At 31.5% G+C, this 576,716-nt stretch overlaps 10 protein-coding genes, 1 long non-coding RNA gene and 1 other non-coding gene across 19 annotated transcripts in view; 7 read left to right on the top strand and 5 right to left on the bottom strand.

Annotated features, from left to right (window-relative positions):
* Positions 1-701: 701 nt before the first annotated feature.
* Positions 702-1,127, bottom strand: LOC135124749 (uncharacterized). The gene is made up of 2 exons (XR_010279827.1): positions 1,045-1,127; positions 702-923 (listed from the first exon to the last, which is right to left on the bottom strand). It is a non-coding gene; the product is annotated as an uncharacterized LOC135124749 (long non-coding RNA).
* Positions 1,128-21,955: 20,828 nt separating this feature from the next.
* On the top strand, positions 21,956-295,675 carry Sick (sickie). Of its 6 annotated transcripts, none has more exons than XM_064050451.1 (23): positions 51,660-51,763; positions 52,989-53,179; positions 98,359-98,476; positions 106,235-106,287; positions 189,885-190,090; positions 209,124-209,504; positions 209,565-209,845; positions 215,736-216,426; positions 234,845-235,206; positions 235,251-235,361; positions 235,410-235,641; positions 235,761-235,904; positions 235,969-235,995; positions 236,228-236,430; positions 237,189-237,340; positions 284,087-284,170; positions 284,234-284,401; positions 293,229-293,477; positions 293,539-293,756; positions 293,799-293,974; positions 294,027-294,348; positions 294,397-294,842; positions 294,894-295,675. In XM_064050451.1, exons 2-23 carry the CDS (start codon positions 53,096-53,098, stop codon positions 295,283-295,285), a joined length of 5,100 nt encoding a protein of 1,699 aa, XP_063906521.1. In that variant the 5' UTR covers positions 51,660-51,763; positions 52,989-53,095; the 3' UTR covers positions 295,286-295,675. The 6 variants fall into 6 exon arrangements, with proteins under 6 accessions (XP_063906519.1, XP_063906520.1, XP_063906521.1 ...); XM_064050452.1 differs by having other exon boundaries at positions 53,053-53,179; XM_064050449.1 differs by lacking the exons at positions 51,660-51,763; positions 52,989-53,179 and adding an exon at positions 21,956-22,174.
* Positions 97,696-97,768, top strand: Trnav-aac (transfer RNA valine (anticodon AAC)). The gene has a single exon. It is a non-coding gene; the product is annotated as a tRNA-Val (tRNA).
* A 6,836-nt stretch (positions 295,676-302,511) lies between the features above and the next one.
* LOC135125108 (protein kish-A) lies at positions 302,512-303,007 on the top strand. The gene is made up of 3 exons (XM_064050457.1): positions 302,512-302,635; positions 302,681-302,790; positions 302,840-303,007. Exons 1-3 carry the CDS (start codon positions 302,633-302,635, stop codon positions 302,943-302,945), a joined length of 219 nt encoding a protein of 72 aa, XP_063906527.1. The 5' UTR covers positions 302,512-302,632; the 3' UTR covers positions 302,946-303,007.
* LOC135125107 (ras GTPase-activating protein 1) lies at positions 302,999-333,422 on the bottom strand. Its single transcript, XM_064050455.1, has 7 exons — positions 332,746-333,422; positions 326,993-327,248; positions 318,949-319,160; positions 315,969-316,621; positions 304,719-305,109; positions 304,154-304,669; positions 302,999-304,100 (listed from the first exon to the last, which is right to left on the bottom strand). Exons 1-7 carry the CDS (start codon positions 333,217-333,219, stop codon positions 303,822-303,824), a joined length of 2,781 nt encoding a protein of 926 aa, XP_063906525.1. The 5' UTR covers positions 333,220-333,422; the 3' UTR covers positions 302,999-303,821.
* A 314-nt stretch (positions 333,423-333,736) lies between these two features.
* Positions 333,737-346,422, top strand: LOC135125535 (protein-associating with the carboxyl-terminal domain of ezrin). Its single transcript, XM_064051196.1, has 7 exons — positions 333,737-333,859; positions 337,927-338,172; positions 338,223-338,670; positions 338,722-339,051; positions 339,100-339,281; positions 339,334-340,004; positions 346,287-346,422. The coding sequence occupies exons 2-7, from the start codon at positions 337,978-337,980 to the stop codon at positions 346,420-346,422; spliced, it is 1,962 nt and encodes a 653-aa protein (XP_063907266.1). The 5' UTR covers positions 333,737-333,859; positions 337,927-337,977.
* A 388-nt stretch (positions 346,423-346,810) lies between these two features.
* LOC135125109 (large ribosomal subunit protein uL18) lies at positions 346,811-348,575 on the top strand. The gene is made up of 4 exons (XM_064050458.1): positions 346,811-346,915; positions 347,200-347,624; positions 347,863-348,139; positions 348,328-348,575. The coding sequence occupies exons 1-4, from the start codon at positions 346,913-346,915 to the stop codon at positions 348,523-348,525; spliced, it is 903 nt and encodes a 300-aa protein (XP_063906528.1). The 5' UTR covers positions 346,811-346,912; the 3' UTR covers positions 348,526-348,575.
* A 7,174-nt stretch (positions 348,576-355,749) lies between these two features.
* On the top strand, positions 355,750-360,906 carry LOC135124750 (peroxisomal acyl-coenzyme A oxidase 3-like). 2 transcript variants are annotated; one of them, XM_064049964.1, is made up of 8 exons: positions 355,750-355,902; positions 355,950-356,252; positions 356,300-356,896; positions 356,946-357,189; positions 357,239-357,472; positions 360,258-360,409; positions 360,461-360,748; positions 360,793-360,906. In XM_064049964.1, exons 1-8 carry the CDS (start codon positions 355,786-355,788, stop codon positions 360,904-360,906), a joined length of 2,049 nt encoding a protein of 682 aa, XP_063906034.1. In that variant the 5' UTR covers positions 355,750-355,785. The 2 variants fall into 2 exon arrangements, with proteins under 2 accessions (XP_063906034.1, XP_063906035.1); XM_064049965.1 differs by having other exon boundaries at positions 357,239-357,361.
* Positions 360,907-360,935: 29 nt separating this feature from the next.
* LOC135124751 (kelch-like protein 23) lies at positions 360,936-374,502 on the bottom strand. Of its 2 annotated transcripts, none has more exons than XM_064049967.1 (6): positions 374,276-374,502; positions 373,536-374,229; positions 373,417-373,491; positions 373,049-373,363; positions 372,776-373,003; positions 360,936-361,300 (listed from the first exon to the last, which is right to left on the bottom strand). In XM_064049967.1, exons 1-6 carry the CDS (start codon positions 374,417-374,419, stop codon positions 360,960-360,962), a joined length of 1,797 nt encoding a protein of 598 aa, XP_063906037.1. In that variant the 5' UTR covers positions 374,420-374,502; the 3' UTR covers positions 360,936-360,959. The 2 variants fall into 2 exon arrangements, with proteins under 2 accessions (XP_063906037.1, XP_063906038.1); XM_064049968.1 differs by having other exon boundaries at positions 361,078-361,296.
* A 6,319-nt stretch (positions 374,503-380,821) lies between these two features.
* On the top strand, positions 380,822-392,904 carry LOC135125110 (ATP-dependent RNA helicase DDX54). The gene is made up of 7 exons (XM_064050459.1): positions 380,822-381,261; positions 381,306-381,998; positions 382,055-382,477; positions 391,772-391,975; positions 392,022-392,335; positions 392,386-392,521; positions 392,572-392,904. Exons 1-7 carry the CDS (start codon positions 381,079-381,081, stop codon positions 392,884-392,886), a joined length of 2,268 nt encoding a protein of 755 aa, XP_063906529.1. The 5' UTR covers positions 380,822-381,078; the 3' UTR covers positions 392,887-392,904.
* On the bottom strand, positions 392,869-394,154 carry LOC135125111 (uncharacterized). Its single transcript, XM_064050460.1, has 5 exons — positions 394,104-394,154; positions 393,760-394,058; positions 393,523-393,719; positions 393,294-393,474; positions 392,869-393,247 (listed from the first exon to the last, which is right to left on the bottom strand). Coding segments are annotated over exons 1-5 (1,026 nt in total). The 5' UTR covers positions 394,106-394,154; the 3' UTR covers positions 392,869-392,900.
* Positions 394,155-394,286: 132 nt separating this feature from the next.
* The window catches only part of LOC135125112 (ras-related and estrogen-regulated growth inhibitor-like), a 194,381-nt gene continuing 11,951 nt past the window's right edge, over positions 394,287-576,716 (bottom strand). The window contains exons 2-5 of the mRNA XM_064050461.1: positions 490,625-490,681; positions 477,503-477,579; positions 405,778-405,959; positions 394,287-394,886 (exon numbers count right to left, since the gene is read on the bottom strand). Of these exons, the coding sequence (XP_063906531.1) occupies positions 394,628-394,886; positions 405,778-405,959; positions 477,503-477,579; positions 490,625-490,681 (575 nt within the window). The 3' untranslated portion in view covers positions 394,287-394,627. The remainder of the gene's footprint in view (positions 394,887-405,777; positions 405,960-477,502; positions 477,580-490,624; positions 490,682-576,716) is intronic.

A 576,716-nucleotide genomic window follows, 5' to 3' on the forward strand; every position in this document is an offset into this window, starting at 1 on the left:
TTTTTTTTTTATTTTTTGGTATACGTCATTTAAGTCATATCTCATTTTCCAAAATCAGTCTTATCTTGTTAGCAAATACTAGGCCCAACCACCCACCCTCTCTTTTATTAGAGGGTATGTCATTTGCCAAAATCAATTTTTCTTATCAAGTACCAGCCCCGCCCACCCCTCTCTCTTTTCTTAAAGGATATGTCATTTGTCAAAATCATTTTTATCTTGGCTAGTACTGGCTAAAATAAAACTGACTGCGGCAAATTACAAACCTTCTAAGACAATATAGGGCGGGGCTAGTACTTGTTAACGTAAGACTGATTTTGGTAAATGCCATATTCTTTAAAAAATAAAGGGTGGTGGCGCTAGTATTCGCTAAGACAAGACTGATTGTGCAAATGATATACCTTCTAAGAAAATAGAGGGTGGGTGGGCGGGCTGGTACTTGATAAGAAAAGACTGATTTTGGTAAGTGACATATCTTCCAAGAAAATAACGGGTGGGTGGGCGGGGCTAAAACTTGCTACGATAGAACTGAACAATATTAAGAGTAGTCACTGGAATGACGAAGGGGTGGGTGGGCGGGGCAACTGTTTGCTCATAAAACTAGAAAAAAGCTAAACTTCACTAACTTTTACAAAAAAATGATCAAAATTTGGATAATTCGGGAGTGTGTTGGAGCAAAAATAGTAATAATAAAACGCTAGAAGTGTGCTTTAAATTTTATGTTTGTAGTTAACTTAATACCAGTGCAAATTTTGATTTAGGTGGTGCAGTCGCATGGCCTTTTCGTTAGCATTGTCAGTAATAAATGGTTTTTTAATTCTCCTACGTCTTCAAATAGTTGGTTCCTCTGTAGTAGTAGTTGTTTCATCTCGTGCACGGACAGCTACAAGAAAGCTGGACATCCAGAAGGCAAGGGCAACGGAAATCTAAGAAACATATATAACTGGTGAGTGAAATACTCACTTTTTAAAACTAAAATGAGGCCAAGAAAATGAAAACGAATTGGAAAAACAGAGAAAAATAGTTCAGAATGAAAAAATAACTCACCTTTAGGTACTTGAACATGGTTGAAGAACTTTTCGTAACTAAAGAAAACAGTGAACAGTCGGGCTTTTATAGTCGACCACGACCAAGTGTCTCGTATTGCACAAAAATAATGGTTTTATTTTTTATGTAAATTTTTTGTAAACAGCCTTTATGTTTTATGCAGTTATTTTACATACTTTGAGTGATAAAAATCCGATTTCCACCATTACACGCTATATACCTGTCTGTTCGACTCTCACAATAGTTTCCCTTGCTCTGACAAAAAATCTCATTACCACCATACTACTGTTCCGGCTTATTAACAGTCGCGTGAGCGCATAGATATGATTAATTACAAAATATATAAATCTTGTTGGATTGTCGACCGTGCTACATCACTTTCCGTGAGAAAAAAGATAAGGGATCAGACATCAACTCGCAGGGAGTAAAAAAGATAATAACTCATTTAGCTGGAAACTTCTTCGAAGTTGTTTTTGTTCTGGAAACTCACAACCGCAATTAACTTCACTTGAACTCTCTTTTTTTCGCAGATTTTAATCAATACCGTGTCATCCACTCATTTAAATTAAACACAAATCAGTTCGGATGATAATTAAATCCAGCTAAAGTTTGGGAACTTTTAAAGAATGTCATAATCATTTTTTCGACAGTAAAACCTTAGCCCTGTACGTACAACGTATATCGATCTCTAATTACACCACCTGGACAAGCCAAACCGGAAGTACCTTTGACAGTACCACATGTGGCCCACGCACGTTCTCTTACCTCCTAATGCTATTTGTGTGGAGCGGCTGAAACTCGTAAGTGCTTAAAAGCGTTTTAGTTTTTATTTACGAGAGCGTCTTCTTACTCGTGTTCAATTTAATTTTAGTTGTTCGAACAGTGCGGTTTTAAAGGTAATTGCTTGTCGGGCTGAAAGTGACAAATGCCCACGGCAAGAGCGTTAATTAAAAAATATGTATGTGTGGAAGGCGGTATGGGTGGTTGTAGGGGTTCGGATTGCTTTCCTCGGGTGTTAATTTTGCATCGACCCAAGTCTTATTTTTTGTGCCGCTTTGTTTATATTGTGTTTTCGATTGATTGAACGTTGGCGTATGTCTGTCACGTTCATCTAACTCGTTTATAACCGCACCCTTCCAAATTCACATCAACCCTTAAGGGGACTCGCTAGACGAGGTATAATATTTTTTTGGTTTTTTGTATGAAAAAATGATATTAATATAGATGTATCATACATCAAACTGCAGCTTTTTTCATATTCTAGAGCGCAGAGACCAGTTCAATCAACTAAAAAAATATGGCTGAGAAATATCGTAAAAAAAGCACATTGTATGTTTTCTTTTCAAGTTTTTTGAGTCATAACCATCATAGAATCGCTTGAAAATTCGCACATGGATAAAACATCACTTTTTACAGGGCGCAGAGTCATTAAATGTTTGTTAGTGGTACAATTTGTTTAAATAATAATGTGTTTATTAAAATCAAAATATACCACAAATTAATGCAAAATACGTCGAATAATTTTAACAGGAATATCAGAGGAAAATTAATGATCTATTGGTTAGCAGAGTTTTTAACAAAAACTAACAATTATTGAAAAAAATGGGTATCAATTCGACAGAATTTGAGCAGTTAGTTCAGTGCTTTGCCGATAGGAGCGCCACTAAAATTTACGGAAGCGACTTTCCAGGTAAAACCCTTACCGCCTGCTCTACCATAAGCTGATTGTTAGAGTTCTCGGCTGATTTTTCTAATTTATGGCAAGGAACTCAGTTTTATAACAAGCCGCCAGGACCGGCCGTAGTAATCTATTGTTAAGGAAATGAACTTTTACACAATGAGGTACTATCATAAAACCGAATTAAAACTGGGGAACTATAATATTTTTACTCCACTCAGGATCCTGAATTCAATACACATGATTACTAAAAACTCATTGTAATATTATTATTAATATATATTTTGCTTTGTTAATTAATAAAACTAATAAACATATTTATCATAATAATAAAAATATATAAAATACAGCTTTTGTTTAACACGTATAAGTAGCTAAGTGTATCTACTACTTATCCCAGAAAGGAGGTGTTTTAAAAAGCTCTACGCCCAGCAACTTCTCCCTTCATTGTTTACTTGAAAAAAGTGCTCGTATATGTTTTCATTTGTCGACAGATCATTTTCAAAATATATTTATAATAAAAATATGCAAGTCTTGGTGATGAAAAATGTACTCCTAATAAATTATTAAAGTACATAAAAAAATAGAAACAAATTTTATTTATTTAAAAAAAATCTCTGGCAAAGGCTCTTCCTATTTCTTCCTAAATCAATTATTTTGGGCAATAATGCGCCAAAGTAAAATCTGCCAAGTTTATCTGACATCTTTTTACATATATTTCTTCATCTTTATAAATTTTTTCTATATTTATTCCTTTGGGTGTCCATACAACAAAATAAACTTGTGAAATACCCGTAACAAGCATTTATCCCTGGACTTGAAATGTACAAAATTTGATTATTTTTTTTTCTAACCACTTCTTCGGGAGACAAATCTTGCGATTTTGAAGGGCATTTAATTTCGACTAATGCACTTCTATCCTCTAGAACCCTGTCTGGACCAGCTGCCAAGTAAGGAAATTGTTTTAAAATAAAGACACACCGTTCAGTTTTTATATTTTTATTTATTTCAAAACACTTGACAGCTTTTTCCTTATTTTGTTGTCCATAGTATGTATGACTATTACTTTTAAATGTACTGTACAAGAGAGACTCCACAGTTTTAGCTGTTGTTGTGGTCGGTCTAAGTTTGTTCAAAACTTGAAGCCGTAACTCTAATTTCTCTTTCTTTTGCCCAAATGTGCCTGTTCCCTAGTGTCTATTTCAATTTGGTCTAAATTCAAAGATAATTTTCTCAAAAAAACCTCTTTGGCTGTCACAAATGTTTCTACATCCATGTCAGGATTATCTAAAAAATATTTAAACCATAATCGCAATCGGGACCAGCATACGTACATTTTTTACGAAATATTTTTTTTACGAATACTTTGTCTAAGACGAGCTTGTTTCATACGCGAACAATATTTTTTTGTTATTAAACCAGGACCGTTTTAATCACAATATATTTACTTATCCCCTCTAAAAAATTCATGACGTCACCTCAACATTTTGCTGAATAAATCCTATCTAAAATGTACAAAATATGAAGAGTCTCTTCTTGTAATTTATCATCCCATTCATATTTTTTGGATTCGGATATATAGGGTGACTCAAAAAATTTAATGAATCCGCAAATTCATTTTATTGATTTAATCAGGAACTACAAAACCGAATGTTTTGAAATATAATGTAAAAAAAAAAACATAATAGACAAGCAGTCGTCACGTTTCTGATAGCGAGGGAAGTACTGTCTAAACTCTTTAGAGCGATTTTTTTGATTTTCCCATTTCTCCATTTTTCAATGTTTCAGTTTGGGATTTTTTCACTGTTTCGATTCTTTAATTTTCCTTCCATTTTTAGGTTTTTCAATATTTCAGCTTTGGAATTTTGCAATATTTCGTTTCTTCAATTTTTCAAATTTTTGATATTGTTTTCTCGGTTTTTAAATTTTTCGATATTTTAATTTTTCGGTTTTTAAAGTTTTAGATTTTTAGATTTCTCACTATCTCGACTTTTCGATTTTTCAGTTCCATGATTTTTCAATTTGTCGAATTTTTAAATTTTAGATTTTTTGTTTTCTTTAACGTTTTGAGTGCTCGATCATTCGATTTTCAGGCTTAGACTTTTTTTGTTGTTCAATTCTTGGATTTTTAAAATTTTTGTTTTTTAAATTTTCCTATTTATCAACTTACTGGGATTTCAATGTTTTGATTTTTTTATTGTTCAATTTCTCGATTTTTTTAATTTTTAGTTTTTGATACGATTTTTTTTTTAAATTTTCAGTTTTTCAATTTATTAACGCTACGATACTTCAGTTTTGCTCGATTTCGATTTCTCAATTTTTCGACATATTACTGTTGGGATTTTTCAATTTATCGATTCTTCGATTTCTCGATTCTTCATATTTTCGGTTTCTCGAATGTCTTCATTTTTCGATTTCTCAATTTTCCGATGTTTCAGTTTTACGATTTTTAATTTTTTTTATTTTTCAGTTTTCAATTTTTGACGTTCCTAAATTTTTCGATTTCTCAATTTTTCGATTAACTGATTTTTTGATTTTCTCATTTCTCTATTTCTTGATTTTTCAATTCTTTCTTCAATTGTGATTTTTCAATTTTTCGATTTCTGAATTTTTCAATGTTTCAGTTTTGGATTTTTCCACTTTTCCGATTCTTCAATTTTCTTTCCATTTTTCAGTTTTTCAAGATTTCAGTTTTAAATTTTTTCACTTTCTCGATTTTTCAATTTTCCTTCCGTTTTTCAGTTTTTCAGTATTTCAGTTCTGGGATTTTGCAATGTTTCGGTTCTTCAATTTTTCCATTTTTTGATGTTTCGATTTCTCGGTTTTTCAATTTTTCGATAGGTATTTTAATTTCTCAATTTTTAAGTTCTAGATTTTCCGTTAATTTTTTAGTTTTCCTTGATATTTTGATTTGTCGATTATTCGATTTTTCAAGTTCTCGGTTTAGATTTTTTGGTTTTCCAATTCTTCGATTTTTAAATTGTTTAATTTTTAGATCGTTCAATTTTTCAATTGGTAATTGTTCAATTTTTCTTTTTTTTTTTGTTTTTTCAGGTTTTCGATTAATAATAATTTTTCGAGTTTTGAAGCTTAAATTTTTCAGCTTTTCAGATTTTTGAATGTTTCGATTTTTAATTTCTTTTTTGTTTCTTCAATTTTTATATTTTTCAATTTTTCGTTTCGATTTTTATTTTCTTTATTTTTACGTGTTTTCAATTTTTCGATTTTTTGCTTTTTCAGTTTTAATTTCTTCAATTTTTTGTTTCCTGAATTTCAATTACATTTTTCAATTTTTTGTTTCTTCAATTTTTGAATTTTTAATTTTTTTTTGTTTCTTCAGGTTTCCGATTAATAATTTTTCCAGTTTTCAAGCTTAAATTTTTCAACTTTTCAATTTTCCATACTTTTAAAAATTTCAATTTTTAGATGTGCGTTTCAGTTTTATATTTTCTTTATTTCTTCAATTATTCGATTTTTCAATGTTTCGATTTTTTGTTTTTTTCAGTTTTCATTTCTTCAATTTTTCGATTTGCGACTTTTCGATTTTTATTTTTTTTTTGTTTCTTCAATTTTTAAATTCTGAAATTTTTCGCTTTAAAATTTCTCAAGTTTTCAGTTTTAAATTAAAATTTTTCGATTCTTCGATGTGCAATTTGTTGTTTCAATTTTTTATTTTCTTTAATTTTTTCAATTTTTCAATGTTCCGATTTTATAATTTTTTGTTTCTTCAGTGTCAGTTACTTCAATTTTTCGTTTCGCCAATTTTTCAATTGGTAATTGTTCAATTTTTCTTTTTTTTTGCTTTTTTAGGTTTTCGATTAATAATAATTTTTCGAGTTTTGAAGCTTAAATTTTTCAGATTTTCAGATTTTTGAATGTTTCGATTTTTTGTTTTTTTAGTTTCTATTTTTCGATTTACGACTTTTCAATTTTTAATTTCTTTTTTGTTTCTTCAATTTTTATATTTTGCAATTTTTCGATTCTTAGATGTCCAATTTTTCGTTTCGATTTTTTATTTTCTTTGTTTTTACATTTTTTCAATTTTTCAATATTCCGATTTTATAAATTTTTGTTTCTTCAGTTTTAATTATTTCAATTTTTCTTTTTTTTTAATTTCTTCAGGTTTTCGATTGATAATTTTTCGAGTTTTCAAACTTAAATTTTTCAGCTTTTTAATTTTCCATATGTTTAAAATTGTCAATTTTTAGATTATGCAATTTTTTGTTTCGGTTTTTTATTTTGTATTTTCAATTATTCGATTTTTCAATGTTTCGATTTTTGTTTTTTCAGTTTAAATTTCTTCAATTTTTCGATTTGCACTTTTAAATTTTCATTTTTTTTGTTTCTTCAATTTTTCGCTTTAAAATTTCTCTAATTTTCAGTTTTTATATTTTTTCAATTTTTGCGATTTTTTGTTTTTTCAGTTTTAATTTCTTCAATTTTTTGTTTCTTCAATTTTTCAATTTTTCATTTTTTTTTGTTTCTTCAGGTTTCCGATTAATAATTTTTCGAGTTTTCAAGCTTAAATTTTTCAACTTTTCAATTTTCCATACTTTTTAAATTTTCAATTTTTAGATGTGCGTTTCAGTTTTTTATTTTCTTTATTTCTTCAATTATTCGATTTTTTGTTTTTTCAGTTTTCATTTCTTCAATTTTTCGCTTTGCGGCTTTTCGATTTTTAATTTTTTTTTTGCTTTTTCAACTTTTCGATGCTTTAATTTTAAATTATGTAATTTTTCACTCATCGAATTTTCCATTTTCCAAGTTTTGGATGTTTCGGTTTTCAGTTTTTTCAATTTTCAATTTTTGAATTTTTCGATTTTTTAATTTTCCGATTTGCAATTTTCGTTTTAGTTTTTTATTTTATTTATTTCTTCAATTTTTCGGTTTTTTAATATTTTTATTTTAGATTTTTTCACTTTTCCGATTCTTCAATTTTCTTTCCATTTTTCAGTTTTTCAGTATTTCAGTTCTGGGATTTTGCAATGTTTCGGTTCTTCAATTTTTCCATTTTTTGATGTTTCGATTTCTCGGTTTTTCAATTTTTCGATAGGTATTTTAATTTTTCAATTTTTAAGTTCTAGATTTTCCGTTAATTTTTTTGTTTTCCTTGATGTTCTGATTTGTCGATTATTCGATTTTTCAAGTTCTCGGTTTCGATTTTTTGGTTTTCCAATTCTTCGATTTTTAAATTGTTTAATTTTTAGATCGTTCAATTTCTCGATTTTTAGATTTTTCAATTTTTCGGTTTACCGATTTTTTTTTCATTTATAATGTTTCAATTTTTCAATTATTAACTTTCTCATTTTTCAATTTTGGTCTAATTTGATTTTTTGACTCCTCTACTGTTGATGTTTTGATTTCTCAATGTTTCAGTTTTTGAACATTCCAATGTTTCGATTTCTCGACTTTTTGGCTTTTAGAGTGTTCAATTTTTGATTTTTGAATTTTAGATTTTTGTTTTTTTGATTTTTTTGGTGTTTCGATTTCCCAATTCTTCAATTTTTCGATATTTTAATTTTTCAATTTTTCGAATTTTTAAATTTTTGATTTTTCTTTTCTTTTATTTCTCAATTTTTGGATTTTTCAAATTTTACATTTTTCTATTTTACAATTTTTTAATCTCAATTTTTCAAGTTTTCAATACTCATTTTTTCAGGATTTGAATATTGAGAATTTTTCAAATTCTGGATTTTCAATTTTCAGATATTTTAATATTTTGGTTTTTTAATATTTCGATTTTTGGGTGTTTTGATTTTTCGATTTTTAGTTTTTGATTTTTCGTCCTTTTAGGTCTTGCTTTAATCAACAATAACTAAAAAATGGATAGTTTAACGAAAAAATTATTTTTACTCCCAGGTGAGCAATAATATTATCTACACTGTCAGATTTTTTTTAAGCCAAAATACGTTATAGTTTTGGCTCAAAGAGATAAATAAGTTTTTCTGTTTTTATTTTTTATTAAAAAAACGAAACCCTTTAATGCAATATAAAAACTATTTCCTTGAAGATTTTTATATTACGAACAAGTAGATATGTCGCACAAGTCTTCAAGTGCTATAGTAAGGATGATATTGGAAGTGGCGTGACTGTAAGGAGGAGCCTTAAGTTACAACATGATACGAGTAGTTCCGGTGAAATATGTTGATTTTTATTTGTTATGGTGGTTTTTTATGTTGATTTAGCGACTATGTATTAAAATTTAATGGGGCAGTGCAAAACAAAATAATTTGTTCAAGTTTTATTGCGTTGAAACTGTCTTGTTGTATGCATAATGCGACATTATTAAGTTTTATGTTGTTTTTTTTTCAAAACAAAATAAAAGTTAAAATACATACATTAAACTATTATTATTTTAGCACGATATTTTTAATATAAATAAAGAAAACTTATTTATATTACACCTAAAGAAGAATGGTTCGATGTTGTTACTTTCCGAGTGTTTCCCTACACGTCTTTCCTTTTTTGCAGAGTCCCTACTAGAATGGAGTCAGCATGTCCACGGACCAACGAAAATACAGCCCCCAGGAGACAATCCAAGTAAGTTCGCCTCTTAAATTCCTTTTCTACTCATTTCCTCGTCCCGACGCCAAATAAACAAATACTGTTCGCACGCCTCTCAAACACCACATTTACTCCAATCCTTCCAAACACCTGCATTCAGGTAGACGTCGACAAGCCGTGTCTGGAATTTATTGCCGCCATTTCCATCTGTAATTCCGATGCGGAACTTCCACTCCTGCAGATAACCACTTTTATGCAGATGGGGAACGAAGACGTAAAACTGCCGTCACGCAGTCTGCCGTAGTGGCAATGTTTGGGTTTCTTTTCTCCTCTCCTTGCGCCTTTTATCCCGACACCAACACCATATTCTGGATCTCGAACACGTGCGTCCGGAACATGCGCCATCGCTGCGCTTTTAATGGCAAATCCATACTGCGAAGACGTGCTTTCTGCTGCACTCGCCTGTTCGAAATCCGAGTTTTCGTCGTCAAAACTAGAAAAAATGTTGCTTACCGCAGACTGCGGGGGAAACTTAACCTCTGTTCGCTGTACACTTTTTTTCAATAAATCAAATTAGTCCCGAGTTCTCAGAAGCGCTTTCGACGCCGTCCCCAGAACTCCCATTTCGAGCGTTGCCCCGGCCTGGGGCCAGATCGGTGCATGTAATTAAAACGGGGGCGGCGTACTACAGAGGTGTACCTGCAGGGCTTATCTGCTGAATTATGAGTGTGCTGTGTTGCACTCTCTCCAGAACAGGACTAAATTGTGTTTGGACGTCGCATTGAGCCTTCAGCTTAAATTACGCCAATTCCGCTTTATAGAGCCGTTCGTTCTGTCGTTTCGGTAGGACCTCAGACGAGATTTGCATTTTGTTATCAAGTTAATTGGGGAGAAAGTGCTCAGGTTGTTGTAATAATATTGTTATGGGGCTTTTTTCAGACGAGGATGTACTTAGTGCCGGTTTTAGTCGTTCTGGGAAATTGTGGGGTGGTGCGAGTGTTTAAATTTTGGAGGGTAAGTGGAAATGTGGAATGAAAGAGGGCTGATTTTTTTGTAGACGCGCGAAGGGTTTTTGAGGGCGGTGTTGTACTTTTAATGTCGTTTTTAAACAAGATGAAAAATATGAGGACTGAGGGCGGCACCCGGTATGACACCCTTTTTAATCACAAATATGTATACAAATTTGGTCGAAGATAAAAACCAATGACGTAAATAACACTTTCGCAGCTTTTTTGACTTGGTTTTCGATTTTTCAAGTTTAAATTTTTCAGCATTTCAATTTTCCATACATTTAAAAATTCAAATTTTTAGGTTTTGCAATTTTTCGTTTCGGTTTTTTATTTTCTTAATTTCTTCAATTATTCTAATTTTTGTTTTTTCAGTTTTAATTTCTTCAATTTTTCGATTTGCGGCTTTTCAAGTTTTAGTTTTCTTTGTTTCTTCAATTTTTAATTTTTGCAATTTTTCGATTTAAAATTTCTGCTAGTTTTCAATTTTTATTTTTCAATTTTTCGGTTCTTCGAATTGCAATTTTTCGTTTCGATTTTTTATTTTCTTTCTTTTTACGTTTTTTCAATTTTTCAATGTTCCGATTTTATAATTTTTTGTTTCTTCAGTGTCAATTATTTCAATTTTTCGTTTCTCCAATTTTTCAATTGGTTATTTTTTGTTTCTTCAATTTTTATATTTTGCAATTTTTCGATTCTTAGATGTGCAATTTTTCGTTTCGATTATTTATTTTCTTTGTTTTTACATTTTTTCCATTTTTCAATATTCCGATTTTATAAATTTTCGTTTCTTCAGTTTTAATTATTTCAATTTTTCTTTTTTTTGTTGTTTCAGGTTTTCGATTAATAATTTTTCGAGTTTTCAGTTATAAATTTTTCAGCTTTTCAATTTTCCATACTTCTAAAATTTTCAATTTTTAGATTTTTTTCGTTTCGGTTTTTTATTTTCTTTATTTCTTCAATTATACAATTTTTCAATGTTTCGATTTTTTGTTCTTTTAGTTTCAATTTTTCGATTTACGACTTTTCAATTTTTAATTTCTTTTTTGTTTTTTCAATTTTTATATTTTGCAATTTTTCGCTTTAAAATTTCTCGAGTTTTCAGTTTTCTTTCTTCAGTTTTAATTATTTCAATTTTTCTTTTTTTTAATTTCTTCAGGTTTTCAATTGATAGTTTTTTGAGTTTTCAAACTTAAATTTTTCAGCTTTTCAATTTTCCGTATTTTTAAAATTTTCAATTTTTAGATTTTTTTCGTTTCGGTTTTTTATTTTCTTTATTTCTTCAATTATACGATTTTTCAATGTTTCGATTTTTTGTTTTCTTAGTTTCAATTTTTCGATTTACGACTTTTCAATTTTTAATTTCTTTTTTGTTTCTTCAATTTTTATATTTTGCAATTTTTCGATTCTTAGATGTGCAATTTTTCGTTTCGATTTTTTATTTTCTTTGTTTTTACATTTTTTCAATTTTTCAATATTCCGATTTTATAAATTTTTGTTTCTTCAGTTTTAATTACTTCAATTTTTCTTTTTTTTGTTTCTTCAGGTTTTCGACTGATAATTTTTCGAGTTTTCAGCTTAAATTTTTCAGCTTTTCAATTTTCTATACTTTTAAAATTGTCAGTTTTTAAATTATTATGCAATTTTTTATTTTGGTTTTTCAATATTTCGATTTTTGTTTTTTCAGTTTAAATTTCTTCAATTTGTCGATTTGCGACTTTTAAATTTTAATTTTTTTTGTTTTTTCAATTTTTCGATTTAAAATTTCTCCAGTTTTCAATTTTTACATTTTTTCAATTTTTGCGATTTTTTGTTTTTTCAGTTTCAATTTCTTCAATTTTTTGTTTCCTGAATTTCAATTACATTTTTCAATTTTTTGTTTCTTCAATTGTTCAATTTTTTATTTTTTTTTTGTTTCTTCAGGTTTCCGATTAATAATTTTTTGAGTTTTCAAGCATAAATTTTTCAACTTTTTAATTTTCCATACTTTTAAAATTTTCAATTTTTAGATGTGCGTTTCAGGTTTTTATTTTCTTATTTCTTGAATTATTCGATTTTTCAATGGTTCGATTTTTTCTTTTTTCAGTTTTAATTTCTTCAATTTTTCGATTTGCGACTTTCGATTTTTAATTTTTTTTGTTTCTTCAATTTTTAAATTCTGAAATTTTTTGCTTTAAAATTTCTCGAGTTTTCAGTTTTAAATTAAAATTTTTCGATTCTTCGATGTGCAATTTTTTGTTTCGATTTTTTATTTTCTTTAATTTTTTCAATTTTTCAATGTTCCGATTTTATAATTTTTTGTTTCTTCAGTGTCAGTTATTTCAATTTTTCGTTTCGCCAATTTTTCAATTGGTAATTGTTCAATTTTTCTTTTTTTTGTTTTTTCAGGTTTTCGATTAATAATAATTTTTCGAGTTTTGAAGCTTAAATTTTTCAGCTTTTCAGATTTTTGAATGTTTCGATTTTTTGTTTTTTTAGTTTCAATTTTTCGATTTACGACTTTCAAATTTTTAATTTCTTTTTTGTTTCTTCAATTTTTATATTTTGCAATTTTTCGATTCTTAGATGTGCAATTTTTCGTTTCGATTTTTTATTTTCTTTGTTATTACATTTTTTCAATTTTTCAATATTCCGATGTTATAAATTTTTGTTTCTTCAGTTTTAATTATTTCAATTTTTCTTTTTTTTATTTCTTCAGGTTTTCGATTGATAATTTTTCGAGTTTTGAAACTTAAATTTTTCAGATTTTCAATTTTCCATATGTTTAAAATTGTCAATTTTTAGATTATGCAATTTTTGGTTTCGGTTTTTTATTTTGTATTTTCAATTATTCTATTTTTCAATGTTTAGATTTTTGTTTTTTCAGTTTAAATTTCTTCAATTTTTCGATCTGCGACTTTTAAATTTTCATTTTTTTTGTTTCTTCAATTTTTCGATTTAAAATTTCTCCAGTTTTCAGTTTTTAATTTTTCACTTTTTCGTTTGAATTTTTTATTTTCTTTATTTTTACATTTTTTCAATTTTTCGATTTTTTGTTTTTTCAATTTTAATTTCTTCAATTTTTTGTTTCCTGAATTTCAATTACATTTTTCAATTTTTTGTTTCTTCAATTTTTCATTTTTTTTGTTTCTTCAGGTTTCCGATTAATAATTTTTCGAGTTTTCAAGCTTAAATTTTTCAACTTTTCAATTTTCCATACTTTTAAAATTTTCAATTTTTAGATGTGCGTTTCAGTTTTTTATTTTCTTTATTTCTTCAATTATTCGATCTTTTTTTCAATTTTTTGATGCTTTAATTTTAAATTGTGTAATTTTTCGTTCCGATTTTTTATTTTCTTAATTTTTACATTTTTTTTGTTCCTTCAATTTTACGATGTTTTTAGTTTTTTCAATTTTCAATTTTTGAATTTTTCGATTTTTCAATTTTTCGATTTGCAATTTTCGTTTCAGTTTTTTATTTTATTTATTTCTTCAATTTTTCGGTTTTTTAATGTTTTGATTTTATAATTTTTCTTTTTCAATGCGAAATTTTTGAATTTTTTCAATTTTTCGATTTTTCTTTTTTTAGATTTTGTTTCTTTTCAAGTTAAAATTTTTCAGTTTCTGGAGTTTTCAATTTTTAGTCTGTAGTTAAATTTTTCACTTTTTCAATTTTACGATTTTAGAATTTTTCCTTTTTCAATTATGTATTGGATTTATTTTTTAGATTTTTTTTCAATTTCTCAATATTTAATTTTTCAACTTTTCCATTCACAATATTTCGACGATTTTATAATTTTTCGCTTTTACAATTTTTGGGTGTTCGATTCGATTCGTGTTTTTATCTTTCCAATTTTCTAGATTTTTAGTTTTCCAAAGTTTCAATTTTTTGTTTTTTCAATGCTTCGATTTGCAATTTTTCGATTTTGCAATTTTTCTTTTTTCAGTTTTTCGATTTTTCAATTTTTACAGATTTTTAGTTTTGTTTTGTTTGAGTTTTTTATTTTGTATTTTCAATTATACAATTTTTCAATGTTTCGATTTTTGTTTTTTCAGTTTAAATTTCTTCAATTTTTCGATTTGCGACTTTTAAATTATAATTTTTTTTCATTTCTCCAGTTTTCAATTTTTAATTTTTCAATTTTTCGTTTTGATTTTTAAATTCAGAAATTTTTCGCTTTAAAATTTTTCGAGTTTTCTTTTTCAATTTTTCGATTCTTCGATGTGCAATTTTTCGTTTTGATTTTTTATTTTCTTTGTTTTTACATTTTTTCAATTTTTCAATTTTCTGATTTTATAATTTTTTGTTTCTTCAGTTTTAATTATTTCAATTTTTCTTTTTTGTTTCTTCGGGTTTTCGATTGATAATTTTTTGAGTCTTCCAGCTTAAATTTTTCAGCTTTTCAATTTTCCATACTTTTAAAATTGTCAATTTTTTGTTTCGGTTTTTTATTTGGTATTTTCAATTATTCAATTTTTCAATGTTTCGATTTTTGTTTTTTCAATTTAAATTTCTTCAATTTTTCGATTGGCGACTTTTGAATTTTCATTTTTTTTCATTTCTTCAATGTTTCGATTTAAAATTTCTTCAATTTTCAATTTTTCTTTTTTTTTTGTTTCTTCAGGTTTCCAATTAATAATTTTTCGAGTTTTCAAGCTTAAATTTTTCAACTTTTCAATTTTCCATAGTTTTAAAATTTTCTATTTTTAGACGTGCGTTTCAGTTTTTTATTTTCTTTATTTCTTCAATTATTCGATTTTTCAATGTTTCGATTTTTTGTTTTTTCAGTTTTCATTTCTTCAATTTTTCGCTTTGCGGCTTTTCGATTTTTAATTTTTTTTTGCTTCTTCAATTTTTCGATGCTTTAATTTTAAATTGTGTAATTTTTCGTTCTGATTTTTTATTTTCTTTATTTTTACATTTTTTCAATTTTTCATTTTTTTTGTTCCTTCAATTTTACGATGTTCAACTCATCGAATTTTCGATTTTCCAACTTTTAGATGTTTCGGTTTTTAGATTTTTCAATTTTCAATTTTCGTTTCAGTTTTTTATTTTATTTATTTCTTCAAATTTTCGGTTTTTTGATGTTTTTATTTTATAATTTTTCTTTTTCAATGTGAAATTTTTGAATTTTTTCATTTTTCGATTTTTTTTTCGATTTTGTTTTTCAAGTTAAAACTTTTCAGTTTGTCGAGTTTTCAATTTTTAATCTCTAGTTAAATTTTTGATTTGCATATGCATTTAAAATATGTAATAATAATTATAATTTAAAAAATTTTTCACCTTTTCAATTTTACGATTTTAGAATTTTTCTTTTTTCAATTATGTATTGGATTTATTTTTTCAATTTTTATTTTTCAATTTCTCAGTATTTAATTTTTCAACTTTTCCATTCACAATATTTCGACGATTTTATAATTTTTCGATTTTGCAATTTTTCTCTTTTCAGTTTTTCGATTTTTCAATTTTTACAGATTTTTAGTTTTTCGATTTTTAATTTTTCGATTTTTCAACTTTTCAAAACAAAAAAATGGAAAAATTGTAAGATTGTAAGGTATAAAATGGAAACTTTGAAGAATCTAAAAATTGAAGAACTGAAAATCAAGAACCTGAAAAATTGAAGACATGAAAAGTAGAAAAATCGAAAAATTAAAAACTCAGAAACTTAAAAATCGAAAAAGTGCCAAATCGTAAAAACGAAATCTTGTAAAATCGAAAAATTGAAAATGGAAGAAATCGGAAAATCAGCTCCTGAAAAATCCAAAAATTACAAAATTGAAAAATTTTAAAAGTGGAAAACCCAGGAATTTTAATAATTTGAAAAACTGAATAAAATGAAAAATTATAAAATCGAAAAAATGAAAAATAAAAATTACGAACTTGAAAAATTGAGAAAACGAAAAATTGAAAAAGCGAAAAATTAAAAGTTGGGTAACTTTTAGTTTTTTGATTTTTCAACTTTTCAAAACAAAAAAATGGAAAAATTGTAAGATTGTAAGGTATAAAATGTAAATTTTGAAAAATATAAAAATTGAAGAACTGAAAATCAAGAACCTGAAAAATTGAAGACATGAAAAGTAGAAAAATCGAAAGATTAAAAACTCAGAAACTTAAAAATCGAAAAAGTGCCAAATCGTAAAAACGAAATCTTGTAAAATCGAAAATTTGAAAATGAAACAAATCGGAAAATCGGGTACTGAAAAATCCAAAAATTGCAAAATTGAAAAATTTTAAAATTGGAAAACCCAGGAATTTTGATAATTTGAAAAACTGAATAAAATGAAAAATGATAAAATCGGAAAAATGAAAAATAAAAATTACGAACTTGAAAAACTGCGAAAACGAAAAATTAAAAAATCGAAAAATTAAAAGTTGGGTAACTTTTAGTTTTTCGATTTTTCAACTTTTCAAAACAAAAAAATGGAAAAATTGTAAGGTTGTAAGGTATAAAATGTAAATTTTGAATAATCTAAAAATTGAAGAACTGAAAATCAAGAACCTGAAAAATTGAAGACATGAAAAGTAGAAAAATCGAAAGATTAAAAACCCAGAAACTTAAAAATCGAAAAAGTGCGGAATCGTAAAAAGGAAATCTTGTAAAATCGAAAAATTGAAAATAAAAGAAATCGAAAAATCGGATACTGAAAAATCCAAAAATTGCAAAATTGAAAAATTTTAAAATTGGAAAACCCAGGAATTTTGATAATTTGAAAAACTGAATAAAATGAAAAATTATAAAATCGAAAAAATGAAAAAAATTAAGAACCTGAAAAATTGAAGACATGAAAAGTAGAAAAATCGAAAGATTAAAAACCCAGAAACTTAAAAATCGAAAAAGTGCCAAATCGTAAAAACGAAATCTTGTAAAATCGAAAAATTGAAAATGAAAGAAATCGGAAAATCGGCTCCTGAAAAATCCAAAAATTGCAAAATTGAAAAATTTTAAAATTGGAAAACCCAGGAATTTTAATAATTTGAAAAACTGAATAAAATGAAAAATTATAAAATCGAAAAAATGAAAAATAAAAATTACGAACTTGAAAAACTGAGGAAACGAAAAATTGAAAAATCGAAAAATTAAAAGTTGGGTAACTTTTAGTTTTTCGATTTTTCAACTTTTCAAAACAAAAAAATGGAAAAATTGTAAGATTGTAAGGTATAAAATGTAAATTTTGAAAAATCTAAAAATTGAAGAACTGAAAATCAAGAACCTGAAAAATTGAAGACATGAAAAGTAGAAAAATCGAAAGATTAAAAACTCAGAAACTTAAAAATTGAAAAAGTGCCAAATCGTGAAAACGAAATCTTGTAAAATCGAAAAATTGAAAATGAAAGAAATCGGAAAATCGGCTCCTGAAAAATCAAAAAATTGCAAAATTGAAAAATTTTAAAATTGGAAAACCCAGGAATTTTAATAACTTGAAAAACTGAATAAAATGAAAAATTATAAAATCGAAAAAATGAAAAATAAAAATTACGAACTTGAAAAACTGAGAAAACGAAAAATTGAAAAATCGAAAAATTAAAAGTTGGGTAACTTTCAGTTTTTCGATTTTTCAACTTTTCAAAACAAAAAAAAATTGAAAAATTGTAAGATTGTAAGGTATAAAATGCAAATTTTGAAAAATCTAAAAATTGAAGAACTGAAAATCAAGAACCTGAAAAATTGAAGACATGAAAAGTAGAAAAATCGAAAGATTAAAAACTCAGAAACTTAAAAATCGAAAAAGTGCCAAATCGTAAAAACGAAATCTTGAAAATGAAAGGAATCGGATACTGAAAAATCCAAAAATTGCAAAATTGAAAAATTTTAAAATTCGAAAACCCAGGAATTTTAATAATTTGAAAAACTGAATAAAATGAAAAATTATAAAATCGAAAAAATGAAAAATAAAAATTACGAACATGAAAAACTGAGAAAACGAAAAATTGAAAAATCGAAAAATTAAAAGTTGGGTAACTTTTAGTTTTTCGATTTTTCAACTTTTCAAAACAAAAAAATGGAAAAATTGTAAGATTGTAAGGTATAAAATGTAAATTTTGAAAAATCTAAAAATTGAAGAACTGAAAATCAAGAACCTGAAAAATTGAAGACATGAAAAGTAGAAAAATCGAAAGATTAAAAACTCAGAAACTTAAAAATTGAAAAAGTGCCAAATCGTGAAAACGAAATCTTGTAAAATCGAAAAATTGAAAATGAAAGAAATCGGAAAATCGGCTCCTGAAAAATCAAAAAATTGCAAAATTGAAAAATTTTAAAATTGGAAAACCCAGGAATTTTAATAACTTGAAAAACTGAATAAAATGAAAAATTATAAAATCGAAAAAATGAAAAATAAAAATTACGAACTTGAAAAACTGAGAAAACGAAAAATTGAAAAATCGAAAAATTAAAAGTTGGGTAACTTTCAGTTTTTCGATTTTTCAACTTTTCAAAACAAAAAAAAATGGAAAAATTGTAAGATTGTAAGGTATAAAATGCAAATTTTGAAAAATCTAAAAATTGAAGAACTGAAAATCAAGAACCTGAAAAATTGAAGACATGAAAAGTAGAAAAATCGAAAGATTAAAAACTCAGAAACTTAAAAATCGAAAAAGTGCCAAATCGTAAAAACGAAATCTTGAAAATGAAAGGAATCGGATACTGAAAAATCCAAAAATTGCAAAATTGAAAAATTTTAAAATTCGAAAACCCAGGAATTTTAATAATTTGAAAAACTGAATAAAATGAAAAATTATAAAATCGAAAAAATGAAAAATAAAAATTACGAACATGAAAAACTGAGAAAACGAAAAATTGAAAAATCGAAAAATTAAAAGTTGGGTAACTTTTAGTTTTTCGATTTTTCAACTTTTCAAAACAAAAAAATTGAAAAATTGTAAGATTGTAAGGTATAAAATGTAAATTTTGAAAAATCTAAAAAAAGAAGAACTGAAAATCAAGAACCTGAAAAATTGAAGACATGAAAAGTAGAAAAATCGAAAGATTAAAAACCCAGAAACTTAAAAATCGAAAAAGTGCCAAATCGTAAAAACGAAATCTTGTAAAATCGAAAAATTGAAAATGAAATAAATCGGAAAATCGGCTCCTGAAAAATCCAAAAATTGCAAAATTGAAAAATTTTAAAATTGGAAAACCCAGGAATTTTAATAATTTGAAAAACTGAATAAAATGAAAAATTATAAAATCGAAAAAATGAAAAAAATTAAGAACTTGAAAAATTGAGGAAACGAAAAATTGAAAAATCGATAAATAAGATAAATTTAGAGGTTGAAATTTGAAAAGTTGAAAAGGACTGAGAAAAAGAAAAAACGAAAAATTGTGATACTAAAAAAATGGTCGAAGATAAATAAATCGAGATTTTTCGAAAAATTATAAGATTTGATTTTGTTATGGTAACCCTGGAGTGAGTGGTTCTTGATTTTAATCAATACAATACACTGACTCATTTATTAATTTTTTTGAGTCATCGTGAGTAAGTAATTCATCAATCATAATATTTTGCATATTTCAAAGACGATTTATTCGGCAAAATTTTGAGATGACGTCATAAATTTTTTGGACGGGGATAAACGAATTCGGACAGATGGCAGACAGACCGATAGACGGAAAGTATGAGTCATGAAACATCCAGAAAACATAAAAGTAGCCATTTAACTTACGCTCACAAAGTAATAAAAATTTACAACACACAACTTTGTTCGCTTTTTCGTAGTTGTAATTCGAAATGAAAACATTCCCAAACATCACCCCCTTTTCGTCGAAAACAAATTGCAATCGCAATATTCCATTCTAAACTCAATGCTTGAAGTGGCCACAAATCATCCGTTTTAATATCCCACTCCGACGCCCCTTATAAATATTGCTTTCTCGCTCCAAATTAACTGAAGCAAAATATTGAGCATCGGGCTGCCGAACAACCCCACCACGATCGTTTGTGGTCAAATGTCCCATCAGAACACATATTTTAGCACCAACGATCGCTTTAAATTTAAAGCCTTGCATTGTCTGGCTTACCGTTCTCAAATTTAATTAGGTCGTTTCCACTTAAATGGCTCTTTGTAATCAAGATTGAAGTTGTTGAAACTGAAATCGGGAAAGTAAACAGCGACGGAAAAAGTTAGTCTGGCTAGACTTGGATGATTAGAGCTTTTGTAGATACGGAAAGAGTTTACACAAACTTTAGAGAGAATTTAAATTTTAAATTGCTCCTCAATCACGTAAACAAGGTGTGCAAGTTTGCTTAGACCGATAATATACAGAGCAACATTTAAAAACGTCAACAGATTCGAGACCGTTCTGGAATCTCACAAAATTTATCGGAAAAGCTCGTCCAGCCGCTGACCCGCGTCCAGAAATAGCCCCACCTCCACCTGCCGCCCACGGAAAAAATCCGCTCGGCGTGAAAACTCCGAAATGACATTCGTCATCGGAATCGACGATGATTCAGTCCCCGATCAAAATCGACAGTGGTGCAATGAACAACCACCGCCTCAGTCCCAATCCCGATTCCTCAACGCAACAGTTACCCTTACGGGATTCCAATTGGATTCCCATACGCGGCCGTGACTCATCACGCCGGCATCGGGAATTGCAAGGGATGTTCCACCCCCAGTCTGGCGGCGGCGGTCACTCTTCTGACACCTTTCACTCGAAGGTGATGGCGCAGTCGAGCCGGGGGACCGACACCCCTTCAGCCGCGATTAATCGGCCGACGTAACGCGATATGAAGATGTGGTGGCGGTGTTGTGTTGTGTTTCAGATGTAAGCCGATTTATTGGATTTAGCGGGATGCGATTTTACGGCGGAGGGCGGTTGAGGTTAAGTGCGATACCCTGTGCGGGGGCGGAAGGGGTGAGATTACGGGTTGTGATGGATAGGGTAATGTGAGACGGTTTTGTGATATGGATGGAATTGTCAAAAACTATTTTTTTCGCAAGGATATAGTGGGGCTTCTGGTCGCTCATTCATAATTTTTTTCTCACATAATAATTATCCCTCGACCCCGTCTGCCCTTTGCACCCTCGTCCGACTAACCCGTGATTATCAAATTAAAAACTTTGGGAAGTTCCGGCCGAAGTTAACCCCGCGATAATGAACTTTCCCAAATTCTGCACATAAAGCGGGAGTGACAGATGGGTTGATATGATGTTGGTGCGATGTCGGGTCGGAGATTTGTTAGACACAAAGGTGTGGCGCCCTTAAGGGCGCCAAGTTCTGCCAACAATTCCCTGGATTGGGATTCACCCTCCGCGAAAACGGGAACAGTGAAGCGTCGACCCGTGTCCGGCGAATGCCTGGATGATAAGGAGCCCCCACATAATTTTGGAGACGGGGGTCCAGGGGGACGACAGGTCCGCCTCACGACGCCTTCCGGATGGATTAACGACGCCGCTTTTCCGAAAGGTTGGTGGAGGGGCGCTATGAGGGGTGCGGAAAGGTCGTAACTTGAAAGTTCTGGTTTGCAGACCGAGTCTGCAACGCACGCTTCAAATAATCAACAAATCTAACACTGTACTCTCCGCAACCCTCACCAAACTCTTCTAATTGGGTTCTAACGCCCGATCTTCCCGATCTCCAGACCCCTCCCCGCCGAAGCCATCAAAGATTCCCGGCTTACACCTACGGCCCCACGCCGCCCCCAACGTAAATCCTCCTCGCTTCGCCGACAAGAACTCCGGAACGAAATGGTCGGCTTTAAAACAAGCCAAGTTCGCTTGCGATCTCGAGACGGCCCGGAAAACTCCGGATCAACGAGGATATCGGCCGATGGAAGTTTGGAGGGAAGGAGTTCCGAAAAGTAACGATCAAATGGGCAAGACGGGAAAACTGTCGGATTCGGATTCGGGAATCGCATCGCCACTTTCGCCTTCTTCTGTTTATGGTTTCCTGGGTTACGCCGAGAGGGCGAAGCGCGGAGAGGAGAGGGCGAGGATGGTGTGTCTTGGGGAGACGGTGCAGGTAAGAGTTTAATTGGGGGCGGGAGTGCAAATATGGGGGCGGCGAGGGGGTGGCGACTATTTGGATAGTGTTGAGTGCGATCCGGCTCGAAGGAGCAAATTTCGCGAAACTGTGATGTAATTCACCAAAACAAATTTAAATAAAAAAAAAAATCTAAAATTTAAAACATTGAAAAATTCAAATATCGAAAAATTGTAACAGAAAGCCAAACGTGAAAACATAATCGGATAATAGAAAAATCGAAACATCCAAAAATCGGAAAATCGAACAACTAAAAAAAATGGAAAATCAAAAATTTAAAAATTCCGAAAATTGTACAAACTAAAAACTTAAAATATCGAAAAGTTGAAAAATTGAACTACAAAACAGTCGAAAAATTGAAAAATCCAAAGTTCAAAAAACGAAAAATTGAAAGTCAAAAAAGTAAAAATTCGAAATATTAAAAAATTCCAAAAATCGAAAAATGGGAGGAAAATCAGAAAATTGAACGAAATATCCAAAAACCGGGAAATTAAAAACTTGATAAAATTGAGAAATCGAAAAGTCAAAAAAGCAGAAAAATTGAAAAACTAAAAAACTCGAAGAAGTCGAGCAATGGGAAAATAAAAAAATAGATTAATTGAGAAGTCGGAAAACCGAAAATTCAGAAACGTCAAAATTTGAAAAATTAAAAAATATTGACGAACTGAAAGATTGAAAAATCGAAAAATCTAAAATTTAAAACATTGAAAAATTCAAATATCGAAAAATTGTAACAGAAAGCCAAACGTGAAAACATAAAATTTAAAAATTGCGAAATTGCACAATCGGATAATTGAAAAATCGAAAAACTAAAAAAAATCGAAACATGGAGAAGTCGAGAAACGGGAAAATCAAAAATGGATTAAAATTAATTAAAAACTAAAAATTTAGCAACGTCAAAATTTGAAAAATCGAAAAATAGACATATTGAAGAACTGAAAAATCAAAAAATCGGGAAATCTCTCTAAAATTTAAAACACTGAACAATTAAAACATCGTAAAATTGAAAAAATAAAAATTGAAAAACTTAAAATTTAAAAATCGAAAAACTGAGAAATCGAAAAATTGAAAAATCAAAAATCCAAAACCGATAAGTCGAAACATCGAGAAATCGAAACATCAAAAAACGTGAAAAATTAAAAAATCAAAATTTAAAAAATCGAGAAAGCGAAAAGTTTCAAATCTGAGATGAAGAAAAATTTTGAAATCATAAAATTGAAAATTCGAAACATGGAAAACTTGGAAAATACAAAGACCGAACAATGGAAAAATCGAGAAATCGAAAAATCGAACATCAAAGGATCGAAAAATGAAAAATCTAAAATTTAAAAATTCGAAAAATTGAAAAATAGAAAAATGCATAACTGAAATATCAAAAAATTGAAAATTCGAAGAAAAACTGAAAAATTCCAAAACTGAAACATCGAAAAATCGAAGTGAAATAATCCAAAAATTTAAAAATCAAAAACCTGAAGAATCGAAAAATTGAAAAATCAAAAATCTAAAAGCGAGAAGTCGAAACATCGATAAATCGAAATACCAAAAAACTGAAAAGTTGAAAATTTCAAAAATCTAAAATTTAAAAATCGAAAAACAAATAGAAAATCCAAAATATAAAAAAATCGAAAAATTGAAAAATCGGATAATTGAATCGAAAAACTGAAAAATCGAGAAAGCGAAAAGTTTCAAAACTGAGAAAAAAAAATAGAAATCGAAATATTGAAAAATAGGGGAAAAATTGAAGAATCAAAAAACTGAAAAATCATAAAATTGAAGGAAATATCCAAAAATTGGGAAATCAAAAAACTGAAAATTTGAGAAATCAAGAAGTTAAAAAAGCAAAATCGAAAAATCCTAAACTTAAAAAATCGAAAAATTGAAAAACTAAAGAACTGAAAGATCGAAACTTTAAAGTTGAGCTATGGGAAAATCAAAAAATAGATTAATTAAAAAATCGGAAAACTGAAAATTCAGAAACGTCAAAATTTGAAAAATTAAAAATATTGACGAACTGAAAGATTGAAAAATCTAAAAATCTAAAATTTAACACATTGAAAAATTCAAATATCGAAAAATTGTAACTGAAAGCCAAACGTGAAAACATAAAATTTAAAAATTGGGAAAATGCACAATCGGATAATTGAAAAATCGAAACATCCAAAAATCGGAAAATCGAAAAACTAAAAAAAATGGAAAATGAAAAATTTTAAAATTCCGAAAATTGTAAAAACTGAAAAGTTAAAATATCGAAAAGTTGAAAAATTGAAAAATCCAAAGTTCAAAAAACGAAAAATTGAAAGTCCAAAAAGTAAAAATTCGAAATATTAAAAAAATCCAAAACTCAAACATCGAAAAATCGAAAAATAGGGGAAAAATCAGAAAATTGAACGAAATATCCAAAAATTGGGCAATTAAAAACTTGATAAAATTGAGAAATCGAAAAGTCAAAAAAGCAAAATCGAAAAATCGCAAACTTAAAAACTCGAAAAATTGAAAAATCAAAGGCCTGAAAAATCGAAAAATTGAAAAACTAAAAAACTCGAAAAGTTGAAAAATTGAAAAATCCAAAGTTCAAAAAACGAAAAATTGAAAGTCCAAAAAGTAAAAATTCGAAATATTAAAAAATTCCTAAACTCAAACATCGAAAAATAGGGGAAAAATCAGAAAATTGAACGAAATATCCAAAAATTGGGACATTAAAAACTTGATAAAATTGAGAAATCGAAAAGTCAAAAAAGCAAAATCGAAATATCGCAAACTTAAAAACTCGAAAAATTGAAAAATCAAAAACCTGAAAAATCGAAAAATTGAAAAATTAAAAAACTCGAAGAAGTCGAGCAATGGGAAAATAAAAGAATAGATTAATTGAGAAGTCGGAAAACCGAAAATTCAGAAACGTCAAAATTTGAAAAATTAAAAAATATTGACGAACCGAAAGATTGAAAAATCGAAAAATCTAAAATTTAAAACATTGAAAAATTCAAATATCGAAAAATTGTAACAGAAAGCCAAACGTGAAAACATAAAATTTAAAAATTGGGAAATTGCACAATCGGATAATTGAAAAATCGAAACATCCAAAAATCGGAAAATCGAAAAACTAAAAAAAATGGAAAATCAAAAATTTTAAAATTCCGAAAATTGTAAAAACTGAAAAGTTAAAATATCGAAAAGTTGAAAAATTGAAAAATCCAAAGTTCAAAAAACGAAAAATTGAAAGTTCAAAAAGTAAAAATTCGAAATATTAAAAAATTCCAAAACTCAAACATCGAAAAATCGAAAAATAGGGGAAAAATCAGAAAATTGAACGAAATATCCAAAAATTGGGACATTAAAAACTTGATAAAATTGAGAAATCGAAAAGTCAAAAAAGCAAAATCGAAATATCGCAAACTTAAAAACTCGAAAAACTCAAAAATCAAAAACCTGAAAAATCGAAAAACTGAAAAACTAAAAACTCGAAGAAGTCGAGCAATGGGAAAATAAAAAAATAGATTAATTGAGAAGTCGGAAAACCGAAAATTCAGAAACGTCAAAATTCGAAATATTAAAAAATATTGACGAACCGAAAGATTGAAAAATCGAAAAATCGAAAATTTAAAACATTGAAAAATTCAAATACATATCGAAAAATTGTAACAGAAAGCCAAACGTGAAAACATAAAATTTAAAAATTGGGAAATTGCACAATCGGATAATAGAAAAATCGAAACATCCAAAAATCGGAAAATCGAAAAACTAAAAAAAAAAAGGAAAATCAAAAATTTTAAAATTCCGAAAATTGTAAAAATCGAAAAGTTGAAAAATTGAAAAATCCAAAGTTCAAAAAACGAAAAATTGAAAGTCCAAAAAGTAAAAATTCGAAATATTAAAAAATTCCAAAACTCAAACATCGAAAAATCGAAAAATAGGGGGAAAATCAGAAAATTGAACGAAATATCCAAAAATTGGGAAATTAAAAACTTGATAAAATTGAGAAATCGAAAAGTCAAAAAAGCAAAATCGAAATATCGCAAACTTAAAAACTCGAAAAACTCAAAAATCAAAAACCTGAAAAATCGAAAAACTGAAAAACTAAAAACTCGAAGAAGTCGAGCAATGGGAAAATAAAAAAATAGATTAATTGAGAAGTCGGAAAACCGAAAATTCAGAAACGTCAAAATTTGAAAAATTAAAAAATATTGACGAACTGAAAGATTGAAAAATCGAAAAATCGAAAATTTAAAACATTGAAAAATTCAAATATCGAAAAATTGTAACAGAAAGCCAAACGTGAAAACGTAAAATTTAAAAATTGGGAAATTGCACAATCGGATAATAGAAAAATCGAAACATCCAAAAATCGGAAAATCGAAAAACTAAAAAAAATGGAAAATCAAAAATTTTAAAATTCCGAAAATTGTAAAAACTAAAAAGTTAAAATATCGAAAAGTTGAAAAATTGAAAAATCCAAAGTTCAAAAAACGAAAAATTGAAAGTCCAAAAAGTAAAAATTCGAAATATTAAAAAATTCCAAAACTCAAACATCGAAAAATCGAAAAATAGTGGAAAAATCAGAAAATTGAACGAAATATCCAAAAATTGGGGTATTAAAAACTTGATAAAATTGAGAAATCGAAAAGTCAAAAAAGCAAAATCGAAAAATCGCAAACTTAAAAACTCGAAAAATTGAAAAATCAAAAACCTGAAAAATCGAAAAATTGAAAAATTAAAAAACTCGAAGAAGTCGAGCAATGGGAAAATAAAAGAATAGATTAATTGAGAAGTCGGAAAACCGAAAATTCAGAAACGTCAAAATTTGAAAAATTAAAAAATATTGACGAACTGAAAGATTGAAAAATCGAAAAATCGAAAATTTAAAACATTGAAAAATTCAAATATCGAAAATTGTAACTGAAAGCCAAACGTAAAATCATAAAATTTAAAAATTGGGAAATTGCACAATCGGATAATTGAAAAAATCGAAACATCCAAAAATCGGAAAATCGAAAAACTAAAAAAAATGTTAAATCAAAAATTTTAAAATTCCGAAAATTGTAAAAACTGAAAAGTTAAAATATCGAAAAGTTGAAAAATTGAAAAATCCAAAGTTCAAAAAACGAAAAATTGAAAGTCCAAAAAGTAAAAATTCGAAATATTAAAAAATTCCAAAACTCAAACATCGAAAAATCGAAAAATAGGGGAAAAATCAGAAAATTGAACGAAATATCCAAAAATTGGGACATTAAAAACTTGATAAAATTGAGAAATCGAAAAGTCAAAAAAGCAAAATCGAAAGATCGCAAGCTTAAAAACTCGAAAAATTGAAAAATCAAAAACCTGAAAAATCGAAAAATTGAAAAACTAAAAAACTCGAAGAAGTCGAGCAATGGGAAAATAAAAAAATAGATTAATTGAGAAGTCGGAAAACCGAAAATTCAGAAACGTCAAAATTTGAAAAATTAAAAAATATTGACGAACTGAAAGATTGAAAAATCGAAAAATCTAAAATTTAAAACATTGAAAAATTCAAATATCGAAAAATTGTAACAGAAAGCCAAACGTGAAAACATAAAATTTAAAAATTGCGAAATTGCACAATCGGATAATTGAAAAATCGAAACATCCAAAAATCGGAAAATCGAAAAACTAAAAAAAAATGGAAAATCAAAAATTTTTAAATTCCGAAAATTGTAAAAACTAAAAAGTTAATATATCGAATGGTTGAAAAATTGAAAAATCCAAAGTTCAAAAAACGAAAAATTGAAAGTCCAAAAAGTAAAAATTCGAAATATTAAAAAATTCCAAAACTCAAACAGCGAAAAATCGAAAAATAGGGGAAAAATCAGAAAATTGAACGAAATATCCAAAAATTGGGAAATTAAAAACTTGATAAAATTGAGAAATCGAAAAGTCAAAAAAGCAAAATCGAAAAATCGCAAACTTAAAAACTCGAAAAATTGAAAAATCAAAAACCTGAAAAATCGAAAAATTGAAAAACTAAAAAACTCGAAGAAGTCGAGCAATGGGAAAATAAAAGAATAGATTAATTGAGAAGTCGGAAAACCGAAAATTCAGAAACGTCAAAATTGAGAAATCGAAAAGTCAAAAAGGCAAAATAGAAAAATTGCAAAATAAAAAATTCGAAGAAGTCGAGCAATGGGAGAAGTCGGAAATCCGAAAATTGTGAAACGTCAAAATTTGAAAAATTAAAAAATATTGGCGAACCAAAAGATTGAAAAATCGAAAAATCTAAAATTTAAAACATTGAAAAATTAAAATATCGAAAAATTGAAAAATTGATAATTGGAAATATAACAGTCGAAAAATTGAAAAATCTAATGTTTAAAAAACGAAAAACTGCAAATCCAAAAAATTAAAAATCGAAGAAACGAAATATTGAAAAATCCCAAAATTGAAAGAAAATACAAAAATTGAGGAATTAAAAAAATGGAAAATTCAGATATCGAAAAACTTAAAAATTAAATCGAAAAATCGAAGAATTGAAGAACTGAAAAATCGAAACATGGAGAAGTCGAGAAACGGGAAAATCAAAAATGGATTAAAATTAATTAAAAACTAAAAATTTAGCAACGTGAAATATTGAAAAACTGAAAAATAGACATATTGAAGAACTGAAAAATCAAAAAATCGGGAAATCGAAAACTCTAAAATTTAAAACACTGAACATCGTAAAATTGAAAAAATAAAAATTGAAAAACTTAAAATTTAAAAATCGAAAAACTGAAAAATCGAATAATTGAAAAATCAAAAATCCAAAACCGATAAGTCGAAACATCGAGAAATCGAAACATCAAAAAACGTGAAAAATTAAAAAATCGAGAAAGCGAAAAGTTTCAAATCTGAGATGAAGAAAAATTTTGAAATCATAAAATTGAAAATTCAAAACATGGAAAACTTGGAAAATACAAAGACCGAACAATGGAAAAACCGAGAAACCGAAAAATCGAACATCAAAGGATCGAAAAATGAAAAATCTAAAATTTAAAAATTCGAAAAATTGAAAAATAGAAAAATGCATAACTGAAATATCGAAAAATTGAAAATTCGAAGAAAAACTGAAAAATCCCAAAACTGAAACATCGAAAAATCGAAGTCAAATACTCCAAAAATTTAAAAATCAAAAACCTGAAGAATCGAAAAATTGAAAAATCAAAAATCTAAAACCGAGAAGTCGAAACATCGAAAAAAATCGAAATACCAAAAAATTGAAAAGTTGAAAATTTCAAAAATCTAAAATTTAAAAATCGAAAAACAGAAATAGAAAATCCAAAATATAAAAAATCGAAAAATTGAAAAATTGGATAATTGAAGAATCGAAAAACTGAAAAATCGAAACATGGAGAAGTCGAGAAATGGGAAAATCAAAAATAGATTAATTGAGATATTGGAAAACTAAAAATTTAGCAACGTCAAAATTTGAACAATTGAAAAATAGAAATACTGAAGAACTGAAAAATAAAAAAATCGAGAAATCGAAAAATCTAAAATTTAAAATATGGCAAAATTGAAAAATCGAGAAATAAAAATTCGGAAATCTTAAATTTAAAAACCGAAAAATTGAAAAATCGAATAACTGAATAATCGAAATATCGAAAGAATGAAAAGCCCAAAAGTAAAAAATCGAGAAACCGAGAAATCAAAAAATCGAAACATCGAAAAATCAGAGGATCGGGACATCGAGGAGTCGAACGTCGAGAAGAAAAGTTAAAAATTGAAAAATTGATGAATCGAGAAGTTGAACAATCGAAACATCTGAATTCGATAAATCGTGAAATCAAAAAGCTTGAAAAATCGAAAAATTTTAAAAAGAAAAATTGGAAAATCGAAAATTTAAAAATTCGGAAAATTGAAAAACTGAAATATTGAGAAATCGGGACATCAAAAGATCGAAAAATCGAAAAATTGTATATATAATATAAAAATTGAAACACCGAAAAATCTAAAACCGAGAAATTGAAAAATCGAAAGAATAGGAAATCTAAACATCAAAAAAATGCAAAATCTAAAATTTAAAAATTTGAAAAATAGAAAAATATAAAATTTTAAAACCGGAAAATTGGAAAGTGCATAACTGAAACATCGAAAAATCGAAGTCAAATAATCGAAAAATTTAAAAATCAAAAACCTGAAGAATCGAAAAATTGAAAAATCAAAAATCCAAAACCGAAAAGTCGAAACACCAAAAAACTGATAACTTTAAAATTTCAAAAAAACTAAAATTTAAAAATCGAAAAACAGAAATAGAAAATCCAAAATATATAAAAGTCGAAAAATTGAAAAATCGGATAATTGAAGAATAGAAAAACTGAAAAAGCGAGAAAGCGAGAAAACTGAGATGACGAAAAATTTTGAAATTGAAAAATTGAAAAATCAAAACATCGAAAACTTGGAAAATACAACACCCCAACAATGGAAAAACCGATAAACCGAAAAATGTAAACATCAAAGGATTGAGAAATCGAAAAATTTTGAAACTTTGAATTAAAAAAAAAATCGAAAAATCGAAAAATTAAAAAAGAAAAGTTGAAAAATTGAAAAATCCAAGTATAAAAAATTGAAACATCTAAAATTGAACGAAAAATTGAAAATCTAAAAAAGAAATATCGAAAAATCCCAAAACTGAAAGAAATATCCAAAAAATTGAGAAATTAAAAAATTGGAAAATTGAAATATGTATTTAGAAATCATAAATTGTAAGAAGACAAAAATTAAGAAATCGTATCATTGAAACATCGAAAAATAAAAAAAATCGAGGAAAAATTGAAAAGATCCAAAATTAAAATATCAAAAAATTTTTAACGTTTAAATATCATTTATTCGACAAAATTGTAAAATGACATCATCAATTCCTGGGGGTCATCAACGGATAAACCTGAAAGCGGTTAGTAATGAACATAAGCGGTTTGAAATGAAACCATTTCCGACCTGTGAGGGCGTCACTGTCGATTTAAACTATAACTGTCAAATTCAAGTATCTAGAGTCATATTTTTCTGATTGATTGAACTGTTTCTGGAGCTTAGAACATGAAAAAGCTACAATTTATTGTATAATACAGATATATTAATATCATCATAGAAGGAAAAAATTGTCACACCTCCTCTAACGAGTTCCCTTAACGACGCCACGTCTAAACATCTCCCTGTCAGGGACAAATCAAGAAAATCGTGTACACGAATGTCGGGAATGACTCACGGGCTCCTGCTGTGGTCGCCCCGTCCCAGATTAGATTCCGATCCTCTAGATCTTAGATCATTGTCAAGTTCAATTTGCTTGCTCTCGACGCCACACCGTAAGGAATCACAAGGCATGTGAGGGGAATATTGCACTTAAGTGGTTATTTTCACGGTGATTTATCGGTTTTTAATTGATTCTCCCCAAGCATAAAAGGATGTCGGGCGGAAGCGCGAGGCAACGGAAATTTAGGGAGCTTTATCAAAAATGATATTCGAAGGGGAGATTTTGTCGTCTCCAGTCGTTAGAATTTTGAATGTTAGCTTTGAGTTGGTCTGTTTTATAAAAAGCTCTGTTTGCTTTTATGCGGAATTACGTGGAATTCTGGATAACATCCAAAGTACGCTCTTCACAAGAGCTCGTCCTTTCATCGCGAATTCAAAGAAGTTCAAACGCTCGCCACATTTACGAACAGATCGTTGGGAATCATTCAAAAACTTAGCTCATATTTTCTTTGGGAGTTTCTTGAATCGAGTGAAACGTAATGAAGGCATAACCAATCAAAGAGACTGCTTTAAAATTCCATTACGTTAAGTGTGAAAACGCATCCATTGTTCTTGATGCTGTCCCAACACACTAAACTACTTAAATGAGAATGCAAATGGCTCGATTTACTCCGGCGAAAGCTCTTATCTTTGTCATCTCGGGGTTTTTAAGCGAGAGAAAAAGAACGCCGACATGTGTACAAGGGAAGGACTTTAAGAAGCTCCCTCTATTACATTAGTTTCTTTTGTCTCTTTTCGCAGGGCCGCACACCCTGGGAAATCTTATCAAAGAGAAAAGTGGAAAATTGGGGATGCACTCCACAAAAGAAAACGAATTTATTCAGGTTCGAAAATCGATTTTGTTTGTTTTTGTTTAACCTGGCCATTGACGACATTGCCCACACTATATCACTAAACACAACATATTCCCTTTCCTAGACAAAGAAACTGACAACGAAAACGTTCGAAACGGCTTCCCTTGCTTTTAAATTCGCGTCTGTCAGCATCTCGAGCTCGCCACGCGACATTGCCGCCGCAATCTTGACCCTTTCGGCCGCCTCCAGTGCAGACAAATCAGATCGAGCATCGAACCGTGTCGTAATCGAACTAACCCTCATCTATAGTTATGTCCCGGAGGGTCGCCACCCTGTATATTATTAGAGGGCTCGATTGCGTTATGCGATCCTGATGTTTTCATTTCGATGCAAATTTTTAGGGTTAAGGGCGGACTGCTGATTTCGTATTAAGATAAACGTATTAATGCGTTGTTATCTTTTCGACTGGTTCGGATGAAGAGGTCTTCATTAAAAACGTGTTCGGGCAGATGGCGCTCGGTAATTCGAGGGAGTCGAAGATACGGAATTTTCCTGGCAATTGGAAACTCCGAATGAGTCATATTACAGGTTGCTGTGTGGCGGCGGGCGCAATCACGAGTTCGTGCGAAACGTGACTTTCGCGCTTAAGGTTGGAAGTTGGGAATTTAGTTTGGGGGTGGCGGAAAAGAGATGCGGAAAATGAATTTATTTCCATGCGATTGTTAATAAAAGGGGGCGAGGTAATGTGGCGGAGGTTTTTGTTGGTGAAAAAAATCGGAAAGTGGAAATGTGAGTGAGTTTGAAACTCTTTTCAGGGGATTTATATTTTCTTGTAGTTAACTTCTTTTCATTTTTACTTCGCGATCGTAAGTTGAGACAGTATTATGACAGAGTCTTTTTCTTTCAGTTTTTAGATACATATTTTAATTTATCGATATTTGAATTTTTCGTTTCTATAATTCTTCACTGCTTCAATTTTCCTTTTCTTTAATTTGTAGGTTTTTCAATTTTTGGGTACTACATCGATACTATTTTAATTTTTCGGTTCTTTTTCCATTCCTTTAATTGTACAATTTTGCAGTTTTACGATTTTCAGTTTTACAGTTTCGTTTTTTCAATTTTTCACTTTTTCGATTTCCCGTTTCTCGACTCCTTATTGATCGATTTTTCGTTTCTTAAATTTTTCATGTTTTCCATTTTTCATCTATCCAATTGACAGATTTTCCAATTTTTGAGTTTTTCAGTTTCTCATTTTTTAATTTTAAGTTTCCCTATTTTCAAATTTTTCGTGTTTTCAAATTTTCGATTTTTGAGTTTATCGATTTTTAATTTAGCGATTTCAATGTATCGTTTTGCAATTTTTAGAATTTTCAATTTTTCGTTTCTACAATTTTTCTCTTCGGTTATTCAATCGTTTCTACAATTTTTCAGTTTCTCAATTTTTAATTTATCCATTTTTAGATATTTTAATTTGACGTATTTTCAATTTTCCAATTTTGCGTTTTACAATTTTTGATTTTTTCAAGTTTTCGATTTTTCAGTTTCTCGATTTTTCAATTCTATGTTTAATCAAGTTTTACAAATTTACAGTTTTAAGATATTTTAATTTCTCCTGTTAAAATTTTCGTGTTTTCAATTTTTCGGTTTTACAATTTCGTTTCTTCAATTATTAATTTTTCAATTTTTCAGTTTCTCGATTTTTAATTTTTGGATTTTTCCAATTTTTCATCTCTTCAGTTTTTCAATATACAATATTTCGATTTTTCAATTTTGCGCTTTACAATGTTTGGTTTTTCAAGTTTTTGATTTTTTAATTTCTCGATCTTTGATTTCTCGATTTTTCAATTCTTCGTTTAATTTCGTTCTATTTGTCGTATTTGTCCTTTTTGTCATTTTTGTCTTTTTCGTCCTATTCGTCCTTTTCGTCCTTCTCGAACTTTTCGTCGTTTTTGTCCTTTTAGATTTTTTCGTCCTTTTTACCCTTTTCGTCCTTTTCTTCCTTTTTGTTCTTTTTGTCCTTTTTGTCTTTTCTGTTCTTCAATCCTTTTTGGCCTTTCTGCCTTACCTGTTCTTTATGACCTTTTTGTCATTTTTTTCCTGCCTTTCCTTTTTCTTCTTTCAGGCCCAATTATTTTTTCTGTTTTATCTTTTCTTTCTGTTCTTTCTGCCCCTTTTGTCCTTTCTGTACTTTCTGTCCCTCAATCTTGTCTGCCCTTCTATCCTTCCGGTCCTCGATGTCCTATATTTTCTGCGTTTTCTGTCCTTTGTTCTTCCAATCTTTGTCTTTTCTCTCATTTCTGTTCTATTTGTCGTATCAGTTCTTTTTGTCCTTTTTGTTCTTTTCGTCCTTTTCGTCATTTTGGTCCTCTTGGGCTTTTTCGTCCTTTTGGTCATTTTGGTCCCCTTGGTCCTTTTCGTCCTTTTGGTCCTTTTGGTCCTTTTCGTGCTTTTGATCCTTTTGGTACTTTTCGTCCTTTTGGTCATTTTGGTCCTTTTCGTCCTTTTGCTCCTTTTCGTCGTTTTAGTCCTTTTCATCCTTTTGATTCTTTTCGTCCTTTTAGTCCTTTTCGTCCTTTTGGTCCTTTTCGTCTTTTTGGTCCTTTTCGTCCTTTTGGTCCTTTTCGTGCTTTTGATCCTTTTGGTACTTCTCGTCCTTTTGGTCATTTTGGTCCTTTTCGTCCTTTTGCTCCTTTTCGTCCTTTTGATTCTTTTCGTCCTTTTGGTTCTTTTCGTCCTTTTGCTCCTTTTCGTCGTTTTAGTCCTTTTCGTCCTTTTGATTCTTTTCGTCCTTTTGGTCCTTTTCATCCTTTTCGTCTTTTTGGTCCTTTTCGTACTTTTGGCCCTTTTCGTACTTTTAGTCCTTTTCGTCGTTTGATCCTTTTGGTCCTTTTCGTCTTTTTCCTCCTTTTGGTAGTTTTCGTCCTTTTCGTCCTTTTGGTCATTTTGGTCCCCTTGGTCCTTTTTGTCCTTTTGATCCTTTTGGTCATTTTCGTCCTTTGGTTCTCTTGGTCCTTTTCGTTCTTTTCGTCCTTTTGTTCCTTTTCGTCCTTTTGATCCTTTTCGTCCTTTTGGTCCTTTTCGTCCTTTTGGACCTTTCCGTCCTTTTTACCCTTTTTGTCCTTTTCTTCCTTTTTGTTCTTTTTGTCCTTTTTGTCTTTTCTGTTTTTCAATCCTTTTTGGCCTTTCTGCCTTACCTGTTCTTTATGACCTTTTTGTCATTTTTTTCCTGCCTTTCCTTTTTCTTCTTTCAGACCCAATTATTTTTCTTTTTCAAGTTTTCTTTCTGCCCCTTCTGTCCTTTCTGTACTTTCTGTCCCTCAATCTTGTCAGCCCTTCTATCCTTCCGGTCTTCGATGTCCTATATTTTCTGCGTTTTCTGTCCTTTGTTCTTCCAATCTTTTTGTCGCATCAGTTCTTTTTGTCCTTTTTGTTCTTTTCGTCCTTTTGGTCATTTTGGTCCCCTTGGTCTTTTTCGTCCTTTTGGTCCTTCTGGTCCTTTTGGTACTCTTGGTCTTTTTCGTCCTTTTGTCCCTTTTCGTCTTTCTCGTCCTTTTCGTCCTTTTGGCCCTTTTCGTACTTTACGTCCTTTTTATCCTTTTGTTCCTTTAGATCTTTTTCGTGCTTTTGGTCTTTTTTGTCCTTTTCGTCCTTTTGGTCCTTTTCGTCCTTTTGATCCTTTTGGTACTTTTCGTCCTTTTGGTCATTTTGGTCCTTTTCGCCCTTTTGCCCCTTTTCGTCGTTTTAGTCCTTTTCGTCGTTTTAGTCCTTTTCGTCCTTTTGATCCTTTTCGTCCTTTTGGTCCTTTTCGTCCTTTTCGTCTTTTTGGTCCTTATCGTACTTTTGGTTCTTTTCGTCCTTTTGCACCTTTTCGTCCTTTTGGTCCTTTTCGTCCTTTTCCTCCTTTTGGTAGTTTTCGTCCTTTTCGTTCTTTTGGTCATTTTGGTCATTTTGATCCTCTTGGTCCTTTTCGTCCTTTTGGTCCTTTTAGTCATTTTCGTCATTTGGTTCTCTTGGTCCTTTTCGTACTTTTCGTCCTTTTGGTCCTTTTCGTCCTTTTGATCTTTTTCGTCCTTTTGGTCCTTTTCGTCCTTTTGGTCCTTTTGGTAGTTTTCGTCCTTTTCGTTCTTTTGGTCATTTTGGTCATTTTGATCCTCTTGGTCCTTTTCGTTCTTTTTGTCCTTTTGGTCATTTTCGTCCTTTGGTTCTCTTGGTCCTTTTCGTACTTTTCGTCCTTTTGGTCCTTTTCGTCCTTTTGGTCGTTTTCGTCTTTTTGATCCTTTTCGTCCTTTTAGTCTTTTTCGTCCTTTTGATCCTTTTGGTACTTTTCGTCCTTTTGGTCATTTTTGTCCTTTTCGTCCTTTTGCTCCTTTTCGTCGTTTTAGTCCTTTTCGTCCTTTTGATACTTTTCGTCCTTTTGGTCCTTTTCGTCCTTTTCGCCCTTTTCGTCTTTTTGCTCCTTTTCGTCTTTTTGCTCCTTTTCGTACTCTTGGTCCTTTTCGTCCTTTTCCTCCTTTTGGTAGTTTTCGTCCTTTTGGTCTTCTTGGTCCTTTTCGTCCTTTTGGTCTTTTTTGGTCATTTTCGTCCTTTGGTTCTCTTGGTCCTTTTCGTCTTTTTGGTCCTTTTGGTCATTTTCGTTCTTGGGTTCTCTTGGTCCTTTTCGTCCTTTTGGTCGTTTTCGTCTTTTTGATCCTTTTCGTCCTTTTGGTCCTCTTGGTCCTTTTCGTCCTGTTGATCCTTTTCGTCCTTTTGACCTTTTTGTCATTTTTTTCCTGCCTTTCCTTTTTCTTCTTTTAGGCCCAATTATTTTTCTGTTTTAACTTTTCTTTCTGTTCTTTCTGCCCCTTCTGTCCTTTCTATACTTTCTGTCCCTCAATCTTGTCAGCCATTCTATCCTTCCGGTCCTCGATGTCCTATATTTTCTGCGTTTTCTGTCCTTTGTTCTTCCAATCTTTGTCTTTTCTCTCATTTCTGTTCAATTTGTCGTATCAGTTCTTTTTGTCCTTTTTGTTCTTTTCGTCCTTTTCGTCCTTTTGGTCCTTTTCGTCCTTTTGGTCCTTTTCGTCCTTTTCCTCCTTTTGGTAGTTTTCGTCCTTTTCGTTCTTTTGGTCATTTTGGTCCTCTTGGTCCTTTTCGTCATTTTGGTCCTTTTGGTCATTTTCGTCCTTTGGTTTTCTTGGTCCTTTTCGTCCTTTTGGTCCTTTTGGTCATTTTCGTTCTTTGGTTCTCTTGGTCCTTTTCGTACTTTTCGTCCTTTTGGTCCTTTTCGTCCTTTTGATCTTTTTCGTCCTTTTCGTCCTTTTGGTCCTTTTCGTCCTTTTGGTCCTTTTCGTCCTTTTGGTCGTTTTCGTCTTTTTGATCATTTTCGTCCTTTTGGTCCTCTTAGTCCTTTTCGTCCTTTTGATCCTTTTCGCCCTTTTGGTACTTTTCGTCCTTTTCGCCCTATTCGTCCGTTTTACCATTTTTGTCCTTTTCTTCCTTTTTGTTCTTCTTGTCCTTTTTATCTTTTCTGTTCTTCAATCCTTTTTGGCCTTTCCGCCTTACATGTCCTTTATGACCTTCCAATCATTTTTTTTCCTATCTTCTCTTTTTCTTCTTTCAGGCCCATTTTTTCTGTTCTAACTTTTATTCCTGTTCTTTCTTTTTTCTGTTCTTTCTTTTCTTCTGTTCTTTCTTTTCTTCTGTTCTTTCTGTTCTCTCTGCCCCTTCTGTACTTTCTGTCTCTCAATCTTGTCTGCCCCTCTATCCTTTCGGTCCTCGATGTCCTTCTATATTTTCTACGTTTTCTGTCCTTTGTCCTTCTAATCTTTGTCTTTTCTCTCATTTCTGTTCTATTTGTCGTATCAGTTCTTTTTGTTTTTTTGTCATTTTTCATCTTTTCAGTTTTTCGATTTACAATATTTCGATTTTTCAATTTTGCGTTTTACAATGTTTGGTTTTTCAAGTTTTGGATTTTCCAATTTCTCGATCTTTGGTTTCTCAATTTTTCAATTCTTCGTTTAATCAATGGTTTTGAAGTTTTACCGTTTTGAGATATTTTCATTTTTCGTGTTTTCAATTTTTCACTTTACAATTTTTGAGTTTCTCGATTTTTAATTTATCGATTTTTCAATTTTTCGTCTTTTCAGTTTTTCGATTTTACAATATTTTGCGCTTTTATAATTTTTTTGTTTTTCTAATTTTTCGATTTTTAGTTTTATCAATTCTTTTCAATTTCACAGTTTGTGAGTACATGGTTCAATTTTTTAGACATTGAAATTGCCCATTTTTCAAGAAAAATTGTACATCACAAAATCGAAGACACGAAAAATTGTGAATCGAAAGATTGAAGAAACCAGAACTTGAAAAATCGAAAAAATGTAAAATTAAGAAAAAAAAAGTTAGAATACTTGAAGCAGTTTAAATTTAACGCCGATGTACTTTGTTCTGATTGGCCGCCACGGGTGGGGAAATTGTATGCTATTTATCCCACCCGATAATTTTAAAACTATGCATTTGTGAACATAAGCCAATATGAGTTTTTGTCTTATTTTCCTACAAGGAAGATGGTCTTCAATTTTTTCGCATATATCAGAATCACCCTGTATATGCATACAATCGCTCTATCATTATAAGCAAAATTTATTCCACTCTAAGTGTAGTCAATCCAGTTATCAATCGAATTTTGAAAAATCAAACCCAATGAATGATAACAATATCTCGTTTTTATCTTGTTTTAAAAATACCGAGAGTTTGCAGTAAGCGAAACCTGTTTCTCTATAATTATTTCCTCGTCAGTATTTCCCCTAATTAAAACAACTTGGTTTGCTTGTGATTCATAAATGAATTACGAAAGCTCTCTTAATAAGAGAATGACATTTTAATTAAGGAACACAGCTACTCAATTTTAGCGTCTGGCTTGAATACTTAAAATGCATAACTTGCAGAACAGACTTATAGTTTAATAAAAGTTAAGTGCTTCGCGAAATGTATTCATATCCGCCACTTCCAACGTCTTCGAAACTCATTTCGACGTATTAATTATTATAAGGAGGTTTTTAAACTACTTCTTTTGCAGGCAGCTTTTCAGTATCATTACTTCGGTTTATTTAAATCAGTCATCACTCTTCCGTTTTCTATTAAACAAACACTTAATCTTAAATTAATTCACCTTCTAGCCCTTTGCCCTGAAAATCTAAGGCTCATCCCTCCATAAACCCGTCCGGATCCTCCACGTCCGAATTTATCGCGCAGAGGTCTAGCCCTGGAAGTCCCCTTATGTTTTCTAGGAAATGGGTCCAATTTTGTACGAAACACCCATTATTACTTGTAAATTGACTTCATAACCGACGACACTTGAAGAGCAATTACTGGGAATCTGCAAGACCCTCTGCATCAAGGGGAGAAGGAAGTCTAAACGGAACCGTGATCTAAGTGCGTGCATTTCAAGGGTGGCAGAGGGTTGTTTAAGACGTGTGTTAAAAAAAGGCCAAAGTGGAAAATTTCAAACAAACCTAGCTTAGATCATCTGCTAGACAAGCCCTCCACCACCTCCACGCACTCCTCCGGTCTTTAAACTGCCATTTCGGTCGCAATAAAAATAGTTTTACGATACAGGCCCCCATTAAAGCCGCCATCCGTACCAGGAAGCTTGACTCTCCTTCCAGTTAAGTCTTAATGAACCCATCCCACTGTCACAATCCAACAAATGTCCGTTTTTTCGTAACCATCGTAAAACAGGCTCGAGCGTCGATTCTCTTTCCGCATATGCTTCGTCACAGCAGGGTCTAAACTTAGACCGAAAATGATTAAATAAACATCTTGGGAAAGAAAGAGATGCGCTTAGCGGCACGTGCGAAACAAGCGCTATATTTACATTTCCTGCAAAGTTTGGAGGTTATGTAGAAGGCGGCGAGTGTGCGACTGAAAACGATATTGGGTTGATTATGTCATGAGAATATGAGCAATCGCGGTGATTATGCCGAGCAGATGTGAGCGGTTACATGACGCGGCTCTGGAATTACGCGCTTATAAATCACGATTGACTGGATGTCGTGGCGGTATTTTATTTTTGTTATCTTATTTATTACGAAATGGCGCATTAAACCAGCCGGGACTAATCTTTACAGCGACTGGGGAATTTTATTGCGTCATTAAATTTTCAGGTTGCAGGATATTGTTATTTTAGCCAGGAGCTTGTAGTGGCGTGCAGCGGAAGACACTATTTGTATATTTTATAAATATTTTATCTAGTTCGAGTTTTCAACTGGAGTTTATTGGATTGGGGAGGCCGAAATTGAATAAAATTCAAATTACGAAACATCTGGAAAAACGTTTTCCGCGTTTATATTGCACTTTAGTAAAAGAAAAATTGTGAATTTGCGCAAGACGAATCCAAGATTCAAGAATGTACATTAAAACAAACCAAGGAAATATTGTGTTTGCTCGCACTTTTATGGCCCTAGAGTACGAAGAAATAGGTCTTCCGTTTACAATGGTAAATTTGTTTTTATTTTTATAAAATAAGGTACTCCTGCAAAACCGAATGCTTTGGAATCATTCATAGTTTTTAGAATTATTTATACAGGTGACTCAAAAAAATACCGAATGAGGGAGTTTCTTATTATTATTATTATTTAACACTACACACATATTTTTATTTTACCTTATAAGGGTTATCATGAAAAAAATTAATATTCATTATTCTTTTTTAATTTTCATATTTTCGACTTCATGTCATAATTTTTCCTTTTTTCATTTCCGTTTATATTTTCAATGTTTCTTCCAATTTTCTAATTTTTCGTTTATTCAATTTTTCAATTCCTCGATTTTCCAATTTTTCAATTTTGAAATTTTTGTATTTCCCAATTACCCGATTTTTGGATTTCTTTAATTTTCAATATTTCGATTTTCCAATATTTCGTTTTTTCGATTTTGCAGTTTTTCGATTTTTAAGTTTCTCAGTTTTTCATCTTTTGATGTTTCAATTTTTCAAGTCCTTGATTTCCATTTTTTAGATTTTATCTAGGTTTTCATTTTATACTTTTCCGTTTTTTCATTCGAATTTCGATTCGAAAAGTTGAAAAATCGAAAATTTAAAAATGAAAAAACCAAAAAATCGGAAAACTGAAAAAAGAGGAATTGCAAAATCGAACAAGTGAAAAATAGGGAAATTGTAAATCGAAGAATTGAAAAATCGAAACATTCAAAAATTAAAAATCGAATAAATGAAAAAGTTATAATTAATAAATAATAAAAATGTAAATAAAACTAAATAAAATTAAATAATAATTTAATTAAATATAAATATTAAAAATTAATTTAAAAAAATAAAAATTCTAAAATCGTCAAACTGAAAAAACGAAAAATTAAAAAATATAGACGTTTAAAAATCGAAACATTGAAAACCGAAAAATTGAAAAATACAAAAATGGAAAAAATTCACATTGAAAAAAAGAAAAATTAGGCAATCAGAACACTGAAAATTCAAAAAATTGAAAAATGAATAACTAAAAACTGAAATTGCAAATCGAAAAATTGAAGCATCCAAAAGTTGGAAAACTGGAAAACTGAAAAATTTAAAATTGAAAATTAGAAGAGATGCACATCGTAAAAGAAGAAACAAAAAAACGATAAATTGAACGAACGAAAAATTGAAGAATTTAAATTGACAAAACAAAAAATTATAAAATCGGAGGATTGAAAAATCGAAAAATTGTAAAAGTAAAGAAAATATAAAACCGAAATCAAAAGTTGCAAATCGAAAATTTGAAGAAATAAAAAATGAAAGCATCGAAATTGAAAAATGAAAAATTGTAAACTCGAGAAATTTTAAATCGAAAGATTACAAAACAAAAAAAAATGAAAAATCGAAAAATTGATGAAACGAAAAATTGAAAAAATTAAAATTATGAAAACAAAAAATTATAAAATCGAAAAATTGAAAAATCGAATAATTGAAAAAAGAAAATAATAAACCGAAACGAAAAATTGTTTATTCAAAAACTGGAAAATTGAAAAACTAAAATATTTGAATTTGAAAATTTTAATTTTTCGAGTTTTCAAGTATAAATTTCATATTTTTTCATTTTTTCAAATATGTATAATTTTTTCAGTTTTTCAATTTCTCGACTTCCAAATTCAATTTGGCAATTTTGCGATTTTCCGATTTTTCGTTCCACAATTTTTCAAATTCTTGATTTTTATTTTTCATTTTCTCGATTTTTTATTTTTGTTTCTCGACCAGTGGCGGCTCGTGACCTAAAATTTTGGTGAGGCCACACCTTATGACGTAAAAATAGTTAAATACATATAATTTTTTTTTATATCTGTAAATTACTCTACTCTGTCAGTTGAAAGTGATACCTGAACATTTTACAAATCACCATTCAAAAAATTTCCACTTCCATTTTGCCCACACTTGGCGACTTACTTAAGGAATTTGAAATTGTAAGTTGGTTTTATACGTCAATACTAGATGAAAATTTATTGAATCACGAATTCGCCTTTTTTTGGTCACAGGAAATTTCAATATAAAAAAATATTAACAAAAATGCACCACATAATCAACTGTCCGGCAAGAACCGACGTGGAGGTGTAGAGTTTTCTTGCCAGGAAAGAAGGATAGGGCAGAATAGGAAACAGGAATGATAACAAGTGGAAAGGTTAAAACAAAGGTAAATAAAAAATGTGGCAAAACAATAGTAATATAAGTAAAATGAAAACTTAATAAAAATTCTAGATTTCGAACAACCGCTTCAAAACCGTGGTAAATAACAAAAAAAGATTTATAAATAATATAAACAATAACAATATTTATGGATTTTGAACAATGCTTCAAAACCTTTAAAACAAAAATATAAAATCTAGAAGCGAATTCTGAACAAAATAAAAACTAAAACAAAAATTGAACATGGCATGCATACCCATTTAAATTTGTTTATAAATAAGTGGAATTCTCCGATTTTTTTGTTGTGCGAAATGATTTATAACTTCTTGGGTAAATTGCTCTGACATATTGTTTTTGACAAGTTCTTTTTCTATTGAAATCTGGCACATATTATTCAATCTGTCTTGGCCAGTTGTATTTCGCGCGTAATTCTTAATACGTTTTAATACAGAAAAACTTCTCTCTACAGAAACTGATGTCACGGGTAAAGTTACTACTAAACACAGCAGTTTATACAATTCTGGCATGCAACTTTAAAGATTATTGTCGTATATAAATTTAATCATTTCAACCGGTGTCCCAGAAGTTTCTAAAATTTTGTCGTTATAAGCCACAATTAATTCATTTTTTAATTGAATATTATCAAAAAAGGGATACTGCTTAATCAAATCATTTAAAAGTCGGTCGGGAAAATTTTTGGCATAAGACGGAAAATTAGCATTATTTAGTAAATCAAAAAAAATCAATTTTTCTAAATCAAGAAATCTAATTTCTATTTGATTTATTATTGTGTCCAAAATTTCAAAAAAAATGTGCCGAAGTTGCTGTTCTTTATTGGGTAATTCATCTGTTCTGCGACGTTTTGGAGTGGATTCTTCAGTGGCATCTATATCAAGTTTTTTATAAATGTTATTGAAAAAGTCATCACATCCCCTAAAAGCACGTAATTTAGATAAAAGTGACTGTAAATAATTCCTCGCTTTAGTGATGTCTGTCAACTTTTGTTGTAAAACAGAAAATATGACGTCAGTTTGTTCAAAAATCAATTTAAACGTTTCTAGCAAAAATAAGAACTTATGATCTTGTAAACTATTTTTTTCACTAGCAGCCTGGATGCATGCAAATGTCGACTCATTTAGTGGTAGCAAATTCAACTTTTGCTACCACGGGTTCAAAAAGAAAAATTGAGGTTATGTACGCAATGTTTGATGTGATTATTTCTTAAAAAATGAACAAATGTGTGCTACAAACATTACTTGAGTATACACATGGTAGTTGGTAGACGGTAGAAGATAAAATGATTAACTCAGCGACAAGTATAAACGGTTTTCTTTGTGTTGAAGATTTAGATTAAGTTTGATTAGAAATCAAAACAAAATCATGTTGCGTCAAAAAATTGAACGTTTATTTTTCAGTTTATTGTCTTATGGTTTCTACTAGTGAAAAAAATAGTATATTAACCACGGTTGCAAAGCCACTTCTAGACCTCGCACTTAGAGCCCTCGACGCTGCGCGTCTCGGGTTCTAATTTGCGCTCGGTCTAGAATGCTTGGCTCTGCAACCTTGGCTAATAATATACTATTTTAAACCTACCGCTTCTCGAATTGAAACTGCATCAAATTCAGAGCTGTTAATTATAAAGTCAAAAACTTCAATTAATTGTTCTTTGTAAGCACAAACTGTAAAAATTGCACGAGAGCTAAAATTCCATCGAGTTGGTGCGCTAGTTGGTAGACGGCTTCCACAAATTTTATCTAAAACGCTAGTCCTTTTGGTTGACTTTGAAAAATAAGAAGAGAATCCCGACAAAGTTGAAAAAAAAATCGCACTGCTGGTTGAATGGTGCTACAAGCTTTGCCCAATACTAAATTTAAACGATGTGCATAACAATGTGTAAAAGTTGCTTGAGGTGCCACACTTTTAACTTTTAATTGTAATCCACTGAGTTCCCCAGCCATAACCGCTGCACCATCATATGTTTGTGCTATTAATTTATCTTTTAGATTGTATTTACTGAAATTATGTAGCAATAATTGAAATAAATCTTCAGAAGTTCGTCCAGAACTAACATCGAAAAACCCCATGAATCTTTCGACAATTTTACCGGAGATAACGTAACGAAAAATAACTGATAATTGCGATTTACAACTTATGTCAGTCGTTTCATCAATCTGCCAGGAAAAAAAAGGAGCTTCAAAAATTTGTTTGCTAATGTTCTTGTTTATAACAAAAGAAATTGATAAAACTAACTCGTTCTGAATCGTTTTTGAAGTACCGGAAAACACGGATTTATTGTCAGAATCTTTTTCCAAAAAATTTCTCAAACAAGTGTCATATCTACTCAACAATGAAATTAATTCTTTAAAATTTCCGCGATTGAAAGACGTTTCTGACTCGTCATGTCCTCTAAAGGGAAGCTCTTGTGTGCACAAAAATATAGCAACATCAATTAACCTTTTAATAATTTCTCTATTTTCGCGAACTTTGGCATTAAAATTTTCTATTTCAATTTTGCGAGCAGAATCTAGAGTACTGGCAATATTCTGTTGGCCGAGAAGAACAAACTTGCAAGTAGATGATATGTGATCTTTACTTTTGGAATGTTTTTCCAAGGAACGCGACAAATTTTTCAAATCTGCATATCCAGTTTTCCACCAAACCGATTCTCCACTATTCGAGAATAAAATACATGGCCAACAGAAAAGTTTATTGACAATTGTACTCCCAGCAAGCCAATCATATTTTGTGTACCAATTGAGACTGAACGCCCTGGTTTTTTGTTTTTCTCTTTGAATTAATGTTAAGCTTAGATCTGGACATGGACGTTCGCTTTCCTTTACAAACAATTTATCTTCGTATGTTAACTTATTGAAGGGACATTTATTCACGAGGAAGTTAACAATGCCATTTGTATTTCGAACTGTGGAGATTACCTGAGTACCAGATGGGCCTGCATCCATGTTCATTATTATTTAATTAAGTACAAATAAAATTTTTCTACTCATTAAGGTTGAAGTTTGTCATTTTCCCATCGCTGGCAGTGGATGAAATTTCATTTCACCCTCTAGTGGAAAAATACTCGGCCGTCTACGATTTTAACGGGTCGTCCAGCCTGAGCGTTTCGCAGCTAGCGAAACGTGTCGCGTATCGCCTGCACCGACCGCACCGTCCGCTTCGCGCGCTTCGAAAATCATGACGCCTAGGCTGGACGACCCGTTAGTGTTTGACGTTTAATACTGCTAGTTTACACAAGTGAAAACAATGAACATGAGTGAGACTGACGAAGTTTCTGAAGAAATTTTGAATGCTGCCAATGCGGCATTTTCGAATCTGATACAAGTGCAGTTATTGATACAGGAAGCAGCCAACTAAGTTTAAACAAAGATACAAGTTCAAATAATACTTACGATAAAAGTGTAAATATTATTGGTGATAATTGCACAAATTGTTCTATTACAGTTAATGTATTTCAAAAATAAAATACCTACCATAAACAAACATTTATTTCCTAATTTCTTAGAAAAAATAGTATATGCAACTCGCGGATGAAGAAATTTCAACGGCTCGAGTTTCTTTTTCGCACTCGCTCGTTGCACTCGCTCGTGTGAAAAAATCACTCTCGCCGTTGAAATTCAACTTCATCCACTAGTTCCATAATGTACTATAATCGGAGTATCCACAATCCACCCGTTAACCAAGTACCGAACTCTATAACGACAATGACTGAAATTTAAAATTAATGCACACTGCAAAATGCAAGAGTAGAATAACCAATCAGATAAGAGCTGCGGCCGGCCTCAAGACTATCTGTCCTAAAGCATTTGATTCCCATAGTAAGCGGTAGCGGTAATACTCTCCGTTGTAAAAACTTCGAGCCTCCTAGTCCCATATTTTAATCAACCCGTGAGGCCGGCCTAAACGCATGATAATACCAGTGATGAATAATACATGATTGGTTAGAATGACGCTGCGCCTTTATTTTGTGGTTGGCATAGAAACTTCAGTTGTCGCGCTAATTTTAAATTACCCCGTACAACAAAATGGTATGGAAGAAAAACATTTTTAATGATTATGTATGGTGAGGCCCTGCCTCACCTGCCTCACCTGACAAGCCGCCACTGTTCTCGACTTTATATTATTACTTTTCGCTTATTTAATTTTTCAAATTTTCAATTTCTCGATTTTGGAATTCCTCGATTTTCCAATTTCTAAAATTTTCAATATTTCGATTTTACACATTTCGTTGTTTCGATTTCGCAGTTTTTCGATTTTTAAGTTTCTCAATTTTTAATCTTCCGATTTTTCAATTTTTCTTGATTTACATTTTTAGGTTTTTCGAAGTTCTTATTTTATACTTTTTCGTTTTTTCATCCGAATTTCGATTCTAAAAGTTGAAAAATCGAAAATTTAAAGGCCGAAAAACGAAAAATTGCAATATGGAACAAGTGGAAAATCGAAAAATTGCAAATCGAAGAACTGAAGAAATGAAAAATCGAAACATTGAAAAATTAAAAATTCAAAAATTGAAAAAAATCACTTTATATGTAAAAAAGAAAAATTAGACAATCCGAACACTGAAAAATCAAAAAATTGAAAAATTAATAACTAAAAACTGAAATTGCAAATCGAAAAATTCAAGCATCCAAAAGTTGGAAAACTGGAAAACTGAAAAATTTAAAATTGAAAATTCGAAGAGATGCACATCGTAAAATTGAAGAAACAAAAAAACGATAAATTGAACGAACGAAAAATTGAAGATTTTAAATTGACAAAAAAAAATTATAAAATCGGAAGATTGAAAAATCGAAAAATTGTAGAAGTAAAGAAAATATAAAACCGAAATCAAAAATTGCAAATCGAAAATTTGAAGAAATAAGAAATGAAAACATCGAAATTGAAAAATGAAAAATTGTAAACTCGAGAAATTTTAAATCGAAAGATTACAAAACAAAAAAAAATGAAAAATCGAAAAATTGATGAAACGAAAAATTGAAAAATTAAAATTATGAAAACAAAAAATTATAAGATCGAAAAATTGAAAAATCGAATAATTGAAAAAAGAAAATAATAAACCGAAACGAAAAATTGTTAATTCAAAAATTGGAAAATTGAAAAACTAAAATATCTGAATTTCAAAATTTTAATTTTTCGAGTTTTCAAGTATAAATTTCATATTTTTCATTTTTTCAAATATGTATAATTTTTTCAGTTTTTCAATTTCTCGACTTCCAAATTCAATTTGGCAATTTTGGGATTTTCCGATTTTTCGTTCCACAAATTTTCAAATTCTTGATTTTTATTTTTCATTTTCTCGATTATTTATTTTCGTTTTCTCGACTTTATATCATAATTTTTCGTTTATTTAATTTTTCAAAATTTCAATTTCTCGATTTTGAAATTCCTCGATTTTCCAATTTCTAAAATTTTCAATATTTTGATTTTACAAGATTTCGTTGTTTCGATTTCGCAGTTTTTCGATTTTTAAATTTCTCAATTTTTAATCTTCCGATTTTTCTATTTTTCTTGATTTCCATTTTTAGGTTTTTCGAAGTTCTTATTTTATACTTTTTCGTTTTTTCATCCGAATTTCGATTCGAAAAGTTGAAAAATCGAAAATTTAAAGGCCGAAAAACGAAAAATTGCAATATGGAACAAGTGGAAAATCGAAAAATTGCAAATCGAAGAACTGAAGAAATGAAAAATGGAAACATTGAAAAATTAAAAATTCAAAAATTGAAAAAAATCACTTTATATGTAAAAAAGAAAAATTAGACAATCAGAACACTAAAAAATCAAAAAATTGAAAAATTAATAACTAAAAACTGAAATTGCAAATCGAAAAATTGAAGCATCCAAAAGTTGGAAAACTGGAAAACTGAAAAATTTTAAATTGAAAATTCGAAGAGATGCACATCGTAAAATTGAAGAAACAAAAAAACGATAAATTGAACGAACGAAAAATTGAAGAATTTAAATTGACAAATCAAAAAATTATAAAATCGGAGGATTGAAAAATCGAAAAATTGTAAAAGTAAAGAAAATATAAAACCGAAATCAAAAATTGCAAATCGAAAATTTGAAGAAATAAAAAATGAAAGCATCGAAATTGAAAAATGAAAAATTGTAAACTCGAGAAATTTTAAATCTAAAGATTACAAAACAAAAAAAAAAAAGAAAAATCGAAAAATTGAAGAAACGAAAAATTGAAAAAATTAAAATTATGAAAACCAAAAAATTATAAGATCGAAAAATTGAAAAATCGAATAATTGAAAAAAGAAAACAATAAACCGAAACGAAAAATTGTTAATTCAAAAATTGGAAAATTGAAAAACTAAAATATTTAAATTTGGAAATTCTAATTTTTCGAGTTTTCAAGTTTAAATTTCATATTTTTTCATTTTTTCAAATATGTATAATTTTTTCAGTTTTTCAATTTCTCGACTTCCAAATTCAATTTGGCAATTTTGGGATTTTCCGATTTTTCGTTCCACAATTTTTCAAATTCTTGATTTTTATTTTTCATTTTCTCGATATTTTATTTTCGTTTTCTCGACTTTATATCATAATTTTTCGTTTATTTAATTTTTCAAATTTTCAATTTCTCGATTTTGAAATTCCTCGATTTTCCAATTTCTAAAATTTTTAATATTTCGATTTTACAAGATTTCATTGTTTCGATTTCGCAGTTTTTCGTATTTAATTGCAATAATGAATCGAAAAATTAAAAAGAAGAAAAGCGAATCGAAAAATTAAATATCCAGAAATTAATAAATTAAGACCCGATTTACAGAAAGCGAAGTTAAAGTTAATTCGCGATTAACTTTTAACTGAGGTCCGTTGCGAGGCAACGCGGATATTTTAACCAATCACGGACTCATATTCCACATTTTAATCCTCTGTTAAACTAATCGAGGATTAAATATTTAACTCGCTGTTCTATAAACCGGCCCTTAATATCGAATAAATGAAAAAGTTATAATTAACAAATAATAAAAATGGAAATAAAATTAAATAATAAATTAATAAGTAAACATAAATATTAAAAATTATAAAAAACTAAACGAAAAATTAAAAAATATAAAAGTTGAAAATTCGATAAACTGAAAAATAAAAAGCCCAAAGGAAAAACTGCAAATTGAAAAAATTGAAAACTCATGAAATTGCAAATCGAAAAGCATCCAGAAGTTGGAAAATTGGAAAACTGAAAAATTTTAAATTGAAAACTCGAAGATTAGCACATTGTAAAATTCACGAAAAAAACGGATAAATTGAAGAATTTAAATTGAAAAAACAAAAAATTATAAAATCGGAACATTTAAAAATCGAAAAATTGCAAAAATAAAGAAAATATAAAACCGAAACCAAAAATTGCAAATCGAAAATTGGCGAAATGAAAAATTAAAGCATCGAAAAAAATTGCAAACTCGAGAAATTTTAAATCGAAAAACTGAAGAAACAAAAAAAAAACGGGATTTACCTTTGGCTAATTTTTTAATGGAGTTTAATAACTAACGTAATAGCAGGTGACCAATTCCTCCAGGAAATCGCAACCATAATTACTATACACCGTGAAAAAATCCACCACTTTTTTTTAATATCGCACTATTAAGACCTCCACACTGTGTTTATTTTCCACAATTTATTTAAAATCGTCCCACGATTTTATGTGGAGAGTAATAAATCAATCGATCCGGGTTTAAGGAACCTATTCATTACATCAACAAAGCTGATGAGAGAATGAAGCGACTATTGATTGAAATAGGGCAATCTGTCACTTTCGAGGGAACATTAATCATGATTACGTTTGATAAAGTTTAATCCAACAATTTCAAATAAATTAATTTAGAAATAAGGGTACTGGGTGTAATGGAAGAGTGTTAAAACGATAACGCAACGCACGAGTGGGAAACGTCTTAAACGATCATTATCTTCTGGAAATTGGATTTGCTTATGGTAACTCGGGCATTAGTGGCCACTAAGCATACATTAAGACTTCATTTAGTGCCATTATGAGAGAACCGAGATAAAAATGACTTTGTTCTATAAAAATCGTTTCCGGTGAGCGACATTCCTAGTTTTTTTACGCACGAAATATTCTCTTTCGGTCATTACGTTATTAGTTCTATTTCTAAGAATCTCCCCACGTGCCACGTTTAATCCCACCAAATTACATCTTATCAATATTCGTGTCTAAAGCAACGTAAAATCCTTTGTGACACCACAAGGAAAATTTTAGTCGAACTGGAGGGATCGAGGGTAGATTAAAAGTTGTTTTCTGGCCGATCATGCAACCATGCATTCATAAATCCAGCCACGAGAGCACGGTATGTGGTTTCCTTCCCGATTTTGTGTTTTTTCGCGATTGTGTGTTACCTTGACAGCAGACAAAATTATCGTAGTCTCTTGTGCAAGCGAGATTTGTGTTTGCTTTTGTCGAGTTTTAATTGTGGAAAAATTGGATTGTCGGGGAAATAATCGCTTTATGCAATCCCACCGACGCCACCAATGTTGTGGTGCTCGATCCCAAAACTTTCCAACATTCGCATCTTTCCCTCAACACACAATCTCGAAATAGCCTTCACCTCCAAAACAGAAACAGTCCCGCTGTCATTCACCGCCGTCACTTCCTCCCGGCACGTTCCAGCGTCGTTTTTCAGGTGGACGCCGGCGTCGCCGCCGCCGCGTGTCTTCTGTTTTGGTGCGTGTCGCGCTTGCGTGCGGGTGCTTTGGCGCCGTCCGAAACGTCGGCCGATTTCAGTAGTGTTTTCAGCCGGTTCGGGAGGAGAGACTGAAATTGGACGGCCGGAGTGCGTTCGGAAGTGCCTCGAAAAATGTGCGAGCCGAGTTCGCGCTGAAAAATGGGCCACTCGAGCGGGGGCGGTAATTAGGTGAGGGCGGCGGAACAGTGCTTGGTATGAGGGGTGTTTGCGAAAAATGGGGTTAGAGCCATGTGGTGGGGGGCAGGTGGTGTTTTATGCATGTGCGAAGTTTCGGGTGTCTAGGATTAATTGGTTGGGAATTGGGGGTGAATGAAAAAGAATTTTGTTTTGTTTCTTTTTGTTCTAGACTAGAACAATATCAATTAATTCTAGACGGATAAATTTTGTAATGTTTTTTTTAAAACACCCCCCCCCCAATCGTAATGGGATGTGGAAGCTGGAGGGTAGTAGCTGCTTGTTAAAACCCTCTCAGAAGATGTCTGCCTAAGGCATTTTGATTAACTTGAACTAGTTACATATCTTGCTCTTTTGTCAGTTTCGATCAAGGGAAAGTCAAGTGAACAGTATTCAGATTTGATTAAAAAATCCGATGAGAAAAATTTTACATACATTGTTTCGTGTTATCACAAATTCATCTCAACTTTTCTGTTTATTTATTCACACGACAACTCTAACTACATCATACATCAAGTAAATGATAAATGAAGCTATAATTTCATTAAAATGTAGTCGGCGGTGTTGATTAAGCCCTAAATTTATTCTCAACGTGATATCATCTGTTCCGTGTGCGGCTCAAAATAATTGTCTTTGTGATGCCGAAATTTTGGCCAGATGTCCATTTAAAATTCCACCTAGACACGACATAGTCCGATTTTTATTCGCCACTGGTCACTCAACGTCCTAGTAATTCTAATCGAGGCGAAAATTTTCCCACAGTAATGTCGAAGTGTCTGAATTTTAATCAAGCATTTAGTGTGTCCTCAGATCATTGCAATTACAAAGTTCCGTGCAGGGATTCCGCCTACATTAAAGGATAAAGCCGAGATAAAGGATAATTAATTCAGGAATTGTGTGTCTTTACATACAGGTGGCTAATATGAGGCGCTTTGAACTAATCCGGTTAAAATCGAAACCGACAAAAAAGTCCGGTTCACTTTTAAGTCAGCACGTCAGGCATGAAGTCCACAATGTTACACCAATCATCCCAATGAATAATGAATGGTTTTTTCGCGAGACGATGATGCAAGGCATTGTTCCATTCCAAGCTTTTGACGAACGTGATCGAGAATGTGTAATGACGGATTTCCGGTCACGTTGTCATGTACGAACGCACTAATGGCTTTATTTTTGTCAAAGCAAGCAATTTGATTTTTTTTTTATTAAATTATAATAGTTCGATTAATTAAGATGCCGTTTCCGTGCTTCGAACTGGGGTAAATTTGTGTATTGTGTGACAGTGTTGTGAAATGGCGGAAATCTGGTGACGGGATAAGCCAGGATATGTTTCCGGGGTGTATCAGAGGGCCTCGTTCCACGCAGGGCTCAACAGATGACATCAGCAAGCAAACAAAGTCCATTGTTCAGGTTAGTTGAGGTCTTTATTAGGCTTACAGGTGGACGTAATCAGCCGAACGCCGATTCAAGTCGGTTAACTTACAACTAAATTTTGAACGTTGATTAATGACTGGATTAAGCAAGCAAAGTCCTTAATGAGTCATGTAGACATAAAACGATTAGGCTTTGTTTCACTCATCCCGAAACTTTCCACTTCTTAGCCGACCCATCCATTAAACGAAAAACCTCAAAGATGAAAGAGTGACTTCAAACGAAACGAAAGGCGGACTAATTTAATTAGGCGTTTCAGATTTCGTGCCAAATAATCAAAATAAATCATTTTCGACTAATATCGAGCGGAAAAATGACCAATAAAATCTTATTTCCCTCTCGGAGTATGTAAAAACATCCACCCTAGTTTACACAGACGCCTCTGTATGTGTGTTGTGCGATGATTTACGACGTAGCTGAAAACTTCTAAAATGAGAAAACCGGGAGAAGATTCAGGCGCTCTCTGATCTCTGCCAATTCCCAATTCTCTTTCCTTTGATAAATTCACACAAGACGAAAAGTGTATTTACTTTTGGGAACTTGATTGAACGGATGCGCACCTGAGGGAAAATGACACGTTTCGCTACAAAATAAAAGAAACTAAAATTTTCTCTACCATTAAAAAATCGACAAGTCTATCAACCAAAAATGATGTTCTTTGTCTTTATTCTTACTCGTAACGGGTTTATTACATCATTGTGTGTTACAACGTTGATAATGATCGATTAGGGGTTGATTAGGTGAGCGTAATTTGTGGCAGGAAATTGTTGTAGAAACCAATTTGGCGTGAAATTAATATTGTCGTTACTGGACCGTAATACTTTTAATTTATTGATATTGGATGAAATCGAATGTTTTTCGGACGAATTGCCACTTTTATGTTTTCTCGACGTTTCATGACCCCTGGTGTCTGTATCCATTTTTGTTGGACACGTAATCTCCGAAACTGGTAGACCAAATGTTGTCAAATTTTGTATGTCTGTTTTGAATATTATATGAAATTATACTTATATACTAGTAGTTACGAATCCGCTTTCAGTTTCTTCGCTAAACGTTCAATTTTTTTTGGAAAATTTTTGAAAATTTTGAATTCACTTTTCGTATTTATTGAAATAGATATCGTAACGGCGATTTCAGATTTGTAACTCGTGGAAGATTGTTATTTAGAATTTCACACTAATTTTCAGTCGACTGAAATGATTTTGACCATTTTTTGGAAAATTTTTGAAAACTTTGAACCCACTTTTCGTGTTTATTAGAACAGATATGCTGACGGCAATTTCAGATTTGTAACCATATTTTTGAAAAATTTTTGAAAATTTTGAATTCAGTTTTCGTGTTTATTGGAACAGTTATCCTGACAGCGATTTCAAGTTTGTATTAGAACAGATATGCTGATGGCAATTTCAGATTTGTAACTAGCGGTCGATTGAACAGATTTTAATCATATTTTTGAAAATTTTTTGAAAGTTTTTTGAAAATTTTGAATTCGGTTTTTGTGTTTATTGGAACAGATATCTTGATGGCGATTTTAGTTTTCGAATTAGCGGAAAATTAGCTATAAATTGACACCAACTTTCGGTCGATTGAAATGATTGTAACTATTTTTTTGGAAAATTTTTGAAAATTTTGAATCTACTTTTCGTGTTTATTGAAACAGATATCATGATGATGAATTCGCACTTGTAGTTGGCAGAAGATGATCTACAATTTGACACCAATTTTCGGTCAATTGCACTAATTTTAACCATTTTTTTTTTTATTTTTGAAAATTTTGAATTCAGTTTTCGTGTTGATTGGAACAGTTATCCTGACAGCGATTTCAAATTTGTAACTAGTGGAAGATTATCTACAATTTGACACCAATTGTCGGTGGATTGAAGAAACTTTAACCATTTTTTTGCAAAATTTTTGAAAATTTAGAACCCACTTTTCGTGTTTATTGAAACAGATATCATGACGGCGATTTCGCACTTGTAGTTCGCGGAAAATTATCTACAATTTGACACCAATTTTCGGTCGAGTGAATAAATTTTAACCATTTTTTTTTTAGAAATTTTTTGAAAATTTTGACACCAGTTTTCGTGTTTATTGGAACAGTTATCCTGACAGCGATTTCATGTTTGTAACTGGTGGGAGATTTATCAAGAACTTGACACCAATTTTCGGTCGATTGAAGAAATTTTAACCATTTTTTTGGAAAATTTTTGAAAATTTTGAACCCACTTTTCGTGTTTATTAGAACACATATCTTGATGGCGGTTTCAGTTTTCGAATTAGAGGAAGATTATCAACAAATTGCCTCCAACTTTCGGTCGATTGAATTGATTGTAACTATTTTTTTGGAAATTTTTGAAAATTTTGAATTCACTTTTCGTGTTTATGGGAACAGTTATCCTGACAGCGATTTCAGGTTTGTAACTAGTGGAAGATTAACTACGATTTGACACCAATTTTCGGTCGATTGAAGACATTTTAACCATTTTTTTGAAAATTTTTGAAAATTTCCCACATTTCATGTTTATTAGAACAAACATCTTGATGGCGATTTCAGTTTTCGAATTAGCGGAAGATTATCTACAAATTGCCACTAACTTTCGGTCGATTGAAAAGATTTTAACTATTTTTTTGGAAATTTTTGAAAATTTTGAATTCACTTTTCGTGTTTATGGGAACAGATATCCCGACAGCGATTTTATATTTGTAACTGGAAGAAGATTACCTACAATTTGACACCAATCCTTGGTCAATTGAAGAAATTTTAATCATTTTTTTGGATTTTTTTTTTAAATTTTGAACCCACTTTTCGTGTTTATTGGAACAGATATCCTCACGGCAATGTCAGATTTGTAACCAGCGGAAGATTATCTACAATTTGACACCAATTTTCGTTCGATTGAAGACATTTTAACCATTTTTTTGGAAAATTTTTGAAATTTTTTAACCCACTTTTCGTGTTTATTGAAACAGATATCATGATGACGATTTCGCACTTGTAGTTGGCAGAAGACGATCTACAATTTGACACCAATTTTCAGTCGACTGAACAAATTTTAACCATATTTTTGAAAAATTTTTGAAAATTTTGAATTCAGTTTTCGTGTTGATTGGAACAGTTATCCTGACAGCGATTTCAAATTTGTAACTAGTGGAAGATTATCTACAATTTGACACCAATTGTCGGTCGATTGAAGAAATTTTAACAATTTTTTTGGAAAATTTTTGAAAATTTTGAATCCACTTCTCGTATTTATTGGAACAGATATCCTGACGGAAATTTTTGGTTTGCAACTAGCGGAAGATTATCTACAATTTGACACCAACTTTCGGTCGATTGAACCAATTTTAACCTTTTCTTTTGGGAATTTTTGTAAATTTTGAATTCACTTCCGTGTTTATTGAAACAGATACCATGACGGCGATTTCGCACTTCTAGTTAGCGGAAGATTATCTATAATTTGCCACCAATTTTCGGTCGACTGAAATGATTGTAACCATTTTTTTGGAAAATTTTTGAAAATTTTGAACTCACTTTTCGTGTTTGTTGGAACAGATATCTTGATGGCAGTTTCAGATTTGTAAGTAGCGGAAGATTATATACAATTTGACACCAATTTTCAGTCGACTGAACTAATTTTAACCACTTTTTTTGGAAAATTTTTGAAAATTTTGAATTCACTTTTCATATTTATTGAAATACATAGATATCGTAACAGCAATTTCAGATTTTTAACTGATGGAAGATTATTATCTAGAATTTCACACTAATTTTCAGTCGACTGAAATGATTTTGACCATTTTTGGAAAATTTTTGAAAATTTTGAGTTCACTTTTCGTGTTTATTGGAACAGATATCGTGACAGCGATTTCGGACTTGTAGGTGGTGGAAGATTATCTACAATTTAACACCAATTTTCGGTCGATTGACGAAATTTTAATCTTTTTTTTTTGGAAAATTTTTGAAAATTTTGAATCTACTTTTCGTGTTTATTGAAACAGATATCATGATGATGAATTCGCACTTGTAGTTGGCAGAAGATGATCTACAATTTGACACCAATTTTCGGTCGATTGAACAAATTTTAACCATATTTTTGAAAAATTTTCCAGTTTTCGTGTTTATTGGAACAGTTAACCTGACAACGATTTCAAATTTTTAACTAGTGGAAGATTATTTACAATTTGACACCAATTTTCGGCGATTTCAGATTCACAATTGCCGGAAGATTATATAGAGTTTGACACCATTTTTCAGTCGATTGAACCCATTTTAGCCACTTTTTTAAAAATTTTTTGGAAATATTTAATTAATTTTTCGTGTTTATTTTCGGATTTCTAATTGGTGCAAGATTATCCATAATTTGACATCAATTTTCAGTGAATTGAGCCGATTTTAATAATTTTTTTTGAGAAATTTTAGAAAATTTTGGAATAAAATTTTACGTTTATTTGAGTAGATGTCGTGAAAACAATTTCGGATTTGTAACTAGCGGAAGATTATCGACAATTTGACACTAAATTTCGGTTGATTCAAATGATTTTGACCCTTTTTTTGGAAAATTTTTGGAAATTTTGAACTCATTTTCCGTGCTTATTAAAACAGATATCATGACGGCGTTTTAGCACTTGTAGTTCGCGGAAGATTATCAACAATTTGACACCAATTTTGGGTCGCTTGAACAAATTTTAACCATATTTTTGGAAAATTTTTGAAAATTTTGCACCCACTTTTCGTGTTTGTTGGAATAAATGTCGTGACGGCGATTTCAATTTCACAATTGCTGGAAGATTATATAGAGTTTGACACCAATTTTCATTCGATTGAACCCATTTTAGCCATTTTTTTGAAAATTTTGAATTCATTTTTCGTGTTTATTGAAACAGATATCGTGATGGCGATTTCGGATTTGTAATTGGTGGAAGAGTATCCACAATTTGACAGCAATTTTCAGTGGATTGAGTCAATTTTAATCATTTTTTTGAGAAATTTTAGAAAATTTTGGAATCAAATTTTACTTTTATTTGAGTAGATGTCGTGAAGACAATTTCGGATTTGTAACTAGCGGAAGATTATCTACAATTTGACACTAAATTTCGGTCGATTCAAATGATTTGAAAATTTGGAACCGATTTTTCGTGTTTATTGGAACAGATATCCTGACGGCGATTTCAGATTTGGAACTAGTGGAAGATTATTCAAGATTTGACACCAACTTTTGGTCGAATCAACCAATTTTTGAAAATTTTGAAATCACATTTCGTATTTGTCGGAATAAATATCGTGACGGCGGTTTCAAATTTGTAACTAGCGGAAGATTATCAACAATTTGACACCAATTTTCAGTGGATTGAACCAATTTGAACAATTTTTTTGGATTTTTTTTTTTTTAATTTTGAATTCACTTTTCGTGTTTCTTGGAATAGATGCCGTGACGGCGATTTCATATTCGTAAATGGCGGAAGATTGTATGGAGTTTGACACTAATTTTCAGTCGAATGAACCCATTTTAGCCATTTTTTTGAAAATTTTTTGGAATTATTGAATTCATTTTTCGTGTGTATTGAAACAGATATCGTGACGGCGATTTCAGATTTGTAATTGGTGCAAGATTATCCATAATTTGACACAAATTTTCAGCCAATTTTAATCATTTTTTTTAGAAATTTTAGAAAATTTTGGAATCAAACTTTACTTTTTTTGAGTAGATGTCGTGCAGACAATTTCGGATTTTCAATTGGCGGATGATTATCCAAAGTTTGACACCAATTTTCGGTAGATTGAACCAATTTGAACCATTTTTTTGGAAAATTTTTGAAAATTTTGGAATCATATTTTACCTTTATCGCAATAGATGTCGTGACGGCGATTTCGGATTTGTAACTGGCGGAAAATTATTCACAATCTGACACCAATTTTCAGTCGACTGAACCATGTTTAACCATTTTTTTTGGAAATTCAAAAAACAAAAAAATTGAAAAATCGACAAACTAAAAGATGGAGAAAGACTGAAGCAACGAGAAATTGAAACATTGAAATCTAAAAATCGAAAAAAATTAATGAATCAAAAAATTGGAAAGAAGAATAAATAAATCGAATCGAAAAATTGGAAAACCCAAAAACTGTAAAATCGGAAAATTGAAAAAGTGAAAATTTTTAAATAGTATGATCATTATTACATATTAAAAGAGAAAATTAGAAAAATGGATTAAAAATTAAAAAAATTAAAAATTAAAAAATCGGAACATCCAAAAATTGAAAATTGAAAGCTCGAGAAATTTTAAGTGGCTGCAGTTCAGGTCGCTCTCTTTATGGCTCTCAATTGAACGTTAAAAGCTGTTTAATAATAAAACCGCCTCATATTCCGATTTTACAATCTCGATCTAAGTTTAAACCCACTACAATTTGCCCTCAAAGAAACATAATGCGTTCATAAATTACAGCACCGTGCGCTATAAGGATTCTGAATTAAAAGCAATAAAGCTTTATAGTGGATTTTATTATACAAGATATTCGATTAAGAATTATTTAATGTTCTTTAGTAGTGGGAAATAAATTTATGGCCGGTATTTCGTAGCACAGAAGGAGTATTTATTTTGGGTTTAATTATTGCGTGCTATTAGAACAAAAAAAGTTGTAGTTTTATTTTATTTAGTGCACCCCAGCGCATCCACCAAAATTTCAACAGTATAAAATTTTATAGTTACATAGTTAATAGTGAAAAAGAATTAAAAATAACCGTCATAACCTTTCAGATTGTGCGCCCACAATTTTTTTTTACTTGTTTCCAATTAATAATTAAACCAGAATAAGACTCAATTAAAATGTCCCAGCGCATCCGCCAAAACCATTAATATTATTTATTAATGGCACACAGATGTTTAATAACGCCCATAATGTAATAAGCTGTAACGAAACGTGCGAAAGTGCATTAACTGAAGCATACACTGCAGAATGATAAGAGCTACTTGACATTTATTCAGCTCGAAGTTAAAATATAGACGCGCGTTTATGGTCTGTGCAGAGTGGCATAAACAAGTCAAAACTAATTTATGACCAATTTGTTCGTTCTTAATAATGAAAAATTATCAGCGAAAATTTAAGCATTTTAGAGTAAGTTGACTTTTGCTCTTGATTCTATCACCACGCAACAAGAAAAATGTAAATATACTTATGCCACAAAAGATAAACATCTAGACAAAAGGGGAGAACAAAGGAAAGTCAGCTACTAATAAACATTCGCTCATTAAATAAACGGGCTTTCTTTTGATGTTTGACGAAAAGTTGTGGAAATTACGTCGCTTAATGTAGCAACATTAGTAAATAAAATGACCTCTTGAGGTGTCTAGAAGTTGATCTTTGAAAATATGATATATAAGTAAGCATCAGTTCTATCTTTCCTCGCTTCCGAACTAATTTATAACTCAGCAATTAGAGAAACACACCGATACTCTAGCGTTATGGCACTCTTATTTATGGTAAGATCCACCGCAAGATAACAAATTCCAGACATGAGCACTATTGCTTGTTTATGAAATGCAAGCAACTCGCTAATACTACAGCTGTTAAACTTTAATCAACATAAAAGCTCGTATTTCTTGTGTATTCGGGCTAATTTTAAAACTCATGTAAGATAGGTTTGTACTTAACATGTGCTTCTCTTCATATTTTTTTTATATTTGGGGTGTAGAAGCATGCAGTTAAGAGTTTCATGCTAATTTGGGGCTCGTAAAAATATATATTTCCCAGAAACTGGGGAATGGCCTATGTCCTTTCACACGCCTACTAATGGCCTGCGATGCAGGGGTGCGGGTGGTCCAGCGACCTACACTTGAGCGAAACAAATCTGAGATTATCGCAGTCGCAGGCAAAAACAGAAACCACATGTGTGACCCAAAGAAAATAGACCAGATTGGGGTTGATTGGTTGACTGTGTTTCTGTTGAGAGGGTGTAACTAAAAAGGCCTGGATAAAGATTTCAGTTGTAAAACGGACGCGTACCGATTAAGACGAAAATTTAACAGTTCCGTGTTACGGTTGTTCAAAAAGTGTTGAGGTGAGTGTATCACTGAGTTATCGGTCTTAGGGGTGATGTGAGTGAGATTTCACTAAGGTGTAATCTGCGTTGTTAATTGTTGTAAAAGCTAATTGGATTATCTACTGTAATTTGGTGAGTCCGTTCCTTGTTGTTATTGTTGTATTTGACATGATTATTGATAAATGGTACCGAGTCAGTTGTCAAATAATGTTAACATAATCCTGAGAGATATTGAAATAGTAAAAGTGATGAAATGAGCCTTGACATGTCGAGCTAATTTGATTAGGCTGTCCGCCTTCCTGTGATACCTTTATGCCTGTTGTTGCGGGCGAAGAGACCTGTTGTTGCGGGTTTATGCCTGTTGTTGCGGGCGAAGAAATACCTGTTGTTGCGGGTATGTGCCTGTTGTTGCGGGTACGGTGCGGACATCAATCCTGATGTCTGTGGTCAAAGGACTAGTATCAAAGTGGACACCTCGTGCGGTTATTCCCTTGGTGTCACTGCACCCTTTGGTACTAGACCTGGGATAGTAGCAGGAGCTGGGTGCGTCGCGCGGCCTTCCCCTTCGCCCCTTGTAGACTCCGTACTATACCCTACGACGGTATGAGAGTGAGCACTTCGTGCGGTTTTCCCTTAGTGCTCATTGTACACTCTGTACCGGACAGTATGGACCATGTGTGATTCCAACCATTAGGACAGAGCTCATTGATTGATGAAATAATTGTTAATTAAAGCAGTCATATTCTTGATAAAGTAGTACCAACCTTGTTGACTGATAATAGCTAAAATAACACGGACTCACTATTTAAAAAGTAATACCCGATTAGCAAATTCGCCACATCGACTTTAGGAATCGATGGCTCACATCCCCAATCACATTTTACAGGTTGCATAATTGTTGTTATGACCGATTCACCTCGACACCAGCCCTCCTGACCAGGCTGTAAATGTAATTAATCAGCTATCAACACTGACGACTTAAAAGTGAGTTTATAATTTACGTTATATTAAAATCTGACGTTTGATAATGTGGATAACTGGTAAAGAAATAATGTAACGCCCTCACAAACACAACACACCAAAAAAAAAAAATGTGTTCTTTTTGTTTAAAACTTTTCATCTCCTACATAATTTATCAGAAGTGGGATCTGACACTCATGTGTCCGAAAGAATAGATCATTAGTTTAAATTGTCGTCGTCGGAGTGTAAAACAATTTTAAATTGAACTAACCAAAATCTGCTAATAGAGTATGTCAGACTTTCAATCTCCCAAAATTTGTGTTACGGGTGCTCGAGGTGAGTCACATTGAATGGGTAAAAATTGACTATTTATTTTATTTAGTAATAAATCAGAATGGGTCGTCCTCGTCGTCAACAGTCACGGGAATCTCCGTCCCCTCAGACGAGCGATCATTTTTCGCGCACCGAATCTCGCGAAACAACGAGCTCGATAGACAGGTTGACCGAAGTAATGACGACGTTCATTCAACAAGCGGGCAATAGTCGACCGTCTTATCTGACAAAGGGCGAAGTGGTGCCTTATTTTAATCCGGATGACCGAGAACAAAATGCCGAGTCCTGGTGTAACAAGGTCGACGAATTGAGCGAGATTTTTAAGTGGCCTGAAGACGCCACGATTTATTATGCATTATCGAAACTTCGCGGATTAGCCGAAACATGGTACAGGGGACAAACCACCCTGAAATCAACGTGGGGTGAGTGGAAAGAACGCATAAAAACTGCATTTCCCTCAAAACGCAATTTTTATGAGGACCTGGTGAACATGATGCGTCGTAGAAAGCGTCCGGAAGAGACGTATGATAAGTATTTCTACGAGAAAAACGCAATGTTGACGGGGTGTAAAATTGTCGGGTCCGATGCGGTGTCGTGTATAATTGGCGGCATTGACGACGTAGTCGCTAAGACAGGGGCAACAGCGGGTAATCACCAAACACCGGAGTCGCTATTTCAGTACTTATCGGCGATAAACGGCGTGTCTACGACACCACGACCGTCGACATCGAGAAACTATTCGCACCCCCATTCGTCAACATCAAAGAGCTATTCGCATCTTCATGAGAAACCGGAACGTTTTGGGTCAAGTACAAACGGAATGTCGGAGAGGTCGGCAGCTCATTGTTACCACTGTGGTAAGAACGGCCACTATTCCAAGTACTGTCCGAATCGGAGGGCACGTGACGCCGCTGATACAGTACGATGTACGTACTGTCGGGGAAGAGGTCACTTAGAGGCCAACTGTTTCCGTAAGGAAAATGACACGCAGGCAGACAAATCAATCTCATAAATAGCTTACACAAAATCCGATCCCCACAACTCCAAATTTTACAAAAAAAAAAAGTTCTCGTTAACGGCAAACTCGCAACGGCGTACATTGATGTGGGCAGAGATTTCAAGAAAAATTCGGTGAAAGGGAAGAAATCGAAGAACGTATTTCACATGGTAAAGGCAGACTGGGGGTTATCGGATCAACTGACAGATCAGAAAATTCAGCGCATCCACCAAACTTGTAATTCTCTGTGCAGTGAAATCAACAAAAACTAGAATTATTGTAGAGAATTTCAAAGACATATTCGCCGCTTACGGAATACCTAAAGTAATCATTTCGGATCAAGGTACCGCATTTACATCGAGTCAGTTTCACAGATTTTGTGAACAAAATCAGACCAGACATGTTAAAAAAAAAACCGGACAATTTTATCGTCGTTACTAACATCCACAATAGAGGAAGATCGCTGGGATGAGTAGATTACACCTGTTCAATTTGCAATTAATAATGTGATAAATAAATCCACGAGCATAAGAGCAAGCCAACTGTTGTTGGGGTATTCGCCTCGAAACAGTACTGACATGACGCTCTGAGATGAAGTTTCGCAAATATCGTCGATCTTGACCGATCTTGTTACATCCAGACAAGAGGCTGCGGCAAAGATTGCTCAAAATCAAGAACAACAAAAGCGACATTTCGATAAACGACGAAAAAAAGGCGAGAAAATATAAAGAGGGTGATCTCGTACTAATCGCGAAGAACGTAACAACGACCGGGACAAGTCGGAAATTAATTCCACCCTACAGTGGACCCATGGTCGTGAAGTCGATCCTGCCAAACGACCGGTATGTGGTGCAGGGTATGGAGAAGTCACATCGGACAAGAAATAAAGCCGGCTACGACAGAGTCATCGCTGTCGATCGGATGAGACCCTGGTGCCCACCTGGAGGCATTTCCGACGCCACCGATAGCGAGAGTGGCGAGGACGGGGTGATTTTATCCGATGGCGACTCGAATTAAACACCACAACGGCAACTCGGGGCGAGTTGTTCGCAGGATGGCCGAGTTGTAAGATAGGTTTGTACTTAACATGTGCTTCTCTTCATATTTTTTTTATATTTGGGGTGTAGAAGCATGCAGTTAAGAGTTTCATGCTAATTTGGGGCTCGTAAAAATATATATTTCCCAGAAACTGGGGAATGGCCTATGTCCTTTCACACGCCTACTAATGGCCTGCGATGCAGGGGTGCGGGTGGTCCAGCGACCTACACTTGAGCGAAACAAATCTGAGATTATCGCAGTCGCAGGCAAAAACAGAAACCACATGTGTGACCCAAAGAAAATAGACCAGATTGGGGTTGATTGGTTGACTGTGTTTCTGTTGAGAGGGTGTAACTAAAAAGGCCTGGATAAAGATTTCAGTTGTAAAACGGACGCGTACCGATTAAGACGAAAATTTAACAGTTCCGTGTTACGGTTGTTCAAAAAGTGTTGAGGTGAGTGTATCACTGAGTTATCGGTCTTAGGGGTGATGTGAGTGAGATTTCACTAAGGTGTAATCTGCGTTGTTAATTGTTGTAAAAGCTAATTGGATTATCTACTGTAATTTGGTGAGTCCGTTCCTTGTTGTTATTGTTGTATTTGACATGATTATTGATAAATGGTACCGAGTCAGTTGTCAAATAATGTTAACATAATCCTGAGAGATATTGAAATAGTAAAAGTGATGAAATGAGCCTTGACATGTCGAGCTAATTTGATTAGGCTGTCCGCCTTCCTGTGATACCTTTATGCCTGTTGTTGCGGGCGAAGAGACCTGTTGTTGCGGGTTTATGCCTGTTGTTGCGGGCGAAGAAATACCTGTTGTTGCGGGTATGTGCCTGTTGTTGCGGGTACGGTGCGGACATCAATCCTGATGTCTGTGGTCAAAGGACTAGTATCAAAGTGGACACCTCGTGCGGTTATTCCCTTGGTGTCACTGCACCCTTTGGTACTAGACCTGGGATAGTAGCAGGAGCTGGGTGCGTCGCGCGGCCTTCCCCTTCGCCCCTTGTAGACTCCGTACTATACCCTACGACGGTATGAGAGTGAGCACTTCGTGCGGTTTTCCCTTAGTGCTCATTGTACACTCTGTACCGGACAGTATGGACCATGTGTGATTCCAACCATTAGGACAGAGCTCATTGATTGATGAAATAATTGTTAATTAAAGCAGTCATATTCTTGATAAAGTAGTACCAACCTTGTTGACTGATAATAGCTAAAATAACACGGACTCACTATTTAAAAAGTAATACCCGATTAGCAAATTCGCCACATCGACTTTAGGAATCGATGGCTCACATCCCCAATCACATTTTACAGGTTGCATAATTGTTGTTATGACCGATTCACCTCGACACCAGCCCTCCTGACCAGGCTGTAAATGTAATTAATCAGCTATCAACACTGACGACTTAAAAGTGAGTTTATAATTTACGTTATATTAAAATCTGACGTTTGATAATGTGGATAACTGGTAAAGAAATAATGTAACGCCCTCACAAACACAACACACCAAAAAAAAAAAATGTGTTCTTTTTGTTTAAAACTTTTCATCTCCTACACTCATAAATTTCGGCTGTCTTCTATAAAAAGGGGGACCTTCACTGTCATGTAAAACATCCACTTCATACCCAACGTCGACTTCCTCTAATCGGGACAATATGACTTCTATATTTTTCAGTAGGAATTCCACCACGCAATGACGTCACAACCTCCACTTGTCCATCAACAAAAGCTCTCGTCTTTTCGAGGGGTAATAAAATGATCGTTTTATTAATCGAAGCGTGTCCATCGTTACATCGTAAACAAATTTCAGTAAAATTAAGTGTGCGGAGTGAGTCAGGGAGGTCTCGCTCGGGTCAAGGAAAATTTTCCAACCGTCCAAAACTAGACTTAATATAGTTTTAGTGCTTCGAGGTTAAATCTAAAATTATTTTGGACGAGTTCGTGGCGAAAGCTCAAGCCACGTGATGAAAATGTATCACGAGTGCAGAAACCTCTATTTTATTAGTTTACACGCATCCAATAATAAACACTACAAACGAGGTCACTCAAAATGTGCCGTGTTATTATGTGCACGCGTTGCATCAAACCACTGAACATTAAATTCATCTTTTCTGCCAAAATAATTCTCTTCTAAACACGATAACGTACGCTTTACCCAAAAGCTATTTTCGAAGCGTGCATACATGAGCATAAATCTTTCTCTAGATAGAAAAATGTCTATTCCCAGTCATGTTTGCTATCAGAAGGCGAGCACGAGTATTGGTGAAGGATCATCGAAGTGAGTGGGCATCCGATAACACTTTGCTAGATAGTATTCTAGATAAGTTTGTCGAGAGGTCCCACCAGGTTCGATACTCCACTCGAGTGCTATTTAGAAGAGGAAATCCGCAAAAGTGGGACTCATTCACGGATTTATCGCGGAATTGTTGGGAAATTTAGGTGAAGCGGAAGAGTTTTTCGTGCTATCGCGTAGGCGTAGGTGGAGAAGAGAGACTTATTCTCCATTAATTATGTGCCAGACGAGATTAAGTAATTCCTCTGTTGTTTTTACAGGCTGTTATTTGAGCGAAAATAGCGTGAAACGTTTTGATTTAGAGTTGACCAACGAACGCTGACCTGTTTTGTAATGATGTTTTAGGCGGCTAATTGAGTACCGGTGCTTTGGTGGAAGTCAACTTAGAATCAAAATATTTTGAGATAAAACCAACCCAAAAATTTAAAAACGAGAAATAACTAAGCGAAGTAATCGAGTTCTCGACGTTTCATGGCCCCTACAGATATCATGTAAGAATTTGGCTAATCATCCCCACCAACAATTTGATGACGTTATTTTAATGAATAGAATAATGAAAATGATTTGAATGTTACACAAAAATATACTTGTAGTGTCGTATTTTTCATTAATAAATAAACCAAAAAAAAAAACATTTGATAAGACATTTATAAATTATGAACAAAAACAAAACCAACTAAAGAAAAATCCATTAAAGCATAACCAACTAAACACTTGAGAAGATGTTCAAAATTCCTGCATAATGTGCATAATGTTCCCAAATTTTGATATTTTTTTGTAAATTTAGTCATCAGTACTTGCTAAGATAAAACTGATTTTGGCACTGACATACCCTCTAAGAAAAGAGAGGGCGGGTGGGCGGAGCTAGTAGCTACTAACATAAAAGTCATTTTGGCAAATGAGATAACCCCTAGAAAAGAGAGGGCGGGCGGGCGGGGCTAGATTCTGCTTAGACAAGACTGATTTTAGCAAATGAAGAATCCTTTAAGAAATTTAATTAAATTAGTATAAGAAAATACATTAGAGGCTCCAAAGCACTTTTAAAGTATTTCCAAACAGGAATACTTCGAACTTCAAGAATGTTTTCAATTTTTCAAAAAAAAAAAAAAAAAACGGATTCCCAAAATTTAACTCAAAAACAGGTCAGGTTAGAATTTTCCAAAAGTAGAACACTAAATTCCCCCAAAATTTAAGAGCTGGATTTGTCGGATTAAACTTATAGCCTTTGACCAATTTTTTATTGATCGAATTAAGAACCTCACTTTCTAGAAAATGTGAGAATACACGCGTTTTGATTTCATTATAATCAAATAAGAATAATAATAATCATATTCAAAACATTTTCTTCCATTGTGGCTTAATTAATAATTTTAGTCTTGTGCTTTGAGAAGCCAATAATTCATTTTAAACGAATTTCTATGTGACATTCATTCGATGAGGGCAAGGGAAACGTGTATCGAGTAACCTTGGACCAATTTTTTAAAAGTGCAAAACCTTCTCGGGGGCAGCAAATGTTTTTTTTAGAATGTGAAAGCTTCTTGATGGTCCCAACTGTCTTTTTTAAAAATGTAAAATCTTCTCGGGGCCCCCAAATATATTTTTTTTAATGTGAAAGCTTCCCGGAGGTCTCGATTGTCTTTTTTAAAAATATAAAAATCTTCTCGGGGGAGCCAATTTTTTTTTTAATGTAAAACCTTCTGGGGGCTCTCAACTGTTTTTTTTTTACTGTAAAACCTTCTCGGGGGTTCCAACTGTCTTTTTTAAAAATATAAAATCTTCTCGGGGCCCCCAAATATATTCTTTTTAATGTAAAAGGTTCCCGGAGGTCCCGATTGTGCATGTTAAAAATGTAAAAACCTTCTCGGGGGAGCCAAATGTTTTTTTTTAATGTAAAACCTGGGGGCTCCCAACTGTTTTTTTTTTATGTGGAACCTTCTCGGGGGTCTCAATTGTAGTTTTTAAAAATGTAAAACCTTCTCGAGGGCGCCAAATGTCTTTTTTAAAAATGTAAAACTTTGTCGGGGGCCCCAAATGTCTTTTTTTTTAATGTGAAACCTTCTCGGGGTCTCAACCTTCTTTTTTTTTAATTTAAAACCTTCTCGGGGGACTCAAATGTTTTTTTTAAGAATATGAAACCTTCTCGGGGGTTTCAACTGTCTTTTTTAAAAATGTAAAACCTTCTCGGGGGAGCCAAATGTTTTTTTTTATGTAAAACCTGGGGGCTCCCAACTGTTTTTTTATGTGAAACCTTCTCAGGAGTTCCAATAGTAGTTTTTAAAAATGTTAAACCTTCTCGAGGGCGCCAAATGTCTTTTTTAAAAATGTAAAACCTTCTCGGGGCCCCCAAATGTCTTTTTTTTTTAATGTGAAGCCTTCTCGGGGTCTCAACCGTCTTTTTTTTTAATTTAAAACCTTCTAGGGAGCCCTAAATGTTTTTTTTTTAAGAATGTGAAACCTTCTCGGGAGTTCCAACTGTCTTTTTTAAAAATGTAACACCTTCTCGGGGGAGCCAAATGTTTTTTTTTTATGTAAAACCTTCTCGGGGGTCCCAATTGTATTTTTTTTTAATGTAAAACCTTCTCGAGGGCGCCAAATGTCTTTTTTAAAAATGTAAAACCTTCTCGGGGCCCCCAAATGTATTTTTTTTAATGTGAAACCTTCTCGGGGTCTCAACCGTCTTTTTTTTTAATTTAAAACCTTCTCGGGAGCCCTAAATTTTTTTTTTAAGAATGTGAAACCTTCTCGGGGGTTCCAACTGTCTTTTTTAAAAATGTAAAACCTTCTCGGGGGAGCCAAATGTTTTTTTTTTGTAATGTAAAACCTTCTGGGGGCTCCCAACTGTTTTGTTTATTGTAAAACCTTCTCGGGGCCCCAATTGTATTTTTTTAAAATGTAAAACCTTCTCGAGGGCGCCAAATGTCGTTTTTAAAAATGTAAAACCTTCTCGGGGGAGCCAAATGTTTTTTTTTAATGTAAAACCTTCTGGGGGCTCCCAACTGTTTTTTTTTAATGTAGAATAGAATAGAATAGAATAGATATATATTTGCCAAACAGCATAAGCCACAAGTAGGCAAAAGAAAAAAATACAAAATATGTACATATATAAAAAAACAATAAACAAATAAGTGTACAGATGCGCACAAAAACATATAGAAAACATATAAAAATTGAAAGCACAATAAAAACATAATAGAAACATCCAACAAGTAGTAAATATTTACAAGTAGTTGAACAAATTAAAAGTGTCTAACATAAACTAATTAGATAAAGATCAACTATTTTTTGCTAAACTCGAGAACAGCTTTACCTAGAATACATTTTAAGGAATCGAAGTTAAGGTCACAATCTTTCGCAAATATATTAAAGTTGGAGCAAGCAACCGTGATAGGCGATCTCTTTAGGGCATTACTTCTATTAAAGGTGCAATAAAACGTGCGACTACTTCTACTCGATAAACGAGGCACATAAAAATTAAGATAATCTAAAAGCAAGGGACAGTCAATATAAAAATTATTTAACTTATATACAAAATTAATGGATGATAGGACCCTCCTTGTTTCGAGTGACAATACTCCAAAGATAGACAAAAGGATTGAATGCTCAAAGTGTCTATGAGGGTAATAACCAAAACGTTGGCGATAAAGAAATTTCAGAAATTTACGTTGGATACGCTCTATCCCTTTAACCATATAGGAGTACACAGGATACCAAATTAGAGAGCAATACTCGAGTTTAGAACGCACCAAAGCGTAATATAGGGTCTTCAAACTATCGTTTCTATTTCTAAAATCAGAACAATTTCTGTAAATGAAGCCTAAAACACGGCATGTTTCCTTAATTTTAATGGTAATATATATGTTCCCTGAAGGTAAATTCAGTATCAAATGTCACACCTAAGTCAGTAGTTTTCGAGCAACGTTGTATTAAGTTATTATTAATGCTATGTAAAAGCTTCTCGGGGGTCCCAATTGTATTTTTTTTTAATGTAAAACCTTCTCGGGGGACCCAAATATATTTTTACTTCCCGAGCGTAAGCAAAGGAAGTATTGTAATCGAGTCCGTCGGCCGACTCTCTACTTTTACGTTTTCTCGATCTTTCATGACCCCTAGAATACGAAGAAATAGGTCTCCCATTTCCGTCTGTCTGTCCGTCTGTCCGTCCGTCTGTCCGTCCGTCTGTCCGTCCGTCTGTCCGTCCGTCTGTCCGTCCGTCTGTCCGTCCGTCTGTCCGTCTGCCGTCCCGGATTTTTATTAGACAGATAATCTCCGAAAGTACTGGACCGATTCTTGTGAAATTTTGTACTTATATTAGGAATATCATGTAGATGGTAAAACGCTAACCAAAATTTGTCTAATCATCCCCACCACTAATGCGATGACGTCACTTCAAAATTGTACATAGTAAATGGGTCTTAAATTGTGTAAAATAACATAGTCCTACACATGTAGTTTACGACTCCGAATTCAGTTTTTACCCGAAACGTCCAGATTTTTGGAAAAAAAATCAAAATCATAAAACAACATTTTGCAATTTAATTTTGAATCTGCTAACCCGAATATTTTAAAATGTTGCAGATATTTTAAGGCTCTAAAGAGCATCATAAATCTTTGGTCAAAATATATTTGGTTATCCCCTCCAAAAACTTGATGACGTCAGCTCAAAAGTTTGCCGAATAAATCCTATCTAAAATGTACAAAATATGATGCGTCTGTGCTTGTGATATATCACTCCATTCATATTTTTTGGATTTGCATATACAGGGTGACTCAAAAAAATTAATGAATGCGCAAAATTTATTTTACTGATTTACTCAGGAACTACAAAACCGAATGCTCTGAAATCTTGCAGATGTTTTAAGGTCATAAAGAGCATAATAAATGTTTAGTCAAAATATATTTGCTTATCCCCTCCAAAAACTTGATGACGTCAGCTCGAAAGTTTGCCGAATAAATCATATCTAAAATGTGCAAAATATGATGAGTCTGTACATGTCATTTATCACTCCATTAATATTTTTTGGATTTGCATATACAGAGTGACTCAAAAAAATTAATGAATGCGTACATATATTTTATTGATTTAATCAGGAACTACAAAACGGAATGCTCTGACATGTTGCAGATGTTTTAAGGTTATAAAGAGCATAATAAATTTTTAGTCAAAATATATTTGCTTATCCCCTCCAAAAACTTGATGACGTCAGCTCGAAAATTTGCCGAATAAATCATATCTAAAATGTACAAAATATGATCAGTCTGTACTTGTGATCTATCACTCCATTCATATTTTTTGGATTTGCATATACAGGGTGATTCAAAAAAATAAATGAAAGCGTAAATTTATTTTACTGACTTACTCAGGAACTGCAAAACCGAATGCTTCGAAATCTTGAAGATATTTTAAAATTATCATAAGCATGGTAAATTTTTGATCAAAATGTATTTGGTCGTCCCCCCTAAAAAATTTATGACGTCACCACAAAATTTTGCTGAATAAATCCTATCTAAAATGTACAAAATATGGTGAGTCTCTTCTTGTGATTTATCATTCCATTCAAATTTTTGCGATTTGCATATACAGGGTGACTCAAAAAAATTAATGAATGCGTAAATTTATTTTATTGATTTAATCAGGAACTACAAAACCGAATGCTTTGAAATCTTGCAGATGCTTTAAGGTTATAAAGAGCATAATAAATTTTTAGTCAAAATATATTTGCTATCTTCTACAAAAAACTGATGACGTCAGCTCAAAAGTTTGCCGAATAAATCGTATCTAAAATGTACAAAATATGATGAGTCTGTTTGTACTTGTGATGTATGATTCCGTTCATATTTTTGGATTTGCATATGCAGGGTGACTCAAAAAAATTAATGAATGCGTGAATTTATTTTATCGATTTAATCAGGAATTACAAAACCGAATGCTTTGAAATCTTGGGAATATTTTAAAATTATTATAAGCATGGTAAACTTTTGTTCAAAATGTATTTGTTCATCCCTCCTAAAAAAATTGATGACGTCACCCTTAAATTTTGCTGAATAAATCCTATCTAAAATGCAAAAAATATGATGAGTTTGTACTTGTGATTTATCATTCCATTCATATTTTTTAGATTTTCTTAAGAGGTGGTTCAAAAAAATTAATGAAGTCAATTTATTTTATTGATTAAATTAAAGGCAACACTTATTATTAGTATTACACCCCAACCAATCCAATTTGGTAGACACAAAATTTGTTAAAGGAAAAACTCGGTTGAAACATAAGGGTAGCACGCGTATTTACATCGACTTTAACCATGGCCGACTAGTATAAAGATTATGGCCTGTCCAAAGGAATGCCTAAGGTACCATACGTGTTGCCATCTATTAATAATTCAAAATCGACCAAAGAATTATTAACACCTTTTGAAAGGCACAAAGGCATTCATACCCAAACAAACCACCATTACACGTTTTGAAGTCCCATAATGTCAAGTCAAATTAAAATTTTGCTAAATTATTAAGTGTAATTATTAATAGATGGCAACACGTATCGTACCTCTTGGACAGGCCATAATCTTTATACTAGTCGGCCATGCTTTAACATTACAGACCTGCATTTGTTTTATGCGCTCACTTAGTTCCGCGAATGTAGAATAGACATGTTTATAATCAACCAATTATGAATTTCACCGTCAAGAATTAAAATAAAACCCAATGTTTTATATAATAAGCGGAAGTCGAAGCAATAAAACCGATGGTCGTTTTGTTTACAGTTTCTCTGTTTGACTCTCACGTATGCTGTTACGCCTGTCATCTTAAATTAAGAATGTTTATACATACACGATTTTCAGTTGCCTCTGATACGTATACGTGAGTAAATTGTTTCGTTATTTTATTGATTATTACAAATCAATATTCAAAACGACCCGATTCATTTTCCCGAAAATTTGGGAATATAATAATTTTATTCTTAGTATTACACTACATCTATCCCAACTGATATACGTGTCCTTGCAAAAATGTTGATGACGTCATCGCAATTTTTTTTTAAATTCCCACTACAAAAATGTAATGAGAAAAAAAACACAATAGGCATGCAGTCGTCAAGTTTCCGACAGCGAGGGAAGTACTGTCTAAACTCTTTAGACCAATTTTTTTTAATGTGAAAGATTCCCGGAGGTCCCGATTGTGCATGTTAAAAATGTAAAAACCTTCTCGGGGGAGCCAAATGTTTTTTTTTAATGTAAAACCTGGGGGCTCCCAACTGTTTTTTTATGTGAAACCTTCTCAGGGGTTCCAATTGTAGTTTTTAAAAATGTAAAACCTTCTCGAGGGCGCCAAATGTCTTTTTTAAAAATGTAAAACCTTCTCGGGGCCTTCAAATGTTTTTATTTTTAATGTGAAGCCTTCTCGGGGTCTCAACCGTCTTTTTTTTTTAATTTAAAACCTTCTCGGGAGCCCTAAATGTTTTTTTTTTTTTAAGAATGTGAAACCTTCTCGGGGGTTCCAACTGTCTTTTTTAAAAATGTAAAACCTTCTCGGGGGAGCCAAATGTTTTTTTTTTTAATGTAAAACCTTCTGGGGGCTCCCAACTGTTTTTTTTTTAATGTAAAACCTTCTCGGAAGTCCCAATTGTATTTTTTTTTAAATGTAAAACCTTCTCGGGGCCCCCAAATGTATTTTTTTTAATGTGAAACCTTCTCGGGGTCTCAACCGTCTTTTTTTTTAATTTAAAACCTTCTCGGGAGCCCTAAATATATTTTTTTAAGAATGTGAAACCTTCTCGGGGGTTCCAACTGCCTTTTTTAAAAATGTAAAACCTTCTCGGGGGAGCCAAATGTTTTTTTTAATGTAAAACCTTCTGGGGGCTCCTAACTGTTTTTTTTTTAAATGTAAAACCTTCTCGAGGCCCCAATTGTATTTTTTTTTAATGTAAAACCTTTCCGAGGGCGCCAAATGTATTTTTTAAAAATGTAAAGCCTTCTCGGGGCCCCCAATTGTATTTTTTTTTAATGTGAAACCTTCTCGGGATCTCAACCGTCTTTTTTTTTAATTTAAAACCTTCTCGGGAGCCCTAAATGTTTTTTTTTAAGAATGTAAAACCTTCTGGGGGCTCCCAACAATTTTTTTTAATGTAAAACCTTATCGGGGCCCCAATTGTATTTTTTTTTAATGTAAAACTTTCCCGAGGGCACCAAATGTCTTTTTTAAAAGTGTAAAGCCTTCTCGGGGCCCCCAATTGTATTTTTTTTTAATGTGAAACCTTCTCGGGGTCTCAACCGCCTTTTTTTTTATTTAAAACCTTCTCGGGAGCCCTAAATGTTTTTTTTTAAGAATGTGAAACCTTCTCGGGGGCTCCCAACTATTTTTTTTAATGTAAAACCTTCCCGAGGGCACCAAATGTCTTTTTTAAAAGTGTAAAGCCCTCTCGGGGCCCCCAATTGTATTTTTTTTAATGTGAAACCTTCTCGGGGTCTCAACCGCCTTTTTTTTTATTTAAAACCTTCTCGGGAGCCCTAAATGTTTTTTTTTAAGAATGTAAAACCTTCTCGGGGGAGCCAAATGTTTTTTTTTTAATGTAAAACCTTCTCGGGGCCCCCAAATGTTTTTTTTTAATGTGAAGCCTTCTCGGGGTCTCAACCGTCTTTTTTTTTTAATTTAAAACCTTCTCTCGAGCCCTAAATGTTTTTTTTTTTTTTTAAGAATGTGAAACCTTTTCGGGGGTTCCAACTGTCTTTTTTAAAAATGTAAAACCTTCTCGAGGGAACCAAATTTTTTTTTTTTAATGTAAAACCTTCTGGTGTCTCCCAACTGTTTTTTTTAATGTAAAACCTTCTCGGGGGTCCCAGTTGTATTTTTTTAAAAATGTAAAACCTTCTCGGGGCCCCCAAATGTATTTTTTTTAATGTGAAACCTTCTCGGGGTCTCAACCGTCTTTTTTTTAATTTAAAACCTTCTCGGGAGCCCTAAATGGTTTTTTTTAAGAATGTGAAACCTTCTCGGGGATTCCAACTGTCTTTTTACTTCCCGAGCGTAAGCAAAGGAAGTATTGTAATCGAGTCCGTCGGCCGACTCTCTACTTTTACGTTTTCTCGATCTTTCATGACCCCTAGAAGACGAAGAAATAGGTCTCCCATTTCCGTCTGTCTGTCCGTCTGTCCGTCTGTCCGTCTGTCCGTCTGTCCGTCTGTCCGTCTGTTGTCACGGATTTTTATTAGACAGATAATCTCCGAAAGTACTCGACCGATTGTTGTGAAATTTTGTACTTATATTAAGAATATCATGTAGATGGTAAAACGCTAACCAAAATTTGTCGAATCATCCCCACCACTAAAGCGATGACGTCACTTCAAAATTGTACATAGTAAATGGGTTTTCAATTGTATAAAATAACATAGTCCTACACATGTAGTTTACAACTCTGAATCGACTTTTCACCCGAAACGTCCAGATTTTTGGAAAAAAAATCAAAATTATAAAACAACATTTTGAAATTTAATTTTTAATCTGCTAACCAGAATGCTTTGAAATGTTGCAGATGTTTTAAGGCTATAAAGAGCATCATAAATCTTTAGTCAAAAAATATTTGCTTATCCCCTCCAAAAACTTGATGACGTCAGCTCAAAAGTTTGTGGAATAAATCATATCTAAAATGTACAAAATATGATGAGTCTGTACTTGTGAACTATCACTCCATTAATATTTTTTGGATTTGCATATACAGGGTGACTCAAAAAAATTAATGAATGCGTACATATATTTTATTGATTTAATCAGGAACTACAAAACCGAATGCTCTGAAATCTTGCAGATGTTTTAAGGTCATAAAGAGCATAATAAATGTTTAGTCAAAATATATTTGCTTATCCCCTCCAAAAACTTGATGACGTCAGCTCGAAAGTTTGCCGAATAAATCATATCTAAAATGTACAAAATATGATGAGCCTGTACTTGTCATTTATCACTCCATTCATATTTTTTGGATTTGCATATACAGAGTGACTCAAAAAAATTAATGAATGCGTAAATTTATTTTATTGATTTAATCAGGAACTACAAAACCGAATGCTTTGAAATCTTGCAGATGTTTTAAGGTTATAAAGAGCATAATAAATTTTTAGTCAAAATATATTTGGTTATCTTCTACAAAAAACTGATGACGTCAGCTCAAAAGTTTTCCGAATAAATCGTATCTAAAATGTACAAAATATGATGAGTCTGTACTTGTGATTTATCATTCCATTCATATTTTTGGATTTGCATATGCAGGGTGACTCAAAAAAATTAATGAAGGCGTGAATTTATTTTATCGATTTAATCAGGAATTACAAAACCGAATGCTTTGAAATCTTGGGAATATTTTAAAGTTATTATAAGCATGGTAAACTTTTGTTCAAAATGTATTTGTTCATCCCTCCTAAAAAAATTGATGACGTCACCCTTAAATTTTGCTGAATAAATCCTATCTAAAATGCAAAAAATATGATGAGTTTGTACTTGTGATTTATCATTCCATTCATATTTTTTAGATTTTCTTAAGAGGTGGTTCAAAAAAATTAATGAAGTCAATTTATTTTATTGATTAAATTAAAGGCAACACTTATTATTAGTATTACACCCCAACCAACCCAATTTGGTAGACACAAAATTTGTTAAAGGAAAAACTCGGTTGAAACATAAGGGTAGCACGCTTATTTACATCGACTTTAACATTACAGACCTGCATTTGTTTTATGCGTTCACTTGATTCCGCGAATGTGAAATAGACATGTTTATAATCAACCAATTGTGAATTTCACCGTCAAGAATTAAAATAAAACCCAATGTTTTATATAATAAGCGGAAGTCGAAGCAATAAAACCGACGGTCGTTTTGTTTACAGTTTCTGTGTTTGGCTCTCACGTATGCTGTTACGCCTGTCATCTTAAATTAACATATTTTATACATACACGATTTTCAGTTGCCTCTGATACGTAGGTATACGTGAGTAAATTGTTTCGTTATTTTATTGATTATTACAAATCAATATTCAAACGACCCAATTCATTTTCCCGAAAATTTGAGAATATAATAATTTTATTCTTAGTATTACACTACATCTATCCCAACTGATATACGTGTCCTTGCAAAAATGTTGATGACGTCATCGCAATTTTTTTTTAAATTCCCACTACAAAAATGTAATGAGAAAAAAAACACAATAGGCATGCAGTCGTCAAGTTTCCGACAGCGAGGGAAGTACTGTCTAAACTCTTTAGACCAATTTTTTAAATATGTAAAACCTTCTCGGGGGAGCCAAATGTTTTTTTTAATGTAAAACCTTCTGGGGGCCCCTAACTGTTTTTTTTTTAATATAAAACCTTCTCGGGGCCCCAATTGTATTTTTTTTAATGTAAAACCTTCCCGAGGGCACCAAATGTCTTTTTTAAAAATGTAAAACCTTCTCGGGGGCCCCAAATGTCTTTTTTTTTTAATTTGAAACCTTCTCGGGGTCTCAACCGGTCTTTTTTAAAATTTAAAACCTTCTCGGGGGTCCCAACTGTCCTTTTTTAAAAAAGGCGAAACCTCGGTCGCCGCTAGTGTCTTTTTTTAATAATATTAAATCACACTGTGACTATTACCTTCTACATTGTTTTTATTCCATACAGGTCAACACGAAAAAGCAAAATTCCGCACAATCAAATTTTATAATTTTTCAGAGAAGCACTATTTGTTGGACTGTACTTCAGAAGCGAGGGAAGTTCTGTCGAAATAACTTTCGACCAATTTTTTCCATCCCTAAATTCGGAATGACGTATTTCATATTTTATACGTTTCAATTAAGGAAAACCCCTTGTTGTTCGACGTTCATCAATCACTGTGGCAGTAAATAAGTTACAACCCCTGATGGCTTCAACTGCTTGTTGCCGATAAAACACCCCGTGTGTATTAGAGTACTAGACAGTTCCTGGAACCATTAAATTCAATTTATCGTAAAAAAATAGAATAAAACTCCAGGGTTGTTAATAGAAAATGTGTAGAGATTTTACGAACACTTTTATGTGAAACACCTGTGTCTCCAGACATGTTTTTTGAAACTGATATCAATCAAATTAATAATCGTTTGTTTGTATTTTTGCTGGTTTAACGTTGTTTCCGCTTTTAAAGCGTGCTAAAAGCTCATAAAAATGTTTTATAGCTTTGCAACAAGCTGCGAAGTCAAAACACAAAATTCGAACCCAGACTAAGCGTGCAACTCTTCCTGAGTCGTCACAACAGCACGCTCAAGCGTCGTAAATGTGGATGAAATTCATCTGCTGCATGTCACTCGCGACTATTTAAAAAAACCAATAAATGTCAGTCCCGAAATCAAGAAAACACAACCCAACTCCCAGGTATTCCGGCGGAAGCGGTGTTCAAGCACGTCACGCTTCACCACCAACAAGCCCATTACCCTTCAATCTCCCGAACGGTATCTCACATCTTCATCTCCATTATCTCGTCTGCGTACCATTTCTTGCAAGCTCAATTCAACTTTGAATTCGTCGTGCTCTTGATAAACATCGCCTCAGCTAATTCCGTCTGCGCTATTTCAGTAGATAGTAGAAATGGCCCATAAACACCTTCGTTACGTGCACATTCTGTCTTTGTACTCGCAGTAAAATGAAAATGCAACCCGATAAACAGAAGCGACGGCTTCGAGTAACACTTTAATAGACTACATTGGCTATCCAGAAGCGGCGCGTCGGACCCTTTCCGTAAACAGAGGGTCAAAATGGGGCTGAATACCAGCATGATTTATTAATAGATCGGCCTGCATACGCTAACTTGCTAGAGGATCGGTTTCATCTTTAATTGACTGTGAATGATGGCACTTGTGAAGTGGAAGTGCCGCCACTGGTCGACGATCGACCGTTGGATCATCGATGCAGAACGAAAAAAACACACAGAGAGAGAAGGTCAGTTTTCACGCCCTGACAAATAGATGTCGCTACTACGTTTACCGAACAGATGGAGCATAGTGTATATTATGCTTGAGTGTTAAACCATGTACTATTTAGTTCCTCGCTTTTGCCACACATCGTACCCCAGCTGAATAAAACCTCCAATGTATATTAATGGAAATTAGATTATTTTTATTGACGTTGACAAGCATAATTTGCAATTGATTGCGGCATCGGCCGGCCTAATTTAATTTCCATTAATTGCCATCGTTGAAAGAACTGACAAAGTTGCATTTGTTTTGTACACAGCCTGCGCAAATATTGCCATTTTCTGCCCTATTTGAAGCAGTGGCACGGAAAACTTACATTAGCGCGAGATGGATACAATAACCCCTGCTAATACAGGGGATGGAATAGCTTGTAATCATAATATTTTTATAAGGCTTATTATTATTACTGAATGTTTCGAGAGAAAGGGAGAACTGCACAAATGTTAATTGAAACAATATTGCCGGCAACTGGTACACCAGTATTACAAAGAATTGATTTTTCCTCATGACGCCCACAATCAAGAGTTCGGAGCCAACCGCAGACAAAACATTAGTGTTGCCAACGTCCGCGTCCAATTTGTACAATGGACAGTTTCATGGACCCTGAATCCAGATAGGTGGCGAATTATTGATGAGGACGCCCGTACATTATTTAGGGACTTTGAACTGTAATTTTTATAACTGACAGTGAAGTACTGGAAGCCGAAGAACTCACTCGCAGCCGTTAAGGGGGAACGCTAGACGAGAGACAAGTTTGAATTGGGCGCCATTTGTTGTCTTAAACGCAACCAGCAATTCTTCTTTAAATCTACCTGAAAAAAAAACGCTCGGTATTTTTGCTCGGTAAAAATGATAAATGCTTGGTGAAATAATAGCTGCTTAGTTAAATTAATAACTGTTCGGGTAAATAAGGAATGCTTAGTAAGAACCCGTCAAGTGCAGCACAACAAATAATACTCCCGCAGAAGGCCCAAATTGAAAAATGAAATATACTTAAAATAGACAACAAATCGGAAAAATCGAAAAATCAAAAACTTTAAAAATCGAAAAATCAAAACACCCAAAAATCGAAACATTAAAAAATCAAAAAATTAAAATATCTGAAAATTGAAAATCCAGAAATTGAAAAGTTCTCAATATTCAAATCCTGAAAAATTGAGTATTGAAAACTTGAAAAATTGAGAAATCCAAGCATCAAAAAATAGTAAAATTGAAAAACGTAAAATTTAAAAAATCCAAAAATTGAGAAATAAAAGAAAAGAAAAATCAAAAATTTAAAAATTCGAAAAATTGAACAATTAAAGTATCGAAAAATTGAAGAATTGGGAAATCGAAACACCAAAAAAATCAAAAAAACAAAAATCTAAAATTCAAAAATCAAAAAATTGAACACTCGAAAAGCCAAAAGGTCCAAAAATCGAAACATCGGAATGTTCAAAAACTGAAACATCGAGAAATCAAAACATCAACAGAAGAGGAGTCAAAAAATCAAAAAATTAAGAAATCAAATTAGACCAAAATTGAAAAATCGAAAAGTTAATAATTGAAAAATTGAAACACTTTAAATGAAAAAAAAAATATCGGTAAATCGAAAAATTGAAAAATCTAAAAATCGAGAAATTGAACAATCTAAAAATTAAACAATTTAAAAATCGAAGAATTGGAAAACCAAAAAATCTAAACCGAGAACTTGAAAAATTGAATAATCGACAAATCAAAACATCAAGGAAAACAAAAAAATTTACGGAAAATCTAGAACTTAAAAATTGAAAAATTAAAATACCTATCGAAAAATTGAAAAACCGAGAAAGCGAAACATCAAAAAATGGAAAAATTGGAGAACCGAAACATTGCAAAATCCCAGAACTGAAATACTGAAAAACTGAAAAATGGAAGGAAAATTGAAAAATCGAAAAAGTGAAAAAATTCAAAACTGAAATCTTGAAAAACTGAAAAGTGGAAAGAAAATTGAAGAATCGGAAAAGTGAAAAAATCCAAAACTGAAACATTGAAAAATTCAGAAATCGAAAAATTGAAAAATCACAATTGAAGAAAGAATTGAAAAATCGAGAAATAGAGAAATGGGAAAATAAAAAAAATCAGTTAATCGAAAAATTGAGAAATCGAAAAATTGAGAAATCGAAAAATTTAGAAACGTCAAAAATTGAAAACTGAAAAATAAAAAAATTAGAAATCGTAAAACTGAAACATCGGAAAATTGAGAAATCGAAAAATGAAGAAATTCGAGAAACCGAAAATATGAAGAATCGAGAAATCGAAGAATCGATAAATTGAAAAATCCCAACAGTAATATATCGAAAAATTGAGAAATCGAAATCGAGCAAAACTGAAGTATCGTAAAGTTAATAGATTGAAAAACTGAAAATTAAAAAAAAATCGTATAAAAAACTAAAAATTCAAGAAAATTCATTTTTCCCGCCATTTTCTCTGGCATTTTTGTTTTGTTTTTCTCATTTTTGTCCCATTTTTTATACTTTTTTTGTGTCTTTTTTGCATCATTTTTTCATGGCTTCTTTTCTATTGACCATTTTTTGTCCCTTTTATTTTGTTTTTTTTCCTCATTTCTTTTGTTTTCGTCATTTTTGTCTCATTTTTTGCTCCTTTTATTTTCCATTTTTTTTGTTTTTTTCCGCTCTTTTTTTGTCATGTTTTTCCCAGTCTTTTTGTCCCTCTCTTTTGGATTGCTTCATTTTTGTTAATTTTTTGTCACTTTATTTTGTCATCTTTTTTACACGTTTTGATTGCTTTTTTTTGTCGTGTTTTTTTCCTCATTTCTTTTGTTGTTTTTTTAGTATTTCTTTAATTGTATATTTTTCCACCTTCTTTGCTGCCTTTTTTTTTCATTTTTTTGTACGTTTTTTATTGTCTTATTCGCACTTTTTTGATTTTTTTTGGTCCCATTCTGTCACTTTTTTATCGCATTTTTTCAATTTCTTAATTGCCTTTTTTTGTTGTTTTTTTCCTTCTTTTTTATCGCTTTTTATTTAGACACGTTTTTCGCCATTTTTTGTTGCATTTTTGTTTTATTTTTGTCGTTTTTGTCTGATTTTCTATATTTTTTTTGTTTATTTCTTTGCTTGTTTTTTTTCACTTTTTTTGTTTTTTTGTCATGTTTTTCCCCAGTTTTTTGTCACTCTCTTTTGGTTTGTTTCTTTTTTCTCGTCGTTTTTTTCGTAATTTCTTGTGTTTTTTTTAATGTATATTTTTTTACTGAATCTTTTTTCGCATCTTTTTTTGCTGCCTTTTTTTCATTTTGGCAATTCTTTTGTTCCATTTTTGTCATCTATTTAGCCCCTCCTTTTGTTACTGTCTTTTTTTTGACTTTTTAAATTTTTTGTACCTTTTTTTAAGACTTTTTTGTTGTTGTTTTGTTGTTTTTTTTAACACGTGTGTTTATTGCTTTTTTTCCCTTTTTTTTTGTCGCTGATGCACTTTTTTCCATGTTTTCTCCAGCCCTTTTTTTGTTCTCTATTTTCGTCTTTATTCCGCTTTTGTTTTGACATGTTTTTGCCTCTTCTTCTTAAGCGTCGCGATTTTTTTTTTATCAATTCCTTTAGGTCGCTTGTTTGAGTTTTTTTTTGATCCCATTCTTTGTCACTTTTTTATCGCATTTTTTCAATTTTTTAATTGCTTTTTTTGTCGTTTCTTTTGTTTTTTTTCCGTCTTTTTTATCCCTTTTTATACAGACACGTTTTTGTGTTGCTTTTTTTTGACACATTTATTGCTTTTTAGTCGCTTTCTTTTTTCATCTGTTTTTGACGCATTTTTCCCTCCATTTTCTCTGGCATTTTTGTTTTGTTTTTGTCATTTTTGTCCCATTTTTTCTACTTTTTTTTGCTTCGGTTTTTTTTCATTTTTTAATGGCTTCTTTTCGATTGACCATTTTTTGTCCTTTTTATTTTTTTTTTTAGTGTTTTTCACGCCCCTGTTTTGTCATGTTTTCTCGAGCTTTTTGTCACTTTCTTTTGTCATCTTTTTTGACACGTTTTTATTGCTTTTTTGTCGTGGTTTTTTCGTCATATCTTTTGGTTTTTTTAGTGTTTTTTACTGTATTTAATAAATTGAAAAACTAAAAATTAAAAAAAAAATCGTATAAAAAACTAAAAATTCAAGAAATCGAGAAATTGAACAATAAAAAAATCAAAACATTGAAATCCCAGTAAGTTGATAAATAGGAAAATTTAAAAAAGAAAAATTTTAAAAATCCAAGAATTGAACAACAAAAAAAATCCAAGCCTGAAAAGTCAGAAAATCGAATGATGGAGAACTCAAAACTTCAAAGAAAACAAAAAATTTAAAATTTAAAAATTCGACAAATTGAAAAATCATGGAACTGAAAAATCGAAAAGTCGAGGTAGTGAGAAATCTAAAAACCTAAAACTTTAAAAAGTATATCCGAATCCAAAAAATATGAATGGAATGATAAATTACAAGAAGAGACTCATCATATTTTGTACATTTTAAATAGGATTATTCGGCAAAATTTTGAGGTGACGTCATGAATTTTTTGGAGGGGATAAGTAAATATATTGTGATTAAAACGGTCCTGGTTTAATAACAAAAAAATATTGTTCGTCTATGAAACAAGCTCGTCTTAAACAAAGTATTCGTAAAAAAAATATGTCGTAAAAAACAATCACATTTGAGCAAAAGAAAAAAAAACAAAAAAAAATGTTATACCTCGTCTAGCGAGTCCCCTTAACGTGCTTAATGAAGACGACTTTATTCACCAATAAAATAAACGTCAAAACCACTCCAGCAATCACAGTAACGGCCATCTTCTCCATGATTCACTTTATTAAATCCACATCACATCCTCCATAAAATCGCAATTATGACTTCATCCATCCACCCTCCGGTTAAAAAACCGCCATGAATGCAATTTACGCCGATCAAAACGCACTCGCAATCTTAACCGTTGATACAGCAAAGTGCCTCAATTATCCCATAAAGATAAACGTAATGGCAACCGTATTAGTTAAAAGCAATACGTTAGATGCAAGATATACGATCCGGAGGCCTTTTTTCGACTTTCTCCCCCAAAGAACGTCGTCGGGAAGTATAGATTTTCGGCTAAGATGGGGATAAAGGTGGTGTAAATAATGCAGCTCACGTAACCTTGTCGTATTTGAGTCAGAAATAGCACCAAATAGGGAGAGAACCCGATGGGGATGAGGTCCTTGCCCCTCTGTGTTTTAATGTGACGATGTGCTCGTCTTTTTACAACCGCGAGATCTAACCGAAGGTTCTGGAGCGACAATGAGATGATAATAAAGGGTGAAGTTTTTTTTAAAGACGACGACGATGTTAGAAGCAACGTGGGATAACAAAGAGTCAATAAAAGCGGTCAAATGCGTAATTAAAACGACGAAATTAACATCAGATAAATAGACTGAAAAAACATATAAAACGGCTTAAACACAGATGTAATTTATTACGTCAAATTCTCACACGCTATTTAGTGAGTCGGTCTCAATTTAATGAACAGTTTTCACCTCAAGGGTCAAACCTACGTCCGTTTTCTTTTTCACATTTCATAAGTGATCTATTCACAAACCTATGTTAGTAATTTATATTCAGATAAAATAAAATTTCAAGAAGTTGGATCTCTAAAGAAGTACCACCAGCCCCGTAGCTACGGGGGGGCAAGAGGGGGCTGAGCCCCCCCTGGAAGACTTATACATTATAAATTTCAAATTAGTAATAAAATTTCAATATAATGCCGATTGCCGAAGCATATTAACTGGCCCCACCCGCCCCACCTTTATTTTCTTACAGGGTATATTATTTGGCAATATCACCCTATAAAAAAATGAACATGTCACATTTTATTCCACAGCCTACTATGTACTTGAGAAAAGTCAAAAATATTATATGGATTTTCTAAAAATTGAGCTTTTATTGAAATGGACAAAAAATCGACAAAAAATTCTGAGATGTAGATCTCGATGATCTTAATCAAAAAACATAAGGTCCTGATGGTCCCAGACCAAGATTTTTCAAAAATTCGGTTCCAAAGTCGACATTTCAAAATTTCTCAAAAATTACATTTCTTTTGGCGGTTCTGGAAAAATTGTACGAATTTTCGAAAAAATAAAACCAAAAAAAAAAAACATTTGGAGATCGAAATCAATAAAAAGATCCCTTCTGCTAGTTTTCGAAAATGCGTGGGAAAAGTCAAATTTTTTTTATAGATTTTCAAAAATTGAGCTTTTGTTGAAATTGGCTAAAAATCTACAAAAAATTCTGAGATGTAGATCTCGACGAGTTTAGTCAAAAAACATAAGGTCTTGCTGCTATTCGGTTTCCAAGTCGACTTTTTAAAATTTCTCAAAAATTATACTCCTATTTCTTTTGACGATTCTAGAAAAATTTTACAAATTTTCGATCAAATAAAACCAAAAACAACATCTGAAGATTGAAATAAATAAAAGAATGACTTTTGGTAATTTTTGGAAATGCTTAAGAAAAGTCAAAATTTATTTAGTTTTCAAAAATTGAGCTTTTGTTAGAGTTGACAAAAAATTCTGAAATATAGATCTCGATGAGCTTAATCGAAAAACATGTTCATGCTCCCGGAGCAAAATTTACGAAATATTGGGTTTCTACCTAAAATTTCTAAAAAATCTCAAAAGTGACTTAAAAAAAAGTTATTTCTTTATGCGATTGTGGAAAAATTCGACGAAATATCAAAAAAATAAAACCAAAAATAACATCTGTAGATCGAAATCAATAAAGAGATCCCTTTTGCTAATTTTCGAAGATGCTTGGGAAAAGTCAAAAAATGTATATGAATTTTCAAAAATTGAGCTTTTGTTGAAATTAACAAAAAATCAACAAAAAATTCCGAGATGTAGATCTCGATGAGCTTAATCCAAAAACATAAGGTCTTGATGGTCCCAGACCAAGATTTTCGAAAAATTCGGTTTCAAAGTTGGCATTTCAAAATTTCTCAAAAATTACATTTCTTTTGGCGGCTTTGGAAAAATTGTACAAATTTTCGAGAAAATAAAACCAAAAACAACATTTGGAGATCGAAATCGATAAAGAGATCCCTTTTGCTAATTTTCGAAAACGGTTGGGAAAAGTCAAAAACATTTTATGGATTTTCAAAAATTTAGCTTTTGTTGAAGTTGACTAAAAATCCACAAAAAAATCTGAAATGTTGATCTCGACGAGCTCAATCAAAAAACACAAGGTCTAGATGGTCCCAGATCAAGATTTTCGAAACATTCGGTTTCAAAGTTCAAAAATTACATTTCGTTTGGCGATTGCTGAAAAATTTTCCGACTTTTCAACCAAATAAAACCAAAAACAACATCTGGAGATCGAAATCAATAAAGGAATCCCTTTCGGTAATTTTTGAAAATGCCTGGGAAAAGTCAAAAATTTTATATGGGTTTTCAAAAATTGAACTTTCGTAAAAGTTGACAAAAAATTCTGAAATATAGATTTGGACGAACTTAAAAAAACATGACAGGTTCATGGTTTCGGATCAAAATTTTCGAAATACTCGGTTTCGAGCTCGAATTTTCAAAATTTCTCAAAAATTACCATATTTCTTTTGGCGATTGTGGAAAAATTGAACGCATTTTCGAAAAAACAACCAAAAACAACATCTGGAGATCGAAATCAATAAAGGAATCCCTTTTGGTAATTTCGAACGTGCTTGAAAAAAGTCAAAAATTTGATACAGGTTCTCAAAAATTGCCATATTACTTCCGTCGATTCTAGAAAAATTGTAAGAATTTTCAAAAAAATTGAATCCAAAACGATTTTTGGAAATCGAGATGAACAAAGGAGTCTCTTTTGATAATTTTTGAAAATGCTTGGAAAAAGTCAAAAATTTTATATGGATTTTCAAAAATTGAACTTTCGTAAAGTTGACAAAAAATTCTGAAATACAGATTTGGACGAGCTTAAAAAAACATGACAGGTTCATGGTTCCGGATCAAAATTTTCGAAATACTCGGTTTCGAGCTCGAATTTTCAAAAATTCTCAAAAATTACAATATTTCTTTTGGCGATTGTGGAAAAATTGTACGCATTTTCGAAAAAACAACCAAAAACAACATCTGGAGATCGAAATCAATAAAGGAACCCTTTTGGTAATCTCGAACGTGCTTGAAAAAAAGTCAAAAATTTGACACAGGTTCTCAAATATTGCCATATTTCTCCCGTCGATTCTGGAAAAAATGTAAGAATTTTCAAAAAAATTGAATCCAAAACGATTTCTGGAAATCGACATGAACAAAGGAATCTCTTTTGATAATTTTCGAAAATGCTTGGGAAAAGCCAAAAATTTTATATGGGTTTTCAAAAATTGAACTTTCGTAAAAGTTGACAAAAAATTCTGAAATATAGATTTCGACGAGCTTAAAAAAACATGACAGGTTCAAGGTTCCGGATCAAAATTTTCGAAATACTCGGTTTCGAGCTGGAATTTTCAAAATTTCTCAAAAATTACCATATTTCTTTTGGCGATTATGGAAAAATTGTACGAATTTTCGAAAAAACAACCAAAAACAACATCTGGAGATCGAAATCAATAAAGGAATCCCTTTTGGTAATTTCGAACGTGCTTGAAAAAAGTCAAAAATTTGATACAGGTTCTCAAAAATTGCCATATTTCTTCCGTCGATTCTGCAAAAAATGTAAGAATTTTCAAAAAAATTGAATCCAAAACGATTTTTGGAAGAAATCGAGATGAACAAAGGAATTCTTTTGGTAATTTTCGAAAATGCTTGGGAAAAGTCAAAAATTTTATATGGGTTTCCAAAAATTGAGCTTTTGTTAAAGTTGACAAAAAATTCTGAAATACACATCTCGACGAGTTTAAAAAAACATGACGAGTTCATGGTTCCGTACCAAAAGTTTCGAAATATTTGGTTTCGAAGTCGGATTTTTAAAATATGTACTAAACATGCAAAAAAATAAACTCAAACAAATTGGATGTTCCCTATATGGCCACTACACAAATTTTTGGATGCAGTACAGCTGTTTGTGAATCTACATTCTCTGTTTTAACCAGCATTTTAACCAAGTACCGTACTAATTTTTTGGACTTCGACAGGTTTTTACGAAAATTTAGCGTAAAAAAATCGACGTTTCCAATTATTTTAATGTTCTTTCAAATATAAAAACTCAGAAAAAATAAAGTAGTTATCTGAGTGTATTATTAAAATATAAATATTTACATGAAGCCCCCTCTGTCGACAAACTTGCCCCCCCCGAATAAGTTTTCTAGCTACGGGGCTGAGTACCACACGTGTCTGCTCATTTCCATTTAAAGTACTTCATTCAATGGTCGAAACCTGCAGCCTACTCGGTAACATGTCATTGTTTATTTTATAGACTCTACTTGACTTAAACTAGTCGAGTAAATCATGTTTACAACGTAAACTAATGTTGTGAAATTTAACGGAAGATTAGTTTTAACCAAAACGAGGATAAAAGCGCTGAAAATACATTAACCTGTCAATAATTGTGAGGGAATTTAGAGTCCCTTGGGGGCTGTTGTGTGTTTGGAAGTGCCAGCTCGTAAATTAGCGGTGGTTGTGGTTTAAAATGGGTGCAAAGCTCGTGAAAATAGTACAAAAAAAAAAGTTAAAACGTTGTATCATTTTCGAGCCACAAATCCTCCCCAATCTAGCAAAAACCACCTCCTAAACCTTTACTCCTCAATGAATAATGTAAACCACCAGTTGACCCTTAAATATGTATTCCAAAACGTCCGCAAAAAGGGTAGACACTCTCAAAACGTCCTCCGAGACCGATATCACCCCCATTTACATTCCTCTCAAAAGTTGTTACATCATATCAAGCAGCGATACGCCAAATTTTCCTCCATATTTAGGCAGCTCACAATAGTGCCACCGTAATAACCGAGGGTTGGATTACCGCGGCTATTTAAGCGAACATCCTGAAGGGAACTGACTTATTTCCTTATGATAGAAGCCCTCACTTATCCCAGTGGCGTGCTTAAACCGATTTCGCAACTAATTCCGAATTATACAATTGTATTAACTGGGACGCGCTGAATCTAGGCAACCCACAATACCACGCTTTAGTAGCCGCTCGCGACCGCCGAAAAAAGTGCACCCTATATGCAATTTCTCGTGTTTTTCGCACCCACGAGCCGTCGCTGCTTCGCGCCGCCTCTCAACCATGTAATAACCGCCGCCCCATTGCGTACATTTCGGGGCGACCGAGCCGCCTAAATGTTCAAAGTCTACATCGTCGAACGGGAAATCCCACCGCTGCAACGCTTATTAAACTTATAATCGCGCTTTACAAATTAAGTTTCTATCTTGATGAAAATATGCTGAGAACATCATTAAGTTCGCTGCGTCGAGGGAAACGCCGTTTTGTATCGGAGGCGGAATTTCACGGGCTATAGATGGCGGAGGAAAAGCGCGGGAAATGAATTGCCGGGCATAATTCACTCCGGGGAAATGTACGTGAGGTAATTTTTTTCGCGGTGCGTTTGTTTTATTTGGAGAGAAAATGAAAATTAGGTTTATTTAACCGATTGCAGGACGTTTGTAGCGCTCATGGCGTGAAAAATCGCCGGTTTTTCTTCAGCGTGAATGCTTTACATGTTTTTTTTTTGTATCGTTGCACGATATATAGCTGAAAATAATAGATAATCGGGTCATCCTTGATAAATAGACGAACGTGTGCAGCTGCAGAAAGTACGAAACACGATACAATTGAATTTAATGATTGAGATATATACTCTTACTTTGAAACACAATGGTTATCTAGTCGATAAAATAAATGGAAAAAGCACAATGCTGGAAAACTCTTTTGTTATCGGAATCTTTCCGCCATTTTTCGCTAAGATTTATGCGTTTCGCGTTGCTGAAGTTTAACCAACTATACGTCGCAGTCACGGTGGAAACTTTATTCTTGATAAGAAATAATAAAAAGAGGTTATTTCGTTTTGATTTTGTATTTTCTTTTTAATTAACATAAACATGAACACGACTGATTTGACTTATTCGTTGGGAACCCGGCACCTAGATGGCGACACTGCACCGCTAACGAATTTCCTGCACAAAAAATATTGTTATTATTTCAGCCAACTCGCGGTGAGGTGCCACAGCACGATTATAACAATGACGAATTGATTACTTCGTAATTTCTCATTCAAATGAATCATCCATCAACCTATTCAAGTGGAACGAATATAACTAAACCACCGACATGGCGTCACGGAGATAATCGTAGGTCTCGCAATGACAATAGTTCGTTTTTTATGGCGGCTTTTAAGTGTATGTTCTTGTTAGAATCCGTATTTGGCGCGAATTCTCCGCCTGTGAAAGGAATAGCGAGTGTATCAATGACAGACATCTTAATATGTCAAGTGGAGTTGGCTTGATGCTGGTTATCAACTTGACGTTATGGTTTTGGTTGTTTTGTTGGTATAACTAGAATTATCTAATTATTATGTCAAGTTGTTTCACGGTGAGAGGTGTCAAGGAAAGGAGACGGTTTAAGTTTTTTCTAGACGGTTTCAATGTAACGAAACCTTGCATTATTTTTACTTTATTGATAATAAAAATTTTATTAACTCGATAAACCTAAATCAGGTATTACAAAAGTGGAATTAAAAAAATTGTTCGAAGTATCGACAGATCAAACAATCGAAAAATTTTAGAAATCAAAAAATTGAAAAATCGATAAATCGAAATCCGAAAAGTCGAATAATCGAAATGTCAAGAAATCGAAACATCAAAAAGTCGTGAAATTGAAAAATTAAAAAATCTATAGTTTAAACACCGAAAAATTGAAAAGTCGAAAAATTGAAAAGTCGAAAAATCGAAAAACTGAGAAATCGAAACATCCAAATGTAATAATAATATTAATAATAATAATTTGTACATTTACGGAGCAGAATCATTGTACAGAAAATATGTATAATACCTCAAGAAATAATAAAATAAAATTCAAATACAAAAACTGAAACATCAAGAGAAGATCGAGAAATCGATAATGGAAAAGTTGAGATTTCGAAAAATCGAAAAATGGAACAATAAAAAAATCGAAACATTTCGGAATCTAAATAAATCCAGAAATAGAAAAATTGAAAAAGTTGTGAAATCAAAAACCTAAATCTTGACAAATCGAAATGGGCCAAAATCAAAAAACTGAAAAATTAAAAAATCGATAAATGGACCAATCAAAACTTTAAAAAATCGAAAAATTAAAATATGGAAATATTGAAAAGTCGAGAAATCAAGAAATCAAACAAATCGAATGATCGAAAAATTCAAAAATTTAAAATTGAAAATTGGAAAAGGCGAGAAATCCAAAAAACGAAACACCAAATATGTTCAAAACTGAAACATGGAGAAAAAATCGAGAAATTGAGAAATGAAGAAGCCGAGATCTTGAAAAATGGAAAAATTTAGAAATCGAAATGAGTCAGAATCCAAAAATCGAAAATTGAGAAATTTAAACATTTTGAAATCCCGCTAAATCGCGAAATAGAAAATTTGAAAAATAGTAACATAGAAACATCTAAAAATTGAGGAATCGAAAAGAGAAGAAATCGAAGCTAGAAGAAATCCAGAAATCGAAAAATTGAAAAATCCTAACATTGAAATATATATCGAGAAATTGAGTATTTAAAAATTGAAAATCGAGAAATGGAAAAGTCGAGAAGTACAAAAATCTAAAAATTGAGAAATCGAAATGGGCCAAAATCAAAAAATCGAAAAGTTAACAACTGAAAAATTGAAAAATCGAGGAATGAAACCATCAAAATTTTAAAACATTAAGGGCCGGTTTATAGAAGCGCGAGTTAAATATTTAATCCTCGATTAATTTAACACTGGATTAAAATGTGGAATGGGAGCTCGTGATTGGTTAAAACCTGCACGTCGCCTAGCAACGAACCTCAATTAAAAGTTAATCGCGAATTAACTTTAACTTCGGTTTCTATAAACCAGGTCTGAAACATTAAAATTTGGAAAAATTGAAAAATTCAAAAATCTAAATTTTAAAAATCAAAAAATTGAATAAAGCAAAAGTTGAGAAATCGAAAAAACGGAACATCGAAATGTCGATGAATCGAGAAATAGAAAAATCGAAAAATTTAAAAAACGAAAGACAAAAAAATCAAAAAATCTGCAATTTTAAAAATTTAAAAATTGAAAAACCAAAAATATAAAACGGAGGAGGCAAAAATCGAAAGATCGAGAAATCGAAAATTTTAAAAATCGAAATGGTAAAGTTTCGAAAAATTGAAAAATCGAGAATCGAAACATCAAAATATCGAAAAATTGAAAAGTGGAAAAATTGAAAAACTGAAAATCGAAAAATTGAAGAATTGAAAAGTCGAGAAATCGAGAAATGGGAAAAGTAAAAATCAGTTACTCGAGAAATTGAAAAATCGAAAAATTAAAAATTTAGAAACGTCAAAATTTAACAAATTGAAACATCTAAAAATCAAAAATTAAAAGTGGAAAGTGAAGTGTGGCAAAATTGAAAAATAGTAAAACATCTGAAAATAGAGGAATCCAAAAGAAAGAAGGATCAGAAAACTGAAAAATCGAAAAATCAACGATTTTGAAAAAAAAAAAATGAAAAATGTAAAATGAGAAATCGAAACATCGAAACATCAAGCAATAGAGAAATAGAGAAGTTCAGAAATCGAAATGGGCCAAAATCAAAAAATCGAAAAGTTGAAAACTTAAAAATTGAAAAATCGGGAAATGCAGCATTAAAAAATTAAAAAAATTGGAAAATTAAAATATCGAAAAATTGAAGAATCGGAATTTGAATTGAAAAGTTGAGAAATTAAAACATCAATTCAAAAATCTAAAGTTTAAAAATCAAAAAACTGAAAAAAGGAAAAGTCGAGAAATCGAAAAAACGAAACATCGAGAAATCGAGACATGAAAAAGATGAGATCTCGAAAAAAAGAAATTCGCAAATCGACATGAGTCAAAATAGAAAAATCGAAAATTTAAAAATCGTAAAATCGAGAAATAGAAAATTTAAAAAATTGAAAAATTGAAAAATCAAAAAATTTAAAAAACGAAAGATTGAAAAATCAAAAAAAACAGTTTTAAAAGTCTAAAAATTGAAAAACCGAAAAATATAAGACGGAGAAATCGGAAATTTTAAAAACTGAAAAGTTAAAATATAGAAAAATTGAAAAATCGAGAAATTGATACATAAAAAATAAAAAAATTGAAAAATCAAAAGAGTAAAAAGTCGAGAAATTGAAAAATCAAAAATATGAAAATTCGAAACATTGGATAATCCCAAAACTGAAATATGAAAAATTGAAAAATGGAAGAAAAATTGAGAAATTGAAAAACTGATAAATCGAGGAATTGAAAAGTCGACAAACCGAAGTCGGAAAATCGAAAAATTGAAAAATCAGAAAACAGAAATCGAAAAATTGAAAAACTGAAAAACTGGACAATCCAAACACTGAAAAGTCAGAAAAATCGAGAAATGGGAAGAGCAAAAATGAATTACTCGAGAAATTGAAAAATCGAAACATCAAGAAACAGAGAAATAGAGAAGTCCAGAAATCGAAAAATCGAAAAATTGAGAAATCGAAATGGGCCAAAATCAAAAAATCGAAAAGTTAAAAACCTTAAAATTGAAAATTCTGGAAATGAAGAAATGAAAAATTAAAAAAATTGGAAAATTAAAATATCGAACAGTTGAAGAATCGGAATATGTATTGAAAAGTCGAGAAATCAAAACATCAAAAAAATAGAAATACATATTGAAAAATTCAAAAATCTAAAGTTTAAAAATCAAAAAACTGAAAAAAGGAAATGTCGAGAAATCGAAAAAACGAAACATCGAGAAATCGAGACATGAAAAAGACGAGACCTCGAAAAAAAAAATTGAGAAATCGAAATGAGTCAAAATAGAAAAATCGAAAATTTAAAAATCGTAAAATCAAGAAATAGAAGATTTAAAAAATCGAAAAACTGAAAAATCAAAAAATTTAAGAAACGAAAGATTGAAAAATAAAAAAAAAGCTATTTTAAAGATCTAAAAATTGAAAAACCGAAAAATATAAGACGTAGAAATCGGAAATTTTAAAAACTAAAATGTTAAAATATAGAAAAATTGAAAAATCGAGAAATTGATACATAAAAAATAAAAAAATTGAAAAATCAAGAGTAAAAAGTCGAGAAATTGAAAAATCAAAAATATGAAGATTCGAAACATTGGATAATCCCAAGACTGAATTATGAAAAATTGAAAAATGGAAGAAAAATTGAGAAATTGAAAAACTGATAAATCGAGGAATCGAAAAGTCGACAAACTGAAGTCGGAAAATCGAAAAATTGAAAAATCAAAAAACGGAATTCAAAAAATTGAAGAATTGAAAAGTTGAGAAATCGAGAAATGGGAAAAGCAAAAATCGAGAAATTGAAAAATTGAAACATTAAAAATTTAGAAACGTCAAAATTTAACAAATTGAAAAATCTAAAAATCAAAAATTAAAAGTGGAAAGTGAAGTATGGCAAAATTGAAAAATAGTAAAACCGAAACATCTGAAAATAGGGGGAATCCAAAAGAAAGAAGGATCGAAAAACTGAAAAATCGAAAAATTTAAAAACTGAAAAATCGAAAAATCAACGATTTTGAAAATAAAAAAAAATTGAAAAATGTAAAACGAGAAATCGAAAAATCGAAACATGAAGAAATAGAGAAACAGAGAAGTCCAAAAATCGAAAAATCGAAAAATTGAGAAATCGAAATGGGCCAAAATCAAAAAATCAAAAAGTTAAAAACTTAAAAATCGAAGCAATCAAAAATTTAAAAAATTGGAAAATTAAAATATCAAAAATTGAAGAATCGGAATATGTATTGAAAAGTCGAGAAATCAAAACATCAAAAAAAAAATAGAAATATTCAAAAATTCAAAAATCTAAAGTTCAGATTAGTTTTGATAAAAAAAAAGTCGAGAAATCGAAAAAACGAAACATCGAGAAATCGAAACATGAAAAATATGAGATCTCGAAAAAAAGAAATTGACAAATCGAAGTGAGTCAAAATAGAAAAATCGAAAATTTAAAAATCGTAAAATCGAGAAATGGAAAATTTAAAAAATCGAAAAACTGAAAAATCAAAAATATTTAAAAAACGAAAGATTGAAAAATAAAAAAAAAACAATTTGAAATATCTAAAAATTGAAAAACCGAAAAATATAAGACGGAGAAATCGGAAATTTTAAAAAGTGAAAAGTTAAAATATAGTAAAATTGAAAAATCGAGAAATTGATACATAAAAAATAAAAAAATTGAAAAATCAAAAGAGTACAAAGTCGAGAAATTGAAAAATAAAAAATATGAAGATTCGAAACATTGGATAATCGCAAAACTGAATTATGGAAGAAAAACTGAGAAATTGAAAAACTGATAAATCGAGAAATTGAAAAATCGAAAAATTGAAGAAGAAATCGAGAAATCGAAAATAGAAAAAATCGAAAGATTAAGAAATTGAGAAATGCAAAAGTCGAGAAATAAAAAAATCTGAAAATGGAGCAATCGAAATGAGCCTAAAACTTAAAAAACCCAAATGTTAAAAATCGAAAAATGGACCAATCAAGAATTTAAAAAATTGAAAAATTGAAATATCGAGAAATTGAAGAATTCAAAAATCCAAATTTAAAAATCAAAAAATTGAAAAGTTCAAAAATCGAAAGTTTAAAAATGAAAAAATTGGAAAATGTAAAAGTCGCGAAATCGAAAAAACGAAACATCGAAAGATTCAAAAACAAAAACATCGAAAAAAGATCGAGAAATCGAGAAATTGACAATAAAAAAATCGAAATATCGATAAATCGAGAAGTCGAAAATTTGAAAAATCGAAAAATTAAAAAGTCGAAAAACTAAAAAATCCCATCACTGAAATATCGAAAAATTGAGTATTAAAAAAATTGAAAATGCAGAAATTAAAAAATTGGTAAATTAAAAAATCGAAAAATTGAGAAATCTAAAGTTGAAAACTAGAGAAATCGAAAATTCGAATAATCTAGAAATCGAAAAATTGTTGCATGTATCTACATTTTAGTTTTTTAACAGATTCATAAACCGCAACTTCAGGACTATCTTATTTTTTAACATTTAAATAACATTTATTTGACAAAACTGATGACGTCATCAAGTCCTGGGGGACATGAACTAATAAGCTTTGCTTAAGATTGATCATGCTTCCGATAACCTTAAATATTAAATTGTAAATGTTGTTATACAATTTTGAGTTTTGTTTTGTCAAAAATCTGGATGTTTATAGTAAAAACTAGACACAGATTCATAAACCACATGTGCAGGAGTATCTTATTTTGTACAACTTACATAATATTTATTAATGTAGATTTTAGAAATGACATCATCTAATAACAATCCGTCCGGTAGTTTCGGAGAATATCTGCCCAATAAAAATCCGGACAGACGACAAACAGACAGATATCCGGAAACGGCGACCTATTTTTTCGAACTCTAGTGATCATGCAACGTCAAGAAAACATAAAAGGAGCCACGAAGTAATAGGGTTCAAGGTCATTAACGTCACCGTGATTATAGATTTTGTCCAGAAATTACGTTATTTTCATGCAGTCTCATTTTTCTTTGATTAATAATAATAACTGTCGAAATTTACTATCAACGATGTGACAACATTATTTCCACGGGTATGATCAACAGACATAAAATTACGTTATTTCATCAGAATAGTATTTACTGTACAGTGTTTATAAATTTTATATCGATCATATGTTAATATATGTTAAAACACTCTGTATTTAAACGAAAATAGAATGTTTGATGTTAGAACGACTTACGTAACGATCGCTACATCGTTCAAGTTTCCGTGGTGTAGTGGTTATCACATCCGCCTAACACGCGGAAGGTCCCCGGTTCGATCCCGGGCGGAAACACTTTTTTTTTCTTTGCTTATTTAAATTTTTACACTATACAAACTGTATTTGTATAATTATTTTTTTTTTTATGATAAAAATAAATTAACTTTTGAATGACGCACGAAACGCTTGCTTTTGCTCCTAGCTCTGAAACGTCTGAAATATTTATTACACCGCGAAACTTGTAAAATCCACCACACATTCGCTTCGTTTCATAAAACGTGACAATATTTCAGGCTGCAACGTAACTGCAACCTTTCTGAAACAATGTTGTATGAAAATTTAGCATGAAATAGCCGCAACCAGCGTCCAGGGACATTAGCCAGCTCAAAGCATTATTTGAAAGCTTTTCAATTACCTGCGATTCTTTGTTTTCGAACAATACATTGGCGAATAGTGGATACGACCTCTGCGGACAGGACATCCTGCCAGAACAATGCTATTTCAAGCGCAAATATTTTTATATGTTTCTATGCTTCTTAGAATCCTCAAAACTATCCATTTCTGTATTTTTTCCCTTAATCTAATTATTTCCAGCACGGTCCAAGCTCATTTATATTCCACAAGTCATTGCGGTTACAATTCAACTTTTTATGATTTTCTTGCAGATCTACACCGACTGGGCGAACCATTACTTGGAAAAAGCACGCAGTAAAAAACGCGTCAATTCCTTAGCAGCGGACTGCAGCGACGGAGTTTTGCTCGCCGAAGTCATCGAATCTGTTAGTAAGTAAAATTTACAACTTGTCCGACTTTTACGAGCCCGAGCATACTTCCAGGTGGACAAATAACTCACGGTAAAATAACGAAAATCGCGCTGTTACAACGTTGGCTCACCTCTTTTCCTTTAATTGGGTGCACTCAAGTTTATTTTTTCTTTTACGTCCGACGCTGATTAAAACAGTAAAAAATACATAAAATGTAAAAAAGGTCACTGCATGTTACGTCGGATTTGTAGCGGTGGATTTTTTAGATAAAAGGGAATAAAAGTCGCTTTATTCATCAATCTCGAGTCGGGGATAAAGTTAAATGGCGGCCGTTCATTAAAGATGCAAGAGAGGAGTACGAATTATTCACCAGGAGTTTGGGGCCTGATGAAACCCGTCAATCAGTGGCTTAATGAAATTTAAAAGTTTTTTAGCTTTGTGCTTTACGTGCTGGAACACTGCGAAAAAATTCGTCGAAGCGGAGCCTACAAGTCCCGCTTCTTTGAAAAATTATATTTTTTTTGTTTTCTGATTCTTCAAATTTTTGAGCTTTCAAGTTTAAATTTTTAACTGTTTCGATAATAATTTTTTGTTTTTGCAATTTCCAGTTTTTCAGTTTTTCATATTTTCAAATTTCCGATTTGCACTTTTCAGTTTTGGTTTTTTATTTTCTTTATTTTTTCAATTTTTCACTTTTTTATTGAGCTGTTTTAATAATTATTCTTTTTCTCAATGTGAAAATTTTAATTTATTAGATTGTTCAATTTCTCCATTTGTAATTTTTCAGGTTTCAGTTTGTCGATTTTTCATTTTTAAATTATCCACTTTTTCAATTTTAGGATTTTGCAATTTGAGTTCGATTTGATTTTCCCGAGTTTTCAATTTTTAATTTTTTTATTTGATTTTTCAATGTTTGGATTATATAATTTTCCGTTTTTTCTATTTTAACTTCTTCAATTTTTCGATTTACGATTATTCAATTTTTGATTTTTTTTTCATTTTTCTATTTTTAAATTTGCAATTTTTCCATTTAAAATTTGTTGAGTTTGCAATGTGAAATTTTTCAATTTTTGGATTTTACGGTTTTAGAATTTTTCGATTTTTCCATTTTTCGATTACTGGATTTGAAATCTTTTTCATTTTTTCGATTTTTATTTTTTCAGTTTCAAGATGCATATCCAATTTTTCAATTTTACAATTTTTGGGTTTTCCAATTTTAATTAATTTCATTAATTTTTTCCAATCAATCTTTCTTTTCTTCAGCACTTCGATTTACAATTTTTCCCACTTTTCATTTTTCAAGTTTAAGTTTTTGGATTTTGCAATTTTTCGATTTCAGTTTCTCAGGTTTTCAATTTTTAATTTTCCAATTTTTCGATTCTTTAGTTTTTCATTTCTTCAAAATTTCGATTTGCAGCTTTTTGTTGCGTTTTATTTTCTTTATTTTTTCACTTTTTCTGTTTTCTAGTGTTCTGATTTTATTTCTTTTTTCAATGTGAAATTTTTCTAGTTTTCATTTTAAATATGAAATAAGTATAATTAGAAAAAAAACACTTTTTCAACTTTACTGTTTTAGAATTTTTCTATTTTCCAATTACTGGATTTGATCTTTCTCATTTAGTCGATTTTTTAATTTTTCGATTTTTATTTTTTCAGTTTCAAAATATTTAATGTTTCAATTTTCGATCTTTCAGTGTCACAGTTTTTTGACTTTACAATTTTGACGGTTCCATAATTTTTCGAATCCACCATTTTTTGGTATTCCAATTTTTGGATTCGATTCGTTTTATCTTTCCAATTTTTCGATTTTTAAATCTCTCGATTTTTGGTTTTTCAAAATTTCATTCAATTTTCATTTCTCCAGTGCTACGATTTGGAATTTTTCGATTTTTCCACATTTTCGATTTGCACTTTTTCGAATTTCCAACATTTGAATTCTTCAATTTTTAAATTTTGCCTTCTTTCGATTTGAATTTCTCGAGTATTCAATTTTTAATTTTTCAATTATTCGATTTTTCAATGTTTCGATAATTTTTTGTTTTTTCAAATTATTAAAATTTTTCGTTTCTTCAATTTTTCGGTTGGTGATTTTTGATTTTGCATGTTTTTGTTTCTTCAATTTTCAAATTTTGCAATTTTTTCCATTTTTTTGGCATTTTTCATGTTTTTTTGTTTCTTCAATTTGTAATTTTTCGATTTAAAATTTCTCGGGTTTTCAATTTTTAATTTTTCAGTTATTCAATTTTTCATATAATTTTTTAATTTTTGTTTTTTTTGATTTTTCGATTTTTCCATTTTTCATTTTTTCAACTTTGGTTTTTTCAATTTCATGATTTTTCAAATTTTTGTTTCTTCGATTCTTTTTATTTTAAATATGAAATAATAATTGGTGTAAGTAAAAAAAAACACTTTTTCAATTTTATGGTTTTAGGATTTTTTTGTTTTTAATTACTGAATTTGAATTTTTTTTCATTTATTCGATTTTTCATTTTTTCGATTTTTATTTTTTCAGTTTCGAAGAGTAAAATGATTGAAAAATCGAATAAATTTAAGAATGGAAAAATCAGAAAATTAAAAATCAAAAATTTGAAAAGTCGAAGAATTGAAAAATCGAAAAATCCAGAAACTGAAAATTCGAATGTCAAAAAATCGAAAACTCAATGACTCAAATGTTCGAAAAAACGAAAATCCAAGAAATCGGAAAACCGAAAATTCGAAAATCTAAAAATCGAAAATTTACAAACCGAAAATCGAAAATTTGAAAAAGCGAAGCATTGGAAAATTGAAAAATCTAGAATTTGTATTCGAAAAAACGAAAATCTTAGAAATCAGAAAACTGAAAATTGTGAAATATAAAAGTCGAAAAATGTTTTTTGATGTTTCGATTTTTCAGTATTACAATTTTTCGACTTTGCAATTTTGACGATCGCATAATTCTTGGGTTTTTTAACTTTTCGAATACAAAAAATGGAAAAATTGCAAAATTATATAATTCGAAAAATCAAAAAAAAAATCAAAATTGGAAAACCGGGAAACTGAAAAATGAAAAAGTTTGAACTTTTGAAAAATTGAAGAAACGAAAAATGATAAAATCGAAGGAAACATTGAAAAAATAAAAAAAAATAAAATCGTGATATAAAATCGAGAAAAGGAACATTAAAAATTCAGGGAAAATTAACATGAAGGTCAAAAATTAGGGAAACGGAAAATTGAAAAATCGAAAAATACTAAAAATTGAGAAACTGAAAAATCGTAAAATGAAAAATTGTAATATCGAAAAATTTGAAAACTCGAAGAATTGGAAAATTGAAAAATCCAGAAGTTGAAAATTCGAATGTCAAAAAATCGAAAACTCGATGACTCAAATGTTCGAAAAAACGAAAATCCAGGAAATCGAAAAACGGAAAATTCGAAAATCTAAAAATCGAAAATTTAAAAACCGAAAATCGAAAATTTGAAAAAGCAAAGCATTGGAAAATTGAAAAATCTAGAATTTGTATTCGAAAAAAAAAAATTCTGTAACATAAAAGTCGAAACATTTTTTTTAATGTTTCGATTTTTCAGTATTACAATTTTTCGACTTTGCAATTTTGACGATCGCATAATTCTTGGATTTTTTAACTTTTCGCATACAAAAAATGGAAAAATTGCAAAATTATACAATTCGAAAAATGAAAAAAAAAAAATGAAAATTGTAAAACCGAGAAACTGAAAAATGAAAAAGTTTGAACTTTTGAAAAATTGAAGAAACCAAAAATTATAAAATCGAAGGAAACATTGAAAAAATGAAGAAAATAAAAAAAATAAAATTGTGATATAAAATCGAGAAAAGAAACATTAAAAAGTCAGGGAAAATTAACATTAAAAATCAAGAAGGTCAAAAATTGGGAAACGGAAAATTGAAATATCGAAAAATACTAAAAATTGAGAAACTGAAAAATCGTAAAATGAAAAATTGTAATATCGAAAAATTTGAAAAGTCGAAGAATTGGAAAAGTGAAAAATCCAGAAGTTGAAAATTCGAATGTCAAAAAATCGAAAACTCGATGACTCAAATGTTGGAAAAAACGAAAATCCAAGAAATCGGAAAATTCGAAAATCTAAAAATCGAAAATTTAAAAACCGAAAATCGAAAATTTGAAAAAGCGAAGCATTGGAAAATTGAAAAATCTGGAATTTGTATTCGAAAAAACGAAAATCCTAGAAATCAGAAAACCGAAAATTCTGAAATATGAAAGTCGAAAAAATTTGTTTAATGTTTCGATTTTTCAGCATTACAATTTTTCGATTTTGATTTTTTTCGAATACAAAAAATGGAAAAATTGCAAAATTATACAATTCAAAAAATGAAAAAAAAATGAAAATTGGAAAACCGAGAAACTGGAAAATGAAAAAGTTTGAACTTTTGAAAAATTGAAGAAAAGTAAAACTATAAAATCGAAGGAAACATTGAAAAAATTAAAAAAAATAAAATTGTGATATAAAATCGAGAAAAGGGACATTAAAAAGTCAGGGAATATTAACATTAAAAATCAAGAAGGTCAAAAATTGGGAAACGGAAAATTGAAAAATCGAAAAATACTAAAAATTGAGAAAGTGAAAAATCGTAAAATGAAAAATTGTAATGTCAAAAAATTTGAAAAGTCGAAGAATTGAAAAATTGACAAATCCAGAAATTGAAAATTCGAATGTCAAAAAATCGAAAACTCGATGACTCAAATGTTCGAAAAAACGAAAATCCAAGAAATCGGAAAACGGAAAATTCGAAAATCTAGAAATCGAAAATTTAAAAACCGAAAATCGAAAATTTGAAAAAGTGAAGCATTGGAAAATTGAAAAATCTAGAACTTGTATTCGAAAAAACGAAAATCCTAGAAATCAGAAAACCGAAAATTCTGCAATATAAAAGTCGAAACAATTGTTTTAATGTTTCGATTTTTCAGTATTACAATTTTTCGACTTTGCAATTTTGACGATCGCATAATTCTTGGATTTTTTAACTTTTCGCATACAAAAAATGGAAAAATTGCAAAATTATACAATTCGAAAAAAAAAAAAATTAAAATTGGGAAACCAAGAAACTGAAAAATGAAAAGTTTGAACTTTTGAAAAATTGAAGAAACGAAAAATTATAAAATCGAAGGAAACATTGAAAAAATAAAGAAAATAAAAAAAATAAAATTGTGATATAAAATGGATAAAAGGAACATTAAAAAGTCAGGGAAAATTAACATTAAAAATCAAGAAGGTCAAAAATTGGGGAAACGGAAAATTGAAAAATCGAAAAATACTAAAAATTGAGAAACTGAAAAATCGTAAAATGAAAAATTGTAATATCGAAAAATTTGAAAAGTCGAAGAATTGAAAAATTGAAAAATCCAGAAACTGAAAATTCGAATGTCAAAAAATCAAAAACTCGATGACTCAATGTTCGAAAAAATGAAAATCCAAGAAATCGGAAAACGGAAAATTCGAAAATCTAAAAATCGAAAATTTAAAAACCGGAAATCGAAAATTTGAAAAAGCGAAGCATTGGAAAATTGAAAACTCTAGAATTTGTATTCGAAAAGACGAAAATCCTAGAAATCAGAAAACCGAAAATTCTGAAATATAAAAGTCGAAAAATTTTTTTTAATGTTTCGATTTTTCAGTATTACAATTTTTCGACTTTGCAATTTTGACGGTCGCATAATTCTTGGATTTTTTAACTTTCCGCATACGAAAAATAGAAAAATTGCAAAATTATACAATTCGAAAAATGAAAAAAAAAATGAAAATTGGAAAACCGAGAAACTGAAAAATGAAAAAGTATGAACTTTTGAAAAATTGAAGAAACGAAAAACTATAAAATCGAAGGAAACATTGGAAAAATTAAAAAAATAAAATTGTGATATAAAATCGAGAAAAGGAACATTAAAAAGCCAAGGAAAATTAACATTAAAAATCAAGAAGGTCAAAAATTGGGGAAACGGAAAATTGAAAAATCGAAAAATACTAAAAATTGAGAAACTGAAAAATCGTAAAATGAAAAATTGTAATATCGAAAAATTTGAAAAGTCGAAGAATTGAAAAATTGAAAAATCCAGAAATTGAAAATTCGAATGTCAAAAAATCGAAAACTCGATGACTCAAATGTTCGAAAAAACGAAAATCCAAGAAATCGGAAAACGGAAAATTCGAAAATCTAAAAATCGAAAATTTGAGAAAGCGAAGCATTGGAAAATTGAAAAATCTAGAATTTGTATTCGAAAAAACTAGAAATCGGAAAACCGAAAATTCTGCAATATAAAAGTCGAATTTTTTTTTTAATGTTTCAATTTTTCAGTATTACAATTTTTCGACTTTGCAATTTTGACGATCGCATAATTCTTGGATTTTTTAACTTTTCGAATACAAAAAATATAAAAATTGCAAAATTATACAATTCGAAAAATGAAAAGAAAAATGAAAATTGGAAAACCGAGAAACTGAAAAATGAAAAAGTTTGAACTTTTGAAAAATTGAAGAAACGAAAAATTATAAAATCGAAGGAAACATTGAAAAAAATAAAGAAAATAAAAAAAAATAAAATTGTGATATAAAATCGAGAAAAGGAACATTAAAAAGTCAGGGAAAATTAACATTAAAAATCAAGAAGGTCAAAAATTGGGGAAACGGAAAATTGAAAAATCGAAAAATACTAAAAATTGAGAAAGTGAAAAATCGTAAAATGAAAAATTGTAATATCGAAAAATTTGAAAAGTCGAAGAATTGAAAAATTGAAAAATCCAGAGACTGAAAATTCGAATGTCAAAAAATCGAAAACTCGATGACTCACATGTTCGAAAAAACGAAAATCCAAGAAATCGGAAAACGGAAAATTCGAAAATCTAAAAATTGAAAATTTAAAAACCGAAAATCGAAAATTTGAAAAAGCGAAGCATTGGAAAATTGAAAAATCTAGAATTTGTATTCGAAAAAACGAAAATCCTAGAAATCAGAAAACCGAAAATTCTGCAATATAAAAGTCAAAAATTTTTTTTAATGTTTCGATTTTTCAGTATTACAATTTTTCGACTTTGAAATTTTGACGATCGCATAATTCTTGGATTTTTTAACTTTTCGAATACAAAAAATGGAAAAATTGCAAAATTATACAATTCGAAAAATGAAAAAAAAAATGGAAAACCGAGAAACTGAAAAATGAAAAAGTTTGAACTTTTGAAAAATTGAAGAAACGAAAAATTATAAAATCGAAGGAAACATTAACAAGTCAGCGAAAATTAACATTAAAAATCAGGAAGGTCAAAAATTGGGGAAACGGAAAATTGAAAAATCGAAAAATACTAAAAATTGAGAAACTGAAAAATCGTAAAATGAAAAATTTGAAAGTCGAGAAATTATGAAATAAAAATGAAAAATGGGAAAATTGAGAGATTAAAGAAAATGAAAAATTGTGATATCAAAAAATTACAAGATTTGATTTTGACTTCAGACAAAGTCGTCCAATGGACTCGATTGGTACACTTTAAGTAAAAATAAACAGCATTTAATACAAGCCACATTACCATAGGGTGTGAACACGAGGTGTTCGATTTATAAAATTCCCTCCGCATGGGTGTTCCGACACTCTTTTCGAGCACACATTGTGTAATTTCCATTCAACTTTTGAATATGTATTCCCATGTGGGCTAACTCCGCCGAAGCGCCTTTGACGCGATGATTTCATAGTCCTCAAATATGGTTTAGCAATGTAAATTCCACCAACACAGATTTTCTAATGTGTCCGTGTTTTCAGCGTGCCAGAAGATACCCGACATCAACAGAAAACCGAAAACGCCGTCCCAAATGGTAAGTTTTATTATTCTCTTTATATTTATGTATTCTTCGAATGTATCTTATTATTGTTCGGTGAAACATTCGATTCATTCCGTCAAACGCTGGTCGGTTGATGGCATCTGTGTCGACGCACCGACACGGCTAACGTGGGTGTCCAACCTTTCTTTGGATCTAGATTTATACGCGTTTATCTGGAAATGGGATTATACGGGCTGGGAATATATTGGCGTCATTAGACGGAGCTGATCGCCGAAAGAGATATGAAAGAAAGAGGGAAAGGGGAAGGATGAGATCAATTTGTTATTCATAAATTTGGGTTGAGTGAAATGTGTTGATGATACGGATTATGGACTAATTTTTTTTCTTGATGGGGATTCTTTGTTCTCGAGAGGTTTCATTTAGTCGACAAAAAATTTCTAAAGATTAGATCTAGCAAGGAAATGGATACATAAGAGGCGCTAGACTTATTTTCAAATATTGGTAGAGGTTCTACAGCGTCTAGAAATATACTTACTATTTTTGCAAATATTGTTTAGTTACCTTTGCTTGAATGTCAACAATGAAAATCTAAATTATTTATTTTCTTGAGTCGTGACGTGTTCGTCGGGTTAATTTAAATTCAATTAATAATAATTATAATGCCAGTGTACAGTTAAAGTACGGTAATTTAAATCGTATGAAAATAATGAATTTCCAACTTGTGTCACGAACAGCTTGTTTGATGGGTAATGCCGGTTTTCAATTATTACAAAGCAGACCGGTAGTTGTCTTACAATCCGAATGCAAAGAAATCTCAGATAAACTGATTAGAAATACATGGTTTTGAAAAAAAAATTAATAAAAAAAAAGCAAGAACCTCTTTGAAATACAAAACAAATGGGCACCAATATTCTTCAAATTTTTTCCGAAAAAAAGACAACGAATCCAAGATTCCGAAAAATATGAAACGGAGAAGTCAGAAAATCGAAAATTTTAAAAACTGAAAAGTTAAAATATAGAAAAATTGAAAAATCGAGAAATCGAACCATCGAAAAAAATTGAGAAATCAAAGAAAGTAAAAAATTGAAAAATCAAAAATTAAAAGATCGAAAAATTGAAAAATCCCAACACTGAAGAATCGAAAAATTAAGTAATTAAAAAATTGAAAATCCAAAAATTGAAAAATTGAAAAATTAATAATTTTAAATATCGAAAAATTGAAAAATATAAAACGAGAAGTTGAAAACTCGAAAGATTCTGAAATCGAGAAATGCAAAAGTCGAGAAATCGAAAAAGTTAAAATTGGAAAAATTGAAATGGCCCAAAAACAAAAAATCGAAATGTTTAAAAATTGAAAAATTAAAATATCGAAAAATTGAAGAATCGAAATATTGAAAAGTTGAGAAATCAAAAAATCGAAAAATTCAAGAATTCAAAAATCTAGTTTAAAAATAAAAAAATCGAAAAATGGAAAAGTCGAGAAATCGAAGAAACCAAACATCGAAATATTCAAAAACTGAAACATCGAGAAAAGATCTCGAAAAATAGAAAAATTGAGAAATCGAAATGTGTCAAAATCGAAAAATGAAAAAATCGAGAAATAGGACAATAAAAAATCAAAACATTTCGAAAAACTGAAATATGGAAAAATTGAAAAATGGAAGAAAAACTGAGAAATTGAAAAATTGAGGAATGGAAAAGTCAACAAACCGAAGCCGAAAAATCGACAAATTAAAATTAAAAAGACTGAAAAATCCAAAAATCGAAAAACTGAACACTCGTAACATTGAAAAGTCGAGAAATCGAGAAATGCAAAAGTCGGGAAATCGAAGCTAAAAATGGAAAAATTGAAGTGGCCCAAAAACAAAAAATCGAAATGTTTAAACATTGAAAAATTAAAATATCGAAAAATTGAAGAATCGAAAAATTGAAAAGTCGAGAAATCAAAACATCAAAAAATCGAAAATTGAAGAATTCAAAAATCTAGTTTGAAAATAAAAAAATTGAAAAATGGAAAAGTCGAGAAATCGAAAAAACCAAACATCGAAATATTCAAAAACTGAAACATCGAGAACAGATCTCGAAAAATAGAAAAATTGAGAAATCGAAATGTGTCAAAATCGAAAAATGGAAAAATCGAGAAATAGGACAATAAAAAATCAAAACATTTCGAAAAACTGAAATATGGAAAAATTGAAAAATGGAAGAAAAACTGAGAAATTGAAAAATTGAGGAATGGAAAAGTCGACAAACCGAAACCGAAAAATCGACAAAATAAAATTAAAAAGACTGAAAAATCCAAAAATCGAAAAACTGAACATCGTAACATTGAAAAGTCGAGAAATGGAGAAATGGGAAAATCAAAAATCATTTACTCGAGAAATTGAAAAATCAAAAAATTAAAAATTTAGAAACGTCAAAAATTAAAAACTTGAAAAATTTAAAAACCGAAAAATGGAAGAGTCGAAGAATTGAAGAATCGGTAAATTGAAAAATCGAAAAATTGAAGAATAAAAAAACTGAAAAATCCCAAAGGTAAAATCCGAAAAATTGGGAGATCAAAAAGAGATTCGAAAAGCCGAAAAATCGAAAATTCAAATAATCTTGAAATCGAACAATTGTTACTTAATAATGATAATAATAGGGCTTTATTAAATAATAATACAATTTTGATTTTTTTTTCAAAAAATCTTGATGTTTAGAATAAAAATTCATAACGGATTCATAAACCACAACTTCAGGATTATCATATTTTTTAACATTTAAATAACATTTATTTTACAAAACTGTCGAAAAATTGAAGAATCGAAATATTGAAAAGTCGAGAAATCAAAACATCGAAAAATCGAAAATTGAAGAATTCAAAAATCTAGTTTAAAAATAATAAAATTGAAAAATGGAAAAGTCGAGAAATCGAAGAAACCAAACATCGAAATATTCAAAAACTGAAACATGGAGAAAAGATCTCGAAAAATAGAAAAATTGAGAAATCGAAATATGTCAAAATCGAAAAATGGAAAAATCGAGAAATAGGACAATAAAAAATCAAAACATTTCGAAAAACTGAAATATGGAAAAATTGAAAAGTGGAAGAAAAACTGAGAAATTGAAAAATTGAGGAATGGAAAAGTCAACAAACCGAAGCCGAAAAATCGACAAATTAAAATTAAAAAGACTGAAAAATCCAAAAATCGAAAAACTGAGCAACCGTAACATTGAAAAGTCGAGAAATCGAGAAATTGGAAAAGCAAAAATCATTTACTCGAGAAATTGAAAAATCAAAAAATTAAAAATTTAGAAACGTCACAAATTAAAAACTTGAAAAATTTAAAAACCGAAAAATGGAAGAGTCGAAGAATGGAAGACTCGGTAAATTGAAAAATCGAAAAATTGAAGAATAAAAAAACTGAAAAATCCCAAAGGTAAAATCCGAAAAATTGGGAGATCAAAAAGAGAATTCGAAAAGCCGAAAAATCGAAAATTCGAATAATCTTGAAATCGAAAAATTGTTACTTCTACAATTTTGATTTTTTTTTTTTCAAAAAATATGATGTATAGAATAAAAATTCATAACGGATTCATAAACCACAACTTCAGGATTATCATATTTTTTAACATTTAAATAACATTTATTTGACAAAACTGTAAGTCCTGGGGGGCATGAACGCATAAATTTTGTTTAATAATTTTTCATGCTAAATACATTTTCTTGTAGTTTTCGGGCCGCAGAATTCACTCCCGCTTTCATTTCTTCGATAACTCCAATGGTTCTTCCAGAATCGTCCTTTGAAATATATAAAAATACGCAAAATAGAAGAAAAACAAAAAATTTAGAAACGTCAAAAATTAAAAAATAGTAAAACCGAAACATCTGAAAATTGAAAGATCGAAAAATTGAAAAATCCCAACACTGAAGAATCGAAAAATTAAGTAATTAAAAAATTGAAAATCCAAAAATTGAAAAATCGAAAAATCAATAATTGTAAATATCGAAAAATTGAAAAATATAAAACGAGAAGTTGAAAACTCGAAAGATTCTGAAATCGAGAAATGCAAAAGTCGAGAAATCGAAAAAGCTAAAAGTGGAAAAATCGAAAGGCCCCAAAAACAAAAAATCGAAATGTTTAAAAATTGAAAAATTAGAACATCGAAAAATTGAAGAATCGAAATATTGAAAAGTCGAGAAATCAAAACATCAAAAAATCGAAAATTGAAGAATTCAAAAATCTAGTTTAAAAATAAGAAAATTGAAAAATGGAAAAGTCGAGAAATCGAAAAAATCAAACATCGAAATATTCAAAAACTGAAACATCGAGAAAAGATCTCGAAAAATAGAAAAATTGAGAAATCGAAATGTGTCAAAATTGAAAAATGGAAAAATCGAGAAATAGGACAATAAAAAATCAAAACATTTCGAAAAACTGAAATATGGAAAAATTGAAAAATGGAAGAAAAACTGAGAAATTGGAAAATTGAGGAATGGAAAAGTCAACAAACCGAAGCCGAAAAATCGACAAATTAAAATTAAAAAAACTGAAAAATCCAATAATCGAAAAACTGAACAATCGTAACATTGAAAAGTCGAGAAATCGAGAAACGGGAAAAGCAAAAATCATTTACTCGAGAAATTGAAAAATCAAAAAATTAAAAATTTAGAAACGTCATAAATTAAAAACTTGAAAAATTTAAAAACCGAAAAATGGAAGAGTCGAAGAATTGAAGACTCGGTAAATTGAAAAATCGAAAAATTGAAGAATAAAAACACTGAAAAATCCCAAAGGTAAAATCCGAAAAATTGGGAGATCAAAAAGAGAAATCGAAAAGCCGAAAAACCGAAAATTCGAATAATCTTGAAATCGAAAAATTGTTACTTCTACAATTTTGATTTTTTTTTTCAAAAAATATGATGTTTAGAATAAAAATTCATAACGGATTCGTAAACCACAACTTCAGGATTATCATATTTTTTAACATTTAAATACCATTTATTTGACAAAACTGTAAGTCCTTGGGGGCATGAACGCATAAATTTTGTTTAACGATTTATCATGCTAAATACATTGTCTTGTAGTTTTCGGGCCGCAGAAGTCATTTCCCCTTTCATTTCTTCGATAACTCCAATGGTTCTTCCAGAATCATCCTTTGAAATATATAAAAATATGCAAAATAGAAGAAAAACAAAAAAATTAGAAACGTCAAAAATTAAAAAATAGTAAAACCGAAACATCTGAAAATTTAAAGATCGAAAAATTGAAAAATCCCAACACTGAAGAATCGAAAAATTAAGTAATTAAAAAATTGAAAATCCAAAAATTGAAAAATTGAAAAATCAATAATTTTAAATATCGAAAAATTGAAAAATATAAAACGAGAAGTTGAAAACTCGAAAGATTCTGAAATCGAGAAATGCAAAAGTCGGGAAATCGAAGCTAAAATTGGAAAAATTGAAATGGCCCAAAAATTAAAATATCGAAATCTTGAAAAGTCGAGAAATCAAAACATCAAAAAATCGAAAAATTGAAGAATTCAAAAATCTAGTTTAAAAATAAAAAAATTGAAAAATCGAAAAGTCGAGGAATCGAAAAAACCAAACATCGAAATATTCAAAAACTGAAACATCGAGAAAAGATCTCGAAAAATAGAAAAATTGAGAAATCGAAATGTGTCCAATTCGAAAAATGGAAAAATCGAGAAATAGGACAATAAAAAAATCGAAACATTTCGAAAAACTGAAAAATCAAAAAACTGAAATGCGGAAAAATTTAAAAATGGAAGAAAAACTGAGAAATTGAAAAATTGAGGAATGGAAAAGTCAACAAACCGAAGCCGAAAAATCGACAAATTAAAATTAAAAAAACTGAAAAATCCAATAATCGAAAAACTGAACAATCGTAACATTGAAAAGTCGAGAAATCGAGAAATGGGAAAAGCAAAAATCATTCACTCGAGAAATTGAAAAATCAAAAAATTAAAAAGTTAGAAACGTCAAAAATTAAAAAACTTGAAAAATTTAAAAACTAAAAAATGGAAGAGTCGAAGAATTGAAAAATCGGTAAATTGAAAAATCGAAAAACTGAAGAATAAAAAAACTGAAAATTCCCAAACGTAAAATCCGAAAAATTGGGAGATCAAAAAGAGAAATCGCAAAGCCGAAAAACCGAAAATTCGAATAATCTTGAAATCGAAAAATTGTTACTTCTACAATTTTGATTTTGTTTTCAAAAAATCTTGATGTTTAGAATAAAAATTCATAACGGATTCATAAATCACAACTTCAGGATTATCATATTTTTTAACATTTAAATAACATTTATTTTGACAAAAATTGTAAGTCCTGGGGGGCATGAACGCATAAATTTTGTTTAAAGATTTATCATGCTAAATACATTTTCTTGTAGTTTTCGGGCCGCAGAATTCACTCCCGCTTTCATTTCTTCGATAACTCCAATGGTTCTTCCAGAATCGTCCTTTGAAATATATAAAAATATGCAAAATAGAAGAAAAACAAAAAATTTAGAAACGTCAAAAATTAAAAAATAGTAAAACCGAAACATCTGAAAATTTAGAGATCGAAAAATTGAAAAATCCGTATACTGAAGAATCGAAAAATTAAGTAATTAAAAAATTGAAAATCCAAAAATTGACAAATTGAAAAATCAATAATTTTAAATATCGAAAAATTGAAAAATATAAAACGAGAAGTTTGAAAACTCGAAAGATTCTGAAATCGAGAAATGCAAAAGTCGGGAAATCGAAAAAACTAAAAATGGAAAAATTGAAATGGCCCAAAAACAAAAAATCGAAATGGATAAAAATTGAAAAATTAAATAAATCGAAAAATTGAAGAATTCAAAAATCTAGTTTAAAAATAAAAAATTTGAAAAATGGAAAAGTCGAGAAATCGAAAAAACCAAACATCGAAATATTCAAAAACTGAAACATCGAGAAAAGATCTCGAAAAATAGAAAAATTGAGAAATCGAAATGTGTCAAAATCGAAAAATGGAAAAATCGAGAAATAGGACAATAAAAAATCAAAACATTTCGAAAAACTGAAATATGGAAAAATTGAAAAATGGAAGAAAAACTGAGAAATTGAAAAATTGAGGAATGGAAAAGTCAACAAACCGAAGCCGAAAAATCGACAAATTAAAATTAAAAAAACTGAAAAATCCAAAAATCGAAAAACTGAACATCGTAACATTGAAAAGTCGAGAAATGGAGAAATGGGAAAAGCAAAAATCATTTACTCGAGAAATTGAAAAATCAAAAAATTAACAATTTAGAAACGTCAAAAATTAAAAACTTGAAAAATTTAAAAAATCGAAAAATTGTTACTTCTACAGTTTTTATTTTTTTTTTTTCAAAAAATCTTCATGTTTAGAATAAAAATTCATAACGGATTCATAAACCACAACTTCCGGATTATCATATTTTTTAACATTTTAAATAACATTTATTTGACAAAACTGTAAGTCCTGGGGGGCATGAACGCATAAATTTTGTTTAACGATTTATCATGCTAAATACATTTTCTTGTAGTTTTCGGGCCGCAGAAGTCATTGCTACTTTCATTTCTTCGATAACTCCAATGGTTCTTCCAGAATCGTCCTTTGAAATATATAAAAATACGCAAAATAGAAGAAAAACAAAAAATTTAGAAACGTCAAAAATTAAAAAATAGTAAAACCGAAACATCTGAAAATTTAAAGATCGAAAAATTGAAAAATCCCAACACTAAAGAATCGAAAAATTAAGTAATTAAAAAACTGAAAATTCAAAAATTGAAAAATCGAAAAATCGATAATTTTAAATATCGAAAAATTGAAAAATATAAAACGAGAAGTTGAAAACTAGAAAGATTCTGAAATCGAGAAATGCAAAAATCGAGAAATCGAAAAAGCTAAAAACGGAAAAATCGCAATGGCCCAAAAACAAAAAATCGAAATGTTAAAAAATTGAAAAATTAAAATATCGAAAAATTGAAGAATCGAAATATTGAAAAGTCGAGAAATCAAAACATCAAAAAATCGAAAATTGAAGAATTCAAAAATCTAGTTTAAAAATAAGAAAATTGAAAATTCGAAAAGTCGAGAAATCGAAAAAATCAAACATCGAAATATTCAAAAACTGAAACATCGAGAAAAGATGTCGAAAATTAGAAAAATTGAGAAATCGAAATGTGTCAAAATTGAAAAATAGAAAAATCGAGAAATAGGACAATAAAAAATCGAAACATTTCGAAAAACTGAAATATGGAAAACTTGAAAAACGGAAGAAAAACTGAGGAATTGAAAAACTGAGGAATGGAAAAGTCAACAAACCGAAGCCGAAAAATGGACAAATTTAAATTAAAAAGACTGAAAAATCCAAAAATCGAAAAACTGAACAATGGTAACATTGAAAAGTCGAGAAATCGAGAAATGGGAAAAGCAAAAATCATTTACTCGAGAAATTGAAAAATCAAAAAATTAAAACTTTAGAAACGTCAAAAATTAAAAACTTGAAAAACTTAAAAACCGAAAAATGGAAGAGTCGAAGAATTGAAGAATCGGTAAATTGAAAAATCAAAAAATTGAAGAATAAAAAAACTGAAAAATCCCAAAGATAAAATCCGAAAAATTGGGAGATCAAAAAGAGAAATCGAAAAGCCGAAAAATCGAAAATTCGAATAATCTTGAAATCGAAAAATTGTTACTTCTACAATTTTGATTTTTTTTTTCAAAAAATCTTCATGTTTAGAATAAAAATTCATAACGGATTCATAAACCACAACTTCAGGATTATCATATTTTTTAACATTTAAATAACATTTATTTGACAAAACTGTAAGTCCTGGAGCGCATGAACGCATAAATTTTGTTTAACGATTTATCATGCTAAATACATTTTCTTGTAGTTTTCGGGCCGCAGAAGTCATTGCCGCTTTCATTTCTTCGATAACTCCAATGGTTCTTCCAGAATCGTCCTTTGAAATATATAAAAATACGCAAAATAGAAGAAAAACAAAAAATTTAGAAACGTCAAAAATTAAAAAAGAGTAAAACCGAAACATCTGAAAATTTAAAGATCGAAAAATTGAAAAATCCAAACACTGAAGAATTGAAAAATTAAGTAATTAAAAAATTGAAAATCCAAAAATTGAAAAATCGAAAAATCAATAATTGTAAATATCGAAAAATTGAAAAATATAAAACGAGAAGTTGAAAACTCGAAAGATTCTGAAATCGAGAAATGCAAAAGTCGAAAAATCGAAAAAACTAAAAACGGAAAAATCGAAATGGCCCAAAAACAAAAAATCGAAATGTTTAAAAATTGAAAAATTAAAATATCGAAAAATTGAAGAATCGAAATATTGAAAAGTCGAGAAATTAAAACATCAAACAATCGAAAAATTGAAGAATTCAAAAATCTAGTTTAAAAATAAAAAAATTGAAAAATGGAAAAGTCGAGAAATCGAAAAAACCAAACATCGAAATATTCAAAAACTGAAACATCGAGCAAAGATCTCGAAAAATAGAAAAATTGAGAAATCGAAATGTGTCAAAATTGAAAAATGGAAAAATCGAGAAATAGGACAATAAAAAATCGAAACATTTCGAAAAACTGAAATATCAAAAAACTGGTAAATTTGAAAAATGGAAGAAAAACTGAGAAATTGAAAAATTGAGGAATGGAAAAGTCAACAAACCGAAGCCGAAAAATCGACAAATTAAAATTAAAAAGACTGAAAAATCCAAAAATCGAAAAACTGAACAATCGTAACATTGAAAAGTCGAGAAATCGAGAAATGGGAACAGCAAAAATCATTTATCCGAGAAATTGAAAAATCAAAAAATTAAAACTTTAGAAACGTCAAAAATTAAAAACTTGAAAAACTTAAAAACCGAAAAATGGAAGAGTCGAAGAATTGAAGAATCGGTAAATTGAAAAATCGAAAAATTGAAGAATAAAAAAACTGAAAAATTCCAAAGGTAAATTCGAATAATCTTGAAATCGAAAAATATACACTTCTACAATTTTGATTTTTTTTTTAATCTTGATGTTTAGAATAAAAATTCATAACGGATTCATAAACCACAACTTCAGGATTATCATATTTTTTAACATTTAAATAACATTTATTTGACAAAATTGTAAGTCCTGGGGGGCATGAACGCATAAATTTTGTTTAACGATTTATCATGCTAAATACATTTTCTTGTAGCTTTCGGGCCGCAGAAATCATTGCCGCTTTCATTTCTTCGATAACTCCCATGGTTCTTCCAGAATCGTCCTTTGAAATATATAAAAATACGCAAAATAGAAGAAAAACAAAAAATTTAGAAACGTCAAAAATTAAAAAATAGTAAAACCGAAACATCTGAAAATTTAAAGATCGAAAAATTGAAAAATCCAAACACTGAAGAATCGAAAAATTAAGTAATTAAAAAATTGAAAATCCAAAAATTGAAAAATTGAAAAATCAATGATTTTAAATATCGAAAAATTGAAAAATATAAAACGAGAAGTTGAAAACTCGAAAGATTCTGAAATCGAGAAATGCAAAAGTCGAAAAATCGAAAAAGCTAAAAGTGGAAAAATCGAAATGGCCCAAAAACAAAAAATCGAAGTTTAAAAATTGAAAAATTAAAATATCGAAAAATTGAAGAATCGAAATATTGAAAAGTCGAGAAATTAAAACATCAAAAAATCGAAAAATTGAAGAATTCAAAAATCTAGTTTAAAAATAAAAAAAATGAAAAATCGAAAAGTCGAGGAACCGAAAAAACCAAACATCGAAATATTCAAAAACTGAAACATCGAGAAAAGATCTCGAAAAATAGAAAAACTGAGAAATCGAAATGTGTCAAAATTGAAAAATGGAAAAATCGAGAAATAGGACAATAAAAAATCGAAACATTTCGAAAAACTGAAAAATCAAAAAACTGAAATATGGAAAACTTGAAAAACGGAAGAAAAACTGAGGAATTGAAAAACTGAGGAATGGAAAAGTCAACAAACCGAAGCCGAAAAATCGACAAATTAAAATTAGAAAGACTGAAAAATCCAAAAATCGAAAAACTGAGCAACCGTAACATTGAAATGTCGAGAGATCGAAAAATGGGAAAAGCAAAAATCATTTACTCGAGAAATTGAAAAATCAAAAAATTAAAAATTTAGAAACGTCAAAAATTAAAAAATAGTAAAACCGAAACATCTGAAAATTTAAAGATCGAAAAATTGAAAAATTCAAACACTGAAGAATTGAAAAATTAAATAATTAAAAAATTGAAAATCCAAAGATCGAAAAATCGAAAAATCAATAATTTTAAATATCGAAAAATTGAAAAATGTAAAACGAGAAGTTGAAAACTCGAAAGATTCTGAAATCGACAAATGCAAAAGTCGAAAAATCGAAAAAGCTAAAAATGGAAAAATCGAAATGGCCCTAAAACAAAAAATCGAAATGTTTAAAAATTGAAAAATTAAAATGTCGAAAATTGAAGAATTCAAAAATCTAGTTTCAAAATAAGAAAATTCAAAAATGGAAAAGTCGAGAAATCGAAAAAACCAAACATCGAAATATTCAAAAACATCGAAATGTGTCAAAATCGAAAAATGGAAAAATCGAGAAATAGGACAATAAAAAATCGAAACATTTCGAAAAACTGAAATTTGGAAAAATTGAAAAATGGAAGGAAAACTGAGAAATTGAAAAATTGAGGAATGGAAATGTCAACAAACCGAAGCCGAAAAATCGACAAATTAAAATTAAAAAATTGAAAAATGGGAAAGTCGAGAAATCGAAAAAAACCAAACATCGAAATATTCAAAAACTGAAACATCGAGAAAAGATCTCGAAAAATAGAAAAATTGAGAATTCGAAATGTGTCAAAATCGAAAAATGGAAAAATCGAGAAATAGGACAATAAAAAATCGAAACCTTTCGAAAAACTGAAATATGGAAAAATTGAAAAATCCAAAAATCGAAAAACTGAACAATCGTAACATTGAACAGTCGAGAAATCGAGAAACGGGAAAAGCAAAAATCATTTACTCGAGAAATTGAAAAATCAAAAAATTAAAAATTTAGAAACGTCAAAAATTAAAAACTTGAAAAATTTAAAAACCGAAAAATGGAAGAGTCGAAGAATTGAAGAATCGGTAAATTGAAAAATCGAAAAATTGAAGAATAAAAAAACTGAAAAATCCCAAAGGTAAAATCCGAAAAATTGGGAGATCAAAAAGAGAAATCGAAAAGCCGAAAAACCGAAAATTCGAATAATCTTGAAATCGAAAAATTGTTACTTCTACGGGCCGCAGAAGTCATATCCGCTTTCATTTCTTCGATAACTCCAATGGTTTTTCCAAAATCGACCTTTGAAATATAAAAAAATCAAACATAAATCAAGATTTTTTTAACCACTTAAAAAAACTTCCTCAAATAAATCATCAGCGACGATTCCCCTCTTACAAATTCCTACAAGGTAAAATTGGGACTTGTGTTTTTTATAAGACAGTAACAGTGTATTAGTCGGAAAACAAAAACATCTTATACATACGAATATCTGAAATTAATTAATTTCGAAGACATTTCTGAAATAAAACGACCAAAAAGACCATCAAACAGCGAAAACTTGCATCCGCACCCACCACCGCTCATATTTTAGTAAACCTTGTTGACAGCATAACAGTCCGAAATATTAAATTTTGTAATAACATTCGTACCACGCTTGGGTCATAAAACGAATTCATAAAACTCATTGCAATTGCACAGTAGCAGACCCTACCATAAATTACACACACATACACGCCACACTAATATTAAACAACGATCATGAACTTGAAGTGGGTCATCTTCTTAATCGTCACTAAATCCCACCCAAATCACGCAAAATTAAAAAAATTAAAACAATTAAAATTCGCACACTATTCTAACTAATTCCAACCCATCGCGTCCAAATTACCGCACCTGCCCGTGCTCAAACTACAACACAAAGCAGATAATAGCCAATCCCGGGTCAATTACTCCGAAATAACATCAACGCAAATAACGACATAAGCGAATTAATAAACCAAACAATACGTAATTCAGACGTACACTGTCAATACCGGCCGGTCGATAATGGAAATGCATCAGTATTCCAGCGGGTTTTTTTATTTAATTTGAGCCCACTGTTCCCTACTATACGCAAACGGTTCAATCGAAGTAAACATCAAAAGAACGGTCGGACATAAGCGAATGTGACCGGAATACACGGCCAAATAGGACGGGACATATCGGAACAAAAAACACGGCCGGGTCTCGGGAAAGTCATTTTGGCTGCCGCTGCAGCTCGAAATTATGTTACGTGCTTTAATCACCATAAATAACGAAAAAACGAATTAAAAGGTACCGTTGGATGCGTCGGTTTCGAACGGTGGGAGGAAAAATGAGTGGATGGGATTAGGTGTTTGGCTTTTAAGAAGGTGTCAAAGATGAGTTTATTCTTGTTTGCATATTTCGTGTTTTTTTTTAAGAGTGGTAATAAAAGTACCATAATTTTGAAAATCGCTCAAAATTGGTAACAGTGCTAAATACGACCACTTTTATGCAACTTACTTAACCTGTAATTTTGCGGTAAAAGCAGTTATCTGCTTCGCTTACGGCCATTAAAAATTAATCACTGTGGTTAAGCATACTATTACCGAAAATTTACCGCTACGTGCCTTAATTGTAGGGGATGGTAGTTCAAAACGGGTCCATATAAATCTATCGCGATCTACGTAGCTTGTAGTAATGAAGCAAACAACCATCAGTAATAAATATTTTGTATATGTTGTGCTAGATAGTCGAGAGCTCACAGAACTACCATAAATGGAAAATGTGCTGATGCTCCTCCCGTTTTGGGCTGTCATGGATGATGGATAGTTACCGTCGTGACCTTGATCTTCTCCACTTAACTATTGATTAGAGTTATGAATGGGCAATATGTTGGTATTAATTTAGCATGTGTTGTAGACGATGATGTAATAATAATCTGAATTAATTTTATGGAAGTGGAGCAATAACCGGAATCTTAAGCTAGACGGTATAGATTAATACGAAATTTAAACCCAACCGATTTCATTACAATTTAATAACTTCTCACTGCAATTGTGTGAATTTTCAAGCTCGAAAAACGTTCCTCGTTCGTTCTAATCTAAAGTAAACAAGCCTCCATAATAGCTTCGTAATTTAATAACAAAAAAGTTCGCGAGCTGTGCGACCACCAATTCCGTTAGTGTTTGAGCTCGAAACCAATTAAATCAAAGAAGATTGTTTTAAGTTTTTTTCGGAGGAGAGTTGTAAACAGAAAAACAGTATAATTGAAGGCAGCATTCTTAGAATTGCTGTAATTAATTATAATTTCAGTTTAGAATATTTCCGAGCGCCCGAGGAGAAGATGTGGTTAGATTACGTGTCGCGTTGTGGTATTTTTTATCAAGTTTTCAAACGCGCTTTCTCGATCTGTCTAATCCTGCTTAAATTCTTTATTTACATAACAAATACGAGCGCGAGGTGTAAATAAGGCAACGAATCGCTCTAATCCCGGAAATCTTGAGGTTGAAAAGCGTCGTTTCAAAGTGGATTTTTTCAATAAAATAATCTTAGATCGTGTTGCAAGATAAACATAAAACCATCCTACGACGTTAAGGAGAGGCCGACGCACAAATCCGAAAAGGACTATCGATTAGAGGCAAAACTCACCAAGTGAATATCTCGAAGTTGTCGTAAAATGGTTCCAATTTAATCACAAATTTTATAAGAAATACGAGAAAATACCATTGAATTCTGTAGTCATCGGTCACGTCACGTCACGTCACGTCACGTCAGGTCAGGTCAGGTTTGGTATAGTTTGGTCTGGTCTGATCCGAATTGCATTGTTTCCATTTCCTAATTTTTTGATTTTTAATATTTCAAAATTTTTACTTTTTCGATTCCCCAATGTTGTAATTTTTCTATTCTACAATTATCTGATTTTTCAATTTTAAAGTTCTACGATTTTTCGGTTTTGTAGTTTTACAATTTTTCGATTTTTGAATTATCCATATTTATTGAGTCAGTTTTTCAATTTTTGATTTTTAATAATTTTGCAATTTTTCATTTTTACAGTTTAATAAATTTTCGAGTTTACAATTATCCAGTTTTTCAATTTTGTAATTTAACAATTTTTAATATTTAGTTGTTCAAGTCTTTGATTTTTGAGTTTAATTATTAAGTTTTTCGCTTTTAAAGAATTTAAATTTTTTTGATTTTTCAATTTTACTTTTTTTTTACAATTTGCGGAGGTGTCAATTATTCGGTTTTTAATTTTTTCATTTTTTTTATTTTCAATTTTCCAAGTTTTTCATTTCGCAATTTTTCGATTTCTAAATTTTGTAATTTTTCGATGTAATTATTTCAGTTTTGTAATTTTGCAATTTTTTGAGTTTTCGGTTTTATATTTTTATATTTTTCGGTTTCTCAATTACTGAATACATTTTTAATTTTTGATTTTTCATTGATCAGATTTTCCAATTTTTCGATTTTTCTTTTTTTTATTATTGTCATTTAACAAGGGTTATCATAAAAATCAAATAATTTTTCGAAAAATCTGTATTTATTCGACCAATTGTTTAATGCATATTACGATTTATCGATGTCACAATTTTTATTTTTTTCCATTTTTTAATTTTTCTGTATTTCCATTTTTCAGTGTTTCAGTTTTATAATTTTTCTTCAATGTTTTGATTTGCATTTTTTTTTCGCTGTTTGAGTTTTTCAATTTTTAATTTTTCAATATTTCAATTTCTCGTTTCCAAATTTTTCAAGTTCGATTTTACAATTTTTTTGTCCATTTTACACTTTTTTGGTTGAAAAATCGAAAACTGAGAAATTGCAAAACCGGAAAAGTGGAAAATCGAAAAATTGCAAATCGAAGAACTGAAGAAACGAAACATTGAAACACTGAAAAACTAAAAACTGAGAACCGGAAAAATTAGTGAATGGAAAAATTGGAAAGATAAAAATGAATCGAATCGAAAAATTGGAAAACCCAAAAATTCTCAATTTACCGTCTTTCGGTTTTTCGATTCTTCAATTTTTCTTCGATTTTTGAGTTCTTCAGTTTTTAGAATTTTTAAATTTTGTTCACTTTTACGATATTTCCGTTTCACGATTTTTCAATTTTTCGATTCTTCAGTTTTTCCGTTTTTCGATTTTTCAATATTTGAATTTTTGGCGTTTCCAAATTTTCGATTTCTGGATTGTTCGATTTCCTGATTTTCCAATTTTTGGATTTTTAAAATTTTGAACTTTTCGACTTTTCGATTTTTGATCTTACAATTTTTTGATTCGTCGATTCTTCTTCGAATTTTCAGTTTATCGATTTATCAATTTTTCCATGTTTCAGTTTTGCGTTTTGCCAACATTTCGACTCTTGTCTCGACTTTACGTATCGATTTGTCCATTTTTTTCTTTTCGATTTTTCAATTTTTCGACATTTTAATTTTAGATTTTTTAAATTTTAGATTTTGCGAAGTTTCCATTTTATACTTTTTCGTTTTTTGCAATTTTTGTATTCGAAAAGTTGAAAAATCAAAAATTAAAAATTTATTCATTAATTGAGAAATCGGAAAATATAAAAGTATAGAACTGAAAAATCAAAAAATTAAAACTGAAAACCGAACAAATTAATAAATGGAAAAATTGGAAAGATAAAAATGAATCGAATCGAAAAATTGGAAAACCCAAAAATTCTCAATTTACTGTCTTTCGGTGTTTCGATTCTTTAATTTTTCTTCAATTTTTAGAATTTTTAAATTTAATATTTTTCAATTTGTTTGATGTTTCGATTTTGCAACTTCCCGGTTTCAATTTTTCAATTTCTTAATTTTCAATGTTTCCGTTACTTCGTTTTTCGATACCTATTCACTTTTACGATATTTCCGTTTCACGATTTTTCAATTTTTCGATTTTTCAATATTTGAATTTTTGGCGTTTCTAAATTTTCGATTTCTCGATTGTTCGATTTCCTGATTTTCCAATTTTTGCATTTTTTAAATTTTGAACTTTTCGACTTTTCGATTTTTGATCTTTCAATTTTTTGATTTGTCGATTCTTCTTCGAATTTTCAGTTTATCGATTTATCAATTTTTCCATGTTTCAGTTTTGCCATTTTCCAACATTTCGACTCTTAATTGTGTCGACTTTGCATTTCGATTTGTCGATTTTTTTTTCGATTTTTCAATTTTTCGACATTTTAATTTTAGATTTTTTAAAGTTTAGATTTTCGATGGTTTTTGAATTCATCGAGATTTCGGTGTTCTTCGATTTTTCTGTTTTCCAGTTTTTAGATTTTTCGAAGTTTTCATTTTATACTTTTTCGTTTTTTGCAGTTTTTGTATTCGAAAAGTTGAAAAATCAAAAATTAAAAATTTATTCATTAATTGAGAAATCGAAAAATATAAAAGTATAAAACTGAAAAATCAAAAAATTAAAACTGAAAACCGAACAAATTAATAAATGGAAAAATTGGAAAGATAAAAATGAATCGAATCGAAAAATTGGAAAACCCAAAAATTCTCAATTTACTGTCTTTCGGTTTTTCGATTCTTCAATTTTCTTCGATTTTTGAGTTCTTCAGTTCTAGAATTTTTAAATTTTATTCACTTTTACGATATTTCCGTTTCACGATTTTTCAATTTTTCGATTCTTCAGTTTTTCCGTTTTTCGATTTTTCAATATTTGAATTTTTGGCGTTTCCAAATTTTCGATTTCTGGATTGTTCGATTTCCTGATTTTCCAATTTTTGGATTTTAAAAATTTTGAACTTTTCGACTTTTCGATTTTTGATCTTTCAATTTTTTGATTCGTCGATTCTTCTTCGAATTTTCAGTTTATCGATTTATCAATTTTTCCATGTTTCAATTTTGCGTTTTGCCAACATTTCGACTCTTGTCTCGACTTTACGTTTCGATTTGTCGATTTTTTTCTTTTCGATTTTTCAATTTTTCGACATTTTAATTTTAGATTTTTTAAATTTTAGATTTTGCGAAGTTTCCATTTTATACTTTTTCGTTTTTTGCAATTTTTGTATTCGAAAAGTTGAAAAATCAAAAATTAAAAATTTATTCATTAATTGAGAAATCGGAAAATATAAAAGTATAGAACTGAAAAATCAAAAAATTAAAACTGAAAACCGAACAAATTAATAAATGGAAAAATTGGAAAGATAAAAATGAATCGAATCGAAAAATTGGAAAACCCAAAAATTCTCAATTTACTGTCTTTCGGTTTTTCGATTCTTCAATTTTTCTTCGATTTTTGAGTTCTTCAGTTGTTAGAATTTTTAAATTTTGTTCACTTTTACGATATTTTCGTTTCACGATTTTTCAATTTTTCGATTCTTCAGTTTTTCCGTTTTTCGATTTTTCAATATTTGAATTTTTGTCGTTTCCAAATTTTCGATTTCTGGATTGTTCGATTTCCTGATTTTCCAATTTTTGGATTTTAAAAATTTTGAACTTTTCGACTTTTCGATTTTTGATCTTCCAATTTTTTGATTCGTCGATTCTTCTTCGAATTTTCAGTTTATCGATTTATCAATTTTTCCATGTTTCAGTTTTGCGATTTTCCAACATTTCGACTCTTAATTGTCTCGACTTTACGCTTCGATTTGTCGATTTTTTTTCTTTTCGATTTTTCAATTTTCCGACATTTTAAATTTTAGATTTTGCGAAGTTTCCATTTTATACTTTCTCGTTTTTTGCAATTTTTGTATTCGAAAAGTTGAAAAATCAAAAATTAAAAATTTATTCATTAATTGAGAAATCGAAAAATATAAAAGTATAAAACTGAAAAATCAAAAAATTAAAACTGAAAACCGAACAAATTAATAAATGGAAAAATTGGAAAGATAAAAATGAATCGAATCGAAAAATTGGAAAACCCAAAAATTCTCAATTTACTAAGTCTTTCAGTTTTTCGATTCTTCAATTTTTCTTCGATTTTTGAGTTATTCAATTTTTAGAATTTTTTAATTTTAAAATTTTCAATTTGTTTGATGTTTCGACTTTGCAACTTCCCGGTTTCAATTTTTCAATGTCTTAATTTTCAATGTTTCCATTACTTTGTTTTTCGATACTTTTATGATATTTCCGCTTCGCGACTTTTAAATTTTTCGATTCTTCAGTTTTTCGATTTTTCAATATTTGAATTTTTGGCGTTTCTAAATTTTCGATTTCTCGATTGTTCGATTTCCTGATTTACCAATTTTTGGATTTTTAAAATTTTGAACTCAGTCAATTTTTTGATTCTTCGATTCTTCTTCGAATTTTCAGTTTTTCGATTTATCAATTTTTCCATGTTTCAGTTTTGCGATTTTCCAACATTTCGACTCTTAATTGTCTCGACTTCGCGTTTCGATTTGTCGATTTTTTTTTTCGATTTTTCAATATTTCCACATTTTAATTTTCGTTTTTTTAAATTTTAGATTTTCGATGGTTTTTGAATTCATCCAGATTTTTCATTTTATACTTTTTCGTTTTTTGCAATTTTTTTTATTCAAAAAGTTGAAAAATCGAGGGACTTGCGAGACTTTTGCAAATTTTTTGCAAAACAGAATGTCGGAGACTCAAATTTTTTCAGTTTCTTTCAAAACGAAAAAAAAACTGCAGCGTCCTCTAAGATTCTTTTAAATTTTTTCAGAAAAAACAACACCAAAAATCCCCAAGATTCGATTCTTCTTCGAATTTTCAGTTTTTCGATTTATCAATTTTTTCATGTTTCAGTTTTGCCATTTTCCAACATTTCGACTCTTGATTGTCTCGACTTTGCGTTTCGATTTGTCGATTTTTGTCTTTTCGATTTTTCAATTTTTCGACATTTTAATTTTAGATTGTTTTAAATCTCAGATTTTCGATGGTTTTTGAATTCATCCAGATTTTTCATTTTATACTTTTTCGTTTTTTGCATTTTTTTTTTATTCAAAAAGTTGAAAAATCGAGGGACTTGCGAGACTTTTGTAAATTTTTTGCAAAACAGAATGTCGGAGGCCCAAATTTTGTTCAGTTTCTTTCAAAACGAAAAAAAAAAAAACTGCAGCGTCCTCTAAGATTCTTTTAAATTTTTTCAGAAAAAACAACACCAAAAATCTCCAAGATACTTTCAGATCTTTTCAAAATGAGAAGAACGGCAGATGGGCCTAAGATTCTTTCAAAATTCTTAAAAAATTAAAACAAGAGAGGTTCTAAAAATTTTTGGAAATTCTTTCAAAAATCGAACATCATGTAACAAACTTGAAAATTCTTTTAAATATTTTTCATAAACAAAGTCAAGCGGCACCAAGATTTTTTGACATTTTTTCAAAATTTGCGTAATTATTGTAAATACTGATAAAACAAAACGTCAACGGGCCCCAAAAGTTTTCAGTTTCCTTCAGAATGAAAAAAAAACAGAAAGGTCCAAGATTTTTATTAAAATTTTTTCTGAAAAAAAGTACCAAGGACCCCAAAATTCTTTCAAAAACAGAGTTCCAGAGAGCCTACGATTTCTTTAAAATCCTTCATAAACAAAAAATCAAAAGCCCCTGAGATTCTTTCAATTCCTTCAAAAATAAAACACCACAGGCTCCTAAACTTCTTTTTTTTCTCAAAATTAGTACAGGAGGACCCCTAAAAATTGTTTGACATTCTTTTAAAAACAAAAGACCAGGGAACCAATCCCAAGATTCTTTTAAATATTAAAAGTCTGAGATTCGTAGAAATTATTTCAAAAACAGATCACCAGAGGTCCCAAGATTTCTTTAATTTTTTTTTTCTGTCATAAACAAAAGGTTCAAACTTTTTGCTAATCTGCCACTCAAAAATCAGTTTAAAAAGTTGTTAAAAAAACTTCGTTATAGTTAAAGGTAAAAATTAGGTAAATTAAGAAAATCAAGCAACTGGCAAAAAAAGTAATTGGGCAGGTAGTTTCGAAAGTATAATTAACCAGTGCGTTTTTGTATTCCACTGGCTTTAGAGGACAAAAATTAGACCAGTAAACACTCGTTAAGTCCTCCCTATCCTCGACTTAAAATCAAACTCCCCTCGTGAATAAAACCGCGTCTTATCAGCGATCTCGGCCAAGATGAACCTTCTTGCATCTTCGCCGAAGGTGGGGATCTGGTCCTCGTGCTTCGGTAGCTGTAGTAGTTGTCGGTCAGTTCGCTGTGCGCGAGTTCGTGAATAAGGCAAAGCAAAAGCCGCTAGTTCAGTTCCGTTTTCCGCGTGCATTTCGATCGGTACGTGTCGATAAATAAACGGTCCGCGATTAATTATCGACATTATTATTTTGATCGTGTGTCAGTGGAAAAGTGCAGTTGACCCATTTCTTCGCTCGTCTTTCTTGAGGAATTTCGGCGTCGTAAGTTTCTGTTTGTTTCTGTAACCTTACCGGTGGTTAAATTCGTTCGCACTTGGTGTTTAGCTCTTTCGTTTTGTTGGGTAAGATTGGCTTTATTTATTTACGATTTCATGGGACGGTTAGTGTTAATTGCGCTAATCTTGTTACGGTTACGGAGATAATCGTGGTTGTTTTTGGACCACGAAATCGGTAGCTGATGGTGTTGAAACGTTGACATTTATTGGTCGTGGTGTTTTGGAATTTGGTAAACATGTGGGTTATTTCTTATCATTGGCGAAGTGGTTGACATTGATGTTTTTTTTTTGTTTTGTTTTTATCGGTGTATGCACGTGGTGTTACGTAAGTTGGGTTTAAAGGGTTTGGCGGCGATTGGCAACAAAAAATCGATTATTAGGATGAGACAGCGGAAAAGTACGAATATGGTTGTTGTTTTTATTTTTTTGTTACAAAAAATGGTCATTAAGATAAGACAAGAATGTTTGTTTTGCGGCAGATTTAAAATTTGTACAGATTATGCTTCTCAGAATAAAAAATAATTTTTGAACTGTGCAGATAGTGTTAATGGAAAAAATTGTACAAAACGACAGAATGGAATTTAGTTCTTCTTTTAAAAGCGGAAATCGTGAATATTTTAAGTGACTTTAAATTGAGTTTTTAAAATTTAAAGTTAAATAATAATTAAAACAAAATTTTGAAGAAGTCTGTTATTTCTCTACATTTTCTTAATTTACTTTAATGCTTCTGCCTCGTGTTGAAACACATCGTTATTATAATATTTGGAAATTTTGAAATTTTAAAAAATGTGAACCAATTTTTGAAATTTAACTCAAAGTTTCAAAATATTGATTAACACTCCAAGTATCATTTCTGGATGTTGGGCGTTTATTTTTAAACAGTTTTGAAGAAGTTCGTCATTTCTGCACATTTTTTAAACCCTTTTAAAATTTTATCAAACCTTTAAATAACGTTAAAACTTTCGACTTCGAAGCATTCAGCATTTTAATGAGAATCTACAAGTTTAAAATTACGTCTATAAAAATTAGGATTGAAAATTTTTAAATTTTAGATTGTTTTTTAAATTTTTGGGAAGTTTCGTATATTTCATTTTTATTGATTTTTAAAATTTGAAAAATATTGGAAGTAGATAATTTTAAAACTGAATTTAAAATAAAATTTAAATTTAAGATTACCAAAAATTACGGAATATCGAAGCAAAGTTTTGGAAACTTTTTCTTAATTTTACAGAATTTCGAAAATATTATCCACTTTACAGAACACTTGACCAATTTTTCTTAACTGATTTGTTCTAATCTTTGACGTTTCTTAATTTAATTTAATGTTTCTGCTTCGTGTTGAAATACATCGTTATTATAATATTTGGAAATTTTGAAATTTTAAAAAATGTACACCAATTTTTGAAATTTAACTCAAAGTTTCAAAATATTGATTAACACTCCAACTATCATTTCTGGATGTTGAGCGTTTATTTTTAAACAATTTTGAAGAAGTTCGTCATTTCTGCACACTTTTTAAACCCTTTGAAAGTTTTATCAAACCTTTAAATAACGTTAAAACTTTCGACTTCGAAGCGTTCAGCATTTTAATGAGAATCTACAAGTTTAAAATTACGTCTATAAAAATTAGGATTGAAAATTTCTAAAGTTTAGATTGTTTTTTAAATTTTTGGGAAGTTTCGTATATTTTATTTTTATTGATTTTTAAAATTTGAAAAATATTGGAAGTAGATAATTTTAGAACTGAGTTTAAAATGAAATTTAAATTTAGGATTACCAAAAATTAAGGAATATCGAAGCAAAGTTTTGTAAACTTTTTCTTAATTTTACAGAATTTCGAAAATTTTAACTACTTTACAGAACACTTGACCAATTTTTCTCCACTGATTTGTTCTAATCTTTGACGTTTCTTAATTTAATTTAATGTTTCTCCCTCGTGTTGAAATACATCGTTATTACAATATTTGGAAATTTTGAAATTTTAAAAAATGTGAACCAACTTTTGAAATTTAACTCAAAGTATCAAAATATTGATTAACACTCCAAGTATCATTTCTGGATGTTGAGCGTTTATTTTTAAACAATTTTGAAGAAGTTCGTCATTTCTGCGCATTTTTTAAACCCTTTTAAAATTTTATCAAACCTTTAAATAACGTTAAAACTTTCGACTTAGCATTCAGGATTTTAATGGGAATCGACAAGTTTAAAGTTACGTCTATAAAAATTAGGATTGAAAATTTCTAAATTTTAGATTGTTTTTTAAATTTTTGGGAAGTTTCGTATATTTTATTTTTATGGATTATTAAAATTTGAAAAATATTGGAAGTAGATAATTTTAGAACTGAAGTTAAAACGAGATTTAAATTTAAGATTACCAAAAATTACGGAATATCGAAGCAAAGTTTTGTAAACCTTCTCTTAATTTTACAGAATTTCGAAAATTTTAACCACTTTACAGAACACTTGACCCATTTTTCTCCACTGATTTGTTCTAATCTTTGACGTTTCTTAATTTCATGTAATGTTTCTGCCTCGTGTTGAAATACATTGTTATTATAATAATTGGAAATTTTGAAATTTTAAAAAATGTGAACCAATTTTTGAAATTTAACTCAAAGTTTCAAAATATTGATTAACACTCCAGGTATCATATCTGGATGTTGAGCGTTTATTTTCAAACAATTTTGAAGAAGTTCGTAATTTCTGCACATTTTTTAAACCCTTTTAAAATTTTATCAAACCTTTAAACAACGTTAAAACTTTCGACGTCGAAGCATTCAGCATTTTAATGAGAATCTACAAGTTTAAAATTACGTCTATAAAAATTAGGATTGAAAATTTCTAAATTTCAGATTGGTTTTTAAATTTTTGGGAAGTTTCGTATATTTTATTTTTATTGATTTTTTAAAATTTGAAAAATATTGGAAGTGGATGATTTTAGAACTGAAATTAAAAGGAAATTTAAATTTAAGTTTACCAAAAATTACGGAATATCGAAGCAAAGTTTCGTAAACTTTTTCTTAATTTTACAGAATTTAGAAAATTTTAACCACTTTACAGAACACTTGACCAATTTTTCTCCACTGATTTGTTCTAATCTTTGACGTTTCTTAATTTAATTTAATGTTTCTGCCTCGTGTTGTAATACATCGTTATTATAATATTTGTAAATTTTGAAATTTAAAAAAATGTAAACCAATTTTTGAAATTTAACTCAAAGTTTCAAAATATTGATTAACACTCCAAGTATCATTTCTGGATGTTGAGCGTTTATTTTTAAACAATTTTGAAGAAGTTCGTCATTTCTGCGCATTTTTTAAACCCTTTTAAAATTTTATCAAACCTTTAAATAACGCTAAAACTTTCGACTTCGAAGCGTTCAGCATTTTAATGAGAATCTACAAGTTTAAAATTACGTCTATAAAAATTAGGATTGAAAATTTCTAAATTTCAGATTGTTTTTTAAATTTCTGGGAAGTTTCGTATATTTTATTTTTATTGATTTTTAAAATTTGAAAAATATTGGAAGTAGATAATTTTAGAACTGAAATTAAAAGGAAATTTAAATTTAAGTTTACCAAAAATTACGGAATATCGAAGCAAAGTTTTGTAAACATTTTCTTAATTTTACAGAATTTCGAAAATTTTAACCACTTTACAGAACACTTGACCAATTTTTCTCCACTGATTTGTTCTAATCTTTGACGTTTCTTAATTTAATTTAATGTTTCTCCCTCGTGTTGAAATACATCGTTATTACAATATTTGGAAATTTTGAAATTTTAAAAAATGTGAACCAATTTTTGAAATTTAACTCAAAGTTTCAAAATATTGATTAAAACTCCAAGTATCATTTCTGGATGTTGAGCGTTTATTTTTAAACAATTTTGAAGAAGTTCGTCATTTTTGCACATTTTTTAAACCCTTTTAAAATTTTATCAAACCTTTAAATAACGTTAAAACTTTCGACTTCGAAGCATTCAGCATTTTAACGAGAATCTACAAGTTTAAAATTACGTCTATAAAAATTAGGATTGAAAATTTCTAAATTTCAGATTGTTTTTTAAATTTTTGGGAAGTTTCGTATATTTTATTTTTATTGATTTTAAAAATTTGAAAAATATTGGAAGTAGATAATTTTAGAACTGAATTTAAAATGAAATTTAAATTTAAGATTACCAAAAATTAAGGAATATCGAAGCAAAGTTTTGTAAACTTTTTCTTAATTTTACAGAATTTCGAAAATTTTAACTACTTTACAAAACACTTGACCAATTTTTCTTCATTGATTTGTTCTAATCTTTGACGTTTCTTAATTTAATTTAATGTTTCTGACTGGTGTTGAAATACATCGTTATTATAATATTTGGAAATTTTGAACTTTTAAAAAATGTGCACCAATTTTTGAAATTTAACTCAAATTTTCAAAATATTGATTGACACTCCAAGTATCATTTCTGGATGTTGAGCGTTTATTTTTAAACAATTTTGAAGAAGTTCGTCATTTCTGCGCATTTTTTAAACCCTTTTAAAATTTTATCAAACCTTTAAATAACGTTAAAACTTTCGACTTTGAAGCATTCAGCGTTTTAACGAGAATCTACAAGTTTAAAATTACGTCTATAAAAATTAGGATTGAAAATTTCTAAATTTTAGATTGTTTTTTAAATTTTTGGGAAGTTTCGTATATTTTATTTTTATTGATTTTTAAAATTTGAAAAATATTAGAAGTAGATAATTTTAGAACTGAATTTAAAATGAAATTTAAATTTAGGATTACCAAAAATTAAGGAATATCGAAGCAAAGTTTTGTAAACTTTTTCTTAATTTTACAGAATTTCGAAAATTTTAACCACTTTACAGAACACTTGACCAATTTTTCTCCACTGATTTGTTCTACTCTTTGACGATTCTTATTTAATTTAATGTTTCTGACTCGTGTTGAAATACATTGTTATTATAATATTTGGAAATTTTAAAAAATGTGAACCAATTATTGCAATTTAACTCAAAGTTTCAAAATATTGATTAACACTCCAAGTATCATTTCTGGATGTTGAGCGTTTATTTTTAAACAATTGTGAAGAAGTTCGTCATTTCTGCACATTTTTTAAACCCTTTTAAAATTTTATCAAACCTTTAAATAACGTTAAAACTTTCGCCTTCGAAGCATTCAGCATTTTAACGAGAATCAACAAGTTTAAAATTACGTCTATAAAAATTGGGATTGAAAATTTCTAAATTTTAGATTGTTTTTTAAATTTTTGGGAAGTTTGGTATATTTTATTTTTATTGATTTTTAAAATTTGAAAAATATTGGAAGTAGATAATTTTAGAATTGAAATTAAAAGGAAATTTAAATTTAAAATTACCAAAAATTACGGAATATCGAAGCAAAGTTTTGTAAACTTTCTCTTAATTTTACAGAATTTCTAAAATTTTAACCACTTTACAGAACACTTGACCAATTTTTCTCCACTGATTTGTTCTAATCTTTGACGATTCTTAATTTAATTTAATGTTTCTGCCTCGTGTTGAAATACATTGTTATTATAATATTTGGAAATTTTGAAATTTTAAAAAATGTGAACCAATTTTTGAAATTTAACTCAAAGTTTCAAAATATTGATTAACACTCCAAGTATCATTTCTGGATGTTGAGCGTTTATTTTTAAACAATTTTGAAGAAGTTCGTCATTTCTGCGCATTTTTTAAACCCTTTTAAAATTTTATCAAACCTTTAAATAACGCTAAAACTTTCGACTTCGAAGCGTTCAGCATTTTAACGAGAATCTACAAGTTTAAAATTACGTCTATAAAAATTAGGATTGAAAATTTCTAAATTTTAGATTGTTTTTTAAATTTTTGGGAAGTTTCGTATATTTTATTTTTATTGATTTTTAAAATTTGAAAAATATTGGAAGTAGATAATTTAAGAACTGAAATTAAAAGGAAATTTAAATTTAAGATTACCAAAAATTACGGAATATCGAAGCAAAGTTTTATAAACTTTTTCTTAATTTTACAGAATTATGAAAATTTTAACCACTTTACAGAACACTTGACCAATTTTTCTCCACTGATTTGTTGTAATCTTTGACGTTTTTTAATTTAATTTAATGTTTCTGCCTCGTGTTGAAATACATCGTTATTATAATATTTGGAAATTTTGAAATTTTAAAAAATGTGCACCAATTTTTGAAATTTAACTCAAAGTTTCAAAATATTGATTACAACTCCAACTATCATTTCTGGATGTTGAGCGTTTATTTTTAAACAATTTTGAAGAAGTTCGTCATTTCTGCACATTTTTTAAACCCTTTTAAAATTTTATCAAACCTTTAAATAACGTTAAAACTTTCGACTTCGAAGCATTCGGCATTTTAATGAGAATCTACGAGTTTAAAATTACGTCTATAAAAATTAGGATTAAAAATTTCTAAATTTTAGATTATCTTTTAAATTTTTGGGAAGTTTCGTATATTTTATTTTTATTGATTTTTAAAATTTGAAAAATATTGGAAGTGGATGATTTTAGAACTGAAATTAAAAGGAAATTTAAATTTAAGTTTACCAAAAATTACGGAATATCGAAGCAAAATTTTGTAAACTTTTTCTTAATTTTACAGAATTTCGAAAATTTTAACCACTTTACAGAACACTTGACCAATTTTTCTCCACTGATTTGTTCTAATCCTTGACGTCTCTTAATTTGATTTAATGTTTCTGACTCGTGTTGAAATACATCGTTATTATAATATTTGGAAATTCTTAAATTTGAAAGAATGTGATACCAATTTTTGAAATTTAACTCAAAGTTTCAAAATATTGATTAAAACTCCAAGTATCATTTCTGGATCTTGAGCGTTTATTTTTAAACAATTTTGAAGAAGTTCGTCATTTCTGCGCATTTTTTAAACCCTTTTAAAATTTTATCAAACCTTTAAATAACGTTAAAACTTTCGACTTCGAAGCATTCAGCATTTTAACGAGAATCTACAAGTTTAAAATTACGTCTATAAGAATTAGGATTGAAAATTTCTAAATTTTAGATTGTTTTTTAAATTTTTGGGAAGTTTCGTTGACGTTTCTTAATTTAATTTAATGTTTCTGCCTCGTGTTGAAATGCATCGTTATTATAATATTTGGAAATTTTGAAATTTTAAAAAATGTGAACCAATTTTTGAAATTTAACTCAAAGTTTCAAAATATTGATTAACACTCCAAGTATCATTTCTGGATGTTGAGTGTTTATTTTTAAACAATTTTGAAGAAGTTCGTCATTTCTGCACATTTTTTAAACCCTTTTAAAATTTTATCAAACCTTTAAATAACGCTAAAACTTTCGACTTCGAAGCGTTCATCATTTTAATGAGAATCTACAAGTTTAAAATTACGTCTATAAAAATTAGGATTGAAAATTTCTGAATTTTAGATGGTTTTTTAAATTTTTGGGAAGTTTCGTATATTTTATTTTTATTGATTTTTAAAATTTGAAAAATATTGGAAGTAGATAATTTTAGAACTGAAATTAAAAGGAAATTTAAATTTAAGATTACCAAAAATTACGGAATATCGAAGCAAAGTTTTGTAAACTTTTTCTTAATTTTACAGAATTTCGAAAATTTTAACCACTTTACAGATCACTTGACCAATTTTTCTCCACTGATTTGTTCTAATCTTTGACATTTCTTAATTTAATTTAATGTTTCTGACTCGTGTTGAAATACGTCATTATAATATTTGGAAATTTTGAAATTTTAAAAAATGTGAAGCAATTTTTGAAATTCAACTCAAAGTTTCAAAATATAGATTTACAATACACCAAGTTCATAATTACATCCATAGAAACTTCAAAATTTTAAAACGGTTTACAATTTTAAGAAATTTTGGATTTTAACAACACTCGCGTGGTTTTGTAAAAACTTGCTTTTTTTACACCTAAAATTAGATAAAATGAGACAAAATTTTGAGAAAAGTAGTAGGTAAAAGTTCAGAATTAAGTCAGTAAAAATTTGTGAAACCTGAAAATTTTACAATAATTCTGAAAAATTAATCGAAGACTTGATGCGTATTTGTCGATCATTTTGGTTGTACGAAAAAACAAAAATGTGTTTTAATTTTTTTTTAACATGGAAATTATATAAAATTGCCATTGAATGAGCTTCGCCGAAAGCGCTTTTATCCAAAAATCAATTTAATCAACATGGCAGCACATACAAGCCTAAAACCGTTTATTTTGCATCGCATAAACACCATTTACCACACGGTAAATAATGCCTGACACAAATAGATATCTCCTTTTAAATATCGATAACAGCTCGATTTGCTTAACGGTTCTGTGCTAACCAAATAAGTTTACTCGCCGGTGTTATTTTTTAATTTATGTGTCTATGTAAATCCAAGAATGTTATCTGGAACGAAACAATGTCTGGTGACTTTTACCTGTCGTTGCGATAAGCCACCAAAAGTCCGTCCTGTCCTGATACATAATAACAATTTACGAACCGTCAACTTGCGCAAGCTTTGTATTGTCGGAATAAATAAGGTTAAGGTTCGATCTGAAATTTTTACGGACTTAATCATATTTCTCGATATAGTTTGTAAATATATGGTCGGTCTTTCGTGCGAAACAAAGCGATGAAGTAATCTCCGACTCTCCGATATGTAATTGTTAGTCATTTTAACAATATCTCGTCGACGGTTTGCGGTTTGGTTCTTGCGGAGTCACGTAATGGCATGTTATGATAAATAAACAATTTTGTTCTTTTGTTGGCTAACGGAATGTCGTATGCAAATTTTCCATAAATCATTATTTGGAGAGAGCGGGAATGATAAATTCAGAAATATCAATCTGCGAAAACCTGACAGGTAATTATTGCCTATTTCTTCATATGCATATTCTTCCTGTAACGGTACAAATCGCATCCTTGTTGCACTTTTTTATTGTCAAGATTTATCAGAACGCAACAGTGTCACGCAAGGCAAATTAAGAAAGTTTTTCACTTTCATTCGTGGAATAGAAACCCAATCAAAAACACTGGTATTGAATTTCTTGCGACATGTGGCATTGACGAAAGATAAACCTACCTCAATACGAACCTGCTCTGCATATTCGTGAGCATTGTTTGATCCGAATCGCACTGGTGTTACTAAATCTGACAACGGTGAGATTTAAGGGCACTTTTGATATCAAAAATATCACAGATGGGTGCGTATCTGTGTTAGTTTATTTATGGTCTGGAATCTTCTTGTTTATGTTTATTATGAAGCTTGAGTTGTTAAAACCAGATAATTAAGTCTGAAGCACAGATATCATTTTAATTAATTTCCTTGCATGCAACAGGTTTTTCGATGATAAATTTCACATTCTGACAATTTTATTGTTACATTGTTGGAAAGTGGGTGTTAATTAGTAATTAATTCGAAACTTTTGTATCAATTTACTAATCAGAAAATTAGACCGACTTCTCGAAATTTAGGACACACGACTTGTGCTTTTTTCGCTCTTTTTATTGTTGCGAATCCAAATAGTGTGAGTCACCATTTTCCTGAACTCGATGTTTGTTTGGATTATCTCATGAGATCCAATTGGCTCGATAGAAAAGGAATAAATTAACTCGGCTACGTACCAAAAACATTGTTTTAATGAAAAGTGGGTCTTGTGGACTTGTTTGGATAAGAGTTCATAAAAGAGCTAACGATTTTCATTACACAATGGACCTCGTTCTGGGAGACTTTATTATTTATAGAAGGTTATAACTGGATTTTATTGTATAAGTTTGATGGTGGTTCTGATGACCAGTTGATGTTATTGGTTCTGTGTTCTTCCGATCATGATGGACGTCGTGATTAGGTCATAGAAACAGCTACACAATTAGTGAAGAATTTTTATATGAGGGATCATTACATCCAGATTTAATGACGTATCGTTTCTGATATTATGTTGATATTTAAAAGATGTATCGACTATTTTTTATTTTCGATTTATCTCGAAAATCTAAAGTCGTGCACATTGTTTTAATTAAATTGCATTATTTGCAAATGTTGTTCTCGATCAATTTATTTCTTCATCACGTGTGCAAAAAACAAGCTATAATTATTTTAATTAAAAATATGTCTGTCTTTTTTAATTAAATATTATCAATGGATGTTCCGTTAATTTTTTTTAAAGTTTCAAAATTTTAAGTTTGCTTGAAGTGTTACGAAGTTTCGTAATTTTAAACAACTTTGAAGAAATTCGTCATTTCGGTACATTTCCTTTCAAAATCTCTTTTAAAAGTAATAATGAGTAACAAATTTCGGGACACTTTTTTGAAAATTTTAAAATGTTATAGAACTTTTCGAAAAGTTTCAAACCCTCACATTCGAACCATTTTCACTTTATATAATTTGTAATTATTAAAAGTTTACGAGTAAAATTACGACTGTAAACAATTATTATTGAAAATTTCAAAATTTTAAGATTGCTTTAAGTGTTGGAAGTTAAAGTAAATTTTCAGCAGTTGAGAGGTTCGCTAAAATTAAGAAAAAAAATGTAATATATTTTTTACTTTTATTGAATTTTAAAATATTGAAAAACGTTGAAAAGTCGGAAATTTTAGAACTGATTTTGAATGGAAATCTAAGCATAAGGTTGCAGTTAATGTTTCCGTCTCGTATTAAAATTAATCTTATTACAACACTTGGAAAACTCAAAATTCGAAAAAATGTGGACCAATTTTTGAACTTTAAAAAGTCAAAGTTTCAAAATACATTTACAACCCGAGTCATTTTCGAATGTTGGGCGTTTGTTTTATTAAATTTTTAAACAACTTTGAAAAAGTTCGTCATTTCTGCACATTTTCTCTCAAAATCCTTTTAAAATTAATGATGAGAAACAAATTTTGAGACATTTTTTTTGAAAATCTTAAAATGTAGAACTCTTCGAAAAGCTTCAAACCCTCACATTCGAACCATTTTCACTTTATATAATTTTTGATGGTTAAAAGTTTACGAGTAAAATTACGACTGTAAAAAAATATTATTGAAAATTTCAAAATTTTAAGATTGCTTTAAGTATTAGGAAGTTAAAGTAAATTTTCAGCAGTTCGCTAAAATTAAGAAAAACATTGTAATATATTTTTTACTTTTATTGAATTTTAAAATATTGAAAAACGTTGAAAAGTCGGAAATTTTAGAACTGATTTTGAATGGAAATCAAAGCATAAGGTTAGCAGTTCATGTTTCGGTCTCGTATTAAAATGTAAACTTATTACAACATTTGGAAAACTCGAAATTCGAAAAAATGTGGACCAATTTTTGAAATTTAAAAAGTCAAATTTTCAAAATACATTTACATCTCGGGTCAATTTCGAATGTTGGGCGTTTGTTTTAGTAAATTTTCAAACAACTTTGAAGAAGTTCGTCATTTCTGTACATTTCCTTTCAAAATCTCTTTTAAAATTAATAATGAGTAACAAATTTTGGGACTTTTTTTGAAAATTTTAAAATGTTGTAAAACTTTTCGAAAAGTTTCAAATCTTGACTTTAGAAACATTTTCCCTTTATATAATTTGTAATGATTAAAAGTTTACGAGTAAAATTACGACTGTACAAAATTATTATTGAAAATTTCAAAATTTTAAGATTGCTTTAAGTATTAGGAATTTATAGTAAATTTTCAGCAGTTGAGAAGTTCGCTAAAATTAAGAAAAAAATTGTAATATATTTTTTACTTTTATTGAATTTTAAAATATTGAAAAACGTTGAAAAGTCGGAAATTTTAGAACTGACTTTGAACGGAAATCTAAGCATAAGGTTAGCAGTTAATGTTTTCGTCTCGTATTAAAATGTAATCTTATTACAACATTTGGAAAACTCGAATTTCTAGAAAATGTGGACCAATTTTTGAAATTTAAAAAGTCAAAGTTTGAAAGTACATTTACATCCCGAGTCATTTTCGAATGTTGGGCGTTTGTTTTATTAAATTTTTAAACAACTTTGAAGAAATTCGTCATTTCTGTACATTTCCTTTCAAAATCTCTTTTAAAATTAATGATGAGTAACAAATTTTGGGACACTTTTTTTGAAAATTTTAAAACGTAGAACTTTTAGAAAAGTTTCAAATCCTCACTTTCGAACCCTTTTCACTTTATATAATTTTTAATGATTAAAAGTTTACGAATAAAATTACGACTGTAAAAAATTATTATTGAAAATTTCAAAATTTTAAGATTGCTTTAAGTGTTAGGAAGTTAAAGTAAATTTTCAGCAGTTGACAGGTTCGCTAAAATTAAGAAAAAAATTATAATATATTTTTTACTTTTATTGAATTTTAAAATATTGAAAAACGTTGAAAAGTCGGAAATTTTAGAACTGATTTTGAATGGAAATCTAAGCATAAGGTTAACAGTTAATGTTTCCGTCTCGTATTAAAATGTAACCTTATTACAACATTTGGAAAACTCGAAATTCGAAAAAATGTGGACCAATTTTTGAAATTTAAAAAGTCAAAGTTCCAAATATGTACATTTATATCCAGATTTAATTTCGAATGTTTGGCGTTTGTTTTATTAAATTTTTAAACAAATTTGAAGAAGTTCGTCGTTTCTGTACATTTTCTTTTAAAATCTCTTTTAAAATTAATGATAAGTAACAAATTTGTAATTGGGATACTTTTTTTGAAAATCTTAAAATGTTGTATAACTTTTCGAAAAGTTTCAGACCCTCACATTCAAACCATTTTTACTTTATATCATTTTTAATGATTAAAAGTTTAATAGTAAAATTACGACTGTAAAAAATTATTATTGAAAATTTCAAAATTTTAAGATTGCTTTAAGTATTAGGAAGTTAAAGTAAATTTTCAGCAGTTGAGAAGTTCTCTAAAATTAAGAAAAACATTGTAATATATTTTTTACTTTTATTGAATTTTAAAATATTGAAAAACGTTGAAAAGTCGGAAATTTTAAGACTGATTTTGAGTGGAAATCTAAGCATAAGGTTAGCAGTTAATGTTTCTGACTCGTATTAAAATGTAATCTTATTACAACATTTGGAAAACTCGAAATTCGGAAAAATGTGGACCAATTTTTGAAATTTAAAAAGTCAAAGTTTCAAAGTACATTTACATCCCGAGTCAATTTCGAATGTTGAGCGTTTGTTTTATTAAATTTTTAAGCAACTTTGAAGAAGTTCGTCATTTCTGTACATTTCCTTTCAAAATCTCTTTTAAAATTAATGATGAGTAACAAATTTTGGGACTTTTTTTGAAAATTTTAAAATGTTGTAAAACTTTTCGAAAAGTTTCAAATCCTCACTTTAGAAACATTTTCCCTTTATATCATTTTTATGATTAAAAGTTTACGAGTAAAATTACAACTGTAAAAAATTATTATTGAAAATTTCAAAATTTTAAGATTGCTTTAAATATTAGGAAGTTAAAATAAATTTTCAACAGTTGAGAAGTTCGCTAAAATTAAGAAAAAAATTGTAATATATTTTTTACTTTTATTGAATTTTAAAATATTGAAAAACGTTGAAAAGTCGGAAATTTTAGAACTGATTTTGAATGGAAATCAAAGCATAAGGTTAGCAGTTCATGTTTCGGTCTCGTATTAAAATGTAAACTTATTACAACATTTGGAAAACTCGAAATTCGAAAAAATGTGGACCAATTTTTGAAATTTAAAAAGTCAAATTTTCAAAATACATTTACATCTCGGGTCAATTTCGAATGTTGGGCGTTTGTTTTATTAAATTTTTAAACAACTTTAAAGAAGTTCGTCATTTCTGTACATTTCCTTTCAAAATCTCTTTTAAAATTAATAATGAGTAACAAATTTTGGGACTTTTTTTGAAAATTTTAAAATGTTGTAAAACTTTTCGAAAAGTTTCAAATCCTGACTTTAGAAACATTTTCCCTTTATATAATTTGTAATGATTAAAAGTTTACGAGTAAAATTACAACTGTAAAAAATTATTATTGAAAATTTCAAAATTTTAAGATTGCTTTAAGTGTTAGGAAGTTAAAGTAAATTTTCAGCAGTTGAGAAGTTCGCTAAAATTAAGAAAAAAATTGTAATATATTTTTTACTTTTATTGAATTTTAAAATATTGAAAAACGTTGAAAAGTCGGAAATTTTAGAACTGATTTTGAATGGAAATCTAAGCATAAGGTTAGCATTTAATGTTTCCGTTTCGTATTAAAATGTAATCTTATTAGATTTGGAAAATTCGAAATTCTAAAAAATGTGGACCAATTTTTGAAATTTAAAAAGTCAAAGTCTCAAAGTACATTTACATCCCGAGTCATTTTCGAATGTTGGGCGTTTGTTTTATTAAATTTTTAAACAACTTTGAAGAAATTCGTCTTTTTGTACATTTCCTTTAAAATCTCTTTTAAAATTAATAATGAGTAACACATTTTGGGACACTTTTTTGAAAATTTGAAAATGTTATAGAACTTTCGAAAAGTTTCAAACCCTCACATTCGAACCATTTTCACTTTGTATCATTTTTAATGATTAAAAGTTTACGAGTAAAATTACGACTGTAAAAAATTATTATTAAAAATTTCAAAATTTTAAGATTGCTTTAAGTATTAGGAAGTTAAAGTAAATTTTCGGCAGTTGAAAAGTTCGCTAAAATCAAGAAAAAAATTGTAATATATTTTTTACTTTTATTGAATTTTAAAATATTGAAAAACGTTGAAAAGTCGGAAATTTTAGAACTGATTTTGAATGGAAATCGAACCATACGGTTAGCAGTTAATGTTTCCGTCTCGTATTGAAATGTAATCTTATTACAACATTTGGAAAACTCGAAATTCGAAAAAATGTGGACCAATTTTTGAAATTTAAAAAGTCAAAGTTCCAAATACATTTACATCCCGATTTTATTTCGAATGTTTGGCGTTTGTTTTATTAAATTTTTAAACAACTTTGAAGAAGTTCGTCGTTTCTGTACATTTTCTTCTAAAATCTCTTTTAAAATTAATGATGAGTAACAAATTTATAATTGGGACACTTTTTTTGAAAATCTTAAAATGTTTTAGAACTTTTCGAAAAGTTTCAAACCCTCACATTCGAACCATTTTCACTTTATATAATTTGTAATGATTAAAAGTTTACGAGTAAAATTACGACTGTAAAAATTTATTATTGAAAATTTCAAAATTTCAAGATTGCTTTAAGTGTTAGGAAGTTAAAGTAAATTTTCAGCAGTTGAGAAGTTCGCTTAAATTAAGAAAAAAATTGTAATATATTTTTTACTTTGACTGAATTTTCAAATATTGAAAAACGTTGAAAAGTCGGAAATTTTAGAACTGATTTTGAATGGAAATCTAAGCATAAGGTTAGCAGTTAATGTTTCGGTCTCGTATTAAAATGTAATCTGAGTACAACATTTGGAAAACTCGAAATTCGAAAAAATGTGGACCAATTTTTGAAATTTAAAAAGTCAAAGTTCCAAATACATTTATATCCCGATTTAATTTCGAATGTTTGGCGTTTGTTTTATTAAATTTTTAAACAACTTTGAAGAAGTTCGTCGTTTCTGTACATTTTCTTCTAAAATCTCTTTTAAAATTAATGATGAGTAACAAATTTATAATTGGGACACTTTTTTTGAAAATCTTAAAATGTTTTAGAACTTTTCGAAAAGTTTCAAACCCTCACTTTCGAACCATTTTCACTTTATATAATTTGTAATGATTAAAAGTTTACGAGTAAAATTACGACTGTAAAAAATTATTATTGAAAATTTCAAAATTTTAAGATTGCTTTAAGTATTAGGAATTTAAAGTAAATTTTCAGCAGTTGAGAAGTTCGCTAAAATTAAGAAAAAAATTGGAATATATTTTTTACTTTTATTGAATTTTAAAATATTGAAAAACCTTGAAAAGTCGGAAATTTTAGAACTGACTTTGAACGGAAATCTAAGCATAAGGTTAGCAGTTAATGTTTCCGTCTCGTATTAAAATGTAATCTTATTACAACATTTGGAAAACTCGAAATTCGAAAAAATGTGGACCAATTTTTGAAATTTAAAAAGTCAAAGTTTCAAAATACATTTACATCCCGAGTCATTTTCGAATGTAGGGCGTTTGTTTTATTAATTTTTTTAAACAACTTTGAAGAAGTTCGTCATTTCTGTACATTTCCTTTCAAAATCTCTTTTAAAATTAATGATGAGTAACAATATTTTGGGACTTTTTTTGAAAATTTTAAAATGTTGTAAAATTTTTCGAAAAGTTTCAAATCCTCACTTTCGAAACATTTTCACTTTATATCATTTTTAATGATTAAAAATTTACGAGTAAAATTACGACTGTAAAAAATTATTATTGAAAATTTCAAAATTTTAAGATTGGTTTAAGTGTTAGGAAGTTAAGTAAATTTTCAGCAGTTCAGAACTTCGCTAAAATTAGGAAAAAAATTGTAATAGATTTTTTACTTTTATTGAATTTTAAAATATTGAAAAACGTTAAAAAGTCGGAAATTTTAGAACTGATTTTGAATGGAAATCTAAGCATAAGTTTAGCAGTTAATGTATCGGTCTCGTATTAAAATGTAAACTTATTACAACATTTAAAAAACTCGAAATTCTAAAAATGTGGACCAATTTTTGAAATTTAAAAAGTCAAAGTTTCAAAGTACATTTACATCCCGATTCATTTTCGAATGTTGAGCGTTTGTTTTATTAAATTTTCAAACAACTTTGAGGAAGTTCGTTGTTTCTGTACATTTCCTTTCAAAATCTCTTTTAAAATTAAAAATGAGTAACAAATTTGGGGACATTTTTTTGAAATTTTTAAAATGTTATAGAACTTTTCGAAAAGATTTAAACCCTCACATTCGAACCATTTTCACTTTATAACATTTTTAATGATTAAAAGTTTACGAGTAAAATTACGACTGTAAAAAATTATTATTGATAATTTCAAAATTTTAAGATTCCTTTAAGTGTTAGGAAGTTAAAGTAAATTTTCAGCAGTTGGGTGGTTCGCTAAAATTAAGAAAAAAATTTTAATAAATTTTTTACTTTGATTGAATTTTGAAATATTGAAAAACGTTGAAAAGTCGAAAATTTTAGAACTGATTTTGAATGGAAATCTAAGCATAAGGTTAGCAGTTAATGTTTCCGTCTCGTATTAAAATGTAATCTTCTTACAACATTTGGAAAACTCGAAATTCGAAAAAATGTGGACCAATTTTTGAAATTTAAAATGTCAAAGTTCCAAATACATTTACATCCCGATTTAATTTCGAATGTTTGGCGTTTGTTTTATTAAATTTTTAAACAACTTTGAAGAGATTCGTCATTTCTGTACATTTACTTTCAAAATCTCTTTTAAAATTAAAAATGAGTAACAAATTTGGGGACATTTTTTTTGAAAATTTTAAAATGTAGAACTTTTAGAAAAGTTTCAAATCCTCACTTTCGAGACATTTTCACTTTATATCATTTTTAAAAAGTATAAGTTTAAAAACTATGGACCTTGGCAAGAAAATTTGAAGATTGTCGTGTTTGCTGAAGCATGACAAACTACATATTTCTGTAAACGTTGAACCACGGGCTGTCGAACTATGAAAATAAAATTGCATATCCAGAAAAATACAATGTCATATTCAGTGTCGTAATAAAATGAAAAATCCTTCATACAAATAAACTCTCTTTTAGAATAGGGTGTAACAACTTTTGTTCTTTTGTGTTTCGGTGTACACAGGCTCCTTCTAACGCAATTGAAAATTAATAGCGTGTTGAAAATGACTGTTAATTTAGCGTGAAGCCATAAACAATAATTGTGAAAATTATATCCAGCGTGATTACCATGTTTTTAAGACAATTATGGTTTTACATAACACCGCAAAAAATTATTTACAAAAATATAACCGGTTTAGTAGAAATTGTGCACAATATTGAACCTTATGGCAAGTAGGTGTGTTCCACTGTTTAATATTTACAACAATAGGTAATTTATTTTCTTTTTATCTAATACGAATAGATTGTTTTGATTGAACCCATTGTCCCTTATAAGGCACTCGTTCACTAGAAAAAGTACCAACTTCATAATTAAGCCATTGAACGTTTAATTACCAACACTTCCACTAATTAAAGTAACAGAATTAGCTGTAAACGCAGCAATTTTCCATTTTGAGTAAATTGACACGACATCACCAGACGGTTATAACACAGCATTAAAAGTGAAACCTTTTAATCATGGTGTCTCTCCCACACTCCTAACCCACATTCAAAGGATGCGTTTATTTGCATCACAAACCCACGACGTCTCAAAATGTAATTTACATAGAACATGCATCAATTCTTACACCCTTTACATACATAAACATGCACGATACAGCAGTTGAATAAATAAAATGACGACGTTTATGGTGAGAAAATACAAAGCGATTAAAAGTAAATTAGTAAATGTGTGTAGACGCGAACTTCGTTCTATTAATAACTCTTTCATCTTCAAAGAACGACGCTTGTTTCAGGTGCTTTAAAATTGCATCACGAACATCGCGGAGTCAACGGCATTATATTTTTGTGTTCGGTGAAGTAACTTGTGCCAGCGTTGAAATTTATGTTGTTTGGAGAAATTTGAACACTTTAACTAAACAGCGATGATTATGTTGAATGGAATAGTATTAACACAGTACACACGTCTAAAATAGCTTCCAATTAGTAGGTTTTTCAAAATCGGAGGATAAAGTAGGCCAGTTGACTTCTTCCTCAACGTGCTGTATTAATATTGTACCTCCAAACAACACGTTGTGTCATCGTTTTTCTTAATTGCCAGCAGCTGGAAGCTTATTTTGTTCCACTTCTATTATTAAGCATACACATTACGAAATGTATTTTCTATGAACTGATGTGATTTCAGCGTCGCCTTCGTTATTCTTGAAAATCACTAATTATAATATGTATTCCGTTGTAGCACAGGTCTCAGGTGAGCCCCCTGCGGCGCGCCGCACCCGATCGACACTCATCAAACCAACTATTGTCTGCATTTTTCAGCTAATTAGTGTCTATTATTTTATTTCGCGAATCAGAGACGTGTGTTGTGGAAATTATGAGACGGCGGAGGTTCGTGTTTTTATTGCCTACTTAAATGTGGTTTCGAATTGCAGGAAAATAAATACCGTTCGTGTCTAGTAGAATGCTAATAAATGGAAGTTTTGTCAAGTGGGAATTTAACCCCAAGTTTTAATCCATTATTATTATTTTGTCGTGTCGATTAAGGAGAGATAATCCGCCCATAATTAACACCGTTTGCCATAAATCAGGTTGCAAGTGGGGTTTTGGCGGAGCAGCTCTTTTTTGCCGTAAATCACGCCGATTTTAAGTTTTGGGTGTTTAACGGACGAGGTTTTAAACTGCAGGCGTAAAATTTAATTTGGAAATGGGGACGGCACGCATATTTTGTGGTTTTCGTGCGCGTGTATTTTAGATTTTTGACGTTTATGAGGAATTTTTTGACTTGTCTGTGTTTATTTGTTGCTAGTTTTGGTATTCTTGTGTGTAGATTTGTTCTACATAATCTCTTTGTTTCTTCGGTTGAAGCCCCGCTTTCTTCGGGATAAGCCCCGCCTTCTTCGGTATAAGCCCCGCCTTCTTAATTCTCTATTCTCTAATATGCATATATAGTTTGAAGAACTTTCGCAAATAGTAGGTTTGAAATTTTAAAAATTGAAACTTCTTCAATTATTTCCGTCACATTACAATTTGAAATTTCAGTGAAAAATGGGAAAATAGTTTCAAAAAAAATGTCAAAATGGGTTCCAAAGTCAGATCTTGGAGTTATTTTTGCTTCAGAAATTTCATTGGTAGGTTTCACGGCAAGAATTTGCGAAATAATACAACCGAAAATGAGTTTTGAAAGTTGATACCTTAGCTACAAAAAAAAAAATATCTTTAGGTAATTTTCAAAGGAAAAATGGTCGAAAATTTCGTAAAGGGAAAATATAGAAAAATTGTCCAAACATTCACAAAAAATCCGGGGATATAGATCTCGAGTTAATTCGCAAAATATAGTGTATTGTAATCTTGAAAACCATATTTGCTATTGGCCATTCTAGAAAAATGATAGGAAATTTGGAAGAAACCTAGTCGAAACTAACTTGTGGAAATCGAATTTTACAAAAAAAAAAAAAAAAATACACAAGGTAATTTTCGAGGGTGGTCGAAAAGTAGTCAAAAATTTTTATATTCAAAAACTGAACGTTTGGAAAATCCACAAAAAATTCTGGGTAAAATCGAAAAATATTGCATTTTTATTATCCATATTTTCGAGATATGCGATTTGAAAATCATTTTTTAAAAAATCCAAAAATCGTCATATTTCCTGTTGGCGACTTTGGAAAAATGGTAGGAATTTTGGAAAAAATGAAGTAGAAAATATCTTTTGGAGATCTAAATTTGCAAAAAGTTCCTCTGGGTAATTTTCGAGGGTGGTCGAAAAAATCGAAAGTTTTAATATTGAAAAATTGAGCTTTTGGAAAATTTGCTGAAAAACCCACAAAAAATTCTGGATTATACATCTTGACGTATTGAATCGAAAAATATAGCATTTTTATCATCCATATTTGCGAAATATGAGATTTGAAAATATTTTTTTTTAAATCCAAAAAATCGTCATAGTTTCTGTTGGCGACTCTAGAAAAATGTTTGGCAATTTTAGAAGAAATGAAGTCAAAAATAACTTTTGAAGATCGAACTTCCCGAAAAAAATCCCTCCAGGTAATTTTCAAAGGTGGCTGAAAAATGGCCGAAAATTTCAATACTGAAAAATTAAGTTTTTGAAAAATTTACTGAAAAGTCCACAAAAAATTCTAGATTATAAATGTTAATTCGGAAAATATAGTGTTTTTATGATTCGGGAGCAATATTTTCAAAATATTCGAATTGAAGATCATATTTTTAAAAAAATTCAAAAAACCGTCAGATTTCCCATTTAAAAAAATTCAAAAAACCGTCATATTTCCCATTGGCGATTCTGGAAGAAATGAAGTAGAAAATAACTTTTGGAGATCTAAATTTGCAAAAAATCCCTCTGGGTAGTTTTCGAGGGTGGTCGAAAAATTCGAAAGTTGTAATATTGAATAATTGAGCTTTTGGAAAATTTTCTGAAAAATCCAAAAAAATTCGGGATAATACATCTTGACGTATGAATTCGAAAAATATAGCACTTTTATCATCCATATTCTCGAAATATGCGATTTGAATTTTTTTTTTTAAATCCAAAAAATCGTCATACTTCCTGTTGGCGACTCTGGAAAAATGTTTGGCAATTTTGGAAGAAATGAAGTCAAAAATAACTTTTGAAGATCGAACTTCCCGAAACAAATCCCTCCAGGTAATTTTCAAAGGTGGCCTGAAAAAGGGCCCAAAATTTCAACACTGAAAAATTGAGCTTTTGAAAAATTTGTTGAAAAATTCGTAAAAAATTCTAGATTATAAATGTTAATTCGAAAAATATAGTGTTTTATGGTCCGGGAGCAATATTTTCTAAATATTCGAATTGAAGATCATATTTAACAAAAATTCAAAAAAATCGTCATATTTCCCTTTTTAAATAATTCAAAAAATTGTCATATTTCCCATTGGCGATTTTGGAAAAATGGTAGGAATTTTGGAAGAAATGAAACAGAAAATAACTCTTGGAGGTCCAAAGTTGCAAAAAATCCCTCTGGGTAATTTTCGAGACTGGTCGAAAAATACGAAAGTTTTAATTGAAAAATTGAGCTTTAGGAAAATTTGCTGAAAAATCCACAAAATATTCTGGATTATAAATATTAATTCGAAAAATATAGTGTTTTCCGGGAGCAATATTTTTAAAATATTCGAATTGAAGATCATATTTTAAATTAATCAAAAAATCGTCATATTTCCCATTGGCGATTTTGGAAAAATGGTAGAAATTTTGGAAGAAATGAAGTAGAAAATAACTTTTGGAGAGCCAAACTTGCAAAAAATCCCTCTACGTAATTTTCGAGGGTGGTCGAAAAAGACGAAAGTTTTACTTGAAAAATTGAGCTTTTGGAAAATTTGCTGAAAAATCCACAAAATATTCTGGATTATAAATTTTAATTCGAAAAATATAGTGTTTTTAATGTCTGGGAGCAATATTTTCAAAATATTCGAATTGAAGATCATATTTAAAAAAAAAAATAAAAAATCATCATATTTCCCTTTTTAAAAAATTCAAAAAATCGCCATATTTCCCATTGGCGATTTTGGAAAAATGGTAGGAATTTTGGAAGAAATGAAATAGAAAATAACTTTTGGAGATCCAAAGTTGTAATAAATCCGTCTGGGTAATTTTCGAGGGTGGTCGAAAAAGACGAAAGTTTTAATTGAAAAGTAGAAAATAACTTTTGGAGATCCAAGGTTGCAAAAAATCCCTCTGGGTAATTTTCGAGGGTGGTCGAAAAATTCAAAAGTTTTATAATGAGAAATTGAACTTTTGAAAAATTTGCTAAAAAATCCGCAAAAAATTCTAGAGTATAAATGTTAATTCGAAAAATATAGTGTTTTTATGGTCCGGGAGCAAAATTTTCAAAATATTCGAATTGAAGATCATATTTTAAAAAAATTCAAAAAAGCGTCCTATTTCCCATTGGTGATTCTGGAAAAATGGTAGGAATTTTGGAAGAAATTAAGTAGAAAATAACTTGGAGATGTAAATTTGCAAAAAATCCCTCTGGGTAATTTTCAAGGGTGCTCGAAAATTTCGAAAGTTTTAATATTGAAAAATTGAGCTTTTGGAAAATTTGCTGAAAAATCCACAAAAAAATCTGGATTACACATCTTGACGTATTAATTTGAAAAGTATAGTTTTTTAGCATCCATATTTTCGAAATATGCGGTTTGAATTTTTTTTTTTTAAATCCAAAAAATCGTCATACATACTTCCTGTTGGCGATTCTAGAAAAACCTTTGGCAATTTTGGAAAAAATGAAGTCAAAAATAACTTTTGAAGATCGAACTTCCCAAAAAAAATTCCTCTAGGTAATATGTATTCAAAGGTGGCTGAAAAATGGCCGAAAATTTCAATACTGAAAAATTGAGCTTTTGAAAAATTTGCTGAAAAATCTACAAAAAAAAACTGGATTATAAATCTTAATTCGAAAAATAGAGTGTTTTTATGACCCGGGAGCAATATTTTCAAAATATTCGAATTAAAGATCATATTTTAAAAAAATTCAAAAACCGTCATTTTCCCATTTTAAAAAATTCAAAAAATCGTCATATTTCGGATTGGCGATTTTGTAAAAATGGTAAGAATTTTGGAAGAAATGAAGTAGAAATTAACTTTTGGAGATCTAAATTTGCAAAAAATCCTTCTGGCTAATTATGGAGGGTGTTCGGAAAATTCGAAAGTTTTAATATTGAAAAATTGAGCTTTTGGAAAATTTGCTGAAAAATCCACAAAAAAATCTGGATTACACATCTTGACGTATTAATTCGAAAAGTATAGTTTTTTATCATCCATATTTTCGAAATATGCGATTTGATTTTTTTTTTTAAATCCAAAAAATCGTCATACATACTTCCTGTTGGCGATTCTAGAAAAACGTTTGGCAATTTTGGAAAAAATGAAATCAAAAATAACTTTTGAAGGTAGAACTTCCCAAAAAAAAATTCTCTCTAGGTAATTTTCAAAGGTGTCGCTGAAAAATGGCCGAAAATTTCAATGCTGAAAAATTGAGCTTTTAAAAAATTTGTTAAAAAATCCGCAAAAAATTCTAGATTATATATGTTAATTCGAAAAATATAGTGTTTTTTATGGTCATGGAGCAATATTTTCAAAATATTCGAATTGAAGATCATATTTTAAAAAAATTCGAAAAATCGTCATATTTCCCATTGGTGACTCTGGAAAAATGGTAGGAATTTTGGAAGAAATGAAGTAGAAAATAACTTTTGGAAATCTAAATTTGTAAAAAATCCCTCTGGGTAATTTTCGACTTTTCGAGGGTGGTCGAAAAAATTCGAAAGTTGTAATATTGAAAAATTGAACTTTTGAAAATTTGCTGAAAAATGCACAAAAAATTCTGGATTATAAATGTTAATTCGAAAAATATAGCATTTTTATCATCCATATTTTCGAAATATGCGATTTGAAAATAATTTTTTGAAAAATCCAAAAAATCGCCATATTTCCTGTTGGAGACTCTAGAAAAATGTTTGGCAATTTTGGTAGAAATGAAGTCGAAAATAACTTTTAAAGATCGAACTTCCCAAAAAAAGTCCCTCTAGGTAATTTTCCAAGGTGACTGAAAAACGGCCGAAAATTTAAATACTGAAAAATTGAGCTTTTGAAAAATTTGCTGAAAAATCCACAAAAAATTCTGGATTATAAATGTTAATTCGAAAAATATAGTGTTTTTATGGTCCGGGAGCAATATTTTCAAAATATTCGAATTAAAGATCATATTTAAAAAAAATTCAAAAAATTGTCATATATCCCATTTTAAAAAATTTAAAAAATCGTCATATTTCCCATTGGCGATCCTGGAAAAATTGTCGGAATTTTGGAAGAAATGAAGTAGAAAATAACTTTTGGAGATCAAAATTTGCAAAAATCCCTCTGGGTAATTTTCGAGGGTGGTCTAAAAATTCAAAAGTTTTGATATTGAAAAATTGAGCTTTTGGAAAATTTGCTGAAAAATCCACAAAAAAATCTAGATTATACATCTTGACGTATTAATTCGAAAAATATATTTTTCATTCATATTTTCGAAATATGCGATTTGAAAATATTTTTTACATCCAAAAAATCGTCATACTTCCTGTTCGCGACTCTGGAAAAACGTTTGTCAATTTTGGAAGAAATGAAGTCAAAAATAACTTTTGAAGATCGACCTTCCCAAAAACAATTTCCTCTAGGTAATTTTCAAAGGCGGCTGAAAATGGTCGAAAATATCAATACTGAAAAATTGAGCTTTTAAAAATTTGCTAAAAAGTCCACAAAAAATTCTGAATTATAAATGCTAATTCGAAAAATATAGTGTTTTTATGATCCAGGAGAAACATTTTCAAAATAATCGAATTGAAGATCATATTTAAAAAAAATTCAAAAAATCGTCATATTTCCCATTTTAAAAAGTTAAAAAAGCCGTCATATTTTCCATTGGCGATTCAGTAAAAATGGTAGGAATTTTGGACGAAATAAAGTAGAAAATAAATTTTGGAGATCTAAATTTGCAAAAAATCCATCTGGGTAATTTTCGAGGGTGGTCGAAAAATTAAAAAAATTGAGCTTTTGGAAAATTTGCGGAAAAATCCACAAAAAAAATCTGGATTATACGTCTTGACGTATTCATTCGAAAAATATAGTTTTTTTATCATTCATATTTTCGAAATATGCGAATTGAAAATAATTTTTTGAAAAACCCAAAAAATCGTCATATTTCCTGTTGGAGACTCTAGAAAAATGTTTGGCAATTTTGGAAGAAATGAAATCAAAAATAACTTTTGAAGATCGAACTTCCCAAAAAAAATCTTTCTAGGTAATTTTCAAAGGTGGCCGAAAAATGGGCAAAAATTTCAATACTGAAAAATTGAGCTTTTGACAAATTTGCTGAAAAATATACTATTTTTATGATCCGGGAGCAATATTTTCAAAATATTCGAATTGAGGATATTTTAAAAAAATTCAAAAAATCGTCAAAAATTGTAGGAATTTTTTAAGAAATGAAGTAGAAAATAACTTTTGGAGATCTAAATTTGCAAAAAATCCTTCTGGGTAATTTTCGACGGTGGTCGAAAAATTCGAAAGTTTTAATATTGAAAAATTGAGCTTTTGGAAAATTTGCTTGAAAGTTCACACAAAAAATTCGGGGTTATCGATCGCGTTTTTGTGATCCGGGAGTAATATTTTCGAAATATTCGATCTGAAAATCATATTTTTAAAAAATCCAATAAATCATATTGTTGATTTTGGAAAAATGCTAGAAAGCCGCAATAAACTACCGGAGATCGAAATTTGAAAAAAAACCTTTCGGTAGTTTTTCAGGGTACTCGAAAGTGATCGAAAATTTCATGAAGGGGATAAAAAAATGAGCTATTGGAAATGAATCGGAATTTTTATGACCCAAAAACACATTTTATACTGGTGATTCTTGAATAATTGTAGGAACCTTTGAAAAATGGAGCTTTTTGAACCGACGTCATGAAATGTACGAGTAATTTTCAAAAATTATGCCTCACACCACCGAAAAATCCAACATAAATTTTCTTTTAGGTCGATTTTGCGCTCCAGACTAATTGCGATCCGATCCTGACGGACGCTTTTTTGATATTTTAATAAAACCCTCTGCCCCCATGTCGACCCACCCCACCCCTGAAACAAAGCAACACATTGGCACGTTTTTGCAAGTCAAATCCGCGTTTTCTCCGACTGCCGACTTTATTATCGACACAATGTCACATCCACATTTCACACTCCAACAAGAAATCGAATTTATGTCTGCGACTGTAGAATAGAGAACATTTCACATTAGAAACGCAGTGTTTCCTGTGTCAAGTTCATTGTTTAGTCGCGTGTCCAAAGCTCGTAAACATAACTAGATCTTTAGCATGGGCGTTCCTCCTACCGAACGATAAGATTGCCACACAACAAATGTGAGATCTTATCCTTTGAAGATGACATAACATAAACAACGAGCGTTACGTCCCGAGCTTTTTGTAATTTTTCCAAGATTGATCGTTACTTGTGCCGCAACAATGGGAGATCGCGTTGCGTGTTCGAGTTTGTTTAGTTTATAACTGCGGATGATCTTTTATTATTGTGGTGGCGCCTTGACGTCGCTGCGGCGATCGTCGGTTTCGTTGAATCGCAGCTTCGTTATCGTCGATCTCGATTAACTAACGCTTTTAGAGTGAAACAAAGCCGGTGTTTATTCTATTGTAACAATGAAACAAAGTACTGTTGCATTAACTGTTGCGAACCTTGAATTGGTTTCTGGCTAATTTAACGCAAATTGCAAGGTCACATTTGATGATATTATTAACCGCGCCATGGTTGAGCCACTTGAGTTTTGACTAAATCTCGTTCGCAGAAATGCAATTGGTTTGACGTTCGAGAGACAGCTTTATCTAACCACAACCCAAATTTCTTAGAAGGTGTTTCGGTTTATTTTCAACAGTTACACATTTTAATAGTTTCACTGGCATAACGTTGTCAATTAAAGCTGCATTATTAGTGCACTCGGTGGATTGTATTTTAAGATTTAGTTGATGACCTAAATGACTTCATTCGCCTGCTGTTAAAAAATTTTAATGGAACTATAGAAAGCTGAATCACATTTGAGAAACAAATGGACTTTATCAATCGTCGATCTGACGCCGACACTTAAAACAACAAAAACTATTGTAGCCAACACAGGATTCGATTTGTCAGGGATAAATGTGACACGTTTCCTGAATCTAGAAGTGTGTGTTGCAATAATTACTCAGTAACATATGTTTAAGTCGTTCGTTGCGATAATATGACTAAGAAGGTAGAGAAGGTGAAGAGGTTAATCATAACGGAAGATAACGTCTCGTGAGAAGCACTGAATGCCTTAAAAGTCACTACCTCGAGCTGCAATAAATGATTTATATGCAAATTTAAAAAGTTGGAAGGTAAGTCATTGAGTCAATCGCGAAAATCGACGAAATTATGATCTGAACATTATGATCGGAATAATCGAAATTACCTCCAGTGATTTACGCTTCGGCTAATGTTTTCAGTCCCCTTCCTTTCATTTCAATTACTAATTTTAGTGAGCATTAACAGTGCATACATTAAGGATGGTAGGTACGGTACAATTGTTCGATTTAATTAACAGGTGGAAACTGGTAAGTGCGCTGATGTGAATTAAAAGCTATTGTACCTTGTGGAATATATCTGTACCGACTATGTTTGCCATTAGTGACCATTTACAACAACAGTAAATTTTAAACACGAAATTTTTAGAGATGAGACAATTAAACACCCAAAACAATGAAAATGGAAAGTGTGGACAAAGAAGTAACAAAGAATAGTGAAAGATTTTACTAATGTTAACTGCTATAACTCATTCTATGTTAAAAACGGGATTTTTGGATTTTTTAGGAATAAATTCTCAAATTTTTTAAAATCGAAAAAGTTCAGAAACACAAAAAGATTGGCAAAAGATATAAAAATGGAACTGACGAGTTAAAAAAAATGCGAGTGGTGAGACTATAAAAAAAACGAAAAGTACTTCATGATTTAAAAAGTGTTAAAATGTGAAGTCAAAATCGTACGAACAAAAACAAAAGACTATTCAATTTTGAGAAAGAAAGTCCAGGTAGTTTAATAAAATTTTAAATCTTCAAAAATATTACGTAAGTCTTAAAAAACAATGTCAAAATTCTGCGAATGAAGAAGTCAAAATTTTATCAGAAAAATTGATGAACTTGAGGGATGAAAGTACAAACTTTGAGAAAGAAACACCTTGGAAGAAATTACAACATTTTTAGAAACACTGAGTCGAATAAATTATAAAGGAAAAACTTAAAATTAACTCCGAAAATTTTGAAATTCATACTCTAATGAAGGCGAGTAAAATATTAAAAAATGAAGAGTTTGAAACAAATCAGATCTTAAAAAACAAGAAATATAAAAAAAAAAATCACAATTTTGAGAAGAAAACGGATTACAAAAAAACTGTTATAAAAATTGTCACTAAAAAGATGATAAATGTTTGTATTTGTACTTGTGTGTTCTTTATAATTATTCTTGATTAATTTTCATTTTCCGAAATTTGAAACTTTAAAGTCTTTAAGGTCTGAACTTTCCTCTGACTCAGTTTTATATTTCTGCAATCTAAAATTAAACTACTATACTGAATGAAGTGTAAAATTTCAAATCGTAAAATTTAAAAACATAAAACATTTGACTCGACCTAACCTAACTTGACCTAACATGACCTGACCTGACCTGATCTGATCTGAGTTAAGATTTTGGTGTATTGGTTAAAGATTCTCATATTTACACTTTCAATATTTGAAATACGAAATATCCAAAATTTTCCAAGGTCTAAACTTTCCTTTAACGCAGTTTCATATTTCTGCAATCTAAAATTGAAAGGAAGTCGAAAATTTCAAAACAGAGTCATTAAAAATATAAAACATTGACCTGACTTGACTTGATTTAATCTGACGTGAACTGAGCTGATTTGATCTGATCGTGTTTGATCATGGTCTCTCCTGAACTGGTCTGATCATGATCTGACCTGATCTGATCTCATCTGTGTTAACATATTGGCCGTTTCGTAAAGATGTTAAAGATTCTTATGACTAAATTTTCAATATTTGAAATTTTCAAGTTTTTCTAAGGTCTAAATTTTTCGTTGATCCAGTTTCATATTTCTGCAATTTAAAATTGAAATGTTGTACTAAATGAAGCCGAAAATTTCAAAATATAGTCGTTAAAAGTATAAAATATTGACTTGACTTGACGTGATTTAATCTGACGACTTGACTTGATCTAGTTTGATCATGGTCTGTCCTGAACTGGTCTGATTATGATCTGATCTGATCTGATCTGATCTGATCTAATTTAGTTAACATATTAGCGTTTTCATTGGTATGACTAAATTTATAATGTTTGAAATACGAAATTTTCAAGATTTTCTAAAGTTTACATTTTCATTTCATCCACTTTCAAATTTCTGCAATTCTGGAAACAAATTAAAATACCTTATTAAATGAAGTTAAAAACTTAAAAATTCAGATATTAAAAGTATTAAAAATTGACATCACCTGATCTGATCATATCTGATATTATCTGACCTGACCTTAACTGATCTGCTCTTATTTTACCTGATCTAGCCTGACCTGACATAATCTGACATGATCTGGTCTGAGTTAACATATTAACGTTTTCGATAATTAAATTTACAATCTCTGAAATACAAAAGATTCAAGATTTTCTACGATCTAAACGTTTGATCGAGTTTCATATTTCTGCAGTCTAAAATTAAAATACTTTACTAAAAGGTTTCAAATTTCAAAGTACAGATATTAAAAGTATAAAATTTTGATCTGACTTGGTTTGATCTAATATTATCTGACCTTACCTGAGGCCTGACCTTATCTGAGTTGCCGTGATCTAACCTGACCTAAATTGGTCTGATCATGATCAGACCTGATCTGATCTGTTTTGGTCTAACCTGATTTGATCTGATCTGGTTAACATATTGACGTTTTCGTTAAAGATCCTTATGTTTATATTTTCAGACTTTGAAATTGGAAATTTTCAAAATTTTCTAATAAGATCTAAACTTTTTTTGATTCAGTTTCATATTTTTGCAATCTAAATTTAAAATGCATTCTATAATAAAAATCAAAAAATTCAAAATACAGATATTTAAAATTTATAAATGACCTGACCGTATTTGATCTGACATGAACTGACCTGACCCGACCTGACCTGATCATGGTCTGATCTAACTTGACCTGATCTAAAATTGTATTACTTATTAGAAAATCCAAAACCTTGTCATTTTCCAATTGGCGATTCTGAAAAAATGGAGGAATTTTGGAAGAAATGAAGCCGAAAATAACTTCTGGATATCGAAATTCACAAAAAAAACTCTGGATAAATTTCGACGCCAAAAAATAGTCCAGAGTTTTAATATTGTAAAATTGCGCTTTTGGAGAATTTACTTAAAAATTCACAAAAATTGTGGGTCAGAGATGTCGACGTGTTGATTAGAAAAATATAGTTTTTATGATCCAGGAGCAATATTTTTGAAATATTCGATTTGAAAATCATATTTTCAAAAAATCTAAAAAATCGTCATAGTGGCGATTCTGGCAAAATGGTACGAATTTTGGAAGAAATGAAACCGAAAATAACTTCTGGATATCGAAATTCACAAAAAAAATCTGGATAATTTTCGAGGCCGAGAAATACTTGGTCCAGAATATTAATATTGTAAAATTGAGGTTTTGGAGAATCTACTTAAAAATTCACAAAAATTGTGTGTTAGAGATGTAGACATGGTGATTCGAAAAATATAGAGTTTTTATGATCCAGGAGCAATATTTTTGAAATATTTGATTTGAAAATCATATTTTCAAAAAATCTAAAAAATCGTCATAGTGGCGATTCTGGAAAAATAGTTGGAATTTTGGAAGAAATTGAGCCGAAAATAACTTCTGGATACCCAAATTCACAAAAAAAAACTCTGGCTAATTTTCGACGCCAAAAAATAGTCCAGAGTTTTAATATTGTAAAATTGCGCTTTTGGAGAATTTACTTAAAAATTCACAAAAATTGTGGGTCAGAGATGTCGACGTGTTGATTCGAAAAATATAGTTTTTATGATCCAGGAGCAATATTTTTGAAATATTCGATTTGAAAATAATATTTTCAAAAAATCTAAAAAATCGTCATATTGGCGATTCTGGAAAAATGGTACGAATTTTGGAAGAAATCAAGCCAAAAATAACTTCTGGATATCGAAATTCACAAAAAAAATCTGGATAATTTTCGAGGCCGAGAAATACTTGGTCCAGAATTTTAATATTGTAAAATTGAGGTTTTGGAGAATCTACTTAAAAATTCACAAAAATTGTGTGTTAGAGATGTCGACGTGTTGATTCGAAAAATATAGAGTTTTTATGATCCAGGAACAATATTTTTGAAATATTCGATTTGAAAATCATATTTTCAAAATATTTAAAAAATCGTCATAATGGCGATTCTGGAAAAATGATTGGAATTTTGGAAGAAATTGAGCCGGAAATAACTTGTGGATACCGAAATTCACAAAAAAAAACTCTGGATAATTTTCGACGCCAAAAAATAGTCCAGAGTTTTAATATTGTAAAATTGAGCTTTTGGAGAATTTACTTAAAAATTCACAAAAAATGTAGGCTAGAGATGCCGATGTGTTGATTCGAAAAATATAGTTTTTATGATCCAGGGGCAATATTTTTGAAATATTCGATTTGAAAATCATATTTTCAAAAAATCTAAAAAATCGTCATAGTGGCGATTCTGGAAAAATGATAGGAATTTTGGAATAAATGAAACCGAAAATAACTTCTGGATATCGAAATTCACAAAAAAAACCTCTGGATAATTTCCAAGACCGAAAAATGATCCTGAGTTTTAATATTGTAACATTGAGCTTTTTTTTATCGAGGTGTTAATTCGAAAAATAGAGTTTTTATGATACAAATAATCTAAAAAATCGTTATATTTCGCGATTCTGGAAAAATGGTAGGATTTTTTTTTTTGAAGTTACCCAAAAATCTACAAAAAATTGGGGCTAAATTTTCGAAATGTTCGCTTTCAAAGTGTAAATTTTAAATTAACTTAAAGACAGTAATTTTTCATTTTGGCGATTCTCAGCATAGCTATTTTCTGCAACCTAAAATTAAAATATGTAGTACTTAGTCTAAAAATCTAAAATCTCAAAATACAGATATTTAAAATAAGTAGGTAAATAACAGTGACCTGACCTCATTTGATCTGACCTGACCTGACCTTACCTGAAATTGTATTAATTGGAATTTAAAAATTTAGACCTAATAAAATCAGTTTTAAAGGCTACGATTTTAGCCATCAACGAAGTTCTTAAAATTATAATATTTTTTTTACTGGATGTTTAAAACAGACAATTTGAGATGTTAAATATTTGTAAAAAGATTTCTTTTGAACCTGTTTGTATAACATTTGTATATTTGTACGTACTTAATCTTATATAATTGAAATAACCTCATTATTGTGTACTAAAATATCTATAATTACGATCTATCCACAATCCTAAAACAAAAACGTATTCTCTTAACGAATATTTGCAAACCAGACAAAGAAATATCATTTGTTGTGGTCATGGTCGCTACACTCCAAAATGACTATAATTTGCCACAGTTCTCCTCTCTTATGTTTCTTTAATGAATCACCGAACAAAACTAAAAAATTCAGTCCAAAGAACCGGCCTCTCACGGGTCACGTCGTACATTTGTCCACGTTAGAAACACGTCAGATTATACCGAAACAAGATTAATTCACAAAGGGAGACCAGCGTGATCCTTTCAGTTCCGTTCCACGGAAACAAGACATGAACGAAATTTCCCAAGACACCTACAAACGTTGTATGATGACGGAATACATAGTCGCGACGTCAAAAAATCGTAACCCTGCAACCCGTAATCAATGCGTGACGTCACGCTCCTTTATAATCACTTTGTGCTCCACGGACTAATCGACACGTATTAAAATTAATTCAATAAAGCCACCAATCATTTGAATAATTCGACTTTAATCAATTTGTCGCAGTTTGTGTCACTCTCGTCATGACGTTAATTGGTGTAGGAGCAACGTTTAATTGACTAATTACACTCGTTCGTATGCTCGAAGGCTTTCATTATGATTTATTACCACGTGGCATGTGAACGGAGCCACTTCTTGGCAAATTGGAGTTTCTACTACCCTTTTTTCCAACAAAAGAGCGTTCAAATTAAAAGAAACTCTTTCAAAACTGCTCCACCGAAAAAATCCAGCAAGTCACTTCTGGTCAATTATGTAACGCTTAATTTTTCTCTCGGTCGAGAGGAGTTTTTGCTTGTTTGTTAAATAATTTAGCGGCCGATCTAAACTGTAATTAATTTTACGAGAGGATGGAACGAAAAAAATGTGTTGTGTGGAAGAATTAAAATCGGTCGTGTTATTATGCAAGCTGTATGGAACGCCGTAAATTGGACTAATTTGTGGAATGTTAAAATGTTGCATTAGGAGTTGATTGCTCGTCTAGTATACACAGTCTATTAGTTTAATTTGAATTTTCAACTGTAAATTGTATGTGATTTAATAAATAAAGACAAGGCACAGTCGTAACCTGCCAACAATTATTTATATGGGGACAGCGTTTAGAGCTATTAATAATGTCTTCTGCGTGAAATATGGCGGGGTGGTATCATTATGGTGCTGCAAGTGAAACATACTTTATACGTACATGAATTAATTATTCCGTCTGCGTTTGCACATGCGGTTAATTTATACTCAGCGTAGTAAAGAAACGAATTTATGAAATCTGGCGGCCCAGATTTGGAACCCCAGGCAATGTCTCTCGTGCTAGTTGAGATATCGACATGCGATCAAAGTTAACTAGTAAATTAAATGACCAATTCTGTTTCTATTACTTGAAATTTGAAAAGTCAGTAGGACAAAACAAATTATAGGAACTGGAGTTGCAACACACAAATTCGCCAAGATAATAATTTGAGTATTATTTATCTTCTACAAAAATTGATGACGTCGTTTCAAAACGTTAAACTTTATGTATATTTTTACTCCCTGAGCTAAGTAGTCGAGTTCACCGGGCGACTTGCTACTTTTATGTTTTCTCGACGTTTCACGACCTCTAGAGTCTGAAAAATGTAGTCTCTCGTTTCTGTCTGTCTGTGTTTTTCTTTAAATTTGATAAAATAAGACTTTCCTGTATTTGTGACGTAAGATGACATCTAGATTTTTGGAAAACAAATCAAAATTATATTACAATGCTTTTCATGTTTCTTCGATTTTCCAATTTTTTCATTTTTCATATTCTTTCATTTTTCAATTTTTCCATTTTTCAATGTTTCGGTTTAATAATGATTCGCTTCTTCATCGACTTGCAAATTTTTCACTTTTCCGTTTCTTCAATTTTTCAATTTGCAGTTTTCCAATTTTGGAATTTTTCGATATTACAATTTTTCCTTTCCTCAATTTTTCAAGTTCTTGATTCTTGTTTTTCATTTTTCCGGTTTTTAAATTTTTATTTCCTCGATTTTGTCAATTTTTCGGTTTTTCATTTTCTTTATTTTCCAATGGTCGCGTCGATTTTATAATTTTTAGTTAATTAAAGTTTTCAAATTTTCAATCTTTGATTTTTCAATTCCTCGATTTTCCAATTTTTAAATTTTTCAATTTAGCAATTTTTGGATTTTCAATTATCCGATTTTCCAATTTCTTTAATTTTCAATATTTTGATTTTACAATACACATTTTTTTCGATTGACACTTTTTCGTTTTTTAAGCTTCTATTTTTAATTTTTCAGTTTTCAATTTTCTTTCTTCAGTTTTTCAAATCCTTGATTTTCAGTTTTAAAAGTTGTCAGTTTTCGTTTTATACTTTTTCTTTTTTCATTTTTGATTTTTCAATTTTACAATTTTGCAGTTTTTCCATTTTTTCATTAGAAAAGTTGAAAAATTTAAAAATTTAAAATCGAAATACATAATGAAAATAAATCAAAAAGTTTTTAAATCCAAAAATGGAAAAATGGAAAAATTCTAAAATGATAAAATTGAAAAGGTGACAAATTTTAAAAATTATTATTTTTATATAAGAGAAAAATTTTAAATTGAAAAAACGAGACACTAAAAAATCTAAAAGAAAGAAAATTCGAAAAATTGAAAAATACAAAAACTGAAAAATTTCACATTGAAAAAAAGTAAATTTATAAAATCAAAACTTTAAATAAATGCAAATCAAAAATTAAAGAAACGAATAACTGAAAAATTATGAAACTGAAAAATCCAAAATTGAAAAAACCAATAATTTAAAAATCTAAAAGTTGAAAAATCGAAAAATTGAAAACCGAAATATTGAAAAGTTCAAAATTTGAAAAATTTCATATTGAAAAGCTGAAAAATTGACAAATAAAGAAAATAAAAACCCAAAACGAAAAATCCAACTTGAAACATCGAAAAATTGAAAAATTAAAAACTTTTTGAAACTGCAAATTGAAAAATTACAAAATCTAAACAATGAAACATACATAAGTTGGAAAATCGAAAAAAAGAAAAATTGCAAAATCGCAAATAAAGAAACTGAAGAAACAAAAAGATGAAACAATTGAAATTAAAAAAAAAATAAAAAATTCCGAACAATGAAGAAATGGAAAACTGAAGAATCGAAAAATTGAAAAAGTGAAGAATTTTAAAAATCATTATTACATATTTAAAATGAAAACTAGAAAAATCGCAAATCAAAAATTGAAGAAACGAAAACTAAATAATCTAAAATTTGAAAACCGAAAAATTGCAAATTGGAAAATGAAAAATCGAAAAATTGAAAAATTTCGCGTTGAATAAATGAAAAATTATAAAATTAGAAAATTGAAAACATTAAAATTTGAAAAAATAAAGAGAATAAAAATCCAAAACGAAAACTTGAAAAATGAAAAAATTTAAAATCGAAATACATAATGAAAATAAATCAAAAACTTTTTAAATCTAATAATGGAAAAATGGAAAAATTCTTAAATGATAAAATTGAAAAGGTGACAAATTTTTAAAATTATTGTTTTTGTTATTATATTTTTAAAATGGAAACTAGAAAAACTGCAAATCAAAAATTGAAGAGAAATATTTTAAATTGAAAAAACGAGACTAAAAAATCTAAAAAAAAAGAAAATTCGAAAAATTGAAAAATACAAAAACTGAAAAATTTCACATTGAAAAAAAGTAAATTTATAAAATCAAAAGTTTTAATAATTGCAAATCAAAAATTAAAGAAACGAATAACTGAAAAATTATGAAACTGAAAAATCCAAAATTGAAAAAACGAATAATTTAAAAATCAAAAAGTTGAAAAATCGAAAAATTGAAAACCGAAATATTCAAAAGTTCAAAATTTGAAAAATTTCACATTGAAAAGCTGAAAAATTGACAAATAAAGAAAATAAAAACCCAAAACGAAAAATCCAACTTGAAACATCGAAAAATTGAAAAATTAAAAACTTTGAAACTGCAAATTGAAAAATTACAAAATCTAAACAATGAAAGTAAGTTGGAAAATCGAAAAAAAAGAAAAATTGAAAAATCGAAAATCAAGAAACTGAAGAAAAAATTCGAAACAATCAAGAATGGAAAAATTGTAAAAATAAAGAAAATAAAAAACCGAAACGAAAAATTACAAATCGAAAATTTGAGGAAATGGAAAACTGAAGAATCGAAAAATCGAAAAATTGAAAAATTTCACGTTGAATAAATGAAAAATTAGAAAATTAGTAAATTGAAAACACTAAAATTTGAAAAAATAAAGAGAATAAAAATCCAAAACGAAAACTTGAAAAATGAAAAAATTTAAAATCGAAATACATAATGAAAATAAATCAAAAACTTTTTAAATCTAATAATGGAAAAATGGAAAAATTCTTAAATGATAAAATTGAAAAGGTGACAAATTTTTAAAATTATTGTTTTTGTTATTATATTTTTAAAATGGAAACTAGAAAAACTGCAAATCAAAAATTGAAGAGAAAAATTTTAAATTGAAAAAACGAGACTAAAAAATCTAAAAAAAAGAAAATTCGAAAAATTGAAAAATACAAAAACTGAAAAATTTCACATTGAAAAAAAGTAAATTTATAAAATCAAAACTTTAAATAATTGCAAATCAAAAATTAAAGAAACGAATGACTGAAAAATTATGAAACTGAAAAATCCAAAATTGAAAAAACGAATAATTTAGAAATCTAAAAGTTGAAAAATCGAAAAATTGAAAACCGAAATATTCAAAAGTTCAAAATTTGAAAAATTTCACATTGAAAAGCTGAAAAATCCAACTTGAAACATCGAAAAATTGAAAAATTAAAAATTTTTTGAAACTGCAAATTGAAAAATTACAAAATCTAAACAATGAAACATCCGTAAGTTGGAAATTCGAAAAAAAAGAAAAATTGAAAAATCGCAAATCAAGAAACTGAAGAAACAAAAAATTGAAACAATTGAAATTTAAGAAAATAAAAAATTCCGAACAATGAAGAAATGGAAAACTGAAGAATCGAAAAAATGAAAAAGTGAAGAATTTAAAAAATCATTACATATTTAAAATGAAAACTAGAAAAATCGCAAATCAAAAATTGAAAAAACGAAAACTAAATAATCTAAAAGTCGAAAACCGAACAATTGCAAATCGAAAAATGAAAAATCGAAAAATGAAAAATCTAAAAATTGAAAAATTTCACGTTGAATAAATGAAAAATTATAAAATTAGAAAATTGAAAACACTAACATTTTAAAAAATAAAGACAATAAAAATCCAAAACGAAAAATTGATAAATTAAAAAATTAAAAATTGAAAAATCGTGAAACTGCAAAACGAAAAATTGGAAAATCTAGAAAGCGAAACAACCAAATGTTAGAAAATCGAAAACCTGAAAAATTAAAAATGAAAATTCGAAGAGTTAAGATATCGTAAATCTGAAGATACAAAAAAGTTGAAAAATTGCAAGTCAAAATATTGAAGAAACGAAAAATTGAAAAAACTGAAATTGAATTGAACAAAAAATTATAAAAGGGGAACATCGAAAATCGAAAGATTGTAAAAATAAAGAAATTAAAAAACCGGAACAACAATTCTAAAAATTTGCAGAAATGAAAAACTGAAAATTCGAAAAATTAAAATATTAAAAGTTGAAAACGCGTGAAACTGAAATCTAAAAATTGAAACATCGTTTCTTCAATTTTTTATTTTCCAATTTTTTGATTTCACAGAATTTTTCGTTTTTTTATTTTCTTTTATTTTTCAATTTTTCAATGTATCGGTTTTATAAATAATTATTCGTTTTTTCAACTTTAATTTTTTCAATTTTTTAATTTCTCTACTTGCAAATTTTTCAATTTTTCGTTTCCTCAATTTTTCAATTTGCAATTTTCCAATTTTTCGGTATTACAATTTTTCATTTTTCGATTTTTTAGTTTCCCAATTTTTCATTTTTCGATTACGCAATTTTTGCTTTCCTTAATTTTTCAAGTTCTTGATTCGTATTTTTCATTTCTCCGATTTTTTAATTTTCACTTCCTGGATTTTATATCACATTTTTTTTTTATTTTTCAGTGTTCGTTTCGATTTTATTCAATTTTTCAAATTTGAAATTTTTTGATTTCCAATTATCCGATTTTCCAATTTCTTTAATTTTCAATATTTCGATTTTACAATACACATTTTTTTCGATTTGGCACTTTTTCGTCTTTTAAGCTTCTATTTTTTATTTTTCATTTTTCAATTTTCTTTCTTCAATTTTTCAAATTCTTGATTTTCAGTTTTAAAATTTGTCAGTTCTCGTTTTTTAGCTTTTCGTTCTTTCATTTTTGATTTTACATGTTTGCAATTTTTCCATTTTTTTCCGAAAAGTTGAAAAATTGAAAAATTGAAATAATGAAAATAAATGAAAAAGTTTTTAAATCTAATAAGCGAAAAATGGAAGAATTCTAATATGGTAAAATTGAAAAGGTGAAAAATTTTAAAAATTATTATTAGTGTTTATTATATTACATATTTAAAATGAAAACTAGAAAAATTGCAAATCAAAAATTAAAGAAACGAAAAACTGAAAAATTATGAAACTGAAAAATCTAAAAAAATAAAAAAAAAATAAAAACCGGAAACCAAAAATTGAAAAATTAAAAATTGAAAACTCGTGAAAATCGAAAAAACGCAAAAGCAAAAAAATTAAATATCCATAAGTTGGAAAATCGAAATATTTCAAAATCGCAAATCCAGAAACTGAAGAAACGAAAAATTGAAACAATTGAAATTGAAAAAGAACAAAAAAATTCGGAACAATAAAGAATTGAAAAATAAAATAAAAAACCAAAACGGAAAACTACAAAACGAAAATTTGAAGAAATGGAAAACGGAATAAATGAACAAGTTTTAAAATCCAGTAACTGAGAAATGGAAAAATTCTAAAATCGTAAAATTGAAAAAGTGAAAAATTTTAAAAATTATTATCATTACATATTTAAAAGAAAACTAGAAAAATCGCAAATCAAAAATTTAAGAAACGAAAAACTAAATAATCTAAAAGTGTAAAAGTCAAAAAATTGAAAAATCGAAAAATTGAAAAGTTTCACATTGAGCATATGAAAAATTATAAAATTAGAACATTAAAAAAAAACGAAAATTTGAAAAAATATAGAAAATAAAAACCAAAATGAAAAATTGAAGACATGAAAAACTGAAGAATCGAAAAATTAAAATATTAAAAATTGAAAACTCATGAAAGTGGAAATCTAAGAATTGAAACATCGTTTCATCAATTTATGATTTGCAACTTTTCTAGTTTTCATTTAATGCACTTTTCAATTTTTCGATTTTTTATATTTCAATTTTTCAACTTTTTGAATGAAAAAGATGGAAAAATTGTAAAATTGAGAAAACATGAAAAAACGAAACAGTATAAAATGAAAACTTCGAAAAATTTAAAAATTGAAAATGAAAAATTAAAGAAACGAACAACTGAAAAATTATGAAATTGAGAAAACGAATAACTAAAAACCGAAAAATTGAGAACTGGTGAAAATCGAAAAATCGCAAAATCTAAAAAATTGTACATCCATAAGTTGGAAAGACGAAAAATTGAAAAATTGAGGAATGGAAAAATTGTAAAAATAAAGAAAAGAAAAAACCGAAACGAAAAGATACAAATCGAAAATTTGAAAAGTCGAATAAATGAACAAGTTTAAAAATCCAATAATTGAGAAATGGAAAAATTCTAAAATCGTAAAATTGAAAAAATTAAAAATTTTAAAAATTATTACTACATATTTAAAAGAAAACTACAAAAATCGCAAATCAAAAATTGAAGAAAGGAAAATCTAATTAATCTAAAAGTTGAAAAGTCGAAAAATTGCAAATCGAAAAATTGAAAAATCCAAAAATTGAAAAATTTCACATTAAAAAAAAATGGAAATTACAAAAAACAAAGAAAATAAAAAACCAAAACGAAAAATTGCAAATCAAAAAATTGGAAAATTTAAACAGTGAAACATCCAAATGTTCGAAAACCTGAAAAATTAAAAAATGAAGAGTTGAAAAATTGCAAGTCAAAATACTGAAGAAAGGAAAAATTGAAAAAACTGAAATTGAATTGAACAAAAAATTATAAAATCAAAACATCGAAAATCAAAAGAATGTAAACATAAGGCAATTAAAAAACAACAATGATAAAAATTTGAAGAAATGAAAAATTGAAAAATCAAAAAAAAATTAAAAATTGAAAAATCGTTTCTTCAATTTTTGATTTGCAATTTTTCATGTTTCTAGTTTTCATTTTAAACATGTAACAATAATTACTATTGAATTTTAAAAAACTTTTATTCAGCTTTTTGGTTTTTCGATTTTTAATATTTCAGTTTTTTAACTTTTCGAATGAAAAAGATGGAAAAATTCTAAAATTGAAAATCTTAATTAAAAACAAAACAGTATAAAATGAAAACATCGAAAAATTGCAAAATCGAAAGACTGAAAATTAAAGAAATCGGAAAATCGGATAATTGGAAATCCAAAAATTGCAAAATTGGAAAGTCAAGGAATTGAAGAAAAAATTTTCAAAGTTTTAAAAATTAAATAAACGAAAAATTATAAAATCGAAAAGAACATTGTAAAGTCAAGGGAATAAAGAAACGAAAAATTATGATACAAAATCGAGAAAATGGAAATGAAAAAATCGGGAAAGTGAAAAATAAAAATCAGGAACTTGAAAAATTGAAAAATTAAAAATTGAAAACTTGTGAGACTGCAAATCGAAAACTAGCAAAATCTAAAAAGTGAAGAAAGAAAAATGAAAAATTGAAAATAAATGCAAATCGAAAAATTGCAGAAATGCAAAAAATTGAAAAATCGAAAAATTGAAATATTAAAAGTTGAGAACTCGTGAAACCCAAATCTAAGAATTGAAACATCGTTTTTGCAATTTTTCGTTTTTCTAGTTTTCAGTTTAAATATGTAACAATAATAATTATGGAATTGTAAATTTTTTTTATTTATTTGACTTTTCAATTTTTTTATTTTTAATATTTCAATGTTTTAATTAATGTTCGAATGAAAAAGATGGAAAAATTATGCAAAATAAAGGAAATAAAAAAACCAAAACGAAAAATTGAAAATTTAAACTGGAGAAACTCAAATTGAAAAATTGCAAAATCTGCGAGAGTATTATTTACACCACTGGTTTTTACTTTACAGAATTTATCAGAAAACAAAAATCGCAAAATTTTTTTATAATTTTTTAAAGAAGCGGGATTTAATTTGGTGTAACTTAATAAATAAGTAATGGTTCCTTACTAAGTCAAAAAAAAAATGCTTTTAAGTGTTCACGCTATTATTTGTTACAACTTTAGTCGAACCCGGCGTATTCTGTGGCCCGGGACGGCGAATCAACCGATCAACTATCAAACAAAATCTCCCCTTCGCGCAATATTTAACGAGGTAAAATAAAAAAGAACAACGCTGCTTTAACCGCAACCATCGAATGCCGATTTTCAAACACAGAACATCAAAACGAAACACATGCAAATATCATAAAACCGAAAACAATAACTGTCGATTTTATTATTAAACCAGATTTCCCCTCTTGAATAAACGCATCCGAGATTTTGATGGCACAATTAATTTTCAATTTCCCATGAATTTTACGATGACCGAATCGACGTTTTACGAGTTTTTATACAAATTTCGATGCAGTCAAAGTTTACGACTGTCGAAGATAAAAATCGTACGAACACAATCAAGCGTACCAGGCTGTATTACTTGTGAAACTGTCAAAAAATAACCAAAATTTCGTAAACCTTTTGGTTTCCCCGCATGTCCACTCACATCAAAAAAATGGGGTCACCGCAGTTACCCCATCGCGTATTTATAGAGCAATTAGCGTGCGTTCATTAAATGAGCAACTGGCTCCACGGATCTCGACATTGGCAATATATTCACGTCAAAGCGTTGAACGGCTCTCGTGTTTTCACCTTTTTTGATCAAAACTGACCGCCGACCGTATAAGCAGAAAGTTGTTTTGGTAGTTTACACGATTACAAAATCCAAAGAGCGTGCGATCATCGACTGAACTGCGACCGTTAATCAAAACGATGGATGGCCGAAAAATGAACGCGAAAACGCTGACATTGCGTGCGGAATGCAATAAATGCAAACGGGTTTGTTTCGACAAAGATCACGACTTATTACGTACGCGATTTACATAAGGCCGCGTTTTGTTTGGCCAGGGCGTGGCCGATTTTGCAGGTTGTGCCGCACACCTTTTCCTAGACCCGTACTACGGAAGCCGAGTTTTTGCCGCTTCGTAGTGGCAGCGGGCGCGACTAACCACAAAACTCTGAGTACTGGGTAGCGTCAGCGATATGCTACGTATAAACAGAGAACATAGAGAAGCGTCATAGTTTAAATTAAATGACGGTTGAGGACTCCTGGGCTTATCTTGGCAACAGTGTTCGTTTCTAACTAGGAATAAAATTAACTAGAAAAAATGTAATAATATTTTTAACGACGCGTTTTAGTTTCGACAAATTGACACTAGATTTACCGGAATATTACAAGCTGCTTACTGATTCCTTCACTCTAATTCAGGTCACACAAATTACATTTCGTCGTCTGAGCACTTGTTTGATCTACAGACCAGAGCTCACTCAGGCCAATGTCGACTCTAAGCGTTCGGAAGCGATTTGATTTATAAGCGATGATCCGTGATCTGATACACATCCTAACCTATAATTTATTGCTGTTTCAACTTTCGAATTCTCAGTTTTTCGAAATTTTAGTTTGGGGACTTTTCAGTTTACTCCTGTTTATTATTTAATTTTTAATTTCTCGGTTTTCAGCTTTTCTCTTCAATTTTACGATTTTTAAATATTTCGATTTTTCAATTTTTGACTTTTATAAACTCTTTATTTGTCGATTTTTCAATTAATTGATTTTTCAGGTTTTTTGGTTTTTCAATTTTTCTATTTCTTCAGGTTTCGATTTTTCAACTTCACTTTTTTGATTTTTCGATTTCTCAATTTTTCAATTTTTTAATTTCTCAGTTTTTCGACATTTCAGTTTTAGGATTTTTCAGTTTACTTATTATTCAATTTTTCGATCTTACGATTTTGCAGATTTTTCAATTTTTCGATTCTTTAGATTCTTAGTTTTTGGATATTTTAGTATTGGGATTTTTCAGTTTTTCGATTCGTCAGTGTTTCTTTCATTTTTCAGTTTTTCGATATTTCAATTTTGGGATTTTTCAATATTTCTGTTCTTCGACTTTTCCATTTTTGACTTCTGAATTTTTCGATGTGTCGACTTTTTACTTTTCCGATTTTTAAATTTTTTTGTATTTTAATTTTTCAATATTTAAAATTTTAGATTTTTCTATTTCTCGATTTTTCATTTTAGCTCTTCCATATTTCAATTTTTCAAATGTTTCGATTTCTTAATCTTTCGATTTTTCGACTTTCCGGTTTTAGATTTTCTGTTTTTCAATTGTCGTTTTTTCAAATTTTTGATTTTTCAATTTTTCAAATTTGACATTTGTAAACTGTTATTTTATCGATTTTTCAATAAATCGATGTTTTGATTTTCCCATTTCTTGACTTTCGAGGGTTTCGATATTCCTGTTCAATTCTTTAATTTTTCGATTTTTCAGGTTTTTGATTTTTCATTTTTTAGTTTTTTTAAGGTTTCGATTTTTCGACTTCACTTTATGGATTTTTCGATTGCTCAATTTTTTGACTTTTTAGGTTTTCAGTTTTTGGATATTTCAGTTTTCGGATTTTTCAGGTTTTCCCATTTTTCAGTTTTTCTTTCATTTTTCAGTTTGTCGATATCTTAGTTTTGGGATTTTTCAATATTTTGATTCTTTAGATTCTCAGTTTTTGGATATTTTAGTATTGGGATTTTTCAGTTTTTCGATTCGTCAGTGTTTCTTTCATTTTTCAGTTTTTCGATATTTCAATTTTGGGATTTTTCAATATTTCTGTTCTTCGACTTTTCCATTTTTGACTTCTGGATTTTTCGATGTGTCGACTTTTTACTTTTCCGATTTTTAAATTTTTTTGTATTTTAATTTTTCAATATTTAAAATTTTAGATTTTTCTATTTCTCGATTTTTCATTTTAGCTCTTCCATATTTCAATTTTTCAAATGTTTCGATTTCTTAATCTTTCGATTTTTCGACTTTCCGGTTTTAGATTTTCTGTTTTTCAATTGTCGTTTTTTCAAATTTTTGATTTTTCAATTTTTCAAATTTGACATTGGTAAACTGTTATTTTATCGATTTTTCAATAAATCGATGTTTTGATTTACCCATTTCTTGACTTTCGAGGGTTTCGATATTCCTGTTCAATTCTTTAATTTTTCGATTTTTCAGGTTTTTGATTTTTCATTTTTTAGTTTTTTTAAGGTTTCGATTTTTCGACTTCACTTTATGGATATTTCGATTGCTCAATTTTTTGACTTTTTAGGTTCTCAGTTTTTGGATATTTCAGTTTTCGGATTTTTCAGGTTTTCCCATTTTTCAGTTTTTCTTTCATTTTTCAGTTTGTCGATATCTTAGTTTTGGGATTTTTCAATATTTTGATTCTTTAGATTCTCAGTTTTTGGATATTTTAGTATTGGGATTTTTCAGTTTTTCGATTCGTCAGTGTTTCTTTCATTTTTCAGTTTTTCGATATTTCAATTTTGGGATTTTTCAATATTTCTGTTCTTCGACTTTTCCATTTTTGACTTCTGGATTTTTCGATGTGTCGACTTTTTACTTTTCCGATTTTTAAATTTTTTTGTATTTTAATTTTTCAATATTTAAAATTTTAGATTTTTCTATTTCTCGATTTTTCATTTTAGCTCTTCCATATTTCAATTTTTCAAATGTTTCGATTTCTTAATCTTTCGATTTTTCGACTTTCCGGTTTTAGATTTTCTGTTTTTCAATTGTCGTTTTTTCAAATTTTTGATTTTTCAATTTTTCAAATTTGACATTTGTAAACTGTTATTTTATCGATTTTTCAATAAATCGATGTTTTGATTTTCCCATTTCTTGACTTTCGAGGGTTTCGATATTCCTGTTCAATTCTTTAATTTTTCGATTTTTCAGGTTTTTGATTTTTCATTTTTTAGTTTTTTTAAGGTTTCGATTTTTCGACTTCACTTTATGGATTTTTCGATTGCTCAATTTTTTGACTTTTTAGGTTCTCAGTTTTTGGATATTTCAGTTTTCGGATTTTTCAGGTTTTCCCATTTTTCAGTTTTTCTTTCATTTTTCAGTTTGTCGATATCTTAGTTTTGGGATTTTTCAATATTTTGATTCTTTAGATTCTCAGTTTTTGGATATTTTAGTATTGGGATTTTTCAGTTTTTCGATTCGTCAGTGTTTCTTTCATTTTTCAGTTTTTCGATATTTCAATTTTGGGATTTTTCAATATTTCTGTTCTTCGACTTTTCCATTTTTGACTTCTGGATTTTTCGATGTGTCGACTTTTTACTTTTCCGATTTTTAAATTTTTTTGTATTTTAATTTTTCAATATTTAAAATTTTAGATTTTTCTATTTCTCGATTTTTCATTTTAGCTCTTCCATATTTCAATTTTTCAAATGTTTCGATTTCTTAATCTTTCGATTTTTCGACTTTCCGGTTTTAGATTTTCTGTTTTTCAATTGTCGTTTTTTCAAATTTTTGATTTTTCAATTTTTCAAATTTGACATTTGTAAACTGTTATTTTATCGATTTTTCAATAAATCGATGTTTTGATTTTCCCATTTCTTGACTTTCGAGGGTTTCGATATTCCTGTTCAATTCTTTAATTTTTCGATTTTTCAGGTTTTTGATTTTTCATTTTTTAGTTTTTTTAAGGTTTCGATTTTTCGACTTCACTTTGTGGATTTTTCGATTGCTCAATTTTTTGACTTTTTAGGTTCTCAGTTTTTGGATATTTCAGTTTTCGGATTTTTCAGGTTTTCCCATTTTTCAGTTTTTCTTTCATTTTTCAGTTTGTCGATATCTTAGTTTTGGGATTTTTCAATATTTTGATTCTCCGACTTTTCGATTTTTGACTCCTGGGTTTTTCGATGTGTTGACTTTTTTACTTTTTCGATTTTTCAATTTTTGATTTTTAAATTTTAGATTTTTTAATTTTTAAAAATTTTTAGATTTTTTGATTTCTCGATTTTTCATTTCAGTTCTTCGATATTTCAATTTTTCAAGTTTTCGAATTTTTCAAATGTTTCGATTTCTTAATCTTTTGATTTTTCGAATTCGCGGTTTTAGATTTCCTGTTTTTCAAGTCATTTTGTCAAATTTTCGATTTTTTAATTTTTCAAATTTGACTTTTATAAACTCTCAATTTTTAATTTTTTCAATTAATCGATGTTTTGATTTTCCCATTTCTTGACCTTCGACTGTTTCGATTTTTCTGTTCTTCAATTCTTTAATTTTTTGATTTTTCAGGTTTTTGATTTTTCAATGTTTCGATTTTTTAAAGTTTCGACTTCATTTTTTTGATTTTTCGATTTTTCAGTTTTAAGATATTTCAGTTTTAGGATTTTTCAATATTTCATTTCTTCGATATTTCTATTTTTGACTTCTGGATTTTTCGATGTGTTTTACTTTTTCGATTTTTCAATTTTTGGATTTTTAAATTTTAGATTGTTCAATCTTTTGATATTTTAGTTTTTCAATATTTCTTAGTCATTCGATTTTTCGACTTCCTGGTTTTAGATGTTCTGTTTTTCAATTTTTCGATTTGTTAATTTTTCATTCCCGATTTATCGAGGTTTGATTGTTCAGGTTTTCGATTTATCAGTTTTTCAATTTTTTATTTTCGCCGATTTCGGTTTCTCATTTTTTGCAGTTTTCCATTTTTTCGATTTTTTATTTTTCTGCTTTTCCAATTTTTCAACTTTTAACTTTTTGTTTGTCGATTTCTCTATTTTTCAATTTTTCGACTTCATCACTTTTCGATTTCTCGTTCTTTTCAATTTTTCGAATTTTAAGTTTTTTGATTTCTCGATTTATCGACATTTGGATTTTTCGATATTTTGATTGTCAATTTATAAATTGTTCAATTTTTAACTTTTTGATTTTTCGATTTTGGCTTATTTCGGTTTCTCAATTCTTCGACTTTTCGACTCCATGATTTCTTGATGTTTTGATTTTTCGATTTCTCGGTTTTTCGATTTTCCAGTTTTTCGATGTTTCGATTTTTCCGTTATCCGACTTTTTAAATTTGGGAGTTTCGATTTCTCAATTTTTCGTTATTCGATTTTTAAATTTTAGATTTTTGAATTTTACATTTTTTCGATTTTGTGATGTTTCATTTTTCGATTTTCAGTTCTTCGATATTTCGATTTTTCAATGTTTCGGTTTTACGATTTTTTAAGGTTTCGATTTTTCGATTATTAGATTTCTCGATTTTTCAAATTTTCGATTATTTTAATTTTTCATTTTTACTTCCCGAGCGTAAGCAAAGGAAGTATTGTAATCGAGTCCGTCGGCCGACTCTCTACTTTTACGTTTTCTCGATCTTTCATGACCCCTAGAAGACGAAGAAATAGGTCTCCCATTTCCGTCTGTCTGTCCGTCTGTCCGTCTGTCCGTCTGTCCGTCTGTCCGTCTGTCCGTCTGTCCGTCTGTCCGTCTGTCCGTCTGTTGTCACGGATTTTTATTAGACAGATAATCTCCGAAAGTACTCGACCGATTGTTGTGAAATTTTGTACTTATATTAAGAATATCATGTAGATGGTAAAACGCTAACCAAAATTTGTCGAATCATCCCCACCACTAAAGCGATGACGTCACTTCAAAATTGTACATAGTAAATGGGTTTTCAATTGTATAAAATAACATAGTCCTACACATGTAGTTTACAACTCTGAATCGACTTTTCACCCGAAACGTCCAGATTTTTGGAAAAAAAATCAAAATTATAAAACAACATTTTGAAATTTAATTTTTAATCTGCTAACCAGAATGCTTTGAAATGTTGCAGATGTTTTAAGGCTATAAAGAGCATCATAAATCTTTAGTCAAAAAATATTTGCTTATCCCCTCCAAAAACTTGATGACGTCAGCTCAAAAGTTTGTGGAATAAATCATATTTAAAATGTACAAAATATGATGAGTCTGTACTTGTGAACTATCACTTCATTAATATTTTTTGGATTTGCATATACAGGGTGACTCAAAAAAATTAATGAATGCGTAAATATATTTTATTGATTTAATCAGGAACTACAAAACCGAATGCTCTGAAATCTTGCAGATGTTTTAAGGTCATAAAGAGCATAATAAATGTTTAGTCAAAATATATTTGCTTATCCCCTCCAAAAACTTGATGACGTCAGCTCGAAAGTTTGCCGAATAAATCATATCTAAAATGTACAAAATATGATGAGCCTGTCCTTGTCATTTATCACTCCATTCATATTTTTTGGATTTGCATATACAGAGTGACTCAAAAAAATTAATGAATGCGTAAATTTATTTTATTGATTTAATCAGGAACTACAAAACCGAATGCTTTGAAATCTTGCAGATGTTTTAAGGTTATAAAGAGCATAATAAATTTTTAGTCAAAATATATTTGGTTATCTTCTACAAAAAACTGATGACGTCAGCTCAAAAGTTTTCCGAATAAATCGTATCTAAAATGTACAAAATATGATGAGTCTGTACTTGTGATTTATCATTCCATTCATATTTTTGGATTTGCATATGCAGGGTGACTCAAAAAAATTAATGAAGGCGTGAATTTATTTTATCGATTTAATCAGGAATTACAAAACCGAATGCTTTGAAATCTTGGGAATATTTTAAAGTTATTATAAGCATGGTAAACTTTTGTTCAAAATGTATTTGTTCATCCCTCCTAAAGAAATTGATGACGTCACCCTTAAATTTTGCTGAATAAATCCTATCTAAAATGCAAAAAATATGATGAGTTTGTACTTGTGATTTATCATTCCATTCATATTTTTTAGATTTTCTTAAGAGGTGGTTCAAAAAAATTAATGAAGTCAATTTATTTTATTGATTAAATTAAAGGCAACACTTATTATTAGTATTACACCCCAACCAACCCAATTTGGTAGACACAAAATTTGTTAAAGGAAAAACTCGGTTGAAACATAAGGGTAGCACGCTTATTTACATCGACTTTAACATTACAGACCTGCATTTGTTTTATGCGTTCACTTGATTCCGCGAATGTGAAATAGACATGTTTATAATCAACCAATTGTGAATTTCACCGTCAAGAATTAAAATAAAACCCAATGTTTTATATAATAAGCGGAAGTCGAAGCAATAAAACCGACGGTCGTTTTGTTTACAGTTTCTGTGTTTGGCTCTCACGTATGCTGTTACGCCTGTCATCTTAAATTAACAATGTTTATACATACACGATTTTCAGTTGCCTCTGATACGTAGGTATACGTGAGTAAATTGTTTCGTTATTTTATTGATTATTACAAATCAATATTCAAACGACCCAATTCATTTTCCCGAAAATTTGAGAATATAATAATTTTATTCTTAGTATTACACTACATCTATCCCAACCGATATACATGTCCTTGCAAAAATGTTGATGACGTCATCGCAATTTTTTTTTTTTAATTCCCACTACAAAAATGTAATGAGAAAAAAAAACACAATAGGCATGCAGTCGTCAAGTTTCCGACAGCGAGGGAAGTACTGTCTAAACTCTTTAGACCAATTTTTTTTCTCACTGTTAATATCATACAGTGTATTGAAAACAACCACAAAAATTGTCACTAAAAACATTCATACAAAATAGAACACAGTGTTTCCAAAACATTTTCCCGAAAAAAATCCATTGGGTTATTACGATTTCTACAATATTCTTAGTTTAAGACGTTTTGCTAGTATAAAACATAAATAAAGAATTAATTCTTAGTTAAACAAAATATGTAAAATCATCTAAATATGTACCAAAAATATTCACCTAGTCGTTATAAAAACCGACCAAACAACTATTTCCCGCAGAAATTATAGTCCAAACCAACCAAATTGCTTCTGAACGCTTAGAGTCGACAATGGCCTGAGCGCGCTCTGGTCTGTAGATCAAACAAGTTCTCAGGCGACGAGTTACAGTGAAACAAGTTTTTTTAATGACATCGACTATTTAAATTTGGCGCTTGCCTTTGGCCGGTTGAGGACTCCAATGTCAATAAGGGTGGTTTTGCAAAATCAGGCTCTATGTCGCTTCTCTATGTTCTCTGGTATAAATGTGTGCCGGAACTAACCGAAACAAAATCCATCATGCCTTATAGTCGTCGTCCACAGCTTTAAAGTGACTAATGCGCAGATAAGCGGACTCGGCTCACTTTGATTTATTCCTTTTTCTTGAAGCGACATAAAGTTATCGCGTTGGTTTGAGTCACACATAAATTATCCTTTGAAATATGAACTCACTCATCGTTTACAGGTGTTTGATACCCGAAAACGTCAAGCAGACGCTTTAACTACCGTTGATTTTGACGAATGTCTCCATGAAATGCGTTATCACAACCTTTTATGTGCCATTAAAGCTTCAACTATTCGAAGTCATACTTAACATTCTTAAAAAACGAGAGAAATCGATATCTTTTACTAGAGTCATTCTATAAAATCCCGTCCTGGGTTTGAGATCATAGACGCAAAGATAAGCCCGAGACGCTCGTTTGGTGCATTGGCCCGTCCAGGGTTGCATTGGTACCAAATATGGCAAACTCTATATTCGTCCGACCATACCATATACGTTCCAGTACAACTTCCAACAATACGATCACGATCTGGCTCGTTAGTCGCGGCGAAAAAATTCTACGTACATCGGTCGATGTCACACACTGACCACGACTTTCGATGTTTTTTGGCTGATGCGATATTTAATTTTTGAGCCAGCTTGAGTGAGAGGTTAACAGGCGTTTTATATGGTAATAGTATTCGTAGGAAATTATTAAGAGATTATGCAGACGTGTGTGGAACGTCGTGTTGAAAGTGGATGGATTTTTTGGGTCTGAGAATTGGCGCCCGACGGTCGCGAGCTTCGCTCGCCTATTAATGAGCGTGGTCTGTCGAAATGGGAGTGCATTGTGTTGCTTAATTTACAGTTTGGTAGTCAATGAGTGCAGTTTTCCACTCTTTAATTCGCGTTATAGATGAAAAGTTTGCCTAAACGGTGGGTTTGAATGTGTTCTGCAACGTTGGACATAATTGGTGGGAATTATGTAGTCGTTCGTGCGCTAAATTTCACAAGGGTTCTTTTTTTTTTATAAAATATATTATAGTTTGTCAACCTGTATTTTGTTATGAAGATAATATTGACGTCATCGACTTTCCAGGAGGGATGAATAAATGATTTTAAATTAGTATCAGTATGTTCAGTCATCGTTCTGCTAAAAGATTAAAAAAGCTATGAAAAACAAGTAAAGAATTACGTTCTTGTTTTTCTGATCACAACGGCCTCTCTCATCCAGTGAACCCGCACAACAATGCGCCATTTTAGCACGACCCGACTTTTTGCACTGTACGTGTTTACATTTACCGGTAGTTTACCATACAAAATGCAGTAGTTTTGGCGGCAACGCTGATGAATGGAAGTTATTAGCGTTATGGTTGAACACGCTTCCCATTATAAGTGACGTGTTGGTACCCAGTGTGGTAATCGAGAGGGCAAAGGCCTGCTTTCACAATTAGAATAGGAAACACGGGGAAAACAAATCGAAAAAGTTGGCCGAAAGAAGGTTTCACATTTTTTAAAAAGGCAGTTGTGAACCCCGAGAAGGTTTCAAATTAAAAAAAATACATTTGAGGTCCTAGAAAAGATTTTACATTTTTCAAAAAGACAGTTGGGTGAAGGTTTCACATTAAAAACACACAATGGGGTCTCTCGTGAAGGTTTTATATTAAAAAAAAAGACAAATGGGACCCCCGAGAAGGTTTCACATTCTTAAAAAAATACATTCGGGACCCCCGAGAAGGTTTTACATTTTTGAAAAAGACAGTTGGAACCCCCGAAAAGGTTTCACATAAAAAAAGACATTTGGGGCTCTTACGAAGGTTTCGCCTTCTTTAAAAAAGAGCAGTTGGGACCCCCAAGAAGGTTTCACATTTTAAAAAATACATACATTTGGGACCCCCGAGAAGGTTTCACATTTAAAAAAATCCAGACATTTGGGGCCCCTGAGAAGTTTTCACATTTTTAAAACAGAAAGTTTTAAATTTTTATAAAACAGGGTTGAGACCGCCGAGAAGGTTTCACAATTAAAAAAACACATTTGGGACGTCCGAGAAGGTTTTACATTTTTATAAAAGAGGGTTGAGACCCCCGAGAAGGTTTCACAATTAAAAAAAAACACATTTGGGACCTCCGAGAAGGTTATACATTTTTAAAAATGACAATTGGGACCCCCAAGAATATTTAACATTCTTAAAAAAATACATTTGGGACCCCGGAGAAGGTGTTACATTTTTAAAAAAGACAGTTGGGACTCCTGAGAATATTTCACATAAAAAAAGACATTTGGGGCCCTCGAGAAGGTCTCAAATTCTAAAAAAAATAGATTTTGGACCCCCGAGAAGGTTTTACATTTTTAAAAAACACAGTTGGAACCCCCGAGAAGATTTCACAATCCTAAAAAAAATACATTTGGGACCCCCGAGAAGGTTTTACATTTTAAAAAAGACAGTTGGGACCCCAGAGAAGATTTCATATTCTTAAAAAAAAGACATTTGGGGCCCCCGAGAAGGTTTTACATTTTTAAAACACAGTTGGGACCCCTGAGAAGATTTCACATTCTTAAAAAAAACATTTGGGGCCCCCGAGAAGGTTTTACATTTTTAAAAACACAGTTGGGACCCCTGAGAAGATTTCATTCTTAAAAAAATACATTTGGGACCCCCGAGAAGGTTTTACATTTTTGAAAAAGACAGTTGGGACCCCCGTAAAAGTTTCACATAAAAAAAGACATTTGGGGCCCTTAAGAAGGTTTCGCCTTCTTTAGAAAAGAGCAGTTGGGATCCCCGAGAAGTTTTCACATTTAAAAAAATACATACATTTGGGACCCCGGAGAAGGTTTCACATTTAAAAAAATACAGACATTTGCGGCCCCTGAGAAGTTTTCACATTTTTAAAACAGAAAGTTGGGACCCCCGAGAAGGTTTTACATTTTTATAAAAGAGGGTTGAGACCCCCGAGAAGGTTTCACAATTAAAAAAACACATTTGGGACCTCCGAGAAGGTTTTACATTTTTAAAAATGACAATTGGGACCGCCGAGAAGATTTAACATTCTTAAAAAAATACATTTGGGACCCCGGAGAAGGTATTACTTTTTTAAAAAAGACAGTTGGGATTCCTGAGAATATTTCACATAAAAAAAGGCATTTGGGGCCCTCGAGAAGGTTTCAAATTCTTAAAAAAATAGATTTGGGGCCCCCGAGAAGGTTTTGCTTCTTTGAAAAACATAGTTGGGACCCCTGAGAAGATTTCACATTCTTAAAAAAATACATTTGGGACCCCCGACAAGGTTTTACATTTTTGAAAAAGACAGTTGGGACCCCCGAAAAGGTTTCACATAAAAAAAAGATATTTGGGGCCCTTAAGAAGGATTCGCCTTCTTTAGAAAAGAGCAGTTGGGATCCCCTAGAAGGTTTCACATTTAAAAAAATACATACATTTGGGACCCCCGAGAAGGTTTCACATTTAAAAAAATCTAGACATTTGGGGCCCCTGAGAAGTTTTCACATTTTTAAAACAGAAAGTTGGGACCCCCAAGAAGGTTTTACATTTTTATAAAAGAGGGTTGAGACCCCCGAGAAGTTTTCACAATTAAAAAAACATATTTGGGACCTCCGAGATGGTTTTACATTTTTAAAAAAGACAGTTGGGACTCCTGAGAATATTTCACATAAAAAAAGACATTTGGGGCCCTCGAGAAGGTTTCAAATTCTTAAAAAAATAGATTTTGGGCCCCCGAGAAGGTTTTACATTTTTAAAAAACACAGTTGGGACCCCCGAGACGATTTCACACTCCTAAAAAAAATACATTTGGGGCCCCCGAGAAGGTTTTACATTCTTAAAAAAAAAAGATGGGACCCCCGAGAAGGTTTCACATTCCTAAAAAAATACATTTGGGGCCCCCGAGAAGGTTTTACATTTTAAAAGACAGTTGGGACCCCAGAGAAGATTTCACATTCTGAAAAAAATACATCTGAGGCCCCTGAGAAGGTTTAACATTCTTAAAAAAATACGTTTGGGACCCCGGAGAAGGTGTAACATTTTTAAAAGACAGTTGGGACTCCTGAGAATATTTCACATAAAAAAAGACATTTGGAGCCCTGGAGAAGGTTTCGAATTCTAAAAAAAATAGATTTTGGGCCCCCGAGAAGGTTTTACATTTTTAAAAAACACAGTTGGGACCCCCGAGAAGATTTCACACTCCTAAAAAAAATACATTTGGGGCCCCCGAGAAGGTTTTACATTCTTAAAAAAAAAAGATGCAACCCCCGAGAAGGTTTCACACTCCTAAAAAAATACATTTGGGGTCCCCGAGAAGGTTTTACATTTTAAAAAAGACAGTTGGGACCACAGAGAAGATTTCACATTCTAAAAAAAAATACATTTGGTGCCCCCGAGAAGGTTTTACATTTTTAAAAACACAGTTGGGACCCATGAGAAGATTGCATCTTTAGAAAACATGGTTGGGACCCCCGAGAAGATTTCACATTCTTAAAAAAATACATTTGGGACCCCCGAAAAGGTTTCACATTCCTAAAAAAATACATTTGGGGCCCCCGAGAAGGTTTTACATTTTAAAAAAGACAGTTGGGAACCCAGAGAAGATTTCACACTCTGAAAAAAAATCATCTGGCCCCTGAGAAAGTTTAAAAAAAAAAATAGTTGATTTTAGCAGGTACTAGCCCCGCCCATCCGCCGTCTGTTTTCTTGTTATAGAGATCTCATTTGCCAAAATCAGTCTTATCCTAGCAGGTACGAGCCCCGCCCACCCACCCTCTCTTGTCTTGGAAGGTATCTCATTAGCCAAAATCAGTCTAATCTTCAGGTAGAAAGTTGGGACCCCCGAGAAGGTTTCAAGTTAAAACAAAGACATTTGAGGCCCTCAAGAAGGTTTTACATTTTGATAAAAGAGAGTTGGGACCCGCGAGAAGGTTTCACAATTAAAGACATTCAGCGGCCCCGAGAAGGTTTCACATTCTAAAAAAAAAATACATTTAGGGCCCCCGAGAAGGTTTTACATTTTTAAAAAAAGACAGTTGGGACCCCGAGAAGGTTTCACATTCTTAAAAAAATTAGTCGAAGGTTATTTTGACGGAACTTCCCTCGCCTCTGAAATACAATAAAAGAAATCCAGCTTTTTCGAAAAATTATAAAATTTGATTTATAGGAATTTTATTTTTTTATGAGAACTCATAAGTTAAAATAAAGACATGTTGGTAACGTTAAAGTAAATGTACAGAAGCGTGCTGCCCGTACGTTTCCCGTAACAAAATTTTGAGATGACGTCATCAATTTTTTTGGGAGATGATAACCCAATAAATTTTGCTAAACGATTTACCATGATTACGATAAGCTTAAAATATTTACAAGATTTTAGAGAATTCGGTTTTGCAGTTTCAAAGTTATATTGCAAAATATTGTTTCAGTTCAATTTTGAATTTTTTTCCAAAAATTCTGGATATCTTGAGCGAAAATTCGACACAGATTCACACACCACAAGTGCAGGAGTATGTCGATAATTATTGCAGATTGTAATATTTGTAGATTTCAAGCCTCAGAAGTTATTTTCGGCTAAATGTCTTTGAAAATTACTGCCACTTTTCCAGAATCGTCAACTGAAATGTTGGAAATTTTGGCACTTTTTAAAAGATTGAACGTTTCAGCCGGATATTTCAAACATTTTGGTCCGCTATATTTTTCAAATCAGTACCTTGGGATCTATATCCTAGAACTTTTTGTGTATTTTTAGGCCATTTTTCAAAAAGCTCAATTTTTCAGTACCAATTTTTGATCACCTTCAAAAATTATCGAAAGACATTTTTAAAGAAATATTTAAAACCATATTTTGCAATTAATCGATTTTTTAATTACACAATTGCACAATTTTTCGGTTTTTCAATTTTTAAATTTGTATTTTTTCGATTTTTAATTTTTTATTTTAGCTATTTTTAATTTTTCAATTTTTTAACACAGAGAACAAATCTATTCAAACTAAAATTTTGAACTAGAAAAACTATCAAAATTAAAATATTCAAAACGAAACGAAGGATAGTAACATGGAAACAGTGAAAAAGTGCAAATCGAAAATTAAGAATTGGAAATTTTTAAGATAAAAACTGAAAATTCCAAAAATTGTAAAATTGAAAAAGTCGAGTAATTGAAAAATTTTTAAATTCTAATAATCGTCTTTTCTGTCCTTTTTCCGGTTTTCTTTTTCTATGTCGTAGCTATATCTACAGAGTGTCTCAAAAATCTCATGTATTTACCGCGATTTACTGAAAAAATTGCTTCCCTCAGTCTAATACACCTATTAGTCATATAATGTACAGTTATTTTCAAATATACCGACAGGGTAATAAAAAACATGATCAAAGGCGGCCAAGGATTTTTGAAAGTTTGGCTCTGGAAAACCAAAACCTTTATATTTTTCGAATTACTTTGCAATTTTTTGTTTCTTTTCTAGCAACTTTTCCGAAAACTCAATTTTTCAATGCAAATTTTTAGTAATTTTTCAACCACCCTCGAAAATTAACTGAAGATGATGATTCTTGCAGATTGACTCATTCATTAATTTTTATGAGTCACTTTGTATAAGCAAATTAAAAATTTAATGCAGTGATAAATCATAAGTAGAGACTCATCATATTTTGCACATTTTAGAATATTTTGAGATGACGTCATCAATTTTTACTTCCCGAGCGTAAGCAAAGGAAGTATTGTAATCGAGTCCGTCGGCCGACTCTCTACTTTTACGTTTTCTCGATCTTTCATGACCCCTAGAAGACGAAGAAATAGGTCTCCCATTTCCGTCTGTCTGTCCGTCTGTCCGTCCGTCTGTCCGTCCGTCTGTCCGTCCGTCTGTCCGTCTGTCCGTCTGTTGTCCCGGATTTTTATTAGACAGATAATCTCCGAAAGTACTCGACCGATTGTTGTGAAATTTTGTACTTATATTAAGAATATCATGTAGATGGTAAAACGCTAACCAAGATTTGTCTAATCATCCCCACCACTAATGCGATGACGTCACTTCAAAATTGTACATAGTAAATGGGTTTTCAATTGTATAAAATAACATAGTCCTACACATGTAGTTTACAACTCTGAATCGACTTTTCACCCGAAACGTCCAGATTTTTGGAAAAAAAATCAAAATTATAAAACAACATTTTGAAATTTAATTTTTAATCTACTAACCAGAATGCTTTGAAATGTTGCAGATGTTTTAAGGCTATAAAGAGCATCATAAATCTTTAGTCAAAAAATATTTGCTTATCCCCTCCAAAAACTTGATGACGTCAGCTCAAAAGTTTGTGGAATAAATCATATCTAAAATGTACAAAATATGATGAGTCTGTACTTGTGATCTATCACTCCATTCATATTTTTTGGATTTGCATATACAGGGTGACTCAAAAAAATTAATGAATGCGTAAATATATTTTATTGATTTAATCAGGAACTACAAAACCGAATGCTCTGAAATCTTGCAGATGTTTTAAGGTCATAAAGAGCATAATAAATGTTTAGTCAAAATATATTTGCTTATCCCCTCCAAAAACTTGATGACGTCAGCTCGAAAGTTTGCCGAATAAATCATATCTAAAATGTACAAAATATGATGAGCCTGTACTTGTCATTTATCACTCCATTCATATTTTTTGAATTTGCATATACAGAGTGACTCAAAAAAATTAATGAATGCGTAAATATATTTTATTGATTTAATCAGGAACTACAAAACGGAATGCTCTGACATCTTGCAGATGTTTTAAGGTTATAAAGAGCATAATAAATGTTTAGTCAAAATATATTTGCTTATCCCCTCCAAAAACTTGATGACGTCAGCTCGAAAATTTGCCGAATAAATCATATCTAAAATGTACAAAATATGATCAGCCTGTACTTGTGATCTATCACTCCATTCATATTTTTTGGATTTGCATATACAGGGTGATTCAAGAAAATAAATGAAAGCGTAAATTTATTTTACTGATTTACTCAGGAACTACAAAACCGAATGCTTCGAAATCTTGAAGATATTTTAAAATTATCATAAGCATGGTAAATTTTTGATCAAAACGTATTTGGTCGTCCCCCCTAAAAAATTTATGACGTCACCACAAAATTTTGCTGAAAAAATCCTATCTAAAATGTACAAAATATGGTGAGTCTCTTCTTGTGATTTATCATTCCATTCAAATTTTTTCGATTTGCATATACAGGGTGACTCAAAAAAATTAATGAATGCGTAAATTTATTTTATTGATTTAATCAGGAACTACAAAACCGAATGCTTTGAAATCTTGCAGATGTTTTAAGGTTATAAAGAGCATAATAAATTTTTAGTCAAAATATATTTGGTTATCTTCTACAAAAAACTGATGACGTCAGCTCAAAAGTTTGCCGAATAAATCGTATCTAAAATGTACAAAATATGATGAGTCTGTACTTGTGATTTATCATTCCAATCATATTTTTCGATTTGCATATGCAGGGTGACTCAAAAAAATTAATGAAGGCGTGAATTTATTTTATCGATTTAATCAGGAATTACAAAACCGAATGCTTTGAAATCTTGGGAATGTTTTAAAGTTATTATAAGCATGGTAAACTTTTGTTCAAAATGTATTTGTTCATCCCTCCTAAAAAAATTGATGACGTCACCCTTAAATTTTGCTGAATAAATCCTATCTGAAATGCAAAAAATATGATGAGTTTGTACTTGTGATTTATCATTCCATTCATATTTTTTAGATTTTCTTAAGAGGTGGTTCAAAAAAATTAATGAAGTGAATTTATTTTATTGATTAAATTAAAGGCAACACTTATTATTAGTATTACACCCCAACCAACCCAATTTGGTAGACACAAAATTTGTTAAAGGAAAAACTCGGTTGAAACATAAGGGTAGCACGCTTATTTACATCGACTTTAACATTACAGACCTGCATTTGTTTTATGCGTTCACTTGGTTCCACGAATGTGAAATAGACATGTTTATAATCAACCAATTGTGAATTTCACCGTCAAGAATTAAAATAAAACCCAATGTTTTATATAATAAGCGGAAGTCGAAGCAATAAAACCGATGGTCGTTTTGTTTACAGTTTCTCTGTTTGACTCTCACGTATGCTGTTACGCCTGTCGTCTTAAATTAAGAATGTTTATACATACACGATTTTCAGTTGCCTCTGATACGTATACGTGAGTAAATTGTTTCGTTATTTTATTGATTATTACAAATCAATATTCAAAACGACCCAATTCATTTTCCCGAAAATTTGAGAATATAATAATTTTATTCTTAGTATTACACTACATCTATCCCAACTGATATACGTGTCCTTGCAAAAATGTTGATGACGTCATCGCAATTTTTTTTTAAATTCCCACTACAAAAATGTAATGAGAAAAAAACACAATAGGCATGCAGTCGTCAAGTTTCCGACAGCGAGGGAAGTACTGTCTAAACTCTTTAGACCAATTTTTTGGGACGGGATCAATGAATAAATTTTAGTTAACGGATTTACCGTGATCACGATATGTTTAAAATATTTACAAAATTTTAGAGCATTCGGCTTTGCAGTTTCAAAGTTATATTGCAAAATATTGTCTTTGAATTTTTTCCAAAAATTCTGGATGCTAGAGTGAAAATTCGACACGGATTCACACACCACAAGTGCAAGATTGTGTTATTTTATACAAAATCTGACAACAATCGGTCCAGACAGACAGACGGAAACGGGAGCATAGCTTAAGCTCAGAAAGTAAAAATTATAAAAAAACTTATATAAAACCCTTGACCTTGTCGCCAGAAACGGCTAGTGATTTTTTTCCGTCTCCGCCGCCAGCACATTCATCAACCCGCTTTTTCCCGGACAAATGCAATTTAATGCACACCATATATTTCACTTTCCTCCGCCTATGTAGAGTTCCAGCAGAGGATCAGCGTTGAAAAATTATAAATGGCCGAATTGAAATACACGGCGAACCGGCGCGAAAAAAGAGAAGAGGAAATTGATGGGTTAATAAAGCGGGAAGCGATGATTAAGGATCCAACGTGAAAAAACTTGAAAATATTAACGTTATTAAAAGAGTAATAAACCGCGGAATGGAGTCGCAAGTGCATGGTATCTAATTGTAATAACATGGTAATTTCGTTGGGTGGCAGTTGGTAGACGAAGTGTAAAACGATCCGCAACAGGCCATTTTTTTGTACTCGCATTGCATGACTTTGGTCTCGAGTTTCTGCAGCGGTGAAACGTCTAGACAAAAAATCGTTTACATCGCAGACGAAACGATTTTTTGAAATGACGTCATCGGTTTTTTGGCGGGGAGAAATAGTGCACAGTGTCTCATTCATAACTCTTCAAGGCTACTTCCACTACTAAAAAATCCATGCTTTTCATTCATCGCTTTTATGGCTTCTATAAATAAACTTTCAGATTTAGATAAGACTAAACACAAATAAATGCAATCATATCCACATCGCATGACTCGATCAAGCTCAATGAGTTTAAATTGTTTCGTTTCTAATAGGTGTTGGGTCGATTTTAGCAACAGCTGCAACTCACATAAATTTCAGGCGATTGCTGAAAAGTACGTCGACACACCTAAACACAAACGGTTGTTGTTGTAGTTTATTTAGATTGGTTGTCTGACGTACGAACTACTGTGACAAGCTCTTTTGCTCCTTATTGCGATTTACGGCTTGGGTTTTAAGTGGGTTTTGGTTCGTGGACATGTTGAAACGTGGAAACTAAATAAATATGACGGGAGCTTTTTGGATTAGTAATTATATTGCGGTATTGATTAAGTTGCGCTGATAATGGGCAATCAGGCAGTGAAAATATTAAATGCATGTTTACTGTATCGATCCTTGAAGATAATACTTATACCGAGCACACAGAGTGATTGTGAGTTGGTGTCGTGCGGCAACAAGTTAATTTAGTAACTCTAGAGTAAGTCATTCACTAGAAAAAATATTTTTAAACTTTCTCGATTCAAAAATTGGCGGATGCGCCGGTGCCCATTTCCATAACTCCATATTCATCCCGCATTTTTCCCAGAACATATAATGAACAGCTTGCACGCATTAACGTCAATCAAGCCCGACATCGCGCACAATAAAAATAATCCGTCTCAATTTTCACATCGTGACTGTAACATTAATGGAATCGCTCGATTTCGGCAAAAAAATAAACACGCGTTTTTTTCCAGCTCGACAACATCAACCTCTGTTTGGGCGTCCTGAAAGCACAGCATGTTTCCGGTCTGGAAGGAGTCTCGGCTCAAGAACTACGCGATGGTAAGCTGAAGGCCATTCTAGCGCTCTTCTTCGCCTTATCACGACACAAACAGGCCGCAAAACAGCGAGCGCAGCAAATCCAGCAGCAGAACCAACTGGGCGAAATGACGCCTAACAGGTAGGTGACTCTGAATACACCAATGCGGTGTTTTGTTGGTTGTCTACGTCGCGCGGTGAATCAATCGCGAGAGTGGGGGATTTTGTTCCGGGTGTATTTATATTGGTAGTGGCTCGAACGTGTACATTATGGGGATTTTTCTGGTGTAGCGGAGTATGAAATATTGTGTGTCAAACAATGACAGTTTAGTAATAAACCTCATGAGGATGATAAATTTTCCCACAACACCCACAGCATAAATGCCAAGGGTTGGGATAACCGATTTATACGAATGACGGGTGGTCGGCGCCATGTATTATGCAACCCAAATAACGGGCATAGACCAGAGGTCCTCAAACCACCTAGACGAATTGTGGGTTGCTCTAAATCCTTGTTTGCCACATCAATTATTATTTATAATGGAATTACCCATAGTCTAAACATTTCGAGATTTTCTGCCAGGAAATCAACAAACTTCGGCTTTTGTTTGGAGACCGCTGAAACTCCGGCTTAATTTCCAACTAGCACCGCGGAAAGCGAACTTCGAACAAGCTGCGTAATCATAATTTGTCCTCCCGAGGGATAAATAAATAATTTTAACGATTCCCGGCGAGCATCGGGAATACGCGCGGAAATTTGCAAACTGGAAATTTCAGCAGTCCTTCCCGGCAAAGCTTTTTATGTGGGCGATTTCAAACATCTGCCGCGTTAAAGCAAATCCGATTTGGATTTTAATCCGAATATTTTGTTTGCGCAATTTGCGAGATACGTTTCGAACTAACAGTTCGCCAAAAATGGGAAAATGCGGGTTTAATGGGGGTATTTACCGGGCGATTTGTCGGGTGATCGATCAGCAAAGGGGAAATTGAGGCGAGATTTGCATTATTTTGCGCTAATTGCCATAAAATGTTTTTTAGTGTCGAAGTGGCCCGATTTATGCTACGTTTAATTTTTATGGTTAAATGTTAACCGAAATTTGGGTAATCATCCCCACCAATAATTTGATGACGTCATTTCAGTGAATGGTATTCTAAAATGAGTTGAATGTTACACAAAAATAAACTCGTATACTTGTAGTGTATGAGTCCGCTTTCAGTTTTTTCGATAACGTTCAAATTCTAAGAGAGAGAGGGTGGGTGGGCGGGGCTGGTAGCTGGTAAGGTAAGTCTAATTTTGGCAAATGAGCTGGATTTTTCGAATTATACTTATAAGCTGCGACCAATTTTTTATTGATTAAATTAAGAACTTAATTTTTTAGATTTGCTTATACAGGCTCACTCAGACAAATTAATGAATCACCCAATTTATTTTATTGAATAAATCAAAAATTGGAAAACAGAATACTTTGAAATCTTGCAGACGTTTTTAAGTTATTAAGTATATATTATGTAGAATAATTTCACATGTCTGCTACAGAATATCATGTTTGCCAAGATGAAATTCGTCTTTAGTTAATGAAATTTATCACTCATTTTATTGCTTGTGGATTTTATATTGACAAGCAATTAAAAAATAAGCAAAAAGTAAAATTATAATGATTTTGTTTAGGATGAGATGAAAATTGAATTACGTTTTGTGAAGTAGTCCAATTTATGCTTATAAAAATCCAAAATTGGACGAAAAGTGCATTTTATATTGAATAGCAGTGCAATCTAGTAACCTAGACAAAAACTAAAATTAACCCCACCCACTTCCACTTTGGATTATTTTATTTTGTCCAGCGGCCTAATCTACTTTTAAAAGTTCAAAGTGGCCCCGCCCACCCACCCAGCTTTTCTTCTGATCACTCATTCTATTGGACAAAATAGGAATTTTATAGTGACAAACAACGAAATCTAGACAAAAAACGTAAAACTAATCCCACCCACCACCGCTTTTGAATTTCAGTACTTTTTTTTTATTAGACGAAGACTGAATTTTACTAGGTCAAGTGGCGAATAAGGCTTAAAAATACAAAGTGGCCCCGCCCACCCACCCAGTTTTTTTTTTGGTCACTCATTTTATTGGACGAAAAATGCATTTTATATTGAATATCACTGGAATTTAGTAATCTAGACAAAAAACTAAATCTAACCCCACCCACCTCTGCTTTTGAATTTCATTGGCTTATCTGATTAGATGGAAATTTTATTTTATTTTGTCGAGCGGCCTAATCTACTTTTAAAAGTTCAAAGTGGCCCCGCCCATCCACCCAGCTTTTCTTCTGATCATTCATTCTATTGGACAAAAGGGGAATTTTATAGTGACAAACAACGAAATCTAGACAAAAAACGTAAAACTAATCCCACCCACCACCGCTTTTGAATTTCATTAGTTTTTTTTGATTAGATGAAGACTGAATTTTACTAGGTCAAGTGGCGAATAAGGCTTAAAAATAAAAAGTGGCCCCGCCCACCCACCCGGTTTTCTTTTTGGTCACTCATTTTATTGGACGAAAAATGCATTTTATATTGAATATCACTGGAATTTAGTAATCTAGACAAAAAACTAAATCTAACCCCACCCACCTCTGCTTTTGAATTTCATTGGCTTATCTGATTAGATGGAAATTTTATTTTTTTTTGTCTAGCGGCCTAATCTACTTTTAAAAGTTCAAAGTGGCCCCGCCCACCCACCCAGCTTTTCTTCTGATCACTATTGGACAAAATAGGAATTTTATAGTGACAAACAACGAAATCTAGACAAAAAACGTAAAACTAATCCCACCCACCACCGCTTTTGAATTTCAGTACTTTTTTTTTATTAGACGAAGACTGAATTTTACTAGGTCAAGTGGCGAATAAGGCTTAAAAATACAAAGTGGCCCCGCCCACCCACCCGGTTTTCTTTTTGGTCACTCATTTTATTGGACGAAAAATGCATTTTATATTGAATATCACTGGAATTTAGTAATTTAGACAAAAAACTAAATCTAACCCCACCCACCTCTGCTTTTGAATTTCATTGGCTTATCTGATTAGATGAAAATTTTATTTTAGTTTGTCGAGCGGCCTAATCTATTTCTAAAAGTTCACAGTGGCCCCGCCCACCCACCCGGCTTTTCTTCTGATCACTCATTCTATTGGACAAAAGAGGAATTTTATAGTGACAAACAACGAAATCTAGACAAAAAACGTAAAACTAATCCCACCCACCACCGCTTTTGAATTTCAGTACTTTTTTTTTTATTAGACGAAGACTGAATTTTACTAGGTCAAGTGGCGAATAAGGCTTAAAAATACAAAGTGGCCCCGCCCACCCAGCCGGTTTTCTTTTTGGTCACTCATTTTATTGGACGAAAAATACATTTTATATTGAATATCACTGGAATTTAGTAATTTAGACAAAAAACTAAATCTAACCCCACCCACCTCTGCTTTTGAATTTCATTGGCTTATCTGATTAGATGGAAACTTTATTTTATTTTGTCGAGCGGCCTAATCTACTTCTAAAAGTTCACAGTGGCCCCGCCCACCCACCCGGCTTTTCTTCTGATCACTCATTCTATTGGACAAAATAGGGATTTTATAGTGACAAACAACGAAATCTAGACAAAAAACGTAAAACTAATCCCACCCACCACCGCTTTTGAATTTCATTAGTTTTTTTTTTGATTAGATGAAGACTGAATTTTACTAGGTCAAGTGGTGAATTAGGCTTCAAAACTTCAAAATGGCACCCGGTCACTCATTTTATTGGACGAAAGGTGCATTTTATATTGAATAACACAACAGTGGAATCTAAACAAAAACCTAAAACTAACCCCAGCAACCTTCAGTTTTGAAGTTCATTGGCTTCTTTGATTAGATGTGAGGCGGCACAATAATAGCTAGGTAAGCAAAGTAAAGATAAGCCGCTCTGGAGCCTAGTGGTCAAGGCACCTGCCCGGCAAGTGGGAGATGTGTGGTTCGATTCCCACCGGAGCAGCAAACATTTTTCTTCGCTTACCTACAGATGGAAATGTAATTTTATTTTGTCGTGTGACCGAATCTGTTTATAAAAATTTTATCGAACAAAAAAAGGGTTTTATATTGATAAACATTGGAATCTAGACGGAAGGGATATTTCATTGTACTTGAACTTTCGACCAATTGTTTTAATTTAGTAGTAGTATTTGAAGCGGAGCAGTTTTAAAATGATCGTTTGAGGATGAATTATATCTTCGGTGGAGCGAAGGGTCGCAACTGAAATTTTACTCAGCCATAAATCTTGACAAGAAAACGCTAGGTTGGCACCATCTGTTCTAAATTACGCCTTTTGGAATTATCGTTGCTTTGATATTTGAAACAAGATTTAAAGCAAACGCGAAATCAATACTACTCTTGACGTTTTTGCAAAAGCATCAGGACCAATATACACATGGTTAGAGCAATTTGCTCTAAATTGGAATTTATTCTCGAATACTGGTCGAATTTATGGCTACAAATCACACAATGTATCCGAATAACCAACAATATCCATATGATTTGGATTCCTGGTACTAAATATACGGATATCCGGTGCATCGATTAAGCGTCGACATCACGCCAGACGGCTTCGGCTCTCCTAGTCGGTGCATAAAAGCGCCGTTTTTGCTTTTTTTGGGCGACACAATGCACCGCATAGGAACCTTATACGGTTTGTTATGCAAATGAAGTGAATAAACGCAGGTGTTTTGCGTCGCTGTTCGAATCTGTCTGTGCGGGTTGGGTTAAGAAGGGTTTTGTTGGATGAAAGAGACCCACTTAAGGGGAAACGCTAGACGAGAGACAAGTTTGAATTGGGCCCCATTTGTTGCCTTAAACGCAACCAGCAATTCTTCTTAAAATCTACCTGGCTTATCAAGCCCGTCTATTACTTTATTCACCTAAATGTATTATTAGTACCGTTTTCTTGTTATTTAGATACAGGAACAAATTAAATGCACAGTTCTATATTTAAACGCTCTGTATTTTTGCTCGGTAAAAATGATAAATGCTAAGTTATATAATAAATGTTCAGTTAAAAAATAAATTCTAAGTAAAAATAATATATGCTTGGTGAAATAATAGCTGCTTAGTTAAATTAATAACTGTTCGGTTAAATAAGGAATGCTTACTAAGAACCCGTCAAGTGCAGCACAACAAATAATACTCCCGCAGAAGGCGCAAATTGAAAAATGAAATATACTTAAAATAGACAACAAATCGGAAAAATCGAAAAATCAAAAACTTTAAAAATCGAAAAATCAAAACACCCAAAAATCGAAACATTAAAAAATCAAAAAATTAAAATATCTGAAAATTGAAAATCCAGAAATTGAAAAGTTCTCAATATTCAAATCCTGAAAAATTGAGTATTGAAAACTTGAAAAATTGAGAAATCCAAGCATCAAAAAATAGTAAAACTGAAAAATGTAAAATTTAAAAAATCCAAAAATGGAGAAATAAAAGAAAAATCAAAAATTTAAAAATTCGAAAAATTGAATAATTAAAGTATCGAAAAATTAAAGAATTGAGAATTCGAAACACCAAAAAAATCAAAAAATTGAACACTCGAAAAGCCAAAAAGTCGAAAAATCGAAACATCAGAATGTTCAAAAACTGAAACATCGAGAAATCAAAACATCAACAGTAGAGGAGTCAAAAAATAGATAGATAGATAGATAGATAGAAGCTTTATTGTTAATACTTAAAAAAGTTTACAAACGTCCAGAATAATTTTACATACAATTAGTGTAATAAACAAAATAACATTATAAAGCAACAAATAAAATATTTATGTTAACTAAAAGTTTCATTACGTATTTTAAGCCTAAATTCATCAATAGAATAGAATGCATTTTTAAGAAGAATGGCTTTGATAATATTTTTAAAAGATGAATACTCTAATATTTTAATGCATTCTGGCAGTTCATTGTATAAACGAACACAGAAATAATTGCTACTATTTTGTGTGCGGTTTAGTCGAAGAAACTCGGGTCTTAATAAATGACGGTTTCTGGTGGCATATGTATGTTTAGCACAGTCATAATCAGTCCTGTTCTGGTAGACAAATAATAGACACTGGAAAATATATACAGATGGTAGTGTTAGGATCTTTAGTTTGATGAAGGCAGGGCGACAGTCATCACGATAACCTAAATGGTCTAGTAACCTTAAACATTTTCTTTGAAAAGCAAATAGCTTCTTAATATGTGGCGAATGGCCCCATATTAATGTGCCATAAGTGAGAACGCTATGAACAACAGAGTGATATGTTGTTAACGCTGCACTTTGAGAGACACAAGTTAATATTTCTCTCAAGAGAAACAATTTACTAGATAATTTCTTTACTACTTGTGTTATGTGTGATTCCCAGGTCATTTTGCGATCCAGTAAAAGCCCAAGAAATTTCGCAGGTGTTTCAGTAGGGTTATTGATTTCCCTAAGCGAAAAAATTACTTCCTGAGTTTTGTTACTGTTCGATACTAGTTTGTTCGCTGCGAACCAACCACTGATTTGATTCGTCACATGGTTTTTAGCAGATTCGAGTAAGGTCAATACACTATGTTGGCCTATGACAGTTGTATCATCAGCAAACAGGATTACTTGATTACTAGTTGAATTTGGTAGATCGTTAATATAAATAAGAAACAGTATAGGTCCTAGGACCGAACCCTGTGGTACACCTTGTTCAATAGTTTTTATTAATGATTTATCGTTTTTAATACAAACATATTGTTGGCGATTTGATAGATAAGATTGTAACATATTAGTACTTTGAATGCCAAATTTATAATGATTCAATTTCTCTATTAGTATGTTATGCGAAACAACATCAAAAGCCTTTGTTAAATCAAAGAAACACGCAAAAGCATAACATTTAGCCTCAAATGCATTTAATACATGCTGACACAAAGAATTTACTGCTAACGTGGTGGATAAATTGTTACGAAATCCATACTGACTAGAAGAAAAAATGTTATTCGTTTCAAGATAGTCGGCCATTTGTTTTTTCAATAATATTTCAAAAATTTTCCCAAGGATAGGTACGATTGTTATTGGGCGGAAATTATTTATATTGCTGGGATCCCCTTTTTTAAAAACTGGTGTGATTTTGCCAAGTTTTAACACATTCGGAAATATGCTATCATTAATACATTTATTTATTATTTTAGTTAACGGTAATGTAATTATATTAACAACTTTTTTAATCATAAGGGCATTAATTCCATAAGCATCTAAACTAGGACTATTTTTTAACGACATAATTGCATCCCTAACATTTATATATGTCACTTCCTTAAAATTAAATATTTTATCAATTTTATCAGTAATAGGTAGATAGTCAGTAAAATTGCAACTTGATGGTTTCTGTTGATTTAATAGTTGATTCGGGACATTAATAAAATAGTCATTAAATTCATTAGCAGATAAATTCGTGTTCCTGGTACTTTTCTTTGTGTTTCTGTAAGAATTGATAATGTTCCACATCACTCTTTCTTTGCTACGTGAAGAATTTATAATATGTTCATAAGCAGATATTTTGGCTTTAGACAACTCAGTCCTGTAAATTTTTTTAAAAGCATTATAATAAGAGGCATCAATTTGTTTAAGTAAGGTCAGTTCATGCAGTAACTGGAGAGTATTTCTCATCTTCTTTAAATTATTATTGAACCAACTAATATATCGATTATTATGACTATTAATATATTTAACAGGGAAACAATTTTCCGTTGCTTCAGATATTATGTTCTGAAAGAAATCCATGATTTCACTTGAGTTTAATGAGCTGTTATCAATAAAGCTCCATTCAACATTATTGAGGCAATTAAAAAATGTATTTAGTCCATTTGTAGTGATAGGCCTGTAAGATACTAACTTATCTTCCGATGACATTTGACTAATATTATTAGACAGTGGTACGCAAAAGGTTATGCATACTCCCGAGTGATCTGCTATATTAGGATTGTGTACAGATGTTTGGAAATTTTCTTTTAACAAATTTGTAAAGATATTATCTAGACAGTTCTTTTGCCTTGTTGGGCTAAATATAGTTTGGTATAAACCAAAAGAAAGAAGTAGATTCACTAAAAGTTGAGTTTTCTTCTGAGGAGTATTAAATATTACATTAAAGTCTCCCATTAATATAATAAAATACTTCGCTTTAATTAATCGTGATAACAATTTATCCAGGTTTCTTAGAAAAACATCAAAATTACCATCAGATGTCCTATATACTGCTATAATAATAATTTTACCATATTTAATGGCTGCTAATTCACAATCAAGATCCTGACAGTATTCATCTAAATCTAAACAACAAACCGGAGTAAAAGAATTTCTTGTTAGTATACATACGCCACCGTGACTGACACTTTTCCGGCAGTAACTAGCTGCAAGAGAGTAACCTCCAATGTTCATAATTTCCAATTCACCACGCGTCATCCAGTGTTCATTTATACAGAGAACGTCAATGGGACCATCATCTTCAAGAAAAGCTTCTGTATCTAAAATTTTATTTTTTAAGCACTGTACATTAATATTATATACATTAATTAATTGAGGCATTACACTGAAGTTGCCTCTGTCGTCGGAATTTTCCCTAAAAAATTATTTCTAGGAAAGTTGAAACGTCTCACACAAACTCCTTGTGGCCAAAAGTCCTCTTTGAGTAAATCATCCTTAAATCTGAAATTTACGCCCACTTTGTAAGCATCATATGTTGTACCCTGAAGATTAAGATTATCAACGATGACATCTTCCGAAGAAAGCTTACTGGCTATATATGACTTGATAACGGTCGTATCGACGTTTTTGTTAACCTTCCCTACGTAGTACCAGGCCCTTTTGACATAATTGGAGCAAAAACCCAAATTATCATTCACCTGTAGCGTACCAGTTATTGTGGACGCACGCTGTTTTCGATTTTGACGTGGTTTTTGTACACGTCCTGAATTTTCCTTTGAGTTATTATCATTGGTATTGTTAGTTGGCAAGACTTTTTTACGCAATATTTTCAGATCACGACGGTTTCGGCATGATCTGATAAAAAAATTAAGAAATCAAATTAGACCAAAATTGAAAAATCGAAAAGTTAATAATTGAAAAATTGAAGCATTATAAATGAAAAAAAAAATCGGTAAACCGAAAAATTGAAAAATCTAAAAATCGAGAAATTGAACAATCTAAAAATTAAACAATTTAAAAATCGAAGAATTGGAAAATCAAAAAATCTAAACCGAAAACTTGAAAAATTGAATAATCGACAAATCAAAACATCAAGGAAAATAAAAAAATTAACGGAAAATCTAGAACTTAAAAATTGAAAAATTAAAATACCTATCGAAAAATTGAAAAACCGAGAAACCGAAACATCAAAAAATGGAAAAATTGAAGAACCGAAACATTGCAAAATCCCAGAACTGAAATACTGAAAAATTGAAAAATGGAAGGAAAATTGAAAAATCGAAAAAGTGAAAAAATTCAAAACTGAAATCTTGAAAAACTGAAAAATGGAAAGAAAATTGAAGAATCGGAAAAGTGAAAAAATCCAAAACATTGAAAAATTCAAAAATCGAAAAATTGAAAAATCACAATTGAAGAAAGAATTGAAAAATCGAGAAACAGAGAAATGGGAAAATAAAAAAATCAGTTGATCGAAAAATTGAGAAATCGAAAAATGAAGAAATTCGAGAAACCGAAAATATGAAGAATCGAGAAATCGAAGAATCGATAAATTGAAAAATCCCAACAGTAATATATCGAAAAATTGAGAAATCGAAATCCAGCAAAACTGAAGTATCGTAAAGTTAATAAATTGAAAAACAGAAAATTTTTGAAAAAAAAATCGTATCAAAAACTAAAAATTTTAAAATTCTAGAAATTGAACAATAAAAAAGTCAAAACATTGAAATCCCAGTAAGTTGATAAACAGGAAAATTTAAAAAACAAAAATTTTAAAAATCCAAGAATCGAACAACAAAAAAAATCCAAGCCTGAAAACTCAGAAAATCGAATGATGGAGAACTCAAAACATCAAAGAAAACAAAAAATCTAAAATTTAAAAATTCGACAAATTGAAAAATGATGGAACTGAAAAATCGAAAAGTCGAGATAGTGAGAAATTTAAAAACCTAAAACTTTAAAAACTGAAAATTTAAAATATTGAAAAATTTAGAAACCGAGAAAACACGATATCAAAAATTTGAAAAATTGAAGAAACGAAATATTGCAAAATCCAAAGCTGAAATATTGAAAAACCTAAAATTGGAAGAAAAATTATAGAATCGAAACAGTGAAAAAATCCCAAACTGAAACATTGAAAAATTGAGAAATGGGAAAATCAAAAAAATTGGTCTAAAGAGTTTAGACAGTACTTCCCTCGCTATCGGAAACGTGACGACTGCATGCCTATTATGTTTTTTTTCACATTATATTTCAAAGCATTCGGTTTTGTAGTTCCTGATTAAATCAATAACGGAGGTGACGTCATGAATTTTTTAAAGGGGATAAGTAAATATATTGTGATTAAAACGGTCCTGGTTTTATAACAAAAAAATATTGTTCGTCTATGAAACAAGCTCGTCTTAGACAAAGTATTCGTAAAAAATATGTCGTAAAAAATGTACGTATGCTGGTCCCGATTGCGATTATGGTTTAAGTATTTTTTAGATAATCCTGACATGGATGTAGAAACATTTGTGACAGCCAACCTGCCTTTGCGAGAGATTTTTTTAAAATAAATAAAATTTGTTTCTATTTTTTTATGTACTTTAATAATTTATTACGAGTACATTTTTCATCACCAAGACTTGCATATTTTTATTATAAATATATTTTGAAAATGATCTCTCGGCAAATGAAAACATATACGAGCACTTTTTTCGAGCAAACAATGAAGGGAGAAGTTACTGGGCGTAGGGCTTTTTTAAAACACCTCCTTTCTGGGATAAGTAGTAGATACACTTAGCTATTTATACGTGTTAAACAAAAGCTGCATTTTATATATTTTTTATTATTATTATAAATATGTTTATTCGTTTTATTAATTAACAAAATAAAATATATATTAACAATAATATTACAATGAATTTTTAGTAATAATGTGTATTGAATTCAGGTTCCTGAGTGTAGTAAAAATATTATAGTTCCCCAGTTTTAATTCGGTTTTATGATAGTACCTCATTGCGTAAAAGTTAATAGATTACTACGGCCGGTCCTGGCGGCTTGTTATAAAACTGAGTTCCTTGCCATAAATTAGAAAAATTAGCCCAGAACGCTAACAATCAGCTTATGGTAGAGCAGGCGATAAGGGTTTTACCTGGAAAGTCTCTTCCGTAAATTTTAGCGGCGCTCCTATCGGCAAAGTACTGAACTAACGGCTCAAAATCTGTCGAATTGATACCCATTTTTTTCAATAATTGTTAGTTTTTGTTAAAAACTCTGCTAACCAATAGATCATTAATTTTCCTCTGATATTCCTGTTAAAATTATTCTACATATTTTGCATTAATTTGTGGTGTATTTTGATTTTATTAAACACATTATTATTTAAACAAATTGTACCACTAACAAACATTTAATGACTCTGCGCCCTGTAAAAAGTGATGTTTTATCCATGTGCGAATTTTCAAGCGCTTCTATGATGGTTATGACTCAAAAAACTTGAAAAGAAAACATACAATGCTGCTTTTTTTACGATATTTCTCAGCCATATTTTTTTAATTGATTGAACTGGTCTCTGCGCTCTAGAATATGAAAAAATGTTATACCTCGTCTAGCGATGCACGAAAACAGTTGAATTGCGCGCTGTCGTCCGTTTACCCAACAGATGGAGCGATCATAAGGAACGGTGTACATACCACCTCACATTCCGCCCTACTAAAATATTAACAGTTTCCATCTCCGTTTTACGTTTCAATTAGGAATTCCCGGTCCTTTAGGTCCAACTCCAGAGATGGCTTTTTAGAGGGTCTCTTTCATATCGCACACAACACACGCACTCATCATACTTTTATTTTTATTGAAAAGGGGGGAAATGTCAAGGGATGCCATCCCGCTATACCGAAGGGGTTTTATGTTGCGCGAAATATTGGAACCGGGCCGAAGTTTCGCAATAAAGCCTTAACTTGGACCTAATGATACTTTTACGCTTGAACGCTTCCACGTCGATGTGCATTAAGACTCAATGGGAAATATATTTGGAGAGATGCGCAAAGTTGCTTTAACCTTCCGGAAAATAAGTGACGTCACACTCGGATTGCACTTGTTAGATTTTACGCGCGTTGTAATCCGGTTATTTAACGGTCGCTACGTCGACGAAATCCCATAATTTACATCCGATTCATGCAGGATTTACGCTTTAAGCGATATTAATTTTCAGTCTGCGGTACACTGTAATTTATAATAAAGCACAAAAGCATTTACGTCGATACCGCCGGGATTTATTGGAGTGAGTGGTTACACCGGGCACTGTTTACACAGGTCATTATTTTACCCGTCAAGGTTAAAATAAATTTTCTTTCGCTAAGTTTAAATAGCGCCACTAGAGCCCTCTGTGTTCCAGTAGACAACTTCCTTCACACTTCGATAAAGCACCCACCAGGAAATAACCTCAATCAATTTACAAACCCCATTGTTTCTTCAATCAAACACCTGATCCTCAATGTTGTTTGCTTAATAGCCTCATTAACCGACAATCACGCACAACCCGACCAACGGAACTTTCTCTGGGCGAGGATCGACATTGAAGCCATCACTAATAATACGACAGAGTAGTCAAGGACTAATAAGCCCTTCAGCTCTCCGCGATACGGCTCACATTTGCATTTCATACTCAATTGCAAAGTGTGCCATAAAACTGTATTATCGGCCTCGTCTTATTACGACTGACAAATTTTCAACGGTCCACGAGAGGCAATGATTCGCGAAGAGAAATATGACAGTGGATTCTTTGTTCGCGTCGAACGCAAAAAAAAACCCAAGGAATTCTCGTGTTTTTAACGTGCTTCTGTTTTTAGTCTCTGCGCTTTCGGGTTCTTGAAACTCTTCCTAAGGGGATCGTTTGTTTCGCTCTAGCCCCATCCGAAACTACATCTTAATAAAACTGACGTTTAAAAAGCATAGAAGCGCAAAGATTTCGCCTTTTGGGGGTGATTAAACCGGAGCTAACACGAAAAATTGGCGCGGAAGTTTCAAGTAGTTACTTATTGAAGACAAAATTATCAGTTGCGTTGTTCAGCAGAACTAACTTTCAATCACATTAGAATTCCATTTTGTGTCAGGGAGATTGTAATCACCCTCTACACTCACAGTGTGGTTAGGATAGTGATACAAGATGATTGACTGTATCAATATGGCCCTTGTATAACTGTATAGTACCTAATTTTTCTATCTAAACTCAAATAAACCACTTAGTATCTGCGAACGAGGAGAAAAATCTCCACCTGCTTCTAGCGAGTAAACACCCCGACCATATTCCTTCCGAAACCAACAAACGCAAACAATTCCTGCGAACTTCCCCTTTCCCATCCTGCTCTTCCCTCCGCCTCCTGCCGGATTAATCCCCCGCCCTAAACGGCCCAAACTGTCGCAATTAAGCCGAATTCATCCGCGATCTCTTATCAAAACTCCTAAGCCCCGATAGCACCTCTTCATGTCCCATTAAACCCAACGATCGCCCAGAGCGCTCCTCGTCCTCGTGCACTTCGCACGACACGTCCGCGGGTCCGGTGGACCATTCTGATGCAAATGTGGGCCTAGGGGAGCAGGGGAGGCAGAGTGGCAGATGCAGTTTCTCATTGTTGCTTGGGGTGGCTGAACAGTGCACGGGCGCGTGTCGACGCATCAACACACGTACGCGATGGGCAACACGGGCTCCGGAGTTCGCAAGTCGAGGAGTCTGCCCACGTCGCCGGAAGTTCGGAGGTGGGTACGGGAGGCTGGGGGCGGTGTGCTGGCCGAGATGGGTGTGCTGGTGGTTTGCAGGACGAGGATTTGCACTCGCGGAAATTGGATAATAATAATAATAATAATAATAATAATGACGCTGTGTATAATTTACTGAAACGGTTTTGACTTTCACGAAATTTTAGCGTTGTTTTATTGTTTTTACACCTAGAGCGATAGCTGGGGGAAGTATTGTATTTACGAGGGATACCCAGGAAAGATTGACACCGAAACCATAACAATGTATAGTAAGCCATGAAAGTGCCACAAGGTCAGTGAACATGTGCGCATAAACACATTGTGAGTCCTAATAGTTTGAATAAGTGCCTTTCTTGTATTTTCAAAAATATTATAGTCAAACTAATTATTTATGATATTTATTCTGAAATATACGACATTCCATTTTGGGTACTCAGGAATTAGTTTTATGATGTTTGTTTTGATATAACACTGAAATGTGAATTTGCTTAACTCTAACATTTATAGTAGTTTTTGGTAGTTGTAAAATTCCAAAGGCCAAATTGACTCCGTATATTGTAAGTTTTATTTAGCAATATTTTAAGTTGACGTCATCAGTATCTTGAAGTGAATTTTGGTCCAACAAATCCCGTTTCTTTGAAAAATTATAAAAAATTGTTTTCTATTTTTTTTTCTCATAACCTCTATGAAGTAGAAACCAGTGACACAAATACCACTCCCGCATTTTTTAGACTTTTTATTTCTTTATTTTTTTCAATTTTTCGTTGTTTTTTGTTTCTGCAATTTTTAATTTTTCAACTTTTGATTCTTTAATTTTTAATTTCTTCAAATTTTGGATGTGCAATTTTTGGATTTTTTATTTTCTTTATTTTTACAATGTTTATTATTAATTTTCATTTCATTTATTTTTTCAGTTTCAATTTTTTTTTAATTATGTAGTTTCTTTAATTTTTAGATTTGCAATTTCAGGAGTTTTTAATTTTTCGATTTTACGGTTTTATAATCTTTCGATTCGATCCGTTTTTTCTACTTTCCAATTTTTCGATTTATTAATTTTTTCCAATTTTCAAGTTTATCGATTTTTAGTTTTCCACTGCTTCAAAAACATCGAGAAATCGAAACATCAAAAGATCAAGAAATCGAAAAATTGTGAATTCGAAATAGGGCAAAATCAAAATGTTAAAAATTTAAAAATATAAAATCGAAATATCGAAATCTCAATATATCGAGAAATTGAAAAACTGAAAAATTAAAAAATTTAAAAACCGAAAAATCTAAAACGGAGGAGTCGAAAAATCGGAAGATCGGGCCACAATTTAAAAATTCGAAAAATTGAAATATCGAAGAACTGAAAAAATGAAAAATCAAGCAAACGAAAAATCTGAAATTTAAAAAATTGAAAAATTATATCATGTATCGAAAAATCGGGAAATCAGAGCAAAGAATCGAAAAGATAAAAGATTCGGTAATCGAAAAATTGAAGAAAAATTGACGATTCTAAAAATTGAAAAATCCAAAAATGAAACATGGAAAAAATTGAAAAATCGAGATATTGAAAAGTCGTAAAATCAAGGTCGAAAAACTGAAAAATCAAAAGCCTGAAAAATTGAAAAATCGAAATACATATTGAAAAATCCCAAAACTGAAATATCGAAAAAATTAAAAAAGGAAGATAAATTGAAGAATCGAAAAATATAACAATTTCTTAATTTTTCGATTTTTCTTGTTTCCAATTTTTCGATACATTAATTTTTTTTCAATTTTCAAGTTTCTCGATTTTTAGTTTTCCACTGCATCAAAAACTGAAACGTGGAGAAATCGAAATAGGCCAAAATCGAAAATTCAGAAAGTTAGTAATTGAAAAATATAAAATTAAACACAATAAATGGAGAAATCGCGGAATTGAAAAATCGAAAAATTTAAAAACTGAAATATTTAAAAATGGAAAAACTGAAAAATCAAGAAAACGAAAAATCTAAAATTTAAAAAATTGAAAAATTATAATGTGTAGCGAAAAATCGAGAAATCAGATCAAAGAATCGGAAAAATAAAAAATTTGGTAATCGAAAAATTGAAGAAAAATTGACGAATCTAAAAATTGAAAAATCCAAAAATGGAACATGAAAAATTTGAAAAATCGAGAAATTGAAAGGTCGTAAAATCAAGTTGAAAAACTGAAAAATCAAAAGCCTAAAAATTGAAGAATTGAAAAATTGTAACATCGAAAAAGTAAAAAATCGGGAAATCGAAAAATTCCAAAACTGAAATATTGAAAAAATTAAAAAGTGGAAGATAAATTGAACAATCTAAAAATTGAAAAATTCCATAATTTTTCGATTTTACAATTTTTCGATTCGATCCGTTTTTTCTTCTTTTCAATTTTTCGATTTATTAAATTTTTTAAATTTCCAAATTTCTCGATTTTAGGTTTTCCACTGCTTCAAAAGTTGAAATATCGAGAAATCGAAACTTCAAAAGATCGAGAAAACGAAAAGTTGGAAAAATGAGAAATCGAAATAGGTCAAAATCGAAAAATCAAAAACTTAAAAATTGAAAAACATAAAATTAAAAATAAAAAATGGAAAAATCGCGAAATTGAACAATCAAAAAATCGAAACATCGTAATCTTAATAAATCGAGAATTCAAAAAATTGAAAAATCGAAAAATTTAAAAACCGAAATATTGAAAAATCGAAAAATTGACAAACGGAAAAATCTAAAACCGAGAAGTTGTAAAATTCAAGGATCGAGAAATCCAAAATTTAAAAATTCGAAAGATTAAATATCGAGGAACTGAAAAATCGAAAAATCAAGAAAACGAAAAATTAAAAAAATTGGAAAATTATAATATGTAGCGAAAAATCGAGAAATCAGATCAAAAAATTAAAAAAACAAAAAAGTAGGTAATCGAAAAATTGAAAAAAAATTTGACGAATTAAAAAATTGAAAAATCCAAAAGTGAAACATGGAAAAATTGAAAAATCGAGAAACTGAAAAGTCGTAAAATCAAGGTCGAAAAATTGAAAAATCAAAAAACTGAACAATTGAAAAATTGAAAAAGTAAAAAATCGGGAAATCGAAATTCCAAAGCTGAAATATCGAAAAAATTTAAAAATCTGGAAATCGAAAAATCTAAAAGTCGGAAAATTGTAATCGTAATATATATTGAAAAATCCCAAAACTGATATACATATCGAAAAATTAAAAAATGAAAGATGCATTGAAGAATCGAAAAATTGAAAAATCGAGAAATCGAAAATTTGAAGAATCAAAAAACTGAAAAACCGAGAAATCTAGAACCGAGAAGTCGAAAAATCGAAAGGTGGAGAAATCGAAAAATAAAAAACCTGAACAATCGAAAATTGAAATATCGAAGAACTGAAATATCAAAAAATCAAGAAAATAAAAAATCTAAAATTTTAAACATTCAAAAATTAAAATATCGAAAAATGAAGAAATCAGATCAAAAAATCGAAAAAGTAAAAAATCCGGAAGAAAAATTGACGAATCTAAAAATTGAAAAATCCAAAACTGAAACATGGAAAAACTGAGAAATCGAGAAATCGAAAAGTCGTAAAATCAAGGTCGAAAAATTGAAAAATCGAAAAAGTAAAAAATCGGGAAATCGAAGAGTCGAAAAATTGAAAATCGAAATATACATATATTGAAAAATCCCAATACTGCAATATCGAAAAAATTTAAAAATACGAGATACATTAAAGAATACAAAATTGAAAAATTCCAAAATTTTTCGATTGGATTGGATCCGCTTTTTCTTCTTTCCAATTTTTCAATTCTTTTTTTTTTCAATTTTCAAGTTTTTCGATTTTTAGTTTTCCGCTGTTTCAATCCTTCATTTCTCCATTGATCAATGAAAAAATGAAGAAAATGAAAAAACGAAACAATTGTGATACCAAAAATGCCAAAATATAGAGGATTTATTCGGTAAAACTTTTGAGATACGTCAACAATTTTTTGAAAGGGGATAAACGAATAACTTTTGATTAACGATTTACCATGATTACGATAATCTTAAAACATTTGCAAGATTTCAGAGCATTCGGTTTTGCAGTTTCGAAGTTAAATTGCAACATAATCTTATACAATTTAGATTTTTTTCCCAAAAATTTGGATGTGTAGGGTAAAACTGAATACGGTTTCATAAACCACATGCAAAGAAGTATCTTATCTTATAAAATTGGAATAATATTTATTTTATTTCGGAGTTTATCTGTGTAATAAAAATTCAGACGGCAGGCAGATAGAGAGACGGAAACGGAAGACCTATTTTTTCGTACTCTCGGGGTCATGAAACGTCTAATGGACTTGATTACAATACTTCCTTAACTTACGCTCAGGAAGTAAAAGTTAATGCAAATTTTACACACTTTAAACATTTTCCAAAGCCAAAAACAACATTACGTTGAATTTTTAATTTTATTTTGACAATTGAAAATTGCCCTTCCCCACTTTTCCCTGATGTTATCTAAACTCTAAAACACTCCGTTCCAACAGCTGCTCTAATTAATTCCGAATTGCTGTCACCTCAAACGAACAACTTCCCTCCAAAAATACGTCATTGACTTAAAATCAATAATTTAAAGCACACTCAAAAAATCGTAAATCAACTCAATCCTAAACCTCCCCTGCAAACGCGTCTCCCCCATTATTTGAATTTCATATAAATCCGAATATAAAATAAATCTCGAGAAGATGAAACTCGTAATTTGTAGACAATTTTATTTTGAAAGCTTATTTCCCTAGCGACATCTTGTCCAAACATTCTTTATGCAAATATACATTCGTTTTAGTTGGCGGGAAATGTGCAAGGAGCGTAAATTCACCATCAGAATAAGCCGTTTTTCACCTATCTGCTCAAATCTAATCACAATTCTATGTTAATGAAACCATATAAATTATGCCGAATGCTAACGCAACTCCAGCTACCCCAATTTTATTGTTCGAGCTTCGTTGAACAAGGGTTGCCATTATTTAGAGAAATAACCCGAATCCTGGAGTAGTTATTGTGTAAATAGATCCCTACTAATTTATTCAAAATGTTACACCCTCCAGTGGAGTGGGAATTGCAAAAGCACCAAAAAATATACGCCCGAAAACGGACCCTTGAACTGCTCCATTTTTGTCACGTTCGAGTCTTAAACCAGACCAATTGTTTGTTCTTTGCTTTACATTGTTTGCTTTTCCAGATCGTCGGCGATCCCCCACAAGGGCGGCAGCAGCATTCCTCTGCCCGGTTCCGCTCTGCCGTCGCGACGATGTCCTCCAGACAAGGTCCGTCCCGTCGCGGGCTCCAGCAGGGCCAGCAGTCCGGCCCTGTCGATGATCCCTCGAGGGCCGCCCTCGAGCCAGATCTCCAGCCCTTACCAGGCCAACTCCCAGCCCAAAAACTCCAACTCCATGCTGGACAAGCTCAAGTTGTTCAAATCGAACGACAGACCTGCCCCGCCCACTAACGGAAAACGGACCAGCAGTTCCAGTGGCGTATCGTCGGCGAGGAGCGAACGCAGTGACAGCAGTGCGAGTCTAGAACCCAGCACGGACGTCAAACCCGTGCGCAATGCCTCCAGGTACACTAACAGTGCGTAAAGTGGCGGATTTCGCACGACTGAAGTGCGTTTTGTTTCCAGGTTGAAGCAAACGCGGCCGGCTAAGGCGGTACCGGCGAAGAACAGTCCCAGTTCGACGAAGAAGGACGTTGTGGTCAACAAAGCGACGAAAATAGCGGCAGAAGTGGAGAAGCACGCTCATAAGGTGGCGAGTTTGCCGACGTCGAAGCTGTCCGAACCCAAAATAAAATCGGCGGGCAATAAAACGGAGGCCGGTAATAAAAATGTGCAAGGTCAGAACCACTTACCCACGCAGAACCAGCACGGTACCGGTATTCCGAAGCCCACGGCGGCAGTCAAAGGTACCAAATCTACTTTACGCCTACCGAAACCTGTTTATCAATCATCGGTTGAAAATTATGATTACTGGTCGCACCAGATTGAAATTAATAGGGGATTAAGAATGTTGGAACAAGATAATTATCGGCGGCGCTGTGTGTGACGGGACGTAAAAGATAATGTATTGGCTTTCGTGCCTTGGCTGAAACTGTGCAGATTTCGGGACCCTATTTTTTTCGAATTTTTTAGTTTTCAGCGGCTGTTTTGGTCGTTTGAAAAATTTTACTTCCCGAGCATAAGCGAATTTCATCAACAATTAGATGAAGCCAACTCACAATTTTACTAACCAAAACTCAAGGCGGATTCATAAACCACAAATGGCCTTTACTATTGTAATATTGCCTGAAGTTCATAATATAATAATGTTGTCATTGGTAAACAATATTAAGAGTGGTCACTAGAATCAAGTGGGCGGGGCTATTACTTGCTTATAAGACTCTGTAGAAATTTGCGGTATTTTGCATTTTCGAGTTTTCGGTTTTTCCGTTTTTCGATTTGTTGATTTTTCTGTTGGTCAGTTTTTAGACTTTGCTGCAACTTTTTTGCATTTTTCGATTATATTTTACTTTCCGATTTTTTTGATTTTTGAATTTTCGATTTTACGTTTTTAATTCTTCGATTTCCGATTTTGCAATTTTCCGGTTTTTTAATTCTTCTATTCTCGATTTTTCGATTTTCCATTAATCATTAAATTTTTCGATTTTTCGGTTTTTTTATTTTTCGACCTTCAATTTTTCAATTTTCGAGTATTCGATTTTCCATTTTCTGATTTTACGATTTTTCGATTTGCGATTTTTCGATTTTCGTTTTTCCGATTTTGTGGTTTTTCGATTTTTCTGTTTGTTTCAGTTTTTATGGTTCTGCGATTTGTTTTATTTTTTCATTTTTCGATTATTTTACTTTCCGATAGTTTGATTTTTGAATTTTTAGTTTTTTCATTTTTCGATTTGGGATTTTTCAATTTTTCGGTTTTTTAATTTTTCGAGTGTCGATATTTCGATTTTCGATTTTTCAGATTTGTGGATTTGTGTCCGTTTTTTCGATTTTTAGAATTTTGATTAATCGAATTTTCGATTTTTGAGCATTTCGATTTTTCCATTTTTAGATATTTTTCGATTTTTTTTAATTTTTCGATTTTTCTGTTCGTCAGTTTTAGACTTTGCAATTTTTACTTTTCCACTTTTCTATTATTTTAGTTTCGGATTATTCGATTTTTGAATTTTCGTTTTTTTTTTTCATTTTACGATTTCCGATTTTTTAATTTTTTGATTTTTCGGTTTTTTACTTTGTCGATTCTCGATATTTCGATTTTCCAATCTCCGATTTTTCAATTTCTAGTTTTCGATTTTCCACTTTACGATTTTACGAGTTTTCGATTTTTCTGTTCGTCACTTTTTAGGCTTTGAAATTTGTTTACTTTTCGATTTTTGAATTGTCGACTTTTAGAGTTTTCAATATTATGAATTTTCGAATTTTCTGTTTTCCTATTTTTCGATTTTTGAATTTTCCATTTTTCGGTTTTTTGATTTTTCAATTTTCGGTTTTTCAATCTTGCAAATTTCCGATTTTTCAGATTTGTGAATTTCCGGTTTTTCGATCGACGTACGTATTATATTCATTGAATTTTCGATTTTCGGTTTTTGCATTTTTAGATATTCGATTTTTCAGTTTTGTGTTTTCAGATTTTCTGTTTTTCGCATATCTGATTCATCAAATTTTCGATTTTTCGGCTTTTCGATTTTTCGATATTTGATTTTCGAATCTTCGATTGTTCAGTTTTCCATTCTTCAGCTTTTAGACTTCAATTTTTTTAATTTTCGATTTTCCGAATTTTCGAGTTTCAATTTTCAGATTTTTGATTTTTCGATTTTCCTTTTTAAATCTTTGAACTTTTCGGTTTTGATTTTTCGAATTTTTGATTTTTAATTTTTCCATTCTTCGGTTTTTAGACTTCAATTTTCTTTCTTTTAAATTTTTCGATATTCTATTTTCCGCTTTTCAGAATTTTCGATTTTCAGTTTTCAGACTTTCGACCATTAGAATTTTGGATATTTCGGTTTTATGATTTTTCGATTTTTAGAAAATTTGAGTAGTCGAATTTTCGATTTTTCAATTCATCGATTTTTCTATGTTCAATTTTGCGATTTTCAATTTGTCCATTGTGGATTTTTAGAATTTTCGGTTTTTCAATTTTTCCATTCTCACCTTTTAGACTTCAATTTTGTTTCTTTCCGATTTTTTGGTTTTCGATTTTCCAAGTTTCCAGAATTTCCAAGATTCTTTATTCAGATTTTCGATTTTCCACTTTTGCGATTTTAGATTTTTCGAATTTTTGTTTTTCCAATTTTTTGCTTTTTCGATTTTTCTGTTCGTTTCAGTTTTTTTAGGCTTTGCAATTTTTTCTACTTTATATATTTTGATTATTTTAATTTCAGATTTTTTTTAATTTTTGTTTTTGATTTTTTTAATTTTGAGTATTACAAATTTTTGACTTTTCGATTTTTTCGTTTTTCCGTTTTTCAATTTTCGATTTTTCGATTTTTGAGGTTTGTGAATTTCCACTTTTCGATCGACCTCGGTATTTGATTCATTGAATTTTCGATTTTTTGGTTATCCATTTTTAGATTTTCGATTTTTACGATTTGTATTTTTCGATTTTCTGTTTTTTGCATTAGTGAATTTCAGTTTTTCCGATTTTCGATTTGCCGCATATTTTATTAATCAAATTTTTGAAAAAACAAACAAAAACTTTAAAACATCTACAATATTTCAAAGTATTCAGTTTTGCTATTCTTGATTTCTTCAATAAAACAAATTGATTCAGTCATTAACTTTTTTGAGACACCCTGTATAACCAAATCTAAAAAAAATATTAATGCAGTGATAAATCACAAGTATAAAAACTCATCATATTTTATACATTTAAGATAGGATTTATTCTGCAAAATTTTGAGGTGACGTCATAAATTTTTTAGAGGGGATAAGCAAATATATTTTAATAAAAAATGTATCATGTTTATCATGACTTTAAAACATCTGCAAGATTTCAAAGTATTCGATTTTGCAAATTCAAAATTAAATTGCAAAATATTGTTTTATAATTTTGATTTTTTTTTCCAAAAATCTGGACGTTTCGGATAAAAATTCAACGCGGAGTCATAAACTACATGTGTAGGACTATGTTACTGTATACAATTTAAAATCCATTTACTATGCATAAATTTGAAGTGACGTCATCACATTATTGGTGGGGATGATTAGACAAATTTAATAATTTTGCGACATTTATGAAAAAAATATCAGTTAACAAAAATGGCACGTTTTTATTATTGTGCCAGTTACATGTCACTCAACGATAATATCGTTTTTTTTTATTTATTTATTATGAACATTTAAAAGTATTTTATTTGAAAAAGTGATGAAATTTTTTATACGGAACAATTGGTCGAAAGATGTTAGAAAGCAAAATAATTCCTGTCCGGACCATCGTTACTCACGAACGAAAGTGACCATTATTTTATGGGAACAACTACCTGCGACAAATTCGAGAGAACTGGTGTGAGCCATAAATATTTCTTACCAAATGTAACTACTGTCCGTCCCGTTTTTGTCAATAAAATTTTATAGAGTAAAATGTAAATTCCGTTGTAGTTTGAGCCTACCTACAAATTCTGCCCTTGAAGGATTTGGACCGCCTTCTTCGGTGAGGGCAGGCAAAAACGATCCGCCCATAGGCTCAAAACATTTGCGTGCGTACAACTGTAACCGCCCCAATTTTCCGGCCAATGACATGATTTTTTAAGGTGGAGCTTGTACAAGTGGGAGGATCATCAGTAATACAGCGTTTTAAATATAATTATTGCGTCTGGTATATTTATTTAACACTAGCCGAATATTTTTAGATATCTTATTTACAATTTATCTATTTACTCAGAAACAGTTTAACAGAATCATCCGAAATTCAATAATATAATAATGTTGTCATTAGCTAACAATATTAACAATGGCCACTAAAATCAAGAGAAGGGTGGGTGGGCGGGGCTATTACCTACTTGCTTAGAAGACTGTAGAAAAAAGCTAAACTTAGCTCCGCCCACTCCTTTTCTCTATTTCACTGACTTATTTTATTTGCTGTTAAAAGGGTTTGAATTTTGATTTGACAAGCGGTAGAATTGACTCACATTTATCCCAAAATAAAGCACCAAGGGACTTACAATTAACTGCGAACATTTTATTCATTTAGTTCCCTTGAGATTTTTTCGAATAACAATCACTTTTTAGTGATAGGTGATTTCAATACTCCTAATTATGCAAGCAGCTATAGTGACAGTTTTACTGAGAATAAATATTTTTAAAACATTCCATGGTTTCTCCCAGTGCAATTCAATTATTATTAATTGTAACAATCATCTTCTGGACTTAGTTTTTGCCAATCTTAATTACTGTTCGGTTGATAAAACCGTCTCTTCATTAGTGGAGGAAGATGTACATCATTCTTCTCTGTCTATGAATTTGAACAAAATCAGTCTTATCTTAACAGGTACTAGCCCCGCCCACCCACCCTCTCTTTCTTTAAACGGTATCTCATTTGCCAAATTCAGTCATATCTTAGCAACTTATTAATAATTAAGACTAGATTTTTTTAATAAAATTTTGATTTTTATTCCAAAAACGACTTTGCCCTCAACGTTTACATAGAAATATTTTAAAATCATATGAAGAATTCACAATGGAGTACAATTATAAATCTCGCCCCTCTTCTCCGAGCCAATGAAATGAGATTATTAATGTGGAGCTTGTGTTTGTGGGAGGGGCATCAATAGATTTCTAAGATACTTTATCTACAATTTACTTATTTGTTTTTTCAGTTGAACAGAATTGCCTGAAGTTCATAATATAATAATGTTGTCATTGGTAAACAATATTAAGAGTGGTCACTAGAATCAAGTGGGCGGGGCTATTACTTGCTTATGAGACTCTGTAGAAAAGGTAAACTTAGCTCCGCCCACCTCCTGTCTCTGACTTATTTTATTTAGTGTGTAAAGGAATTGAATTTTGATTTGACAAGCAGCATAAAACTAATGATTTAAATTTAAGACAATAGTGACTCCACCCACCCACCCCTACTCCATTTTGATCATTCATTTAACTGGCTCTGAGACGAAAGTTTTATATTAACAAAGTATTGGATTTTGGGGGTAGTTTTTTTATGAAATATTGATATAAAAACTATATAAAACAGACACAATGAGCTACAACTGTAACCGCCCCAATTTTCCGGCCAATGACATGATTTAAGGTGGAGCTTGTACAAGTGGGAGGATCATGAGTAATATTGCGTTTCCAATTGTATTACGTCTGATATATTTATTTAACACCAACCGAATAATTTGACAAGCGGTAGAATTTAAGAATTGACTCAAATTTATCCGAAAATAAAACACCAAGACACCTAAAATTAATTGCGAACATTTTATTCATTTAGTTCACTTGAGATTTTTTCGAATAACAATCACTTTTTAGTGATTTCAATACTATTCAATTACTATTGTAAAAATTTAGAGTTGACGTCATTCCATGACGTCATGGTGGGGATAAGCAGACAAATTTTGGTTAGCGTTTTACCATCTACATGATATTCCTAACATACATACAAAATTTGACAACAATCGGAACAATAATCGGTTAGACGGCTGAAACGAGAGAACTATTGAAAAAAAAAACATTGAAGTAGCCAGTCGCATGAACTCGATTACAACACTTCCTTAGCTTAAGCTCGGGAAGTAAAAATCATTGCAAAAATAAAACCAGAAGTACTTAATTCGTCTAAAAAAATATTGTTTTATTTTCCAGGTACCAGCAAGATCGTGCGCGACGACAAAAGCTTCAACGCCCTCAAAATGTCTCCAAGTTCCATGTCGCGCGAAAACTCCCAAGCCAGTATTACACACACGAAACCCGCCGTCGCCTTGGTCTCCCCCATGAAAAGCGAAAAGGAGAACCAACTCTCCGAAAGCAGCCACAGTGCTTCCACCGGCCAGCACAGCAACTCCAGCGAAAGCAGCGTCATCTACAAACCCTCAAGCGAAAGCGGATCCGAGCACCACAACGTCATTCCCAACCGGAAGGAACCGATCACGTACATATCAGAAGCAGCGGAAGAAACGGAACTACCGGAATCGAAGGAGAAGATCCTCAATAACGCGAACCAAGAAGAGAAGAGTTTGAACGACGAGGGTTTCGTGAGGGAGGGTTCACAAGGCGACGAAGAAACTCCTCCTTTGAGTATAGAGCCGATGAGGCCGCTGTTGAGGGGGTATTGCAGTACCTTGACGCTCCCGTCGAGGCAGAGGCAGTACCAGAGAGTACCCGCGGACCCGGCGAACGACTACTGCGAGATTTCTTTGGCTAATGGGTATCTGTCTGATGGGGAGATGCTGAGGAACGGACCGACGAGGGACATCTCCGATGGGTATATGTCCGAAGGGGGATCAGTGTTGTACGCGAGGAGGTTGCAGACCATGCCGGCCCATATTCCAAACGGGTGAGTTTTCTAGTAGCATTGTTTAAGTATATTATAGTTGGACAACCTATACGGACAATCACTTTCCCATGTAGAAAAGAATGAATATATATTTTACATCTCACTCGCTTCACTATGAAGTGGCGGTACCTTACGAAAGGGGGTAAAAATAGTCCGTAAGCACGTGATGTCGATAAGGTAGTAAACGGACGTATTAATCAGTACGTTGTACGGGGAGCAGTCACAAAATAAGCAAACGTACGTTTTGAAGACTTTACATATATGTAATATATGTATATGTAGTGCATATCTGTTTTAAGGTTAAGGTTTTTTAGGTACAAATTTAATATTATTGCGGTATACCTATTTTCCATGAACTGCATGGCTAACAAATATGCGTCCCTTCGTCCACTTTAAAGGTACGAAATTAAACGACCACTACTTTAATTAATAAGTAACAAGTCATCTAATTTGCCTCCAGAATAACTATGGATTATCATCAAACTATGAACACCAAATTAATTCAATATGAACATCTTTTTACGTATTTTTTTTATTAACAGAAGTCAAATCATTATATACATATTATCTTTGAAACTAAAATGCATTTTATCCTAAGATTGTATCACAAAATATTCATCACCATTTAAATATATACGATTTAGACATCAAGAAATAAATTTAAAATTGCAAAAATTATACTAAAACAGCCTTAAATGTGTCTTGTATGTACGTGCTTATCAGTATGTAGGCATTTTAACGCACAGCAATAATCGTTCTTGATGAGTAATGAGTAATGACTGATGACTATTCTACTGTAACACAGTAAATCCTCGAAATCGAAAATTTAAAACACTGAAAAATTCAAATATGGGAAAATTGTAAAATCGAGAAATCGAAACATAAAAAAATCAAAAAAATTAAAATTGGAAAATCTAAAATTTAAAAATCGAGAAATTGAACAATCTGTTAATTCAAAAATTGAAACATCGAAAAATTGGAAAATCGAAAAATAAAAAAAAATTGGACAATCGAAAATTTAAAAATTCCGAAAATTGAAAAATTCAAATATAGAAGAACTGAAAACTCAAAAAATCGAAAAAAATTAATAATTTAAAAATTGATAAGTTAAAATTGAGAAATCGAAAAACTGAAAAATCACAAAATTGAACGAAATATCAAAAAATTAGGAAATTAAAAAATCGAGAAACAAAAAAGTCAAAAAAGCAGAGTCTAAAAATCGCAAACTTAAAAAATCGAAAAATTGAAAAATCAAAATCCTGAATAATCGAAAAATTGAAGAACTGAAGAACTGAAAAATCGAAACTTTAGGAAGTGGAGAAATGGGATTATAAAAAAATAGATTAATTGAGAAATCCGAAAACTAAAAATTCAGAAACGTCAAAATTTGAAAAATAAAAAAATACTGAAGAACTGAAAAATCGAAAAATCTAAAATTTAAAACATTGAAAAGTTAAAATATCCTAAAACTGAAAAATGGAGAAATCCAAACATCAAAAAATCAAAAAAAAAAATCTAAAATTTAATAATCGAAAAACTGAAGAATCAACGAATCGAGGAGTCGAGAATTTAAAAAATTGGACAATTGAAAAATCGGATAAATCAAAAATCGAAACATCGAAAAATCGAGAAACCGAAAAGCAGAAAATCGAAAAACCAACAAATCGAAAAATCGGAACATTGTAAAATTCAAAAATTGAGACATCGAGAAATCGAAAAATCAAAAGACAAAAAATCGAGGAGTCGAAAAATCGAGAAGTCGAAAAATCAAAAAATTGAGAAACCGAAATAGGCCAAAATCGAAAAATCGAAAACTTAAATATGGAAAAATTGATAAAGCGAGAGATTGAATAATCAAAACATCGAAACATCTGAATCTCAATGAATTGAGATCTCAAAAAATTTAAACATTCGTAAATTTAAAAAATTAAAATATAGAACTGGAAACTCGAGAAACTGAAAAATCTAGAAATTTAAAAATTAAAATATGAAAAAGTTGAAAAATTGAGAAATTGAAATAAAAAACAAAAAACTGAAAATCCAAAAATAAAAAATAGAAAAATTTAGAAGTCGAAAAATGAAAGAATCGAAGTATTGAAAAATATCAAAACTGAAAGAAATATCCAAAAATTTAGAAATCGACAAACCAATAAAGCGAAGTCGAAAAATTGAAGAATTGAAGAACTGAAAAATCGAAACTTTGAGAAGTGGGAAAATCAAAAATAGATTAATTGAGAAATCAGAAAACTGAAAATTTAACGCAAAAATTTGAAAAATTCAAAAATTTAAATACTGAAGAACTGAAAAGTCAAAAAATCGAGAAATCGAAAAAACTAAAATTTAAAACAATGAATAATTAAAATATCGCAAAATTGAAGAATCGAGAAATCCAATTCAATTTGAAAAATTGAAAAATCGGGGCATTGAAAAATTGGAAAATCCAGAAATTGAAAAGCTCAAAAGAAAAAAATCGAAAAACTGAGAAATCCAAAAATCTAAACATCGAAAAATTCAAAAACTGAGACTGCGAGAAATCGAAAAATCGGAGGATCGAGAAATTGAGGAGTCGGAAGCCGAAAAGGAACGTTAAAAATTGAAAAAATGAGAAATTGAACAATCAAAACAACGAAACATCTGAATTCGATAAATTTTAAAAAAGAAAAACTGGAAAATCAAAAATTAAAATTCAAAAAATCGAAAAATTGAAAAATTGAAATATAGAAGAACTGAAAACTCGAGATATCGAAAAACCTAGAATTTTAAAAAATGAAATATTAAAACATCGAAAGTTTACAATAAATTGAAAATCCAAAAAGGAAAAAGCGAGAAATCAAAAAAAATCCATCAATTCAAAAATCGAAAAGTCGAAAAATTGAAATATTGAAAAATCTCATAACTGAAAGAAATATTCAAAAAATTGAGAAATTAAAAAATTGGAAAATTGAGAAATCGAAAATCTTAAAAAATCGAAAAATTGAGGAATTGAAGATGTGAAAAATCGAAACTTTAGGAAATCCAGAAATGGACAAATAAAAAAAATACTTTAGAAATCGGCAAACTGAAAATTTAGAAAGGTGAAAATTTGAAAAATTGAAAAATCGACATATTTAAAAACCGTAAAATTGAAGAGGACAAAAATTGAGAAATCGTATCATTGAAACATCGTAAGATTGAGAAATCGAAAAATAAAAAAATCGAGAAATAGAAAATTTAAGGAATGGAGGAATCGGAAAAGCCCAAAATTGAAATATTGAAAAATTGAGACATTTAAAGTTGAAAAATCGAGAAATCGACAAGCCGAAAAATCCCAATAGCGTATTTCGGTATAAATCACAAGATCGGGACTATTCTACTTTTTAAAATTTAAATAACATTATAAATTGGAAAATGTTGATTTTTTTTTCAAAAATCTTGACGTCTAAGGTGAAAACTCGACACGGATGCATAAACCGTAAACGGGGCGAAACGACAATTTTACTATTGTAAAATTTGGAGATTGCGTCATTTCATTGTTCGTGACAAATTTTGGAGAGTGTAATTTGATAATACAATTTGAAATGTAAATTTTGTCATTCGGGAACATTTTGTATTAAATCGTTAAGATGTTCAAGAACTTTATTCACTTATTCGTTGTAAAGTCCAATGGTCGAAATGGGTTAGTTCTTCGTAGTGGTTGTGTATCAGATCAACTCTAACGAATATCGGCTTATAGATAAATTGCTTAAAGCCGATATTGGGCTGAGTGTGCTTTGGTTTGTAGATCAAACAAGTTCTCATATTTGGGAGAGATGGATTTTCAGGTGCTTGACTAGCGGTAATTTTAAATTGTTTGCTGTCTTTCGCGAAGTGAAGAACACAATTTCATTAAAATGATAATATAAAATTATCATAATCACTATTGGTGTTAATTAACACAAAATGGCGCGCAAGTTATCAGTTGATTTCGTTAATAAATTCATAGAAACCTAAATGGGATTTTTTCATGCCTTAGAAAATTAAAAAGTAAAAAATACAATAACAAAAATTTTAAAATGCGGTTTACGAAAAATTAGTTGACCTGTGCAAAGAAGAAAATTTTGGAAACGCTGACAAATATGACATCTTAAAAAAAATAACACTTGAAGAAGTGCTTTCGGCGTAATATTTTTAATGCTCGCGTGAACAAAATACTCTATGTCAGTGTGCAGTGCGCAAAGAGTTAACTGTGCAGATCTAGCCGAAAATCCGAAAACCAAATCGCTGTGTGTAGGGCCAACATAACGGAAGTAATAAATCATCCCATCGGTTGAAGAACGTTGGGTCGGTGCACTGATGTCGGTGTTATATCCCGAGAGGGGCCCAATACACCCAATAAAATGGAACAGACAAAATAAAGCTTCAAACATGATTATTTTTTTACTAAAATTCTGAAGTTTAAAAACTGCACATTTTATTTATTTATTTATTTATTTTATCTTGTTTTCGAACTATAATAAACATTTCAAACAATGTCTGTAACTTATTTTAACGTAAATTATATTCATGTGGTTAACAAAATCAGATGTAATATTAGTGTGATTTTGACCTTATTCTAGATTTTATTACAGCAGAACGGCGTATCCTTTTTAAATTTTAGAAGTTACGGAAACTAGTTCAAGAAACAATTAGTTATCTCGTATTTTTGGAACAAAATCTACCAAAATGTCCGATAACAGCAATTGTTTTTCATAGAAACAAACAGTCTTCAAAGCAGCCTTTAACAACTCGATATTACAAACATGCCTCTTAAGTTCTTTATGCGTTTTTTTCTCTCTTGTAATTATTTGTAATTTAACGCCGAAAGTTTATGTCATTCTGTTATTTACTTTGAACATATATTTTCATTTTGTGTTAATATTTTTGTAACACCACGAATCTAAATTTTACTTAAAATCATGTTTTACTTTAATCTTGTAAAACTAAACAATTATACCAGTTTAAAAACCCTTGGAAAGTTTCTGTCAGTCTTCAGATATAGTCAAATAAAAATATGCGTCAAATTTATTTAAATTCAATTCTTTCTTATCACGTTACAACGCGTTGCTTCATATTTTTTATGTCAAGTATATTTTCATATTTTGTACATATATGTTTAAACACATTAGTGTTTACGGAACAATGTTAATTATGGATTTATGGATAACTCCTCGTATAAGAGTAGAGTGAAGGGTGTTTGCCTTTGCTAATGTTTGATGGCGCCATCTGATTTAGAGTAAAATAAACCTAAAACATTCGCTCACTGTAGTGAAAATGCGCGTTGACGAAAAATTTGTCGCACGCCCCCTGGATTCCTTGTCCTAAAGCTCACTATTTAGGCGAAGTAAAATTTGTATTAGGTTGTCCAACTATAATATACTTAAACAATGCTAGCAGTAATAGTAGTAGTAATAGTGAGGGGTGTCTAAGACTCTAAGAGGGATTACACGTCGCTTCTTACCCAAGGTCTTTGTCTTGGGGGATTTGCCAAGGCGTCATTAATCAACAAGAGGGTGATTTAGTTGACTTTTGAAACAATGTTTATAAATCCGTAATTCGGTTCCCCTCTCTGCAACACAATGCGGTCGTACATCACCGTGACGGTGGGCGTAGCCGGTGATTTTTCTCCAGTGACGAAGCGAAAAAAAAAACTTGCGTTGTCCATAACAATAACTATATCGTGCGACAAAACGCACCCCCGCCTACTTAAAATTAATAACCGCGTCGCAGCGCTGCTGATTTCCCGTTTAATAAACTTCAGTCATCTCCTGAAGCCTGGCAATTACTTCAGAAGGCGGTTTAATTAAATTTTCTTTACGATGTGATACAAAGCAGCTGTAATACGTTTTCTCTCGAGATCGTGCCGCGTGAGAGGGTGCTGTCGAGGCGGTGTTAACACGCCAAGCGATGCTGTTTATGTATCGAGTCTGTCTGCTTGTGTACGTTCTTCTCGGCAATGAATCATCATCGAGTGGGGTGCAGGATGGCACGTGTCACAGGACTCAGGGGTGGACTCGCTCACAAAACTGACACCGTGTTATTTTTGATTTTTGTAAATGAGTTTGAGTCCGTCTCTGTGTGACCATCTGGAACTTAACCAACTAACAGGTGTTGTGTGAGGACCATTCGGGAAGTTGTCGACAAGGGTTCAGGTTGGGGTTAATACGATTTGTACGGTTGTTTTTTTAGTGGATGGGTTAGAACGGTCAACTTGTTCTGGTTTGGTAGTTGAGAAAATGACACTTTGGAGCCTGCGGCGTCCATGTGTGTTTGACGTGGAAGATGACTAATAGGAAAATTCGACAACGCACCCTTTAAATCGTCGGCTTAAAGATGACGTCAGGTTAGGAGGGTGTGGTAACTTATCCCTCTCAACTTTCTAGCTGTTAGAGCAAACACAATAAAACTCAAGGCTTAATCGTTTATTCGAACCAAGATGAATTATTTCTCATTCAATACTGGAAAAATGGCAATGAAACAGTAGAAATATATCACGATCTGAAAAATCTTAAGGAGAATCGTTGAAAGATACAGCGTCTACTTACCCGCATTCCCAGCGTATAGTTAATCGATAGAGTATGTGTAAGATTTAGTTTGAACGGCACTCGACTCATGCTCATCAAAACAAGCAACGTTTTCTTATTGATTTCGCTAAAACTTAGCCAGCGAATGTGATACAGGGTGGACATTAGTGAGCCAGACTGAAAGAATTTGGTAAAAAGAGTCAAAAACGTAACCGAACTGACCTCATCTTCCATGTATTGACCACACTGGATAAGGATAACTCCGGTTGTTGTGACGGTTAACCACCAAACGAAATTTTGAAAATAGTACCAGTAGCCAAAATCGGCGTCCTGTATTAAAAAATAGACACCGTTCAATTATTAAGTTTACTTACGATAAAAAAGATGTAACTTAGAGCACTAAGTACTATCGCTGCACTTAAGCAAGGTAGTAGTTTTAACGCCAAGTCAGCACAAAGTCGGTCGAATCTGTCAAAAATAAATCTCCAGTAAAACAATTCGGTTAAATTTTCACCTACCGGAGGAAATCGCTCTGTCTGATAATCAAAAACCGGAGTCTTTCTCTGATCGTGCTTTGATATTCTTCCGAGTTGTAAAGTTCGTTGTCATCTCTGTCTTCATATCCCGAACATACAGTGTCAATAGTGTCTTTCCCAAGACGTATCTGTGTAACCACATGATGTGAATAATAAGTAACGAAATTGACTAAATTGCACATTAAATACGCCGATACCGGAAATGTCAAAAAATACAAAAATTCGAAAACGTAGTGAAAATCGGGTGTGCACTTGCGGAAAAAGTAAATCGGAAAGTGATATTCCTGTTCAATCCCGACTGGATATAACACAAAACCGGCAAACACTCCTAGTGCGGAATTAAATACCACAACATAGGTGGCATAAGTACATTCTTTCAGTATTTTTCTTCCCGTTTGTCTGGTGGTGCCATTTACAGTCCAAGACTTGGAAAGAATTTCTTCATCCAGCTTATTCAAAGCTTTTTCCATCCACAAGAAACAACAGTTAAAAATAACGACCTGAAAAATTCTGATAATACAAAACCTCAACTACTCACAACACGCACGGCTATGATGGACAGAAATGTCGCCAAAAATGTAAAAATAAAATCCGCTTCGGAGACACTCACGAAGAAATAAACACTGACGAGTGATAATAAAAGCTGACAAACCAAAGAAAATATTCTTGCGTATTTATAGATTTTGTTGTTGAACACGGTGACAGTAAAGAAACGGACCACCGCTAGAGGATCGTCTGAAAGCGTTGTTAATTGGCGCAGTCGGGCGGATTTTGGGGACTCACCCATCGTCGGATTAATTTCGAAGAGGTTCAAACCTAAGCCTCAAGACTAATGAGGGTGGATCCGTATTATACCTACGTGGAAACTGAAGCAACGTATCAGAAAATAACACGTCTGTAAAAGAAATTTTAAATCGAAGAATCGTAATAGAAGTTTAAATGCGTTATGAAATTGCGTCGTTATTTCAAACGGTTTAATCGTTACGAGTCTTTATCATCAGCTACTCCAATTAAACTAATATGGTTGCTTTCTAGTTCCGTTGAAATTTATTAGGGACGAAAGTGTCAAAAAAAAAACAAAAATTAAGCCCCACCCACCCGCCCCGATCTGATTTGTGATGAATTTTTCATTCGTTGTTAGACAGCGGGGCGAAGTTTAATCTTAACATCAATATTTCTCTAAAACATTATACCTTTTTAAAAACATATTTCATATAGTAATTTCTTGTATAGAAATGAGGATTTTGCAAACTAAACTCCAAAAAACCAAAATTGAAAAATGGAAATCGAGAAGTCGAAAAATCGAAAGATTCAAAATTTCCGAAAATTGGGAAACCGAAAAGTCGAAAAATTGGGAAATCGAGATATAGAATAATTCAATAACCGAGAAATTGAAAAATCGAAATGCTAAAAAATGAAAAGTTGAAAAACTGAGAAACCAAAAAGTTAAAATAAAAATATATTTCATGTAGTAATTTTTTGTAGAGAAATGACGATTTTGTAACTAAACTCCGCCCTTCAGCTCACGATGAATAAAATATTCATCACAATCGAGAAGGGGTGGGCGGGCGGGGCTTATATTTTGTCCTTTTTTCTTAATATACGACGTCTTCTTTTCCCAACAAGAAACTGACAATATATTGAACTATCCTGTTGTTGAAAGAAAACTCTATATATTAAGAAAAAACACAAAGATTAAGCCCCACCCACCCGCCCCGACCTCATTTGTGATGAATTTTTCATTCGTTGTTAGACCGAGGGGCGGAGTTTAATGTTAACATCAATATTTCTCTAAAAAATTCTACCTTTTTAAAAACATATTTCATATAGTAATTTGTTGTAGAGAAATGAGGATTTTGTAACTAAACTCCGCCCTTCAGCTAACGATGAATAAAATATTCATCACAATTGGGAAGGGGTGGGTGGGCGGGGCTTATATTTTGTCCTTTTTTTCTAAATATGCGAAGTCTTTTTTTGGCAACAAGAGACTGAACACTTGTTTACCTATCCTATTGTTGAAAGAAAACTATATATATTAAAAACAAAAACACAAAAATTAAGCCCCACCCACCCACCCAATCTCAATTGTGACGAATTTCATATGGTAATTTCTTGTAGAGAAATGAACATTTTACAACTAAACTCCGCCTTTCAGCTCATGATGAATAAAATATTCACCACAATTGAGAAGGGGTTGGTAGGGGGGCCCTATATTTTGTCCTTTTTTGCTTAATATACGAAGTCTTTTTTCCCAACAAGAAACTGAAAACATGTTTGACTACCCTGTTGAAAGAACATTTTATATACTAAAAAAAAAAAACAAAAATTAAGCCCCGCCCACCCGCCCCGATTCATTTGTGATAAATTTTTCATTCGTTGTTAGACCGAGGGGCGGAGTTTAATTGTAACATCAATATTTCTCTAAAAAATTCTACCTTTTTAAAAACATATTTCATATAGTAATTTCTTGTAGAGAAATGAGGATTTTGCAACTAAAATCCACCCTTCAGCTCACGATGAATAAAATATTCATCACAATCGAGAAGGAGTGGGTGGGCGGGGCTTATATTTTGTCCGTTTTTTCTTAATATACGAAGTCTTCTTTTCCCAATAAGAAACTGACAATATGTTTAACTATCCTGTTCTTAAAGAAAACTCTATATGTTAAAAAAAAACAAAAATTAAGCCCCACCCACCCACCCAATCTCAATTGTGACGAATTTCATATGGTAATTTCTTGCAGAGAAATGAAGATTTTGCAATTAAACTCCGCCCTTCAGCTCACGATAATTAAACATTCATCACAACTGAGAAATGGTGGGTGGGCGGGGCTTATATTTTGTCCATTTTTTCTTAATATACGAAATCTTCTTTTGGCAACAAGAAACTGAAAATTTGTTTAAAAAAAATATATATATAGTTGATCATGTCAGTTCAAAATATTGTCGGATCTTAGTTTAAATGTATAAATAATCCACTTTTATCAAGGACTCAATTTTACATTGATAGGAACGCATTATTCTAAGAAATCGTAAACTCAGAACAAGAAGTGGAGTCATAATTTATGAGCATAATTTTTTTAATTGAAAAATATTTCTTAGTATTTTGTAATTAACGAAAAAACCAGACTTTCTTAATACAAAAATATTGCTCTAAGGTTATTTACACCCCTTGAAGTACAGTCCAACAAATTCAGCTTCTTCGAAAAATTATAAAATGAAAATAACTGTTATTTTGTTTTTTTTTTTTTTTTCTTAATTTATGTAGTCTTCTTTTCACAACAAGAAACTTACAACAAGTTTAAAACAGAAAATGTGGATTGTGCAATTACACTCCGCCCCTCGGTCTGACACCCAATGAAAATTCATCAGCATTGAGATCCAAACGGATGGGTGGGGCTTATCATTTCACTTTTTTTTAACTTAATACATATAGTTTTCTTTGAGCAACACTAGAACTGAAGAACATGTTCAATTCTTGTAGAAAAATACAGATTTTGCAATTAAGCTCCGCCCCTCTTGTCGCACGACGAACAAAGAAAAATCGTTACAATTGAGACAGGGTGGGTGGGCGGGGCTTATATTTTTTATTTGTTTTCTTCTTAATATGCAGTCTTCTCTTCACAACAAGAAACTGAAAACATGTTTAAAATGGTAAATTTTGTTCCCAACACCTCTACAAATTTAACTTTTTAAACATGTGTTCAGTTTCTTGTCTTTAAAAGAAAACTACGTACATATAATAAGAAAAACAGGCTAAATACAACCCCCATCCACCCGTGCTCATCTCAACCCGAAAGGCGGAGCTTAATTGCAAAATTCCTATTTCTCTACAAGAAACTACCATGTGAAACATGGATAAGCCCCGCCCACCCGCCCAGTCTCAATTGTGATGAATTTTTCATTCGTTGTCAGACCGAGAGGCAAGGCTTAAGTGTAAAATCGATGTTTCCAGACAAAAATTACCATTTTAAACATGTTTTAAATATCTTGTCGCGAAAAGAAGATTATGTATATTCAGAAAAGAAGGCAAAATTTAAGCCCCGCCTTATCAATATTTGCCGCTGAGGCATAGCTAATGTTTCGCATGGTTGGTATTATGTATTTAAAGACCAGCTTTACTATGAGAAATATTGAATAATAAAAATTATAATAACAAATACAATCAAGGCAAATTCATAAACTACAAGTAGTATATGGTATGTACTAAGTAAAATTTGAAATGACACCATCAAATTGGTGGTTGGGATGATTAAATAAGTTTTGGTTGGCGTTCTCCTATCTACACGTACATTTCAATTTGTCAACAACCCATCCAGTAGTTTCGGAGATTATCTGTTATTAAAAATGGACACTAAATAGTCAACGCGTTTTATTAAGTGTGATGAAGGAAACAGGACCAGCATCTGCATTAAACACTCTAACACTATACCTATTCATTTGCAGAGGAAGTGAAAAGTCCGATGACCGGAAAATTGACTTGGCACGCTCTGTTGAGGATTGGGCGGGAGTCAACAGTACTCTTTCCTGTAAAATATAAATATGATTCTAAACTCTGTTTCTAATTACGTCACAAATGTGCTAAATCTGAGATTATTAATAAATTGATGTTTAAAATATATCGAAAATTCCATAACCATTTTCTTAATTCTACGTTCAGTTACTTGGAACAATTAAAAATCATAAATTTCAAGATATGTTTAGAAGATTTAAACCCAAGAATAGAGTGCTTAGCGTGAATGCTGGTCCTGTATTCCTTCTCCTGAGAAAATGGCAAAATAGTGAAACGTCGCAAGTGTACATAATGTGTTGGACCTGAGGAAGGAAAAAAATACCCCGAAACGTTGTGAAATAAAATGGCACTAAATTTAAGGTGTGACCTGACCTAGCTTAACTTAACCCGACCTGTTCTGGCCTGGTCTGACTTGAGCAGGAGACCTGATTGCACTCTTTGAACCTGAGGAAGGGGAAAAATTCACCCCGAAACGTTGTGAAACAAAATAGAGAAAAAAAAACTTTAAACTGATTAAAACTGTGGCCTCGTAGAGGTTTTTTCGTTTCATTAAAAATAAAAAGCTCAGCAGATCCAGAGGTCTAAAATTGATGGAACATCCCACAAAGTAATTTTTTTAATCAGCGACGAAATAAACGTAAAAAGGTTCCCCGCCTCCGCCGTTTTTGCGTCCCCAATTAACCCTCCCGATCCCGCAAGCATCGCCCAACTTAATAAAAAAGCAACCTCTTCTCGTCTATACCAATCGATAGGAGCCCCGCACCCGACCAGCGCGACCCTTCCGCATCGCCCCGAAGGAAACCCTCCTGTTGCTTTCTCGCCGCCGCCAGCCCTCCTCGGTCGTCCTCGTGGTGGGGGCGGAATCAGATGTTCAACTCGACCGTGGTGCAATATACAGAGGGAGCGCGCGTAGGGTACATGCGCCCCCTCATCGATTTCGTATTGTAGACGCCAGACAGACATGGTCACTGGGCCTAACTGAAATATTATTATCGAAAGTCCGCACACTGCCGGAGCCTTCGGAAAAAGTTGTGTCTTTGTGGTCAGTCAGAGGAAGCCAAGTGTGATGGTACTTCGGACTTCGGAAGCTCCGGCTGCGTCACGAAGGCGGGAAACGGTTTCTGGTATGAACGCTTTTCATTGTTTTGCTTTGGTGCGAACGGTCGCATTGTGTTTATGTTTCATCGATGTTAATTAGTCATACTTGTGTGGAGAAGAGTGGAAACGCGATCGTATCGGGACCGGGGGTTGATGGCACTTCCGGCGAAAGCGGGACGAGGCAGGGAACGATAATGAGACAATTATTAATTCCTATTGATTTGGGTGATTTGTGCGATTCGTGTATTGTGTTTTTTGCCGGAGCAAATGTCACACAGCGCGGACGAACGAGCCAAAAGGGGGTCACGGTTGGTTTAACGGTGCGTTTGTAGAATGTATAATCATAAAAATGGACACTTTTACGACTTAAATATACTAGATGGTATAGACAGAAGGACATAAAGTAAGGTTAGGGCTTTTTTTATTATATCCAACGAATATTTTTTGCATCCGCTTTTAAAATTATTTATAGCAAGATTTAATGCACAAATAACATGTATTATTTAATACACGATTAAAATATAACGAGGTTTATTTTCTGCAAAACGGTCTTAAAATATGCGCGCCCTTGAGAAACAATCGAAACATTTGAATACACCCCTCACTTCCGAACTCGAGGTCGCAGCTTGTTTATACATATAGGAAATTTTTATACTCGAATGAACACAAAATCTCGGCCTTCCACCTTTATCATGAAGAGGAACGTTATTTTCGTGATTAAATTTCAAAGACTTATGTAAATTGAGATCCGGCTTTATTTTGTTCGCGCAACGAACCAAAATTTGCTGATCATCCTCATGAACCCTTTGATGACGTGACCTAAAAATTTTGCGTCACAAATGCGATTTAAATTATATAAAGTAAGAAAGATATTTTTGTACTTGTGCTTGTTGTAAACATTTAATTACTTGACAGTTTTGTTTCGGAGGACGACTCGATCACATTTTTTATTGCATATGTTTCATATTTTTATTTTAGTTTTATTTCGGATAATTTAATCTTAATCTGTTTTTTTTTAAAGGGTACATTTAAAAATTTTTGTGACGTGTAAAACCCTTATTTATTTTTAATTAGATGAATCTTTATATATTTGCCGCCCAAAAAAATGTGATCGGAGTATCCTATGGAAATTTTTTTCATATATTTTTATCACGTAATTCGTAGTTAATAAAACAAATTTGGGCAACGAATCGAACAGTCGATTTCACAGTTGTCCAGCTTCAAAATTTTCATTGATGACGTCATACAAGCGATATATAACCTGAATAAATTGTTTTTTACGCCTCCCTGGCAGCACACTTTACGACAAAACTTTAGATCGCCCGTTGCAACAATAAAACCTCCCCAATAAAATGCGAAAAATCGAAAATCGTCTGCAACCCCATTAGTATTCGCAGGCGTAAGCCTAGAAAAATCCACAAGAGCATCGCCCTCGTAAAAAACTCCATCCTTTACATCAGCCGTCACCACAATAAACAATACTCATCCAAACACGTACAAACCCTTTCATCCATTAAACAATCCCACTTTCTGATTATTTTCCCAACGAAAAACCCGGAAACGAGATTGCACCCAGTTTTAGCGGGAGTCGAAATTTGTTGTTGGCGATGAGCTGACAAGGCTGTTTTATCAGCAGTAACAGCAAAGGGGATGGTGGCACCACGCCGGATAAACAAGATAACAGAGTGCTAAGTGCCACAGCTATTGTTCTGGTGTTTTTCTCCACCGAATTCAATTACGCGAATTTGAGGAACTCGCACATTGATCGAGTCAAGGCGTGACATTGCGGGGGTGGGGACTTAATTGTTTGTTAAAACTTCGAGTGGAAAAGTAGAGGATCTAAAGACGGAAGAGTAGGTGATAAATCGTTGAAAAAAAAATTGGTCTAAAGAGTTTAGACAGTACTTCCCTCGCTGTCGGAAACTTGACGACTGCATGCCTATTGTGTTTTTTTTCTCATTACATTTTTGTAGTGGGAATTTAAAAAAAAATTGCGATGACGTCATCAACATTTTTGCAAGGACACGTATATCAGTTGGGATAGATGTAGTGTAATACTAAGAATAAAATTATTATATTCTCAAATTTTCGGGAAAATGAATTGGGTCGTTTGGAATATTGATTTGTAATAATCAATAAAATAACGAAACAATTTACTCACGTATACGTATCAGAGGCAACTGAAAATCGTGTATGTATAAACATTCTTAATTTAAGATGACAGGCGTAACAGCATACGTGAGAGTCAAACAGAGAAACTGTAAACAAAACGACCATCGGTTTTATTGCTTCGACTTCCGCTTATTATATAAAACATTGGGTTTTATTTTAATTCTTGACGGTGAAATTCACAATTGGTTGATTATAAACATGTCTATTTCACATTCGCGGAACCAAGTGAGCGCATAAAACAAATGCAGGTCTGTAATGTTAAAGTCGATGTAAATAAGCGTGCTACCCTTATGTTTCAACCGAGTTTTTCCTTTAACAAATTTTGTGTCTACCAAATTGGGTTGGTTGGGGTGTAATACTAATAATAAGTGTTGCCTTTAATTTAATCAATAAAATAAATTGACTTCATTAATTTTTTTGAACCACCTCTTAAGAAAATCTAAAAAATATGAATGGAATGATAAATCACAAGTACAAACCATCATATTTTTTGCATTTTAGATAGGATTTATTCAGCAAAATTTAAGGGTGACGTCATCAATTTTTTTAGGAGGGATGAACAAATACATTTTGAACAAAAGTTTACCATGCTTATAATAACTTTAAAATATTCCCAAGATTTCAAAGCATTCGGTTTTGTAATTCCTGATTAAATCGATAAAATAAATTCACGCCTTCATTAATTTTTTTGAGTCACCCTGCATATGCAAATCCAAAAATATGAATGGAATGATAAATCACAAGTACAGACTCATCATATTTTGTACATTTTAGATACGATTTATTCGGCAAACTTTTGAGCTGACGTCATCAGTTTTTTGTAGAAGATAACCAAATATATTTTGACTAAAAATTTATTATGCTCTTTATAACCTTAAAACATCTGCAAGATTTCAAAGCATTCGGTTTTGTAGTTCCTGATTAAATCAATAAAATAAATTTACGCATTCATTAATTTTTTTGAGTCACCCTGTATATGCAAATCGAAAAAATTTGAATGGAATGATAAATCACAAGAAGAGACTCACCATATTTTGTACATTTTAGATAGGATTTATTCAGCAAAATTTTGTGGTGACGTCATAAATTTTTTAGGGGGGACGACCAAATACGTTTTGATCAAAAATTTACCATGCTTATGATAATTTTAAAATATCTTCAAGATTTCGAAGCATTCGGTTTTGTAGTTCCTGAGTAAATCAGTAAAATAAATTTACGCTTTGATTTATTTTCTTGAATCACCCTGTATATGCAAATCCGAAAAATATGAATGGAGTGATAGATCACAAGTACAGACTGATCATATTTTGTACATTTTAGATATGATTTATTCGGCAAATTTTCGAGCTGACGTCATCAAGTTTTTGGAGGGGATAAGCAAATATATTTTGACTAAACATTTATTATGCTCTTTATAACCTTAAAACATCTGCAAGATTTCAGAGCATTCGGTTTTGTAGTTCCTGATTAAATCAATAAAATATATTTACGCATTCATTAATTTTTTTGAGTCACCCTGTATATGCAAATCGAAAAAATTTGAATGGAATGATAAATCACAAGAAGAGACTCACCATATTTTGTACATTTTAGATAGGATTTATTCAGCAAAATTTTGTGGTGACGTCATAAATTTTTTAGGGGGGACGACCAAATACGTTTTGATCAAAAATTTACCATGCTTATGATAATTTTAAAATATCTTCAAGATTTCGAAGCATTCGGTTTTGTAGTTCCTGAGTAAATCAGTAAAATAAATTTACGCTTTGATTTATTTTCTTGAATCACCCTGTATATGCAAATCCGAAAAATATGAATGGAGTGATAGATCACAAGTACAGACTGATCATATTTTGTACATTTTAGATATGATTTATTCGGCAAATTTTCGAGCTGACGTCATCAAGTTTTTGGAGGGGATAAGCAAATATATTTTGACTAAACATTTATTATGCTCTTTATAACCTTAAAACATCTGCAAGATTTCAGAGCATTCGGTTTTGTAGTTCCTGATTAAATCAATAAAATATATTTACGCATTCATTAATTTTTTTGAGTCACCCTGTATATCCAAATCCAAAAAATATGAATGGAGTGATAAATGACAAGTACAGGCTCATCATATTTTGTACATTTTAGATATGATTTATTCCACAAACTTTTGAGCTGACGTCATCAAGTTTTTGGAGGGGATAAGCAAATATTTTTTGACTAAAGATTTATGATGCTCTTTATAGCCTTAAAACATCTGCAACATTTCAAAGCATTCTGGTTAGCAGATTAAAAATTAAATTTCAAAATGTTGTTTTATAATTTTGATTTTTTTTCCAAAAATCTGGACGTTTCGGGTGAAAAGTCGATTCAGAGTTGTAAACTACATGTGTAGGACTATGTTATTTTATACAATTGAAAACCCATTTACTATGTACAATTTTGAAGTGACGTCATCGCATTAGTGGTGGGGATGATTAGACAAATTTTGGTTAGCGTTTTACCATCTACATGATATTCTTAATATAAGTACAAAATTTCACAACAATCGGTCGAGTACTTTCGGAGATTATCTGTCTAATAAAAATCCGGGACAACAGACGGACAGACGGACGGACGGACAGACAGACGGAAATGGGAGACCTATTTCTTCGTCTTCTAGGGGTCATGAAATATCGAGAAAACGTAAAAGTAGAGAGTCGGCCGACGGACTCGATTACTTCCTTTGCTTACGCTCGGGAAGTAAAAATCATCGTTGTCATGCAGTATTGTTTGGTTGCTATGTAAAAAGTAGGCTTTTTGCTTTAACTGCACGATTACCACGCATTCAACCCCATAATTCACTTGAAATAAATAATTTAGAAAATGCGTCATGTCGTAACACGTAACTACCATTCTTACTATTTTATCGACTGAAATCGATACATAACTCGCGACACTACCAGAAAAAGCCCATTATCTCGAACTAAATCCTTCCGTGACGGTGTACCTTGCCCATTAATCACCGATAAAAATAAAATATGGCCTGCGCTACCATTGTTCGAGAAACTACTGGAAGATTTTGATTAATCGAGCATCTTATTTCATGAATTTAACCAACTAGGTTTATTGCTCCGTCTGTTGCAGAGAGTGTTTTTATTCGTCTATAAACTGAAATCGTTATCTTAAACTGACAGATGCGATTTGATTATCGAAGCGGCCACAAGATTGATAATAAGGAAACTCAAGAACACCAACAGTCTGAAAAGTGCTCTCGCTTGATAAATATTCATTTTCCAGTCAATCCAATTACATTTGTTAATTTAATTCTCTCGCTACTATCCGTTATCGAGTGATTAACGCACACCGTACACGCAGACCTTACGTAAGATAAATTATTACTAATTTTTCCTAGTTCAGGTGCTCCTAATTAATCAGATTAATTGGCTCAAGCAGACGCAAGACTTTACGTAATTGCCCGCTTTCCCACCAAGAACAATCACAGTTTTACTTCTCGTTCGCGTGTTTAGACCGACTTAGCTCTCAAAAACTCAGTCCGTTATAGCAGTTGCAGCTCTTGGTCGCCAACACACTACATGACCTCTTTTGCAGAGCGCCGCGACTTGCCCCCGGCCTCACGGTGTTGACAGAGCAGGCGTCGCGGCGGGGGCGCGTCGAGGAGCCGCCGCCTCCTCCCGCCCCCCGCGTAGCCTCCCGCTCCCGCAACGGTGTGGCCTTACAAGACACCAAGCACGGCCAGTGGAAGAGGTACACGGACTCGCCGGGAGTGGGCAGCCCGCCGCCGCCGGCGCCCGCCCCCTCCAGCCCGACGAGCGGGCGGCGGGAGCGGCGCAGCAGCCCCCATGGTAGCAAGGAGAAGAGCTCGAAGGTGCGCGGGGTGCCGCAGAGCTTCGGCTATGTGAAGAGGAGCAGCTCGACCAGCAATGGGACGCCCAACGGGACGGCGCCTCAAGGTGAGTATAGGATGGAGAGGGGGCGGCGGTGACGGCGGCTTTAGTGTTGCAGAATCAAGGGGGCAAGACGGCGGCGGTGTCGGCGGTTCCGCGGACCAAGGTGAAGGTGTCGGGGGGGACGCAGACGTGTTCCAGTGATCTGCAGCAGTCGCACAGTGAGTGGAAGCGGCGGAGGCGGCGCACTTTTGACTATTTTGTTTTAGAATCAAACACTCCACAATTCAAAAGTTACTCTCTTACTGGGAATACGGCGAGTCAGTTGAGTCAGTCCGTGAGAGAACGCTTGTTGATGGGATCACAAAGTCTTCCAAAGGGTGCCGGCCAAGATTACGGGCTAGTTTTGAGGCAGGGCAGGCCTAAGGCTAGCGATGGGTCTCTTTCCGACACCCAAGCCATCGATAATACCAGTCCTTACGCACCATGGTTGAGACACAGGTAAGTAGCGAGCGTGTGTACTAATAGAATTCTCGAACGACCTCGAGGTTCGCAAGATTTTATCAGTATACAACCTAGTATGCTTTAGTACTAATTTAGTAGTATGTTTTTTTTTGTAGTAATACCTACTCAGTTGCTCCCCGTCTATCCGAAACCGACAGCATGGAAAGCCTAACGAGTCTTCCTGGCCACAGAAGCAGCTTAACGCACACTAGACTACTGAGGGATTCCCCTTCCAGGCTTAGTAGAAGCAATAGCATAAGGTAACGTGCACTTGCGATTAACACTCGTTGACAAAATGAATAAATGTTTGTTGTTTATGGACAGCTATCTCAGAGAACGGACATTCCCAAGGTATTGAGCGGATAAGAAAACGCATTATATCAACTTACTATGCATATTGGAACTAAATATTTGTAACACTAAACTGTATTTCCATTGCGGTTATAAATATTCAGGACAATATGCTCGCTTAGCACACGTTGTTTCGTCCGCTTTCGTTGTAATCACTATTGACAATCACAACACTCATCTGCGAACTGTCAAATTCGAATAGAGTCTACCTTGAAGCTTATGTTTGTTACAGGTCTACCAAATCAGAAAAACTTTATCCTTCGATGTTACACAGAAATACGGAACCGGAAACCGAACCGTACTATTGCCTTCCCATTGGAGCTCTTAGTCATTGGTCGCAGCCCACTAGTCCGGCTCCTGGAAGCGCAAGGACTTTTCCGTTGTCTCCGACTCATTCGTCCACGCCGAGGCACAGCATACCAAAAAACGACGACGGTAAGAAAATAGTAGCCTTTTTTGTTTGTCGTAGCCACATCGAATGCTTTTTTTTTTTGGTAATTTTTTCAAACGGAGGCGCGCCGCTTAATATATATGTTAATAGTGTTTTATCTTTGATCTCTAAATTTCTGATTTTTTTCTTCTGGAATGTCTCGACGTGGGCGTACTTGCTTGTCACTTTTGACTTTTATTACCGCGTTTTTTGTAATTATTAATATGTAGATTCGGCAGTGGGTTTGTTTAACATAATTGTTGATTTAAGGGGGCATTAAGTTTAATTGAATTGTATATATTATTTTTTTCGCGTTTAAATTAAGTCATTTTGATGTAAATTTTTGACAGGTTTATTAAGTGAGACGTTTAATAATGTGGATGTTTTATCAATGTGGTCGCAGACTGCCGAGCTTTTGTGTTCTAATTAGTGAAGAAAAATGCGAAAATGATGGAAATGGGAAGCAATTTAAAATCTAGTAAATTACGTCCGTCCAAGTAAAGAATTTTTGTAATAAATTAAGCTCACAATGGATGGTGTGCGTCACATCGCTGCGTGTATTGTTGGTTGCCTATGGTATAAATGCTCTCTGATTAGTGGATAGTTCGTACAATTGTGATGTTTGTGAAGAGATAATATTTATAACTGTACAGACTAAATTACGGAGTCTCCTTTTAATGACGTCAAAGCAAATTTCTGCCTACTGGAATTCTGTACTTTTCGCACATAATCCCTTTAATACATTTTTTCTTGTTTGTTTCAGTACACGGTTCCTCCATAAGCTTGGTCTCCACGGCCTCGAGCCTCTACTCCTCCGCCGAAGAAAAACAAGCCCACGAAATCCGAAAACTCCGGCGGGAACTCACAGAGGCCCAAGAGAAAGTTCAAACTTTGACGTCTCAGCTCAGCACCAATGTGAGTATCACGTCGCCACAAAAACTAGCAACATTTCCATTTCTACTATATCATAAGCGACCTCGACGACATCATTACCATTTTTTAATAACAAAAACTTTATGTCTGTAATCCGCTTATGAGAAAACGCGGCTTTTGTGTGGGTTTTTAATGGACACGGCGTTAGCCCGTTACGAAATCTCCGTAATGCGGCTTAATGCTTGGAAATTTCGCCCGCAGCATGATAAATCATCGTTACAGAAACTGAGACTTTTTATGTATGCGATTGAAGATAGAAGTGATGGAAGTTCGGCGAGATTTCGTAATGGCATGTAATAACAGAGGACCGATGGTCGGTTTTTCTTACGTGGACGAAGACGTAATTATAGGATGCTGGCAGGAGGAAGAGACGTGGGGTTTAGGCGGTCGGGTTACGATTGTTTTGTGGTTTTGAGTGGTTTAGGAAAAACGTGAGGTTCCTAGTTGATCTAAATTTTCCGCTGCGACCAAATTCTTAATTACTTTGTTTCGACTTTCACTTGCTAATCTACTAATTTATTGTGATTTATTATAGGCTCCACTATGTTATTTGACCTTTTATTGACAACAATGACAAATTGATACATAAATGTTCGCTTTGGCTCGCAGTCGACATGCATTATTCAGTGATTAATTTTGTGCTAATTTGCGTACTGACACAGTTTGGTTAACAAGCATTTTATTTAAGACAAGGGCTTCTATTAAAAATTAAGTTTCTAGGTTATTTTAGTGACACATTTTTTACTATTTCTTCATTATTGTTACATTTTTGGTTTCTCCTAATTCAATTTATAATATCGTTTACTGTGTGTTATTTTAAAATACCAAGTACCATTGTAAATAACGGTCCCACAGCTTTTTTGAATTGAATTTTTCAGTTCTCCAAGCTTTAATTTTTCGTTTCAGTTTTTTATTTTATTTATTTTTTTCAATTTCACTTTTTTTCAAATTTTTGTTTCGTCAATTTTTCAATTTTTGTTTTTCCTTTCTACAATTCTGCGATCTCGTCGAGTTTTATCATTTTTAAATTTTCCAGTTTCAATTTCTAAATTTTGCATTTTTCGATTTGACATTTCACGAGTTTTAATTTTTTGATTTTTACATTTTTCAGTTTTTCATTTCTTCAGATTTTCGAGAAAAACGAGAAAGTACAGGTTATTATTTTACGTGGCTTAATTAGAAGTACAGTATTGAATAATATATTGACACTATGTTTTTTGTTATATCTCTTGTTCTTTGTGCAAAAAAATTGTTGAAAGAAAACTATGTACATAAAAAAAACAAGATTCATCACAATCGAGAAGGGGTGGGTGGGCGGGGTTTAGTATAAAAAAAAAATCTTGTGGTCCCAAGCCTCTTTTTTTTTAATTAGAATTTCGAGAGCCCCTTTCGTTTTAATTTTGTAAAAACTTTAAAAAATCTGGGCAGTCAGCTGTTTTTTTGATTTTGAAAAAATATAGAAAAATTGAAACATTTTGGGATTCCTGGAGGCTTTTTTTAAAAATTTAAAAGAATTTGTGGGTCTCGAGGGTTCTCTCTTTTTTTTTAAATTAGAATCTCTGGGGCCCCTCTTTCTGTTTTAATTTTGTAAAAATTTAAAAGAATCTGGGAAGTCCTAGCTGTTTTATGAAAAAATATGGAACAATTTTGGGATTCCTGGAGTCTTTTTTTTTAAGAATTGGAATCTCAAGGGCTCCAAAAAAATTTGAATGTATCTGGGAAGCCCCAGTTGTTTTATCATTTAGAAAAAATATGGCAAAATTTTGAGGATCCTGTTTTTTTTTATTTAAAAAAATATTATCTCAAACGACTTTGACATTAAAAAATTAGAAATTGAAAAATGAAAATTGGAGGGTCCCTGCTGATTTATTTTTAATAGGATGATGTCATTCAAGTTCTTGATTTTTTCATTTTCCCGATTTTTTAATATTCATTTTCTCGATTTTATATCACAATTTTTTTTCATTTCCTTCGTTTATTCAATTTTTTTAATTTTCTATATCTGATTTTTCAATTCCTCGGTTTTCCAATTTTTAAATTGATCAATTTTTGGGTTTTTCAGTTACTCGATTTTCTGATTTCTTTAATTATCAATATTTCCTTTTTTTGTACTTTTTCGTTCAAGTTCTTGATTTCCAATTTTTAGATTTTTTCAGTTTTGGAATTTTTTAATTTTCGCAATTTTTCAATTCTTCAACTTTCCGATTTTTCAACTTTTCGGTTACTTAAATTTTGGTTGTTTCGATTTCTCGGTTTTTCAACTTTTCAGCCTTTCGATTTTTAATTTCATTTCTCGATTTTTCGTTTTTTCAGTTCTTCGATATTTCTATTTTTCAAATTGCCGAATTTTTTATTTTTCAGTTTATTGATTTTTCAATTTTTCGATATTTCACGATTTTTTGATTTGATCGAAAAATTAAAAAATGAAAAATCGAACAATGAAAAAATTTTCAAATCCAATAACTGAAAAATTGAAAAATTACGAAATCGTAAAATTGAAAAACAGATATAATTTTAAAAATTATAATTATTATTACAAATTTAAAATGAAAACTAGAAAAATTGCAAATCAAAAATTGAAGAAACGTAAAATTTAAAAATCTAGAAACTGAAAAATCTAAAATTGAAAAAACGAAAAATTGAAGAAACCAAAAATTGAAAATTTTCATAATGAAAAAAAAAGAAAAATTATAAAAGAACATTGAAATCGCATCACAATCGAGAAGGGGTGGGCGGGCGGGGTTTATATTTTGTCCATTTTATCTTAATATATGAAGTCTTCTTTTCCCAATAAGAAACTGACAGTATGTTTAAATATCCTGTTGTTGAAAGAAAACCCTATATATTAAAAAATAATAATAATAAAAATTAAGCTCCACCCACCCGCCCCGATCTCATTCGTGATGAATTTGTCATTCGTTGTTAGACCGAGGGGCGGAGTTTAATCGTAACATCAATATTTCTCTAAAAAATTCTAACCTTTTAAAAACATATTTCATATAGTAATTTCTTGTAGAGAAATGAGGATTTTGTAACTAAACTCCGCCCTTCAGCTCACGATGAATAAAATATTCATTGCAATCGAGAAGGGGTGGGTGGGCGGGGCTTATATTTTGTCCATTTTTTCTTAATATGTGAAGAATCGAAAAATTAAAATTCGAAATTTTGAAAAATCGAAGAATCGGGAAATTGAAGTGGAAAAATTGAGGAGTCGAAGAATAGGGAATCGAAATTTCGAAAAAATCTAGAAATCAAAAAGTCGAAAAACTGAAAAATCGAAAAGTAGGAAAAACGAGAAATCGAAGTTGAAAAATCGAGAAGTCGAAAAGTGGAAAAATCGAAAAAATTTAGAATCGAAAAATTGAAAAATCGGGAAATCGAAGCTGAAAAATTGAGAAGTCCAAAAAAATAAATCAGGATGTCAAAAAATTGAGATTCGAAAAATTAAAAAATCCAAACACCGAAAAATTGAAGAATCGAAAGTCCAAGCATGGAAAAATCGGGAAATTGGAAATCGAAAAGTCGAAAAACCGAGATATTAAAAACACTAAGAACTGAAAATTCAAAAATTGAGAAATCGAACAATCGAAAATAGAGAAACTGAAACATTGCGAACTTGAAACATCAAAAAGTTTAGACCTCGTGATATCAAAAAATTGAAAAATCGAGCAATCGAAAAGTCAAAAATTCGAAAAGTCGAATATATAAAAACCCACAAAATTGAAAAATGGAAATCGAGAAATTGAAAAATCGGAAGACGAAAAATCGAAAAAATGTAAAATCGAAAAATTAAAATTCGAAATTTTGAAAAATCGAAGAATCGGGGAATTGAAGTTGAAAAATTGAGGAGTCGAAAAATAAGGAATCAAAATTTCGAAAAATTGAGAAATCGAAAAGTAAAAAAATCTAGAAATCAAAAAATCGGAAAACTGAAAAATCGAAAAGTAGGAAAAACGAGACATCGAAGTCGAAAAACTGAGAAGTCGAAAAATAAGAAATAAAAATTTCGAAAAATTGGGAATTAGAAAAACTGAGTAATCGAAAAGTCGAAAAATCTAGAAATCAAGAAGTCGAAAAATTGAACAACCGAAAATTCGGAAAATCGGGAAATCGAAACTGAAAAATTGAGTAGTCCAAAAAAATAAGAAATCAGGATGTCAAAAAATTGAGATTCGAAAAATTAAACAATCCAAACACCGAGAAATTGAAGAATCGAAAGTCCAAGAATGAAAAAATCGGGAAATTGGAAATCGAAAAGTCGAAAATTCGAAAAACCGAGATACTAAAAACATTAAGAAACTGCAAATTCAAAAATTGAGAAATCGAACAATCGAAAAATTGAGAAACCGAAAAATTGAAAAGTCGAAAAATCGAAAATAGAGAAACCGAAACATTGCGAACTTGAAAAATCAAAAAGTTTAGACCTCGTGATATCAAAAAATTGAAAAATCGAGCAATCGAAAAATTAAAAATTGAAAAGTCGAAACATCGAAAGATTGAAAATTTCCGAAAATTGGGAAATCGAAAAGTCGAAAAATTGGGAAATCGAGAATGGAATAATTCAATAACCGAGAAATTGAAAAATCGAAATGCTAAAAAATGAAAAGTTGAAAAACCGAGATATTAAAAACACTAAGAACTGAAAATTCAAAAATTGAGAAATCGAACAATCGAAAATAGAGAAACTGAAACATTGCGAACTTGAAAAATCAAAAAGTTTAGACCTCGTGATATCAAAAAATTGAAAAATCGAGCAATCGAAAAGTCAAAAATTCGAAAAGTCGAATATATAAAAACCCACAAAATTGAAAAATTGAAATCGAGAAATTGAAAAATCGGAAGACGAAAAATCGAAAAAATGTAAAATCGAAAATTAAAATTCGAAATTTTGAAAAATCGAAGAATCGGGGAATTGAAGTTGAAAAATTGAGGAGTCGAAAAATAAGGAATCAAAATTTCGAAAAACTGAGAAATCGAAAAGTAAAAAAATCTAGAAATAAAAAAATCGAAAAACTGAAAAATCGAAAAGTAGGAAAAACGAGACATCGAAGTCGAAAAATAAGAAATAAAAATTTCGAAAAATTGGGAATTAGAAAAACTGAGTAATCGAAAAGTCGAAAAATCTAGAAATCAAGAAGTCGAAAAATTGAACAACCGAAAATTCGGAAAATCGGGAAATCGAAGCTGAAAAATTGAGAAGTCCAAAAAAATAAGAAAGCAGGATGTCAAAAAATTGAGATTCGAAAAATTAAACAATCCAAACACCGAGAAATTGAAGGATCGAAAGTCCAAGAATGAAAAAATCGGGAAATTGGAAATCGAAAAGTCGAAAATTCGAAAAACCGAGATATTAAAAACATTAAGAAACTGAAAATTCAAAAATTGAGAAATCGAACAGTCGAAAAATTGAGAAACCGAAAAATTGAAAAGTCGAAAAATCTAAAATAGAGAAACCGAAACATTGCGAACTTGAAAAATCAAAAAGTTCAGACCTCGTGATATCAAAAAATTGAAAAATCGAGCAATCGAAAAATTAAAAATTGAAAAGTCGAAAGGATAAAAAACCACAAAATTGAAAAATGGAAACCGAAAAGTCGAAAAATTGGGAAATCGAGATATAGAATAATTCAATAACCGAGAAATTGAAAAATCGAAATGCTAAAAAATGAAAAGTTGAAAAACTGAGAAACCAAAAAGTTAAAATAAAAACATATTTCATGTAGTAATTTCTTGTAGAGAAATGACGATTTTGTAACTAAACTCCGCCCTTTAACTCACGGTGAATAAAATATTCATCACAATTGAGAAGGGGTGGGTGGGCGGGGCTTATATTTTGTCCAATTTTTCTTAATATACAAAGTTTCCTTTTCCCAACAAGAAACTGACAATATATTTAACTATCCTGTCGTTGAAACAAAACTCTATATATTAAAAAAAGACACAAAGATTAACCCCCACCCACCCGCCCCGACCTCATTTGTGATGAATGTTTCATTCGTTGTTAGACCGAGGGGCGGAGTTTAATCGTAACATCAATATTTCTCTAAAAAATTCTACCCTTTTAAAAACATATTTCATATAGTAATTTCTTGTAGAGAAATGAGGATTTTGTAACTAAACTCCGCCCTTCAGCTAACGATGAATAAAATATTCATCACAATTGGGAAGGGGTGGGTGGGCGGGGCTTATATTTTGTGCTTTTTCTCTTAATATGCGAAGTCTTCTTTTGGGAACAAGAGACTGAACACTTGTTTAACTATCCTATTGTTGAAAGAAAACTCTATATATTAAAAAAAAAACAAAAATTAAGCCCCACCCACCCACCCAATCTCAATTGTGACGAATATCATATGGTAATTTCTTGTAGAAAAATGAACATTTTACAACTAAACTTCGCCCTTCAGCTCACAATGAATAAAACATTCATTACAATTAAGAAGGGGAGGGTGGGTGGGGCTTATATTTTGTCCATTTTTTCTTAATATACGAAGTCTTTTTTTCCCAACAAGAAATGACAATATATTTAACTATCATGTCGTTGAAAAAAACTCTACATATTAGAAAAAAACAGAAAGATTAAGCCCCACCCACCCGCCCCGACCACATTTGTGATTAATTTTTCATTCGTTGTTAGATTGAGGGGCGGAGTTTAGTCTTAACATCAAAATTTCTCTAAAAAATTCTACCTTTTTAAAAACATATTTCATATAATAATTTTTTGTAGAGAAATGGGGATTTTGTAACTAAACTCCGCCCTTCAGCTAACGATGAATAAAGTATTCATCACAATTGGGAAGGGTTGGGTGGGCGGGGCTTATATTTTGTCCATTTTTTCTTAATATACCAAGCCATTTTTTCCCAACAAGAAACTGAAAACATATTTAACTATCTTGTTGTTGAAAGAAAACTCTAGATAGTAAAAAAAAAACAAAAATTAACCCCCCCCGTATCTAAATTGTGATGAGTTTTTCATTCCTAATCAGACCGAGGGGCGGAGTTTAACTGTAATATGAAAATTTCTCTAGAAAATTCTACCCTTTTAAAAACATGAATATTGAAAAATTGTAAAATCCGAAAAAAAATTAAAAAATCGGGAAAATGAAAATGAAGAACTTAAAAATTGAGAAAGTGAAGACGCCAAGAATGAAAAATTGTAATATTGAAAAATTTCAAAACGAAAAATTCAAGAAACAATAATCTGAAAATTTGCTTTCCACAAACCGGATCTTAAAATTGCAAAAAGAAAAATTATGAAACCGAAAGTTCTGCTATGTTAAGAGTGAGTTTGGCAAATGACATACCTTCCAAGAAAAGAGAGGGTGGGTGGGCGGGGCTAGTACTTGCTAAGATAAGAGTGATTTTGGCAGAAATTATATACCTTCCAGATTTTTCGAATTTGATTTAATTATGGTAACCCTAGTAAGTTAAAATAAAAATGTGTATGTAATGTTAAAGTAAATGTAAAAAGTGTGTTGGTAGACCAATTTTCTTTTTTTGTACCACGATTAGTATGATCTATATGGTTTTTCTAAACGCTAGTTCCGATTATCTGTCTGATAAAATTGCCAACACACAGACCACGAACGACATACAGACGGAAATGGAATCCCGAAATTTCGTGTTACAAACCGTAAAATGGCAAAAATTATAACCGCTGCTGTTTTCACTTTTTCTTTTTTTAAGAAAAGTTAAAATTTCGATTTATAGCCTCTGTTGTAAAGATGGTGAGGTGCTTATATTAAATTACGCCGTAAAACTAGAAACTTTGACGAATCAATTCAAAAGAAAGCCTTCTCAAATGTTCTATACCACATAAACCGCTTTTATGGAAAAACGATTTCACGGATTGTGGATAATTCAAATAAGATTTTAACCAACACCTGTTTCTCATAATACAACACCCCATACAATTTCGTCGCCCCCTGTCAACTTACCACCCGCGACGAAAACGTCTTCTTTTATCACAATTTCCACAGCTCAAACGCCAAATTGAGTCACTTCATCCGTTTTAACTTTTCGAACTTCATCGAAAACCCATTTTCTCGCGAAAACTCGTAAATCCATCACTAACAGGTGTTCAAGCTGCATAATTCTCCAATCATATGCGATAACACGCCTTCTCACACACAGTTAGCCTTTGTTCATGTAAGTCTGGTTTTTGCGACGATCGGAATTTTCAAGAGCGATTGTCTACTTTGATTCCTTAAATAGAAGAAAGCAACCGACTACTATTAATCCCATCCGGTAGGAGTAACCTCACGTGGCATTTCTGCCATATCCACGGTGTGGAGATGCGAGATTCAATCGTCGATTATCTCTAATGAGACAGATTTGTGGCCTATGCGACAAATGTTTCACTTGACAGGAGGTTATTGTTTATAGCTGTTAGTGCGAAAAGTCGCCAGGTATTCGCAAAACCGCTACACCGACCCGTTAGCTGCAATCGCGTGGTCTAATTGGGTTCTGGACTATTTTAAACTACCAAAAGTAGAAAAACAACTCCGAGCGAGTGCATCTGATTCAGTAGGTACTACCAGATTTTACCTGCTTCTTGCGTACACTCGAGACCTCCTGGAAGGATTAATTATCCCGCCGTTGTAATTATCCTTGATTTTATCTTTTACGATTTCCGACTCTCACGAACGATTATAATGTTCAAGCTCATCTAGTCATCTATCCAAAAAAATGCAAATATTGGTAATTTATTCGTCCACATTCTTTGAGCATCATCGTCAACAAAAACCGTTAATTGGCAAGATAAATAGCTCATAATTGCAGCAATTACTTCGTAACAGCCGTTTGTGTAAGTATGTTGACATTGTAATTAAATATTTGCCTAAGATTACTATATAAAGTAGTTGGTTTATTCGTATGTCGTACCGTGAAGTGCTCACACCAGCCAGCGGCGATATGGCGCGATGTAAAATGGTACTTCAGTATGTACCATCACGTTCGGTGGAGTACTTGAGGTTGAGATAGTCTCTGGTGTCTAGACCAGTCAAGTTTGAAAACAAACAGGTACAATTGCACGCAAATGTTTTGAGCCTATGGCCGGATCGTTTTTGCCTGCCCTCACCGAAGAAGGCGGTCCAAATCCTTCAAGGGCAGAATTTGTAGGTAGGCTCAAACTACAACGAAATTCACATTTTACCCTATAAAATTTTATTGACAATAACGGGACGGACAGTAGTTATATATACATTTGGTAAGAAATATTTATGGCTCACACCAGTTCTCTCGAATTTGTCGGAGAAGATTTAGCAGGTAGTTGTTCCCATAAAATAATGGTCACTTTCGTTCGTGAGTAACGATGGTCGGGACATGAATTATTTTGCTTTCTAACATCTTTCGACCAATTGTTCCGTATACAAAATTTCATCACTTCAAACAAAAGACTCTTAAAAAAAATGATATTGTCGTTGAGTGACATGTAACTGGCATAATAATAAAAACGTGCCATTTTTGTTAACTGATATTTTTTTCATAAATGTCGCAAAATTATTAAATTTGTCCAGTCATCCCCACCAATAATGTGATGACGTCACTTCAAATTTATGCATAGTAAATGGGTTTTAAATTGTATACAGTAATATAGTCCTACACATGTAGTTTATGACTCCGTGTTGAGTTTTTATTCAAAACGTCCAGATTTTTGGAAAAAAAAATCAAAATTATAAAACAATATTTTGCAATTTAATTTTGAATTTGCAAAATCGAATACTTTGAAATCTTGCAGATGTTTTAAAATCATGATAAACATGATACATTTTTAATTAAAATATATTTGCTTATCCCTTCTAAAAAATTTATGACGTCACCTCAAAATTTTGCAGAATAAATCCTATCTTAAATGTATAAAATATGATTAGTGATTTATCACTGCATTAATATTTTTTAGATTTGGTTATACAGGGTGTCTCAAAAAAGTTAATGACTGAGTCAATTTATTTTATTGAAGAAATCAAGAATAGCAAAACTGAATACTTTGAAATATTGTAGATGTTTTGAAGTTTTTGTAAGTATGGTAACTTTTTCGAAAATTTGATTAATCAAATATGCGCAAAATCAAAAACCGGAAAAACTGAAATTCACTAATGCAAAAAACAGAAAATCGAAAAATACAAATCGTAAAAATCGAAAATCTAAAAATGGCTAATCAAAAAATCGAAAATTCAATGAATCAAATACCTAGGTCGATCGAAAAGTGGAAATTCACAAACCTCAAAAATCGAAAAATCGAGAATTGAAAAACGGGAAAACCAAAAAATCGAAAAGTCAAAAATTTGTAATATTGAAAAAAAAAATCAAAAACAAAAATAAAAAAAAATCGGAAATTAAAATAATCAAAATATATAAAGTAAAAAAAATTGCAAAGCCTAAAAACTGAAACGAACAGAAAAATCGAAAAAGCAAAAAATTGGAAAAACAAAAATTCGAAAAATCTCATATCGAAAAAGTGGAAAATGGAAAATCTGAATAAAGAAACTTGGAAATTCTGAAAATTGGAAAATCGAAAACCAAAAAATCGGAAAGTAACAAAATTGAAGTCGAACAGTTGAGAATGGAAAAATTGAAAAACCGAAAATTCTAAAAATCGGCAATGGACAAATTGAAAATCGCAAAATTTAAATTGAAAAATTGAACATAGAAAAATCGATGAATTGAAAAATCGAAAATTCGACTACTCAAATTTTCTAAAAATCGAAAAATCATAAAACTGAAAAATCCAAAATTCTAATCATCGAAAGTCTGAAAACTGAAAATCGAAAATTATGAAAAGCGGAAAATATAATATCGAAAAATTTTAAAGAAAGAAAATTGAAATCTAAAAACCGAAGAATGGAAAAATTAAAAATCAAAAATTCGAAAAATCAAAACCGAAAAAATCGAAGATTTAAAAAGAAAATCGAAAAATCAAAAATCTGAAAATTGAAATTCGAAAATTTGGAAAATCGAAAAGTAAAAAAATTGAAGTCTAAAAGCTGAAAAATGGAAAAGTGAACAATCGAAAATTCGAAAATCAAATATCGAAAAATCGAAAAGCCCAAAAATCGAAAATTTGATAAATCAGATATGCCAAAAACAGAAAATCTGAAAATGCAAAACTGGAAAATCAAAAATCTAAAAATGGAAAAACCGAAAATCGAAAATTCAATTAATCTAATACGTAGGTCGATCAATAAACTGGAAATTCACAAATCTGAAAAATCGAAAACCCGCAAGATTGAAAAATCAAAAAACCGAAAAATGGAAAAATCAAAAATCGAAAAATATGAAAACCGAAAATTCGAAAATTCATAATATTGAAAATTCTAAAAGTCGACAATTGAAAAATCAAAAAACTGGAAAGTAAAATAATCGAAAAATCGAAAAGTAAACAAATTGCAAAGCCTAAAAACTGACGAACAGAAAAATCGAAAAATCGTAAAATGAAAAAGTGGAAAATCGGAAACTGGAAATTGAAAAATCGAAGATTGGAAAATCGAAAAATCGAAAATCGGAATATCGAGAATCGACAAATTAAAAAACCGAAAAATCAAAAAATTAAAAAATCGGAAATCGAAAAATGAAAAAAAAAAACGAAAATTCAAAAATCGAATAATCCGAAACTAAAATAATAGAAAAGTGGAAAAGTAAAAATTGCAAAGTCTCAAAACTGACGAACAGAACAATCGAAAAATAAAAAAAAAATCGAAAAATATCTAAACATGGAAAATCGAAAAATCGAAAACTCGAAAAATCGAAAATTCGATGAAACAAATACTCGAAAAAGCGAAAAGTAAAAAAATTGCAAGGCCTAAAAATTGAAAAATCAAAAAATCGAAAAAATGAAAATCGAAAAAACGACGATCGAAAAAAAAATCAAAAAATCGAAAAGTGGAAAATCGGAAAGTAACAAAATTGAAATCTAAAAGCTGCAAATTGCAGAACCATAAAAACTGAAACAAACAGAAAAATCGCAAATCGAAAAATCGTAAAATCAGAAAATGGAAAGTCGAATAAGCGAAAGTTGAAAAATCGAAGGTCGAAAAATACAACAACCGAAAAATCGAAAAATTTTATGATTTATGGAAAATCGAAAAATCGAGAATAGAAGAATTAAAAAACCGGAAAATTGAAAAATCGGAAACCGAAGAATTAAAAACGTAAAATCGAGAATTCAAAAATCAAAAAAATCGGAAAGTAAAATATAATCGAAAAATGCAAAAAAATTGCGAAGTCTAAAACTGACGAACAGAAAAATCAAAAAATCTAAAAATGGAAAAACGAAAAATCGAAAATTGAAAGAATGGCAAATTAAAAAATCGAAACATCGAAAAATCAAAAAAACGAAAAATTAAAAAATCGAAAAACGAAAAAACTGAAAACTCGAAAAATCATAATATTGAAAATTCTAAAAGTCGACAATTGAAAAATCAAAAAACTGGAAAGTAAAAAAATCGAAAAATCGAAAAGTAAACAAATTGCAAAGCCTAAAAACTGACGAACAGAAAAATCGAAAAATCGTAAAATGAAAAAGTGGAAAATCGGAAACTGGAAATTGAAAAATCGAAGATTGGAAAATCGAAAAATCGAAAAATCGAGAATCGACAAATTAAAAAACCGAAAAATCGAAAAATTAAAAAATCGGAAATCGAAAAATGAAAAAAAAACGAAAATTCAAAAATCGAATAATCCGAAACTAAAATAATAGAAAAGTGGAAAAGTAAAAATTGCAAAGTCTCAAAACTGACGAACAGAACAATCGAAAAATAAAAAAAAAAATCAAAAAATATCTAAACATGGAAAATCGAAAAATCGAAAATCGGAAAATGGAAAAACCGAAAAATCGAAAATCGAAAACTCGAAAAATCGAAAATTCGATGAAACAAATACTCGAAAAAGCGAAAAGTAAAAAAATTGCAAGGTCTAAAAATTGAAAAATTGAAAAATCGAAAAATCGAAAAAATGAAAATCGAAAAAACGACGATCGAAAAAAAATCAAAAAATCGAAAAGTGGAAAATCGGAAAGTAACAAAATTGAAATCTAAAAGCTGCAAATTGCAGAACCATAAAAACTGAAACAAACAGAAAAATCGCAAATCGAAAAATCGTAAAATCAGAAAATGGAAAGTCGAATAATCGAAAGTTGAAAAATCGAAGGTCGAAAAATAAAACAACCGAAAAATCGAAAAATTTTATGATTTATGGAAAATCGAAAAATCGAGAATAGAAGAATTAAAAAACCGGAAAATTGAAAAATCGGAAATCGAAGAATTAAAAACGTAAAATCGAGAATTCAAAAATCAAAAAAATCGGAAAGTAAAATATAATCGAAAAATGCAAAAAAATTGCAAAGTCTAAAAACTGACGAACAGAAAAATCAAAAAATCTAAAAATGGAAAAACGAAAAATCGAAAATTGAAAGAATGGCAAATTAAAAAATCGAAACATCGAAAAATCAAAAAAACGAAAAATTAAAAAATCGAAAAACGAAAAAAGTGAAAACTCGAAAAATCAAAATACCGCAAATTTGAAAAATCAGAAATTAGAAAGTAATAAAATCGAAAAGTTGATAGAAAAATGGAAACTGAAATATCTAATTCGATGAAACTGTTGGTCGAAAAAATGAAAAATCGAAAATCGAAGTGACCTTTTTTTGAGACAGGCTGTATAAGTTAATCTAAAAAATATTATTGCAATGATAAATCACAGGTATAGACATCATATCAAATTTTACGATGACGTCATGCATTTTTTGGCGAAGATAAGCAAATACATTTTGATCGTGGCTTTGAAAGTATTCTTGGACTTTCGTTCCATTTCAAAATTTACTCTTTGTATATTTCAGTGGTCACAACGAGTTCACTAACTACGCTGAAGTATGCAAAGATGAAATTTGTCACCGAAAAGATGTCGGAAGTGATAAATTATCCTATCGGTCGAAGAACGTTCGGTCCGGTGTTACACCTCGACCCAAGAGAGACCGTAGTAAAGGATAACAAATGGAACGGATAAAATAAAGCGTCAAATATGATTGATAAACTTTAAACCAAAATTAAGAAGTTTATAAACTGAACATTTTTTTTGCTTTTTGAAATGTAGTACACTTCAAAAAATGTCCGTGACTTACTTTAATGTGAATTTTATAACTATGGTCGGCACAATTATATAGACCTAATATTAGTGTGATTTTGAGCATATTCTCGATGTTATTAGAGTAGGACAGGTTTTTTTTTCTAACTAATTGACAAGATTTCAAAGTATTCAGTTTTGCAATTCTTGATTTCTTCAATAAAATAAATTGACTCAGTCATTATTTTTTTTGAGTCACCCTGTATGTATAAACAAATCCAAAAAATATTAATGGAATGGTAAATCACAAGTATAGACTCATCATATTCTGAACATTTTAGATAGGGTATTTATAAAATTAAAACTAATTCAGAGTAAGAATTTGGTCAACACGTAAATTTCGTTGTAGTTTGAGCCTACCTACAAATTCTGCCCTTGGACGATTTGGACCGCCTCCTTCGGTGACGACCGGCAAAAATGATCCGCCCATAGGCTCAAAACATTTGCGTGCTATTGTACCACGTATTCAACATTTCATTAAACGCGGCTTTTATAACGCTATTTCATAAATGTGGCACACACTTGTTTGTACAAATTTGGTCTGCTTTGTCGATTAGGGTGTGGGGATGCATTGTGTTTATTTACGTAAAGTTGTGAAGAATGATGGTACCAGCTGCACCTGTCACGAAACCAGTATGGAAATGGGCGTTTTTGCCCAGATTTCGATTTGACTGATAAAACAGTCCCGATTATGGTATTTTTGACCTTTCGCAACTGTATTAGAAGCATTATAGTGTGTTCAAATCGCCTGACGGCGGTTGTTAATCCACACATGGACTTTGTTAGCGCAAATCCCACTTTTTACCACGCTTTTTAATGATGCGCAAAAATGCACAGTCATCCATTTCGTAAGTCTAACCTACGATCATTATTTTTTCCACATCGTAATTTTGTTTTTCTTTATAGACATTACACGAAATAACGAGTTCTATTACCTGTAAATAGTTTTGCTTAACTGCAAATTATGATCAAATCGGCGCTCTTAATGGGATTAGTGTGGAGGCTATTAGTTCCGCCAAATTTCTGTCCTTGGGTGGTTTTAATTATAAAACGTTTTTAACGTCACATTTGACACCAAACTGCGCGTTAAATATGCCGCTCGAACCAAAAAGGGTTACTACTAATTGTGCCGCCTTTCGACAACGCGCCCCATACTACCACGATTTTTTTTATTATTTCAATTGACACAAAGACACAGTTTGACACAGTAACACTTCAGAACGCTCGTTTTCACCGGAAACTTTTTCTCTTGTCCGAAAAGAAAGCAAGCTCTAGGCCGTTCTTTTGTCTAGGAAGTCGTGCGATGCAGGCAAAGTCGGTGCGTGTTGTAGGATCGGGGCGGGATTAGTAGCTGTAGTAGTCGGAAAGTCTTCGTTTTGCCGCGGTAGTCATTCAGTCTGTTTACGACGTTCGGAGCGGAAACTTTGAAACGCATACGGTAGTTCACGTGTTCGATCGGTTTGACGTCGTTTTTCTTGATAATTGCGTACGGAATACAGATAAGTGAGTGTCGTAAGATGAGGTTTTGTGTTTGATTTGGGTTTTAATGACGAAGATGAAAGGTTGATGGAATGATGGTGTCGAGTTTCGGGAGTGAAACGCGTTGAGGATGTTTATTTGGAAAAATGTAATGATTGGGTTTATTAGTAGGATTGACGGGTTTATTGGTATTAAGTGGTAGTTGGTTAAATTTTAACAGACGAGGAATATTTACGGAAATTTTATACTAGTAGTTTGAAAACGTAAATTGTTTGAGAAGGTCGTACAATGATGGAGAGATTTATTTAAGCATTTATTCTTTGCCAAATTTTTATTTGTGGACTACTCTCTCCTTATTTTGAGTTTGTCGTTTTTTTAACGTTTTTACCATTTTTGTTTCTTCGATTTTATTCCACAGTTTCTTTGGATTTTATGTTCTTCATTACCATTTTTGTGTTCGTTGTTTGTGGATATATTCAAATTTTCTTATTTTTCAAATTTCAGTCGTTAGCGTGTTTCTTTTGGCTTCATAAATAAATTCGATTTTTTTTTAAATTATCAGTTTTTCTTGTCACATTGTTGTCCCTTTTTGGTCATTTAAAAGTTTATTATTACGCTTTGTTTTCTTTTCTTTTTCTTTCTTTCATAGTGAAATCTATTACTTTTTTCTTTATTTTTCAAACACTACATTTGCACAATTGTTTTCAGCTTATAAAACTCTAGAAATTAAAAAAAAACCCACTCACATTTCTTCTTCTTAGGGGTGGAATCTCGAAAAAATCTGAAATACGTGTTCCATTATATGTGTTGAAGAGTATTAATACCAAGTTCCATGTAAAAATTTACAGTAGAAATATTTTCCCATACAACCTTCGCCACCACTTTTCACCCCCTTAGGGGTTAAATCTCGGAAAACGCTGAAATATATGTTTCATTATATATTACTATTAAATTCCACATCACAAATTTACAATAGAAGTATTTTTCCCTATACAAACTTAGCCGCCACTTTTCATCCCCTTTGTATTTAGTACTAGCAGAGAGCAGAGGGTGTAATTTGCCAAAATTAGTCTTATCTTAGCCTTTTTGATTTTTCGATTCTACAGTTTTTCAATTCTTCGATTTTTCGAATTTTTGATTTTTAAACTTTGGATTATCAATGAATATTTCTACTTGTTAAATTTAACAATTTTCGATGTTTCGATTTTTCGGTTTTTCAAATTTTCAATTTTCCAAATTTCAATTTTTCCATTTTTCGATTTTTCAAAAAAAATTCGTTTCCGTTTTTTTATTGTCTTTATTTTTTCAATTTTTACTTTTTCACTGTTGTGATTTTATAATTTTTTCTTTTTTGAATTTCAGTTTTATCAATTTTTCGATTTGCAGTGAGTTTTTGTATTTTTTGTTTCATTTTTAAACTTTTCAATTTTTTTTATTGTCTTCATTTTTTCAATTATTCAGTTTTTCACTGTTCTAATTTTATAATTTTTCTTTTTTTCAATGCAAAATAGTTTTTGGATTTTTTAATTTTTTGATTTGAAAATTTTCGGTTTCAGTTTTTCGATTTTTCAGCTTACAGAATTTTTTCAAATTTTAATTTTCAGTTTATCTAGTTTTCATTTTAAATATGTAATAATTTAAAAAAAAATCACCTTTTCAATTTTATGATTTTAAATTTATTCAATTTTTTGTTCTTCAGTTTTTCATTTCTTCGGCTTTTCAATTTGCAATTTTCGATTTTTCCGTGCTCCGATTTTATAATTTTTCCGTTTTTCAGTTTGAATTTTTTCAATTTTTCGATTTACAATTTCACGAGTTTTCAGTTTTTAATTTTTCGTTTCCGCTTTTTATTTTCTTTATTTTTTCCGTTTTCCGGTTTTTCAATGTCCTGATTTTATAATTTCTTAAACTTTGATTATCGATGAATATTTCGACTTGTTAAATTTAACAATTTTCGATTTTTCGGTTTTTCAAATTTTCAATTTTCGAAATTTCGATTTTTCCATTTTTTGAATTTTCAATTTTTCCATTTTTCGATTTTTCAAAAAAAAATTCGTTTCCGTTTTTTATTGTCTTTATTTTTTCAATTTTTACTTTTTCACTGTTGTGATTTTATAATTTTTCATTTTTTCAATGTAAAATTTTACAATTTTTGGATTTTTTATTTTTTGATTCGAAAATTTCCGGTTTTCAGTTTTTCAGTTTTTAGATTTTTTAATTTTTCGTTTTTTCAATTTTTGATGCTTTTCTAGTTTTCATTTTAAGTATGTAGTAATTCTAAGAATTTAAAAAATGTTTCACTTCTTCAGTTTTAAAATTTTCATTTATTTGAATTTCAATTTTTGATTTTTCAGTTTTTCATTTTATCAAATTTTAGATTTTTCAGTGTTCCGATTTTATAATCTTTTCTTTTTTTAATTTCAGTTTTATCAATTTTTCGATTTGCAGTCAGTTTTTTATGTTTTGTTTCATTTTTAAACTTTTCAATTTTTCAATTATTCAGTTTTTCACTGTTCTAATTTTATAATTTTTCTTTTTTTCAATGCAATATAGTTTTTGGATTTTTTTATTTTTTGATTTGAAAATTTTCGGTTTACAGTTTTTCGATTTTTCAGCGTACAGATTTTTTTTCAAATTTTGATTTGCAGTTTATCTAGTTTTCATTTTAAGTATGTAATAATTGTAATCATTTAAAAAATGTTCACTTTTTCAATTTTATGGTTTTAAATTTTATTCTTCAGTTTTTCATTTCTTCAGCTTTTCAATTTGCAATTTTCGATTTTTCGCTGCGCCGATTTCATAATTTTTCCGTTTTTCAATTTTTCGAATTACAATTTCAGGAGTTTTCAGTTTTTAATTTTTCGTTTCCGCTTTTTATTTTCTTTATTTTTTCCGTTTTCCGTTTTTTCAATGTTCGGATTTTATAATTTTTCTTTTTTTCGAGTAAAATTTTCAATTTTTGGATTTTTCATTTATCAATTTGCAATTTTTCGGTTTTCAACTTTTACGTTTTTTTTTTAATTTTTCGTTTCGTTAATTTTTGATTTTTCTAGTTTTCATTTTAAATATGTAATTTTACTTAAAAAAAATAATTTTTCAGTTTTGTAGTTTTAGAATTTTTCAGTTTTTTTTAATTATTGGATCTTAAAACTTTTTCATTTCTTCGATTTTTCAATTTTTGGATATTTCACGGTTACGGTTTTTCGACTGTACAATTTTGACGATTGTATATAATTTTTCGATTTTATAATTTTTGGGTTTTCCAATTTCCCGATTCATTTTTTCTTGTTTCCAATTTTTCGATTAATTATTTGGATACATATTTAGTTTTTACTGTTTTAGTTTTTCGTTTCTTTAGTTCTTCGATTTTTCAATGTTTCAAGTTTTCGAATAAAAAAATGGAAAAGTTGAAAGGACTAAAGTTGAAAAATCGAAAATGAGACAACGAAAATGTATAAAATGAAAACTTCGGAAAATCTAAAAATTGGAAATCAATAATTTGAAAAATTGAAGAAACGAAAAATAAAATCGAGAAATTCAATAATTTGAAAAATCGAACAATGTAAAATTGTAATATCCAAAATTTGAAAAATTGCAAATCGAAAAATTGGAAAAACTTGGAAGTCGAAAGTTCTGTTGAACTACTTTCTACCATTTTTTTTAATTTGTTTACATTTTTCTCGATTATATTAATAGTCATAATAAAAATTGCTTCAGAATCTGAATCTGGCAAGAATCCACTCAAGTTAGCGTTTTTTTCCGTTCGAATAAAGCCAGGTTTTGATTTTTTTTTTTATTAAAATTGCATTCGAATGCACACACCTTTTTGAACACTTTTGTTTCGTTAATTTTCGATTTTTCTAGTGTTCATTTTAAATATGTAATTATACTTAAAAAAAAATACTTTTTCAGTTTTGTAGTTTTAGGATTTTTCAGTTTTTTTGAATTGATCATAAAATTTTTTCATTTATTCGATTTTCCAATTTTTGGATATTTCACTGTTACGGTTTTTCGACTGTACAATTTTGACATTGTATATAATTTTTCGATTTTACAATTTTTGGGTTTTCCAATTTCCCGATTCATTTTTTCTTTTTTCCAATTTTTCGATTACTAATTATTTCGATATTTAGTTTTTTACTGTTTTAGTTTTCCGTTTCTTTAGTTCTTCGATTTGGAGTTTTTCGATTTTTCAATGTTTCAAGTGTTCGAATAAAAAAATGGAAAAGTTGCAAAGGACTAAAATTGAAAAATCGAAAATGAGACAACGAAAATGTATAAAATGAAAACTTCGGAAAATCTAAAAATTGGAAATCAATAACTTGAAAAATTGAAGAAACGAAAAATAAAATCGAGAAAATCAAAAATTTGAAAAATCGAACAATGTAAAATTGTAATATCGAAAATTTGAAAAACTGCAAATCGAAAAATTGGAAAACTTGGAAGTCGAGAAATTGAAAAATTATAAAAATTAAAGAAAACGAAAAATATATATGTCTCCACCTTTTTCGTACTTTAAGAGGGTCCTGAAACGTCGAGAAAATATGAAAGTGGCAAGTCGCCCGATGGACTCGATGATTATTATACAATGGCTTTAAATGGTGTAAATTGCAGTAATGACGATGTAAACAACTGAAAACTCCTAAATTTTGACGAACTCTTGACACAAAGAACCAAAAAGTTGTCACCTCTCTGTATTCAGAACGCCAAAAAAAGTTAAAATAAAAATAATTCGTCGAAGATTTAGAAATGGCAATCCGATTGCGTAACCTACCGCTCATGTCCAACCTAAATTGAGCGACAAGTGTCTTAATTGCATTTTAATTGGCTTCAATGAGCCTCCTCATCCAAACAAGTGACATTCGTATCCGTTTTTCCATCTTTGCAATCATCTAATTACTCGAAACCGAAAAACGCAGACACTTCCTGTCCTCTTAAACGCGCTTTGTTTGAAAACAGACCCATCTGTGCAGAAAGTGTGTCGTTTTCCCAAAATTAGCACAATATTTACCGTTTTCGAGAAAAAACAAAGTCGCGTTCGACATTCATTAGCGCTGATAATTGCGTGTTACTCCATCGGATGCCAGTCATTCTCGAGTTAGTCGGATTTAATTTGCAACTCATGTACCGAATTTCTGACAGCGGCGTTTAGCATATCAAAAGAATACACGTATCATGCGGGTTCCGGGATGCAGCACAAAAGAGATTACTCGTTAAGAGAAAATTCCTTATGGAGTGGCGAAAAGACGGGCTTTCGTCATCACTCAATTATCAATCAACTAGATTTGAAAAGAGCCATTTGCATAATACGGAGTGCCGGGTTCGGCCAGAGGTGTTTTACTTTATCGGGGTTATTTGCATAAATTTACATCGATTTTGAATAAATTCGGAATCTAATAAAGCGACGACTTTGTTTACTCTGGTTTTTGAATTCGAGTCGGAGTGGACGCGGAAGCAGCGGACGAGAGAGGCGACGTTCGTGACATTACCGACATTCGGGCGACTGTGACCCTTATCGTAAAATATACACAATTTTTGCAGTAAAATAATTTTTAAACAAATTAACTGCATTGTAAACATAGTGCTATTTAAATATTTATTTGTGGCTGCTAGAAATATTTTCATGACATTTAAAAGTTGTTGTCACGTGCGTCGAACCTGAAATTAATCCTACATCAGTATATGTGTAATTCTGATTTGTACGTTTGTCACAACAGGATGTGCCTTATGATTTACGGCGATGGATTCAATAAAAAAACTTAAAAAAGGGTGTCTGCCGCCTACAAGCACTTTACGCAATTTAGCTTTTAATACGTCGTCCTTCTTCAAGTGAGCACATCCTGTATAAAGCGGCACGAATAAACGGATTCCAATTTCGAGCCTTCGAAACCAATCTCATAATGAAAAAAAATCTTTCGTGCTAAATGTCGCTCGTAAAAAGGTCCCAGTGCTACCTCCGTCCGTCCAGAAGCACCATTGAATTTATTAAGTTCAATAACACTAAGTTGACTCACGCTATACATTTAATAACGTAATGGAGTGCAGGGTGTTAGCTCATTTTTCACGCGCTTATTCAATTAACTTGATGGATTCTTAGGTGCGGTTCGCCAAGAACAATCGCTTCTTAATTGAAAGATTTTAGGAATTCTGCGGAAATTGCAACCGTAGAAGTCCATCAATAGATTGCGTTTTTTTTTTATGAAACGAAATCGAAAGTGGCTCGTTATTTATTTTTGTTATTGTTGGTACCGTTTGGACTAGCGCGCCTATAAAATTTTATTAGTAAACTCGACACCTCTAATTTCAATAATCACTACCAACGCAACCCATTCCATCAATCTTCGTCGTGTCGAGGTGGATTTTTACCAAGTTGGAGCTTCCAGTTGTGAAATGTCCAGTGGTCCGCGTTGAAAATGCCGTGTTCTACGGTTTACGATGGGTTCGCTACCATCAGACGACCACGGGTGGGTCCTCCGAGGGCCCCGCCACGTCCGCCTTCTCTAGCTAGTGTACCTGAAGACCCCCGAATCGGATGTCTGACGTCGCCCTTTGGAAAACCCGTGGTACCATGGTGGGAATTGGCTACCAGGAGGAGCCGGTATCGGTCCTGTCCAACCTTAGAACTCCATGTTAGTATGGGTTTGATTTAGTGGTCATATTTAAAAATTTACTACTACGCCTTTTTTAAAAGTGGCGCGAATTTTTTTATTTTCTGTGGCTCTAAAATAATACATTTATGCTAATATTTTGTATTTTTTTTTTTGTAAAAGTATAGTCCTTACGAAGAATAATTGATTGACTTTTAAATATAGATTTTAAGTAAGTTACGTCAATGAGTGAATAAAACAAAGCAAACTCGTTACTAAAAAAATTATTGTCTTGAATTTTTTGGGAATTTTTCGGCAACTTTTTCAAAAGCTCCCCCTTATGAAAATTTCGACCCATTTTCGACCATTTTCGAAATTGAACCAAAAACATTTTTATTTTTATTTCAGATTTTGACCTTCCGATAAATTCTATCATTTTTCCCGAATCATCAATTGAAATATAGTAATTTTTAAAATTAAAAAAAAAAAAATGGATTTTAAACCGAATGTTATCAAAATGAATCTGCGCCTTGAAATCTATACCCTAAAATTTTTTGGGAATTTTTCGGGAACTTTTCCATTGTCATAATTTCTCAATAGCCCATTCTTAAATGTTGCCTCGGGACCTTAAACACGCTATACCCTTTAATTTTTTGGCAACTTTTTCATTTTTAAAATTTCTCAACAGCCCTCTTTTCACTATGACAATTTTGGCTCATTTTCCAAATTCAACCAAAAACATTTTCATTTTAGATTCCGACCTCCAAACTCTTCAAAACTTCTACTGTTTTTCCGGAATTACCAATTGAAATATGGTTTTTCCAGAATCGTCCTTTGAAATATATAAAAATATGCAAAATACGACCAATTTTCGACAAATTTTCAACAAAATTTTCGAAATTTCACGAAATACATTTTCTTGTAGATTTCGGGCCGCAGAAGTCATTTCCGCTTTCATTTCTTGGATAACTCCAATGGTTCTTCCAGAATCGTCCTTTGAAATATATAATATAGAACTTTAAACCCAATGTTATCAAAATGTTACCTCGGGACCTTAAACACGCTACAACGCACAACTTTCAAAAGCAAAATTTCTCAATTATGAAAATTTTTTGATTCGAAAATTTCCGGTTTTCAGTTTTTCAGCTTTTAGATTTTCTAATTTTTGGTTTTTTCAATTTTTGATGCTTTTCTAGTTTTCATTTTAGGTATGTAGTAATTGTAAGAACTTAAAAAATGTTTCACTTTTTCAATTTTACAATTTTAAAATTTTCATTTATTTGAATTTCAATTTTTGATTTTTCAGTTTTTCATTTTATCAAATTTTAGATTTTTCATTTTAAATATGTAATAATTGTAATAATTTAAAAAAAAAATCACTTTTTGAATTTTATGATTTTAAATTTATTCTATTTTTGATTTTTCAGTTTTTCATTTCTTCAGCTTTTCAATTTTTCAATTTCGTTATACATTAATATTAAATTCCACATCACAGATTTTACAATAGAAGTATTTTTTCCTATACAAACTTAGCCGCCACTTTTCATCCCCTTTGTATTTAGTACTAGCAGAGAGCAGAGGGTGTCATTTGCCAAAATTAGTTTTATCTTAGCCTTTTTGATTTTTCGATTCTTCAGTTTTTCATTCTTCGATTTTTCGAATTTTTGATTTTTAAACTTTAGATAATCAATGAATATTTCGATTTTTCCATTTTTTAATTTTTCAATTTTTACTTTTTCACTGTTCTGATTTTATAATTTTTCATTTTTTCAATGTAAAATTTTACAATTTTTGGAATTTTTATCTTTTGATTCAAAAATTTCCGGTTTTCAGTTTTTCAGCTTTTAGATTTCTTTATTTTTCTTTTTTTTCAATTTTTGATACTTTTCTAGTTTTCATTTTAAGTATGTAGTAATTGTAACAATTTAAAAAATGTTTCACTTTTTCACTTTTACAATTTTTAAATTTTCATTTGAATTTCAATTTTTGATTTTTCAGTTTTTCATTTTATCAAATTTTCTTTTTTTTAATTTCAGTTCTATCAATTTTTTTATTTTTTGTTTCATTTTTAAACTTTTCAATTTTTCAATTTTTTATGTCTTCAATTTTCGCTGTTTTTATTGTCTTCATTTTTTCAATTATTCAGTTTTTCACTGTTCTAATTTTATAATTTTTCTTATTTTCAATGCAAAATAGTGTTTGGATTTTTTAATTTTTTGATTTGAAAATTTTGGATTTAGTTTTTCGATTTTTCAGCTTACAGATTTTTTTTCAAATTTTGGTTTGCAGTTTATCTAGTTTTCATTTTAACTATGTAATAATTGTAATAATAAAAAAAAAATCACTTTTTCAATTTAATGATTTTAAATTTATTCAATTTTTCGTTTTTCATTTCTTCAGCTTTTCAATTTGCAGTTTTCGATTTTTCGCTTCTCCGATTTCATAATTTTTCCGTTTTTCAATTTGAATTTTTTCAATTTTTCGATTTTCCAACTTTTAGATAGGTATTTCAATTTTTCGATTTTGCAATTTTTCGAATTACAATTTCACGAGTTTTCAGTTTTTAATTTTTCGTTTCCGCTTTTTATTTTCTTTATTTTTTCCGTTTTTGGATTCTTCATTTATCAATTTGCAATTTTTCGGTTCTCAACTTTTACTTTTTTTTTTAATTTTTCGTTTCGTTAATTTTTTATTTTTCTAGTTTTCATTTTGAATATGTAATTATACTTAAAAAAATTACTTTTTCAGTTTTGTGGTTTTAGAATTGTTCAGTTTTTTTGAATTATTGGATCATAAAACTTTTCATTTATTCGATTTTCCAATTTTTGGAAATTTCACTGTTACGGTTTTTCGACTGTACAATTTTGACGATTGTATATTATTTTTGGGTTTTTCAATCGTCGTTTGAAATTATAAAAATATGCAAAATACGACCAATTTTCGATCAATTTTCAACAAAATTTTCGAAATTTCACTAAATACATTTTCTTGTACACTTCTGGCCGCAGAAGTCATTTCCGCTTTCATTTCTTCGATAACTCCAATGGTTCTTCCAGAATCGTCCTTTGAAATATATAATATAGGACTTTAAACCCAATGTTATCAAAATGTTACCTCGGGACCTTAAACACGCTACATTTTTGGAATCAGCCCTACAAATCTATACCCCTAAATTTTCGATTTTCCAACTTTTAGATAGGTATTTCAATTTTTAGATTTTGCAATTTTTCGATTTACAATTTCACGAGTTTTCAGTTTTTAATTTTTCGTTTCCGCTTTTTATTTTCTTTATTTTTTCCGTTTTCCGGTTTTTCAAAGATCGGATTTGATAATTTTTCTTTTTTCAAGTGAAATTTTCAATTTTTGGATTTTTCATTTATCAATTTGCAATTTTTCGGTTTTCAACTTTTACTTTTTTTTTTAATTTTTCGTTTCGTTAATTTCTTATTTTTCTAGTTTTCATTTTGAATATGTATGTAATTATACTTAAAAAAATTACTTTTTCAGTTTTGTGGTTTTAGAATTTTTCAGTTTTTTTGAATTATTGGATCATGAAACTTTTTCATTGATTCGATTTTCCAATTTTTGGATATTTCACTGTTACGGTTTTTCAACTGTACAATTTTGATGATTGTATATAATTTTTCGATTTTACAATTTTTGGGTTCTCCAATCGTCGTTTGAAATTATAAAAATACGACCAATTTTCGACCAATTTTCAACAAAATTTTCGAAATTTCACTAAATACATTTTGTTGTACATTTCTGGCCGCAGAAGTCATTTCCGCTCTCATTTCTTCGATAACTCCAATGGATCTTCCAGAATCGTCCTTTGAAATATATAATATAGGACTTTAAACCCAATGTTATCAAAATGTTACCTCGTGACCTTAAACACGCTACCTTTTTGGAATCAGCCCGTCAAATCTATACCCCTAAATTTTTTGGAAATTTTTGGCAACGTTTTCAAAAGCAAAATTTCTCAATTATGAAAATATTTTGATTCGAAAATTTCCGGTTTTCAGTTTTTCAGCTTTTAGATTTTTTAATTTTTGTTTTTTTCAATTTTTGATGCTTTTCTAGTTTTCATTTTAAGTATGTAGTAATTGTAAAAATTTAAAAAATGTTTCACTTTTTCAATTTTACAATTTTAAAATTTTCATTTATTTATTTCAATTTTTGATTTTTCAGTTTTTCATTTTATCAAATTTTAAATTTTAGATTTTCCAGTGTTCCGATTTTATAATCTTTTCTTTTTTTAATTTCAGTTTTATCAATTTTTCTATTTGCAGTTTTTTTATTTTTTGTTTCATTTTTAAACTTTTCAATTTTTCAATTTTTTATGTCTTCAATTTTCGCTGTTTTTATTGTCTTCATTTTTTCAATTATTCAGTTTTTCACTGTTCTAGTTTTATAATTTTTCTTTTTTTCAATGCATAATAGTTTTTGGATTTTTCAGCTTACAGATTTTTTTTCAAATTTTGATTTGCAGTTTATCTATCTATAGTTTTCGTTTCCGCTTTTTATTTTCTTTATTTTTTCCGTTTTCCGGTTTTTCAAAGATCGGATTTTATAATTTTTCTTTTTTTCAAGTGAAATTTTCAATTTTTGGATTTTTCATTTATCAATTTGCAATTTTTCGGTCAACTTTTACTTTTTTTTTTTAATTTTTCGTTTCGTTAATTTTTTATTTTTCTAGTTTTCATTTTAAATATGTAATTATACTTAAAAAAATTACTTTTTCAGTTTTGTGGTTTTAGAATTTCTCAGTTTTTTTTTGAATTATTGGATCATAAAACTTTTTCATTTATCCGATTTTCCAATTTTTGGATATTTCACTGTTAGGGTTTTTCGACTGTACAATTTTGACGACTGTATATAATTTTCCGATTTTACAATTTTTGGGTTTTCCAATCGTCGTTTGAAATTATAAAAATATGCAAAATACGACCAATTTTCAACAAAATTTTCGAAATTTCACTAAAAACATTTTCTTGTACATTTCTGGCCGCAGAAGTCATTTCCGCTTACATTTCTTCGATGACTCCAATGGTTCTTCCAGAATCGTCCTTTGAAATATATAATATAGAACTTTAAACCCAATGTTATCAAAATGCTACCTCGGGACCTTAAACACGCTACATTTTTGGAATCAGCCCGTCAAATCTATACCCCTAAATTTTTTGGAAATTTTTGGCAACGTTTTCAAAAGCAAAATTTCTCGATTATGAAAATTTTTTGATTCGAAAATTTCCGGTTTTCAGTTTTTCAGCTTTTAGATTTTTTAATTTTTGGTTTTTTCAATTTTTGATGCTTTTCTAGTTTTCATTTTAAGTATGTAGCAATTGTAAGAATTTAAAAAATGTTTCACTTTTTCAATTTTACAATATTAAAATTTTCATTTATTTGAATTTCAATTTTTGATTTTTCAGTTTTTCATTTTATCAAATTTTAGATTTTTCAGTGTTCCGATTTTATATTTTCTTTTTTTAATTTCAGTTTTATCAATTTTTCGATTTGCAGTCAGTTTTTTTTATTTTTTGTTTCATTTTTAAACTTTTCAATTTTTCAATTTTTTATTGTCTTCATTTTTTCAATTATTCAGCTTTTCACTGTTCTAATTTTATAATTTTTCTTTTTTTCAATGCAAAATAGTTTTTGGATTTTTAAATTTTTTGATTTGAAAATTTTCGGTTTACAGTTTTTCGACGTTTCAGCTTACAGATTTTTTCCCATTTTAAATATGTAATAATTGTAAAAATTTAAAAAATGTTTCACTTTTTCAATTTTACAATTTTAAAATTTTCATTTATTTATTTCAATTTTTGATTTTTCAGTTTTTCATTTTATCAAATTTTAAATTTTAGATTTTCCAGTGTTCCGATTTTATAATCTTTTCTTTTTTTAATTTCAGTTTTATCAATTTTTCTATTTGCAGTTTTTTTATTTTTTGTTTCATTTTTAAACTTTTCAATTTTTCAATTTTTTATGTCTTCAATTTTCGCTGTTTTTATTGTCTTCATTTTTTCAATTATTCAGTTTTTCACTGTTCTAGTTTTATAATTTTTCTTTTTTTCAATGCATAATAGTTTTTGGATTTTTCAGCTTACAGATTTTTTTTCAAATTTTGATTTGCAGTTTATCTATCTATAGTTTTCGTTTCCGCTTTTTATTTTCTTTATTTTTTCCGTTTTCCGGTTTTTCAAAGATCGGATTTTATAATTTTTCTTTTTTTCAAGTGAAATTTTCAATTTTTGGATTTTTCATTTATCAATTTGCAATTTTTCGGTCAACTTTTACTTTTTTTTTTTAATTTTTCGTTTCGTTAATTTTTTATTTTTCTAGTTTTCATTTTAAATATGTAATTATACTTAAAAAAATTACTTTTTCAGTTTTGTGGTTTTAGAATTTCTCAGTTTTTTTTTGAATTATTGGATCATAAAACTTTTTCATTTATCCGATTTTCCAATTTTTGGATATTTCACTGTTAGGGTTTTTCGACTGTACAATTTTGACGACTGTATATAATTTTCCGATTTTACAATTTTTGGGTTTTCCAATCGTCGTTTGAAATTATAAAAATATGCAAAATACGACCAATTTTCAACAAAATTTTCGAAATTTCACTAAAAACATTTTCTTGTACATTTCTGGCCGCAGAAGTCATTTCCGCTTACATTTCTTCGATGACTCCAATGGTTCTTCCAGAATCGTCCTTTGAAATATATAATATAGAACTTTAAACCCAATGTTATCAAAATGCTACCTCGGGACCTTAAACACGCTACATTTTTGGAATCAGCCCGTCAAATCTATACCCCTAAATTTTTTGGAAATTTTTGGCAACGTTTTCAAAAGCAAAATTTCTCGATTATGAAAATTTTTTGATTCGAAAATTTCCGGTTTTCAGTTTTTCAGCTTTTAGATTTTTTAATTTTTGGTTTTTTCAATTTTTGATGCTTTTCTAGTTTTCATTTTAAGTATGTAGCAATTGTAAGAATTTAAAAAATGTTTCACTTTTTCAATTTTACAATATTAAAATTTTCATTTATTTGAATTTCAATTTTTGATTTTTCAGTTTTTCATTTTATCAAATTTTAGATTTTTCAGTGTTCCGATTTTATATTTTCTTTTTTTAATTTCAGTTTTATCAATTTTTCGATTTGCAGTCAGTTTTTTTTATTTTTTGTTTCATTTTTAAACTTTTCAATTTTTCAATTTTTTATTGTCTTCATTTTTTCAATTATTCAGCTTTTCACTGTTCTAATTTTATAATTTTTCTTTTTTTCAATGCAAAATAGTTTTTGGATTTTTAAATTTTTTGATTTGAAAATTTTCGGTTTACAGTTTTTCGACGTTTCAGCTTACAGATTTTTTCCCATTTTAAATATGTAATAATTGTAATAATTTAAAAAAAAATCACTTTTTCAATTTTATGATTTTAAATTTATTCAATTTTTCGTTTTTCAGTTTTTCATTTCTTCAGCTTTTCAATTTGAATTTTTTTCAATTTTTCGATTTTCCAACTTTTAGATAGGTATTTCAATTTTTAGATTTTGCAATTTTTCGATTTACAATTTCACGAGTTTTCAGTTTTTAATTTTTCGTTTCCGCTTTTTATTTTCTTTATTTTTTCCGTTTTCCGGTTTTTCAAAGATCGGATTTGATAATTTTTCTTTTTTCAAGTGAAATTTTCAATTTTTGGATTTTTCATTTATCAATTTGCAATTTTTCGGTTTTCAACTTTTACTTTTTTTTTTAATTTTTCGTTTCGTTAATTTCTTATTTTTCTAGTTTTCATTTTGAATATGTATGTAATTATACTTAAAAAAATTACTTTTTCAGTTTTGTGGTTTTAGAATTTTTCAGTTTTTTTGAATTATTGGATCATGAAACTTTTTCATTGATTCGATTTTCCAATTTTTGGATATTTCACTGTTACGGTTTTTCAACTGTACAATTTTGATGATTGTATATAATTTTTCGATTTTACAATTTTTGGGTTCTCCAATCGTCGTTTGAAATTATAAAAATACGACCAATTTTCGACCAATTTTCAACAAAATTTTCGAAATTTCACTAAATACATTTTGTTGTACATTTCTGGCCGCAGAAGTCATTTCCGCTCTCATTTCTTCGATAACTCCAATGGATCTTCCAGAATCGTCCTTTGAAATATATAATATAGGACTTTAAACCCAATGTTATCAAAATGTTACCTCGTGACCTTAAACACGCTACCTTTTTGGAATCAGCCCGTCAAATCTATACCCCTAAATTTTTTGGAAATTTTTGGCAACGTTTTCAAAAGCAAAATTTCTCAATTATGAAAATATTTTGATTCGAAAATTTCCGGTTTTCAGTTTTTCAGCTTTTAGATTTTTTAATTTTTGTTTTTTTCAATTTTTGATGCTTTTCTAGTTTTCATTTTAAGTATGTAGTAATTGTAAAAATTTAAAAAATGTTTCACTTTTTCAATTTTACAATTTTAAAATTTTCATTTATTTATTTCAATTTTTGATTTTTCAGTTTTTCATTTTATCAAATTTTAAATTTTAGATTTTCCAGTGTTCCGATTTTATAATCTTTTCTTTTTTTAATTTCAGTTTTATCAATTTTTCTATTTGCAGTTTTTTTATTTTTTGTTTCATTTTTAAACTTTTCAATTTTTCAATTTTTTATGTCTTTAATTTTCGCTGTTTTTATTGTCTTCATTTTTTCAATTATTCAGTTTTTCACTGTTCTAGTTTTATAATTTTTCTTTTTTTCAATGCATAATAGTTTTTGGATTTTTCAGCTTACAGATTTTTTTTCAAATTTTGATTTGCAGTTTATCTATCTATAGTTTTCGTTTCCGCTTTTTATTTTCTTTATTTTTTCCGTTTTCCGGTTTTTCAAAGATCGGATTTTATAATTTTTCTTTTTTTCAAGTGAAATTTTCAATTTTTGGATTTTTCATTTATCAATTTGCAATTTTTCGGTCAACTTTTACTTTTTTTTTTTAATTTTTCGTTTCGTTAATTTTTTATTTTTCTAGTTTTCATTTTAAATATGTAATTATACTTAAAAAAATTACTTTTTCAGTTTTGTGGTTTTAGAATTTCTCAGTTTTTTTTTGAATTATTGGATCATAAAACTTTTTCATTTATCCGATTTTCCAATTTTTGGATATTTCACTGTTAGGGTTTTTCGACTGTACAATTTTGACGACTGTATATAATTTTCCGATTTTACAATTTTTGGGTTTTCCAATCGTCGTTTGAAATTATAAAAATATGCAAAATACGACCAATTTTCAACAAAATTTTCGAAATTTCACTAAAAACATTTTCTTGTACATTTCTGGCCGCAGAAGTCATTTCCGCTTACATTTCTTCGATGACTCCAATGGTTCTTCCAGAATCGTCCTTTGAAATATATAATATAGAACTTTAAACCCAATGTTATCAAAATGCTACCTCGGGACCTTAAACACGCTACATTTTTGGAATCAGCCCGTCAAATCTATACCCCTAAATTTTTTGGAAATTTTTGGCAACGTTTTCAAAAGCAAAATTTCTCGATTATGAAAATTTTTTGATTCGAAAATTTCCGGTTTTCAGTTTTTCAGCTTTTAGATTTTTTAATTTTTGGTTTTTTCAATTTTTGATGCTTTTCTAGTTTTCATTTTAAGTATGTAGCAATTGTAAGAATTTAAAAAATGTTTCACTTTTTCAATTTTACAATATTAAAATTTTCATTTATTTGAATTTCAATTTTTGATTTTTCAGTTTTTCATTTTATCAAATTTTAGATTTTTCAGTGTTCCGATTTTATATTTTCTTTTTTTAATTTCAGTTTTATCAATTTTTCGATTTGCAGTCAGTTTTTTTTATTTTTTGTTTCATTTTTAAACTTTTCAATTTTTCAATTTTTTATTGTCTTCATTTTTTCAATTATTCAGCTTTTCACTGTTCTAATTTTATAATTTTTCTTTTTTTCAATGCAAAATAGTTTTTGGATTTTTAAATTTTTTGATTTGAAAATTTTCGGTTTACAGTTTTTCGACGTTTCAGCTTACAGATTTTTTCCCATTTTAAATATGTAATAATTGTAATAATTTAAAAAAAAATCACTTTTTCAATTTTATGATTTTAAATTTATTCAATTTTTCGTTTTTCAGTTTTTCATTTCTTCAGCTTTTCAATTTGAATTTTTTTCAATTTTTCGATTTTCCAACTTTTAGATAGGTATTTCAATTTTTAGATTTTGCAATTTTTCGATTTACAATTTCACGAGTTTTCAGTTTTTAATTTTTCGTTTCCGCTTTTTATTTTCTTTATTTTTTCCGTTTTCCGGTTTTTCAAAGATCGGATTTGATAATTTTTCTTTTTTCAAGTGAAATTTTCAATTTTTGGATTTTTCATTTATCAATTTGCAATTTTTCGGTTTTCAACTTTTACTTTTTTTTTTAATTTTTCGTTTCGTTAATTTCTTATTTTTCTAGTTTTCATTTTGAATATGTATGTAATTATACTTAAAAAAATTACTTTTTCAGTTTTGTGGTTTTAGAATTTTTCAGTTTTTTTGAATTATTGGATCATGAAACTTTTTCATTGATTCGATTTTCCAATTTTTGGATATTTCACTGTTACGGTTTTTCAACTGTACAATTTTGATGATTGTATATAATTTTTCGATTTTAGAATTTTTGGGTTCTCCAATCGTCGTTTGAAATTATAAAAATACGACCAATTTTCGACCAATTTTCAACAAAATTTTCGAAATTTCACTAAATACATTTTGTTGTACATTTCTGGCCGCAGAAGTCATTTCCGCTCTCATTTCTTCGATAACTCCAATGGATCTTCCAGAATCGTCCTTTGAAATATATAATATAGGACTTTAAACCCAATGTTATCAAAATGTTACCTCGTGACCTTAAACACGCTACCTTTTTGGAATCAGCCCGTCAAATCTATACCCCTAAATTTTTTGGAAATTTTTGGCAACGTTTTCAAAAGCAAAATTTCTCAATTATGAAAATATTTTGATTCGAAAATTTCCGGTTTTCAGTTTTTCAGCTTTTAGATTTTTTAATTTTTGTTTTTTTCAATTTTTGATGCTTTTCTAGTTTTCATTTTAAGTATGTAGTAATTGTAAAAATTTAAAAAATGTTTCACTTTTTCAATTTTACAATTTTAAAATTTTCATTTATTTATTTCAATTTTTGATTTTTCAGTTTTTCATTTTATCAAATTTTAAATTTTAGATTTTCCAGTGTTCCGATTTTATAATCTTTTCTTTTTTTAATTTCAGTTTTATCAATTTTTCTATTTGCAGTTTTTTTATTTTTTGTTTCATTTTTAAACTTTTCAATTTTTCAATTTTTTATGTCTTCAATTTTCGCTGTTTTTATTGTCTTCATTTTTTCAATTATTCAGTTTTTCACTGTTCTAGTTTTATAATTTTTCTTTTTTTCAATGCATAATAGTTTTTGGATTTTTCAGCTTACAGATTTTTTTTCAAATTTTGATTTGCAGTTTATCTATCTATAGTTTTCGTTTCCGCTTTTTATTTTCTTTATTTTTTCCGTTTTCCGGTTTTTCAAAGATCGGATTTTATAATTTTTCTTTTTTTCAAGTGAAATTTTCAATTTTTGGATTTTTCATTTATCAATTTGCAATTTTTCGGTCAACTTTTACTTTTTTTTTTTAATTTTTCGTTTCGTTAATTTTTTATTTTTCTAGTTTTCATTTTAAATATGTAATTATACTTAAAAAAATTACTTTTTCAGTTTTGTGGTTTTAGAATTTCTCAGTTTTTTTTTGAATTATTGGATCATAAAACTTTTTCATTTATCCGATTTTCCAATTTTTGGATATTTCACTGTTAGGGTTTTTCGACTGTACAATTTTGACGACTGTATATAATTTTCCGATTTTACAATTTTTGGGTTTTCCAATCGTCGTTTGAAATTATAAAAATATGCAAAATACGACCAATTTTCAACAAAATTTTCGAAATTTCACTAAAAACATTTTCTTGTACATTTCTGGCCGCAGAAGTCATTTCCGCTTACATTTCTTCGATGACTCCAATGGTTCTTCCAGAATCGTCCTTTGAAATATATAATATAGAACTTTAAACCCAATGTTATCAAAATGCTACCTCGGGACCTTAAACACGCTACATTTTTGGAATCAGCCCGTCAAATCTATACCCCTAAATTTTTTGGAAATTTTTGGCAACGTTTTCAAAAGCAAAATTTCTCGATTATGAAAATTTTTTGATTCGAAAATTTCCGGTTTTCAGTTTTTCAGCTTTTAGATTTTTTAATTTTTGGTTTTTTCAATTTTTGATGCTTTTCTAGTTTTCATTTTAAGTATGTAGCAATTGTAAGAATTTAAAAAATGTTTCACTTTTTCAATTTTACAATATTAAAATTTTCATTTATTTGAATTTCAATTTTTGATTTTTCAGTTTTTCATTTTATCAAATTTTAGATTTTTCAGTGTTCCGATTTTATATTTTCTTTTTTTAATTTCAGTTTTATCAATTTTTCGATTTGCAGTCAGTTTTTTTTATTTTTTGTTTCATTTTTAAACTTTTCAATTTTTCAATTTTTTATTGTCTTCATTTTTTCAATTATTCAGCTTTTCACTGTTCTAATTTTATAATTTTTCTTTTTTTCAATGCAAAATAGTTTTTGGATTTTTAAATTTTTTGATTTGAAAATTTTCGGTTTACAGTTTTTCGACGTTTCAGCTTACAGATTTTTTCCCATTTTAAATATGTAATAATTGTAATAATTTAAAAAAAAATCACTTTTTCAATTTTATGATTTTAAATTTATTCAATTTTTCGTTTTTCAGTTTTTCATTTCTTCAGCTTTTCAATTTGAATTTTTTTCAATTTTTCGATTTTCCAACTTTTAGATAGGTATTTCAATTTTTAGATTTAGCAATTTTTCGAGTTACAATTTCACGAGTTTTCAGTTTTTAATTTTTCGTTTCCGCTTTTTATTTTCTTTATTTTTTCCGTTTTCCGGTTTTTTAAAGTTCGGATTTTATAATTTTTCTTTTTTTCAAGTGAAATTTTCAGTTTTTGGATTCTTCATTTTTTAATTTGCAATTTATCGGTTTTCAACTTTTACTTTTTTTTTTAATTTTTCGTTTCGTTAATTCTTTATTGTTTTAGTTTTCATTTTTTTAATTTTTTCAATTTTAAAATTGAAGGCACAACTTAAAATTTTAACTGTGCCTTCAATTTTCATCCTACATTGTTTATTACATCTCAAAGACAATATTGGCAATTATTCTAAGTTCACTGACATTCATTTGTACAACACCCGAAACAAAGAAAATTTAGTTCCCAATTCAAATCGTTTGAAGAGGGTACAAACTGGCACAAGATACTTCGCTGTGAAATTTTTTAATGTGTTACCCGAAGAATTTCGTAGTAAGCCTATTAATATATTTAAAAAAAAACTCAAAACTTTTCTTATTATGAATTGTTTCTATAGTTTTGAGGATTATCTTCGGTGTAGAAATTTTAATAGTTTATTGATTTAATTTAATGTGTTTGACTTGTGTAAAACTGTATTTGTAGTTTTGAACACCAATAAAGTATTGATTGATTGATTCATTTTAAATATGTAATTATGCTTAAAAAAATTACTTTTTCAGTTTTGTGGTTTTAAAATTTTTCAGTTTTTTCGAATTATTGGATCATAAAACTTTTTCATTTATTCGATTTTCCAAGTTTTGGATATTTCACTGTTACAGTTTTTCGACTGTACAATTTTGACGATTGTATATAATTTTTCGATTTTACAATTTTTGGGTTTTCCAATCGTCGTTTGAAATTATGAAAATATGCAAAATACGACCAATTTTCAACAAAGTTTTCGAAATTTCACTAAATACATTTACAATCGTCCTTTGAAATATATAATATACAACTTTAAACCGAATGTTATCAAAATGTTACCTCGGGACCTTAAACACGCTACATTTTTGGAACCAGCCCGTCAAATCTATACCCTTAAATTCTTTGGAAATTTTCGGCAACTTTTTCAAAAGCAAAATTTCTCAATTATGAAAATTTTGGCCCATTTTCGAAATTCAATCAGACATTTTCTAGTAGATTTCGACTTCCAGAGGTTACTTTAAGGTTATTTAAGTATTATAAAGCCCGTTTTAGTCACGAATTTATTTAAGCAAGAGCTTCAATTTCTAGTAGTTTCTAGTCTAATACGAAATATTTTTCGGACATTTTAAAAATATCATCGGGCCACCATTTTGAGTTTTATTTCAAAAAGTAACACTCGTATCTCTAAATCAAAAATTAAAATTATTTTTTAAACCCGGAATTACACGTGATATATACAGGTGGTTCAAAAAATTAAAAAAAAAAAATCTCTTGAGATTTTATTTTCCATTGTTAAAATGGTCGTTTGAGAACAGAGGAACACACAAAGACAGAGAAACACATGTCAACAAACCTTTGCTAGATCTAATCTTCTTAAACTAGGGCAAGACATGACAATTGTCACTAATTGATCAGATTAAAATGGCTCGTAGGTAACGAAGTGATTGCACAAACCCATGCCATTTCGTCATCTATTAATCGCCATTATCCTCTAATTTAGCTACTAAAAAACCATTTAACATTTTGACATAAATGCCATTAATATAGTCGGAAATCAACGATTTGCAGTTGCATAATTAAATATAAAAAACCGAAAAGGAAGAAATAATCAAAGAAATGTGGGATGTACATGATTAATTGTTGCTTGCAAGGTTTAACATACAGTTTATTGATGGCAGACAACTGTCATTTCCGGCCATATTACGGCTTTGAACTTAACCCATTCACTTATCTCACTCTTCGAACGTAAGTTTTCACAATCGTAATCAAAAATATTTGAAATTTTCGGTAGTAAAGTTTTGATTTTTGTAGCAATAAAATTTTCGCGTTAATAAATCCAATCCTACATCAACAATAACAAAATCCACCGATATCACAACTTTCGCGTTGTTAAACTGTGGGTGTTATTAACACTCCTCCACCACAAAAAAGCGATGTCCTTGCCAGACAAGCAAATAGCTGTCGTCAAAAATATCGGCCACAATCAATTTTATGCAACACTAACTCCTCCTCTAATCAGATGAATAAAAGCTAAAAATACCCACATAATCTGCCCAGGTGATGTCATTATGATTCGAAACATTCGCAATCGGTTTCGTATCGAAAATTAAAATCTTCGACCTTTAACACAAATTGCGTTCTTTTTATGTTATCACTTAAAATAGACATTATTATTCAATAACGTGCCTAATTAATTCTGGAATAATATCCGCCATTAAAGTTTAAAAAGAAAAATGAGCGCTTCGAGTCATTCTCGAACGAGATTAATGTCATAAATGAAATATCGTCTCCCGGTAGTAAAGGTGAATTTGTTTGTTCAATGCCGTGGCTGCCACACCCTGTATATGAATTGAATAGGGGAAAATGTGTACTTGTTGAGGGGGGTTGTGATAACTGGACTCACGCGAAGATAATTGAGCGGCATTTTGCGTGCAGTTTTAGTGAAAGCTTTTGTTTATATACAGCACAGACGTCATACGACAAGCGTGTGCTTGGAAAACCTAGCTACCAACTTTTTTTTTGTTAACGAAAAATCGAAGAACTGAAATCATTTTAAAGCTGTCAAAATCCAAACAATGTAATTTCCAATTTTGTTGTTTTTTTGGTAATAAAAAATCAAAGAACTGAAATAATTTTAAAACTGTCAAAAATATCACCAAATTTTGAAAAGACAAGTTCATTTCTAAAAATTTTGGACCTTTTTAGGTTTCATTATGTAAAAAACAGCGTCCGAAAAAAACTTATGGAAACCTATGTAACTGTAATTTTGGAAAAGTTGTTCAATTTCGAAAAATTTTGGACCTTTTTAGATTTTATTATATAACAAGAACACTATAATTACTTGACTGTATTAAAAAACCTTAAGATATGGAAATTTAGTCAACGTTAGGGCTTAAAAAGCTATCTTTGATTTCAGAATCCTCAAGAATATAAATTTCGAAAGCACCAACACTATTATGGGACTGAAATTAGTCTTTTTTTGAACTTTCTAAAACTCAGAAAACTGAAATAATTTTACCATCAAAATCCAAAAACTTTAAATTCCCAAATTTTGGAAAAAATTGTTAAAGTTTTCAAAAAACGTGAACTTATGGAAACCTATGTACCTGTAAAATTATCAAAATAGCTTAATTTCAAAAATTTCGTGAACGGTAAGATTTGACCTGCTCTTTCCGATTCCAAAATAATTAAGAATACAAATCCTAGAAGGACCAATTGTATTGTTTTTGGTAATAAAAAATCAAAGAACCGAAATAATTTTAAAACTGTCAAAATCCAAATATTTTAAATTGCCAAATTTTGGAAAAGTTGTTCAATTTCGAAAAATTTTGGACCTTTTTAGGTTTTATTATATAAAGGACACTATAATTACTTGATTGTATTAAAAATCCTTAAGATATGGAAATGTATGCGTCAGGAAATTTTTCAAAATAGCTAATTCCAGAAATTTAGTCAATGTTAAGGCTTAAAAAGCTATCTCTGATTTCAGAATTCTCAAGAATATAAATTTTGAAAGCATCAACACTACTATGGTACTGAAATTAGTCTTTCTTTGAACTATCTAAAACTCATAAAACTGAAATAATTTAACCATCAAAGTCCAAAAACTTTAAATTCCCAAATTTTGGAAAAAATTGTTAAAGTTTTCAAAAAAACGTGAAATTATGGAAACCTATGTACCTGTAAAATTTTCAAAATAGTTTTATTCCAAAAATTTCGTCAACGGTAAGATTTGACGGGCTCTTTCCAATTTCAAAATAATTAAGAATATAAATCCTAGAAGAACCAATTGTATTGTTTTTGGTAATAAAAAATCAAAGAACCGAAATAATTTTAAAACTGTCAAAATCCAAATATTTTAAATTGCCAAATTTTGGAAAAGTTGTTCAATTTGGAAAAATGTTGGACCTTTTTGGATTTTATTATATAAAAGACACTATAATTACTTGATTGTATTAAAAAACCTTAAGATATGGAAATGTATGCGTCCGGAAATTTTTCAAAATAGATAAATTCCAGAAATTTAGTCAACGTTAAGGCTTAAAAAGCTATCTCTGATTTCAGAATTCTCAAGAATACAAATTTTGAAAGCACCAACACTATTATGGGACTGAAATTAGTCTTTTTTTGACCTTTCTAAAACCCAGAAAACTGAAATAATTTTACTGTCAAAAGCCAAAAACTTTAAATTCCCAAATTTTGGAAAAAATTGTTGCAGTTTTCAAAAAAACGTGAAATTATGGAAACCTATGTACCTGTAAAATTTTCAAAATAGTTTAATTCCAAAAATTTCGTCAACGGTAAGATTTGAAGGGTTCTTTCCAATTCCAAAATAATTAAGAATATAAATCCTAGAAGAACCAATTGTATTGTTTTTGGTAATAAAAAATCAAAGATCCGAAATAATTTTAAAACTGTAAAAATCCAAAAATTTTAAATTGCCAAATTTTGGAAAAGTTGTTCAATTTCGAAAAATTTTGGACGTTTTTAGGTTTTATTATATAAAGGACACTATAATTACTTGATTGTATTAAAAAACCTTAAGAAATGGAAATGTATGCATCCGGAAATTTTTCAAAATAGCTAAATTCCAGAAATTTAGTCAATGTTAAGGCTTAAAAACCTATCTCTGATTTCAGAATTCTCAAGAATACAAATTTTGAAAGCATCAACACTACTATGGTACTGAAATTAGTCTTTCTTTGAACTTTCTAAAACTCATAAAACTCAAATAATTTTACTGTCAAAGTCCAAAAACTTTAAATTCCCAAATTTTGGAAAAAATTGTTACAGTTTTCAAAAAAACGTGAAATTATGGAAACCTATGTACCTGTAAAATTTTCAAAATAGTTTAATTCCAAAAATTTCGTCAACGGTAAGATTTGAAGGGTTCTTTCCAATTCCAAAATAATTAAGAATATAAATCCTAGAAGAACCAATTGTATTGTTTTTGGTAATAAAAAATCAAAGATCCGAAATAATTTTAAAACTGTAAAAATCCAAAAATTTTAAATTGCCAAATTTTGGAAAAGTTGTTCAATTTCGAAAAATTTTGGACCTTTTTAGGTTTTATTATATAAAGGACACTATAATTACTTGATTGTATTAAAAAACCTTAAGAAATGGAAATGTATGCATCCGGAAATTTTTCAAAATAGCTAAATTCCAGAAATTTAGTCAATGTTAAGGCTTAAAAACCTATCTCTGATTTCAGAATTCTCAAGAATACAAATTTTGAAAGCATCAACACTACTATGGTACTGAAATTAGTCTTTCTTTGAACTTTCTAAAACTCATAAAACTCAAATAATTTTACTGTCAAAGTCCAAAAACTTTAAATTCCCAAATTTTGGAAAAAATTGTTACAGTTTTCAAAAAAACGTGAAATTATGGAAACCTATGTACCTGTAAAATTTTCAAAATAGTTTAATTCCAAAAATTTCGTCAACGGTAAGATTTGAAGGGTTCCTTTCAATTCCAAAATAATTAAGAATATAAATCCTAGAACCAATTGTGTTGTTTTTGGTAATAAAAAATCAAAGAACCGAAATAATTTTAAAACTGTCAAAATCCAAATATTTTAAATTGCCAAATTTTGGAAAAGTTGTTCAATTTGGTAAAATTTTGGACCTTTTTGGATTTCATTATATAAAGGACACTATAATTACTTGATTGTATTAAAAAACCTTAAGATATGGAAATGTATGCATCTGGAAATTTTTCAAAATAGCTAAATTCCAGAAATTTAGTCAACGTTAAGGCTCAAAAAGCTATCTCTGATTTCAGAATGCTTAAGAATATAAATTTTGAAAACACCAACACTATTATGGTACTGAAATTAGTCTTTTTTTAAACTTTCTAAAACTTTCTAAAACTCATAAAATTGAAATAATTTTACTGTCAAAATCCAAAAACTTTAAGTTCCCAAATTTTGGAAAAAATTGTTAAAGTTTTCAAAAAAACGTGAAGTTATGGAAACCTATGTATGTACCTGTAAAATTTTAAAAATAGCTTAATTCCAAAAATTTCGTCAACGGTAAGATTTGAAGGACTCTTTCCGATTCCAAAATAGTTAAGGATATAAATCCTAGAGGGACCCATTGTATTGTTTTTGGTAATAAAAAATCAAAGAACCGAAATAATTTTAAAACTGTCAAAATCCAAAAATGTTAAATTGCCAAATTTTGGAAAAGTTGTTCAATTTGGAAAAATGTTGGACCTTTTTGGATTTTATTATGTAAAGGACACTATAATTACGTGATTGTATTAAAAAACGTGAAGATATGTAAATTTATGCGTCTGGAAAATTTTCAAAATAGCTAAATTCCAGAAATTTAGTCAACGTTAAGGCTTAAAACACTGTCTCTGATTTCAGAATCCTCAAGAATATAAATTTTGAAAACACGAACACTATTATGGTACTGAAATTAGTCTTTTTTTGAACTTTCTAAAACTCAGAAAACTGAAATAATTTTACTGTCAAAGTCCAAAAACTTTAAATTCCCAAATTTTGGAAAAAATTGTTACAGTTTTCAAAAAAACGTGAAATTATGGAAACCTATGTACCTGTAAAATTTTCAAAATAGTTTAATTCCAAAAATTTCGTCAACGGTAAGATTTGAAGGGTTCTTTCCAATTCCAAAATAATTAAGAATATAAATCCTAGAAGAACCAATTGTATTGTTTTTGGTAATAAAAAATCGAAGAACCGAGATAATTTTAAAACTGTCAAAATCCAAATATTTTAAATTACCAAATTTTGGAAAAGTTGTTCAATTTAGAAAAATTTTAGACCTTTTTAGGTTTTAATATATAAAGGACACTATAATTACTTGATTGTATTAAAAAACCTTAAGAAATGGAAATGTATGCGTCCGGAAATTTTTCAAAATAGCTAAATTCCAGAAATTTAGTCAACGTTAAGGCTTAAAAAGCCATCTCTGATTTCAGAATGCTTAAGAATATAAATTTTGAAAACACCAACACTATTATGGTACTGAAATTAGTCTTTTTTTGAACTTTCTAAAACTCATAAAACTGAAATAATTTTACTGTCAAAGTCCAAAAACTTTAAATTCCCAATTTTGGAAAAAATTGTTACAGTTTTCAAAAAAACGTGAAATTATGGAAACCTATGTACCTGTAAAATTATCAAAATAGTTTAATTCCAAAAATTTCGTCAACGGTAAAATTTGAAGGGTTCTTTCCGATTCCAAAATAATTAAGAATATAAATCCTAGAAGAACCAATTGTATTGTTTTTGGTAATAAAAAATCGAAGAACCGAAATAATTTTAAAACTGTCAAAATCCAAATATTTTAAATTGCCAAATTTTGGAAAAGCTGTTCAATTTCGAAAAATTTTGGACCTTTTTGGATTTTATTATATAAAAGACACTATAATTACTTGATTGTATTAAAAAACCTTAAGATATGGAAATGTATGCGTCCGGAAATTTTTCAAAATAGATAAATTCCAGAAATTTAGTCAACGTTAAGGCTTAAAAAGTTATCTCTGATTTCAGAATTCTCAAGAATATAAATTTTGAAAGCACCAACACTATTATGGTACTGCAATTAGTCTTTTTTGAACTTTCTAGAACTCATAAAACTGAAATAATTTTACTGTCAAAGTCCAAAAACTTTAAATTCCCAAATTTTGGAAAAAATTGTTACAGTTTTCAAAAAAACGTGAAATTATGGAAACCTATGTACCTGTAAAATTTTGAAAATAGCTCAAATTAGTTTTTTGGTAATAAAAAAATTAAAAAACAAATAAAAATTAAGCTCCAGGTCTGCAGCCCCAATAAATTATGTTGTTCAGGTACAATTAAAATGCTGAAATTTATTTCATCTACACGCATTTACACTAATGATTACCCGTATAACGTGCAACTTCCGACATGTCTTGGAGCAAGTATTCTGACACTGAACAGGTGCTCAGTTGAAAAAATTCGTTTTGTCGCCACTAGTGAGCATTCACCTTAACTTCTCATTAAACAACACATTCATTCAATTTAATTTCGGCACAGGTGCAAAGTTAACGACATTTTAAAAGATCATGAAACATCTGCAGACGAGATCTGTTGGTTATTTGAAATATCAATGTGGCGTTTAAACGCGATTACACGATCATAAATGTGTTAAAAACCGAAAAAAAAAAAAAAAATGCGGCTTGAACTTCAAGAGCTTTTATTATTTTATGATTCCGGAACCGAAAATCACCACAAAATCTGCACAATCCATCAATGATCGATGGGAACGCTCAATAAATCCTCGATACCTCCATATGGCAGTAGCACCAGTTCCAACCCATAAATCTCTCCCATTTTCGTGGGTTATAAATCTCGGCGTCCGCAAATTGCTGTTTGAAACCTGACGCCTCGAGCCCGTTCCCAATTTCAAACATACAGTTTGCAAACCCGCCTATGTCTTCGCCATGTTCCACGAACATGGTTATCGCCCAACCATCGCGTGTTCTTACCTTGTCATACGCTGGTCGTTGCCTTGACCATCATCTTGATGCTCCAAACGTGCTTTTCTTTTGCGCCAGCTGCCGAGGCACGTTCTTCACAAAAAATATTGCGTGTTCGTAATAAACTTTTATGTGGTAGTTTGTTATGGTGGTCATGGTTCGTATTGTTTGATTTCTCGGAATGCAAAAATTGATGGGCTTTTTTCCCGGATTAAGTTGTCCAATCAGTCAAAAAGGAAGCGGCTTTTTCTCTTGACTCGAACTTCATAAATCAAATATGGGTGGGTTTTTGTAAAGAGAGACGGCTGAACGACATTCTGGGTAATTATATTGCTGGGGTAATTTGTAGTGATTAGTTTGCCGTCTAGATTCTTGGTATTTCTAGTAGATGGATAGGCTTGGTTATTAATTATTAATTGCGTATTCATGTGTCTTTATTTTCATTAAAAAAAAAATTAGTTTCGATAAATGTCAAAAGGTTGTGATATGGTGATCTGCACATATGACGGCTTAATTTTAAGAAAACATCTGGAATTAAGTATTATGCAAAATTAGATAACATTCATGAGCATCAATTAGTATGATTGCATGTGTTGGCATAAACGATAATGAACTAACGATACTAAAAACTACAAGTAATGTTGTTTTGCATAATTATCACTATCACTACAATTTGCAATAAATTAGCGACAAGCAACATTTCATCCAACCGTTATTACTTTGATTTTGACGATCTCGGAACGCGGTAACCCAAAGCAAAATCAAAAATGTCGACATTACTTTTATTAGCACCATAATAATAAATCACCCCTCCCAGATAAATTTCATTTTACATAACATTAATAAACCTTCAAGAGCCGTCATTTCGGAGACCCATAAATAAAAACAGAAGGCTCGTTGACCCCTGATAACAATTTAAATTTAACCCAATTAGCCGTTAACTTAGCATGTATCATCTTAAGTGAGACATATTATTAACATCTATCCTGCCTAGCATACAAAACATGCACCCATTTACCAATCAGAGTAATCGTCCGAATTAAAATCCAATAAAATCTGCGGAGAATAAATTTAGAGTGAGGCGTCGACTGTCGGTCACTTGAGGTTTGCATTAATCTTGGTGTACTTGGTAAATCGTTGCGTTACCGTTGTGAATGAAGCTTTATCCTTACGAGCGATTGCGTGTCGGGCATAATAAACTCGTTTCGTGTCTAAGTAATTAATAGTTGCATGCATCATCTTCGAACAACAAAGCATTCCTGCATGTCGTTAAGCGACACAAAATGCAACCCCTGTACTGTACAAGGGCGTGTTTTGTTTACTAACGTGTAGGTGTGGCTTTATTTTTAGAAGGAACTAATTACGTTATAATGGGTGTTTGTGGACGTCCTGTATATTCTAATATGGAAATCTTAGCCATCCATCAGATCTCTCACGGTTACTTTGCATATTATAAAAGCCTCTTTTTAATAACTTGGAAGTTAATTTTTATTTCCGGTAGGAGTCAGATTGAAGTTCTGATTTTATTACTGGAATGTCATTCGTTGCTTAACAAGTGTGAAAAAGTGACTTCGAAAGTTGCACTTTTCAGGTAGCAACAACCCAAATTGGCCAAAATTTTCGTAAATCAATTTCAATTGGCGGGAGAAAGGTGTTGATTTATTCTCACCTTTCGGTGATTTATTCCTATTAATATCGCTACTATACACAATTTAGAAAGTTTAAAAAATTAGTAATTAACATAAAATATTGGAAGTTAAAACGAATCAGCGTTTAATCGTGATAAATCCCGTCGTAAAATGAAAATAGAAAGACAGCTGCAACTGTGTGGTCCGATAAACCCCCCGATAAGCATTTTTCCGTTTTAACAACGAGCAGCATTGTAAAAAGTCCCGATTCGCGTATTGAACGTTTATTTATTAATCTTACATATCCTCCGACAACTGTTTGAATTTAAATCGTTTGATTAAAAATGTTCGCGTGGGACGGCGCGATGTTTAACAAATTTCCAATCACATTTCGCAACCGACGCTAATGAAAAAATACCTGTTCAGTAATCGAAACACTTCTTCAATTTTTAACTAACGAAAACAACAGTACGTAATTAACCGAACGTTATGTCATGCATTGTTCTTCCTACTTAAATTAAGTAGGTTATTTCACTTTAGTTGGGTCAATGCTACTCGCTACACCGGTTATGGCCATAGCGTAGTTCAAGCATAACATATACAGAGTGGCGACTTAAGCGTAATTAGCGCGTGCCACTAATCAGCGCACCTTGGTGGTCACCCCGCCCATAACTAATCCGAATTTATAACCAGTTACGTTTTATTACTTTCTTATTTATGTTTAATTATGATTTTTAATATCTAATGCCCCAACTCTGTTTGGAAACTGGAAGTGAGATAATCGGTTATGAAATAATTACGCATACGACTCGATTTGTTTTTCTCCTTGACAGTTGGCGTTTCGTAAGGCGTCCACCCACGTCTCAAGTTTCACGAAGAAGCTACTCCTGGAGCGTTATTTATTATTGTCGTTTCTTAATTGTATTTTGAACTCAACACCTAATCAAACACAATTGCGCAGTGGACACTCGTATTTACCATAATTTTGAATAAATCATCGAGGCTATAAATTATAGTCAATGTCACGAGGAACCGAAAATTGTCTCACCTAGTTTTGTCACACTCTATTAAAATTTATGAGTTATGAATTTGGAAGGTTATTAAATAATGGCGCAACTTTTTTTCCAACAAACAACTCAAATTCTATTTGGGCAAAGCTGTAAAAGTAAAAATAACACTCGACTTGTTGAATCATCGCTGTGTTTATGGAAATGACGGAATTAATATATGCTTATTATAAATTTAATGGGTGGATTTTATAATTGTGTATCCCAGATGTTTGCTTTTTAATGGAACTATTTCGTTTGTTACAGGCTCATGTGGTATCGGCGTTCGAGCAAAGTCTGTCGTCTATGACACAGAGGTTGCAACATCTGACGGCGACGGCAGAAAAAAAGGTACTCCCAGAAACATTTCCATGCAAAACAACTCTAGAATTTTTTTTTTAACAAACGTTTCAGGACTCGGAGCTGACCGAACTCAAGAACGCAATGGAAGCTTTACGAGCACAGTCTATCCAAGCGGGTATAGGCACCGGGTTAGCACGTCAACCGTCCTCCGACAGCGTCTCCAGCCTATCCTCCGCCTGTAGTTTAGATAAACACGAAAAGAAAAAGAAGAAGGGATGGGTAAGTCGCGAAACTTTTGCCACCTAAAGATTACTCCGTATAACGAATGCATCCCAGGAACTGTACGCATGTAAATCTTGGAAGAAGAGGGTAAAACAATTTTTTTATTTGCTACAGCAGCCGAGCATAACACTCCAAAAACCACTTTTTTTCTCTCGTTACCTTTGTTTCGTTGGCATGCCGTTTTTCGAGCTGCTAGACCTCTTTGTAATGCAAGCAGCGTGCTATCGCATTGATGTTCTTACGTAGGATCGTTTAATCGCAATTAAAGCTTTTAATAAAGCGATCATGTCCGGAGTATGTTCGCAACGCACATTTCATATTTGCAGAAGATCTTAATCGCTGTTATTAAATACAGGTTTTTTGTTTTCTGTGTCTAAGGTAGGTGATTTGCATTAATGGAAATTAGCTTTTTTAGCCATTTCATTACGTATTCGCTTACAAATTTATCTGAAATGCTATTAAGTTCATTAGCTTCGATAATAAAAATACGAATAATCAAAGGTTAGTGCCGCTTCCGGGTCTTTTTCTGGGAATGTTGCAAAAAAAACGAATTGTATGTGAATTAGATTTCTAAATTCTATTTTTGGGGGAACGGGGCAGCCGTTAATCACCATTTATTCATATATCAACGTCTTCTCAGAATAGTGTATTCGTTACATCAGACCTTTTCAATTATTCCACTGACCCAGTATTTGACCCTTGTTATGATCGTATTTTTTATTTACTTTCTATTCTAATGAATACTGATTGCGCTATTTTAACAGCGGCGCGAATTTCACACCACTCATTTCAAAATTATCGCAGTTTTCATTTCGTTGCGTTCACCCATCTTTCAAGATATCGGTAAGGTGCACTCAGATGAAACCCTGGCGTCTCCAGGGGTCCTCTGGCGCTTCTTTAAATTTAATAGTGCTGTAGTTCTAGCTTGCCTCGTCCATTGATTAAATACATATAGATAGACCCATGCTATTGTTTGGAGCGAACAGGCCAACGGCCGGCGAACAAGAGATGGCGCACCAACAGTCGGCCATCAAACGCCGGCGAAAAGCTTGGACACCAATCACGCGCATATGCAACCCAAATCACAGCAACAATACATTTAATAAATCTACCACTCGATAGAGGGCGACGAAAAAAATGTGTAAAAATCTCATAGTAAGCATTTAAATAATTTACAACGTTGCCTAACACAAGTTTGCCGTTATTTCTAGCCAAGTGGGTTTTATTTCGTTTAAAAGTTTCTGACAAAGAAATGGGATTATTATAATGAATAAAAATAAATAAAACAAACAAATTATTACTTGTTATTTTAAATACTTGTTAGTGCTAACATTATTATAAATACGGTCCGGTAACTCAAATTTTATAGAAAGAGTGAGATGTTTCAGGACGAGGCGACCGTAGGGAGCCGAGTTTTTAATTTCGAAACGAGTACTGCGAAAAGAATAATCGGAGGTATGTCGTTATGGATTTTATTTCATACTGTCAACATATTTTTTTTATTCGATAAAATAATTACTATTTTGGAAAAAGTTCAAATCGAGTCAGTTTTTCTGACATCGTTAGCAACCGCTGTTTGGCTAATGTTTTAATTTGTTTATTCGTGCAAATCAGCATCAAATGTTTAACAAACTAAAATTTTCATTGAAGAGACATACTGTTATAGGAAACTTTATTACAAATCTCTTCATTTACGAGCTGCTGAAGGACCGCCGGTCTCATTGATAATTATTACCTACTTCAGTTCTTACCTGGCTTGTACTTAAGAATGAAGCGAAAAATGTTCCAACAATAAAAACCAAAATGTACAGACTGGAAATATAGTAAATGGGGTAGTACCTACATACAAACGTATGCGTAATATGTCGTTAGACATTAGGTATTTATCAAAATTAACCAAATCTCTTAGTTTACGCACTATTGGACGAGCACTCCTTAAAACGGTCAGAATACTTAATCGCATTATTCCATTGACACCTACCTAAAACTTTGCCAGATGAACCTAACACAAATTTGCGCATATTTCTCGTCAACCAGGTAATATTTGATTTTGAAGTTTCTAGAAGTAAATAAATGGGAATATTATAATGAACAAATAAAACAAACAAATTATTGTTATTATTATTTGTTGTTTTAATCCATTAGACGCTTATAGGCTATCGCATACTTTTCTTGAAAAATCGGTAATAAATTCAGTGAAGCATCTTTGCCCCTTAATTCCTATGGGTAAATTGGGATTTTGAATAGAGATCGCAGAAACATTTTTTATGGTTTTATGGTTTATTTGCATAATTTACTTATTTACAATGAATGTTTTTAATATATAATACAAGTTCTTGATATTATTTATTTTTATTACAATTAATAATCTTGTGTTATTTTTCATTTTCAACAAGAAAATTTTGTCGCTTATTATCTAACATATTTTTATACAATGAGAAACACCATATGTTTCACATCACAGGACGTTGCAGGAACAGATTCACAAATTTTTCTTTTTTTTCTTCTGTTTTGCAGTGAGTGGGAAATATGGTGTATTGTACATTTTACAATAAAAATATCGATTTCAGGCAAATTTCCGCACCACCAATGAGGTATTGCCATGGCGCTTTTTTTTGTTTTAGCAGTGCTATCCCCAATAGGCCTAATGCACTACTTGCCGATATTGATTCAGATAATTATCCGCTGAATTAAGACATGATACTGGAAAACTGACACAAATAAACCACTCAATTTACAAAAACTCAAGCTTAAAATATCCTGATTTTTTTACATTTAAACTCAATTTAAACCAGCTTCTTGGAATCAAAAACACCAAATTTGGATATTCCACAATTTTTTTCTTATTTTGATGCCATTTTCCTTTTTTAAATAATTTGCATATAATTAGATGATTTAATATAAATACTTTATGCTCTTTACACTGACCGTCATTTATCCAAATTTGACACAATGAATTACTTTTGAACATTTCAATTAAAGTCAATTTTACGTTGTACTTATAATGAATTTCTTCGTAAACAGTCTCAAATATGTTTAAACATTCATCGATAACTTTTATAAAACTATGCGAAGGAGCTTTTAAACCGTCTGTACCTTTTGGGGGATTATTTGAATATGATTTATTCATTATAAGTAATTCTTGAGAATTTGTTAACGAGGATTGTGTAATAAGGGTTTTCTCACATACCTTACATTTAAATTTACATGATTCATCGACTGTATGTATATTTTGATGTTTATTATTATCATCGTGGATTAAATCATTTTTGCTCTCATGTTCTATAGGCATTATCAAATTTTTAAGTCGGTCAATGGTTACGTCCTGTTCTATACAGTCTAAGTTCACTTGGTAGTCATTATCGGTTTCACAATTAGATCCATCGGAACTCTTCATTAAACAGTTAATAGCGTTTCCCCTAAAAATTGTTCGAAAAATCCTGGCCGACGGATTAACATTATAACCACATTGTTGTCTATATTTGGAAAACTGATTTTCTAAACAATCTTGACTAAGTCTGTTAGTTAATAAATAAGACATTCCTTCATCCTTTTCCTCAGAAAATAATTGTAATATGCCCTCTACAGCTTGAATCAATCCATCGAAACATGGTGGTCGCGTAAGAACTTTTGTTTTACTATTAACTTTATATAAACGTGACATCATTTCTTTAACCTCCGTCAGTGTTTCAAAAACAGCATTATTTTTGTCTGAGAGCGCAGATTTATATGGATTATATTCATATAAGTTTCGACTGTTCAAACAATCAAAAACTGTATTCATAAAATCCACAAAATCTGCTGCAGTTGGACTATTAATTTCTTTTGTGGCAATGGCTGTTCGCATTGCTGATGCAACGGAATGACTAAATGTCTGAAGTACTAATTTTACGCTCATTTTTTGAAAAGGTTTTGGTCGAACATGAGCTTCTGTTAGTTTTGTGAGCGCCCGACACTTTGTATTGTTTCTGTCAATTTCATAAAGATCTATTATATCCTGGAATGAAATAATTTTCTGAGAACTGCCATTACTACTCTTTACAACATAGTTGCCATTTAGCATATTATTTCTTATACTTTTAGCAATGTGCATTGTGTCAGGAATAGCAAAAATTTTTATTTTTAATTGTGTTTCAAATGTGTCATTTTGATTTTGTGTTATTTCCAAGAATGGTTTTTTGTGTGTGACATTTAACATCGAGTATGCTGACTGATTCCCCGTACTCTGATCGCAGATTATCATTTTTGGATTTAAATTACATTTTCGCAATTTCTCTAATAACTCTGGTATTAACTGCACTAAAATTGTATTGGAAACTGGTTTATGTGACAAAAAGTAACTAACAGGTAATTTCCAGTTTGAATATATACATCTAAGAAAAAAAACTAATGCATATTTTGCTAAAAGAGGTTTTCTTCCTAGGTGACCCATGTCCTCGTATCCTTCAAAAACATCCATATGTTTATTATATTCTAATTTTTCAGAAATAATCATTTCGTCAAAAACTATTGTGCACTTTTTTTCGGGCTCGGGAGAATAAGCGGCAAATTTTTTTGAAATTTGTTTAAAAATCTCTTCGTTAAAGCCTGGTTGAAATTTAGACTGACCAATCCATCTTTTAATAGTAGTTAAACCTGGTAAAACAATTCCTTGATGCCGTAGAAACTTGTACGCGGCTGGGGACTTATAAAATAACATGATAGAAAAATTTTTCTCGTCAACATTCCATTTTTTTTTATTATGTTTCAGTTGCATTTTCGCAAAAATTTTAGAATTACTCGAACCAAATTTAAAAGAATTTATAAAATAATCGATGCTAGATGTTTTCCTTAATTCATGTACTTTTACGCGTAATCTCGCATTTCTCAGTCTAAGTTTATTTGCCTTAGATATATAGTACTCTAATTTGCTTTTTTTTGCTTCGATTTCATCTTCATTGTTTGGTTGCATTTAGGCCTTCACCACGTTTTATTTGTGTCAGATTTCCAGTTTCATGTCTTAATTCAGCGGATAATTATCTGAATCAATATCGGCAAGTAGTGCATTAGGCCTATTGGAGATAGGACTGCTAAAACAAAAAAAAAAAAAACAAAAAAAAAACGCACGGTAGCAATACCTCATTGGTGGTGCGGAAATTTGCCTGAAATCGATATTTTTATTGTAAAATGTACAATACACCATATTTCCCACCCACTGCAAAACAGAAGAAAAAAAAGAAAACTTTGTGAATCTGTTCCGCTTTTTTACTGTTTGTTTTCTTTGAAATGGTTCTTGCGTCGAAGTGAAATAGCAAAAGCTTATTTACTTAAATATTTTCCTGCAACGTCCTGTGATGTAAAACATATGTGTTTCTCATTGTATAAAAATATGTTAGATAATAAGCGACAAAATTTTCTTGTTGAAAATGAAAAATAACACAAGATTATTAATTGTAATAAAAATTAAATAATATCAAGAACTTGTATTATATATTAAAAACATTCATTGTAAATAAGTAAATTATGTAAATAAACCATAAAAGCATAAAAAATGTTTCTGCGATCTTCATTCAAAATCCCAATTTACCCATAGGAATTAAGGGGCAAAGATGCTTCACTGAATTTATTACCGATTTTTCAAGAAAAGTATGCGATAGCCTATAAGCGTCTAATGGATTAAAACAACAAATAATAATAACAATAATTTGTTTGTTTTATTTGTTCATTATAATATTCCCATTTATTTACTTCTAGAAACTTCAAAATCAAATATTACCTGGTTGACGAGAAATATTCGCAAATTTGTGTTAGGTTCATCTGGCAAAGTTTTAGGTAGGTGTCAATGGAATAATGCGATTAAGTATTCTGACCGTTTTAAGGAGTGTTCGTCCAATAGTGCGTAAACTAAGAGATTTGGTTAATTTTGATAAATACCTAATGTCTAACGACATATTACGCATACGTTTGTATGTAGGTACTACCCCATTTACTATATTTCCAATCTGTACATTTTGGTTTTTATTGTTGGAACATTTTTCGCTTCATTCTTAAGTAAGAACTGAAGTAGGTAAGAATTATCAATGAGACCGGCGGTCCTTCAGCAGCTCGTAAATGAAGAGATTTGTAATAAAGTTTCCTATAACAGTATGTCTCTTCAATGAAAATTTTAGTTTGTTAAACATTTGATGCTGATTTGCACGAATAAACAAATTAAAACATTAGCCAAACAGCGGTTGCTAACGATGTCAGAAAAACTGACTCGATTTGAACTTTTTCCAAAATAGTAATTATTTTATCGAATAAAAAAAATATGTTGACAGTATGAAATAAAATCCATAACGACATACCTCCGATAATTCTTTTGGCAATACTCGTTTCGAAATTAAAAACTCGGCTCCCTACGGTCGCCTCGTCCTGAGACATCTCACTCTTTCTATAAAATTTGAGTTATTTATAATAATGTGGATAGATGTGTTTCCACTCTAATTTCAGCAACGGTGGATGCTTTATATTTCATCGTATTGGTAAAACTTTTTTCAACAACTATTTCGTGCATGATAGACATTGAATCGGCAAAACCAAATTTTCAATAGAAAATATTTTGAATCAAAGACATGGAGCTGAAAATAACTTCTGGGAGTTCAAATTTAAAAATAATAGAATTAAAATAAATTTCTCTAGCTAATTTTCGAGGTTGGTTGAAAAATTTTCAAAAGTTGCATTGGGAGAGTATTGAAAATTTGAGTTTTTAGAAAAATTCTGACATGTAAATCTCAACGTGCAAATTCGAGAAATGTGAAAGTTTTATTGTTCCAGAGGAACCTCTTTGAAATATTTGTTCTGAAACTAATTTTTCTTAGAATCCTAAAAATCACCATATTTCAACTGGCGATTCTGCACAACTGGTCGGAATTCTAGAAAAAATGAAGCGTAAAATAACTACTCAAAATTGAATTCTACATAAAAATGATCAAAAATTTCATAAAATTGGTGCTGAAAAATTGAGCTTTTGCAAAAATGGTTCAAAATCCACAAAAAGTTTGGCATACGGATCTCCCCGTGTTGATTTGGAAACTATATCGTTTTTATAGTCTCGGCCCAAAATTTTTGAAATATTCGCCTGGAACCTCAATTTTTTAAAAAATCTCCAACAATTAAATTGGCGACGAAATGAAACCGGAAATACCTTCTGGGAATCGAGATCTACAATTGGAATACGAAAAAACGTAATTTTCTAAAAGTAAAATTGGCAACACTGCACGCATCGAATGCGTGTATACCTCCGGCTTATTTTCTGATTTCTTAGTAAAGATGGTGACTGAAATCAAAATTTTATTATTATTTTTGGACAATAACCATAACAACCAGTAGTCATCAATTGTTGTGGATTATTAATATTAAAACAGGCTGTTACTTTTCAATAATAAATGAACCAAAAAAACATTTATTAATAAGATATTTAGAAATTATAAACAAAAACAAAACCAAAAAAAAAATCCATTAAAGCATAACCAACTAAACACTAGAGAAAATACTCAAAATTTCTGCCTTTTCATATAAGTAAGTTCTCTTATCGTATCAAATACTATCACCACCCACCCGCCCTCTATTTTCTTGGAAGGTATGTCATTTGCCAAATCAGTCTTATCTTATCAAATATCTACTATCCCCACCCACCCGCCCTCTCTTTTTGGAAGGTATGTGATTTGCCCAAATCAGTCTTGTCTTATCAAATACTAGCTCCACCCTCCCGCCCTCCATTATCTTCGAGAGTATCTCATTTGCCAAATCAGTCTTATCTTATCAAATAATTACTATCCCCACCCACCCACCCTCTTTTTTTTGGAAGGTATGTGATTTGCCCAAATCAGTCTTGTCTTATCAAATACTAGCCCCACCCTCCCGCCCTCCATTATCTTCGAGAGTATCTCATTTGGCAAAATCAGTCTTATATTATCAAATACAAGCCCCGCCCACCCACTCTCTGCTTTCTTAGGGGGTATGTCATTTGTCAAAATCAGTTTTATCTTAGGTACTAGCTAGTACCTGCTAAGGGTAGGTGGGCGGGGCCAGTATTTGATAAAATAAGACTGATTTTAGTAAATGACATACCCTTTAAGAAAACGGAGGGTGGATCTAGTATTTGATAAGATAAGACTGATTTGGGCAGATGACATGCCTTCCAAGAAAATAGAGGGCGGGTGGGTGGGGATAGTATTCGATAAGATAAGACTGACTTTGGCAGTTTTGACATTTTTGACCGTTTTTCAACAATGTTGAAAAATTAACCACCCTCGATTTTCTTGGAAGGTATGTCATTTGCCAAATCAGTCTTATCTTATCAAATACTTACTATCCCCACCCACCCACCCTCTATTTTCTTGGAAGGTATGTGATTTGCCCAAATCAGTCTTGTTTTATCAAATCTATCCACACTAACAAGTATTTAAAATAACAAGTAATAATTTGTTTGTTTTATTTATTTTAATTCATTATAATAATCCCATTTCTTTATCAGAAACTTTTAAACGAAATAAAACATACTTGGCTAGAAATAACGGCAAACTTGTGTTAGGCTCATCTGGCAACGTTGTAAATTATCTAAATGCTGACTATGAGATTTTTACACATTTTTTTCGTCGCCCTCCATCGAGTGGTAGATTTATTAAATGTATTGTTGGTGTGATTTGTGTTACCTATGCGCCGGCGTTTGGTGCGCCATCTCTTGTTCGCCGGCCGTTGGCCTGTTCGCTCCAAACAATAGCATGGGTCTATCTATATGTATTTAATCAATGCCTCGTCCTTGTGACGTCCTTAAACTAACGCCGTTTTCCTCGATTTGCAGTTACGTAGCTCGTTCACGAAAGCCTTTTCCCGAAATGCCAAAGTAACAAAAGTACAATGCCAAAGCGAAGGCGAAAACGAACGCCAACACAGTCCTCCCCCTCCCGCCCCGACGGACGCCGGTCAAGAAGTGGCCGAATTGCAAAAACAACTACGAGAAAAAGATCTCGTCCTCACCGACATACGTCTGGAAGCCTTAAGTTCCGCCCATCAATTAGAGAGCTTGAAAGACACTGTGATGAAAATGAGGGTGCGTCTCATATTTTTTTTTTTTTATTATTATTATAATCGTGATCGTTGCTTTGTTGTAGAGCGAAATGCTCAGTCTTAAACAAAACAATGAACGGCTACAACGGATGGTAAACGGAGCGACGAATCTTCCGGCGGACTTGACAGAAACCCGAAGTACCAATAGTATAGATGCCCTAAGTGACCTGATACCGACGGAAGAGCCGCCTCCTGAGCCAGAACAGGACGGGAAACGAGTGACGATTAGTGTGTACCTGGGACAACCGCACAGTTTTGAAAAGTGAGTAAAAACCTTAAAGTGGGGTTAATTTTGAGTGTGTAGGTATTACGCCGAGCACTACAACTATGACGGAATCGGCGACAACGCCATCACCGAGATTGCCATCGCTCACACGAACATTGGGGCTTCGTCCAGCTGGGGTCAGTTAGACAACACTGTGAGGAGGGCGTTCAAGCAGCACGTAGCCAGATTGGACCCAGGTGGAGGTCTAGGACTCGGTAATACCGTTTCACTTTTTTTGATTTCCATTTCACGATGATTTGTGACTAGGGAGCGACTCCATCGCCAGTTACAAACTGGGCGAAGCCGAACGCAAACCCGACTCGGGTCCTCCCGATCTCCTCCCCGTGGGTTACGCCGTCGGACGTATCTCCACTTTGCACGTCGTCCTGCAACCCGTCGCTGCCTTAGCTTTCGAAGCGCTTATCCCGAAAGGTGTTGCCCAAAGACTAGTGTCTTTGCTATCAGAGCACAGAAGACTCGTCCTGTGTGGGGCCCCGGGTACCGGGAAGACTCACTTAGCGACGAGGCTTGCGGAATTCCACGCGCAGTCGCAAGGAAGGGATCCAGCTGAGGCTGTTGCCACCTTCAAGTAAGACACCGACGATGAAGTCGCCGTTCGTAACGAGTTTGATTGCAGCGTCGACAACAAGTCAGGGAAAGAATTGAGGCAGTACTTGGCGCATTTGAGTGAACAAGCGGCTGCCGGTGACAATAACGTCCTACCGTGTGTTGTCGTCTTGGACAACCTCCACAAAGCGGGACCTCTGGCAGACGCTTTAGGCTCTCTACCTCGAAATCTACCTTGCCTTTTAGGAACGATGGCGCAGTCGGCGTGCTCAGCCACGAGTTTGCAGCTCCAGCACGGATTCCGGTGGGTATTGGTCGCCCCACACATGGAACCGGCGCGGGGGCTTCTCGGAAGAGTACTACGGAGGAGGTTGGCCTCTCTGGAGCTGGAACAAGGACCGCAGCCCGAGCTTGCCGCGATTCTGGGGTGGCTGCCGAGGGTGTGGCAGCACCTCAACGCTTTCCTGGAGACCCACAGCTCGGGCGACGTGGCGATCGGCCCCAGACTCTTCCTTAGTACGTATATTACCACCACCGTATGTCTATGTCACTATATACTTCCACTAGGTTGTCCTCTCGAGTTGGACGCCGCCCGGGCCTGGTTCGCGGACGTGTGGAACTACTCCCTAGCTCCGTACCTGCGCGAGGCGGCCCGCGAGGGGCTGCAGCTCTACGGGCGGCGCGCCCCCTGGACCGACCCTGCGCAGTTCGTCCTCGACACGTACCCCTGGCCCGGGGCGCCCCCTCAAGGGCTCACGAACATCACGGCCAAGGATGTGGGTCTGGAGAACGGTCCTGCGGCCCAGACCGAGAACGAGGGCGATCCTCTGCTGAACATGCTGATGCGTTTGCAAGAAGCCGCCAACTATTCGAGTCCTCACTCCAACGATTCCGACTGCAATAGTCTGGATTCGAATATGACGCACGGAAGCAACGTCGGAACCGAAAGTGTCTCTTAATGGGGTTTTCCATGATAATCAAATTTTGGCGATATTTTATATAAATTGTTCCGTGATAATTTATTTTTTGAAGTGTAACGACGCGTTTTCAAAAGAGGTAATCAAAAATCGCTAGGGTTGAGTTTGATGTAGAACAGTTTATATAAAATTGTAAGGTTACTAATTCTATGGAAAGTAGTTATGGATACCTAATGACTATAACAAAGTGCTTCACCGTTTTCACTTGTATTTTAATGTTATACAAGCCATTTGTTGTTTTTGTTTATTTAAGAAATATACACTTTGTTTTTAGAGATTTTTTTAGAACAGTATGTATATTTCTTAGTTTGTCTGTGTTTTCAATGAGTATTTCTGGTCAGATAACCAATTATGTAAATATGTTATTTATATTATACATTTATACAGAAGGAAATTTTCTATGCCTATGTTTATTGTATTTATAATGTAAAATGTTTTAATAACTTTTATACAAATTGTAAATTGCCAATAAATTATTGCAAAAAAAAAAGTGTTTCAAGCTTGGAAATCCCTTTTCTATGGATTTTATTCTTAAGTTATCAGTTGACAAGTTCTATATTCAACTTATTTACATTGAAACCATTGACAATTACAATTTTCAATGGTTCCCAATGTAAACAGAGCGAATATATCCATTCCGAGGTCTAATAAGACTTGTATAAAATTAAGAGACATATGCAAACAGTTATATGCATGAACATATTATAAATCACACCAATCTTGATTCTCCTAAAAAATATGAAAAACTTACCATCGCAGTTGCATCCACTGTATTTCTCTCCAATCTTCGCCGTTTACCTCTATTTTCGCCTTTGTTCACATTGAAATCACTTGGTTAATGCATTCAGTGGTTTCAATGTGAACACTACGAATATAGACACTGTTGTAACCTCAAAGACACCGGTGAATAGTTGGTTGCCTACATTACACTACTTTATACATGTGACAAAATGGTCAAAATTTCACACATTCAGTTGGTTTTGCAAAAAATTAGTTTGACTTTGTTTTAAATGTTAGATTCTATCGCTTGTCAAATTAAAATTCAATTCCCACTTTACAGTGGATAAAATAAGTCAGTGAAATGGAGAAGGAAGGGCGGAACTAAGTTTAACTTTTTTGTACAGAATCTTCTTAGTAAGCGATAGCCCCGCCCACCCGCCCCTGTCTTGATTCTAATGACCACTCTTAATCTTGATAATTAATTACAACATTATCACCTTACTAAAATTTTGGACAAATCTGGTAAACAGTTGGTGAGAAAAATAGATAACTTGTAAACAAAGCACCTAAAAAGTATTAAACTGGTGTTAAATAAAAAGTAATATTGCCGATGCTCCTCCCACTCGCACAAACTCCACCTTAATAAATGATTCCATTAAGAAGAGGGGTCATGTCTACAATTATATCTAATTGTGTCTATTTTATTGATTTTCAATTACTTCAATGTAAACGTTGACGATAGTCGTTTTTGAATAAAAAACAAAATTTTATAAAAAAAATGTCCTCCAAACTATTATTTGCCAATTCACAATCCAACATACGTCTAAGAACCCATAAAATTAGTAATCAAAACGGAAGAGGGGTGGGTGGGTGGGGGACCTTTTGACTTTGTTTCTTAGATTCTATCACTTGTCAAATCAGAATTCAATTCCCATTCTACAGCAGATAAAATAAGTCAGTAAAATGGAGAAGGAAGATGGGCGGAGCTAAGATTAACTTTTTTTCTACAGAATGTTCTTAGCGAGCAATAGCCCCGCCCACCCGCCCCCTTCTTGATTCTAGCGATTACTCTTATTATTGATAATTAATAACAACATTATCGTTCTATTAGAATCTTAGACAAATCTGTTAAACCGTTAGTGAGAAAATAGATAAATTGTAAACAAACTACTTAAAAAGTATTAATATGGTGTTAAATAAGCATACCAGACGAGAGAATTATATGTAAAAAGCAATATTACCGAGGCTCCTCCCACTCGCACAAACTCCACCTTAATAAATCATGGTGTCTACAATTGTATCTCATTATGTCTACTTTATTGATTTTTAATTACTTAAATATAAACGCTGGCGATAGTCGTTTTTGAACAAAAAACAAAATTTTATTTAAAAAAATGTAGTCCTAGATTCTATTATTTGTCAATTTACAATTCAACATCCGTTTAAAACTCATAAAATTAGTAATCAAAACGGAAGAGGGGTGGGTGGGTGGAGCACCTTTTGACTTTGTTTTAAACCTTAGATTCTATCACTTGTCAAATCAAAATTCAATTCCCATTGTACAGCAGATAAAATAAGTCAGTAAAATGGAGAAGGAAGGTGGGCGGAGCTAAGTTTAACTTTTTTTTACAGAATATTCTTAACAAGCGATAGCCCCGCCCACCCGCCCCCCTCTTGATTCTAGTGATTACTCGTATTATTGATAATTAATAACAACATTATCATTCTATTACAATCTTAGACAAATCTGTTACACCGTTAGTGAGAAAATAGATAAATTGTAAACAAACTACTTAAAAAGTACTAATATGGTATTAAATAAGCATACCAGACGAGAGAATTATATGTAAAAAGCAATATTGCCGAGGCTCCTCCCACTCGCACAAACTCCACCTTAATAAATCATTCCATTAAGAAGAGGGGTGGTATCTACAGTTGTATCTCATTGTGTCTACTTTATTGATTTTTAATTACTTCAATGTAAACGCTGACGATAGAGTTGTTTTTGAACAAAAAACAAAATTTTATTAAAAAAAAATGTAGTCCTAGATTCTATTATTTGTCAATTTATAATCCAACATACGTCCAAGAACCAATAAAATGAGTAATCAAAACGGAAGAGGGGTGGGTGGGTGGGGCCACTTTTGACTTTGTTTTAAATCTTAGATTCCACCACTTGTCAAATTAGAATTCAATTCCCATTTTGCAGTAAATAAAAATAAGTCAATGAAATGGAGAAGGAAGGTGGGCGGAGCTAATTTTAACTTTTTTTCTACAGAATTTTCTTAGCAAAGCAATAGCCCCGCCCACCCACCCGTCTCTTGATTCTAGCGATTACTCTTAATATTGATAATTAATAACATTATCATTTTCTTAGAATCTTAGAAAAATCTGTTACACCAAAGTACCTAAAAAGGTTTTTAATCTGGTGTTAAATAAGTTACCTATGCTCCTCCCACTCTCACAAACTCCACCTTAATAAATCATTCCATTAAGAAGAGGCGTGGTGTCTACAATTGTATCTCACTGTGTCTACTTTATTGTTTTTTAATTACTTCAATGCAAACGCTGACGATAGTCGTTTTTGAACAAAAAACAAAATTTTATTTAAAAAAAATGTAGTCCTAGATTCTATTATTTGTCAATTTATAATCCAACATACGTCCAAGAACCAATAAAATGAGTAATCAAAACGGAGGAGGGGTGGGTGGGTGGGGCCACTTTTGACTTTGTTTTAAATCTTAGATTCCACCACTTGTCAAATCAGAATTCAATTCCCATTTTGCAGTAGATAAAAATAAGTCAATGAAATGGAGAAAGAAGGTGGGCGGAGCTAATTTTAACTTTTTTTCTACAGAATTTTCTTAGCAAAGCAATAGCCCCGCCCACCCACCGTCCCTTGATTCTAGCGATTGCTCTTAATATTGATAATTCATAACATTATCATTTTATTAGAATCTTAGAAATATCTGTTACACCAAACTACCTATGAAATGGAGAAAGAAGGTGGGCGGAGCTAATTTTAACTTTTTTGTACAGAAATTTCTTAGCAAAAGAATAGCCCCGCCCACCCACCCGTGTCTTGATTCTAGCGATTGCTCTTAATATTATTGATAATTAATAACATTATCATTTTATTAGAATCTTAGAAAAATCTGTTACACCAAAGTACCTAAAAAGGTTTAATCTGGTGTTAAATAAGTTACCTATGCTCCTCCCACTCTCACAAACTCCACCTTAATAAATCATTCCATTAACAAGAGCGGTGGTATCTACAATTGTATCTCACTTTGTGTACTTTATTGATTTTTAATTACTTCAATGTAAACGCTGAGGATAGAGTCGTTTTTGAACAAAAAACAAAATTTTATTTTAAAAAAATGTAGTCCTAGATTCTATTATTTGTCAATTTATAATCCAACATACGTCCAAGAACCAATAAAATGAGTAATCAAAACGGAAGAGGGGTGGGCGGGACCACTTTTGACTTTGTTTTAAATTTTAGATTCAACCACTTGTCAAATCAGAATTCAATTCCCATTTTGCAGTGGATAAAAATAGGTCAATGAAATGGAGAAAGAAGGTGGGCGGAGCTAATTTTAACTTTTTTTCTACAGAATTTTCTTAGCAAAGCAATAACCCCGCCCACCCACCCGTCTCTTGATTCTAGCGATTGCTCTTAATATTGATAATTAATAACATTATCATTTTATTAGAATCTTAGAAAAATCGGTTACACCAAAGTACCTAAAAAGGTATAATCTGATGTTAAATAAGTTACCTATGCTCCTCCCACTCTCACAAACTCCACCTTAATAAATCATTTCATTAAGAAGAGGGGTGGTACCTATTGTATCCCACTGTGTCTACTTTATTGATTTTAATTACTTCAATGTAAACGCTGACAATAGAGTTGTTTTTGAACAAAAAACAAAATTTTATTTAAAAAAAATGTAGTCCTAGATTCTATTATTTGTCAATTTATAATCCAACGTACGTCCAAGAACCAATAAAATGAGTAATCAAAACGAAAGAGGGGTGGGTGGGGGTTACCACCTTTGACTTTGTTTTAAATCTTAAGATTCCACCACTTGTCAAATCAGAATTTAATTCCCATTTTGCAGTAGATAAAAATAAGTCAATGAAATGGAGAAAGAAGGTGGGCGGAGCTAATTTTAACTTTTTTCTACAGAATTTTCCCCGCCCACCCACCCGTCTCTTGATTCAAGCGATTGCTCTTAATATTGATAATTAATGACATTATCATTTTATTAGAATCTTAGAAAAATCTATTACACCAAAGTACCTAAAAAGGTTTAATCTGGTGTTAAATAAGTTACCTATGCTCCTCCCACTCTCACAAACTCCACCTCAATAAATCAGTCCATTAAGAAGAGGGGTGGTATCTACAATTGTATCCCACTGTGTCTACTTTATTGTTTTTTAATTATTTCAATCCAAACACTGACGATAGAGTCGTTTTTGAACAAAAAACAAAATTTTATTAAAAAAAAATGTAGTCCTAGATTCTATTATTTGTCAATTTATAATCCAACATACGTCCAAGAATCAATAAAATGAGTAATCAAAACGGAAGAGGGGCGGGTGGGTGGTTCACTTTTGACTTTGTTTTAAATCTTAAGATTCCACCACTAGTCAAATCAGAATTTAATTTCTATTTTGCAGTAGATAAAAATAAGTCAATGAAATGGAGAAAGAAGGTGGGCGGAGCTAATTTCAACTTTTTTTCTACAGAATTTTCTTAGCAAAGCAATAGCCCCGCCCACCCACCTGTCTCTTGATTCTAGCGATTGCTCTTAATATTGATAATTAATAACATTATCATTTTATTAGAATCTTAGAAAAATCTGTTACACCAAAGTACCTAAAAAGGTTTAATCTGGTGTTAAATAAGTTACCTATGCTCCTCCCACTCTCACAAACTCCATCTTAATAAATCATTCCATTAAGAAGAGGGGTGGTATCTAAAATTGTATCCCACTGTGTTTACTTTATTGATTTTTAATTACTTCAATGTAAACGCTGACGATAGAGCTGTTTTTGAACAAAAAACAAAATTTTATTTAAAAAAAATGTAGTCCTAGATTCTATTATTTGTCAATTTATAATCCAACATACGTCCAAGAACCAATACAATGAGTAATCAAAACGGAAGAGGGGTGGGTGGGTGGGGCCACTTTTGACTTTGTTTTAAATCTTAAGATTCCACCACTTGTCAAATCAGAATTTAATTCCCATTTTGCAGTAGATTAAAATAAGTCAATGAAATGGAGAAAGAAGGTGGGCGGAGCTTATTTTAACTTTTTTCTACATAATTTTCTTAGCAAAGCAATAGCCCCGCCCACCCACCCGTCTCTTGATTCTAGCGATTGCTCTTAATATTAATAATTAATAACATTATCATTTTATTAGACTCTTAGAAAAATCTGTTACACCAAAGTACCTAAAAAGGTTTAATCTGGTGTTAAATAAGTTACCTATGCTCCTCCCACTTTCACAAACTCCACCTTAATAAATCATTCCATTAAGAAGAGGGGTGGTATCTACAATTGTATCCCACTGTGTCTACTTTATTGTTTTTTAATTAGTTCAATGCAAACGCCGACGATAGAGTTGTTTTTGAACAAAAAACAAAATTTTAATTAAAAAAAATGTAGTCCTAGATTCTATTATTTGTCAATTTATAATCCAACATACGTCCAAGAACCTATAAAATGAGTAATCAAAACGGAAGGGGGGTGGGTGGGTGGGGCACTTTTGACTTTGTTTTAAATCCTTAATTTGTCAAATCAGAATTCAATTCTCATTTTACAGCAGATAAAATAAGTCAGTGAAATTGAGAAGGAAGGTGGGCGGAGCTAAGTTTATACAAAGTATTAAGCTATGACTATGTTTATAAAGCAACATTACTGATGCTCCTCCCACTGCACAAGTTCCACCCTATAAATCATTTCGTTGTGAAAAGGGGCGGCGTTTACTATACTTCATTGTGTATACTTTGCATGATTTTTAATTATTTAAATCTAAACGTTCACCGATACACCTGAAAATACACACTTACAGAAAATAGCGAAGTTTCGTCCCCACAAAAATCGTGTTTTCTCAAGTGGTAACATAACCTAGAAAAATAAAAAAAACGCACCGCAAGCTGCACAAGACGAAATGGGCGCACACAAAAACCACTGACAAACACACTTTAGACAAATTTAACCAGTTATAAGTAGAAAAAATGGAAAACACGTGTTTTACAAAACTCACGTTTGACACACAATTGCACACAATGGCGTTCGGATTTTCCGATGCATAGCCAACTTTGACTTGATTGATATAAAATCTGCCATTGGTTAGACGTGAATCGGGTTACCAATAGCACTACGTCATATTATTGTTTATTAAAAAACACTAAAAATAGCCTCAATAGAGAAAATACGGATTGCTGCTAGTTTTAAAAACGGATTTAAAATTTACCGCCGGTTTAAATCGACAACGTGGTTGGTGACACATGAACTTTCTGTCAAATGTCAAATACATAACCCTAAATTATTACTATAGTTGTAAACACAGATTTTTGTTTCTAAGCGCATAATAATGGTAATACATTTCCCGTTTTAATAACGCCCTAATTTTCTTTTTTAGTCCGCCTTATTTAACTTCCAAAGTTTGCTTACGGTGGTGCTGTTGATGATCTGCACATGTGCATACCTTCGGGCCCTTTTTCCTAGTATAATGGACAGGAACAAAGTTGGGTACGTACTAAACACGTGTGGTTATAGATGAATCAGTTGTTGCATTCAGGTTGATGGGCACTTTCTGGAAGTGCGCCCGTATTGGAGAACGCAAGTCCCCGTGGGTTGCTATGGCTTGCTTAACAATGGCGTTTTCCATCTTGTTCATCAGATGAACGTTACTGAATTTACTTAAGGTTAATGTATATATTAATAAAACGAAGAAAAGTCAAGTGAATGGATAAAATTTTAATATAAAAGTACATATAAATATCAATGAAAGAGATAGTATACAGTGGTCTACATTCAGTGATGTTAAATTGAAAATTATAGAGTCACACTTATCACCTGAGATATTTTAGACTTATGAATCTATCGTGTAAAGAATTGCTTGTTGCTAAGGGCAATTTTGGCTTAATTTTGGCTAAAACAGTATAATTTTCGATTTAACACTTATCCTAAAGTGTGTTGATTAAATTCTGTGCTTCGGTCATGGTTCGTTTATAAAATAGAGAGCGCAGAATTTAACTCTGGACAAAAGCGTAAAATACATACTCTCGTCTCAGTCAACTTAGAATGATGTAAATAGTACGATACACAGTTAGCCCCATTTAGGATTCAATGAGGCTACGCGTGTACTACAAGTGGATAAATAAATACAAACTGCTGGATAAAAATTTGACACAGAAATAGGTTAATAACTGTTCTACTAAGTTAGGCGATCTACTGACTTAGAATTTACTTTCTTTTTAATGACAGTCTTGTAATAAAAAATAATACAGTCTAGATTTTGATTTCTAAAGAGCACATCACATACTAATCGACCTATGTGTACACACCGTCCTACTAAAAAAATGTGGTGTTCTTTTTTACACAGGACAAGGCGTAATCTACCAAAATTCAACAAATAAATGCCATCACACGGAATCATCCCCGAGAAAAAACCTAACAACGGATCACGAATAAGTACAAAATAAATGCTAATTTTGGATAACCCCTTCAAACTCAAAACCCTACAATACAGAGAAATAAATGCAATTCTAACCTCACTACTATCTTATCATCTCGAGATACTTTTGTTTATGTGTGGCCAACATCTCCGTGACTGTGACTAAAGTTTTAATGTTGGTATTCACTTTGGCGACCGCTTGCAACTCGGTCAGATGCGCTACGCAGATATGATGTAGAGTCGCTAATTCTTTGGCAGTATCAGGTTTGCTTGTGATGCGGGGCTCCCCGGGGTCCGGCACGTTGGACAAGTGGTCCAAAAACACCACCATCCTCTCTTTATTCTTCAAAATGAACGGGTTCACCACCTCCATGTACGGCTCCTGCAACCGAGCTCGTTTTTGTTGTCGTCGTCATATCAAAAACGAAATCGTACCTTTCCTCCGAATTCCACCAGGTTGGCTAAATTCTGCAGACACTTCGCCACCATGACCAGACTCCTCGTCGCCGACGGCGACGGCTGCTCGCTCACCAGCCCGAACTGTCTCGGATTGAGCAACGCAGGACACAACAACCTCAGAAAAATGAACCCCGAGACCACCCGGGCTCTCACGAGGCGCTCGTCTGGCCATTTCCCGCTGACCGACTTCTGCAAACACCCGCAGATGTAGCGCACCGACTTGGGGCACGCGTCCGCAGACATGAAGATGCTCAAGGCCACTTGATCCAGCACCTGGAGCAGGAACTCGGCGTTGTTGCAGGCGTCGTCCAGCGAGTCCATCTTGGCCGGGTTTAATTCGGCGCTTTGTTTGCTGTCCAGCAACCGCAGAACGGTTTCCAGGACGGCGGCGTGGAGGAAACCCCGGCATTCCGCGCGCATGTAGAGGTCCATCAGCGTGGTGGACAAAGAGGCGGCGCGGAAGAGGGTGGAGGTTTCCGTTTCGCGCTCGATCTGGAAGATTGAGTTAGTGGATTTGAGAGAGCTGGGGGTTATTTGGTACCTCGGCGGAGTTGAGCTCGATGAGGAGCTCGGTCTCGCGGCCCTCGGCGCGGAAGACGCGCAAGAGGGCGGTGGCTAGAGGGGCTCGGTCGGCGTGGCAGATCTCCGCGAGGGTCTTGACGGAAGCGAGGCCGGGCTGCAGGAGGAGCTGCTGCAGGGGGCTGTACTCTTCGGCGGGCATCACCAGGTCGTGCAGATACCGCGTTCTTAGTCTAAGCGAACCCCACTCTCCCATGGGAGTTAATCCCGATAAGGTATACCACTCTTCTTTCTCCTCCCCGTTGCCCAGAGTGGACAAGTCGACGGTGAGCTCCGCGACTTCGGTGTCCTTCCCACGTTTTCCCTTATTATGTACAGTTAAAGTAAACGAAACTACATCACATGGCACATCGCTGGAAAAAAAAAGTGGTATTAAAGTATGCATAATAATTAATAATCGAGTCTATTGGGCGACTTGCCACTTTCATGTTTTCTCGACGTTTCATGCACCGATTATTATCAAATTTTGTTTGTGTATATTTTTTCATTTTCTTTAGTTTTGACAGTTTTTCGTTTTATACATTTTCGTTGTTTTATTTTTGATTTTTCAGTTTTGGTCTTTTGCAATTTTTCCATTTTTTTATTCGAAAACTTGAAAAAAACTTGATTAGAAAAAGTAAAAAATTTATTAAATTATAATTACATAGGTGTTTAAAATGAAAAATTGAAAAATCTAAAACTGAAAAAACGAAAAATTAAAAAAAAACGTAAAAGTTGAAAACCGAAAAATTGCAAATTGATAAACGAAAAATCCAAAAATTGAAAATTTCACTTGAAAAAAAAAGAAAAATTATAAAATCAGAACGTTGAAAAGACGGAAAATTGAAAAAAATAAAGAAAATAAGCCGAAACGAAAAATTAAAAATTGTGAAATTGCAACTCTAAGAATTGAAAATCTGAAAATTGAAGAAATGAAAAACTGAAGAATGAAAGATTGAAAATCGAATAAATGAAAAAAATTAAATTCGTAAAATTGAGAGTGAAATTTTTTTTAAATTAATTAAAAAGGGTTAAAAGAATGAAAAAAAACGAAGAGGGTGAAAAGTTGCGAAAAGGACGAAAAGGAGGAAATGGACGAACAGGACGCAAAAGGACGGAAAATTACGAAAAGGTCGAAAAAAAACAAAAAGGACGAAAAAGGACCAAGAGGACGAAAAGGACGAAAAAAAACGAGAAGGACGAAAAAAAAACGGAAAAGACGAAAAAAACGAAAAGGACGAGAAGGACGAAAAAAAAAAACGAAAAGGACGAAAGAGGACGAAAAGGTCAAAAAAGGACGCAAAGGATAAAAAAACGAAAAAGACAAAAAAAAAAACGAAGTGGACGAAAAAAAACGAAAAGGACGAAAAAGCACGATAAGGACGAAAAGGATGAAAAATTGCGAAAAGGACGAAAAAAAAACGGAAAGGACGAAAAAGAACAAAATGGACGGAAAGGACGAAAAAAAACGAAGAGAACGAAAAAAAAACAATAAGGACGAAAAAAACGAAAATGACGAAAAGGACTGTAGACTACGAAAAGGACTAAAAAGTACGAAAAGGACGAAAAAGGACGAAAAGGACGAAGGAGGAAGGATGAAAAGGACGAAGGACGAAAAAGATGAAAAGGACAAAAAAAAACGATAAGGACGAAAAGGACGCAAAAAACGAAAATGACGAAAAGGACTAAAGAGTATGAAGAGGAGTAAAAAGTACGAAAACGACGAAAAAGGACGAAAAGGATTGAAGAGTACGAAAAGGACTAAAAAGTACGAAAAAGACGAACAACGAAAAGGACGAAGGAGGAAGGACGAAAAGGACGAAAAAAAAAACGAAAATGACGAAAAGGACCAAGAAGTACGAAAAGGACGACAAAGAACGAAAAGGACGAAAAAAAACGAAAGGGACGAAAAGGACGAAAAAAAACCGAAGAGGACGAAAAAGAACGAAAAAAAACGAAAATGACGAACAAGGATGAAAAAAAAACGATAAGGACGGACAAGACGAAAAAAAAACGATAAGGACGAAAAAGGAAGAACAACGAAAAGGACGAAGGACGAAAAAGATGAAAAGGACAAAAAAAAACGAAGAGGACAAAAAAAGACGAAAAAAACCGAAAATGACGAAAAAGAGAAAAATTGTAAAATCAAAACAGTGAAAAACGTAAAAATTGAAAACCGAAAAATTGCCAATTTATAAACTGAAAAATCAAAAAATTGAAAATTTCACTTGAAAAAAAGAAAATTATAAAATCCGAACACTGAAAAACCGGAAAATGGAAAAATAAAGAAAATAAAAAGCCGAAACGAAAAATTAAAAGCTGAAAACTCGTGAAATTGTAAATAGAAAAATTGCAAAATCTAAAAATTGAAAAAATTATAAAAACGAAAAGGACGCAAAGGACGAAAAAAAATTAAAAGGACGAAAAAAAAAACGAAAAGTACGAAACGGACGAAAAAGCACGGTAAGGACGAAAAATTGCGAAAAGGACGAAAAATAAAACGAAGAGGACGAAAAAGAACGAAAAGGTCGAAAAGGACGAAAAAAACGAAGAGAACGAAAAGGACGAAAAAAAAGACGAAAAGGACTAAAGACTACGAAAAGGACTAAAAAGCACGAAAACGACGAAAAAGGACGAAAAGGTCGAAACGGACGAAAATACGAAGAAGGACGAAAAGGATGAACAACGAAAAGGACGAAGGAGGGAGGACGAAAAGGACGAAGGAGGAAGGACGAAAAGGACGAAGGACGAAAAGGACGAAGGACGAAAAAGATGAAAAGGGCAAAAAAAGAACGAAGAGGACGAAAAAACCCGAAAATGACGAAAAAGACGAAAAGGACGAAAAAAAAACAATAAGGACGAAAAGGACGAAAAAAAAAACGATAAAGACGAAAAGGACGAAAAAAAAAACCGATAAGGACGAATAGGACGAAAAAAAAACGGTAAGGACGAAAAGGACGCAAAAAACGAAAATGACGAAAGGGACTAAAGAGTACGAAGAGGACTAAAAAGTACGAGAACGACGAAAAAGGACGAACAACGAAAAGGACGAAAAAAAAACGAAAATGACGCATAAGGAAGAAAAGGACGAAAAAAAACCGAAAGGGACGAAAAGGACGAAAAAAAAAACGAAGAGGACGAAAAAAAACGAAAAAGACGACAAAGGATGAAAAAGGACGAACAACGAAAAAGACGAACGAGGAAAAGGATGAAGAACGAAGGACGAAAAGGACGAACAACGAAAAGGACGAAAAAAAAACGAAAATGACGAATAAGGAAGAAAAGGACGAAAAAAAACCGAAAGGGACGAAAAGGACGAAAAAAAAAACGAAGAGGACGAAAAAAAACGAAAAAGACGACAAAGGATGAAAAAGGACGAACAACGAAAAAGACGAACGAGGAAAAGGATGAAGAACGAAGGACGAAAAGGACGAAGGACGAAAAGAACGAAAAAGGACGAAAAGGACAAAAAAAACGAAAAGGACGAAAAAGAGAAAAATTATAAAATCAAAACAGTGAAAAACGTAAAAATTGAAAACCGAAAAATTGCGAATTTATAAACTGAAAAATCAAAAAATTGAAAATTTCACTTGAAAAAAAGAAAAATTATAAAATCAGAACACTGAAAAACCGGAAAATGAAAAAATAAAGAAAATAAAAAGCCAAAACGAAAAATTAAAAACTGAAAACTCGTGAAATTGTAAATAGAAAAATTGCAAAATCTAAAAATTGAAAAAATTATAAAATCGGAACAGTGAAAAACCGAAAATTGCAAATTGAAAAGTTGAAGAAATGAAAAACTGAAGAACAAAAAATTGAAAAAAATCAAAATAAAAAAAAAATTGTTTTTTTTAAAATCGTTACAATTATTACATATTTAAAATGAAAACTAGAAAAACCGCAAATTAAAATTTGAAAAAAACGAAAAATTAAAAAAATCTATAAGGTGAAAAATCGAAAAGCTGAAAACCCAAAATTTTCAAATCAAAAAAATAAAAAATTTCAAAAACCATTTCACATACATTCAAAAATGAAAAATTATAAAATCAGAACAGTGAAAAACTGAAATTGAAAAACTGAGAAATCACAAATTGAAAATCAAATGAATGAAAGTTTTAAAATCGTAAAACTGAAAAAGTGATTTTTTTAATGACCACAATTATTACATATTTAAAATGAAAACCAGAAAAAATGCAAATCAAAAATTGAAAAAACGAAAAATTAAAAAATCTATTAAGCTGAAAAATTGACAATCCAAAAAATGGAAAAATCGAATAATTCCCAAAATTGGACTGTTGAAAAGTTGAGAAATCGAAAACTTGAAAAATCAAGAAATCGAAAACTTTGAAACATTGAAACATCGAAAATTGTAAATTTAACAAATCGAAATATTCATTGAAAAATCGAAAGTTCACCAATTGAAAAATCGAAAATTTGAAAAATTGGCTACCGAGAACTCGGAAAACCGAAAAATTCAAAAACCCGAAAATGGAGATTTCGAAAAATCAGAAAAATCAAAATATAGAAAAAACAAAATAACGAAACTCGAAAAATTGAAAATTCTAAAATCGAAAAACAGAAAAATTGAAATTTCGAAATTTCAAAAATTAAAAATTTGAAAAACTGAAAAATCGAAAATTTGAAAAATCCAGAAATAGAAAAATTCCCGCAACTGAATTGTTGAAAAGTGAAAAACCGAGAAGTCGAGAAATGGAAAATTAAAAAAATCGAAAAATTTCAAAATCAAAAAACTAAAGAAACAAAAAAATGAAAAGTTGGAGAAACGAAAAACTGAAAAAATTAGAATTGAAAAATCAAAAAAATTACAAAATCGGATACTCACTTGAAAAAAAAAAGAAAAATTATAAAATCAGAACGTTGAAAAGCCGGGAAATGGAAAAAAGTAAAGAAAATAAGTCGAAACGAAAAATTAAAAATTGAAAACTCGTGAAATTCCAAATTGAAAAGTAAAATCCAAAAATTGAAAATTTCACTTGAAAAAAAGAAAAATTATAAAATCAGAACATTGAAAAATCGGAAAACGGAAAAAATAAAAAGCCGAAACGAAAAATTAAAAACTGAAAACTCATGAAATTGTAAATCGAAAAATTGAAAAAATTCAAATTGAAAAACGGAAAAATTATTAAATCGGAGCAGCGAAAAATCGAAAAAATTTAAAATCATTAAATTGAAAAAAAAAAGAAAAATTATAAAATCACAACGTTGAAAAGCCGGAAAATGGAAAAAATAAAGAAAATAAGCCGAAACGAAAAATTAAAAATTGAAAACTCGTCAAATTGCAACTCTAAAAATTGAAAATCCGAAAGTTGAAGAAATAAAAAACTGAAGAATGAAAAATTGAAAATCGAATAAATGAAAAAATTTTAAATTCGTAAAATTGAAAGTGGATTTTTTTTTAAATTATTACAAATATTACATATTTAAAATGAAAACTAGAAAAACTGCAAATCAAAAATTGAAAAAACGAAAACTTAAAAAGTCTATTAAGCTGAAAAACTGAAAACTAAAAATTTTCAAATCAAAAAATTAAAAAATCCAAACATTGTAAAAAAAATGAAAAGGACGAAAAAGGACGAACAGGATGAAAAATTGCTAGAAGGACGATAAGTACGAGAAAGGACCAAAAAAACGAATGGACGAAAGGAATAAAAAATTGCGAAAAGGACAAAAAAGGACGAGAAGGATGAAAATGTCACAAAAGGACGAAAAAAACGAAGAAGGACGAAAAAAGACGAAAAAAACGAAGAAGGACGAAAAAAGACGAAGAGTACGAAAAGAACAAAAAAAAACAACGAATAAGGACGAAAAGAATGAAAAATTGCGAAATGGACGAAACAAAAACGAAAAGGACAAAAAAGGGCGAGAAGGATGAAAAATTGCGAAAAGGACGAAAAAGTCGAAAAGAACTAAAAGGGACGAAATGAACGAAAGGACGAAGAGTACGAAAAAAATAACGAAAAGGACGAAAGAGTACGAAAAAGGACAAAAAGGATGAAAAATTGCGGAAAGGACGAAAAAACAAAAAGGACGAAAAGGTCGAAAACGACGAAAAAGAACAAAAGGGACAAAAAAAAACGAAAAGTACGATAAAGAATGTAGAGGATGAAAATTGCGGAAAGGACGAAAAAGACGGAAAAGGACGAAAAGGATGAAAAATTGCGAGAAGGACGAAAAAAAACGAAAAGGACGAAAATTTTAAAATTTCACATTGAAAAAATAAAAATAATAAAAAAGCGAAACGAATTTTTTTTTAAATTGAAAATTCAAAATATGGAAAAATCAAAATTTCGAAAATTCAAACTTTGAAAAACTGAGAAATCGAAAAATCCAGAAATAGAAAAATTCCCAAAATTGAACTGTTGAAAAGTTGAGAAATCGAAAATTTTGAAACATTGACAAACCGAAAAGTCGAGAAATGGAAAATTCAAAAATAGAAAATTGAAACATCGGAAATTGTAAAATTTCGAATGTCGAAATAAATATTTATTGAAAAATCGGAAAACTGAAAAATCGAATTGAAAAACTGAAGAATCGATAAATCAAAAAGTGAACAAATTGAAAATTCGACAATCGAGAGGCCGGAAAACCGAAAATGGAGATTTCGAAAATTGAAAATTTGAAACACTGAAAAATAGAAAATTTGAAAAATCCAGAAATACAGTGCTGAAAAGTCGAGAAATCGAAAATTTTTAAACATTGAAAGTTGAAAAACCGAGAAGAAATGGAAAATTCAAAAAATCGAAAAATTGAAACATGGAAAAATGTTAAATTTAACAAAACGAGGTACTCATTGAAAAATCGACAAACTGATAAGTCGAAAATTCAAAAATCGAAAATTTGAAAAATACAAAAATTGAAAAACAGAAGAATCGAGAACTCAAAAAAGAAAGAAATATCGAAAAATCCAAGAGATCGGAAAACCGAATATTCGAAAATTTAAAAATCGGAAAACCGAAAAATCAAAAATTCGAAAAGAAGAATCGAAATATAGAAAAAACGAAACATCGGAAGTCGCAAAATTGAAAATTCTAAAATCTAAAAATGGAAAAATTGAAAATTCGAAAAACGGAAAAATCGAAAATTTGAAAAATCCAGAAATAGAGAAAAATTCCTAAAATTGAAAAAACAAAAAATTGATAAAATTGAAATTGAAAAAAGAAAAAATTATAAAAGCGAAACATTGAAAAATCGAAAAATTGTAAAAATAAAAAACCGAAACGAAAAATCGAAATTTCGAAAATTGAAAAATCCAGAAATAGAAAAATTTCCAAAATTGAACTGTTGAAAAGTTGAGAAATCGAAAACTTGAAAAATCAAGAAATCGAAAAATTTGAAACATTGAAAAACCGAAAAGTCGAGAAATGGAAAATTCGAAAATAAAAAATTGAAACATCGGAAATTGTAAAATTTAACAACTCGAAATAAATATTCATTGAAAAATCGGAAAAATGAAAAAACGAAAGTTTAAAAATTCGAAAATTTGAAAAATCGAAGAATTGAAAAACTGAAGAATCGATAAATCAAAAAGTGAACAATTGAAAATTCGACAATCGAGAGATCGGAAAACCGAAAATTCGAAAATCTAAAAATCGGAAAACCGAAAAATCAAAAACCCGAAAATGGAGATTTCGAAAAATTGACAAATTGGGAAATCGAAAACTTGAAAAATCGAGAAATCGAAAATTTTTAAACATTGAAAGTTGAAAAACCGAGAAATGAAAATTTAAAAAATCGAAAAATTGAAACATGGAAAAATATTAAATTTAACAAAACGAAGTGCTCATTGAAAAATCGAAAAACTGATAAATCGAAAATTCAAAAGGCAAAAATCGAAAATTTGAAAAATAGAAAAATTGAAAAACAGAAGAATCGAGAACTCAAAAAAGAAAGAATAGCGAAAAATCCGAGAAATCTGAAAACCGAATACATATTCGAAAATTTAAAATTCGGAAGACCGAAAAATCAAAAGTTCGAAAAGAAGAATAGAAATATAGAAAAAACGAAACATCAGAAGTCGCAAAATTGAAAATTCTAAAATCTAAAATTGGAAAAATTGAAAATTCGAAAAACGGAAAAATCGAAAATTTGAACAATCCAGGAATAGAAAAAATCCCATAATTGAAAAAGAACGAAAAGATCTAAAACGACGAAAGTGACGAAAAAAAAAGAAAAGGACGAAAAAAAAAGAAACGGACGAAATGGTCGAAAAAGGACGAAAAAGGAGTGAAAAGACGAAAAAGGACGTAAAGGATGAAAAATTGCAAGGACGAAAAAAAAAAATAAAAAGGACGAAAAGATCGAAAACAACGAAAAATGACGAAAAGAACGAAAATCCTAAAATTTCACATTAAAAAAATGAAAAATTATGAAATTAGAAGAGTGAAAAACTAAAAATTGAAAAAATAAAGATAATAAAAAAGCGAAACTAATTTTTTTTGAAAAATTGCAAATTCAAAAAATGGAAAAATCAAAATTTCGAAAACTGAAAATTTGAAAAATTGAAATCGAAAAATTGAAAAATCCAGAAATAGAAAAATTCCCAAAATTGAAGTGTTGAAAAGTTGAGAAATCAAAAACTTGAAAAATCAAGAAAACGAAAAATTTGAAACATTGAAAAACCGAAAAGTCGAGAAATGGAAAATTCGAAAAAAGAAAATTGAAACATCGGAAATTGTAAAATTTAACAAGTCGAAATAAATATTCATTGAAAAATCGGAAAAATGAAAAATCGAAAGTTTAAAAATTCGAAAATTTGAAAAATCGAGAAATCGAAAATTTTTAAAAATTTGAAAAATCATAAAATTGAAAAACTGAAGAATCGATAAATCCAAAAGTAAACAAATTGAAAATTCGACAATTGAGAGATCGGAAAACCAAAAATTCGAAAATCTAAAAACCGGAAAACCGAAAAATCAAAAACCTGAAAATGGAGATTTCGGAAAATTGAAAAATCGAGAAATCGAAAATTTTTAAACATTGAAAGTTGAAAAACCGAGAAATGAAAATTAAAAAAATCGAAAAATTGAAACATGGAAAAATATTAAATTTAACAAAACGAAGTGCTCATTGAAAAATCGAAAAACTGATAAATCGAAAATTCAAAAGGCAAAAATCGAAAATTTGAAAAATAGAAAAATTGAAAAACAGAAGAATCGAGAACTCAAAAAAGAAAGAATAGCGAAAAATCCGAGAAATCTGAAAACCGAATACATATTCGAAAATTTAAAATTCGGAAGACCGAAAAATCAAAAATTCGAAAAGAAGAATAGAAATATAGAAAAAACGAAACATCAGAAGTCGCAAAATTGAAAATTCTAAAATCTAAAATTGGAAAAATTGAAAATTCGAAAAACGGAAAAATCGAAAATTTGAAAAATCCAGGAATAGAAAAAATCCCATAATTGAAAAAGAACGAAAAGATCTAAAACGACGAAAGTGACGAAAAAAACGAAAAGGACGAAAAAGAACGATAAGGATAAAAATTGTGGAAAGGACGAAAAAAAAAGAAACGGACGAAATGGTCGAAAAAGGACGAAAAAGGAGTGAAAAGACGAAAAAGGACGTAAAGGATGAAAAATTGCAAGGACGAAAAAAAAAATAAAAAGGACGAAAAGATCGAAAACAACGAAAAATGACGAAAAGAACGAAAATCCTAAAATTTCACATTAAAAAAATGAAAAATTATGAAATTAGAAGAGTGAAAAACTAAAAATTGAAAAAATAAAGATAATAAAAAAGCGAAACTAATTTTTTTTGAAAAATTGCAAATTCAAAAAATGGAAAAATCAAAATTTCGAAAACTGAAAATTTGAAAAATTGAAATCGAAAAATTGAAAAATCCAGAAATAGAAAAATTCCCAAAATTGAAGTGTTGAAAAGTTGAGAAATCAAAAACTTGAAAAATCAAGAAAACGAAAAATTTGAAACATTGAAAAACCGAAAAGTCGAGAAATGGAAAATTCGAAAAAAGAAAATTGAAACATCGCAAATTGTAAAATTTAACAAGTCGAAATAAATATTCATTGAAAAATCGAAAGTTTAAAAATTCGAAAATTTGAAAAATCGAAGAATTGAAAAACTGAAGGATCGATAAATCAAAAAGTGAACAAATTGAAAATTCGAAAATCTAAAAACCGGAAAACCGAAAAATCAAAAACCCCAAAATGGAGATTTCGAAAAATTGAAAAATCGAGAAATCGAAAATTTGAAAAATAGAAAAACTGAAAAACAGAAGAATCGAGCACTCAAAAAAGAAAGAAATATCGAAAAATCCGAGAAATCTGAAAACCGAATACTCGAAATATAGAAAAAACGAAACATTGGAAGTCGCTAATTTAAAAATTCTAAAATCTAAAAATGAAAAAATTGAAAATTTAAAAAACGGAAAAATCGAAAATTTGAAAAATCCAGAAATAGAAAAATTCCCAAAATTGAAAAATTGACAAAGACAATAATACAGCGAAAATTGAAGACATAAAAAATTGAAAAAACAAAATATTGATAAAATTGAAATTGAAAAAAGAAAAAATTATACAAGCGAAACATTGAAAAATCGAAAAATTGTAAAAATGAACAACCAAAGAATAAAAAATTGGAAATCAAACAAACGAAAGTTTTTAAAATCGTAAAATTGAAAAAGTGAAATTTTTTCTAAATTATTACAGTCATTACACATTAAAATGAAAGCTAGAAAAACTGCAAATCAAAAATTAAAACAACGAAAAAAAAATTCAAGCCGTAAAATCGAAAAACTGAAATCCGAAAATTTTGAAATCAAAAAATTAAAAATCCAAAAACTGAAATTTACATTGAAAAAAAGAAAAATTATAAAATCAGAACAGTGAAAAATGGAAAAATTGAAGACGCGAAAAATAGCAAACTAAAAATTTAAAACATTAAAAAATTGGAAAAATACAGAAAATAAAAAACTGAAACCAAAAATTGCAAATCGAAAATTTGAAGAAATGAAAAACTGATGAATCAAAATTTGAAAAATTGAAATTCAAATGAAAAAATTTTAAAATCGTAAAATTAAAAAAAAGAAAAACTGAAAACCGAAAATTTTCAAATCAGAAAATTAGAAATTCCAAAAATTGTAACAAAATTAAAAATTGAAAAAATAAAGAAAAAACCGAAACAAAAAGTTGAAGAAACGAAAAACTGAAAAAATTAGAATTGAAAAATCAAAAAAATTAGAAAATCGGATACTCACTCAAAGACAAACTCCTCGTCCCAAACGGGGTCAGGCCCGGACTTAGCCCTCGTCCGGGCGATCCTCACTTGATTATTGAACTGTGTGGTAACGTACGGTTGTGGCACTAGTTTAAATGGCAGCCTGTGTGCGTCGAGCACGTGCAGCGTCAAACACCTCAACTCCCTCAACCTGGGGACTTTACACGTCGCCCTGCTCAGCTGAGGGACACACAGCGGCTTCAAGGCGTTCACCCAACCTTGGCACTCCTCGATAGATGGCGCCGCCAGGTGCGTGACCGTCGCCAAACACGGCAGAGCGCGTTCGACGATTTGCAAACAATGGGGGCGCTCCCACAGACTATCGTGGACCTGGTAGAGATAGGCGCACGACAAGTCGATCAGACCTTTAGGCTTCGTGCGCTTGGGATTTTCATAAAGGTACAAATGCGTGTCGGTACCGTCCACGACCAGAGCGAAGTACAAAAGCTTCCACTTTTTGGCGGCCTTGTCGGACTTCCGGTGGAGGAAGCCTTGGTGTTTGATGCCGCGCATTTTTTTCAAGCCGGCTTGGTCCCGGCATTCGCGCAAGGTCGCGTAGATTTTCTCGGCCTCGGACTTCACCTTGGGGTTGTCGGGCACCCAGTCGAGCTGCTTGCTGCCATCCACCACCAACTACAATAATAAAAAATTGGTCTAAAGAGTTTAGACAGTACTTCCCTCGCTGTCGGAAACTTGACGACTGCATGCCTATTGTGTTTTTTTTCTCATTACATTTTTGTAGTGGGAATTTAAAAAAAAATTGCGATGACGTCATCAACATTTTTGCAAGGACACGTATATCAGTTGGGATAGATGTAGTGTAATACTAAGAATAAAATTATTATATTCTCAAATTTTCGGGAAAATGAATTGGGTCGTTTGAATATTGATTTGTAATAATCAATAAAATAACGAAACAATTTACTCACGTATACCTACGTATCAGAGGCAACTGAAAATCGTGTATGTATAAACATTGTTAATTTAAGATGACAGGCGTAACAGCATACGTGAGAGCCAAACACAGAAACTGTAAACAAAACGACCGTCGGTTTTATTGCTTCGACTTCCGCTTATTATATAAAACATTGGGTTTTATTTTAATTCTTGACGGTGAAATTCACAATTGGTGGATTATAAACATGTCTATTTCACATTCGCGGAATCAAGTGAACGCATAAAACAAATGCAGGTCTGTAATGTTAAAGTCGATGTAAATAAGCGTGCTACCCTTATGTTTCAACCGAGTTTTTCCTTTAACAAATTTTGTGTCTACCAAATTGGGTTGGTTGGGGTGTAATACTAATAATAAGTGTTGCCTTTAATTTAATCAATAAAATAAATTGACTTTATTAATTTTTTTGAACCACCTCTTAAGAAAATCTAAAAAATATGAATGGAATGATAAATCACAAGTACAAACTCATCGTATTTTTTGCATTTTAGATAGGATTTATTCAGCAAAATTTAAGGGTGACGTCATCAATTTTTTTAGGAGGGATGAACAAATACATTTTGAACAAAAGTTTACCATGCTTATAATAACTTTAAAATATTCCCAAGATTTCAAAGCATTCGGTTTTGTAATTCCTGATTAAATCGATAAAATAAATTCACGCCTTCATTAATTTTTTTGAGTCACCCTGCATATGCAAATCCAAAAATATGAATGGAATGATAAATCACAAGTACAGACTCATCATATTTTGTACATTTTAGATACGATTTATTCGGAAAACTTTTGAGCTGACGTCATCAGTTTTTTGTAGAAGATAACCAAATATATTTTGACTAAAAATTTATTATGCTCTTTATAACCTTAAAACATCTGCAAGATTTCAAAGCATTCGGTTTTGTAGTTCCTGATTAAATCAATAAAATAAATTTACGCATTCATTAATTTTTTTGAGTCACTCTGTATATGCAAATCCAAAAAATATGAATGGAGTGATAAATGACAAGTACAGGCTCATCATATTTTGTACATTTTAGATATGATTTATTCGGCAAACTTTCGAGCTGACGTCATCAAGTTTTTGGAGGGGATAAGCAAATATATTTTGACTAAACATTTATTATGCTCTTTATGACCTTAAAACATCTGCAAGATTTCAGAGCATTCGGTTTTGTAGTTCCTGATTAAATCAATAAAATATATTTACGCATTCATTAATTTTTTTGAGTCACCCTGTATATGCAAATCCAAAAAATATTAATGGAGTGATAGTTCACAAGTACAGACTCATCATATTTTGTACATTTTAGATATGATTTATTCCACAAACTTTTGAGCTGACGTCATCAAGTTTTTGGAGGGGATAAGCAAATATTTTTTGACTAAAGATTTATGATGCTCTTTATAGCCTTAAAACATCTGCAACATTTCAAAGCATTCTGGTTAGCAGATTAAAAATTAAATTTCAAAATGTTGTTTTATAATTTTGATTTTTTTTCCAAAAATCTGGACGTTTCGGGTGAAAAGTCGATTCAGAGTTGTAAACTACATGTGTAGGACTATGTTATTTTATACAATTGAAAACCCATTTACTATGTACAATTTTGAAGTGACGTCATCGCTTTAGTGGTGGGGATGATTCGACAAATTTTGGTTAGCGTTTTACCATCTACATGATATTCTTAATATAAGTACAAAATTTCACAACAATCGGTCGAGTACTTTCGGAGATTATCTGTCTAATAAAAATCCGTGACAACAGACGGACAGATGGACAGACGGACGGACAGACGGACAGACGGACAGACAGACGGAAATGGGAGACCTATTTCTTCGTCTTCTAGGGGTCATGAAAGATCGAGAAAACGTAAAAGTAGAGAGTCTGCCGACGGACTCGATTACAATACTTCCTTTGCTTACGCTCGGGAAGTAAAAATCAATTTTTTATAAGTCCATCTGTTCGGTAAACGCTGTATAAAAATGAGTTTACTATTTTAGTACTTACGGGATGTTGTAGCGTGTACCCTTCCACGATTTGCTCCTTCCTGTACCTGTTGATGACGGCATCCAGACACTCAAAGATGCGTCCACCCATCAGGTAGCGCACCCCCTTTTTCTCGATTCGGAACCGCTGGATTTGGTTGTTGATGTGGAAAAATAGGGAGTAGTCACCTGGAGAGTTGTCGCTGGGACGCACCAGGAAGCTTCCAGGTCCGGCTGCAGCAAAAACGCTTCTTTAAATCGAGACCCAGTGAAAGACTGTGTTGTGAATGTCTTCATTTATAAATTAGGAGTCAGCAGGTGCTGCATTTGCTCATAAACATCGATAATTAAAAGCTATTTGCATTTATAAAAATGGAATTTACGAAAATAATCCACAAAGTAGACGGGTTACGGTGAAGACAGGTGCGCGAAGCGCACCTTGCCATTGTCTATGATCTAAACAACCTAACTGTCAACTTTTAAAATTCATCGACAAAAATATTTCCGCACAACGAACCCAATTTCCTATCAGCCTGGAGCATTAGAAAAAGCGTAATTTCTTATCTCGTCGGATGTTCCAACTTTTTAAAAACGTATTTACCAGACTTCCTCGTAAATCCTCCGTCAGGCGCTTCCAACGTATAAATCAATTACTGTTCACTCTTCGACACTCCGCAGCGTTTAATTTTCCGCGGAAATTCGGCGCCCACAAACAAGCTTAACTTGTCGGTAGGTTTTAAAACATCATCTCTCTTCGGAATAATTAATTGATAAATAATACCTGACGTCGGGCTCCATGAATTTTTTATTTTCGTGTGGGATGCGAAAAAAACGTAAATACTTGTGGGTTTGAGCCGATGATCCTTTAAATTGGAGGCGGATCGGGGGAAAAAAGTTCATTTTTACTTTCGGAGGGTGCGATTACGTTGTATTTGTGTCCCCACCATCAGGTTGATGACGTCATTTCAAAATTGATTTTATAAAATTATACGGTTGTAAAAATTTGAAAACATCTCACACATCCCTTAGTGTCTTTTTTTTTAATAATTTGAACGAATTTCAAGGCTCCATGCTTTTTTGATTTTCTAAAAATTTTAAATAAACTTGGGAACCCCTGGTAGTTTTTTATTTGAAAAAATATTAAATATCTTGGGGTCGCAGGGGTTTTTTCCCTAACAATTCAAGGTTTCAAGCGTAACCCTAATAATTTTTCATATTTTTTTAAAATACAAAAAACTAGTAGACTTTTCAGATTCCTTCAAATTTTAAAATAGTGAATGAAAATAGAAGAAACCCCCGGGATTCTAATTCTTAAAAAATTTATTCCAAAAATCCACAAAATTTTCCATATTTTTTCAAAAAACAACTAGGACTCCCCAATTCTTTCAAATTTTTACAAAATTGAAATGAATGAGGCCCCGGGATTTTAATTATTATTACTATTAGAATTGGAATCTCGTGGGCCCCTTTCAGTTTTAATTTTCTAAAAATTTGAAAGAAATGGGGAGTTCCTGATGTTATTTTTATTTTGATTATTTTGAAGAAATATGAAAAATTCGTACGTTTCAGAGTTTTTTTTAAGAATTTAACGAATCTTGAGCTTCTAACGTCTTTTTATTTCAAAGACTAAAATTCCATACGTTTCAATTTTGTAAAAATTTGAAAAAATCTAGGAGGCCCAACTGTTTTTTCATTTTGAAAACATATTGAAATATTTTTGGGATTCCCCAATTTTTTTTTTAATTATAATCTCGGGGGCTGCTGTTTTAATTTAGTAAAAATTTGAAAACAATCTTGGGGTCCCAAGAGTCTCTTTTTTTTTAAGAATTAAGAGTCTCGAGGGCCCCTTCTGTTTTAATTTTGTAAAAATTGAATGAATCTTGGGAAGTCCAGAAGTTTTTTTTTATTTTGGAAAAATCTTGTGATTCCCAGAGTCCCTTTAAAGAATTTAAAAGAATCTTGGAACCCTAACCTTCTTTTTTTTTATTTAGAATCTCGGGAGTCCCTTTCTGTTTTAATTTCGTAATAATCTGAAAGAATCTGGGGAGTCCCTGCTGTTGTTTTTTATTTTGAAAAAATATAGAAAAATTTTTGGATTCCTGAAGACTTTTTTTAAGAATTGAAAAGAATCTTGGGGTCCCAAACGTGTTCTTTTTTTTAATTAGAATCTCGAGAGTCCTTTTCTGTTTTAATTTTGTAATAATTTAAAAGAATCTTGGGAGTTCCAGCTGGTTTCTTGATTTTGAAAAAATATAGAAACATTTTGGGATTCCTAGGGTCTTTTTCTAAGAATTGAAAAGAATCTTGGGGTCCCCAGCGTTTTCTTTTTTTTTAATTAAAAGCTTGGGAGTTCCTTTCCGTCCTAATTTTGTGAAAATTTTAAAGAATCTTGGGAGTCCCAGTTTTTTTTTTGATTCTGAAAAAATATAGAAAAATTTTGTTTTAACTTTGTAAAAATTTGAAAGAATCTTGGGAGTCCCAGCTGTTTTGTTGATTTTGAAAAAATATACAAAAATTTTAGGATTCCTGGAGTCTTTAATTTTGTAAAAATTTTAAAGAATTTTGAGAGTCCCAGTTTTTTTTTGATTTTGAAAAAATATAGAAAAATTTTGGGATTCCTGGAGACTTTTTTTAAGAATCTAGAAGAATCTTGGGATCCCAAGCGTTTTCTTTTTTTTTTAATTACAATCTCCGGAGTCCCTTTCTAATTTAACTTTGTAAAAATATGAAAGTCTTGGGAGTCCCAGTTTTTTTTAATTCTGAAAAAATATGGAAAAATTTTGAGATTCCTGGAGATTTTTTTTAAGAATTTAAAAGAATCTTGGGATCCCGAGAGTGTTATTTTTTTAAATTAGAATCGCGGGAGTCCTTTTCTGTTTTAACTTTGTAAAAATTTGAAAAAATCTTGGGAGTCCCAGCTGTTTTGTTGATTTTGAAAAAATATAGAAAAATTTTAGGATTCCTGGAGTCTTTTTAATTTTGTAAAAATTTTAAAGAATCTTGGGAGTCCCAGTATTCTTTTTTGATTCTGAAAAAATATAGAAACATTTTGCGATTCCTGGAGACTGTTTTTAAGAATTTAAAAGAATATTGGACTCGCAAACCGGTTCTTTTTTTCTAAATTAAAATCTCGGGAGTCCCTTTCTGTTTTAATTTTGCAAAAATTTTAAATAATCTTGGGAGTCCCAGTTTTTTTATTCTGAAAAAATATAGAAAAATTTTGGGATTCCTGGAGACTTTTTTTAAGAATCTAAAAGAATCTTGGGATCCCAAGATCCCAAGCGTGTTCTTTTTTTTTATTCGAATCTCGGGAGTCCCTTGTTGTTTTAACTTTGTAAAAATTTGAAAGAATCTTGGGAGTCCCAGTTTTTTTTATTCCGAAAAAATATAGAAAAATTTTGGGATTCCTGAAGACTTTTTTTAAGAATTTAAAAGAATCTTGGGATCCCAAGCGTGTTCTTTTTTTTAAATTAGAATCTCGGGAGTCCCTTTCTGTTTTAACCTTGTAAAAATTTGAAAGAATGTTGGGAGTCCCAGTTGTTTTGTTGATTTTGAAAAAATATAGAAAAATTTTGGGATTCCTGGAGTCTTTTTAATTTTGTAAAAATTTTAAAGAATTTTGGGAGTCCCAGTTTTTTCTTTGATTTTGAAAAAATATAGAAAAATTTTGCGATTCCTGGACTTTTTTTAAAAATCTAAAAGAATCTCGGGATCCCAACCGTTTTTTTTTTATTAGAATCTCGGGAGTCCCTTTCTGTTTTAACTTTGTAAAAATTTGAAAGAGCCTTGGGAGTCCCAGTTTTTTTTATTCTGAAAAAATATAGAAAAACTTTGGGATTCCTGGAGACTTTTTTTAAGACTTTAAAAGAATCTTAGGATTCCAAGCGTGTTTTTTTTTTAAATTTGAATCTCGGGAGTCCCTTTTTGTTTTAACTTTGTAAAAATTTGAAAGAGTCCTGGGAGTCCCAGCTGTTTTGTTTTGAAAAAATATAGACAAATTTTGGGATTCCTGTAGTCTTTTTAATTTTATCAAAATTTTAAAGAATCTTGGGAGTCCCAGTATTCTTTTTTGATCCCGAAAAAATATAGAAAAATTTTGGGATTCCTGGAGACTTTTTAAGAATTTAAAAGAATCTTGGACTCGCAAACCTGTTCTTTTTTTCTAAATTAGAATCTCGGGAGTCCCTTTCTGTTTTAATTTTGCAAAAATTTTAAAGAATCTTGGGAGTCCCAGTTTTTTTTTATTCTGAAAAAATATAGAAAAATTTTGGGATTCCTGGAGACTTTTTTTAAGAATTCAAAAGAATCTTAGGTTCCCAAGCGTGTTCTTTTTTTTAATTTGAATCTCGGGAGTCCCTTTTTGTTTTAACTTTGTAAAAATTTGAAAGAGTCCTGGGAGTCCCAGCCGTTCTATTGATTTTGAAAAAATATAGAAACATTTTGGGATTCCTGGAGTCCTTTTAATTTTGTCAAAATTTTAAAGAATCTTGGAAGTCCCAGTATTCTTTTTTGATTCTGAAAAAATATAGAAAAATTTTGGGGTTCCTGGAGATTTTTTTTAAGAATTTAAAAGAATCTTGGACTCGCAAACCTGTTCTTTTTTTCTAAATTAGAATCTCGGAAGTCCCTTTCTGTTTTAATTTTGCAAAAGTTTTAAAGAATCTTGGGAGTCCTAGTTTTTTTTATTCTGAAAAAAAATAGAAAAATTTTGGGATTCCTGGAGACTTTTTTTAAGAATTTAAAAGAATCTTGGACTCGCAAACCTGTTCTTTTTTTCTAAATTAGAATCTCGGGAGTCCCTTTCTGTTTTAATTTTGCAAACATTTTAAAGAAACTTGGGAGTCCCAGTTTTTTTTTATTCTGAAAAAATATAGAAAAATTTTGGGATTCCTGGAGACTTTTTTTAAGAATTTAAAAGAATCTTGGACTCGCAAACCTGTTCTTTTTTTCTAAATTAGAATCTCGGGAGTCCCTTCCTGTTTTAATTGTGCAAAAATTTTAAAGAATCTTGGGAGTCCCAGTTTTTTTTTATTCTGAAAAAATATAGAAAAATTTTGGGATTTCTGGGGACTTTTTAAGATTTTAAAAGAATCTTAGGATTCCAACCGTGTTTTTTTTAATTTGAATCTCGGGAGTCCCTTTTTGTTTTAACTTTATAAAAATTTGAAAAAGTCCTGGGAGTCCCAGCTGTTTTGTTGATTTTGAAAAAATATAGAAAAATTTTGGGATTCCTGGAGACATTTTTTAAGAATCTGAAAGAATCTTGGGATCCCAAGCGTGTTCTTTTTTTTTAAATTAGAATCCCGTGAGTCCCTTTCTGTTTTAGCTTTGTAAAAATTTGAAAGAATCTTGGGAGTCCCAGTTTTTTTTTTGATTCTGAAAAAATATAGAAAAATTTTGGGATTCCTGGAGATTTTTTTTAAGAATCTAAAAGAATCTCGGAATCCCAAGCGTTTTCTTTTTTTTAAATTAGAATCCCGGGAGTCCCTTGCTGTTTTAGCTTTGTAAAAATTTGAAAGAATCTTGGGAGTCCCAGTTTTTTTTTTATTCTGAAAAAATATAGAAAAATTTTGGGATTCCTGGAGATTTTTTTTAAGAATCTAAAAGAATCTCGGAATCCCAAGCGTTTTCTTTTTTTTAAATTAGAATCTCGGGAGTCCCTTGCTGTTTTAGCTTTGTAAAAATTTGAAAGAATCTTGGGAGTCCCAGTTTTTTTTTTTTTGATTCTGAAAAAATATAGAAAAATTTTGGGATTCCTGGAGACTTTTTTTAAGAACCTAAAAGAATCTTGGGATCCCAAGCGTTTTCTTTTTTTTTAATTACAATCTCGGGAGTCCCTTTCTGTTTTAACTTTGTAAAAATTTGAAAGAATCTTGGAAGTCCCAGCTGTTTTGTTGATTCTGAAAAAATATAGAAAAATTTTGGGATTCTGGAGACTTTGTTTAAGAATTTAAAAGAATCTTGGGATCCCGAGCGTGTTCTTTTTTTTTAAATTAGAATCTCGGGAGTCTCTTTCTGTTTTAACTTTGTAAAACTTTGAAAGAATCTTGGGAGTCCCTGTTTTTTTTTTATGAAAAAATCTTTTGATCCCTGGAGTTTTTGGAAGAATTTAAAAGAATCAACATTCCTGGTGTCTTTTTTTATTTAAAAAAAAATATGAAAAATTCTTGAGATCTGAAGGTTTTTTTTTAAGAATTTAAAAGAATCTCTGGTGTCTCTCAATTTTTTAAAAATTTGAAGGAATTTTTACGCCCCTGATTGTTTTACTATTATTATTATTATTAAAAAATATGAATAGCCGAAAAATGAAGAAATCGAAAAACCAAAAATTGCAAAATCACAAAAACTGTAAAATCGGAAAATTGAATCGAAAAATGGAAAAATCGAGAAATTGAAAATTTTCAAAACTGATATGACGAAAAATTGTGAAATCGAGAAATGGAAAAATCGGAACATCGAAAAATTGGAAAATCTAAAGCCGAAAAGTCGAAAAAACGAAAAACCGAGAAATGGAAAAATCGAAAAATCCAAAAATTCAAAAACTGAAACATTGAGAAATCGAAACATCAAAAAATCGAGAAATCGAGAAATGGAAATGGCCGAAATCGAAAAATCGGGTGATAGCAAAATTGAAAAACCAGAAAACTGAAAAAAACTTAAAAACCTTAATTGAGAAATAGAAATATCGGAAAACTTAAAAATCGAAAAATCGAGAAAGCGAAGAATCTAAAATTTAAAAAATCGCAAAAATTGAAAATTTTCAAAATTGAAATCACGAAAAATTGTAAAACATCGAGAAAATATGAAAAAATCTTGGGATCCCTGTGGTGCTTTTTAAGAATTTAAAAGAATCTTGAGGTTCTAAGCCATCCTTTTTAATTTTGCAAAAATTCGAAAGAATCTGAGGAGTCCTTGAAAAAATATGGAAACATTTTGGATTCCTGGAGTCTTTTTTTTAAGAATTGGAATCTCAAGGGATTGAAAGTATCTCGTATCTACTATTTTGTTCTATAAAAATTTGGAACGATTTTGTATCCCTAGTGTCCGCTTTTTTGGACAGAACTTTCCAATAAACCATTTTAGTTTCTCTTAAAAACCCACTATTTTGATCCGAAATTGTCTACCCATCCCCACCAAAATTTCGATGACGTAACCTCAAAAAATTTGCCACGCGAATCCAACTTAAAATGTATCTAAACAGCTTCAGACAAATATTTGTTCTGTGGGTACAGATTTTCGCAATAAGTCGGTTTGTAAGATGGAAATTTCACATAGCCATTAGCATTCAATTAATTTGTTTGGGTGCAACTGTGGCATTTTAGCCTAGTTCCCACCATTCAGATGGATATCTGAGGACAGTAATTTCATAATTCAACACTAAAACATGCTGTAGGCATGAGAAAACACGCCGGAATTACCTAAACTGGGATAACAAAGAACGGAATTGACTCTGTCAAGTGTGAAATTATGGTTGTTGGAAAAGAAATCACTTCGATTGTAAAATTCGGGGAAAATGGTGTTGTGTAAACAAGTTTACCATTTTTTTCCAGAGTGAATGAGCCGAAAAAGCGCGGGTTTTTGCACCTTAAAATTTGTGTTGTGCGGTATAATTAATTAATTACCACGTACAATAACGTCTTTTCGCCATCGACATCTCCCACATTACGTTTGTACATTTTCTACAGATAATAAACCAACGTACAAGAAACCGATTAACTAATAAAAAAATTACGTAATCCGTTAGTTTATTCAATTACAAGTAATAACGCTATTAATTGCCCCACGTCATTACTCCACGTTGCGTCGCATAATACACCTCCAACCGTCCATAATGAATTTTCTATTGAAATCAATTCCACCCATTACCACTTATCACCTCGGTGACCTTTCCACCAAAAAAATCCAAACACAAAAATCCAAATTGTGAAAGGACGCAGAAACCTAACTTCTAAGAACTCCAACAAAGCATCAATAATTGATACACTTACGATATGCTAATTAATGAAGCAGTTATGTTTAGTCACCAAAAATCCGCTCGACCGTTATAACTGTCTTAGGAAACTCACCTTTGACGAGCAAATCCACGGCTTCGTTTTTTGTACAGTTGGGATGGAACCACGGGAAAACGGTATTGGGGTCGATGCTGTCGTCCAGGTCCTCCACCAGCTCCCGGAAGATCATCCCCTGCTCGCCCGTTCGATGGGCGGTGACCCAGAGCCAACCGTTGCCCATGTCGTTGTGGACGAAGAAGATGTCGCCTTTTTTGAATGTTAGCTCGTCGGTGTCGGGCATTTTGGTGTAGGGGAGGATGGCCACGACCCGCTGAAACGAAAAAGTTTTCTAAAATTTTTCCAATTTTTTTTTTTTGGAATTCCTGAAGTCTTTTTTTTTATTATAATCTCTGGGGCTTCTATTTTAGTCTACTGAACATTTATTTAACAGAATCTGGGTAATCTGCGGTTTTTTGCATTTTGAAAAATATGAAAAAATCTTTTAGGTTCCAAACGTCTTTTTTTAAGAATTGGAATCTCGAGAAAATGAAAAATCGAATAAATGAAAAAGTTTTAAAATCCAATCATTGAAAAATGTAAAAATTATAAATTCGCAAAATTGAAAAAGTGATAAAAATTGAAGAAACGAAAAATTGAAAAATTTCACAGTGAAAAAAAAGGAAAATTATAAAAGACCATAAAAATATGGGAGTCCCTGACGTTTTTTTTTTTGAAAAAAACTTGTGATTCCTAGTCTTTTTGAAGAATTAAAAAAAAATTTCATTTTGTCGATTTTTGATCACAATTTTTTTTCATTTCCTTCGTTTATTCAATTTTTTAATTTTTTATATCTGATTTTCCAATTCCTCGGTTTTCCAATTTTTCAATTTTTGAATTTTGCAATTTTTGGGTTTTTCAGTTACTCGATTTTCCGATTTCTGTAATTATCAATATTTCCTTTTTTGTACTTTTTCGATTTTTAAGTTTCTCAATTTTTAATTTTTCGATTTTTCAATTTTTCGTTCAAATTCTTGATTTCCAATTTTTAGATTTTTTTAAATTTCCATTTTAAACTTTTTAATTTTTTTAATATTCCAACTTTACAATTTTTCAATTTACCACGTTTTCATCATTTCAGTTTTGGAATTTTTTAATTTTCGCAATTTTTCAACTCTTCAACTTTCCGATTTTTCAACTTTTCGGTTTCTTAAATTTTGGTTGATTCGATTTCTCGGTTGTTCAACTTTTCAACCTTTCGATTTTTGATTTCGTTTCTCGATTTTTCGTTTTTTCAGTTCTTCGATATTTCTATTTTCCAAATTTTCGAATTTTTAATTTTTGAGTTTATTGATTTTTCAATTTTTCGATATTTCACGATTTTTTTATTCGATCGAAAAATTGAAAAAGAGATATAATTTTAAAAATTATAATTATTATTACAAATTTAAAATGAAAACTAAAAAAATTGCAAATCAAAAATTGAAGAAAGGTAAAATTTAAAAATCTAGAAACTGAAAAATCTAAAATTGAAAAAACGAAAACTTGAAGGAACCAAAAATTGACAATTTTCATATTGAAAAAAAAAAAAGAAAAATTATAAAAGAACATTGAAATCGGGGGATCTCTGATGTTTTTTTATTTTGAAAAAATCTTGTGATTCCTAGAGACTTCTTGAAAAATTGTTAAAAATCTTGAGGTCCCGAGCGTCTTTTTTTTAAGAATCAGAATCTCGAGAGCCCCTATCGTTTTTGATTTTGAAAAATATAGAAATATTGGTAATTTTTTGGATTTCTGAGTCTTTTTTGAAGGACTTAAAAGAATTTTGGTGTCCCAAGGGTCTTTTTTTAAGTAGAATCTCTGGAGTTCCTCTTTCTATTGTAATTTTGTAATAATTTGAAAAAGTCTGGAACAATTTTGGGATTCCTGGAGTGTTTTGTTAAGAATTAGAATCTAGGGGTCTCCTGTTTTAATTTAGTAAAAATTTGATAGAATCCTGGAAGTCTGCTGGTTTTTTTTTCATTTTGAAAAAATATGAAAAAATCTAGTTTTTTCATTTCCTTCATTTTTTCAATGTTTTCGATTTTATAATTTTTCCTTTATTCAATTTTTTATTTAATTTTCTAGATCTGATTTTTCAATTCTTCGGTTTTGCAATTTTTGGATTTTTCAATTACTCGATTTTCCGATTTTTAAATTTCTCAATTTTTAATTTTTCGATTTTTCTATATTTCATTATCTAATCATTTCTAAATTCTGTTTTTTTTATTTATCGATTTTTCGTTTTCTCAGTTCTTCGATATTTCTGTTTTTCAAATTTTCGAATTTTTAATTTTTCAGTCTACTGATTTTTCAATTTTTCGATATTTCACGAATCAAAAATCGAAAAACTGAAAAACTAAAAATTGCAAAATCAAAAAAGTGGAAAATCTAAAAATTGCAAATCGAAGCGAAGAAGGAACGGAAGATTGAAACATTGAAAAACTAAAGATGCATAAACTTAAAAATCGAAAAAAAAAAAATCATCAAAATTGTAAAGTGGAAAAATTGTAACTTTGAAAAATTAAAAATCGAAAAAATGAAACATCGAATAATTGAAAGTGATAAAAATTTTAAAATTATAATCATTATTACATATTCAAAAATGAAAACTAGAAAAATTCCAAATCAAAAATTGAAGAAACCAAAAATTGAAAATTTTCATATTGAAAAAAAAAGAAAAATTATAAAAGAAGATTGAAATCGGGGGAGTCCCTGAGGTTTTTTTATTTTGAAAAAATCTTGTGATTCCTGAGGTTCCGGGCGTCTTTTTTTTTAAGAATCAGAACCTCGAGAGCCCCTTTCGTTTTTAATTTTGAAAAAATATAGAAAAATTGGTACATTTTGGGATTCCTGAGTCTTTTTTGAAGGACTTAAAAGAATTTTGGTGTCCCAAGGGTCTTTTTTTAAGTAGAATCTCTGGAGTTCCTCTTTCTACTATAATTTTGTAATAATTTGAAAAAGTCTGGAACAATTTTGGGATTCCTGGAGTCGTTTTTAAGAGTTAGAATCTCGGGGTCTCCTGTTTTAATTTAGTAAAAATTTGATAGAATCCTGGAAGTCAGCTGTTTTTTTTTTCATTTTGAAAAAATATGAAAAAAATCTAGTTTTTTCATTTCCTTCATTTTTTCAATGTTTCTTCCGATTTTATAATTTTTCGTTTATTTAATTTTTTATATAATTTTCTATATCTGATTTTTCAATTCCTCGGTTTTTCAATTTCTAAATTTTTCAATTGTGCAATTTTTGGATTTTTTAATTACTCGATTTTCCGATTTTTTTAATTTTCAATATTTCGTTTTCTGTACTTTTTCGATTTTTAAATTTCTCAATTTTTCTATATTTCATTATCTAATCATTTCTAAATTATTTTTCGATATTTCACGATTTTTTGATTCGAAAAGCGAAAAACTGAAAAACTAAAAATTGCAAAATGAAAAAAGTGGAAAATCAAAAAATTGCGAATCGAAGCAAAGAAGAAACGGAAGATTGAAACATTGAAAATCTAAAGATGGATAAACTTAAGAATCGAAAAAATTTTTTATATCTGATTTTTCAATTCCTCGGTTTTCCAATTTTTCAATTTTTCAATTTTGCAATTTTTGGGTTTTTCAGTTACTCGATTTTCCGATTTCTGTAATTATCAATATTTCCTTTTCTGTACTTTTTCGATTTTTAAATTTCTCAATTTTTAATTTTTCGATTTTTCTATATTTATTATCTAATCATTTCTAAATTATTTTTCGATATTTCACGATTTTTTTATTCGAAAATCGAAAAATCGAAAAACTGAAAAACTAAAAATTGCAAAATCAAAAAAGTGGAAAATCAAAAATTGCAAATCGAAGCAAAGAAGAAACGGAAGATTGAAACACTGAAAAACTAAAGATGGATAAACTTAAAAATAAAAAAAAAATCATCAAAATTGTAAAGTGGAACAATTGTAACTTCGAAAAATCCAAAAATTGAAAAATTAAAAATCGAAAACATGAAACATCGAATAATTGAGTGATAAGAATTTTTAAAATTATAATTATTATTACGTATTCAAAAATGAATACTAGAAAAATTGCAAATCAAAACTAGAAACTGAAAAATCCAAAATTGAGAAAACGAAAAATTGAAGAACCCAAAAATTGAGAAATTTCACATCAAATAGAAAAATGATAAAAGAACAGTGCAAAACCGAAAAATTGAAAAAATAAAAAACCGAAACGAAAAATTGCAAAAATCTAAAAACTAAAAAAATTAAAAAAGAAAATTCCAAGAGTTGCATGTCATAAAATTGAAGGCACAAAAAAATGAAAAATTGAAAAAACAAAAAATTATAAACTCGAAAAATTGTAAATCGAAAATTGAAAAATTAAACACTCGAGAAACTCAATCGGAAAATGCAAAATCTAAAAATTGAAAAATTTGAAAAAAACAAAAAATCAAAAATTCAAGCCAAAAAAGCTCTGAGAGTGTTATTAGACGTAAATTATCAAAAATAAAAATCGTAAATGTTTATAATTTTTAAAAGAACCGGGATTTGTTGGGCTGCTTCGACGATTATGGTTTCAACTTGAAGTAGTAGAAAAAGCATAGTATGTAACAAGTTGATAAACTTCTCTAGACACTCGTGCCTATGAATTTACACCTTGTTTTGCCAGAGATAACCCACTTTCCGCTAGTTTATTCTCAATTATATTTGTTGTTAGATAAAATTTTATAGTACTCCTCTGTAAACCCACTTTTTCCAATTCAATCCAAACCAAAAAAATCTAATTTAGAGTGCACTCCATGTGATAATGCAGTGTCTCACTTCATCCAAATCAGGAAACACTGGACGTTATCAGCCGGAAAAGCATTGAATGTTATCCATAAACCGTAAAAGTCACAAAAAATTGATATGAAAGAGTTAAACAACTCTCGCGGATAAAAATAGGCCACGAAACAACGAACGAAGAAAAACTCACAAAGAATGCACCACATAATCACCATGACTCACTTTTCCATATCACGGGATGATGCAGCAACTGGTTATAATGGCACTGATTTTTGTCGAAATTTTCTTGCGTCATGATCTCTTAATCACAAGAAATTTCATCGCGGCTTCGCTCGAACGAACTCTAACAAGAAAAACAATTTCGCAATTTTCAATAAACGATATCAAACGAATCCGAGCAATAAAAGTAAATGTGAATCATTGCAAGACTTGAGCCACCTGTTTTAAACAATAATCATTCCCAATCAACTAATTGTCGTCTTTGAGACCACCTCATGCGCTTACTAATTGCGGAATTATTTTTAACTTCGAAAAAAGCACTACCTCATGGTTTTTCCCGGCTCCAGGAATAAATCCGGGCGAAAGAATTGTCTTCTGGAGTGTAGGGGAAGTAAAAAAAGTAAAAAATCTGGGCTTTTGATAAAGAGTGTGTTTGAGAGTAGTACAAGTGATAAGATAATTTTTATCTACGGAACGTTGGGGTATTTGGATTAAACATTTATTAATAATGTTTTAAGTAACGTCATCAATCTTAAGGAGGGGAGGCAAATTTTGATTGACTTAGGGTTATGGAATATTGCAATATCCTAAGTTGACCCAGGAAAATCGCTTTTTTCACTTTGTTTGTTTCTACATCCAATCCATTTTAATTTGATTAAAGTTAAGTAAGGGTAGGTGACGTACGTCGTCGCTAGAGTCAGACCCTCTTATTGTCATTTTACTTCACTATTATCTATCTTATTTTCTTGAAAATTAACACAGCTTACCACATTGTTAAATGTAGCAATGTGCCGCCCCCACTCACCTTCTTGTCGTTGACGGGCTCCGGCGGCGGCACCGGGTGCACCAGCCGCTCCCTCTTCAGCAGGTCGCTCTTCTCCGTGTAGTACCCCACCAGGTCGTTCAGACTCACGAACTGCCTGCCCCCGATGTAGAAGTCGCCGCACACCGCCGTGATCCTGAAATGGTTCATCCCCGTCCGGCCCAGGAAGCTCAGGACGTAGGAGCCCGGCTTGCGGTCGCTCTCCCGCACCAAGTAACTCCCCAGTTTGTTGGACAGCCAGAGGCGCTCCTCCGCCTGGTAGCGGTCCAGGCGGCCGTGGTACCACAGCGTCTCCGAGGGCGCGAAGGGCGCCGAGTCCCCCAGGTCCACCTCGTCGGGCTCCGCCTTGGCCGCCCCCTGGGCGTCCTGCTCGTTGCCGTCCTCGCTTCCGGTGCTGGGCGAGCCCAGCTTGTCTTTGGCGGGCCCGTGGCCCCCTGCGCGCACCAGGTCGGCCATTTCGGGCCTTCACATAACCAGCTCTTCGGCGATGGCTCTTTCGGTGCTCGCCGAACTAACCTACACCATCGTGAACGCTGACGTGCTGGTTTATTGATATTTGTGTGATGAGTGGACGAGGGGAATGAACACTTCAACGATTTTGACAAATTCCGACGAATGGAATGACTCAGGAAGCGGCGTTGCCGGATTCACGAGACACGGTAGAGGATGTAAATAGTGGCATTGACGTTGGAAATGTGGAGAGAGCGACAGGGGCGCATGCGCACTTGTGACACCGGATTTTCTTTAGTTTTTATTTCACAATTCATTTTCGAAAAAATGGACGATAGTTGCGTTAATGAAATGATTCGTTTCAGCTAAAAGTGGTAATACGTGTTTGAAGAACAAAAATGGGTTCCCCTTGAGTCGATCTGTAAATAAATAATAATAACAAGTGAGCCATCATCTACTTAAGCTTAATTCTTTACGTTGTATTACCAGTGCTAGGAATAATAGGCGCTCAAGTGTCAAGTCGGTCGTGATGCATTTGATAGCGCGTTTTTCTGATGTATTGTTTTACGTGATTGTTCTGTGGCTTGGAAACGTAAATTTAGTATTTTTGATACATGATGTATTTACTCCAAAAACACAAATCTGTGTAAGTTTCGATCTATTAAGTTTAATTTTTTAATACAGAGTTATTTTTAAAGGGACTCGCTACAACAGGTATATATTTTTTTCCTTTTTTCAACCTAAAATCTACCCGTAATAAATTTATTAAACAAAGATTCATTATTGTTAAAATATCATCGTACTATTTAGTTTAAAATATCTCAAAAAATTCTCGTTTCGAATTCAAAATTTTCTGTAATTAAACCAGGAAATTTTTATTCTTGTCCACTTGATTCTGTCTAAATGTTTAAGACAATTTTATTTCTGTTTAGTATAACATCCACCTCTCATTGGGACCATATAAAATTAATCACTGAAATGTAAGCAGGGTGGGTGGGCGGGGTTAATTATATGCCTTGAACAACACGATACCCAAAAACATGTTTTTAATTTTTTTTTTAAGAAATAAGTGTTTTGCAGTTAAGCAAAGAAAGTCAAGATTCTCGGCGAATAAAAAAAAATCATCACAATTGAGACAGGGCGGGCGGGCGGGCTTAAATTTTGTCTTTTTGTTTTAATATGTGTAGACTTCTTTTCATAACATGAAACTTAAAATATGTTTAAAATTTTAAATTTGTATAAGGAAATATGGATTTTGGAACTAGACTCCGCCCCACAATTGTAAATCCATATTTCCTTGCAAACACGTACTATTTTAACCATGTTCTAGTTTCTTGTTGTGAAAAGATGGCTATGTATATTAAGAAAAAAAGGCAAAATATAGCCCCGCCCACCCACCCTGTCTCAATTCTGATGATTTTTTTTTTATTCGTCGTAAGCCGAGGGGTGTATATTAATTGCAAAATCCATATTACCTTACAAAATTTACTATTTTAAATGTGTTTTAAATTTCTAAGAATAAAAAAAAACACCACAATTGAGATGGGGTGGGTGGGCGGGGTTTATATTTTGCCCTTTTTTCTTAATATACATAGTATTCTTTGAACAACACGATACTCAAAAACATAATTTTAATTTCCTGTCAAAAAACAAGTATTTTGGAGTTAAGCTCCTTAATCTTGGCTCATGCCCAAAAAAAAATAATCACAATTGAGATAGGGCGGGTGGGCGGGCTTACATTTTATCTTTTTGTTTTAATACGTGTAGACTTTTTTTTACAACATTAAACTTGAACCATATTTAGGCTCCGCCCCACTATTGCAAAATCCATATTTCCTTGCAAAAATCTACCATTTTAGCCATGTTTTAAGTTTCTTGTTGTGAAAAGATGGAGCTGAATATTACGAAAAAAGGGGAAATATAAGCCCCGCCCACCCACCCTATCTCAATTGTGATGATTTTTTTATTCGTCGTAAGCCGAAGGGCGGAGCTTAATAAAATCCTTATTTTTCTACGAGAAACTACGTTGTGAAATGTGTTCTTAAGTAATCGTGTTATATAAAGAAAACTAAATGTATTAATAGAAAAAAGAAAACTAAAAGAGAAGCCCCACCCATCCGTTTCGATCCTAATTGTGATGAATTTTTCACTCGTTGTCAGACCGAGGGGCGGAGCGTAATTGCAAATTCAATATTTCCCTATACAAATTTACCATTTTAGACATGTTTTAAGTTTCTTGTTGTGAAAAAATGACTACACATATTAAGAAAAAAGGCAAAATATAGCCCCGCCCACCCACCCTGTCTCAATTCTGATGATTTTTTTTATTCGTCGTAAGCCGAGGGGCGGATCCTATTTGCAAAATTCATATTGCCTTCTAAAAATTTACTATTTTAAATGTGTTTTAAGATTCTAATAAAAATAATCCACACAATTGAGATAGGGTGGGTGGGTGGGGTATATATTTTGCCCTTTTTTCTTAATATACATAGCATTTTTTGGACAACACAATACTCAAAAACATGTTTTTAATTTCTTGTAAAGAAACAAGCACTTTGCAGCTAAGCTCCGCCCCCTTAGTTCACGGCCAATGAAAAAAATATAATCGCAATTGAGATAGGGCGGGTGGGCGGGCTTACATTTTGCCTTTTTTGTTTTAATATGTGTAGACTTCTTTCCACAACAAGAAACTTAAAACATGTTTAAAATGGGAAGTCTGTGGAAGGAAATATCAATTTTGCAGTAGTCTCCGCCCCATAATTGCAAAATCCATATTTCCGTTCAAAAATGTACCATTTTACCTATTTTTAAGATTCTTGTTGTGAAAAGATGGCTATGCATATTAAGAAAGAAAAAAAAGGCAAAATATAAGCCCCGCCCACCCACCCTATAAAGTCTGGTTTACGCAAACGTTTTTGGACTCACTTTTTTTTTTAATAATAAAAAAATCTGTCGTCACCAATTTACTTTCCCAGAACACTGATGAGTATTTTTACCAATAATAGTTTAGTTTCTCAGCGGCACCGATGAACATTATATATATTTATTAACCTTAAAAAAATAAATTTTAGGTTTAACTTTAATTAATTTTCCAAAGAAATCTGAAGAAAGTTTCTTATAAATTTCGATTTGTTAAAGTTGTTTTCGGTTTCTTTCTTTTAAAATGCCTACAATTTTTCCAGAATCAATAACGCGAAAAATGACAATTTTTTAAATATTTAAAAAATAGCTTTTTCAAAATATTTAGACACTCTTGGTCCGGAATCATCAATACGGTTCGTTTTTCGAATTAGCAACTCCAAATCTTTACATTCCAGAATTTTTGGCAAATTTTTAGGCAACTTTTGACCATTTCGCAATCACCCGTCGAAAATTACCCAGAGAGATTTTCCTGTGGACTAAGACTTGGGAAAGTTATTTTCGGCTTAATTTTTCGAACATTCCTACAGGTTTTCTCAGAATTGATAAAATAATTTTTGTAAAAATTAAAAAATCCATTTTTAGAGTGAATATTTCGAAAATTTTGGTCTGCGATCATCAATACGTAATGTTTTATGAATTTTCAAGAAATTTTTGAATTTTGGACCGTTCATTTTCGGCTTTATGTCCTGGAAAAAAAATACTATAATTTTTGCAGAATTGATAAAACGGAAAATTACACTTTTTTGAAAAAAAAAATTCAAATCGAATATTTCGAAAGTTTTGGTCTGGAATCACCAACACGTTATGTTTTTCGAATAATTTTTAAACAGTCTAACTTTGATGTTCAACTTTTGCCATATTTAAAGGGGTTGTAGAGGAAAAGTGGAAGATTTAAATTGATTATCACACATATTTATCATTTTAGACATACTTTAAGTTTCTTGTTGTCGAAATAAGTCTTCACTTATTAAGAAAAAAAGGGAAAATGAAGCCCCGCCCACCCGTCCTATCTTAATTGTGATGATTTTTTTAATCGTCGAGAGCCAAGGGGGCGGAGCTTATTTTAGTAGGTACTAGCCCCGCCCACCCGCCCTTTCTTTTCTTGGAAGGTATGTCATTTGCCAAAATCGGTCTTATTTTAGCAAGTACTAGCCCCGCCCACCCACCCTCTCTGCATTTTGGTGACCACTCTTAATACTGTTAGTTAAGGACAACATTATTATTTTATTAGAATCTTCAGCAAATCCGTTAAACCATTGGTGAGAATATAGGTACATTGTTTAACAAAATATTCAGAAAGTATTAAGCTATCATTATAAAATAATAAACACTGAATAAAATGGAATAAGAATGGGTGGGCGGGGCCAATTTTGACTTTGTTTGAAATCTTAAATTCTACCGTTTTTCAACATAGAATTCAATTTTCATTTTACAGTAAATAAAAATAAGTCAGAGAATGATGAAAGAAGGTGGGCGGGGCTAAATTTAACTTGTTTTTACAGTCTTATCTTAGCGCAAAACTAATAAAAAAAATAAAAAACAGAAACAAATAATTTAATTAGTGAATGTTCTCATAAGCTGCGAGATACAAAGAAGAAAAACAGAAAATCAGATATCAATTTTAGAGTTTTTTTGTTTTTGTTTGCAATAGTTGGTTAGAACTAAACAAACCATTCAAAAGTCGATCTAGATTTTTTCAACCTCAATAAAAAAAATCTTGTCGAATTCGGCAACGCCGCACTCTGCTTCTTTGACAGCTATCAGCACATCACTTGACAAATGACATTTCAGCTAACCTCTCATCGCACGTCAACGGAAAAAACAAATCAATCCAATTAAAATATGGGCAATGACCATTCCCACTTAGGCGGAATCGAAATTGAGGAAAAATCCGTCGAAGTGTCCGATTTCTGGTCACATCATTCCGCTACAATCACAAACTCGGAAAACACCACCAACCTTTCAGTACTAGTAGGCGAATTATTTGTAGATGGACCACTATGGAAAACACACACTCCTTTAGAGAAAAACAGCAAGGTTTTAAATGAATTGTTACGTAGACGGCGTTGTTGACTCTCTCTTTGTAGCATTTAATGATCTATCGACACCCGTGTATTTTAAAGTACATTTCATCGTGGAATAAAAACTCCAAGTATTATCTAGCTGTGGAGGAAGCAGTGCCATTAGGACACGTCCTAGCGAAACAAAACACGTTGCAGATATGTATAGGTTTACATTCCGTTTTAAAAGCGTTGTGTTTTTTGCACGAAAAGGCGTTTGTATCACATAATAATATTTGTACAGCTGCCATCTACGTAACGAAGGACGGAAGCTGGAAATTGGGGGGGATGGAGTACGTGTGTAAGTTTGGCGAACTCAGCTCTGACTTTTTGAAAAAGTCCAGTAATAATCGGTACAACAAAGCTGTGGACCCGAATGAAGAAAAACACATACAAGGGAGTTCAAGGAGGGATTTTATTGATATTTTCTCGTACGGGGTTTTAGTTTGTGAGGTACTAAAATCAAAAAGTGACGGTACGTATTTTTGATTCGTCTAGCGTGATTTTTCATTTTTTCGGTTGGTAGATGACATTCCAAGCCTCACTGCCTTTCGAGACTTTTGTAAAAACAGTCTTCAAAATATCGACGTAGCGACAAGGCCAAAACTCAGTACCTTACTCGAGCACGAGTTTTTTAACCACGAATTTATCATAATTCACTCGTTTTTGATAGAGTTACCTTTAAAATCGGACGAAGAGAAAACTCAGTTTTTCCATAGTTTAGTTGAACGCTTGAGAGCTTTCCCTGAAGTTACCGTAGCTAGTCAATTTGGTAATTTATTGCTATCTAGGTTGGTATTACTGAATAAAACCGCGCAAGACGAGCTGCTGCCGTTCATTTTGTGCCCCAAAGAAGGTTAGAAATCACAACAATGTTATTTTTTACTAAAATCGCGGTCAGTAGGTTCTGAAGACAGCGCTAGGAACTTTTTTTCTGAAGACGTGTTCAGAAAATTCCTCACACCTAAGCTTCTGGAAATATTCTGCGTCCGCGATGCCCAAATCCGGCTTCTTTTATTAAACTGTTTCAAGTATTTTGTCCACACGTTCACCAAAGAGGAGCTGCAGTCGTGTATTTTACCAGAGGTGAGGCACCATTTTGTTTTTATAGTTGGTAACACTGAACACTTGTTGGTAGCTTCTAGTGGGGGTGAAAGACACCAATGACTATTTGGTTTCCGTGACTTTGCGCACCCTCGCCGACTTGGTCCCTATTTTAGGCGCCGCCACTGTTATAGGGGGTAAACGGGGTAAGCTTTTCACTGATGGGCGGCCCGTGTGCCACCCCCGCCGCCCCCGCAAGAACTCGAAGAAGCACGAGCCGGCCCCCGCCGACACCAACCCTATAATTCACACCCACCAGCTTATTATGAATCTCCCTGAGCGGCCGCGACCCGATGGGGAGGAGGGGGAGACGTCGGCGGAGGAAGCCGAGCAGAGCGTGGAGGAGGATCTGGACAATTGGGAGGATTGGGGGGAGACGAATCCTGTGGTCCAGGATAACGGGGAGTCGAGTTCGCTGCACACCAACTCCAGCGAGTCGGTGGCGTCGGTGTTCGAGATGGAAGTGACGGCGCAGGTGAGCAACTCCAGGAAGAAGTCGCTCCCGGATATAAGCGAGCTGGATATCAAGAATCAAGCGAGCTCGGAGCAGAACGACGACTTTGACTTCTTCCAGGACATGGAGCCTGTGATTGAGACGTCGTCGAAGTACTTGGTCAAGGAGGATTTGGAGAAGAGCGTCAGCAGCAAGCTGGGGGTGGAGATGACGGAGGAAGGGGGCGAGGACGGGTGGGGGGAGGAGGAGTGGTAGGGTAACGAATGTGATGACTTTTGTAAATAAATACGTAATTTTAATTTGTTGGGGTGGCTTTTATTCAACCAGAAAAAAAAATGTTCTCGGTTGGTTGTAATTTCCGTCCTGAACACTCTGCCTTTAAGCTAACAGGTCATGTGACAAAATCTCGGGGGAGTCAAACTTCAATTCAAGTTGCACTTGACTCAAAGCTTCGCCGCTCTGACTCGAAAGAAAATCCCTGGGAAACTGGAAACTTGAGAGACCTTGTGTGTTGTGGGCACCGAACTAATCTTACTTACTATACGTAGGTAATTCAAGTTTGCACCTCTGTAACCATGGCTCATCGGTTTTTCACCAATTTAAATGTGAGCCAAAGTCTGACACGAAAGGAGGCGTTTCGTCAGTTTACCAGAGAATGTCCACCTGAGAAAAATTGCCACATTTTCTGTGTGGGATTCGAACCCACATCACTCAGGTTGCCGGTCACAGGCTCTACCACTGAGCCACGAGAACAGTACAGGGGCCTTCGCTATTCGGGTTTATAAACGACATGTTGACAGTTTTTGCAATTATTTTTACTTCCCGAGCGTAAGCGACCCCAAGAATACGAAAAAATAGGTCCCCCGTTTCCGTGTGTCTGCCGTCCCGATTTTTATTAGACCGTTAATCTCCAAAAGTACTATTCTCAAATTTTGTACATTTTTTATTAATATACAGTCTTCTTTACCCTACAAGAAACTAAACTATCGTGTTGTTTTACTCCTTTCAGACCGAGGGGCGGAGCATAATTGCTAAATACATATTTCCCTACAAAAACTGTGAACATGTTTTACGTTTGTTGTTATCAAAAGAGACTACACTACGTATATTAAGAGGAAAGGACAAAATATAAGCCCCTCCCACCCACCCTGTCGCAGTTGTAATGATTTTTTTTATTCGTTGTAAGCCCGAGCGACGGATTTTTTTTTTAATTTTACTCTTTTAAGAACATATTTCACTGGGAATTTCTTGTAGAGAAATGAGGATTTTGCAGCTAAACTCCGCCCTTTAGCTCACGATGAATAAAACATTCATCACAATTGAGAAGGGGTGGGTGGGCGGGGCTTATATTTTGTTCATTTTTTCTTAATATACGAAGTCTTCTTTTTCACAAAAAGAAACTAAAAACATATTTAGCTATCGTGTTGTTCGAAAAAAACTATATGTAAGTAAAAAAAGTCCCGATGTCAATTGTGATGAATTTTCTATTCGTTGTTAGACTGAGGGGCGGAGCGTAATTGTAAAATCGATATTTCCCTACATAAATTTACCACTTTAAATATGTTTTAAGTTTCTTGTTGTGAAAAGAATTCTTGTTGTGAAAAGAAGACTACGTATATTAAGAAGAAAGGGCAAAATATAAGCCCCACCCACCCACTCTATCTTAGTTGTAAAGATTTTTTTTTATTCGTTGTCAGACCGAGGGGCGGGGCGTAATTACTAAATACATATTTCCTTACAAAAATTACATGTTTTAGAACATGTTTTAAGTTTCTTGTTATGAAAAGAAGACTACGTATATTAAGAAGAAAGGGTAAAATATAAGCCCCACCCACCCACCCGATCTCAGTTGTAAAGATTTTTTTTTTATTCGTTGTCAGACCGAGGGGCGGGGCGTTATTGCTAAATACATATTTCCTTACAAAAATTTTGAACATGTTTTAAGTTTCTTGTTGTGAAAAGAAGACCACGTATATTAAGAAGACAGGGTAAAATATAAGCCCCCCCAACCCACCCTATCTCTGTTGTAATGATTTTTTTTATTCGTTGTCAAACCGAGCGGCGGAGTTTAATTGCAAAATGCATATTTCTTTACAAAATTTTACTCTTTTAAGAACATATTTCACTGGTAATTTCTTGTAGAGAAATGAGGATTTTGCAACTAAGCTCCGCCCTCCACTCACGATGAATAAAAAAATCATCACAATTGAGAATGGGTGGGTGGGCGGGGCGTATATTTGTCCATTTTTCTTGATATACGAAGTCTTCTTTTCGTAACAAGACTCTAAAAACATATTTAACTATCGCGTTGTTAAAAAAAAACTATACGTAATTAAAAAAAAGTTCCGATCTCAATTGTGATGAATTTTTTATTCGTTGTCAGACCGAGGGGCGGGGCGTAATTGCTAAATACATATTTCCTTTCAAAAATTTTGAACATGTTTTAAGTTTCTTGCTATGAAAAGAAGACTACGTATATTAAGAAGAAAGGGCAAAATATAAGCCCCACCCACCCACCCTATCTTAGTTGTAAAGATTTTTTTTTTCGTTGTCAGACCGAGGGGCGGGGCATAATTACTAAATACATATTTCCTTACAAAAATTTTGAACATGTTTTAGGTTTCTTGTTGTGAAAAGAAGACTACGTACATTAAGAAGAAAGGGCAAAATATAAGCCCCACCCACCCACCCTATCTCAGTTGTAAAGATTTTTTTTTATTCGTTGTCAGACCAAGGGGCGGGGCGTAAATACTAAATACATATTTCCTTACAAAAATTTTGAACATGTTTTAAGTTTCTTGTTATGAAAAGAAGACTACGTATATTAAGAAGAAAGGGTAAAATATAAGCCCCACCCACCCACCCTATCACAGTTGTAAAGATTTTTTTATTCGTTTCAGACCGAGGGGCGGATTTTTTTTTTTAATTTTACTCTTTTAAGAACATATTTCACTGGTAAATTCTTGTCGAGAAATGAGGATTTTGCAACTAAGCTTCGCCCTTCAGCTCACGATGAATAAAACATTCTTCACAATTGAGAATGGGTGGGTGGGCGGGGCTTATATTTTGTCCATTCTATCTTAATATATGAAGTCTTCTTTTTCACAACAAGAAACTAAAAACATATATATTTAGCTATCGTGTTGTTCGAAAAAAACTATATGTAAAGTAAAAAAAAGTCCGGATGTCAATTGTGATGAATTTTCTATTCATTGTCAGACCGAGGGGCGGAGCGTAATTGCAAAATCGATATTTCCCTACATAAATTTACCACTTTAAACATGTTTTAAGTTTCTTGTTGTGAAAAGAAGACTACGTATATTAAGAAGAAAGGGCAAAATATAAGCCCCACCCACCCACCCTATCTCAGTTGTAAAGATTTTTTTTTATTCGTTGTCAGACCGAGGGGCGGAGCATAATTGCTAAATACATATTTCCCTACAAAAACTGTGAACATGTTTTACGTTTCTTGTTGTCAAAAAAACTACACTACGTATATTAAGAAGAAAGGACAAAATATAAGCCCCACCCACCCACCCTGTCTCAGTTGTAATGATTTTTTTTATTCCTTGTCAGACCGAGAGCGGCGGATTTTTTTTTAAATTTTACTCTTTTAAGAATATATTTCACTGGTAATTTCTTGTAGAGAAATGAGGATTTTGCAACTAAGCTCCGCCCTTCAGCTCACGATGAATAAAACATTCATCACAATTGAGAAGGGGTGGGTGGGCGGGGCTTATATTTTGTACATTTTTTGTTAATATACGAAGTTTTCTTTTTCATAACAAGAAACTAAAAACGTATTTAGCTATCGTGTTGTTCGAAAAAAACTATATGTAACTAAAAAAAAGTCCGGATGTCAATTGTGATGAATTTTCTATTCGTTGTCAGACCGAGGGGCGGAGCATAATTGCAAAATTGATATTTCCCTATACAAATTTACCATTTTAAACACGTTTTAAGTTTCTTGTTGTGAAAAGAAGACTACGTACATTAAGAAGAAAGGGCAAAATATAAGCCCCACCCACCCACCCTATCTCAGTTGTAAAGATTTTTTTTATTCGTTGTCAGACCGAGGGGCGGAGCTTAATTGCGAAATACATGTTTCCCTACAAAAACTGTGAACATGTTTTACGTTTCTTGTTGTCAATAGAGACTACACTACGTACATTAAGAAGAAAGGACAAAATATAAGCCTCACCCACCCACCCTATCTCAGTTGTAAAGATTTTTTTTATTCGTTGTCAGACCGAGGGGCCGGGCGTAATTACTAAATACATATTTCCTTACAAAAATTTGAAACATGTTTTAAGTTTCTTGTCATGAAAAGAAGACTACGTATATTAAGAAGAAAAGGCAAAATATAAGCCCCACCCACCCACCCTATCTAAGTTGTAAAGATTTTTTTTATTCGTTGTCACACGGAACGGCGCAGTTTAATTGCACAATTCTTAATTTTTTTTACAAAATGTTACTCTTTTAAGAACATATTTCACTGGTAATTTCTTGTAGAGAAATGAGGATTTTGCAACTAAGCTCCGCCCTCGGCTCACGATGAATAAAAAAATCATTACAATTGAGAGGGGGTGGGTGGGCGGGGCTTATATTTTGTACATTTTTTGTTAATGTACGAAGTCTTCTTTTCCTAACAAGAAACTAAAAACATATTTAACTATCTGTTTAAATATCTGTGTTCAAAGAAAACTATATGTAACTAAAAAAAGTCCCGAAATTCTCAAAAAATTCAGGTTTATAGATCTTGACGTGCTGATTCCAAAAATATAGCGTGTATAGTGTTACATTAGCAAGGTCTAGCCCCGCCCACCCGCCCCCAATTTTCTTAGACGTTGTATCATTTACCAAAATTAGTCTTATTTTAGCTACAAAACAAATAAAAAAAGGCGCTAATCGTAATTTTTACGGTATACCATTTGCTATAAGGTTCATTTTTTATTTCAGAAGAAAAAATTAAATAACGGGTGGGTGGGCGGGGCTAAGTTCGATTTTTCCACTGACTACTCCTAATATTGTTCAGTCATTTATGACCCGCCTTCTATTTCCTTAGAGGATATGTCATTGGCCACAATCAGTCGTATCATAGTAAGTACAAGCCCCGCCCACCCGCCCTGTTTTCATTCTAACGATGTTAGTTTTGTTCAGTCTAAGAGACAGTTTTCATTCAAACCAGATAAAATAATGGAAAATTTCATTTTCGAAAAAGTCGTCTAAAGATTCTCAAAAAATTCAGGGATGTAGATCCCGACTTGCTGATTCCAAAAATGTAGCGTGTTTATGGTAGTGGTAGTTTTTATAAACGACGATATTTCAATGGGCGATTCTGGAAAATTAGTTCGAGTTATCGAAGAAATGACGGAAGTGACTTCTGTGGCCCGAAATCAACAGGAAAATGTATTTAGTTAAATTTCGAAAATCGTCGAAAACGGGTCGAAATTTGAAACATAGTGGAAAATTTCATTTCTGAAAAAATCGTCTACAAATTCTTAAAAAAATCAAGGTTGTAGATCTTGACGTGCTGATTCCAGAAATATAGCTGGTTTAGTCTTATACTAGCAAGTTCTAGCCCCACCCACCCTTTATTTTCTTAGAAAGTATGTCATTTACCAAAATCAGTCTTATCTTAGTAACTACAAGCCCCGCCCACCCGCGCTGTTCTCATTCTAACGATTTTATTTCCGTTCAGTATAAGATACAGTTTTCATTCAAAGATAAAATGAATCACTGAAATGGAGGCGGGGTGGGTGGGCGGGGTTAGGTTAGATCTTGACGTGCTGTACTAGTCCCGCCCACCTGCCCTTAATAAAAAATGCCACAAAATGTAAAACTGAAAAATTAAAGAACCTAATATCGGAAAACTGTCGAAAACTGCCAAAAAATTGAATAAACGATCTAGAAATTGACAAATCGGACTAACTGTAAAATCGAAAAATTGTAAATCAAAATTTTGAAAAACTTAAAATTCAAAACTTAAAAACTCGCAAATCGTAAAACCAAAAAACTGTGTAATTTTAAAAAATTCGAAATTAGGTGGTAAATTACACATTACACGTTTTTTGGCTACGTGAACTCCTAAAACCGACAATGTATGTAATGTTTTCGATATTTAGATATTTGAGCATCTTGTGCTTTGCCTCATCAACTTCTCACTCACGAGCCGCCCCTGGTGTATACTTATTTTATTGATCCATGTTTAAAACATTTCTTTAATAGTTTCCTCTCCCAGAAAAACCGTCCGTTGACCTGAGTCGTCAGTTGACAGTTCCATTTTAACCCAAAACAACGATTTATTGATTAAAATAAGCAAAGACGAAATGTAAAAAAAAAATGTTCTCTTGGTGTTTTGAATTCCGTCCTGAGCACTCTCCCTTTAAGCTAACAGGTAAATTTTCTCAAGCGTAACTCCTGTTTCCAACAAGCGAACTAGTATTCGTCCTCCTTCGCTGGGACCACCAACCTTAAGAACCTTCCAAGCTGAACCCGAGAGACCACCAACCACCCGTGGCGGTCGCCTAAAGCCTACGTCTCTACTACGAAAAGCTCTCGGCGTCCGCCACAGGCTACAGGGGTAGTTTCCTTCAACCCATCACAGGATCAGAGGCAGGCCTGGCCTGCAGCGATAGGACGCCCTTGTCGGATCACTACTCCGCTTGAGAAAACCGTCACTGTGTGGGATTCGAACCCACACCTCTCAGGTTACCGGTCCACAGGCTCGTCCACTGAGCCACGAGAACAGTGCAAACGCACCAGCTATGGATGGCATAACCAACACAACCCAAGTTTTTTATCATTAAAATTTCACAAAAATATTAAATTACCAAAATAAAAAACGCACGTGCCGCCACTGGTAAAATACAACATTTGTAATTATAACACACATATTAAAAACACTAATTTATTTAACTAACCACGTTAATTCTACTGAAACTGCAATATCATCATAACGACAAGTAAAATTATTTAAACAATTTGGCGAAGAAAAATAAAATCCGAATTGACAGTCAAAATTAGCGCCCTCATGTGTCAACAAAAACCAAGATGGAGTAATTTCCGCGCATGCGTCGTCCCTTTGAACCAGGACCGCGGTGGCTGTCAAGTGCCTCGTAGAGTCCATCGTGTACATTTTTTTATTTAATTCGCAAAAATGGTGAGTACAATTAGCAAAATACTCAATCAAACTGACCCTACAAAGAAATTCGCACCCTTTACACACGATTTTTTCCCATAAACTGTGACACCCCAACAGGATGATTGAAGATTATCCAATCCGGTTCCAACGAACATGTTTATTGACAACGTGAACCCCAAATCTCCCTCAGGACCACCTGAAACCGTCTCAACATTCATATTAACCCCCGTATAACCCCTCGGTTGTCTCGAAATCCCCTTTCGCAACGTTGCCACAAGTGAGGTTATGTTATTGTGTTCCAGGGTTTCGTGAAAGTCGTGAAAAACAAGCAATACTTCAAGCGCTTTCAAGTAAAATTCAAGAGGCGTCGTCAAGGCAAGACCGACTACTATGCTCGCAAACGCTTGATCGTTCAAGACAAGAACAAATACAACACTCCGAAGTACCGCCTGATCGTGCGTTTGTCCAACCGCGACATCACTTGCCAGGTGGCTTATTCGCGCATCGAGGGTGACAAGATCGTGTGCGCGGCCTACTCGCACGAGTTGCCTAGGTACGGAGTGAAAGTGGGGCTCACCAACTATGCTGCGGCTTACTGTACTGGGTTGTTGCTGGCCCGCCGTTTATTGAAGCAACTGGGTTTGGATAGTTTGTACCCCGGCACCACCGAGATCACCGGGGACGAGTACAACGTCGAGGGTGTAGAAAACGGTCCTGGAGCCTTCAGGTCAGTCAATTTCCGGTTTGAAATAAAAAAACAAAAATCGTGATGAAGTGTGGACACATGCGCGTCATCTGAGTCGCCAGGTCGTGTCAAAAGGAAGGTTTATCGCATGTTTTATGTGGTAGAGTTGGAACTTTGGCGCGCTTGGCGATTTTGTGATTATAAGGTGTCTCTGATTGTTTTATAGTTTGATTTTTTTGTCTGAGGGGGTGACAAGTTTGACTTTCATTTTTAATTGAAGGTGTTACCTGGATGTTGGTCTGCAACGCACAACCACCGGAGCTCGTGTTTTCGCCGCCATGAAGGGGGCTGTCGATGGTGGCTTGAACATTCCTCATTCCACTAAGCGTTTCCCGGGATATGATGCCGAATCTAAGTCTTTTAACGCTGACGTGCACAGATCGCACATTTTCGGGCAACACGTTGCTGATTATATGCGTGCTTTGGAAGAGGAAGACCCTGAAGCTTTCAAGAGACAGTTCAGTCAATATATTAAGCTGGGAATCACAGCTGATCAGGTATAGTTTGATTTAATACGTTACGTCCAACTAAAATTACGGCAGGTGGTTTAACCTTGACGTGTCGCAGTTGGACTACATCAAGTCATGGTCTTACCGTGGTGCTAACTATTTAGTACCAAAATTGAACCATGAAACATGTAAACACACTAAAAAAAACGAGTATTTTATGGTTGTTTTTGTTGTAGATTGAAGGTATCTACAAGAACGCGCATGCGGGTATTCGCTCCAACCCCGCTATTGAAAAGAAACCAGAAAAGGCTGCCCCAACAACCAAGAAGAGGTGGAACCGCAGGAAGCTCACTTTGGCCGAACGCAAGAACCGCGTGCAACAAAAGAAGCAATCTTTCATTGCAAAGATCCAAGAAGGGCAGGCTGAGCCTTAAATTTTTATTCATGTTATATAAAAACGTGTAAACAATAAAACTTGGATACACATGAGTTTTTTAATGTTTTTAAATGTAGCCGCACTGGTGTTTCGCCAACATGTGAATTTTTAGATGAATCGCCTGTTTTCCTCTGTAGGGGCACCTCTCACAATGAAACCACTGGACGTCTATGTTGTGTTTGTTGGCCATGTGTTGTTTTAACACACCCTGGTACAGAGCTCTGAATGGACACTGCGTGCATTTGAATTTTTTCAGATCTAATTTTTCGCGCTCTGTTCCGTGTTTGTTGATGTGGTGCAACTCCAAGCCTCTTTTATTTTTGGATTTGTAGCAACAGTGCTCACATTGAAACCATTTGAGTTGGTCAGGGGGGCCGTGTTTCACGATTAGGTGTCTTTTCAAGTTGCCTTTTTGTTTACAGATGTATGAACAATCAAGTCTGTCGCACTCAAACCAGATTATGTCGTGTTGGAGGTGTTTTGAATTATTTTTATGGGGGCTGCTGTTACATTTAAGCTCGTTAAGGCAGGGGTCACAGTTGTGCAGCGAAAATATTAGACGTGAATGTGTTTGTCGGTTGCAGTATTGGCACTCATAATTTTTCACAATTATTTTTAAAGCGTCGTTTTGCTTCTGGTTGTGGATTTCTGCAATGTGTTTTCTTAAGACGACTTTTAAAGGAGACCCAAAGTTGCAATGTTTGCATTTGTGCATTTCCGGTGCACTTTCACTGCAATAAAACCGGTTTTTGGGTTTTAACGTCGACATTTCTGGAAACAACTAATTATAGAAATAACGATATTCTAAACACAACAGCAACAGTAACCTGGAAGATGGCTATGGTAGTGGGGGTATTGACTTAAGTCCAAGGTCATGTAAGTCCAACAGCATATCCATATTTCGGGATAGTTTTGAACTGTTTTTAATTTTAAATTACGAATTAATTAAAGCGATAATAATTTCCTTTGACAACTTACACGTGTATTATTAAGTATAGAATGAGTAGCATTTTTACCTAACAGCATAAATTCTATTATACCTACTACATGAATAACAATAAAAAATGCAACACCTACACTATACGTGTACCAAAAATAAATTGGAAAGGAAATTACAGAGATCCTTAGATTATTTTTACCCAAAATTCCACAAAAAGTTTAAATATGGAAAACTGACTTCTAAATACGGAAGTAGAATAATATTATTAATATTACTTCTAAAATAATAAAAAATGGTTGAAAGTTATTTCGATAGAACTTCCCATGCTTCTTAAGTACAGTCAAACAAATACTGCTTCTCTGAAAAATTACAAAATTTGATTTTGCTGAATTTTTTACTTCTTTTTGAAAACTTCTATGGAATAAAAACAATATAGAAGGTGCTAGTCGCAGTGTAATAGAAAAAAAGACGGTTTCACTTCCTTAAAAAAAGATACTTGGAGCCCCCGAAAAGGTTTCACCTTTAAAAAAAAAAACATTGGTGCCCCCGAGAAGGTTAAAAAGACAGTTGGTACCCCGGAGTAGGTTTCACACTGTGGTTCCACATTCTTAAAAAAAGGACAGTTGGGACCCCTGAGAAGGTTTCATGTTCTTAAAAAAGAACATTTGGTGCCCCCGAGAAGATTTCACATTCTTAAAAAAAGATAGTTGGAACCCCTGACTAGGTTTCACATTCTAAAAAGAATATTTGATGCCCCGAGAAGGTTTCACATTCTTAAAACAATACATTTGGGGTCCCCGAGAAGGTTTTACATCTTTAGGAAACAAAATACATTTGGGACCCCTGAGTAGGTTTTACATTTTTAAAAAACACAGTTAGGACCCCCGAGAAGGGTTCACATTCTTAAAAAAAAATACATTTGGCGCCCCCAAGAAGGTTTTACATTTTTAAAAAAGATAGTTGGGACCTCCGAGAAGGTTTCACATTCTTAAAAATACGCATTTGGGGCCCCCGAAAAGGTTTTACATTTTTAAAAAACACAGTTGGGACCCCCGAGAAAGTTTCACATTCTAAAAAAAAACATTTGATGCCCCCGAGAAGGTTTCACATTCTCAAAAAAAAAAAATAAAATTAGGGGCCCCCGAGAAGGTTTCACAATCTTAAAAAAAAATACGTTTGGGGCCTCCGAGAAGGTTTTACATTAAAAAAAAAAGACGTAGACCCCCCAGAAGCTTTTACATTCCTAAAAAAATATATTTGGAGCCCCCGAGAAGGTTTTACATTCTTAAAAAAGTACATTTGGGGCCCCCGAGAAGGTTTTACATTAAAAAAAAAAACACGTAGAGCTCCCGAGAAGGTTTTACATTCCTAAAAAAATATATTTGGGGCCCCCGAGAAGGTTTTACATTTTTAAAAAAGATAGTTGGGACCTCCGAGAAGGTTTCACATTCTTAAAAAAATGCATTTGGGGCCCCCGAGAAGGTTTTACATCTTTAAAAAACACAGTTGGGACTCCCGAGAAGGTTTTACAATATTAAAAAAAATACGTTTGGGGCCTCCGAGAAGGTTTTACATTAAAAAAAAAACACGTCGAGCCCTCGAGAAACTTTCACATTCTTAAAAAAAATACATTTGGGCCCCCCGAGAAGGTTTTACATTTTTAAAAAACACAGTTGGGACTCCCGAGAAGGTTTCACATTCTAAAAAAAAAAACATTTGACGCCCCCGAGAAGGTTTTACATTCTTAAAAACAAAAAAATTTGGGGCCCTCGAAAGGTTTTACATTTTAAAAACGATAGTTGGGACCCCCGAGAAGGTTTCACAATCTTAAAAAAAATACGTTTGTGGCCTCCGAGAAGGTTTCACATTAAAAAAAAACCACGTAGAGCTTCCGAGAAGGTTTTAGATTCCTAAAAAAATATATTTGGGGACCCCGAGAAGGTTTCACAATCTTAAAAAAAATACGTTTGTGGCCTCCGAGAAGGTTTCACATTAAAAAAAAACACGTAGAGCTTCCGAGAAGGTTTTACATTCTTAAAAAAATACATTTGGGGCCCCCGAGAAGGTTTTACATGAAAAAAAAACACGTAGTGCTCCCGAGAAGGTTTTACATTCCTAAAAAAATATATTTGGGGCCCCCGAGAAGGTTTCACATTCTCAAAAAAAAAAAAAAAATTAGGGGCCCCGAGAAGGTTTCACAATCTTAAAAAAAATACGTTTGGGGCCTCCGAGAAGGTTTTACATTCTTAAAGACAAAAAAATTTGGGGCCCCCGAAAGGTTTCACAATCTTAAAAAAAATACGTTTGTGGCCTCCGAGAAGGTTTCACATTAAAAATAAAACACGTAGCGCTCCCCAGAAGGTTTTACATTCCTAAAAAAATATATTTGGGGCCCCCGAGAAGGTTTTACATTAAAAAAAAACACGTAGTGCTCCCGAGAAGGTTTTAGATTCCTAAAAAAATATATTTGGGGACCCCGAGAAGGTTTCACAATCTTAAAAAAAACACGTTTGTGGCCTCCGAGAAGGTTTCACATTAAAAAAAAACACGTAGAGCTTCCGAGAAGGTTTTACATTCTTAAAAAAATACATTTGGGGCCCCCGAGAAGGTTTTACATGAAAAAAAAACACGTAGTGCTCCCGAGAAGGTTTTACATTCCTAAAAAAATATATTTGGGGCCCCCGAGAAGGTTTCACATTCTCAAAAAAAAAAAAAAAAATTAGGGGCCCCCGAGAAGGTTTCACAATCTTAAAAAAAATACGTTTGGGGCCTCCGAGAAGGTTTTACATTAAAAAAAAGAACACGTAGACCCCCAGAAGCTTTTACATTCCTAAAAAAATATATTTGGGGCCCCCGAGAAGGTTTTACATTTTTAAAAAAGATAGTTGGGACCTCCGAGAAGGTTTCACATTCTTAAAAAAATGCATTTGGGGCCCCCGAGAAGGTTTTACATCTTTAAAAAACACAGTTGGGACTCCCGAGAAGGTTTTACAATATTAAAAAAAATACGTTTGGGGCCTCCGAGAAGGTTTTACATTAAAAAAAAAAAACATGTCGAGCCCTCGAGAAGCTTTCACATTCTTAAAAGAAATACATTTAGGCCCCCCGAGAAGGTTTTACATTTTTAAAAAACACAGTTGGGACTCCCGAGAAGGTTTCACATTCTAAAAAAAAAAACATTTGACGCCCTCGAGAAGGTTTTACATTCTTAAAAACAAAAAAATTTGGGGCCCCCGAGAAGGTTTCACAATCTTAAAAAAAATACGTTTGTGGCCTCCGAGAAGGTTTCACATTAAAAAAAAAAAACACGTAGAGCTCCCCAGAAGGTTTTACATTCCTAAAAAAATATATTTGGGGCCCCCGAGAAGGTTTCATAATCTTAAAAAAAAATACGTTTGTGGCCTCCGAGAAGGTTTCACATTAAAAAAAAAACACGTAGAGCTCCCCAGAAGGTTTTACATTCCTAAAAAAATATATTTGGGGCCCCCGAGAAGGTTTTACATGAAAAAAAAAAACACGTAGTGCTCCCGAGAAGGTTTTACATTCCTAAAAAAATATATTTGGGGCCCCCGAGAAGGTTTTACATTTTTAAAAAGATAGTTCGGACCCCGAGAAGGTTTCACAATCTTAAAAAAAATACGTTTGTGGCCTCCGAGAAGGTTTCACATTAAAAAAAAAAACACGTAGAGCTTCCGAGAAGGTTTTACATTCTTAAAAAAATACATTTGGGGCCCCCGAGAAGGTTTTACATGAAAAAAAACACGTAGTGCTCTCGAGAAGCTTTTACATTCCTAAAAAAATATATTTGGGGCCCCCGAGAAGGTTTTACATTTTTAAAAAGATAGTTGGGACCTCCGAGAAGGTTTCACATTCTTAAAAAAATGCATTTGGGGCCCCCGAGAAGGTTTTACATCTTTAAAAAACACAGTTGGGACTCCCGAGAAGGTCTTACAATATTAAAAAAAATACGTTTGGGGCCTCCGAGAAGGTTTTACATTAAGAAAAAACACGTCGAGCCCTCGAGAAGGTTTCACATTAAAAAAAAAATACATTTGGGCCCCCCGAGAAGGTTTTACATTTTTAAAAAACACACTTGGGACTCCAGAGAAGGTTTTACATTCTAAAAAAAAACATTTGACGCCCCCGAGGAGGTTTTACATTCTTAAAAAAAAAAATTTGGGGCCCCCGAGAGGGTTTTACATTTTTAAAAAAATATATTTGGGGCCCCCGAGAAGGTTTAAATTAAAAAAAAAATACATTTGGGCCCCCCGAGAAGGTTTCATATTCTTACAAAAATATATCTGAGGCCCTTGAGAAGGTTGTTTAAAAAAATAGTTGATTTTGGCAGGTACTAGCCCCGCCCATCTGCCCTCTGTTTTCTTGTTAGAGAGATCTCATTTTCCAAAATCAGTCTTATCCTAGCAGGTACGAGCCCCACCCACCCTCTCTTGTCTTGGAAGGTATCTCATTAGCCAAAATCAGTCTTATCCTAGCAAGTACTGATCAGTAACTGTTACAAAAAATTATCAAAATTTGGAACTCTTTTGAGCTTTCAGTGTTTTATTTTTTATGAATTTGAAATGTCTCGAGTGCGCCAGTGATTTTTTTTTTAATCGGGATACTCTTGGGTACCCATGGTGAATTATTTTAGGAGCCCATGGAGATTTTTTTGTTTTCTGTTCTTGGAAAATTCTGACCTGACCTGTTTTTAAGATAATTTTGGAAACCCATTTTTTTTTCGAAAATTTAAAACTATGTTGAGGTTCTAGGTACTCCTGTTTGGAAAGATTTTGAAAGTGCTTTGGAGCCTCTAGTGTCTTTTCTTAACAGGTACTAACCCCACCCACCCACCCTCTCTTTTCTTCAAGGATATGTCATCTGCCAAAATCAGTCTTTTCTTAGCAGGTACTAGCCCCGCCCACCCACCCTCTCTTTTCTCAGAGGGTATGTAATTGCCAAAATCAGTTTTATCTCAGCAAGTACTGATGATTAACTTTTACAAAAAATGATCAAAATTTGGAACTCTTTTGAGGTTTCAGTGTTTTATTTTTTATGAATTTGAAAAAGTCTTGAGTGCCGCAGTGTTTTTTTTAATCGGGAGATTCTTGGCAACCCATGGTGTATTATTTTGGGAGCCCATGGAGATTTTTTATTTTCTGTTTTTGGAAAATTCTGACCTGACCTGTTTTTGAGTTAATTTTGGAAACCCACTTTTGTTTTCGAAAATTTAAAACTATTTTGAGGTTCTAGGTATTCCTGTTTGGAAAGAATTTGAAAGTGCTTTGGAGCCTCTAGTGTCATTTCTTATAATAATTTAATTCCACTTTCTAGAGTATACGTCATTTGCCAAAATCAGTCTTTTCTTAGCAGGTACTGGAACCACCCACCCACCCTCTCTTTTCTTAGAGGGTATGTCATTTGCCAAAATCCGTCTTATCTTATCTAGTAGCTGCTAAAATAAAACTGATTTTGGCAAAGGACATACCCGCTAAGAAAATAGAGGGTGGGTGGGCGGGGCTAGTGATTTTAGCAAATTTTACTTTTATAAAATTAATTTTTCCGACGATCGTTTATTAATATGAAAATTACGAACAAATTTGGTGTTCAAAATTGGTCAATAATGAGTGTCATTATTCAACGATTAAACTAAAGTCGACAGAAATGTCATTGTATTGTTGGTTGCATACCAACAATAAAGTTTGTTATTTCAATTTCAAAGTTTTTTTTTTAAATTAACGCAATGTTTAAAAGTTGAATCAACAGGGTGTTTTTTAATCAAAAATGTATTGTGAAACAAATTTAATTAAAATAAACTCGACAAAAATGTCAAAGTATTGTTGGTTGCATAACACATGTTAAAAATATGATTCAAATTGCTGTTTTCGAAAATTACGATCGTCGAAAAAATATTGTAATTTGTAATCAACACAAATTACAAAATTTGATTTTACGATTTTCGTTTTGTGATAACCGCTGTAAAGTAAAAATCAGAGGTACAAATAACCCTTGTCCTTGAGCACTAGGGGCACTTTTTTCGTACTGTAGGGGTCGAGAAAACATAAAAGTGGCCATTCGTCCGACTGACTCGATGACAACAGCGTTGTTGAGTAAAACTAAACACGATAATTTTTTCTATACAGTCGCAGTAGAATAAATAATAAAGTGAGTCAGCAAACAATGTATAAAATAAACACCCATGTTGTATAACTACAATAGAAATTGTTCATTGTCTTCACACATTTAAATTATAAATCTAAATTCACGTTCACCTATTCACATTGACAGTGTTTTTTGCAGTTCAACTACCCAACTTCTACCATGTCAATTTTGCCAGATTTTCCTCCAGGACCTCTGGATTTTTACCGCACGAAATCCTCGTTCGACTGGAAGAAAATGAAGATTTTTCTGGACACCGAAGACGGAGTCCAATTTGAAGTAACCCTTCCACGAGTAAAAAAAAATCGTCACGTTATATTTTGCAGAAAGAGATTAGCAAGAAGCTGCAAACCCATCCCGAGTTTCAAAAAGATCTCACCTGTGAGGAAATGGACGAGCAAAGACGCATAAGCTTCCGACGACACCTCTACAACATTAGAAGCGGCATCTTGTCCGAAAACCAATTTTTTGAAAATTTTGCTCGCGCGAATGTATCTAGTCGTTTGATGCTTCAGCTGTGTCCCTGTGCAGCCTTTAGATTCGCTACAGGCAGTTTATTCACTGGGGTTCTGCGAAGCCAGGGTGGGGAGCAACACCAGGAAATTCTACAACAAGCGGAAAACGGAGACGTAAATTTGTGCTTCCTTTTACACAAATCGTGACGTTGCAGTTGTAGATTATTGGAAGTTTCTGCATGACGGAGGTTGGACATGGAAGTGATATTAAAGGGTTTAGAACTACGGCGACGTACGACAAAAACACGGACGAGTTTGTTCTTCACACTCCTGATTTTGAAGCCGCTAAGTGTTGGATTGGTTGTATGGGGCAGAGTGCTTCGTACGCTATAGTCTACGCACAGCTGTACGTAGACGGGACCCATCATGGTCTGCACATGTTCCTCGTACCAATTAGAAACCCAAAAACCTTGCTAACTTATCCGGGAGTTGTAGCAACCGACATGGGGGAAAAAATTGGGGTTAATGGAATGGACAACGGGATTCTAATTCTGGATAAGTATCGAATCCCTCGTGGGAATCTTTTGAATAAAAGCGCTCACGTAACGCCAGACGGGAAATACGTGACCGCACACAAAACCCGTAAAGAAAAAAATGGGGCTGCCTTAGGGATTCTTTCCCTAGGGCGTTCCAAAACCACTCTAGCTTGTGAAACTACAGCAGGAAAAGCACTCACAATCGCTGTCAGATATGCAGCGGTACGAAAACAGTTTGGTTGTGGAAAAGAAGAACAACCAATTTTGGAATATCAGGCGCATGTACGTCTTTCAGGTACCGTTAGTTATATTTTCTGGTTTTGGTTTGTAGCAATACCGACTACTTCCATATTTGGCTACCGCTTACACAACGCGGATTTTTGGCATGTTTTTGTTGGAAACGACGTACAAATTCATCTGGGATGTGTTCATGGGCGGGGATAAAGAATATCTAAACGCTCTAGGTAAAGAAATACATGTGATTTCTTCAGCTTCTAAACCAGCAGTTGGGTGGGTGTTAAGAGACGCGATTCAAGAGTGTAGGGAGGCTTGTGGGGGCCATGGATATCTTAAAGGTGACGACGGTATTTGCGCATTTATTTAAAACAAGAGATGGTATTGTAGCTGCTGGAATTGGTAACATTAGGAATGATAACGATTGCAATATGACGTTTGAAGGGGAAAATCATGTCATAATTCAACAGACTAGTAACTGGTTGATTAAATTATGGCCAGAAGTTGAACAAGGTACGGAAATTTCAACACCACTACACTCAGTAGATTTCTTATCTAAAGCGTCTGAAATTCTGAAAAGTCGCTTCAAAGCAACCACAATAGACGAAGTTTGTACTTCTGACAGTAAGTTAATACTTTATATTATAAATAACAAAAATTTAAAACTACAACTTTCTATTATTACTTCCCGAGCGTAAGCAAAGGAAGTATTGTAATCGAGTCCGTCGGCCGACTCTCTACTTTTACGTTTTCTCGATCTTTCATGACCCCTAGAAGACGAAGAAATAGGTCTCCCATTTCCGTCTGTCTGTCCGTCTGTCCGTCCGTCTGTCCTTCCGTCTGTCCGTCTGTCCGTCTGCCGTCCCGGATTTTTATTAGACAGATAATCTCCGAAAGTACTCGACCGATTGTTGTGAAATTTTGTACTTATATTAAGAATATCATGTAGATGGTAAAACGCTAACCAAAATTTGTCTAATCATCCCCACCACTAATGCGATGACGTCACTTCAAAATTGTACATAGTAAATGGGTTTTCAATTGTATAAAATAACATAGTCCTACACATGTAGTTTACAACTCTGAATCGACTTTTTACCCGAAACGTCCAGATTTTTGGAAAAAAAATCAAAATTATAAAACAACATTTTGAAATTTAATTTTTAATCTGCTAACCAGAATGCCTTGAAATGTTGCAGATGTTTTAAGGCTATAAAGAGCATCATAAATCTTTAGTCAAAAAATATTTGCTTATCCCCTCCAAAAACTTGATGACGTCAGCTCAAAAGTTTGTGGAATAAATCATATCTAAAATGTACAAAATATGATGAGTCTATACTTGTGATCTATCACTCCATTCATATTTTTTGGATTTGCATATACAGGGTGACTCAAAAAAATTAATGAATGCGTAAATATATTTTATTGATTTAATCAGGAACTACAAAACCGAATGCTCTGAAATCTTGCAGATATTTTAAGGTCATAAAGAGCATAATAAATGTTTAGTCAAAATATATTTGCTTATCCCCTCCAAAAACTTGATGACGTCAGCTCGAAAGTTTGCCGAATAAATCATATCTAAAATGTACAAAATATGATGAGCCTGTACTTGTCATTTATCACTCCATTCATATTTTTTGGATTTGCATATACAGAGTGACTCAAAAAAATTAATGAATGCGTAAATATATTTTATTGATTTAATCAGGAACTACAAAACGAAATGCTCTGACATCTTGCAGATGTTTTAAGGTTATAAAGAGCATAATAAATGTTTAGTCAAAATATATTTGCTTATCCCCTCCAAAAACTTGATGACGTCAGCTCGAAAATTTGCCGAATAAATCATATCTAAAATGTACAAAATATGATCAGTCTGTACTTGTGATCTATCACTCCATTCATATTTTTTGGATTTGCATATACAGGGTGATTCAAGAAAATAAATGAAAGCGTAAATTTATTTTACTGATTTACTCAGGAACTACAAAACCGAATGCTTCGAAATCTTGAAAATATTTTAAAATTATCATAAGCATGGTAAATTTTTGATCAAAACGTATTTGGTCGTACCCCCTAAAAAAATTATGACGTCACCACAAAATTTTGCTGAATAAATCCTATCTAAAATGTACAAAATATGGTGAGTCTCTTCTTGTGATTTATCATTCCATTCAAATTTTTTCGATTTGCATATACAGGGTGACTCAAAAAAATTAATGAATGCGTAAATTTATTTTATTGATTTAATCAGGAACTACAAAACCGAATGCTTTGAAATCTTGCAGATGTTTTAAGGTTATAAAGAGCATAATAAATTTTTAGTCAAAATATATTTGGTTATCTTCTACAAAAAACTGATGACGTCAGCTCAAAAGTTTGCCGAATAAATCGTATCTAAAATGTACAAAATATGATGAGTCTGTACTTGTGATTTATCATTCCATTCATATTTTTGGATTTGCATATGCAGGGTGACTCAAAAAAATTAATGAAGGCGTGAATTTATTTTATTTTATCGATTTAATCAGGAATTACGAAACCGAATGTTTTGAAATCTTGGGAATATTTTAAAGTTATTATAAGCATGGTAAACTTTTGTTCAAAATGTATTTGTTCATCCCTCCTAAAAAAATTGATGACGTCACCCTTAAATTTTGCTGAATAAATCCTATCTAAAATGCAAAAAATATAATGAGTTTGTACTTGTGATTTATCATTCCATTCATATTTTTTGGATTTTCTTAAGAGGTGGTTCAAAAAAATTAATGAAGTCAATTTATTTTATTGATTAAATTAAAGGCAACACTTATTATTAGTATTACACCCCAACCAACCCAATTTGGTAGACACAAAATTTGTTAAAGGAAAAACTCGGTTGAAACATAAGGGTAGCACGCTTATTTACATCGACTTTAACATTACAGACCTGCATTTGTTTTATGCGCTCACTTGGTTCCGCGAATGTGAAATAGACATGTTTATAATCAACCAATTGTGGTCGTTTTGTTTACAGTTTCTCTGTTTGACTCTCACGTATGCTGTTACGCCTGTCATCTTAAATTAAGAATGTTTATACATACACGATTTTCAGTTGCCTCTGATACGTAGGTATACGTGAGTAAATTGTTTCGTTATTTTATTGATTATTACAAATCAATATTTAAAACGACCCAATTCATTTTCCCGAAAATTTGACAATATAATAATTTTATTCTTAGTATTACACTACATCTATCCCAACTGATATACGTGTCCTTGCAAAAATGTTGATGACGTCATCGCAATTTTTTTTTAAATTCCCACTACAAAAATGTAATGAGAAAAAAAAACACAATAGGCATGCAGTCGTCAAGTTTCCGACAGCGAGGGAAGTACTGTCTAAACTCTTTAGACCAATTTTTAGATATAATGGCAGCTTATCAGTGGCTGGTTTGTTACTTATTAAAAGAAACCGCACTTAAATATCACACTCTGATACAGAAAGAGGGTGAATTTTGGGCCAGAAACAACACTCAAGTTTACTACGCTAAGAGTCTCAGTATTGCTTTTGTACAAGTAGGGACACCAACAAAACCCATTACAATGACACTATTCGTAAAATTTTAGAATTTTATGCTTCAACGAACCTTGGTAACAATTAACCAAGCCCCTGATGTCTATACCAAAGCTGTTCTCCTAAAACTGTTTTCTTTGTATGGTCTTTGGAGTCTTGAGAAATTTCTAGCAACTTTGTATGAAGGCGGCTACGCTCATGGTTGCCAACCGTCCCGACTAATCCACGAAGCCATTTTAAAACTGTGTAGCGACATCAAAAACGACTCAGTGTCTTTAGTGGATGCTATAGCACCTCCCGATTTTGCTCTAAATTCGGTCTTAGGGGCTTCCGATGGACAGGTAAAAGCCGCTTTAATTCCACAACCCGGTGATTTTTTTTTTAGGTGTACAAACGTCTAGAGCGTGAATTGTTCCGAAATCCCTACAATTTGAGCAGACCCACCTGGTGGCGGGAGATGATAAACTGGAACACTGATCACTCGAAAAATAAGCTGTAATGTTTGAAAGGTTAAATAAAACATTTGACTCTAGTAACAAAAACATTTATTCATCAATAAACACAATGACCAATAAGGTCATTTTCTTCTACTAAAAACGGGTGAAAGACATTAAAAATCGACAAAGAGGATCTAAATTTGAAATTTTCGCTATCGACGTTTATGATTTGTCTACACCCTGAGTCACTGATGTCGTTAAAACTAACCAATTCTAAAGCTACAGTTTCTTGATTTATTTCTTCACCAGATTGTTTAGTTAGAGTGTGTAGGGTACCATTGCTAAAAACCGACTCTTCTTGGCAACCACCGTTAGGATTCGAACTCTCTGGTAGCTGAATTTTGTTGGAAATGAAGAATTTACAGTTTTGCATTTCCAGTTGAAACACCGTCCTTTCTAAAATTAGTTGATTATATTATTAATAGAGGGAGAAAGCAGTGCTACATTAATTTCCGCACGCGTGCCGACCAATCACAACAAAACACATCAAACTGGCGCCAAATTCAAATATTGTTCATCGTGTGTATTCAAGTGTTCGTTTCCAATATCGTAGATCAAGGGATTTTTCAATTATTCCATTTTTTGCTTTGTTAGTTCTCCGATTTTACAATTTTTTGAGTTTTAAACTTTTAGTTTTTTAGTTTTCAGCAAAAGAACAAATTTATCCAAACTAAAATATTGGAAAATCTGAAAATTGTGTCATTGAAACAATGAAGAATACACCGAAAAATTGAAAAATTGGAAAAACGAAAAAATAAAAGAAAAACGCAACAATTCTGCAATTTTTCGATATATTTTTCAAATTCTCGATTTTTCATTTTTTAATTGTTCAACAAAAGGACAAATTTATTCAAACCGAAATTTTGAAACATTTAAAAATCAGAAAATTGTAATATTGAAACGTCTAAAAATTATAAAATTAAAAAATCAAAAAATTTAAAAGTTGAGAAGTCGAAGAATTGAAAAAATAAAGAAAAATTGAAAAATTCTGCAATTTTTCGATCTAAAATTTTTCAAATTCTCGATTTTTAATTTTTCATTTTCTCGACTTTTCATTTTTTAATTGTTCAACAAAAGACAAATTTATTCAAACCGAAATTTTGAATTATTATAAATCGAAATATTGTAATAGTGAAACTTAAAAACCCTGATTAATTAAAAATCGAGGAAGTGAAAAATTGAAAAAACGGAAAACAAAAACTTCTATAAATTAAACAATCAACAATACAAAAAAAATCAAAATTCAAACATTTTTAAATGAAAACCGGAAAACTAAAAAATTAAGAAATTGTAAAAAAACAAACATGGAAAAATTGAAAAATCAAAGAATTGAAAAAATATAGAAACTAAAAATTCGGAAAATGGAAAAGCCAAAAATTGAATAATAAAAACCCTAATAATTATATGAAAAAACTGAAAAATTAAAAATCGGCAAATTTAAAAATTAAACAATTACAAAATTGTAAATTTGAAAAAAAAATGGAAAAATTGAAGAAATGAAAAATTGAAAATCAAAAATTGAACAACCAAACTTGAAATTTCGAAAAATTGAAAAAATTGGCAAACTGAAAATTGGGTAGCGAAAAAAACTATTAAAAAATGCACAACTGAGAAAAATATAGAAACTGTAAAATCGAAAAATTGTAATATTGAAACCTGAAAACCCTGATTATTAAAAATCGAGAAAGTGAAAAATTGAAAAAACGAAAAACAAAAACTTCTATAAATTAAACAATCAACAATACAAAAAAAATTCAAAATTCAAAAATTTTAAAATGAAATGCGGAAAACTAAAAAATTAAGAAATTGTAAAAAAGAAATATGGAAAAATTGAAAAATCGAAGAATTGAAAAAATACAGAAACTAAAAAATCGGAAAATGGAAAGGCCAAAAATTGAATAATAAAAACCCTAATAATTATATGAAAAAAGCGAATAACTAAAAATCGGCAAATTTAAAAATGACACAATTACAAAATTGTAACTTTGAAAAAAAAAATGGAAAAATTGAAGAAACGAAAAACAAAAACTTCTATAAATTAAACAAGCAACAATACAAAAAAAAATTCAAAATTCAAAAATTTTAAAATGAAAACCGGAAAACTAAAAAATTAAGAAATTGTAAAAAAGAAACATGGAAAAATTGAAAAACTGAAAAATCGGAAAATGGAAAAGCCAAAAATTGAATAATAAAAACCCTAATAATTATATGAAAAAAACGAAAAATTAAAAATCGGCAAATTTAAAAATGAAACAATTACAAAATTGTAAATTTGAAAAAAAAATAAAAATGGAAAACTTGAAATGAAAAATTGAAAATCAAAAATTGAAAAACAAACTTGAAATATCGAAAAATTGAAAAAATTGGCAAACTGAAAATTGGGTGGCGAAAAAACAATTAAAAAATGGAACAACTGAGAAAAATATAGAAACTGTAAAATCGCAGTATTGTAATATTGAAACCTGAAAACCCTGATTAATTAAAAATCGAGAAAGTGAATAATTGAAAAAACTTCATAATTCAAAAATTTTAAAATGAAAACCGGAAAACTGAAAAATTAAGAAATTGTAAAAAAGAAACATGGAAAAATTGAGAAATCGAAGAATTGAAAAAATACAGAAACTAAAAAATCGGAAAATGGAAAAGCCAAAAATTGAATAATAAAAACCCTAATAATTATATGAAAAAAGTGAAAAATTAAAAATCGGCACATTTAAAAATGAAACAATTACAAAATTGTAAATTTGAAAAAAAAATGGAAAAATTGAAGAAATGATAAATTGAAAATCAAAAATCGAAAAACCAAACTTGAAATATCGAAAAATTGAAAAAATTGGCAAACTGAAAATTGGGTAGCGAAAAAACAATTAAAAAATGGAACAACTGAGAAAAATATAGAAACTGTAAAATCGAAAAATTGTAATATTGAAACCTGAAAACCCTGATTAATTAAAAATCGAGAAAGTGAATAATTGAAAAAACGAAAAACAAAAACTTCTATAAATTAAACAAAAATCCAGAAAAAAATTCAAAATTCAAAACATGGAAAAATTGAAAAACTGTAACATCGAAAAGACGAAACACTGAAAAACCGAAAAATCCGAGAAATCAAAGATACTGAAAAATCGGGTAATTGAAAAGCCAGGAATTGTACAATTGAAAAAAAATCCTAATAATAATTATTTGAAAAAAGTGAAAAACTAAAAACCGGGAAATTTAAAAATGAAACAATTACAAAATTGTAAATTTGAAAAAAAAAAAAATGAAAACGTAAAATCGAAAATTTGTAACAGTGAAACCTGAAAAAGTGATAATTAAAAATTGAGAAATTGAAAAATCGAAAAAACGAAAAATTCTACAAAGATGGAAAATCTAAAAATTAAAAGGCAACTTGGAAAATCGCAAGATTAAAATATCTGCAAATTAAAAAATCGAAACATTCACAATAAAAAAAACAAAAATTTAAAAATCTCGAATTGAGAAAATAAAAAATCGAAGAAACAACCTGGAATTACATACTTGGAAGTACTTTATTTTTAATTTTTCATTTTTTAATTTTTCAACAAAAGGACAAACTTATTAAAAGTAAAATTTAAAAAAATCAAAAAATCGAAAAATTGTAAAACTCAAAATTCGAAAAATCAAAAAATTAAAAACTTAAAAATTCAAAAAGAACCACTGAAAAACCGAACAATTTAAAAAATGGAAAATTGAAAAAACAGAATGCAAAATCGAAAAACTGATTAAAAATCGAGAAATAGAAAAATACGGAAAACAAAATTTTCAGGAAATCGAAAAATCGACAAATTGTAAAATTCAAAAGTTGAAGAATGTCAAAATAAACATCGAAAAACTGTAAATCGAAAAAATGAGAAACTGTCAAATCTAAAAATTCCTAAAATCGAAAAGCTAAGATTCTTAAAAACTTCAAAGATCTTAAAAAAAAAAAATGCTCAAAATTGGTAATTGAAAAATTGGAAAAACGAAAAAATAAAAGAAAAACGCAACAATTCTGCAATTTTTCGATATATTTTTCAAATTCTCGATTTTTCATTTTTTAATTGTTCAACAAAAGGACAAATTTATTCAAACCGCAATTTTGAAAAATTTAAAAATCAGAAAATTGTAACATTGAAACGTCTAAAAATAATAAGATTGAAAAATCAAAAAATTTAAAAGTTGAGAAGTCGAAGACTTGAAAAAATAAAGAAAAATTGAAAAAACCGAAAACATGAGAATCAAAAATTGAAAATCGAAAAATGAAAAAATGAGAAATTGAACAAGTGGATAATCGAAAAACAATTGAAAAATCGAAAAATTGCAGTATGGAAACCTGAAAACCCTGATTAATTAAAAATCGAGAAATGGAAAAATCGACAGAACGAAGCAATTCTGCAATTTTTCGATATAAAATTTTTCAAATTCTCGATTTTTAATTTTTCATTTTCTCGACTTTTCATTTTTTGATTGTTCAACAAAAGACAAATTCATTCAAACCGAAATTTTCAATTGAATTGAAAAATCAAAAAATTGAAAAATCGAAAAATTGAAAATCGAAATATTGTAATAGTGAAACCTGAAAACCCTGAATAACTAAAAATCGAGGAAGTGGAAAATTGAAAAAACGAAAAACAAAAACTTCTAATTAAACAATCAAAAATAAAAAAAAACAAAATTCTAAAATTTTAAAATGAAAACCGGAAAACTAAAAAATTAAGAAATTGTAAGAAAGAAACATGGAAAAATTGAAAAATTGTAACATCTAAAAGACGAAACGCTGAAAAACCGAAAAATTTAGAAGTTAAGAAATCGAAGAATTGGAAAAATAGAGAAACTGAAAAATCCGAAAAAGGAAAAGCCAAAAATTGAATAATAAATTTGAAAAAAAAGTAAATAAATAAAAAATGGAAAAATTGAAAATCAAAAATGGAAAATCCAAACTTGAAATATCGAAAAATTTTAAAAATTGGCAAACTGAAAATTGGATAACAAAAAAACAATTAAAGAATGGAACAACTGAGAAAAAGATAGAAATTGTAAAATCGTAAAATTGTAATATTGGAACCTGAAAACCCTGATTAATTAAAAATCGAGAAAGTAAAAAATTGAAAAAACGAAAAACAAAAACTTCTATAAATTAAACAATCAACAATACAAAAAATATTCAAAATTCAAAAATTTTAAAATGAAAATCGGAAAACTAAAAAATTAACAAATTGTAAAAAAGAAACATGGAAAAATTGAAAAATCGAAGAATTGAAAAAATACAGAAACTAAAAAATCAGAAAATGAAAAAGCCAAAAATTGAATAATAAAAACCCTAATAATCATATGAAAAAAACGAAAAATTAAAAATTGGCAAATTCAAAAATGACACAATTACAAAATTGGAACTTTTGAAAAAAAAAATGGAAAAATTGAAGAAATGAAAAATTGAAAATCAAAAATTGCAAAACCAAACTTGAAATATCGAAAAATTGAAAAAATTTGTAAACTGAAAATTGGGTAGCGAAAAAAGAATTAAAAAATGGAACAACTGAGAAAAATATAGAAACTGTAAAATCGAAAAATTGTAATATTGAAACCTGAAAACCCGATTAATTAAAAATCGAGAAAGTGAAAATTTGAAAAAACGAAAAACAAAAACTTCTATAAATTAAACAATCAACAATACAAAAAAAATTCAAAATTCAAAAATTTTAAAATGAAAACCGGTAAACTAAAAAATTAAGAAATTGTAAAAAAGAAACATGGAAAAATTGAAAAATCGAAGAATTGAAAAAATACAGAAACTAAAAAGTCGGAAAATGGAAAAGCCAAAAATTGAATAATAAAAACCTTAATAATTAAATGAAAAAAGCGAAAAATTAAAAATCGGCAAATTTAAAAATGACACAATTACAAAATTGTAAATTTAAAAAAAAAATGGAAAAATTGAAGAAATGAAAAATTGAAAATCAAAAATTGCAAAACCAAGCTTGAAATATCGAAAAATTGAAAAAACTGGCAAACTGAGAAAAATATAGAAACTGTAAAATTGAAAAATTGTAATATTGAAACCTGAAAACCCTGATTAATTAAAAATCGAGAAAGTGAAAAATTGAAAAAACGAAAAACAAAAACTTCTATAAATTAAACAATCAACAATATAAAAAAAAATCAAAATTCAAAAATTTTAAAATGAAAACCGGAAAACTAAAAAATTAAGTAATTGTAAAAAAGAAACATGGAAAAATTGAAAAATCGAAGAACTGAAAAAATACAGAAACTAAAAAATCGGAAAATGGAAAAGCCAAAAATTGAATAATAAAAACCCTGATAATTATATGTAAAAAGTGAAAAATTAAAAATCGGCAAATTTAAAAATGAAACAATTACAAAATTGTAAATTTGAAAAAAAAAATAAATAAAAATGGAAAAATTGAAGAAATGAAAAATTGAAAATCAAAAATTAAAAACCAAACTTGAAATATCGAAAAATTGAAAAAATTGGCAAATTGAAAATTGGGTAGCGAAAAAACAATTAAAAAATGGAACAACTGAGAAAAATATAGAAACTGTAAAATTGAAAAATTGTAATATTGAAACCTGAAAACCCTGATTAATTAAAAATCGAGAAAGTGAAAAATTGAAAAAACAAAAAACAAAAACTTCTATAAATTAAACAATCAACAATACAAAAAAAATTCAAAATTGAAAAATTTTAAAATGAAAACCGGAAAACTAAAAAGTTAAGAAATTGTAAAAAACAAACATGGACAATTTGAAAAATCGAAGAATTGAAAAAATACAGAAACTAAAAAATCGGAAAATGGAAAAGCCAAAAATTGAATAATAAAAGCCCTAATAATTATATGAAAAAAATGAAAAATTAAAAATCGGCAAATTTAAAAATGAAACAATTACAAAATTGTAAATTTGAAAAAAAAAAAAAAATAAAACTGGAAAAATTGAAGAAATGAAAAAAAATGGAAAATCGCAAGATTAAAATATCTGCAAATTAAAAAATCGGAACATACAAAAATTTAATTGAAAAATAAAAATCATAATGAAAATCGAAAAACTAAAAAATCGAAGAAACGAAAAAACGGAAACATAAAAAACATACTTGGAAATACTTTATTTTTAATTTTTCAACAAAAGGACAAACTTATTAAGAGTAAAATTTAAAAAAATCAAAAAATCGGAAAATTGTAAAACTCAAAATTTGAAAAATCAACAAATTAAAAATTGAAAAATCCAAAAAGAAACATTGAAAAACCGAACAATTTAAAAATTGGAAAATTGAAAAAACAGAATGTAAAATCGAGAAACTGATTGAAAATCGAGAAATAGAAAAATACGGAAAACAAAATTTTCAGGAAATCGAAAAATCGACAAATTGTAAAATTCAAAAGTTGAAGAATGTCAAAATAAACATCGAAAAACTGTAAATCGAAAAAATGAGAAACTGTCATCTAAAAATTCCTAAAATCGAAAAGCTAAGATTCTTAAAAACTTCAAAGATCCTAAAAAAAATGCTCAAAATTGGTCATTGAAAAATTGGAAAAACGAAAAAATAAAAGAAAAACGCAACAATTCTGCAATTTTTCGATATATTTTTCAAATTCTCGATTTTTCATTTTTTAATTGTTCAACAAAAGGACAAATTTATTCAAACCGAAATTTTGAAAAATTTAAAAGTTGAGAAATCGAAGAATTGAAAAAATAAAGAAAAATTTAAAAAACCGAAAAAATGAGAATCAAAAATTGAAAATCGAAAAATGAAAAAATGGGAAATTGAACAAGTGGATAATCAAAAAACAATTGAAAAATCGAAAAATTGTAGTATGGAAACCTGAAAATCCTGATTAATTAAAAAATCGAGAAATGGAAAAATCGACAAAACGAAGTAATTCTGCAATTTTTCGATATAAAATTTTTCAAATTCTCGATTTTTAATGTTTCATTTTCTCGACTTTTCATTTTTTAATTGTTCAACAAAAGACAAATTTATTTAAACCGAAATTTTGAATTGAACTGAAAAATCAAAAAATTGAAAAATCGAAGAATTGAAAAAATAAGAACTTGAAAAAACCGAAAAATTTAAAAATTGAAAAATCGAGGAAGTGGAAAATTGAATAAACGAAAAACAAAAACTTCTATAAATTAAACAATCAAAAATTAAAAAAAAAAAATCAAAATTCAAAAATTTTAAAATGAAAACCGGAAAATTAAAAAATTAAGAAATTGTAAGAAAGAAACATGGAAAAATTGCAAAATTGTAACATCGAAAAGACAAAACGCTGAAAAACCGAAAAATCTAAAAGTTGAGAAATCGAAGAATTGAAAAAATAGAGAAACTGAAAAATCGGAAAAAGGAAAAGCCAAAAATTGGATAATAAATTTGAAAAAAAAGTGAATAAATAAAAAATGGAAAAATTGTAAATCAAAAATTGAAAAAACCAAACTTTAAATATCGAAAAATTGAAAAAATTGGCAAACTGAAAATTGGGTAGCGAAAAAACAATTAAAAAATGGAACAACTGAGAAAAATATAGAAACTGTAAAATTGAAAAATTGTAATATTGAAACCTGAAAACCCTGATTAATTAAAGATTGAGAATGTGAAAAATTGAAAAAACGAAAAACAAAAACTTCTATAAATTAAACAATCAACAACACAAAAAAATTCATAATTCAAAAATTTTAAAATGAAAACCGGAAAACTGAAAAATTAAGAAATTGTAAAAAAGAAACATGGAAAAATTGAGAAATCGAAGAATTGAAAAAATACAGAAACTAAAAAATCGGAAAATGGAAAAGCCAAAAATTGAATAATAAAAACCCTAATAATTATATGAAAAAAGTGAAAAATTAAAAATCGGCACATTTAAAAATGAAACAATTACAAAATTGTAAATTTGAAAAAAAAAATGGAAAAATTGAAGAAATGATAAATTGAAAATCAAAAATCGAAAAACCAAACTTGAAATATCGAAAAATTGAAAAAATTGGCAAACTGAAAATTGGGTAGCGAAAAAACAATTAAAAAATGGAACAACTGAGAAAAATATAGAAACTGTAAAATCGAAAAATTGTAATATTGAAACCTGAAAACCCTGATTAATTAAAAATCGAGAAAGTGAATAATTGAAAAAACGAAAAACAAAAACTTCTATAAATTAAACAAAAATCCAGAAAAAAATTCAAAATTCAAAACATGGAAAAATTGAAAAACTGTAACATCGACGAAGACGAAACACTGAAAAACCGAAAAATCCGAGAAATCAAAGATACTGAAAAATCGGGTAATTGAAAAGCCAGGAATTGTACATTTGAAAAAAAATCCTAATAATAATTATGTACAAAAAGTGAAAAACTAAAAACCGGGAAATTTAAAAATGAAACAATTACAAAATTGTTAATTTGAAAAAAAAAAATGAAAACGTAAAATCGAAAATTTGTAACAGTGAAACCTGAAAAAGTGATAATTAAAAATTGAGAAATTGAAAAATCGAAAAAACGAAAAATTCTAAAAAGATGGAAAATCTAAAAATTAAAAGGCAACTTGGAAATTCGCAAGATTAAAATATCTGCAAATTAAAAAATCGAAACATTCACAATAAAAAAAACAAAAATTTAAAAATCTCGAATTGAGAAAATAAAAAATCGAAGAAACGAAACAACCTGGAATTACATACTTGGAAGTACTTTATTTTTAATTTTTCATTTTTTAACTTTTCAACAAAAGGACAAACTTATTAAAAGTAAAATTTAAAAAAATCAAAAAATCGGAAAGTTGTAAAACTCAAAATTCGAAAAATCAAAAAATTAAAAACTGAAAAATCCAAAAAGAAACATTGAAGAACCGAAGAATTTAAAAATTGGAAAATTGAAAAAACAGAATGTAAAATCGAAAAACTGATTAGAAATCGAGAAATAGAAAAATACGGAAAACAAAATTTTCAGGAAATCGAAAAATCACCAAATTGTAAAATTCAAAAGTTGAAGAAGTCAAAATAAACATCGAAAAACTGTAAATCGAAAAAATGAGAAACTATCAAATCTAAAAATTCCTAAAATCGAAAAGCTAAGATTCTTAAAAACTTCAAAGATCTTAAAAAAAATGCTCAAAATTGGTAATTGAAAAATTGGAAAAACGAAAAAATAAAAGAAAAACGCAACAATTCTGCAATTTTTCGGTATATCTTTCAAATTCTCTATTTTTCATTTTTTAATTGTTCAACAAAAGGACAAATTTAAACAAACCGAAATTTTGAAAAATTTAAAAATCAGAAAATTGTAACATTGAAACGTCTAAAAATTATAAAATTGAAAAATCAAAAAATTTAAAAGTTGAGAAGTCGAAGAATTGAAAAAATAAAGACAAATTGAAAAAACCGAAAAAATGAGAATAAAAAATTGAAAATCGAAAAATGAAAAAATGGGAAATTGAACAAGTGGATAATCAAAAAACAATTGAAAAATTTGAAAAATTGTAGTATGGAAACCTGAAAATCCTGATTAATTAAAAATCGAGAAATGGAAAAATCGACAAAACGAAGCAATTCTGCAATTTTTTGATATAAAATTTTTCAAATTCTCGATTTTTAATTTTTCATTTTTTCGAGGTTTCAATTTTTAATTGTTCAACAAAAGACAAATTTATTCAAACCAAAATTTTGAATTGAACTGAAAAATCGAAGAATTGAAAAAATAAGAACTTGAAAAAACCGAAAAATTTAAAAATTGAAAAATCGAAATATTGTAATAGTGAAACCTGAAAACCCTGATTAATTAAAAATCGAGGAAGTGGAAAATTGAAAAAACGAAAAACAAAAACTTCTATTAATTAAACAATCAAAAATAAAAAAAAAATCAAAATTCAAAAATTTTAAAATGAAAACCGGAAAACTAAAAAATTAAGAAATTGTAAGAAAGAAACATGAAAAAATTGAAAAATTGTGACATCGAAAAGACGAAACGCTGAAAAACCGAAAAATTTAGAAGTTGAGAAATCGAAGAATCGAAAAAATAGAGAAACTGAAAAATCGGAAAAAGGAAAAGCCAAAAATTGAATAATAAATTTGAAAAAAAGTAAATAAATAAAAAATGGAAAAATTGAAAATCAAAAATTGAAAAACCAAACTTGAAATATAGAAAAATTGAAAAAATTGGCAAACGGAAAATTGGGTAGCGAAAAAACAATTAAAAAATGGAACAACTGAGAAAAATATAGAAACTGTAAAATCGTAAAATTGTAATATTGAAACCTGAAAACCCTGATTAATTAAAAATTGAGAATGTGAAAAATTGAAAAAAAGAAAAACAAAAACTTCTATAAATTAAACAATCAACAATACAAAAAAACTTCAAAATTCAAAAATTTTAAAATGAAAACCGGAAAACTAAAAAATTAATAAATTGTAAAAAAGAAACATGGAAATAGAAAAATCGAAGAATTGAAAAAATACAGAAACTAAAAAATCGGAAAAAGAAAAGCCAAAAATTGAATAATAAAAACCCTAATAATTATATGAAAAAAGTGAAAAATTAAAAATCGGCAAATTTAAAAATGAAACAATTACAAAATTGTAATTTGAAAAAAAAAGAAACATTGAAAAACCGAAAAATTTAAAAATTGGAAAATTGAAAAAAACAGAATGTAAAATCGAAAAACTGATTAAAAATCGAGAAATTGAAAAATACGGAAGACAAAATTTTCAGGAAATCGAAAAATCGACAATCTTAAAAAAAAAAATGCTCACACAGATGAAAGCAATAATACTCGACTTTGGCCCAGTTTGAATTTAGCGCCGATGTACTTCGTTGTGATTGGTCGACACGGGTGCGGAAATTAATGTATGCCAGTGCTGCCACCCCACTTACCTTTAATGCACAGCCTACTCTTACACCCAAAAAATTGCAAGTTCTTCGAGAAAAACGGAAGACGATTTTCGCTGTCACAGATTTCCAGTTTATTCCACTTTTCGCTGTCGTGGTTGAACTGGTAAACGCACTTATTATTGATGTCAAGAATGAATAATTTATTATCGAACGCGCAACACTTGATTTGTCTTCCAGAACACGGTAGTTTGATTTCTTTGCTCCATTCCTCTAAACGAACGAGTAGTAAATGTACTAAACCCCAAACCTAGTTACCTTTTTGTATATCATAGTAAAATAAATTTTCTTGGATCACCCTAAAAGGCCCAGTGCCGCCAACCACGTATAAATGATGTCCACAAACACAAGACTCAAAATGGCGTCTGGGAAACGGCAACTTTTTCGTTTTCCATTTCGCGCTTACGATATCGTAAATGTGAAAATCGTAGTTCCATTTTCCTTTTCCTAGTACGTACTCACCTCCATATAAAAAAACGAAATTTTTGTAACCTGTGGCGGCGAAACCGTCCAAACCAACGAAATTGTCGGGTTCTATGTCAAATAAGAGTCTCAGGGAATGGGTAGCAACATCTAAAATACAGTTGTGACAATTTTTAAACTAGTACCAACTTAAATTTTTTTACCAACATAAACGACAAAAAAGTCACTATGAGGGTTATTCTCCAAGACTCCATATTTCCGTTTACGCTTAAATTTGTCTACAGAGGGTTAAGATTTACGTTGTCTACAAACACCCACTCACCATAATAATACACAGTTGACTGAATTGGTTTGGGTTGAACGTTATCCAATAAAATACATGGAAACCCAAGTGAATTTCTCTCTTTAGATAAAAGCAGCATTTTGGCGTAATTTACACACTTTTCACTGAAATTATACAAATCGTCACTTTTTTTAACCGCAATGACACACCTTAAAACGCTACAAACGAAGTCGTGTTTAGCCACACATCGACTAGAAATCATGTCATCAATTTGATCAATTGTAACTGCTGTGAAATTAATACAAGGCAGCAGTTTCAACCACACTTCTGCTTTCTGTTCTTCTAAATTTTCATACCACGTAACAACGGTCTCCCAGACATCAAATTCACTCAAACACTGAAGATTAACGTTCCCTAAATAATTAACAACTTCATCGAGCGTCAATTCAAAAAAATAATCTGTCTTTTTAACCAGTTCAAACTCCATTAAAGCCAACAGTTTCGCTTTGCAGTACACGTTTTTTAGAACTAGGTGCTCCGTGTGCACCCAAATTTTCAAGCAATTGTTGACTGATAAAGAGCGCTCGACTTGTTCAATGCAGGTTTCTTTAACTTGTAAAAATTGCAGCATACAAGCGGCTTGTAGAACCGAAAGGATATTTCGTTCGCTGATTACGTGTTCTTTGTCCCACAGGAGTTTTAAAATTGTCTTCATTGCCTCAGGCTCCACTTCCTATAAGTAAATTGTTAGAGAGTGAAGCAACAACGTCACGCATTACGTTTAAAGTTATCACTTTTTTTTCGCTTTCGATGAAGTTGCCTTCAAACATTGCTTTAAAGTAGTCGCTGTTTTGGATAAGGTCAGTACGACTGCACTGTATTGGGGTTCCTTGAATTTCTAGAGTTACTACTGTCTCGTTCATGTTGTGTCGTTATAACCTCAAAATTTACGTTGACAGGAGTGGAAATATTTGAATTTGGCGGTAATTTACAATATTTGTAGTTGACATTGTTGACAGTTTTGTTTCAGGAAGTAAAGCGACAGAGGGCGCTCCTTTTTCCAAAAATTTGAAAACTGGAAAAAAGTGAGCAATTGATTAATTGAAGAACAAAAAAAGTGAAAAACCCTAAAACCGAAATCGAGAAATCGAAATTTGAAAAATCGTGAAATAGAAAAATTGTAAACTTAGGGAGGCCAAAAATTGAAAATAAAAAAAATCAAAAAACGTAAAACCTAAGAAATCGAAAAACTGGAAATCAAAAAAATTCCAAAACTGAAATGTAGAAAAAGCGGAAAATCGAAACACCAAAAAATATCAAAATCGAAAAATACAAAAAGCCGAAAAATCGAAAAACCGCGAAAATCGAGTCAACATCAAGAAATCGAAATACGAAAAATTGGAAAATTGAAAAATCGAGAAATCAAAGGATTGAAAAATTTGACATTAAAAATATCGAAAAATTAATATATCAAAAAATTGAAAAATCCAGGATTTATTAAACATCAAAAAAATCAAGTTTAAAATCGAAAAATGTAAAGTCGAAAATTTAAAACTTCGAACAATTGAAAACTAGGAAAATCGAAAAATCGAAAAATGGAGAAACCGAAAACTCGCAAAATCGATAAATCAAAAAATGGAAAACCGAAAATTTAAATATTCAAAAAATTGAAAAGTAAGAAAATCGAAAAATTGAATAACTGAAAAATCGAAACATTAAAAAGAAATCGAAAAACTGACAAATCGAAAATTTAGAAACGCCAAAATTGAAAAATTTGAAGAATCAAAAAATTGAAAAATCTAAAATTTAAAATATCGAAAAATTAAAATATCACAAAAACTGAACAATCAAAAAATTTGATAATCTGGAAACTGAAACATCAAAAAATTCGAAAAACTGAACAAATGGAAAAATCGAAAAGTCAACAAATTGAAAAATCAAACATCGAAAAGCTGAAAAACTGAGCAATCGAAACCTTGAAAAATCGACTAATCAGAAACTTGGAAAGGCCAAAAACGAAATATTTGAAAAATGGAAACAGTGCGGAATCAAAAAATTGAAATATCGAGAAATTGAAACAGCAAAAAATCTAAAAATTATAAAATTTAAGTCGAAAAATGGAAAGTCGAAAATGTAAAAATTCGAAAAATTAAAAAATCGAAAAACCGGAGCATCGAAATCTCGATAAATCGGGAAATCGAAACGTTAAAAAAATGAAAAATCGAACATTCAAAAATTTTAAAAATCGAAAAATTGAACATTTTAAAATCGAGAACTCGAAAAATTGAACATTTTAAAATCGAGAACTCGAAAAATCGAAACAACCTAAAATTGATTTATCAATTTATCGAAGGATTGAAAAATCGAGAAATTTAAAAAATTAAAAAATTGAAAAATCGAGAATTGAAACATGAAAAAATCAATCGAAAAATTGAATAATTGAAAAACTCGAAATATCGAAAAGTCAAAAAATCGAGAAATTGAAAACTAGAAAAATCGACAAATGAAAACCTTAAAAACGACAAAAATGAAAAATCCAGGATTTAAACATCAAAAATTCAAGTTTAAAATCGAAAAATGAAAAGTCGAAAATTTAAAACTTCGAAAAATTGAAAACTAGGAAAATTGAAAAATTGAAAAATACAAAAAGCCGAAAAATCAAAAAACCACGAAAATCGAGTCAACATCAAGAAATCGAAATACGAAAAAATCGAGAATTCGAGAAATCGAAAAATCGGTTAAACAAAAAATTAAAGCCTGATAAATGTAAAATACAAAAAATTGAAAAATCGAAACATCGAAGTCTCGATTAATCGAAAAATTGAAAAATCTAAAATTGAAAAATTATAAAAATCGGAAATTTAAACATTTTAAAATGGAGAACTCGAAAAATCTTGCATTTAAAATATGGAAAAACTAAAATATCAAAAAACTAAAAAATCAAAAAATTGAAAAATCGAAACACCGAAAAATCGAAAACCCGCCAAATCGAAAAATTGAGTCAACATCAAGAAATCGAAATATGAAAAAATCGAGAATTCGAGAAATCGAAATCGCTCAAACAAAAAATTAAAACTTGAAAAATGTACAATTTAAAAAATCTAAATCTCGATTAATCGAAAAATTGAAAAATCGAGAAATCGAAACATCAAAAAAATCGAAAATCAAAAAATTGAAAAATCGAAAAATTGAACATTTTAAAATCGAGAACTCGAAAAATCGAAAGATTGAGAAATCGAAACAACCAATCAATTGAAAAATATAAAAATCAAAGGATTGAAAAATCTGACATTTAAAATATCGAAAAATTAAAATATCAAAAAAATAAAAAATCAAAAAATTGAAAAATCCAGGATTTAAACATCAAAAAATCAAGTTTAAAATCGAAAAATGTAAAGTCGAAAATTTAAAACTTCGAAAAGTTGAAAACTAGGAAAATTGAAAAATTGAAAAATACAAAAAGCCGAAAAATAAAAAAACCACGAAAATCGAGTCAACATCAAGAAATCAAAATACGAAAAAATCGAGAATTCGAGAAATCGGAAAATCACTTAAACAAAAAATTAAAGCCTGATGAATGTAAAATACAAAAAATTGAAAAATCGAAACATCGAAGTCTCGATTAATCGAAAAATTGAAAAATCTAAAATTGAAAAATTTTTAAAATCGGAAATTTAAACATTTTAAAATGGAGAACTCGAAAAATCTGACATTTAAAATGTCGAAAAACTAAAATATCAAAAAACTAAAAAATCAAAAAATTGAAAAATCGAAACACCGAAAAATCGAAAACCCGCCAAATCGAAAATTGAAAAATCGACAAATCAAAAACTTGGAAAGGCCAAAAAAGAAATATTTGAAAAATGAAAAAATGAGGAATTAGAAAATTGAAAAATCGAGAATTGAAACATCAAAAAATTTAATTTAAAATCGAAAAATAGAAAGTCGAAAATTTAAAGTTTCGAAAAATTGAAAACTAGGAAAAGCGAAAAATTGAAGAATTGAAAAACTGAAAAATCGAGAAATCGAAACATCGAAAAGTCGAAAAATGAAGAAATCGAAAACTAAAAAAATCGACAAATCAAAAAATTGAAAGTCGACAATTTAGAAATTCAAAAAATTGAAAAGCAAGAAAATCGAAAAATTGAATAATTGAAAAACTCGAAATATCGAAAAGTCAAAAAATCGAGAAATTGAAAACTAGAAAAACCGACAAATGACAAACTTAAAAACGACAAAAATGAAAAATTTGAAAAATGGAAAAAATGAGGAATCGAAAAATCGAAGAATCAAAATTTTGAAAAATTTGAAATTTAAAATAACGAAAAATTAAAATTATCAAAAAACTGAACAATCAAAAAATTGAATAGGAAAATCGGTAAACTGAAAAATAGGAAAATCGAAAAATTGAAGAATTGAAAAACTGAAAAACCGAAATTTGAAAAATCGAGAAATGGGGAAATAGGAAAATCAATCATCGAAAAGCTGAAAAATTTAGAAATCTAAAACTCGAAAAATCAACAAATCAAAAACTTGGAAAGCCAAAAATTGAAAAATCCAAACTTTCAATATCGAAAAATTAAAACATCAAAAATTCTGAAGAATCAAAAAATTAAAAAATCGAAAAATAGAAAGTCGAAAATTTAAAAATTCGAAAAATTGAAAAATAGGAATATCGTAAAATTGAAAAACTGAAAAATCGAAATATCGTAAAAATGAAATAATATCGGAAAATCGAGAAATGATTTTTGTGTTTACCATATAGGAATAAAAAAATTGAAATATCGAGAAATTAAAACAGCAAAAAATCTAAAAACTATAAAATTTAAATCGAAAAATGGAAAGTCAAAAATGAAAAATTCGAAAAATTGAAAAATCGAAAAATCCGAACATAGAAATCTCGATAAGTCGGATAATCGAAACGTTAAAAAATTGAAAAATCGAAGATTCAAAAATTTTAAAAATCGAAAAATTGAAAATTTTAAAATCGAGAACTCGAAACATCGAAACAACCAAAAATTGATTTATCAATTATCGAAGGATTGAAAAATCGATAACTGAAACATGAAAAAATCTGATTTAAAATCGAAAAATAGAAAGACGAAAATTTAAAATTTCGAAAAATTGAAAACTAGGAAAAGCGAAAAATTGAAGAATTGAAAAACTGAAAAATCGAGAAATCGAAACATCGAGAAGTCGAAAAATGAGGAAATCGAAAACTTGAAAAATCGACAAATCAAAAAATTGAAAGTCGAAAATTTGGAAATTCAAAAAATTGAAAAGCAAGAAAATCTAAAAATTGAATAATTGAAAAACTCGAAATATCGAAAAGTCAAAAAATCGAGAAATTGAAAACTAGAAAAATCGACAAGTGAAAACCTTAAAAACGACAAAAATGAAAAATTTGAAAAATGGAAAAAATGAGGAATCGAAAAATCGAAGAATCAAAATTTTGAAAAATTTTAATTTTACAACAACGAAAAATTAAAATTATCAAAAAACTGAACAATCAAAAAATTGAATAGGAAAATCCGTAAACTGAAAAATAGGAAAATCGAAAAATTGTAGAATTGAAAAACTGAAAAATCGAAATTTGAAAAATCAAGAAATGGGGAAATAGGAAAATCAATCATCGAAAAGCTGAAAAATTTAGAAATCTAAAACTCGAAAAATCAACAAATCAAAAACTTGGAAAGGCCAAAAATTGAAAAATCCAAACTTTCAATATCGAAAAATTAAAACATCAAAAATTCTGAAAAATCAAAAAATTAAAAAATCGAAAAATGGAAAGCCGAAAATTTAAAATTTCGAAAAATTGAAAACTAGGAAAAGCGAAAAATTGAAGAATTGAAAAACTGAAAAATCAAGAAATCGAAACATCGAAAAGTCGAAAAATGAAGAAATCGAAAATTCGAAAAATCGATAAATCAAAAAATTGAAAATCGACAATTTAGAAATTCAAAAAATTGAAAAACAAGAAAATCGAAAAATTGAATAATTGAAAAACTCGATATATCGAAAAGTCAAAAAATCGAGAAATTGAAAACTAGAAAAACTTAAAAACGACATAACTATCATGGCAGATGAAACCAATTAATGAAATCACCTGTGTTTACGTTTAAAGAAATAATAAATGACAACGAAAAAACTTAAAGCTATCTAAAATTAGAAATATCGATCCGACTCATTAAATTAACATAAAAACCCATTTAAACGATTACTACACTTAAGGAAATACAATTTTGTCACTGTCACTGTGTCAAGTATGTGTGCACCAAAATATGATTTTCATTATTTACCATTATACAAGTTGCTCAGTTTTTTTGCTATGATTCCTGATCGTAGGCGAAAATGACGATCTTATTTAATTTGTTCTATAGTGGTGGCAATTTTATTATACAACACAGTCTTCGCAGTGTGGAATTTTCTATCATTTCTCGACACTCTAATGATTTATTTTTCTTCAGTGTGTTCAATCGCCACTCTCATAGCTTTGAATTTTACGAAAAGACAACAAGCTATAAATATTTGTGACATTTTTGCAAAACTAGATTCAACTTTTAAACCCAAAGTAACAAATGTTTACAAGATAATTTTTTATTGTTTCCATATTTTTATTTTTGTTTTTGTCGGAATGGAAGTGCTCATTGCCGTAATGATAAAAAGAATGAAGTTCCCGTTGACTGTATACTTCAATATTTACTTGACAGTGATTATAATTCTTCATTACAACACCTATGTGATTGACATTTTTCTTAGGTGCAAATTTTTGAACCTAAAGTTACAGCAACTACGAACTTTTATAGTCACATATAAGACAGTCAGAAACAAGTTTCTAAAAAGTGTTGTCGCTCTTAACATAAATGTGAAATTTCTTTTGAAAAACTACAGCGACCTTTGTGATCTTGTATTCCTAGTGGACGACATGTTCGGATTTCAAATTATGTGTGTCTTTGCAGTGGTTTTAACCTTGCTGGTCAAAGTCGTCGTGTTTTCTATATATTCATACGCGAAAATAGTAGACAATACTAGAGACGTTGACGTTATAATATTTGTTACAAACTTATGGGGAAGCTTTTCTTTTCTGGTATGTACAATATCTATGCTTTATTAAATATAATTAATATGTGTTTTTAGAGTTTCGGTTTCGTTGTGTCTCTTTCTTGCAAAAGGGTGCAAGACGAACTGCAACGTGCCGCTTTCATCAGTTTCGAAATGTTGCTACATTTCCCTCTTAAACCTTTAACCAATCACAATGCACTAGAACAAGACGTCATTCTTTTGACAGGTGTGACCACCAACAAATCACCTGTTTTTTCAGCTGCTGGGTTTTTTAAAATCGACTGTACGACGATGTTCATCCTGGTTAGCTCTGTTTCGAATTTTGTACTTCTAGCACTGCAGTATCGCATTTAAAATTGCCTATTTTTTCGAATAAAAACATTTAATTTTCTTTCACCAACCTAACCCAACAAAAGTCACTAAATCTTAAACCCACGTTGTAATCTGTCAACACCTGACATAACCTGAAAACCCGTTTCTTATTTCGACTGTGTTTTTGTGTTATAATTAAAACCCCAAAATGGCTTCTCTCCCGGGTTTCGCCAACCCCAACGAAGCCGTCGAAATCGACACCCCCGAAGAAAAACCCAAGAAGAAAACCTCGAAAAAAAGCGGCGGTTTCCAGTCCATGGGGCTCAGTTTCAATGTCATCAAAGGTGTTACGAAACGCGGCTACCAGCAGCCTACCCCCATTCAAAGAAAAGTAAGTCGCAATTAGTTCAAAACAAACCTAACCTCAATTTGTAGACCATCCCCCTTGTCCTTGAAGGCAGGGATGTTGTAGCTATGGCACGCACCGGCAGCGGCAAAACCGCATGTTTTCTCATCCCCATGTTCGAGAAACTGAAAATGCGAAGCGCCAAAGCGGGCGCTCGCGCTCTTATATTGTCCCCAACGCGAGAATTGGCTCTACAGACTTTGAAATTTATCAAGGAGTTGGGGCGCTTCATGGGGTTGAAGTCGGCGGTGATTCTAGGGGGGGACTCCATGGATGATCAATTTTCGGCGATTCATGGCAATCCGGATATTATTGTGGCCACGCCGGGCCGATTTTTGCACGTGTGTATTGAAATGGAGCTGAAATTGACCAGTTTGGAGTATGTGGTGTTTGATGAGGCCGATCGTTTGTTTGAAATGGGGCTGGGGGAGCAGTTGAGCGAGATTGTTAATAGGTTACCGGATTCGCGACAAACGGTGTTGTTTTCAGCCACGTTACCGAAAGTGTTAGTAGAGTTTGCCAAAGCTGGGTTAAATGACCCAGTGTTGCTGAGATTGGACGTCGAGTCAAAAATCCCTGAAGAATTGCAGTTGTGGTATGTCACAGTGCGACCAGAGGAACGAGTCGCCGCTCTACTCGTTCTACTAAAAGACTACATTGACAGTCAACAACAGACTATAATTTTTGCGGCCACTAGACACCACGTGGAGTATCTTCACATGGTGGGTTAGCTTACGAACGAAATTAACAAACTTGGAATTGTAATTATTTGTTGTAGGTTTTAGACCGTGTGGGTATAAGTAACACCTATATCTACTCAAACCTGGACCCTTCTGCTCGCAAAATCAATGCTGCTAAATTCTCAACCGGAAAAGTCAAAGTTCTGGTGGTGACAGACGTGGCGGCTCGGGGTATCGACATCCCCCAATTAGACAACGTCATCAATTATAATTTCCCGGCCAAATCCAAGTTGTTCGTGCACAGGGTGGGCCGATGTGCCCGAGCCGGGCGCTCGGGGACCGCTTTCTCGTTGGTGTCACCAGACGAGCATGCGCACTTGCTCGATTTGCATTTGTTTTTGGGGCGACCTCTGGCCATCGTCACGAAAAACGGCGAGGGATCCGTGGGGAAGATACCCCAAGGGTTGCTGGAGGAGCAGCATGAGGCCTTGTTGACGTTGCACGAAAATTACGTCGATCTGGTAATTTATGTTTCCGAGATTGGTAACAAATGTCACTATCGACTCAATTAAAATAATTCGGCATAAATTGTGGGTGATGTTTTGGGGGATTTGCCGTGTGTGGGGGGCGTAAGACGGTTTCAACAGAGAACATAGAGAAGCGTCATAGTTTAAATTAAATGACGGTTGAGGACTCCTCGACTTATGTTGGTAACAGTGTTTGTTTCTAACTAGGCATAAAATTAACTACACTCAACTTTCGACAAATTGACACTAGATTTACCAGAATATTACAAGCTGCTTGGATTTTACAATTTCTCGGTTTTCAGTTTTTCTCTTCAATTTTACGATTTTTAAATATTTCGATTTTTCAATTTTTGACTTTTATAAACTCTGTATTTGTCGATTTTTCAATTAATTGATTTTTCAGGTTTTTTGGTTTTTCAATTTTTTCAGGTTTCGATTTTTCAACTTCACTTTTTTGATTTTTCGATTTCTCAATTTTTCAATTTTTTAATTTCTCAGTTTTTGGACATTTCAGTTTTGAGATTTTTCAGTTTACTTATTATTCAATTTTTCGATTTTTTTACGGTTTCGATATTTCGACTTCACTTTTTTTATTGTTAGTTTTTCGGTTCATTAGATTCTCAGTTTTTGGATATTTCAGTTTTTCAAATATTTCGATTTCTTAATCTTTTGATTTTTCGACTTCCCGGTTTTAGATTTTCTGTTTTTCAATAGTCATTTTGTCAAATTTTCGATTTTTTAATTTTCCAAATTTGACTTTCATTAACTCTCAATTTTTCGATTTTTTAAATTAATCAATGTTTTCATTTTCCCACTACTTGACCTTCGAGTGTTTCGATTTTCCTGTTCTTCAATTCTTTAATTTTTTTAATTTTCAGGTTTTTGATTTTTCAATTTTTCGATTTTTTTAAGGTTTCGATATTTCGACTTCACTTTTTTTATTCTCAGTTTTTCCGGTTCATTAGATTCTCAGTTTTGGATATTTCAGTTTTTCGATTCGTCAGTTTTTCTTTCATTTTTCAGTTTTTCGATATTTCAGTTTTGGAATTTTTCAATATTTCGATTCTTCGGCTTTTCTATTTTTGACTTCTGGATTTTTCAATGTGTCTGCCTTTTTACTTTTTCAATTTTTCAATATTTCTTAATCTTTCGATTTTTCGACTTCCTGGTTTTCGATGTTGTTTTTCAATTTTTCGATTTGTTAATTTTTCATTCCCGATTTATCGAGATTTGATTGTTCAGGTTTTCGATTTATCAATTTTTTATTTTGGCCTATTTCGGTTTCTCAGTTTTTCCATTTTTTCGTTTTTTGATTTTTCCGCTTTTCCAATTTTTCAACTTTTAACTTTTTGTTTGTCGATTTCTCTATTTGTCGATTTTTCGACTTCATCAATTTTCGATTTCTCCTTCTTTGGATCTTTCAGTCTCTCAGTTTTTCAATTTTTCGAATTTTTAAGTTTTTTGAATTCTCGACTTATCGAGATTTGGATTTTTCGACATTTTAATTGTCAATTTCTCAATTTATAAATTGTTCAGTTTTTAACTTTTTGATTTTTCGATTTTGGCCTATTTCGGTTTCTCAATTATTTGACTTTTCGACTCCACGATTTCTCGGTTTTTCGATTCGTCAGTTTTTCATTCATTTTTCAGTTTTTCGATATTTCAGTTTTGGGATTTTTCAATATTTCTGTTCTTCGACTTTTCCATTCTTGACTTCTGGATTTTTCGATGTGTCGACTTTTTACTTTTTCGATTTTTAAATTTTGGACTTCTCAATTTTTTGGTATTTTAATTTTTCAATATTTAAAATTTTAGATTTTTCGATTTCTCGAGTTTTCATTTCAGCTCTCCCATATTTCAATTTTTCAAATGTTTCGATTTCTTAATCTTTCGATTTTTCGATTTCCCGGTTTTAGATTTTCTGTTTTTCAGTTCTTCGGTTTTTAAATTTTAGATTTTTCAGTTTTTTGATATTTTAATTTTTCAGTGTTTAAAATTTTAGATTTTTCGATTTGTCGATTTTTCATTTCTTTCTTTGATATTTCAGTTTTTCAAGTTTTCAAAATTTTCAAATGTTTTGATTTCTTAAACTATCTATTTTTCGACTTCCCGGTTTTAGATTTTCTGTTTTTCAATTGTGGTTTTTTCAAATTTTCGATTTTTCAAATTTTCAAATGTGACATTTATAAACTGTCAATTTTTCGATTTTTCAATTAATCGATGTTTTGATATTCCCAGTTCGTGACTTTCGAGGGTTTCGATATTCCTGTTCTTCAATTCTTTAATTTTTCGATTTTTCAGGTTTCTGATTTTTTATTTTTTAGTTTTTTTAACGTTTCGATTTTTCGACTTCACTTTTTGGATTTTTCGATTGCTCAGTTTTTCGACTTTTGGGTTCTCAGTTTTTGGATATTTCAGTTTTCGGATTTTTCAGGCTTTCCATTTTTCAGTTTTTCGATATTGAAGTTTTAGGATTTTTCAATATTTCGATTCTTCGACTTTTCGATTTTTGGCTTCTGGACTTTTCGACGTGTTTTTTTTACTTTTTCAATTTTTCAATTTTTCGATTGCTTAATCTTTCGATTTTTCGACTTCCCGGTTTTAGATTTTCTGTTTTCAATTGTTGTTTCAAATTTTTCGATTTTTTAATGTTTCGATTTCCTGATTTAGTTTTCCATTTTTAGTTTTTCTTTCATTTTTCAGTTTTTCGATATTTCAGTTTTGGGATTGTTCAATATTTCGATTCTTCAACTTTTCGATTTTTGACTCCTGGATTTTTCGATGTGTCGATTTTTTTACTTTTTCGATATTTAAATTTTGGATTTTTTTAATTTTTAAAATTTTAGATTTTTCGATTTTTCATTTCAGTTTTTCGATATTTCAATTTTTTTTCAAATATTTCGATTTCTTAATCTTTTGATTTTTCGACTTCCCGGTTTTAGATTTTCTGTTTTTCAATTGTCATTTTGTCAAATTTTCGATTTTTTAATTTTTCAAATTTGACTTTTATAAACTCTCAATTTTTCGATTTTTAAATTTATCGATGTTTTGATTTTCCCATATCTTGACCTGCGAGTGTTTCGATTTTCCTGTTCTTCAATTCTTTAATTTTTTTATTTTTCAGGTTTTTGATTTTTCAATTTTTCGATTTTTTAAGGTTCCTGTTTTCGACTTCACTTTTTTGATTTTTCGATTTTTCAGTTTTTAGATATTTCAGTTTTGGGATTTTTCAATATTTCTGTTCTTCGACTTTTCCATTCTTGACTTCTGGATTTTTCGATGTGTCGACTTTTTACTTTTTCGATTTTTAAATTTTAAACTTCTCAATTTTTTGGTATTTTAATTTTTCAATATTTAAAATTTTAGATTTTTCGATTTCTCGAGTTTTCATTTCAGCCCTCCCATATTTCAATTTTTCAAATGTTCCGATTTCTTAATCTTTCGATTTTTGGATTTCCCGGTTTTAGAGTTTCTGTTTTTCAATTCTTCTGTTTTTAAATTTTAGATTTTTCAATTTTTTGATATTTTAATTTTTCAATGTTTAAAATTTTAGATTTTTCGATTTCTCGATTTTTCATTTCATTTCTTTGATATTTCAGTTTTTCAAGTTTTAAAAATTTTCAAATGTTTTGATTTCTTAAACTATCTATTTTTCGACTTCCCGGTTTTAGATTTTCTGTTTTCAATTGTCGTTTTAAATTTTTCGATTTTTTAATGTTTCGGTTTCCTGATTTAGTTTTCCATTTTTAGTTTTTCTTTCATTTTTCAGTTTTTCGATATTTCAGTTTTGGGATTGTTCAGTTTTGGGATTGTTCAATATTTCGATTCTTGGACTTTTCGATTTTTGACTCCTGGATTTTTCGATGTGTCGATTTTTTTACTTTTTCGATATTTAAATTTTGGATTTTTTTAATTTTTAAAATTTTAGATTTTTCGATTTCTCGATTTTTCATTTCAGTTTTTCGATATTTCAATTTTTTTTCAAATATTTCGATTTCTTAATCTTTTGATTTTTCGACTTCCCGGTTTTAGATTTTCTGTTTTTCAATTGTCATTTTGTCAAATTTTCGATTTTTTAATTTTTCAAATTTGACTTTTATAAACTCTCAATTTTTCGATTTTTAAATTTATCGATGTTTTGATTTTCCCATATCTTGACCTGCGAGTGTTTCGATTTTCCTGTTCTTCAATTCTTTAATTTTTTTATTTTTCAGGTTTTTGATTTTTCAATTTTTCGATTTTTTAAGGTTCCTGTTTTCGACTTCACTTTTTTGATTTTTCGATTTTTCAGTTTTTAGATATTTCAGTTTTGCGATTTTTCAATATTTCTGTTCTTCGACTTTTCCATTCTTGACTTTTGGATTTTTCGATGTGTCGACTTTTTATTTTTTCGATTTTTAAATTTTAGACTTCTCAATTTTTTGGTATTTTAATTTTTCAATATTTAAAATTTTAGATTTTTCGATTTCTCGATTTTTCATTTCAGCTCTCCCATATTTCAATTTTTCAAATGTTTCGATTTCTTAATCTTTCGATTTTTCGGTTTCCCGGTTTTAGATTTTCTGTTTTTCAATTCTTCGGTTTTTAAATTTTAGATTTTTCAGTTTTTTGATATTTTAATTTTTCAATGGTTAAAATTTTAGATTTTTCGATTTCTCGATTTTTCATTTCATTTGTTCGATATTTCAGTTTTTCAAGTTTTCAAAATTTTCAAATGTTTTGATTTCTTAAACTATCTATTTTTCGACTTCCCGGTTTTAGGTTTTCTGTTTTTCAATTGTCGTTTTTTCAAATTTTCGATTTTTCAATTTTTCAAATTTGACATTTATAAACTGTCCATTTTTCGATTTTTCAATTAATCGATGTTTTGATATTCCCAGTTCGTGACTTTCGAAGGTTTCGATATTCCTGTTCTTCAATTCTTTAATTTTTCGATTTTTCAGGTTTCTGATTTTTTATTTTTTATTTTTTTAACGTTTCGATTTTTCGACTTCACTTTTTGGATTTTTCGATTGCTCAGTTTTTCGACTTTTTAGGTTCTCAGCTTTTGGATATTTCAGTTTTCGGATTTTTCAGGTTTTCCATTTTTTAGTTTTTCTTTCATTTTTCAGTTTTTCGATATTTCAGTTTTAGGATTTTTCAATATTTCGATTCTTCGACTTTTCGATTTTTGACTCCTGGATTTTTCGATGTGTCGATTTTTTTACTTTTTCGATATTTAAATTTTAGATTCTTTTAATTTTTAAAATTTTAGATTTTTCGATTTCTCGATTTTTCATTTCAGTTCTTCGATATTTCAATTTTTCAAATATTTCGATTTCTTAATCTTTTGATTTTTCGACTTCCCGGTTTTAGATTTTCAGTTTTTCATTGTCATTTTGTCAAATTTTCGATTTTTTAATTTTTCAAATTTGACTTTTATAAACTCTCAATTTTTCGATTTTTAAATTTATCGATGTTTTGATTTTCCCATTTCTTTACCTGCGAGTGTTTCGATTTTCCTGTTCTTCAATTCTTTAATTTTTTTATTTTTCAGGTTTTTGATTTTTCAATTTTTCGATTTTTTAAGGTTCCTGTTTTCGACTTCACTTTTTCGATTTGTCGATTTTTTTACTTTTTCGATTTTTAAATTTTAGATTTTTTTAATTTTTAAAATTTTAGATTTTTCGACTTCTCGAATTTTCATTTCAGTTCTTCGATATTTCAATTTTTCAAATATTTCGATTTCTTAATCTTTTGATTTTTCGACTTCCCGGTTTTAGATTTTCTGTTTTTCAATTGTCATTTTGTCAAATTTTCGATTTTTTAATTTTCCAAATTTGACTTTCATTAACTCTCAATTTTTCGATTTTTCAATAAATCAATGTTTTGATTTTCCCATTTCTTGACCTGCGAGTGTTTCGATTTTCCTGTTTTTCAATTCTTTAATGTTTTTATTCTTCAGGTTTTTGATTTTTCAATTTTTCGATTTTTTAAGGTTCTTGTTTTCGACTTCACTTTTTTGATTTTTCGATTTTTCAGTGTTTAGATATTTCAGTTTTAGGATTTTTCAATATTTCAATTCTTCGGCTTTTCTATTTTTGACTTCTGGATTTTTCAATGTGTCTGCCTTTTTACTTTTTCGATTTTTCAATTTTTGGATTTTTAAATTTTAGATTTTTCAGTCTTTTGATAATATTTTAATTTTTCAATATTTCTTAATCCTTCGATTTTTCGACTTCCTGGTTTTAGATGTTCTGTTTTTCAATTTTTCGATTTGTTAATTTTTCATTCCCGATTTATCGAGATTTGATTATTCAGGTTTTCGATTTATCAATTTTTTATTTTGGCCTATTTCGGTTTCTCAGTTTTTCCAGTTTTCCATTTTTTCGTTTTTTGATTTTTCCGCTTTTCCAATTTTTCAACTTTTAACTTTTTGTTTGTCGATTTCTCTATTTGTCGATTTTTCGACTTCATCACTTTTCGATTTCTCGTTCTTTGGATCTTTCAATCTCTCAGTTTTTCAATTTTTCGAATTTTTAAGTTTTTTGAATTCTCGATTTATCGAGATTTGGATTTTTCGACATTTTAATTGTCAATTTCGGTTTCTCAATTATTTGACTTTTCGCCTCCACGATTTCTTAATCTTTTGATTTTTCGATTTCTCGGTTTTTCGATTCGTCAGTTTTTCTTTCATTTTTCAGTTTTTCGATATTTCAGTTTTGGGATTTTTCAATATTTCTGTTCTTCGACTTTTCCATTCTTGACTTCTGGATTTTTCGATGTGTCGACTTTTTACTTTTTCGATTTTTAAATTTTAGACTTCTCAATTTTTTGGTATTTTAATTTTTCAATATTTAAAATTTTAGATTTTTCGATTTCTCGATTTTTCATTTCAGCTCTCCCATATTTCAATTTTTCAAATGTTTCGATTTCTTAATCTTTCGATTTTTCGATTTCCCGGTTTTAGATTTTCTGTTTTTCAATTCTTCGGTTTTTAAATTTTAGATTTTTCAGTTTTTTGATATTTAAATTTTTCAATAGTTAAAATTTTAGATTTTTCGATTTCTCGATTTTTCATTTTATTTCTTCGATATTTCAGTTTTTCAAGTTTTCAAAATTTTCAAATGTTTTGATTTCTTAAACTATCTATTTTTCGACTTCCCGGTTTTAGGTTTTCTGTTTTTCAATTGTCGTTTTTTCAAATTTTCGATTTTTCAATTTTTCAAATTTGACATTTATAAACTGTCAATTTTTCGATTTTTCAATTAATCGATGTTTTGATATTCCCAGTTCGTGACTTTCGAGGGTTTCGATATTCCTGTCCTTCAATGCTTTAATTTTTCGATTTTTCAGGTTTCTGATTTGTCATTTTGTCAAATTTTCGATTTTTTAATTTTCCAAATTTGACTTTCATTAACTCTCAATTTTTCGATTTTTCAATTAATCAATGTTTTCATTTTCCCACTACTTGACCTTCGAATGTTTCGATTTTCCTGTTCTTCAATTCTTTAATTTTTTTATTTTTCACGTTTCTGATTTTTTATTTTTTATTTTTTTTTAACGTTTCGATTTTTCGACTTCACTTTTTGGATTTTTCGATTGCTCAGTATTTCGACTTTTTAGGTTTTCAGTTTTTGGATATTTCAGTTTTCGATTTTTCAGGTTTTCCATTTTTCAGTTTTTCTTTAATTTTTCAGTTTTTCGATATTTCAGTTTTGGGATTTTTCAATATTTCGATTCTTCGACTTTTCGATTTTTGGCTTCTGGAGTTTTCGATATGTCAATTTTTTTACTTTATCGATTTTTCAATTTTTCGATTGCTTAATCTTTCGATTTTTTAATGTTTCGATTTCCCGATTTAGTTTCCCATTTTTAGTTTTTCTTTCATTTTTCAGTTTTTCGATATTTCAGTTTTGGGATTTTTCAATATTTCGATTCTTCGACTTTTCGATTTTTGACTCCTGGATTTTTCGATGTGTTGATTTTTTTAGTTTTTCGATTTTTGAATTTTTCGATTTTTAAATTTTAGATTTTTTAATTTTTACAATTTTAGATTTTTCTATTTCTCGATTTTTCATTTCAGTTCTTTGATATTTCAATTTTTCAAGTTTTCGAATTTTTCAAATATTTCGATTTCGTAATCTTTTGATTTTTCGACTTCCCGGTTTTAGGTTTTCTGTTTTTCAATTGTCATTTTGTCAAATTTTCGATTTTTTAATTTTCCAAATTTGACTTTCATTAACTTTCAATTTTTCGATTTTTCAATTAATCAATGTTTTCATTTTCCCACTACTTGACCTTCGAGTGTTTCGATTTTCCTGTTCTTCAATTCTTTAATTTTTTTATTTTTCAGGTTTTTGATTTTTTAATTTTTCGATTTTTTAAGATTCCTGTTTTCGACTTCACTTTTTTGATTTTTCGATTTTTCAGTTTTAGGATTTTGCAATATTTCAATTCTTCGGCTTTTCTATTTTTGACTTCTGGATTTTTCAATGTGTCTGCCTTTTTAGTTTTTAGATTTTTCAATTTTTAAATTTTAGATTTTTCAGTCTTTTGATATTTTAATTTTTCAATATTTCGATTTTTCGACTTCCTGGTTTTCGATGTTGTTTTTCAATTTTTCGATTTGTTCATTTTTCATTCCCGATTTATCGAGATTTGATTATTCAGGTTTTCGATTTATCAGTTTTTCAATTTTATATTTTGGCCTATTTCGGTTTCTCAGTTTTTCTAGTTTTCCATTTTTTCGTTTTTTGATTTTTTCGCTTTTCCAATTTTTCAACTTTTAACTTTTTGTTTGTCGTTCTCAATTTTTCGATTTTTCGACTTCATTACTTTTCGATTTCTCGTTCTTTGGATTTTTCAATGTCTCAATTTTTCAATTTTTCGAATTTTTAAGTTTTTTGAATTCTCGATTTATCGAGATTTGGATTTTTCGAAATTTTAATTGTCAATTTCTCAATTTATAAATTGTTCAATTTTTAACTTTTCGATTTTGGCCTATTTCGGTTTCTCAATTGTTCAACTTTTCGACTCCACGATTTGAGTTGTAGTGAAACAAGTTTTTTTATTGGCATCGACTATTTAAATTTGGCGCTTGAGCATTCCAATGTCAATAAGGGTGGTTTTCCAAAATCAGCCTGTATGTCGCATCTATATTAATCTATGGTTTCAACTTCACATTGTTAAAATTGATTAAACTTGAACAGTGTCGTCATGTGACATTTGTCGTACCAACACGACAAAATAAAATTTTCAAAATGTCAATTTTGATTTAAAAATGGCGTATTTATGAATTTTTCGCAGGTAAGCATGAAAAAAGTCACGGAAAACGCCTATAAACAATATATACGATCAAGACCAGCGGCTTCCTCGGACAGTAATCGTAGGGTTAAAGAAATGCCGTTTGACAAATGCGGCACCCACCCCATATTTAAAAAACGTGACGACTATGTGGAGGAAGAAAGAGAAAACTTGTTGGACCAAATGAAGAGCTATCGGCCACAAGGGGTACGTTCTAAACGTAGGCAACCAACAATACATTTCCCGTTTTCAGACGATTTTCGAAATTTGTGGCAAAAACAAATCCCAGGAGTACTTAGCAATGAAGCAAAAACGCTCCTTCCATAAAGAAAAAATCAGTTCGTTTCATGAAACTCAAGAAAGGAAAGAAGCGGAAATGGAAGGTCAAAATAAAAGTGAAAGCAATTTAGCCATAAGTACGAACGAAGATATTGATGACGCTTTCGAGAAGGTAATTCTACCAAAAAAACGAAAATTGGAACACTTGTATAAGAAAAACAAAAAACAGAAGCTGAGGGATGACAATTTCATACCGTATTTACCGGCGGATCGGCACACAGAAGAAGGGTAAATAAATACTGTGTGACCAAACTCCTCTGAACTTTTAAATTTCATAGCTTAGCGGTGAACAATTTCCAAAATGAAGCAACCAAGGTACAGCTCGACCTCACTCTAGACTCGGAAGACGCGATGAGGAAGAACGCGCAGACGAAGAAATGGGACAGAAAAAAGAAGAAAATGGTGGCAGTGCAAGTACGACCTTCAATTTTTATTGTTTTTTTTTTTTAAACCAGAAATTGTAGGATCAGCGGACTGGGAAAATTAGAACGGAATCAGGAGTGTGGATTCCGGCCACCTACAAAAGCAACAGATACGCGCAATGGAAAGAAAAATCAAAAATAACCAACGAAAGTGACGACGAAAACGAAAATACCAGTCAGTCTAGATTGCAAACGCAACCCAACACCCATTGGGCTAAACACAACAAGAAACTCAAACTGAAGCAACGAAAATCCGAGTTGAAAACAACTGATCAAATCCTGAAAGCGCGGAAAATCGCAGACAAGAAAAAGAACAAACAGAAAAAGAAAGGGAAAAAATCAAGAAGAAACAAATAAATTTATTTAATGTTTTAATCTTTGTTTTGGTTGAATTTCAGTTTTAACATGTTTGCCCACGACGCACTATGAATGGAAACTTTTCCGTTATTAGATTCAACTAGAAGGTGTTTGTACTGTTCAGTGTGAGGCATTAAAAACAAAGTTTTATCATTTTTACTAGGAATTAACCTAATACTGGGGTCTAAAACGTGATTGTCTGTCTTTATTTCAAACATTGTGTTGTCTTGGCAGTGATCAGATAGCTGAAGCTTGACATCGCCGTTGTTTGCAGTGATTTTCGAATTTTCCAAAATTCGAGAAATTTGAATGTCTGCATTAACGTTCTCCAATTGTGCGTTAATGTGGCCATCCAAACCAGCTAAAGCGGACGTAAAAATCACACAATAGTCGAGATTTATACTCACTTAGATTCAGGTTTCCATTTTTAACACACACGTCGCTATTTTTGTGTATATTGTGTAAATTAAAATCGCCGTTGCGCCCCTCAAAGACCCCTTTATCACAGTAGGATGATTCCACGGTGATATTTCCTTCGTTAGTTTTCACCAGAGCGTCCAACCCCTGCAGTCTTTTAGCTTTAATATTCTACAAACATTTAGCCAATTATTAGGCAAACTACACGCTGATGAGTACCCCTATATCAGCTACCACTTTAATATCAGTCGCCACGACAGCCCCCTTCAACACAATATCGCCATTCTGAGTAGTCACGCTAAACAAATCACCTTGAAACTTATTAACGAAAATGTTGCCTTTGCGCGATTGTAGAACCAATTTCGAGCCGCCGAATGCCCCAGCACAAACGTCCCCATGTGCCTGCACATTTAAATCTAAAGTTAACGTAGACAACGCTGTCTTCATACAACTCACTAGCTTTGACCGGGGCTTGAATATTGCACGTGATATTTTCATCGTAGTCCTCCGTCGACGAAAAAATCTTAATGTTGTTACCATCTTGTATGTGTTTGAGGGTATCACGGCCGCTTTTAATCCCAAGTAGCTCGATTTTCAAGCGGTCGCAATTGTGGTGCTCGTGTACATCAAGGGGTTTTACGTTAACTTTGAAGGGTACGTTTACCTGGATGTCGCAGAAGGTCTGGACTGCGAGTTCTTGTAGGGTTACGTTACAGAAGTGTCTTTTGAGGGTGGTGAACAGTTTCGACGTGTTCCTGCAAAAAGGGGGTTATGGGGGCACGTTAAAGGGGCGTCCTTACATTTTCAACCACAGTATTTGAAATAGGTGTTTGACACTGTTGACAGTTCGAGTTTGGTGGACAACCTAATGGCGTTGATTACAAAAGTCACTAGAATTTAGAATTAGGTTAGGTTCGATGTTCAGGCGAGAAAAACAACACACTCAGTAGGACATTCTTATTACCTACGTTACCATTATAGTATAAAAATATAAAATATAAATATATACATTTGCAACATTTACTTTAGCATTATATGCGTTTCGTTCGAAAGCTTTACAAACTTATGAGATCAATGTAAAATTCAAAAACCTCCAGATACGTCTAAATCCTACTGTATATCTCTACTTTTTACATTTTCCAATATCACAAGCCGAGCTTTACAATTTATCGCGCGTTAGACGCTCTAAAAATTCCCTAAAGTCAGTCTTTTTACAATAACATTGTTATTGTCGCCATCGTTTCTTTAGAATGAACCAACAAAGCGCTATGCTCTTAATTAATAAATAAGGAACTTTTACATTTATTTTCTTATCGCTAATCGTTCATATACTAAGAGATGGTCTCTTCTTGCGATCGCCTTTAGAGTTTTTGCCGAATATGTTGCCTAAGACTTTGGAAACGCTGTTGACTCCCAGTTTTCTCCGGATTGGGAGGGCCTTCAGGAGTTGGACGGATCGGGCTTCTCGAAGGAGGGATTGGAAGGCCAAGGAGACTCCAGCGAAGTTTTCGGCCGCGCTGACTTCGTAGAATTGACAGCCGTAGTGGAGGGAGAGTTCTTGTCCGTCGTCCACGCAGATTTGTCTAGAAGAATACACATTTTGGTTTAATATCAGTTTTGTATGTTATATGTTAAGAAATAAACTATTTTGAATACAGTTAAACGAAGTCTGGTTAGGTCAGATCAAGTCAGGTCAGCTCAAGTCAAGTCAGGTCATGTTGAATTGAAATATATTTAAAGTAGATAACCAACGGGAAAAAATGTATGCTCAACGTGGACTTTTTGTGTCTGGTTTTGATGCAGTTTGAATGGATCACGGGGACACCTTGTCTGGTTTGAAAAAATCTTGGGGGTTCCTTTTGTTTTGTTTTTGAAGTAGTTTGAAAGAACCTTGAGAATCCCTTGTCTTGTTTTTTGAAGTAATTCGAAAGAATCTCGGGGACTCCTTATGTTTTGTTTTTGAAGTACATATGTAGTTTGAAAGGATCTTGGGGACTCCATGCGGGTCTTGTTTTTGAAATCATTTGAAAGAATTTTGGGGAATCCGTGAGTTTTATTTTTGAAGTATTTTAAAAGAATCTCGGGGACCCCTTGTGTCTGGTTTTTGAAGTAGTTTGACAGAATCTCGGGGATCCCTTGTGTCTGGTTTATGAAGTAGTTCGAAAGAATTTCGGGTACCCCTTGTGTTTTGTTTTTGAAGTATGTAATTTGAAAGTATCTTGGGGACCTCATGTGGGTCTTGTTTTTGAAATAATTTGAAAAAATCTCGGAGAGTCCGTGGGTTTTATTTTTGAAGTAGTTGGAAAAAATCTCATGGATCCCATGTGTCTGGTTTTTGAAGTAGTTTGAAAGAATCTCAGGGACCCTTTGTGTCTGGGTTATGAAGTAGTTCGAAAGAATCTCGGGGCCGCCTGTTGTTTTGTTTTTGAAGTAGTTTGAAAGAATCTTGAGATTCCTTTGTCTTGATTTTTGAAGTAATTTGAAAGAATCACGGGGACCCCTTGTGTTTTGTTTTTGAAGTACATATGTAGTTTGAAAGGATCTGGGGGACTCCATGCGGGTCTTGTTTTTGAAATAATTTGAAAGAATCTCGGGCAATCCGTGGGTTTTATTTTTGAAGTATTTTGAAAGAATCTCGGAGAACCTTTGTGTCTGGTTTTTGAAGTAGTTGGACAGAATCTCGAGGATTCCTTGTGTCAGGTTTATGAAGTATTTCGAAAGAATCTCGGGGCCGCGTGTTTTTTTTTTGTTTTTGAAGTAGTTTGAAAAAATTTTGAGATTCCCTTGTCTTGTTTTTTGAAGAAATTCGAAAGAATCTCCGGGACCCCTTGTGTCTCGTTTTTGAAGTAGTTTGACAGAATCTCGGGGATCCCTTGTGTCTGGTTTATGAAGTAGTTCGAAAGAATCTCGGGGTCGCCTGTTGTTTTGTTTTTGAAGTAGTTTGAAAGAATCTTGAGATTCCTTTGTTTTGGTTTTTGAAGTAATTTGAAAGAATCTCGGGGACCCCTTGTGTCTGGTTCATGAATTAGTTTGAAAGAATCTCGGGGCCGCCTGTTGTTTTGTTTTTGATATAATTTGAAAGATTCTCGGGGAATCCGTGGGTTTTATTTTTGAAGTATTTTGAAAGAATCTCGGGGACCCCTTGTGTCTGGTTTTTGAAATAGTTTTATAGAATCTCGGGGATCCCTTGTGTCTGGTTTATGAAATAGTTCTAAAGAATTTCGGGGCCGTCTGTTGTTTTGTTTGTTGAAGTAATTCGAAAGAATCTCGGGGACCCCTTGTGTCTGGTTTTTGAAGTACATATGTAGTTTGAATGGATCTTGGGAACTCCATGCGGGTCTTGTTTTTGTAATCATTTGAAAGAATCTCTGGGAATCCGTGGGTTATATTTTTGAAGTATTTTGAAAGAATCTCGTGGAACTCTTGTGTCTGGTTTTTGAAGTAGTTTGACATAATCTCGAGGATCCCTTGTGTCTGGTTTATGAAGTATTTCGAAAGAATTTCGAGGCCGTCTGTTGTTTTGTTTTTGAAGTAGTTTGAAAGAGTCTTGAGATTCCCTTGTCTTGTTTGTTGAAGTAATTCGAAAGAATCTCGGGGACCCCTTCTGTTTTGTTTTTGAAGTACATATGTAGTTTGAAAGGATCTTGGGGCTCCATGCGGGTCTTGTTTTTGAAATAATTTGAAAGAATGTCGGGGAATCCGTGGGTTTTATTTTTGAAGTATTTTGAAAGAATCTCGGGGAACCGTTGTGTCTGGTTTTTGAAGTCTTTTGACAGAATCTCGGGGACCCCTTGTGTCTGGTTTTTGAAGTAGTTTGACAGAATCTCGGAGATCCCTTGTGTCTGGTTTATGAAGTATTTTGAAAGAATCTCGGGGCCGCTTGTTGTTTTGTTTTTGAAGTAGTTTGAAAGAATCTTGAGATTCCATTGTCTTGGTTTTTGAAGTAATTTGAAAGAATCTCGGGGCCGCCTGTTGTTTTGTTTTTGATATAATTTGAAAGAATCTATGGGAATCCGTGGGTTTTGTTTTTAAAGTATTTTGAAAGGATCTTGGGGACTCCATGCGGGTCTTGTTTTTGTAATCATTTGAAAGAATCTCGGGGAATCCGAGGGTTTTATTTTTGAAGTAATTTGAAAGAATCTCGGTGAACCTTTGTGTCTGGTTTTTGAAGTAGTTTGACAGAATCTCGAGGATCCCTTGTGTCTGGTTTATGAAGTATTTCGAAAGAATCTCGGGGTCGCCTGCTGTTTGTTTTTGAAATAGTTTGAAAGAATCTTGAGATTCCTTTGTCTTGGTTTTTTGAAGTAATTTGAAAGAATTTCGGGGATCCCTTGTGTCGGATTTATGAAGTAGTTCGAAGGAATCTCGGGGCCGCAGGTTGTTTTGTTTTTGAAATAATTTGAAAAAATGTCGGAAAATCCGTAGGTTTTATTTTTGAAGTAGTTGGAAAAAATCTCATGGATCCCTTGTGTCTGGTTTTTGAAGTATTTTGAAAGAATCTCGGAGACCCCTTGTGTCTGGTTTTTGAAGTAGTTTGACAGAATCTCGGGGATCCCTTGTGTCTGGTTTATGAAGTATTTTGAAAGAATCTCAGGGCCGCTTGTTGTTTTGTTTTTGAAGTAGTTTGAAAGAATCTTGAGATTCCCTTGTCTTGGTTTTTGAAGTAATTTGAAAGAATCTCGGTCACCCCTTGTGTCTGGTTCATGAATTAGTTTGAAAGAATCTCGGGAAATCCGTGGGTTTTATTTTTGAAGTATTTTGAAAGAATCTCGGGGACCCCTTGTGTCTGGTTTTTGAAATAGTTTCATAGAATCTCGGGGATCCCTTGTGTCTGGTTTATGAAGTAGTTCGAAAGAATCTCGGGGCCGTCTGTTGTTTTGTTTTTGAAGTAGTTTGAAAGAATCTTGAGATTCCGTTGTCTTGTTTGTTGAAGTAATTCGAAAGAATCTAGGGGACCCCTTGTGTTTGGTTTTTGAAGTAGTTTGAAAGAATCTCGGGAACCCCTTGTGTTTTGTTTTTGAAGTACATATGTAGTTCGAAAGTATCTTGGGGACTCCATGCGGGTCTTGTTTTTGTAATTATTCGAAAGAATCTCGGGGAATCCGTGGGTTTTATTTTTCAAGTATTTTGAAAGAATCTCGGAGAACCTTTGTGTCTGGTTTTTGAAGTAGTTTGACAGAATCTCGGGGATCCCTTGTGTCTGGTTTATGAAGTATTTCGAAAGAATCTCGGGACCGCCTGTTGTTTTGTTTTTGAAGTAGTTTGAAAGAATCTTGAGATTCCTTTGTCTTGGTTTTTGAAGTAATTCGAAAGAATCTCGGGTACCTCATGTGGGTCTTGTTTTTGAAATAATTTGAAAAAATCTCGAAGAGTCCGTGGGTTTTATTTTTGAAGTAGTTTTTGAAACCAGGCGCAAGGGATCCATGAGATTTTTTACTTCAAAAGTAGTTTGAAAGAATCTCGAGATCAGATCTGTCAATATGTCAAAACCAGGGGCCTCCAAAATTCTTTCAAATTCGTTTCAAGGTCCTTTCAAATTCTTTCAAAAGCAAAACAGCAGAGGTTCCGACATTCTTTAAATTCTTGCCTCCCAAGATTTCTCTAAATTCTTGAAAAAAAAAAAAAAACACTAGGGACCTCAAAATTCTTTCAATTTTTTTCAAATTGAGAACACAAGAGGTTTTCAGGAATATCCGAAATTCCCAAGGACCCGAAGATTCCTTTAAATTTTTAAATATAACACTACGAATGCCAATATTCTTTCAATTTTATTTCAAAACAAAAACACTATTAAAGTCTCAAAATTGTTTTACATTTTCAAAGTGAAATTCGTTCCAAAACGAAACACCAGAAGTTTCCAAGGTTTTTTCAAATTCTTGCAAAAACATCAGGGTTTCTAACATTCTTTTAAATTCTTAAAAAGACACTATGGATTTCAAGAATTTTTCACATTTTTCGGAACTAAAATACTAGCGGCCCCCAAGACTCTTTTAAAATCGTTTCAACACAAAGAACTAGAAACTCCCAAGATTATTTCCAATTATTTCAAAAACAAAATACCAGGGATACCAACATTGTTTTAAATTCTTAAAGAAAACACTAGGGACCTCAAAATTCTTCGACGTTGACCCCTAGGGTAGGAAGAAATAGGTCTCCGTTTATGTCTGTCAGTCGATTTTTATTATCTTTTAAAAAATACAACATTATCCAAAAAATTACAAGATTCCAAGGCGTGATTCTGGAAAAATGATACCAGTTATCGAAAAAACGTTCAGTTCAGTTCTCCTATCACATTATTTTTTTGGTTCCCACACTGGTTAAGCACGGTGTCGTCATATTTTCAAATTTTTACGAAAACCTAGTACATGTTTACACCTCGATGTTTGCATCTTCTTACTCACATCCGACCGTGTTTGTGTACATTCGTCCCTCACCTAATGCATATTATATGCGCATATTTTATAATTTTTGTCGAATCGCGCTCCAATTTAATTAAAAATGCGATTTATACGTTGTATCCTTATCTAAACTCTCGCCTGTCCGCACATCCGAGCACGTTGTGAAATACTTCTTCTGTTTTTCGTGGTGTCGATCAGATAAATTGCTTAATTAAAGCCAATTAATTATCATTCGCTTACTCCGAATCGCTATCTGAAAGCTGCCACGCATTTTTCGAACGCCTTTAGCCGATCGCTAATTATCTGTCTTAAAATTTAAAATGTCATGATGTATCGGCGGCTTGTGCGCAAAAATCCATGAATTTCACTTTCCATCCGACGTAATCTGAATTTGCGCTTCGTTAGAGTTTGTGGAAGAATGCTACGGATTTTTTTCGAAGATAACCATCGGATGATTTCGTCGATCAGAGGCACCGCGGAATTTGGTGCTGGACTTGTGGATGAATCGTGAAAAAAGGATGCAATGAATCAACGAAACAATGGACTTCCTGGTCGGTGCTTTTGAGTTTTAATTGAAGGAGAATATCGGGCAAACCCGGAAATCTTTGAGCATCCTGTTCTTTGAGTTTAGATATTAAAAGTGTGCGATTTTTTTGACCCTGGTCGCTGAGCTTTCACGTCTGGCTTTAAATCCGCAAAAGCAAAAAGTTCCAACTGGTTTTTGAAGAATTATGTTTTACCAATAACACCATGGCTTCATTACATTCGTGTAGGTCGTATCCCGATATTCTCGGCAAGGTATCACATTCACTCCAGTTGTCAACCACAATACCTATCATTTTTTCCCATCAGAAATTCCACAATATTTTGTAATAGTCGGGTAAGTTAATCGATCAGATCGTTTTATTCGAGTCGATAACAATCGCCACCGAGATATTTAGAGCAGAGAAAATCGGAAATTGTTGCCGCAACAAAGGGTAATTACTACCGGAAAAAGTAGGGGAGAGTCAGAATTTAATCCGGAAAATAAATAAATCAATAAAAATTGTTTGTGGACTCAAATTTGTGTCAAAGGGGTTTAACTACGTGTTTAAATAATAAACACCGTTCGCGAAAAAGAAAAAAGTGGAGCACTAATCCAAGAACGAAAATACAGGCTAAATTTAAGCCAATTTTATACAAACATGACTTACTTAAAGCCGCGTTTGTTTTCTGGTGCCTAATATAGAAAACGTATCCGCCCATTAATATCCATAATTTCTTTAATATCTACTTTAAATAAAGAAGAAAGTTAAAAGAAGGCACATTAAAGTATTGGTGATATATGTAATTGTTTGAGATTCTTATTGTTCGCGTGTTTGTCACCAATAAAGAGACGATATTAAAATAATTTATTTCGTATTGTTACTAGTGTTGCCGAAGTTTCCAAGCGCTTTGTAGGTTACGAGGTTAGTTTTAAAAAACATTGTAAAAATTATACAACGTTTTCGTTGTATAATAACAGAAGTTCGGTTTAATTAAAAAAATTGATCATAATGACTTGGTGTTTAAGAGGTCGTAACTCAAAACGTCAACACGACGATTTACGTTGAAATGTTACAACACCACAAACGTGTCTCTAATTAATAACGAGTCCGCTTCTAAGTAGTAGAAGCATCAATTTATAACATTCCCAAATTAGTGTCTGCCTGATATCATCTTCTATTTACAAAAGTTCCTGTTTTTTGTCTGAAAAGAAATCAGCTTTGGATATTATAGTGGCAGTTTTTTATCTCTTTGTAATCTTAAACTGATCGCTTTCATGCTTGATGTGTTAAATGTGATGTCTGTTTCTTTTGATAAAAGATATCACGAAAATAAACTGATTCAAAGCAAACCATCTTTTTTTAATCGTACCGAGTCGGTTCGGATTTTTCGTCTTGTTTTTATGTTTCCATATAATTCATTCAGTCAGTTTTTATTGGCTGGATTTTTTGGTTAGATTGACAAGACATAACCTGCCTTGAGCGACCCTTTCGGAATCCATATTGTTTATTATCAGAGTTCTGGAGTCCCTAATGCTTTTTTAAGAACTTTGGAATTTTTTGACAAATTTTTCAATTTGAAAATTTAAGCAAAATTTCGTCCATTTTCGAAACTTTACGAAAGACATTTTTTATAGATTTCTAACTTCAATAGTTGGTTTGGGCCTCATTTTTCGATAACGTTTACCATTTTTCCAGAATTGTCCATTGGAATATTGCAATTTTTTGGATTAAAAAAAAAAGATTTTCGAAGAGGAAATTTCTAAAATCTTGCCCCAGAACCTTGAGCACGATATATTTTTGGGGACTTTTTTAACAACCTTTTCAAAACAGAATTTTTTAATACGAAAATTTAAGCCAATTTTCTATCATTTTTGAAATTAAACATTTTCTTGAAAATTTCGAATGCAATTTTTTGTATTTTTAGAAAATTTGATTTTTAAACAGAATATTTCCCAACTTTTGCCGTATGACCTTATACATGATATATTTTTGGAGTCAGCACGTCGAAATCTATATCCCCGATTTTTTGGGATTTTTTTTGACAACTTTTTAAAACAGAATTTTTCAGCATGAAAATTTTAGCCAATTTTCATTTTTGAAATTAAACCAATGACATTTTCTTATAGATTTCGACCTGCAGAAGTTAGTTTCAGCCTCATTTCATCGACAACTTTTACCATTTTTTCCAGAATCGCCCATAAGAGTACTGAAATTTTTTTGGATTAAAAAAAAGATTTTCAAAGAGGATATTTCTAAAATCTTGTCCTAGGACCTTAGACACGGTTTATTTTTGGAGACAACACGTCGAAATCTATATCCTCGATTTTTTTGGAATTTTTTTGTCAATTTTTTCAAAACCAAAATTTTTCAATGTGAAAATTTAGGCCAATTTTTGATCATTTTTGAAAGTTACCCAAAGACATTTTCTTGTATATTTCAACCTGCAGAAATTAGTTCGGCCCTATTTTTCCAATAACTATTACCGTTTTCCAGAATCCGTCCATTGAAATGTTGCAATTTTTTTGATTAAAAAAAAAAATTCAGGCAGAATATTTCAAAAATCTTACCCCGGGACCAATAAACACGCTATATTTTTGGAGTCAACACGTCGAAATCTATCTCCCCGATTTTTTTAGGAATTTTTTGAGACGCAGAATTTTTCAATATGAAAACTTAAAGGCAATTTTTGACCATTTTCAAAATGAAACCAAAGACATTTTCTTGAAAATTGCGAATGCAATTTTTTGTATTTTTAGAAAAATTAATTTTCAAACAAAATATATCCAAAATCTTGGCCCAGGATCTTAGACACGATATATTTTTGGAGTTGGCACGTCGATTTTTTGGGGATTTTTTTGACAACTTTTTCAAAATACAATTTTCAATCTGAAAATTTAAGCCAATTTTCCATCATTTTTGAAATTAAACCAATGACATTTTCTTATATATTTCGACCTGCAGAAGTTAGTTTCGGCCTCACTTCATCGACAACTTTAACCATTTTTCCAGAATCGTCCATGGGAATATATGTATTGCAATTTTTTGGATAAAAAAAAATTCAAACAGCATATTTCTAAAATCTTGCCCCAGGACCTTAAGCACAATACATTTTTGGAATCAACACCTCAAAATCTATATGTCCGATTTTTTTGGAATTTTTTTGACAATTTTTTCAAAACCAACATTTTTCAATGTGAAAATTTAGAACAATTTTTGATCATTTTTGAAAGTTACCCACAGACATTTTCTTGTAGATTTCAACCTGCAGAAATTAGTTCGGCCCTATTTTTCCAACAACTACCGTTTTCCAGAATCCGCCCATTGAAATATTGCAATTTTTTGGTTAAAAAAAAAAATTCAGAAAGAATATTTTAAAAATCTTACCCCGAGACCAATAAACACGGTATATTTTTGGAGTCAACACGTCGAAATCTATATCCCCGATTTTTTTTAGGAATTTTTTGACAAGTTTTTCAGAAGCAGAATTTTTCAGTATGAAAATTTAAAGGCAATTTTCGACCATTTTCAAAATGAAACCAAAGACATTTTCTTGAAAATTTCGAATGCAATTTTTTGTATTTTTAGAAAAATTGATTTTCAAACAGAATATATCCAAAATCTTGGCTCGGGATTTTAGACACGATATATTTTTGGAGTTAGCACGTCGAAATCTGTATCCCCGATTTTTGGGGATTTTTTTTGACAACTTTTTCAAAATATAATTTTTCAATCTGAAAATTTAAGCCAATTTTCCATCATTTTTGAAATTAAACCAATGACATTTTCTTATATATTTCGACCTGCAGAAGTTAGTGTCGGTCTCACTTCATCGAAAACTTTAACCATTTTTCCAGAATCGTCCATTGGAATATATTGCAATTTTTTGGATAAAAAAAATTTCAAACAGAATATTTCTAAAATCTTGCCCCAGGACCTTAAGCACAATATATTTTTGGAATCAACACGTGAAAATCTATATGCCCGATTTTTTTTTGATTTTTTTGACAATCCTTTCAAAACCAAAATTTTTCAATGTGAAAATTTAGACCAATTTTTGATCATTTTTGAAAGTTACCCACAGACATTTTCTTGTAGATTTCAACCTGCAGAAATTAGTTCGTCCCTATTTTTTCAACAACTATTACCATTTTCCAGAATCCGCCCATTGAAATATTGCAATTTTTTGGATTAAAAAAAAGATTTTCAAACAGAATATTTCAAAAATCTTACCCCGGGGCCAATAAACACGCTATATTTTTGGAGTTAACACGTCGAAATCTATATCCCCGATTTTTTAGGAATTTTTTGACAAGTTTTTCAGAACCAGAATTTTTCAATATGAACATTTTGGCCAATTTTCGATCATTTTTGAAATTAAACCAATGACATTTTCCCATAGATTTTGACCTCCAGAAGTTAGTTTCGACCTCATTTTATCGACAACTTTTACCATTTTTCCAGAATCGCCCATTGGAAAATTGACATTTTTTGGATTTAAAAAGAAAATATTGTCAAAGAGGATATTTTTAAAATCTTGCCTAAAGACCTTCGACACGATATATATTTGGAATCAATACGTCGAGATCTATATACTGATTTTTTTGGAAATTTTTTTGACAACATTTTCAAAATCAAAATTTTTCAATATGAAAATTCGACCAATTTTTGATCATTTTTTAAAGTTAACCAAAGACATTTATTTCCTTGTAGATTTCGACCTGCAGAATCTAGTTCGACCCCGTTTTTTTGACAACTATTGCCATTTTTCCAGAATCCACCCATTGGAATATTGCGATTTTTTTGAATAAAAAAAAAGATTTTCGGATAATATTTCTAAAATTTTGCCTCGGGACATCGAAATCCCTACCTCTCATTTTTTGGGAATTTTTTGATAATTTTTTCAAAATCAAAATTTTTCAATCGAAAGAATTTTTTAACAATTAGCATGTCCATATCTATGCCCCTGAATATTTTGGAAATCTTTTGACAACTTTTTTATACGCAGAATTTCTCACTACGAAAATTTAAGCAAATTTTAAGAATTGCGCAACGGGATATTACAATTTTTTTAACTAAGAAAAAAATATTTTCGAACCGACCATGAACATGCTATATTTTTGGAATCAGCACGTCGAAATCTACACCCCTGATTTTTTTAGTAATTTTTTGACAACTTTTTCAGACGCAGAATTTTTCAATTTGAAAATTTAACCCAATTTTCGCGCATTTTCGAATCTTTACTAAAGACATATCGTATTTACTAACTGTTTTATTTGAAACGATTAACAAAATAACGGAATCATTAACTGTTGCGTGTTTGGTAAAACAGTGTCCGATAAAGACACGAATTTACTGTAAAGAAAAGTACCATTTATTTACATATATGTTAATCTCAGATGGTATCGTAACGACGAAATTATGATACAAAATAAATGGCCAAAACCCACCCATTTGTATCTCAGCATAACATCCACGTCTCATTTAAATTAAATTCATAATTTAGGTTCCTTATTCCATAAAGCGAAACCCATCCAGAGGGCAACACCTACCTAGAGTGGTCCAGGTCCCGCTTGTTCCCCAGCAGCAGACTCGTGTAGTACGACGGCAGCTTCAGCTTAGCCAGCTGCCCCAGGATCTCCCCGGCTTCGTGGAAGCTGTGCCTGTCGCTGACCGAGTACACTATGACGAAGGCCTCGCCCCATCGGATGTGCTCGTACAAGCAGCCGTTCTTCTGCAACAAGAGTAAACCGAATTGTAAATTCGGAGGTCTCCACGCTCACTTTCGTCGCTTAATAAATTAACAATGACAAGCGACAGCCATTTGGACTTTCTTCCAGACGACAGCCTCGGCGGAAGAGGACGGCGAGCCGGTTCTGCGCGCGTGGGCCGGACTTAGCGAATTTAATTGGCGCTATCTGACCCTGCCCGGGTTATCGCCGTTTCGCCGGTAAAAGTACGCGAACTTTCATTTGACGCGAGCGATCCCGATGGTAATTTGGCGGCCCACGGCCCATTATGCGGGGTTGGGAGGGCACAGCCAAGTGTGCCAGGTCGGCCGTAAATCAACGCTTTATGTCTTTTCGACAGGGCGAGAAATGGAACGGGCTGGGCGAGACGGGCCGCAGGGATCCGCAATGGGACCCATTCTTCGAGGAGCTATACCGGTTTTTATTTTATTCGGTAAAATTTTGTGATAAGGTTACTAATTCTTACAGATTTCAACCCACAGAGGTTAGTTTCGGTCTCATTTTTTCTATCATTTCTCCAGAAACGTCAATTGGTATATTGCAAATTTTTGAATTAAAAAAAAAGAGCTTCAAACAAAACATTTTGTCTCAGGACCATAAATATGGTGTATTTTTGAAATTAGCACGTCGAAATCTATATAACTGATTTTTTTGGGAATATTTTGATAATGTTCAAAAAGCAGAATTTTTCAACATCAAAATTTTGGAAAAAATTCGACCATTTCCGAGACTTAACTGCAGACATTTTTTCATAAATGTCGACCTATGGAAGTTAGTTTCGGCCTCAATTATTCTATAACTAATACCATTTTTCCAGAATCGCACATTGAAATATTGCAATTTTTTGAACTTAAAAAAATAATAATTTTGAAACCGAATATTTCTAAAAGCTTGTCCCGATACGACAACACTCTATGTTTTAGAAATTAACACATCGAGATCTGTGTCTCTCGATATTTTGGAAATTTTTTGACAACTTCTTCAAAAACAAAATTTTTCAATACATATAAAATTTATGCCGATTCTACCAATTTCTAAACTTAACGAAAGATATTTTCTTACAGATTTTGACCTATAGAGGTTAGTTTCGGTGTCATTTTTTCTATAACTCCTACCATGTTTCCAGAATCGTCTATTGGTATATTGAAAATTTTTGAATTAAAAAAAATTGATCTTCAAACAAAATAGTTATAAAATTTTGTCCCGGGACCATAAATATGCTGTGCTTTTGAAATCAGCACGTCCAAATCTATATAACTGATTTTTTTGGGAATATTTTGACAATTTTCAAAAAGCAGAATTTTTCAAAATCAAAATTTTGGAAAATATTCGACCATTTCCGAGACTTAACTACAGACACTTTTTCATAAATGTCGACCTATGGAAGTTAGTTTCGGCCTGAATCATTCTATAATTAATACCATTTTTCCAGAATCGCCCATTGGAATATTGCAATTTTTTTAACTTAAAAAAATAATAATTTTGAAACCGAAAATTTCTAAAAGCTTACCTCGGTACTATAACACGCTACATTTTTGAAATCAACACATCGAGATCTCTGTCCCTCGATATTTTGGAAGTTTTTTGACAACTTCTTCAAAAATAGAATTTTTCAATGCTATAAAATTTAGGCCAATTTTCTGCCAATTTCTAAATTTAACTAAAGATATTTTCTCACAGATTTCGACCTCATGAAGTTAGTTTCGGTCTCATTTTTTCTATAACTCCTACCACTTTTCCAGAATCCTCAATTGGTATATTACAAATTTTTGAATTAAAAAAAAGAGTTTCAAACAAAATATTTATAAAATTTTGCCCATGAACCAGAAATACGCTGTATTTTTGAAATCAGCACGTCGAAATCTATATAACTCATTTTTTTGGAATACTCTGACGATTTTCAAAACGCAAAATTTTTCAGTATGAAAATTTTAGAAAATATTCTTTCATTTTAGAAACTTAACTATAGACACTTTTTCATAAATTTCGACCTATGGAAGTTAGTTTTGGTCTCAATTTTTCGATAATTCCTACCATTTTTCCAGAATCGCTCATTGGAATATTGCAATTTTTTTAACTTAAAAAAAAAATTTGAAACCGAATATTTCTAAAAGCTTGTCCCGATACCTTAGCACGGCATATTTTTGGAATCAACACATCAAAATCTGTATCCTTCGGTATTTTGGGAATTTTTGAGAACTTCTTCAGAAACAAAATTTTTCAATAGATATAAAATTTAGGCAAATTTTCCATCAATTTCGAAAGTTAACTAAAGATATTTTCCTACAGATTTCGTCCTAGAGGTGAGTTTCGGTCTCATTTTTTCTATAACTCCATTTTTCCAGAATCGTAAATTGGTATAATGCAAATTTTTGAATTAAAAAAAGAGCTTTTAACAAAATATTTATAAAATTTTGCCCTTGAACCAGAAATACGCTGTATTTTTGAAATCAGCACGTCGAAATCTATAATTCATTTTTTTGGAAATACTTTGACGATTTTCAAAACGTAAAATTTTCAGTATGAAACTTTTGGAAAATATTCGATTATTTTAGAAACTTAATTACAGACACTTTTTCATAAACTTCGACCTATGGAAGTTAGTTTTGGTCTCAATTTTTCTATAATTCCTACCATTTTTCCAGAATCGCTTAATGGAATATTGCAATTTTTTGAACTTAAAAAAAAATTTTTTGAAACCGAATATTTCTAAAAGTTTGTCCCGATACCTTAACACGGCATATTTTTGGAATCAACACATCAAAATCTGTATCCTTCAATATTTTGGAAATTTTTGAGAACTTCTTCAGAAACAAAATTTTTCAGTAGATATAAAATTTAGGCCAATTTTCCACCAATTTCGAAAGTTTACTAAAGATATTTTCTTACAGATTTCGTCCTACAGAGGTTAATTTCGGTCTCATTTTTTCTATAACTTCTACCACTTTTCCAGAATCCTTAATTGGTATATTGCAAATTTTTTAATTAAAAAAAAAGAGCTTCAAACAAGATATTTATAAAATTTTGCCCATGAACCAGAAATACGCTGTATTTTTGAAAACAACACGTCGAAATCTATATAAATCATTTTTTTGGGAATACTTTGACGATTTTCAAAAAGCAAAATTTTTCAATATGAAAATTTTGGAAAATATTCGATCATTTTAGAAACTTAACTACAGACACTTTTTCATAAACTACGACCTATGGAAGTTGGTTTTGGTCTCAATTTTTCTATAATTCCTACCATTTTTCCAGAATCGCTTAATGGAATATTGCAATTTTTTGAACTTAAAAAAAAATTTTTTGAAACCGAATATTTCTAAAAGTTTGTCCCGATACCTTAACACGGCATATTTTTGGAATCAACACTTCAACATCTGTATCCTTCAATATTTTGGGAATTTTTGAGAACTTCTTCAGAAACAAAATTTTTCAGTAGATATAAAATTTAGGCCAATTTTCCACCAATTTCGAAAGTTTACTAAACATATTTTCTTACAGATTTCGTCCTACAGAGGTTAGTTTCGGTCTCATTTTTTCTATAACTCGTACCATTTTTCCAGAATCGTCAATTGGTATATTGCAAATTTTTGAATTAAAAAAAAAGAGCTTCAAACAAAATATTTATAAAATTTTGCCCATGAACCAGAAATACGTTGTATTTTTGAAAACAACACGTCGAAATCTATATAACTCATTTTTTTGGGAATACTTTGAGGATTTTCAAAAAGCTAAATTTCTCAGTATGAAAATTTTGGAAAATATTCGATCATTTTAGAAACTTAACTACAGACACTTTTTCATAAACTTCCACCTGTCGAAGTTGGTTTTGGTCTCAATTTTTCTATAATTCCTACCATTTTTCCAGAATCGCTTAATGGAATATTGCAATTTTTTGAACTGAAAAAAAATTTTTTTGAAACCGAATATTTCTAAAAGTTTGTCCCGATACCTTAACACGGCATATTTTTGGAATCAACACATCAAAATCTGTATCCTTCAATATTTTGGGAATTTTTGAGAACTTCTTCAGAAACAAAATTTTTCAGTAGATATAAAATTTAGGCCAATTTTCCACCAATTTCGATAGTTAACTAAAGATATTTTCTTACAGATTTCGTCCTAGAGGTGAGTTTCGGTCTCATTTTTTCTATAACTCCTACCACTTTTCCAGAATCCTCAATTGGTATATTTCAAATTTTTGAATTAAAAAAAAGAGCTTCAAACAAAATATTTATAAAATTTTGCCCATGAACCTGAAATACGCTGTATTTTTGAAATCAGCACGTCGAAATCTATATAACTCATTTTTTTTGGGAATACTTTGAGGATTTTCAAAAAGCAAAATTTTTCAGTATGAAAATTTTGGAAAATATTCGATCACTTTAGAAACTTAACTACAGACACTTTTTCATAAATTTCGACCTATGGAAGTTAGTTTTGGTCTGAATTTTTCTATAATTCTTACCATTTTTCCAGAATCGCTTATTGGAATATTGCAATTTTTTGAACTTAAAAAAAATTTTTTTGAAAGCGAATATTTCTAAAAGTTTGTCCCGATACCTTAGCACGGCATATTTTTGGAATCAACACATCAAAATCTGTATCCTTCAATATTTTGGGAATTTTTGAGAACTTTTTCAGAAACAAAATTTTTCAATAGATAAAAAATTTAGGCAAATTTTCCATCAATTTCGAAAGTTAACTAAAGATATTTTCCTACAGATTTCGTCCTAGAGGTGAGTTTCGGTCTCATTTTTTCAATAACTACTACCACTTCCAGAATCCTCAATATTGCAAATTGTTTTATTAAAAAAAAAGAGCTTCAAACAAAATATTTATAAAATTTTGCCCATGAACCAGAAATACGCTGTATTTTTGAAAACAACACGTCGAAATCTATATAAATCATTTTTTTGGGAATACTTTGACGATTTTCAAAAAGCAAAATTTTTCAATATGAAAATTTTGGAAAATATTCGATCATTTTAGAAACTTAACTACAGACACTTTTTCATAAACTACGACCTATGGAAGTTGGTTTTGGTCTCAATTTTTCTATAATTCCTACCATTTTTCCAGAATCGCTTAATGGAATATTGCAATTTTTTGAACCTAAAAAAAAAATTGTTTGAAACCGAATATTTCCAAAAGCTTGTCCCGATACCTTAGCACGGCATATTTTTGGAATCAACACATCAAAATCTATATCCTTCAATATTTTTGGAATTTTTGAGAACTTCTTCAGAAATAAAATTTTACAGTAGATATAAAATTTAGGCCAATTTTCCACCAATTTCGAAAGTTAACTAAACATATTGTCTTATAGATTTCGTCCTACAGAGGTTAGTTTCGGTCTCATTTTTTCTATAACTCGTACCATTTTTCCAGAATCGTCAATTGGAATATTGCAAATTTTTGAATTAAAAAAAAAGAGCTTCAAACAAAATATTTATAAAACTTTGCCCATGAACCAGAAATACGCTGTATTTTTGAAATTAGCACGTCGAAATCTATATAACTCATTTTTTTGGGAATACTTTGACGATTTTCAAAAAGCAAAATTTTTCAGTATGAAAATTTTGGAAAATATTCAATCATTTCAGAAACTTAACTACAGACACTTTTTCATAAACTTCGACCTATGGAAGTTGGTTTTGGTATCAATTTTTCTATAATTCCTACCATTTTTCCAGAATCGCTCATTGGAATATTGCAATTTTTTTAACTTAAAAAAATTTTTTTTTGAAACCGAATATTTCTAAAAGTTTGTCCTGATACCTTAGCACGGCATATTTTTGGAATCAACACATCAAAATCTGTATCCTTCAATATTTTGGGAATTTTTGAGAATTTCTTCAGAATCAAAATTTTTCAATAGATATAAAATTTTGGCCAATTTTCCACCAATTTCGAAAGTTAACTAAAGATATTTTCTTACAGATTTCGTCCTACAGAGGTTAGTTTCGGTCTCATTTTTTCTATAACTCCTACCATTTTTCCAAAATCGTCAATTGGTATATTGCAAATTTTTGAATTAAAAAAAAAGAGCTTCAAACAAAATATTTATAAAACTTTGCCCATGAACCAGAAATACGCTGTATTTTTGAAATTAGCACGTCGAAATCTATATAACTCATTTTTTTGGGAATATTTTGACGATTTTCAAAAAGCAAAATTTTTCAGTATGAAAATTTTGGAAAATATTCGATCATTTTAGAAACTTAACTATAGACACTTTTTCATAAACTTCGACCTATGGAAGTTGGTTTTGGTCTCAGTTTTTCTACAATTCCTACCATTTTTCCAGAATCGCTCATTGGAATATTGTAATTTTTTGAACTTAAAAAAAAAAATTTTTTGAAACCGAATATTTCTAAAAGCTTGTCCCGATACCTTAGCACGGCATACTTTTGGAATCAACACATCAAAATCTGTATCCTTCAATATTTTGGGAATTTTTGAGAACATCTTTAGAAACAAAATTTTTCAATAGATATAAAATTTAGGCCAATTTTCCACCAATTTCGAAAGTTAACTAAAGATATTTTCTTACTGATTTCGTCCTACAGAGGTTAATTTCGGTCTCATTTTTTCTATAACTCCTACCATTTTTCCAGAATCGTCAATTGGTGTATTGCAAATTTTTGAATTAAAAAAAAGAGCTTTAAACAAAATATTTATAAAATTTTGCTCCTGAACCAGAAATACGCTGTATGTTTGAAATTAGCACGTCGAAATCTATATGACTCATTTTTTTTGGGAATACTTCGACGATTTTCAAAAAGCAACATTTTTCAGTATGAAAATTTTGGAAAATATTCGATCATTTTAGAAACTTAACTACAGACACTTTTTCATAAACTTCGACCTATGGAAGTTGGTTTTGGTGTCATTTTTTCTATAATTCCTACCAGTTTTCCAGAATCGCTTTATGGAATATTGCAATTTTTTTTAACTTTAAAAAAAAAATTTTTTGAAACCGAATATTTCTAAAAGTTTGTCCCGATACCTTAACACGGCATATTTTTGGAATCAACACATCAAAATCTGTATCCTTCAATATTTTGGGAATTTTTGAGAACTTCTTCAGAAACAAAATTTTTCAATACATATAAAATTTAGGCCAATTTTCCACCAATTTCGAAAGTTAATTAAAGATATTTTCTTACAGATTTCGTGCTGCAGAGGTTAGTTTCGGTCTCATTTTTTCTATAACTCTTACCATTTTTCCAGAATCGTCAATTGGTGTATTGCAAATTTTTGAATTAAAAAAAAAAGAGCTTCAAACAAGATATTTATAAAATTTTGCCCATGAAGCAGAAATACGCTGTATTTTTGAAATCAGGACGACGAAATCTATATAAATCATTTTTTTGGCAATACTTTGACGATTTTCAAAAAGCAAAATTTTTGAGTATGAAAGTTTTGGAAAATATTCGATCATTTTAGAAACTTAACTACAGACACTTTTTCATAAACTTCGACCTATGGAAGTTGGTTTTGGTCTCAATTTTTCTATAATTCCTACCATTTTTCCAGAATCGCCCATTGGAATATTGCAATTTTTTGAACTTAAAAAAATAATAATTTTGAAACCGAATACTTCTAAAAGTTTGGCCCGATATCTTAACACGGCATATTTTTGGAATCAACACATCAAAATCTGTATCCTTCAATATTTTGGGAATTTTTGAGAACTTCTTCAGAAACAAAATTTTTCAATAGATATAAAATTTAGGCCAATTTTCCACCAATTTCGAAAGTTAACTAAAGATATTTTCCTACAGATTTCGTCCTAGAGGTGAGTTTCGGTCTCATTTTTTCTATAACTCCTACCACTTTTCGTGAATCCTCAATTGGTATATTGCAAATTTTTGAATTAAAAAAAGAGCTTCAAACAAAATGTTTATAAAACTTTGCCCATGAACCAGAAATACGCTGTATTTTTGAAAACAGCACGTCGAAATCTATATAAATCATTTTTTTGGGAATACTTTGACAATTTTCAAAAAGCAAAATTTTTCTGTATGAAAATTTTGGAAAATATTCGATCATTTTAGAAACTTAACTACAGACACTTTTTCATAAACTTCGATCTATGGAAGTTGGTTTTGGTCTCAATTTTTCTATAATTCTTACCAGTTTTCCAGAATCGCTCATTGGAATATTGCAATTTTTTGAACTTAAAAAAAAATTTTTGAAACCGAATATTTCTAAAAGCTTGTCCCGATACCTTAGCACGGCATATTTTTGGAATCAACACACCAAAATCTGTATCCTTCAATATTTTGAGAATTTTTGAGAACTTCTTCAGAAACAAAATTTTTCAGTAGATATAAAATTTAGGCCAATTTTCCACCAATTTCGAAAGTTAACTAAAGATATTTTCCTACAGATTTCGTCCTAGAGGTGAGTTTCGGTCTCATTTTTTCTATAATTCCTACCACTTTTCCAGAATCCTCAATTGGTATATTGCAAATTTTTGAATTAAAAAAAAAGAGCTTCAAACAAGATATTTATAAAATTTTGCCCATGAACCAGAAATACGCTGAATTTTTGAAAACAACACGTCGAAATCTATATAAATCATTTTTTGGGAATACTTTGACGATTTTCAAAAAGCAAAATTTTTCAGAATGAAAATTTTGGAAAATATTCGATCATTTTAGAAACTTAACTACAGACACTTTTTCATACTCTTCGACCTATGGAAGTTAGTTTTGGTCTCAATTTTTCTATAATTCCTATAATTAATTCCTAACTTAAAAAAATAATAATTTTGAAACCGAATATTTCTAAAAGCTTGTCTCGGTACCAAAACACGTTAAAATTTTGAGATCTCTGTCCCTCGATATTTTGGAAATTTTTTGACAACTTCTTCAAAAACAGAATTTTTCAATACATATAAAATTTAGGCCATTTCCACCAATTTCTGCTTGCTGGTTGCATTTTGTGCAACAAATGGCGCCTAATTCAAACTTGCCACCTTAAAACAAGTAGATGTACCACAAGAATCCCTTTTGGGATCCCTTTTAAACAAAAAGAACAAGAAAGGAAAGCGGAGACGGGCGATAAATCTTCGGTTGCCACGTAAAACACATCGTCATCTCGAATTTCCAGCACCAGACGCCCGGAGAAAAACGCTGCTATGTTGTAGAAGACAGAAGAGGTCCGACAGTGGGTGCATGTGGAACGCCGGTCCCGCGCGAGTCTGCTTTTCAATTTGCCCGTCGCCGCCGCGATCTGGTACGGTCGTACCGCTGTCACCCACATCCGAGAAATGTCGCCGTACGTTACCCAGCGCATACCACGACTCGCTCAGCGCTTCCCAGCGCTCTTAAATCGCCCTTCCGCTTATTGAGTCTTCACGGGCGAGCGTATTGTTCGGAAATATGGTACTGTTGCAGTACCTTTCTCCTGTTCTTGTCCGTGTCTTTGTCAGTGGTACGCTCGGATTTTGGCCGCCGCGGAGCGCGATTTCTCCGAATGATAACACTCCCACGCGGGCGATGAGAGCCCGCGATAAATCGACCACGGGCCGCGGTAATTAATATCGCCGCGATCAACCTGAATCAGCCGGAAGATTTTTCTTCTCAAATTATTAATTGCGGGAGATGCGGTGCCTACGCGCTTTCCTATTGCCTTATTTGTGCGCACGCGATGTCAAAAGCTGTATAAAATGCGCGTTTCCACGCCGCAATTAGCTAATTGACGTTCATATGGTTGGTACTTCCGACTGGAGAATTATTACGGTTTCGGTAAATCGGTGTGGTCGACACCAGGACGTAATTAAGGTTTCTGGAAGGACGCTGAGGCGTTTCGCTTTGATGTGATATGTATGCGCAAATCTGTGGAATAGCAGAGGGACCACAGCGGGGGCCTGCGGGACGCGCCCTAGAAATCTAAACTTAAAAAAAAAATAAAATTTATCTTAGAAATATACTAAATATTGGGAAGTTTTTTTTATAATTTAAGATGAAATTATCTTTGAAAAAATTTGGAAGAATTATTGACCTCAGTATCTTTTTTTAAGAATTTGAAAGAATCTTGGAGGCTCCTGGTTTTTTTTTTTTCATTTTGAAAAAAGCTTTGGAAGAATCTTGGCATCTTTGAGCTCTTTCTTTTTGGAAAAAATTTAAATAATCTTGGAGGTTTGAGTTGTTCTTTTAGAAACAGATTAACGGAATTTTGGGAAACGCTGGTGTTTTGTTTTAGAACTAACTGAAAGGATCTTGGAGCTTCTGATATATATATATCTTTTCTTAAAGATTTCGAAACAATCTTGGCCTTGTTTTTTGTCTTTGAAACAATTTGAAAGGATTTTGGAGAGCTCTGGTGCTTAATTTTTGAAAAAAAAATTCTTAGTGTTTTCTTTTAGAATTAATATCAAAAATTCTGGAGGGGCCATGGCGTTTTATATAAAAGTATCTTGAGGTACTATGGTGTTTAGTTTAAAAAAAAAATGGACGAATTTTGGTTATGTTTGAAAGTTAATCTAAAAGAATCTCAAGGATTTCTAAAATGTTTTGTCTTTTTGAAAAAAAAAAGAATCTTGGAAAAAAATTGAAAGAACCTTGGTGGCCTTTGTATCTTTTTTGAAGATTTTAAAAGAATATTTGGGGTACTGGTGTTTTATTTTGGAACAATTTGAAAAAATCTTGAGGAGCTTTGGCGTTTTTGAAAAAAAAAAAAATGGAAGAACTTTGGAAGCCTTTGTGTTTTGTTTTGAGAGAATTTGGAAAAATCTTGAGATCCTTGGTGTCCTTTTTGGAATTAATTAAATTTTTTGAAAAAATATGATATGATCTTAGGGATTCTTGGTGTTCTCTTTCTGTTTTTGGAAGAATTTCAACGAATCTTGGGGATCCTTGATCTTTTGTTTTTGAAAGAAATTGAAAGAATCTTGGGATCTTTGGAGCCTTCTTTTAAAAGATTTTAGAAGAATCCTACGTGTTTTGGGTTTTTTGTCTTGAAGAACCTGTGTCTTTGTTTTTGAGATGTGTTTTGTTTTAGAACCACTCTCAAAAAAATTGAAAGAACTTCAGAGTCCATGGTACCTACGTTCCTTTTGAAGATTTTAAAAGAATCTTGGAGTCTTTGGTGTTTTATCTTTGAAATAATTTGGAAAAATCTTGAAGAACTTTAGTGATCTTGAAAAAAAAAAACTGGAAGAACTTTGGGGGCTTTGGTGTTTTGTTTTGAAAGGATCTTGAGATACTTGGTGCGTTATGGAGTTTTGGTGTTTAGTTTTTGAAAGGAATAGATAGAATTTTGGAATCCTTGGGATCTTGTTATTAAAGATTTTAAAAAAATCTTATGGTAGAATTTTGGGAGCTCTGGTGTAGTTTTTGAAAAAAAAAATGGAAAAACTTTGGGAGACTTTGTGTTTTCTTTTGAAAGAATTTAGAAAAATCTTGAGATCCTTGGTGTCTTTTTTTGAAGATTTTCGAAGAATCTTGGGTAGCTTTTGTGTTTATTTTTTTGAAAAAAAAAGGAAGAATCTTGGGGGTTCCTGATGTTTTGTTTTGGATTTTTTTTTTTTTGAAAAAATATATGATCTTAGCAACTCCTGATGTTCTGTTTCTGTTTTTGGAAGAATTTCAACGAATCTTGGAGATCCTTGACTTTTTGTTTTTGAAAGAAATTGAAAGAATCTCAAGATCTTGAAGGTCTTCCTTTTAAATATTTTATAAGAATCCTACATGTTTTGGGTGTTTTGTCTTGAAGACCTTAGTGTCTTTGTTTTTAAGATAGTTTTTTTCTTAAGTACTCTCAAAAAAACTGAAAGAACCTTAGAGTCCTTGGTACCTTCTTTTTGAAGATTTTAAAAGAATCTTTGGGATCTTTAGTGTTTTATCTTTGAAATAATTTGGAAAGACCTTGAGGGGTTTAGTGTTTTTGAATAAAAAAAATTGGAAGAACTTTGAGGGGCTTTGTGTTTTGTTTTGAAAGAATTAGGAAAAATTTTGAGATCTTGGGTGTCTTTTTTTGAAGATTTTCATGGAATTTTGGGTAGCTTTTGTTTTTATTTTTTTGAAAAAAAAAGGGAAGAATCTTGGGGGTTCCTGATGTTTTGTTTTGGATTTTTTTTTTTTTTTGAAAAATATATGATCTTAGGAACTCCTGGTGTTCTGTTTCTGTTTTTGGAAGAATTTCAACGAATCTTGGAGATCCTTGACCTTTTGTTTTTGAAAGAAATTGAAAGAATCTTAAGATCTTGAAGGTCTTCTTTTTAAATATTTTAAAAGAATCCTACATTTTTTGGGTTTTTTAACTTGAAAACCTTAGTGTCTTTGTTTTTAAGAGTTTTTTTTTGGAAGTGCTCTCAAAAAAACTGAAAGAACCTTAGAATCCTAGGTACCTTCTTTTTGAAGATTTTAAAAGAAATTTTGAGGTCTTTGGTGTTTTATCTTTGAAATAATTTGGAAAGATCTTGAGGGGTTTAGTGCTTTTGAAAAAAAATTGGAAGAATTTTGGGAGGCTTTGTGTTTTGTTTTGAAAGAATTTGGAAAAATCTTGAGATCCTTGGTGTCTTTTTTTGAGGATTTTCAAAGAATTTTGGGTAGCTCCTGTATTTAGTTTTTGAAAAAAAAAAAGAAGAATCTTGGGGATTCCTGGTATTTCGCTTTGGAATTAATATGAAAAAATATTCAGGCTTTCTGGTTTTTTTGTAATATGAAATTATCTTAGGGACTTCTAAGTGCTCTGTTTCTGTTTTTGGAAAAATTTCAACAAATCCTGGAATCCTCGATCTTTTGTTTTTGAAAAAAATCGATAGAATCTTGAGATCTTGGGAGTCTTCTTTTTAAAGATTTTAAAAGAATCCTACGTGTTTTGGGTTTTTGGTGTCTTTGTTTATAAGATGTTTTTTTGGAACTACTCTCAAAAAAAAAACAAAACTGAAAGAACCTTAAAGTCCTTGGAACCTTCTTTTTGAAGATTTTTAAAGAATCTTTGGGGTCTTTGGTGTTTTATCTTTGAAATAATTTGGAAAGATCTTGAAGGGTTTAGTGTTTTTGAAAAAAAAAATGGAAGAATTTTGGGAGGCTTTGTGTTTTGTTTTGAAAGAATTTGGAAAAATCTTGAGATACTTGATGTCTTTTTTTTTGACGATTTTCAAAGAATTTTGGGTAGCTCCTGTATTTAGTTTTTGAAAAAAAAGAGGAAGAATCTTGGGGATTCCTGGTGATTCGCTTTGGCATTAATATGAGAAAATATTGAGGGTTTCTGTTCTTTTTGTAATAAGAAATGATCTTAGGGACTCTGTTTCTGTTTTTGGAAGAATTTCAACGAATCTTGGAGATCCTTGATCTTTTGTTTTTGAAAAAATCGATAAAATTTTGAGATTTTGGGAGTCTTCTTTTTAAAGATTTTAAAAGAATCCTACGTGTTTTGGGTTTTTGTCTTGAAGATCCTAGTGCTTGTTTTTCTGATGTATTTTGTTTTAGAACTACTTTGAAAAAATTGAAAGAACCTTAAAATCCTAGGTACCTTCTTTTTGGACATTTAAAAAAACTTTGAGATCTTTGTGTTTTATCTTTGAAATAATTTGGAAAAACCTTGAGGAGCTTTAGTGTTTTTGAAAGAAAAAAAATTGGAAGAATTTTGGGGGGGCTTTGTATTTCGAAAGAATTTTGAAAAATCTTGACATTCTTGGTGTCTCTTTTTTTGAAGATTTTCAAAAAATTTGGAAAAATCTTGAGATCCTTGCTGTCTTTTTTTTGAAGATTTCCAAAAAAGTTTAGGTAGATCTTGTGTTTAGTTTTTGGAAAAAAAAAGGTAGAATCTTGGGGGTCCCTAATGTTTCGTTTTGGAATTAATGTGAAAAGATCTTGACGGTCTGCGGCTTTTTTTTTTAATATGAAATGATCTTAGGGACTCCTGGTCTTCTGCTTTTATTTTTGAAAGGATTTCAACGAATCTTGGAGGTCCTTTTGTTTTTTGAAAGAAACTGAGAGAATCTTGAGATCTTGAGATTCTTCTTCTTAAAGATTTTAAAAGAATCCTACGTGTTTTGGGTTTTTTGTCTTGAAGACCTTGGTGTCTTTGTTTTTAAGATGTTTTTTTGGAACTACTCTAAAAAAAAAACAGAACTGAAAGAACCTTAAAGTCCTTGGAACCTCTTTTTGAAAATTTTTAAAGAATCTTTGGGATCTTTGGTGTTTTATCTTTGAAATAATTTGGAAAGATCTTGAGGAGCTTTCGTGTTTTTGAAAAAAAAAAAATTGAAAGAATTTTCGGAGGCTTTGTGTTTTGTTTTGAAAGAATTTGGAAAAATCTTGAAATTCTTGATGTTTTTTTTTGAGGATTTTCAAAGAATTTTGATTAGCTTCTGTATTTAGTTTTTGAAAAAAAAGAGGAAGAATCTTGGGGATTCCTGGTGATTCGCTTTGGCATTAATATGAAAAAATATTGAGGGTTTCTGTTCTTTTTGTAATATGAAATGATCTTAGGGACTCTGTTTCTGTTTTTGGAAGAATTTCAACGAATCTTGGAGATCCTTGATCTTTTGTTTTTGAAAAAATCGATAAAATTTTGAGATCTTGGGAGTCTTCTTTTTAAAGATTTTAAAAGAATCCTATGTGTTTTGGGTTTTTGTCTTGAAGATCCTAGTGCTTGTCTTTAAGATGTATTTTGTTTTAGAACTACTTTGAAAAAATTGAAAGAACCTTAAAATCCTAGGTACCTTCTTTTTGAACATTAAAAAAAAAACTTTGAGATCTTTGTGTTTTATCTTTGAAATAATTTGGAAAAACCTTGAGGCGCTTTAGTGTTTTTGAAAGAAAAAAAAAATAGACGAATTTTGGGGGGGCTTTGTATATCGAAAGAATTTTGAAAAATCTTGACATCCTTGGTGTCTTTTTTTTTGAAGATTTTCAAAGAATTTGGAAAAATCTTGAGATCCTTGCTGTCTTTTTTTTTGAAGATTTCCAAAAAAGTTTAGGTAGATCTTGGGTTTAGTTTTTGAAAAAAAAAGGTAGAATCTTGGGGGTCCCTAATGTTTCGTTTTGGAATTAATGTGAAAAGATCTTGAGGGTCTGCGGCTTTTTTTTTAAATATGAAATGATCTTAGGGACTCCTGGTTGTCTGCTTTTATTTTTGAAACGACTTCAACGAATCTTGGAGATCCCTTTGTTTTTTGAAAGAAACTGAGAGAATTTTGAGATCTTGGGATTCTTCTTTTTAAAGATTTTAAAAGAATCCTACATATTTTGGGTTTTTTGTCTTGAAGACCTTGGTGTCTTTGTTTTTAAGATGTTTTTTTTTTGGAACTACTCTCAAAAAGAAACTGAAAGAACCTTAAAGTCCTTGGTACCTTCTTTTTGAAGATTTTAAAAGAATCTTTGGGGTCTTTGGTGTTTTATCTTTGAAATAATTTGGAAAGATCTTGAGGGGTTTAGTGCTTTTGAAAAAAAAATTGGAAGAATTTTGGGAGGCTTTTTGTTTTGTTTTGAAAGAATTTGGAAAAATCTTGAGATTCTTGATGTTTTTTTTTCAGGATTTTCAAAGAATTTTGTGTAGCTTCTGTATTTAGTTTTTGAAAAAAAAGAGGAAGAATCTTGGGGATTCCTGGTGATTCGCTTTGGCATTAATATGAAAAAATATTGAGGGTTTCTGTTCTTTTTGTAATATGAAATGATCTTAGGGACTTCTAAGTGCTCTGTTTCTGTTTTTGTAAGAATTTTAACGAATCTTGGAGATCCTTGATCTTTTGTTTTTGAAAAAATCGATAAAAATTTGAGATCTTGGGAGTCTTCTTTTTAAAGATTTTAAAAGAATCCTACGTGTTTTGGGTTTTTGTCTTGAAGATCCTAGTGCTTGTTTTTATGATGTATTTTGTTTTAGAACTACTTTGAAAAAATTGAAAGAACCTTAAAATCCTAGGTACCTTCTTTTTGAACATTAAAAAAAAACTTTGAGATCTTTGTGTTTTATCTTTGAAATAATTTGGAAAAACCTTGAGGAGCTTTAGTGTTTTTGAAAGAAAAAAAATTGGAAGAATTTTGGGGGGGCTTGGTATTTCGAAAGAATTTTGAAAAATCTTGACATTCTTGGTGTCTCTTTTTTTGAAGATTTTCAAAGAATTTGGAAAAATCTTGAGATCCTTGCTGTCTTTTTTTTTGAAGATTTCCAAAAAAGTTTAGGTAGATCTTGTGTTTAGTTTTTGAAAAAAAAAAGGTAGAATCTTGGGGGTCCCTAGTGTTTCGTTTTGGAATTAATGTGAAAAGATCTTGAGAGTCTGCGGTTTTTTTTATATGAAATGATCTTAGGGACTCCTGGTCTTCTGCTTTTATTTTTGAAAGGATTTCAACGAATCTTGGAGATCCTTTTGTTTTTGAAAGAAAGTGAGAGAATCTTGAGATCTTGGAATTCTTCTTTTTAAAGATTTTAAAAGAATCTTTGGGGTCTTTGGTGTTTTATCTTTGAAATAATTTGGAAAGATCTTGAGGGGTTTAGTGCTTTTGAAAAAAAAAGGAAAAATCTTGGGGATTCCTGGTGTTTCGCTTTGGAATTAATATGAAAAAATATTGAGGCTTTCTGGTTTTTTTGTAATATGAAATGATCTTAGGGACTACTAAGTCCTCTGTTTCTGTTTTGGGAAAAATTTCAACAAATTTTGGGATCCTTGATCATTTGTTTTTGAAAAAAATCGATAGAATCTTGAGATCCTGGGAGTCTTCTTTTTAAAGATTTTAAAAGAATCCTACGTGTTTTGGCTTTTTTGTCTTGAAGTCCTACTGTTTTTTTTTAAGATGTGTTTTGTTTTAGAACTACTCTGAAAAAAATTGAAAGAACCTTAAAATCCTAGGTACCTTCTTTTTGAAAATTTTAAAAGAAACTTTGTGGTTTTTGGTGTTTTATCTTTAAAATAATTTGGAAAAATCTTGAGCAGCTTTCGTGTTTTTGAAAAAAAATTGAAAGAACTTTGGGGGGCTTTTTGTTTTGTTTTCAAAAATTTTGGCAAAATCTTGAGGAGCTTTGGTGTTTTTGAAAAAAAATTGGTCATTTTCAACACTAATAACAAAACTTTCTTCCGGTTTCAATTTACGCCGAAGATTAGATAACGCTTGAAGAAATCGAAGAAATTCGCAACCACGGAGGTCCCCAACATCCACGTGACCCAATTTGCGCCAATCGTCAACCGCCAGCTGACGGCTCGTTTAATCTAATTTAGCTTTTCCGTAACTGTTATTTCATGCAGGTGTATATTGATTCTATCAGCGACCAAGCCGACGTAGGATGACAAGTACTTTTTCCGCCGTAATCAACATGCTTAAAGCAATAATCAAAACGGATCATTTATTGTTCGATTGATCTTGAACTCTAATCCAAACAAATCTTCGTTTGCTATTTTAAGAACTTGCTTAACTGTTCGAAGCGATAAAAATCTGGATTGGAGCGCTGAAACAATGACGAGCGACCGAGAGGGGAAAAGTCATAACCCGGGCTTTCTTTGTTGGAGTTGTTATTAATTTACGATTTTTGAGGTTAACAGCTCCAATTAACTGTTTTCTTTGTTTCCAACGCGAATTTATTCGCCAATTTCGCGGTTAATTAATCGGAACTAAAATCTCCAATTAAAATATTTTTCCAAAAAACCGGGGAATGTCGATCCAAATCCAATTAGCCGCAAAAGCAATTTGTTATCTTTAACGAGGCGGTCACACAATGACGAAAAAATCGCGAAATAGCGGTACACGAATGTAAAATTTTAAGAATTCTTGACGAACATCAATCAATATGCAACGAGTAATAAAACGGCGGGTGCGGCGTTTTTTGCTTCGGATATTTATGGTGGTCGTTTTGGGAGCAACTCGTGGTGGTATTTCAAGTGCAATGATCTTGACAAGTTTCTCTCGATCGACGGATTTTATCGAAAAATTGTTTTATTAGACGAGGCCATTACATGAAAGTCTGTTTTAGGTTTGATGACACGAGTAGATGTTGTTTAATTACGGGCGTAAAAGTCGAACTAGGACATTTCTCATCTATTTATTGCTACCGCAGTTATTGAAAATGGAAAATAAAAATATATTAATAGCCATGCAAGATGCGGGGATTTTTAAACGCGGCTTTTACGAGCCTTGGTTTTTCTTCGGTTGTGCGAAACGCTTCAGCAAAACTTCGCGAGTAATTTTTTGAAGCGGTTTAGCAAAAATGCCTTCAGGTGGTCTACGGACCGTATAATCTCACCACCCGAGTCAGTCCAGGCTAGCCAATAGTTAAATATCCGTTTTACCTCCATCGTAACGGAAAGTTCAGCCGATCGAAAAGCAGGCTCCCGATAAGACAGATATAGTAATTGATAATGAATGTGCTGTCAGTACCTGTTTATTATTTACACGAATGCCTTTTGTGGAGCGAAGTTGATCCAGTATTTTTCTTCGGCCACTATCTCCCCATAATCATCTATTTTTATTCAATAAATCATTTCACTAATAAAACTTAGATATGCATCGCTGAATCCGCATAAATAACTCCTTGGTGCATAGTCTTCTTTAAATTACAGCCAGCACAGATTTAATGACACAGAATGGTCGAAATGTCGTTTATTTGGGAGCCGGTCCACCCCAAGGCTGCTCTCAAAAAAATAAATTTAGAGCATCCCGGCGCATAAATCATCTCCATTCATGAAATAAAACAATTAGAAAGACGATTTTACCTCGAGGTACTTTTACAATAATCGCTATTGCTACATTCACAAATCTCTAATAATGCGAAATTATGTTTCGAGCCCAGTTTTGAGAGTTTATTAGGTATAAATTACTTTAATTGGTTGTCTTGTAAAAAATTATAGTTTTACGATTCTTATTAAAATATTTGTGGCTACTGAAACTTGTCACGTTTTAGCAACAACACTGACCTTTCAGCACATTGTATCCCACTGCTCGCACGTGACATTTCTCTTTCTTTTTTACTTGATGAATATTCAACTCGGATTAATGTGATCGCAGTGATTTTCCTTAAAAATATCGCGCAAGATTTCACTTTGGCGAACCAAAGTGGGTGCTTAACGTCACAAAAAATGTGCGTAAAATGCGTAACCATATAATTTACGCGTGATTAAAGTCTATTAAAAATTTTTCGGAGGAGAAAGTAACCATATGTTGGATGATGAAAATGATACAAATAATAATTAGTTACAGATGATGGTAATAACAAAACGGAACCTATAACTAAACGAAAGACCGAAAATGTGTGTCAAGGCGGGTTTTCGCTAATTTTTCACCGATTCATCGTTATTAATTGCGTTTTATAGTTACAAACGGATCATTTTTTCTGTATGGTAATGCTCAATTAACGCACGCCAGTGGTTATATTGTGGGGGTTCTGGTCACTTGGTTCTGCGCATGCTCGAAAGTCATGTGAATCGATCGTAGTCGAAGTTAGCCGAGCTTGGGCGAAGTGGATCGAAATTCAAATATTCTCGCTAAAAAGTCAAAAATTGAAAAATCGACAGATCAAAAAATTGGAAATGCCAAATATGAAAAAATTGAAAAATGGAAAAAGTGAAGAATCGAAAAATCGAAGAATAAAAAAAATCAATGAAAAAATTGGATAATCGGGAAACTGAAACATCAAAAAATTCAAATATTTTAAAATTTAAAATCGAAAAATGGAAAGACCAAAAATTTAAAAATAGTAATCGAAAAATTGAAGAATTGAAAAATTGAAAAATCCAAACCTGGAAAAGTCGAGAAATGGGAAAATCAAACATAGAAAAGTCGAAAAATTGAGTAATCGGAAACTTGAAAAGTTGACAAATCAAAAATTTGGAAGAGCCAAAAATGAAAAACTTGAAAAATGGAAAAAGTGAGGAACCGAAAAATAAAAAAAATTTTAAATAAAAATATCGAAAAATTTGAAGAATCAAAAAAATGAAAAATCGAGAAACTGAAAAATATAAATTGAAAAATGGAAAATAGAAAATTTTAAAATTCGACAAATTTCAAAAAAGGAATGAGAGAGAGTGATAAATGGGAGAATGAGAGAGAGTGATAAATGGGAGAATCAAAGAGAGTGATAAATTGGAGAATGAGAGAGAGTGATAAATGGGAGAATTAAAGAAAGTTATAAATGGGAGAATGAGAGAAAGAGTGATAAATGGGAGAATGAGAGTGAAAGCGATAAATGGGAGAATGAGAAACTGATACATAGGAGAATGAGAGAGAGTGATAAATGGAAGAATGAGAGGGAGTGATAAATAGGAGAATGAAAGAGAGAGAGCGATAAATGTAAGAATGAGAGAGAGTGATAAATGGGCGACTGAGAGAGAGTGACAAATGGGAGAAACTTAGAAACGCCAAAAATGAAAAATCTGAAAAATGGAAAAATTAAGGAATCGAAAAACTGAAGAATCAAGAAATTGAAAAATCCGCAGAAAAAATCATTGAGAAACCTATAAAATTTAGAATATTGAAAAATTGAAATGTCAAAAAACTGAAGAATCAAAAACTGTAAAAATCGAGAAATGCGGCATCAAAAAATCAAAAAATTTTAAATTTAAAGTCGAAAAATGGAAAACCAGGAAAATCGAATAATTGAAAAAATCGAGAAATCTACTACTCTCTTAAGAAAAATAAATAAATGGGAGAATGAGAGAGACTGATAAATGGGAGAATGAGAGAGAGTGATAAATGGGAGAATGAGAGAGAGTGATAAATAGGAGAATGAGAGAGAGTGACAAATAGGAGAAACTTAGAAACGCCAAAAATGAAAAATCTGAAAAATGGAAAAATTAAGGAATCGAAAAACTGAAGAATCAAGAAATTGAAAAATCCGCAGAAAAAATCATTGAGAAACCTATAAAATTTAGAATATTGAAAAATTGTAATATCAAAAAACTGAAGAATCAAAAACTGTAAAAATCGAGAAATGCGGTATCAAAAAATCAAAAAATTTTAAATTTAAAGTCGAAAAATGGAAAACCAGGTAAATCGAATAATTGAAAAAATCGAGAAATCGAAAATTTTACTACATTTTACGAAAAATAAATAAATGGGAGAATGAAAGAAAGTGATAAATGGGAGAATTGAGAGAGTGATAAATGGGAGAATGAGAGAGAATGATAAATGGGAGAATGAGAGAGAGTGATAAATGGGAGAATGAAGGAGAAAGCGATAAATGGAAGAATGAGAGAGTGATAAATTGCATAATGAGAGAATGTGATAAACGGGAGAATGAGAGACAGTGATAAACGGGAGAATGAGAGAAAGAGTAATAAATGGGAGAATGAGAGGGAGTGAGAAATGGGAGAATGAGAGAGAGTGATAAACAGGGGAATGAGACAGAGTGATAAATGGGAGAATGAGAGAGAGTGACCAATGGAAGAAACTTAGAAACGTCAAAAATGAAAAATCTGAAAAATGGAAAAATTAAGGAATCGAAAAACTGAAGAATCAAGAAATTGAAAAATTCGCAGAAAAGAGTGATAAATGGGAGAATGAGAGAAAGAGTGGTAAATGGGAGAATGAGAGACCGTGATAAATGGGAGAATGAGAGAGAGTGATAAATGGGGGAAACAAAGAGAGTGATAAATTGGAGAATGAGAGAGAGTGACAAATGGGAGAAACTTAGAAACGCCAAAAATGAAAAATCTGAAAAATGGAAAAATGAAGGAATCGAAAAACTGAAGAATAAAGAAATTGAAGAATCCGCAGAAAAAAATATTGAGAAACCTATAAAATTTAGAATATTGAAAAATTGAAATTTCAAAAAACTGAAGAATCAAAAACTGTAAAAATTGAGAAATGCGGCATCAAAAAATCAAAAAAATTTAAATTTAAAATCGAAAAATGGAAAACCAGGAAAATCGAATAACTGAAAAATCGTGAAATCGAAAAATTTACTACATCTTACGAAAAATAAATAAATGGGAGAATGAAAGAGGGTGATAAATGGGAGAATGAGAGAGAGTGATAAATGGGAGAATGAGAGAGAGTGATAAATGGGAGAATGAGAGAGAGTGATAAATGGGAGAATGTGAGAGAGTGATAAATGGGAGAATGAGAGAGTGTGACAAATGGGAGAATGAGAGAGAGAGTGATAAATGGGAGAATCAAAGAGAGTGATAAATTGGAAAATGAGAGAGTGATAAATGGGAGAATGAAAGAGAGTGACAAATGGGAGAATGAGAGACGGAGTGATAAATGGGAGAATGAGAGACGGAGTGATAAATGGGAGAATGAGAGTGAAAGCGATAAATGGGTGAATGAGAGAGAGTGATAAATGGGAGCATGAAAGAGTGACAAATTTGAGAAACTTAGAAACGCCAAAAATGAAAAATCTGAAAAATGGAAAAATTAAGGAATCGAAAAACTGAAGAATCAAGAAATTGAAAAATCCGCAGAAAAAATCATTGAGAAACCTATAAAATTTAGAATATTGAAAAATTGTAATATCAAAAAACTGAAGAATCAAAAACTGTAAAAATCGAGAAATGCGGCATCAAAAAATCAAAAAATTTTAAATTTAAAGTCGAAAAATGGAAAGCCAGGAAAATCGAATAATTGCAAAAATTGAGAAATCGAAAAATTTACTACATCTTACGAAAAATAAATAAATGGGAGAATGAAAGAAAGTGATAAATGGGAGAATTGAGAGAGTGATAAATGGGAGAATGAGAGAGAATGATAAATGGGAGAATGAGAGAGAGTGATAAATGGGAGAATGAAGGAGAAAGCGATAAATGGAAGAATGAGAGAGTGATAAATTGCATAATGAGAGAATGTGATAAACGGGAGAATGAGAGACAGTGATAAACGGGAGAATGAGAGAAAGAGTAATAAATGGGAGAATGAGAGGGAGTGAGAAATGGGAGAATGAGAGAGAGTGATAAACAGGGGAATGAGACAGAGTGATAAATGGGAGAATGAGAGAGAGTGACCAATGGAAGAAACTTAGAAACGTCAAAAATGAAAAATCTGAAAAATGGAAAAATTAAGGAATCGAAAAACTGAAGAATCAAGAAATTGAAAAATTCGCAGAAAAGAGTGATAAATGGGAGAATGAGAGAAAGAGTGGTAAATGGGAGAATGAGAGACCGTGATAAATGGGAGAATGAGAGAGAGTGATAAATGGGGGAAACAAAGAGAGTGATAAATTGGAGAATGAGAGAGAGTGACAAATGGGAGAAACTTAGAAACGCCAAAAATGAAAAATCTGAAAAATGGAAAAATGAAGGAATCGAAAAACTGAAGAATAAAGAAATTGAAGAATCCGCAGAAAAAAATATTGAGAAACCTATAAAATTTAGAATATTGAAAAATTGAAATTTCAAAAAACTGAAGAATCAAAAACTGTAAAAATTGAGAAATACGGCATCAAAAAATCAAAAAAATTTAAATTTAAAATCGAAAAATGGAAAACCAGGAAAATCGAATAACTGAAAAATCGTGAAATCGAAAAATTTACTACATCTTACGAAAAATAAATAAATGGGAGAATGAAAGAGGGTGATAAATGGGAGAATGAGAGAGAGTGATAAATGGGAGAATGAGAGAGAGTGATAAATGGGAGAATGAGAGAGAGTGATAAATGGGAGAATGTGAGAGAGTGATAAATGGGAGAATGAGAGAGTGTGACAAATGGGAGAATGAGAGAGAGAGTGATAAATGGGAGAATCAAAGAGAGTGATAAATTGGAAAATGAGAGAGTGATAAATGGGAGAATGAAAGAGAGTGATAAATGGGAGAATGAGAGACGGAGTGATAAATGGGAGAATGAGAGACGGAGTGATAAATGGGAGAATGAGAGTGAAAGCGATAAATGGGTGAATGAGAGAGAGTGATAAATGGGAGCATGAAAGAGTGACAAATTTGAGAAACTTAGAAACGCCAAAAATGAAAAATCTGAAAAATGGAAAAATTAAGGAATCGAAAAACTGAAGAATCAAGAAATTGAAAAATCCGCAGAAAAAATCATTGAGAAACCTATAAAATTTAGAATATTGAAAAATTGTAATATCAAAAAACTGAAGAATCAAAAACTGTAAAAATCGAGAAATGCGGCATCAAAAAATCAAAAAATTTTAAATTTAAAGTCGAAAAATGGAAAGCCAGGAAAATCGAATAATTGCAAAAATTGAGAAATCGAAAAATTTACTACATCTTACGAAAAATAAATAAATGGGAGAATGAAAGAAAGTGATAAATCGGAGAATTGAGAGAGTGATAAATGGAAAAATGAGAGAGAATGATAAATGGGAGAATGAGAGAGAGTGATAAATGGGAGAATGAAGGAGAAAGCGATAAATGGAAGAATGAGAGAGTGATAAATTGCATAATGAGAGAGTGTGATAAATGGGAGAATGAGAGAGAGTGATAAATGGGAGAATGAGAGAGAGGGTAATAAATGGGAGAATGAGAGGGAGTGAGAAATGGGAGAATGAGAGAGAGTGATAAACGGGCGAATGAGAGAGAGTGATAAATGGGAGAATGAGAGAGAGTGACAAGTGGGAGAAACTTAGAAACGACAAAAATGAAAAATCTGAAAAATGGAAAAATTAAGGAATCGAAAAACTGAAGAATCAAGAAATTGAAAAATCCGCAGAAAAGAGAGAATGAGAGAAAGAGTGATAAATGGGAGAATGAGAGAGAGTGATAAATGGGAGAATGTGAGAGAGTGATAAATGGGAGAATGAGAGAGAGTGATAAATGGGAGAATGAGAGAGAGTGATAAATGGGAGAATGAAAGAGAGTGATAAATGGGAGAATGGGACAGAATGATAAATGGGAGAATGAGAGAGAGTGATAAATGGGAGAATGAGAGAGAGTGACAAGTGGGAGAAACTTAGAAACGACAAAAATGAAAAATCTGAAAAATGGAAAAATTAAGGAATCGAAAAACTGAAGAATAAAGAAATTGAAAAATCCGCAGAAAAAAATATTGAGAAACCTATAAAATTTAGAATATTGAAAAATTGAAATATCAAAAAACTGAAGAATCAAAAACTGTAAAAATTGAGAAATGCGGCATCAAAAAATCAAAAAATTTTAAATTTAAAATCGAAAAATGGAAAACCAGGAAAATCGAATTACTGAAAAATCGAGAAATCGAAAAATTTACTACATCTTAAGAAAAATAAATAAATGTGAGAATGAAAGAGAGTGATAAACGGGCGAATGAGAGAGGGTGATAAATTGGAGAATGAGAGAAAGAGTGATAAATGGGAGAATGAGAGAAAGAGTGATAAATGGGAGAATGAGAGAAAGCGATAAATGAGAGAATGAGAGAGTGATAAATGGGAGAATGAGAGAGAGTGATAAATGGGAAAATGAGAGAGAGTGATAAATGGGAGAATCAAAGAGAGTGATAAATTGGAGAATGAGAGAGAGTGATAAATGGGAGAATGATAGAGAATGATAAATGAGAGAATGAGTGAAAGAGTGATCAATGGGAGAAACTTAGAAACGCCAAAAATGAAAAATTTGAAAAATGGAAAAATTAAGGAATCGAAAAATTGAAGAATGAAGAAATTGAAAAATCCGCAGAAAAAAACATTGAGAAACCTAAGATTTAGAATTTTGAAAGATTGAAATATCAAAAAACTGAATAATCAAAAACCGTAAAAATCGAGAAATGCGGCATCAAAAAATCAAAAAATTTTAAGTTTAAAATCGAAAAATGGAAAACCAGGAAAATCGAATAATTGAAAAATCGAGAAATCGAAAAATTTACTACATCTTAAGAAAAATAAATAAATGGGAGAATGAGAGAGAGTGATAAATGGGAGAATGAGAGAGAGTGATAAATGGGAGAATGAGAGAGAGTGATAAATGGGAGAATGAGAGAAAGTGATAAATGGGAGAATGAGGGAGAAAGCGATAAATGGAAGAATGAGGGAGAGTGATAAATTGGAGAATGAGAGAGAGTGATAAATGGGAGAATGGGAGAGAGTGATAAATGTGAGAATGAGAGAGGGCTATATTTTTGGAATCAGCGTGTCGAGATCTACGTCCCTGAATTTTTTCGCAATTTTTAGACAACTTTTTTAAAAGTGAAATTTTTCCAATTCTTCAAATTTCGGCAAATTTTTGACATTTTCGAAATTTAACTAAAAACATTTTCTTGTAGATTTGGAGCTCTAGAACTCATTTCCGGCCTCGATTCTTTGATGACTGCTACCGTTTTTCCGGAATCGACCGTTGAAATATCGAAATTTTTAGAAATTTTCAGAGAGAGAGTGATAAATGGGAGAATGAGAGAGAGTGAGAAATGGGAGAAACTTAGAAACACCAAAAAAAAACTGAGGAATCAAGAAATTGAAAAATCCGCAGAAAAAATTTGAGAAAATTAAAATTTAGAAAATTGAAAAATTAAAATATCAAAAAACTGAAGAATCAAAAACTGTAAAAATCCAGAAATGCGGCTTCAAAAAATCAAAAAATTATAAATTTAAAATCGAAAAATGGAAAACCAGGAAAATCGAATAATTGAATAATCGAGAAATCGAAAAATTTACTACATCTTAAGAAAAATCAAAAAATTAAAATACCGAATAATTAAGAATTAAAACCGGAAGATTTTAAACTGCAACCTGGAAGCCCACTGGTTGCACAAACCCGATGTAGCAACCCATCGCAATGTGTCTCAACTTTCGATTCCCTCCGTCCACTCGAGTGTGACTAACAAACCCATCATTGGAATTAACAAGAATTAGCCTCAACCCATCGCCCATGTAAAATATTGTCAATTTAATATCCGACTCAATTACCTGCAACGGATGTGGGCAAAATACGACCATGCACCATCCGCATCCGCGAGCAGGGTGCCCAAGCAGCTCCCATCACCCATCTAAACACAAACACCCATTATCAACTTTCTCCTTATCTCTCCGTATTTTATAGCGACTTGATTGCTTAAACAATGCTTGCCATTACTCAAACGGCGCAATCGCCAAACACCACTCAATCATCCATTATGCGCGATTACAGGTGATATTTGTTCGAGTAAACTTACGAGGAAAAAGGCAGCAGCTCGGGGGTTTTCCGAGTGTTTAACTATTCAGGGAGACTTCGAGGTAATTTCAATTTAAATCCATCAATGTTGGCTACTTCAAGGGGGGTCGAGTCGTAAAAGAGTGCGTTAAACGGGGATTGCGCAAGGTATTGTCTGAAGAAGAAACAATAATCATAAATCACATGTCATGAGGATTTTTCCGGATATTAATTCTGAAAAGTCGAATTATGTACAATAGGCGCCGATAACGAAGAAGCGGTAATTTATATTAATTCGAAACGGTGATTTATCAGCGTGGAGCTGCGTGTATCGCTTTCTCATCAACGTTCTAAGTTTACGTAGGGTCGTCTGTGTACGTCTGTCTCTACTTATACGGAAAAGTCGGTGGATTAAAAATCATGAAAAATGTACAATTTTAACCATGTTTTAAGTTTCTTTTTGTTAAAAGATGGCGATGTATATTGAGAAATAAAAAGGCAAAATATAAGCCCCACCCACCCACCCTGTCTCAATTCTGATGATTTTTTTTTATTCGTCGTAAGCCGAGGGGCAGATCCTAATTGCCAAATCCATATTGCATTACAAAAATTTACTATTTTGAACGTGTTTTAAGTTTATAAGAATAAAAAAAAATCATCACAATTGAGATGGGGTGGGTGGGCGGCTTTATATTTTGCTCTTTTTTCTTAATATACTTAGTATTTTTTGAACAAGACGATACTCAAAAACATGCTTTTAATTTCCTGTAAAGAAACAAGTATTTTGCAGTTAAGCTAACGCCCCAAACAAAAATAATCACAACTGAGATAGGGCGGGTGGGCGGGCTTACATTTTGTCCTTTACTTTTAATATGTGTAGACTTCTTTTCTCAACATGAAACTTAAATTATGTTTAAAATGGAAAATTTGTATAAGGAAATATCGATTTTTTTTATTTTAAATCTTTTGTACATAAAAATACGTAGTACGTTTGGTACACGTCAATATAAGGTTATAACATTCAATATATGTAGAAGTGTAGATAATAATTAAAATGTACAATATTACTAATCTACATTACATTTACATATTTTGCAATATGGCTCGAATTCTAGATGTTCCTTTTTTGCTTCGAATAAAGCTCTAGAATTTTTTGGTTAAACAACAGAAGTGGATTGTTCTAAGTTGGAAAAAGTAAAATATCCAAACAATCCAAAGAATAAAAATATCTAAAATCCAAAAAATTAAAAAAAAAATTGAAAAAAATCTAAAAAATTAAAAAAAAAATGAAAAAATCTAAAAAATCCAAACAACAAAAACATAGAAATGCAAGAGACCCAAGGAAGTCAAGATTTCTAATAATCCAAAAAATTCCAAATATCTAGAAAATTCAAAAAATCCAAGAAACTTAAGAAATTCAGAAAACTCAGGAAATTCAATAATTCAAAGATCCAAAAAAATCCAAAGTATCCCAAAAATCCAAACGACCCAAAAGACCCAAACAATTCCAATGGAATTGAAAAAACCCAAGAACATAAAAAAATCCAACAAACCTGAAAAAAAAACAAAAAAAAAATCAGAAAAATCAGAAAAAAAAAACAAAGAAAAAACAAAAAAAACAAAGTTAATTCCCAAAAAAAAAAAATAAAAAAATACAAAAAATTAAAAAGTCCAAAATTCAAAAACTAAAAAAAAATCCCAAAAAATCAAAAAAGTAACGGAAAATTTCAAAAATTAAAATGAAAGTATTATTCTAAATCCAAAAATTAAAAAAAAATCTCAAAAATTAAAAAGTAAAATCCAAAAACGCAAGAAATGCAAGAAATCCACGAAACTCAAGATTTCCAATAACTCGGAAATATCTAAAAATTTACAAAATCCAATAAGTCTATAAAAACCAACAAACTCAAGGAACTCACAAAACTCAGGAAAACCAACAATTCCGAAAATCCAAAAAATCGACAATATCCCCAAAACCCAAAAATTCCAAGAATCATAAAATAAAATAAATGAAAAATAACAATTATTCAAAAAAAATTCAAAAAATTGAATAAGTCCAAAAACTAAAAAAAAAAAAAATGAAAAATATCCAAAAAATCTAGAAAATTCCACAATATCAAAAAGATCCAAATGATCCAAAAGAACCAAAAAACCCAACAACATAAAAAAAACAAAAAAATCCTAATAAATCGAAAAAAATCAAAAGGATCGAAGAAAATCCAAAGAAATTCAGAAGAATTCAAAAGAATATAAAATAACCCAACAAAATCCAACACCAAAAAAATTTAAAAAATCCACAAAATCCAAAAAAAAATCATAAAAAAACAAAAAATTTCAAAAAATCCAAAAAATAAAAATATCCAAAATACAAAAAATAAAAAAGTTTAACCAACTAACAAAATCTAAAAAAATGAAAAAATTCAAAAAATTCAAAAAAATCTAAAAATTCAAGGAATTTACAAAATCCAATAAGTCTATAAAAACCAAGAAACTCAACTCAAGAAAACCAACAATTCCAAAAATCCAAGAAATCGACAATATCCCCAAAATCCAAAAATTCCAAGAATCATAAAATAAGTGAAAACTAACAACTATTCAAAAAAATCCAAAAAATTGAATAAGTCCAAAAACAAAAAAAAAATTGAAAAATATCCAAAAAATCTAGAAAATTCCACAATATCAAAAAGATCCAAATGATCCAAAAGATCCAAAAAATTCAAAAGGATCCAAAAAAATCCAAAGAAATTTAGAAGAATTCAAAAGAATATAAAATAACCCAACAAAATCCAACACCAAAAAAATTAAAAAAATCCGCAAAATCCAAAAAAATAAAAAAAATCAAAAAAAAACAAAAAAATTCAAAAAATCCAAAGAATGAAAATATCCAAACTACAAAAAATAAAACAATTTAAACAACTAACAAAATCTAAAAAATTGAAAAAATTCAAAAAATTCAAAAAAATCTAAAAATTCAAGGAATTTACAAAATCCAATAAGTCTATAAAAACCAAGAAACTCAAGAAACTCATAAAACTCAGGAAAACCAACAGTTCCAAAAATCCAAGAAATCGACAATATCCCCAAAATCCAAAAATTCCAAGAATCATAAAATAAAATAAGTAAAAAATTACAGCTATAAAAAAATCCAAAAAACTGAACAAGTCCAAAAACTCTAAAAAAATTGAAAATTATTCAAAAAATCCAGAAACTTCCACAATATCAAAAAGATCCAAACGATCCACAAGACCCAAAAAATTCCAATGGAATCCAAAAAACCCAACAACATAAAAAATAAAAAAAAAAAAAACAAAAAATCCTAATAAATCCAATGAAATTCAGAAGGATTCAAAAGAATATAAAATAACCCAACAAAATCCAACACCAAAAAAATTAAAAAAATCCGCAAAATCCAAAAAAGAAATAAAAAAAATCATAAAAAAAACAAAAAATTTCAAAAAATCCAAAAAATGAAAATATCCAAAATACAAAAAATAAAACAATTTAAACAACTAACAAAATCTAAAAAATTGAAAAAATTCAAAAAATTCAAAAAAATCTAAAAATTCAAGGAATTTACAAAATCCAATAAGTCTATAAAAACCAAGAAACTCAAGAAACTCATAAAACTCAAGAAAACCAACAGTTCCAAAAATCCAAGAAATCGACAATATCCCCAAAATCCAAAAATTCCAAGAATCATAAAATAAAATAAGTAAAAAATTACAGCTATAAAAAAAATCCAAAAAATTGAACAAGTCCAAACACTCTAAAAAAACTGAAAATTATTCAAAAAATCCAAAAATTCCAAGATTCATAAAATAAAATAAGTAAAAAATAAAAACTATTCAAAAAAATCTAAAAAATAAATAAGTGCAAAAACTAAAAAAAAAAAATTGAAAAATATCCAAAAAATTTGGAAAATTCCACAATATCTAAAACATCCAAATAATCCAAAAGACCCAAAAAATTCCAATGGAATCTAGAAAACCCAACAACAAAAAAAATTAAAAAAAACAAAAAATCCTAATAAATCCAAAAAATTCAAAAGGATCAAAAGAAATTCAGAAGAATTAAAAAGAATATAAAATAACCCAATAAAATCCAACGCCAAAAAAATTAAAAAAATCCACAAAATCCAAAAAAAAAATCTAAAAAAATTCAAAGTATCCCAAAATCCAAACGACCCAAAAGCCTGAAATAATCAGAAAAAAAAACAAAGAAAAAATAAAAAAATTAAAGTTAATTCCCAAAAAAATAAATAAATAAAACATTACAAAAAATTAGAAAGTCCAAAATTCAAAAACTAAAAAGAAATCCGAAAAATTGAAAAACTTTAAAAAATCAAAAAAGTAACAGAAAATTCAAAAATTAAAATGAAAGTATTATTCTAATTCCAAAAATTACAAAAAAATCTCAAAAATTAAAAAAGTAAAATCCAAAAACCCAAGAAATGCAAGAAACCCACGAAACTCAAGATTTCCAATGATCCAATAACTCGGAAATATCTAAAAATTTACAAAATCCAATAAGTCTATAAAACCAAGAAACTGCGGAAACTCACAAAACTCAGGAAAACCAACAATTCCGAAAATCCAAAAATTCCAAGAATCATAAAATAAAATAAGTGAAAAATAACAACTATTCAAAACACAAAAAAAATTGAAAAACATCCAAAAAATCTAGAAAATTCCACAATATCAAAAAGATCCAAATGATCCAAAAGACCCAAAAAATTCCAATGGAATCGAAAAACCCAACAACATAAAAAATTAAGAAAAAACAAAAAATCCTAATAAATCCAAAAACTTCAAAAAAAAATCCAAAGAAATTCAGAAGGATTCAGAAGAATATAAAATAACCCAACAAAATCCAACACCAAAAAAATTTAAAAAATCCGCAAAATCCAAAAAAAAAATACAATAAAAAAAATCATAAAAAAACAAAAAAATTCAAAAAATCCAAAAAATGAAAATATCCAAAATACAAAAAATAAAACAATTTAAACAACTAACAAAATCTAAAAAATTAAAAAAATTGAAAAAAATTCAAAAAAATCTAAAAATTCAATGAATTTACAAAATCCAATAAGTCTATAAAAACCAAGAAACTCAAGAAACTCATAAAACTCTGGAAAACCAACAGTTCCAAAAATCCAAGAAATCGACAATATCCCCAAAATCCAAAAATTTCAAGAATCATAAAATAAAATATTGTCTTTGCCATTTCTATTGAAACACCACCTGTTGATTTTGCTTAAAATTTAGCAATTGGTAACAGCTTTCGGTTGATTGACAACGGTTTTTAGTTAGAAAATTGTCTGAATATGAACGTTGCCAAATTTACGGTTAACAAGTGGTGTTTCAATAGAAATGGCAAAGACTATAAGTAAAAAATTGCAGCTAAAAAAAAAATCCAAAAAACTGAACAAGTCCAAAAACTCTAAAAAAATTGAAAATTATTCAACAAATCCAAAAACTTCCACAAAAACCAAAATTTCCAAACCATCAAAAAAACCCAAGAATATAAAAAAAACGAAAAAAAAAATCCCAGTACATCCAAAAAAATCCAAAAGGATCCAAAAGAATCCAAAGAAATTCAGAAGAATCCAAAAGAATCCAACAAAATCCAACACCAAAAAATTTAAATAAATGCGCGAAATCCAAAAAAAATAAAAAAAAACAAAAAAAACAAAAGTTGGTTCCCAAAAAAATCTAAACATCTCGCTAACAAAATCTAGAAAATTGAAAAAAAATTTAAAAATTCCAAAATGCCAGCAAATTCCAAAAATTGAAAAATTAAGACAACAAAAAAAAACAAAGAAAAAAATTAAAAAACAAAAATTAATTCCCCCCCCCCCCCAAAATATAAAAAAATACAAAAAATTAAAATATCCGATATTCAAATAATAAAAAAAATCAGAAAAATTGCAAACATTAAAAAAACCCAAGAAGTGACAGAAAATTCCGAAAATTAAAAAAGTAAAGTAAAATAAAATCCAAAAAACCCAAGAAATGCACCACGAATTTCAAGATTTCCAATAATACAAATCGGAATATTCGGAAATTAGAAATTAAATGAATTTACAAAATCCAAAAAATCTAAAAAATCCAAGAAACTCAAGAAATTCACAAAACTCAAGAAATTCAATAATTCCAAAAATTCCAAAAATTTGAAAATTTCCCAAGAATCCAAAAATTCAAGAATCGGAAAATAAAATAAGCAAGCAATTATATAAAAAATCAAAAAAATTAATTGAATCCAAAAACTCTAAAAAAATTGAAAAATATTCAATAAATCCAGAAAATTCTACAAAATTCTATACAAACCTGTATGCCCCATAGAGCGGTTTTTAACAGTAGGTTTAATAGGTGGGAAAAGAAATTTTGCGGACAGAAAAACTGCATAGAGTTACTAGAAATGCCAAAAGAAGATGAGTTTGGAGGTTTATCAGAGGTAGAAACCCAAGTTTGAGGCCTTAAGTTTAGTAGAAATTGGTCTGAACAATGCAAGTTATAATGTAATGTAAATTCAACGTCACCTTTAGCATTCCAGTTTCATAATGCCTCTACAGGTACATGTAATACATACTTCGCTCCTATTTAACAACAATGGTTCACCGGGTGGTATAATCAGCGAGGTGGGTGCAAATGGTACAACGCTACGTAGAGAAAGTGAAATATGCTTTGCCCTCATCATAATTTCTTTTCATCCCGACGCCATATTTAATTAGCTCGTCATTTTTGAATAGCCAAAGCGACCACAAAGCGTCGTAGGTGTAACATTCTTGCGTAAAAAAAACATTTTTACAAAGCCCCACTGTGCGTTTCACAACGCAGCTTTGTTGCCTTCCTCCTAAAAGGAAACATTGAAATCTTATTTATGATAGTGCAGTCATTATCATGTAAAACCGGCAGATAAATCCTGCAATAACGTCCACCAGTTAAAACAATGGATTTGGCCTTTTTAATTGGGTTTAGCGAGCAGCTGCCCACACTCGAACGCCAGTTCGCATTTTTCCTATTTAATAGCCGCCGAGTCCGGTACTGGTCCGGGCTTTTTTGTAAGCGATCTTATCGAGAGCACATCCGAGTCAATTAAGGTTTAACAAGATAATGCTGTTTACACATGTGAAAAGACAATATCGCTTACGAGCTGAAAATAGAGCAAGGAAAAGGGGTTTTTATGGGCGAGGTGACGGTAACGAGGGCTTGCGGTTTCGCCAGGCCCGGACTGACAATGTGAGTTAAATTTGACTGCTGCAGAAGAAGTACGAAGCCGCAGCCGATAGTTGCTCGGCATTACGTAAGCATTGCGTCACCATGGGCCAACCCATTTCGTTCCCGTACACCACAGCGTCGATGTAATTCCATCTCGTCGCGATTTTTCTCGGTTTACCACCTGTCACTCAGGAGTGCTTTTACTCTGGCGCCTATATTATCGCATAGGTAATTGTACGTTAAGTTATGAATATTTACAGAGCTCAAGTTTCATCCGGATCTAGTCGACGGCTAGTGTCGGATTTCTAATTAACATACCGTTTCCAAGGAGTTACATGCTGGTATGTAAGGACATTTTATCGTGTGTCGACGAGATTTATTTTGCGAACTGGCGATCGCCATTTGAGACAGACGCACTTAACTACATTCAGAACGTTATTTTTGTCCACTAAAACTTGATTACCTTGTTGAGTTAAAGACACGTAAACGGACCCTTAATGACGCTGTAGTGGTAGCGGGCGAATCTCGTGCCGGAGAGGGGACTCGCTAGAGGAGGTGTAACAATTTTTTCATTTTTATTTTCCATGTTGATCACAAATTTTATATTGATAAAATTAAAAACGAGTCACCCCAAAACTCACTCAAATCGAATTAGCTTCTACGTGACATTCTTTCGATGTATAAACATAAATAAACATTTTGAGCTGACATCAATTTTTTGGGGGTAAGTAAATATATTTTCATTAAACATTTATCATAACTTTAAAACATCTGCAAGATTTCAAAGCATTCGGTTTTGCCAGGTTCAAATATTGTTTCATGTTTTTATATTTATATCCGGACGTTTCCGGCAAACACTCAGTAGAAATCATTAGATTTCTCTCACGCCCGGGAAGTAATTTTTTCGGTTTTTTTGCATTTATTTATGTTCTTAGGTTTTTGGAGTCCATTGGAATTGTTTGGGTCTTGTGGATCGTTTGGATCTTTTGAATTTTGTGGATTTTTTAAATATTTTTCAATTTTTTTAGGGTTTTTGGATTCATTTAACTTTTTGGATTTTTTTGAATATTATTTGGTATTATTTGTTTATTTTATTTTCCGATTCTTGCAATTTTTGGATTCTTAGGATATTTCTTGAGTTTCTTGGATTTTTTAGATTTGCTGGATTTTGTAAATTCATTTAACTTCTGGATTTTTTTTGAATTTTTTTGGATATTTCCGAGTATATTCCGATTTGTATTATTGGAAATGTTAAGATTCGTGGGTTTCTTGCATTTCTTGGGTTTTTTGGATTTTACTTTACTTTACTTTTTCAATTTTTGGGATTTTCTTTTATTTTTACTTCCCGAGCGTAAGCAAAGGAAGTATTGTAATCGAGTCCGTCGGTCGACTCTCTACTTTTACGTTTTCTCGATCTTTCATGACCCCTAGAAGACGAAGAAATAGGTCTCCCATTTCCGTCTGTCTGTCCGTCTGTCCGTCTGTCCGTCTGTCCGCCTGTCCGTCTGTCCGTCTGTCCGTCCGTCTGTCCGTCCGTCTGCCGTCCCGGATTTTTATTAGACAGATAATCTCCGAAAGTACTCGACCGATTGTTGTGAAATTTTGTACTTATATTAAGAATAGCATGTAGATGGTAAAACGCTAACCAAAATTTGTCTAATCATCCCCACCACTAATGCGATGACGTCACTTCAAAATTGTACATAGTAAATGGGTTTTCAATTGTATAAAATAACATAGTCCTACACATGTAGTTTACAACTCTGAATCGACTTTTCACCCGAAACGTCCAGATTTTTGGAAAAAAAATCAAAATTATAAAACAACACTTTGAAATTTAATTTTTAATTTGCTAACCAGAATGCTTTGAAATGTTGCAGATGTTTTAAGGCTATAAAGAGCATAATAAATTTTTAGTCAAAAAATATTTGCTTATCCCCTCCAAAAACTTGATGACGTCAGCTCAAAAGTTTGTGGAATAAATCATATCTAAAATGTACAAAATATGATGAGTCTGTACTTGTGATCTATCACTCCATTCATATTTTTTGGATTTGCATATACAGGGTGACTCAAAAAAATTAATGAATGCGTAAATTTATTTTACTGATTTACTCAGAAACTACAAAACCGAATGCTCTGAAATCTTGCAGATGTTTTAAGGTCATAAAGAGCATAATAAATGTTTAGTCAAAATATATTTGCTTATCCCCTCCAAAAACTTGATGACGTCAGCTCGAAAGTTTGCCGAATCAATCATATCTAAAATCTACAAAATATGATGAGTCTGTACTTGTCATTTATCATTCCATTCATATTTTTTGGATTTGCATATACAGAGTGACTCAAAAAAATTAATGAATGCGTAAATATATTTTATTGATTTAATCAGGAACTACAAAACGGAATGCTCTGACATCTTGCAGATGTTTTAAGGTTATAAAGAGCATAATAAATGTTTAGTCAAAATATATTTGCTTATCCCCTCCAAAAACTTGATGACGTCAGCTCGAAAATTTGCCGAATAAATCATATCTAAAATTTACAAAATATGATCAGTCTGTACTTGTGATCTATCACTCTATTCATATTTTTTGGATTTGCATATACAGGGTGATTCAAGAAAATAAATGAAAGCGTAAATTTATTTTACTGATTTACTCAGGAACTACAAAACCGAATGCTTCGAAATCTTGAAGATATTTTAAAATTATCATAAGCATGGTAAATTTTTGATCAAAATGTATTTGGTCGTCCCCCCTAAAAAATTTATGACATCACCACAAAATTTTGCTGAATAAATCCTATCTAAAATGTACAAAATATGGTGAGTCTCTTCTTGTGATTTATCATTCCATTCAAATTTTTTCGATTTGCATATACAGGGTGACTCAAAAAAATTAATGAATGCGTAAATTTATTTTATTGATTTAATCAGGAACTACAAAACCAAATGCTTTGAAATCTTGCAGATGTTTTTAGGTTATAAAGAGCGTAATAAAATTTTAGTCAAAATATATTTGGTTATCTTCTACAAAAAACTGATGACGTCAGCTCAAAAGTTTGCCGAATAAATCGTATCTAAATTGTACAAAATATGATGAGTCTGTACTTGTGATTTATCATTCCATTCATATTTTTGGATTTGCATATGCAGGGTGACTCAAAAAAATGAATGAAGGCGTGAATTTATTTTATCGATTTAATCAGGAATTACAAAACCGAATGCTTTGAAATCTTGGGAATATTTTAAAGTTATTATAAGCATGGTAAACTTTTGTTCAAAATGTATTTGTTCATCCCTCCTAAAAAAATTGATGACGTCACCCTTAAATTTTGCTGAATAAATCCTATCTAAAATGCAAAAAATATGATGAGTTTGTACTTGTTATATATCATTCCATTCATATTTTTTAGATTTTCGTAAGAGGTGGTTCAAAAAAAGGCGCCGTATACCTGAGTAAATTGTTTCGTTATTTTATTGATTATAAGAAATCAATATTCAAAACGACCCAATTTATTTTCCCGAAAATTTGGGAATACAATAATTTTATTCTTAGTATTACACTACATCTATCCCAACTGATATACGTGTCCTTGCAAAAATGTTGATGACGTCATCACAATTTTTTTTTAAATTCCCACTACAAAAATGTAATGAGAAAAAAAACACAATAGGCATGCAGTCGTCAAGTTTCCGACAGCGAGGGAAGTACTGTCTAAACTCTTTAGACCAATTTTTTCGATTCAGGATACTTTAATTTTTTAATTTTCGGAATTTTCTATCACTTTTTGGATTTTTTTGAATGTTTTCAGTTTTTCTGTTCATTTTTTTTATTTTTTGAATTGCGGATATTTAAATTTTTTGTATTTTTTTGGAAATTAATTTTTGTTTTTTATTTTTTTTCTTTGCGTTTTTTTTCTTGATTTTTAATTTTCGGAATTTACTGGCATTTTTTGGATTTTCTAAATTTTTTAGGTTTTGTTAGTGAGATATTTAGATTTTCTTTTGTATTTTGGATATTTTAATGTTTTGGAAATTAACTTTCGGTCTTTTGTTTTTTTTTCTGATTTTTTTTATTTTTTTTTGGATTATGTGGATTTTTTTTAATTTTTTTGGTGTTGGACATTTTTGGATTCTTTTGGATGCTTCTGAATTTCTTTGGATTCTTTTGGATCCTTCTGAATTTTTTGGATTTATAGGGATTTTTTGTTTATTTTTCGTTTTTTTAATTTTTTTTTATGTTCTTGGGTTTTTGGGATTTCAATGGAATTGTTTGGGTCTTTTGGATCTTTTGGATTTTGTGGAATTTTCTGAATTTTTTGGATTTTTTGGGATATTGTCGATTTTTTAGATTTTTAAAATTGTTGGTTTTCCTGAGTTTTATGAGTTTCTTGAGTTTCTTGGTTTTATAGACTTATTGGATTTTGTAAATTCATTGAATTTTTAAATTTTTTTGAACTTTTTCAATTTTTACTTCCCGAGCGTAAGCAAAGGAAGTATTGTAATCCAGTCCGTCGGCCGACTCTCTACTTTTACGTTTTCTCGATCTTTCATGACCCCTAGAAGCCGAAGAAATAGGTCTCCCATTTCCGTCTGTCTGTCCGTCTGTCCGTCTGTCCGTCTGTCCGTCTGTCCGTCTGTCCGTCCGTCTGTCCGTCTGTTGTCACGGATTTTTATTAGACAGATAATCTCCGAAAGTACTCGACCGATTGTTGTGAAATTTTGTACTTATATTAAGAATATCATGTAGATGGTAAAACGCTAACCAAAATTTGTCGAATCATCCCCACCACTAAAGCGATGACGTCACTTCAAAATTGTACATAGTAAATGGGTTTTCAATTCTATAAAATAACATAGTCCTACACATGTAGTTTACAACTCTGAATCGACTTTTCACCCGAAACGTCCAGATTTTTGGAAAAAAAATCAAAATTATAAAACAACATTTTGAAATTTAATTTTTAATCTGCTAACCAGAATGCTTTGAAATGTTGCAGATGTTTTAAGGCTATAAAGAGCATCATAAATTTTTAGTCAAAAAATATTTGCTTATCCCCTCCAAAAACTTGATGACGTCAGCTCAAAAGTTTGTGGAATAAATCATATCTAAAATGTACAAAATATGATGAGTCTGTACTTGTGAACTATCACTCCATTAATATTTTTTGGATTTGCATATACAGGGTGACTCAAAAAAATTAATGAATGCGTAAATATATTTTATTGATTTAATCAGGAACTACAAAACCGAATGCTCTGAAATCTTGCAGATGTTTTAAGGTCATAAAGAGCATAATAAATGTTTAGTCAAAATATATTTGCTTATCCCCTCCAAAAACTTGATGACGTCAGCTCGAAAGTTTGCCGAATAAATCATATCTAAAATGTACAAAATATGATGAGCCTGTACTTGTCATTTATCACTCCATTCATATTTTTTGGATTTGCATATACAGAGTGACTCAAAAAAATTAATGAATGCGTAAATTTATTTTATTGATTTAATCAGGAACTACAAAACCGAATGCTTTGAAATCTTGCAGATGTTTTAAGGTTATAAAGAGCATAATAAATTTTTAGTCAAAATATATTTGGTTATCTTCTACAAAAAACTGATGACGTCAGCTCAAAAGTTTGCCGAATAAATCGTATCTAAAATGTACAAAATATGATGAGTCTGTACTTGTGATTTATCATTCCATTCATATTTTTGGATTTGCATATGCAGGGTGACTCAAAAAAATTAATGAAGGCGTGAATTTATTTTATCGATTTAATCAGGAATTACAAAACCGAATGCTTTGAAATCTTGGGAATATTTTAAAGTTATTATAAGCATGGTAAACTTTTGTTCAAAATGTATTTGTTCATCCCTCCTAAAAAAATTGATGACGTCACCCTTAAATTTTGCTGAATAAATCCTATCTAAAATGCAAAAAATACGATGAGTTTGTACTTGTGATTTATCATTCCATTCATATTTTTTAGATTTTCTTAAGAGGTGGTTCAAAAAAATTAATGAAGTCAATTTATTTTATTGATTAAATTAAAGGAACACTTATTATTAGTATTACACCCCAACCAACCCAATTTGGTAGACACAAAATTTGTTAAAGGAAAAACTCGGTTGAAACATAAGGGTAGCACGCTTATTTACATCGACTTTAACATTACAGACCTGCATTTGTTTTATGCGTTCACTTGATTCCGCGAATGTGAAATAGACAAGTTTATAATCAACCAATTGTTAATTTCACCGTCAAGAATTAAAATAAAACCCAATGTTTTATATAATAAGCGGAAGTCGAAGCAATAAAACCGACGGTCGTTTTGTTTACAGTTTCTGTGTTTGGCTCTCACGTATGCTGTTACGCCTGTCATCTTAAATTAACAATGTTTATACATACACGATTTTCAGTTGCCTCTGATACCTAGGTATACGTGAGTAAATTGTTTCGTTATTTTATTGATTATTACAAATCAATATTCAAACGACCCAATTCATTTTCCCGAAAATTTGAGAATATAATAATTTTATTCTTAGTATTACACTACATCTATCCCAACTGATATACGTGTCCTTGCAAAAATGTTGATGACGTCATCGCAATTTTTTTTTAAATTCCCACTACAAAAATGTAATGAGAAAAAAAACACAATAGGCATGCAGTCGTCAAGTTTCCGACAGCGAGGGAAGTACTGTCTAAACTCTTTAGACCAATTTTTTAGATTTTGTTAGTGAGATGTTTAGATTTTTTTATTTTTGTATTTTGGATATTTTAATTTTTTTGTTTTTCTTAATTTTTTTTGGGAATTAATTTTTGTTGTTTTTTTGTTTTTTATGATTTGTTTTTATTTTTTTGGATTTTGTGTTTTTTTTGGATTTATTGGGATTTTTTGTTTGTTTTCCGTTATTTTAATTTTTTTTGTTCTTGGGTTTTTTAGATTCCATTGGAATTGTTTGGGTCTTTTGCATCGTTTGGATCTTTTGGATTTTGTAGAATTTTTTGGACTCTTTTGAAGAGTTGTTATTTTTCACTTATTTTATTTTATGATTCTTGGAATTTTTGGATTTTGGGGATATTGTCGATTTTTTGGATTTTTGGAATTGTTGGTTTTCCTGAGTTTTGTGAATTTCATGAGTTTCTTGGTTTTTATAGACTTATTGGATTTTGTAAATTTTTAGATATTTCCGAGTTATTGGATCCTTGGAAATCTTGAGTTTCGTCGGTTTCTTGCATTTCTTGGGTTTTTGGAATTTACTTTTGCATTTTTGAGATTTTTTTTACTTTATGGATTTAGGATATTTTCATTTTTAATTTTTGGAATGTTCTGTCACTTTTTGGATTTTTTGAATTTTTTCAATTTTTCGGATTTTTTTTAGTTTTTGAATTTTGGATATTTTAATTTTTTGTATTTTTTAGGAATTAATTTTTGTTTTTTTAAGACCCACCACTGTCTCGAAAATGACCGGCATTCAGGCAAGACTTCTATCATTACGGGTACTAAGACCAAGTAATGAATTTTTTTTGTTTTTAGTTTTTATTTTATTTTATTGTCCTGATTTTTTTTTTGGATTTTGGGATTTTTTTTTAATTCTCTTGGATTTTCCTGCCATAAATTCATTGTTTTTGAATTTTCTGGATATTTGCAATTTTTTGGATAGTGTGGAATTTTCTGGATTTTTTGGATAATTTTCAATTTGTTTAGAGTTTTTGGACTTGTTCAATTTTTTGGATTTTTTTGAGTGGTTGTTATTTTTTACTTATTTTATTTTATGATTCTTGGAATTTTTGGATTTTGGGGAGATTGTCGATTTCTTGGATTTTTGGAATTGTTAGTTTTCCTGAGTTTTATGAGTTTCTTGAGTTTCTTGGTTTTTATAGACCTATTGGATTTTGTAAATTCATTGAATTTTTAGGTTTTTTTGAATTTTTTCAATTTTTTAGATTTCGTTAGTGAAATGTTTAAATTTTTTAATTTTTTGTATTTTGGACATTTTCATTTTTTGGATTTTTTGAATTTTTTTGTTTTTTTAATGATTTTTTTTTATTTTTTGGATTTCGTGGATTTTTTTAAATTTTTTTGGTGTTGGATTTTGTTGGATTATTTTATATTCTTTTGAATTCTTCTGAATTTCTTTGGATTCTTTTGGATCCTTTTGAATTTTTTTTATTAGGATTTTTTGTTTTCTTTTATTTTTACTTCCCGAGCGTAAGCAAAGGAAGTATTGTAATCGAGTCCGTCGGCCGACTCTCTACTTTTACGTTTTCTCGATCTTTCATGACCCCTAGAAGACGAAGAAATAGGTCTCCCATTTCCGTCTGTCTGTCCGTCTGTCCGTCTGTCCGTCTGTCCGTCTGTCCGTCTGTCCGTCTGTCCGTCCGTCTGTCCGTCCGTCTGTCCGTCCGTCTGTCCGTCCGTCTGTCTGTCCGTCTGTCCGTCCGTCTGCCCGTCTGCCGTCCCGGATTTTTATTAGACAGATAATCTCCGAAAGTATTCGACCGATTGTTGTGAAATTTTGTAGTTACATTAAGAATATCATGTAGATGGTAAAACGCTAACCAAAATTTGTCTAATCATCCCCACCACTAATGCGATGACGTCACTTCAAAATTGTACATAGTAAATGGGTTTTCAATTGTATAAAATAATATAGTCCTACACATGTAGTTTACAACTCTGAATCGACTTTTCACCCGAAACGTCCAGATTTTTGGAAAAAAAATCAAAATTATAAAATAACATTTTGAAATTTAATTTTTAATCTGCTAACCAGAATGCTTTGAAATGTTGCAGATGTTTTAAGGCTATAAAGAGCATCATAAATCTTTAGTCAAAAAATATTTGCTTATCCCCTCCAAAAACTTATGACGTCAGCTCAAAAGTTTGTGAAATAAATCATATCTAAAATGTACAAAATATGATGGTTCTGTACTTGTGATCTATCACTCCATTCATATTTTTTGGATTTGCATATACAGGGTGACTCAAAAAAATTAATGAATGCGTAAATATATTTTATTGATTTAATCAGGAACTACAAAACCGAATGCTCTGAAATCTTGCAGATGTTTTAAGGTCATAAAGAGCATAATAAATGTTTGGTCAAAATATATTTGCTTATCCCCTCCAAACACTTGATGACGTCAGCTCGAAAGTTTGCCGAATAAATCATATCTAAAATGTACAAAATATGATGAGCCTGTACTTGTTATTTATCACTCCATTCATATTTTTTGGATTTGCATATACAGAGTGACTCAAAAAAATTAATGAATGCGTAAATATATTTTATTGATTTAATCAGGAACTACAAAACCGAATGCTCTGACATCTTGCAGATGTTTTAAGGTTATAAAGAGCATAATAAATGTTTAGTCAAAATATATTTGCTTATCCCCTCCAAAAACTTGATGACGTCAGCTCGAAAATTTGCCGAATAAATCATATCTAAAATGTACAAAATATGATCAGTCTGTACTTGTGATCTATCACTCCATTCATATTTTTTGGATTTGCATATACAGGGTGATTCAAGAAAATAAATGAAAGCGTAAATTTATTTTACTGATTTACTCAGGAACTACAAAACCGAATGCTTCGAAATCTTGAAGATATTTTAAAATTATCATAAGCATGGTAATTTTTTTATCAAAATGTATTTGGTCGTCCCCCCTAAAAAATTTATGACGTCACCACAAAATTTTGCTGAATAAATCCTATCTAAAATGTACAAAATATGGTGAGTCTCTTCTTGTGATTTATCATTCCATTCAAATTTTTTCGATTTGCATATACAGGGTGACTCAAAAAAATTAATGAATGCGTAAATTTATTTTATTGATTTAATCAGGAACTACAAAACCGAATGCTTTGAAATCTTGCAGATGTTTTAAGGTTATAAAGAGCATAATAAATTTTTAGTCAAAATATATTTGGTTATCTTCTACAAAAAACTGCTGACGTCAGCTCAAAAGTTTGCCGAATAAATCGTATCTAAAATGTACAAAATATGATGAGTCTGTACTTGTGATTTATCATTCCATTCATATTTTTGGATTTGCATATGCAGGGTGACTCAAAAAAATTAATGAAGGCGTGAATTTATTTTATCGATTTAATCAGGAATTACAAAACCGAATGCTTTGAAATCTTGGGAATATTTTAAAGTTATTATAAGCATGGTAAACTTTTGTTCAAAGTGTATTTGTTCATCCCTCCTAAAAAAATTGATGACGTCACCCTTAAATTTTGCTGAATAAATCCTATCTAAAATGCAAAAAATATGATGAGTTTGTACTTGTGATATATCATTCCATTCATATTTTTTAGATTTTCTTAAGAGGTGGTTCAAAAAAATTAATGAAGTCAATTTATTTTATTGATTAAATTAAAGGCAACACTTATTATTAGTATTACACCCCAACCAACCCAATTTGGTAGACACAAAATTTGTTAAAGGAAAAACTCGGTTGAAACATAAGGGTAGCACGCTTATTTACATCAACTTTAACATTACAGACCTGCAATTGTTTTATGCGCTCACTTGGTTCCGCGAATGTGAAATAGACATGTTTATAATCAACCAATTGTGAATTTCACCGTCAAGAATTAAAATAAAACCCAATGTTTTATATAATAAGCGGAAGTCGAAGCAATAAAACCGATGGTCGTTTTGTTTACAGTTTCTCTGTTTGACTCTCACGTATGCTGTTACGCCTGTCATCTTAAATTAAGAATGTTTATACATACACGATTTTCAGTTGCCTCTGATACGTATACCTACGTGAGTAAATTGTTTCGTTATTTTATTGATTATTACAAATCAATATTCAAAACGATCCAATTCATTTTCCCGAAAATTTGAGAATATAATAATTTTATTCTTAGTATTACACATCTATCCCAACTGATATACGTGTCCTTGCAAAAATGTTGATGACGTCATCGCAATTTTTTTTTAAATTCCCACTACAAAAATGTAATGAGAGAAAAAACACAATAGGCATGCAGTCGTCAAGTTTCCGACAGCGAGGGAAGTACTGTCTAAACTCTTTAGACCAATTTTCTAGATTTTTTTATATTTTTCAATTTTTTTTTTGAGTTTCTTGCATTTCTTGGGTTTTTGGATTTTACTTTTTTAATTTATGAGATTTTTTTTTTGGATTTAGAATAATACTTTCATTTTAATTTTTGGAATTTTCTGTTACTTTTTTGATTTTTTAAATTTTTTCGATTTTTTGAATTTTGGACTTTTTAATTTTCGGAGAAGTTTGGTTACAAACACTGTGACACGAGAAATATATTAGATAAAAAAAACAAAACCAACAAAAGAAAAATCCATTAAAGCATAACCAACTAAACACTAGAGAAGATGTTAGAAATTCCTGCCTTGTGCATTATAATGTTTCCAAATTTTTATCAATTTTTGTAAAAGTTAATCATCAGTACTTGGTAAGATGAAATTGATTTTGGCAATGACATACTCTCTAAGAAAAGAGAGGGTGGGTGGGCGGGGCTAGTACTTGTTAAGATGAGATTGATTTTGGTACAATATTAAGAACAATTACTGGAATGAAGAGGGGGTGGGTGGGCGGGGCTATTGCTTGCTTATAAAACATTCTATGTGAAAAAGTTAAACTTTGCCCCACCCACCCACCCGTTCTCTCATTTTTTCTTCTAATAATTTAATTCCATTTTCTAGAGGATACGTCATTTGTAAAAATCAGTCTTAACACTTACTAGCCCCACCTACCCGCCATCTCTTTCTTTAGAGGATACCTGATTTGCCAAAATCAGTCTTATCTTAAGAGGTACTACTCTCTCTCTATGAAAAAAGAAGGTGGGTGGGCGGGGCTAGTGTCTGCTAAGATAAAACTTATTTTGGCATGTGAGATAGCCTCTAAGAAAAGAGAGAGTGGGTGGGCGCGGCGAGTCGCTGCCAAGATAAGACTAATTTTGGCAAATGAGATACACTCTAAAAGAATAAAGGGCGGGTGGGCGGGGCTAGTACCTGCTAAGATAAAACTAATTTTGGCAAATGACATACACTCTAAGAAAAGAGAGGGTGGGTGGGTGGGGCTAACAACTGCTAAGATAAAACTGACCAATTTTTTAAGATGGCGAAACCTTTTGGGTACCCAAAATGTCTTTTTTTTTTAATATTAAACCTTCTCGGGGCCCCCAAATGATTTTTTTTAAGAATGTGAAACGTTCTCGGGTGTCCCAATCGTTTTTTTTTAATGTGAAACCTTCTCGGGGGTCCCAATCTTTTTTTTTAATGTGAAACCTTTTAGGGGGCCCAAATTGTCTTTTTTTTAATGTAAAACTTTCTCGGGGGTCCCAAGTGTCTTTTTTTTTAAATGTGAAACCTTCTCAGGGGTCCCAACTGTCTTTTTTAAAAATGTAAAACCTTCTCGGGGGTCTCAATCGTCTTTTTTTTTTTTAATGTGAAACCTTCTCGGGGGTCCCAATCTTTTTTTTTTTAATGTGAAACCTTCTCGGGGGCCCAAATTGTCTTTTTTTTTAATGTAAAACCTTGGGAGCCTCAAGTGTCTTTTGTTAAGGAAGTGAAACTGTCTTTTTTTTCTATTACACTGTCACTAGTACCTTCTATATTGTTTTTACTCCACAGAGGTTTTTAAATTTTATAATTTTTCGGAAAAACAGTGTTTGTTGCAGTCTACTTCAGAAGCAAGGGAAGTCTGTCGAAATATAATAAAATGATATTAATATAGATGTATTATAGAACAAACTGCAGCTTTTTTCATGTTCCAAGTCCCTAGAAACAGTTCAATCAACCAAAAAAAAAAAGAGTGTTTAGGAATTATGGAAATCCGCAGTGACGAGGCGGAGCAATCCAATCCCCTCGTCAACACGCATCAACAATACTTTTGCGTACGATAATAACTTTCGACAATTACTTCTTAGATCTTTCTTTAGCAAATAGTTTAAAAGTGAATGTTGTAATAAGCTGCATAGAAACAAAGAAAAAAAAAGAAGAATTTCTGTCAATACTGTGGCACTGTTTGATTTAAACTTTTTTTTAGTGTCCTTCAGTCGTTTTATTCGTGCCCTTTAAGGAAAATTCCACGCATTACTAACCAGTTAAGGAGATAAATCAACATTGCGACTTCATAAAAATGAGTTTTTTGACCTTTCTCCACTTGCACAATTGAACACATTCCACCATTTTGTAATAAATGTCGTTCATCTAGAAAAAACTTCAGATTTTTAGTTTCGCTGTTTTGAAAAACTACGTAAAGCTGCCACCTTTAAGCTACCAACAATGGCGTTTAGACAATGCAAAAAAGAATTAACGACCCAATCCCCAAATTTCGCTCTCGACTTGTCGAATTCCTCGCCTTTCGTCCCCTTTCACGTAGACCGCCGCTTCGAATTCCTCGCACAGATTCCCGGCGAAAAAACGAGAAAAAACCCTCCCCAGTTGGCAAACGGCCGCGAACTCACTCGAGGACAACAATCCATCAGACGTCGCATATTTCGAGGCCTTCACTCAAGAGCGGCAACGACATATAAGTAAACTTGAACCACTCGGTATCCGCGCCGTCTCCTAAAACGAACGCGGCTCCCCGCGCCCCAGGGCGCAACCTCGGGTCCCTTGCTGTTCGCGCGGATTAGGCGCGGAGTTAGCATTTAAAGCGGGCCGATAAGATCGAGTCGTGATCTTCGCACTTTCCAGCCGCACGGTATTAATATTAGCAATTCAATACGTTATAAGTCGCCGTAATTTTGCATTTGGTGATAACGCAAACATTCGTAGCGCACATGATTACCATAAACAGTCGGGCGCAGAGAGCGGGTCACGTGAGAGGCGCACAAAGGTTTACAAGTTTAATAAATGAACTAACACGGTAGCGGCCGACGGATATTTGCATATTAAGACGGAGCGAGATTCATAATTGATGAGGTGATTAAAGATTATGTCATTCCTTTTGTTTCTTTCACTTCGACCGGAGGAAGATGGATGGAAGAAAGTTGCAGAGGAGATGTTGCTTAATTGTTTGGATGGCGACCGAAACGCGGCGTTTTTGCCAAGAGAATGACGATATCCGGCTCGCAGGACCAGTCAACAAAGGAAAAAATCTTCCCCGGTGTTTAAACTTGAAGAATTTTGATCAGTTGCTCCTTAGGTGCTGATTTTCAGCGAGATCGAAGTGGGTTGAGTACCGCGGCTTGAAAAAATCACCGAAACAACTTCAGGTGTCGCTGACTTAACCTTTTGCGTGTTTAGAAGGAAACGTGAAGTGTCAATCACACAAGCGGAATTTTTAATAGCTTTTGAACTAGGATGAAATTTTAAGTAAAAGTACCACATGATATATGGTAAATGTATGTCATCCTTTGTTAGGTCAGTGGTTAATATTTTCAGCTTACCGTAGTCGAGCGAAAACCATACTCGATTTTCTCTTGCAGCGCACCTACCGTACGTTGATTTCCTTCCAGCAACAGATGAAATATGTATAAGTTTATTCAGCAATAAAACGCGGTACTACTAAACGAAATATGAATGGAAAGCACCTGCCAAAGAAAATATTTGCAATTCAACCACATACACTGTTAGCCATGGAACAGTCGCAAAATCACTTCTTTGAAGTGGTAAGTTAATATAATCAAATCTCTTATTATTATTTATAGTTTCCTGGTACTTAAGTCGCTTTACGACGTACGTTTATGGGGAAATGTAAAATAAAACTATCATTGTTCAACTTTACGAGAGCATATTCCCATACCGGTACTCACTACCGACCAGCACGCAAACTCCTCCGCCAAAATGGTACCCCGAACACGTAAAACCAACAAATCGCGGTACCACTCGTAAATCACGCCGAACCCCGCAAACGGTGAATAAGTACCCGTTTTGAGACGCCAACAGGGGGAGGTACTCGCTCCGGGCGACTCGTGATTATTTTTCGCAGAACGCGATGGATGCTTTATTTAACACTAAAAGAGGTACTCGCGGATTTAACTGATCCACGCACTCGCAAATTATCTTGGCAGCCTTGAGGGATTTAAATTCTTCGCCGGTTGTCGTTGGTAACGAAGTACAACACCTCCGAAACACCTCTCGGAAGATAAATGGTACCAGCGGTACTAAACCGAGTGAGGTGAACGAGAAATGGTAATGACAGGGGTTCGCGGTATCGCGATCGCGATTTTTTCGCAGTGGTACCGGGGGTACTATTTATGGATGAGGGATTGCGATCGCGGGACGCACCTTGTAATTAGCACTGGATACGTGTGTTATGGAATTCTTTGTGGTACGGGGTGGTACTGAAAAATATATGTGTATTAAGTAGTGCTTTGATTAATTCGCGTCGAACAGATTTATAACAAGAGACGCCTTTATTAACAATGTCAAACAAGCTGCGGGTTGGTGATAAACTCCCCAGATATCGTAGTAATTACTGACAACTTGACGGGTTAATTCTGTGTACTGATAAGTTAATTGTAATTACGAATTCGTAAAGGTTGTAAGCCGTTTTCTAACATTATCGCTAAAACTTGATAACTTTAATTGATTGGAGCTGTAAAGATGACTCTCTTTCAAGTTAATCCTTCATCCGTGGGTTTCTTGATAAGGTTTACGTTTGTGTAGGCGGCTTGATAAGAAATGACACGAATCCGAGTTTCCGCGTTGTTCAGCCAGAAATACAAAACTGGCGTGGTACAATCGCACGCAAAAGTTTTGAGCCTATGGGCGGATCGTTTTTGCCTGCCCTCACCGAAAAAGGCGGTCCGAATCCTTCAAGGGCAGAATTTGTAGGTAGGCTCAAACTACAACGAAATTCACATTTTACCCTATAAAATTTTATTGACAATAACGGGACGGACAGTAGTTATATATACATTTGGTAAGAAATATTTATGGCTCACACCAGCTCTCTCGAATTTGTCGGAGAAGATTTAGCCGGTAGTTGTTCCCATAAAATAATGGTCACTTTCGTTCGTGAGTAACGATGGTCTGGACATGAATTATTTTGCTTTCTAACATCACTTTTTCAAATAAAATACTCTTAAAAAAAACGATATTGTCGTTGAGTGACATGTAACTGGCATAATAATAAAAACGTGCCATTTTTGTTAACTGATATTTTTTTCATAAATGTCGCAAAATTATTAAATTTGTCTAATCATCCCCACCAATAATGTGATGACGTCACTTCAAATTTATGCATAGTAAATGGGTTTTAAATTGTATACAGTAACATAGTCCTACACATGTAGTTTATGACTCCGTATTCAGTTTTTATCCGAAACGTCCAGATTTTTGGAAAAAAATCAAAATTATAGAACAATATTTTGCAATTTAATTTTGAAATATCTGGTTGACCGAGCTTCACTCGGCTCGTTTGGTAGTATTAGATCAGATTAGGACAGATAAATATGCGTATAGTATGCATTTTGAAGTACACGCGCTAGTTAAAAATACACATTAAAAAAGAAATTCCATAAGCAGTCTTTGTTTTAAATAGTGATGAGTGACATGTAGAGATTAAAGAATGGAAAACTGGAATTATTGCTTGACATTTTTATTAAAATCTCATTTGTTACCCAAGTTCTCTCTCTGTCGTTCTCTTTTTTTCCTAGTTCTCTCTCTCGACTCTAGAAAAAGGTCACAACCACTTTCTTACTGCCAGAATGGTTTCGCCTCTGGTGTGATTAACATACTGAGTTACCGTGCTCTTTTGCGTTATTTCTAATTTCTCAATCTCAACCCTGCTCCCGAAGATGCCACTTACGAAAGTGTGCGAAAAGTTGAGCCCAAAAACTGAAATAATACGGTCCCATCCCGGAAAACGATCACATATTGACCCTGACCGTCGAACCTCTGAAATGAATGCTTGACAACATAACCTTAACTCAACGCACTTTCGTGTGCCTTTTATCCGCTCACTGTTTAGTTTTCCGTAAATTTTGTCACCTCAGAGGGTGAATTTTAACGTCCTCTATACAGTGGAGTATGTTTCGGTACGTACAATTGAAGATAAAAAGGTACGTCAAACGTACTGTCAGACTGTCACCCAAACTTCTCTTATAAAACAATCTCGTGTTCGTGTAGTGTCATCCGATGTTACCTAGCAACGAATATAATTCACTGCCTGAAAATTGCTGAAAATGTATGAAGCTGTAATTTTCAGAAGTTAAAACTATGATGAATCGATTTCTTGACCCAAAAAACCCCCAACCTGTAAATTTCATCGAAATCGTTAGAGCCGTTTTCGAGAAACCCATTATATATATAGATATATATTTATATATATATATACAAACTTTGCTCGTTTAATAGTATAAGATTTGCAAAATCGAATACTTTGAAATCTTGCAGATGTTTTAAAATCATGATAAACATGATACATTTTTAATTAAAATATATTTGCTTATCCCCTCTAAAAAATTTATGACGTCACCTCAAAATTTTGCAGAATAAATCCTATCTTAAATGTATAAAATATGACGAGTTTTATACTTGTGATTTATCACTGCATTAATATTTTTTAGATTTGGTTATACAGGGTGTCTCAAAAAAGTTAATGACTGAGTCAATTTATTTTATTGAAGAAATCAAGAATAGCAAAACTGAATACTTTGAAATATTGTAGATGTTTTGAAGTTTTTGTAAGCAACAATATTTGATTAATCAAATATGCGCAAAATCAAAAATCGGAAAAACTGAAATTCACTAATGCAAAAAACAGAAAATCGAAAAAATCGAAAATCTAAAAGTGGCTAATCAAAAAATCGAAAATTCAATGAAATCAAATACCTAGGTCGATCGAAAAGTGGAAATTCACAAACCTCAAAAATCGAAAAATCGAGAATTGAAAAACGGGAAAACCAAAAAATCGAAAAGTCAAAAATTTGTAATACTGAAAATTAAAAAAATCAAAAACAAAAATAAAAAAAATCGGAAATTAAAATAATCAAAATATATAAAGTAAAAAAAATGCTAAGCCTAAAAACTGAAACGAACCGAAAAATCGAAAAAGCAAAAAATTGGAAAAACAAAAATGCGAAAAATCTAAAATCGAAAAAGTGGAAAATCGAAAATGTGAATAAAGAAACTTGGGAATTCTGAAAATTGGAAAATCGAAAACCAAAAAATCGGAAAGTAACAAAATTGAAGTCTAACAGTTGAGAATGGAAAAATCGAAAAACCGAAAATTCTAAAAATCGACAATGGACAAATTGAAAATCGCAAAATTTAAATTGAAAAATTTAACATAGAAAAATCGATGAATTGAAAAATCGAAAATTCGACTACTTAAATTTTCTAAAAATCGAAAAATCATAAAACTGAAAAATCCAAAATTCCAATCATCGAAAGTCTGAAAACTGAAAATCGAAAATTCTGAAAAGCGGAAAATAGAATATCGAAAAATTTAAAAGAAAGAAAATTCAAGTCTAAAAACCGAAGAATGGAAAAATTAAAAATCAAAAATTCGAAAAATCAAAACCGAAAAATTCAAAGATTTAAAAAGAAAATCGAAAAATCAAAAATCTGAAAATTGAAACTCGAAAATTTGAAAATCGAAAAGCAAAAAAATTGAAGTCTAAAAGCTGAAAAATGGAAAACTGAACAATCGAAAATTCGAAAATCAAATATCGAAAAATCGAAAAGCCGAGAAATCGAAAATTTGATAAATCAGATACGCGAAAAACAGAAAATCTGAAAATACAAAACTCGAAAATCAAAAATCTAAAAATGGAAAAACCGAAAATCGAAAATTCAATGAATCTAATACGTAGGTCGATCGAAAAACTGGAAATTCAGAAATCTGAAAAATGGAAAATTTGCAAGATTGAAAAATCAAAAAACTGGAAAAAAATAATGGAAAAATCGAAAAGTAAACAAATTGCAAAGCCTAAAAACTGACGAACAGAAAAATCGAAAAATCGTAAAATCAAAAAGTGGAAAATCGAAAACTAGAAATTGAAAAATCGAAGGTTGGAAAATCGAAAAATCGAAAATCGGAATATCGAGAATCGACAAATTAAAAAACCGAAAAATCGAAAAATTAAAAAATCGGAGATCGAAAAATGAAAAAAAAACGAAAATTCAAAAATCGAATAATCCGAAACTAAAATAATAGAAAAGTGAAAAGTAAAAATTGCAAAGTCTCAAAACTGACGAACAGAACAATCGAAAAATAAAAAAATTCGAAAAATATCTAAACATGGAAAATCGAAAAATCGAGAATTGAAAAACGGGAAAACCAAAAAATCGAAAAGTCAAAAATTTGTAATATTGAAAATTAAAAAAATCAAAAACAAAAATAAAAAAAATCGGAAATTAAAATAATCAAAATATATAAAGTAAAAAAAAAATCCAAAGCCTAAAAACTGAAACGAACAGAAAAATCGAAAAAGCAAAAAATTCGAAAAATCTAAAATCGAAAAAGTGGAAAATCGAAAATCTGGATAAAGAAACTTGGGAATTCTGAAAATTGGAAAATCGAAAACCCAAAAATCGGAAAGTAACAAAATTGAAGTCTAACAGTTGAGAATGGAAAAACTGAAAAACCGAAAATTCTAAAAATCGACAATGGACAAATTGAAAATCGCAAAATTTAAATTGAAAAATTAAACATAGAAAAATCGATGAATTGAAAAATCGAAAATTTGACTACTTAAATTTTCTAAAAATCGAAAAATCATAAAACTGAAAAATCCAAAATTCCAGTCATCGAAAGTCTGAAAACTGAAAATCGAAAATTCTGAAAAGCGGAAAATAGAATATCGAAAAATTTAAAAGAAAGAAAATTGAAGTCTAAAAACCGAAGAATGGAAAAATTAGAAATCAGAAATTCGAAAAATCAAAACCGAAAAATTCAAAGATTTAAAAAGAAAATCGAAAAATCAAAAATCTGAAAATTGAAACTCGAAAATTCGGAAAATCGAAAAGTAAAAAAATTGAAGTCTAAAAGCTGAAAAATGGAAAACTGAACAATCGAAAATTCGAAAATCAAATATCGAAAAATCGAAAAGCCGAAAAATCGAAAATTTGATAAATCAGATATGCGAAAAACAGAAAATCTGAAAATACAAAACTCGAAAATCAAAAATCTAAAAATGGAAAAACCGAAAATCGAAAATTCAATGAATCTAATACGTAGGTCGATCGAAAAACTGGAAATTCAGAAATCTGAAAAATGGAAAATTTGCAAGATTGAAAAATCAAAAAACTGGAAAAAAATAATGGAAAAATCGAAAAGTAAACAAATTGCAAAGCCTAAAAACTGACGAACAGAAAAATCGAAAAATCGTAAAATCAAAAAGTGGAAAATCGAAAACTAGAAATTGAAAAATCGAAGGTTGGAAAATCGAAAAATCGAAAATCGGAATATCGAGAATCGACAAATTAAAAAACCGAAAAATCGAAAAATTAAAAAATCGGAGATCGAAAAGTGAAAAAAAAAACGAAAATTCAAAAATCGAATAATCCGAAACTAAAATAATAGAAAAGTGAAAAGTAAAAATTGCAAAGTCTCAAAACTGACGAACAGAACAATCGAAAAATAAAAAAAAATCGAAAAATATCTAAACATGGAAAATCGAAAAATCGAAAATCGGAAAATGGAAAAACCGAAAAATCGGAAATCGAAAACTCGAAAATTCGATGAAACAAATACTCGAAAAAGCGAAAAGTAAAAAAATTGCAAAGCCTAAAAATTGAAAAATCAAAAAATCGAAAAAATGAAAATCGAAAAAAAATCAAAAAATCGAAAAGTGGAAAATCGGAAAGTAACAAAATTGAAGTCTAACAGTTGAGAATGGAAAAATTGAAAAACCGAAAATTCTAAAAATCGACAATGGACAAATTGAAAATCGCAAACTTTAAATTGAAAAATTGAACATAGAAAAATCGATGAATTGAAAAATCGAAAATTCGACTACTCAAATTTTCTAAAAATCGAAAAATCATAAAATGCAAAATAGAAGAATCGAAAGTTGAAAAATCGAAGGTCGAAAAATAAAACAACCGAAAAATCGAAAAATTTTATGATTAATGGAAAATCGAAAAATCGAGAATAGAATAATTAAAAAACCGGAAAATTGAAAAATCGGAAATCGAAGAATTAAAAACGTAAAATCGAGAATTCAAAACTCAAAAAAATCGGAAAGTAAAATATAATCAAAAAATGCAAAAAATTGCAAAGTCTAAAAACTGACGAACAGAAAAATCAAGAAATCCAAAAAAGGAAAGACGAAAAATCGAAAATTGAAAGAATGGCAAATTAAAAAATCGAAACATCGAAAAATCAAAAAAACGAAAAATTAAAAAATCGAAAAACGAAAAAACTGAAAACTCGAAAAATCAAAATACCGCAAATTTGAAAAGTCAGAAAATTAGAAAGTAATAAAATCGAAAAGTTGATAGAAAAATGGAAACTGAAAAATCTAATTCGATGAAACTGTTGGTCGAAAAAACGAAAAATTGAAAATCGAAGTGACCTTTTTTTGAGACAGGCTGTATAAGTAAATCTAAAAAATATTATTGCAATGATAAATCACAGGTATAGACTCATCATATCAAATTTTGCGATGACGTCATGCATTTTTTGGCGAAGATAAGCAAATACATTTTGATCGTGGCTTTGAAAGTATTCTTCGACTTTCGTTCCATTTCAAAATTTACTCTTTGTATATTTCAGTGGTCACAACGAGTTCACTAACTACGCTGTAACCGCAGTAAAGGATAACAAATGGAACGGATAAAATAAAGCGTCAAATATGATAATTGATAAACTTTAAACCAAAATTAAGAAGTTTATAAACTGAACATTTTTTTTTGCTTTTTGAAATGTAGTACACTTCAAAAAATATCCGTGACTTACTTTAATGTGACTTTTATAACTATGGTCGGCACAATTAGACCTAATATTAGTGTGATTTTGAGCATATTCTCGATGTTATTAGAGCAGGACAGGTTTTTTTTTTTCTAACTAATTGACAAGATTTCAAAGTATTCAGTTTTGCAATTCTTGATTTCTTCAATAAAATAAATCGACTCAGTCATTTTTTTTTTGAGTCACCCTGTATGTATAAACAAATCCAAAAAATATTAATGGAATGGTAAATCACAAGTATAGACTCATCATATTCTGAACATTTTAGATAGGGTATTTATAAAATTAAAACTAATTCAGGGTAAGAATTTGGTCAACACGTAAATTTCGTTGTAGTTTGAGCCTACCTACAAATTCTGCCCTTGGACGATTTGGTCCGCCTCCTTCGGTGACGACCGGCAAAAATGATCCGCCCATAGGCTCAAAACTTTTGCGTGTACAAGGGTCCATCTTCAATCCGCATTTTTCTCTGATTTTCGCCAACGACTTCTGTGTGTCCATTTTGGAAACGGGTTTATTTTGTGTCGAAATTCTCTCTCATGGTTAATTCGCTCGTCGACGACTTTACAACCGACATTTATATCGTCGTCACCTGCATAAAACTGCGCCACTGAGGCACCCACTTAGCATTTTCTAATAGCTGAATTTATAAATTCTTTCCAGTAGCTGAGCGCTTAACGTACTATAAATTCATCGTTATTAAGAGGCCATTATCAATATTGGCAAACCTGTCGCCGTAAAATAAATCGCTCTTTTATTCATTTCCTTTAACGCCGGTCTATAACCCGGCTTTTATTGGTGACAAGTTACCTGGCGAGCCAGTGGCGTGCGATCGAATGCCACCAAAATAAAAATATAGACACGACCTTGATTAAAAATTTTCAATTCAACGGACAATTAGTTAAGTGTCTTGCGTTACGTCGTCTGAAAGCTATGTAACAGTGCAAGGGTTAACGACAGCCAACCCGGTGGCAGAAGCCAAGATCTGTAGTGAATCAGCGCGGAAAATTAATGAGGCACTTCTGTAGGGACGACTTCTGCCATTAAGAATTCCCACTGCCATGATAAAGACTGTTCTAAATTTATATAGCTTTCAAACGAAACGGATTTATTTCCGTAAATTTCCACCACGGCGCTTTTGTCTCACAGTGTGGCTCCAGGTCACCTACGGCTTCCTTTTCAGGTGAAGATTCGCACGAAGAGAGTGGAAGCCATATACGGGTAATTAATTTTGATGTAATGAAATTCGATGTAATTAATTATGTGCACGAGCCGAAGACATACTAGCAATTAGTATTTGTGTGACTTAACTGTAAAGCTGGAGATTATGTGTGTTACAAAGAGCAATTTTAAAGCTCTAGGATATCGTCGCGGGGTTGGAGAATGTACTAAAAACCACATTTCTTAATTGATACCAACTTTCAATCACTCGCTTATCGACAAAAAATGTTTCTTGTTTCTTAAATCCCTGCCGATTATACTAATTATCTTTAATTAAGATCTCACGTAATCCGCTGACGTTTCGATTAAACTAAAACTTCGACACTGAAAACACTCCGACTTTAATTAATTCCTGATAATTGATAAAACTGCCACTTTTTCTCACCTGATTGAAAGAGAAAGCGCGATTTAATAAGTGCCACTTGTTCGTTCTTCCTAATTCGTCACACGTCCAAAGACACATTACATCATTTCTCTTTTTTTTCTACTAAAAATTTAACTCGAGCCAATCGGTGTTCTTGCTTAGCCGGCGATTTGTGAATGAGATAATGACAAGTGTTTGAGGCGTACTGTGTTATTTTGAAAATTATAGGTCTACGAATACGGTGTCAGAGGTACTCAACGTATTTCTGTATCTTTTTTGTAAAGATTTTTTAGACTGCCTCTTAAAGCTTTTTGTGTGTATAGTATTTATCCTCATTATCAGTCTTCATTAAAAAAAATACATTACTTATCGGGAAAATTATTATTAATTGAAGAGAAGAGTATTATCTTCAGTATTGATCTCTTCTATCTTGAACTCTTCGTTCTTTTTATCTTTTATTTCTTGAAGATGTCCTTAATAAAAGTGTACAAAACATCTAAACTCTTTTCTAAACTGGTACGGTCTATACCCGGAAAATATTTTTATATTTTCATTTCAGAAATTTTTATGTCCAAATGGATATGGTTTGTGATATTTTGTCTTTTTCGTTTCTTTTTGCTGTCTTCCCCTATTGTCATCTGTTTTTCGTATTTTTTTGTCTATTTTTCCCTTTTGACTCTCTTTTATTCTTCTCTCAATTTTTTGCTTGTTCTGCTATGTTTTCCTTTCGCTGTTTTCATTTCCTTTTGACTTTATTCTGTTTTTTTTTTCGTTTTTATTGTTTTGCTCTGTCTTGTATCAGTTCGCCTGGCTCTTGTCTTTCTTCCTTTCTGCTGTCCTTTTGTCTGCCTTTTGTCCTTCTCACTATTTTTCGTATTTTTTTCGTCTTCTTTGCTTTCTGCTGTCTTCGTTTTTTGATGCCTATCGTTTTTCGCTTTCGCCTGTCTTTAATTTTTCTCTATGTTTTTGGTTCTTTTTGTGTCCTTTTTCCATCTCTCTGTGTTTTATCTCCTCTCTGCTCTTCGTTCTCCTAGCTGCCTTTCTTTTGTTCTGCTGTCTTCATTTCCTGCCCTCTTTCTCTCTCGTGTGGTGTTTTTGCTTCCTTCTGCTGCCTTTCCTTCCTGTTTATATTTTTCTTTCGGTATTTTTTCCTTTTGCCTGTCTTTTGAATTTTTCTTTTTCTCGTTCTTGTTGTTTGTTGCCTTCTCTTCCTTCTGTTTCTGTTTGTTTCCTTTTGATTTTCTTTTATCTCTGTTTTCATTTTGGTCTGTTTTTATCGATGTCTTTCTTTTTTTATTTGTTTTTTTTTTTCATTTTTATGTTTTTATTTGTCTGTAGTCCTCTCCTTGTGTCTACCTTCTGTATTTCCTTCTGTTTTTCGTTGCCTCTTCTGTCGTCCTTTCCTTTTGCTGCTTTTTCTTTTGATATAGTTATTTCATTCTGCTGTCTATTTTTCCTTTTTTCTCTTCCTTTGTGTGTGTTCAGTTGCCTTTTTTACTTCCGCTGTTGTCATTTCCTTTGTTTGTCTGTCCTTTGTCTTTCTCTCTTTTTTTCGTAATGTTTTTCTCTTCCTTGCCCTCTGCTGCCTTCTTTCTTTCTTTCTTTCTTTCTTTCTTTCTTTCTTTCTATTTTTCGTTCGTTCTACATTACTTTTCAGGCTATCTTTCCTACCTTCTTATATTTTTCTCTCAGTAAAACTTTCCTTATGTTTGCCTTTTCTCTTTTTCTGTTTTTCGTTCTTATTGTTGCTTTATTTTCCTTCTATTTGTCTGTTTGTTTCTTCTGCCGTCTCCGTTTTCTGTTGTCTGTCTCTTATCAGTTTGTTTGTGTTTCGTCTTTCTTTCTGTTTTCGTTAGTTTTACTGACGTCATTTCTTTCGTTGTTTTTTTTTTCTGATGATTTCCTTTCCTTCTGCTGTCCTTTTGTTCTTCTCACTTTTTTTTTATTTTTTGTCTTCCTTGCCTTCTGCTGTTTTCGTTTCCTTTCCTGTCTCCCAGTTGCTAGAAATTTGAAGACAAAATTTTGACTTTTAAATTTTTCAAAATTTTGGTCTTTCTCAAATTTTGGACTTTTTCTAAAAATTTTGAATAGTTTTTTAAACTCCGAAGAGATTTGTGAACAACATAACATTCTGTTTCAAAACTTTAAATTTGTTTCAAGATTTTATTATTTTCCTTTTCAACATGTACCTAAGTTTTTGAAATTTTCTTGTCTTTGCGAACCTTCAAAATTTATTTTAATATCGTGATCGAAATTTTGAGATCTTTTTCCAAGATTTGCAATTGTGTTTCCCAGTTGTTGGAAATATGAAGACAAAATTTAGGACGAAATCTTGTTTTTTAAATTTTGCAAAACTTTGGTCTTTCCTAAATTTTGAAATTTTTCCGTATTTTGAGCAAAATTTTGAGATTCTTCCCAAGATTTCCATTTCTGTTTCCCAGTTGCTAGAAATTTGAATACAATATTTAGAGCAATATTTAGACTTTTTTTGATTTTTCAAAATTATGGTATTTCTCAAATGTTACATTTTTTCTAAAAATTTGGAATATTTTTTTAAATTCCGAAGACATTTGTGTTATGTTTAAATTTTTAAAAATTTTGGTCTTTCTCAAATTTTGGACTTTTTCCATATCTTGATCAAAGTTTTGAGAATTTTTCCAAGATTTGTAATTGTGTTCCCCAGTAGCTGGAAATTTGAAGACAAAATTTAGGACCAAATCTTGACTTTCTAAATTTTTCAAAATTTTGGTTTTTCCTAAATTTTGAAATTTTTCCATATTTTGAGCAAAATCTTGATATTCTTCCCAAGATTTCCATTTCTGTTTCCCAGTTGCTAGAAATTTGAATACAATATTTAGAGCAATATATAGACTTTTCTTAATTTTTCAAAATTATGGTATTTCTCAAATGTTACATTTTTACTAAAAATTTGGAGTATTTTTTTAAATTCCGAAGACATTTGTGAACAAAAATCCGGTTTCAAAACATCATTTTCTTTTATTTTTAATTTTTCAATTTGTTTATTGTTAATTGTAAATATATATCTTTATTTGTAGAATTTACCGATTTTTGATTTTATTAACTATTATGTTTAAATTTTTCAAAATTTTGGTCTTTCTCAAATTTTGGACTTTTTCCATATCTTGACCAAAATTTTGAGAATTTTTCCAAGATTTGCAATTGTGTTCCCCAGTTGCTGGAAATTTGAAGACAAAATTTAGGACCAAATCTTGACTTTCTAAATTTTTCAAAATTTTGGTCTTTCTCAAATTTTGGACTTTTTCTAAAAATTTTGAATGGTTTTTTAAACTCCGAAGAGATTTGTGAACAACATTCTGTTTCAAAACTTTAAATTTGTTTCAAGATTTTATTATTTTCTTTTCAACATGTACCAAAGTTTTTGAAATTTTCTTATCTTTGCGAACCTTCAAAATTTATTTTAATATCGTGATCAAAGTTTTCAGATCTTTTTCCAAGATTTGCAATTGTGTTTCCCAGTTGTTGGAAATATGAAGACAAAATTTAGGACAAAATCTAGTTTTTTAAATTTTTCAAAATTTTGGTTTCTAAATTTTGAAATTTTTACATATTTTGAGCAAAATTTTGAGATTCTTCCCAAGATTTCCATTTCTGTTTCCCAGTTGCTAGAAATTTGAATACAATATTTAGCGCAATATTTTGACTTTTTTTAATTATTCAAAATTATGGTATTGTTACATTTTTTTTTTAAATTTGGAATATTTTTTTAAATTCCGAAGACATTTGTGAACAAAAATCCAGTTTCAAAACATCATTTTCTTTTATTTTTAATTTTTCAATTTGTTTAGTGTTAATTGTAAATATATATCTTTATTTTTAGAATTTACCGATTTTTGATGTTATTAATTATTATGTTTAAATTTTTCAAAATTTTGGTCTTTCTCAAATTTTTGACTTTTTCTAAAAATTTTGAATAGTGTTTCAAACTCCGAAGAGTTTTGTGAACAACATAACATTCTGTTTCAAACTTTAAATTTGTTTCAAGATTTTATTATTTTCCTTTTCAACATGTACCTAAGTTTTTGAAATTTTCTTGTCTTTGCGAACCTTCAAAATTTATTTTAATATCGTGATCGAAATTTTGAGATCTTTTTCCAAGATTTGCAATTGTGTTTCCCAGTTGTGGGAAATATGAAGACAAAATTTAGGACGAAATCTTGTTTTTTAAATTTTTCAAAATTTTGGTTTCTAAATTTTGAAATTTTTCCATATTTTGAGCAAAATTTTGAGAATCTTCCCAAGATTTCCGTTTCTGTTTCCCAGTTGCTAGAAATTTGAATACAATATTTAGAGCAATATTTTGACTTTTTTAATTTTTCAAAATTATGGTATTTCTCAAATGTTACATTTTTCCTAAAAATTTGGAGCAAATTTTTAAATTCCGAAGACATTTGTGAACAAAAATCAGGTTTCAAAACATTGACCAAAATTTTGAGATTTTTTCCAAGATTTGCAATTGTGTTCCCCAGTTGCTGGAAATTTGAAGACAAAATTTAGGACCAAATCTTGACTTTCTAAATTTTTCAAAATTTTGGTGTTTTTTTTAAAGCTTGGAATCTTTTTTTAACTCCGAAGATATTTGTGCGCGAGTTAATATTCTATTTTAAATCCATTTTTAAGGTTTTATTATTTTTAGACTTTTTTTAATACGAATTTTTTGTTTTCAAAAATTTTCGAAATTTCACTAAATACATTTTCTTGTAGATTTCGCGCCGCAGAAGTCATTGCCGCTTTCATTTCTTCGATAACTCCAATGGTTCTTCCAGAATCGTACTTTGAAATATACAAAAATGTACAAAATACCACCAATTATTGGACCAATTTTCAACAAAATTTTCAAAATTTCACTAAACACATTTTCTTGTAGATTTCGGGTCGCAGAAGTCATATCCGCTTTCATTTCTTCGGTAACTCCAATGGTTCTTCCAGAATCGTCCTTTGAAATGTACAAAAATGCGCAAAATACCACATTTTCGACCAATTTTCAACGAAATTATCGAAATTTCATTAAATACATTTTCTTGTAGATTTCGGGCCCCAGAAATCATATCGGCTGTCATTTCCTCGATATCTCCAATGGTTTTTCCAGAATCGTCCTTCGAAATATACAAAAATGTGCAAAATACCACCAATTATTGGACCAATTTTCAACAAAATTTTCGAAATTTTACTAAATACATTTTCTTATAGATTTCGGGCCGCAGAAGTCATTTCCGCTTTCATTTCTTCGATAACTCCAATGGTTCTTTCAGAATCGTCCTTTGAAATATACATAAATCTGCAAAATACCACCAATTTTTCGACCAGTTTTCAACCAAATTTTCGAAATTTCACTAAATACATTTTCTTGTAGTTTTCGGGCCGCAGAACTCATATCTGCTTTCATTTCTTCGTTAAATGCAATGGTTCTTCCAGAATCGTCCTTCGAAATATACAAAAATGTACAAAATACCACCAATTTTTGGATCAATTTTCAACAATATTTTCGAAATTTCACTAAATACATTTTCTTGTATATTTCACGCCCCAGAAGTCACATCCGGTTTCATTTCTTCGATATCTCCAATGGTTCTTCCAGAATCGTCCTTTGAAAAATACAAAAATGTGCTAAATACCACCAATTTTTGGACCAATTTTCAACAAAATTTTCGAAATTTCACTAAATGCATTTTCTTGTAGATTTCGGGTCGCAGAAGTCATATCCGCTTTCATTTTTTCGATAACTCCAATGGTTCTTCCAGAATCGTCCTTCGAAATATACAAAAATGTGCAAAATACCACCAATTTTTGGACCAATTTTCAACAAAATTTTCGAAATTTCACTAAATACATTTTCTTGTAGATTTCGGGCCCCAGAAATCATATCGGCTGTCATTTCCTCGATATCTCCAATGGTTTTTCCAGAATCGTCCTTCGAAATATACAAAAATGTACAAAATACCACCAATTTTTGGACCAATTTTCAACAAAATTTTCGAAATTTCACTTAATACATTTTCTTGTAGATTTCGGGCCCCAGAAGTCATTGCCGCTTTCATCTCTTCGATAACTCCAATGGTTCTTCCAGAATCGTCCTTTGAAATGTACAAAAATGAGCAAAATACCACCAATTTTTGGGCCAATTTTCAACAAAATTTTCGAAATTTCACTAAATACATTTTCTTGTAGATTTCGGGCCGTAGAAGTCATTTCCGCTTTCATTTCTTCCATATCTCCAATGGTTCTTCCAGAATGGTCCTTTGAAATATACAAAAATGTACAAAATACCACCAATTATTGGACCAATTTTCAACAAAGTTTTCTAAATTTTACTAAATACATTTTCTTATAGATTTCGGGCCGCAAGTCATTTCCGCTTTCATTTCTTCAATAACTCCAATGGTTCTTTCAGAATCGTCCTTTGAATATAAAAAAATTCAATTTTTCATTCTTTGTTTGTTCTCCCAGTTGTCTTCCATTTTAAGTCTTGCCTTTTGTCTTCTCTTTGTTTCCCATTCTTGTTGTTATCCACTGCTTCTTCTACCTGCCTGATTTTTTTTGGTTATACATATTTTGTCTTTCTTTCTGTTTTTTCATTTCTTCTGTCTTCCTTTCCTTCTGCCATTTTTTTCTTTTGATGTCTTTTTTTCCCTTTTCTAAGTGTCTATTCGTCCATCAAGCTTTCTTTCCTTCTTATGTTTGTCTTCTGATGTCTTTCTTTCATTCTGCTGTCCTTCTTTCCTTGTGCTATTGTCATTTATTCTTCCTGCTCCCTGTCTATCTTATGTCTTTATTTCCGTCTCTCTGTCTATTCTTTTTTATCTACCTTTTGCCGTTCTCTATTTTGTTTTTCCTTTTGTTTGGGTTTGGCTTTTCTTTCTGTTTTTCGTTCCTCTGCTATTTTCTTTCTCCTCTGTCGGACTTTCCGTCTTTCCTATTGCCACTTCACTTTCCTGTTTTCATTACCTGTACTTTTCCTTTCACTGAAATTTGATAAGTACGCCACTGGTACGGGATTCTACCTGTTACTAGTACACTGTCATTTAAGACCCATTTACAGAGTTATTACCGTCCTGTAACATCACGGGGCAATAAAATTTTACCGATTTGAAGCGAAATCTGCAACGCTATGTTTTAGAAGCAGTCTTGGCTTCATTTCTCCTTTTCAGCTCCACAACCTGCACCCATTCGTTACGTAGTTCGACCGAAACGGCTTTATTTGGTCATTTCTGAGTGCACTTAATTAAATGACCATAACGGATTAATCGCGATTTGACTGAACGCCGCTATGTCATTTCTTAGTCCATTAGGGTTTAATAAACGGAACTGTTGATCATTGTCATTTCGTAATGTTCGTGTCCGCCCCTAGTTTATCAAAAGCGTATTTTGTGTGGCAAGAGAGCGAACAATGTACGCGGTAGAGTAATTGCTAGCCATTAGTGGAACTATTACAGATGCTAGATGGTGTACTACGAAAACGTAAATCTTGCAGCGAGTTAATTCTTTGTTAATTGAACGGGAGATTATGTAGACTTAAGGTTATTACTTGTTGGACATCTACGGGAGTTGTGTTTTGCTCGGAGCGGGATGCGGAGGAGAAATGGGTGGTTAGGGTTCGAAGTCTGAACGGGTTTCAGAGTTACGACTTAATGAAGAATCCTAGCGATTGGAAGAAACTCTTTTGACCAATTTTTGCGCGATTTTAATTGAAATGTAAACTGATACACCTGCAGTCGCTTTCGCAAGCTTTTACAGCTACACTTTAATAGCCCAAGCTGCAACAATTATTTTCACACAAACCAATCAATTCGCAAGCCAGAGTAGACTCCAATGACATCATAAAGCCTTCCCACACCTTAAACTTTTGTTTCGTTTTGCTTGCTACGAAGTGGGTTAGAAGATCACTAATTCAAATCTCCGCAACGCTACTAAACAAATCAAAACCGAACCAATCCAAACACAAATTTGGTAAATCGGGCCAGCGCTCGCACATTTTATTACAAATTGCAAAATCTGATGTAATCTAGGTTAGCCATAAACACTTCATCCCGAGCTCCACATACCGCACCGAAAGTGAATTTTCAAAAAAAAGACTAACTCGTTCCGAGTTAATTAAAGTGCCAAAACCGACGTTGGAGCCTTGGATTTCACGCTCTGAACGCTGATGAACACGTCAAAACCAAAATGGATCCAAGGCGGATTTACATTGAATGAAAATCCACCTTTCGCGTAACGGCACGGCCCTAAGGTTTTTTTTGGTTCGGAGGCCGTAAACTTGGCAAAGGGGTCACCGGGAAATGTATGCATGGAAGGCAACGGTTGCTGATTTTTCGCAGAAATGAGCAAATTTAGAGAGCTGAGGACGCGGTTAATAAGCACATCGACGGGAATCGGCGTAAAATTTATGGCGACTTTAATGGTTTAGTGAGGTTTAATTGTTGACTAATTGGGGCAATAAAAGGACTGTTTGACCTGATGAGAGCACCAGTTTTATGTAGGTAAGAGTAGTTGCGGCGACCGTGGAGAAGTCGTGCGAAAAATTTTCGCTGAGGAACTAAGTAGTTCCTGCTTTATTTTAATGATGATTTACCTACAAAGTTAATTGACAAAATAAGTTCAGGAATTGACTTAAAAAACAGTTTTTGTCTCTATCTTTATACTAAATTTTGACTGCTAAAGACCTAATTAATTTAACTTCATTCTTCTGGCTCTTCTTCCTCCTGCTTGTCACACTTTTTTCATCCACTTCCCTTTTACTTAGCGGTTCGTACTCCCTTACACAAGTTCTGTCATTTCACTTCCACTCTTGCACAACTGTTATCTCCTATGACTCCCTTTAATCCAAAATTTATTCTCTCGCTTTGATGCTATTGCGTTCTTTCCCTCTGCTGTCCTTTTTTTGTCTGTTTTTTTTTGTTTTCTCTTTGTTCTGAGTTTTCTGTGATCTCTTTCTAATCTTATGCTGCTGAGTTTCTATCCTTTAGTTTGTCTTTTGTTTTTCGTTCCTCCTTTTGTCGTTCTTTCCTTCTGCTGTCCCCTCATTATAAGTTTTGTTCCCTTTTGTTTATCTTTTACCATTCTTTGTTTTTTGTTTCTTCTACTTCTACTGTCTTCCTTTTTATATGCCACTGCTTTCCTTTTATTTTTATGTTTTCTTTCCACTTGTCTTTCTTTCCTTTAGTTTGTCTTTTGTTTTTCTTTCCTCCTCTTGTCGTTCTTTCGTTCTGCTGTTTTCCCAAATTCTATATTCCGTTGTTCCTTTTTGTTTATCTTCTACCGTTCTCTCTGATTTTAATTTCTTCTGCGATTTTATTTCTTGCTTCTTATCTTATTTCATCTATGCTTCTAATCTCTTCCTTTCCACCTCCTGTTTTTTTTTCGTTGTTTTTCTTTTTGCTGTTTTCTGTCTGCTTTATTTTCCTTTTGTCCTTCCTTTCCTTCCTCTCTATTTTTCGTTCTCTGTGCTTCCTTTTCTTATGATACCGTTTCTTTTTCGTTCCTTCTGTTGTCGTTCTTTCCGTCTGCTGTCTTTTCTCATTGTATTTTGTTATATTTTGTTCGTCTATCACTTTTCTCTTTATTTTCGTTTTTCTGCTATCTTCTTTTGCTGTCTTCTTTTTCTTTCGTCTGCCTTTCTTTTCTTTTGTCTGTCTTTTGTTTTCTCTTTGCTCTGAGTTCTCTGTGGTCTCTTCCTAATTTCATCCTGCTGACTTTCTATCCTTTAGTTTGTCTTTTGTTTTTCGTTCCTTCTTTTGTCGTTCTTTCCTTCTGCTGTCCTCTCATTATAAGTTTTGTTTCCTTTTGTTTATCTTTTACCATTCTTTGCTTTTGTTTCTTCTACTTCTACTATCTTCCTTTTTATATGCCACTGATTTCCTTTTATTTTTATGTTTTCTTTCCTCCTCTTGTCGTTCTTTCCCTCAGCTGTTTTCCCAAATGGTATATTCCGTTGTTCCTTTTCTACCGTTCTCTCTGATTTTAATTTCTTCTGCGATTTGATTTCTTGCTTCTTATCTTATTTTATCTATGCTTCTAATCTCTTCCTTTCCACCTCCTGTTTTTTTCTTCCGTTGTTTTTCTTTCTGCTGTTTTCTATCTGATTTATTTTCCTTTTGTCCGTCCTTTCCTTTCTCTCTATTTTTCGTTCTCTGTGTTGTCGTTGTTTCCGTCTGCTGTCTTTTCTTATTGTCTTTTGTTATCTTTTGTTCGTCTGTCACTTTTCTCCCTATTTTCGTTTTTCTGCTATCTTCTTTTGCTGTCTTCTTTTTTTTCGCCTGCCTTTCTTTTCTTTTATCTGTTTTTTGTTTTATTCATTGTTTTTCATTCTCTGTGCTGTCTTCCTTTTCATATGCCACTACCTTTCATTCGTTCTGTGGCCCTTCTTTTTTTTATGTTTTTCGTTCCTTCTGTTGTTGTTCTTTCCCTACGCTATTTTCTCTTATTATATGTTCTGTTCTTTATGTTTATCCTTTACCTACAATTCTTTGTGTTTTTCGTTTCTTTTGCTATCTTATTTTGTTCTAAACTCTTCCTTTCCTCCTCCTGCTGTTTTTTTCTTCCTATGTCTTTCTTTCTGTTGTTTTCTTTTTTCCTCTGTCTACCTTTCTTTCCTTTTGTCTGTTTTTCATTTCCTCCCCGTTTTCCGTTCCTTCTGTTGTAGTTTTTTCCATTTGCTGTGTCCTCTCATTATGTTTTATTATCTTTTGTTTGTCTTCTACCTTTCTCTCTGTTTTTCGTTTCTTCTGCTATTTTCTTTAACTCCTACCGCCTCCTTTCTTCTTGATTTTCGTTCCCACGTCTTTCTTACCTCCTGCTGTCTTCGTTTTCTTCTGTCTGCCTTTCTTTCTTTCTTTTAGCTAATCTTTCGCTTTTCGTTCATTCTGTTGTCGTTCTTTCCTTCTGCTGTTCTCCTTATAATCTCTTGTTCGTTTTTATTTATCTTTTACCTTTCTCTCTGTTTTTCGTTTCTTCTGTTGTCTTCCTCGACTTCTGCTCTACTCCTTTCTTCTTCCTGTTTTTTTATTCCTACGTTTTTCTTTCCTTCTGCTGTTTTCTTTTTTTTCAGTCCGCCTTTTCAGTTCTTTCAAGTTTTTGTTTTCTTCTGATGATCCACTCTCTGTCTATCCTTCTGTCCACTCATGTATTTCTTTCCTCCTCTTTTTTTAATAGATGTTTCTCTCTTTTTTCCCTTATTTTTGTATTTGATTTTTTTCTCCGTTTTCATTTCCTCTGTTGTCTTTTTCCATTCGGCTATCTTTGACAAAAAGAAAAATATTACTCTTTTTTTCTTTTCTTCTGCTGTATTCTTTTACTTCTGTTCTTGCTTTTTTCTTCTCTCCTCTCTTCTTTTCCTTTCGTCTATTTTTTATATTTGCTCCCAACTTTCCGTTCTTTCTGCTGTATTTCCTCCGTTATTTTTCTCTCTTTTTGTTTAACATTTGTTTTTCTCTTGGTTTTCATGCCTTCTTTTGCCTTCCTTTCTTTCTAATACTGGTTCTGTTTCATTTGCTGGTTTCCTTTCCTTCCTTCGCCTTTCCTTTGTTTTGTCCGTCCTTTCCGATGTCCTTTTTCTTCTATTCATTTGTTGGTCGTACTTTTTTTTCTTGTATCTTTTTCCCTTTTTATGTTTTTCTTTTTCCTATTTTTTCTTTCATGCTATCTATCTGTTTACTTTTCTGTTTGTCTTTCTTCTTTCTTTTTCGTTTTATTTCTCTATTTATGTTTTTTTCCTTTCGTGTTTTTCTTTTGTCTGTCATTTGTTCTTCTCTGTTTATTATTCCCGCTTTCTTTTTGGCGTCTCACTTTCATTTGACTGTTTTTCATAACAAAATCTCTGTTTTTGTCTTCTTCTGCAGTATTCTTTTCTTTCTGTTCTTGGTTCTCTCTATCTCGCTTTCTGTTATCTTTTTTCCTTTCATGTGTCTTTTCTTTCTTTCTTTCTTTCTCCTATTTTTCTTTTATTATCTTTCTTTCCTTATTATGATTTTCTCGGTTTATACTTCTCTCTGTTTTTCGTTTGAGTCCGTCTTTTTTCCTTTTGCCTTATTTAAGGATAGACCTTTTGGTTGCCTATCCTTATTTTTTATTTTTTGTTCTTCTGTCTGTTTATCCTTCCGTTTGAGGTTCTTTTCTTGGTATGTATTTCTTTCCACTGACTTTCTCTTCTTTCTGCTTTCTTTAATTTTCCCTTTTATCCGTACTTAGTTTTCTCTGTTTTCGTTCCTTCTACTTGTCTTATTTGTGTTTGTATTTTTTTTTTGTTAGTCTTTTGTTTTTATTTGTTTATCATTTGACTGTCTTTGATCTCCGCTTTTGTTTGTTCTGTTATATTCTTTTCCTTCTTTCGTCTGTATTTAATCTCTAGTACTTTTCGTTGTTTCTCCTGTCTCCTTTCCTTTCTGCTGTCTTTCCTTTCTTCTCTCTATCTTCCTTTCCTTCTGTTGTTCTTTCCGTCTGTGTTTGTTTCCTTTAGTTTGTTTTCTGTTTTTCGTTCCTTTTGTTGTCGTTCTTCCCATCATTATGTTTTGTTTCTTTTTGTTTATTTTTTACCTTTCTCTCTCTGTTTTTCGTTTCCTCTGCTATCTTATTCTTCTTCTACTCTGTTTTTTTCTTCCGACATCTTTCCTTTCTTCTGCTATCTTCGTTTTCTTGTGTTCGCCTTTCTTTCTTTTGTTTTTCGTTCTTCCTGTTGTCTTCATTTTATTTTGCTGTCTTCCTCTCCTTTTATATATCCTTTCATCTGTCTTTTTCTGTTTTTGGTTTCTTCTGATGATTTTCTTTTGTTCGAATATTTTACTTTTTTTCTTTCCTCCTTGGTTTCTTCTTTTTTCTCACGTTGCTTTTCTCTTTTGTTTGTAGTTTGTTTTTCTCTCCGTTTTCGTTTCTTTCTTGTCTTTTCCTTTCTGCTCTCTTTGATAAAAGGTGGGATATTTCTCTCCGTTTTTCTCTCCTTCCGTTGTATTCTTTTCCTTCTCTTCTTGCCTTTCTCTCTTTCCGCTGTCTTTCTTTCCTATGTATGTTTTTCTTTTATATCTGCTCTCTATTTTCGATGCTACTGCTGTCTTCTTTCCCGTCTGCTGTCTTCCTTTTCTTCTCTATTTGTCTTTCTATCCTTTCGTTTTTTCCTTTCGTCCTATTGTTTCCTCTTTCTTCTGCCTGCCTTTTTATGATTTTTTCCTTCTGTTGTCTTCTGTTACTTCTGTACATTTTCTTTCCTTCTTATGTTTCTCTCTCTTCTATCTTTCTTTCCTGCAGTCTGTTTTTTTTCTTTTTGTTTGTCTGTAATCTTTCTATATGTCTCTTTTCCTTGTTATGTATTTCTTTCCGTCTATCTTTCTGTTCGTCTTTTTTCCTTCTATCGATCTTTTATCTTTATTCATATTTTTCTTTTAATCTGTCTTCCTTTCCTTCTTCTGTTTGTCTATTTTGTAACAAGTTTGTTAAAATACTTTTACTTCCATTTCGTTTTCCATCCATTCACTTTATATAAAATTCATTAACAATTTAAATTTGAACTGTTTTGTTTAATACATTATTCCTGTTAAATTCATTAAATTTATTTACTATTTATTCAAATTTTTAACCCAAAAATTTTGATTTTCACCCGCAACTTTCCAACCCATTTCCGAAGACCTCCAGTACATATGTATGTCAATTATACCATCCAACTGTCCACCCCGTATCACCGCCGACCGCTAATCCTCCTGCTGTGCCTCCACAATATTAATAGCGGCAATGAAAATTCATTATCTAAAACTAGTTATTGTATAATAAATTACAGCAAGTTGTGGCAATTTTCTTGATAAATTGTGATTCTCCGACATTTTTCCCAACAAAAACGCTTATAAATAAGCCGCGGCGAATACCAGTTTTGAACTTACCGCACACTTGGACGTGTCCAAGATTTCCACCTCTGTGGTGACGTTGTCGAAGGTGACGTTGTGGCGGTAGAGAAAATCTGCAACAAAAATCGTGTTATTTGTGTAAGACCCAATCGAAAATTAGCTAAAAGCGTGCCTGGACATGGTCGGCTGGCCGTCAGTAATTTTCACGACGTTGTAATTTAAGTTAATTGAATGGTTTTGTTGCAAACATTTTGGGAGTAATGAAGTGCGACGAACGCGAATTTTGCGTTTCGTGGTTTTTGCCGGAGTCGAGAATAAGGTGTAATTTATGGGAGAATTATACACCGTTTGCAAACAATATTAAATTAAATTGAATATCTATTAAATGCAATGTACATTTACACGTCTATAAATGAATTTACGCTTATAACTTGACCACTTTCTCGTGATTTATTAGTGTGCATAATATAAACAAACGTTACGTAACGTTGTGGCAACCGTATTCGTTGAATCGGAATTGTTTTCTTTGAGTTTCTACAAGATGGTGCTCCGACTCACCCTAATCCGAAAAATAAATCATTACGTTGCAAAACAATATTAAATGGATTTGCGTTTCAACACCGACGTGTAAAAACGCAAAATTGTCATTAAAACACCACTCATGCTCTGATATATAATATGAATCACATTTTTGACCCAGTTGTTAGAGCGTGTAACATATGATAAATTGATACTTACTCTATGACTAAACCACCTTTGTACTCATAGCACCCCTTGGCAACACTTCAAGATCGTCGCTCCTTCATTAAACTTTATTGGATTGATCGATTGATAATTATCCCGAAACCTAGAAAATCCACTCCCAAAAGCTTTTAAACCCTTTTTCGATAAGGCAGCTATGAAACTAAAAACTGGCCGTAGTAGCCGCAGCCCCTTATCTTAATGACCGTAGAAAAAAGCGTGTATCTATGTGTTTTAATTCCATTGTAACATTAATTATCTCCACCGCTTAGAGCAAAGTAAAAAACGCATTCCTAAAGGCAATGAAATAATCATAATAGATACAAGAGCTAGGGAAAGTCGTTTATGTTGGACCACTTCGCGTAAATATGCAAATAAAATTAAGAGTTTTATTTTCGTTTTTTTCTCTTTCTTGTGGAATAAATATGGAGTGGATGGTGTCCTAAAATGGAAACGACTTTATTAAACTTTTCATGCGCTATTAAGCGGAGTTTCGGAATTAATTGATACGCGAAAATTAATTGGATCGTAAAAGCGATAACAAAAACTGAAATTAAAGTTTATTGGCCATTGAAGAGGTTTTGCTTTGGGGTCGTGGATAGATGGGCGATGGTGGTCTTTGATCACATTTTTATTTCCATTTCAGACTCTGATCAGCTCAAGATCTCCAAGATTTTAAAGATCGCTATGACTCATAAATATGTCTAGAATATATCTATGATTTTTAGGATTTGAGAATTTTTTTTATTTTTCGATTTTCTTATGTATTCTAAAATCTCTAGAAACTCAGATCCTTAACATTTCCATCCAATCGCTGAAGTTTCTACAGTTTTAAAATTCGTGGAATCTGTCAAATATTTACCTCCAATTCCGAAAATCCATTTATCTAGAAGCTCAAAATTCTGAAGAACCTTTGAAATCTGAATCTATTTTCTGACTGGTTGCTCACAACTCCTCAATATTCCTACAAGAGTAACGGATTATAGTGCATCTCTTAGAGCTGATGTTTTGTAATAGATTTAAATTTTCTATGTATCTAGTATCTCTTTGGAATCTTTATAATCCCTCAAATTTCTTTAGAAAAATATTTGGAACTGTTGGAATCTATAGAATCTCAAAGTATTCCATCTCTTCAACATCAGCCATCTGTAATAAATCTTAGAAACTTGAACGAGCTTTGAAATTTCTGGTACCTCTAGAATATTTTTACCATTTAAAATAGATTCTATTTTTGACATTGTCGTAAACGCTAAAAGTACTGAAATCATCAAGTTTCAAAGACCTCTGGATTTTAAGATCGCTAGGATACATAGGGTTCAATGACCTCTAGAATTTCTAAAATTTTCGTCTAAATTCTGGGTTTTTAGAAGTCCCAAGATCCCTGGGTTCTCTGAAATATCTGGAAGTTTTGTAGGACCTTTGAGATCATAAGGATCTTTATATTTTGAAGTCCTTATAATCTCTGGAATACGTAGTATGTCTAAGATCTCTAGGATCCTTAAGTTTCGAGGATCTGAAGAATTTCTGACATTTCTGAATTTCTAAAAATTTTTACCAACTCTGGAGTTTATAGAACTTCTAAAATTTCTAAATTCTTTGAAATATCGACGAGTTTTGGGATCTACATCAACTTTGGTGCCTTTAAAATCTTTGAAACCTCAGACATTTCTAGAATCTTTGAAAATTCAAGAAGCTTTTGAACTTTCTGGAATTTTTAGAATATCTATAGCGTTTAAAGTATGTTTGATCATTGACATTGCTGCAAATTTTGAAATCATCTAGTGTCTCTAGGATCTCTAAGGTTCTCAAATATCTAGGACCCTTTAAAATTTCTAGAATTTTTAGGACTTTTAAGACCTTTAAGATAATAAGGATCTTTATATTTTGAAGTCGTTATAATCTCTGAGATATGTAGTATGTCTAAGATTTCTAGGATCCTTAAGTTTCAAGGATCTAAAGAATTTCTAACATTTCTAAAAATTTTTACAACTGTGAGGTTTATAGATCCTTCAAAATTCGTAAATTCTCTGAAATATCGAGGAGTTTTGGGATCTACATCAACTTCGGTGCCTTTAAAATCTTTGAAAACTCAGACATTTCTAGAATCTTTGAAAATTCAAGAAGCTTTTGAACTTTCTGGAATCTTTACAATATTTATAGCGTTTCAAGTTTGTTTGATCATTGACATTGTTGCAAATTTTGAAATCATCTAGTATCTTTAGGATCTCTAAGGTTCTCGAATATCTAGGACTCTTTAAAATTTCTAGAATTTTTAGGACTTTTAAGACCTTTAAGATAATAAGGATCTTTATATTTTGAACTCGTTATAATCTCTGAAATATATAGTATTCTAAGATCCTTAAGTTTCCAGGATGTGAAGAATTTCTGACATTTCTGAATTTCTAAAAATTTTTACAAACTCTGGAGTTTATAGAACCTCCAAAATTCGTAAATTCTCTGAAATATCGAGGAGTTTTGGGATCTACATCAATTTTGGTGCCTTTGAAATCTCTGAAACCTCAGACATTTCTGGAATTTTTGAAAATTCAAGAAGCTTTGAACTTTCTGGAATCTCTAGAATATTTCTAGCGCTTAAAAATGTTTCATATTTGACATTGTTGCAAATTTTGAAATCATCTAGTATCTCTAGGATCTCTAAGGCTCTCGAATTTCTAGGATCCTTAAAAATTTCTAGAAATTTTAGCAGCTTTAGGACCTTTAAGATCCTAATGATCTTTATATTTTGAAGTCGTTATAATCTCTGAGATATGTAGTATGTCTAAGATTTCTAGGATCCTTAAGTTTCAAGGATCTGAAGAACTCCTGATATTTCTGAATTTCTAAAAATTTTTAGAAACTCGAGGGTTTATAGAAGCTGCAAAATTCGCAAATTCTCTGAAATATGTAGGAGTTTTGGAATCTACATCCACTTTGATGCCTTTAAAATCTTTGAAAACTCAGACATTTCTAGAATCTTTGAAAATTCAAGAAGTTTTGAACTTTCTGGACTCTTTGGAATATTTGTAGCGTTTAAAATATGTTTAAATCTTTGGCATTGTTGCAAATTTTGAAATCATCTAGTGTCTCTAGGATCTCTAAGGTTCTCGAATATCTAGGACCCTTTAAAATTTCTAGAATTTTTAGGACTTTTAAGACCTTTAGGATCATAAGGAGCTTTATATTTTGAAGTCGTTATAATCTCTGAAATATGTAGTATGTCTAAGATTTCTAGGATCCTTAAATTTCAAGGATCTGAAGAATTTCTGGCATTTCTGAATTTCTAAAATTTTTACCAACTGTGGAGTTTATAGAACCTCCAAAATTCGTAAATTCTCTGAAATATCTGGGAGTTTTGGAATCTACATCAACTTCGGTGCCTTTAAAATCTTTGAAAACTCAGACATTTCTAGAATCTTTGAAAATTCAAGAAGCTTTTGAACTTTCTGGAATCTTTACAATATTTATAGCGTTTCAAGTATGTTTGATCATTGACATTGTTGCAAATTTTGAAATCATCTAGTATCTTTAGGATCTGTAAGGTTTTCGAATATTTAGGACTCTTTAAAATTTCTAGAATTTTTAGGACTTTTAAGACCTTTAAGATAATAAGGATCTTTATATTTTGAACTCGTTATAATCTCTGAAGTATGTAGTATTCTAAGATCCTTAAGTTTCAAGGATCTGAAGAATTTCTGACGTTTCTGAATTTCTAAAAATTTTTACAAACTCTGGAGTTTATAGAACCTCCAAAATTCGTAAATTCTCTGAAATATCGAAGAGTTTTGGGATCTACATCAACTTTGGTGCCTTTAAAATCTTTGAAAACTCAGACATTCCTAGAATCTTTGAAAATTCAAGAAGCTTTTGAACTTTCTGGAATCTCTAGAATATTGATAGCGTTTAAAGTATGTTTGATCATTGACATTGTTGCAAATTTTGAAATCATCTAGTCTCTCTAGGATCTCTAAGGTTCTCGAATTTCTAGGACCCTTTAAAATTTCTAGAATTTTTAGGACTTTTAAGACCTTTAAGATAATAAGGATCTTTATATTTTGAACTCGTTATAATCTCTGAAATATGTAGTATTCTAAGATCCTTAAGTTTCAAGGATCTGAAGAATTTCTGACGTTTCTGAATTTCTAAAAATTTTTAGAAACTCTAGGGTTTATAGAAGCTCCAAAATCCGTAAATTCTCTGAAATATCTAGAAGTTTTGGAATCTTCATCCACTTTGGTGTCTTTAAAATCTCTGAAACCTCAGATTTTCTAGAATTTTTGAAAATTCAAGATGCTTTGAACTTTCTGGAATCTTTAAAATATTTATGGTGTTTAAAATATGTTTGATCACTGACATTGTTACAAATTTTGAAATCACCTATTGTCTCTAGGATCTCTAAGGTTCTCGAATATCTAGGATCCTTTAAAATTTCTAGAATTTTTAGGACTTTTAAGACCTTTAAGATCATAAGGATCTTTATATTTTTAAGTCGTTATAATCTCAGAGATATGTGGTATGTGTAAGATTTCTAGGATCCTTCATTTTTAAGGATCTGAAGAATTTCTCCCATTTCTGAATTTCTTAAAATTTTTACAAACTCTAGGGTTTATAGAAGCTCCACGATTCGTAAATTCTCTGAAATATCTAGGAGTTTTGGAATCTCCATCCACTTTGGTGTCTTTAAAATTTCTGAAACCTCAGACATTTCTGGAATCTGTGAAAATTCAAAAAGCTTTGAACTTTCTGGAATCTTTAGAATATTTATGGCGTTTAAAATATGTTTGATCATTGACATTGTTGCAAATTTTGAATTCATCTAGTATCTCTAGGATCTCTAAGGTTCTCGAATTTCTAGGACCCTTTAAAATTTCTAGAATATTTAGGACTTTTAGGACCTTTAAGATCATAATGGGCTTTATATTTTGAAGTCGTTATAATATCTGAAATATGTATGTCTAAAATTTCTAGGATCCTTAAGTTTCAAGGATCTGAAGAATTTCTGACATTTCTGAATTTCTCAAAATTTTTACAAACTCTGGGGTTTATAGAAGCTCCAAAATCCGTAAATTCTCTGAAATATCGAGGAGTTTTAATATTTACATCCACTTTGGTGCCTTTAAAATCTCTGAAACCTCAGACATTTCTAGAATCTTTGAAAATTCAAGAAGCTTTGAACTTTCTGGAATTTCTAGAATATTTCTAGCGTTTAAAAATGTTTGATCTTTGAAATTGTTGGAAATTTTGAAAGGTCTAAGATTTCTAGGATCCTTAAATTTCCAGGATCTGAAGAATTTCTGACATTTCTGAATTTATAAAAATTTTTAGAAACTCTAGGGTTTATAGAAGCTCCAAAATTCGTAAATTCTCAGAAATATCTAGGAGTTTTGGAATCTACATCCATTTTGGTGTCTTTAAAATCTCTGAAACCTCAGACATTTCTGGAATCTTTGAAAATTCAAGAAGCTTTGAACTTTCTGGAATCTTTAGAATATTTATGGCGTTTAAAATATGTTTGATCTTTGACATTGTTGCAAATTTTGAAATCATCTAGTATCTCTAGGATCTCTAAGGTTCACGAATTTCCAGGACCCTTTAAAATTTCTAGAATTTTTAGGACCTTTAAGACCTTTAAGATCATAAGGATCTTTATATTTTGAAGTCGCTATAATCTCTGAAATATGTAGTATGTCTAAGATTTCTGGGATCCTTAAGTTTCAAGGATCTGAAGAATTTCTGACATTTTTGAATTTCTAAAAATTTTTACAGACTCTGGGGTTTATAGAAACTCTAAAATTCGTAAGTTCTCTGAAATATTCTACTTTTATTTTTCTTTGAAAAACACGATAATCAAGAACATGTTTTTAATTTCTCGTGGAAAAATAAGGATTTTGCGATTACGATCCGCCCCCTTGGCTCACAACGAATAAAACAAATCATCACAAATAAGGTAGGGTGGGTGGGCGGGGCTTACGTTTTGCCAATTTTTTCCTAATATGTGTAGTCTTCTTTTCACACCAATACATTTAAAACATGTTAAAATGGTAAATTCTTGTGGGGAAATACTGATTTTGCAATTACGCCCCGCCCCTCAGTCTGACAACGAATGAAAAATTCATCACGACTGAGATCGAGACGGATGGGTGGAGTTTATCTTTGGCTTGTACATTTAGTTTTCTTTGAACAATACGATAAGGATTTTGCAGTTAGAATCCGCCCCCATAGCTCACGACGAATACAACAAATTATCACAATTGAGTTAGGGCGGGTGGGCGGGGCTTACATTTTCCCTTTTTTCATAATATGTGCAGTCTTCTTTACACAACAACGAACTTAAAACATGTTAAAATGGTAAATTCTTGTAGGGAAATACCGATTTTGCAATTACGCCCTGCCCCTCAGTCTGACAACGAATGAAAAACTCATCACGACGGATGGGTGGAGCTTATCTTTGGCTTTCTTCTTATTTAATACATTTAATGTTCTTTGAGTAACACGATGCTCAAAAACATGGTTTTAATTCTTTGTAGAGAAACAACGATTTTGCAGTTACGATTCACCCTCTTGGTTTACGACGAATACAACAAATCCTCACAATTGAGACAGGGCGGGTGGGCGGGGCTTAAATTTTTCCTATTATTACTATTATGTGTAGTGTTCTTTTCATAACAAGAAACTTAAAAAACTAAATCTATTAAGTAAAAAGAAAACCACAGTTAAGCTCCACCCAACCGTTTCAATCTCAGCCGTGATTAATTTTTCATTAGTTTTCAGACTGAGGGGCAAAATCGGTATTTTTGTACAAAAATTTACCATTTTAAACATGTTTCTGTATGTCTAAGATTTCTAGGATCCTCAAATTTGCAGAATCTGAAGAATTTCTGACATTTCTGAATTTCTAAGAATTTTAACAAACTCTGTAGGAGTTTTGGGATCTACATCAACTTTGGTGCCTTTAAAATCTCTAAAACCTAATATTTAAGATCACAAGGACCTGTGGACTTTAAGATCGCTAGGATACATAGAGTTCAATGATCTCGAGAATTTCTAAAATTTTCGACTAAATTCTAGGTTTTTAGAAGTCCCAAGATCCCTGGGTTCTCTGAAATATCTGAAAGTTTTGTAGGACCTTTAAGATCATAAGGATCTTTACATTTTGAAGTCCTTATAATCTCTAGAATATGTAGTATGTCTAAGATTTCTAGGATTCTTAAGTTTCGAGAATCTGAATTCGTAAATTCTCTGTAATATCTAGGAGTTTTGGAGTCTACATCCACTTTGGTGTCTTTAAAATCTCTGAAACCTGAGACATTTCTAGAATCTTTGAAAATTCAAGAAGCTTTAAACTTTCTGGAATCTTTAGAATATTTATAGTATTTAAAATATGTTTGATCTTTGACATTTTTGCAAATTTTGAAATCATCTAGTACCTTTAGGATCTCTAAGGTTCTCGAATTTTTAGGACCCTTTAAAATTTCTAGAATTTTTAGGACTTTTAGAACCTTTAAGATCATAAGGATCTTTATATTTTTAAGTCGTCATAATTTCTGAGATATATAGTATGTCTAAGATTTCTAGGATCCTTAAGTTTCAAGGATCTGAGGAATTTCTGAATTTCTAAAATTTTTTAGAAACTCTAGTGTTTATAGAAGCTCCAAAATTCGTAAATTCTGTGAAATATCGAGGAGTTTTGGGAACTACATCCACTTTGATGTCTTTAAAATCTCTGAAACCTCAGACATTTCTAGAATCTTTGAAAATTCAAGAAGCTTTGAACTTTCTGGAATCTTTAGAATATTTATGGCGTTTAAAATATGTTTGGTCATTGACATTGTTGCAAATTTGAAATCATCTAGTATCTCTAGGATCTCTAAAGTTCTCGAATTTCTAAGACCCTGTAAAATTTCCAGAATTTTTAGGACTTTTAGGACCTTTAAGATCATAAGGATCTTTATATTTTGAAGTCGTTATAATATCTGAAATATGTATGTCTAAGATTTCTAGGATCCTTAAGTTTCAAGGATCTGAAGAATTTCTGACATTTCTGAATTACTAAAAATTTTTAGAAACTCTGGGGTTTATAGAAGCTCCAAAATTCGTAAATTCTCTGAAAAATCTGAAAGTTTTGGGATCTACATCAGTTGTTTTAAGGTTATTTAAGATCCTTAAAACAATTTAAGCCAGAAGCTCCAAGAGTCTTTCTCATTCTGAAAAAAGTCTTTAGAATTCTTTAAGACTTCCCAGCTTAGTACTTTTAAAATCTCTGGAAGCTCAGTCATCTCTAGAAGTTTAGAAACTTCAAGAAGCTTTGACAAAACTATCTATAGAATATTTGCACCTAGATTTCCTAGAACATTTAAAATTTCAAGAATTTATGATCTATGGATTCTCTAAGATCACAAGCACCTCTGTATTTTTTTAAGTTTCAAGGATTTCAATAATTTCTGACATTTCTGAATTTCTAAAAATTTTTAGAAACTCTAGGGTTTATGGAAGCTCCAAAATTTGTAAATTCTCTGAAATATTGAGGAGTTTTGGGATCTACATCAACTTCGGTGCCTTTAAAATCTTTGAAACCTCAGACATTTCTAGAATCTTTGAAAATTCAAGAAGCTTTGAACTTTCTGGAATCTCTAGAATATTTCTAGCGTTTAAAAATGTTTGATCTTTGACATTGTTGTAAATTCTCAGAAATATCGAGGAGCTTTGGGATCTGCATCAACTTTGGTGCCTTTAAAATCTCTGAAACCTCAGACGTTTCTAGAATCTTTGAAAATTCAAGAAGCTTTTGAACTTTCTGGAATCTTTAGAATATTTATAGCGTTTAAAGTATGTTTGATCATTGACATTGTTGCAACTTTTGAAATCATCTAGTATCTCTAGGATCTCTAAGGTTCTCGAATTTCTAGGACCCTTTAAAATTTCTAGAATTTTTAGGACTTTTAGGACCTTTAAGATCATAAGGATCTTTATATTTTGAAGTCGTTATAATCTCTGAAATATGTAATATTCTAGGATCCTTAAGTTTCAAGGATCTGAAGAATTTCTGACATTTCTGAATTTCTAAAAATTCTTCCAAACTCTGGGGTTTATAGAACCTCCAAAATTCGTAAATTCTCTGAAATATCTGAAAGTTTTGGGATCTACAATATTTGTGGATTCTCAAGTTTTAAAGTTATTTAAGATTCTTAAAACAATTTAAGCCAGAAGCCCAAAGAGTCTTTCTCATTCTGAAAAAAGTCTTTAGAATTCTTTAAGACTCTTGCCAGCTTAGTACTTTTAAAATCTCTGGACGCTCAGTCATCTCTAGAAATTTAAAATCTTCAAGAAGCTTTGAAATTTTTGGTATCTATAGAATATTTATACCTGTTAAAATATGTTCGATCTTTGGCACTGCTGCACAGTCTGAAATCATCGAAATTATTTAAAGATTCCTAGGAGCGATAAAATCTCGAGAAATTTGGAATCTCTAAGATCACAAGACCTCTATATTTTGAAGTCGTTATTATCTCTAAAATTTGTAGTGCATCTAAGTTATATAGGATCCTTAAATTTCAAGAATCTTAAGAATTTCTGATTTATAAAATTTTTTTCCAAGTTCTAAAGTTTATAGAACCTCCAAAATTCGTAGATTCTCCGAAATATCTGGAAGTATTTGGATCTATATATATCGTTTGTGGATTCTCACAGTTTTCAAGAATCTCTGGATCTATGAATTGTTAAATTTTGACAAAACTATCTATAGAATATTTATAACTAGATTTCCTAGAACATTTAAAATTTCAAGAATTTATGATCTATGACATCTCTAAGATCACAAACACCTCTATATTTTTTTAAGTTCCAAGGATCTCAAGAATTTCTGGCATTTTTGAATTTCTAAAAAATTTCCAACTCTGGAGTTTATAGAACCTCCAAAATTCGTAAATTCTCTGAAATATCGAAAAGTTTTGGGATCTACATCAACTTTGGTGCCTTTAAAATCTCTGAAACCTCAAACATTTCTAGAATCTTTGAAAATTCAAGGAGCTTCTGAACTTTCTGGAATCTTTAGAATATTTATAGCGTTTTAAAATATCGTTGATCATTGACATTGTTGCAAATTTTGAAATCATCTAGTATCTCTAGGATTTCTAAGGTTCTCGAATTTCTAGGACCCTTTAAAATTTCTAGAATTTTTAGGACTTTTAGGACCTTTAAGATCATAAGGATCTTTATATTTTTAAGTCGTTATAATCTCTGAAATATATAGTATGTCTAAGATTTCTAGGATCCTTAAGTTTCAAGGGTTTAAGGAATTTCTGACATTTCTGAATTGCTAAAAATTTTTACAAACTCTGGAATTTATGGAATTTCCAAAATTCGTAAATTGTGTGAAATATCTAGGAGTTTTGAGATCTACATCAACTTTGGTGCCTTTAAAATCTCTAAAACCTCAGACATTTCTAGAATCTTTGATAATCCTAGAAGCTTTGAACTTTCTGGAATCTTTAGAATATTTATAGTGTTTAAAATATGTTTGAGCTTTGACATTGTTGCAAATTTTGAAATCATCTAGTACCTTTAGGATCTCTAAAGTTCTCGAATTTCTAGGACCCTTTAAAATTTCTAGAATTTTTAGGAGCTTTAGGACCTTTGAGATCATATGGATCTTTATATTTTGAAGTCGTTATAATATCTGAAATATGTATGTCTAAGATTTCTAGGATCCTTAAGTTTCAAGGATTTGAAGAATTTCTGACGTTTTTTACAAACTCTAGAGTTTATAGATCATTTGTATATTCTCAAGCTTTAAGGTTCTTTGAGTTCCTAAAACAATTTAAGCCAGAAGCCCCAAGAGTCTTACTCATTTTGAAAAAGACTCTAGAAGTCCCCAAGACTCTTGATAACTAACTCTAGTACCTTCAAAACCTCTGGAAGCTCAGTAATTTCTAGAATCTTAAAAACTTCAATGAACTTTGAAATTTCTGATATCTCCAGAATATTTATACCTTTAATATATGTTCGATCTTTGGCATTGCTGCAAACTCTGAAATCATTGAAATCATTTAAAGATACCATATCGGAACATTAAGATTCTAAAATTCCTAGGAGCTATAAAATCTCGAGAATATTTAGAATCTTTGGAATCTCTAAGATCACAAGACCTCTATATTTTAAAGTCGTTATTAAAATCTGTAGTGCATCGAAGTTATATAGGATCCTTAAATTTCAAGGATCTTAAGAATTTCTGATTTCTAAACTTTTTTTCCAAGTTCTGGAGTTTATATATAGAACCTCCAAAATTCGTAGATTCTCCGAAATATCTGGAAGTTTTTGGATCATCTGCGGATTCTCACAGTTTTCAAGGATCTCTTGATCTATGAATTGTTAAATCAATAGAATATTTATTTACCTTTTAAAACACACCTAGATTTCCTGGAACCTTTAAAATTTCAAGAACTTAGGATCTATGGATTTCTAAAATTTTCTAGAAAAAGTATTCTTTGTCGTCTTTCTTTTTCTTCTAGTCAATGTTCTATGCAACTTTGTAATACTTTCTACAGCATTCTCCAGTACTATCACGAAAAAGCACAAAAAGTCACCTCATTCCAACTCATCTTCTCTACAGAAAAAACTCTTTCCCCACAAACACACATATGAGTCTAAATTCCAGAGCAAAATAGCCTTAATTGCAAAAAATCCCCGCAAGGATTATACTTTTAAATGAAATAAGATAATTACGCTACATGTTTCCCCCAGTCGATGTTTTTCTCGACCAACTGGTTTCATTTTTTGGATCACTTAAACCTATGTAGGTAACAGCTTTTTCCTGAATACCAAACCCACCAGCAAATCTTTCCCATCCCCTTTTTTTCTCTCTCGTCCTGGCGCCTTCCACATCCGTTCTAGCAACTGGCTGCGATATTCCGACGAACGTGAGAGAGGCGTTTATCCGTGATGTGTCATTGCGTTGCCATTTTAACCATTATCTTGTGAAAGAGGCTTTTACTCAGTTGCACAGTAGGTGGTCCAATCTTTATCGGACGTTTAGCGACATCCAGCAACTTGCGACAACTTGACTCATAGATTTTTCAGACTGACACCAATTAACGAATAAATGGAAAGCCAGTTTATTAATGAGGTGCGGTCGGGTTAGTTCGCGAGGATTTCCGGTTCCTGGAACTGCTAGAGTTGTTTCTGGGTAGCTCTTTGCACCTTTTTCGTCAATCTCTCTTGATTAGTAACAAAGTCGACACATTTGACAACTGGAAGTCGCTGTTCATTATATTCTCGTCAAGAGTGATTTTAACTCTCGCCAGTCACAAGAACTGCTAGTTCTCTTTCCACAGCCATCAATTCCGCAACCCGACAGAAATAGACCGACCACCACAAAAACCTCCCACTTCCTCATTAATTAAGCCAAAGAAAAAATCTACTCACCACTCGTTGAACTGTATTCTCCAATATAACGCTTCGTTAGGTAGCGAACGGTGACAGCTGAAACAAGCAAAGAAAGGAATAATTAATACGATTAGGAAGCCATGATACGGGTTTCGTCATTTTTGCGCACTTTTGAGATGCTACAACGAACACGATTTCCCCGAGTGATGTAATGACATCCAAAGAGCTTCGATATTGAGTTGTCACTCAGATCTTGGCAAAAACTGGTTCTATCGTGCTGCCACAGATTCCTGAAGGACATCAATATTCACTCTCGTGTACCATCATTTATTTTTTTTTTCGTGCTCGGATGCAATCAATGATCATGATGTATTCTCACGGCCCGAAATCGATGTCGAACATGTTGGACGGTGACAGGACGAGGAGTGCTAGATGTCAATGGGGAGAGTAATGGGGGCTTTGTGCTGCCGCTGACAAATAATTCCATCAATTCTACTTCAGAGAAGTTTTGAAAAACATTTGTATAAATTTGTGGCCTTATCAAAGAGATGTTTACCTCACGACAATTAATTTGTCAAATTGGAGCAACGACCTGATCATGATATTGTTTATCGCTTGTGGTTGAACCGTTGATTCAGCAGGTAGTTATTATTTACATAATTGATAAATTTTGGTATATAAGTCGAGGCTTGTTTACATTTGTTTGAAATCCAGCATGAAGACAGTTATAGTTATATTGTTGCTTCTGAGTGTTTCAGTTTTGACACTCAAACCAGGTTCCTGTCCTGTGACAATGGGAGTGGGTATTTGTGCCCATTTGTGTACTTTCGACTCGCAGTGTCAAGACAACTACAAGTGTTGTTCGACTAATTGTGGTGGTACTTTTTGTGCGCCCCCTGTAGGGGTTTAAAATGTTAAATTTTCGATAGTGCTTCTGTATCGGTCAAAATGATTATATATTTGATTGTATATTTTGACATTAACAAATTTAAAAAAATACCACGGGACCTCGAAGATTTTTTCCCATTCCCTAAGATCCTAAAATAGAAGTTCCTAAGACTCCTGCATATTCTTTCACAAACAAAACGCTAGAAGATCCCAACTAGTTTAAAAAAATCCATCATATTCTTTAAAGAAAGATTTTGTGCACAAAGAAAACACCTGATGGTCCCAAGATCTTTTCAAATTGTTTTAAAAACAAAACACTAGAATTCAGGTCCAAAATCTTTTCAAATTGTTTTGAAAACAAAACACCCGGAACTTTGGATTTTTCGACTTCTCGGTTTGAGATATTTCAATTTTTCGAATTTCTGTTTTAATTTAAATTTTTCAATTCTTAGTTTTTGTGATTTTTTGGTTTCTCGGTTTTCCGATATTTTAATTTTTCAATTTTTTAAATTTTAGGGTTTTTGATTTTTCAATTTTTCGAATTTTTAAATTTTCGATTTTTCGACTTCTCGATTGTACATTTGCTGATTTTTCAAATTTTCGAATTTTTTTTAGTTGAAATTTTGGACTGTTTCAATTTCTCAATTTTTCGATATTCCAATTTTTCATTTTAGCTTTGGAATGTTTCAATTTCCCAATTTTTCAAGTTTTCGATCTTTGATTTCTCGGGTTTTCGATTTTTCGACTTTTAAATTTTACATTTGTCAACTAATTCGATTTTTGATGGTTCGAATTTTTAAATTTTCGATTTTTCCATTTTTTCGATCTTCAGTCTCCTCCGATTTTAGATATTATCGATTTTTCGATTTTTCTTTTTTTTCAATTTTTCGATTTTCTTTAATTTCAAATTTTTCAATTCTTAATTTTCGATTTCGATTTTGGCAAATTTCGATTTCTCAATATTTCGATTTTCCAAGTTTTCGTTATTTCAGTTTTGGAATGTTTAAATTTCCCGAGTTTTCAAATTTTCCGATTTCTGAATTTTTCTTTTTTTAAATTTTGCAATTTCGATTTCTCAATTTTTCACTTTAGCTTTGAAATGTTTCAATTTCCCGATTTTTCAAGTTTTCGATCTTTGATTTCTCGGGTTTTCGATTTTTCGACTTTTAAATTTTAGATTTATCAACTAATTGGATTTTTGATGGTTCGAATTTTTAAATTTTCGATTTTTCAATTTTTTTTATCTTTATTCTTCTCCGGTTTTAGATATTTTCGATTTTTCTATTTTTCAATTTTTCGATTTTCTTTAATTTCAAATTTTTCAATTCTTAACTTTCGATTTCGATTTTGGCAAATTTCGATTTCTCAATTTTTCGATTTTCCAAATTTTCGTTATTTCAGTTTTGGAATGTTTAAATTTCCCGAGTTTTCAAATTTTCCGATTTCTGAATTTTTCTTTTTTTAAATTTTGCAATTTCGATTTCTCAATTTTTCACTTTAGCTTTGAAATGTTTCAATTTCCCGATTTTTCAAGTTTTCGATCTTTGATTTCTCGGGTTTTCGATTTTTCGACTTTTAAATTTTAGATTTATCAACTAATTGGATTTTTGATGGTTCGAATTTTTAAATTTTCGATTTTTCAATTTTTTTGATCTTTATTCTTCTCCGGTTTTAGATATTTTCGATTTTTCGATTTTTCTATTTTTCAATTTTTCGATTTTCTTTAATTTCAAATTTTCCAATTCTTAACTTTCGATTTCGATTTTGGCAAATTTCGATTTCTCAATTTTTCGATTTTCCAATTTTTCGTTATTTCAGTCTTGGAATGTTTAAATTTCCCGAGTTTTAAAATTTTCCGGTTTCTGAATTTTTCTTTTTTTAAATTTTGGAATTTCGATTTCTCGGTTTTTCGACTTTTAAATTTTAGATTTTTGAATTTTTCGATTCTTTGAACTTCTCATTTCTCGACTTTCAATTTTTTGGTATCTTAATTTTTTTAAAATTTTAGATTTCTCGATTTCTACATTTTTCGGGTTGAGTTTTTGATTTCAAATTTTTCCACTTTTTAGATTTTAGATTATTAATTTTTGGATTTTTTGATGTTTCGATTACTCGAGTTTTCAATTTTTCGAATTTTTAACTTGTCGATTTTTCGACTTCTCAGTTGCAGATTTTACAATTTTTTAATTCTTTGATTTTTTTTATTTGAAATTTTTCAATCCTTAATTTTCCAATTTTTCGATTTTGGACTATTTCGATTTCTCAATTTTTCGTCTTTTCAGCTTTGGAATGTTTCAATTTCTAGGTTCTTCAAGTTTTCGATTCTTCAATTTTTCGTTTTTTGAAATTTGGGATTCTTGATTTCTCGGGTTTTCCATTTTTCGACTTTTAAATTTTAGATTTTTGAATTCGTGAATTTTCGATTTTTGATTATCTTAATTTTTCAATTTCTCGATTTTTAAATTTTAGGTTTATCAACTTTTCGATTTTTTGATGGTTCGAATTTTTAATTTTTCGATTTTTCAATTTTTTGATGTTTCCATTTATCGATCTTAAGTCTTCTCCGGTTTTAGATATTTTAGATTTTTCGATTTTTCAATTTTTCGATTTTCTTTAATTTCAAATTTTTCAGTTCTTAACTTTCGATTTCGATTACTCAATTTTTCGATTTTCCAATTTTTCGTTATTTTAGTTTTGGAATGTTAAATTTCACGAGTTCTGAATTTTTGAATTTTTCTTTTTTTAAATTTTGGAATTTCGATTTCTCGGTTTTTCGACTTTTAAATTTTAAATTTTTGAATTTTTCGATTCTTTGAACAATCCGATTTCTCGACTATTAATTTTTTGTATTTTAAATTGTCTTAAATTTTAGATTTCTCGATTTCTACGTTTTTTTAGTCGAGTTTTTGGCGAATTTTTCCACTTTTAGATTTTAGATTATCAATTTTTGGATTTTTTAATGATGATTTCTCGAGTTTCCAAAAATTTTTCGAATTTTTAATTTGTCCATTTTTCGACTTCTCGGTTGCAGATTTTTCGATTTTTCAATTCTTCGAATATTTTTGTTTGAAATTTTTCAATTCTTTATTTTTCTGATTTTTCGGTTTCTCGGTTTTTCAATAATTTATTTTTTCAATTTTTTAAATTTTAGGGTTTCTGATTTTTCAATTTTTCCACTTTTTGAATTTTACGTTTGTCGACTTTGAGAATTTTTGATGTCGGTTTTTAAAATTTTCAGTGTTTCGGTTTTAGGATTTTTTAATTTTCCAATATTTCGATCCTTCAATTTTTCGATTTTTAAATTTTAGATTTCTCAATTTTTCGTATTTTTAAATTTTCGATCTTTCGACTTCTCCGGTTTCAGATGTTTAGATTTTTCGATTATTTAAGTTTCATATTTTTCAGTTCTTAACTTTCGATTTCAATTTTTAAACTTTTAAATTTTTCAGTTTCTCAATTTTGCGTCATTTCAGTTTTGGAATGTGTATTTCACGAGTTTTCAAATTTTCCATTGTTCGAATTTCCGATTTTTGAATTTTTCATTTTTTAAATTTTTCAATTCTTAATTTTCCAGTTTTTCGATTTTGGGCTCATTCGATTTCTCAATTTTTCGATATTCCAATTTTTCGTCGTTTCAGCTTTGGAATGTTTTAATTTCTATATTCTTCAAGTTTCCGATTCTTCAATTTTTAGATTTTTAAATTTTTGATTTCTCAATTTTTCGAATTTTTAAATTTTCGATTTTTCGACTTCTAGATTGTACATTTGCCGATTTTTCAAATTTTCGAAATTTTTTTAGTTGAAATTTTGGACTGTTTCGATTTCTCAATTTTTCGATATTCCAATTTTTCATTTTAGCTTTGGAATGTTTCAATTTCCGGATTTTTCAAGTTTTCGATCTTTGATTTCTCGGGTTTTCGATTTTTCCACTTTTAAATTTTAGATTTATCAACTAATTCGATTTTTGATGGTTCGAATTTTTAAATTTTCGGTTTTTCAATTTTTTGATGTTTCCATTTCTCGATCTTTAGTCTTCTCCGGTTTTAGATATTTTCTTTTTTTCAATTTTTCGATTTTCTTTAATTTCAAATTTTTCAATTCTTAACTTTCGATTTCGATTTCTCAATTTTTCGATTTTCCAATTTTTTAATAATAATAATAATAATTTATTTTCTACAGGTACATAACCCAATTATAGAAAATACAAAATAACATATAAAAGAACATTTAAAAGAATAATTGTTTACAATATAAAAGAAAAAACGACGAAAACGAACGGATATGTAATGAATGGCCTAACGATCGAACAAATTGATTATACTTTTTTTGGTGGTTCGCAGACTGTCAAAATGTATGTCACATATTGAGGATATATTATTAACAATATCAGACATGATAAATATAGGTGATTTACGGAGAGTATTAGTCCTACATGTAGCTGAATAAATGGTTGTCAGTTGTCGCACATTCAGTCGGGGTACTATGAAATTTATTTTATTCAACAGCCACATGCAGTCTATCTCGTTGTTCAATAATTTGTACATAAAAACTATACTTAAAATTTTGCGCCTTACTGCGAGTGAAGTATAATTAAATCTCCCTAGCAATGTTAAATGGTCATATCCTCTAACCGGATAGTTTCCGTCTTTAACAAAACACAAAAATTTTAAAAATCGCCTTTGCACCGATTCTAAACGATTAACATGAACCTCATATATTGGCGACCACACAATAGCACAATACTCTAATCTACTACGCACTAATGTAAAATACAAAACACTTAGCGTTTGTGTATCTTGAAAATCTCTACAGTTTCTAATAATCAGACCATACATAGCGTATGCTTTTTTAACAATCTCTGTTATATGCAATACAAATGTGAACTTGTCGTCGAATAATACTCCCAGGTCCCGTGCAGTCTCATTACGCTGTAGAATGGTGGTACCTATTCTGTAAGAAAATTCTGTTTTGATAAACTTTCGAGAGAACGTCACAACGAAACATTTACATATGTTTAGTTGAAGCCGGTTCCTGACGCACCAAGTTACTAAAGCATCTAGGCATCTTTGTAACTTTTCGCAATCAGCTGAAGAGCGAATTTCCAGGAATAATTTTAAGTCGTCCGCAAACAACGATTTATTACAAGATACTAGTGCATCCGTCACATCGTTAATGAAAATTAAGAATAGCAGGGGGCCGAGATTCGTTATTTCAGTTTTGGAATGTTTAAATTTCCCTAGTTTTCAAATTTTCCGGTTTCTGAATTTTTCTTTTTTTAAATTTTGGAATTTCGATTTCTCAATTATTCGATATTTCAATTTTTCATTTTAGCTTTGGAATGTTTCAATTTCCCGATTTTTCAAGTTTTCGATCTTTGATTTCTTGGGTTTTCGATTTTTCGACTTTTAAATTTTAGATTTATCAACCAATTGGATTTTTGATGGTTCGAATTTTTAAATTTTCGATTTTTCAATTTTTTTGATCATTAGTCTTCTCCGGTTTTAGATATTTTCGATTTTTCGATTTTTCTATTTTTCAATTTTTCGATTTTCTTTAATTACAAATTTTTCAATTCTTAACTTTCGATTTCGATTTTGGCAAATTTCGATTTCACAATTTTTCGATTTTCCAATTTTTCGTTATTTCAGTTTTGGAATGTTTAAATTTCCCGAGTTTTCAAATTTTCCGATTTCTGAATTTTTCTTTTTTTAAATTTTGGAATTTCGATTTCTCAATTTTTCAATATTCCAATTTTTCATTTTAGCTTTGGAATGTTTCAATTTCCCGATTTTTCAAGTTTTCGAGCTTTGATTTCTCGGGTTTTCGATTTTTCGACTTTTAAATTTTAGATTTATCAACTAATTGGATTTTTGATGGTTCGAATTTTTAAATTTTCGATTTTTCAATTTTTTCGATCTTTGGCCTCCTCCGATTTTAGATATTTTCGATTTTTAGATTTTTCTATTTTTCAATTTTTCGATTTTCTTTAATTTCAAATTTTTCAATTCTTAACTTTCGATTTCGATTTTTGCAAATTTCGATTTCTCAATTTTTCGATTTTCCAATTTTTCGTTATTTCAGTTTTGGAATGTTTAAATTTCACGAGTTTTCAAATTTTCCGATTTCTGAATTTCTCTTTTTTTAAATTTAGGAATTTCGATTTCTCAATTTTTCGATATTCCAATTTTTCATTTTAGCTTTGGAATGTTTCAATTTCCCAATTTTTCAAGTTTTCGATCTTTGATTTCTTGGGTTTTCGATTTTTCGACTTTTAAATTTTAGATTTATCAACCAATTGGATTTTTGATGGTTCGAATTTTTAAATTTTCGATTTTTCAATTTTTTTGATCATTAGTCTTCTCCGGTTTTAGATATTTTCGATTTTTCGATTTTTCTATTTTTCAATTTTTCGATTTTCTTTAATTACAAATTTTTCAATTCTTAACTTTCGATTTCGATTTTGGCAAATTTCGATTTCACAATTTTTCGATTTTCCAATTTTTCGTTATTTCAGTTTTGGAATGTTTAAATTTCCCGAGTTTTCAAATTTTCCGATTTCTGAATTTTTCTTTTTTTAAATTTTGGAATTTCGATTTCTCAATTTTTCAATATTCCAATTTTTCATTTTAGCTTTGGAATGTTTCAATTTCCCGATTTTTCAAGTTTTCGAGCTTTGATTTCTCGGGTTTTCGATTTTTCGACTTTTAAATTTTAGATTTATCAACTAATTGGATTTTTGATGGTTCGAATTTTTAAATTTTCGATTTTTCAATTTTTTCGATCTTTGGCCTCCTCCGATTTTAGATATTTTCGATTTTTAGATTTTTCTATTTTTCAATTTTTCGATTTTCTTTAATTTCAAATTTTTCAATTCTTAACTTTCGATTTCGATTTTTGCAAATTTCGATTTCTCAATTTTTCGATTTTCCAATTTTTCGTTATTTCAGTTTTGGAATGTTTAAATTTCACGAGTTTTCAAATTTTCCGATTTCTGAATTTCTCTTTTTTTAAATTTAGGAATTTCGATTTCTCAATTTTTCGATATTCCAATTTTTCATTTTAGCTTTGGAATGTTTCAATTTCCCGATTTTTCAAGTTTTCGATCTTTGATTTCTCGGGTTTTCGATTTTTCGACTTTTAAATTTTAGATTTATCAACTAATTGGATTTTTGATGGTTCGAATTTTTAAATTTTCGATTTTTCAATTTTTTCGATCTTTGGCCTCCACCGATTTTAGATATTTTCGATTTTTCTATTTTTCAATTTTTCAATTTTTCGATTTTCTTTAATTTCAAATTTTTCAATTCTTAACTTTCGATTTCGATTTTGGAAAATTTCGATTTCACAATTTTTCGATTTTCCAATTTTTCGTTATTTCAGTTTTGGAATGTTTAAATTTCACGAGTTTTCAAATTTTCCGATTTCTGAATTTTTCTTTTTTCAAATTTTGGAATTTTGATTTCTCGGTTTTTCGACTTTTAAATTTTAGATTTTTGAATTTTTCGATTCTTTCAACTTCCCATTTCTCGATTTTCAATTTTTTGGTATTTTAAATTTTTTAAAATTCTACATTTCTCGATGTCTACATTTTGCGAGTTCTCTAGTTTTCAATTTTTCGAATTTTTAATTTGTCGATTTTTCGACTTCTCGGTTGCGGATTTTACAATTTTTCAATTCTTCGATTTTTTTTATTTGAAAATTTTCGATTCTTAAATTTCCAATTTTTCGATTTTGGACTACATATTTCGGTTTCTCAATTTCTCGATATTACAATTTTTCGTCGTTTCAGCTTTGGAATATTTCATTTTCTAGATTCTTCAGTTCTCGATTCTCCAAATTTTCGTTTTTTTAAATTTGGGATTTTTGATTTCTCGGGTTTTCGATTTTTTGACTTTTAAATTGTGCATTTTTGAATTCGTGAATTTTTCAATTTTTTGATTATCTTAATTTTTCAATTTCTCGATTTTTAAATAATTTCAGATTTATTAACTTTTCGATTTTTTGATGGTTCGAATTTTTAAATTTTCGATTTTTCAATTTTTTTATGTTTCCATTTCTCGATCTTTAGTCTTCTCCAGTTTTAGATATGTTTGATTTTTCGATTTTTCAATTTTTAGATTTTCTTTAATTTCAAATTTTTCAATTCTTAACTTTCTATTTCGATCTTGGCAAATTTCGATTTCTCAATTTTTCGATTTTCCAATGTTTCGTTATTTCAGATTTGGAATGTTTAAATTTCATGAGTTTTCGAACTTTCCATTGTTCAATTTTCCAATTTTTGAATTTTTCTTTTTTTAAATTTTGGAATTTCGATTTCTCAGTTTTTCGACTTTTAAATTTTAGATTTTTGAATTTTTCGATTTTTCGATTCTTTGAATTTCCGATTTCTCGATCTTCAATTTTTTGGTATTTTAAAATTTTTTAAATTTTAGTTTTCTCGATTTCTACGTTTTTTGAGTTGGGTTTTTTGATTTCCAATTTTTCCACATTTTAGATTTTAGATTATCAATTTTTGAATTTTTGATGTTTCGATTTCTCTAGTTTTAAATTTTTCGAATTTTTAATTTGTCGATTTTTCAACTACTCGGTTGCAGATTTTTCGATTTTTCAATTCGTCGATTATTTTTATTTCAAATTTTTCAAGTCTTAATTTCCCAATTTTTCGATTTTGGACTATTTCGATTGCTCAATTTTTCGATATTCCAATTTTTCGTCGTTTCGGCGTTGGAATTCAGATTTCTAGATTCTTCAGGTTTTCACATTCTTTTAAATTATTTCATATTCTCTCGTATTCTCACAGATTCTTTCAGATTCCTTTAGTTGCTTTTCGATTCTTTGAGATTCTCCCAAATGTTCTCAAGTTCTTTCAGGATCTAGATTCCTTCAGATTTTCCAGATTCTCTTACATCCTCTCAAATTCTCCCAAAATCTATCAAGTTCTCTCTAATTCTCTCTAATTCCTTCAAAATATTTCAGATTCTTTCAGATTTTTTTAGACTCTGTCAGATTCTGTTATCTTCGTTCAGATTTCTTCAAATTTCTTCATATTCTGTCAGATTTTTTCAGAGAAACACCAGGTGGCCCAATATTAAAAAAAAATAAAAAAAACAGGAAATTCTTCCAAATTCGTCCAAAAGAAGGGTCCAAGGGCCCACGGATCCCTAGGAATTTTGAAATTTTTTTCAAAATAAAAACATCCAGGGATTCCAAAACTGTTTTAAATGCTCCCAAATAAAAGATATAATGTATGTTAAACTGATTTTTTTTTCGAATACTAGCTGGAAGTTGGAATTGAAATTGTACGTTAAAAGAACAACGAAAATTGTAATCAGACTGTAAGAATGATATGGGGTTAAAAAGGGATTACAAAATAGTAACGATGGAAGAAATTAAAGGAATGGCGAAGAGTGAAGAAGTAAATTTACTACTTAGAGAGACAACGATTGCACAAAAGAAAGGAGTAGTACTCGATCGCTCCATACACAATAGACTAAATTATAGTATACGGATAATGAGTGGGTCAAGGATAAGCCTGTCTAGCTTTTTTTTGTGTTAAATATGGTAATGCGTGGTAACTGTTCGCCGCCATCCATCAAGCCATCGAGCTAATCAATTGTCAAACATGCTTCTTGCCGCCACTTGACACTGTTCCTCGCCTAATCCTCTTACTATAAACACCGTTTTGAGCGTCAAAAAGCTTCTTAATTAATCAATAACGGTGATCGGTCTCTAATCCCATTTCCGGAAACCTCAATCTCCTCAAGAAGAATCTAAATCTCCCTCTTTCGCATTCCCTCGCGGACTGCAGATATCAAGCAAGAGATTAAACTGCGCATCGTCTCGTGTGTCACGTTTCAAATTAAAATGACTGATTAGAAGATCAAAACAGCCGCCTACCAATTTCGTCTTCGCATTGTGTAAGCCTCTCGGTGCACGACGAAGAGCCATCTTCAAATTCAGATCAGATTGCGCGATGTCCTTATTGTAGGGGAAATCTGATCGGAGCGAGGAAAGCGGATCAGTTTTAATTGTGCGATAAACGATTTTGAGATTTTTGCGCGGCGATCTTCACTCTCTCTCGGGCTGTGCTCTAATTAGGGAAAACTGGCAAAAACAAATTGATTATTTAGCGCGGCAATTAGGTAATTTGGCGATTAATTAGCATAAGCTGCGGTGGGTCGGAAGATTTGGGGCCGTTTTCGAGCGGAGCTCGTAAATCTGCGATAATGGATGCGGCGAGGCCTTGAGATGGAAATAAATCACTTAATTACAATAATCACTTTGTTCTGTTATGAATTTCTCTTTTATTGAAATCATTGTTGGTTGAGGAGTTCGTGACCTGTACGTTTCACTTGCTGACAATGGATACAATCGATTGAATTGTAGGGGTTTTGACCTTGGGTTTAAGTGCTGCTGGAGGATATGGAAATTTGGAAAACTACCGAGGAGTGCCTTCCGGGTTTTCGACTCTTTCCAAACGCCCGGAGCGATGATGTATACTGAGAACGCGGTTTTCGTATCCACTTAAATTTTATTGCCTGTGGTGTTAATGACGACAATAACTATGTAAACAGACACCGGTAGCAGGTGTCAAGGGTTAATTTAACAATGTTTAAACAAATTGAATTGTTTTTAATAACTTGATGTTTATAGGAAAACGGATTTCAGTTTAATTATGACATATTAATACTTATCATATTTAAACAGTATAAACAATGTTAATTATATTTTATAATTTAATACTCCGATGTTGCTGCCACCAGACCGAAATCAATTTAAAAGTCGAAAAATGAAAATCGAACATTTAGAAAATCGAAAAATTGAAGAACTGAAAATTTGAAAACTCGGGAAATTGAAAAAGCTTAAAAATTGAAATCGAATATGAAATTTAAAAAATCGAAAAATCTAAACATCTGAAACCGAGAAGTCGAAAGATCAAAAAATGGAAACATAAAAAATTTGATAAAGCTGAAATTTAAAAATCGAAAAATTGAAAATCGAGAAATCGGAACATCAAAACATTGAAAAATTCACAAATTGAAAAATCTAAAATTTAGAAATCGAAAAATCGAAAATCCGAGAAATCAAAAATCCCAATATTTTGAAAGAATTTGAGATAATTTGAGAACATTTGTGAGAATGTAAGAGAGTCTGAGAGAATATGAGGGAAGAACCTGAAAGAATTTGAGAAAATCTGAAAGCATCTAAAGGAATATGAGAGAATCTGAAAGGTTTTGAGAGCATTTGAGAGAATTCAACAGAATTTGAGAAAATTTCCGAGAATCTGGGAGAATTTAAGAGGATGTGAGAGAATCTGACAGAATCTAAAAAAATCTGAAATATTTTGAAAGAATTTGAGAAAATTACAGAGAATTTGATAGAATTTGGGAGACTGAAAAAACTTGAGAGGATGTAAGAGAATCTGAAAAAATTTAAAATAATCCTAGAGGATATGAGAGAATCTGGAGGAATCTGAAGGAATCTAGGAAATCCTGAAAGAATTTGAGAAAATTTGGGAGACTCTGAGATACTTAATCAGAAAGTAATGAAAGGAATCTGAAATAATCTGAAAGAATCTGAGAATACGAGAGAATATGAAATAATCCAAAAGAATCTGAGAGATTCTGGAAAAATCTGAATGAATCTAAGAAAATCTGACGGATACTGAGAGAATCCGAAGGAATTTCAAGAAATCTGAAGGAATCTAAAGGAATATGAATACATCTGAAGGAATCTGAAAAAATTTGAAGAAATTTGATAAAAAAAGGGACATGAAAGAATCTGAAATATTTTGAAAGAATTTGAGAAAATTTAAGAGTATATAAGACAGTCTGAGAGAATATGAGAGAATCTGAAGAAATCTGAAGGAATCTAGAAGAACCTGAAAGAATTTGAGAAAATCTAAAAGAGTCTGAAAGCATCTAAAAGAATATGAAAGAATTTGAAAGATTTTGAGAGCAGAATTTGAGTTAATTTGAGAAAATTTCCGAGAATCTGGGAAAATTTAAGAGGATGTGAGAGAATCTGACAGAATCTAAAAAAATCTGAAAGAATCTGAAATATTTGAAAGAATTTGAGAATTACAGAGAATTTGATAGAATTTGGGAGACAGGGAGAATTTGACATAATTTGTGAGGATGTAAGAGAATGTGAATTAATCTAAAAGAATCCGAGAGAATATAAGATAATCTGGAAGAATCTGGGAAATCCTGAAAGAATTTGGGAAAATTTGGGAGAATCGGAGAGAATCTGAAAGCAACGAAAGGAATTTAAAAGAATCTGAAAGAATTTGAAAAAATCTGAAAGAATTTGTGAAAATTTGGGAGAATCTGAGAGAATCTGAAAACATCTAAAGGAATCTGAAAGACTTTGAGATAGTTTGAGAAAATTTCCGAGAATTTGGGAGAATTTAAGAGAATGTGAGAGAATCTGAAAAATTTGAAAAAACCTGAAAGAATCTGTGGGAATACGAGAGAATATGAAATAATCTAAAATAATATGAGAGATTCTGGAGCAATTTGAAGGAATGTAAGAAAATCTTATGGATTCTGAGAGAATCTGAAGGAATATGAAAAAATCTGAAGGAATCTGAAAAAATTTGAAGAAATCTGAAAAAATGTCACGAAATGTGAAGAGAGACGAAAGAATCTGAAACAATCTAAAAAAAAACTGAAATGTTTTGAATGAATTTGAGAAAATTAGAGTGAATTTGATATAATAATTTGATAGAATTCGGGAGAATTTGAGAAAATTTAAGAGGATGTGAGAGAATCTGACAGAATCTAAAAAAATCTGAAAGAATCTGAAATATTTGAAAGAATTTGAGAATTACAGAGAATTTGATAGAATTTGGGAGACAGAGAGAATCTGACATAATTTGAGAAAATTTGGGAGGATGTAAGAGAATCTGAATGAATCTAAAAGAATCCGAGAGGATATAAGATAATCTGGAGGAATCTGAAGGAATCTAGGAAATCCTGAAACAATTTGGGAAAATTTGGGAGAATCGGAGAGAATCTGAAAGCAACTAAAGGAATTTGAAAGAATCTGAAAGAATTTGAAAAAATCTGAAAGAATCTGTGCGAATATGAAATAATTTAAAAGAATCAGAGAGAATATGTGAGAATCCGAGGGAATTTGAAATAATTTAAAAGAATCTGGGAGATTTTGGAGGAACCTGAAGGAACCTAAGAAAATCTGACCGATTCTGAAAGAATCTGAAGGAATTTGAAGGAATCTAAAGGAATATGAAGGAATATGAATAAATCTGAAGGGATATGAATAAACCTGAAGGGATATGAATAAATCTGAAGAAATCTGAAAAAATTTGAAGAAATCTGAAAAAAATTGATGAAATCTGAAGAAATGTCAAGGAATGTGAAGGAAAGAATCTGAAATAATCTAAAAAAATCTGAAATATTTTGAATGAATTTGAGAAAATTAGAGAGAATTTGATATAATAATTAATTTGACAGAATTCGGGAGAATTTGAGAAACTTTGAGAGGATGTAAGAGAATCTGAAAGAATTTAAAAGAATCCTAGAGAATATAAGAGAATTGGGATGAATCTGAAGGAATCTAGGAAATCCTGAAAGAATTTGAGAAAATTTGGGAGATTTTGAGATAATCAGACAGCAATTAAAGGAATCTGAAAGAATCTGAAAGACTTCGACATAATTTGAGAAAATTTCCGAGAATTTGGGAGAATTTAAGAGGATGTGAAAGAATTTGAGAAAATCTGAAATAATCTGAAAGAATCTGTGAGAATACGTGAGAATATGAAATAATCCAAAAGAATCTGAGATATTCTGGAGGAATCTGAATGAACCTAAGAAAATCTGACGGATTCTGAGAGAATCTGAAGGAATTTGAAGAAATCTGAAGGAATCTAAAGGAATATGAAAGAATATCAATACATCTGAAGGAATCTGAAAACATTTGAAGAAATTTCATGGAATGTGAAGGGAGATGAAGGAATCTGAAATAATCTAAAAGAATCTGAAATATTTTGAAAGAATTTGAGATAATTTGAGAAAATTTGAGAGTATGTAAGACAGTCGGAGAAAATATGAGAGAATCTGAAGGAATCTAGAAGAACCTGAAAGAATTTGAGAAAATCTAAGAGTGTCTGAAAGCAGCCAAAGGAATATGAAAGAATTTGAAAGATTTTGAGAGCATTCAACAGAATTTGAGATAATTTGAGAAAATTTCCGAGAATCTGGGAAAATTTAAGAGGATGTGAGAGAATCTGACAGAATCTAAAAAAAACTGAAAGAATTTGAGAATTACAGAGAATTTGATAGAATTTGATATAATTTGAGAAAATTTGGGAGGATGTAAGAGAATCTGAATGAATCTAAAAGAATCCGAGAGGATATAAGATAATCTGGAGGAATCTGAAGGAATCTAGGAAATCCTGAAAGAATTTGGGAAAATTTGGGAGAATCGGAGAGAATCTGAAAGTAACTAAAGGAATTTGAAAGAATCTGAAAGAATTTGAAAAAATCTGTGAGAATACGAGAGAATATGAAATAATTCAAAAGAATCAGAGAGAATCTGTGAGAATCCGAGGGAATTTGAAATAATCTAAAAGAATCTGGGAGATTCTGGAGGAATATGAAGGAATATGAATAAATCTGAAGGAATCTGAAAAAATCTGAAGAAATCTGAAAAAATTGATGAAATCTGAAGAAATGTCAAGGAATGTGAAGGAAAGAATCTGAAATAATCTAAAAAAATCTGAAATATTTTAAATGAATTTGAGAAAATTAGAGAGAATGTGATATAATTTGACAGAATTCGGGAGAATTTGAGAAAATTTGGGAGGATGTAAGAGAATCTGAAAGAATATAAAAGAATCGGCGAGAATATAAGAGAATGTGGACGAATCTGAAGGAACCTAGGAGGTCCTGAAAGCATCTAAAGTAATCTGAAAGACTGAGATAGTTTGAGAAAATTTCCGAGAACTTGGGAGAATTTAAGAGAATGTGAGAGAATCTGAAAGAATTTGAAAACATGTGAAAAAATCTGTGGGAATACCAGAGAATATGAAATAATCTAAAATAATTTGAGAGTTTCTGGAGGAATCTGAAGAAACTTAAGAAAATCTGACGGATTCTGAGAGAATCTGAAGGAATTTGAAGAAACTTGAAGGAATCTGAAGTAACCTAAAGGAATATGAAGGAATATGAAAAAATCTGAAGGAATCTGAAAAAGTTTGAAGAAATTTGAAAACATGTCAAGGAATGTGAAGAGAGACGAAAGAATCTGAAATAATCTAAAAAAATCTGAAATATTTTGAAAGAATTTGAGAGAACTAGAGAGAAATTGATAGAATTTGGGAGAATTTGAAACTTTAAGAGAATCTGAGATAATTTGAGAAAATTTGAGAGGATGTAAGAGAATCTGAGAGAATATGGGAGAATCTGAGAGAATCTGAAAGTATCTAAAGGAATCTGAAAGGCTTTGAGATAATTTGAGAAAATTTCCGAGAATTTGGGACAATTTAAGAGAATGTGAGAGAATCTGAAAGAATTTAAAAATCTGAAAGAATCTGCTGAAAAAATCTGTGGGAATACGAGAGAATATGAAATAATCTAAAATAATCTGAGAGTTTCTCTGGAGGAATCTGAAGAAACGTAAGAAAATCTGACTGATTCTGAGAGAATCTGAAGGAATTTGAAGGAATATGAAGGAATATGAATAAATCTCAAGGAATGTGAATAAAAACGAAAGAATCTGAAATAATCTAAAAAAATCTAAAATATTTTGAGAGTTTGAGAGAATTAGAGAGAATTTGAGAGAATTAGAGAGAATTTGACAGAATTTGGGAGAATTTGAAATTTTGAAAGCATTTGAGAAAATTTGAGAAAATCTGAGAGGATGTAAGAAAATCTGAGAGAATATGGGAGAATCAAGAGAATTTAAAGGAATCTGGAAGAACCTGAAAGAATTTAAGAAGATCTGGGAGAATCTGAAAGCATCTAAAGGAATCTGAAAGATTTTGAGAAAATTTGAGAGAATTCAACGGAATTTGAGAAAATTTCCGAGAATCTAGGAGAATTCAAGAGGATGTGAGAGAATCTCAAAGAATTTGAAAAAATCTAAAAAAATCTGTGGGGCTCCTAAATTTTTCTTTTGGTAAAAATTTATTAAAATCATCGAAGCTCTTGATGTTTTCTTTTGAATTCTGTTTTTTTTAAAGAATTTCAGAAGGTCCTGCTGTTTTAATTTTGAAAAAAATTGAAAGATTCTTGGGGTTCCCAATGTTTTTTATTTTGGAAAAAATCAGATCTTAAACGAGTCTGATTTTTTTTAATTAAAAAAAAATTAAACAATTTTAAGATCTCTAGTTTTTTTTTTTTTGGAAAAAATTTAGAAGGATTTTGAATGCTGCATTATTTTTTTTTTAATTGAAAGGATGGGGAAGGGTTCTGGGGGCGGTGTTTTTTTTTTTTTGAAAAAATTAAGAGTCTTGGGGTTTCTAATGTCTTTTTTGGGAAAATTTTAAAAGGATCTTGGTGTTTTCTTTTAGAAAAAAATTGATAGTTGTAATTTTGGGGGTCTCAAGAATTTTGCAGTTCTCATCTCTCCTGGTGTTTTGTTTTTGAAAATGTTTTAATTTTGAATAAACCGTCTTTGTTTCCCGAAATCTGAGACGTCATCCATTAAGTTTTTGGAAAACACACTGCGTTTCAAAAATATACTAGAAAAATTTCGAAAATTCGTGGGGGTTGTAACGACCTGGCCACACCTCAACGACTCTATCCAACTCTTTCCAATAGTACAAGCACACTAATAAGCCAATCACAATATGTAGCACTTCAAGACAGAAGCAAACGTCTTAACAATGACGCAAACTACTTTTGAGACAAAGTAATTTAATAAATAGAGGCATTATGACCCGCTAGAGCGCAATTTATTACTAATAGTAGTTATTAAATCTAATTTACGACGAGTGTAATGAGTTTAAGAAATGCAGACCAATTTAATGCTGACACTCGAGGCAGTCTAATGGCTTGTATGTCTGATTGCTACTTGCACTCAGATGAAAATGGCACTAATAATTTTAATGATAATTTATTAACAATTAATTTTTCGGTTAACAATTTCCGAGAACACTCAGGTCAACTACACTGCACCCACGCTACAACAGGGTGCTCTAGAACTAACTGTCAATATAACGCACAAATGGAAAAACTTCAGGGTGTTGGTTTAAACGCTAAACCACAACGCATTAACGGTCCACGTGGAACAATACCGCAAAATGCACGTGGTTATCTCACTACGTTAATGATGTGTTTGTAATGTGGTACGAACCGATCAAGTGCATTGTTCTTTACCAAACGAAAACAATTATTTCATGGAAGTCGAGGGATCACAAACACCATTACAAAGTGAACTGGAGCACAGTGTAACGCAAATTCTATTCATACGCTTTTTGATTCCATATCGTTTCCGGAAGAAAGAAAAATTTAGCCGAGGGAGAAAATCAATGTCGTTTGCAGAATTTCTGCGGCACGAAGTTGGGTATCATCTTCTGCATAGTCGCACGAACTGAGATCAAAGATACGCGAACATGTTAATTATGAAATTCATTAAGTCCTCGAAGATCCGGTGATCAAACAAATCCCACAAAACGTTGACCTTTCCGTATTTGAGTGAACGTAAAACGCTCCGTACACGACCTTCTCGGTGTGCTTTTATAGACCGGCGTTTCGAAGGTCGTACACCAGATTAAGGAATAGGTCAGTGTTACAAATTTACTCATTGTAGTTTTCATTGAGAGCGCTCGGATTTTTTCGGAAGGTGGTGGATTAGTTGGGCGCCGTTTTTCCACCAGAGACGTTTGTAGAACAAAGCAGAGATAAATTAGATGGGCGGAATGTTCAAGAAGTAGAATGATGAATTGCAGTACCAGAGCGATCTTGACCACCTTTCGAGATCGGAACATACTAGAGATACATGTAAACACTTCAAAAGAAGTTTTATTAGCAGCAGCCGTAACGACGCTATAAAGACCACTACGAAAAAACAGAGTTCACTCGGTTCAAACGCGATTACTTCTTACATGGTAATTTCGCTCAGTGAAGATTGGCAAAATTGCGTAATTCCCGCAACTTCCCCGTTTTCTGCAACTCGCGAGTGTGCTTTTTAGCCCATACGTTAGTTGTTTTATTACGATGCACTTTAGCTTCATTAAAATTCCTGGGGGCTGTATAGCGCATAAACGAAATAAAAATAGAAGCGTGCACTTGCGTAATTGCACAGGCTGTTTTTTGAAGAATCGGGGACTTTTATGGCGAGTTGCATTGTAGCCTAGGCGGATATCGAGATAATATTCGAGATTTATTTGTGTTTGTTCTGATTCTGGTGCGTTTCCTGGTTTATTATTTGTGGTTGCGAGTCCTGACCGACTTCACCTACAGTTACGAAATATGCTACTTCTTGGCTGAACTGTTGCCACAGGATACGCCTAATTAATAGTGTCTAGCGCCGATGTTGTTCTATTAAAAGATACATTATTTCGCCGCGGAGAGTACTGTTGGCAGGAACTGTTACAAGAGATGGGGTTGTTGCTCTCGTTACTGGTGCAAATTGTGCGCTGTCGTACCGGAAGACCTCGAATTTTTGAAATTATTTCGACAGCTCAAAAATTTTTGTTTCAGGTGTGTTGAAATTTTAAAGCGAGTTAAATTTCCCGCCAGATTTATCTCTAGAATATTCTAGATAATCAGAAATTTTTACAAGTTTTTTTTATTTCAATGTTCAAAGAAATCTTGCAATATAGACAATTTTGAGATTCACAGGATTATAAACAATCCGCAAATTTTAAATATTCAGACACCACACAGATTTTAGAAATTGTACATATTTGTAGTCATAGAAATCCTTGAGATTTTAGAGATCCTAAAAATCCTACCAATTCTCGATATTCTGAAATTCTAGAGGACCCAGTGATACTGTAAACACTTAGATATACTATAAATAACATATCTAGAATCCTAGAAATTATACATATTCTACCTATATACTCCAGAAAAACTGTAGATTCTAGAAATTTCATTGTTTCCATCAGATTCAGAGATTCTAGTGATCCTGGAGATACTTTAAATTCCAGAGATTATAGAGCTTAAGAATTCTGGGACTTTCAGGGTTTTCACGGACTTTAATTCTAGAAATTTCCAAATACAGGACCGAAAGTTTACATATTCAGAAAATCTAGAAATGATTGAGATCTTTGTGATTTAGGAAACCTAGAGATTTCAGATATATTTTCAGAGATTCTGAGATTCTAGCGATTTTTAGGTCCTAGTAATAGCTGACCTCCTGTACATCCTTGAGATTTTAGACATCCTAAAAATCCTATGAATTTTTGAGATTATAAATAAAATAAAAGATCTTGGAGGCCCCCGGAATACTAGAGGTTATACATATTTGGGGATTTAAATATTCCAGAGATTCAAAGATTCTAGGGAATTTTGTCGTTGAGATTTTAAAGATCCCAAGAACCCTAAAAATTCTCAAAATTCTCAAGATCCTAAAACCATCCCAGAGATACCAAATCCTACAGAAATCCTCGAAATTATAGTTCAAGAAAACTGTAGATTCTAGGAATTTCATAGTTTCCTCCTTACAAATAGTTTTAGGTTATAGAATTGTCAAAATTTCCATTTTTGGTCCTTTTGAATAGTAACTTAGAAAAATGTACGTCACCAGATTTAGAGAGTCCAAAGATCCCGTAGATCTTTGATATTGTAAAGATTATGTGGATTTTCGAAATTCTAGAAACTCCAGAAATTGGAAAGAAATTCAGGGAATCCAGGAGGAATTGAAATCCTTGAAATCTGAGATTTAGAAATCCTGAAAACTTTAGAAATTCCAAACAATCCAAAAGTTTTAGAGATTCCAGCGATCTTTATATCCTAGTTTTTAGTCGTACAGATCTTTGAGATTTTAGAAATCCTAAAAATCCTATAAATTCTCCAGATTCTGAAGATCCTAGAGGCCCTAGTGACACTATAGATACCATAGAGATTCTAAAGATGTTTAGGTTCTAGAGATGGTAGAGAATTTTGTGGACCCAGAAATTCTTAAGATTTTAGCGATATTAAGAACTATAACTTCTCGAAATTCTCAACATTCTAGAACTGTTGAGATCCCAAAAACAGTAGTTCTCTTAGAAGTCCTCGAAATTATTCATGTTTCAGGAATTCTTGGTAGAGGTTCCAGAAACAAGTCGTAGATTCTAGATTCTAAAGTTTTCGAGATAATTGACATCCAACTACCGTTGAGAACTTTTAGATTTTGGGGATTATAGAAACTCTAGTAATTGAAATCCTTAGAATCTAGGGATCCTAGAGATACTAGATGTACTGGAAACTTAGACATTATGAAAACTCTGGAAATTCCAGAGAATCAAAAGCTCCACAGATTCCGAAATTTCAAAAATTTGTATGCCCTAGAAATAGCTGAGTTTTTTTTTTATATTTGAAGTAGTAGAAATTCATGAGATTTTAAAGATCCTAAAAATCCTAGAAATTCTCGAGATTCTAAAATTCTCCAGTGACACTGTAAATTTGATTGATATCCTAAAGATTATACATACCCAGAATTCTAGATAGATATTCCAGAACACCTGTAGATTCTAGAAATTTCATTCTTTCCAGTGTATATGGTTTTTGAGAAACCTAAAATTCTTGAGATAGCTGACATATCTAGAGATCCTTGACAGCTTTGAGACTCTAAGAATTTTAAACATTCCACGAATTACAAATCACTATGCAGAAATTTGACAGAATCAGAGATTCCAGAAATATTTGAAACCTAAAGAGATTTTAGATCTTAAACTTGAAAAATTCTGGAAGTTATAGAGATGCTAGACGAACGGTAGAAGGTCGACATTTTTTTTTCCATTTTCACAAAAAATCTGCGTCATCAGATTTAGAAATTCTGGTGATTCGGAGATCTTTGAGATTCTAGAGATTTTATCGATTTTAAGAATTCCGAGTATTTTAGGGTTTACACGGACTTAATTCTAGAAATTCCAAATATAGGACCAAAAGTTTACATATTCCGAGAATCCAGAAATTATTGAGATCTTTGAAACCTAGGAAACTTGGAGAGTCCAAAGTTTTCAGAGATTCTGAGATTCTAGCGATTTTTATCTCCTAGTAATAGCTGAGCTGTTGTACCTATTTGTAGTAGTAGTGATCCTTGAGATTTTAAAGATCCTAAAAATCCTATATCCCCTAGTAACCCTATTATACATATTCCAGGATTCCAGCTAAAAATTCCAGAGAAACTGTAGACCCCGGGGATTTCAGTCTTCCAGAGATTCATAGCTTCTATAAATGGTAGAGAATTTTATTATTACAGAAATCCTTGAGATTTTAAAAATCCCAACAACCCTAAAAATTCTCAAAAAAATTCTCAAGATCCTAAAACCATCCCAGATATACCAAATCCTTGAGAAATCCTTGAAATTATAGTTCAAGAACACTGTAGATTCTAGAAATTTCATTGTTTCCTCCTTACAAATGGTTTTAGGTTATAGAATTATCAAAATTTCCATTTTTGGTCCTTTTGAATAGTAACTTCAAAAAAAATCTACGTCACCAGATTTAGAGAGTCCAAAGATCCCGTGGATCTTTGATATTGTAAAGATTATGTGAATTTTCGAAATTCTAGAAACTCCAGAAATTGGAGAGAAATTCAGGGAATCCAGAAGGAATTGAGATCCTTGAAATCTAGAGATCCGAGATTTAGAAATCCTGAAAACTTTAGAAATTCCAAACAACCCAAAAGTTTTAGAGATTCCATCGATCTTTAAAAAATCTTTAAAAATCCTATAAATTCTCGAGATTCTGAAGATCATAGAGGCCTCAGTGACATATACCTATAGATACCATAGAGATTCTAAATATTTTTAGGTTCTAGAGATGGTTGAGAATTTTGTGGACCCAGAAATTCTTAAGATTTTAGCGATATTAAGAACTACAACTTCTCGAAATTCTCAATATTATAGAACTGTTGAGATCCCAAAAACAGTAGTTCTCTTAGAAGTCCTCGAAATTATTCGTGTTTCAGGGATTCTAGGTAGCGGTTCCAGAAAAATCGTAGATTCTAGATTCTAAAGTTTTCGAGATAATTGACATCCAGATACCCTTGAGAACTTTTTGATTTTAGGGATTATAGAAACTCTAGACGAACCGAAATTTTACAGATTCAGAGAATCTAGAAGTAACTGAAATCCTTAGAATCTAGGAATCCTAGAGATACTAGTTGGACTGGAAACTTAGAAAACTCTGGAAATTCCAGAAAATCAAAAGCTCCACAGATTCGGAAATTTCAAACATTTGTATGCTCTTGAAATAGCTGAGTTCTTATATATATTTGAAGTAGTAGAAATTCATGAGATTTTAAAGATCCTAAAAATCCTAGAAATTTTCGAGATTCTAAAATTCTTAGAGGCTTCGGTGACACTGTAAATAGATAGATATTCCACAACACCTGTAGATTCTAGAAATTTCATTCTTTCCAGCGTACATGGTTTTTGAGAAACCTAAAATTCTTGAGATAGCTGACATATCTAGAGATCCTTGACAGCTTTAAGACTAAGGATTTTAAACGTTCCACGAATTACAAATATTCAGAAATTCCACAGATTTTAGAACCGTAGAAACTTCAGAGATTGGTCAGAAATTTGACAGAATCAGAGATTCCAGAAATATTTGAAATCTAAAGGGATTTTAGATCTTAAACTTAAAAATTCTGGAAGTTATAGAGATGCTAGACGAACGGTAGAAGGTCGACATTTTTTTTTTCATTTTCACAAAAAATTTGCGTGATCAGATTTAGAAATTCTAGTGATCCTGGAGATCTTTGAGATGCTAGAGATTCTAACGATTTTAAGAATTCCGAGTATTTTAGGGTTTACACGGACTTAATTCTAGAAATTCCAAATATAGGACCAAAAGTTTACATATTCCGAGAATCCAGGAAACTTAGAGAGTCCAAAGTTTTCAGGGATTCTGAGATTCTAGCGATTTTTATCTCCTATTAATAGCTGAGCTGTTGTACCTATTTTTTTCGCAGTAGTGATCCTTGAGATTTTAGAGATCCTAAAAATCCTAAGATTTAAAAGATCCCCAGAACCCTAAAAATTCTCGAAATTTTCAAGATCTTAAAACCGGTGACACCCCAAAGATACTAGATCCTACAGAAATCCTCGAAATTGTAATTCAAGAAAAACTGTAGAATCTTGGAATTTTTTAGTTTCCAGCGATGCCACAGATACACAGAATTCTTGAGATAATTAATATCTGCATAGATCCTTGAGAGCTTTGGGACTCTTCGGATTGAAAACATTTCACGAGAGAATTGAAATATACGTAGAATTTTAGAAGTTAAACTCCAAAGGCTCCAGAAACTGGTAAACTACAAAGATCCTTAGGTTATAGAAATTGTAAAAATTTTCCATTTTTGTTCTATTTGCTATAAATTCTCGAGTTTCTGAAGTTCAGTGATACTACAGAGATACCGTAGAGATTCTAGGATTCTAGCTAGATATTCCACAGAAGCTGTAGACTACGAATTTCAGTGTACCAGAGATTCGGAGGTTCTAGAGATTATAAGAAATTTTGTGGACTTAGAAATCTTTGAGATTTTAAGAACTATAAATTTTCGAAATTATCAAGATCCTAGACTTTCTAGAATTGTAGAGATTCAAAACCTAGCGGATCTATTAGAAGTCCTCGAAATTATACGCGTCTTGGGATTCTAGGAGGTTCCAAAAAACCATAGATTCTGATCTAAAATCTATCCTGGAGAACTTCAAGATTTGTAAGCATATTCTAGACATAGGTGATCTTTGAGATTTTAGACATCACATAAATCTATACAGAAAGCTAGAACCCAGTGACATTATAGATATAGAGATGTTTTTTCTAGAATTTTGGCTAGAAACCAGAGATACTAGATCCCACAGAGGTCCTCGAAATTATACATAATCCAAGGAGTCTATATAGAATTACCACAAAAACTTCTAGATTTTAAAATTTTCGAAACATTTTTGAGAATTTTGAAATTCTAAGGAATATAAACATTACAGAAATATTCAGAAGATCCAGAAATTTACAAATTGTAGATATTCTTTGGGTTATAGAAATTGTAGAGATTCTAGACAAATCGTATCCGTACACTATTTTTGTTTCCTATTCGGTAGTAATTAAACCAAAAATCTACATGATCAGATTCAGAGATTCCAGAGATCCTGGAGACCATTGAGATTCTAGAGATTATATAAATTTTGTAAGAATTCCGGGTATTTCAGTATTTTCACCGAGTTTAGAAATCCCAGAAACTCCATATATTTGATCCAAATTTTACAGATTCGGAGAATTCAGAAGTAAATGAGATCCTTGAGATTCGACATATTCTAGGATTCTAGATAGATTCCGAGAGAAACTGCCGACTTACAGGAACTCAGTGTTCCAGAGATTCAAAGGTTCTAGAGATAGTAAAGAATTTTGTTGTCATAGAAATCCCTAACATTCTAGAGTTTCTAAAAACCCTACAAATTCTGGAAAAGCTCAATATTCTAGAATTCTTAGAACCGTAGAGATCCTGGAGGTCCCCTAGAGGTTTTAGAAATAGAGATTCCAGAAAAACTGTAGACTTTAGAACTTTCATTGTTTCCAGCGAAAGCATACACCCAAGACATAGATTTTGAGATACCTAAAATTCTCGAGATAAGTGGCATATTCTGAGATCTTTGAGAACTTTGAGATTCTACGAAAATATAATAATAATTCCAAGAATTCCAAATATTTAGATATTCCACAGATTTTAGAACTTAGATATAGAAGCAGCAATTGAAGAGTCAGAAATTTCAGAAGTACATATTTATTTGAGATCCTTCAAATTTTGGGATGAGAAAGGTCTTAACTATACAAGCGATTTTAGAAATTAGACTCCAAAGATTCCAGAAATTCACAAATTACAGATATTTGTTGAGTCACAGAAATTGTAAGGATTCTAGATGAAGCGTGGGCGTGTACTATTTTTGTTTCCTATTCAGTAGCAATGACAGTGACACTGTTGCCATAGAAATCCCAGAGATTTTAGAGTTCCTAAGGACCCTATAAATTGTGGAAATGATCAATTTTCTATAAATCTAGAACCTCTAGAGGTCCTAGAAATTATAAATATTCCAAGGATTCTAAGTAGAAATTCTAGCAATTTCATTGTTTCCAGCGATACCATAGAACCAATACATAGATTTTGAAATACCTAAAATTCTCGAGATGAGTCGCACATCGAGAGATCTTTGACAACTTTGAGATTCTAAGAATACTTAGCTATGTACTAGAATATAGAAGAAAAATTTTAGGGATAGATTCTTCAAATTTTGGGATGCGAAAGATCTTATTAGGCAAGACATTTTAGAGATTAAATTCTAAAGATTTCCGAGATTCCGAGAGATTCTTAGATTCTAGAACCTAGAGGACTAGTGATACCATAAATAGACATATTTATATAAAATTTCTAGAATCTGTAGAGTTTCTCGAGAATTTATAGAATTCTTAGGATATCTGAAATCTTAACTGTTTCTATATGGAATATCTAGTTAGAATACTAAATTATGTATATAATCTTTAAGGTCTCTATGATATATATGCTATATCTATATATAATGTCATTGGAAATTAACGGATCTTTAGAATCTTGAGAATTTATAGGAATTTTAGGATTTCTAGAACCTTAAGTATCTCCGTAACCACAAAAATGGCTATAATTTCTACTATTCCCAGAAGATAAGAATTTTGAATTCTTAAAATTTTTAATCTCTAAAATCTAGTGTATCTTAAAACTTTAAAATTCTAGGGTTTTTGGAAACTTTAGAATCTCCAGAATTTAAAGGATTTTTAGAATGAAATCTACAGTTCCTGTGGTATTTCTATCCACCAATATGCATATAATTTCGAAAACCTCTATGGAATCTAGTATCTCTGGAATATTTAGGGTTCTAGGATTGCTAGGATCTTGAGAATTTCAAGTATTTATAGAGTTCTTAGGAACGGGTTTATAAGTAGAAATTCTCTAGAATCTAGGAATATCTGGAATATCTAGCTGGAATCCTAAAATATAGATAATCTCTAAGCGCTCTGTGCTACACTATATCTGTCTATGCTACACTATATATAGTGTCACTGGAGCCTCAAGGATCTTTAGAATCTCGAGACTTTATGGGATTTCTAGAAGTACTAATATCTCAAGGATCTCTGTGATTAGAGCAGGAGCTCAGCTAATTCTAGCACGTAATTCTAGATTCTCTAAATTCTTCAATTTTTTTACAGTTTCTAAAATGTCTAGTATGTCTAAGATCTCTAGAATTTCTAGATTTCAAGGATCGCAATTACTTCTGGACTCTCTGCATTTGTAAAATCCGTGAAATCCCTGAAATATCCGGAATTCTGACAATCCATGTAATCTCTAGAATCCCAAAGAATCTCTGAATCTGATCACGTAGATTTTGGAGATGAGTGGCACATCGAGAGATCTTTGACAACTTTGAGATTCTAAGAATACTTAACTATGTACTAGAATATAGAAGAAAAATTTTAGAGATTCAGAAATTCTAGAAGTATTTATTTGAGATGCTTCAAATTTTGGGATGCGAAAAAAAAGATTTCCGAGATTCTGAGAGATTCTTAGATTCTAGAACCCAGAGGACTAGTGATACCATAAATAGACATAGATCCTAGAGATTAAACATTTTGTAAGGTTAGTTCTAGTTCAAGTTCTAAGAAAGTGTAAACTCTGTATCCCCAGACCGACATTTCGTGTTCCAGCCCACGTTCGGCGCCAAAAAACGCCTTACGCATTATTCGCAACAACGATTCCTCTTTTGCTGCTCATTTAACCACAACTAAGCCAAAACGCATCATTAATATTAAAAGTGTCGTGTAGTTCCAGAGCGCGTTTATTTTTCGTCGCTCCGTATTTGCTTTTGTGCCACCCACTCCCTGGTCATAATGTGGGTGAAATGTGCATTGAAATCAATTTCGGGACGTTGTGGGCCGCAAGACTTATGACGGGCTTCATTTCATCCTCTGAACCGCGGCAATAAAACAACCCGATAACTCTATTAATGGACTACACCGAAAAATAACCAACTGTTGAAATCAAAGAGAATTCGCGCAGTAAAAATTAGAAAAATACACCGAGTTATTCTGGGTTTCGGCGTCCATAATCCGAACACACGTGCAAGATAATTACAAATAGAAAAAGTTTCTCTGGTTAATAAGCAAAGCCGATGGAGGTTCAAACAAAACATTCCTTTCACGATAAATGTTAAAGGTACGAGTAGAACATAAATTAAAACAATAGCTGTAAAGCAAAGACCTTTTATCGAAATTGAATCTTGGGTTAATGTTACAGACTATTTAGCACATTAATGTCGTTTTATGAATAGATAGCAAATAACGTTTTGCAATAGAGCGAAATCTGCAAGGCAACGGTGTTGGAGTTTGACCCAATCGAGCGATAACGCAATTGTGTGGAGAAATTTTTTAAATAAACCCACAGAAAAATGTAATGAGTTTAACAATCGTGTGAGATCGTCGTTTATAATTTTCCTCCCACGAGACGCAACTTCCCAAAGAAGAAGATCTGTCGAGATCATGAATCTTGAGTTTTATCGCCGTAATCTCTCATGGCCCACGAAAAATCTTCAATGGTGGTGTTTTATTGCTTCCATTGGGCAAATTCATCGGAAACGAAGCCAGCATAAAGGTGAATCCTCGCTAAGCACCATAAAAAACGTGATAAATTTCTCGCAGTGACACTTCTTCTGCGCAAGGTATAAATTAATGGCGGAAATTCAATTTAAAACGAACGAAAAAAACTGGAAGCTTATTACGTAGTAATAATACGGCGGTTTAATTTACTCCATCCCAAATAAATACAAAAGTGCACTCTTACTAAATAACGCGAGAAATTTATGGGCACATTTAAGTCTAGACATCCGCCGTTGTGCCAATTTTGTTTCGCATTTCGTGAGTTGTTGCCCATTTGGCACCACTTATATTTATGATAATGCGTTTTATGGCCACATACATCTTCGGATATAACACTAGAGGTACGATGGCACTCGTAATTACCATTACGGAGCCCAGTGTGTACCAATCCTGTTGATGGTAATGCCATTTGTCACGGTTTTGGGCTCTTCGGGCTTCCGCGCGAACTAGAATCAAACTCCTTTCTTCTCTCTATCGAAATTCCGTTAGCGATCCATAAAACCGCAATTTATTAAAAATTAATTCCGATTTGCTGGAAGATGCAACGCGTTCGTGATTAAACCGCTTCTGGTCCATAAAAGTTTTATTTTAGTTCTTGGAAGCGTTCGTGATTTATAAGGTTGGCAATAATTATGTTAATATGTTACATGTATCTACACGAGTTCCTTGCACGTTCGTTTTCTTTCAAATAAACCATAACTAAATCAATATATGGCAAAGTAGGGTAATAAGTTCCACACAGACGTTACGATGCTGTGAAAATGAATTATGGCCATTCATGACTATGGGAGGATAGCATAGGATAATTGGATCGTGTTGTATGGATAAGTGCACGTATTAGTGAAGTATGGGTTGTCGTTCTGGTATTCAAAAGGAACACCATTTTGCGTCAGTTCCGGCCATTGAAGGCGGAATTGATAACTAAACCTAAGGTATTATTGAATGCGAAACACATCATTCTTTCAATAAGTTAGAAAATCATACATTCAGACAGTTTTTAGAGGTCAGTAATGTACTCGTAACTACATAAAAGAAGAGTTAACTGTAGATTCCAGAGATTTTTCACAACTTGGAAATTCTAGCATTCGGAGATAACAAAAATATTTCAGATTCGTAAACTACAGAGATACTTGGATTCTAGACACTGTGGAGATTCTATACGAGATTGGTGCTATTTTTTTTTTGAATCGCTATTTCACCAAAATCTACGTGATCAGATTCAGAGATTCTTTGAGATTCTAGAGATTATATGGATTGCCAAAATTCCCGGTATTTCAGGGACTTCACAGATTTTAAAGATTCTACAACCCCCAAGGATTCAACCGAAATTTTACAAATTCAGGGAATCCAGAAGTCATTGAGATCCTTGAGATATTAGTGCTTTTAGACATCCCATAAATTCTCGAGATTCTAAAGATCCTTGAGGCCACAGTGACACTATAGACAGTTATAGTATAGATAGCACATAGCGCTTAAATATTATCTATATTTTAGGATTCCAGCTAGATATTCCAAATATTCTTAGATTCTAGAGATCGCAGAGATTTTTTTAGCCATAGAAACCCTTTCCTAAGAACTCTATAAATACTTGAAATTCTCAAGATCCTAGCAATCCTAGAAGCCCAAAAATCCCATAGAGGTTTTCGAAATTATATGCACATTTGTAAGGATTCTAGGTAGAAGTACCAGCGGAACTATAGATTTCTGAACTTTCATTCTAAAAATCTTTTAAATTCTGGAGATTCCAAAGTTTCCAAAAACCCTAGAATTTTAAAGTTTTAAGAGACACTAGATTCTAGAGATTATAAACTTCTAAGAATTCAAAATTCTTATCTCCTAGGAATAATAGAGATTATAGCCATTTTTGTGGTTACGGAGATCCTTAAGGTTTTAGAAATCCTAAAACTCCTATAAATTCACAAGATTCTAAAGATACGCCAATCTTCAATGACACTATATATAGATATAGCATAGATATCATAGAGACCTTAAAGGTTATACATATACATATTTTAGTATTCTAACTAGATATTCCAGAAAAACTGTGGATTGTACAATTCTTCAGATTCTAGAAATTCTGGAAATACCAGAAATACTAGATCCCATAGAGGTCTTCGAAATTATACATTCCAGGGATTCTATGCAGAAATTCCAGAGGAACTGTAGATTCCGGAAATTTCAGTGTTTCTTATTATAAACTATTCTCTTATGTACTAAAGGCAAGAGAGACCCTATAAACATCTGTCGCCACACAGATTTTTGAGATTTTAGAGATTCTAAAAATCCTACAAATTCTCGAGATTCTAAAAATCCCAAAGGCCCTAGAATCTAGAGATTATAAATATTCTAAAGATTCTAGCTAGAAAATTCAAATTTCTTATCTGTTAGAAATATAATTATAGGTTCTAGAATCTCTTAAGATTGTAGATATTCTAAGAACTTTAAAAATTCTTGAAATTCTCAAGACCTTAGAAATTCTAGAACCTTCAAAATCCCAGTAATAAGTACTAAATCCCATAGAGGTCCTTGAAACTAAACATATTCTAAGGATTCTAGGTAGAAATTCCAGAGGAAACGTAGAATCCAGGAATTTCAGTATTTCGTATTATATATATAGATTTTAGAGATTCAAAAATCCTCCAGATTCTCGAGATTCTAAAAATCCAAAAATCCTAGAATCTTAAAAGTTGCAAAAGTACAAGATCCTAGGAATTATAAATATTCTAAAGATTCTAGGTAGAAAATTCAAAATTCTTATCTCTTAGAAACAACAAAGATTTATATTTTCTAAGATTCTAGCTAGATCTTCCATAGAAACTGTTGATTTTGGATATTGCAGTGTTCCAGAGATTTATAGATTCTTTGAAATTAAACATTCTCAGGATTCTACGTCGAAATTCCATAGGAAACGTAGACTCCGAAATTTTCAATATTTCGTATTATAAACACTTCTCTTATTATTAGAGATAGTAGAGATCCCATCCACATCTGTTGTCATACAGATTTTTGAGATTATAAAGATTCTAAAAACCCTTCAGATTCTCGAGATTCTAAAAATTCCAGAAATCCTAGAATCTAAAAGTTGCAGAGGTACTAGATTCTAGCTAGAAAATTCAAAATTCTTATCTCTTAGAAACAACAAAGATTGTAGACAGATTTGCGGTCGCAGAGATCTTTAAGAATTTAGAGACCTTAAAAATCTTATAAATTCTGGATATTATAAAGATCTTCGATATATTTTTTAAGATTCTAGCTAGATCTTCCAGAGAAACTGTTGATTTTGGATATGGCAGTGTTCCAGAGACTCATATGTTCTAGAATCTCTCAAGAGTGTAGATATTCTAAGAACCGTAAAAATTCTCGAAATTCTCAAGACCCTAGAAATCCCAGTAATATTAAATTCCATAGAAGCCCTTGAAATTAAACATATTTTAAGGATTCTACATAGAAATGCCAGAGGAAACATAGAATCCTAGAATTTTAGTATTTCGTATTATAGATATAGATTTTAGAGATTCTAAAAATACCAGAAATCTGAGAAACTTAAAAGTTGCAAATGTACTAGATTCTAGAAATAGCAGATATTTTAGACATGTGCCACTATGGATAGATATAGTGCCGACACCATAGAGATTCTTGGGTTATATATATTTTAGGACTCTAGCTAGATATTCCACAGAAACTGTAGACTTCGGAGATTTCAGGGTTCCAGAACTTGATAGGTTCTAGAGATCGTAAAGATTCTTGTGGTTATAAAAACCCTTAAGATTATAGATATTCTAAGAACTCTATAAATTCTCGAAATTCTCAAGACCCTAGAAATCCTAGAACCTTAGAAACCCCAGGAATATCAGTGCTTCAATTTATACATATTCCAGAGGTCTTAAGAAGAAATTCCAGAGAAACTATGTATTCCTGGAATTGCAGTATTTCTTATGATAAACAATTCTCTTTAATCGAAGAGATAGTAGACATCCTGTACAATCTGTCCTCATAGAGATTTTTGAGATTTTTGAAAGATTCTAAAAATCCTTTAAATTGTGGAAATTCTAAAGTTTCCAAGAATCCTAGAATTTTAAAATTTTAAGAGTCACTAGATTCTAGAGATTATAAACTTCTAAGAATTCAAAATTCTTATCTCCTAGGAATAGTAGAGATTATAGCCATATTTGTGGTTACGGAGATCCTTAAGGTTTTAGAAATCCCAAAAATTCAATAAGTTCTCAAAATTCTAAAGATCCGCCAGTCTCCAGGGACACTATATATAGATATAGTACCTATAGATTTCATAGAGACCTTAAAGATTATATACATATTTTAGTATTCTAACTAAATATTCCAGAAAAACTGTATCGTAGAAATTTTTTTTCAGATTTCAGATATCCTAAGAATTCTATAAATTCTCGAAATTCTCCAGATTCTAGAAATTTTGGAACCATAGAAATACCAGAAATACTAGATCGCATAGAGCTCTTTGAAATTATACATTCTAGGGATTCTATGCAGAAATTCCAGAGGAACTGCAACAAATTCCGGGAATTTCAGTATTTCTTATTATTTTTGAGATTTTATAGATTCTAGCTACAAAATTCAAAAAGAGTACGAATCCTAAAACTCCAAAAGTTTCAAAGATACTTGATACTATTGAGATCCTAAATATTATAAATACTTATTCCAAGGTGGTCAAAAAAAATTATAGACTTCAGGAATAAATTCCAAAAGCTCTAAATATATTTCCGAGGTTACAGAAACATAACTGGAAAGTTCAAAAATTCTTGAAATTATAGAAGGGAGCAAAAATCTCAGAGAATCAAAATATTCCAGAGATTCTTATGTCCTAGACTTGTCCAATGAGAGAAGAGTCAAAGCTTTTTAAAATTCCTGACATGCTCTAAACAACTGATATCCAGAAATACCAGAAAACTTTTAGATTCTAGAAGTTCCTGTGAATGAACGAAAATTTTAAGGATTCAAGGATTCCAAAAATAGATATCTTTGTGGCCATACAAATCGTTAAGATTTTACCAAACCTAATTCCACCGACTGAACGTAAATTTTGGAGAAATATTCGAGTTCCTTGAAACTTAGAAAACCCAGAGATCTTAGATATACTAGAGGTTCAAGATTCCAGAGGTTTCTAGGTCCTTGAAAATGTAGAGGTTCTGGAGATAAGGTAGAAATTTATAAATCTTAAAAATCCTGTAAATTTTGACTGACTTACCCCGTTTTTTGTTTTCAATCTTGATTTTTCCAGCAACAAATTAGATCCAAGAAAAATCAGCCAACTCACTGCCGACTTCATTTCTTTAACATTTTACAGCACATCACCCAAAGAGCGATAATTTTTTCGAGCACACCGTATCAAATCCACCAATCAAACCAGACCATTGTTTAAGACGCTTTTTTGCACTCCCGATCGGCCTACCTTTCAAGAACCACTTAATGCAAATGAAATATCGATGCTAAACTTAGATCTCATTACAAGAAAAAACGCCTCTACGCTAACCAGATAACAATCGACAATCATTCAAATGAGTTTACATTAACAAAGGCAGAAATTAAGAACGGCAACTAATTAAAATTGCAAGATAAGCCAGCACAAATTCAATCAAAGCGTATCTCGGTTGGATCGAGACCATCAATCTACATACTTCGATAAACAGCTCAGGGGAAGATCGCCAGCGATACTGCTATTAGAGCGACGGATTATACTTGCCGTTGACGAAAGTCCGAAATAACGGCAGCCCCTGCGGTACACCCCTCGCGAGCAAAAAGAAAGTAAAACTCGCCTGCGGCTCTGCCGGAATTCCGCGGTTATTTTTACACCGGTCGCCGCGAATTTGGCCGAAAGTAATTATCATCCTGGGTTTGGGAGTGGACGTTCACGTCTGCGGCGCCGCAATTGTGGTATTCCTGCTGCAGACGATACGGTTAATTACGATGCCATCAAGTGTTGAAAACCTTAAGGCCGGTGTACATGCGGACCATAATTGACGTCGAGACCGACACAACGACAGTCATGGCAGCTGCTCAATTTGTATCTGTTGTGTCTTGCCAACAAAGCCGCCACCAATCTGACCACCATAAAGGCCATTCGTTGGAATAGAGATTTGTGGAAATGGTTCTAATGGCGACGTTTCAATTAAAGGAGCAGTTTAGTACTGGGGTACGGATGGAGATGCAACCGGTGCTGGGAATGAGGACTGAGGTACCAAAGTAACACACATTTCGGTGGCCGCAGGGACTGCATAATTATGTAAGAGGGCTAAGTAGGCGGCTGGAATTTTGGCGGAGTTTGACGAGTTTTCACAAACAGGAACTGAGGTCAGGGTCGGGAAAAGGATTTGCTTAATTTAAGGATTCACTACCAATTACCATAACAAATAGGTGTGTTTTTTTAAGGATAACTAAATTTAGTATATTTTTCAAAAAATTGAAAAAGTATTACAATTTCAGCATTAAAAAATGCAGCGGTGATTCAAGTCCTAAGCTTTCGAGATTCCTGGAATTCACGAAATAACTGACATTCTAGAGATCTTTGAGAAATTTGAGACTTTGAGACTCTAAAGATTATAAAGAAATTTAAATTTTTCAGACAATTTGTGGATTTATGAGACTCTAGAAACTCCGATGAAAATGTTAGTAATTCAAAGATATCGAAAATCTTAGAGATTCATGAAACATAGAGTTTCTAAGATTGCTTGGAAATACAAAAAATCCAGAGATTCAAGGATTTCAGAGATTCTTATGTTCAGGAATAGTGCACATCCTGTATGTATTTGTGGTCATTCTATATATTCTCGACGTAAAGAACCTAGATTTTAGACTAGAAGCCCTAAAGATACTATACCGTAAAACTTAGACAAAATTTAATATTCTACTAGGGATTTCAGAGAAGTTGTAGATTCCAGCAAACCCAGAAACTCAATACTTTAAAGATTCTAAATGTCCTTGGATGCCAGGAAGTCCAAAACTTTCGAGATTCTTAGGATTCGCGATTTAACTGAGATTCGACATCCTTGGCAGCTTTGGAATTTTAACGATTGTTAAAATTAATTCCAAATTTAGAGATTTCAGAGATTCGATGTTTTCAGAATAATTTCTCGAAATTCTCAAGACTCTAGAAATCCTAGAACTTTAGAAATCCCAAGAATTCTAGATTCCACACAAGTCCTTCAAATTATACATATTCCAGAGTTCTTAAAGTGGGAATCCTAATTATAAACAATTCTCTTAAATCCAAGAGGTAGTAGAGATTGCAAAAAGACTTTAAATTCTCGAAATTCCAAAGTTTCGAAAAATCCTAGAATTTCAAAGTTTTCAGAGACACTAGATTGTAGAGATTATAGACTTCTAAGGGATCTTACCTTGACAATTCAAAATGCTTATCTTCTTAGATCCTTAAGGTTTTATAAATCCTAAAAATCCTATAAGTTCTCGATATTCTAATGATCGTGCAGTCTCCAGGGACACTGTACATAGATATAGTACAGATATCATACAGACCTTAGATATTATATACATATTTTAGTTTCCAGCTAGATATTCCAGAAAACCTATTAATTTTGATGGTCATAGATACTCTTAAGATTTCAGATATCCTAAGAATTCTACAAATTCTATGGAGATACCACAGACACTGATTTCAGATATCCTAAGAATTCTACAAATTCTATGGAGATACCACAGACACTACACCCCATAGAGGTCTTCGAAATTATACACTTCCAGGGACTCTATGCAGAAATTCCAGAGGAAATGTAGATTCTAGAATTCTAACGATTAATTAATTGAAAAATTATAGAGAATCAAACGTTCCGGATTTGCTCCGAACCTTAAAGGCTCTAATGTTTTCTGGACATCAGAAAGTCAAAGTTTTCACGGATTTTTTCAGATTCCTAAAATCTACGATTTCTAGATCTACCATAGCATCTAAAAATTCCAGAGGTTCTTATGTTCAGAAATGTTAGAGATTTCAGATATGTTTGTAAATAATCGAGACTGTAGCAGAACTAAGAAGGAAAGTTTAGAGATTCAAAACGTTCCGATTTCTTTAGATCCTTAAATATACGAATTCTAGAACTTCTAGAGAATCCAAAAATTGAGAGAGATTCTTGTGTTCGGAAATATTAAAAATTCTAGATATTATTGCAAATTCTCCACTTTCTAAAAATTCCGGAGACTGTAAAAGATTAATATGCCATAAAGATTCTAGAGATTATCCATATTTTGCGATTCCAGCCACAGATTTCACAGAAAATGTAATTTCAGAGATACCAGTGTTTTCAGCAAAGTCACAAATCCAATATATTTTAAAGACTTAGAGTCTGAGATTCCAGAGATCAATATCAACTTTGGATTCTAAGAATTATAGAGATTCCAAGAATTTCAAATTTGTCAAATCCTTCACGGAATTAAGAAATTCTAGAGACTCCAAAACCAACAACGAAAGTTCAGAGATTCAAAACGTTTGGATTTCTTGAGATCCTTAAATCTACGGATTCTAGAACTTCCAGAGGATCCAAAAATTGTAAAGATTCAGGGATTCCAGAGATTTTTGTGTTCGAAAATGTTACAGATTCTAGATATTTTTGTAAAATCTCGAGTTTCTAAAAATTCTAGAGGCTCTAGAAATAACATACCATAGAGATCTTACCGATTTCACAGAAACTGTAATTTCAGAGATGTCAGTGTTCTCAACAAAATCACAGATCCAATTTATTTTAAAGATTCTAAATGTTCTCTGGGAGTCAGAAAGTCCAAAGCTTTCAAGACTTCTAGAATTTACGAAATGATTGAGATTCCAGAGATCAATATCAACTTTGGATTCTAAGGATTATAGAGATTCCAAGAATTTCAAATTTGTCAAAGCTTTCACGGAATTAAGAGATTCTAGAGACTGCAAAACCAACAACGAAAGTTTAGAACGTCAAAACGTTCGGATTTCTTCAGATCCTTAAATCTGCGGATTCTAGAACTTCCAGAGAATCAAAATATTCTAAAGATTCAGGGATTCGAGAGATTTTTGTGTTCGGAAATATTACAGATTCTACATATTTTTGTAAAATATCGAGTTTCTAAAAATTCTAGAGGCTCTAGAAATAACGTACCATAAAGATCTTACCGATTTCACAGAAACTGTAATTTCAGAGATGTCAGTGTTTTCAATAAAATCGCAGATCCAATATATTTTAAAGAGTCTAAATGTCCTCTGGGAGTCAGAAAGTCCAAAGCTTTCAAGGCTGCTAGAATTTACGAAATGATTGAGATTCCAGAGATCAATATCAACTTTGGATTCTAAGGATTATAGAGATTCCAAGAATTTCAAATTTGTCAAAGCTTTCACGGAATTAAGAGATTCTAGAGACTCCAAAACGAACAACGAAAGTTTAGAGATTCAAAACGTTTGGATTTCTTGAGATCCTTAAATCCACGGATTCTAGAACTTCCAGAGGATCCAAAAATTCTAAAGCTTTAGGGATTCCACAGATTTTTGTGTTCGGAAATATTACAGATTCTAGATATTTTTGTAAAATCTCGAGTTTCTAAAAATTCTAGAGGCTCTAGAAATAATATACCATAAAGATCTTACCGATTTCACAGAAACTGTAATTTCAGAGACGTCAGTTTGTTCAACAAAATCACAGATCCAATATATTTTAAAGACTCTAAATGTTCTCTGGAAGTCAGAAAGTCCAAAGCTTTCAAGGCTGCTAGAATTTACGAAATGACTGAGATTCCAGAGATCAATATCAACTTTGGATTCTAAGGATTATTGAGATTCCAAAAATTTCAAATTTGTCAAAGCTTTCACAGAATTAAGAGATTCTAGAGACTTCAACAACAACAACGCAAGTTGAGAGATTCAAAACGTTTGGATTTCTTGAGATCCTTAAATCCACGGATTCTAGAACTTCCAGAGGATCCAAGAATTATAAAGATTCAGGGATTACAGAGATTTTTGTGTTCGGAAATATTACAGATTCTAAATATTTTTGTATAATCTCGAGTTTCTAAAAATTCTAGAGGCTCTAGAAATAACATACCATAAAGATCTTACCGATTTCACAGAAACTGTAATTTCAGAGACGTCAGTGTTTTCAACAAAATCACAGATCCAATATATTTTAAAGAGTCTAAATGTTCTCTGGGAGTCAGAAAGTCCAAAGCTTTCAAGGCTGCTAGAATTTACGAAATGATTAAGATTCCAGAGATCAATATCCAATTTGGATTCTAAGGATTATAGAGATTCCAAGAATTTCAAATTTGTCAAAGCTTTCACGGAATTAAGAAATTCTAGAGACTCCAAAACCAACAACGAAAGTTCAGAGATTCAAAACATTTGGATTTCTTGAGATCCTTAAATCTACGGATTCTAGAACTTCCAGAGGATCCAAAAATTCTAAAGATTCAGGGATTCCAGAGATTTTTGTGTTCGGAAATTAATGTTACAGATTCTAGATATTTTTGTAAAATCTCGAGTTTCTAAAAATTCTAGAGGCTCTAGAAATAACATACCATAAAGATCTTACCGATTTCACAGAAACTGTAATTTCAGAGATGTCAGTGTTCTCAACAAAATCACAGATCCAATATATTTTAAAGATTTCAAATATTCTCTGGGAGTCAGAAAGTCCAAAGCTTTCAAGGCTGCTAGAATTTACGAAATGATTAAGATTCCAGAGATCAATATCCACTTTGGATTCTAAGGATTATAGAGATTCTAAGAATTTCAAATTTGTCAAAGCTTTCACGGAATTAAGAGATTCTAGAGACTCCAAAACCAACAACGAAAGTTCAGAGATTCAAAACATTTGGATTTCTTGAGATCCTTAAATCTACGGATTCTAGAACTTCCAGAGGATCCAAAAATTCTAAAGATTCAGGGATTCCAGAGATTTTTGTGTTCGGAAATGTTACAGATTCTAGATATTTTTGTAAAATCTTGAGTTTCTAAAAATTCTAGAGGCTCTAGAAAAATATAACATACCATAAAGATCTTACCGATTTCACAGAAACTGTAATTTCATAGATCTCAGTGTTTTCAACAAAATCACAGATCCAATATATTTTAAAGATTCTAAATGTTCTCTGGGAGTCAGAAAGTCCAAAGCTTTCAAGGCTGCTAGAATTTACGAAATGATTGAGATTCCGGAGATTAATATCAACTTTGGATTCTAAGGATTATAGAGATTCCAAGAATTTCAAATTTGTCAAAGCTTTCACGGAATTAAGAGATTCTAGAGACTCCAAAATGAACAACGAAAGTTTAGAGATTCAAAACGTTTGGATTTCTTGAGATCCTTAAATCTACGGATTCTAGAACTTCCAGAGGATCCAAAAATTCTAAAAATTCAGGGATTCCAGAGATTTTTGTGCTCGGAAATATTACAGATTTTAGATATTTTTGTAAAATGTCGAGTTTCTAAAAACTCTAGAGGCTCTAGAAATAATATACCATAAAGATCTTACCGATTACACAGAAACTGTAATTTCAGAGACGTCAGTGTGTTCAACAAAATCACAGATCCAATAAATTTTAAAGAATCTAAATGTTCTCTGGGAGTCAGAAAGTCCAAAGCTTTCAAGGCTGCTAGAATTTACGAAATGATTGAGATTCCAGAGATAAATATCAACTTTTGATTCCAAGGATTATAGAGATTCCAAGAATTTCAAATTTGTCAAATCTTTCACGGAATTAAGAGATTCTAGAGACTGCAAAACCAACAACGAAAGTTTAGAACGTCAAAACGTTCGGATTTTTTCAGATCCTTAAATCTACGAATTCTAGAACTTCCAGAGAATCAAAAAATTGTAAAGATTCAGGGATTCCAGAGACTTTTGTGTTCGCAAATATTACAGATTCTAGATATTTTTGTAAAATCTCGAGTTCTAAATGTTCTCTGGGAGACAGAAAGTCCAAAGCTTTCAAGGCTGCTAGAATTTACGAAATGATTGAGATTCCGGAGATTAATATCAACTTTGGATTCTAAGGATTATAGAGATTCCAAGAATTTCAAATTTGTCAAAGCTTTCACGGAATTAAGAGATTCTAGAGACTCCAAAATGAACAACGAAAGTTTAGAGATTCAAAACGTTTGGATTTCTTGAGATCCTTAAATCTACGGATTCTAGAACTTCCAGAGGATCCAAAAATTCTAAAAATTCAGGGATTCCAGAGATTTTTGTGCTCGGAAATATTACAGATTTTAGATATTTTTGTAAAATGTCGAGTTTCTAAAAACTCTAGAGGCTCTAGAAATAATATACCATAAAGATCTTACCGATTACACAGAAACTGTAATTTCAGAGACGTCAGTGTGTTCAACAAAATCACAGATCCAATAAATTTTAAAGAATCTAAATGTTCTCTGGGAGTCGGAAAGTCCAAAGCTTTCAAGGCTGCTAGAATTTACGAAATGATTGAGATTCCAGATATCAATATCAATTTTGGATTGTAAAGATTGTAGAGATTCCAAGAATTTCAAATTTGTTAAAGCTTCACGGAATTAAGAGATTCTAGAAACTCCAAAAGTAAGAAGGAAAGTTTAGAGATTCAAAACGTTCGGATTTCTTTAGATCTTTAAATCTACGGATTCTAGAACTTCAAGAGAATCCAAAAATTGTAAAGATTCAGCCATTCCAAAGATTTTTCTAGATTTTAGTAAATTCTAAAGTTTCCAAAAATCCTAGAATTTCAAAGTTTTCAGAGACACTAGATTGTAGAGATTATAAACTTCTAAGGGATCTACGTAGAGAATTCAAAATTCTTATCTTCTTAAAGTGTTAGAAATCCTAAAAATGTGTAAGTTCTCGATACAGTCTCCAGGGACACTGTACATAGATGTAGTACAGATATCATAGAGACCTTAGATATTATATACATATTTTAGTTTCCAGCTAGATATTCCAAAAAATCTGTTAATTTTGATGGTCATAGATACTCTTAAGATTTCAGATATCCTAAGAATTCTACAAATTCTTGAAAATTTCAAGATTCTAAAAATTCTATATCTATAGAGATACCACAGACACTAGATCCCAAAGAGGTCTTCGAAATTATACACTTCCAGGGACTCTATGCAGAAATTCCAGAGGAAATATAGATTCTAGAATTCTAACGATTAATTTATTAAGAAATTTTAGTGAATCAAATGTTCCGGATTTGCTCTGAAACTTAAAGGCTCTAATGTTTTCTAGACATCAGAAAGTCAAAGTTTTCACGGATTTTTTCAGATTCTTCTTCTAAATCTACCATAGCATCTAAAAATTCCAGAGATTCTTATGTTCAGAAATGTTAGAGATCTCAGATATGTTTGTAAATAATCGAGCTGTAGCAGAACTAAGAAGGAAAGTTTAGAGATTGAAAATGTTCGGATTTCTTTAGATTCTTAAATATATGGATTCTAGAACTTCTGGAGAATACAAAAATTGTAAAGATTCAGGGATTCCAGAGATTCTTGTGTTCGGAAATATTAAAAATTCTAGAAGAGACTCTAGAAGATTAATATGCCATAAAGATTCTAGAAATTATCCATATTTTGCGATTCTAGCCACAGATTTCACAGAAACTGTAATTTCAGAGATATCAATGTTTTCAGCAAAGTCACAAATCTAATTTATTTTAAAGACTTAGAGTCTGAGATTTTTGTGTTTGGAAATATTAAAGGTTCTAGATATTTTTGTAAATTCTCCACTTTCTAAAAATTCCAGAGACTCTAGAAGTAATATGCCATAAAGATCCTAGAGATCAATATCAACTTCGAGTTTCCAAGAATTATAGAGATTTCAAGAATCTCAAATTTGTCAAAGCTTTCACGGAATAAGATTCTAAAAACTCCAAAACTCAGAAGGATTCCCGAGATGATTATATTCAGAAATGTTAGAGGTCCCACATATATCTAGAAATAATCGATTTTCTAGAAATCCTAGAGGCTCTAGAATACTATATCATAGCATTTCTAGAGACTATCAATATTTTGCAATTTGAGCCAGAGATTTCAGAGATTTCAATGTTTTCAGCACAGTCAAATATATTTAAAAGGCTCTCATGTTCTCTGGGGATTAGACCATCCAAAGCTTTCAAGGCTGCTAGAATTTACGAGATAACTGAAATCCTAGAGATCAATATCACCTTCGAGTTTCCAAGCATTATAGAGATTTCAAGAATCTCAAATTTGTCAAAGCTTTCACGGAATAAGATTCTAAAAACTCCAAAACTCAGAAGGATTCCAGAGATGATTATATTCAAAAATGTTAGAGGTCCCAGATATATCTAGAAATAATCCATTTTCTAGAAATCCTAGAGGCTCTAGAATACTATATCATAGCAATTCTAGAGACTATCAATATTTTGCAATTTGAGCCAGAGATTTCAGAGATTTCAATGTTTTCAACACAGTCAAATATATTCAAAAGGCTCTTATGTTCTCTGGGGATTAGAACATCCAAAGCTTTCAAGGCTGCTAGAATTTACGAGATAACTGAAATCCTAGAAATCAATATCAATTTCGAGTTTCCAAGGATTATAGAGATTTTAAGAATCTCAAATTTGTCAAAGTTTTCACAGAATAAGATTCTAAAAACTCCAAAACTCATCAGGATTCCAGAGATGATTATATTCAGAAATGTTAGAGGTCCCAGACATATCTAGAAATAATCGATTTTCCAGAAATCCTAGAGGCTCTAGAATACTATATTATAGAAATTCTAGAGACTATCAATATTTTGCAATTTGAGCCAGAGATTTCAGAGATTTCAATGTTTTCAGCACAGTCAAATATATTTAAAAGGCTCTAATGTTGTCTGGGGATTAGACCATCCAAAGCTTTCAAGGCTGCTAGAATTTACGAGATAACTGAAATCCTAGAGATCAATATCACCTTCGAGTTTCCAAGGATTATAGAGATTTCAAGAATCTCAAATTTGTCAAAGCTTTCACGGAATAAGATTCTAAAAACTCCAAAACTCAGAAGGATTCCAGAGATGATTATATTCAAAAATGTTAGAGGTCCCAGATATATCTAGAAATAATCGATTTTTTAGAAATCCTAGAGGCTCTAGAATACTATATTATAGAAATTCTAGAGACCATCAATATTTTGCAGTTTGAGCCAGAGATTTTAGAGATTTCAATGTTTTCAGCACAGTCAAATAAATATTTAAAAAGCTCTAATGTTCTCTGGGGATTAGAACATCCAAAGCTTTCAAGGCTGCTAGAATTTATGAGATAACTGAAATCCTAGAGATCAATATCAACTTCGAGTTTCCTAGGATTATAGAGATTTCAAGAATCTCAAATTTGTCAAGGCTTTCACGGAATAAGATTCTAAAAACTACAAAACTCAGAAGGATTCCAGAGATGATTATATTCAGAAATGTTAGAGGTCCCAGATATATCTAGAAATAATCGATTTTCTAGAAATCCTAGAGGCTCTAGAATACTATATCGTAGCAATTCTAGAGACTATCAATATTTTGCAATTTGAGCCAGAGATTTCAGAGATTTCAATGTTTTCAGCACAGTCAAATATATTTAAAAGGCTCTAATGTTCTCTGGGGATTAGAACATCCAAAGCTTTCAAGGCTGCTAGAATTTACGAGATAACTGAAATCCTAGAGATCAATATCAGCTTTGAGTTTCCAGGGATTATAGGGATTTCAACAATTTCAAATTTGTCAAAGCTTTCACGGAATTAAGGGATTCTAGAAACTACAAAAATAAGAAGAACATTTTAGAGATTCAAAACGTACGTATTCTAGAGATTTTTATGTTTAGAAATATTAAATACCCAAGATATATTTGTAAATTCTCGGGTTTGTAAAAATCTTAGAGACTCTAGAAATAATATGCCTCAAAGATCCTAGAGATTTCAATGATTTTGGCAAAGCCGCAGATCCAATATATTTTAAAGGCTCTACATACTCTTTGAAATTCTTAGGATTATAGAGACTCCAAAAATTTCAAATTTGTCAAAGCTTTCATGGAATAAGAGACGGTAGAAAATCCAAAACTAAGAATTCCAGAGACTCTTATATTGAGAAATGTCAGAGGTCCCAGATATATCTAGAAATAATCTAACAGTTTCTAGAAATCCTAGAGGCTCTAGAATAAAATTATAGAGATTCCAAGAATTTCCAATTTGTCAAAGTTTCCACAGAATGAGATTCTAGAAACTCGAAAACTCAGGGTTCCAGAGATTCTTATGTTCAGAAATATTAGAGTTTCTAGAAATCCTAGAGGCTCTGGAATACTATGTCGTATAGATTCTAGAGATTATCCATGTTTTGCGATTCGAGCCACAGAAACAGTAAATTTCAGGGATTTCAATGAATATTCTCTGCGAGATTCTAAAATTTTCAACATTTGCAAAGATTTCGCAGAATTAAGAGATTTTGGAAGCTCCAAAAACAGGAAAGATATTTTAGAGATTCAAAAGGTATGAATGTCTTCAGATCCCTAGAAATCTAGATTCTAGATCTTCCGGAGAACCCAAAAATTCCAGATCCAGGGATTCTAAACATTATTATGTTCAGAGATATTACAGTTCATCTTATAATTTCTCGAGTTTCTGAAAGTTGAAGAAATTCTAGAGATACTATACCATAAAGATCCTAGAGATTACCTATCAAAAAATGTGTGGATGTCAGAAAGTACAAAGTTTTCGATATTCCTGGAATTACATTATAACTAAGATTTCAAAGATTCTTCAAAAATTTTTAAATTCGAACGTAGAAAAATCCCAAGGAATAAATTCCCGAGATTTCAAAGATCTTAGAAATCTTAGAACTTTAGACTCTCAAAGGTACTAAACACCATAGAGATCCTAGAGTCCTTAAAAATGAAATTCTAGTTTAAATTCTGAAGTAGAACTAAAATCAAAAACTACGGTAGTTGTAATCGTCGGAGTGAAGAACAAAAAACCTCTTCAGATTTTAATTTCGAATCTCCTCAGCAACAGGAAAAGAGAGCACGGATTTCTTGTTCGTGCTTTAAATAGACACAAAGTCGATGATCTAGCGGCACTAAAGAGGACACAATACAGAAGCGTCCCAAAAAATAAAACCTGAATTCCTGGCCCACACCGTAATTTGAACAAATTAAAATTTTGTGTAACCACTATAATTAGAAATTATAAATAGCTAATAATCCCGATAAAAATAACTACTTTAACGTGTACATCGCCACCTCAAATCCTAATTACATGCAATTACCCCCAAGTACAACAACAATCAATCGTAACAACTTTTTCAGGAAGCATCTCGTTCCCAATTTTTATCATTTTCGAAACCTGCAGTGAAACTCTGGAACTTTTTCCTCGTTCCTCATTATGCGTTATTGTTAACTTTTACTTTTGACCCTTGCTTCTAACTGCTTCGGTTAAATAATATGTCACTTATGAATGTGAATAAATTAAGGCGAATATGCATATCACGTCCATCTAGTCGGACCTAGAAAAATAACGATGAAATCGGTTAACGTTTTTCTCGAGTTAATTAAAAATAATAGAAAGCCGTTAGCCGCAACCCTGTATATTGAATTTTAAACCCGAGTGATTAATGACCGGTTCGGACTCACCCTCATCCATCATCTTCGACAATCCAATTCCACCAATGGAAAAATAATCTCTTAGGGGCAAAAGCGACAACTTTCACCTCTTATGCCAATATATGCAAATTTGTCCTTTTCGTCGCCACAATGCAAAAAATCGTAATGGACATAGATGTACATTAAAAATGGAGGTTTCCTTTTCACTCAATTAGTTACCCAATAAGCAGGTTTTTGATGATGCCGCAGACCGATTTTTTTTATTTATTTATTTTTTTTAAGAAAAAGTAAGCGCTCATTAAGAAACGTTTCTACGATTAGGAAGTGCCGCTTCGTTGTTACGGTGTAATGGTTATAATTAGTACACGTTGAGGCGAAGTTTATTAATGGTATTAATTTGTTTCCGCTGAACAATGGAGCGGCAACAAAAATGTGCAATGACAAATCGAAGATTTAAGTAACGGCGGTTCCGCTTCGAGATTGAGATCTTAAAAGACACGAATTACATAATAAATAATAACTTAATAATAGAAATCCATTGTTTCAATCTTGTTTGTGATAATGTTTTAACGTGCCGTTGGCGGAGGTAACTATTCCGTTTTGTTGTTGTTATTGTTCTAGGTTTAAAAACGAAGATTTATGCGGTTGTAAATCAGGGCTTGAGACTCGTTAATAATCGAAGTCGAAATTTTCGCCCAAAATAATTGACACTCCGTAAACGAATTTAAGAGTCTAGTTCTCGGTCGAAAGTGCGACTGGTTCTTGAAACGAGATATCGAAACAAATGATACTTGTCAATTAAGATTTAAACAAAATTATCAATTCAAATGGTAGCTTCGAATTAATTCATTTAGATCTTATCTGATCTTGGTGAAACATAATCGCATTAGACGCTGTTCCTACGCGTTAAAGCTAAATAAACTTATACGGTTTAACATTAATTAACTAGTACCGGTCGCTCGAATTTCGAGCCGAAAAAACGACCAAAATCGCGTAGAAATCGCTAATCTTCTCACAATAGACGAATTTGTCACGATTGAGCAAAAGCAGGTTAAGCTGTGATCCACGATCTTATCGCAAAATATAAACTGTGAAGGCTGTATCAATAATATCGGTTTAAGTAGGTGTCCAAGATTTCGATCTGTTACTTTCTTTGTTAATTCCGTGCAGCAAAAGCCCAAAACAAACCAATTGACATTACTTGAACCCGCCTGTTATTTCGGTTGTTGGCTGGACGCCGGCCGGAGCAAAAAGGCGAAAAAAAAGTGGGAACGCATGAAAGTAACGGTTGATAATAATACGAGAACATTAAGATGATGCGATTGGATACTCAATCATGTACTTGAGCATTTCGTTCCCGATTATTACCGAATTTTAAGCACCTTTTACACGAACTTTATTAACCGGCCCATTTTCAAGACGGCAATTGATATTAAGTTGGCACGTTTTCGGCGCTGACGGCTGGCTAAACGGGGGAGGGATTTTTGGAATTTTTCGGCGGGTTACAGGTTGTGTACTAAATTTTTTTTATCAAAAAAATTAAAATTTGTAAAGCACAATATTTGGAAAAGTTGGAATTTTTGGAATTTTTATGATCTTTAGAATTGCAAAGTTTTTACGAATCTCTGGAATCTCAGCTATCTCATGTCGAGAAAAATTGTGCACTTTCTGAAAATCTTGTTGGTGTAAGATCTCTAGTTCCTCTGAGATTTCTGAGGTTCTAGTTTAATTAAGATCTCGGGAATTGATATAGTTTTTAAGATGTTTGCGGTCTTTAGGACGTAAACATTTCTGAAATCTCTGACTCTCTAGAATTTTAGATCCTCTGGAATCTTTGGACTCATCATATTGTCTAAAATTTCTGGTACATCTAAGATCTCTAGGATCCCAAAGTTTCAAAAATGTAAAATTTCGGCACAATTTCTGGAGGTTCTAGAACCTCTAAAATCTGTGAAATGTCTGAAATACCCGAAATTCTTAAAATCTATATAATCTATAGGATATCTTAATCTGATCACGTAGATTTTTTATGAAAATGTTGTTCAAAAGGTAAAAAGAATCTCTATGACCTCTACAACTTAAGAAACTCTGGAATCTTTGGAATTTAATGCATAAAAGCTATCTGGTTTCAGAAATCGTCAATGTTTTTGAAATTTCTGAATCTCTAAAATTTTCGTTCATCTTCTACAATCCTTAATATCCTTGAAATTATTGTAAACTCTACAATGCTTAGAATTTCAAATTTGTCAAGGATCTCTGGGAATCTACAGTTTATTTGAAAATTCTATTTTAATTCCTTGGGATCAAACGAAAATTTTGACCTATCGAGAATTTAAACATAGGACTTTGAAATGTCTGGAATTACTACTATTCTTAGAATACAGCAATCTCTGGAGTTTTCGAATTCCCTAGCTAGAATTCTTGAAATATTTACAGTTTGTGGGATCTAGTATCTCTGGAAGCTTCAAATCTAGCATTTCTGGTACCTCTGAAATTTATAGAATGTTGAGGAAACTTTTATGATTACAAATAAGTACAATTTCTACCATTTCTAGAATGTATAAATCTCTAAATCTTCTGAAATCTTTGTAATCTTCATGATCTATAAAGACTATTATATCTAAGATCTCTAGGATCCATACGTTTCAAGTATCTCAAATATTTTTGGGATCTTCGAATTTTTTAAATTTCCGTTCAATTGTTGAAACTTCGACAAAACTTCTCACTTTTTGGCATCTAGAGGATATCTAGAGCTTTTAAATCATTGGACTGTGGCACTGCTGAGAAGTTTGAAATGTCTATAATCTACAGTTTCTTTGAAAAGTCTTTTTAGAATCCACGGAATATTTATAAAGTTTAGTATCTAATGGTATCTAGAATATTTACAGTCTCTATGATCTGTTATCTCTGTAACCATTTCTATTTTTAGGATCTCTACCTGTCGATATTCTCTACAATTTCTACGACGTAAGAATCTCTGAAGTTTCCGATTCTCTAGAATTTTTAGATCTTCTGAAATTTTTGGAATCTTCAAGTTCTATTTAAAATCTTTAGTATATTTAAGATCTCTAGAATCCGTAGATTTGAAGTATCTTACTATTTTTGGAATTTTGGAATCTCTAAGATTTCCGTCGAATCGTTGGAACTTCTACAATATTTAATAACCGCAGAACTTCTGAATATCTGGAATTTTTAGAATCTCAAAATTCTCGAGGATCTAGAGAATTTCAGGAACCGCAATTTTTTTTTTGAAATCTCAATTTAGAATTTTTGGAATATTTATAATATTTAGGATATAATGGTATCTTTGAAAGTTTTGGGGTTTTAGGATGCGTAGACTTTTTAAAATATCGAAAATTTATAGGATTTTTTAGGACCCTTAAAATCTTAAGGATCTTTGTGACCACAAATGTCTAGAATTTCTACGATGTTTCAAGAATCCCTTAAATTTTTGGATCATCAAGATAGATATAATTTCTAATATATTTAAGGTTTCAAGTATCTCATATATTTTTGAATCTCCGAATCTCTGGAATTTTTGGAATCTCGATAGTTCTCAGAACCTCAAGGTTTTCAAAGATCTCTGAAACCTCAGTTACCTCAAGAATCTTAGAAATCTCAAGAAGTTTGAAATTTGGAGAACATTTAAAATCGATGGTGTTGCTGAAAATACTACAGTTTATATGGAATTTCTAGCTAGAATTTCTAGAATATATACAATCTATACATTTTGTGTATTGGTGCCTCTGGAACCTCTAAGATTTTAAGATTTCTAGGATCTGTTTGACATATAAAGAGTCTTTGCTATCTCTGAACCTTTTGCATTCTTTCTTTATAATTTCGTTTCATTACTCATTAAAAACCTAAAATTTCCTATTAAAGATAATTGTTTAGATTCTAATTTAACGATAGTGCCGATGTGTCTCCAAAATTGAATTTTAAGCCATTTAGTTGCTCTCTAGGTTCTAGAATTTTTGGATCCTTTGGAATCTTTGGACTCATCATAATGTCCAAAATTTCTGGTACATCTAAGATCTCTAGAATCCCTAAGTTTCAAAAATGTAAAATTTTAGTGCAGCCTCTGGAGGCTCTAGAATCTCTAAAATCTGTGAAATGTCTGAAATACTGGAAATTCTTACAATCTATATGATCTATAGGATATCTGAATCTGATCACGTAGATTTTTTATGAAAATGTTATTCAAAAGGTAAAAAGAATCTCTACAACCTCTAGAACTTAAGAAACTCTGGAATCTTTGGAATCTAATGCATAAAAGCTATCTGATCTCCAATGTTTTTGAAATGTCTGAATCTCTAAAATTTTCGTTCATCTTCTACAATCCTTAATATCCTTGAAAGTATTGTAAACTCTATAATGCTTAGAATCTCAAATTTGTCAAGGATTCCTGGGAATCTACAGTTTATTTAAAAATCTATTTTAATTCCTCAGGATCAAATGATATCTCTGAAAATTTTGAGCTATTGAGAATAAACACATAGAAATTTGAGGATTTCTAAAATTTTCAAAACCTCTGTGCTCATAAACATGTCTGCAATTCCTACTATTCTTAGAACACAGCAATCTCTGGAATTTTCGAATTCCCTAGCTAGAATTCTTGAAATATTTACAGTCTGTGAGATCTAGTATCTCTGGAAGCTTTAAATCTAGCATTTCTGGTACCTCTGAAATTTATAGAATGTTGAGGATCTCTAAAATCCTAAAACTTTTATGATTACAAATAAGCACAATTTCTACCATTTCTAGAATGTAAAAATCTCTAAATCTCGAAAATTTTTAGATCTTCTGAAATCTTTGTAATCTTCATGATCTATAAAGACTATTATATCAAAGAATTTTTTTAAATTTCCGTTCAATCGTTGGAACTTCGACAAAACTTCTCACTTTTTGGCCTCTAGAGAACATCTAGAGCGTTTAAATCATTGGACTGTGGCACTGCTGAGAAGCCTGAAATCTCTATAATCTACAGTTTCTGTGAAATCTCTTTTTAGAATCCATGGAATATTTATAGAGTTTAGTATCTAATGGTATTTAGAATATTTATAGTCTCCATGATCCTTTTATCTCTGTAACCATTAAGTGCTACCATTTCTATTTTTAGAATCTCTACCTGTCGATAATAATCTCTACAATTTCTACGACGTAAGAATCTCTGAAGTTTCCGATTCTCTGGAATTTTTAGATCTTCTGAAATTTTTGGAATCTTCAAGTTCTATTTAAAATCTTTAGTATATTTAAAATCTCTAGGGTCCGTAAATTTGAAGTATCTCACTATATTTGGAATTTTGGAATCTCAAAGATTTCCATCCAATCGTTGGAACTTCTACAATATTTAATATCCGCAGAACTTCTGAATATCTGGAATTTTTAGAATCTCAAAATTCTCGAGGATCTAGAGAATTTCAGGAATCGCATTTTTTTTAAATCTCAATTTATAATTTTTGGAATATTTATAATATTTAGGATATAATGGTATCTCTGAAAGTTTTGGGGATTTAGGATGCGTAGACTCTTTAAAATATCGAAAATTTATAGCATTTTTTAGGATCCCTAAAATCTTAAGGATATCTGAGACCACAAATGTCTAAAATTCTACGATCTTTTAAGAATCCCTTAAATCTTGGGAATCATCATGATAGATGTAATTTCTAATATGTTTTAGATTTCAAGGATCCCTAGGTTTCAACTATCTCATATATTTTTGAATCTCAGAATCTCTGGAATTTTTGGAATCTCTATGGTTCTCAGAACCTCAAGTTTCTCAAAGATCTCTGAAACCTCAGTTACCTCAAGAATCTTAGAAATCTCAAGAAGTTTGAAATTTGGAGAACATTTAAAATCGATGGTATTGCTGAAAATACTACAGTTTATATGGAATTTCTAGGTAGAATGTCTAGAATATGTACAGTCTATATATTTTATATATTGGTACCTCTTTTGCATTCTTTCTTTATAATTTCGCTTCGTTACTCATTAAAAACCTAAAATTTCCTATTAAAGATAATTGTTTAGATTCTAATTTAACGATAGTGCCGATGTGTCTCAAAAATTAAATTTTAAGCCATTTATTTGCTCTCTAGGTTCTAGAATTTTTGGATCCTTTGGAATCTTTGGACTCATCATAATGTCCAAAATTTCTGGTACATCTAAGATCTCTAGGATCACTAAGTTTCAAAAATGTAAAATTTTAGTGCAGCCTCTGGAGGCTCTAGAATCTCTAAAATCTGTGAAATGTCTGAAATACCCGAAATTCTTGCAATCTATATGATCTATAGGATATCTGAATCTGATCACGTAGATTTTTTATAAAAATGTTGTTCAAAAGGTAAAGAATCTCTATAACCTCTGGAACTTAAGAGACTCTAGAATCTTTGGAATCTAATGCATAAAAGCTATCTGGTTTCAGAGTTCGTCAATGTTTTTGAAATTTCTGAATCTCTAAAATTTTCGTTCAGTTTCTACAATCCTGAATATCCTTGAAATTATTGTAAACTCTATAACGCTTAGAATCTCAAATTTGTCAAGGATCTCTGGCAATCTACAGTTTATTTAAAAATCTATTTTAATTCCACAGGATCAAATGATCTCTGAAAATTTTGAGCTATCGAGAATTTAAACATAGAAATTTGAGGATTTCTAAAATTTTCAAAACCTCTGTGATCATAAACATGTCTGCAATTCCTACTATTCTTAGAACACAGCAATCTCTGGAATTTTCGAATTCTCTAGCTAGAATTCTTGAAATATTTACAGTCTGTGAGATCTAGTATCTCTGGAAGCTTTAAATCTAGCATTTCTGGTACCTCTGAAATTTATAGAATGTTGAGGATCTCTAAAATCCTAAACTTTTATGATTACAAATAAGCGCAATTTCTACCATTTCTAGAATGTAAAAATCTTTAAATCTGTAGAATTTTTAGATCTTTTGAAATCATTGTAATCTTCATGATCTATAAAGACTCTATTATATCTAAGAAATTTTTTAAATTTCCGTTCAATAGTTGGAACTTCGACAAAACTTCCCACTTTTTGGCATCTAGAGGACATCTAGAGCTTTTAAATCATTGGACTGTGGCACTGCTGAGCAGCCTGAAATCTCTATAATCTACAGTTTCTTTGAAATCTCTTTTTAGAATCCGTGGAATATTTATAAAGTTTAGTATCTAATGGTATCTAGAATATTTACAGTCTCTAGGATCTATAGTTTTAGGATTTGTACCTGTCGATAATCTCTACAATTTCTACGACGTAAGAATCTCTGAAGTTTCCGATTCTCTGGAATTTTTAGATCTTCTGAAATTTTTGAAATCTTCAAGTTCTAATTAAAATGTTTAGTATATTTAAGATCTCTAGGATCCGTAGATTTGAAGTATCTCACTATTTTTGGAATTTTGGAATCTCTAAGATTTCCGTCCAATTGTTGGAACAATATTTTAATATTCGCAGAACTTCTGAATATCTGGAATTTTTAGAATCTCAAAATTCTCGAGAATCTAGAGAATTTCAGGAATCGCAATTTTTTTTAAATCTCAATTTAGAATTTTTCGAATATTTATAATATTTAGGATATAATGGTATCTCTGAAAGTTTTGGGGTTTTAGAATGCGTAGACTCTTTAAAATATCGAAAATTGATAGCATTTTTTAGGATCCCTAAAATCTTAAGGATATCTGGGACCACAAATGTCTAGAATTTCTACGAGCTTTTAGGAATCCCTTAAATCTTTGGAATCATCATGATATATATAATTTCTAATATATTTAAGATTTCAAGGATCCCTAGGTTTCAAGTATCTCATATATTTTTGAATCTTTGAATCTCTGGAATTTTTGGAATATCTATAATTCTTAAAACCTCAAAGTTCTCAAATATCTCTAAAATCTCAGTTATCTCAAGAATCTAAGGAATCTCAAGAAGTTTGAAATTTGGAGAACAATCGAGGTATAGCTGAAAATACTTCAATTATATGGAATTTCTAGATAGAATTTCTAGAACATTGTACAATATATAGAATTTTTATGTATTGCTACCACTGGCACCTCCAAGATTTTAAAATTTCTAGAACTGAATTTTTAGGATCTATAAAATCTTAAGGATTTGTACGATCCCAAATATGTCGAAAATCTTTACGATTTCTAGGACGTAAAAATCTCTGAAGTCTCTGATTCTCTAGAGTTTTTAGATCATCTGAAACCTTTGGAATCTTCATGATCTATAAAATCTCTAATATATTTAAGATATCTAAGATCCGTATTTAATATCCGCTGAACTTCTGAATATCTAGAATTCTTGGAATCTTCCTAATTTTTATAATCCCAAAGTTCTCAATGATCTCTGGACATTGAATCTGTGGTATTGCTAAAAACATTCAAATCTCTGGGATATATCTGGAATATACAGTTTTTTTGAAATACCTATCTATTTAGAATTCTTGGAATATTTATATTTAGAATCTAATGGTATCTAATATCTCTTAAGGTTTTGGGATTTTAAGATACGTAGACTTTTCAAAACATCGAAAATTTATAGCATTTTTTAGGATCTCTGTGACCTCAAATATGTTTAGAATTTAGACGATCTTTCAAGAATCCCTTAAATCTTTGGAATCTTTATGATAAGTATAATTTCTAATATATTTATGATTTCAAGGATCCCTAGATTTTAAGTATCTCATATGTCTTTAAATCTCTGAATCTCTGAAATTTTTGGAATCCCTTAGAACCTCAAAGTTCTCAAAAATCTCTGAAACTTCAATTATATCAAGAAATTTGGAGAATCGCTGAAAATACGACAGTTTATATGGAATTTCTGAGTAGAATTCCTAGAATATGTACAATATTCTAGAAACTGTCATATTGTATGTATTGGTACTTCTGTAACCTTTAAGATTTTAAGATTTCTAGGATCTGTATGACAATAGGTATAACTATAAAGAATCTTTGCTATCTCTGAACCTTCTGTATTCTTTTTTATAATTTCGTTTCGTTACTTGTTGCATAACTAAAAACCTAAATTTCCTATTAAAGATAATTCTTCTAATTTAACGATAGTGACGATGTGTCTCCAAAATTAAATCTTGCTCTCTAATTTGGAAAGATGTGTGATTTTTTTGTAGATTATGATACTTTGAACGTTATCGTCCAATCTTTGTACTACTTTGTTCACAACTTTCAAATTATCGGCTTAAAATATGGAAGATTCTGCTAATTAATTTATCAGTAAAAACCCAAAATTTTGGTTTATTATTAGCAATATTTCAGCACGTAAACGCATTTATCTTGGTCTTTGAAAAACCACGTTTTCCCCTTCTATCGCACCAAAAGGCACATACCCAACGTGGCACGGTTTAGTGAAGTAGAGATATTTATAATCCCTGCCTTTTCAATAATCGCGACACTTCGACCAGCAAGCTCGCCTCATCTGACAACGTTTCGCGCAAAAAATAAACCAGTTTAATCTCCGATCGTCCTGTTTATGCAATTAACACTCCGCGGACACTAATATTTACAATATTCATTCCGAAAGCAATAATTTTCGACAAGAAACCATCGGCGCGCTTTAAGCCCCACTCAACAAATCATTCGTAGAAAGTCACGTACGCGATAAGATCGCGCGTTTATCGCGCTTCGTGGCGCGCCCCAGGGAACGGGATTAGGTCCCATTCTTTTCGCCGTCGCCGGAACAATATGACTAATGGCGCGCAGGTCGCGACGCTCTCCCCGCGGGCTGTGGGACGAGCGTTCACCGCAGTAACGAGAGCGGCAACGCGCGAGCGACGCTCGGCGCCGTGGGAAGGCCCGAAGCTGTGCGAGCTTTCGTCGGCACGACAACGGAATTATTGTTTTCGAGCAAATGCGATGATCATGGCGGGGTGTTTCGATTAGATGGGGTATTTGGGTCAGTGCTGGCAACCTAACGGCCGGTGCTCGGTCGTGAAAGCGCGATCAGCCTGAAGAAACGGACGATAGTTTTAATTTACGTTATGTTGGGTAAATAAGCACTGTCTACACCCACATTAACTTATAACTGTCAGGAAAGGATGGGAAAATGACTGCTGTGTCGGACGGCTAAGGACGCTCTATACAATACAGTTATATATACCTACATTCGAAGTAAACAAATTTTTCACGTGTGGATCTGAAAAAGTAGTAATAACTTGCAAGGAGTGTGCCTCAGGGATCAATTCTGGGCCCTTTTCTCTTCAGGTATATGATGATTTTCCCCTTGTGCAACTGAAAATTTATAAAACTGAAAAATCGAAAAATTGCAAAACTAGAAAATCGAAAAATGAAAAATTTTAAAAACCAAAGAACACAAACAAGGCGTTCAAGACAACAAAATGATGGAACAAAGCCAGAACAACATTAATGAGAAGAATTAAAGAAACCTAGAGCATCTCTCATGTTTTCCGAGCGCGAGCTTCCCTCCGCTCGCTCGCACCAAAGCCCGCCGCTTTTCGGCGAACCGCCCCGTTAATCTCCATCCGATGACCGGTTCTTCAGAGCCTCGCCGTCTTCCAGGTCAACACTCGTAATCCTCGGCTAATATTGTCCGAAAGCGCAAACAGACGAGCAAAGCGAAGCGGCAAAAATACAGCCATTAGCCCCAAGTGCCGAGTGCCGTCGATTACTTATGGAGACGGTCGGGACGTATTGGTTTCGCGGCGCAACGTTTCGAATCGGCGAGACGATTCATCTTCGCGTATCTTTACATCTCGGAGATGGACGGTCATCGTGACCGGACGTGCTAAAAATACCGCGTGGCGCTGAACGAACGTATCCTTGCAAGCGCTAATACGTGTGCAAATTGCGGGTTAGTAGCACACGCGATTCGGCAGATAGGTGCCTTAACGGCGCGCTTATCGCGGACCGGGATGGCGCTAATTAGCGGCAGGGGGGGGGGGGCATTTCGTGGTTTCATAGAGCGCGCGTTCTTAGAAAATCCCATACTATAGCATGTTAATGTCTTTAATTTGCTGTTATTTTTGTTTCTAACAAGTTATATGTTACTATATATGTACAGCAGAACTTCCATAAGGCGAACATTCAAGGGGGCTTAGAATTCTTTCGCGTTAGAGAAATTTTGTACCAAAGAAAATAAAATCTAATTTTGGTTGTATATTCTATAAATGGTTAAAGTCTTCAAAATTTACATCGCCTACATCAGAAACCTCCATAGATTCCTGAAATTTTAGTTCGAGTTGTAATTTTGAGGATCTCAATGCAAATTTCATAGCTACCTAAGATTTTTTTGTTAAAATTCTAGATTCCTAAGGCTCTTAAAGCTATGGATTATCACTTGATTCTCGATAACGTATTTGGTGGGAAAAAAGCTATTTTATTGTTCCCAATTTCGGTAGGTCCTTCCTTTATTCTACGGTTTTTTCTTCTTCTATCTTTATTTGCTTTTACTAGAATCCTTCTATCTTTCTGTCCTCTTTGTTTACTATACCTATCTCTCTCTACTTGTGTCCCTTTTTTGGGTCTGCCGTTTCTGTCAGACTTTCTTCTTACTCTCTATTTGTCTTTATTTTTCTTGCCACAATTTGCGTTTCTTTTTGTTGTCCCTGTCTGTCCCTATCTATCTTTCTTGGTCTATTTTCTTCTATGTCGATTCCTAATCAGTCTTATGTCGTACCGTATCTGTTTGTCCTTTCTGTTTGTCCTTTATCGTCCTTCAAGTTCTGTCTCTTTCTCTGTTATTTTTCTCTTGTGGTATTTTTTGTTGTTTTTTTTCTTCCTGTCGTCTGTTTTTCTCTATGTTGTCCTGACCATTTCTTTATGTCGTATCTTGTTGGTTTATCCCTTCTGTCTGTCTTTTATGTTGCTGTCTCTGCTCCTTTTCTTCTCTCGTATTTTCAATTCTTTTTGTTTTTCTGTTTTGTTCTTTCGGTCCTCTTCTGTTTCGCCAATTTTTTTCTATCGTTACTTTGTCGCTCTTAGCGATCTATGTAACTTTCTCCCAGTGATCTATTTTTCTGTCGCCCTTTTACGAGTATGTCAATTTCGTATGTCGAGCAATGTCTGCTGGTCCTTTCTGTCTGTTCTTTCTGCTTTCCCTGTTGTTTTTCTCCTCTCATATTTTTTGTAATTCGGTTCTCTGTCGTTTCTTTCCTCTCTGTCCTCTTTCCATTTTTTCTCTTTTGTCCTTTCCGTCTTTTTCTTTGTTATTTTCTCTTGTGGTATTTTTTTTGTTGTTTTTCTTCCTGTCGTCTGTTTTTCTCTATGTCGTCCTGTCTATACCTTTGTGTCGTGTCTTGTTGGTTTATCCCTTCTGTCTGTCCTTTCTGTCCTTCCATCTTCCTGTCTGGCCTGTCTGTCCCCGCTGTCTTTCCTGTTGTTGTCTCTGTTACTTCTCTTTTCTCGTATTTTCAATAATTTCAATCTTTCTTGTTTTTCTGTTTTGTTCTTTCGATCCTCTTCTGTTTCGCTAATTTTTTCTATCGTTTCTCTCCCCTGTTATTTCTGTCCTCTTTGTCTTTTTTGTCTTTTTCTTTGTACGCACTATCTTTTTCCTTGTTTTTTCTATCCTTTCTGCCTTTTGTGGTCTTCTTTGTCTCCCTTTCGTTTTCCCCGCTGTCCTTTTCTCTCTTCTGTCTGTTTTTAGCTCTGTCCTCTTTTTGTCCCTGCCATCCATCTATTTTCCTGTATATCGGTTCTCTGTATGTACGTCCATCTGTCTCTTTTGTCCTCTATGTTTTCTGTCCTTTAGTGTCTGTGTGTCCTTTCTGTCTGTTCTTTCTTACCCTCCTGTATGTCATTTTTGTCCTTTTGTATGTCCTTTTGGTCCTTCCTTTTTTTTATGCTGTTCTGCTCCTTTTTCTGTTATTTTTCTCCTCTCATATTTTCGGTGGTTCGTGTCTTTGTTTTTTGTCCTTTCGGTTCTCTGTCGTTTCTCTCCTCTCTGTCCTCGTTCTCTTTTGCTTTTTTTGTCCTTTTAGAATTTTTCTTTGTTTTTTTGTCCTCTCTGGTTTTTCTGTCCTTGCCTGTGTCATTTCTGTTTCCCTCATTGTTCTTTTCTGTCTTTTCGTTTTGCCCAGATTATTCTTTTGTCCTTTCTGCTTTGTTCCTCCATCGTCCTTTCTGTCTTTGTCTATCTGTTTTTTCTGCCTTTCTGTTTTCCCTTCTGTCTTTCTTGTTGTCGCCCTGTTTGTCTTTCTCTTTATCGCCCATATCCATATCTGTCTTTCATTTTGTTGCGCCTATCTGTCTTTCTTTTTGTCGTCCCCGTCTGTCCCTATCTATCTTTCTTGTCGCTCTGCCTGTTTTCGTTTATGTTGATTCCTTATGAGTCTTATGTCGTACCGTATCTGGTGAACCTTTCTGTCTGTTTTTTCTTGTCTTTCAAGTAATCTTTTCTAACCTTCCATCTGTTCTTTGTCCTCTGTCTTTTCTGTCACTCTCTCTGTGATTTTTCTCTTGTGGTATTGTTTTCCTTCCTGTCGTCTGTTTTTTTCTATGTTATCATGTTGGTCTATCCTTTCTGTCTGTCCTTCCGGTCCTTCCATCCTCCTGTCTGGCGTGTATGTTCCCGCTGTCTTTTCTGTTGCTGTCTCTGTTTGTTCTCTTCTCTCGTATTTTCTATCCTTTTTCTCTTTCTGTTTTGTCCTTTCGGTCCTCTTTTGTTTCGCTAATTTTTTCTATCGTTTCTTTCCCCTATATCATTTCTGTCCTCTTTGTCTTTGCTGTCTTTTTCTTTCTTGTTTTATTCTGTCCTTTCTGCCTTTTGTGGTCTTCTTTGTCTCCCTTTCGTTTTCCCCGCTGTCCTTTTCTCTCTTTTGTATCTGTTTTTAGCTCTGTCCTCTTTTTGTCCCTGCCATCCAGTCTATTTTTCTGTATGTCGGTTCTCTGTCATGTAGTAACTGTTTGTCCTTTCTGTACGTCCTTTCTCGTCTTTCTGTCTTTATGTTTGTCTCTTTTGTCCTCTATGTTTTCTGTCCTTTCTGTCTTTTTTTTGTACTCTTTCGGTGATTGTCATTTCTATCTTCCTCTTTGCTATTTTCTCTATGCTATCCTTTTTCCCTTGATTCTTTTTGTCGGCCTGTCCATATTTTTGTGTCTCCTTATCTATCTGTCTTTGTTCCTATCGATCTATCCAGCTTTCTCCCTGTGATCTACTTTAACATGTCACGCTGTCTGTTTTCTTTTATGCCAATTTCGTATGTCCTACAATGTCTGTGTGTCCTTTCTGTCTGTTCTTCCTTATCCTCCTGTATGTCATTTCTGTCCTTTTGTATGTCCTTTTTGTTCTTCCTTTTTTTATGCTGTTTTGCTCCTTTCGCTGTTATTTTTCTCCTCTCATATTTTCGGTGGTTCGTGTCTTTGTTTTTTGTCCTTTCGGTTCTCTGTCGTTTCTCTCCTCTCTGTCCTCTTTCTCTTTTGCCTTTTTTGTCCTTTTTGCATTTTTCTTTGTTTTTTTGTCCTCTCTGGTTTTTCTGTCCTTGCCTGTGTCATTTCTGTTTCCCTCATTGTTCTTTTCTGTCTTTTCGTTCTGCCTCGACTATTCTTTTGCCCTTTCTGCTTTATTCCTCCATCGTCTTTTCTGTCTTTGTGTATCTATCTTTCCCTGTCTTTCTTGTTGTCTTCCTCTTTATCGCCCATATCTGTCTTCCTATTTTCCTTTATGTTGATTCCTTATGAGTCTTATGTTGTACCGTATCTGGTTAACCTTTCTGTCTGTCTTTTCTTGTTCTTCAAGTAATCTTTTCTACCCTTCTACCTTTTCAGTATCTCTGTGATTTTTCTCTTGTGGTATTTTTGATCTGTTTTCCTTCCTGTCGTCTGTTTTTTTCTATGTCGTCCTGTCTATTCCTTTATGTCGTATTCTGTTGGTCTATCCTATCTGTCTGTCCTTCCGGTCCTTCCATCCTCCTGTCTGGACTGTATGTTCCCGCTGTCTTTTCTATTGCTGTCTCTGTTACTTCTCTTCTCTCGTATTTTCTATCCTTTTTCTCTTTCTGTCTTGTCCTTTCGGTCCTCTTCTGTTTCGCTAATTTTTTCTATCGTTTCTTTCGCCTATATCATTTCTGTCACCTTTTTTCTTGTTTTCCCCGCTGTCCTTTTCTCTCTTCTTTCTGTTTTTAGGTGTCCTCTTTTTATCCCTGTCACCCAGTCTAGTTTCCTGTATGTCGGTTCTCTATGTCATGTCGTGACTGTTTGTCCTTTCTGTATGTCCTTTCTCGTCCTTCTATCTGTTGTTTCCATCCTCCTCCTATCTGCTCTTTGTGTCTTCATGTCTGTCTCTTTTATCCCCTATGTTTTCTGTCCTTTCTGATTTTCTTTTGTACTCTTTTGGTCCTTGTCACTTCTATTTTCCTCTTGGTAATTTTCTCTGTGCTTTCTGTTTTCCCTTGATCCTTTTTGTCGCCCTGTCTGTTTTTTATCGCCTTATCTTTCTTTTTCTTTGACGCCCCTATCTATCTTTTATTTTACTTTGTCTAGCTTTCTCCCAATGATCTACTTTTTTTTTGCAGTTTTATGTCAATTTCCTATGTCGGGCAATGTCTGCTTGACCCTTCTGTCTGTTCTTTCTCGTCCTTCTGTTTGTCCTTTCTGTCCTTTTGTATGTCCTTTTTGTCCTTCCTCTTTTTTCTGCTTTCTCTGTTGTTTTTCTCGTCTCATATTTTTTGTGATTCGTGTCTTTGTTTTTCCCTTTCGGTTCTCTGTCGTTTCTCTCCTCGCTGTCTTCTTTCCCTTTTTTCTCTTTTGTTTTTCCTGTCTTTTTCTTTGTTTTTTTCTGACCTCTCTGTTTTTTCCGGGTTAACCTGTGTCTTTTCTCACTGTTCTTTTCTGTCTTTGTTTCTCCATCGTTCTTTCTGTCTTTGCCTATCTATGTTTTTCTTTCTTTCTGTCTTCCCTTCTGTATTTATTTTTGTCGCTGCTGTCTGTCTTTGTTTCTATCTTTCTTCCTTAATGTACATAGTATTCTTTGAGCAATGACTATGTTTTTATTTATTGTAGAGAAATAAGGATTTTGCAATTAAGCTCCGCCCCTTTGGCTCACGACGAATAAAAATCATCACAATTGAGATAGGGTGGGCGGGCGGGGCTTACATTTTGTCAGGAAGTATTGTAATCGAGTCCGTTGGCCGACTCTCTACTTTTACGTTTTCTCGATCTTTCATGACCGCTAGAAGACGAAGAAATAGGTCTCCCATTTCCGTCTGTCTGTCCGTCTGTCCGTCTGTCTGCCGTCCCGGATTTTTATAATCTCCGAAAGTACTGGACCGATTGTTATGAAATTTTGTACTTATATTAGGAATATCATGTAGATGGTAAAACGCTAACCAAAATTTGTCTAATCATCCCCACCATTAATGGGATGACGTCACTTAAAAATTGTATAAAATAACATAGTCCTACACATGTAGTTTACGACTCCAAATTGAGTTTTTACCCTTTTTTTACTAGAAAATCAATTTGAAGTAATTACAAAAAACCCAATGATATCTTTCATAAGGACGTGTGTTCTTTGTCCTTTTTAACTTTTCTTTTTTTTTTCGTCATCAATGTAAGTAAACTTGTACAGAAAAAAATTAGCCAAGTTTGAATGAAAAAAGTTCGACTTGATTTTCCTCTTTTTTTGTAATGTTAAACTTTCTCGAACATCCCAACGATCTTTTTTAAAAATGTAAAACCTTCTAAAGCGCGCCAAAAAAAGTCTTTTTTTACGAATGTGTGGGTTCAGGTTTTCTAAAGAGTCTTATAAACAAGGAGTAGCCCCGCCCAGTTACCCCCTCTTCATTCCAATGACTACTCTTAATATTATTGATTCTTGTCTTAGCAGATACTAGCCCCGCCCACCCGCCCTATTTTTCTTACAGGGTATGTGATTTGCCAAAATTAGTTTTAGCTTAGCATGTACTAAACCCGTCCACCCACCCCCTGTCATCTTAAAGGGTAAGCAATTTGCCAAAATCAGTCTTACCAGGCAAATACTAACAAAAAAAAATTAAAAATAGAACAATTACAAATCGAAAAATTGAAAAATCCAAAAAGCGATAAATTAAAAATTGAAAACTCGAGAAATTCCAAATAGAAAAATCGCAAAATCTGAAAACTGAAACATCCAAAAGTTGAAAAATCAAAAAACATAAAAATTTAAAAACAAAAAAATAAAATCGGAACACTGAAAAATCGAATAGGTAAGTGTAAAAATAACGAAAATAAAAAACCGAAAAATTTAAAAATATAAAAATTGAAGAAATCAAAAGCGCCGCGAGACAATGAAATGAAGAGGAAAACACTTCAACAGTTTGGTTATTTTTTGGCCAACTAGAATATTGCTTGCGGGAGCACCAAACTCTGTAATTTGTTGTTATTTTTTTCAGTTTGAGAAAATTGCTGTGACGTTTATAATTAACCAGTCAATCGAAAACGTTTTGGTTGCGACTAATTCACTACAATTTGTCACAAAAAGCTCCGAAATCATCTTCAGCGCGTCTTCTTTTTGGAAGCTCTTCCTCCAGGCGCAGTGTAGTCTGACGCCGGCCCTGCCCTCCCGCCTCCCTCAATTTATCCACTTAATTCGTTCTGGTTATTAATCCGAACAGGTCTTTCGCCGCAGAAATAAAGCAAAAATCCCAGCACGCACGTACAACTTTTTCTACGTATGTCTGCCGAAGCTCACCTCTTACACAAGAGATTGCAAGGTGAGATTGTTGTAGACGCGGCGTTTGTGATAAATGCGAAATTACACGGAGTAGAACACGGCGCCATTTAACACCACCTGACCCCACCGCAGGTGCCCCCGTACTCCACTAACCAACAATTATTATTAATATTGGCGAGATGGAAAAATCGCGCCTCGAACGTGGCCGTTTCGCAACGTAGGAATAATTATTTTAATTGCGGATATGGTGGCAAAAATCGGGATTTATAGATGATTGTTGCGTCATTGGAGCTGAAAAAGTCGGGAATGGGCGATGTGTGGGTGATGGAGTGCGCTTTGTGTTAATAAGCATTCATATAATGCCAATTTTTGCCGAAAATCAAGTCGAACTTTTTTCATTCAAACTTGGCTAATTTTTTTCTGTAATTCAGAGTTTACTTACACTGTTTAATTTACACATTTTTTGGTGGATTGTAATGATGACGAAAAAAAAAAGAAAAGTTAAAAAGGACAAAGAGCACAAAGAGGAGAGAAACGATAGAAAGATACGAGACCGTACATGGCCTATGTTCAATTTGAAAAAACACATCAATACGTGTAATGTTGGTTGCATAACTACGCTTTATTACAAAATGGTGTTGCAACTTGCAAACTGTCATTGTGCTGTCGTTAATATCATTCAACATTCAAGCAGACTCAAGTAAACACGATTAACGAACATGTGAAATTTATTTACTAACAGAAACAAGTACGACATTTACTTTAATAAATACTCGAAGTACAGTATTGTTAAAATTAAAACATATATACCGGGTGTCTGGAAAATGGCATAGTAACTCTCCACTACGCTGTTTTATCTATATTTTTCTTCTTTCGTTTTTATAGTTTTCGTTTAATCAGTTCTTCAAATTTTCGATCCTCGACTTTCCAACTTTTAAGTGATTCAATTTTGCAATTTTTGGATTTCTCGATTATCTGATTTTCTGATTTCTTTAATTGTCAATATTTTGGTTTTTTTCGGTTTTTGCACCTTTTCGATTTTTAAGTTTCCCACTTTTTAAAAATCATCTTTCGATGTTTCTATTTTTCATTTCCAGTTTTTTGATTTTTCAGTTTTCATTTCATATTTTTTCGCTTTTTGATTTTTCATTTTAAAATTTTGCAATCGTTCCATTTTTATTCGAAAAGTTGAAATTCGACAAATTAAAAAATCGAAAAACTAAAAAATCTGAAAAAATTGACAAAACTGAAAAACGGAAAAATTGCAAAATCGAAAAATAAAATTGTAAAGACGAAAAACTGCAATACTGAAATATCGAAAAACTGAAAAATTAAATATAGAAACGGTGAAAAATTGAAAATCGAAAAATTTAAAAATGCTTGAAACATGGAAAAATTCTAAAATCGTAAAATTGACAAAGTGAAAAATTTTTTAAATTATAATAATTATTAGATACATATGTATATAAATGAAAACTAGAAAAATTACAAATCTAAAATTGAAAAAATGAAAAATTAAAAAATCTAAACGTTAAAAATTGAAAAATCCTAAAACTGAAAATTTTCACATTGAAAAAGAAAAATTAGAAAATTGTAACACTGAAAACCGAGAAATTGAAAAAAGAACACAAAGAACCGAAGCCAAAATATGCAAATCGAAAAATTGAAGAATTGAAAAATTGCAAAATCGAAAATGTGCAAAATCGAAAAAATCGAAGTAATAAATTGCTGCTGTTTCATTCATGTTTTTAGTGATTGTGCAAGTAAGTAAATTCTTTCAATCAGGTTAAGGCAATCATTTTCATATTTCACATTATCAAAATGTAAAGGATAATTTCATGGAGTATATTGGTGAAGTTATTTATTGCATACGGATTTATTAAAAAAATGACAAAAGAACATCTAAACAGGGAATTATAAAAATAAATTTTCGCATGTTTCCAATTTTTTTTTTCACAAAAAATAGCCTTTAAAATCAAATTTTAATAAAAAAGGGACAAAATATGTCTAGTAAGGATTCTAAAAACTATCAAGTCATCTGCCAAAATCACGTCTTATCTTAGCAGGTACTAGCCCCGCCCACCCACTCTCTCTTTTCTTGGAAGATATGTGATATGCCAAAATCGGTTTTATCTTAGCACTTTTCTCATTCCAACGACTAATTTTAATTCTGTTCAGTATAAGATCACTTATTTAATTCAGACTGGATAAATTAATCACTAAAATGAAGGGCGGGTGGGTGGGCAGGGCTAATTATTTTCTTCTATGGAGTGGGAGTGGAAACTAATAGAATCTAGGATGTGATAAAAGTAAGAAAAAAAACGGTAATCGTAATTTTTTTGATGAACTGTTTGCTACTGGAACTGTGAAAATTGCTATATTTCAACTAGCGATTTTGGAAGAATGATAGAAAGTTTCAAAGAAACGAAGTCTAAAATAATTTCCGGATGTTGAAATCTACAAGAAAGTGTTTAGCTAATTTTCGAAAATGGTTGAAAAATGTCAAGTGTCAAAATCAGTCATACCTTATAAAATGCTATCCCCGCCCACCCACCCCCTATTTTCTTGAAAGATATCATATGCCAAAAAACAGTCTTACCTTATCAGGTACTTGCCAAGATGAGACTTATTTTGGCAAATTACCTACTCTCTAAGAAAATAAGAGCGAGTGGGCATGGCTAGTACCTGTTCAGATAAGACAGGTTTTGGCCACTAATAAGTATTAATTTTATTTTAATTTTGGCAAATAACATACCTTCCAAGAAAAGAGAGGGTGGGTGGGCGGGGCTAGTACTTGTTAGGATAAGACTGATTTTGGCAAATGAGAGCTCTCTAAGAAAATACTAGCCCCGCCCACCCACCCTTTCTTTTCTTACAAGGTATCTCATTTGCCAAAATCAGTCATACCTTATCAGGTGCTAGCCCCGCCCACCCACCCTGTCTCTTCTTGGAGGCAATTGGGCCCCCCGACAAGGTTTAACATTCTTAAAAAAAGACACTTGGGGCCCCCAAGAAGGTTTCATCTTAAAAAAAAGACAAGAACGCTCTACTTTTTAAAAAAAGACAGTTGGGGCCCCCGAGAAGGTTTTACATTTTTAAAAAAGACATTTGGGGCCACCAGTCCAAGATTATTTCCACACAACTTCCCTCGCCTGTATTTTTTGCTTTAATTTTTAAATTCTTCGATTTTTCATTTTTTTTCTTGAGTTTTTCGATTTGCATTTTTCGAGTTTTCAAGTTTAAAATCTTCAATTTTCCAACTAACTTTTGATTTTTTCAATTTTTATATTTTTAAATTTTTCGGTTTTTTATTTTCGTTATTTTTCCACTTATTCGATTTTTCAGTGTTTCGATTTTATTTTTTGTTTTTAAATTTTTGTGTTTTTTGATTTTTCAATTTTTGGATGTTTCAGTTTTCAGATTTTGTGATTTTTCTATTTGGAATTTCTCGAGTTTTCAATTTTTAATTTATCGCTTTTTGGATTTTCTATTTTTAAATTTTTTTTGTTAGTACTTGCCTGGTAAGACTGATTTTGGCAAATTGCTTACCCTTTAAGATGATAGAGGGTGGGTGGGCGGGCCTAATACATGCTAAAGTAAAACTAATTTTGGCAAATCACATACCCTGTAAGAAAAATAGGGTGGGTGGGCGGGGCTAGTATCTGCTAAGATAAGATTCAATATAGGAAGTTTTGGAATTCCTGACTTGAAGTCTTCATCTTTACAGTTTCTAGTTTATCAAAGATTACAATCCTTAGCGTTCAAGGACCTCAAGAATTTCTGGAATCTTCTACATTTTTTAATATTCGCGGAACTTCTAAATATCTGAAAAGCTTGGAATTTCTATAATACCTAGAATTTTAAGGTTTTCAAGGATCCCTGGATATCAGTATTGTTTCGAGAATTTCAGGAATCTCAAAAAGCTTTTCACTTTCTGGTGGTTTTAGAGCTTTTAAAATACTGTGGCGTTACTGAAAATACTGAAAGTTTTAGAATTCGTGAAATAATATAATATTTAGTATCTTATTTTACCTATTGTCTCTGAAACTTTTGCTGTTTTAGGAATCGTAGATTTTCGAAAATACTTATAAAAAATTTAGAGGATTTTTACAGTTTATAAAATTGAAGGATTTCTTAGACCACAAACATGTCTACAGTCTCTACTATGTCTATGACATAATAGTGTTTGGAATCTTTAAGATCTAGAATTTCTGGGTAAAATTCTAAATTGAAAGATTACAATTTCAAAAAAATCGAAAAATTTAATAATTAAATATTGAAAGCTCCGTGAAATTCTTCGTTCAGATCCAATAAGAATGAATGATTAAAAAACGGAATTGGGGATGGCGGGTGGGCGGAGCTATTTTTTCCTGTTTTAAATTTTAAATTGTATCGCTTGTCAAAATTGAATTGAATTCCCATTTCACAGTAAATAAAATAAGTCAGTTAAATAGGCAAAAGAGGTGGGCGGGGCTGAGTTCAACTTTTTTCTTAAGAATTTTATGAGCAAGCAGTAACCCCGCCCACCCACCCCCTCTTCACTCCAGTGACTACTCTTAATATTGTTTAGTCTTATCTTAGCAAATACTAGCCCCGTCCACCCACCCTCTTTTTTCTTAGGGAGTATGTCATTTGCCAAAATTAGTTTTATCTTAGCAATGACAAGCCCCGCCCATCCGCCCTCTATCTTCTTAAACAGTATGTCATCTGCCAAATTAGTCTGCTGTATGTACTTTAGAACTTCGAAAATTAAAATTTAACAATTTATAAGAATCTCTGGACATTTTAGATCCTGTAAAATCTTTGGAATTTCATGATCTTTAAAACCTCCAGTATAACTAAAATCTGTAGGATTCCTAGGTTTCAAGAACCTAAAACATTTTTAGAATCTTTGAATTTATAAAATTTCCGTCTAATCGTTAGAATCTCTGGATTTTTTAGAATTTCAGTTGTCTCAAGAATTTCAGGAATTTCAAAAACGTTTCGCTTTCTGGCATCTACAGACATATAGAACTTTTGAAACATAGCACCGCTGAAAACACTGAAGTTCCTTATAATATTTAGGATCTAACGGTATGAGGTATTTATAGTCTCTAGAATTTAGTGTCTCTGAAAATTTTAAGATTGAAGATATCTAGATACTTTAGAATCTCGATAATTTGTAGAAGTTTTAGAATCTGTAAAATTTTAAAGATTCGTAAGACCACAAATATGCCTATAATGTCTACAGTTTATAGGAAGTAAAAATTTCTGAAATAGACGTTTCTCTAAAATCCTCTTAAATCTTTAGTATCACTTCTATGATTTCTATAGGATTCCTAGGATTCAAGTATCTAAAATATTTTTAGAATTTTTGAATTTCCAAAATTTCCGTCCAATCTTTGGAATATCTGGAATTCTTAGAATCTTTAGAATATTTAGTCTCAAAGTTCTCAGTGATCTCTAGACATCAGTTGTGTCGAGAATTTCAGGATCTCAAAAAGCTTTTCGCTTTCCGGTATCCAGAGAACATTTAAAATACTGTATCTCTGAAAACACTAAAGTTTATGGAATCTACAGTTTCTATTTAGAATCCTTGAAATATTTATAATACATATCTAGGATCTAACGGTATCAAGTATCTCTGCAAGGTTTAAGGTTTTAGGATTCGCAGATTCTTTAAAATATCCAATATTTATAGGATATTTAGGATCTCTAAATTCTTAAGAATGTTTATAATCTCTGTGATCTCTCAAGAAGGTCTAAAATTTTGGTGAAACTTCTGGAATTCTTGGAATTTCAAGTTTTCAAGGATCCCTGAATATTATTATTGCAAAAAGGTCTTCACTTTCTGGCATTTGACCCTTGAATGTATAGTTTTTTTTTAAATTTCTGTTTAGAATTTGTGAAATAATATAATATTTAGGATTTATTGAGATTCTCTAAAATATAAACAAATTTATAGGTTTTTAGGAACTGTAAAATTTTAAGGATCTCTGCGACCACAAATATGTCACAGTCTCCACTATTGTAAGAGTCTCTGAAATCTCCGAATCTCTGGAATTTATATTTGAATCCTCCAGCAAAAATTCTTAGAATATTTAGTCTCTAGAATCTAGTATCTCTTGAATCTTTAAGATCTAGCATTTCTAGGTACTAGAATCTCGAGAATTTATAGAAATTTTAGGATCCCTAAAATCTTGAGGATTTGTATGACCACGATGTCTATAATATCTCTGATATAACTAAGATCTCCAGGATTTCTAGCTTTGAAGAATCTCATATATTTTTAGAATCTTCAAATTTTTATAAATTATCTCTGAACATCAATTGTCAGGTAGAATTTTAAAACACTGAAATTCCTGAAATCTAGAGTTTCTATTTAGAATCTCCGAAAAATGCATCTATAAAATTTAAGATCTAACGGTATCAAGTATCTCTGCAAGGTTTAAGCTTTTAGGATTTGTAGATTCTTTAAAATATCGAATATTTATAGGATATTTAGGATCTCTAGATCCTTAAAAAAGTTTATAATCTCTGCGATCTCTCAAGAAGGTCTAAAATTTTGGTGAAACTTCTGGAATTCTTGGAATTTCAAGTTTTCAAGGATCCCTGAATATTATTATTGCAAAAAGGTCTTCACTTTCTGGCATTTGACCCTTGAATGTATAGTTTTTTTTTATTTCTGTTTAGAATTCGTGAAATAATATAATATTTAGGATTTATTGAGATTCTCTAAAATATAAAAAATTTATAGGTTTTTAGGAACTGTAAAATTTTAAGGATCTCTGCGACCACAAATATGTCACAGTCTCTACTATTGTAAGAGTCTCTGAAATCTCCAAATCTCTGGAATTTATTTTTGAATCCTCCAGCAAAAATTCTTAGAATATTTAGTCTCTAGAATCTAGTATCTCTTGAACCTTTAAGATCTAGCATTTCTAGGTACTAGAATCTCGAGAATTTATAGAAATTTTAGGATCCCTAAAATCTTGAGGATTTGTATGACCACGATGTCTATAATGTCTCTGATATAACTAAGATCTCCAGGATTTCTAGCTTTCAAGAATCTCATATATTTTTAGAATCTTCAAATTTTTAAAAATTAACTCTGAACATCAATTGTCAGGTAGAATTTTAAAACACTGAAATTCCTGAAATCTAGAGTTTCTATTTAGAATCCCCGAAAAATGTATCTATAATATTTAGGATCCAACTGTATCAAGTATCTCTGAAAGTTTTGAGGTTTTAGGATTCCAAAACCCCAAATACGTAAACAATCTCTACGATCTCTCAGGAATCTCTAAAATCTTTGAAATCTTCATGATCTACGTATAAAATCTCTAATATATTTCTGAAATCTTTCAATTTCTAAAATGTTGAACTCAGTTATTAATATAAAAGGTCACTAAATCCTGGAAGCGTCATTTTCTCACTACAGTTGTGGAGGTTATGTTCCGTACCCTCGTAAACACACTCCAACATCCTGCTAACCACACCAACCAGCAACAAAAAACCCACCAAGCTACCTGTGCTCGTAATAAAGTTCCAGCAGCGACCCATCTCCACCAGAAACGGTCACGGATTGGCCGCGAATAGCCCATAACACGTGTTTTCCTGTAAATGACTTGCAGTATCATCATTCCTTGATAACAATCAGTTGTGTGTACTTTCACTGTTCCATGTCATTGGCTCTTTGCAGAACAGCTAGACAGCCCTCCGGGAACTTACGTGTTTTAAGCCGCACAAATAACAATGTCTTATTACAATTACACACATGTAAGCTCCTAATATAAATATCAGCCGTCGATAATTGCATGCTGTCCGATTGTTTAAGAGGTGGGTAATTTTGAGAGCGTATCGCGGATTTCAATGCTGTGCTTGGGTGCGTCGGTCGAAGTGGGACGGAAAATGGAGGTTTTCGTGACAGCGGAAGGTACCATGCGTTGGGAAAAATCGCGACCTACGGGTTGTTTTTGCGCCGGCTGCAGATTAGTGATGCAAACAATGATTAATTGTCGGCTGCTCATATCTTGTAGAGTTTTGATTTATGGTAGAGGCCTAGACAATTTGTTACACTTACACACATACTTACCAGCTAAAAGTATTGCCTACAAACGAGAAACATATTTTACTGGTGTCAGTTGCTAAATCCGTGTTGTTTGACACGCATTTGCATAAGAAATTGTTTGTTGTGGGGGGTGTGCAGACGGACATTTTTCACAATCCGAGGAAGTTGCTTAATAGCTACTTTGAATTTTTTTCGGCTGATTACACCACAGTTGTTTGAATTTGCGGACACTCTGTAGCAGAGCTTGACCTCGAGCTCGAGGTGAAAAGTGCACGCCATGCAAGTCCAGCTTGCACTTTTATGTCACGCAATTTCAAAAAGTAAGAGTTAAATTGGTCGTCGTTAATACGCAAATTGTGAACACCCTTTCATCTCGACAATAATGAGCTTTTCATGAACACTGCACTAATGAAAGGCTTTACACTTTCGTTTACTCTGCACTTTAATCAAATTTCCATTACGTGTGGCAAAAGTACCATTTTCAACAAAAACGGAGAAACTTCGTGCTAAAGAAGAGATTTCGCCCCGTACTAATTAATGTAGGACGGTAATTAACCGGATTGCCACCCACAAAGAACGAATCGAAAATGTTTCTCAAAAAGCTTGCACAACATTAGCATACTGTTATCCACAAGAGCGCAATTATCAAACGAAACAGGAAATAGAATTATTATTGAGGTAATAATTCTGCGATTGCTGGTAGATTTCCCCGCTTTAAGCCTCAAAACAATCGAGAAGCGTGTGAAAAGGCCGATTGCGAAGGATTTTTACGTGTGGGGTTTATAAATAGCGAGGATATTGGGTGCAGGTCTGCCATAAAAACCATCAGAGGAAAACTAGTAGTTTTTTCCATTTAACTAAGAATGAAATTGGTGTAAAAAGCATTTACGAAAGAAAATTTGCAGAAAAAATGGTACCATAATTTTTGTTTAGTACGAATTAAAGACACGAAAATGGGGTATAAAACAACCTACTAAGTATTCATTATTTTCTCCGATACAAGTTTCTCAACTATGTTCAAATACTTGAAGATAAATTCTGTTTTCTTTTGTGTTACCTTGTCTTAAAATCTTGTGACTACTTTGTCACGTTTGTTATATATACTTTGCAGGATGTTAGACGATGGGTCCTGGAATTATTAGGTGTTGAAAACAAAACGGTAACTCGTTCTCAGTTTATACAGAATTTTTCGACAAAGTTTTTGATTTCCTTTTGGAGTCGTCGAATTAAGGTTCGCTTTTCAAAAAATCGACCAAAGTTTCGTTCTATAGCAAATCCAACTTAACTTTTAACGTGGTTAAAAAACCCGCGAGAAGACGGTAAGGATCTAAAGAAGAAAATGAAAGAAAATAGAGTTTATCTATGTAGGAAAAGCTGATCAAGGTAACTATATTGTCCTGTTGGATAAAACAGATTATGTCAAAAAGTAGAAAATTTACTAGAAAATCAATTTGAAGTAATTACAAAAAAAAAACAATGATATTGAGAAGTTCTTAAAGACTGTACATATTCTAGGAATTCCATCCAGAAACTCCGCCAAAACTTAAGTGTTCTCAGTGATACCACCAACTAATATATTTTAAATGTTTCTAGATTCCAGAATGCCCAAAAATTCTTGAGATTCCTAAGATTTCTAAGATAACTGAAATTCAGAGATCCTTGAAAAAGAGCTTTGGAATTCTAAGAATTATGGAGATTATAAACATATTTGCGGTCATACAAATCCTTGAGAATTTAGAGATCCTAAAATTGCTACAAATATTCGACATTTTAAAGAATTACGAATCCTAAAATTTCAAGATCATAAAACTCCAAAGATTTCAGAGGATCTAAAATTTCGACAAATTCTGAAGACATTATAAACATCGTGGCCATACAAATCGTCAAGATTTTACGGATCCTAAAATTTCTATAAATTCTCGAGATTCTAGTACCTAGAAATGCTAGATCTTAAAGATTTAAGAGGTACTAGATTCTAGAGACTAAATATTCTAAGAATTTTTGCTGCAGGATTGAAAAATAAATTCCAGAGATTCGGAGATTTCACAGACTCTTACAATAGTGGAGACTGTGACATATTTGTGGTCGCAGAGATCCTTAAAATTTTACAGTTCCTAAAAACCTATACATTTTTTATATTTTAGAGAATCTCAATAAATCCTAAATATTATATTATTTCACGAATTCTAAACAGAAATTAAACAAAAACCTATACATACAAGGGTCAAATGCCAGAAAGTGAAGACCTTTTTCCAGTAATAATATTCAGGGATCCTTGAAAATTTGAGATTCCAAGAATTCCAGAAGTTTCACCAAAATTCTAGACCTTCTTGAGAGATCACAGAGATTATAAACATTCTTAAGAATTTAGAAATCCTAAATATCCTATAAATATTCGATATTTTAAAGAATCTGCGAATCCTAAAACCTTAAACCTTGCAGAGATACTTGATACCGTTAGATCCTAAATTTTATAGATACATTTTTCGGGGATTCTAAATAGAAACTCTAGATTTCAGGAATTTCAGTGTTTTAAAATTCTACCTGACAATTGATGTTCAGAGATAATTTTTAAAAATTTGAAGATTCTAAAAATATATGAGATTCTTGAAAGCTAGAAATCCTGGAGATCTTTGTTATATCAGAGACATTGTAGACATCGTGGTCATACAAATCCTCAAGATTTTAGGGATCCTAAAATTTCTATAAATTCTCGAGATTCTATTACCTAGAAATGCTAGATCTTAAAGATTCAAGGGATACTAGATTCTAAAGACTAAATATTCTAAGAATTTTTGCTGGAGGATTCAAAAATAAATTCCAGAGATTCGGAAATTTCAGAGACTCTTACTATAGTAGAGACTGTGACATATTTGTGGTCGCAGAGATCCTTAAAATTTTACAGTTCCCAAAAACCTATAAATTTTTTTATATTTTAGAGAATCTCAATAAATCCTAAATATTATATTATTTCACGAATTCTAAACAGAAATTAAACAAAAACCTATACATACAAGGGTCAAATGCCAGAAAGTGAAGATCTTTTTGCAATAATAATATTCAGGGATCCTCGAAAACTTGAGATTCCAAGAATTCCAGAAGTTTCACCAAAATTTTAGACCTTCTTGAGAGATCGCAGAGATTATAAACATTCTTAAGATTTTAGAGATCCTAAATATCCTATAAATATTCGATATTTTAAAGAATCTACGAATCCTAAAACCTTAAACCTTGCAGAGATACCTGATACCGTTAGATCCTAAATGTGTATTATAAATATTTCAAGGATTCTAAATAGAAACCGTAGATTCCAACAACTTCAGTGTTTTCAGAGATACAATATTTTAAAATTTATCTGGATACCGGAAAGCGAAAAGCTTTTTGAGATCCTGAAATTCTTGAGACAACTGATGTCTAGAGATCACTGAGAACTTTGAGATTCTAAATTTTCTAAAGATTCTAAGAATTCCAGATATTCCATTCTTTGGACGGAAATTTTGTAAATTCAAAAATTCTAAAAATATTTTAGATAGAAGTGATACTAAATATTTAAGAGGATTTTAGAGAAACGTCTATTTCAGAAATTTTTACTTCCTATAAATTGTAGACATTATAGACATACTTGTGGTCTTACAAATCTTTAAAATTTTACAGATTCTAAAAATTCTACAAATTCTCGAAATTATAAAGTATCTAGATATCTTCAATCTTAAAGATTCCTGGGACACTAAATTCTAGAGACTATAAATACCTATTCTAAGAATTCTAGATAGAGAATTCAAAAATTTTAGAGGATCAGAGATTTCAGAGACTCTTATGTCATGGGAATATCAGAGACTCTAGACATATTTATGGTCACAGAGATCCTTCAAATTTTACAAACCCTAAAAATTAAAGAATTACGAATCCTAAAACTTCAAAACTTTCAGATACCTCATACCGTTAGATCCTAAATATTGTAAGGAATTTCAGTGTTTTCAGCGATGATATGTTTCAAAAGTTCTATATGTCTCTAGATACCAGAAAGCGAAACGTTTTTGAAATTCCTGAAATTTTTGAGACAACAGATATTCTAAGAAATCTAGAGATTCTAACGATCAGACGGAAATTTTATAAATTCAAAGATTCTAAAAATATTTTAGGTTCTTGAAACCTGGGAATCCTACAAATCTTAGTTATACTGGAGATTTTAAAGATCATGAAATTCCAAAGTTTTTAGAATATCTAAAATTTCCAGAGATAAAGATAAATTGTTAAATTTTTATTTTCGAAGTTCTAAAGTACATACAGCAGACTAATTTGGCAGATGACATACTCTTTAAGAAAATAGAGGGTGGGTGGGCGGGGCTTGTCATTGCTAAGATAAAACTAATTTTGGCAAATGACATACTCCCTAAAAACAGAGGGTGGGTGGGAGGGGCTAGTATTTGCTAAGATAAGACTAAACAATATTAAGAGTAGTCACTGGAGTGAAGAGGGGGTGGGTGGGCGGGGCTACTGCTTGCTTATAAGATCCGTCTCTTCATTCCAGAAAGCCCAAAATTTCTTGAGATTCCTAAGATTTCTAAGATAACTGAAATTCAGAGATCCTTGAGAAAGAGCTTTGACATTCCAAGAATTATGGAGATTCCTAAACTTTCAAATATTTAAACGTTACATGGGTTTAAAAAATTAATAAAAATCCAGCACTTGAACAGAAATTTTAGAGATTCAGATATTCCAAAAATATTTGAGATACTTGAAACCTAGGGATTCTTAAATACACAGATTTTATAAACCATGAAGGTTTTAGAGATTCCTGAGAGATCGTAGAATTTAGAGATCCTAAAATTGCTACAAATATACGACGAATTACGAATCCTAAAACTTCAAATCTTTCAGAGATACCTTATACCGTTAGATCCTAAATATTATAAATGTTTCACGGATTCTAAATAGAAACCCTAGATTCCAGGAACTTCAGTATTTTCAGCGATGCCACGTGTCAAAAGTTCTATATGTCTCTAGATGCCAGAAAGCGACAAGTTTTTGAGATTCCTGAAATTCTCGAGACAACTGATGCCATTCTAGAGATTCTAAGAAATCTAGATACTCTAACAATCAAACAAAAATTTTAGAAATCCAAAAATTCTAAAAATGTTTTAGGTACTTAAAACCGAGGAATCCTAGAGAACTTATTTATCGTGGAGATTTTAAAGATCATGAAATTCCAAAGACTTCAGAGGATCTAAAATTTTCAGAGATTCCTATAAATTGCAGACATATTTGTGATCACAGAAATCCTTAAGATTTTAATTTTCGAGATTCTAAAGTACATGATAAGATAAGACTAATTTTGGCAAATGACAGTCTCTAAGAAAAAAGAGGGTGGGTGGGCGGGGCTAATACTTGCTTAGATAAAACTCAACAATATTAAGAGTAGTCACTGAAATGAAGAGGGGGTCGGTGGGCGGGACTACTGCTTGCTTATAATATTCTTAAGCCTTATATTATTTACTGTGAAATGGGAATTGAATTCCATTTTGACAAGAGGTATAATCTAAAATTTAAAACAAAGAAAAAGTGGCCCCACCCACCCACCCTTATTCCGTTTTAATCATTCATTCTTATTGGATCTAAATGAAGAATTTCACGGAGTTTTCAATATTTAATTATTAAATTTTTCGATTTTTCAATTTTTGAAATTGTAATTTTTCAATTTAGAATTTTACCCAGAAATTCTAGATCTTAAAAATTCCAAACACTATTATGTCATAGGAATAGTAGAGATTGTAGACATATTTGTGGTCCCAGAAATCCTTCAAATTTTATAAATTCTAAAAATCCTGTAAATTTTCTATATTTTTGAGAATCTACGATTCCTAAAATCGCAAAAGTTTCAGAGAAAATAGATAAAATATGATCCTAAATATTATATTATTTGACGAATTCTAAAAATTATTAAAAAAAAACTGTATGACGGAGGGATTTCAGTGTTTTCAGCGACGCCACAGATTTTTAACAACTGATATTCAGGAATCCTTGAAAAGCTTGAAATTCTAAGAATTATAGAAATTCCAAGCTTTCCAGGTATTTAGAAATTCCACGAACATTAAAAAATGTAGAAGATTCCAGAAATTCTTGAGATCCTTAGGTTTGTAATCTTGTAAACTAGAAACTGTAAAGATTATGAAGACTTCAAGTCAGAGATTCCAGAAATTCCTTATTTGCTATCATACAGATTATTTAGATTTTAGAGATTCTAAAATTTCTGCATCAGAAATCTTTACCGGTCCCAGAAGTACCAGATACATACAGTTCTTAGAGACTGTACATATTCTAGAAACTCCACCTAGAATTCCACAAAAACTTAAGTGTTCTGAGTGGTACCACCGACTAATATATTTTAAATGTCTTCCTAAGATTTCTAAGATTACTGACATTCCGAGATCCTTGAGAAAGAGCTTGACATTCTAAGAATTATGATTGAGATTCTTAAAGTACATGCTAAGATACTAATTTTGGCAAATTACATACTCTTTAAGAAAATAGAGGGCGGGTGGGTGGGGTAGTACTTGCTAAGATATGACTAATTTTGGCAAATGGCATACCTTCCAAGAGTATAGAGGGTGGGTGGGCGGGGCTAGTACTTGCGAGGATAAGACTAAACAATATTATAAACTTTGAGATCCTAAGAATTACATAAATTCGAAGAATTCCAGATATTCACAAAAGAAACTAAAATTTCTCAACCTAAACGAGTTCCCACTCGCTTCCGATTAATCCAAAGCTCAAAAACCATTCGCATTTCTTCCAACTTCCTCTTGATCGCAACAGAATCCATCAATCATCAGCGAGGAAACAAAGCCTTTATACCTCGACACAATCCAATAAATTATATAATTAACTTAAAGAATGTGCGTGGTGCACGAGCATTGTATGGACTGAATATTAATAGTGTGTAGTAAATAATGTCCTTACGTTAAAGCGACCGCAACGTACGGTATTCGCTCATTTTCTTCAGCAAACTCTTCTAGTCGTAAAATTAATATACCTAGGGAGCGTTTGCGTTTTCGTTTAGACGCAACTACAAAGGGCCAAAATAAAAAAATAAAAAATTCCTCGAACGACACTGCTCCCATTCAAACCTCTTCATGGGTTCGTCTTTTCGGAGAGCACTGAACCCTGGGTATTAATCAGCTTGACTGTGTTTAATTTACCACAACAAAAGCACCACGGGACTCGCAAGCACCAGAAAAAGCGGTGATTCCACGATCCGCGTTGCAGGAAGACTGGAGTCTTTTCCGGACGGAGAAAAAGAGGTTTTGTATTGTTTGTCGAAGCTTTACAAACGTAGAGAAAACGGAACTTGCTACTGTAAAAAGAATTGTCTTCTGAAAGGAGGTATCTGGTTACATTCGTTTAACGCTTTCCTGGGATTAAATACCTAAGCAAACAATGCCGACTGGACGTGTTAGTTTTCATTAAAAAATAAAAATACCGTAACGACTCCTGAATACGTAATGCGTAATAAAAATCTGTGTAGGAATAGGGTGTTAGAGCAATTATTGACTGTTGGGTCAAGCGTGGAAGTTCTGAGACGCGAACCAAAGCAACCGATGAGACTTAGTTTTCGTACTGTAGGGGTCATCAAACGAAAACGAAAACTTTTAAATTATTCAAGAAAAAACAGCGTTTCCGGTTTTATTTCACCAGAAATACAAACAATCATTTTCGAGCTAAATCTCCGAGAATTCATAGTTCTTAACGTGCATAAACACGCTGCTTAGCGTTTTTAAAATGGCAACAGCCGTATTAAAATTCCGACCCTTGCTACCACGCAGACCTTACTTAAGTCTCATTCTTCATGCAGACCAACTAGTTCCAGTAATTATTACATTTATAGCAGAATCTACGCAACATCCAGATTATGCAGTATAAAACAAGAAAATATGAGTCAGCTCGATTAAAATAGCCTGGGAAACGGCATGTGTGTATCGTTTCGACTTTTAGTGAATACAATAAAGCACAATTTTCCTTTGTATCTCGTGTCAACTAATAGTCGTTCGAGTTAAAAGAGTCGTGGCGCAACAATCCGATTCAACGATACACAGTAGATACGTCAGAAGCACTAAGTATTGTCTTCACAGATAAGACTTGTTAGAGTTGTTAAAGCCGCAGCTGTCGTTTCCTACAGTGCGTCGCCGAAAAAAGCGAAAAAAAAGAAAGTGGCACGAACGTGGCCATCGCCCCATATTTTTCCAAGTTTCGCTGGATGACTGTTCGGTTTTTGGTTGCGTTTTTTTGCACCGCTCGGTATAATCAAGTCATAATATTTATTCAAACGCTCGGCCTACATATTTTTATATTAACATAAATTAATTACGTCGACTAGAAACTGCGATTAACGATTGTCCAAAATCATATTCGAAAATTTATGCATGTGTGTTTAATGTATGCATGTTATCGAGTTCATTAAATACTCATTTATTTTTTTAGTTGTGTGCGGAAATATGATTGATATAAATGGTTATTAATAAGAGGATAGAAAAAATTAATTAGGTCCGGAGAAAAAACTTGATTCTATTGTAAGATGCGCGATTTGCATACAGGAGAACGGGATGATTACAGTCCGAGCGTGCTCTGTTCAAACTTATAATTATATGTTTTTGTGGTTTCTATCTTCAGATTCACTACAACGTTTATTAAAGAACGACTTTTCTTTTTTAATTTTCGGACTCGTTCTCCTTTTATTTACTCTTAAACTGACAGTCGCTAGTGACAAATTTTTCCAGTAAACAGAACTCAAAAAATGCACTAGGTGTACTGCTAAGCAACGTTAACTGCTGAAAAATGCGTCATTTTATGTTCCCCCCCTCCCCCTCTGTCAACGGTGCCACTTTTTCCTCACACTCTGCACAAAGAGCAAAAGCAACAGGTGTGAATAACAAGCAAATAAAGTTCCATCTCGCTAACAAACCGCTCCATCCCAATAAACCTGTCTTGGATGCGTCTAAGAAAACACGGAAACGTCCTGAACCTAATTAATACAAAATAACCCTGGACGTCGCAATAAAATCGCTCTCGGCCATCAAATTTTACGATCGGATTAACAAGCCAAAGAAGAAGAAAAAACGACTAATAATCAATATGTTATCACACCGGATCGAGCTCGTCTAATGACCACGGCTGTCGAGATAAAATCAATCAAAAATGGCAAAGTAGGATGGCGTTTGAAAACACGTGTGAAGAAAAAACGGAGAAAAAAGAGTGAATATTAATTTTAAATCTATAACTGCACTCGTACCTACTTAAGCTAATTCCTAGGTTAAGCTGGATTTACATGGATAAAGAGCGACGTGGAAGGTTATTTGTGATTTGATTTAGATGTGCATTTTTGTGGGGATTTAGCCATCAAGGTAGTTGGAATGTGCTTTATTACGTAGTGTGGATGGTTTGTTGAGTGCAAGTTTACAGGATAATTGCGGCAAATGGGAGGTAGAAGTTGTTAAATCATCGCTATGTGGGTAATGAACATTCCAGACGTGTTCTGGCGTTTTTATGCTAGACGAGGATTTTTATGGCTGGTTTATAGTGCAAAAATGCAGGTGAAACGATTCGGTATTCCGGTAACGACGGTGGAAAATTTTGTTTTTGTACTCATTTATTTTCTGTGTCTAATTTCTTCTCTACTTGAGTTTCTCCGTCCAGTTTATTTGATTTACTTCGTTCTTTATCAAGTAGTGCAAGCGTGTTTGATTCTGGCAATATTTGGGTAGGATTCTGTTGGAAAACCATCATAAATAAAATGTCTGTTTTTTTTACTAATTCTTCTTCTGTCTTCTTCTTTGTTTTCGATACATTCTCTAATTCTTTCTCGTATTTGGTTACCTCTCCAGTCACCTCTCAATATTTTTCTTCTCCCTTTTTCTCTTCCTTCTCTGGCTGTCCAACCTTTCTTCTTCATCCACTTTAGATTACATCTGTTTTCAGTCATAATTTCTTCACTATGTTTTTCTTTCTACCCTACCCTTTGGCACTCCTTTAACAATCAACCAACTTTTCTTGCAGTTTGTTCTATCTAAATTTTCTAATTCTTTGTCTTCTTTTTTTGGTTATCAATATCTCCATCTCTTCAACTTCTCTTTTCAACCATCCCTCTCCCGGTTTATCAGTCTTTCAATCTCTAGAACAGCCAATCTCTTTACTTTCTCATTGCTCTTAGCTTTCTTTCATGCGTTTTCTTTCGCATTCTTCTTTACTTCGTCTTGTTTCTGTCGAGTCGTAGAACCGGTTTTAAGTATTTTTCTGTCTTGGTTCTTCGTCAAATAGTTAGAATTAAACCGAAAAATATTTGTGTAGAATTTTGTTGGAAAACTACACCGCAAATAAAATTTCTATTTTTTTTTTCTTTGGAACTCTTCTTCCCCCCTCCTATTCATTTTTTCCAATTAAATTAAATTAAATTAAATAGAAATAACGATTTTGCCAAAATGTTTGTCGAACTAAATTCTTTCCTTTTTCACTGTTTCCTCTTTCTATTCAAACATTCTTGGAATCAGCATGTCGACATCTACGTCCCTAAATTTTTTCACTATTTTTAGACAACTTTTTTTAAAGTGAAATTTTTTCAATGGTCCCCCCTTCTTCAAAATTCGACAAAATTTTGACATTTTCGAAACTTAACTAAACACATTTTCTTGATAACTGCAACCGTTTTTCCGGAATCGAACGTTGAAATACCGAAATTTTTAGAAAATTTCAAAAATTCGCATTTCCTACCGATTCTTTCGAAAATGTTGCTCCGTGACCATCAAGACATTATATCTTTGGAATTAGCATGTCGAGATCTACGTCCCTGAATTTTTTCACAATTTTTTAAAAGAGAAATTTTTTCAATTCTTCAAAATTCGACAAAATTTTGACATTTTCGAAACTTAACTAAACACATTTTCTTGATAACTGCAACCGTTTTTCCGGAATCGAACGTTGAAATACCGAAATTTTTAGAAAATTTCAAAAATTCGCATTTCCTACCGATTCTTTCGAAAATGTTGCTCCGTGACCGTCAAGACATTATATCTTTGGAATTAGCATGTCGAGATCTACGTCCCTGAATTTTTTCACAATTTTTTAAAAGAGAAATTTTTTCAATTCTTCAAAATTCGACAAAATTTTGACATTTTCGAAACTTAACTAAATACATTTTCTTGTACATTTCGAGCTCCGGTATCGACCGTTGAAATATCGAAATTTTTTGAAATTTTCAAAAATTCGCATTTCTAAATTCTAAGGATTATAAAAATTCCAGATATTTAGAAGTTCCACGAATTTTAAAAAATACAGAAGATTCCAAAAATAGAAATTCCACAAAAACTGAAGTGTTGTCAGTGATACCACCGACTAATATATTTTAAACGTCTCTAGATTCCAGGAAGCCCAAAATTTCTTGAGATTTCTAAGATTTTTAAGATAACTGAAATGCAGAGATTCTTGAAAAAGAGCTTTCTAAGAATTATGGAGATTCCAAAACTTTCGAATATTTAAACGTTGCATGGATTTTAAAAATTAATAAAAATCGAGCAATTGACCAGAAATTTTAGAGATTCAGAGATTCCAAAAATATTTGAGTTACTTGAAACCTAGGGATTCTAAAATACACACGTTAAAGATTTTATAGATCATGAAGATTTTAGAGATTCCTGAGAGATCGTAGAATTTAATTCCTATTCGACATTTTAAAGAATTACGAATCCTAAAACTTGAAAACTTTCAGAGAGACTTCATAGGGCTAGATCCTAAATATTATAAGTATTTCACGGATTCTAAATAGAAATCCTAGATTACAGGAACTTGAGTGTTTTCAGCGATGTCATGTTTCAAAAGTTCTAGAGATTCTAAGAAATCCAGTTATTCTAACGATCAGACGGAAATTTTAGAATTTCAAAAATTCTAAAAATGTTTTAGGTTCTTAAAACCTAGGAATCCTAGAGAACTTAGTTATATTGGAGATTTTAAAGATCATGAAATTTCAGAGGATCTAAAATTTTCAGAGATTCCTATAAATTGTAGACATATTTGTGGACATAGAAATCATTAAGATTTTAATTTTTGAGACTCTAATCTAAAGTAAGATAAGACTAATTTTAACCTTTAAGAAAATACAGGGCGGGTGGGCGGGGCTTCTCATTGCTAAGATAAAACTAATTTTGGCAAATGACATACTCCCTAAGAGGAATGAGGGTGGGTGGGTGGGGCTAGTGTTTGCTAAGATAAGACTAAACAATATTAAGAGTAGTCACTGGAGTGAAGAGTGGGTGGATGGGCGGGGCTACTGCTTGCTCATAAGATTCTTAAGAAAAAAGTTGAACTCAGCCCCGCGCACCTCTTTTGCCTATTTAACTGACTTATTTTATTTACTATGAAATGGGAATTCAATTCCATTTGATATCAATTTTTAGACAACTTTTCTAAAAGTGAAATTTTTTCAATGGTCCCCCCTTCTTCAAAATTCGACAAAATTTTGACATTTTCGAAACTTAACGAAATACATTTTCTTCTAGATTTTGAGCTCTAGAACTCAGTTCCGACTTCCTTTCTTTGATAACAGCAACCGTTTTTCCGGAATCGACCGTTGAATTATCGAAATTTTTAGAAATTTCCAAAAATTCGCATTTCGTATCGATTCTTTCGAAAATGTTGCTCCGTGACCATAAACACAATATATTTTTGGAATGAGCATAACGAGATCTACGTCCCGGAATTTTTTCACAATTTTTAGACAACTTTTCTAAAAGTGACATTTTTTCAATGGAAAGTCCAACAATTAAAAATCGGGAAACTGGATAATTGGAAAAATGAAAACTCAAAAACCCTTGAAATGTTTTATAATTCGCTGAAATTCATTCAAAGATCACCGATATTGCTGTGGTAAAAATACGTTTTGATAGAATTGAATAGAATATTCAATTATTTAATGGTATATTTGGAACCTTTCCTTAAATTTTTCGAATTCCCCATTTTAAGTCGAGTTTTTAGTTATGAATTTTTCATTTGATTCATTTCAGTTTTTTGAATTGTGATTTCTATTTATTCGATCTTTCCAATTTTTCGTTTTTACAATTTTTCGAGTTTCGCTCTTTCAATTTTTGACCTTTAATTTTTGAAATTTTGATTTTTTCGATTTCCCCATTTTTCGGTTTGTCTTTTTTTTTGATTTTTTAATTTTTTGATATCTTAAATTTCCGACTGGCGATGTTTTTATTTCTCAAGTTTTAGATTTTTAATTTTTCTTTTTTGAGCTTCTCGATTTTTAATTGTTCGATTTTTCAGTTTTTCCAATTTTCAGTTTTTATAGTTTTCAATTTTGCGATTTCTCGGTAGGTATTCGAATTTGCAGTTCTTGCATTGATTTCAACTTTGGAATTTTTCTTTTTGATTTTTCATTTTTTTAAATTCTTCAATGTTTCGTTTCTTCGATTTTTTGATTTTCAGTTTTTCTCTTCAATTTTTCGGGCTTTCAATGTAATTGTAATTCCGATTAGTCGCAAATTAACTCCAATCAAGTCCAATAGATTCCAAAATCCAGGTAAACGAATTTCAAATAAACACATAAATAAATAAGTAAATAAATACACAATTCTCAGAATACTTCTAGAGTAGCAATACTGTGAGAAGAGAACTGAGTCATCGCAATCTGTCAATTGTTAGAGTTTGACTCGTGAAAATCGAAAGCTTTGTGGTCCTGAAAAGAACTTACTCGAATAGATAATAAAAACACTCAGAAGTTATGAAAAGATAAGCTAAGGAAGTATTGTATTGTTAGATAAAGTAATTCTACTAACCTAAAATTATTCTCGAAATTTCATATAATTTAGCAAGTGAGTATTTTTATAGTTCTTTTTAACGAACGAATTGAAATTCAAAAATATAAGAAAAATTTCAGTGAATTTCCAAGAGTTCTAGTAACTGTAGAGAAATTGCAATAATTCTAGTATGTGCAGAAAAGGTTCCAAATATTCCATTGAATAATTCAATATTCTATTCAATTCCATCAAAGAATTTTTTACTACACATACTAATTTCTGTGATGTTTGGAAGAATTTTAGCGAATTATAAAAAAATCATAATTTTTCGAGTTTCTATTGTCCCAATTTTTCAGTCTCTGGATTTTTAATTATTGGCCTTTCCTTTTTTCGTTTCTTTAGTTTATCCATCTTTCAGTTGTTTGTTTTT

This window comes from Zophobas morio, unplaced genomic scaffold, assembly GCF_036711695.1.
Source record: "Zophobas morio isolate AGI-343-1 ecotype UQ-CSIRO unplaced genomic scaffold, CSIRO_AGI_Zmor_V1 ptg000008l, whole genome shotgun sequence".
Lineage (NCBI taxonomy): Eukaryota > Metazoa > Arthropoda > Insecta > Coleoptera > Tenebrionidae > Zophobas > Zophobas morio.

Bases quoted from the DNA above. Each gene is read 5' to 3' on its own strand.
- Sick (XM_064050449.1), top strand. From the start codon at position 21,983: ATGGAAGTTTGGAGGGAAGGAGTTCCGAAAAGTAACGATCAAATGGGC. The intron at 190,091-209,123 runs GTAGGTGACTCT...TTGCTTTTCCAG, and splicing joins GGCGAAATGACGCCTAACAG to ATCGTCGGCGATCCCCCACA. The intron at 235,996-236,227 runs GTATTGAGCGGA...TGTTTGTTACAG, and splicing joins AGAGAACGGACATTCCCAAG to GTCTACCAAATCAGAAAAAC.
- LOC135125108 (XM_064050457.1), top strand. The intron at 302,791-302,839 runs GTACGTACTAAA...TGTTGCATTCAG, and splicing joins ATGGACAGGAACAAAGTTGG to GTTGATGGGCACTTTCTGGA.
- LOC135125107 (XM_064050455.1), bottom strand. From the start codon at position 333,219: ATGGCCGACCTGGTGCGCGCAGGGGGCCACGGGCCCGCCAAAGACAAG. The intron at 305,110-315,968 runs GTGAGTATCCGA...TTTTTTTTCCAG, and splicing joins GACGAGGAGTTTGTCTTTGA to CGATGTGCCATGTGATGTAG. The intron at 304,670-304,718 runs GTACCAAATAAC...TCAATCTTCCAG, and splicing joins TCGAGCTCAACTCCGCCGAG to ATCGAGCGCGAAACGGAAAC.
- LOC135125535 (XM_064051196.1), top strand. From the start codon at position 337,978: ATGGGCAATGACCATTCCCACTTAGGCGGAATCGAAATTGAGGAAAAA. The intron at 338,671-338,721 runs GTACGTATTTTT...TTCGGTTGGTAG, and splicing joins ACTAAAATCAAAAAGTGACG to ATGACATTCCAAGCCTCACT. The intron at 339,282-339,333 runs GTGAGGCACCAT...ACTTGTTGGTAG, and splicing joins AGTCGTGTATTTTACCAGAG to CTTCTAGTGGGGGTGAAAGA.
- LOC135125109 (XM_064050458.1), top strand. The intron at 347,625-347,862 runs GTCAGTCAATTT...TTTTAATTGAAG, and splicing joins AACGGTCCTGGAGCCTTCAG to GTGTTACCTGGATGTTGGTC. The intron at 348,140-348,327 runs GTATAGTTTGAT...TTTTTGTTGTAG, and splicing joins TGGGAATCACAGCTGATCAG to ATTGAAGGTATCTACAAGAA.
- LOC135124750 (XM_064049964.1), top strand. From the start codon at position 355,786: ATGTCAATTTTGCCAGATTTTCCTCCAGGACCTCTGGATTTTTACCGC. The intron at 355,903-355,949 runs GTAACCCTTCCA...TATATTTTGCAG, and splicing joins AAGACGGAGTCCAATTTGAA to AAAGAGATTAGCAAGAAGCT. The intron at 356,253-356,299 runs GTAAATTTGTGC...TTGCAGTTGTAG, and splicing joins AACAAGCGGAAAACGGAGAC to ATTATTGGAAGTTTCTGCAT.
- LOC135124751 (XM_064049967.1), bottom strand. From the start codon at position 374,419: ATGAACGAGACAGTAGTAACTCTAGAAATTCAAGGAACCCCAATACAG. The intron at 373,492-373,535 runs GTGAGTGGGTGT...AACCCTCTGTAG, and splicing joins GTCAACTGTGTATTATTATG to ACAAATTTAAGCGTAAACGG. The intron at 373,364-373,416 runs GTAAAAAAATTT...ACTGTATTTTAG, and splicing joins CTTTTTTGTCGTTTATGTTG to ATGTTGCTACCCATTCCCTG.
- LOC135125110 (XM_064050459.1), top strand. From the start codon at position 381,079: ATGGCTTCTCTCCCGGGTTTCGCCAACCCCAACGAAGCCGTCGAAATC. The intron at 382,478-391,771 runs GTAATTTATGTT...AATTTTTCGCAG, and splicing joins ACGAAAATTACGTCGATCTG to GTAAGCATGAAAAAAGTCAC. The intron at 392,336-392,385 runs GTAAATAAATAC...TAAATTTCATAG, and splicing joins GATCGGCACACAGAAGAAGG to CTTAGCGGTGAACAATTTCC.
- LOC135125111 (XM_064050460.1), bottom strand. The intron at 393,720-393,759 runs GTGAGTTGTATG...CGTTAACTTTAG, and splicing joins TCAAGCCCCGGTCAAAGCTA to ATTTAAATGTGCAGGCACAT. The intron at 393,475-393,522 runs GTACTCATCAGC...AAATGTTTGTAG, and splicing joins AAGTGGTAGCTGATATAGGG to AATATTAAAGCTAAAAGACT.